The sequence below is a fragment of the Equus przewalskii genome, chromosome 22 (assembly GCF_037783145.1).
Source record: "Equus przewalskii isolate Varuska chromosome 22, EquPr2, whole genome shotgun sequence".
In the NCBI taxonomy this organism is placed as follows: domain Eukaryota; kingdom Metazoa; phylum Chordata; class Mammalia; order Perissodactyla; family Equidae; genus Equus; species Equus przewalskii.
The window spans coordinates 17,075,749-17,519,022 of NC_091852.1; the positions used below are offsets into that span (position 1 = coordinate 17,075,749).

A 443,274-nucleotide genomic window follows, 5' to 3' on the forward strand; every position below is an offset into this window, starting at 1 on the left:
TAATGGAAACTAGAAGCTAAGATGGTTAAATGCATTCAAATAGGGCTACTCAGGGAAGCAGACTTGTGAAGGCCATACCCCTTAAAAAGTGATCAGAAACCTTTGTTTTGTTTTCTTTTTTTCCTAAAGATCAGAAAGAGAAGGAGGGAGGGAAGGGAAGAGAGAGAGGGAGAGAGAGAGGCTCCATTGTCTTGACTTGAGCAGCAGACTATCCCGTCCTTGCTCATCAAGAGTGGGCTGCTGGGATCATAGAAATCCAGTTCAGGGAATTTCCCCCAAAGAAGGAACTCATTAACCAAGAATCCCCCTCTGTCTTTTAGGGCACGTGAAACATCAGAAGAATTGAGAAGACTCTAACAGACAACGTAGTGGTTAAGAGGAGGGGACTCTGAAGTCAGATTGCCTGGGTTCAAGTCTGACTCCACCACCTGCTGGCTGAGTGGATCTTTGTGCTGATTACTCAGCTTCTTTGAAAGGTGAGTTTCCTCATCTGTACGAAGGATGAGTGAGAATAGTGCCAAATTCATAAGGTTGCCGTGAAAGTTTCATATAATAATTGATGTAAAGCTGCACATAATAAATGCTAAATAAATATTAGCCATTACTATATCAACACTAAACTTGGGTGGTGGGGTGTTGCATTTGCTTCCCGGGTTTGCCATTAAAAGCACAAACTGGGGGACTTAAAACAATAGAAACACATTCTCTCACGGTTCTGGAGCCCAGAGATCCAAAACTGAGACGTCGGCAGGCCTGCTTTCCCTCTGCAGGCTGTCAGGGAGGGTCCTTCCTGCCTCTTCCAGCTTCTGGTGGCTGTGGGCAGTCCCTGTTGCTGCGTGCCTTCAGTCTCTGCCTCGTCCTCAACGGCCCTCTCCTCTGTGCGTCTTTGTCTCTTATAAGGACACTTGTCATTGAATTTCAGGCCCAAGGATTACCCATCCTTGGGTAATCCAGGATGACCTCATCTCAAGATCTTTAATTTAGTTACATCTACAAAGATCCTTTTTCCAAATAAACTCACATTCACAGGGTCTGGGTATTAGAAGGTGGTCTTATCTTTTTACAGGCTACCATCCAACCCACTGCAGGTGTTAAGCATGCCCTTTCACTTCTCTTTCAACTTTACTTTTATTCCACTGTTGGCTGGGTACCCTGTATTATACTGCTTCCTGAATGCTGATAGTCCTGCCTTGACTTAAGAAACATTTATGGGCGCCAACTCTGTGTTAGGCTCAGTGCCATGGAGGATAAAAAAATAAAACACCCTGGACCACGAAGTAATGCAAATCACAAATGGTCAAGGCCATCAGAGAGGTCTGGATGAAGGCACTTAGAGGATGAGAATTTACTTAGGAAGAGAGATTTTGATTGGACCAGGTGTTGGGTATAACAGAGGAGTGTAGGGATGGGAAAATAACATTCCAAGTAGAAGAAATAGCAGGAGCAAGTATAGAGAAGCAGAATAGCATGGGCTATATGTTGAAAATAGAAAATGGTTTTTGCTTTAGAAGAAGGGTCTGCAAATTATGACCTGTCCAGCCTGCTATCTGTTTTTGTATGGCCCCCGAACTAAGAACGGTTTTTATATTTTTAAATAGTTGGGGTGAAAAACCCAAAGGATGAAGAAGAATGTGTGACCTGTACAAATTATATAAAATTCAATTTCGGTGTCCATAATTAAAGTTTTATTGAAGCACACCTACATTCACTCATTCACATACTGTGTACGGCTGCGTTTATGCTGTAATGGCGTAAGACAAACACACTCTGGCTGAAGAGCCTAAAATATTTTCTGTCTGGGCCTTTACAGAAAAAGCTTGCTGACTCCTCCTTCAGAAGAGTACGAGGCACCAAGGCAAATAGTGGAAGGAGATGTGCTGGTTCAGGATAGCCACTCAGCCCTTTGGAACAGCCCGTGTTCTTGACTTTGCCTGGTCTTTTTCTACCCATCTAAATTTAGCTGTTCTAAATCTGACTCTCTCAAGGCCTTATTTGTTGTTATTATTATTATTATTTTTCTAAATTGCCTGATAGTTAATTTTGCAATCCTCTTTAAGCTGTGGTTGCATCATAACAGTTAACCTATAACTTATTACTCCTTCTACGTAACATATTTGGAGTTTGGAAGAACCCAAACCACAGAATTGCCTCCCTGGCAGACAAGGCGGGCAGAGATATTTGAAGGATGGGCCTTTCTTCAACCCTCGTGATGCACCGTCTAGGCAGCCAATTCTTCTACCAACCAAAACCAAATTTAGTTAGTTGTTAGTTTCACTGTTTTCTTTTCAATTGGTTAAGCTAATAGTGAGTCATTTGCTGCTGCATTGCTCCCTGGGAGGCAGGGGTAATATGGCAGGAATTACCTTGCAATAATTGCCAACCATTGAGACTTGAGTCCCCACGTCCCCTTTGCTTAATAAGGCAGCTCAGGGTAGAGATCATCAAGATGGTGATTTTTCCACGAAGGAGAAAACAGCTCCCTGATGAATTGGAGCTGAGATGAGAAATGCTGGAAGCGGTGTTCTCAAACTTTAGCTTAGGAAAGCATCGCCAGGGGACCCTGTTAAAATGCATATTCTCTGGTCTCTCCCCCAGAGAACTGTGGGTCTTCAGTGGACCTTGGGATTCTGCAGGAAAGAACTAAAGAGGGAAAAAAATGAAGGATCCAAACTGTCTCCCACAAAGGAGTCTTTCTATTTTGTTCTTTACTTGCTCTGAGAATACCTACATTGTTATAGTTACAGACAATCAACGTAGTAGGCAGGGGCATCATTTTGAAACGTTTTCCTCTTCTCTCATTCTGTTCAACTAACTTTATTCCCAGGGAGTAAATATGACTCGATCTCTAATTTAAGTAAGAAATAACTTGATTTGAGAAAGGGGTGGGGTCTTTGAAGACAATATATACATACAAGGGAATATTATTCACCCTTCAAAAAGAGGCAAATTCTACCACGCATGATAGCTGGGATGAACCTTGAGAACTTCATGCTAAGGGAAATAAGCCAGTCACAGAAGGACAAATTCTGGATGATTCCACTTATATGAGGAATATAAAGCAGTCAAACTCATAGCAGCAGAAAGTAGAATGGTGGTTGCCAGGGCCGGGGGGAGGGGAGCGGGGAGTTGCTGCTCAGTGTGTAAAGTTTCAGTTATGCAAGATGGAAAAGTTCTAGAGATCTGCTGTACGACAATATGCTTATAGTTAACAACAATGTACCGAACACTTAAAAATTTGTTAAGAAGGTAGATCTCATGTTATATGTCTGTTGTTGTTTCTCTCTTTACTATAATTTTTTTTTTTTTTAATGAAGGTGGTATAGATGGTGGTTAAGAAGGGAGCTTTGGAGAGATGCTGCTTGATTCAGATCTCACCTCTGTCAGCGATGCTGTGAGCTTGGATGAGATCCTAAATCTCTCTATATGCTAGTTTCTTCATCTATAGAATGGGAATAAAAATATTACCTATGTCTTAGAGTAGTTGTGAGCATTAAATAAGCTACTGCATGTAAAGAGCATGGAATAGAGACTGGCCCGTAGCCATTTCAATAAATACAAGCATGTGGAGAAATTCTGTGTGACCTCACATACCTCATAAGAATGGCCTGAGAGTTAGGAAATGTTCATATTTAAATGAGTTATGATTACACTCCCACTCCAAGTTCACCAGGACTTGCTCCTTAGAACAACTTGTCCTCATTTTCTACATTTGTCCATGAAAATGATCCTCATATTTATAAGTACTATTACTGATCCCATTTTACAGATGAGGAAACTGATGTCACACAGCTGGTAGATAGGGTAGAGCTGGGACACAAATCTACGTCATCTGACCCCATTCTTCTAGAGCAGTAATCCTCAACCTGGGACGATTTTTCTCCTGTGGTAGGTTGAATGATGGACCCCCAAATATGTCCATGTCCTCAGTCCTAGAACCCATGAACATTACCTTTTGTGGCAAAAGAGACTTTGCAGATGAGATTAAGTTAAGGATCTTGAGATGGATTATCCAGGTTGCTCAATATAATCGCAAGGGTCTTTGTAAGAGGGAGGCAGGAGAGTCAGAGTGGAGGAGGAGGCGATGTGAGGACAGAAGCAGAGGCTGGAGTCATGAGCTTTGGAAACTGAAGGAAGGTGCTGCTAGCCAAGGAATACATGTGACCACTAGAAGCCAAAAAAAGGCAAGGAAAAAGATTCTCCCCTCTGAGCCCCCGGAAGGAACCAGCCCTGTCAACCAATGCCTTGATTTTAGCCCCATAAGACTGATTTCAAAGTTCTAACCTCCAGAACTGTAGGAGAATAAATTTGGATTGTTTTAAGCCCCTAATTTTGTGATAATTTGTTACAGCAGTGATAGGAAACTAATACAGTCCTGCTGGGGTCATATGGCAATTTCTGGAGACATTTTGGTCTGTCATCATTTGACTGTGCCATATCTAGTGGGTAGAGGCCAAGGATGCTTGTAAACATCCTAAAACGCCCAGAATGGCACCACAAGAAAGAACTATCCAGTCCAAATGTCACTAGTGCCAAGGCGGAGAAATCTGTTCTAGAACAGTGGAACTGGCAAATCTTCATGGAACACCGAGGGCTTTCCATCTTCAATTACCCTTCTGTCTAGTATAACTCAGGCTGATCTTTAGCACCTCATGGATGTCAAGTTATGTTTGCTTGGTTTATTGTTAACCCACTCAAACCAATTCTGGTATCATAGGACACTTTTTATCTATAGAGTATAATTCAAACTCCTCCTTCTGGTTTTGAAAGCTCACCACTGCTGACCTTAACACATTTTTTTTTTTTTTTTGGCTGAGCAAAATTAGCCCCGAGCTAACATCTATTACTAATCCTCTTTTTTTTTTCTTTTCTTTTGCTTGAGGAAGATTAGCCCAGAGCTAACATCTGTGCCAATCTTCCTCCACTTTATATGTGGGTTGCTGCCACAGCATGGCTGACAAGTGGTGTAGGTCCACACCAAGGATCTGAACCTGCGAACCTGGGCCACCAAAGTGGAGCACGTCGAACTTAACCACCATGCCATGGGGCCGGCCCCCTTAACCCACTTTTTAATATTATTTCTTATTAGTCTCCTTCACATACCAAACAACCTTGGGAAAAGGGCAGCTCCACGTGGCTCAGGGGCAGGAAGTAATGCACTAACTCCTTGGTGGAATAACTTCAGGCTTTTCCAGCTGTGGTGTTCTACTCTAGATTCAAATTCCATGGGAAGAGTTTGGTTGCGCTGACTTGGTCACATGCTCTCCCCTAAGCTAATCATCATGGCCAGGGTTCTCTTCTCACTCTATTTGGAAGGAAACACTGGAGGCTGTGAAGACAGTGTTCATGGCTATTTCGTCCTGGAATCCTCCACAGCCCTGGCTCTGGGGCCTTGCACCAGTCCACGTGCAAACATTGGTTGAATGAATGACAGAATGAAAGACCAGCTCTTTGGGACCTATCCTGACCTTTATCTCTGCCCCTTATTTTATAACGACAGCATGTGATCCTGCCATTTCTGTGGCAGATTTGACCTAAGCATTATGTGGCAAAAACTTTTTAAAAAGGTGAAGTTCAGGTTCAGAAATATGCTATTATTAAACTAATTTTCAGAGCTTTCCTCTTTAGAACAAAAATGGGCAGAGAGTGTTGAGAAGGAACCAGAGCATGATTTACACTGAGAAATACGTAATTTAGTAAATAAAACAACAAAGAAACTAGCTCAATTCTTTGTCGACAGTTGATCAGGCTGGGTTCACTGCATACTTTTGTTCAACCTAGGAAATATTTCCAATTTTCTTGAATTATGGCTTTAGGTCAGGGGTGGGCAAACTACAGCCCATAAACCAAAACTGGCCTGCTGCTTGTTTTGGTAAATAAAGTTTTATTGGAACACAACAATGCTCATTTGTAATGTTCTGTCTATGGCTGCTTTGGTGCTACAATGGCAGAGATGAGCAGTCACACAGCAATCCTGTGGCCTACGATGCCTACAATGTTTCCTAACTGGATTTTTACAGAAATGTTTGCTGAGTCCCGTTTAGACTGTACAAACCACTTTGTTGGTGATGTACTCTAACCTTAAGAAGAAGCTCAAGACCCCACCCTCCCCTTCTTTTGCCACTCCAAGAGGAGAGGATGTGATCTGAACCAAGGACAGATGAAGGGCACACAAAGATTACGGTAGAGTTTTTTTGGGAGGGAGAACAGTGAACAGAAATTCTCTTTATTGGTACTGATTCATTCCTCTAGAGCTTTCTTTTCTTGTGTTATGGGCTAAATTGTGCCCCCTCAAAGTTCTTATGTGGGAATCCTAATCTCCAGTACCTCAGAATGTGACTGTATTTGGAGATAGGGTCTCTAAAGAGGTAATTAAATTAAAATGAGGTCGTTAGAGTGGGACCCAATCCAATCTGTCTGGTGTCCTTGTAAGAAGAGGAGACTAGGGCACAGACGTTCACAGAGGAAAGACCATGTAAAGATACAGGGAGAAGATAGCCATCTACAAGCCAAGGAGAGAGCCCTCAGAAAAAACTAAGCCTGCTGCAGCCTTGATCTTGGACTTCTAGCCTCTAGAATTGTGAGAAAATCAATTCTGTTCTTTAAGCCACCCAGTCTGTGGTATTTTGCTATAGCAGACCAAGCAGACTAATATACTGTGTATCAGCCTTCACAGACGAGGATACAACCATCATGTCTTCTGTTCAGCGGGTCAAATATCCCCTCCTACCTCATACATTTCATTTTGGCTCACTGACTTGGTACCATCTCTATTATTTTTTAAAATATATGTTTTCCAAATGTTTCTATCCCTTGGTTTAACAATTCTATGTCTGGGAATTTTCCATGCTAAGGAAATCATCCTACAGAAGCACAAAGTGTTACGCACAAAGATTTTTATCCTAGTGATGCATGTTATTTTTCTAATTTAAAAAATAGCATATTATATATACATCATTCATTTTACAAAAAAATTTTAACCCAAAATATGTCTGGTGAAATTTTCAAATGATATGAAAATTTATAAGTAAAAAGTGAAACTCTCCCCTTACATATACCCACAAATGCACTCCCCAGAGATAACTACGGGAGTGTATCATCTGCAAATGTGATTATAAATATCAATATACTCATATATATTTTTAAAATAGAAATGGGAAAGCTATTATACATAATGTGAGAATTTTCCACTTATAATATCATGGATATCTTCCTATGTTAATTCAATTCCTCATCCTTCTTTCCGTCATTGCCTTCATAACTCCTGCCCAGCTTTAAAGAGCTAGGTTGTCGTCTTCCTGATACTGTACCTCCTTCTCCACTGCCCTGCTAAATATCCTTTCTGTAGGCTCTCATAACACCCTGGGCATAGTTAACTATCTCACCCAATATATAAGTTAAGAATGATGGCTCCAGAGTCAATTGCCTGGGTTTGAAACCTGGTTAGTTTCCTATAGCTGCTGTAGCAAATTATCACAAACTTAGTGGCTTAAACAACGCAAATTTATTATCATACAGCTCTAGAGGTCAAAAGTCCAAAAATCAAGGTGTTGGCAGAGCTGCATTCCTTCTGGAGGTTCCAGGATAGAATGTTTCCTTGACTTTTTCAGCTTCTAGAGGCCTCCTACATCCCTTGGTTCGTGGCCCCTTCCTCAATCTTCAAGACCAGCAGGGTAGCATCTTCAAGTCTCTCTCTCTCTCACGGACACACACACACTCACACCCTGACTTCTTTGTCTCATCTCCTCTAACTCTGCTATTGCTGTCTTCCTTTTACAAGGACCTTTGCGGCGACATTGGGCCCACCCAGATAATCCAGGATAATCTTCCCCTCTCAAGATCCATAACTTAATCGCATCTGCAAAGTCCCTTTTCCATGGAAGGTAACCCCATTCCATTTTACCGTTTTACCTTGCAGGTAATTTCCATGTAGAGCAATATTCATACATTCTGGGGAGTAGGAGGTGGACATCTTCGAGGAACTATTATTCTACCTACCATACCTGGAAATGCCACCTTGTTAGCAAGATGTGCCTCTGTCTCCACATCTATTCAAATAGTAGAGAGGTTGTCCCTACTCACGAGGTTGCTATGAGAATTCAGTGAGCTCATTCACGTGAATAGTGCCTGGAACGCAGTGTATGCTCAGAGGTGTTAGCTATTATTATAACTACATGGTTATCTATGTAACTTATTTGCCCTATACTAGACTGCTAGTTCCTTGAAGAAAAGAATAGTGTTCCTAGGGTCTAGGACATATTATGTCAATACATATTTGTTAAACTGAATTTCTCCACCTGAGAAACTATTATTTAGCCAGTAAAAATGATAGAGGATTTGAAATTTTATGAAAAACACCACATATTATGCTGTCATATTAACAGGCAAAAGCAAAATAAAATATGCAGAGACAATCACAGCTGTTTTAAATGTGCAGAACAAAAAATTAGGCATAAAAATAGACTGGGAGGAAATATGCCCAAACATTAACAGCTGGTGATCTTGGAATGGTGGAATGACGGGTGATTTTTTTGCCTTCTAGTTTTACTTTTAGACTTTCTTTATTGAACATATTCATTTTTAAGAGGTAAAAATGATTTACATCTGATTTACACACACACCCCTCTTGCTCTTTAAACGTTAGAGGTGGCATTACACGCAGAGTCAGAACTCAGGCTCTGAGGTGCTATGTGGATTACGGTTGTGGTCCACCGTTTACAAGCATTGGGTGCACTGAGGCAAGCTGATGTCGTGGACGTTGTTTTTATTGTAGTTGTTGTGCTTCTGCTTAGTGTCCTCACCTGATTGTCCACGCAAAGGGGCTGCAATGGGCCAGTGAGATAATGCATATAATGCCCAGCCCGTCGTGTGACACAGAATAGGCCCTGAATAAATGTTAGCTATTCATCTCATGGTTGTTATTACTGAGAAGACGATGTGGAATCAAACACACATATAGAGTGATAAGGAGGCATTTGTTCAGAGAAGGGAAGCAGAGAAAACGGAGAATAAAACCAACTCGCTGGATCTCAGCATCTGTAAGACTAATTTTATTTTAGCCACTCTTAGGGAAGGATGTGTCAAATCTGATAGCACAAGAGTGTTTTTCAAACATTCTGTTTTTAGTAACAGAATTTCCCCCGCCCCCCGAAAAACTCATGCAGATCCCCCGGATATAAAAGAGATCAAAACAGCTGTTCTGGTAGAATGAGGGTCAGGCGGTGTGTTCTGAGCTCCATGTCACCCTCACAGAGCTGAGGCTTCTCAGAGAATAATCTGGAAAACACTCTTTCAACACAAACCTAACTGGTTCCCAAACTGTGACTTTGCCAGCTCCTTCGGGGAGAGAGGGCACGGTGTCACTGGCACCCTTTTGTGGTTTCAGGAGGCAAAGGGTGCCTTAGGGACGGCTGGACCCAGGCTCCTGAACTACTTGGCACAGCATCCATGCGTGTCTCAAGCCTGTTCCTTAAGAGCCATGCCCTTCTTTGAGCCAGAATGACAGAAAGGCATTGTCTTCAGACACTGGTCCCCCTCTTCCTTGCCCGGGTCCTTGTTTACTCATTCATCAGCAGGTGGCGGCTGAAACATTCTCCTTTGATTTTGCGGCTCAGGAGCAGCGGGCTGAGACCTGAGCTGAATAAACATCATATCATTTGGCACTGGCAGGATTCCTGGCAGCCCGGGTCAGGCGAGGTTTGAGGAGGATTAAGTTTAGATTAGAAAAGGGCTTGAGTTATATTTTTTCCCTTGTGGTCTCTCTTAAGTGCCTCAGGATTGTGTAAGAGGAGAGTGGGCTGACAGCCTGGGCTCAGTGGCTCCAGAAATCAAAGTGGTGAGCCTGGTGTTCTTTTCTGGAAGATCACAGTATGTACTTCTCCTGAATGTGGTTTCTCCTGGACTCTTGGAAATTTGCTGAAAGCTCTAGACCTTTTGTCTAGAAAACTGCATGCATGTATGTATACATGCACATGCGCACATCCACACATAATTTTTTTATTTTCAGGGGTTCCTGAAACACCGAGGCTGGAGGAATTGTAAGAGCCTACACAACTCACTACTGGGAGACTGCCCCACCTGCAGTCCACCCCAGAGTGGCTCCTCCATGACCTCTGGCTGCGATGAGCGGACCTTGCTGTCACAGCGCCAGGTTTTCTTGGCAGTCTGGCCCTGGAGAGGCTGCCAGGGGCTCTGGCATTTGCTCTTGTTTGTTATTACGCAAAGTCTTGCTCCACTCCTTGGTGAAAGCTTGCAAACCAAAACTATCTCATTTCCCAGCGACAAACAGGTTGAGGGAGGGGGGGAGAATACCAGGGCGAACACCTTTTGAAAGCACAGCTTTTCCTTGGATTCTCCGGAAGAGCGTCTTTTCACCCCAGTGTCCACAAGCTCTGACTTTGTTTCTGGGGCCATTGTGGTTGGCTCTGCCCTCCAAAAAAAGACATTTCTTGATGAATTTTTCCTCCCTGTTCTTCTCTCCTTCAGTGGGGTTCCCCTCCTCCATCTCCACCATCTTTTTAAAAGGATGAGGCTAACATGTTTTTTTCAAATAAATGGATGTTCCCATTTATGGTTAGACTCTGGAGTGCCTAATCTACCATTTACCTGTTGTGTGACAGAGGGCAAGTTACTTAACCTCTCTGAGCCTGAGTTTTCTCCAGTGATTAAAACAGTACCTACTGCACAGGGTGGTCGTGAGAAGTCAATGTGGGGCAACTCTCTCACTCCATGCGAATATTTGGGAATAGTTTACAATTAATACAGAAAGCAGATTCTTATCCTCCAGTGAGATAGGAATGGTTTTCCCTTTAGAAACACCTTCTAGCACTTTAGACACCAACATAGGCTCTCTCCAGTTTTGTGCAAGAAAGTTCCACTTGGCACCTGTAGGATAAGCAACTACTTAGGGCCTGGTGGAAGGTTCCTATCCCGAATACTTTTAGCATAAAGATAAGGGAACTTGGTGTGCCCAACCTAGTCTACTGTGTAATAAATATATTTAAAAACATTCCGACTCTGCTCTTCATTTTTACAACACCATTGTGTAAGAGGGGAAGGCCATACAGGTTTCTTTAAGAGTTATCACAACTAGAAGGACCTGCAACTAAGATATACAACTGTGCAGGGAGGGTTTGGGGAGATAAAGCAGAAAAAGAAAAAAGATTGGCAACAATTGTTAGCCCAGGTGCCAATCTTTAAAAAAAAAAAAAAAGAGTTAACATTTATTTGGGCACTTCCCATGCGCTGGTAGATGTCCTAAGCAATTTACCTAGTTTAATCATTTCAATAACCCTCTGAATAGATACTATGATTGTCATTGCCATTTTATAGAAGGAAACAGAGGCTCAGAGAGGTTAAGTAAGTGGCCTAGGGTCACAGAGCTTGTAAGTATCAGAGCCGGTGGTAAATTTCGCACCTCCTGTTTTATGCTGCTTTGATGTCTCCACATTTTTATGAGACCATGTTGTCTCTTCTTACGCTCCCTGAAATAATCATTTTCAGTTGACAATTTTATCCTTGCTCACTTTACTAGGCCTGATGGTCTCCCCCCCAGGAAAAATGTCAGATGGCTTCATGCTGTCCAGAGCAAACACAGCTTTGGGTTTATTGAAAGGAGTCTTCACATTGTTTGTAAAGCCACTGAACAATTTATGTTTTAACCTCCATGCAGAAGAAAATTATGTCAGTGCACATGTGCATCAGTGCTTATCAATAACGGGGAAGAGGTAATAGTGTCCATTTACATCCTCCAGAATGTTTGCTGCAGAATGTAAGAAATAGACACTCAAGTCACACACAGACTCACGTGGTGGTGCTTGTAGAACTCACACCATGATCGCTAGCTTATCCTCTCATTTCTATTGGCCCTGAGCAAGTTTTTGGTCTGAACTAAACTTCTTTATGTGACTTTCTTTTTTTTTTGCTGAGGAAGATTTGACCCAAACTAACATCCATTACCAATCCTCCTCTTTTTCTTCTTGAGGAAGATTAGCCCTGAGCTAACATCTATGCCAATCCTCCTCCATTTTTTTTGTGCATGGTACACCACCACAGCATGTCTGGTGAGTGGAGTAGGTCCACACCTGGGATCTGAACCCGTGAACCCAGACGGCCAAAGCGGAGCACAGGGAACTCTAACCACTCGGCCATGGGGCTGGGCCCTGATTTTTCTTTTTCTGATTATAAAAGTGAGATATATCCATTGTAGGAAACTCAGAAAATACAGATGAGTATAAAGAAGCCAATAAAATAAGGCCAAATTTCTTAGCATGCCATCTGGGCCAAGATTCAAAATTCTTTTGGGTTTGAATGGTACCTGTGCAGTCATTTTTGTAAAGAACTGAAGAGAAAAGCCGTTTGATTCTAGGACAATTTTAAGGTATTTTACTATAAGTCATTTTAAAGCAGTCAAGTAAAAAAAAGGGAAAATTTTCCCTGCTCCTAATTGTTACAGATGGGTCTCTAGAGAATTGTTAAATGGGGGAAAAGTAAGCTTATGACCTTCTCAAATGCTTCGTATTGTGTGGCACACTGGATTCTTGCCATCTGTAAATTTCCCAAGTGATCTGGAATCTTGCTTCCAAAGCTGTGAGTTAAAAAGGCTTAATTGAAAATGTGCTTTCCATTTCTCCCTTTTTTTCCTTCTTATTTATAAAAGATTAAAATACTCTACGTAAAAAAGAAAATTACAAAAATCAAGTTTTCCATAATCACGTGGATATCTACAGTACTTAATATTTACATCTCATCTGAATATGAGCCAAAGAATATGTTACCCCACATATATGTCCTTCTCATTATGCTGGCCATCAAATATTTTCAATCTATTTAAAAGTCGTTTTCATGCACTAACTGCACATGAGCATGTAATAGAAAAAGATCACACCATTTACTCGTCTGTGTCCTTAAATCAAACGTATGGAAGTGTGTGTTCAAAACGTCTCCAGTGGTATGTAAAAAAATTAGGTAGATTGGAACCTTATTTTTTTCCTTCTGTTTCACTTGGTCTCAAAGTCAGATCTGAGCTGAGTTGATTTCATTCTAAGCAGCATCACTTCCCATGTTGTCTGTAGGCCTAGGTCCTATAAAGCAATTAGTGTTTCCAAATTTACAATCCACAATTTGAGAGGCATTAATTGCTTGGGTAATTACTTATTTATGTAATATTTATTTACTTGCTTATCACTTCATCTGAGAACCTCAATGTGATTTATAAATATTAACATATTTTAATTACATTTCATCCCAAGAAAAATATGATTTACAGGGTAATGTACAATCATTAGCAATTTTAAGCCATGACTAACTTTGTAGCTGGTGAAGAAAACTGACATCTTGATTTGTGGTTGTGGCTTTTCTCTTACAGTAAATCATTCTCCTTTTTGTGTCAGCGATTTGCTCTCACATATCGAAAGAAGTCTGGATGATATTTTAGAATTGCCAAGAGATTTCAGAGGAACACAATATAGATTATTCTTGCTTCCTTTAAGATTTTCAGTGTTTTGCCTCTAAGACATTTGGAGCATCTTTAATTGAACACATGAGATTTTATTCTTAGGATTCTCTAAATAACTGATACCACACTTCACAGAGTGACCTTCTGGAACCAAGAAAACAAACAAAATGTCTAGTAATTATAAGTATAGCATTCCCAAGGATGAAAACCAATAAATAAGCAAACAAACATTACTATGACACCTAATTAGTCTGTCTAGGCTTGTGACCTTTGCCCTTTGCCTTTTCCTCTGAACATTCTGGCCTTTTTCTCCTAAACCACAGATCCCTGACCTATGTTATTTATTATTATCTTCTTCACTGTTGTTGCTTTTTAGTTAATTCTGTTAGGGTGGTGGAGCTCTATGTTGTGAATTATGATTTATAATCTCATCTTATGTTTATGACATTCTGCTTCTTTCCAACATGATTTATTGCTGACCTTGTTTTTAACATTTGGACATAATGCTTTTATATTTCAAAGCTGAACTTTGATCTTTGTGTCTTGTATTTTGTTAATCTTGAGAAATGGATCTGGGGAGGCACAGGTGAGAGGGGGTAAAAAAGGTCCTAGAAATGTAGTGGTGGCTGCTTTGATGTGACAGAAGGGATGTGAGAGCTGATGCACCAGCCGCTCAGAGCAGGAACTTGTTTGGACCATAAATCTGAGTCACTCTCTGCCCTAGTAACACTCTGCTGGAGCCTCTGAGTCTAGGAGAAGGAGCGTCTTTGACTTTATAGTGGATAACAATGCCTGCTTTTCCAAAAGAATGAAGAAAGATGGAAGACTCTCTCATCTCCTTTTAATTTTACATTTTTCCCAGCAATATGCTAATTTAATAAACAAGTATCTGTGTATATCTCAACATGTTAATAATACTAGTCATGTTCACATTAGAATGTTTAAATGTTGATAACTCTGTCATTCTAGCCATTTGGGTGTGCAAATTTATAACGCAGATGTGCTCCCATGAGGACATACTAAGATGGTCTTCTCAAAGTGCTCAATTTGACTGCATTTAAATTAATATTAAAAGAAGTAATTACAGGGGCCAGCCCAGTGGCTCAGCGGTTAAGTTCACACGTTCTGCTTCAGTGGCCCGGGGTTCGCCGATTCGGATCCTGGGTGCAGACATGGCACCGCTTGGCAAACTGTGCTGTGGCAGACGTCCCACATATAAAGTAGAGGAAGATAGGCATGGATGTTAGCTCAAGGCCAGTCTTCCTCAGCAAAAAAAGAGGAGGATTGGCGGTGGATGTTAGCTCAGGGCTAATCTCCCTCAAAAAGAAAAAAGTAATTTCATTATAAAATCATAGTTTCCCAAAAGATTGTTGAGTCCAGATCCCTGTTGTCCTAGAATATTGCGATTAATGGTCTTAGACTTTAGACAACATAATTTTCATTAAGGTTCATTCTATTAATTGCTTGGTCATCTGTCCCTACACTGGATAACCCATTTTCTGGAATGTCTTCTTTAGAAGGAATAGAACTTCCCACTGAAGCAATGTAAAACTGCTATTTCAAAAATTATTAAATATAAAATGTAATGTAAAATAGCAGAGGAAAACTGTTATTTCAAAAATTATTAAATATAAAAAATAATAAAAATTATTATTATTCTTGAGTCCTCTGTAGAAGCAGAGAAAAGTGACCATTTTTCTTCCTTTGTTCCTTCCTTCCTGATTTACACTCTAGCTAAGAGGAAATGTATGAATCCTGGACATAAGCCATGTGGTTAGCAAGTCAATATTATTACCAAAGCTTCTCTCTTATCTTTACCTGCTTGGGGATCCACCAAATTCTACCAGATGAGGCTCACTGAAGAATATCTTTTGGAAAAGCAGAGGCTTTGGATTTAGATGTATCTCTGTTCAAATATATCTCTTCCATGTAATTTACCACGTGACCTTGGACAAGCTAACTTCAGTTTCAACGAGCATAAAAGGGAGAAAACAATCACTAATTTGCAGAATGATGATTGGGATTATATTAGACAAGAAATCTAAGTAAAGTACTTCACACAATGCCTTCCGCCTGGTAGATACTCTATACATAGACCTAAGATAATTAGCTAATCTCTCAAATATTCTTACAATTCTCATTAAATCTTCTCTCTCATCATTCTTTCCAGTAGCTTATGAAAAACAGTAAGCTTTTCCTTATGTAAGAATAATCTCACATTTCTAAAATAAAGTTTCCTCTTTCTCTGTATCATCAACAATTATTCCTTATTTATCTTGCTCGTACAGCGAAAGAAGTGTACAATAATTGAAACAGGTGAAGAGAAATCAAGAAACTCTGTCCTTGCTCTTTTTGGCCAGAGTTGATAATGAGATTTCAAAGAGGAATGATCTTGTAAGCACAACGAATTGGGAGATTGAACTGCAAAAGATCCAGAAAGACAAGAAGCTATATGGATACACCATCTGAAAAGTGTAAGATGAAATTCAGGCAAGATGTTCTAATTTATTGGCAAAATGGAAGGGACTGCTAGACCAACTCTTGAGAATCACTTAACCTTAGAGGTAATTATGAAGAGAAAAATCCATTCAGGAGTGTGCCTAAGAAGATTAGTTCAAAAGAGGCACTGAAAAAAATGTGATCAATTCTACCAAAGGCAATGGACAGGAGGGACCAGAATAATAATGAGACTTTATCATTTCACAAAGACCGACCTCTTGTGCATGTCACGTCTGTTTCTCAGAGCTGCCCTGAAAGAGGGGAACCTCACTTATCATTATTTTATAGACGTGGAACTAAAGCTCAGGCATAAAGTCCTTGGCCAAAGTCACACATCTAGTAAAGGATGAGGCCAGGACTTGACCATGGATCTTCCAAGTCTAAGCGCATTATAAACTGCTCTGAAAGAACATCAGATGTGGCTGTTTCACTGAGGACTGACTTTGATTAGCTCTGTTTATGATGGAAGGCAAACTATCTTTCTGCCTTGAATATGTTCACTTGAATAATTTAGGGAAATGTTTAGAATCCTTAATTATAGACATTGCTTTCAGGTTATCCTCAGTCTCTAAATGTTTCTTATGTCAATATGCTAAGTTTCTGAAGGATGTATATGCCCCAGAAGAGACTTCAGGCAAATACGTCTGCATTAATACCAACTAAGACCTAGGCCCAAACCCATATCGGGTTTCCTTTGCTGGTGACCTCAGCTAGGCTACATCTTCACCTCGGAGTGAATAAGGCTTAGTATAAAGGCAGACCAAGCATAATAGTCTTGATTACTGCGCTCAAAATCATACCGGGCATTTGTTGGTCATCTTCCAGGAATTTAAAAAATAAAATTAACTAAAGTGTAATAACATTTACACGGTAAAAGACACAAACTTTAAGTGTACAGCTTGATGAATTTTTACATATGTACACACCCAAGTAACCACTACCATCAAAATATGGAACATTTCTGGCACCTGCGGGCCATTCTAGAGTCCCTGTAAAAATGAACTTTCCTGCTCTAAACTGTCTGTGGGTAGGAGGGTGGCATTTGTCTACAGACTTAACTGGGCAGGCACATACAAGCAATCATTTTAAAACTTCAAGGAATCCTTAGATATTCAAAGGGATGCTCTAAGCTGAGTAAGGGGGTGGGTCAGGCCTCTACTGATTATTACTGTTCAGGGCTGTTGCTCTGTGATATTTCAGCCCTCTGTCACACTCGTAGCTGGTTTTTCTATGAGGAGCACTCACTCCTTCCACGTGGGTTGTATCAGACTAATCCCACCCCTGGAGCTCCAGGGTTGGATGATGGGAACTAGGCCTAAGCCAATGAGCACACTGCATTCTCCTGCCCACAATGATAGGCTGAGGGATAGGCATGTGACTCACTTGCAGCCAATGCAATGTAATGAGACTGCTGAGACTTCCGGGACTGAGGCAGGCCTACCCTTTCTGTTGGTGTTGAATACTGGGAGAGATGAGAAGTTAGTATAATGATTTTGCAACAATGAGCAAAAGGCATCTGAAAGGGAGCCAGTATCAGGGAGAAAGGAGCCAACAGACTGAGAGAAGGAAAGCTGATCTGCTGACATGGCAGAGCTACCATGTCCACCCATGCCCAAAATAAGATTTAACTGTCAACTTTTGTCATGAAACTCAAATGGAGTCTGTTGAGTAAATCAGTTTGAATTGGATTTTCTGTTATTTGCAGTCAAAATGACCTAATAAGTGTCTGATAGGGCTAAATTATTCTCTGTAAGAGAATGAGGGCAATTTTTCTTCTCTTGAAAGATAGTAGGCAAGCAAGGGATGGGGGAATGAAGAGAGGGAGGCTGAAGTGCGAATTGTTGCAGAAGAGGATGAAAGACTTGTTTTTTAAGGACGAGGATGATGAATATTGTATTCATGTCTTTGCATTTTATGTAAAATAACTTTCATCTTCCCAAAACTCTAGTAAAGTTGGCAACGTGTAAGAATGCCTGGTGTGAATGGTGTGTGTGTGTGCGTGTGTGTAGAGAGAGAGAGAGATACTGAGACCGGTTCCTATATTGTATGACATAGTACAGAGTAGGGAAAACAAGAGGTGATGAAAAGATCATCCCTAAACTCAACAAATTTAGCAGAATAGGAGCTTGGAGTCAGAGCTGACATGAGAATATAAGCCTTCTGGAAATTCGTAGAATTGTTGAGGAGTGCCTTGGACTTTCCATGAGTCATGGAACAGAGGATTCAGCCTATCTCCTTTCCATCTTAAGGGGCAGGGTGACCCCAACCAACTGCAGCTTATGTTATTCCTAAGTCTCTTTGTTGGATGATAATATTACTTGCTAGTAAGAGTTTCTCAACCAATTCTAACTTGGGATCCATTAAACAGGAACCAAAAAGGCCAATAAATAAAAATCTACATGCTGAGTAGAAAACAGATAATGGCAAGACATTTTCCAAAACTGTCTTGAAATAAGGAACTTGAAAACCAACAAACTATTCCACTTTACTGCTTCAAGAAGTCAGTTTCTCCACCCGCAAGTGTACCCAAAGGAAAACAAAATGTATGCGCTTTCAGGTGTTTACTGTAGCTGCCTGTGCTTAGTGCGAGGCCCAAATGAACTTAACTCACTCGCCGGCCTCTGAAGTTGCTAGTTAGCCTGAAATAAGATATTTACCACTCATTGTAAGTAATAACACTCACTACCCCACCTCACCTTGGAGCTTCTTCCATTCGACTAACATTTATTAAATTCTAACTGTACTAGGTGTTCAGTGGGTATAGACTCTAAAGAAATTCCATGTGGAAAAACAAACATATATATGATCAGTACATTCTCCACTGGCTAATTCCAATTGGAGGAAAGCAATAGTATGTATAAAGCAAGGAAAAGGGGAAGCCAGATATTGCAGGTTCAGTTCCCCAGGAACCAGACTGTGAGATGGAAATTAGCCTGCACGTAGTTATAGAGCATGTTCTCAGGATCAAACCCCGTGGGAGGGAAGGAAAGGAAGCAGGATTGGGAAGGGCAAGAAGTAGTGCTGGGATGAGGTCTAAACCAAGTCCTGAGGCCACCCCACAGGGAGCACTAAAGCTCCGATGGTTTTTCAGAGTTGTTCTGAGTTGGGAGGAGGGACCATGGACGAATCACGGATGCTGGCTGCCCCAGGAAGAGATGTGACATTGTGGGGAATAACTCTGAAGACTGTCAGCCGACATCCTTCACAGAAACACCTGGAGGAATAAACCCTTTGGTCCTGAAAGGGGGATCTGTGACATGGTACACAGCATCCACACCACCAGAGATTATTGACGGTTTTCGAATCCAATTAATCTAGAGATGCTCTAGGTGTATTTACCCCCCTGGTCTTTTAGGGGGTCAGAGTGACTCTCCTGGATAGATTCTCCTTGAGCAGGAAAGCTCTCCATAGTTAGGCACCTTATTAACCCATCTGATAAGAAAGTTTTCCCAGAAGGAAAACATGATGGCCAGAAGATAACCACCATCACCCTGCTTGGGCAGTAAAGAAATTATTGATATTAGAGTGAACCGGTTCAGAGGTGGTTCTGAGGTCACACAGAATGCTAGTCCTTTCACTGGAGTGGTCCAAGTGCTTTGTATACTGTTAACTCACCTAGCCCTTTGGATGTATTGGGAGTACCAAATGGTTGATAAAGTCTTTCATGGGAAGGCAGCTGAGATGCTGCTTAATTCCTACTGTTTGTAATTTAAACATCTGCTGTCAATGAAGACAGCAAGTAACCAAGCTTGTGGGGATGCCCTGAGCTCAGAGCAGTTAGCTACCAGCTGCGACTTCACAACACATTTTCAAGTGCATTATTAATGTTCAGTTAACCCTCTGCAGACGCTCAAGGAACCTGGAAATAACTGCATCTCCTGATTTCACAGACGTGCCTGGAATGTGCCCCACTTCAGGATAATGAGAAAGCGCTCTCTGCATTATTGCTCAATTAATTAATTAACATAATGGTCCCAACCACAGTAGAAAAGCCAGAACCTCACAAATGATTGGCTTTGTGTAGCAGAAGTGAAAACGACACAGGCGAGACAGTTCTGGCTAGGCCCTGTGCTAATTCGATTCATAATAACCTAAAAAATAAGAAACATCAGATGCTCTTAATTGAAGATTTTCTCTTTGTTGGAGAAATATGCCTTGCCATATTTTTATCTAAGAACCACTACGGAGTACACAGAGAGTTTGGGGACAGCTCTGTGCAAAGTTAATCACAGCCTGCTCAGTTGATTATAGTATGCATTCTGTTTGCTCGTTACACGAGTAGAGGGAGCTTCAACTGCATGACATAAGAGGACTGGACGTGCCAGAGAATTATGTATTGTGTTATTTGTTAAACTTTAGAAACGAGACCAATGCTTAACACTGAAAACCTCTAATCAGCATTGAATTGTTCAAAGCTGTGTTTGCAATAATAGCAGATAGTAGGCTGGAGGTATCTTCCATTTGCAAGTTAAACAGAAACAATTGTAACTGAAAGCCCAGTAAAATGTTCCCAGGAGTTAGAAATTAATAATAACTTGAGAGCTTATTGAAAAAAAAAAGGAAAAATATTTGTTAAAGTTATTCAGTTACTAGAACCGTCTCCATCCTTCAGGAACACTGAGTGGGATAGCAACACAAAGCAACTTCCCCTAATTTATTATATTCCTCATACTAACAGATAACTAACAGCTAAGAAAAAGCAAGATATGATAGCTACCACACTAAGTATTGTAATATGCCAGGGTAGAGGGAAAAGACAGTCCCTCTTTCCTGCAATACTTTACCAAAACCAAATAAGTGCTCAGGAATTTGTGCATTTTATTTTAGTAAAGGGCACTAAAGTAAAGTGTTAGTTTTAAAATAGTTCCTGAAAACTTTAAGGACACCTCGCTTTGTTTTGCCCTGTTTATCACGTTGTTAGCCGCTTTTTTGATTGGAGTGGGGGGGGGGGAATCTTTTGTATTATTTATTTTTTTTAGCAGACAATTTTTTAATAGATTTTATTTTTTTAGAGCAGTTTTAGGTTCACAGCAAAATTGGGAGGAAGGTACAGAGAGTTCCCACATACCCTCTGGCCCCACACAAGCATAGCCTCCCCTGTCATCAACAATCCCCACCAGCGTGGCACATTTGTAACAATTGATGAACCTACACTGAACTCATCATCACCTAAAGTTCACAGGTTACGTTAGGGTTCACTGTGGTGGTGCACATTCTACGGGTTCGGACAAATGGATAATGACATGTATCCACCATTATAGTATCATACAGAATAGTTTCACTGTCCTATTAGATACGACAAACCCCCTGTGCCCTGCCTGTTAGATACTCATTTTTAGATAATTAAAATAACAGACAAGCTCTGAACATAGTTCTTAAAAGTCATCAGCCTGAACAGATTCTATCTGGCTCCTGAGATTTGGCTGACTTCTGCCTATATGGACCATTGTTGTGTTCTGTCTTCTGAGCTCTCTGCATCTCTGATTGCAGCTCATCACATGTGAGACAAGAACATCCGAGCTCCCCTGAGGCAGGAGGGTGAAGCTGATTTCTATGATGGCTGTAAAGGGTGACAAGGAGACACATTTTCATTAATACTATTTCAAATAGGCACTCAAAATCCCCTTTTTCGCCCTGCTTTGGTGTATGGCTTAATTCTTCAGTCCAATTTTTACTTCCTCTTAAGTCCCATCTCATTTGATTAAATGAAACAGAAAGTAAGTTAGAAAAAGCCCACAATGCTTTGACAAATTTAGGTCATTGAAAAGCCCTGAGAGGGGCTGGCCTGGTGGCGCAACGGTTAAGTTTGCATGTTTCACTTCGGCAGCTGGGGGTTCGCCAGTTTGGATCCCGGGTGCAGACATGGCGCTGCTTGTCAAGCCATGCTGTGGTAGGTGTCCCACATAAAAAGTAGAGGAAGATGGACATGGATGTTAGCTCAGGGCCAGTCTTCCTCAAAAAAGAGGATTGGTGGTAGATCTTAGCTCAGGGCTAATCTTCCTCAAAAAAAGAAAAAAGAAAAGGCCAAAAGATTTTTTTCTTCTCATTAGGAGATTAAATTCATTCATTTGATCATTTGTTCAGTTGGTTAATCAACAAGTACACATGAAAGCCTGCGTATTCCAAGCCCTGGAAGCTCCTGGGGGATGCAACAGTGATGAGCATGTGGTCTTTGACTCTGAGAAGCAGAGAGATCCCTGTCTCGTCTCCTCCCCATCCCATTTCTTTTCCTTATCCTGCTTGCCCAATGGACACATACTCAGGAACAGGCCTATCTGTCTATACACTTCCTCAGGCCTGACTCTGCATTATTTTCATAAGATCATTCTATGGCATTAAGTGGCAATTGTTTACAAATATTATTTAAATGTTTCTGAGAAATTAAATATTCCTTTGCTAGCACATCTTTCTGGATTTTATGTCACCACACAGTCAACTGTACTGGATTCATAAATAAAGAACCAATATTCTTTGTATCATCAAGGCAACAGGAGATGGCCAGTCCTCTTGATGCCTTCGTGATTAGTGTGTGGGTAACATACATCGCTGCTAGTGTGGGAGAAAACGGGCAGCGTCACATAGAGCAGGAATTGAGGAGTCTCAAATGCTTAGACTGGAATCCTGGCTCCAACACTTAGGAGCTGTATGACCTTGGGCAGGCCAGCTACCTTTTCTGAACTTTGCTTTGCAGTCTGTGAAATGAGTGATACCACCTGCCTCAAACACATATGGTGAGAGTTAAATATAGGGGTACCCTGGTTGCCCAGTCCTCACCAGCCAGGGGGCATGAAATGGATCTCCTTTGGGGTAGCGTATTAGTTAGCTCAGGCTGCCATAACAAATACCACAGGTGGGTTGCTTAAACAATAGAAATTTGTTTTCTCACACTTTTGGGGGCTGGAAGTCCAAGACCAAGGTGCCAGCAGGGTGGGTTTCCTCGGAGGCCTCTCTCCTTGGCTTGCAGTTGGTGGTCCTCTTGCCGCTTCAGGTGGCTGTCCCTCTGAGCATGTGTACCCCTGGTGTCTCTTTTTCTTTTCTTTATTTTTTTGTGAGGAAGATTGTCCCTGAGCTAACATCTGTTGCCACTCTTCCTTGTTTTGCTTAAGAAAGATTGTTGCTGAGTTAACACCTATGCCAATCTTCCTCTATTTTATGTGGCATGCTGCCACAGCATGGCTTGACCAACGGTGCTAGGTCTGAGCCTGGGATCCAAACCTGAGAACCCCAGGCCGCCCAAGTGGAGCGTGTGAACTTAACCACTATGCCACAGGGCCGGCCCCTGGTGTCTCTTTTTCTTTTTCTTGTAAGGCCACCAGTCATGTTGAATTAGGACCCACCCTAACAGCCTCATTTGAACTTATTCACCTCTTTAAAGGCCTTATCTCCAAATTCTGAGATACTGGGAATTGACACAGAGCTCGCCCGCTCTGTGTCACAGCCTGTCCCTGGGCCTCCAGCCAGGCTGCTTATACCTCTGTGTCTCAGCGTCCCTCAGGAAAACAGCTGCTTCATCATCTGACTGCAGCGTCGTGCCCTCGAGGGTTTGCACAGTGTAGAACCAAATGCCATGCTCTGTTCCCTTCGCTGGTCTCTCAACTTCAGCCACCGGGCACGCCACCCCTCTCCACTCCAGGTCCAGCCAAAAGCCTCATTGACATTGACTTCTGGCAGCCCTCGCTACTAGGTCATTCACATGCTCAGACAAGTTGGAATCCCAATTCCAGTTTAGGGCAGAACTCCTTACATATAAACCCTGGCACCTTCGCAACATGCTTCTTCCACAGGTGCCTTGAAGGGGACAATGCCATGAGTTTCTGCCACTGCTCTCTTTGCCACTTGGCATTCTGTAGTGATTACGAAGGTAGGCTCTGCAGTCAGACTGCCTGGGCTTAAATCCTTGGGCTGGGTATTTAGCTCCCTTAAGCCTCAGTTTACCTATCTGTAAAACAGGTATAATAATAGTTCTTACCTCATAGGATTGTAGCGAGTTAAATTGATAATATAGGTAAAGAATTTATCCCCCTGCCTGGGACCTTATGATTAGTACCATTATCGTCTAACATTCTCTGAAGGCTGACTCCTCTAGGTATTTCTCTCAGGTTTTATCTCATTTCGTTCTCAAACAAACCCAGGAGGAAGTGCCATTCTGATTTCAGCTTTACAGATGAGGAAAGAGTTAAGTTAGCAACCCGAGCCAGCACGGTTATCAAGTTGCACGGTCAGGATTCAGTCCAGTTCAGTCTGACTCCGTACAGACCGTGCTCCAAGCACTGTGCTCAGTAAGTGGTATTTATTATCACTATAGTCACGATCAGTTAGTCAACAGAGTCTATGTAGATGCTGAATGCACTTCGGGAGGTGGAGTGAGGAATACAAAACTTTATGAGTAGTGTTTTCTTTCAAGGATCTGTAATCTCATGGGGACAACTGGATCTATGAATGTAAAAACAGAACTGAAATAATGAGGGGCTGTGTGCAAATAAATAGTGGGGATGAAATATCCTCTGAGTTCCGAAGACGGAGAGGAGAGCCCGTGGCCGACTAGCATGGTCAAGGAAGTCTTCATGGCGAAGGTGGGCATGACGCCCGGAACATGGGAGCTTCGTAACTGTTTGATGATTGAATAAATTAGGCAGGCATTGAAGGACAAGTAGAATCGGGAGAAATCGAGGAGAGTAAATAAACCGCTAAACTGGAGGAAATACCAATATTGTTTAGATTAGTAACTTAGAGGGATCCTAAATACATGTAATTCCACATACATTCAAAGTGAAACTACTCTTGCAAGGCTCCCTAACCTCTTTAACTTCAGGGCACCTTTAGAAAATGGTAAGATATAGACGGCACGTTGAAGAAAATGAATGAGGCTTCTAGAAAATAGAAGCCACTAGCCAGAAAGCTCCAGCTCACCGAGGCCTCACCAGCTGGCCAGGCACCAAGGGGAATGAGAATCTTGATTCTAAGCCTTGTTGTAAACAGCTTAAAAAAATACATGGGGAGAACAGCCACGTCCCACTGTCTCTCAGTGTGTTTTTATGTAATTATAACCTGAAAGTGTCTACAGAAGATAAGCTACACGTTACCAACGCAAACAGAGAAACTGGGCAATTAATTCCACACTAACCCAATGACGAAGCGAAGTCCAAAGGTTTAGAAATGAAAGAAAGCCAGCTATGATGGAGGAAAACGAATCAAGACTGAGTGGTTCTTGAGCTTAAACACTCGACCAGCAGAAGTCAAACAATAATTATGACAACAAAAAGGGCCGTTTTATTAGAGGACGTCTGACCACACAGAACGCTGGAAGCTGGGTTTGATGTATGAAATGCTTTATTCGCACAGTCCGCCCGAAACAGCAGGATAGCACACGCATGGTCGCACATTTCGGGAGAGAGCATGTCAACTCCTGCCTCCGAGGCTTGTTGAAAGAGAACATTCAATGCATTTTGCATCATTAGAAAATTGGAGTGGACACCAGTACACAGCAGTATCACTTTTAGATCCAGGAAAGAGAGACCCCATCCTGGGACACATAATTTAGAGGATTCTGCTTTCCACGGTGACACCCCCCCTTATGGGGTGAGGAATTCATGGTGCCAAAGGGATGTGCCCACCTGGAATCCAGAAGTCCCCTCCCTACCTTGACCAAATGTCTTCAGGCCATTTTCAAGGGCTTCTGTAGACCTCATCCCCAAATCTTTCCTTTGGGGAGTAGACCGCATCACTGTGTGAAACCCCTAGCTATAGGACAACTGAGGCCCTGCTGCCTGTATGGTGTGGATGGAGCTCAAACGGGCAGTCTGGGGTGTCCATGCTGCTTGCTTGAGGCCCCTCATGGTTCAGGACAGAGCTGGAGTGGGAGGGCTGGGCAAGTGTCAGGGTCCAGCTCTCTCTCTCTGCCACCATGTTCCAATGAGGAACTTTAGCGAGTCTGACACTTCTCAATTCAAACCTGGCCCTCCAGGTAGTTAGAACGGTACATTCGTCAAGGTATACCATTTATCAGATTGTTTGCTTGATTTATAACTTCTAAATATTTAGATATAAGGTATGTGGATCTCCTGCGCATTCTTGCCCTGGGCCCCACAAATGTTCGCAGTGGGCCCGGGATACACAAAAGGGTCTGACAGAAAGCAAAAAAGAACAAGGATATAGAAATGCTTGTCCCGTCTCCCCTTACCCCAGGGCTAGGAAGGTTATGGCACAGACAGAGTGCTGTGTGTACCGTCCACCTCATGTCTTTCTGCTCTCTTTCTTCTTTCTATTGTTTCACTTTCTTCCTCAAGGCCTGGTTTCTCCCTGCACAGACTGCAGGACCAGCCAACGTTCACCTTGGACATTGCTCAGGTGGTCACCAACAGGTGCACAAAGATAAAACACAGTCACTCAGAATCACAAAAATGTGAACTACTCACCCAAAGGCACAGCCCCCCGTGGTTGAGGAAGGCCCAGCACAGCCTCACATTCTAAACCAACTCATGCTTTTTCCTAGTTCTCTTTTCCTAAAGCTGGCCATTCTTGACCCTCTGGAATAGAGTTTATGCAATTTTTTTTTTCACTTTTTCTTTCTGGTGAGGAGGATTGACCCTGAGCTAACATCTGTTGCCAATCTTCCTCTTTTTACTTGAGGAAGATTGCCCCTGAGCTAACACCTGTGACAATCTTCCTCCACTTTGTATGTGGGACGCTGCCACAGCATGGCTTCATGAGTGGTGTGTAGGTCAGCACCCGGGATCCGAACCTGTGAACCCAGGGCTGCCAAAGCAGAGCAGGCAAATTTAACCACTATGCCACTGGACTGGCCCCTAGAGTTTGCTCAATTTTTTATTTTAATGGATGACCAGCGCTTTTCCTCGCTTTCAGAGCATATCTGCCAGCTCCATTAGTATTAATGGTATTAATAGTACCTCCTACTTTAAATAGAGATTAAGCCAGAATCAGTGTTAAAAGTTTTTCACCTAAACGTTGCTTCCATTGTGGAGAGTCTGGAAGTAATTCCCATTCGTGCCCTTCGTATGTTGATGTGTTTTTGTAGCGCAGGTCAGAAACGAAAGTGAATCAGGAAGTAGCCTTTGGGTGTAGTTTGTACCACGGGTGTTAATTACTGATTTCACTAACCTTTAGACTCGAGGATTCATGAGTTTACACGAACTTAAAGGAGAAAATATTCCAAGGTTTGCCCACATCTCCTTAATAACTATAATAAATTTCTTGACAGCTCTACTTTGGATATGCTTAAGAAGGAGCTAAAACCCCAAAGTCAGATGATATTTTCATTTTCCACAGAGAAAGGAAAGAGGTGGCCTTGAGGAAAGGTCTTGAGATCTGAATACAGAAAATATGAGTTTGAATCCCAGTGGTGCCTATTAGCTGTGCAACTTCGAGCAGGTTACTTAGTGTCTCTGAATTTTAGTTTCCTCAGTTGCAAAATGGAAATAGCATCTATGGATGGGATTGCTGGTTGTCTCAAAAGAGATTATGTATGATAAAATATTTCGTGAGCAAAAAAGCACTGTAAAAATATTAGTTATTATTAAATGCCCATAGAAGGCCACATGCACTCAAGTCTCTATAAGAAGGGGACCAGGAAGAACTTTCAGAAAAATAGAGAAAAATAGATGGCAAAAATGATGAAGATGCAGACTAAACCAGAAACCACAGTAAGTATCTAATACCTACCTGTTAGTCTCTCTGTCTGCCGTGGGTGTTGAATCAACAGTACCGGCCGTGGATAAAGCTGAATTCTTAATGAAACTTCTCCCAAGAGTGAGAAGAAATAAAAATAAAATCAATATTTTAATTTAAGGACCTAGAAATTTGCTTATCATTTCTAGGCAAATATTAGAGGAGAATATGCAAGCTTCCCTAGCGTATTTCTATATCCTATTAACCGAGCAAACAAATTCCAGGAACTATCGCCCCACCCAAAAATGGAAGCTCCAATGGAGCAGGGGTTTTTGTCTGTTTTATTCACTGAAGTTTTCCCTGTCTATAAACCCAGGGCCCGGCACAGAGCAGGTGCTTAGCATACATTTCTTAAATAAAATGAAAGAATATGCATATTTAGATTATTCCTGTAATTTGGGGGCTAGTTTCCACAGATGATTTGCTTTAGGACAATCACTAATGAGGCCCATGCTTGCTGTTCCAGTGAGAAAAAGCCTTTCGTTGCTACAAGACCCCGTGCCTCCATGATTAAGGTTCGTACAGGAAAGTTCTGAGTGAAGCTGGCCTCGCTCCAAGGAAGGTCAGGCCGTGCAACTCATGCAGACTTTTGGACTTTGAGTATATGATCGCCTCCCAGCAAGGGGAGAGTTGCAAGACCAAGCGTTTCTTGTTTTAAAAATTAACTTACATGCATGCAGCTCAATTATTTCAAAAGGCCCTTATAGATGTTTTATCTCGCTCGACTAGGTCAACAACAGCCTGAAGTAGGTAAATGATGCTTTCTCCATTTTGTGCAAAATGAGCCCGAGAGAAGGGAAGTGATTAAAGACTAGGAGGGGAGGAGATAAATATAGAGCTCAGATCCCTTAGGTCCTTGTCTAATGACCTACTGACCCCACCATGATGTATGCACGTAGCTGTAATTCAGAGATTACTCATTAGTTGTTTACCGACGGAAAGATGTTTAAAGGCAAAAAAAACAAAAAAAAAATTCAAACAATTATTTGGGCTAAGTCAAAGCACTTAGTCAACTGAACATAAATATTCCAAAAACGCCTTCAAAAGGCATGATTTTTGTTTTTGGCTTTCTGGATATTTGCCTTATCTTTCTTTTACCCTACATACTTAAATCTAGTCTTTGTTGCTGGTTCCTTAAATCCCCACCTATTTTCCTTCTGTTGAGAAAAGTGTTCTCTAACTTCTAGTTGTTTATGATTTAAGGATTAACCTTATTTTAAATAATTCCTATTTCCTGCACCCTTAGCAAATTATGGCAGAGATAAATGCACAAAAATTGAAGTCTGCGAACCAAAAGTAAAAGGGACGTGGAATCCTATTTGCAACGGAGCTTAATTTAAAGAGCTTGCCCCCTGCTGGAGTAGTGGTGACATGACACCTGGAATAAAATGAGAAAGAACTGTGCAGTTGTGTCGAAAGCCCAATCTGACGCCAAAAAGGCTTTATTACCACTTACACCCCTAAAATTATAGATCTCGCTGCCTGTTCAGATTAATTTCAAACATATACTCAGAACAGAAAATTCAGAGTTCAGGAATAACAAAAGAAGACATTAATGAGTTCTCTTTCTACATTAAATTCTATCAGACCAAGGAATTTTCTTTCACAAATTATTTATAAGAGTACTTTAGAAGCAAATAAAAGAAAATTACTTCCTTTTTTTTCCTATTTTTTTTTTTTTTTTGAGGAAGATTAGCCCTGAGCTAACATCTGCTGCCAATCCTCCTGTTTTTGCTGAGGAGATTGGCCCTGAGCTAACATCTGTGCCCATCTTCCTCTCTGCTTTGTACATGGGATGCCTGCCACAGCTTGGCTTGTTAAGCGGTGCGTAGGTCTGCACCCAGGAACCAAACCGGAGAAGTGGAGCGCGCAAACTTAACTGCTACGCCACCAGGCCGCCCCGAAAATTACTTTTTGAAAAATTTAAATAAAAACTTAGAAACAGAAAACATAGTAGCAGAAATAGAGAAGAATATTGTTTTCCTACCCTGCGTTCTGTAGCAGGCAAACTCTTATTCATCTCTTAGAACCCAGCTCAAATATCATCTTTTCTTTAAGCTCAATCATACTCCTTTAAAGAGGATTAGCCGTTTTTCTTTTCTGTGCTACTATACATAAATTTTGTATTTATCATACTGTATTGAAATCATTTATACATTTTTCTCCCCCAAAGCAACTCCAGAGACACTAAATGAGAACTACAAAAATGTAAAACGTTCTCCTTAAAAATGAATTTCACAGTGTATTTTAGAGAATCATGGGTTATTAGAACCAGAAGGTATCTGAGAGGTTATTAATTCAAATCCACTCTTTCTCCAAGCTTCCCCCCTCCCACCTCCATTAGATGAAGAAACAGAGTCTGTCAAAGTAGAAACTACACAAGTTTTCTCATCTAGGAATTAGCAAAACAAAGCTCTTATCCCTGTCTTTTGATTTCAGTCAGTGTTTTTTCTGCTTCAAAATAACCACCTCCTGGGGCTGGCCCCTTGGCTGAGTGGTTAAGTCCGCGCGCTCTGCTGCAGGCGGTCCAGTGTTTCATTGGTTTGAATCCTGGGCACGCACATGGCACTGCTCATCAAACCACGCTGAGGCAGCGTCCCGCATGCCACAACTAGAAGGACCCACAACTAAGAATATACAACTATGTACCGGGGGGCTTTGGGGAGAAAAAGGAAAAAAATAAAATCTTTAAAAAAAAAAACAAAAACCCAAAATAACCACTTCCTTTCCACATGGTGATCTTGCAATAACATATCCTGCCAAACTCTTCAAGGATACTAATTTTCGTGTCCCCGAACTTCCTAAAATTATGTGCAAAATTTGTATACCTATATTTTAGGGCCTGCCTAAATGGGGGAGGCCTTTCTCTAAGCATTCATTCATTTATGCAGGCATGCATTCAACAAGTATTTACCAAAGGCATTATGTGCAATCCTCAACAAAGTACAAGCAAACTGAACCCAGGAACCCATAAAAAGGATTATATACCATGACTAACGGTGGTTTTTCCCAGGAATGCACGATTGATCTAACATCTGAAAATCAATCTTGTAATATACCACGCTGATATAACAAAAGACAAAAATCATATGATCATCTCAGCAGATACAAAAAAGCTATTTGACAAAATTCAACACCATTTCATGATAAAAACACTCCACAATCTAGAATTGGAGGAACTTCCTAAACCTGATAAAAGGCATCTATGAAAAACTTACAGTTAACATCATACTCAGCGGTGAAAGAGTGGATGTTTTCCTCCTAAGATCAGGCACATAACAAGGACGTCTCTCTCACCACTGTAACAGCCTACTTGTGCTTCTAGCCAAGGCAATTATGCAGGAAAAATAAATAAAATGAATCCAGGTTGGAAAGGAAGCAAAATTATCTCAATTTGCAGATGACAAGATCTTTTATATAAAAATTCCTAGGGAACAGACACACACAAACTATTAGAACCGATCAGTAAGTTCAGCATGATTTCAAGATACAAAACCAATATGTAAAATGCAGTTGCATTTCTATATATTAGCAATGAATACTCTGAAAAAGAAATTAAGAAAATAATTCCACTTACAAGAGTACCAAAAAGAATAAAATACAGAAGAATAAATTTAACAAAAGAAGCGCAAGACTTATACACTGAAAACTACGAAACATTATTGAAAGACATTAAAGAAGATATAAATAAATAGAAATAAATGGAAGCACATCCCATGTTCATAGATTGGAAGACTTACTATTGTTAAGATGGCAATACTTGCCAGATTGGCCTACAGATTCAGTGCAATCTCTATCAAAATCCTAGTTGTCTTTTTTACAGAAATTGACAAACTCATTCTAAAATTCATATGGAAAGTCAAGGGACCCTGAGCAGCTAAAAGAATCTTGTAAAAGAAGAACAACTTATAGTTTTGGGCCTTTCATTTTAGTCCAGGATCCATTTTGAGTTAATTTTTGTATATGGTATAAGGTAAGGGTCAAACTTCATCCTTTTGCATGCGGTTTTCCACTTGCATAGGCCTGAGAATTCCCTGAGAGTTAAACAAGGCTTTATCAACCCAACAAACACGTAACACTTCAAAGTTAAATCAAGTTCAGTGTTTGGATTTATACTTTGGACCGGATATTCTAATTTCTGAATCAAGAACAGGTTTGGCTCCTTAAATGGTGTAGGTCTGCTTGCTGCTTAAGAGTTAGCTGTGAAGTTATGGGTCTGCCAGAGACTAGGGAAGGGCACTCCCAAGGAATAATTTTACAGGAATGTAGGAGACGAAAATAGAGTCACGTTTTGATTGTGTCATGAGCCAGGTTTGTTCAGTATGCTATTGACATACTTAGGCATATGTTGAAGAAGAAGTCTGTCTTAATGACAAAGGTGAAACAGCAGATTCTAAAGGTGTGTGGTCACCACCCCCAAGATGGTCCCAATGGTCCTACCTCTTTGTATTCATGCCCTTGGTAGTCCCCTCCCATATCAAATATGGCTGACTTGTGTAACCAATAGAATATCATGGAAATGATGGAGTGTGACTTCTGAAACTAGGTCATAAAAGACATTGCAGCTTCTGCCTTGCTCTCTCTTGGATCCCTGGCTCTGAGGGAAACCATATCATGAAGATGCACGAGCAGCTTTATGGAGATGTCCAAGTGGTGAAGAACTGAGGCCTCCTACCAACAGCCATGTGAGTGAGCATCTTGGAAGCAGACTCTCCAGCCCATCAAGACAAGGACAGCCTTGACAGACACTTTGAAGAGACCCAGAGCGAAAATCACTCAGCAAAGCCATTCTTGGATTCCTGATAAACAGAAAGTATGTGAGATAATAAATGTTTATTATTGTTTTAGACCATCAAATTGTGAACTAAGTTGTTATGCAGCAGTGGCTAACTGATACAGGGTAAGAAAGGGCAGTGCTTCTGGGTAAAGGAAAGATACCAGAGAGCAGAGGGACCAGGTCCTGATCCTACCACATGGTGGCTATTGATCCAGTTCACATCCAAACTCATAAGGTGACCTTACCTGGGGGGACCTATGGGACAGCCAGCTGTTTAAGTGATAATGTTGAGTGGAGACTGATGTGTTCAAGACAAAACAGAGAGGTATATCAAGTTTGTTTCCACAACTATCTTTAGGGTCTTCCTACTGCTTTATAACTCCTTCAAGACCCCTCTCCTGACATCTTGGCTCCCCTTCTGCTTCTGCACCTCTGCTGGCCCTCTTTTCCTTATCTAGTTTTATAAGCCACTTCAAGTCAACATATACTGTGAGTTTGCATATGCTAGGCCCTCAAAGAGGAACAAACCCCTATCCCTCTCTTAACAGAGCCTTCCTTTTATAGAGTACTTTGTGTTGGAAATGTATGCATTTGCCTCCAGCCTCAAAGGTAGAGGTTAAATTGCAGAGTCAGTCCGATTCCACAGGCCTGGGGGGGTGGGGCCTGAGATTCTGCATTTCCAGGAAGCTCTCAGTTGATATCACTGCTGCTGGTCCTGGGCCCACACTCTGAGTGCAAGGCTCTAAAGGTCTCTGCAGGCAGAGGGACAGAAGAGAGGGCAGCATGGCTGGCCAAGGTGTGAACTCTCAGGACAGAGGACACTCACAGCCTGCAAATCAAACCACAGGCTCAGCTCTGACTCAGCTTGTGTCCCAGGTCTGTCACAGTCACCATGAATGAAAAGTGCAGGCTGGTTTGGTTTTGTGTCCCCCTTGCCTAGGAGACCTTTGCAATGAAATAAGCAGGACACCATTGGCACAAAAAATCTTCCATCTTCTTCAGTTCATAAATCAGGAATTCCAGGTTTGAAAGGATTTTCAAACCCTCTCCAATCACCCAACCTGTGGCTGAATCCCCTCCACCTCCTCCCTATCAAATTATTGTCCGAGCTATGGACACTACAGACACTTGGATTCTTCCAGTGGTGGTACACTCACCACTCCCAACAGTCTATTTCACCTTTGGGCAGCTATGAGTCTAGAAAATTCTGTAGAATGAACCAAAATCTTTTGTCTCCATGTTGCCAACCAGTCTCTGAATTTTGCCTGTAGAGTCATTTAAAGCAAGTCTTCATACATTTAAAGACAGCTACCTCGTCTGTGTGAAACTTTCCCTTTTCCAGGTTAAACATATTCATTTCCTTCACCTGGTGCTGCTGGGTCAGCTTTAGTTGATTGGCTTTGGTTGAATCTTAGGTGATTCCACTGAATATACTCCAGTGTGTTTCTATTGGAAACAGCGAGGGAGTCCAGGTAAGATAATGAAAGAAGAGGGGAGAAAGTCAGTATTGCAGGCAGTTTTCCAGCCATGATGAGTGATATGCTTAGGACTGAGGATCTGAAATTCCAGAGAGCTAGAGTGACATTGTGAGAACGTCATTAGCAGAAACACAACCACAGCACGAAATAAAGCAAGCACAGCCATCAGCTGGGATCTGCACCCTAAACTCTCGTGAAGTAGGCTCAGCCTTCTACTCCTTTTGCCTGGAATACACAGGCACAGGTTCTCTCTTCTACCCGGTCACTGTTTCTTAAAGCATTGTCCTCAGAACACCTGGATTAGAGTCACCTTGGGTGATTGTTTAAAAATGCTCATTCATGGGCCTCAATTTGGTCCTATGAAATCAACACTGGTGGTGGACCCAGGAAGCTGCATTTTAAACAAACTGCCCAGGTGATTCTGATGAGCGTGAAGTTTGAGAACCATTGTTCTAGGCCCTTTCCTGGGCCCTAGTTGCCTTGTTCCTTATTGCACCAGCTGACTAGGAATAACAGAAGGCAGCTCTACAAAGAAAACCATCAAATGTTGCAGGAATTTTGAGACAGAGAGCGAGAGGAAGAGAGAGAGAGACTGTGACAGAAGTCAAAACTTTAACTCCTTTCCTCCTTATTGCCCACCAAGATCTCCGGCCTAATCCTGCGGTTCCATACGCATACTTAAACTTGACCCAGCACCAGCTCCGCCCACACCCCACTTGGTGTTGGAGTAAAGGGCCTTGGGCTCCCTCTAGAGGCCAGTAGTGATAAGGGAAGAGAGAACAGAACAGAAAGTGAAGAGGAAAGACAGCGTGAAATGGTGGTGGCTTGTTAACTAACCCATCTAGGGGTCACATACTCTACAGCCTTCTAGAGCAGTGGTTCTCAAAGTGTGGCCTGGGGACCCCAAGGGGCTCCATGAAGTCAAAATTATTTTCATAATAATACAAAAATTTGCCATTTTTACTCTCATTCTTGCATGAGGGATAGAGATTTTCAGAGGCCACATGCTGAAATCTCAGTGGATTGACTGCAGATATGAGAACTGTCTTCTATTAAGCCAGGCACTGAAGAGATTTGCAAATATGTAAAAAGAGCCACTTTAAATTTTTTTTTTATTTTTGAAAATACAGCTGTTTTTCATAAAATGTTATTTATGTTAACATAGAATGGGCTTATTACTGTTATTTTTAAGTGAACTAATAAATAATTAAGATTTTTCTGTTTTAATTTCTATTACAGTAAATATCTACAGATATAGTACTGTGGGGCACTGGAATTGTTCTCCCCAAGATACCTCTCTTTGGCATGAGGATTATTTTGGGCTGGTTACTTTTGAAAACTGCAGACATGAGGGAGAATGTGAAAAGTAGAAGTTAACCCTTTGTAAGAGATATTTACATTTGTAAAGGAAATCTCCATCTGTAAAGGTGTCTCCCTCTCTGTACCAGGAAGGGGGGGGAAGATGAGCTTATCTCTAAAAACTCTTATCAGTTGGGAAGGCAAGGATTTAAATCTGCATAATAACCTTACCCTTGTTTACTGTGCTTTTCTGGTAGTCTCCCATAACTGATTCCCACCACCCCAACATCCTCCTTTGTCTTTAGCTGAGGATGGTATTTAAGATGAGAACTTCTGCCATTTTGGCGAGTTACTCAGTTTGCCTGAGCTTCTCCCATGTATACATGTTATAAAGCTTTGGTTAATTTTCTCATGTTGTTCTGTCTCATGTGAATTTAATTCATTGTCTGGCCAGAAGGACCCAAAATGGGCAGAGGAAATGTCTTCCTCCCCTACAGTTCACATAAATAAAAACAATTTGGGGTCCTCAATGATTTTGAAGAGTGATAACACTCTAAGGTTAAAAAGTTTGACAATCACTCCTCTCAAGCTTGACTACACATTGGAATCAACTAGGAAGCTTGAAAAAAAAATTCTGATGCTGAGGTTCCATCCCAGAGATCCTTATGCAACTGGTCTGTTGTGCGGCCAATGTATTGGAATTTTTAAAAGCTCTCAGGCAATTCTAATGAACAGCCAAGGTTGAGAACCACGGCTCTAGGCTCTTTTAGTGGATGTCAAAACAAGCCTGGCCACAGCCAAATAATGGGAAAGCAAATTCAGTCCTCAACAGCAAGTGGGGGGAGAAAAGCAACAGACAAACAGTAGACCTATCAAGTGATCCCCAAAAGTACAACAGGATAAGGGGGATATTTTGCACCTCCAGCAATAAGACCAAGAGTTTTTCTTTTGCCAAGGATGTTGGGTTTATTCATACATCACTGCTTCACTGGATGGAGCAAATTAGAATATATTAAAATGCAACCCACGGAGGATTTGAGCAGCTTTTTAGGACATGAAGTAATAAACTCTAGCCACAGAGCCGTCCTCAAAGAATAAGAATCAAGCCAAAGAAATCAGCAGGATGCTACTCTGATTACAAAGAAGACAAATAATAGCTGGGGGTGTGGGAGGGAGGAGGGAGATTCAGGCCCATAAGGAACCCCTCCCCCCACCCTAGTGTGGTGGACACAAGAGAGTTTTTACAAGGTCCAGCAGCTCTCAGGTGATCATTACGTAGTATGACCTGGGTGGTGCCAGAAAGGAGGAAGATATAACTAAGCCCTCTGGGGCAGGGGTGGCTTGAACCAGATGCAAAGCTATGAATGCAGCGATAGAACTCTCAAGCTTTCAGATAACTCCTGCTCTTCAAGAGCTTATATTTCACATTAGGTTTGTCAATTCAGATAGAGAGCAGTCTCAAGCTCTTTTGCTTTGTGGCCAGTAATGATTGTAAATAGTGTATGGCTGCTATGAAGATGGCCTGCCCCTGAGTAGAAGGCAGAGAAAAGAAGAAAGAGGCTCATGACAATAGTAATAACTGATATTTATTGAACATTTACTATACCAGGCAATGTATTAAGATAATCTATGTATTATCTCGTTTAATCTTTTCAACAATCCTATGAGTCAGTCCTATAATGAGTCCTATTGATAAGGAAACTGAGGCTAAGTAGAAGCCAGCCTCCAAGATGACTTCCCAATAATCTGGTAATCCTGGAATTCCTGCCCTCTTTAGTGTCTTCCACATTGAATACGGCTGATCTGTCTCCCAGTAGCATATGGAGGAAGAGACAGTGTGTGACTTTTGTGGGGGATCAGAATTTGCCATCCCAAAATGTATCTCTTTGGCTTGGTTATTTTTTTTTAAAGATTTTATTTTTTTCCTTTTTCCCCCCAAAGCCCCCAGGTACATAGCTGTGTATTCTTAGTTGTGGGTCCTTCCAGTTGTGGCATGTGGGATGCCACCTCAGCATGGCCTGATGAGTGGTGCCATCTGTACGCCAAGGATTCAAACCAGCCAAACCCTGGGCTGCTGCAGGGGAACGCGCGAACTTAACCACTCAGCCACCGGGCCAACCCCCAGCTTGGTTATTTTTAAGAACAGAAGACTCAGAAAGAAACTTGGACCTTCTTCTCTAACTGCCTGAAAGAATTTAAGACAGAAGACTTGTCCCAGGAAGGAGCTATCACCATAGATAGCTCTAGGTATCTAGGCATAGGCAGGAGGGCTCGTAGCAGGGCCCATTTTTATCAAAGTTCTCTCTCGTACTCCATTGTCTATAGATGGCCCAGCAAACATTTGTTTAGCAAACATTTGCTTTTCCATCTCCATGTGAATTGTCTTCCTCTCCTTTGAAGTCTCAAACCACTATCCCAACATCCTCCTTTGTCTTTAGCTGAAGATGATATTTAAGGTCGTGGCTTCAGCCATTTTGGCGAGTTACTCAATTTTCCCAAGTTTTTTCCATCTATAGCTGTTATTAAATTTGTTTGCTTTTCCCCTGTTATTCTGTCCCATGTCAATTTCATTCTTGGACCAGCCAGAAGAACCTAGAGGGTAGAGGAATGGTTCTTCCTCCTCTATACTTTCAAGGCTACATTATGAAATGCATTCACATTCCATTTTGGCCTCTTGAATCACTTGCTTTGAGGATGCCAGCTGCCATGCTGTGAGGACACTGAAGCCGCCCTGTGGAGTGGCTACAGAGAGGGGGCTGAGGCCTAATGCCAAGAGCCAGCACTGAGTTGGCAGCCATGGGAGCGAGTCACCTTGGAGGAGGGTCTTCCAGCTGTAGACAAACCTTTGGAGGACTACAGCTCCAACTCACATCTAACGGCAACCTTATGAAAACCCAAGCCAGGACTGCCCAGCTAAGCCGCTCCCAAATTCCTAATCCACAGACACTGTGTGCTTTTCAGTGTTCCCAGTGCGACCAAGCCCACACTGCTCATGGCAGTAACCTTGATAATGCACAAATATTGGCTTTTATCCCATCCCTGTTTTACACTGATACTCCCAGTGCATTCTCTCCTTCTTCCTGGGATCATCTTCCAATAAACTGCCTGTATCTACGTTGTTTTCTCAGGCTCTCTTTTTAGGGAGAACCCAAATATATGCAAACATCATGATGAGCTTGGCTTTTTCACAGATTCAGATGATGCTCTATTATAAACATATTAAGCATGGAGTTTAAATTTTGAGAACAAGGCCACCTGACACCCATAGAGATTTTTTTTTTCTTTCTGATCACCAAGAAAATAGATTCAGGAATTCCTGAAAGTATGCCACTTCACTCAAATTGATGTGCGTGACTCAAAGGACTTTGAATTCAGGTTCATTGATGTCAGCAGTTTTCAACCATGAGCCTTTCCCACGTGCAAAGCTGGCTCTTGGCCAGCATGGTGTCACTCACCTGCTTGGAGTGAATTTTGACCAGGAACCAGAAATAATCAAACTTTCAATGAAAAATTCATGTAGAAAGATTCTAGGTAAGTCATGGATATATTCTTGATATCCTCGGTATCCTAGGTTTGGTCTCTATAAAATATTCCTGAACATTAAGACTTCCAGTGGAAGTCATCAGAAAATCATATTAAGATATATACATGCCTACCCTACTTACAAGCCAGATGGCATTGAACAGATGAGTCAAGTACTTTGCAACAGGCTGTCTCCGGAGGTTGTATTCACTAAGTTGACTTGAAATTAGTTGTTTGGAGTGCAGAATGTATTTTCTCATAGGAATGGTTATTCTGAAGGTGACCAACTCATCGTGGTTAACTGGGGACTTTTCCAGTTTCAGTACTGATAGTTCCACATCCTGGGAACACCCTCAGTCCTGGGAAACCAACAGTCCTGGCAAACTGAGATAGCCAGACACTCTACTTATTTCTGATGGTTATGTTTCCAGCTTAGTTCACAGAAGTGTGTTTAACCCTTGGTACAGCTGAAATTTAGTCCTGATCGTGGAGAAGTCCTGAATCATGGATAAGGTAAGATGAAGTGCTATGGTGTTTTTGAGAATTTCAGGGCTGATGAAGGAAAAGCCAGGACCGCCAGATGGCAGTATTGCACAACGTGCTTATTGGGCAGGGCTAGGACAGGGTTGCAGGAGAGAGGACATCCCTTACAGCAGGACAGCTTCCAGAAACAGGGGTGCAGGGCCACCACCCAGAAAGGGTAGATAGCCAGGGAACTCTCAGGGGAGAGGGGCACTGTAGAAAAGTCTACGTGTCTAGGCAGTGTCACTCAATAGCTAGGGACGGACTCTGTGTCAGAGAGCTCTAAGGGGCAGTGACAGTTTGGGGTCTTTTATAGCAATGAGGTTTATTGTGCAGTTTCACGAGGTATGAAAGCAAGAAGGCTCTAGATTGATAAAAATATGCTGATTTGATGTGTATGTAAAGCAACTGGATGCATAAGAATTTGAATTGGGTGCTGGTGGGCTTTGGGCTAACAGTCTTGACCTACTGTGAAGAGGTGAACAAATGCAGAGCTCAGCTGTGGGTCATTTGTCCAACATATGCCTTCAGAATTCTGACCAGAGGTATCGGAGCACATATCACTCCTGCTGCAGCCTGGACAGCGAGAACAAGGATTTCCCCCTGCAGATGGCCTTCTGCCTCCCCCTCTTCCCATCCTTGCTCTTCCTTCTTCAAACACCAGTGAGGAGAGTCTCCCATGACCTGGTGAGAAAGATCCAACATGAAGTGGAAAGAGATGGCAGGCAGGTGGAGGGCAGAGTTGCTGGTGGCTCAGGAGTGCTGAAGTGAAATAATGGGACAGGCTTGGGCAGGAAGAAGGAAGTGACGCGAGGAACAACATGGTTGTTCTGGTTCATGAGAGGAGCTGTCATGGCCCCTGTAAGTCAGAACCTGCCTGTACGGGAGAGATGAATATTGTAAACAGTTTTTAATCTTTATCCAGACCATCCCACATCTAATCCCCTTTTTCTATTTGCGGAAATCTCCCACTTTGTGTGGGTGTCAGTGGGATGTGGTACCCCAACCTTCACTAAGGAAACCCAGGATGAAGTCTTCCTACTTCACTCCCCTTACAGAGGTACGGGCATATGATGCAGGCTGGCCCACCAGATGCCCAGGAACCAAAGTCAAAGGGCAGTTAGAATCACTTGCCATGGTGGTATTCTGCGATGGTGCCGGCACCCACTGGTAGCAATGGTGTTCAGCATTGGCAGTGTCCACTGGAAGGGCTGTCAGCAGGGCCCTGAGCAGACTGTTTCTGTAGCTTGACTTTGATTGTGATTCCAGCCAGTCACACCCACATTGGTTGGTGCCTGATTTCTAAGCTTGATTCTTTAGTCTCCATGATGAGGTTTTTTTTTTTTTTGAGGAAGATTAGCACTGAGCTAACATCTGCTGCCAATCCTCTTCTTTTTGCTGAGGAATGCTAGCCCTGAGCTAACATCCATGCCCATCTTCCCCTACTTTATATGTGGGATGCCTATCACAGCATGGCGTGCCAAGCGGTGCCATGTCCATACCCGGAACCTGAACCTGCCAACCCCGTGCCGCCGAAGCAGAACGTGTGCACTTAACTGCTGCACCACCGGGCCGGCCCCTCCATGGTGAGTTTTTAAACAGCTATCCTTACATTATTTGGGGTCAGTTTCTCTTGCTTACAATAAAGAATCCTGATCAGTACAAATGCCATGGCTTCTTTTTGATACAGAAGTTGTAAATTCCTATGTCTCCACGCAGACTTAGATTTGTCCTCAAAGCCTTAAAATCCAGACAGATGAGGCACATTTTTTTCCCTTATAGACAAATTCTTTCCAAGATTATCCATCCTCGAAATCTAATGAACAATTTCCATTACAATGAGAAAATAGTATATGTATCACACTGTTTCTCTTGATGGACAGAAAAAAAAACATGAATTAGCAAATGTAAAAACATTTTTATTGACCCAAAAATACAGTAATTTTAGAAATGCAAAGTAGTTGACATTTTTTTCAATTATTGTCACAGCAAGATGCCTGCAAAATTCATATAATTGGATCGAGTGGCACTGTTAATGACTCTTCAGATATGTACAAATCTAGTCATACACTTTAAAATTTGCAGAGACAAATCAATTTAATATGCTTTATTCAATTTCTGAGTTTAGCATTGGGTTATATACCAAATGAATAAAACATCAGATGTGCTCTAATTTGCATCTTTGCCCACAACCTACTTTCTAATTCTGCCTCATTCCCATCATTATTTAGTATTGTGACTGTGTCAGTTGTTTCTTAGGAGGGCATTAGTCACATTCACTATCAGCTGAATAATTTGACTCAAAGGGCAGTAATAAATCATGCTCTACCCAGACAATTGAATAGCAGATTATTTTAACTGTGGCCTACTTAGGTTGGGCCTTAAGACTCTTGGTCCTAACTACTCTAACTGTTCCTCCTTTTCAGGAGAACACAGTATCAGGACCATTATGAAGTGGCTCTACATTCTCTCTACTATTAAATTAGTACGTATGGAGGATTGTGTATATATCTGACTTAGCAATAGGATATGAATAATTTGTGTATGATCTCTAATGAACAGCTTATGTGTGATCATAAAAACAAAAATTTACAGGAAGATCTACAGTGTGCCAGTGACAAACCAAAGAAAAGGCCTTAAAATTTTGGATCAGTTGGAGGTCCAAATCTTGGGTCTTCACTGCTGCCAACCAGCTGTTCAAACAATAAAGAAGCATATAAAGTAAAATTCAGTAACCAACCGAGATGTCTGCTCTTCTATCCATATCCATATATATATAATATATATATATATATATATATATATATATATATATGTGAGCTGTATATAATATATATAAGCTGTGGGACTGAGGAAAGCATGTGGGAGCAGCAATCAGCTGTAGGTTGGCACTGTCTTGGTGTCCTAAACACACCACCTCTGCCTGAGTCAAGAGCTGGGAGAAAACATGTAGTGCTCCAATGTGGAGAAAGCTGTGTCCTGCAGGAATCTAGCAATGGGCCGGGCATTGGAAAGGAACTGCTCTCTGGGAGTGAAGAGCCCTCCAACTCTTCCTCTTGGAATGTCTCTGCAGTGCCCTCCACTGATGAAGCTTAACACTGTGCCAGACAAAGGAAGACTATTTAAAGGGCTCAGTTACATTTTCACAGATCAGGCAACAAACGATGAATTTAAAGTTGAGAGACAATAAATAATACCTACCATAACACTGAACATATTGCTCTGTCTATTTGAGTTATCTGTTGGACTGAAATCCCAAAATAGAGTGACTTAAAATAACCGCCATTTTATTTTCCATCATGAGTCTGTGGGTTAATGGGGCTCAGCTGGGCAATTCTCCTACTCCGTGTGATGTCATCTGGGACATTTGGGACCGTGGTCATCTGAAAGCTCAGCTGGGCTAGAACATCCAAAGTGGTTTGCTCACATATATGGCATCTTGCAGACAGGGCTGGACTAAGTTGGGATGCTAGGAAAGCTGAGTGTGTCTGTCTCTCCCTCTCTTTTCTCTCTCTCTCTCTCACCCTCTCCACGTAATCTTAGAACTTCTTCACCTCCATGTGCCTTCTCTCTCTGGTCATTCCACATGATCTCTCCAGCCAGACTCCTTAAATTGTATCTTAGGGCTCCTAAAAAGCACAAAAGCAGAAGTTTCCAGGCTTTCTTAAGGCTTAGGCGCAGAACCAGCACAGCATCGCTTCTGCTTCATTCTATTTGTCAAAGTGAGTCACCTATCCAGCCCAGATTCCATGTGTAAGAAAAATACACAAAGGCGTGAGTACTGGGAGGCATGGTTCTTCTAGGTCCTTCTTTGGAGACAAGCTTGGCCACCTGATTTTTTTCTCTATAAATGGGATTAATATTGCCTGACTCTGAATCACCATCACTTTCAAGGCATCATCACCTAATAACAAGGTTGTTGTAAAGATTAAATGAGGCATAAGAAAAATCTTTGTCAATAGCCTGCTATGGATGAAAGGAGTCAGACTCATCAAGCCTGAAGATGGTACAGAGCTGGTAGGCATGGTAAATTCTAGATCCCAAAACTTAAACAGGTCAAAAAGATGGAGTGACTCTAGCAACATGCAATTCAATAGGGATAGAGGAAAATTCCAACAGTTGGGCCTAAAACTCCTAACAAAATCAATTAATGATTAGAGGATGCATAACTTAACAGAGCAACATGAACAAGAATGAAAAGTTTAGGTAAATAATAAAGCTCAGTATGAGTCTATTGTGTTATGAGGTCAAATACCAAAAAATGATCATAGCCCCTGTGGATTGAAGTCCTGTGTCTGAAAACGAATTTCTGAAAGTTTCAAAATATTAATGGAATATTAATAGGTGTCTTACAGAGAAACATGACTTGAAGGTGGTTCTGTGGCCTAATAATTTTGGAAATAATGGGTAAAACAAAGCTAGACAAAATTATCAGGCCACAGAATCACCTCCAATCATGTGGAGAACTTCTCGGTATCAATAACATGCTCCTATAAATAGTGACTCTTCAAGGGTGAGGGGATACGAATAAAGAGTGCAATATTTCCCACATTTATTTGGCCACAAATAAAGGACTTCTTCATCTCCATGTGCCTTCTCTATATGGTCATTCCATGTGGTCTCTTTAATAGGTCTCTCCAGCTAGACTTTTTTTTTTTTTTTTAAAGATTTTATTATTTCCTTTTTCTCCCCAAAGCCCCCCGGTACATAGTTGTATATTCTTTGTTGTGGATTCTTCTAGTTGTGGTATGTGGGACGCTGCCTCAGCATGGTTTGATGAGCAGTGCCATGTCCGCGCCCAGGATTCGAACCAACGAAACACTGGGCCGCCTGCAGCGGAGCGCACGAACTTAACCACTCGGCCACCGGGCCAGCCCCTCCAGCTAGACTTTTTAAATTGTGGTGTAGGACTCCCAAGAAGTATCTTTTTTTTTTAAAGCATCTCCCAGAACCTTTGTTCTGAGCAACATACTTTGAAGAAACATTGGTCCAGAATTAAGGAGCTGATATTTGCCTCTTCTCTTCACTGGCCACTCAAGTCTAAAAACTTACCTTTCATTCATGGCACCATATTTAAAGGGGGTAATGGACTATGTGGATATTGTTCAGGGGGAAGAAGTCTTCATGATGAAAAGATGAAAAACAGTAAGATATAAAGAACTGGGGATGCCTTACCTGGAGAAAAAATGCTTCAGTGAGACATAGGAGCTGTCTTCAACTAAGTGAAGACTGTCACATGTAGATGGGATACATTTGTTCCTGTAAGGGTTACCAGCGGAGTGGAGTGGGAAGTTGCAAGGAGAACAATTTTGTCTCTTCAATAGAAGCTTTTCTAACTTGGCAGCCCAAGAATAGAAAGAGCTTAGGGACATAGCCTTGAGCTCCCCATCACTCTCAGGACTTAAGGCTTAATATCTGTTTTCGGAGATGTTGAAGGAGGGATTCAAGCATCAATCAGCTGGCCAGACAAGTTGATCTTTAAAGTGCCCTTGCAAATCTTAGATTCTAGGTTTCTAAGACTTGAGTCTTAATGTCCTTCATGGGACCATTACAGCACCATCTTCCCAACTTCCCTCTGATGATTTCATTTGACTATCTAATCCTGGCAGAGGAGGTGATGTCTGTTAATTGGTAGTTGGTTTGCATAAGCTAGAGCAAGCTTTATGGTTTGAGTCACGCATATATCCATAGGAATCTAAGATAATTGACCAAATTATAAGCAGTGTTGTTGAATTTCATATTTGGTGAACATGTAAAACAGTTTGTATTACCTTCTTATGTCTTAGGTCAAATTTGATATGCCCATGGAAATTCATCATTTTGCAGTATTTCTAAAAGCAAAGTTCTTTTTCTTTTTTTTTTTAAGATTTTATTTTTCCTTTTTCTCCCCAAAGCCTCCTGGTACATAGTTGTATATTTTAGTTGTGAATCCTTCTAGTTGTGGCACGTGGGACACCGCCTAAACCTGGCCTGACGAGTGGTGCCATGTCTGAGCCCAGGATCCAAACCGGTGAAACGCTGGGCTGCCACAGTGGAGCGCGCAAACTTAACCACTTGGCCATGGGGCTGGCCCCACAAAGTTCTTTATCTGATGGACATATCTTTGCCTTTCATCTTTTAGGAACTGAGGTAACTCAAGCAAGTCATTTGGGATTTCATAATTTTGTTTCATTTTTTCCTCGTGAAATTGTCTTCACTAAGGGCAGTAAGTAAATGACATTTGTTTGCATTGAGAATATAATTTTCTTTATGCCCGGTCTATTATAGAGTCTGGGTTCAACGTAAGAAATTACTTATTAATTTCCTTGCATAGGAAAAAAAATATGGCCAGCTTCCTACTAGAAAAATAATCTTTCAAATTTTCTTGTGTTGTTTTTGACTTTTATTAAAATCATGAATTTCTATTTGGCTGGGTATCAAAATAAAACTAATTTGGCCTCCTTTTTCCTCTGCAGCTTAGCCCTAGTGGAGGGAGACCTTTGTTTCGTACAGCCGTCTGTTCAAGCCTTGGCCACTAGGGGATGCACTGGTTAAACATTATCTCCACCTTGCTGGCTGGCTTACAATCTTATCTTAAAAATGCTAGTTTTATATCTTGTACAAAAATACCAGTTTCATTCATTTTGAAATAATTGTATTTATTCTCACATTTGACTTACATGGAACTACATTTTCTTTGAATCTAATAAATAATTTTCTAATGATCTATGTTGTCCCAGGATGAAGGAGCCACTTGAAATGAGTTCCATGTCAATGGAGGTATGTAAGCAGAAGCTGGACAAGCAGTTGACAGAGACAATTTGGAAAGAGAATGACGCTTTATCTCTAAATATTTTCATGTTCATTTTCTGAGAACAAGGACATTATCTTACATAACCAGAGTACAACGACCAATACTGTTATCTCAAGCCGCAACCTGAGAGCCACGTCATGCCCACCATCTCTTTTGCAGGGTCTGGGGGCTAGGAGTGTTTTTAAATAATTGAGAACTATTTAACGTGAAAATTACATGAAATTCAAATTTCAGTGTTTATAAATTAAGTTTTTCAGAGCACACCATGCTCATTTGTTTGTTCACTCTCTGTGGCTGCTTTTGATACAAAGACAGAGTGGGGTAGTCCTGATAGAGACTTCTAAGGTGTTCTTATGGCTTGGTCCACAGACCCAAAAATATTTACTCCTTGGCTCTTTACAAAGAAAGTTTGCATACCCATGATTTAATCTACAAACTTTATTCAAATCTTGCCAACTGTCTTATGAATGTCTTTATTAGATCTTCTATCCAACCCTGTTACTTAACTTCTATGGGCCTCATTCTCCACCTTTGTGAAATTAAGATGATGGCCCCTTCCCATTAGGTTTTTGTGAAGATTAAATGAGTTGATTCAATAAATCTCTTGAGACAATGTTTGGCATATAATAAGCACATACTAAGTGTTGGCTATAGTTGTCACCTCAGTTTTTGTTTACTTTTCATTTTTTTAAAAAAAAGAGAGAGAGGAAATTCTGCACCTCCTCAGAGTAGGGGGCACACTTTCTTGGGTTGTTTACATAACTTCACCATTGATTGGGGTGTCGTAACTCTCACCCTTGCTTGGAGTGTCATAATTCTCACCCTTGCTGGGGGTGTCATAACTCTAGGGAACTGGTGCCATGCTATCAAGGACTGCAGAGTCCACTGCATAAGTTTCATACACTTTGGGAAGTTTCTTTTCTAATTCTCAGTGGTTAACGCCCTCCTCAACGGATTTTCTGTGAATTTGCATTACGTTCTTTTTTTGTTAGTTTGAGGAAGACTGGCCCTGAGCTAACATCCACGCCCATCTTCCTCTACTTTATATGTAGGACGCCTGCCACAGCATGGCTTGACAAGTGGTGCATATGTCCACACCCAGGATCCGAACCAGCGAACCCCAGGCCGTTGAAGCAGAATGTGTGAACTTAACCGCTGTGCCACTGGGCTGGCCCCTGCAATATGTTCTTGATGTAGTTCAAGCAATATTTGAAGTTTCAGTGGAAGCTTTTGAATCTCACTTCCAAGGTGTAGATTGTTACATGGTAAACATGCTTGCTCAGGCTGATGCCTTTTTATTAGAACTGTATGCTCTTTATTCTGTTGATTTTCTTCACGTGTCTTAAATATGTCCTTATTTTTCTCCTTCAAGCCTTTCTAAGTAAACGGCATCAATGAGTTTCTTCAAATCAACTTCTGATTCATAGTCTAGGTAATCTCTATTTGCTGATCTACTCTTTTTGTCTAATTTCAAGTTACCCTCATGTAATGTTTCTAGAAAGAACAGGCTTTAGTTCAGTTTCAGATACTTTGACTGGCTCTCCTTATCACTGACATCTTGTTTCATTCATGGATTCAAGTCCTAAAACATTTTTTTTTCTGTCTCTTCAGTTCCTGCACTCTCCCATTGGGAAGCTTCTTGGGAAAGTAGTTTTAGCTTTCCTGAAAATTAGTGTTTTCATGCAGACCATCCACGATTCCCCTCAGAAGTTGTTCTATATGCTTCTGAGAAGCTTTTACGATGTTTTTGGCATCAGTCACTAGGCAGCGACAGGATTTTGATGCATCTTTGAGTGGTTTGTCCATCCTTGAAGTGCAGCCATCATCACTCCATGAAATGAAAGCTTGGGGGGGGGTCTCACTTTTCTGTTCCTTTTGGAGAAGGTCTATCGTATCCTCAAATGAAGACGTGAACCTGCTCAGATATTTTCTTAGTGTTGCCAAACTCCTTGTGTGCAATTCAGAGGACTGGCCTCCAGTTCAGGCGACTTGAGGGCTCCATCGCCTTGTGTTTTCAGTCTAATCCTCTCACGGACTTCACGATATTCTCCAACCAGAGCAGAAAATCTCTTAGGAGCTCTTTTTCTCTCCTTTAAGTATGTTGGCTCTTTTCTGTAACAACGATCAGGGCAGCATGCCCCAGAATCTCCCAGAGAGACCCAAAGAGACTGCCTTGTCTCAAGCATTCATACAGCACCGTCGGAGCACCAGAGAGTGCCTCCAGAACCAGCTGGGAAGACGTTTTTATAACCATCCTCACACCCTCCATGACTCCAAAGAGACTGCTTTCTGTCTCTGGTTGTCAGTATCCTGAGGGCCACAACTGACCACAAGGAACCCTGTAGAGTGTCCCCTCTCCAGCCCAAACAAATGCCTCTCAAACAGGACAGGCCACGAGTGCACTGGGGGCCAGGATCTATAAAACAGTGCTCTCTCATTTGGCTTGGCTCATCACACACAGAGAAAGTGATATTATTTGTCCAGTGCATTTGCACAAGTGGAAAACACTCCGGGAGCCAGAGGAGGCCAGCCTCGAGCTCTGATCACTCTAGTTCTGACCTGGTACTGCAGGAAACCAAAGAGACCAAAGCAGTGTCATGCTATCACGCGTTCTCCACCACAGAGCAGGTCAGTGTGCAATGGTGGGCATGCTGCAGCAGGAGACTCTTGTGCTCACAGCCCTGGGTGAGGCTCATTCTCCTGAGTTCAAGTTTCCTTCAGCAGCAGGGAAGCCTGACCTTGCCTACAAAGGTCACGGGGATCTCCCTCTCCTGAGGCCTCCCCCCTGGTTTGTGTTTGGTCTATCGGGGGAAGGGGACACCGTGGGGGCAGGAGCAGAGCACTGAAGGGCCTCCACAAAGGTAACAGCCCCGGATTTCAATATCAGAATGGCAATGTCTTAAGAGTTCATGGATTTTCTGTAGGGCCAATTTTCCCCCTTTCAACCTATGTATTCCTGGATCAAGGAGACTCTCCTCCACTGTTGACTTTGTGACCCAGGCACCTTTCATTATGTGACCCTGCCATCTTCAGCTCATGGCTCAAGGTTGTCCTGCAACTGGTCTCCAGTCCATGGAGTCAAATAACTGTAGTTGCCTCTGCAGGGGGAGCAGGTCCTTCTTTCGACTGAATTTGCCATCATTTACTCCTTTAAACAACATCTCATTCTCCTAGTATCTCGCCTGGGAGTCTACCGTGAGAGACTTGCCCCTAGTACCTTTACCAGAAGGAAATGAGAAAACCATGAGCGGAGGCTGGTCTGGGGTCCTGGAAGGTGCCAGGTTCAGGCCACAGATGCCCCTGTGGAGGTTTGAGGTGGGGAGGTGGCCAAATGCCTGGTGAAGTGAGAGTTGTTTCTTTGTCTATCATTCATTCGTTTAAGAAGAAAACAGCTCTTTCAAAGTTTATAATCTGTTTCTAAAGAATTCAGCCATTGTAGGGGAGAAAAAGAAGCTAGAGAGGATTTTAATCTGGGCTCTTTGATTTGCAAGTGATAGAAACAAAGCTGGCAGTAGGCTAAGCCAGTGTAGGATATTGCCGTAGCTCACAACATGGCGAGGCAGTAGGACCCCTGCAGCCCTGGGGTTGTCAGTAGGCTCTGAGTCACTGCCCAGGAGCTCCTCTATCAGTCCCCACTCCCAGAGTCTGAAAGAGGCCTCTGGGTGTTGATGGGCAGCGTTCACTCTCTCAGGTTTCTCCTTGTGGTGGAAGCATGGCTGCCACCATCTCTTTCCCCACCAGCTGGGGTAAAGCCGAGCAACGTTTGCTAATAAGGTATCTGTCCGATGAATGGGTGAATGATCCCTGTTGCACATGAGGCTCAGTTTCTGCACTAAGGGAGCATTGCTTCTTGTCTCTTCAGCATCTCTCACCTATGATCACGCCCAGTTATTGTCATCACTAGCATGACCCCAATCCCTGACCTTACCAAGTTATTTGTCCATGATACAGATTTGTGGGCCCCAGCTCAGACCTATTGAATCAGAGTCTCTAGGAAGAAGGGCCTAGAAACCTTCATTTGGAGTCAACACCTCTAGGGCCACTGAGTTAGTCGGTCTTATTCTTATCTTACTTTTTTCAGGGGTCAAGGTCTTTATGATGTCTGTTGTTGCTCATGCTGAATGCTCTGTTTGGAATGCCCTTTGGAGAGTCTTCACGTGGAAAATAAATTCCTTTTCTTCATCTCAGGTCAGCTGTCACTTCCTCTGTGGAACATTCACCACTGTCCTTTGTTCTCTGTTCTCCCTGCCCACCACATACTCAACACACCCCACCTTTCCCCTCTGAGCACCCTTCGCTCTCTATATATCTGGCACGAACTTAATATATTGCATCATCTATATATTTCCCTCACCCACCATCTCAGAATGAGTTCCTCAAAGAGATTAATGTCGTTTTTAACCCTGAGAACTGGCCTGGACCTGCTTAGTGTGCGCTTAATAAAATAACCCTTGAATAAATCTGGTTTAAAACTTACCAACCTCATGCTTAGTAAATTAAATATTACTTAATACACTGTTCTTTATGCTTTCTCTATGCAGGGATTTCTATCTTTTAAAAAAAGCAACTAATTAATTTTAAGTATTCAATTTTACCACCACATGGAAAGCCTGAGAGAACAGCCAGGTACATTTCAGGGCAACCTGACCGATTATTCTCATTTCTTTTAGAATCAATTATGCCATGTTAAATGGTCTACAGTACACAAACAACATTAAATGAAGATTTTATGTGCATTTATGTTGACTTCTTCCTTGTTTTATCTGGGCAGTAATTTTGTAGGGAACATGAAGATTTTGTACAAGTTTCTACATGGTGGGTTTTCTTCCCCATATAAATTATAATAAATAATCTACCCACCAGAGATTGCATAATTGTCCTGGACATCCCAAAATCTATCCCTGAGCTTAAAACAACCACCACAACAACCTAACCTCCATAGAGTCTCTTTTACAACCCCATTACTACCGAATCATTATCATGAGATTTCACTGTATTCACAGCGTGCCATCGCATCAAGCCAGGGCGTGTTTATCATGCTGAAGGGCGTGTTGTGATTATATAAATTAATCCGGAATACATAATTTGCCAAGCCTGATTTATTTTTTGGAGTTCTGCCAAGAGGAAAGTGTTCATGAGTTGAGAGAAGTGCGTGCACTTCTTTTTCTGAGCCTCTTAATTGATCCATTGAAATAACAAAAGCCTCTCATGTCTTCGTCTGTTTATGTGCTTCCGTCAAGCTTTTCGAAGCGCTTTCCACACGCAAAGCCATCCTTGCGTTTGTCCCCAAGCTCAGGTGAGGATGGAACCAACTTTTGCAGAAAGAGAAAGAAAAACAAAACACCAGAGCTGTTCAAAGTCTCTCAAGCACTCAAGGAAGTAAGTTTAGAACTGATAAAAACAAGAGTAAAACTCTTCCTTCGGTTATTAATTTATGGGTTGTGGCTTTACTCACAGCAGTAAAACAAAAGTCTGATTTGGAGACTGTCCAAGATTAAAGGGACAGAAATTAATTTTACAGGGAAGCTGCAAGTTTCAATTCTCAAGCAAGTGTCTGAGACCCTCTTGTCATCTGACTAAATGACCATCTTTCTAGGCCTTTATTTCTCTTACAGTAGATTTTACTGCTCTGACTTTGATCCTTCCTTCTACAGATGGGAAATATCTTAAGAAATATTTGCGTGAGTCCCTATTGACAATTGATGAGGGCCCAAGTGGCCTGCAAAACTCTGTGTCATCTGGTCATATTTTCTTGATCACTTTTTGTGTTGGGCCAAAAATGTTTTATTTTTTTTCTGAGTTACCACTGAAAAATTTCCCAACGAAGTTTTCGCCATAGAGAATGCTTTTTTAGTGAGCTATCTCTCTTCCCACCTCAAAATATAGACTCAACTAACATAGAAGCATGGAGAACTCAAGAAGTATGACAAATCTAATGTAATTTTACAAAGATGGTGTGGGCTGGCTTGATGGTAAAAGGGGATGAGTCTGAATTAGTGAAAAAAATTAATTACACTTTAAAATAGGCTTTTATCACTTTAAATATGGAAAGTATTTCCCTTATCCCATTTTATAACAAAATTAAAACAAAAAACAAAAATATCCTGCTCCTGTTGGTAACAACTATTGTGGGTCCTGTTCTTTTAACTGAGCGGCGTCTTCAATGGAATCTGAGAACACCCTACAACGGGCCCTGTTTCACTACTGGCAGATATTTATCCTGTGTCTAAATCTTATTTTATTTAAGTCCTGAATTTAGTACCATGTAATAATTTGCACGTCCATTAATTAGCTATTACAGAACTCTGTTTCCACAATGTGCAAATTAGGCGCTCCTTATTGCTAGATTACGTACATGAAAATTCTCTTCTGGGTATTTTGACTAAGTTGTTCTTTAGGAGAAAAAAAAGGTGCTTAGTAAATTGCTCAGAACATTAAGGGTGAATTTATAGATCAAATCTGCTATTGTCTTATGCTTCATGTTATAAATAGAAAATAATGAACATAGTGCTGAAAAAAATCAGATTTAATCGTTACAGAATATTTTTATGTATAGAGAGATCCTTAATATCACTTGATTTAGACGCTAAAAAATAAATTGATAAAAATATGTTTTAAACTAGTTTTATTTCAGGAGGGTGGAGGGAAGGGTGAAACAAGTGAAGGGGATTAAGAGGTATAAACTTCCAGACACACAATAAATGTCATGGGGACGTGATGCACAGCATAGGGATTATAGTCAACAACATTGTAATAACTTTGTATGATGACAGATGGTTACTAGACTTATCAGGGTGATCCCTCTGTAATGTATATAAATGTCAAATCACTATGTTGTACACCTGAAACGAATATAATATTGTATGTCAACTATACCTCAGTAGAGAATAAAGTTTTATTCCTGTTCAGTCTGTATTCATTTAAAAAATAATAACTACGATATCGTGAGTAGTCATTGTGTCCCAGGTGCTATCTTAAGTGCTGGCTAAGTATTATTTCATTTAATCCTCATGACTCTGAGGCAGGCACTCATGTCATGCCCAAATCACTGAATGGAGGCATGGAGACTTCAAGTATACAGCTCAAAAGACACTGGAAACTGCTTCCACACTGCAGGTGATGACCCATTAGAGGTTCAAGAAACCAATTTTGGAAATCATTATCAGCATAAAAAAAATTAAACAGAGTAAGACAGAATAGAACAGAACATAATAGAAGAAAATAGCTCCAGGCATCACAGACAGGGAAAGTATCATTTCGCGAGACTCATGTTTAAATACACATGCACATATGTGTATGTTGTGGGGGAGGCGAAATCCTCTCTTCTTCTTTTGGTTCTTATGGTGGTTGAACAATTAAAATAACATAAGGCGGGTTAACGGGAGCAAATCAAATTTAACACGTATGCATGGGGAATTCACATAAGCATGAAAAATTCTAAAGACAGGCAAAATGAGGTATATATGTCATTCTGGACTAAAGAGAAGGAGGCAGGGGTCTGGGACTTCAAAGGGAAAGGAGGCAATTTACAGGAAGATGAAAAGAGTTAATGTTTGGTAAACAAGTGTTTGTTGGGCCATCTAGAGACAACGGGACACAGAGAGGACTTTGATCAAGTGCACCTTACTAGGTTCCTCTCTGTCTACCACACCGAGTTCATATCACACTATAGTTGTCTATGATGATAGCTCCTTCCTGGAACAGGTCCTCTATCTAAATTCTTTTTAGGCGATTAGGGGGAGAGATCAAAGTTTCTCCCTGAGTCTTTTGTTTATTAAAAACAATCAGCCTAAAATAACCCTCAAACCAAGGAGACACATTTTGAGGTGGCAAATTTTGCTGCCCGACAGTGTGAACTAATTCTTGATGTTAAAGTATGTTTCTCACTCTGGGTTGTGGTTTATAAAATATGAAATATTAACTATGCTGAAATCAAAAGCAGTAGTAATCTGATTCCAAAGGGCTGAACATTATAGGTTAATTTTTAAAAGCTATTTATGGTGACTATCATAGGATGGAAGATACATGTTGCCCCACAGCTAAATATCCTATTCTGTTTTTTAAAATTCATGTTAAAAAGAAAGAAACATTGTAAGATTAATCCCCCTTCTATCAGACTGAGGGAACTCACAACAAAAACATAATGTAAACACAAAATCTCATTTATTTTTGTCAGAAGCACAAAGGAGCTCACTCAGCACATGAACAATAAGCAAATCATACAATATTGAGAAAAAATGTCCCCATGAATACATACATGTATATTCTTAAGAGTAGCGATCAGGAGTTTAACGATAATGTAAGGTGGTTTTCTATAAAAAATGCTTTCTGGCAGGCTTTTGAGTGGGAACTGGACAGGCAAATCAATGGCACATACATCTATTACTCAGGTCATTGAACCCCATGGACTTGGAAGGCCTCGGAATTTACATTTTGTTTCATCATTGGCCTGTTCAACTTTTACATTTCATTAAATTTGGACCAGATTTGCAAACTAACTCAATTCTTCATCTGTCACACTCAGGACTGTGGGAGGCAAAGGGAGGAGAGGGCTGGATGTAAAACATGCATGGGGACCAATGGTAGGGTTTTCTAATAGTGTCCATTCATTTGTGCATTTCTTTCATGCTTTTCTTTCAGAGACATTAAAAAGTGTCAGGGTCCAAAGTTATACCTAAAGTTGGCTAGGTAGATCAGAAATTGCAAACGTCTTCTTTAAGCCTTCAAAAAAATTCACAATCCATGCAATTTGAAAATTATTTCAAGACATTGCCCGAGACACATTTCTTAGTCCAGCTTTTAATAACTCAGAACACTCTTTTTAAACATGTGACTGCTTCCAGCATCATCAGAAAATGCACACAATGAAAAGATGTCCAGTGGGCTATGGAAGCATCCAGTTCTGGATATCTTCTGTGCATAGCACAAGGTAGAATTGACACAACACGCTTCCAGCTTGCCTTTAAAGCTTTCCATATGTCTGGTTCTGAGGTGAAAAGATTAAAAATAGCAAGAGTCTGGAAGGGTGTGAAGACTCAAAATACATTGTTGGATCTCACACCACTGCTGGATCTCACACCACCTCCATTATCTCTGAGGAGACATAATGCTGCCCACAGGGATATTCAAGGGCACACTTCAAAACCAGCTAAGCGTAATGGAGTGTCTTCCCATCTCTTTCCTTCCTGTCCCATGCTGAATTCTCACAGAAGTAAAAAAGAAATTCAATGGGGTTCAACGCTCACAATGTTAACTTAGAAAGACCTCCTCCTGGCATGAAGGGAGCTTGTTCCAAGATATTCTCTTGGATTCTAAAACCTTTGACAATTAAATCAGAGAAGAAGCTTGGAGAATAAACAAGGGAGCAGAGTCTCCTTGGTCTCAGTTTACCATGACTAGGACAACCTCTCAGGTCCTAATCCCACATTTCATTCCCTTTTGAAAAGTAAATTCACCTTAGCTGATAAGCCTGCTTTTGTGTTCTGGTTGTGAAAAGATGTTTTTTAAAGTATGATAGTTAATACTATTGAATACGGTTTTACCTGCCAAAATGTATCCCATGAAAAATACCATGAAACCTGAGGCAAATAGCGCAGGGTGGGGTGAAGGCGCTGTTAAGTTTTAATACTTTCTTTCCTGTCAGAGAGCAAAATATCCAAACATAAAGTGACAAATGGGATTGGCTTAGAATACTGCCTCTCCACCATTCAGAAAGTCAACCTACAGTAGGCAAAGGCAACATTTCAAAGTGCAGAACATCTGGCCACATGTGTGGCACATCCCTGTTGTACAGCAAGAAGCAGATCAACATTCAGGAACACTGCACTCAGAGAAATAAAACATAAAAGTTATCAGGGGTGCAGGGAGAACAAAGTACATGTAAACATTTCAATGAATTCTATTTGCACTGGAAAAGGTATTCAACTCTTAACATATTTCCAGGGCTATATTTAACGCTTGACAGATTGGTTGTATATGGCCATTCTTCCTGCTTCTGATGCTACATTTATGTATATTTACTGCATATCAATCCTAAATCTAAATGAAAACTGATGTTCAACGTAAAATGTACACCCTTAAGGAAGAGAAGTGTAGGAGCTTGCCAAGGGTGGGGCAGCTGCTGCCTAGTAGTGGATCTTGCACATTTCATCCAAATTCTTAAGCCTGCTCGTGTGGGTTAGACAGCAGGTAACTAGGTCCTTCGGCAGGGATCGGCAGACAAAGAGAAAACGCCTCCCAGTGCTCTAGAGAAATGGACAGAAATTTGTGGGGGCATCTTTGACATGGTGCAGGAATTAGAAATTCTGGAAATACAGAGGCTGAGACTGGAAATTGGATTTACTGAGTTACTTCATATCCCACAATGCAAACTCTGTTGTTTTTCAAAAAATAAGATAAAAATGTGTTCTATCTTTAAGTGTAGCAAATCTAAAAGTGTTTCCACCAGGAAAAAAAAAAACTGGACATACTTCTGAATTGGCATGACTACATGAGATTAAAATTTATAATACAAGAGGAGGAATCTTTTTCTTAGTCCTGTAGATATGGATTAGCTATATTACATAAAGTTCTCTACTGTAACATAATAATAATGAGTCACAACTAAGCCCTAGGTATGAGTGTTAAGATACATTAAGAAAATCTACTCCTTTTCCTTGTTGGTTTATAGTATTTGGAATTAAATGAGAAAAATATAGTATTTAAATAACATTCACATCAATACTTCTTAAGGATTTATCATAAAGTCATAATTTGTTTTTAATTCTAGGTTATGGTTATAGTTAGGACGCATAAAAATACTCTGCTTTGTTTAATGTTCCTAGATGTCTAGTACAGATTAAGTCCTATTAACATAAAGTGGGACATCTATATACTTTTCATTATCCTAAAATTCTAATATCCTGAAAATTATTAGGAATTAGAAAGATAATAGGATAAAATTGAAAAATAGAGTACTCACAATATGTAGGGTTTAAAGATTTTTTTTAAAGATTCTTTTTTATTTTTCCTTTTTCTCCCCAAAGTCCCCCCGTACATAGTTGTGTAGTTTTAGATGTGGTCCTTCTAGTTGTGGCATGTGGGATGCCACCTCAGCATGGCCTGATGAGCGGTGCCATGTCCGCACCCAGGATCTGAACCAGCAAAACCCTGGGCCGAGGAAGTGGAGCGAGCAAACTTAACCACTCGCCACGGGGCCGGCCCCAGGGTTTAAAGATTTTTAACATTTCTTTAAGAGGATTTGTCCTTCATTTTCAAGTTCTAAGAGATTGATATCTGAGTATGAAATTTCCAGCAACTATGGCGTAGTTCTCGGGGAGAATAGGTCACTGCAATGAGACCCTTCCTTTTGGTATTGGCAGCTTTTGGACGCTCAGCACTTGCCCCAATTTATGAAGGCTCCAGTCTACACAGCAGTAGATTATGGAATTTGTTTCTCTTCTAATAAAATTGAAGCAATAATAGCATCACACAATTATACATTAAGGTGACTTTAAAGTACACAGAAATATAACTATTTATGCCATGTAGTTATGAGAATAATATTCCTAAGAAACTTTAAATCTTGAATACTCAACTTCTGTCAAACACTTTGAAGCACAGAACTATATTAAGAAAGCACGTGGCATTCAATTTCTGACATTTCATCCCCGAAGAAGGCAAAGCACAACAATAACACATCTCTGAAATGCAAATTCCATTAAATGCAAATTTCCAGAAGACAAGGTCAATCGGGAAACACGTTTTAAAATTCAACAAGTTCTCTTTTTAAATTAGTATGCTCAGTATATAATTTTCAAACATAATCTGAAGTGATTTTCCAGTGTTTGTTCATAGTCTAATATTTTCTCCTTCATTAAAATATATTCACTGTTTCATTTTCTGTTTTCTGATTTTCATGTTTATTGGCTTAAAATATCTAACTTTATAGAAATATCTTTCCTCTCCACATTTCCACATATGAAGTCAATCTTACTTAAATCTCATAATAAGGATATCATCAGGAATAACATTCCCTTATGTTTGAGCTTAAAGTAAATCTGAAGAGCTCAAAAGAGAGAAATTTTGAACCCTCCCAAGCACAGAGTTGAGAATTAGCACAACTTCCTTCAAACGATTTGTCAAGTCAATACTGTAACTGGATACAGGGAGAGAGAGTCAGCCCAAGAACAAGGTACTATTCGTTGACTTTCTAACTCCGCCTGGGCACAAACAGACGCAGAACGACGTTGTCCCAGGAGAACTGGTAGACGCTGAGGGTCTCACACTGAGCTTGAAAAGGGAACTACCTGCTTTCCGCCCACATAAACCTCCTCAATATTTCGGTCATCTCCTGAAAAAGGAAATCAAGGAATCATTTATAAAGTGCTTTTGTGTCAATATGTATTTTATTTGCCACTGGGAGCGATTTAAAAACAAAAACTACTTCTAAGAGAGAAAATACAAAAAGCTCTCTCTTCTCTTTCAGATTGCTTATAATCTAGACAGGGAGAAATGTGCAACAGACGATGTTCCACCTAATCTGAGGATTAGCGTCGGAATTCTGCACCTAAGGCAGAAATCACATAAAGGTGAACGGACCCCCTGTTGCTGTCCTTCCAGCCGACGTGCACGGTTTGCATTTCCAGCCCCCATAGTAAAGGAAATACTTATCTTTACACCTAGAATCACACTCAGCATGGTGAGATGAAGGGCCTGCTAGAACTGAGCTCAAGAAATACCAGGTGTCTCTCCCATCTCAAGTTCACTTAGGACTCGGAGTTCACTCAACTGCAGTGAGAGGCAGGGTAGAACCTTCCGGACTATTTATTTCTCTCTCTCAGTGAACTGAATTGAATGTACGTTAAAAAATGTGTGTGGTGAGACTCCCCCACATACTTATCACAAATACAACGTGGTAGGGCAGACTGGAAGGTACAGAATGAGAGAAAGAGGAAAGGACACAATGACGTCTTTCTTTTGGTCTACCGTTCCTCGGTTTAGGATTTACGTTGTAGAGGAGCATGCGCATTTCAAATAGTGCCTTTATTGTGCCATAAACGGGCTTGATGCCGGGGAATGTTAAAAAAAAAAAAAAAACAGAATGAATCAAAGCAAACGATCACACATAGGGTTTAACATATGGTACAATAAATACAGAGAACCATACCCAAGAAAGAGATAAAGAAAGATTTTATTTAGCATTGACACGTGTGTCTACCCACCTAGATAGAGGAACTTCTGGATAACGGCCTAAAATGCAAAATAAAGGTCACAATAAGAAAGAATATTTTGTGCATTTAGAAAAGTAAATTCACAGCCAATAGTGGTTGGCAAAGCCCAGAAATATAAATTTACTTCTCAATGGCAAAATTTACTTCTATTTATGAAAAAGAAATGGTCTTTTGCTTAAAAAAAAAAAACTACTGGCTGTTAACAAATGTTTATCCATTACCTGAAAGTTCTTGGTATATAACCTTGAATTCTTCAGAGGAAAAGTGTTACATAAATTAAAGAAACTGATTTAATAAAATAATTCAAATCTTTCAAAATATTTATATTTCTTATAAGAAAAATGACTGGATGAATGGGACACAGCCCTATTCCCAAAAATTTATGTTAAAGAAGGAGTAAAATAAATAACATGAAAATAACAAATGGTACCAAGTTCAAATAATCCAGCATCTTTCTTCTAAAGACCTTAATATGTTATATTTAGTATCACATTATCTCATAAGTGGATCGATCTATAAATGGTAATAGTTTTTTAAGAAAAATTCAATATCTTATAAAGAATTGTTATTAAAGTAAGAAGCACCAGTTTATTTTATACAGAAAACATTCTATAATAAGAGAAACAAAGGAATAAATCTCATTTTCTTATAATTAAGAAAATCAATGTAGCATTATGGTCAAGAGCTCCACTCTGGAAGTCAGAAAGTCCTGGACTGGAATCCAGACTCTGTCTACTAATTACTAATTACTAGCCATGAGTCCTTAGGTAGATCATTTAATCTCCCTGAAGCCTCACTGCCCCGTAAGTTACATAGCAATATTAACAGCACCTACCTCTCGTAAGAGTTCTGATGATTAAACAAAAATGATGCATTAAAGTACTTAATTCCAGGCCACCTAGCACATAGTAAGTATGTTCAATAAGTGCTAACTATATTATGGCTTCTTTTAGCTAAATGCATTCAAACATACAAATATAATCAAAATACAAATACTTTGTTAATACCATTATTGTTAACATTGTTGCATGAGATTGTAATAATTTAAAAGGATCTAGCTTCCCTTTTAAAGATTCTCCTGCATTCCATTAAAACGTTTCAGCCTTTATTTTTTTTCTACAGGGAAGCTATGATGACCACTTCATGAAATAAATGCCTTTGATTACCTTTCTTTTACTTACCTCAGAAATATCACCAACAAAATCCCCACAAAACAGGTCAATGGGGGAGTCAGATGCTTTGGGGTTGATCAGGAGGGCATCAAATTCCTTGCCCACCTCAAAGTTTCCAATCTCTTTATCCAGCCCCAGGGCTGCAGGGTGGAATAAATTAATCAACAGTCAGTATTTCAAGCCATCAGACTGTGCAAATGTCCCAGTTTGCAAGCATGGAATCTGCAACATGTTACTACAAAAAAATTAGTATCTCAATAGTGAAGCAGAAAAGCTCTCTCAATGCAATAGGTCACAAGACTTGGATTTACAGAAGGCAGAGCAAGCACAGGGAAAGCAAAATCTGAGAATGAAAACAGTTCCCTTCATCACCATGATCCTGATTCTGAGGGTGCCTCTATTTCAGCTCTATCAGTCCAGCTGGTCCAAGATTTTCATTCATCTCTCTAAGAAACATGACGACTGACATAATATCTTTCTTCTTTTTCCCTCCTAAGCACCCCCTACAACATCCCAACTCCTTTTCCTTACCTTTTTTTGTTCTATGAACTAGCTGACAAGATCTATTTTCTTGGCAGTGAAATGAACCACGAATAAATAAAAAATTATTATCCTTTTGCATATTTGCCAACGCAGGCATATCCATCAGAAGTTCCTTAGTTTAAATCTTTTGAACAGAAAAAATTAACTTCTGAAAGTAAATAATCCTTTTAGCTCAAGAGTCCGAATGCTTTTGAAAGCAGACCAATTTCTTTGTAACCTCATAGATTTTCTGGTTGCCGGAGAAGAATGATTTTCTAAAATAGGGCATAGGTCAATAACGACTGCTGGCTCGATCCACCTCATAGCTAGAATTCATGTTCCATGAACATTAGATGCTGAGGAAGAACATCTCTCATTTTTATGACTTAGTTTCAGAAGATGGGGAAGTTGGCTTCCCTAGTCAGTAAAGATGCTGAATTCAAAGCTTCTTAAAACCTGTAATCTGAGTCACTGAGGGGACATTGAGGTACCAAATGGAAGCATGCATTAAAGGAAGGTCAACTGGAATGCAACATTATTTATTTGAATTTTTACATGTGTTTGCGGTAGTCTGTCACGGTCAGGCTATAGCCCGATGTGAAAATATTGGATCATATATCCATGTTAGACAATATCTGGTACATTATATTTCTACATATGAACATACAGAAGTCTTTTGGCAATTCTCTAAGCACTGACATAGAAATCCCACTTGTTCTTAAAAGGCTATTTAAAGGGCAATTCTTTTATGCTCAGAAAAGAAAAAGGCTAAAGAATTCTTAGAGCAAGACAGGAGCGCAAAAATAATTAGAAATGTTAAAAGCAGTTAGGTGAGTTCTATTAATTGCATGGGGAAGGACTAAATGCAATAGAAAATCACTGGAAATTCTCTCCTCCTTCACCAATTACACTTTACTTCTTTAGCCCCTGACAAAGAACATGACAAGTATGAGTTTTTAATGACTGTATTCAACATAAAATTGTTGTGTGCTTAATAGGCCAGAAAACCAGGTTCATTCACCAGTCTTTGAATGATATACATAAACCGGGCTATTTTTTAAAACCTGGAGAGTTCAGGCGTGAATGAAACAGAAAAGACACAATTGCTTTCAGTGAATTTGTAAATTGATCTCAGTTCAGATTATTGCAAGGAGGCCTAGCTGAGCTGCTAAGTGACTCAAATGCAGTTCAGGAAATGTAGCGTTGCTGCCTTTGGAGCAAAGGCCTCCGGGAAGGTGATTTACACACATCTTGCTCTTGAGAGCAATGGAAAGGCCGTGGCAAGCTGGGAAGATGCCCCACTTTATACAGAAAGCCACTCATCTCATTTCACTCAGACTCTCGTAGAGACACAAGCTAAGGAGAAGAAATTCCATAACAGTAAACCCAGCAGCCCAGAAAATAGATTAGAAAGCCATTACAGCAAAGTAGAAATGATTTGGTAAGCAACCCATGCCGGCTTGATCAGACACAGGATCCTGATGAAGCAACTCACAGAGAGCCTAAAATAAAAAAAGCATTATTTAAATAGAACTCGTTTGCACCATGGAAATAAGATGGCAGGTCAACGACTCCAACTTAGATACACAAGTACACTGGGGTTGGGGTGGGGAACGTGACACTCATCAAAAGAACGGGTGATTTACAACTTGTAACTTCAGAAAATGAAATCTTAAGACTTAGGGAAACTGAAAGAGCACGACCTCTACTTGTTTTCCCTGAAATATTCTTTATGGCATTCATCATAGCCCAGCATATTCCGAGAAGAGCCAGCAAGTTTCTCTTCCCAGGATACTCTTGGCCTGCATCACCTTCTGTTTCTGAGACCCAGGGTATCTATCATAAATGTCTATCTCTATGCTTTATTGCTCACTAGCTATCTAAGGTTGCATGCTGTGTTCACTATCATCCATCCAGATTATGGTATAATACTAAAGTGACTGAAAGCAATACAATTACCATTTTCTATTTTTTACATAAAAATACAGTGACGTGAGAACTGGAAAAAGCTGATGAACAATGTTTTCATATCAACCAACTATATTTTTATATCTTTCTCCTTTTAATGAGGCTTGGGTAATTAGCATACTTAATTATGTAAACAAAATTCCTAGTCTAATCTGAGATTTATACAGGAAGGTATCACAGGGGAAGGATAAGAGCCTGCATTCTGGCATTAGATTTTCTGGATTCAAATCATGGTACTATATAGCTTGACAGTGGTGTAAGCCTTGTTGAGGTACCTTGTTGGTAAAGTGGAATTAATAACAGTGGTTGTAAGGATTAAATAACAACATACTTAAAGCATGTTGCATAGTGCCTATCACCTGGTAAGACCTCTGTAAGTCTTGGCTATTATTTTTACTACTATTATTATTATCACTCAGGCCAATAGAGAGCATGTCATTTGACTCAATGGAAAAACTGATTATTTTAAAGAACACATATGCATGTGGTCAATGGAAATATCCACTAAAACAATAATATATGGGGCTGGTCCGGTGGTGCAGCAGTTAAGTTCGCACGTTCTGCTTCGGCAGCCTGGGGTTCGCCAGTTCGGATCCCCGGTGCGGAAATGGCACCGCTTGGCAAGCCATGCTGTGGTAGTCGTCCCACATATAAACTAGAGAAAGATGGGCACGGATGTTAGCTCAGGGCCAGTCTTTCTCAGCAAAAAGAGGAGGATTGGCAGTGGATGTTAACTTAGGGCTAATCTTCCTCAAAAAAAAAATTAATATGATAATTGTGTATCTATTATCTCTTCTGCCAAAGACAGGGAACTTGCCGAAAGAATGATGCGTCCACCACATGCTTGAGCATGTACTTTACATGCGAAGTTTGGGGTATGCTATGTCGTGGATATTGGGTGCCTGCTGATGCCATAACATGTGCCTTCATACGGTATCTAAGGACTCAGATTGGCACAGTTGTAACACTGTTCGAGAGAGAAATAAAATGGTCATTACCTTGGCTGCCTCCAAGAGTAGCAAGTCTGAAAACCTCCTTGAGGGTGAGGCTTTTCGCATTTACGTTGCTGATTAAAAGGATATTGGAAACCATCACTGCTCTTCTGATTGCATCAAGCATGGAAGATGAATAACCCCCAGCTACATCTATGGTAGATAAAACAAAGCCAAAGGAGGAACCTTACGAGAGAAATGGAATATTAGGAAGACAAGGTTGGGTTTTTCGTTTGTTTTCAGTGACAGATATTCAGTCCTTAATATATTTTCTTAAAGAAGATCTTATTTATAAACACAGAATAGATAACAGACTAACATTTAAAGGAACTTAAAACTTAAAATCAATTTAAGTTAGTATCAGTTAGTATCAAATGTACACTTGTATTAATTTCCTAAGGCTGCTGCAGCAAATTACCACATATTTGGGGATTTAAAACAGCAGAAATTTATTCTTCCACAGTTTTGGAGGGCAGAAGTCTTACATCAAAGTGTTGGCAGGGCCACTAATCCCTGCAAAGGCCCTAGGGAAGAATCTTTCCTTGTTTCTTCCAGCTTCTAGTGGCTCCTGGTGTGCCTTGGCTTGTGGCTGCATAACTCCAATATCTGCGTCCATTGTCAAATGACCTTCTTCCCTATGTGTCTTTATGTGTCTCTGATTTTTTGTCTCTTATAAGGACATTTATCATCAGATTTAGGGCTCACCCTAATTCAGAATGATTTTGTCTTGAGATCCTTACCTTAATTACATCTGCAAAGACCTTTATTTCAAATAAGGTCCCATTTAAAACTTCCAGGTAGACATCTTTTTGGGCGGGGGCGAGGAGAAGGCACAGTTCAACCCAATACAAAGCCTGGATGGTTCACAAAGTTAAGAGAAGAAACTTACCTCTGAATATTCCCTAAACTCTCACAGAAATTGGTCAAATATGCCTTCATAGTTATAAAGATAATTTAGATAACATAACATGAGACTTAAAAGAAATTCACAGTTCTATGCTCTAAAAACTTGTCCTAAATCTATTCTAATTCAGATGAGAACTTTGGGAATTAAAAAGCCACTTCTTTATGATAATTTTCAGGAAAGCTTTTAGAATGAATTTATGTATTCTGGAAAACTAGTGTAATAAATGAGCAATGCTGATGTAGACAACTTTATATGTTGCTTGGCATAATTAGATGAGGATTAAGATTTTCAGTGACTTAAATAAAGTCCCTAATCATAATTATATTGGAATACTACCTTTGGCAAGAACACTTGTGGGAGTTATTAAATGAGTTTGTATAAATAAATGTCAAGTGAGTTAGCATGTTTTATTAGAGGAAAAGTACATCTATAGCTTAAAATACACTTTGTTGTTTGTTATTCCTTCTGTCATTTCAAGATAGACATATATAATTCTTAGTGCCTATATATATTGCCAAGTTTAAAAGTAATAACCTATTAAGTACTAATTCTAGATTGCAGTTCGATTTTATGTTCAACCGTCTGCCATGTCCTTAGATAAACTTGTATGGAATTTTTTTAGAAAATACTTTTCTTTAGCCAGAATAGTATTGCCAAAGGATCATCCACTTCCTTGACAAGTTTTAATTACATCTACTTAAGCTATTAGTCCATTTTAGTAACCATCCATTCAACCTTCATTTTACCATGGCATCAAACTAAGATCAAAATAAATAAGATTTGGGAATAATGCACATTAGCTTTGAAATACTTTGTCTACTGATTCTTTCTTTATTGCTAGAAAAAAGAAAATGTTAAATGTAAAGGCAGAATAAAAATGCTATCACTGTGTAATATGGAAACATGTAAAGATGGAATATATATTTCAAAATATGTGTATAAAGACTGGAAGGAAACATGGAGAAAACAAGAGCAAAGCCATTAGGATGGTGTGAATATGGACAATTTAAAAGCCTGCAGTTATAAAAGCGGGTACAGAAAGTAGTCTTTTCCTCAATATCTAATCAAAACTGTCCTTACAGAAAGGATAAAGATAGGTTAGGGGAAACATTATGCAATTTATTGAGAAAATCTCGAGAGCTGTTTTTTTATGTTGCTGACTTATAGGATGATTTAATGATCCTATATTCTCCTGGTTGTTATGTTAATGAAGTAACTTCCAATAAAGGAACAAGACCTGTGGATCAAAGAATGGACTGTGGAGCACACGAACCATGGTATTTAACGAGCACCATTTGTGTAAGAGTCAAGCTTTTCTTCCATGGATTTCTATTGCGAGAGGAACTTCCAGATCCCCCCCTGCCTGGTGAACTCAGGGCCTTCCTCCTCCCTCTGCAACACATTTAATGCAGGTGGAATCCTTACTTTGTCATATAGCAAGAGGCAGTGTGATGGGGTGGAAAGAGAAATAATGAGCCTTCACTTTTTACTGACCTGGTTTTAACCTGAGATCTGGAACTTCTTTGCTTTGTTGACCTTTGGTCATTTACTTAGTACCTGTGAACCTCAATTTTCTCAGAAAATAGAAATAACATCACCTGTCTTAACAGTTGCTGATAAAATCCAATTAAATAACACAAGTGCCGGGGAATGAGGACCAAAGGGTGGAACTTGCATAAGGGAATGGTAAAGGGAGGAAAGTGGATGCATTTTCTCAGAAAATCTATTCCCAACCCCTGCCACTCTACCATCTTGATAAAGAATGGTACCATCACTTGCTTGCCACAGTCAATCAAAGGACTCTATTATTTACAAGAAGACTCTGAAGAAACCACACAAGAGAAAAAACTTGAGCCAGAGGCAATGGAAAGATAAAAGGAAATGATTTTACATGTGTGTGTCCATTTCTTATGCATTCTTTCATCTATCGACAACCATTTACTGAGCATCTTCTATGTGCTTGATTTATTTAAGCACTCATAAATAAAACTTATGAGCTCCACGTGAGCTAAATATCTAGTGGAGGAGAAAGAAACAAATATTAACTATAAATTGTGTTCAGTTCGTATAGAGAAAATGGAGGTGGAAAGGCCATTTGGACAGGATGTCCAGAGAAGATTTCTTTAAGGCGATGACATTTAAACTAAGACAGGAATGAGAATTCAGCCATGTAAGGAGAGGCATAAAGGGCACTCCAGGGAGAGCAACAGAATACACAAAGGTCTTTTGGAAGATGGGAATGTGATTCATAGAGGAGATTAAAAGACGGCCAGCGTAGGGAGAAGAGAGTAGTGTGAGATGAGGCTGGGAGGTAGATGGGTATCAAACCGTGCAGAGCTTTGAGGGCCTTGTAATGAGCTCTGCATATTCAAAATCCCACTGAAGGGTAGTAGGCGGGAAAGGTTGAAACAGTCAGATCTTCACTGTGATTCTTCTGAAAGGAGAAGACTGTGGATAGGAAGAGTCCAAGATGGATATGAGCCTGATTAGAAAGCTGGTGCAGGAGTTCAGGCAAGACACGATGGCAGCTTGGATCAAGTGGTGGTGGTTGATATGGGAAAAGAGGATGGATTCCAGATATATTCAGGATTCATGAGGTTGGACATTGTACTGGCTTAGACATGGGGGAGAAGGTGAGGCAAAAGAAGGTCCCAAAGACAAGGATCGCATTTCAACTTTGAGAAACTGAAAACCGTGGAAAGCAGAGCCATTTAAGAGAATGAGGCTTAAATGTGTTTTGGGATATAAGCAAGTTTGGGGGTTCTATGAGGAGGGGTCAAAAAGGAAGGAGAAAGAAAGCAATTGAAAATGAAGGTTTGGAATTCAAAGGAAGAGTCTGGGCTGGATACAAAAACCTGTGAGTCATCTGCAGATGTGTAATCATGTGAAGCCAAGGTTGTGGATGATGTCTCCTAAGAAGAAAGTGGAAAGTGAAAAGAGGAGAGAGGCTAGGACTGAGCCTGAACAAAGCTTTTGAATGTCCAGGGAGAGGAGAAAGGACCCCAGAGAAGAGAAAGAAGGGCTGACAAGACAGGCAGAAGGAAATCCAGAACAGTGTTGTTTCACTGTATCCAAGATAAGATTGTTTGGACAAAGGAGAGAGTGGTCAATTATGGCAAATACTACTCATAAGTGCAGTGTGTTAAGGGCAGAATGGTGGCCTTTGGGGTTGGCGGCAAAAGAGACCACAATGGTAAAAGCCCGGGGGAGAAAGGACAAGGATAGTTACCCTGGAGAGTCGGGCGGGAGCCAGACTGAAGGGGTGGAGGAATGGAAAGTGGTGGCAGTGGGGTTCCCACTCTGAAGAAGTTTTGCTGTGAAGTGGAGCAGAGAGATGGGGCAACAGTCAGAGACGGGTGTCTGACTAAGAGGGAAGTTTCATATCTTTGCTGAAAAGATCAGAAGATACTAGAGAATGTTTCTGTGCTGATAGGAATGATCCAGTGGGGAGGAGATAATGATGATGCAAGAGAGTCAGTGGCCAAAGGAATTGCTGAGATACTGAGAGAGGGAGAGAATACAGAACACAATGCATGGTATTTTGATTTTTGCCTTTGATTGGAGAAGAGAATTTTTGTTTTTTAGCTGTAGCGGGAAAAAGAAAACACACAAGCAGATGCAGGAAGGTGTGTAAATTTGTTTGGGGGGAAGGTGAGGGAAGGGTTTCTGATTGTTTCTATTTTCTAAATGACTTATGAGACGAGGCCATCAGCGGGAAGTGAGGAGACGATGAGTTGGAGTAGAAAGTTTAGAAAGAAATGAGAAAAGGCTGTCTTGGAACATGGGGACATGTGCCCATTAGAGAAACGTAATTGTCTACTTGGGTAGTGCTGAGGGCCATTTGGGATTTGAAAGCAAAATTTGAAATGAAACCTCACTAGAGAATTTTTTTCCAGCAACTTCCAGCTGCTCAGCTGTAGACACTGAGAAGGGGAATAGTTGAAATAACCAAGGTTTGGGTTTTTGCAAAGTGAATACAAAGAAAACAAGAAGAACATGAGACATGAGGACATTCCCAAGGGAATGATTATAGTGATGTACTCTGGCATCCCAGATGGGTAAATGAGAAAGAGAATAATGGAATTTGAGAAGGCACGGCATCGCTGGACTGGAGGCTACAAGTTGATCAAAGAGCTGTTGCTTTGGGAGTGATGGAACAAGTAAGTTAGAAGGATAAGAAATTGTCACTAGAACGTGGGACACTGGCTCCATGTATGTTGTTTGTTTTAATGAATTCATAGGTCTTGTTGATGTAAACTTGTACCATATTTTTATCTTTTCCTTCAGATCACTGTTTTTTGGCTATTTGCTATGTCCCTTTTTTCTGAGACAAGAGATTTTATATACTTATAATTTTGCTCCCACTTGCCAAATACATCTTCATCCTCTCTACCTTACACATAAACCACAACTTCTTGGTTTCTAGTAACAAAATCAGAAAACAGAAGAATTTTTAGTACTTGGAAAGTTCTTTTGCAGAGCATATATTATTTTAAAAATGTATGATAAAATATTGAAGACGTTCAAATGATATAAAGAATATGTAACACCGAAACTCAAAGCCCAATCCTCAGTTTTAAAAATAAATATCCTGTATTTAGGTCAAAGGAACTTCTTCCCAACCAGACGGGAACATCTTCTTGACATATGTTCTCATTGGCGGTTTTTTTTTTAATGTTTATATGTTTGTTGTTAGGACTTTTTTTGTTTTCTTCATAATTCAAATATTTTGCCACAATATGTTTAGTTAGGATTCAGTCTCGAACGGGGTAAGTCCTTTCAATATGATACACAATTCTTTCTTAAGCTCAGAAAAGCTCTGATTTCAAAGCTCTGATTATTGCTTCTGTTCCATTTGTTCTGGAACCTTGGTCAGGAAAATCCCATGTGTTGGCGCTATGCTTTCTGCCCCTCATGTGGATCCTTCTCAAACACTCACTGTGATCTTTGGTTAACCTTGTTCTCTGCATCTCTGATTTAATTTTCTGCAACAATAATTCTACTTGTCACAGCTTCCCACATGGTTTGTTTGCTGTTTTTTAATTGAGGTATAATTAGGATATCATAAAATGCACGGAACTCAGGTGTCCAGTTTGATGAATGCTAACAATTGTATATAGCCATTTAACTAGCTTTCAAAAAAAGATATTAAATCTTTCCATCACTCTAGAAAGTTCTCTCACACCCCTTTCCAGTCAATTCCCCTCCTCACCCTTTGGCAACCATTTTCTGACTTCTGTCACTGTAAGATACTCTGTTGTCCCTGGATTTCATACATGTGGAATCACACAGTGCTTGCTCTTTTGTGTCTGGCTTTTTTCGCTTAACAAACTATTTTTGAGATTTACTCATGTTTTGCAACATCAGTGGTTTGTTCCTTTTTTTTAATGCTGAGTAGTACTCCATTGAATATGCCACAACTTGCTTATCCATCCTCCTTTTGGCAGGTGTTTGGATTGTTTCCACTTTTGGGCTATTATGAATAAAGCCGCTGTAAGCATTCTTGTACAGCTCCTTTTGCAAACGTATGTGTTTATTTCTCTAGGGCAAATACCCCAAAGTGCAATTACTGGGCCATATATAGCTATATGTTTAACTTTATAAGAAATCGCCCAACAGTTCTCCAGAGTGTCTGTACCACTGACCCTCCCTCCAGCAGTGTATGAGCATTTACAGGCTTCTTATTCTATTTGTTTTTCCAGTTTTCTTCTTTCATTTTTAACACTTCCTTTTCCATCACAACTTGTGGTCTTTTCATAGTGCCATGTCTTCTTGTACTCCAAAGATGATGGCAATTTTCTGAAATTTTCTTCTGGATCCTGAAGTAGACCATTTTCAGAGATATGCTCATCCTCCTATTCTTGTTGATACTGCTTTCTCTTGTTTTGCAATATTTTCATTAAGCTTCATGTAAGTTTCTCCTTTCTAATACCTAAGTAAGGATCTGCCTCCACTTGTTAGAGACAGGGTGAACAAACTGCTCTTGGACCTCCTTTCTGTCCATAGCATGAGGTTAAACAATCTCCTAAAGTCTACAGGGGAAGGGCAAGTTGACATATGAAAGTCAGGTTTAAGAAATAGTGGAGCATAGGGTAACAACTGCAACAGAGACTATGTAAAATGCAATAAACGGTATTCTCCAAATTAGTAAGCGAATGCATCATATTTAATCAAACATTTGGTCAATACACCAATGTTGCTCTTTCCTTTTTAAGCCAATCTTTATTAACTAGTGCAATGTGCCAGGTATATGCTAACCACTTCGCATGCATTCTTTTCATTTAAGCCTCAAAACAAGCTTGTAAGATAGACATTGTTATAATTATTATTGTTATTGTTATAAAAATCAGGAAATGAAGCCTTAGAAAATTAAGGTGATTTTCTCAAGGTCTTACAGCTAATATGCGACAGAGCTTTCCCTAAATGTTTTAGGCCATCACTATATAACCGGAAGTCAAGAACTGAAAGTCATGTGATAAATTTAAATCATGGAGACCAAAATTCTAGAAAATCTGAAGGTAATACCTACCTGATTTTTGCATGTCTGCTAAATTTTTGATTAATTAACTATAGCGTGTAACAAAAACTCTTGGCCCTTTTTTCCTTATCCATTAAAGCTCTTCTGTGAAGTAGGATAACTGGTTTCCTGCCTTAATACCTGTGACTATCCCCAAGCATTACACGATCTCAATGGTTCAAGGCCTAAACTAGAATTTAAAAAAAATGTAATTCCTTTGATTCATGTAAAATTGGGGAAAGCCTAATCTAGCACACCTCTTTACAAATAAATCATTTTGTATTACTGTATGTCTTACCAATATAGCTTGGTATAAAGTTAATTGAAACAAGTTATCTGCAGAAAATGAGGAAAACCATCATTGTCAATATGCAAACATCTTGATAATCTTAAACAGGAAGACAAATGCACTCTGCTGTCCTGTACCCGTTTTGTAAAACTTTTTAGTTCATTCACACACAGCAATAAAGGAAAGTGCACAGTGGATATGCCTAGACATTTGGGCCTGGCGCACACTTTCAGAGTGAGCAGCACTACACACACACAGGACAAACAATTAACACGTACTGTGAAAAAAAGGAGACATCACTAATTTATCAGCCACCTAGAATGTCCTTCACCTAGCAAACACTAGACTGCCCGCGGGGATTGGAATCTCATTTTGTTAAACACTGCTTAAAAGCAAAGGAAGTTCTTAACTTATCTCAGAGTTCTCAGTGCTGGCACAGATTAAACCTGTGCTCACTAGGCAAGGTCAAGTAATTTTCTTTGAGACGGTATTTGTGATCACACAGTTATTGAAAACTGAAAACATACAAATCTAAACCATTAAAACCTAGCCAGAAGGACAAAACAAAAGGGGGAAAAAAATCAAGGACTTTTTAAAAAGAATCTCTAAAACCCTAGAGAAGGACTTATCCTTTATAGCCCACTCTCTCAACAGTATGGATAATGGCTTTCGAGAGATTAGTGTCACCAAAACTTCTCCCTTTGCATACATCTTCTTACTGCTCTAACTTCACTATCTTATTAGCTCAAGCTATTACTACCAGATAATAAAACTGTCTTTTTTAACAGAGAACTGTTACCTGAAGATTAGTCATATTAGCAAGTTATGCACTTAATCAACCACTTTGCCATGGCTCTAAATGGTAGACTACTAACCTGTACCCAGCCCTATTTTCACGTCATGTTCCAGGACTTGCAACACATTGAGAAAGCCACTGAGGATCCTGTAGAGACAGGAGAGAGTCAGAACAAGGAGACCCAGGTGGTTCCAGTAAGAGAAGGACACCAACAATAATGATGGCGATATCACTGGAAATTGTGTTTCCCATCACATCAGCTCTAACGCTGACCAAACACATTAGTCAATATATGAATAATCCACCCCAACTTGCCTCTAAGGAGGAGGAGCTCTGTTCTGGATCAACTAGCCCCAGAAATGAGAGATCCTTTCTGTATCTAATTCTGGAGAATGGATTCTTAACCTAGCATCCATGGATCAACATCCTGTTAACTATGAATTCTCTTGAATTAGATGCAATATTTTTCTATCTATGGGCTTTTTTCTGAAGATACAGACCATAACTTTCATCTGGTTCACTTATGGATCTATAACCTCTCAAAATGTTGAGAACTAGTTACAAAGAAAGCTTTTGCATTCTGGAGAATTACAATAGGACAAGGTCCCTCCTATGTGAACTGGCACACTGTCAGATCCAGCAGTATGACATATACTACGGGTGTTGGCTTCTGCACCATTTCTAGTAGTTTGCACAACACAAAGTAATGGGAAGTCGGGCCCCTCTCCCTGGAACTGCTGGTTGGCACATGCACCCTTTCAGCCGTTAGCTGTAAATTCTGAATGCTATTGGTTTTGAACTCTTTCCGTTATATTTCCTATTGTCCTATTTTGCACAAACTCAGAAATTTTAAGAGTTGTGGTGCCCTTTAATATGCATACTCTGCAAAAAATGTCCTCTTTTCAGTGCTTTCTTTCTCCCCACTACAGCACAAGTAAGCGTTAGTCTATCTAGTTCCTGTCCCAATCAAGCATAACTATAGAAGAGAGATACTGGAGGAATGGCTGAGAAAGCAAAGGTATTTGGCTGCTAATTTGCAACCCAAATGTTCATAATCTACCAATCAGTTATTGCCTACTTACGATAAGTTAGAATTGGGACAATGTGCGATGGATGCTCCTCGTTCTCTGAATACGTCCAGTTCTTCTGCAGAAAGGTAGCAGCCATGCGCCATCACTGTCTGGAAAGAAGAGTGCAAGAGTGTCCTATGTGGAGTTTACCCCTTAAAAATGCTGCAGTTCGTCCTTACTTATAGGTACAGATAAGAGCTGTGACTTGTCTATTAGCATCTTCACAAGAACATTTATGATTACCTGTATGTATAAAAATCACTGCGTACAAATTACACCTGAAAAGAGGCCTGAAAAAAACATTAGATCACAAAAGACTTGCAAAATTCTGGATCTTACATTCCGTTTTTTGAATCTATAAAATAATGAGGGTTGGTCCAGGTGGTCTATTGCACCGGGTATCCATCCAATTTGAAGATACTATGATTCCTTCATCTCCACTTTAGAAAATAACCAAGTTACTCTCTTTTGTAAGTCTACGTGGTGAGCAACTGGTGGAGCTGTGCTTGTTCCAATTCTAATCAGAATTTTCCAGAAGTAAACTTTCCTTCCTCAGTACCTAGAAGCTATGGGAGTGATCTGCAAAGAGCTGTTCTTTATTTCTGCTCCTGGTTAAATATAGACACCAATGATCTTGACACATATAACCAATTCAACTTTATTTATTTTATCACCTATATTCACATTTTCATAAAAATTAGGAAATGTAATATCTTATAAGCCTTAGTTCAGAAGGCAAAATTGGTCCAAGAAGGCGGGCACTGCGAACATAAAAATTTCTCTTCATTTTTAGTCTTAACATTTGTGGGTTTTCCTGAATAAGACTTTACTCTTTCAAAATTCTTTTTTCGCTCAGTGCAAAACCTGTAGCTAAATAGCTTTCCCCTTTAGGAGGCATGGTTCAGTGACCACAGAATTATTATTAAAATAAAATTTTCCCAAGCTCTGTGCAAATAAAATTAGCATGCAAATTGAAAGTTAATTTATTAATCGTATGGAAATATATGTAAAAGAGGATGAAAATTACGGTGTAGCATTTACAAGATTTTTGCAGAGTATTAACCTTTCAAATTAGTCATAGTCACATCTCCATTTATATAGTCCCTAAGAATTTATTTGCTACAGTAGTTAAACTTTCAATGCAGTTTGTACACTTCATTGAAGGCCAAGGACAAGAGGTATATTGGAATGAGGTCCCTCTTTGCTCACATTATTTTAATTAACTTAAAATCATTTAATTATGGAAACAATATATACTCATTTTTTAAAAAAAGCAAACTCAGATGTTTAAAAATAAAAAGTAAAACGTCATTCTGCTTTCTCCCTCAGGAAGAATCACTTTTAACATTCAATGTATGTCTTCCGGAAAATTTTTTCTAAGTGAGCATGCACCCACACATATATACACATACATCAAACAATACTGTACATTCTTCCTTGTAAGCCCTTATACCTCATTCTTTGTGAATGTTGGGTAAAATTCTAATTAGGTATGTCTTATAATCTAAACAATCCCCCACTGATAGCCATTTTTTAACTTCCATATGTAATTAACATCCCTATTCATATTCCTTGCAGAATGGGTCCTTAGAAATGCATCTGCTAATTCAAAGGAATGCACATTTACATTCTAACAGATACTGACAAAATGTCCATGGACTAAATGACATTCCTACCCTCAATGAAGTCTTCAGACTTATTTACTAAGATGAAACTTCAGGCTGGTTTTTAACTATATACACATACACATATGCACACGCTGAGCTTTACTCTAGTTTGGGAAATGCATGCATATTACGGAAGACTGAAGATTACCACTGACATTTTAAAATTTAGATAAATATGCCCTACTTTACACAGACTATGTCATGATATGCAATTTACCTTACTTGTCAGAAGATTGTTTTTATCATACACATCAGTGTAGTTTTTATAACTGGGGTATAAGTTTTTCACTGCTTTAACTTCATCAGGATTTTCACTTATATGGCTCTACAAGAAAAGAAAGAATATTTTCAATTTTTTAACTTAAAATACCATTAGAAATTATACTTCCTAAGCCAAAACGATATGGATGGTTTCTACTTGCTTGTAAGGGACCACATAGAAAGACAACAAAGATTATACATGTGTTTTATTTAAAACAATTATATATCTTGTATATAAAATGTAGCATGTACATGACAAGGAAACTGAACATATAATCTTCTAACCCTAACCCATGTAATATTCTTTCAACAAAGTCTTTTCAAATTCCAATTTATAGCAAGAACAAATAAAAAGGAAAAGCGCTCCTTGAAGAGAGTCAAGAGCCTAGCTATTGGTTGTTACCTGCTTCTTCTGGTGTTGACAGTTTAAGAAAAGAGTTCAGTGGCTATCAGAAGGACACAAAGCATGATTCACTCATAAGAAAACTGGAATTTGAATAAAGACAGCTGAAATTTAGCCTAGGTTCTGACCCTAGGTGTGTCTTTGGGTGAGCTGGTTCTTTTCTTTGGGTCTCCATTTTTCATCTCTCAAATAAAGGAGCTGGGCTAGATGAGTGATTTTCCAAATTCTTTTAGCTTTGGATATGTTATTCATGTAAAAATTCATAGAAATCCAATATGTAATAGTCATAAGTAAGCTGCTTCTCAGGATGAAGCAGGGTTGGGACTCTGGGACCCTGTCCCCATTCTATCCCCTTTGTCGGCTTCCAGAATGAGTTTCTCTGCAGAAAACAGTTGGAAAATAACTGAGCTAGACAATCCTGCAGTCACCAAGAAAGAGCCCATTAGAATCCAAGAGTAAATAAAACAAGTGAGAGCTGGCCCCCATGCTGCTGTTTCTCCAGGGTACCACAAAACCTTGGAGGGCATAAAGTATTTGTAAGACACGATACTTAAGTGCAACCACCCCAACCCCCAGCCTAAAACAAAAATAATTTCAGACCAACTAGTGATGAGCATATATTATGGAAAATAACTCATGAGCAAGTTACCACTTCTAAGAATGGCAATGCCATTTCCCTGTCTCTATGAGGAAGAGTATGCATAGCCAAATAAGTAAAAGGAAACACAGCAATGTTCTAAAACTAGAGCGTTCCATCTAGAGTGTGAGCTCTATCTCTGGCCTTGAGGAAATCCAGACCACTGAAGAAATGTATGGGCATCAGAGGAGAAGAAAGGACAACCAGATGCTTCATTTCATTTTGATAAATTTGAGTAAATGCACATATGCACGTACATATACCTAAGCAAGGATATACTTGATTTTGTTGCATGTTGATGGGGTTCGGGACATGCTACCCCAAAATATGGCACCTTGGCATATTGAATATTTTAAGCTGATGGAGTTTGAGAAAATGGCAGAAGCAGGAAGGTCACTCTGAAATTCCCCCTCCCTTCTCCCCTGAAGCAGGTCATAAGACCCTCATGTGAGGTGTGCCTTCCCTACATCCAGAGGAAAGGAGCATCCTTATTTCTGAACCCAAAGGGACACTGAGAAGAATCCTAACAAACAGGCCTTGCTAAGTTTCCCCTCTTACTACACTTCCCTCCTACTCCTCAACCTATCATATTCCGCCACCACTGTGCTCTTGCCATCAAGTGGAGCATAAAAATACTCAGATTTAACCATTCCTTTGGGTCTTCATTTCTTCACGAAGGCTCCCGTGACATGTAAGACTTACATTTAATACATTTGTACACTTTTCTCCTGTTAATCTATCTTTGTCAGTTTAATTTTCAAACCCACTCAGAGATCCCAAGAGGGCCAAGGAAAACTTCTTCCTCCCCTACACTTGTGTGGGATTGAATCAAAACTTCCATAGACCCCCCCCCAAAAAAAGGGAGAGGGGCGTTGGGAATAGTGAATGAGCCCTAAGAAGATAAATCTTTAAAAAACAAACACACAAACAAAACACATGCCACCCTACAAAAAGGTAAAGAATCATGTGTTGCCTTTCTCGTGACTTGTCCTTTGTTATAAGACAGTCAATTCCCAAGAGGGAAAATTTTAGTGCAGTACGTGCTTGGATAGGCAAAGAGGAGCTCCCAGCTCCCGATTTTAACCCAGCTGGAAGCTTTAAAAAGTGTTTTATTCCTAAATTGCAACCACTTAATGACAAAGTAAGGTAAACTTTTTTGTTCCTCATTTTAAATTAAGAAACTCAGAACAAAAGGGCTTTCAAATGCATTTTTGTAAGGTAGAAATTAGGCTCTTCTTGCTTTTCAAATTATAAGTGGTTCCTCCAAAAAAATGAAGGACTAGGACACTGAGAAAGTATCAAATCAAAGAGAAGTAGGAAAGAAATGCATTAAATGTACCCTACAGAGACTAGGGAACCAGTTTGTCATCCGTCTCGCTTGGTTACTTATGTCCTCGTCTCTCAAAGCCAGATCAGAGAAGACTGAGGGTAAAAGAACTTGAGATTTCTTACTGAAAAATTAAAGGATTGGATTTAGGTGGTGTCTGTAAGGGCCCTTCCTGTTGCATGATGCTGTATCCCTAGGAGATCTCAGTAGAAAACTGGAGATTACTGCTGGAATTGAGGCTACTGAGAAGTCTTGCAGATCTGGACAGAGGCACAAAGAGGAAAATAATGCCCACCTGAATGTGTAAATCATGGGTCTTCGCGATGTTTCCGAGTTCACCCATCAGAGTCTCAGAGCAGGAAAGGGAAAAACGTGGTGTCACTATGGGCTTCACTCTAGAATACTGGAAATAATCCAAAACAGCTGGTAAGGAAACTGTGGATGTCATGAATGTGTAGCATGCCCCCAAATGCATATCATACAACAAGATGATTTTATGTCCTTTTGCGGACACTGTCCCATTCTAAGAGTGGGTGGAACTGCTGGGTTTCATGGAAACTGCACACAGCTGAGGACAAAGGAGAGTATATTCTGTAGCACCCAGTTCAATGGAAAAAGATCCCATCCCAAATGAAAGACTCCTCCTGCTCCACATCCACATGGAGGCTCAGCCGAGGCTCAGACTAGGTGGTCTTTATGAAGACAATTAGGAGGCAGATGGAGAAGTTTTAAAGGAGAGCACTGGGGAGACTAAACGTGAGGTGGTGGCCTATTCCCCTTCGACATCTTGGGGAGGGCTGCTGGCCATGGCCTCCCTCAGGCCTATTTTGTTGCAGGATTCGCTCGGATGTCACCTGAGGTGAGAGGCCGAGCAGGAGAGGACTCATAGAGGGGTGGTGAGGATAACGATCCACAAAGGTCCACCTAGGTCTCCCCAGATCTGATTGAAGGAAATTCTGAGGTTTCCTATGGTTTCCAGTGAGACCTCGAAAGATATTAAGGGACAGGTCTGCCTTGCCAATCTAAGACATTGCAAAATGGAGCCACAAACCAGCCTGCTGGGAGTGCTGGCAGGAAACAGCACTGCCTCCATTGACTCACGATGCAAGAATGCTGCAAAGGGGGGGCCTAGCTGAGTGCATACAGGCCATGTGACATGCCACACATATATGGACCAAAGCAGCCTGGGCTGGGGCATCAGGGTGGACATCACCTGTGTTTGATCAAGAGGCACAAGAGGCCAGAGCCAAGGCTGATGTAGCAACAAATTATGCCATAACTTCCAGGTGCCACCAATCTATCCACATCCATGAATCCCTCCCCAGAGACCAGTCTTGTGAAATTAGAAGCTTCCAGAGGAGAGGGAGGGAAAACCCACTGAGAAAGCAAAAAATGTCTGACCTCACTGAGCTGAGTTGATGGGTCCACTGTGAAGACAATTTAAGGTTCTAGGAAAATAGTTCTGCATGCATGGGATAAGCTAAACAAACACAGACAAATCCCTGCCAAACAGCTTAATAACGAACTCTACAATCAACACAAACGCAATCCAAAAACAAGCTGGGAACGAGTTTACTTACTTTCCTCTGGAGCATTTCTGACACAAATCTGAAATAAAGCAATGAATGGGAGGTTAGAAAATCTAGGCATTTTCAAATAAATTTTGAAAAAGGGTGCAAACAGGATCTGTACGTGTCCTAATTTCCATGCAAGCATTTCCAATGTTGCACATGTTTCACCACCACTAATTAAAGATTAACAAGTAGTAATTACTCTGCTTTTTCATTTGCAGCCAGAGAGATGGAGTGCAAAATCACAGAGCAATGCAATCTTATCATCTAACATGAGCTGGGCTGTTCACGAGCATTCCCACAGCACTCAAGCGCTCCTACTAGCTTACACTCTGTTTGAGGGAATATTGCAATATATGATATTAGAGCTCCATGGATATTAGAGTCCTGGAGTCCTATGCACCTGGAGGCATTTAGAAGCCATGAGGCTCTCTACTCCTAATTTCCATAAAGTGGAAGCTACTTGTTTATACAATATCATCAGTTATTTCAAAGGCAGAGTCCTACTGGGCATGGATGTTGGAGGAAGACACAAGGAAAAGGCCAGAAGTGGTTTTGAAATGGGTAGTGACAGGGGTGGTGATCTTACCAATGATACCTGCGGGGACGGTGGTATCTATAGGGCCTATGAAATGGCTATTTCTGCCCTGGCTGGAAACACTGACTAGCTATAGCTTCCTGCCTTCTGGTATTCCTTTGTTTCAGAATAAAATGTGAATTAAGGTTTAGTATGACCACAAACACGGATTCGTAGAAAAGTTGAGCATATGGCCTATGCTAAGAGGAAGGTGGTGCTTCCTTCTTTCTGTGAGCACGCAGCAGCCCCTAAGCTGCCCTTTTCAGGGGACATACTTAAGGTGAAGCAGACCTGGGGAATGGCGAAAAGTTAGACTTCTAAAACTTGCATTGGGATACCATTGGTCTTGAGGAACATTTAAATCTAAAGAATTTTCTTCTATATCTCTTGGATGTTGAGTGTCACACAACACAATTCCTGGTCAAATCCTAAAGGCACCATGGAAAAGTCATTAAAGAAATGTAGAAAAAGTACTAATAGCATCAGTGGAATATCCCAACGTAATATAAAAAGAACACAACAAAAACTCATGGTCTCAGGCAATAGGATGACCCACAACCCAAAATAATTTAATGAGCAGGCCATACACACTTCAAGCAAATCCAATCTACAGGAGAAGCCCAATCTATAAAAAAGGAGAGGGAGCAGCTAAATCATTTACTTTAAAAAAGAAGCCTTCATTTTACAAAGGGATTCACCCTGGGACTCCTATGGCGAGTTCCCAGAGGCTTTAAAATATAATTTCATATACAAAAATAGCATTGACATGCAATGATTTTTTTTAGGACCAGACTAATTTCATAAAGTTGGGCAAACGCACACAGTGACATATGTGCACACCCCTCCTGGTTCAGAGAGGGCTCCTCTCTCCATCTCTGACACCATCAGTGAAGCAGAGGGACCACCCACAGGACAAAGCAAGATGAACACACCTCTCTGTCTCCTTGATTGATTCCTCAGTGGTTTCCTTGTATTCTGGAACCGCGTCATTCAAATCCATGCAGACTTTGCCCACAAATGCCCGCTGCCCAAATTTATCTGTGAGGCACACACAAAAAGAGTCTAAAGACATGTTTCTTTCCCAAACGGTACCTTTCCTGAGCCTTTTAAAAACATTTTTGAATTAAAATCATTATGAAAACATGAGAATGTAAAAGATCATCACACCATTTAAGAACAATAACAACAGAACCCCACTCCATTCTGTAAGTAGTAAAGGTTCTTCCATTGACGTCTTATTCCTCTGATTACTCCCAGGACAGGGGATATTATTTGTCTAAGGTCTAAACCCTATGTGCCCAGTGTCCTGTGCTGTGTGCAGGGTTATGAGGAATATAGCCAATAATGTATATAAAGTGTCTGGCACATCCGGCTTAGAAAAGATACTGCTGCTATTCTTAACTGTAGCAATGTCAATATTATTATCTGTGGGGAAATTTACTTAGTCCTACTAGCAGCTCACAGCACTAAAGAACCTAGTCCTCATTAGAGGTATTCTGCTTCAGCTGGGAAGCTGAACTACATGGGGCAATGTTAATTTTCTTTTTTCCAAGGTCGCTATCTCTGTCATAAGAGACTTTCAAAAGTCTTTCTGCCTCTGTCTCTCCCCTGTAATTCATCTTAATACCTGGCCATTAGATTACTCTTTCTTAAAACACCACCTTCATCACATTCCTCATCTGGCTCAAAAGCCTTTTTGAGTCTTTGATGCATATTCCAATCTCTCCACTGTCTGAACCATCCCATCTCCCCAGCCTCCTCTCCTGCCCCACCGAGCAATGAATCCTCTCCTCTAGTTCAGCTGCTCTGTTCCCTGCTTCCTGTGTCCACTCTGGATGTTCCTGCCCCCACACCTTTGTCCATGCCATTTCTCCCCATCTGAAAGGCATTTTCCTCTCTCCCCATTTTATCTTTCCTTCAAAGCCCAGTTTAAAGGTCCTTTCAATGAAGTCTTCCCTGAGGATCTAATACTGAGTTCACTCTCCCTCCTCCAAAAGTGGCCGTCTTTACTTTCAGTGTCACCCTCAGGCCTTTGGCATAAACTACCTTGGCCAGCCAGCAGCAGTGTCAGCACATCAGTCAACAGTATTTACTGAGCACCTGCTATGTGGTAGGCACCGTGCTGGGTACGAGTTTGGAATCAGCAATCAAAATCCAGTCTCAGGTCTGCTTACGAGCTGTGACCTGGGCATGTTACATAACCTCTCTGAGCATCAGTTTATCCGCCTGTAACAAGGGGACGTTACAAACTACCTCAGAAGGCTGTTTGCAGCTGAGCCAAGATAATCCACGTAGGGTTCTTTGCACAACACCAGGCATCTAGTAAGAGCACTATAGCTGTCACTAAAGCTATTAATCAACGTGTGTACTTCTTAATCAGTTAATCCGCAAAGGCATTAGTCTGGCTCCTGAAGGGCAGAGACTATTTTCTGTTTCATTGTGTTCCCAGCATCTGACACAGTGCCCTGAGTCTAGCCAACACCCAGACATATCTGCTGATTATAATAAACTGTTGGAATTAGTAAACCTGTTCCCAAAAAGCCCTAAATTAATACACAAAGTTCAGACCCATATACATCATTCTGCAACCAAAAACCAAAAATAAATAATCAAATTACTTAGACAACAGAAAAAAAATTCAAGGGCCACAGTGATACACAAATACCTAATTACTCGCAAGCAATGCAATGCACAAATTCTAGCAATGAAAAGTCAGGACTGCTCACAAGTATAAGTCATTGTCAGGCCTGGTCTGGCTGTCTGCTTGATGTGCCCGTAAACCACACTTTCATCTCCTCACCTGTAATTTCTGCAAGGAGCAGAGATGAGTCAGTGTGAATTGTTGCAAAGTAACAGGCGGTGGTTGTTCCATTCTTTAGTGTTCTCCTCTAAAAATAAATCACAAAACCATGAATCGCGTGTGCCCAGAAAAGTCACGTGGCCTAGACAGATGAAAATAGAATCCTAGTTTTTAATTTTAAAATGCTTTTATTTAAAGGTATCCCATCTTGATATGAAATACGGTTAAGGTAAATGTCAAAAGTATTTATATTTCAAAAGTGTTAGCTGGGGGAGACGCTGGTACTTTTGACTTCCTGGAATCAGACAGTCTGTGTCGCAGAATTCATAAAAAGTGGTACTAATTAGTTCCTTATCTTTTAGGATTGTTTAAGGATAGCAAACTTTATTGCATCTAGGAGTGAATAAATGAGATTTTTCTATCTACTACAGGATGCAATACTCAACCAATCCTCTAGTTCAACCTGGTGGATTGGTCACATGTATCTGTCTCCTTTCCTCAGCAAATTTCCACCAAAACAGCAATAAAGGGCTATAAAATTTATTAACGCATAAGAAGAGAGGAGCCTTGACCAGAGAAAACATTTCAACACCTTCCTGGTAGAAAAAAACATAGATGAGAACCTGGAGGCCACTTGGAAAGAGAGAGAGAGAAGCACATGGTTGTTACAGGGAAGTGGCTGAAAGTCTGTAGACAGATGATTAAACCCTGGCGGGACCCTGCTCCTCCCTGTTGAAATCAGCCAACCGCCCCTAACCAGTGCCTTGTGGAAGGGATGTACTCTTTGTAGAAACTGGGTAGTATTTAGAGAGAACAACCCCAAAAGACAAAGTGAGGCACAGGCTGAGAAGAAGAGGTTCAAGCGGATATCTGGCTGACCTCTGGGACCCTCGGTCATCTTCCCCCAAATGCCACAAGTACTACTCCCACCACTCCTGGCAGGACTGAAGGACTCTTTCCTAGAGAAGATGAATGGCTCTAGAAGAAAGATGTCCTCACAATGACATTTGGGGCCCACAACTTAAAAGGCTGTTCACTCCTTCAGTGCCCATCCTATAATGAAGTTCACCAGTCGACAAGTGCTACCCCCACCCAGATCTTCTAGCCAGCATCTTGGAGCATCACACTTAAATACGAATGCACATTTGAGCTTCAGCAGACACTAGAGGAAAGCTACTGTAAAAAAGAGGAGAAGGGAATGAAGAAAGAATATGGAAAAAAATCTTGGAGGAAACAGGCAATCTATAGGGTCAGAAGGAAGCTGGATTGAAAAAAACTGTGATTAATATTCTCAAAGAAATAAAGGAAGATATTGTAGCCAAAAAACAAGAACAGAATGCTATGAAAACCAGAGAACAGGAGCTCTTTGAAAGTAAAATCATTAAAAATAAAATTTGGAAGTCAACAGAAGGGTTGTAGGGTAAATTAGAAGAGAATTTCTCAGGGAAAAACACAGAAGTCAGGGGTGAAAAGACAAGAAAATTATGCTCAATCTAGGAGGTCCAACAGTTAGAATAAGAGTTCTAAAAAATTTTTTTAAGAAAAGGAAATGGAGGGTCTGAAGTTGTCTGAAAAAGAATACTATTCTCCAAACTGAAAATCCTCACAGAGTGCTCAGCAGAGTGAACGAAAAACAGAAGCCAAAGTAAAGCACCCAATTGTGAAATAGTAAGCCTACAAGTGAAGAGAAGATACTAAAAGCTTCCAGAAAAAGAAAAGCCATCACAGACGAATGACAGGAATCACAATGGCACTGGATTTATCACCAGTAATGCTGAAAGCAGAAGAACAACGCCTTCAAAATTCTGGAGGAAGGTTATTTTTAGTGTAGAATTTTATACCCTGGTAAATCATCAGTCAAGTGTGAAGGCGGAAAAGAGATATAATGAGATATACAAAGACTTGAAAACTTTTCCCTTCTTTTGAAGCTCCCAGAAGATGTGTTTTAACAAAATGAGACAGTGATGCAAAGCAAAGGAATTCCTAGATCCAGAAAATAGGAATTAAACACAGGGGGGAGGCAAAGGGAATGCCCAGATGACAGGAGTGCAAAGAGAATTCTGAGCAGAGGGAAACAAGGGGATTCGAGGCGGAGGGAAGATTTCAAGAAAGAAAATGGAAGTGATACTGCCTGACCCGTCTGAGCACTTGGAAAAACTACCGGTTGACCTGAGTGGGGTCTGTCTTTAGTAGGAGCTTTTTTTTCTTCTTTTTTTTTATTGTTAAGACAATTTTTTCAGAGCAGTTTTAGGTTCATAGCAAAATCAAGAGGAAGGCACAGAGATATGCCCTATACCCTCAGCACCCACACACAGCAGAAGCTTTTTAAAGTGCAGAGGAAAACCTTCAGACTGGGGTTCTTACTTGCTTCTTGCATATTATGAGCTATGTGACCTTGAGAAAGTCGCTTTACTTTCTCAACATCAGTTTCGTCACGTGTGAAATGAGTGCCTTCTCAACTAGAACAGGGTTTGGGTTGGGAACTCAAATGTCTGCAGGAGTAAAGCAATTGGGACTTAAAATAATAGGGAAGAATATGCCCTATCTTAGCAGCCTCCACTCAGCTACAACCAGTTGTTGAAAAAAACCAAATGAGAGCCCAATGATGTCACTTAGTCCCAAAGGTCAAGAGAATGAAATCTGGATTTTTATGTCAATCTTGTCAAATTTTAAGACACTCTGCACATTAAAGAAAATAAATCTGGCTACCAGTAGAGGATGTTTAGAGCCTGTTAGCCACAGAGAAGGATGGACTAGCTCTCTATCAGGACACAAATGCAGGAGAAAGCTAATACCATGACTGAGGCATCGAATTAACTCCAGCAACAAGAAAAGAGCCTGGATCCCAGTATGTGCTCAGAAAATATTTGCTGAATGAACACTTGAGGAATCAGAATGTCTAAAACAACAAGAGATATAAAATGAACTAAAATTAGGATCCTTAAGTGAACAGGATAGGACTTCGTATCCTTGAAAGAGGAATAGGCTACTATAACAGTAAGAGTGAATTAACGACATGCAAAATTGGGCCGCAGCATTCTCTAAGAAGGCAGCACAGAAGTATATACAGAGGAGTCAACATTTTTCTAATAGGAGTTACCAAAAGAAAGGGCAGATTGGAGGGAAGAATATACTGAGAGAGAGAGAGAGAGAGAGAGAACGAATGTGTGAGAGAGGGAGAGAAATTTATTTCCCACAACAAAAGAAAGACAGGAGTTCTTATAAGAAAGAACTATATATTAAAGACAATGAACTGAAAAAAAGATCTATAAGTGAAATTTCAGAACATCAAGAATGAAGAAAATCCCAAGGGCCAGCAAATTAGCTAAAAAGGAATGAGAATCAGATTGACATCAACACTTTGGATGCTGGTGGGCAAACAATTTCAAATAGAATTCTCTCTACAGCTAAAGCATATCATTCAAGAGTCAAAACAAAGTAACACCTTTTTTTTTTTTCCGGTTATTCAAGGATTTGGAAGTTTCTCACCCACCTTATTGGAAAGGCTTATCAGAGGCTACATTCCATGAAAATGAAAAATGAATCCAAAGGAAGACAAGGGATCCAAATAGCAAAAGAAAAAGAAAGCCCTTTGTTAAATTAAATGCAGATGTTGAAAATAACAAACTGGAATTAAATTAAAATAAATTTTAGGATATTAAATTTAAAATCTAAAACATTTTAAATTAAGTGTAGATGGTGAAAAAAATAAACCAGAACTAAAACCTCAGATGATATAACACAGGACATGGGGAGTCATACTGTGAAGAAAGAAGAGTATGTTGGGTTCTTGTCTTGCTATATGGGAGAAGATGGAGGGAAATGAGAGAAGACTTGTCTAACACTTTTAACTTAATCTAACAGAGATATAAAAAATGTCATATTGACAGAGAAAACATAGTATTTTTAAAAATGTGCAAAATAAAAATTGTTAGGTCATAAAATACCAGGCAGTTAATTCCCAAGAAAAATAATCATCCAAGTTACATTTACTAATCAGAATAAAATGAAACTCAAAATTAAAACAGAAGCATAATCTAACATTTTCTAAATTCTCACAAGTTTAAACACCTTTCTAAAACCTGGGCTTGAAGACGAAATCAAAATGGAAAATTTCGGCTGTTTAGCACTGAGGACAATGGAAGTGCTACCCAGACAGACACCCACACCACCCATCAGGGTGGAAGGCTTCCCATCCAGAAAAACTTTCGGATGAGAAACTGCAGTTTTAAATTGGACTGGAAGGAACTAGAAAGACTAGAAGGTTCAAGAATCTGCCCGAATTATAACTAAGGACAGGACAGGGAGAGCGCATGGAGGGGAAGAAAAAGGAAGGAAGGTAGGGAAAGAAGGCGAAAAGAATCCCCAAAGCTACTCCTGTTTGTTCCCACTGCGTTCAGCCCATTTAACAGAGCAGCCACATGTGTGTGATTTATGTAACTGAAAAAAATAAGAAAAGACCTTGGCTTAAAAATCTTACTAGACAGGCCATCTAAAATGCAGCTACTTCCGTCTTCATATATTTTATGTTTGGGCTTCCCTGGCTCCATTCCACCCCAGTTTCTCATAAGCTTTCAAGAGAGCTCTTCCATTAACGATGATTTTGTACTTTTCCTCTTTATAAAGAAATGTATCAGGAATAACATCAAACTGTTGGCTGTTTCCTAACCTTTACTCAGCCTTCAATTCTTGACAAGAAGAGTCTTGAGACCAAGTCTTTTGAGCTCAAAATAGATTCCAAACTTAAGATGACCATGAGCATCAAGACCAGTAGCAATGACCTCTTAACAGATTAGACAATTTCCATTAGCTGAAATAGGGGAAAATGAGTGGCCTGACTCCCTGTCTTTTCACCTCGTACTTTGATGACCTAATACCCCTTTGGAATTAGTTGGATTCATCGTCGAATCTTTGAGAACCCCATAGAGTAAGCATGTTCATTCTTTTATCCAGGAGAATATTTGCAACTAGTTTGTCTTGGCACATTTACCAAGAATCTTACTCCCAAGTTCTTTGACTATAAGCTATATAATAAATAGATTCCTGAACTTTCTAGTCTTTTTAGTTCATTCCAGTCAAATTTGAAACTTCAATCCCTCACCCACTTTGCAATGTTTAAAGGGAGACATTCCAGGATTGACTTACTGGGATATTTTTCTTAATAATCTCAGGAGATGTGTGCTAATATACACTTTAAATTATTTGCAGATCGAGCAATCACTGTCAAAATCTATGGTGCAAAACTCTAGGGTCTTGATTGCCCATTTGTTGAAGTATAGATCTAGGAGTGTAGTCTGAGGGAGACAAAAAATCTTGGTTCTATTCATGGGTACTGCCCTGGCACCCCTTTATATGGCCATGGGCAGTCTTCAGCCCAGGGACAGGTTGTAGTTAACAAATCTTAACTTTCTTAAACAGATGTCAACCATACCCTCAGCTCATCCAACTCTTAAAGTGTGTGGGCCACTCATACTGAGAAACATGGGACTTATATACTCCAAACACTTGTCAAGAATAACACCTGATTTGTATTTCCCGACATCAAATACTTAAACAAATCTCTGATGTAGGAAATAATATTTGTGGAGTATTGTCTGAAGGATATATAGTTCTAGATAGTCTATCTAAACATAAAAGGCTGCTGTATCTGGAATTTTTGATACTACAGCACCTTGAAAATATATATTTTGACAACATAGCATGTAACTATATTGGAATACTGGGATTAATTTTCTTAAATTTCAGTATGAGGAATAGATATGCTTCACAGCAACAAATGTTTTATTTTTTATCATACACACAGTGCAAATTTCAACACTGATTACCCTCTCTGGGTCAGCTGCTAGACACTTAAAGCCAAATCTGTGACAAATTCTAACAAGTGCATTGACCCCCGTGGCACACATTTACCTCTCGATTTTATTTTATTTATCCTCCTCCCTTTTTTTCCCTGTGCTGTGATTTCGTGACTCATTTTCTTCTGTTGTATACCATGCAATTTTAAGACATCTCAAACCCTCTTTTGGAACAATGCAAGGTATAAATAAATTTTGAGACTAAAAAGATTTGGTGTGGTTAACACAATTCATTAACACCATGTGCCAGTAGCTTCTACACAGCTTTAGAGCTTCTCAGTTTTTCTGGTGTCATGTGGATGCATGCTAAATATGTAAGATCCACAATTAAACTGAATTTATAATTAAGCGAAGCAAGTGTATAAATAATAGAGCTTGCTTTTACTCCTCAAGGCTTGAATGATGCAAGACCAGGGAAAGTGGCAGGATGGCTAGGTCACTGTATAAAGCTTATAAGTTGTCACCATCACCTAGCCATCACTTTATGAGAAAAACCATCAATGGCTCCAATAGAAATGCAGGAATGTTCAGACTAAGTGTGCTGAATGACAAGAGGTAGTGGTCAGATAGGAAGGTATTTGCAGCTTTAATTCTCAACTGCAGATGCTTTTGCTGGTTGCTGAGTGGAGTGGGCATACGGTTGGAGTAGAAAGAAGGGAACTGATTTTCTTGCGAGAATGGAAGGAAGGACATTTCCAAAGCCTTCGATATATAGTTGACACACTACAGCCCGTGTTCAATGACTGAACTAGCTCCATAGTTGCCTCTAGTGGTGCTAATGCTCATTACATCTTCGCAGGCGGGGCAATGGGGGTCCATCCTATTTTCCCTCCTTGCGAAGCTACCAAAATAGTGTGATATCCTTCTAACCGTAATCTCAAATTTTAATTTTAAATTTCCTTGGGTATTTTTTTTTTTACAGCAAACACAGAGTTCTTACCATGTGTTGGGCACTATTCTAAGAATCTCACATATTATTATTGACTTGCTTAATTATCATAATCATAATAATCCTATGAAGTAGCTAGTACCATTATCTCTATTTTTTTACAGATGGGGAAAATGAGTCACACAACTTTGCAAAGGTTACACAGCTATTCCATATGGTCCCCAGAATAGCATTGTGGATTGGCAGGAGTAAGAGAACACACACATGCATTAAACCCAAATTTAGTAAAGTAAAACACACTAAGTAAAAGAGAGTAATGAGAGCCCAGGGGATGTGGGAATTTGGATTCAAGTTCTCTCTTTGCTGGTGACTAGCTGTGTAGGTGAAGTGGTCACAAACTCACTGGCTTGTGAAAGAGCTAAAAAATCGCTAGAGTCCATTCCAGCCTTAACTTGCCTCTGCTTGATAACTTAAATCTGCCCCAAGAAATGGATGGCTCTATAGATGACCAAACTTCATACACCAATAATCAGAAGCAGGATACTTACGACCACTCTGGTATATACTTCTTCAGCAAAGTCGATGTTGCGGAATCTGTTTTCTGTAGGAAATGTGTACTTGGTCAGCCACTCCAAAAGGGGCAGGTCTATATTAGTCCCAGCAAAAGAATACTGAGGGGCATGGATGTGTGTATCAACCAGCCCAGGCATGAAGAACTCACTGGAAATTCAGATGAGAGGAAAAGAATTTAATAACATCTTTAGTCATTTTCCATATTTTTAAATCATGTTTTTTCTCGAAATGATTTAATTGTTCACCCCACCCAGGTATAGAGCCAATGCAATCAGGCAACTGTAAATTATACTATTATTTAGAGGTCAGGAAATAAAAATGAAGCTCTGCAAGGAGAGATACAGCTCCTAAATTGGAATGGCGGGTGCGACGTTAACCAAAGATGACGAGGGGAAGACAAAGCAGAGCACTGAGCAGGAGCAAAGCAGCTGTCGTACAAGACATGAGTGAAGTTCTGATTTCATCCTCTGACTTCGTTCTCACAATTGGGGTTGCAGGACAGAGAGCAAAGATGAGAGAGGGGGTCTTCAAAACTTCTAGAGCTGTGCTGAGGAACTACCCATAAGTCACTAAGGATGACCGAGGACGAGAAACAGGGTAGCCACCTTTAGAGACCCAATGGTCATCTTGACCTTGGCTGACTGCAAGAAATCCAGTCCTTTCCCATGTGATCTAGGGGCAGCAGCCAGAGTAAACTGAGGCTGGTTAGGGACAGGCAATCTTAGGTGACGAGAGTAACACTGGGTGAGTGGTGTAAATGGTAAGAGAAGATATAGTTGCAATGCTACGACAGCCATTCTCCAGTGGCTTCTGATCATTCCTGCTGGTTCTCTGATGCACCAATTGTCATATTTCTATTAATTCTTATAACAGAAAGTCTTGCAAAGATGTTTTTAAGAGTTTTCAGAGGTAATACCCACAGAATTGAGACAGCCCAATGCTAACAGATACTTAAAGCTTTTTTTTTTTTTTAAAGATTTTATTTTTTTCCTTTTTCTCCCCAAAGCCCCCCGGTACATAGTTGTGTATTCTTCGTTGTGGGTTCCTCTAGTTGTGGCATGTGGGACGCTGCCTCAGCGTGGTCCGACGAGCAGTGCCATGTCCGCGCCCAGGATTCGAACCGACGAAACACTGGGCCGCCTGCAGCGGAGCGCGCGAACTTAACCACTCGGCCACGGGGCCAGCCCCACTTAAAGCTTTTCTAAAGAACTAATCCAGTTCACTGACGTCTATTAAGTGTCTAATCTCATCCAAACAGATATTTGTTAAAAAGTATGCACCACCACTATCACCCTGAGTAAATATTAATTATATTTTATATACATAAGGAACTTGAACTAAAAATTTGACATAACAAAGAATCCTTTGTATTACCAATTCAAATGTATACCACCTACACGGAAGACAAATAAAGCCATGGGTATCTAGATATGCCTTATTTTTTAAAAAAATGAGAACTAGGAATGGTGGTAATAATGATGATGGTGATGGTGACACCAGGTGATGTTTACTGAAGATATATGTGTACTGGGCACTTGGCACTGGGCACAGCTTCTCTGTGCATGTGGGAGACAGTTTATTATAGAAGTTAAGTATATACATTCTGACTCAGACTACCTGATTCTGAGTTCAGGTCCCACCATAAACCAGCAGTAGGATATTCAACATGTTATTTAACCCCTCTGTGACTCAGTTTCTCCTAATGTAAAATGGAGATAATAGTAGTGCTATAGGGCTGTTGTGAGGATTGAGTTAGCCTGTGTAGAAACAGTGCCTAGATAATGGAAAGCCCTCAAAAATATTAGTTGTGATGATGATGTAATGCTCACAACAAATGTATGAAGTAGTATTGTTATCCTCACTTACATAAGAGTAAATTGAAGCTCAGGAAATTTAAATAGCTTGAAAAAAGTAGTCATTCAACTAGTCAGCTCTGGAGCCTACATTCAAACCCAGGCAGTTTGTCTGCAGACTCAGTACTCTTGGTCACTACCCTCTGTTTGACAGAACTTTTCATTCACTCTGAAAATGAAGAGCAGTGACAACCTGTATGACAAGGAGGTAGTGATAAGTGGGCCTACAATGTGGGGGTGTGCAGAGAGGGAGGATGAAATATGGATTCCTCTCAGGTGAGAGTCACTGACTTCCCCAGGATACTTCAGTCCTTGGGGCGTTTACCATCTCCACCAGCATAAAATGGAATGGCAGCGTGATTTCGTCACGTAGTTGAATTGTTCAATCAAATAATATTTCCCAAGTATCTATCATGTTTAAGAAATTCTGCTAAGCCTTGCAGGGAGTCCAATGAGAAATAAGACATCTTCTTGTCCTCAAAGAGATTACAGTCTAGTTGAGGAGATCAGGGGTGAGTGAGGGCATCTGTGTGTGTGTGTGTGTGTGTGTGTGTGTGTGTATGTATGTGTGTGTGAGAGAGAGAGAGACAGAGAGGAAAGGTGGAAAGAGAGAGGCAGATGTGGTCAAAACATAAAGAGTCTTAGTGAGCAATTTCACTCCTAGTAATTTACCCAAGTGAAATAAAACATGTTTACAAAAAGGATTGCACATGTACAAGAGTGTTTATTGTAGCTTTATTCATACTAGTCTCAAACTGGAAACAATCCAAATACCACAGGAAATAAACTGTGGTATATTGACACAATGGAATACTATTCAGCAATGAAAAAGAATGAACTACTGACACACACAACAATATGGATAAATCTCAAAAAATATTACGTTGAATGGATTCAGACACAAAAGAGTACATATTGAGTTATTCCATTTATATGATGTTCAAAAACTGGCAAAAGTAATCTATGTGATAGAAATCAAACAGCACGGGGTTGGGAGGGGCACACGGAACTTTCTAGGATGATAGGAATGTTTTATATCTCAATTGGTGTGTTGGTTACATAGGTGTCTACATTTGTCAAAATTTATCAAATTATATAACTAAGATCTATGCATTTACTATATAAAAATGTTTCCTAAAAACGACTACAAAAAGTTGTTTTGGAAAGGGTCTTGAATACTCAGTTTCATGAATTAACATGTATTTACTATTCTGTAGCCAGAAGGGAGGCGATCATGAGGATATTTGTTTCTCTGTTTCTTATCTTCTTTGGCAGAATTGTGACATATTGAACCTCAGGATTAGGAAGATGAACCTGGTCATGGAAGGCACGTGTCAGGTGACTCCTTCAATCTCTCCAGCATGAGATTTCTGAAGAAAGATTATAGTGATGGGAACAGAAAGGAAACAGACACAAGAGAAGGAACTTGATCTTTCATTAGTTCTAGGAAGCAAAGCAGAGGAATGAGTCAGAGAGAGTAAGTTTTTGAGCATGGGAGGCTGAACATGTGACACAAAGTATAGAGAAGATAGAAGGAAAGTCTATTTGATGTCATATTAAGCCTACAGTCAAACTATGACCTCCAAGTCTCAAAAAAAAAAACCATTGGAAATGTGGGATAACAGGTCACAAAAGTTAAAGACGAGATTAAGATCTGAGCATCTCCTCTGTCACCTCCAGAAGTTGGTCCTAGAAGTTGGTAGTGCCAGAAATTTCTGTAGAAGGAAGAACAGAACTAAACTGTCAACAGTACCCTCCACTTAAGGAGTGAGGCTGAGGAAGAAGGTCATGCTCAGTCTAGGAGTCATTGTCAGGAGGATATAGGGAGACCCAGGATAGAGAGGTGTCAAGGAGAGAAATGAAGGGAAGGAGTACATGACAGTGACCAGGGTCAAAAACTGTAAGAGTCAAGGATGAGTGGCCTCAGGAAAGACCCCAAGAGCTCTCATTTCTACGCAATGATTGGAGAGACACCCAATTTCACATGGATTCAGTCCTTGTTTATGTAAGTACTTACTGAGTCTCTAGTATGTTTTAGTTACCGTGCTACTGTCCTAGGTGCTGAGGAGAGAGCCATGAACACAAAAGATGGGTGAAAGAGAAAAGTACTGGGCAAAAATATTTGGTAGTGAAAATTAGAATGGTAATGGAGGGGAGAATGAAAGTCACTTTTTGTTTTCCATGTAGGAGAAACCCAAGCATGTTCTGAAGGCAGCAGAGATGAAAGGAGTAAAGAAGGTAACTCAGGGCACAAAGTCTTCAGAGGCAACCAAAGAGTGAGGATTTATTGCATCTAAAGGGTAACTTTCCTCCAGAAAAGCTAGCAATCCTTTCTGAGAAACAGGAAGCATTGTGAAATGCTTATTAGTAGAAACATTCACATAATCAAAGTTACAGTCCAGGATATTACAGACATTGGCACATACAGGAGTGTGGACTGTCAGAGCTGCATGTGAGATTAGAGGTCACTGAGCCCAACCATTCATTTTGTAGAGAGAGCTCATTTTCAGCCATGCAATTCATTAGTGGCCCAGCCAGGATTAGGGCTCAGTTCTCCACTCAAGACATCACTTGCAGCTAAATCATAGCCATCACAAGTCAAGCTGCAGGCAAAGCCAAGATGGCACTAGGAAGCTGAAGCAGAAGGTGGAGAAGCTCTCCTTTCTCCTTCTGCTTTTCAGCCTTCCTCTTTGCACTTTACTTAATCACCATCCTGATTCCCTTAGAATATCGTGGATTCCCCCAGATAAAAACCATCAACTTCATATTCCAAACCTACAACGCCGGCCAGGTTATATCAGAATCTGAGGAAGAAGAACACGGTGCTCCTATAGACACTTATCAAAACATCCACCCATCTTTTAACCAAGTGGAAAACATTAATAAAAGCCCTACAATCAAAACACAGGACTGTACATAAGGTCTGATTTGCCCAATCTATTCACACACCATTGTCAACCCTCATGAATATGCCCCACAGGAGATGCGATGGTCTCATGGGCCTGGGAGCCCTGGGCTCTGTGAAAATGACTGTTGTGTTGCACAAAAATGCATGAGTGTGAAACAAACAACAACATCTGTCTTTACTTAAAATTTTAGCATTTTGTTCCTCATGGATTTTTTTGCATTAATTTTGATTTTTAACAAAAATATCGCAATAAAGTATTATTTATCTTGATCCCTGAGTTTTTTGCCCTTTCCATCACCCTTAAATTCTGTGCCCAAGGTGAACGCCTCACTCGCCTCACCCTAATCCTGGTCCTGCCAACCTCTCCCTGGTCCATGGCCACAATCTGACCCACTCCTACACAAGCATCACTCACAATGCTCCAGTCGTAATGTTCATTTTTTTTTTAAAAAAACCCACATTGTGCTGATACAGACCTGTAGACACACTGAATCTATTAAACAGACTGTCAGAGGTACCATCTTCTGTGGTATTTTAATCCTAACTTAAAGAAATTCAACTGCACATATCTTACGTGTTTAATAGAAGAATTACTTTGCATTTTAAATATGACTTTTTTTTCAAAGACTTCAGTCTTCTACCAAAGTTTAAACTTTTTCCTCCCTTACCAATTTTTTGTGTGTGGTATTTACAAGTCCCTTGGAATCTACATTTGTTTGATGGATTTAACTCCAAAAGCAGCCTCATAAAGAGGAACAAAAGGATGTGAAGACCCACAGATGTGTTCACACCTCTCCCCATCCTGCAGCCAGTCCATGGTCCTCTCACTCCTTCCCAACTCCATCGCGTCCACTCCCAAGCTTTCTTCTAACCCCTAAGGCACACAAGCAGGGGACTAGAAATGTCAGTTGTTCTTCAACCTACATTCTCATGAAAATCTAGCAAGAGGAGGCATATGGCAACAGCAGAAGTGACTGGATTCATTTCCACGCCCATTGCCCACGTACTTCCAAGCCCATAGAAAGGCAGCAGCCAGAGGGAAGGAGATAGATGTGAGTACAAATGTAAGTGCAACAAACTTTTCAACTAGTCACGCCGTCTCTCTGGACGGTGGCCTGCCCTCCACCTCAAAGCCTTGGGGGTGGCCCAGTTTACAGGTCTGCTGCAGGGGACAAAGTGTCCACATTAAGTAGGACTATGCTTTTGCTAACAGCCTAGGAGATGAGCTCAAAGAAGGGAAGCGCCTTGCTTTCCATCTAACAGCAAAGCCTTAGTGTGAGGATTCAAGCCAGGTGTCCTAATTCCTCTGCAGTGTTCTCCTCACTACCCTAAAGTCACTTCCCAAGTTACAAAAATATTTTAGAATAAAAACGATTTTGATTGACTTTGGAGCTTTTATTGACTTCAGAAACATACTTGGCCTGAAGCAAGATAAAATCTTTGAGTTTAAAAAACGTATTCCCATTTCTATAAAACAAATCAACTATGAAACAAATCAAGGCTATGAAACAAATGAGCCAATCATAGGAAACACATTTTGCACAAATAATAAAAACTGCTAAAAGTAGTTGGAATATAAATTCGGAGCTCAAATGCCCCTGTGGAGCGAGGTCTTCCCCAGCCACGCTGTCCGAGTTACTGCTCCCACGTCTCCCCACTCTCCCTTCCATAGCTTCTGTCTCTCACACGCCCTCTTCACCTCCTTACAGAGGCAGCACGACCATCACTGTCGTGCTTGTGTATCTACGCACTTGTTTACACTCTGTTCTCCAAGAGCTGTAAACCCTCGGAGAGGAAAGACTTTGGAGAGCATTTTCACCTCCACATCCCGCTTCTTGCACACAGTAAGCTCAACAAATATTTGCTGAATAAATAAATGCATGATGGCAGCCTCTAGTTCTCAAAGCTTCTGTCCTCCAGCTTCCTGTTCTCTATTTACCTTCCCCTTCCCATCTCACTTCTCAATAAAAAAAAGAAAGAGCCTTTCTGTCTCCCAAGGCAGGTTTCCTATCATTTGAGATGAGTTAGTGTCGTCCAGCAAAAGGGAAGTTGGCTGCGACTTACTGGTGGCTGAGTTCTCTGACTTCACACGGCTTGAAGCCCCATTCTCTGGCCAGCTTTTCTTGTTGGGAAGCTTCTTCTAAAAACACTATCTTTAAAAGAAAGAAAGAAAAGAATCACAAATTAATGAACCATGGTCATTTGTCGTTATTAAATATCTAAATCTTTTTAAAAGAGACTATACTGTAGCTGAGTTCATTTTAAAAGGTACTTGACACCAAATGGGATAGAATTTAGAGGCAAAAAGACAGGTGTCATTTCTCCTTTTCTGCCATTCCTTTGATATAAGAACGACTTCAAAAATTCTAATCTGAAGATAAAAGTATTAAAAATGGCTAATTGATATCTATTTCACCAAATCCCCCAAAAATGATTAAAGGAAACAATTGTTTATAGAAAGTGTACCTCGCTGCAGATGAATATAAGATTTTTGCAGGCTGTTATGGGAAACCCACATCCAGAGGACACCAGTAGTACATCATGGGGCAACTTATTAACACAATATAATTGCACATAATAATTGTCTGACAATTGAATCTGGGCATGAACTATGTTGATGTTCTGATGCTAGACATCCGCTATCAAGGGCTCTGCTATATTTTTCTAGTACCGTGTATGAGACGGCAGCAGAGTGAGCTCTGGAATGGGGCTTGTGAGCCCCAGGGCAACAGCTGAGAAACTTTAGATGTGTCTCCTGATCACTCTTGGCCTGTATGTATGCATTTCACAGGGCTACTGTGAGGACTAAATAGGATAATTTCAATGAAGAAGTTAGCACAACTGCGGAACATGCCTAATGCTAGATACAGTATATCTATTGTTGATTCTTTTTTAAGTACAGCGTGATTGCTTTCTCTATAAAAAATGAATTGCAAAGCAAGAAAGGGGAAGGAAGGATGAAATATATATGCAGGAAATATCCTGTTTCATTTTTAAATGCAATATCGTGAGAATAAATGTTTCATGGAAATTGAAATACTGAAAAATAAAAGTGGTAGATAAAATGTATCTAATTAATTAGAAGCAAGGCAATATATCATGGGAAAAATAGTTTGTGGAACTGAAAATAAAAGAAATATTGACTTCTCTATTCATTGACAATATCCCTTTTTGAAAAATTGGGATTTTCGTCAGAAAAGAAAATAAAAATGTAATTCATACAAGTAAGGAAAGGAAATTCAATGATTCTAAAAACATATTCAAATCAATAGATATCAAAACAGATACAAAATTAATGAAAAATAACAAAATCAATAGATCTGAGAGCTGATTTACCATTAAAACCATAAACAAATAAATGAATAAATAAATATAATATTCGTAAAGCACTACATTCATACTTTTGAAAATATATTTGAAGTAAATGGTGTTTGAGGAAAATATAAATGATCAAAATTTATTCTGGAGAGATAAATAAACTGAATGAACTAGTAATTCTAGAAGGAACTGAGGAGGTTTTACTAACCTTTCAAGAAAGTTCATGGTTCAGAACCACGCAGTCTATTAAAAATATAATGCCTGTCACAAAAGCAAGCCACATATGCAACTTTATATTTTCTAATAGTCACACTAAAAGTGTAAAAAGGAACAGGTAAAATTAATTTTAGTAATATGTTTGATTTAACATAGCCATGATAAAAGATTATCATGTTAACATGAAATCAATATAAAAGCTATTAATTTTACTTTTTTTGGTACATAGGTCTTTAAAATCCAGGGTATATTTTGCATTTGAAGTACATTTCAATCCCATTAAATTTTCATCAGAAATACTTCATCTGTATATTTAGACTTTGTATAATTTCCAAAAAGTGGATTCACATATCCACTGAGATGAGTATCAATTTTTAATGAAAATTCAATTAAAAATAAAAATAAGAAATAAAATATTTAAACACTCAGTTCCTCAGTCGTACTAGCCACATTTCAAGTGCTTAAGATGCCATATTAGACGGAACACATTCAGAGAATTTCATAGCAAATTTCTTTTCAACTTACAAGGAACAGAAAATGTCTGTACTAGGTAAAGAGCTCCAAGCATGGAGAAAGAATGAACACTTCTTCATTTCTACAAAGCTAGCATAACCCTCATACCAGCACCTAACGAAGCACACGCACATATACAAACACAGATACGCAAACAAAGAGAGAAAATTACAAGCCAGTGTTATTTAATCATATAGACGCAAAAATAATCCCAATAATACACTGGCAGTAAAAAGCAAAAATACGTTAAAATAATAATTCAGCATGTCTGCAGCATGTGAGCTTCATGTATTCCAACCAAGCGAGACACTCATCGTCTATCGACTTATAGCAGATGTTTAGTAGTTAGGCAGGGGCCCAACTCTTCAAAGACTGCTGGAAGAAATCCACCTACCCTCTTTTCTGTTTTCTGTAGTCGACACTGAAACTAGAATCTACTTTCTCCGCACATACACACCGGGGTCTTGAGCTGTACTATTATCCTCACAGAGCTCTGTGCTTCCTTGTTCCTTGTTCCTCCTGAGCTACCAACACTCACTGCTTACCAGGACCCCTCACTGTGACCTCTTGTTACTGCCCCTCCATAAGCAGCAAACTCCCCTGTGTCTTCAATATCTGCTCTGAGTTTCTCCCTTCTACAACTGGGGCTCTTCCCCAAGGACATGGCTTCCCCTACACTTCTCAAATGGCAAGTATATATACACCAGCGTCAGGCAATGAGTTTTGTACCTTCTGCACCCACCATGGCCATTTCCAGACCATTCTTCCTCCAGCTTCTTGCAAACATAGGAAGCTCCTTTAAGACCCACCCCTTTCACGTTTCATGAGCATCTTTCCCCTCTCTTAGTTGTTCTCCTTTACTAATCTTTCTCTCATTGTTCAAATCTGTTGTTGTCTGCCCCACTCTTTCTCTCCATTCCAAGCCCTGCCTGCATTCCTTATAAAATCAACATGGACGATCCTTTTGACACCATGGCCACCTATATCTGTAAACCTATCTTCAGGCATTTGTTCATGAACAAAGAAAGTTCATGAACTTTCCATCAAGGCCACACCTTGGACATGGTCATGAAGCATCACTGCTTCACCTCCAAAACCAGTGAATCGCACATGTGACCACAAACTCTCCTTTTTCCTATTTGACCCTCAGCTATTCCAACCAATCTCCCACCTTGAAAAGCCCTGCATTTACTTGCTCCTATCTGCTTCCCCCAGTCTATCAGTCGTCTTCTTTCGCCATTTTCCTTGTCCAGCTTAAATTCCACCATCTGTTATTTCATATTTCTTGTGTCTTCTGGTTAACATACATGTGGTAAAAATTCAACCATGACTGAACCCATCCCTCCCCTTCTCTGGGCTGCCCCTGAGGAACTGAGCAGCAGTGGAGCAAAGCACGCAACACGGTAGAGGAAATACCCATAGTCATCGAGTTCCAATGTGCTCCAACTTGTGCTATGCCTGGCGTCCTAAGACATCTCTCTAGCACTGTGGTCCTTACCGTTAATAAAACTGACAGCAGACCTAGTTGCTTACCCACTGACAGATCATTAGAAATACTTTTTGGTGATAGATTAATATACAATTTTTATCAGATAACTCAGAAGGAGTTCAAAGAATTGAGGGAGATTGCTGTAACAAAGCTTGCATTCCCAGCTACTTGATTTATGTGAAAATATTTCTCAGCACTTACATCTATAGAAATGGAAAACAAGAAAAAAATTGATGCTGCTCCTGTTTCATTCTACCAACAACTAACACTCATCCACAGATATTATCTAGTTGGAGGAAAAACCCACACTTTTTACTTTACATTTAACAAATTACCTTTCAAAATGTGTAATATATGTTTTAAAATTTGTTTATGGTCCCAGGAAATTTTAAACATTTAAATTTCTGCACACAGGTTTTATTGCAATGGTTGATCAATGAAAGACTGTCAGGTGTAAAATTATATTGCATTAGCACAAACTCTATAAGGAAAGTAGAATAGAATTAGTAATTCAAGAAGAAAAAGGGACTATAAAGCATTTCAGATCATTAAAGAGAAGCTGGTTCAGGATTTTTTAACAGATTAAGGTAGATATCAAATTGCTATATTTTGATTCCATCAGATACATTGTAAAAAACAATGGCACAGCTTAATTTTAACATGTATATATTTATAATTTGCCAGAAATTATGAGCTTTATATATATTTAAATTTAATACAAACTATACACATCAACTTCTAAAAGTGCAAAATATGTAGGGTTTTTCAAAATTCTTTTGGGGGCACATTAGTAAAGAAAAATGTGAAGAGGGGGCTGGCCCCGTGGCAGAGTGGTTAAGTCCGTGCTCTCCGCTTTGCCGGCCCAGGGTTTCGCCGGTTCGGATCCTGGGCGAGGACATGGCACTGCTCGTCAGGCCACGCTGCGGCAGTGTCCCATATGCCACAACTAGAAGGACCCACAACTAAAACATACAACTATGTACTGGGGGGATTTGGGGAGAAAAAACAGAAAAAAAAAAGATTGGCAACAGTTGTTAGCTCAGGTGCCAATCTTTAAAAAATTATTTTTTTAACTGTGAAGAGCATTTCTCCAGTCAACTCCTGTTCCAGCCTCTACCATGAAGATTTCAAATCTGCCTTCTCTTCAGATCTCTCACCCTACTCACCCTGAAATGTACATCAAACACGTGCAATAATGAAAAATTGCGAACAATTTCAAAGTCAAGCAGGGATTGGTTAAATACAGCTAAACACGGCAGCAATGAAAAGTACCGGTGAAGACACATTTACTACTTATCCAGGATATAATCTTAAGATTTTTTAAAAATGCAGGTTACTAGGACATGGATGGTATGATCATCACATTTTTTATAAGAATATGGTGTGTGTGTGTGTGCTGGTGTGTTAGAGCTGGTGTGTTTAAATGTTGACAGTGGTGATTATCTCTTTATGATAGATCTGGGGGATAATTTTTGCTTTACTCTTTACACTTTTTTAGGTTCAAAATTGTTAATAATAAATGTCTTCTTCTAGCTGAAACAATGAAATTAATTCCATTTAAAATGTATATGAAGGGGCCGGCCTGATGGACTAGTGGTTAAGTTCACATGCACAGCTTCAGCAACCTGGGGTTCATGGGTTCGGATCCCAGCCGAAGACCTACACACCACTCATCAAGCTATGCTGTGGCAGAGTCCCACATACAAAATAGAGGAGGATTGGCACAGATGTTAGCTCAGCGACAATCTTCCTCAAGCAAAAAGAGGAAGATTGGCAACAGATGTTAGCTCAGGACCAATCTTCCTCACAAAAATAAAAAATAAATAAAATAAAATACAATTCATATGAAAATATAAAGTAAAAAAATAGAAATATATAAATATAATCTCTAGTCATGGAGCCTGTGGTTGAGTAGTTAAGACACACAGATAGATCAGGAATGAGGTAGGGGAGGGCACGATGACAGTGCAATGGACCCCACCAGTTCCGATGGAGACAGTAGGTATGGCAAATGTTTTCTTTACGGAGCAGTAGCTCTTTCATCTTGAGGTTACCTGGGCTTATGTGGCCATTCATTTACTTGTTCAATCACTCACCATCAAGGGTGCCTATCATGGCCCAGGGCCTTCCTCTTCACAGGGCACAGTGTAGGTGGGCTGTCAAGCACATACCGAAGTCATTAAAAACCAAGTTTCATAAAATCATAAAATCACAGATGGTGCCAACTGGCAGGAACCTTCTCATCTGACCCTCTTGTTTTCCAGATGAGGAAGCTGAATCCTTTCTGTTAAGCAAACAATTTCAAGTGTTCTCTTATTGAAACTGGGACTATTTAGGATGAGCAATAACGAGAATGTCAGGAATACTAAAGCCAAAAGCAGATGAGTAATGACTGTCAGCCAATGAAAAAAAATCTCCGCAAGATACAGGCTGCAAACACCAGATGGCGAATTTGGGCAACAGGCTTGTTGCTATGGAACAGAGTAAACTTCTCCTTAGGTCATTGTAGAAGAGCTTGGCCATCCACGAAAATAAGGTAACATGTAACTACATACACAAAATCCATGCTTCGGCCCTATAGTGGGAAATAAAATCAGATAAAAATATGAGGTCTCAAAGATTTCTGAAGCTTTTGGACAGAGATGAAAATTGCCATATTAGCTCAATTCACATTAAACAGATCAATGGAAAAGAAAGATGAAGTGAGATTGTCTTAAAAACAAAACAAAACAAAACCCCTGTCAGCCTATAAAGGTAGAATCGAGTGAATTCATGTTACAAAGGCACTAAGGGGTAGCACGAGGGACTTAGATCTTCAGGTCCGATATTCTCATTTCACAGATGAGGAAATAGACCAGGCTATGTGACTCATCCAAGGTCACAGGGCAAGCCAGGAGTATGTAGTGGACTTGACCCATCTTCTCAGAGTTTCTCCCGGGCCTCTATGACTGCATCTCTAATAGTATAAACCAAACGTCAGCGAACTTTCTATAAAGGGCCATATAGTAAATATTTTAGACTTTACGGACCACATTGTCTTTGTTGTAACTACTCAGCCTTGTCATTGTAAAGCAAAAGCAGCCATAGACAATATATAGGCAAGTGGGTGTGGCTATGTTCCAATAAAACTTTATTTATAGAAGTGAAATTTGCATTTTATATAATTTTCACTTGTTGTGAAATATTCTTATTTTTTAACCATTTAAAAATGTGAAAACCACACTTAGCTCACTGGCCCCAAAAAATCAGGCAGTGGGCTAGATTTGACTCATGGACCACAGTCTGCCAAGCTCTGATGCAGACTCCTAAAAAGATGCATGTAAATTAAAATTGTATAATTTGAAGACCATCTCAGGGGCTTCCACTAGCATTTCCAGGAAGCTTTATCTTAATTTATGATTGGTTTTCAATTGGTAATAATTTTTAACAAGTTTTCCTTTAACTTCAGGGCCTGATAAAATACTCTTGGAAAAGTACAAATTCTGGGTGTCTTCTAAGCCCTATTTTGTTGTAGAAAACATATAGTTTTTGATAGATTAAAAAGTAACTTTAGTAATTTTTCTAATCTCTACTGAAGACATCGGTAATGATTCATTGGTATTTAGTAAGTTTTTATTAGAAAAATAAAGCAATATGTTTCAAAATGATAGGATGTCTGATAATAATAAAAATACTTAAATGTACCTACTGTGTGCAAGACACTGCCCTACACACTTTACATGTATTAATTCATTCAAACCTTGCAAGAATCCTGTGAGGTAGGTACTACTACTAACCCCATTTTACAGATGAGAACACTGAAGCACACAGATGTTAAGTTCCTTTCCCAAGATTACACAGCCGGTAGGTGGTAAATCTAGAATTTAAACCACAATTGGCCTCCAGGCTGGGGACTATTAAACACTAATGTTACACATTTTTAAAAACTGTCTTTCATACAAAAATAAAACAGCCCTCCCCTTCTCTTTCTTTTTTCTTTATAAAATGTTTCTTGGTGGCTTTCTTCTTCCTTCCCTTCCCTTAGAATAGCCCAGGCTGATGGGCCTGATGGGGCCAAGAATGTGGAGGTAATCAGGTCTATGGGGGTGATCAAGGCTGAGAAGAGGACCAGGGGCACTGGGGCTGGAGAAGTACAGAGCCAAGGAGGCAGGTTAAGGGGCAGGGGTATGGCTGAGAAGACAGCCACCAGGGTCAGGAGACCGATTACACAGAGGGGTAACAAGCACAATATGTAAATATATTGTGGATAATGAAAGCAGGCTTCTTGGAAGGGAGTTACAAACATGGAAAGGAGGGAGGCTGGAATAGACTCTGTGGTACTGGATTTGAATTGGAGGTATTGGTGTCAACTTATGGTTTTTAATTTAGGTAGATCAAATATATAAATATTTCCTTCCTAGCTCTATCTACTGACAGTGCATAGAAATAATGACACTCTGTAGCAATCAGCAGCCCCAGGGCTCAGATCTTGGTTTCTATATACCATTCTCCACTAGAAAGAACCAGAGGGACCCTAGAGGTAAAGCAAATGTGAGATAAATTTAGAATACAATTTTGCACCAAAAAGTAGGGAAGTGCTAAAAATATAGTTGGAGAGTGGTAAAAAGCACACAAGAGCCTCCTTGAAGAAGCTCCTGCTAGCCAAATATGGACCAAGTGGAGCATTCAAATAAATAATGATAGTAATGAATTAAAAGCCAATGAATAAAATAGGGATCCATGAGTCCACACAAATGAATGAATGAATGAATAAATGAATAAGGGAGAGTTCTTCCTTAGAGTAGGGTACCGACTAATACATGTGGAAGGAATGATAGAATTAGAAAATGAACATTTGGCAGCCATCATCATAATAATGATTCATGCAAAAACCATCAATGAGTGTTAAAACTAGTGGGTGAAAATTTGTTGAGGAATAGGATATTTATACAATTGCAAAGTATGTCTCCACAAAATTTATTTTGCAGAGAAAAACAATAACTTTATGATGGAGAAATCAGGTAAACACCACCTTCACCAAGTGAACAAAGTTAACATCACCAGGAATGGGACAAATCAACACCATTTGCATCCTGATATGATGCACTGAGAAGAACACAGTGTCACTTCTGTAGCATTCCTGCCTAAAAATGAATAACCTGAATCTAATCATGAGGAAACATCAGACGAACCCAAAGTGAGAGATATTCTTTAAAAAAAAAAAAGCTGTTCGGTATTCTTGAAAACGATCCAGGACATGAAAGACAAAGAAAGACTGAAGACCTGTCAGATGAAAAGCAACTAAAGAAACTTGACAAGTGAATGCAACTTGTGATTCTGGGGGGATTCTGAACCAGAAGAGGGGAAAAGGCTATCAAGGACATTATTGGACCAATGGGCAAAGTTTGAATGGATCTGTGGAGTATGTGGTAGAATTATATCTATGTCAACTTCCTGATCTAGATGATTGTATATGATTATGTCAGACAGCATCCTCGTTTTCTTAGGAAATATACATTGAAGTATTCAGACTGGAACAGCATGTCTGTAACTTACTCTCAGTACAGAAAAAAAAATGTATATGTGTGCTTACGTGCATTTGCATATGTATATCTACAGCTATCTGAGTGGGGAAGAATGAGGAAGCAAATGTGGTAAAATGCTAACACTGGGGAACCTGGATGAAGGCTCTATGAGAGTTATTCACACTATTCTGGCAACTTCTTTAGAATTTTGCAATGATTTAAAAATAAAAATTTTTAACTACAAAACAAACAGTATATTGATTAGAAATACAAATATTTAAAGTGAAAGTATAAGAAAGGCAAGAACATGATAATCATAAAATTTAGGGTAACAGTTCCCTCAGATTGGGAAGGGAAGACAACGGGATGGGGAGGGCAGACAGGGAGCTTCAGCGATAAGCGACAGTTCATGATGACTTCATTCATTCCACCTTACACAGACATTATCACTGTTCTTTTTTGTATGAGCAAAAACCAAATTCTTTGCTCTCACTAAATGTTATTTTTTTAAAACATCAAAAGCCATATCATATAAAATGCTCACATTGGTAATCTGTGGACCATCCAAATGACCATGAAGAAAAACTACAGGAGGGGAGGCAATAAGAAAACTGAATGCCGCAGATCTAATGTTTATAGCAGCCAACATCAGTCATAAAAAATGAGGTCACACATGCCCTTTGTTTTTATAAGCAGTCAGTAATACACGGACCAACCTTTATGTGCTCCGGATAGTTTTTGAATGTCTTGGGGATACAAATAGTTACTCCCTCTTTGTTTGTTTCCTAAATTCAGAATCCTTTGATGCCTTAACCATTTGTAGAATAAGAAAATTGCTTAGATGGGTGTATAATTATCACCAAGCACTCAGTCGAACTCACCACAAATCTCAGAGCCAAGGTTACATGACACACTTGAATCCTAAAATGATTAAACAAGCCAATAATTTCAGCAGCTGCCTCACAAAAGACATCTTCAGAGACTCCATTCAGCCGTGGACAATAGAGAATGAATTTAGGAAAAGCACTCACTCTGTCTTTTGAAAACGCTGTCTTTTTGATATCAACTGTTTGCAAAGTTTATCTCAACAGACTACATCAGATAGATAGATATTGATAAGAAAATGCAGGCATGTGCAGAAGTACTGGCCCCACAAGCCTACTCATTTGGTCATTTTTTAAAAACATGGAATCTGCCTTAGAGACCTGATATAGGTTGAATTGTGTCTCCCCCGAATTCCCCAAACTTTCCCCAAAATATATTAAAGTCATGAACCCCTAGTTCCCCAGAATGTGATTGTATTGGGAGACAGGTCTTAACAGAGGTGATCAAGTTAAAATGAGGTCATTAAGGTGAGCTCTCATCCAATATGACTGGTGTCCTCATGAAAGGGGAAATGTGGACACAGAGACATGCAGAGAGGGAAGATAATACAAAGAGACACAGGGAGAAGACAGCCGTCAAGAAGTCAAGAAGGGAGGCCGGGAACAGATCCTTCCCTCACAGACCTCAGAGAGAACCAACCTTGACCTCAGACTTCCAGCCTCCAGAACTGGGAGACAATAAAGTTCTGTTGTTTAAACCACCCAGTCTGTGATGCATTGTTACAGCAGCCCAAGCAAACTAATTCAAGCCCTGTGGGAGGCGGGATTACAAGACTAGTCAAATAAATCAACAAAAGAAAAACACCATGAAATCCTCTTTTTGTTTTCAGTGGGCACCTCATCTGAAGTTTGAGGTGGTAAAAAATACACTAGACTTACTGAAGAATCAAGATTCTGTTATTTACTAGCTTTGTGAACACAGGCAAATCCCTTAATCTTTCTGACTTAAATGTTTTGAAACACAGTAATAATACCTGCCACATGTCCTTTGAACCCTTTATAAAGACAAAATATTTTAAAACGGAGATATGTAAAACACCCTATAAACCATAAAAGTTCTCCATAGGGGCCGGCCCTCTGGCCTAGTGGTTAGGTTTGGCATGCTCCACTTCAGTGACCTGGGTTCGGTTCCTGGGTGCAGACCAACACTGCTCGTTGGCAGCCATGCTGAGGTGGTGACCCACATACAAAACAGAGGAAGACTGGCACAGATATTAGCTCAGGGTGAATCTTCCTCAGCAAAAACAAACTTTAAAAAAAGGTTCTCCATAAACATGAAGTATTATCAGTAGTGTTAATTTTTGAGATAACAGAGTGGTATTTCAGGAGACAACTGCAGACACAATGTGGTTTGATTTCAGAAAGGCGTCTGATGGCACCAGACAGTTAATTTTGTAGGACAAGCTCAAAAAAGGCAAGCTAGAGACAGTAGAGTTGGAGAAATCCATATCTGGTTATATATTCCTACTTAAAGTATTGATTAATAGGATGGGAGAAGCATGGCTAGAGAGCTTAGAGACAGATCACTGAGCTCTGACCCAGCCATGTTCTCATTCACGGTTTAGATGTGGAAAGGATAACAATTTGGAAGGAACAGCTTGTTCCCTAGATAGCAAACTCAAGTTTCAAAAAGAAATTCACAGACTAAGGCTGACAAGATGAAGCTTAACAGGAATGTAAGTAAAAGCCAACATTTACATTTAAGAGAAATCAAAGGCACAAGGTAAAGATGTATGAGTCCTAGTAAGAACAAGGACCATGAGCTCAAAATAAACAGTGGGGAACAGTTGCCCACAACAACAGATTCCAACTAAGGTCAACTTTGAGGAAATACAGGCAGTCCTTGCTTTGCATGGTTCTGATATACATAAATTTCAGATGCCACGATTTAGTTAAATAACACCAGTCCCTCAACAACATGGTTCAAACATCAGTTACCACGGTCTATTAACTTTAAGTGACTGCATCAAGTAAAAACTTGCTTCCAGCCCTTCAGTCCACAAATCACTACTCACACAACAGATGTGCCTCAAGCCCAGTGACCAATCACATCACTTCTTCCAAAGTCTGTGGTGACTGGTCACTGTGCATCAGTTCACAGACAGACAGCAAAGTGTGTAGCTGTGTTGTCTCCTTGTCTCTCAGCAATAAACTCATGTGGCATTTTACAAAAATGGATAAGCAAAAGAGGGAATTGTTTAACAAAGATGAAAGTGCCCCAAAGAATGAAAAGTGAAATTTAATCATGAAAGGTGAAATTTAAATCTACTAGAGTTATAGAAAAAACAGTTGACAGTTGAGAATGTTGACATTGCCACCATTCAAGAAACTCAAGATCTACAGCTAGAGGAATTTAGTGGAGGTAAGCTTATTGACATAAATGGGGATAGTGATGGAAGATGTCTCAGAAGAAATGACACCAGCAAAAAGATTTCACATTAAAGGAACTCTCAGAGAAATAGCTCAGAGATATCCCACAATATTGAGAAACCGTGAACACTTGTTTCACTACTTTTTTTCAATTCCCCATGCATTTAGATCTGAAAGAAAGTTGTTTGTGTTTTAAAAGAAATTTTTAAAGGTCTCAGAATAATTATAACGTTCCCATTGATTCTTAAGATTACTTTGCATGATTCCGTCATTTACAGTCCTCTTTTTCTGTCCTGCGCTATTGTGCAAAGTGAGAACTGCTTTCTTGTTCTCTTTTAGACTTAGCTTGGGGTACAGAACTAGTAGCTGATTTTCAGTTGTTGAAACATGAACTGAATTGAAATGTTTTTACAGAAAGGTGACCAGTATGTGGAACAACCCTGAAATCAAAACATGAGGGGAAATTCTGAATGGAACTGACAGTATTTTATCTGAGGAAGAGGGAAGTCAAAAAGATTACCATCATTGCAAATAATGGAAAAGCTGTCACATAAAAGTGCCATTTTAGAACAGCTGAATTAGCTCCAATAATGAAATATTCAGCAATAGAGTTTTCAATTTCCTGAACAGAAGAAGCTTCTAACAATTAAAACTGACTATAAATGGAATTCACTGACTCACAACATAGTGGAAGTGCCAACCAGTGGCTGACTGACCACCTGTCAGGGATGTTGTAGAGGAAATTAATTCCTACACAGGTAAGAGAGGAGGTTCCATCCACAGTTCAGATTCTAAACATCCACGTGTTGGCTTTAAAATATGTCCACAAATTCTTCGACATTCTTCTCTTCAAAAAGTGGAGTTCCCTCCCCCAACCTTGAGGTGGGCCAAACTTAGTGGTGTGCTTGGAATGAAGCACTCATGGCGCTATGTGACTTCCACGGCTAGCTCATAAAAACGATAGATTCTACGTGGCTCTTTCACTTTGGGATTATTAGTCTAGGGGAAGCCCTCAGTCATGCCATGAGGATACTCAAGCAGCCCTGGGAGAAGCTCTTGTGGGGAGAAACCAAGGGATTGCTGAGTACAACCCTAAGCACCAGCTTACAGGCATGTCAATGAACTTGAACCTTGGAAGTGGATCTCTCAACCCCAGTCAAGCCTTCTGATGACTGCAGTCCTGGCCAACATCTTCACTGAGAGTTCATGAGAGTTCCTAAGCCTGAGCTACTCAGCTAAACTGCTCCTGAATCCCTGATCCAAAGAAACTGTAAGGACGATGAATTGTTGTTTTAAGCCCCTAAGTTTTGTTATGCAGCAGTAGTTAACAAATACAATCCACTTGGTACATGTGGTACATACATCTTTATATATGAAGGAACAATTTCCTTCAATATGGCGCCATCTGCTCACCCAAACTTAAATATTCAGCTCAGACTTCTCCTATGAGCTCCAGGTCCATATATTTGCCATTTTCCTTGATATCACATTAGTATTTCTCATAAGGCACTTCAAAGTCAACATGTCCAAAATGGAGTCCATGATCTTGTTCCCAAATCTAGTCCCTTTCCAGGGTTCCTATTCTAGAGAACAAGACCTCGTCAATTCAGGACACAATGCAGAAACTTTTGACATACTTTTCTCTTACTCCTTGCTTAAAACTCCAGTGGCTTCCCACTGCATTTAGGAGCAAGAAGAACATTCGTTACATGGTCTACAGAGTCCTAGGTGGTTTGGCACTACCTGCCTCCCCAGTCTAGTCCCATCTCAGCCTAATCCCAGGCCTTGCTCCTCCCTGCTTCTTGCTCTCTCTGCTCCATCACACTGGTTCCATTTCAGATCCCATGAGCTCCCTACTCTCCCCACTATCAGGTCTTTACACACAGCCTTCCCTGCATGTAACACCTTTCCTTTCCTCTTGCCCAATTAACCCCAACTCACCTTTACTATTTCAGTTTAGCCGACCTTCCTTAGGAAGCCTTTCCTGACTAGCTCAAATTCCCCATCCCTACTCCTATTCATATCCCCACTCCCAATTAGTGGTTCTCCAAGTGACAGGAACCTCTTTTTTATGGAAATACAACAGTGGTTAAATGCCCAAAATCTAGAACCAGGCTCCCTGGCTTAAATCCTTTCTGCCTGTGTGAATTTGGGCAAGTAACCTAAACTCTCCATGCCTGTTTCCTCATCGTAAAGTGGAGATAACAATTATGAACATGTTGTGAAGATTAAATGAGACAATATTTGTAAAATGCTTAGAATGGTATCAGACATATCACAGACATTACATACGTCTGAGCTATTGTTTTATTATAGCTGCAATTTAACACATATTCATAATTATCATTTTATTCGTATCTGTCTTTACAATTAGATAGCAAATTCCACAAAAGTTGAGAGGTCTATTTTTACTTACTATCATACTTCCACTGCCTGGCACAGTCTTACATGACAGATGCCTAAGGAACATCGATGAATGAATAAATGAATATGATATAGGGCCTGGACTTCAGAAAACCTTGAAGTGTCACATTAAGAAGTTTAGAATTTTTTCTTGAGAAGTTTTTAAAGAAGAGTCACACATGAAAATTAATGGAGCAATGATTGTAAGAGAAGTTGGGAGAAGAGTTCAGGGACAGATAACCCTTAGCCAACCATTCAAATGGTTTATCTGGGTGGAGGCAATGGCCAGTGTAGAGAGGAGCACAGAGAGAAGAAAAGAGATGTCATATTGGCAAAATGTTAAAGAAGAGCCCACACAACTTGGTAGTACACTGGATCTGGAGGGAAAGGTTGAGGATATAGAAACACTAGGTCTCTGAATGAGAGAATGGGGACAAAAGGACCGAACTATAGAAACCAAAGGAGATGTTGGTTTGGAAGTGTGAAGGAGAGATGATGCCGAGGGGCCAGACTTGCGGATAGAGCTAACAGCAAGTGTGGACATAGGACTGAAGCTCTGGGGGTGACCAGGTCTAGAGACAGAGATTGGAAACATCTGTGCAGAGGTGAATGTGAACCCCATGTGAAGGGCTGACACATCTAGAGAAGAGAAGATGGGGTGAGAAAGGCCATCGGGGGAAGCCTGGTGTTGAAGCTGATTTAAAGAGTCTAGAAGGTGAGAGGAGCCAGGAAAGGAATTATGAAGGGTAGAGTCAGAGAGACAGGACTGGGAAGAAACAACAAGGAAACTTATTCTTACCCACTATTTAAGAATTCAGCTGAAGGGTCAGCCACTTCCTCAGGCATCATTTCTGACCTGTCCCCCCAGGCTAAGTAATTTGCACTGTTGGCACTGTCTGCATGCATTTGACAATAGCAATGTGGTAGGCTGAATAATGGCCACCAAAAATATCCAGTTCCTAACCCCTGGAACCTGTGAATGTTAGTCTACATGGCAAAACAGATTTTGCAGATGTGGCTAAATTAAGAATTTGATATGGGAGATTATTCGGAACTACCAAGGTGGGCCCTAAATGCAATCACAAGTGTCCTTAATAGAAGGACGTAGAGGGAGATTCGACATAGAAGCAGAAAGCAACATGACTGCTGAAGCAAGACACTGCCCTGCTGGCTTGCAAGATGGAGGGAGTGTCCAGGAACCACGGATGCAAGAAATGTAGCTCTAGATAGTGGGAAAGCAAGGAAACAGATTCTCCCTTACAACCTCTGGAGGGAACAGGGCCCTGTCAACACCTTGATTTTGGCCCAGTGAAACTGATTGCAGACTTCTGACCTCAAGAAATTGTGTTGTTTTAAGTCACTGAGTCTGTGGTAATTTGTTACAGCAGCCGTAGGAAATTAATACCAGCACTTAACTCCGCTTCAGTGGCCAGGGTTGGCAGGTTTGGATCCTGGGTGCGGACCTAGCATTGCTTGTCAAGCCATGCTGTGGCAGCATCCCACATAAAATAGAAGAAGACTGGCACAGATGTTAGCTCAGGGCCAATCTTCCTCACACACGCACACAAGAAGACGGTGATACTCTTGGACCTCGGTATTTCTGGTACCAAACAGTGCTAGACCCATAAAAGCACTCAAATAAATGTTTGCAGAAAGGTTGGAAGGAAGGAAGAAAAGACTCAGAACAAGAAGGAGAGAGGGAGGGAGTTTTCAAATAGAGGGAGTGATTGACAGAGGCCTATCCTTAAACATATGAAAAAGGTGAGGCTGAGCTTTGTGCTCCTCCTCCCCATCCCTGAGAGCCAGCAATCCCAAAACAGACTGGGGCAGGCCACATTCAGGCAGGGCATGAGGGACAGAGGGAGATCCTCAGGTGAACCTAACTCCAGCCTGAACTCTAACCCTCACCTGGCACAGAGGGGCTAAGTGTGTTGGCCCCAAATCAGCTTCCTCTGCGAAGCCAAAGGTCGCATCATCTGAGGGCTGACAATGCAGGTTCAGGAACCATGAGGACCTAGGTTTGCATGTGAGCTCTGCTTCTTAGTTTCTGAAAATCCTTGGACAAGTTACTTAACTTTTCTAAGACTCAGGTTCTCAACTGCAAAATAAAACTAATAATTCTTCAGAAGATTAAACGAAGTAATGAATGAGAAGTGCCAGGCATGGAGTAAGGATTCAAGAAACGTTACTTTCAGTTTTTGTTATTTCTATTTTTCTATCAAAACCAGACAGAGAACAGAGGAAGGCTCAAGTCTCTCAAAAATTGGGGGCTGGGAACAAGACAAGGGACAGGTCCTGGTCAGAGCTGGGAAGATTCCAGTGAGGCCAGGCTGGCGGCTGGAGTAGAAAGAGGATGGAGGGCCTGGAGTTGGGCGGGTGGAGGAATTATGAGAGTATATGGTCCACATGGTGCACAGGGAAGTGTGAATCCGTGTTCATTACTGAAAAAAGAATCTCCTTGCTCCCAAACTCCTCTCCGTCTATACTCCCCTCCCTGAAGCTATGAGAGTTATCTTTCAACAACAGAACCCGGGTAACACGTCATGCCTCTGCTTAAAAATGTTTCTGTCTCCTCATCATTTCCAGAATACAGTGAAGATTCCTCAGCAGAAAGCAAAAGAGAAGGTGGGCAAAGAAGCAGGGATCAGGAGTCAGACCACCCGGGTTCACACCCCGGCGCTGTGCTGTTTGTAACAGCAAAACTGGTGAAATAATTTTACACGCCCATCAAGAGGAATGGTTCCATAAATTCTGGCTCATCTCTGCAATGGAAGAATGAAAAGATGAGGCAAATCTTTATCTACTGATATAAAAAGACGTCCAGGATATATTAATTGTTTTTTATATATATGAAAAAAAGGGCAAGGCATTAAATAATGCATTTCGTGTACTACTATTTGTGAAAAAATAAATATATAGCAATATATAAATATATTAATACATAACATATATATATTAGCTTGTAGATTTTGTACACTATCTCTAGAAAAATACATAAACTGGTAACAGTGGTTGGCCTGTTGGGAGGGGCAAGGTCTCCATGTCAAGTGCAGGTGACAGGAATGCGAAGGGGACCTGCTAGCCGCTACACATTCTTTTGTGCACTTGGACTTTCCTATCATGTGCATGGATTTTCTTTTAGGTATTTTTTAAATCCCAGCTCCAACATTTATCAGCTGTGTAACATTGGCAATTGATTACTTAATCTTATTGGACCTCTGTTTCTTCACCCATAAAATGAGAATAAAAAATACTACCTTTCTCATAAAGTGGTCGAGAGCATTAAATCAGATAACACAAGTAAAATGCTCAAATGAACGCCTGGCACAGCATAATTAAGCATTCGAAAATGTCAGCAATTTCTGCTACCAAAAAATATTTTGGGGCCTTCCAGCTACAGAATAACCATATACCGCAGAAGACTTATTAAGTAGCGCTTGCAGGATAACAGGGAAAGTACCAAGGCTGGAAAAAAAGAGGAAGACGAAAAAGAGGCTCTAATCTTAGAGGAGCTAAACAGATGGAATGCATGGGGGCCCTAATGGTCCCTAGCTCCCAGCAGATTACATTTGAATCTAGACCTCCAGGTTTTCCACAGAATAAGATCAACCAAAATTAAACTCATAATCAAAAGTCACCACAATCAAAAGAAAACAAATCATCATGGGTAAAGGCTAGCAGAAACCACAAAGTCCAGATTTAGAACCTCAAGGATTTCAGATATTGACAGTACCTAATACAGAGCATATAAAAGCATACATGGTATGCTTAAAGAAATAAAGAATGGAATCACAAAATGGAGCAAGCAACAAGAGACAATCAAAAATGATCAGGCAGATTGGAAAAAAGAACCAAGTGGAACTTTTCAAAATGGAAATTATGATTGCTGCTAGTTGATGGATAGAATAAACAGTAGATTAGACATAACTGAAGAAAGTTTCAGTAAGCTGACTGCATAAAACAATAATAATGTTTAGGTCACATATAGCCAGCCCTGGTGGTCTAAAGGTTAAGATTCAGCACTCTCATTGCCACGGCCCAGGTTTGTTTCCCCATCAGGCAACCACACTCCCAGTCTGTCGGTTGTCCTACTGTAGCAGCTGCATGTTGCTGTGATGCTGAAAGCTATGCCACCAGTATTTCAAATACCAGCAGGGTCACCCATGGTAGACAGGTTTTGGTAGAGCTTCCAGACTAAGACAGACTAAGAAGAAGGACACAGCCACACACTTCTGAAAACACTGGCCATGAAAACCCTGTGAATAGCAGCAGAGCATTGTCTGATAGAGCACTGGAAGGTGACAGAATGGCACAAAAAGATTGGGCAGGGTTTTGCTCTGCTGTACACAGGGTTGCCAGGAGTCAGAATCCACTAGACAGCACTAGCAACAACAAAGATCACGTGTGTAGGATTTCACAAATCCTGAACTTCTTTTCCGCCCCCATTTCTGACCACTCATGCTACTCATTTGCCTCCAAGCACAGGCCCCACACTTTCTTGCCTCTGCTCTTTGCTGTTGTTCTTCTCAGTGCCTTGGGATGCCTTTCCCAGGAGGGTAAAGTTTTTGCAGTCTTCAGGTGTCAGTTCAGATGCCACCTGCTCTGTGAAGCTCTGCTGGGACAGCCCGGTCAGAATTAACTTCCTATGCTCTGTATTCCCATGGCACTTCTTTTGTTCATAGCAGATTTGACGTTTTCCACTGGGCACAGTGCTGAGGGCCCGTTGATACTTTTAGCGCCCCATCAAATATTTTATGAATTTCTTTTAAATTAGGAAAATAAATATAATCCATCCTGGATTATAATTATATCGATCTTTATGCCAATGCAGTTCTTGAAATTATATATACATAATTGGTAAATATGGAAGAAACGGCCGACGAGGGCTAAAGTACCTAGCGTCCACAAAGGTCATAACGCAACCCGAGTTCATAACATTCTTAACTTTTACAAACTTTGAAGATTAGCCAAACACTTTCAATTACATTGCCTTATTTCCCCGTTAATCACTTATCAGAGCCACATGGTTAGCCATGTACAGTTCACCCGCCTCACTAGTTCTCACGGGTGGAGAGCCAGGGCTCCTTCATCTTTGTATCCCCTATCACCTAGCGGGGCCTGGCACACAGTAAGCAGTCCATACATGTTCACTGACTTGAAGCTCCTGCTGATTTGCTCATGGGAGAAAAGGGTCTCTAAGGACACAAAGAAAGGGATCGGCAGAGACATATTTGAAGTCCTGGTGAGGTAAAGGCAAGCCTTCCCATACCCATTTTGCACCTAAGGAACAAAGATGTACGAAGGATGCCGACTAGCCCACGATCACACAATCCTTTAAATAATAGAAGCCCTTCTATAGTTCAGGTATCCCGACTTCCAGCCAAATTTATTTTTTCATGTTATTGAATTTATAAGATCTCTTTTACATACAGCTCTGCAAAAATCCAGTTATTGTGTTCTAAGAAAGATCTGTACTGAGAAGAAGACAGCAATGAGCTTTACTTTTCTCTCAGTATTTATGTACATTCCTTGCTTCTTGCTAAATCCTTTATATAGTAGTAGGAGAGTCATTTTTGCCAACCAGGATTCTATCTTTAAAATTAATATATGCAAACGCCCCCTCTCCCAGAAGGTACTGCAATTGGTTCAATTTCAAGAGCTCAGGGATAATTATGTGTGTTCATGAGCACAGCATTCATTAGTCAAACCTGTGGGTCTAATCCAACTTTCCTGGTTTATTTTTATGGCAACCAAAGAATGGTGTTTGATGTCATATTCCCTAATTTTAAAGGGAAAGAAATCTTTATGCTTCATTATGTTTGTTCGATTTACAATCATTTCTCTGCACCCTATTTGATCACTAGAACACAGATACATGAAATAACAGAGAGCATCTCCTGGAGGTTCAGAGGCAGGGGATGTTTATCTGCTCTCAGAGCTGGAGGATATATTTTTTAAATTACTATTTTTTTCAATCATATATGGTGAAACTGAAAATATCTTTGTTTCAGTTTTTCCTCTGTCATATTAATTACAAAGCCTTTTCCAGAGCCCCTGGAAAACCAAATGTTTTACAATTTCTAATTCTAGCGTGAGCTCATTAGCCTGTTGTTACCTTTTTTTTTTAATATAAGATTGACCACGTATAGGGAGCTGGATGAGCCTAGAAATGCAAACTTTTGGTTTGTTGGAGAGTTAGTCCAAGGTTTGATTACAAGGTTTGATTTACAAAGCCTGCGTAGAAGTCGATAAGAACATGTAAAGAAATCATGATGGCCATCTAGAAAGTATCATTCAGAGTAGCCAAATTAAGTCAAATCACAACTCTATTTCCAAAAGCATCGACATAAAAATAAAATCTGTCCAACAAGAAATATTCCATGTGACTTGATACTCCCTCCTCCTTCGTCTCTTTTCTGTTTGTAGTGGCTCTAATAGACTTGACATTAGGTTTCACACGACCAACATATTGGGAGCTTCATTGAACTGCCTGTTTAGCTCAACAAACTCAACTCCTGAAGCTAATAAAAGAAACTCAGAACAAGCCCATCTACTGGCTTTGCAAATTCCTCTCCTGTGTGAAGATGCCAGCCATGCACTGACGCTAGTTTACTTTTCCCCATTCCCAAAAGCCAATGCGTATCCACCTGGTTCTACAGCTCTGACACGTAATAACATAACAGTGTTGCTGAAAACTACTTGAGAAGTAGCAAACTGGTGATGTTGGAAGGGACATAAAATTGCTTTATAAGGTTTACTGACAAATTGCCAGAATGCCTTAGGAGTTTTCTTTAGCAAGATAAAAAGCCAAATCAAAGAAACATTTTATAACAGAGACTGGGGACTACATCGTAAGGCTTTCGTGTACCCCCAAACATTTGAATACCAATACAGCATTTAATTTCTCCCATAGCAGAGCTGCTGAAACTAAGACAATAGAACCCAACCATGTGGATTTAAATCCTAACTCCACCAGTTACTGGTATGTGACCTTGAACAAGGCACTCAGACTGTCCTTGACCCAGCTTTCTCATCTGCAAAATGGAGATATAATGGTACTTAACTCACAGAGTTGCTGCAATGATTAATGATATATGTAAAACACTTAGACCAGTGCTTGGCACATTACAAGAGCTATCCAATCTTTTACCTTCATTAGAAACAATCTTTTTTTTTACTTATCCATTCCTCAAATATTCGCTGAGCATATTCTATCTACCAGGTCACGTGTCCAGCTCCAGGGACATGACATGAGCAAGACATAATCTCTGCCCTCCAGGAGCGTACAGTCAAGGGCAGCAGCAAGGCCAGTGATGAGAAACTGCTTTGCCAGCAGTGCATCTTCACTTGCTCAGCAATTCTCTAAGAACACTATAACATTTTATAAAAATACTAAGTTTGGGTTGTTTTTCAACTACTTTGTGAGAACTACTGCATCTACAACAAGAACAAGAAATTGGACTGAGGTGCTGATGCTGGCAGGCCAGCTGGGCTCACTGGCTGGTTACGTGATGCTCACTGGCTCACCAATGTGCAGCTTTCAGGATTCGCACATCCACCTGCACAAAGTTACAAATATTTTCCAGGTTCATCTGTGAAAGTCACACCTGTGCACGCCAAGGGCCTGTGACAGGGTACCTGCCAATTAAATCATTGTGTACAGAGGCTGGGAAGAGAAATGCCAAGATTTGGCAGGAAGTTCTTAAAACGCGCTTCTTGGCCTACTTTTTGTTACGTTCAGTAATGCATTTCAACTGGTACCAATTCAAGGCAACGCATTGTTTAAATGTATATCACACACCCATCAAACTGCTAAGGATTCAGAAAAATGTATAAGAAATAATCCTCACCTTTCAAGAGTTTATTTTCTGGCCAAGGAAATAAAATTTATGTACATCTGGGAAATGAGAACAATGAGTGCATGGCGGCAAGTTTCTAAAGACCAAATTGGCATTACAGACTGAGCTGTGAAAACTCAGAGAAGGGAGAAATCAGTGAGGACTATAAAAAATCAGGGTTTTTTGGGAAGAGGTGAGGGACGAGGTTTATATGGGGGAAAATGAGGGGTGAGCACATTCAGGATGTGGGCGAAAAGATGGGAAAACCAAAAACATGACAAAATGTAGATTGACGTGTGTTGCAGTTTGTCCTAATCATCATATGACTTCCTTTCCACATCTTTTCCTCTTTCTATCTTCTCTCTTTATCTGCTCAATGAGTGGGCATTATTGAAGCATCTGATCCTGTCTAGATTACATGGATGGTTTTCCTTATTCTAATTTCAACTGGCAAAAATCTAGCATAAATCTTGTTTTTCTCCTTCTTCCTTCTTAATTGTCTAGACAGAGAAGAAAAAAAGAATGCTTGTACAGGCCTCCATTCACCCATATAAGGGTTGTAGTTTTCCTTCTTAATGTGAGTCATCGATGTGTTGTTTTCTCAGCTGGATTAAATCTTGCTTGTATAATCATCCACCCAGGAGCAGGGAGGTTTTCTCAGTTCCTTCGAGAAGGCAGAAGTCCAAAAACGCTTCGCATCGCTAGAATCAAACCGCAGTTTTGAATACAGGAAACATCTGGTTCTATTATTGCCTTACCTGGTTTTATATGTTTGCTTTCATTTCAAAACAATCTCAAATTTCAGAAAAATTATGCCTTCCCTGTTGGATCTTAATAAAATGAAAAGAATTTCACTACTGGCATTCTGCACTTTAAAACAAAATACTGACTACATACCAAGATTTCTGGTGACACTGAGATGTTACATTACGTTTTTCAGTAATATAGTAAAAGGATTATTAAAAAGGCCACAAGTAATTCTAAGTCCTGGTACATATATGTTTTCCAATGCTTCGGCATCCACTCAAATTAAACATTTGCAAACGGGCAATACCAGCATGCTTACATAACTTTTACAAGTGAAAACGTTTAAATAAAAATCCTCAGATAACTTAAAAATTAGAGGAATACAACTTCTGTAATCTATTTGTATTTACTATTGGAGGCATTTTATTATTTTTCTCATATGATAAACAAAAACATTACACATTTATAATCTCAAAAAAATTGTCCATGGTCACCATCTGCATTTCCTCATCTTCCACCCACTCCAAAACCCAAACCCAACTGATTGCCACCCTCTCCACCAAAATGAGTCTCCTTAAGGTCAAGAATAATCTCAAATTGCTAAATCCACTGGGCATTTTCCAGTATTATTTACCCCTCTTACTTCTACTCCAGTAACATGTGACACCTGCCCGACCCCCTCCCTCTCAAAGGTTCCCCATCCTTTGCCTTCTATGACTCTACCCTTCCTAGGTTGTCCTCTGACCTTAAAGCTGCCATTCTCATCCTACTCATCCTCTTTTACTACGAACTCAACCACTAGAGTTAATCTACTTCCTGTTCTTTTCTCAGCCCTTACTCCACATTTTATGTCTCCCACTCAGATATCTCCTCTGAGCTCCAGATCTGCAAGCCAACACCTACTTGACATCTCTGCATGGATGTCACAAGGGCATCTCAATTCAGCATGACCAAAACAGACCTCTAGGTCGGCATCCCTGGGTGGACCTCTTCTTCTGTTCCCTAGTTCAGTGATGGTACCACATCCATCCAGTATAAGCCTGAAACTCAAGGGAAGCTTGTCCCTCTCCCTCCATAGCCAGTTGGTCACCAAATCCCATTGATTTTTGCCTCCTTATGTCTCACAGATGTACCCACTTCTCTCCAGCTCTACCACCACCTACCTGTCTCTTTCATGGTCCACTGCAATTATCCTCTAACTCATCTCCTCCAGCCACTACTCCTGCCTGCTCCAGTCTGTTCTCCACTTTGCAATTATCGTTTATATATTTTTAAAATGCAAATCTGATCTATCTTCCTCTACCTAGTACCCTTCATTGCTATCCATTGCCTTTGGATAAAGGAAAAAGCCTACAATAGCCTCTTGTGGCTATTGCTTATCTCTCTGGCGACATCTTTTTCTGCCATCCCCTCTTTCTCCATCCTCTGTCACTCCTGTTTCCAGTTCCTCTCCCCACTGGGTCTTCACACAGGCCTTTCCCCTATCTTTCTCTGCCAAGTTAACTCCCATTGAACCTTCAGAATCAGCTCAAAAGACACTTCCTTAGGGATGTATTTTTGAAGCATCTGCTGAAAACAAGCCAAGTCCTCTGGTTTCACACTTCCATAAAACTCTGAAGTTTTCCTCTTTATAAATTATATATTTATCCATGTTCATTTGATTATTGATTCTGAGTGCAAATAAGGCAGGACCTGCTTCTCTTTTGCTCACCATTTTATCCCTAACCCCTTGAAGTCTTTGCTCTTCATCAGCTATTATCGGTTCTTATGAACTCCAAGCATACCAGCTCCCCAGGGCTAGTGAGTCCACACTGCACTGGAGCTTGAGGAGGTTGATGTGCCCCCACTGAACTTGGGACCTGGAATGGCTTCTCTCTGTGTTTTGCACTTCAAAAAAGGGTTATGGCATACATGAGACCACCCAACACATGGCAGGAGGAAAATAACTTATAGGTTAAATTGTACAGAGGAAAAAATCTACCCCACTGTGTGGAAGGAATTAAAAATCTTACTTCTTGGGTTGAACCCTCAAACATATTGGTTATAACCAGCTGAGAATCTTAATTCTTAATAGATTCCTGTCTACTCTGCCAGGACTAGCTGTGCCCCAAAAGAAATAGTGTACAGAGCACAGCAGTCCATTCTATTCATTCCTTCATTCAGAAGCATTTATTGAAGCCGATTTTGAGCTAAAGCACTAAGTACTCTGAGGGCAGGAGATGGATAATAAGAGCTATTGTTTATGGAGGGTCTATCATGTTCCAGGACTGTAAACTGTAAGTGGCAATTTACAAGCAACATTTCAAGTAAATGACCATTTTATGAAGAAATGAACGTGTAACAAACCATTATATAAAACCAAAAGGAATAAGCAGCCTATATAATCTACATTATTCCAGATCCTTAAGACAGTCTGAGTTAAAGGCATTTTAGAACTCTATGAGGTCTCAGAGTTCCGATTAAAATATTAAAATCGACTCTTCCAGACTTATTAATTACTCACCAGGATATGAAACTAATTACAGCTCCCAGTGGCCAAGTATGTTGTATTAAGCATCCAGGTTAGAAAAACCCAGAGTTCTTATTCAAATAATTGGTTATTTGGAAGATACTTTTAGCTGGCTGTACATTTTGCTGACTCCGAAAGTGAACTTTTCCAACCTGTTATCTTGTGGTGAAAAAACCCAAGCACCATTTATCCAACAAATGTTCATCTGAGTGCCTACCATATACCGGGAGTTGTGGCTATGAAAGCAATAAAGTCATAGCCTCTGCCTTCACGATTAGGTTATGGGGCAGACTCATGAGATAAAACAAAGCCATAAAGAGATGCCAAGCAGAAAGCGGGGCCCCAAAGGAGCCAGGTGTTAGCTCTGCCTGAGAACTGAAGTGCGGGAACAATCTCAGCAATGACCTCATTGAGGAAGTGATGCTTAAATTAGTCTTGAAAGGTCTTCATCCAGTAGATGGGAGGTGAAGGAGGAGCAGAGACCAAAACACAAAGCCACAAACAATATGGAAGTTTGGTCAGTCAGCAAGCCCAGGTCTAGATTAATCCCATAGTCAAGCAACGGAGAGCCATAAAAAGATTTTTTAAAATAAACTGGTTTTAAAAACCTGCACACAAATGTTCAGAGCAGCACTGGTGACAACAGGAAAGAGATAGAAACAACCCAAATATCCATCACTTGGTGAATGGATAAACAAAACGCAGCATATTTATACAATGGATTATTATTCAGCCATAACAAGGCACGGAGTTCTGACACGTGCCACAATATGGATCAACCTTGAAAACATTATGCTAAATGACAAAATCAGGCACAAAACGTTACACGTTGCATGCGTCTGCTTACATAAAACATCCAGAATAGGCAAGCTTATAAGGACAGAAAGCAAATCAGCAGTTGCGGGGCGGTGGTTGAGGGGAGGAATGGGGGCACGAAGTGACTGCTTCATGGCTAATAGAGTTTCCTTGAGGGTGAACATATTCTGGAACTAGATAGTGGTGATGGTTGTATGACACTGCAAATGTAATCAGTGACATTGAACTGCATACCTTAAAATGGTGAATTTTATGTTAAATTATAAAAGTAAAAAAACCAAACAAACAAAGTAACAATATTGGAAGCTATAACATGGAAAGCAGAAATTCTCCACATCCCCAACCCTCCACTCCTACTCTGCAAAAGTAAATATTATTTAGGTTTTTAATTTTAATATTGCCTTCCAGAAATGTGTTTTATAGGTGTGATTGTAAGGGTGTGGGTGCGTGGAGCAGGTTGTATGGTCACACAATATGCTTTAACTGTCGATTTAAGCTATTGGGGTACCTTGGGCTTTTAAAATTTCTATATTCTCATGTGTAAGCCTAGAAGAATTCACTTGAAATTAAAATTACCTTTTAATTGCTTTAGCCTTCCAAAAATTTTTTTCAACTCATGAATCAATAGCTTTTCAATAAATTGAGATCAACACAGCTGGGTTTTTGGGTGGTGTTTACTGAGTAAGGTTCATTCTGTCAAAATAATTTTTAAAAACTCAGCACCAGGCTGAAAAGAGAAAGAGCACTGTGCTATAGAAACAGGTGCCATGACGATGCCACCCTGAGCAGGGCCTTGAGGGAAGAGAAGGCGTGAAGGGTATGTCAAACATGAAATGGGCTCAGGTAATAGGGGATCGATAACTAGTTCATGGGAAAAAAATTAGTATTTCACAAGAAGAGGCACCAACTTCAAGAGTCATAAAGGTTTTGCAAAACAGACCTCAATTATAAGTTAAATTTAAAGTTAATGTAAATCACCCTTTAGAGTTAATAAGTTCGTGTGATAAAGTTAACTAAAAACGTTTTCATAAAGGAAAAGGGTGAGGCTTTTTAGCATGGGGGAAACAAGGCGAAGTCATACATGAGATAAGATCTTTTGGGAGATGAGCAACATTTATTGCTGGATCTTAAGAAATGTATTACCGTTATCTTAGGAATTGAATCCGTATTAACAATTTAAGTATGGGAAGCTATTGTAACTTTGCTATTTGACTCTGAAACAGAGCTAGATAATGGCTTTACGAGCCAGCGAAGTCATCCCAATGTATAGTCATCAGATATTTATTTCAGAGTTAGGATTAGCACTCTGACCCTCAGTTTCCTTCTCTATAAAATAAGGAAAACGGTTTCACCTCATAAAGTAGTCAGCAGAATTATGCTTTGCAAGGCACTCAGCACAGGACCTAGCACATAATAAGTATCCAATAAATGTTCGATATTATCATCGTTGTTAATATGATCAATATTGTCATCAACATATCTCCTGTCTATGAGTTTATAATCCAGTGTCGTGGGCAAGAAGCCAAATGCAATGTAAGAAGAGGACTTACACAAAAAATGTGTTTCCTTTTTATTCATGTTACAGTATTTTCATGCACAACTGCTTAATATGAGATGTGCTATTAATCTTTTAACTGATCAAACTTTTTAAATCATAATTTAAATGTTCCATGCAACTCTTACTTTAAAAAGTTACCATTGGGCCAGCCTGGTGGCATAGTGGTTAAGTTTGTGCACTCTGCTTCAGTGGCCTGCGGTGTCCTGGTTTGGATCCTGGACGTGGACCTACACATTGCTCATTAAGCCATGCTGTGGTGGCGTCCCATATACAAAATAGAAGAAGACTGGCACAGATGTTAGCTCAGCGACAATCTTCCTCAAGCAAAAAGAGGAGCAAGATTGGAACAGATGTTAGCTCAGGGCCAATCTGCCTCACCAAAAAAAAAAAAAAAAATTTACCATTGTAGTTGAGTAAGCAACTGAGAATTTATCTTGTACTTCTTTAGTGCCTTGGGTACACCAGGAAAGAATGAAATATTGTTCTCCTCCCTAGAGGGGAAACTAAATGTTAAGACCAGTGTGACCATAGGGGACTCTATGAGTTGTTCCAGAACAAGCTGAGCACAGGGGTGTGGAGTTGCCACTGAGCTGCCCTTGGGGAAGGCCCTTTCTAGCCTGGACAGGACCGTGTAGTAATGGCAGATAGATGGTTGAGACCAGCACCCAAGTGCAGCCTTACGTGGACACAAAGGACTAGGGCAGTGGTGGGCACCACAGACTTAGAGATAAGGGCTTGTCCTCATTTAAAAACTGGACATCAAGCCAGTCCTGATGGCCTAGTGGGTAAATTTGGTGCTCTCACTGCTTTGGTGGCCCGGGTTTGGTTCCCAGGCACAGAACCACACCACTTGTCTGTTAGTAGCCATGCTGTGCTGGTGGCTCACATAGAAGAACCAGAAAGACTTACAACTTGAGTATACAACTATGTACTGGGGCTTTGTGGAAGAGAAAGAAAAAAAAAAAAGAGTAATATTGACAACAGATGTTAGCTCAGGCTCAGCGTGAATCTTTCCCAGCAAGAAAAAAAAAATTCTTCTTACATGAAAAAAACTAAAAAAAACCCCAAAAAACTGCATGTCTGGAAGATCCCTTTTCAAAACTGAGGGGGATTACCGTGAGGGCAGCTTCGTCTTGTTCACAGCTGTGGCTCCAGAACGAGGACAGCACCTGAGACATAATATACACTGAAGAATGAACACTCAGATCATAAAAGTCTCCGGGAATCCTTGTGGAATGAAAGGAAAGGAAAAAGAAGCCCCAAATGACTGATACTGGACTTTCCAATAATTGTGTGGGTAGAGCTCAAACTGATTCTCCTAAAATTTGAGAAATGAAAAATGAGTGACATTATTAGCACCCAAATGGGCTGATCAATACATTTCTGGTATATTATCACTGGAAGCATTTAAATAAAGGCTGGACAGGGATGTTGTACAGATGAGATAGTCCTATTTGAGGGACAAGATTAGATGATGCAGAGGTTTTTGACATTCTGAGGTCACTTACTCTTTTGAGATCTGATGAAAGCTGCGATTCCCTCAATAGAAAAATTGCAGCAACCACAGGAAGGAAGGGAGAGAGCAATGGACGACTAGTTAAAGAAAAACAGGATGAGGAGAATCTGAGGTCCCTTTTGAATCTATCTCTGTCAGTCTGTAAGAAACATCTCTTACCTAAACCCTTTTGTAAAACACATGTGTATCTTCCCTTAATCAGTTCTGCAGATTCAGATTTATGCATATTGATTAGATCAGCTTAAAAGCCACGATTTTTGCATTCTTTGGGGGAAGCTCGGGGTTGTGGGAAGTCTGTAGATTGGGAGTACTTCCAGATTTGCTTGAGCTTTATGGGTGCTGAGAACTGAGGCATGAAAATAGCTTTATTGACACAAGCACAGCAAACCAAAGAAAAGATCGAAAAAGAGGCAGCACGGTTTCAACGTGGAAGGAACCAGGAGGTGAATAGCAGGACAGGGCAGGAGATCCTGGGCTTGCAGACTGAAGGAAGGGTTTGCTCTCGAAAATTCAAAGGCACAGCAAGGGAGGAGGCAGGGCTGAGAGAGCGTTCAGTGCTCAGGTGGCTGAAATGGTAACCAGGTTCTTTAAATCAAATCCTGAGAGATAATAAATGTTGGAGAGGAAACAGACCTGGATTCAAATCCAAACTCCACTCCTTCCTGGCTGTATTCCACCGGGCAAGCCACTAACAATTTCTCTGAGTTTTGTGTTCCCTCTAATTGTATCCACCGATAAAGTGCCACCCTTTGCCCCATGACACCAAGCATTTGGCTTTAAGTGGTAAATCTATCTTTCACTGTGGTTGGACTTCACCACTGGCCACAGATTCCAGTTCTTTAGTATAGTAAACACATAGCATATAGCAGGTATGTGATATTTGTAGCATGAACGATTAAAGGCATAAAATATAAAATGAAAACCTCTTGAAAGTAATATATTTTCAAACCAGAATAAGTTTAACCAACAGAACTAACGACTTCTGAATATCTATATTCTGCATAAAAAAATCACTTGAGACAAGATTAAATTATGTGCAGTAGTTTACTCTCCAGGGTACACACAAAAATGTTTTAGAAATACTCTCAACAAAGATTAAGACAAATTGAACGATAGTTTCTATAATTTTTCCGAGCTTTCATTCATTGAATAAATATTTATTGAGCACCTATACTCTTTGCAAGATCCTGTGCTCGCTAAGACGTAGTAGGTATTTTCTACACTTTTCTTATGTCATGTGAATAAGAACTTATAATCAATTTGAATGAAAATATATCCAAAGAAAGCACATGGTCAGCAAATGCATGTAAGTACTCTATAAGAGAACAGACAATGAAGGAGACATTTATGGGACAGGGAGCTCACTTTGAGATAGAGAAGTAGTAAAAAGATTTTAGAGATGGTACTTGAGGTGAGCCTTAAAGAATAAGCTTGAGCACAAGCAGATTGGAAAGCTCAAAACTGGCATACCCTCTAAGAAGGAAAGAGTATTTCTCACCCATGTAAAAGGATTTGAAATTATTGAATAGTCTCTTGTTAGGCTCCTCAACACCCACACAGCTGGATTATTGGTAAAGGCATGTACTTCAGCATTTTACAGGAAAAACGAAACAGTTGCACTCCAGGCATTTGCCAAAGAGAACTACTCAGGCTCCTGCCTCTCAATGTTCATCAAAAACTCCATCCTAGGGGCCAGCCCGGTGGAGCAGCGGTTAAGTACACATGCTCTGCTTTGGTAGCCCAGGGTTTGCTGGTTCGGATCCCGGGTGAGGACATGGCACTGCTTGGCAAGCCATGCTGTGGTAGGCATCCCACATACAAAAGTCGAGGAAGACGGGCACAGATGTTAGCTCAGGACCAGTATTCCTCAGCAAAAAGAGGAGGATTGGCAGCAGATGTTAGCTCAGGGCTACCATTCCTCAAAAAAAAAAAAAAAGAAAGAAAGAAAGAAAAACTCCATCCAAAGGGCCACTCTTAGGAGGTGTGCCTGGAGGACATGCGATCCTGCCGACCCTCTGACATCCTGAAGTCTATCTCCAGGTCATTTCAGATCAGCCAAGAGCTGGGTGCCTGGACCATCTGCCACTGACCCTCCCCATAGCCTCAGCCCTGCAGAATAGTTTTATGGATCGCTTCTTTCTGCCACATCTTCAGCTCAAGTCAGAGGTGCTCAACAGAGGCAATCCTATGAAACTCTACCTTACAAAGGAGAGTTATTAAGCATAATTATAAGACACAATGTCTATCTAGGAGAAATTCCAGTCTGAACTCAGCATCAAGGATAGGTATGTTCCACGACAAGCCCACAGCTAACATCATACTTAACAATGGACAGCTGAAAGCTGTTCCTTTAAGATCAGGAATAAGACAAGGATGCCCACTCTCACTACTTTTATTCAACATAGTATTAGAAGTCCTAGCCAGAGCAATTAGGCAGGAAAAAGAAATAAAAGGCATCCAAATTGGAAAGGAAGAATTAAAACTATCACTATTTATAAATCACACGATTTTATATAGAGAAAACCCTACAGACTCCACCAAAAAACTGTTAAACTAATAAATGAATTTAGTAAAGTTGCAGGGTACAAAATCAATAAACATAAATCTGTTGTGTTTTCATACATTAACAATGAACTATCAGAAAGAGAAATTAAGAAAACAATCCCATTTATAATTGCATCAAGAAGAATAAAATACACAGGAATAAATTTAACCAAGGAGAGGAAAGATCTGTACACTGAAAAGTATAAGACACTGATGAAAGAAATTGAAGAAGACACAAATAACCGGAAAGATATTCTGTGCTCATGGATTGGAAGAATTAATATTGTTAAAATGTCCATACTACCCAAAGCAATCTACAGATTCAATGCAATCCCTGTCAAAATTCCAATGACATTTTTCACAGAAATAGAATAAACGACCCTAAAATTTGTATATAAACAATACACAATGAAGGTAGCTAGCAGTCCTTCGAAAAATAATATGATTCTTCGAAAAAGCAGTGTAATAGTTAGAGGTGCCCTGGCTGGAATTAACAGAGGTATAGACAATAATGACATTTCATTATCTTACAAAAGAAGTATGAAGGTAGTAGGCAGTTCCAGGGATGGTTAATTATTCAATGATGTTATTTATGTATGTATACAATGATGTTCAAAGAGGAACTAGGTTGGTGCATCTGAAACCCTCTTAATTTTTCCTCATAGTCTCAACCAGCAGCAGGTGCATCTCCACTCATCATATGAAAGCATCCAAAAAAGAAAGGAATTCTTTTCCCATATCTGTGTCTATTTATTATGGAGGAAAATATTTCCCAGAAGCCTCTGAGCTGACTTCCTGCATGTCAGAATGTCATCACTGGCCACCTTTAGCTACTAGGAAGCTGGGAAAATAAGTATCCAGCAAATGGGATTGTGCTTACCATGACTGGCTTACACCAGGATGTAGCCAAGAGCCGAGTATACTACGGGCTGATCAAATTCCGAATGTGTTAATAAGGAAGAAGGGGTTATGGCTATTGAGTGGGTAACCAATAGTGTCTGCCATGAGCATTTTGAACAAAGCAATCTGCCTTCCAGAAAATGGGAATTTACAAGCTAATAATGCGATAGTTAGGCATAAAAGCATGTTTTCGATGAAAGCAAAGCTCTGATTTGGCAGCCTCAGAAGGGATAGCTTAGCCCAAATTCCCTCTTCAAGATCACAGGATATTCTGAGGTCCTGAGCTCTGCAAGAAGATGGGTCTGCATCTGCCCAAGGAGAAGGAAAGGATGGTATAGAACCACTAAGATTTGTGATTCAGACTGTGAGAACTCCTGGCAAAGAAAGAGGATGACACAGTGTTAGGTGAAATGTAACTCTTGCCCCTCTCAGCAGTTTTAGGCATTGAAGAACATTGACTTATTCCTTCCACCCATGCTAGTTAACCTGTTTATGCTTGTTCGAGTCCTATACGTTCTTGAATGTCCAGCTCAATTTTGGCTTCCCTTATCAAGCTTTTCCTGTCACCAGCCAATTTGTATCCCACCATACTATTCAATACATTCACAAATACCTTTCTAACCCTATCCCAAGTCCAGCTGACCTGATGTAAATAGCTACTAATTCTGCCCACCTTGCTCCGTCTCCACTGCTGATGATAACTGCTGATGTTAATTGAGCATGACCTACACACAAGACATTATTCTACTTACTTTACAATTATTAATGCATTTAATCCTTTCAACAACCCTATGAGGTAGATGATCACAATTATTTTATACGTGAGGAAACTTGGAAATAGAATTGTTAAGTAACTTGATCAAATTCACATAGGTAGAAAGTAACAGAGGCACTCTTAAGAGTTCATATCTTAACTGATACACTTCACTGCCTCTCTCTTCTAAACCAGATCCCATTTCACCTAAACCACTGCAACAGGCTCCTATCCGATCTCTTTGCCTGCACTCAACTTCTCACCAATGCATTCTTTATTCTGAAGCTAGAATGATTTTCTTTTTAAATGCAAAATTTGGTCACAGCACAATCCCTCCTCCCACTCCCTATGCCCTCCAAGAACTTGCCCTGCCCACCTCTCCAGCTTTAGTTATCCTTTTCCTAGAACTTTGGACTCTAACCACCTTGATACTTTGGGTTTTTTCTTACCCCAGGGCCTTTGCGTATGTTGTTCCCTCTACCTAGAAGGCTATTCTCTGCTTCCAATCCTGTCTGCCTTACCTACTTTATTCTATTCATCCTTTAGATCACAAATTAAATGCCACTGCACACTCAGGAAAGCCTCTCTCCACCCCTGGATTAGTTTAAGTTCTATCTATACAGATTCTGTTAATGTATCACTAGATTATCAACCTCACCAGGGCAAGGCAGAGTTTGCACTTTTGTTCATCAATGTGTCTCTGGCAACAAGCCTAGACTCTGACTCAGGAATCAGTCCACTTTTATCACAAGTAAAAGTCTAAGCTCCCTTGCTAAAAATGCAAATTCTTTGAGGTCAGGGACTGTGTCTCAGGGAGACAGCCTGCTACAGTGAAGAGAACATGGACTTTGGCCCATGTGAACTCAGAATCCAGCTACACACCCTCTGGGGGCATGATTTCTCGAGTCTCAACTTCCCCATCTGTAGGTGGGAATAATGACCTATGAAGACTAAAAGAGATACTGAAAATAATGTGCTGGCGAACCTGGCAGCAAAAGTCATTTAAGATCTTTCTTCCCAGATGCATCTTTGTGTCCCAGCAGGTCAATGACATGAGCAGTGAGGCTGCACAGCTGAGGTCCGGTGACCTCCCCCACTTCCCATATAGTTCATCCCAGGCCATGGCTTCCTTTTTCATCGCTTGGCCTGCATGGGTGCCACCATGTGGAAATATGGTGAACATGTGAAACCAATGATGGAGTTAAAAGTTTCCCTGGATTAGGGTGAAATCACGCCGGTATCTACTAGGTTAGGGAAATAAAGTAACCAAATTTTCTGAGCTTGCCTTGCAGAACAGCAGAAGAACCGCTGATAAAGGGAGTAGATTGTTGACAGTCCTCTGCCTCTCCCTGGAGCACTGAGCAGCTAAAATGACCAATTGTAAGCTTTACAGATCACAAACTAAAAATCCACTGCATGCAACACATAGAACCCTCCTCCCCCGAATCTGCACATGCAACCCATGAAGAAATATGAAAGACAGTCGCCCCTGTGCAGAGGACTCTTAGAACTTCAGCGCCCAAATCCACATGCCCCCCCTCCCCATCTTATTCTCACAGTATGCTTTGGAAAAAAGCTTAGAATTGCATATAGACAAGCTTATCTGTACCCGGTAGAAAGAATAACTTGTTCGCAGAAAATTTATGTCCTCTGCACAAACTGGTCCTTCTCTCTCAGGTAAGGAAGCAACTGAGGTTTTCTTAGATTCCTCAGGAATGTTGCATTCGGCAGATGTGCTAGGGACAGGCACCCAGTGTTCTGTGGTTGACTATCACCTGACACTCCTGAGCCCCCTCCCCAACCCCGTTTGCCTTATATAAGTCCTTTCCAAATCAGTTCCCCTTTATGAGGGGTTTTTTGGGTGATAGTCCACTATCTTCTGATTTGCTGGCTTATTGCTTCTTAAAGTTCTTTCTCTCGACCACCTTGTCTCTGGGCTGACTGGCTTTTGTCTTGCAGCGAGCAGATTGAGCCCTTGCTCAGCAATAAAACTGGCGACCCAGATGGGACAATTAAGTTCTGCTCGTGGCTAGCCGATGGATGGGCAATCTCTTGAGTAATTCCCTAGCAGCTGCTGAGACGTCTTTTGCCTTGGGGATCTGTCCCTTTTGATTTCCCCTACTGATGCTAGCTGCCTCTGAATGCTGACTGTGGTAGAAAAGAGAAACAGCTGTCTCTGGTGAGTGGATGGCTCAATCTGCAATAGGGTAAGTTGCCTCGGGTGTGTACAGCCCAGAACTTCCTTCCCCTCTATCTGTGGTCCTCCTTCTTTGAGAGGCAGGACCATCTGGTTGACAGGGTGCCCTGCCGGAGTGGGAATAGTGGCAGGACTTCTTTTACTCAGAATCCAGGAACTGGTTCACTGGTGTCTGTTTTTTCTGTGTCTAGATCTGTGTGTCTGTCCATCTCTGTGTATTGGAATGGGGAATGTGCAGTCTGTCCAGAAGCAGAGTCATTGGGGCTGATTCTGAGTAGATGGTCTGATTATAGTTATGAGTTGACATCTAAGAAGAACATGATATTCTTTTGTAACACCACATGGCCATGATATTCTTTAGACTCTGGAGAGAAAATGACCAGACAATGGATCCTTAAGTTGGAAAAACTTCCAAGTTTTTTAGAGAGCTATCATAAACAGCTGTTTTGCTGGTACCTATGAAAAGACCAAATTAAAAAGGAAATACAATGACTAGTCTTAAGAGCTTAATCAAATTTGGGGTCTCGGTTTCCTTTCATGGTCTTAAAGACACTAATGAAAACATTAAGTTAACAGAAGAATAAAAAGATGCTGAGAGAAAAATAAAGGAACTCTTTTGAACAAGGTGAAAATTTTTAATGTTTTTTTTTAAAAAAAGGTAAATAGGACAGAGGAGTTAAATCAAACAAATATTTCAAGATGGAAAAACAAAGAGGAATCAGAAAGGGAAAAGTCACAGGACTCAGCCCAGCAGCATGGAAATCTCTAGCTAGTTAGTAAAGAAAACATGGGATGAATGAAACAGACATGACTGAGGTTAAAACAAACATTTTAATAAAATGCTGCCTAAGGTTGGGGGCTAAAGGGACCCCCTACCTCTCCCCCCAACATTAAAGGACCTCAGATGGGCCCATTGTATTCACCTCAGTATGAAAAAGTTTAAAAGCCAGAAGGCAGAAATCACAATGAGAAACCTGACCAGCAACTGCTTGGACAAACTGTTAGGCTGCTGAGGTTAATAAGATTATAGAGATGAAAGTGTTTAAGCTAATATTATATGAAGAGGTCATGTCAACTTTGCCTGAATGTTTTTTGGAAATGGATGTTATGTCTAGCTGGGAATGCTTCCCCTACACAGTATTATAATTCAAAACTTGTTGATGAAATCCTAATGGAAGTTATAGTTAGAGGTATAAGAGTTGATAAAATTTTGTAAAAATTGGTATATTTAAATCAACTTTACATAAAATGATTGCATCTCTTTTGCCTGATTGTATTATAGATTATGTTATGGGGATAAACATTGTGTCTCAGTGGGGAACGTCCCCCACCCCACAGCCTGATATTGTAAGAGCATAGAAATCCACCCTTCAGGCAATGCTAACTAAACATGCTAAAGGAGATCTCACTTTAAAACAGACAAAATGGGGCAATTTCAGTTTACCCAAACTGGTGTGTTTGTGTATGCAATTGGAAAAAGTCTGCTATAAAATGGAACAACCAATGAGGAAGCTATTTTAATCTTTTGGGGCTTCTAAATGAAATCAGGATACTTTACTGCCTCTTTAAAAGAAAATAATTAAATAATTAAACAAGCCAGATTGGTGGATGTCAGCGGCCCTGCTAGGAAAACGAAACCAAATCTGCTCTTTCGCTGAGGTTCCTGCTTCGACTCTCCCCAAATTCTTGATCTAAAAGTAAGCAAGCGAAAATGGGTAAACTTTTGAGATAATTTAAAATTGTAATGGCCATTCTGAGTAACCTCTGTTTCAGACAGCTCAACCTTAAGGGGACATCCTTAAAAGAGAGGATTCAAAACCTCTCACAATGGAATATAATCTTTGATTAATATGCAGAAACTTCTAAAAGCAAAAGGATTTCAAAAACAGCTCTAAAAAGGATCCTTACAGTAAAAAGAAAAGAATCTTTAGTAAAAGATCTATAGCCATCTGAACAGGTCTGTCTGCCAAGGAGCAATTTGGATCCAACTGTTCTGAGTTTTGTACCTGGTTAAAATGTTGAAGACCTCTGTTTTGTGTCTATCTGTGTCCAGATGTATTTGGCTGCCTCCAGATGGTATAATTTCTAAAGGATCTTTATTTAATTGGCTTGAAGTAAGTGCTTGTAGAAATTATTTCTACATGTAATAGAAACTAGCCCAGATATCTTTCACGTTAACATGATATAAAATGATCTTTGGTAAATGAAATCTTGTTTAAAAGTTTGTTGATTTAATTGAAACAAACATGTTTTCAGAGTTATCAGCATTGGATATGGTCCAGACATGTTATCTCTGTTACAAAATTTGTCAGCAAAAATAACTTAGAATAATAGTTGATTTTGTCTGATGTCTCATGGGGGTTTTGACAATCTACTATAATTATTGGGAACAGGTAAACTAATGGATGTGAAAAAGATAAAGCTTTTGGGGGGAACTTTTCAAACAGTAATTTTGTACTGTAGTATACGTACTTAAAACAACTTAAGATAACTGCTAACTGCTTCAATGTCACATGAAGTTTTTTAGGAGTAATCTAAACATAATTGTTAAGAAAAATGATTTAGATAGATGAAAATGGGTGAGAATTTTGGGGCACAATAATTATGTTTTATGGTCTGTGTGCTTGAAAGGCAGCTTCTAAAATCTTTTTGGTAACTTGAAACTTTAGAGTTTTGCTAAACTAAATTCAATGATAAAAATTTTTTGAGTATCTAGATCATTTCCACATAAAATAAAATATTAGAAATTGATTACTAAACAGATTTGTCTGCCTTTGGATTCTTAACCTCAGAGAAACTGAAGGATGCTTAGGTTTATTGATGAACGTGTTCTGTGCTATGCTGGGGAATTTTCTGTGAGAAAGCACATATTTCTTAAAACTCTGTATACAAGGAAAGTAAAATGTATGTTTTCAGTAAAGAAGATGTAAAGAATAGAGGTATTTTTCTTTTGTTAAGAAAGATAAACTTGTCCTAAAGTACAAGGAAAGAAAAAAGGAAAGAAAGCATGGGACAAATTCTGAATGTAAAAAGCCAGTGACAGAAGATTTGTGGAAGTAAAACCCTGAGAAGTTTTGTGCAACGTCAAGTTGGCTGAAATTAAAATGAATTCAATTAAATGAATGAGTTTCAATATCAAAAGTACACTGGTGCAAAATTGGAATTAGGCTTTCTTTCTCTTAAAAAGGTAACTTTCTTGAACTTTTGGTCTGCTCTTAATATAGAGGTTATAAAGGTTTTTCTTTAACTTTGAGTAAGTTTACCTAAAAGACAGAAAACCTATGTTTTGTTAAAATAATTTCCTATGTTCAAAAATACTGAGGTCTCTCTATTAAGGTTTTTTTCAAATTATTATTTCTGTTGTGATTTTTTTTTTTTAAGATTGGCACCTGTGCTAACATCCATTGCCAATCTTTTTTTTTCTCTTCTCTCCAAAGCTCCCTGGTACATAGTGGCATATTCTACTTCTGAGTGCCTCTGGTTGTGCTATATGGGATGCCACCTCAACATGACCTGATGAGCAGTGCCATGTCCATGCCCAGGATCTGAACCGGCAAAACCCTGGGCCACCAAAGTAGAGTGCTTGAACTTAACCACTTGGCCACAGGGCCGGCCCCTGTTGTCACCTTGATTGAATGGATAACTAAGCATCATTTCCTATTTGACCAAGTGTTTTAAACCCTTTCAATATTTTTGACAAACTTCCCCCAAGGTTTGAATTCTGGGTAAAGTCTTTCTTTTGACTTAAAAAGAAAACTTCGGGAATTTCTAATCAGCCCTGGGACTTTTCAAAGAATTTGTTCTCTCTTCCTATAAAAAGGAAAATGTTAAACTAATTAAACTTATTTGGTATGACAAGTTATATGGGAAGCATCATCAAACAAATAATTATAAATCTTCCTGGGTTATATTGTGTAGGTAAATGTTATTATGTGTGTGTTTTTTTTTAATTATACAACATTCTTAAAATTCTGATCTGTCCTGGTTATCAATCACAATTCTGGTTATTATTTCAAAGTGTTATATGTCACAGTCTTTATCAATTGTCATTTTTTAATGTTTTGTTATTTGCAGACAGTTGTTTTATGCGCATTGTTTTTGCAAATATATTTCATCTTCAGAGAGAGTCATAGAAAGTACTCTGACACTTGCACTAGAATACAGGTTTCTGGGCTGGCCCCATGGCTAAGTGGTTAAGTTTGCACACTCTGCTTCAGCAGCCCAGGGTTTCACCAGTTTGGATCTGGAGTGCAGACATGGCACCACTTGTCAGGTCATGCTGAGGTGACATCCCACATAGCACAACCAAAAGGACCTACAACTAGAATATACAACTATGTACTGGGGGGCTTTGGGCAGAAAAAAAGGGGGAAAAAATAAGATTGGCAACAGATGTTAGCTCAGGGGCCAATCTTTAAAAACAAAAAGAATACAGGTTTCTGACAAACTTTCATATCATAAAACTGAGCTGGATAAGAAATTACAGAATTGTAATGGAGAAACTGATGCCCTCATGAAACTGCTAACAGGAGATCAAGAGTTGTTATCATGAGAACTAAATAAACTGATGGGGATGATTATAATTTTTATGACTTTTTGTTTGAAATATTGCTGACTTTTTAAAAGGTTTTGTTTTTCCAGATTTAAGAAAACCTTTTTCTCGGGGCTGGCCCTGTGGCCGAGTGGTTAAGTTCGCATGCTCTGCTGCAGGTGGCCCAGTGTTTCGTTGGTTCGAATCCTGGGCGCAGGCATGGCACTGCTCATCAAACCACGCTGAGGCAGCGTCCCACATGCCACAACTAGAAGGACCCACAATGAAGAAGATACAACTATGTACCGGGGGGCTTTGGGGAGAAAAAGGAAAAAATAAAATCTTTAAAAAATAAAAAAGAAAACCTTTTTCTCTTAAGGAACTATGACTTAAAGCAATTTGTAAACAGAATTGAAACATTCATCTTTCTCTCCCTATCTGATCTCTCCAGAATTTGAAAATTCTTAAAGAGTGAATATTCTTATATTCATGGCAATATAGTTATTTGAATAAGTTCAATAAGAATCTGTTCTCCTTATAATAAGACACAATTGGAAACATTAGTTATATTACCAAGACTTTGACTGGAATGTCATATTTGAGAGAAACATGCACAGGCTCAGATATGACAAGACAGCTTTTGAGGAACGAAGGTTGACTTTATGGAATAAAGCCACTCAGAAATGTTGGTCTGCTAATTACTTACAGGGTTCCCAACAACTTTATCAGATGAGTAAAGAAAGTCACTCTCCTGGCAGGTACAAAGAACCTTAGGATATTTTGGAGACCTCAAGGAGAGAGGAATTCACCAAAATCTGCAGGTATAGCAAGCAGAGTCTGATGACAAGCCCTTGGTCTGGCTTTCTTGACCTTGAGAGGCCTATAAAGTTCAAAGTTCAATCTAAGATTCCTTATAAAAAGTTCCAGCAAAGCAGACTTAAAAGAACATATATGATCAATTGCTTTTTTTTTTTTTTTGCTGAGGAAAAGTCACCCTGAGCTAACATCCATGCCAATTGCCCTCTAATGTGTATGTGGGTCACCACCACAGCATGGCCCCTGATAAGTGGTGTAGGTCCACATGTCCAGGAACCAAACCCAGGCTACCAAAGAGAAGTGCACTGAACTTAACCACTAGGCCATGGGGCTGGCCCCTCAATTGCTCTTCTTGCTGTACTTAAGTAAATAACTGGGCCAAGTTTATTGCAACTAGACTTGCTTTGCAAAACAATGAGTCTTAATTTGGCTATCTTTGGTAAAATGAGGGTGATTTTGGGGAGAAAAATTATGTTTTGATAGAAATTATAATACACATTTGTGGATGTTGGATTCTGGTTCTGTTAATTATCTTGAGGCTTTTGTTTTCTACTTGTAAACTGGACTGGATCCTGAATTCTTCTAGTTTCCTCAAATATCTGGTACAGATCTCCTAACATTTTCAATTTTGTTCTGTCCTTTTCATTTGTAATCATTGAGAACTAAAACCACCCTTTTCCCTGAAGCCCTAAAAACCGATGCTAGACAGTTTAATATAAATCTAAGAAAGAAAACTATGATGGGCATGTTTGGACAATCTTCACACCTGCTGCTGTGCAAGCCAGTCGAAAGGTTTACCTGAATGCTTGATGACATCATCAGAGACATTTTGAATGGCAGGGGATGCTTCAACCCTGACACCTAGAGATCTTCCTGACTGACTGTCCCCTCGGCTCAGAAATTGGTTTATAATTTGCTTCAATCAATAACCTTCTTTTTCTTCTTCTTCTTCTAGAAGTGCTTCTTATTAAGTGCTTGGTTCCTTACTTACACAACATAAGCCAATTTGGGGGACCCTTCCTATGTTCTAGAGATGATCCTGGAGAGAACTCCAATTAAGGAGCTAGGCACTGTCAGATGTTCCTCTGTGCTATATTTGTCGTGGTGACTGGGTCCTATTAAAATCCTGGAAGCACAAGATGGGATCACAGAAGAAATGCCACAGATAATGGGAACATGCCATAGAACATCACAATTGGGATCACCCAAACCTTGGCTGGCTTCATACTCTAGACACTGACTTTCCTGAAAGGACAATGGACCCCTGACAGAATGAAAGTTGCTGTTCAGAAGACATTCTTCTAAAGATAAATAATGAGTGACTCCAGGGTTCTTACCTTACTTGTTGGACTATTAAACAACAGGCTACTTGGCTACATCAGATTTCACCTGAGGTCCTAGGGACTAACCTTGATTGGTCTTCTCCTGGATTCCCCAAGGACTAAGGTCCATTATGGAGGGAATACTAAAATTTGGGCTGTCTATTTTGCTAATATGTATGATCAGCCATGTAATTATAAAATGTGGACTTAAATGTTGTTTCAAAGTCACTGATTAGAGGGCTGAAATATTAGTCATGCGAAGCATATCTCACTCTCTCCACCTGGTACCCAAAAATATTTAAAATAAAGGTAGAACAGTTTCATTCCTCTGACCCTGATCTTTGTCCTTTCACAGCAGGAAACAGCTGGAGTGGTCTGTGCCCCCCTACTCCCCAAGATTGAGGAATGATCATAAGACAGTGGGGACTGAAACCAAGGATGAAGGAGTTGAAGTTTCCCTGGATTAGGGTGAAACCATCCTTGTACCAACAAGGTTAACATGGGAAACAAAGTAATCAAAGATTCTGAGCTTGCTTTGCAGAACAGCAGGAGGACTGCTGATAAAGAGAGTAGCTTGCTGACAGTCCTCCACCTAACTAAGCATCTCACAGGAGCAATGAGAAACTAAAATGACCAATTGTAAGCTTTACACGTCACAGACTAAAAATCCACCAGATGCAATACATAGAACCTCCCCCTGAATTTGCACATGCAACCTATGAAGAAATATGAAAGACAGTTGCCCCTGTGCAGAGGACTCTTAGAACTTCAGCCCCCAAGGCCACATGCTCCCCCTCCCCATCTTATTCTCACAGTATGCTTTGGAAAAATGCTTAGAACTGCATGTAGGCAAGCTAATCTGTAGCCAGTAGAAAGAATCATTTAATCATTTGTTAGCAGAAAATTTATGTCCTCTGTCCAAAGTTATCCTTCTGTCCCAGATAAGGAAGTAACTGAGGTTTTCTTAGATTCCTCAGCAATGTTGTATTCAGCAGATCTGCTACAGAGAAGCTCCCAATGTTCTGTGGTCAACCATCACCTGACACTCCTGAGCCCCCTCCCCAACCCCATTTGCCTTATATAAGTCCTCTCCAAATCAGTTCCCCTTTAAGATGTTTTTTTCTGGATGATAGTCCACCATCTTCCAATTTGCTAACTTACTGCTTATTAAAGTTCTTTCTCTCCACCACCTTGCCTCTGGACTGATTGGCTTTTGTCTTGTAGCGAGCAGATCGAACCCTTGCTCAATAACACGTGTATGTGTTAAGCATCCACTAAGCGCCAGGCATTTTCATACATCATCTCATTTAATACTCAGCAATAGTAAATCTGATTCTACAAATGAGAAAACTGAGGCTCAGAGAGGTTAAATGTCTCTCCCATGGTCTCAAAGAAGGTAAGTGGTGCAGACTTGACTTGAACTCAGTACTCTGTTTCTCCACAGGACTTTCTCCTGCCACTCCAGGGCACTACCCCCAAAATGGTATTCTTCCTCACTGTTGCTTCCCTGTAAGAGTGCACTAAAAGACCCAAGGCATCTTTATGTATCTGTAAAGTCAACCTGACCCTGTTATATGTGGAAAGAATCAGATAATTTAGTAATATTTGAGCACACAGTGTGTCAAGATTAATTAAATATCTGCAAATGAATTATACATGCTGCAATCTTTCTTTTAAAAAGCTACAGGCCACTTGAGTAGAAAAACTAACTGTGAATTCAAAATGCCCAATACTAAAACGATAACTAGAGAATTTTTTTAATTAGCCTAATTTTGAATGAGCTTTAATTAATTTATTAAAGGTACTTAATCATCCTAATTCTCTGGGCCTAAATGAAGTTATATGGAATGAGGGCTGAGGTCTAGAAGGAAGAGAGAGAAGGACAGAGGAAATCTCATCCTTCTCTCTGAGATGCTACCCCAGACCTGGGCTTGAAATGGAGAACTGAGCCCCAAGACCCCACACAACTGGTTCCATCATACAACCTATATTACTGCAGTTACCTAAAACATAATCCACTCATAACATACATCCAAATCTCCTGGGGCCTCTGTTGGAATGCCACCTCCTGGGGCCTACTCCAGGCCGACGGATTCATTCTCTGAGGATGATGCCCAGGAACTGGCATTTTAAGTCCCCTTAGATGTTTCTGACTCATCCCAAAGTTTGAGAACAGCTTTAGGAGCTCAGTAAAAATGTAAAGATCACAATGATTCCTCGTATTTATGTATTTCACGGGGACATAATTTTCTGTTTATACCTTTGTAAGTCTTTAAATAAAAAAGATATTTATCCCAGAAACTCTAAGGGTGAGGGATTCCCACTTTCAAAATAGAGGAAATTGATTCATGACATATATATGACATGTCCTCTGTTTATACACAGTCAGGAATCAACTGCCCTGAACCTACGAGGAGAGCAATGATCAGTTACCAGTTCACTGACTAGGGAGCTTTGAGTGGTACATCTAAGCCACTTGATTAACGCACTTTTGTGTCCAATGCCTGGTTAATTTTGTCTTGCAGGGGAATGGCATTTTTCTAAATTTATAACCTCAGTTTGCTCCTTGTCAGGAATAGACGCCCTGACTCAAGCACCAATTGCATGTTTGGGACACTTTTTTATTCTTCTGTACAATCCCCAGAAAGGGAAGTTTTTTAGATAAATTACTTCCTTTCCTTACTCCTCTCTACTGGTTAGAGCCAGTCCTCAAACTCACCTCTCGCCTGCTACCCTATTAATTAACACTCTGGACGTGGGAAATTAACTTTAACAAAGAAAACTAAGACTTGAGCAGCTCCTTGTGATTAGGCAAACTCCTCTCATCTTTCCTCAGTTTAGTAGTTTCTGTTCCTCTGCTTCTAGGGATTTCCCAATCGCAAGGGTTCCCTGGAACTTGACAGTCAAGGACCCAAGCAAATGATTCATCGGTCTCAAGGTTTATTGGAGTCCTCCAGTCTAGGGCCGCTCTGAGAGTCTGATCACCTTGGAAACACAACAGCAGGCTCCCTGAAGATGCACAGAGACAATTTTTTTTTTAAGCACCATAAGAAAACACAGTTTAGTTATCCCCAAATGTAACAGTCAGGAATCGAAACTTGTCACTGACTCAGAAGCTTCTTTAGTAGGAATAGTATCTTCAAGCAGACAAGTCACAGACATGTACTTTTGCTAACCAAACTGATAGTTGAGGAAAAGCTAAAAAATATCCCATTGCCATCTTTATTTTTTCTTCTAGAAATGGAATGGCTTTCACTTATCAAATTGGCCAGGCTACTGCTGATACAGTTACCACGACTTTGTATGGAACAGTAAATATTAGACAACAAGTTACCCCCGTCATTTGTACAAATCCTGATTTTGGAAAAAGAAGTGTAGAAGATACATTCATAGAAGACATTTTGAACCTTAAAATGGAACTATTTGCTTTGATGCAAATGGCTATGGGTGTGCGTAGCAGAGGGATAATTTCTCTCAGACTATCCTTTCTAGTATCACAAGTTGTCTAGCCTGAATCATTAGTATACTGTTTCAGTTGAATGATCAGGCGAATGAAATCACTTCTTTATTCTACGCACTGAACGGGCTAAACAACACTGATCAAATGACCTCTCTTCTGTTAACTCTTTTGCAATAAATTCAATCAAATTTACAGAGCGCCTAGCCAGTGCCAGGTGCTGTGCCAGGAGCCAAAGATGAATTTAAGCAAGGTTCTGGTTTATTAATGATCTCTTAAGACTGGGGGTCGGAGGGGCAGGCACAGCCTCTTGCCCTTCCACTGCAGCCTGGACAGCTGTTGAACCAGTCGTGAGTGCGAGTATTCCATGGCTCCTGGCTTCTGGGAACACATTACTCCCAGATCAGCCCAGGAACCAGGTTCCCCTGTGGTTCCCTGAGAGCCGCCACTCAAGTTCAAGTCCGGAGCCGCGGCGCTTGCTCAGCGCTGAGCGAACTCCGGGCTTCGCAGCGCGCTGCGCCTTATTCTTTCCATCTGGCCGCCCGCCCGTCGGGGTGCGCCAGCCCCGCGCCCGCTTACTTTGCCACTGTCGCTCACGCCGAGGAGGTGATCCCGCAGCACCTCCATGGGGCAGGTCCAGGTGGAGTGGACGAACGTCCCTCGGAAGATGTGCGCCAGGGCTGGCATCCGGGCGGCACACATGGCAGCGGCGAAGCGCAGTGCAGGGTCCGAGGCCAAGGAGGGTGCACCGGACAAAGGCGCGGCTAGACTTCCTGCGACGCGGGTGGCTGCGGAGCGGGCCCGTACTGCCCCCGCTTTCCCGGACGGTTGCCTGCCGTGGTCGCCTTGCAGACCACGCCCAGGGGCTGGCACCCTAGCTCTTCGACGCCAATAGGATTTTTCTCCCTCGAGTTGGCTCCGCGCACCCGTGGGGTGTGGTCTTTGTCTCCTCCCCTGCGTTAGTTTTTGATATCTTAACTCTGAGTTTCCAAAATCACCGCTCACGTTGCGCTTCTTTTAACCTGGCTGAGTCACTCACCCAGAGGGCGGGAGATAAAGGAAGGAGCTGGGGGAGGCGATGGTTCCAGCCCTGTATCTTTAATTGGTCACCAAATTTGCTTTTGCTCTTTGCCCCCTTACCTCCTCCCCCTGTCTTTAGTCGGCACACCTAAAGTTGCGTCTGCCTGCTTTTTCTGTAAACTCTTAGGGCTATTGGTGGCTGAACCCTGGACCTCTTCACCCTGTAGCACCCACCCGGTCTGAACTGACACAAGTTCAGGAACCGGTGTAAAGTCAGACAGGGCTGCTTTCCGTACTGATCAGTTTCATTTTCACTTTCTATGGACTGCAGAATTTGTCCTAACCTGATGCTTTAGAAGCATGCCTTACAGAATTACTGGGGACCCCACTGCTGGAGGTCAATCTGGATTCCAACGTTCCTCTCTTCACCTTGAGGCCAGTGTTTTGCCCCTTGTGTCCATCCACAATTCCAATTCCAATTTTTCTCAGACCTAAAATAGATGAATCTCTTTGATTTACTTCCGGTTGTACAAGGGGAGAAAATTAAGTACTCAAGCCAAGTAGCTAGGAATGGCCCTGTGGTATGGCCTGGTGAAAAGAGTGCTGGATTAAGAACGGTACACAGGTGGGCCTCAGCATCCTTATCATTCTCATTTGTGAAAATGGAACTTGGATTGGATGGTTGCTAAGATTGTTTCTAGGTCAGCATCCCTTCCCTACACTACACCCACAAAATCCTTTACTAAGTTCCTCCAGGAAGACCAACTGGTTTCCACTCAGGGTCTTTGCACATGCTGTTCTGTCTGCCCCTTATGCCTCCTTTGGATGTCCACGTGGCTGGTTCTTGTCATCACTCGTTTGCCTCACATGTCAGCTCTTTGGAGTAACCTTCCCCCGCCACTAAGCTAGTAGCACACCCACCCTCCTCAGGCAGTTTCTATTCCGTTAATCCATCTTATTTCTGCCATGGCATTTATCATATCCATCCACATTTATTTCATGGTGGGGTTTTTTTTGTTTATTTCTGCTTCCCTTCCCCCAATACACACACACACACACAGAAATGGAATGGAAACACCACAAGAACAGGGGTCTTACGCCTAGAACAGTGCCTGTTGTATTTTTTGAATAAATGAATGAATGGTTTTTCTAGGAGCAGAGCAATAACCTGAGATAAACACCTGTTTGAGCTCCTACTGGAAGGATAAGGGTTTTATTGCAGTGCATGAGCAGGCTTTCTCTGAATTGTTGTTTTTTTGACACAGAGCCAGCTTATATAAATGATTCACTCTCCTCTTAGTTCCTTCACCTCCCCCGCAGCAAGGTCTAGGGTGACCAGCTCATCCTGGTTTATAGGAAAGGTTCCTGATGTTAGAACTGAAAGTCTGGAGGTCCAGGAAACTCCTCAGTTCCAGCACGTGAGGTGGCTGACACCCTGCCAGGGACTCAGATTCGGAAGCCCTGAAGCTCAGAGCATTGAACGTGCCTCTTGGAGACGTTAGCCGTTTCTCCCTGTCACTTTCTCCTGATTCCACAGACCACACTCTTCCTTGTCCCAACGCTGAAAACGTCCTCTTGACCTGGGCTTGTGCACACACAGACTCAGAAAGAAAAATGAAGAAAATGTCTGGCTGTTAGTGCAAAAGACGAGTCAAGTAAATGTTTCTAAAAGATGTACTAGTTCCCTACAATAGATACAGCTAATATTTTTTTTCATGAAAGTCACCTAAATGTTCAACAATTGAGACTAGTTTAGTGAATTAGGATATATCTATGCTGTAGAATATCATGCAGTTATTAAAAACAATAAGGGAAATATGGATATGGGGCCATGTGGAAATTATGTATAATAAAATATCAAATTTTTCAAAATGGCATTTATATTCTGGTTAAAATCATGAAAAGCCTGTAGGCATATAGGCTAGAAGTGACAAGCTATACCAAACAATGGCTACAGTTCTGTTGAGGTAATGAAGTTGCTAGGGAATTTTGTTTTGATGTTTATTGATGTTGTTACATGTGGTTGATGGATTGAGTCATTGTTGTGTAGCTTTAATTAAAGCGAATCTTCTTAACCAGAAGGAATGGTGGTGCATCCGGGTAACAAGGGCTCAGCACTCCTCAGGTCACTGTTAGCTCTTCCACACAGTGCACAGTTCTGCTTCCATTCCCAGGCAACTTGTAGCCGCTTCTTGCAGGACCTGGTACCCTCTGCTCAGCCACATGTGGGAAATCTTGGCTTCCCGACTACTCTCATCCATTCTCTCCCCTCAAACTTGATGACTCCCTTAAATTGTGGGCCCTCCTGCAATTCTGACTGCCATCCTGGTATCCCAGGGAAATGCTCTCCAGGCTGCTGAGGTTTGGAGGAAGAAGGGAGAACAGAGCTCTTATATTCCTCTTTGAAACATAGCCCAAGCACATAGCAAGCCAGCTTCTGGTTAATACTGTTCTTCTGACCAGGGCAAAGTATGCAACAAATGGTACTTATTGTGCCTCCAAAGTCTCATGGAAATAGCAGTTCTGATTCTTCAGCTTTTTCTATAGCCCATGTTGAAATCTAGGTGATAATAGAAAAGAAAGAGCCTTAGAGACCACTGTTCAATGGCATTGCACTACTCTTCTCTAGTGTCACTATTCCCTGTCAGTCATGGCTCGTTTCAACCCTCACCAACTCAACTTCTCTGAAGAAAATCCAACACTGGTCTGCACTTTCAGTACCCAACCTCACTTATCACTTCTTTGGAAGAAAAGAGACTCCTTTTGGTATGGATGCTTCCTAAAGCCCTGGCTGCTTCTTCAGCCTCTTCTCCCTCCAGTCTCTCACATACTGTGCATCTGCTCTGCTCACATGTCTGCCTGCGGTGCCCTTAGGCCACCTTACACCACATCTGCCTCATTTTACTAACACTCTCCCCTGGCTAAACCCTTCAGCTTAATTGCCCACTCCCACCACCGTCCAGGAAATCTTTACACTCCTCTCTCTTTCAGGTGTTAAGCGCTCCTCCTCTGAGTTTGTGGGGTGCTATAATTATTCTTTTACTAGTCTATCTCCCCCAGAAGATTGTGATCTCCTTAAGGACCATGTCTTCTTTCTTTCTTTCTCTGTATCCCCTTAACAGAGTGCCTGACCAATAGGAGATGCTCAATAGACTCATACGAACACTGAATTTTAAGAGATGGCTCTATTGTCTATATTTTAGCAATAAAAAATAAGAGGCTATAGTGCCTGTGTGCTAATGGTGAGCAATCCATTGGGACTAGAACCTACGAAAGAGCTTTATTTCATTTATTTAGTTTTCCAACATTGCATTATGAAAATTTTCAAACATACAGAAAAGTTGAAGAACTTTGTTTCTTAAGGTCACATTTCTCTCTACTTCAGACGGAGCCACGTGGTCTCAAAACTCCCCAATTACTGGGTGGGACCTGTATATTCTAAACCTTTCATTGCCTAAGGGAAAGACATGATCAGTCTTGGACGATCAGTTTCGACATTTTGGTCCCTCCCACTAAACAGAACTTGACTGTTTAAAAATGCTTTCTCTTCTACTATCTCATTTTGAGCCTCACCATGACCCTATAAAGTAGGCCCAGGGTAGATTTTAACCATTTCACAGATGGGGAACCTGGGGTTCAGGAGGGTGGGCTTGCCTGTCCAGTTAGTAGAGGATGGACCTGGGTGTTGACTCTAGTTGTTCTCACACGTTGTCTCATCACAGTGGATTGCAAAGAATGTCCACTCAATTTTGCCATGACTCACTTGGTCACTGCATTGTGGGTTGTCATCTACAACTTTCACATTGTACGTGATTTTCCAACCATGTCCACAGTGTGCCAGTGACACACAGATCTGCCCAGAAGTGAAACCCAAGTGGGTAATGGACGTTGAGGAGAAGGACAATCCAATCAGCATAGGTCAGTAAGAAGATCCAGTGAGAATACCATGGTTTCATGGGGTACAGAGAGCGAAGGACAAGGCAGGTTAAATGAGAAGTCACTTTCCTCTCCTATCCAGGAGAGAAGTTGTCATGACACAGTGAAATAAATGCCTGCCTATTTTATTTATTCTTTTCATGTAGCTAAATCTATCAGTTTCCATGGTGCCCCATGTTCACCATGGAAACTCTGACAAGCTCGTTATGCTTTAGAGAAAAAAAAGGCACACCAAAAATCTGAGATGGGATAAATGCATTCCTTTTAAAACTGTGTACTTCTGAGTGGGAAGCCTTGATGGAGGGCAAATCATAATGGTTTTGATTTTCCAGTTCTTAAGTGAGAATGCAGGTTTGCATGCCCATCAAAGAAGTACCCTTTGTCCCTCAAAATGACTTTATTGGAGTAGCAGTAGTTATGTCTGTGAGTATTTTACTTCTGGGTTTACTGACAATAGAGAGAGATGGCTCAATCCTCAGTTAGCGGATTTTTTGTGAGAATATAGTGCTAGTCCCTATATATTTTCTTGTTCTGTTTGTTCATTCAACCAATATTTATTGGAAATCTGTCATGATAGGTGGTATGCTAAGCACTGCGGATATGACAATGTATGAAACAGATACTGCCCTGCCCATATGCAATTTATGCTAATCTTCTTTCTCTCCATCACCAATAGGACTAGGAATTAATAGTTTTCATTGTGTTACCATAACATTTCCTTAGCATGATTGGTGAATAGTGTATTATCATATATACTTACATATCAAATTTTAAGCAATATGAATATAATAAAAGGCACTTAAGATTGAAGCTGAAGTGACTCATTGATAACAAGGCAGAGTTATGTGATTTCTTTAAACTGTTTTAAAGAAGTCTATTATTTTTAAGTGGCTACTTTATTACTTTTGTAAAATTGATATATGTTCATTTTAAAGATTAGAACACTAAAACTACACTCATATCTCACTATCCAGCTGTATCATCACCACTAGCACCCTTGAGTTATGGGGGTTTTTTTTGAGGAAGATTAGCTCTGAGCTAACATCTGCCACAAATCCTCGTCTTTTTGCTGAGGAAGGCTGGCCCTGAGCTAACATCCATGTCCATCTTCCTTTACTTTATATGTGGGATGCCTGCCACAGCATGGCTTGCCAAGTGGTGCATAGGTCCACACCCAGGATCTGAACCGGTGAAGCCCAGACTGCCAAAGTGGAACGTGCAAACTTAACTGCTGTGCCACCAGGTTGGCCTGAGTTTTTTTTTTCAAATGTTTCTTTTTATCTATTTATTTATTTATTTATTGGTGAGGAGAATTGGCCCTGAGCTAGCATCTGTTGCCAATCTTCCTCTTTCTTTTTTTTTTTTCCCCAAAGCCCCAGTACATAGTTGTATAGCTTAGTTGTAAGTCATTCCAGTTCTTCTATGTGGGATGCCACCACAGCATGGCTTGATGAGCTGTGTGTAGGTCTGTGCCCAGGATCTGAACCAGTGAACCCTGGGTTGCCGAAGAGGAGCGCACAAACTTAACCACTCAGCCACGTGGCTGGCCCCCACCCTTGAGGTTTTCTTCGACAAGCTCTAATATAGAAAAGACAAAAGATAATAGACAGCCTAGAGGTTTGTAGAAAGGAAAAGTAAGCTAGAGGAAAGCTACCTCTACATTGTAGAACAGCAATTAAATTGAGAGAGAGACACATATTTTATCTGAATTTTAGTGAAAAAAAGGAAAACTTCAAAACAAGAAGATTGAGTTGCAACTTGAATTAGATTTTATTCCAGGCAGGTGCAGGAAGGCTTTTTCCCTGGCTTGAAAGTATGTGGCTTCAGTACCATGTACGTAGCTGTCTCCATCACCTACTCATACTGCTCATCCTTAGAATCATGTAGCACCTCAGCAGAGATTATCTTGTGCCACTTTCCCACTATGACAGCAAGTTCAAAGCAATTACTATTGACCTAGTGTTACTTTGTCTACATTTCTGTCCTAACATGGACTATAAAGATACCCTCCATTTAATATCAAGGGATAAGCACTAGATGGAATCAATATCTATAGGTTTCTATTCCAGATCAGTCCCTGACCAATGATGCCTTGGAAAAGTCATTCCCTCTCTTTGGTACTTAGTTTCTTCATCTGTAAGATGGGAGGTCATGTATTATCACTGGTTCCAAACTTCTTGACTCCCAAGGAGTCATTTTCTTATTTCTCCTGCTTAGACCTTAACTTTTAAAAGATTTTACCCATCAAAAAGACAAGATAGATACTTGATACAAGTTTTTGTTATTTCCCTATTTTTCATTAATTAAAGAGCAAATTAACTACCAATCAGAGCTTCTGATCAACATGAATTGTCTAGTATTCTCATGTTAAGTTAACATAATTCAAACCAAGAGCAGATCCAACATTTTATTTGCACATGCAATCTATTTCAAGTTAGACAAATTCTGTTAGGCTTTGTGAAATGTTAGAAATAGCTTAAGGAATACAGTTTTAAATTTGTTGAGTAATCCTCCTTAGTATCCTGGGACTCTGGGTTGATAAAAACCAAAGTAGGGTAGAGAATTATTAACATAATTTCACACGTTTTTGGAAACTGGTTGTCAGTTTTTGTGCCTTGAACTAGAAGAGTTTCTTTTACACATGTCCGACATGCCCCGTAGACAACCGAGACCCAGCAGATGAAATGAATCCTATTTAGGTGCTAATTCTTGAGACACAGAGAAGGGTTGGTTTTCCTCAAGGATATCAATGCGCAGCTCAAGTGGCCTGAAGTTGGGAAGACACTGGCCCCAGCTAACAATGTGATGGTTGATATACTAAGAGCTGTCGCATGCATGTAGAGCCCATGCTCCTGGAAGCCATGCCAACCTCGGGCTCTACCCTAGCAGAAAGCCAACTATTACCATCCTTAGAGAAGCTATGCGATTAGCACTCCTTGGGATAGGTGTACCTTTCATATGGAAATTAAAGACTAACTGAAACTCAAGTTAAATGACAAAATAATGATATTTTAAAGAAAAAAGTTCTGAGGGATTCTTATAGTATTATTTGAATATATAAAATTAAACTTATTTGGGAAACTATAAATGAATGTCAAAAATTCCTTCCTCTCTGAATATTTCCAAAGGGATGATTTTTAGTAATACGTATAAATGAAGGAACTTACCATTTATGAAAGACTCTTCCATGTGAAATGCAAAAGCCACTAGTTATATTTGTGACAAAAATAATAGGGGGGAAATCATCTAAGAGAAGCAATTTTTATTGTTGCTTTTGTAAGTTTGGCTTGAGTTTTCAGAATTCTTTGTGTAACGGCCCATAAAAAGGACTCAGTAAGTGTTAGATGAACTAATGTTACATTATATACACTCAAATCTCAATTCAGACTCACTCGTTTTTCCATTAAAATTGCAGTAGCGTACATAATACTATAATATGCTGTGAAGTGAAGAAAATGTAACTTGAGTTTGGGGCACATGGAAGTAGAGACTATAAATTGAAAGTGGCAGAAAACCAGCCCAAACTCCTTAAGCCAAAGGAGTCCCCCCTCCCTCCCTCCTTCACACAGACTACCTTCTCCAACATCTCTTTCCTCCTGGCTATGAGATGACAGCAATAGCTCTAGCCTTTAATACTCTCCCAAGTTCAAGTGAGGGAAAAACTGAGCAACCTCCCTCAAAAGCTCCAGGAAAAAAACAAAACAACTAACAAACTCATCACCTTATTTGCCCCAGTTAGACCAATACTCAGTCCTGAAGCAATCATTGTAGCAAGGCAATGGAATGTGTACCTTGACTTGAGTCATACGCTCCACCTCTCAAGGACAGAGGTGGTCCCCACCTCATAAAGCACAGGAGCTGAAAGTGGGGAAGGGGGTGGTTTTCCAGACAAACTGGAAAAGATAAAGCGTCCAAATGAAGGTGAATGGATGCTGGGTAGCAAAAACAACAGATGTTTATTAGGATGTGATGAGTACAGGTTTCTTCACTCAAAGTTATTGACTTATCTCAATGGAATAATAAATACAGACATAATTAGAAATATAACCGACATAAATATGGATGAAGTGTGATAGAATACATGATGTACGTGAAATAATTATATTGTAACATGCTTTCCTGTTTTCTCTCAACAAATTTTGTTTTGTCCCTACTGTAAGATAATGTGCTGCATGTTGTGCAGGATATAAAAGTAAGTATGACATCGTTCCTGTGCTCACACTAAGAATCAATCACAAACAGAAGGGATCTTTTTAAAAATAAAGTGCATAGTGGAACTACTTTTTAAATTTTGATTACAGACTACTCTCTCCTTAGAAGGACATGAATATAGATCTGGTCAGAGATTCAGCCACTATGACTTACAAGAAAGCTATTTAGCATTTTTGGTGCCATAAGGAATTTGCCTATTTGCCATATACTTACTTTATGTAAATGGTAGACATTTCCAGATATGGGACATTTTGATGGGGTTATTTCAATGGAGAGATATTATAATGGCCTGGAACATATGACATTACAATGTCCATTTGATCATTAATTTTCACGATCTTTACCTATCCCTTCTGCCATCCTGCTATTGGTAATGAAATCCAGTTAAGTTGCAGTTTGACCAAATACACCAAAATGCCTAGTTCAAATGAGCCACATCACAAAGCCATACTTTAATCATTTCTGTTGGTCAAACTTAATCTTAAGGTAAAGTGCTAGAAAGAGAGATGGCAGGCCATGCCTGGTTCATGGTATGTTAGGGTATGGCATCATGCTCATAAAAACAACATACAATGAAACTCATGGAAAGATGCAATGATATTAATGTTTCATAAGACCAAACAAAAACTTAGTACATAAGTTTTCTTCCTTCCCCAATCAGTTAGATATGGTTGATTTTGCTGTTGTTGTTATTTAATGTGCTGGGCAGGTTACCACTTCCTGCCCTTATCCAGTCTCCGACCCTCTCATCCATTTAGTCAGCAAGCATTTGTTGAGCACCCACTATATTCTAGACCTTCAGCTAGGCCCTGGGAATCAAAAGATTAAAATGATATGATTCTCGTCTTTAAGAAGCTCACAAGATAATGGTGGAAACAGACAGGAACATGGGTGAACTATGATAAGCTGTATACAGGTCTGTCTCTTCTCCCCTTGACCTCTGTGACCCCATCCACCCACCGGAGAGCTCTGCGCAGACTGGGTCTGTCTGCTTTACCACTGCAGCCACAGTGCTTAATGCAGCATCTGGCGTGTTATACTCAATAGATATTTGTTAGATCCATTAAGTGCAATGATAAAGATATGCGAGAGATATAAATATTTAAGAAACTTCTTATTGATTCCTCAGAAGAGTAAATATGCACAGAGAGAAGTGAGTCAAGGGCAGTGATTCTCCACCAAAGGTAGTCTGTTTCCTAGAGAACATTTGGCAGCATCTGGAGACATTTTTGATTGTCATAACTTGGGGGTGCTGCTAGCATCTAATGGGTAGAGGCCAGAGATGCTGCTAAACATCCTATAATTCACAAGATAGCCACCACAACAAAGAATTATCCAGTCCAAAATGTCACTAGTTCTGAGGTTGAAAAATCTTTGTCTAGAGTAAGATCCTCAGCCACAGGATCTTAAATGTCCAGTGATCTTTGAACTACTAGAAGCAACATGGTGTCTTAGACAATGATGGAGTTGAAACAGATCTCAAAGTTCTAAAGCATCTTAAATTTGACTCCAATCCCCCAAAAAGTAAAATCGTTTCTTTTGGATAAATTTTGGAAGGTGGCTATAATTGTTTTTCATGGGTAGAGAGCTCACTTCTTTGAGCAATGGCCATTTCCTTTATTAGTTTTAATGTTCATATTGTATGTTATATTGAGCTGAAAGATGTATTTCAAAATGTCACGCAATTTGCCCTAGTTCAACTTTCTTGAGTAAGAAAGAGGAAATCAGTACTCTCTCCCACATGTCAGTCCTCCAGGTTTTGAAAGTGGTGGTGATTGTCCTAAGTTTTTTTTCCCCCACCATATTCATCATCCCACTATTCTTCTAGGCAATTAAGAGGAATGGTAAAGAGTATATTCAAAAACATTGGATGTGAGCAACTAGTGGAACATGAGATGTCTCTAGATGATTCAGAAGATGATTTCAGCTGTCTCACAGACAGTACATTAAACAACATTGAATTACACATAATTATAGTGGGAAAATTACTTCCATTTGAATTCTTCAGTCCTTCTTAAGTCAAGGACACCTTCTTAGTTTGGTACTAAAAGGTTTACTAACCTTGCTAATTTCCCTTTTTAACAAAGAGAGAAGAGACCTCAGAGTTAGAACTTTCTGCAGGCAACAGTATCTAGCTAGACTCCAGCAACATTATTTTGTTTACAATGTATTTATGTTTATGGTTTCTTTGTGTTTATGAGAAAGGGTGCTGTTTTCCCTTTTATAGGTGTAGCACAGTTTGTTTCTCGTTTATGGTTTTGTTTACAGTTTTCTAGTTAAATAATTGAGCTTAAGTTTTAAAAAGTGAGATTTAAAGAAAAACTAATTACAATGCAGATTCACAGATTGGACAAAATCAATATAGGTACCACGTGTAACTTCTGAAGTTGGAGAAATAATGGCAAACCATGGTCATGGAAACAAACGGATGGGTAGCCAGATCTTGATTCCATCACTTATTTATTATGTGATCTTAGGTGAGTTATTTAGCCCTTTAAACCTCAGTTGTCTCATATTAAAAATGGGAATGTAATAATATCTATTTCCTTGAATTGTTGTATTAATTGGGGCTACACATGTATGCATATCTAGCAAATAGTAGATGCCTAATAATCTTAACTCACTTCTCTTCTACTCTTACCTACCTCTGTTCATTCCCGCCCCCAGGTAGCTCCCTTTTGTGGTTAGTGCCCTCTGGGAGACTGATGTCATGATGTGGACATGAGCTTTTGAGTTATCTCAGTCTGAGATCAAATCTGGGCTTCCCTGCAAACAACTTATTAACCCCTCTGAGCTTCAGTTGCTGCAACTTTCTTTAAAAATACTTCACAGGGATGGTGTGAGATTTGGATGATACCCAGCGCATAACCTGGTACATGGTAGGTTCTCAGTAATTGTCTCTGTTGCCTCTCACTGCTGAGTCAATATTTCATTTAAAGGAAGACACTGTAGCAATATTTTTGAAACATACAACTGATGCTGAATACATTGAAATGTCTTCCTTAATCTGAACGGGATGCTTCTATTCATGCAGCCTAAGGTTACACCTGCTCCGTTAGCATCCGTATCATGTTATTTAGACAAATTGTACTTTTCAATCTTTTCTAGCCTGACTGTTAATAGTATCTATCCTATACAAATGTAATTGACTTTCTGAACCTAAATCCAAGGCTTTACATTATCATAAATGATGATCACCTTCTTAGTTTTTAATCTAATGTCTCAGTTATTTCTCAAAGTCTAATGCCATTCACAGAATTATTGTGTGCCAAATAAATTAATGAGCTAAGGCATTGTTAAGGGAGATGAGGATGTCAGGGGCAAAGACGTAGTCCAATGGCTCACCTCTAGACCCTCACTCTAACTTGACCTTGACTATTATCAAATACATTTTGATGTGGGGGCTCAATCTGCTCTGAATTCTACATATTACACTGTAATTTACATGACAGTTCTACAACTCTCCTCAAAGATTTTATGAAATAGTCTGATGCCTTGCCCAGGTCAAGATACGCCACACATTCTATCATTTTCATTGCTTAAAAATGAAATATTTTCTCCTCAAATGGCAAAAATGTATTATTTGTATGAAAAACTTAGAGTAATCATCCATTTCAGTCTTGTGAGCCTCTCAATAACAGCTTTCCTAATGCTCATCCAAACATTAAATGGGGCTTGATGAGGACAGGGATGCTGCTGTATCCATCCTTCCATCCCCAGGACACAGCACACCTTCCTCAGAGTAGATGCCCCTGGGTGGAGATAAGAGCAAAATGATGAAGGGCCTGGGCCTCGAAATCAGACAAAGCTGGATCTGAATCCTGGACCTACCACTTATGACTGTGCAATCTTGTGCATGTGGCTTCGGCTTAAATCTCACTTCCTCAAAATAGAAATACAAATACCCACTCTCAGTTTCACTATTAGAAATAAGTGAAATAATATACATATAATTCTCAGGACAGTAGTTGGAATATAGGAGGTACTCAAATATTATTGCTAGTTTTATTATTTGATCATGTGATTAGTTTTATTAATTGCAATTTAAAACTCAAAGAAAAAAATAGGCCATGATGTCCAGGGCCATACCTTAACTCTTTCCTGGGTAAAAATATATTTATTCAGAAGAGAATGTAAAAATGGGTCAGTCTTGCCAGTGAAAATCTAATTGTGGATACTGGTGTGCAAAAAACCAAAATGGAGCAGAAACTCTGTATTTAGCTGGCATTGTCTTCCCTAAACTGTAGAATCTTGTGGCTCCAGAGAAGTATCACTCAGTAGGGAAGTAATCAACAAGAAACCTGAGTTATTGCATGTCATAGACCCATGTGATCTGGACCAACCACCTTCTTTGCTAGAACCACAGTTCCCCCAAGGGAGTCTGGTCGACTGGGATGTCCTCAGCTCTATAATAGCAGCACCAGGATTGACACCAGGCAAAACTGTCAAGGGGAAACTCCTCTACTTCTTGTCATGTCTCACTAACATTAATTCAGTTCTATGTACTCTTTTGTACCCAACTTCTTTCCCAATAGATTCTGAGGCAGGATTTATGCATGTTTACAAACCCATAACAACAGTCAAGTACCTGCCTAGAGCACAGTACGGTTTATGGAGCATCTTCAGAAATATGAATTTGGGCCTCACAATCAGCCAGGGAGGTAGACAGGGCAGGCATAGCACTTTGCATTTTACAGATGAAGAAATTGAGATAGAGGAACATTAAATGCCATAGCCAAGATTGCAGCACTGGTTCTCTAAGATGCCCAGCTCTTTGCAAATTAGGTCATGGCTCTTTCCATCACTCTAGTTAGTCTCTTAGTTGAGCAAACTATTTCAGCTGAAAACTGGTGTTTATCCCTATTTACAAAGCCCCTTCCTTTTTTTCTCCACTTATTCTGTTTTTTGTGGTCTTCCTTATCCCACTTACAACAATGGTTTCCACTCTTTGACAGGGAATAAAGAGAGACTCTGATAGGTTCTTATGCAATAAATGAGAAACGCAGGGAGAGTTCAATGTGTAACCCAAAGGAACAGAAGGCTAAACATGGACAGAAACTTGATGATCACACGCTCATCCCTGTGATAGCTGAGATTCCAGAAGAATGGGATGGGGGATTGGCTTCAGTCCTCACAGCAGGCTCCCCTGGCTTACATCTTGAACCTTGTCCTAAAGCAGCACTGCGTTATACAGAGTGACTGTTTTGGACCCCATTCATAGAGTTATGGCCATGTTTTATTATAGTAGAATTTCTAGTGTGTTTGGAAGAATATTACTAGGAAGCCAGTTAGTATAAGAAGAAATGGGAGAGCTCTCTTAATTCTCCTTAAATTGTAACCAGAGTGAACGTCTGTTCTGACTATGGGAAATCAGGATGATGGAAGCCCAAGGAGTTTAAAAACAAATGACCAGGGAATAATTTCCACGTGGGCTAAGGTCACTTGGCTAATCTAAAAGCAAGTATTCACAGCTTGACATTCCTGAAGAACAATGTTCATATATGTAAGGGATAAGCTATACACATTGCTGATTTTTAAAATAGAAAAGAATTTGTGAAAAATAACTGATATGCTGGAACCTGCAAATCACTAGAAAACATAGATTGAAACCAGAAAAAAGAAAGCTCAGAAATTGCTTCCTAAGCAAAAATTATTTCTTGTTATTAAGAAAGAATGGTTCTCCCCAAATTGATTATCACGCAGGGTGCACCCAGCTGCCTCCTTTTCTTTCTCTATTACATTTTGTCCTTGGAAATGATTAGCACCATCTCATGTTCAGGTACAAATATCCAGGCAGGGCCACCCTGCATAATGGGGTCTTGTAAGCCAGAGCCACAAATATGGACCATTAGGTCAGATACAGGGACATTGTTCTGCTTGGGGATGGGGTGGTGGGAGGTGAGGGGACTCCAGGAACCGTAACTACTTGAGTCCAGCTGAACCATCAATGGCCTGAGAGTCTCTTGGTGTGTCTGGGCTACTGGTTCCCTATGGGACATTCTTGGAGTACTATTCTTGACACCAAATCTGCATCCTCTTGATTGATTTGGAGATCTTCAGAATGATACAGCAATAATAAAAATAGACATGTCATTTGCTATCAAATTGGGCAAGAGAGAAGAGGTGCTAAACATGTTGTTTCCTTTCTCCATTGTGCAGTGCTGTCTGTCACAGCAATTCCATCATTTCTACCTCACTTAAAATGGGTCATTGCTTTTGTCATGCTTCTAGGAGCCATCCTGCAACCTGCTAATGGGTCCTGTCTCGGGTCCTTGTTGCAGTATTATTACCTCCTGTATTGTGGGAGAGTGTTCTCATATTGGTAAACTTTTATGTATCCAAATTTATCTTCCACCTATGCTGGTTGGGCACCCTCATGCATAGTCTTGTGCATAGTCTCCTGGTTGGTTGTTCTTGAAATTGGACTAGAGGAGATATAGTTCTTTCCCTCCCTTAGCAGTCCCAGCAGGTCCTTGGCAGAGTTATTTTGTGACATAACCCGTTATTGACCTGGTGGTTGAGAAGGAAGATGGGAGAGATCTTGAAGAGAGTATAATGTCTTGCAAAGGAGAGGCCTTTGCATTAAATGCAAGCATGGCGTGTGTGTGCGTGTGTGTGTGTGTGTGGTGTGTGTGTGCATGTATAGCCCTTACTAAAAAGGAGGAGTGTGCCATTTGTGCAGGCTCAGAAGGTTCAAGGTAATCTAGAGATTCAAGACTCTTGGAGGGGCGTGTTCCACCTACCAGCAACAGCATCCTCACTGGCAGCCAGGGGATGATGATCATCTCCAAAATCTCATCTTAGTATCTGTACTCGTGGTCCAACCGTGGTACCCATTGTCATGGGTTGTGATGCAGAACCCAAGAAGGAACTTAGGGAGTGCTCTTGGGATCGATACCTGTGTTAAGAAGCAGGATTGGGCACAGGAAAAGGATGAATTTCCATGACCCATGATCCAATTTCCCTGTTGGCTCCTCAGACAGATCTAAATTGGGGGTTAAGGGTCTTTATACCTCCCTGAGCAATAAGTCATTTGATGAGGGCTGCCCCAGAGAAGAGTCATGACCTAAGGTGAAGTTTTCTTCCAACACAGCAGAAGGCTGACAGCTACATGCTATCTATTGACAACAGGGGAAGTAAATCCTCATTCTGAAGAGGGATCAGGTTGTCACATCACAGCATCCACCAAACACACAGCATCTCAGTTAATCATTATAAAAACATGTTGTGGCTTTTATAATTGTTGCCATGATATTCATAAGGAAATTGAAGCACAGAATGTTTACATAGCAATTATCTCAAGAACGCACAGTTTTGGAAGTCATACCAACTCTAAAACAACTACTTAATTCTGCTGTTATAACATGAAAGCAGCCGTAGATGATAGTGGAACAAGTGGCCATGGCTGCAATCCGATAAAACTTTATTTATAAAAACATGTGGTGGGCTGGATTTGGTTCATAGGCCACGGTTTTGTGACCCTTGGTTTAGAGGGTGCAACTAGAGCTCGGCTTTGAAAGACGAATAAGCTTTTCTTTTGAGTAATAAGGGAAGGGCTTTGCAGCAAAGCGAAAATGCATGGCATGATCAGGAGTGGCAAGTAGGTAGCAAAGCTACAGCACAGGGCTCATGGAGCAGGGGTGGGGTGGGATGGGGTTACAGCTGAAGGCCGTCATTATAAGAAGGGATGGGAGGTGAGGAGAATGCAGATGAAAAAAATGGAAACCTCTCGGGGCTGGCCCCGTGGCCGAGTGGTTGGGTTCGCGCGCTCCGCTGCAGGCGGCCCAGTGTTTAGTTGGTTCGAGTCCTGGGCGCGGACATGGCGCTGCTCATCTGACCACGCTGGGGCGGCGTCCCGCATGCCACAGCTGGAAGAACCCACAACGAAGAATACACTACTATGTACCGGGGGGCGTTGGGGAGAAAAAGGAAGAAAAAAAAAAAAAAAAAGGAAGCCTCTGAGTGTTTGCCCAGGCACCTTTATCTGTCTGGAACATTTCCCCCGCATCCTTTGCCTAATTAAACTCAACTGACGCTTCACAACACAGCTCAGGCAAGAATCACGTTCATAACAAAGCCTTCATGGACCCTTTCCCCAGCTTCAGGCTGGATAGGTGCCTGCCTTGTTATTCCCAAACCCCTTAGGAACCTCCATCATATAAAAACACACTAAATGGTCTGCTTGCATATATGTCTGTCTCACTATACCCGTGGTTTTTAACTTGAGCTGTACATTTGGAAGTGGATCTTGGGTATCAATATAGTGCAAAAGCTCTCCCATGATTCTAAACTGCAGCCAGGTTTGAGAATCACTACACTATACTGTGAGCTCCTCCAGGGCAAATATCTCCTCCAACTTGTCTTTTATCTCTAGCAATGGGAACGTAATAGATTCTCAATACATCATGATGAATTGGGAATGAATGGAAGCTCAAGAATGCTGCGATGAAGAGTTTAGACTCAATGTGTACAGACAATTTTAGAAAAATTTTCAGCCAGGTAAGCCTGTTACTAGTAATAGCCTGTGTTACACGGTGGTAAGTTTGGATGACTCAACACCCTCCTTTTTTCTTTTTTTAAATTCATACTGTCCTATTCATTACTCAGTGCATAGATCATCTTCTCTGAAAAGCCTTCCTTGACCACTCCCAATAGAGTTCTGTTTTCCTATTTCCACGTTATCACCATGCCTTATACACCCTTGGATCATTGGGTATAACACGCAGTACTGTAATTGCTTAAGTGAAAATTTCCTCTGTTGGACTGTGGCTTCTTGAGGGTAGGGACATGTGCTATTTGTCTTTATGTCCTCTGAGTTAGGCCAGGCACCTATCTCAGGACACGTGCTCAATACTTATTGAATGAAATAAAATGAGATTGCTGCATTCTCATAACTTACCCATTAACCAGAATTCCCAGATCTCAGTGTCATCATCTTCCCATGGCTGTTTTACCCTCATGTATTTGATGAATGTTTTGTGTTTTACAAAGCTGATACAGTTGAAATAGTAGAACAAAAATCTACCAAAAAACCTGGCATGGGAGCTGGTGACCAGCTCTAGGGAAATTGCAGAAATGGAGATGTCTGCCACGGTGCTCTCTGCACCCTATGATCTTCCACTGGGGCTCCACCTAGGTCCACTTGTCCCTACTCATGTCTCATTCTCAAGAAAGCACTCCTGCCCCCTCTCCCACTCTCTCAAACCAAAGTTGCCTTTCCTTATTTGGTGCCTATCAACTGAGTGATAGGAGAAAAATAAGCTGTACTTAATTGCGCAAAAAACTTGGACTGAGAGTTAAGAAAAGCAAGTATAGCTCTTGCCTCAGCCTGTAACCAGTTGAGTGTCTTCAGCTCTGTAGGTCTCCACTACTCTTCAAGGAAAGTTCTTGATCGTCATTCTCTGTAAATCAGGCACCAGACCTCACCAAAATATTATTCATTTAAGTGCACTAAGTTATGCATATTAGGTAGATTTAAACCTCCTGGGAAGTAAACCCACACATTTATGGACAGCTAATATTCAACAAGGGAGCTAAGAGCATACGATGGAGAAAGGAGAGTCTCTTCAATAAATGGTGTTGGGAAAACTGGACAGCCACATGCAAAAGAATGAAAGTAGACCATTCCCTTACACCATGCACAAAAACCAACTCAAAATGGATTAAAGACTTGAATGTAAGACCCGAAACCATGAAACTTCTAGAAGAAAACATAGGCAGTACGCTCTTTGACATCGGTCTGAACAACATATTTTCAAGTACCATGTCTCACCGGGCAAGGGAAACAAAAGAAAAAATGAACAAATGGGACTACATCAAACTAAAAAGCTTCTGCACAGCAAAGGAAACCATGAACAAAACAAAAAGACAATCTAACAATTGGGAGAAGATATTTGCAAACCATATATCAGATAAGGGGTTAATATCCAAAATACACAAAGAACTAATACAGCTCAACAACAAAAAAACCAACAATCCAATTAGAAAATGGGCAAAAGATCTGAACAGATATTTCTCCAAAGAAGATATACGGATGGCCAACAGGCATATGAAAAGATGCTCAACATCATTAGCTGTCAGGGAAATGCAAATCAAAACTACAATGAGGTATCACCTCACTCTGGTCAGAATGTCTATAATTAACAAGACAGGAAACAACAAATGTTGGAGAGGATGTGGAGAGAAGGGAACCCTTGTTCACTGCTGGTGGGAGTGCAAACTGGTGCAACCACTATGGAATGGAGTATCCTCAGAAAATTAAGGATAGATCTACCATATGATCCAGCTATTCAACTGCTGGGTATTTATCCAAAGAACTTGAAAACACAAAGGCATAAAGATACTTGCACCTCTGTGTTCATTGCAGCATTATACACAATAGCCAAGACTTGGAAGCAACCTAGTTGCCCATCAAGAGACAAATGGATAAGATGTGGTATTTATACACGATGGACTACTGCTCAGCCATAAGAAATGATGAAATCCGGCCATTTGTGACAACATGGATGGGCCTTGAAGGTATTATGCTGAGTGAAATAAGTCAGAGGGAGAAATTCAAATACCATATGATTTCACTCATAAGTAGAAGATAAAAACAACGACAAACAAACACATAGCAACAGCGATTGGATTGGTGGTTACCATAGGGAAGGGGGAAGGACGGAGGGCAAAAGGGGTAATTAAGCTCACATGTGAGGGGATGGACTATAATTAGTTTTTGGGTGGTGAACATGATGTAATCTACACAGAATTCGAAATACATCATGATGTACATCCGAAAAAAAAAAACCTCCTGGGAGAATCTGTTTTTTAAAACACTCTTATCTACCTCAATAAGCCATTAAATATTGAAAGATGTCTATATGGGATTTGCACCCACCACCCTGGCCACTCCTTTTTTGGCTTACTATAACCTACCACCTTTATTCTCTCATTTGATGAATAAAAGAAAACTACTTGGCATCTTATTTCAGAAAGATGATCACTTCCTAATGTGAATGCAGGATTAGAACAAGGGCATCCTATGTCTACGTGCTACAAGAGTTTGGTGTTTAACTGTCTTTCTCTTAGTGCCCGCTCAGCACAGCATTGGGGGAAGTGCCAGAGGCCAGGAGAAATATTTCCAGTGTCATCCAACAATTTCCAGCAGACACGAGTCATCTCCAGGTCAGGGAATTTCCAGGGAAGGAAATGCTCTGGCTCAAGAATTTGCCTTTCCCGTCTTGATGGCAGCAAAAGTCCTGATCCCAGGCTGATCTAACCCGGGGCCTTTAAATATTCAACTCATTCTGCCAACTCCTCTGCCCTGTTTTCATGCTAACCAAGCAACCCTCTGTTGACATTTGGCTTCTCATCTGGGTTTCACCAGCAGAGATTCTTTTTGGCAATTACACTTCTCATTGTCAGTTAAATATGCTAGCATTTTGGTTTTTACATGGAGTCTATTGTAAGGCAGGTAAGCATTAATCTGTCTCCCCATATCTGGGAAATTCTGGGCCTCTAGCAATATCTGGAGCTGTAAGACTGAAGGCCAGAATGGGATGAGAAAAATATACTGCAGCAGATGCCATGAGCCCTGTGTGGGTCCCAAGCAGAAATTTTTCTTCAGTGAATCCCTGACTTTATCCTATGTACCAACAAGTCCTAACTTGGTCTGGAAGCAGGGGGGTAGTGATTGATGCTATCTGAGGACGGTGGACACAGCAGAGGATGCCCAAGGACCTGGAGGTAGAGTGGAGAGGACAAGCTCAGTATGGCATGGCCAACATTCCAGGAGGAGGCAAGCAGTCAATGGAGACTCCAGTTGTGCCTAGCTTATTCTCTGGCTTACTCATGGAGAGCGGCTGCTGGCCTATTCTGTTGAAAGCTTGAATATGTTTTTAATCAAAAGAAAGCTAAAATTGGTGCAATTTTATTCCATCTCTCATTGACAGGCAAGGACATATTTCAGACGCTCTAAAAGGAACTCTAGTGAGAACCCCCCGACCTGAGAAGTGAATTTGTATTGCTTTGATTATGTTGTTATTCACTATTTTATTTTTATTACCATGTATTGCATTCTAAAAATAAGTTAGGTGCTAGGCAAACAACTGAATCAGGCTCAGGCCCTGCCTATATAAAGACGCTGGCCGCCAGCCTGTCTCACAGGACTCCTCTGAGGGTTTAGAGCTGGCTTGAAAACTGGTAAAGAATTCCTACAAGGAGTTGTCAAAATCCTAATCAAATAACTAGTCCGCTCTAGTTATGTCAACATTATATGTTTATTATATGATATTATATATATCTCAGCATTGGAAAGTGAATAGTAGCATCTATCGTCCATTGTTGTTGTGAACATAATGGATATAAAATGCCTAGCACATGACAAGTCCTCAAAAATGATAGTAGTTGTTTTTAAATTATTATCATTATTACTATTACAATCAGCAAAGACATTGCCAATGTAAAACAAATTTTTCATAAAAATGGCAATAAAGCCATGTAACATACTGCCACTCTACCACATTCTACCATTCCAGTATTTGAACCCCTTATTTTTAAGAGAACGTAGAATGGTGAATGAGCACATTCACCATTTTATATTCACTTAATTATAGAGATAGCTCTGTAAATACATCAAGGATAACATGGTGGTGATAGGCAGGTGCAGAAGCAGCCATACAACTCATCGACCTCACCTCTTCATTTCTATGCCAGTTACATTCATTTCCTTTCGAGGTGAAACTATTTTCCATTTATCAGAAGTCCCTTCTCTGTGGGGATATGGGAAACTAATAGCAAAAATCCAAGAAACCACTAAATGGGAAAATCTGGAAGTCTTTGGCTCAAGTGAAACCACCAAGCAAAATAGCTGACAGAATTGAGATAAGATTCAAAATCCTCTCTAATAATGGTTCACAGTCGCACGTAGATAAGAAAAAGAACAAACAGGCCAAAAGGAAAAGGTAAACAGATGCATAAAATCTCAATGGAGAAAACCATTTAACCTCTTTTGGTGGAATTGACTTCCTAGGTCATCAGTTGGTAGAAGACAGTAGGGTTTACAAGGCTCACTCTCGTACAACACTTCATTGATCCTCACAATGATGACGTAGGCAGATAACCGAGAGAGTGTCCGAGGACTAGCCTGAAAGGAAAGAACAGGCAAACCTGCACACACATTGTAGATTCTCCCAGGAAAGATTTACTTTCATATCTTTTTTTGCTGTTCGTCTCAGAAGAGATTTATTTTCTCATCAATTTAAAATAAAAAACTGGTTTTGACTCAACTGGGTTCAAATGCTTATTTTTTTAAAAAAAGGATATAATTTCCACTCCACTCCAAGTTAAGCAGTCCACTAAATAAAACAAGTGTCATGCAGTTTAAAAAAGATCAGGCCAAGTTAGACATAAATAAACAAAAATTTAGGATGCAACAGATTTCCTGATCATTTTGAATGCAGATGGCTGATTCGAATCATGAGGGTCACAGAGAATTTTTCATTCTGGAAAGTTTCCTGGGAATGACTTTGTATGCTCTCCTTGAATTGATGTGACTGTTGCAGGCTGGCAGTTTGCTCAAAGAGAGACCCAAACACTCTCAGAAAAGATCAGGCGTGTTGTAGGACAAATTTGAAATAGGGAGCAAAACACTAACCAGTTCTCCAACATCCCTTTACAATTCTTTGTAAACCTCATTCCTATCTTGTTCTAACTGGGCAAGCAGATGCGGACAGACTTAAGGTTGAGACACCATTTGCCTGTCACTACAGGTCGTAACCACTGTTCAACATCTGACAAGTTTGTTAGTCACCAATTTATTAGATAGCCCTGCATAGTGTCTGGAATATAGCAGATGCTCAAAAAATGTTTGTTGAATGCGTAGATGGATAAATTAATAGGTACTGAGGAGCCCAATAAAGGAAATACCTCTTTTTTCAGCCAAGTTTACAAAATTTAGCAAACCAGAGTCAGAATACTATAGAAGGCCCCTGTCTTTATTTAAAAACATTTCTGAACCTGCCCTTTACCGTCCTAATTCATAGAAAAATCATATCCATTATATATCTACAAGTTTCCTCTAAGTAACTGTTGAGGATCATGACTTTGGGTAGGATGGGGATAAAGTTAGAAGTTTCTAAGGTCTAGGAAACATGAGAATAGAGTCTGTTCACTCTTAGAAGACAGAGATTCAGAGCTAAGTGCTCTGAATCTAAGACATTACCCTACCCTGAAATATCACCCACGCTTTCACCCTAAGGAACCCTAATGTCTGTAACTCTATCATTGACCTGCTGCAAAATCTTCTTGTTGAATGTGTTGATAAACATTTATATCGCTGTATCACAAATTTATTCTTTTAGTATTCTGATAACAGTATGTCATATAATTGGTCTCCTTTGTAATTCTAAGTAGTTTACTTTATGCATATAAAAATATTATTTTAAGAAGGAGTCCTTAGCCTTCTCCAGGATGCCAAAAGGGTCCATGGAACAAAAACCATTAGAAACCACCGCTTGAAAGGCAAGACTCTAATTTGCATGCCTCATTTCCACTCTCATCCAATTGGCAGAACTTAGTCATGTGGTCACATCTCACTATAAAGGAAATTGATCAATGTAGTCTTTATCTAGGTCAATCATGAGTCCTTTGAGTTCTCTCTCTCAAATTATCCAGGATTCAAACATAAAGTATCAGACAGCCCTAAAAATAGTTTTCATTTGTTCTAAAGAAGGTGGTGACTATTTTATTATATTGGAGGTTAAAACCCTGCTCATCAGTGGTTTGCAAATAAGATTGATCATCAGAATCAGCTGAATGCTTTGAAATATACATACTCCGGGCTCCTATCCCCAGAGGTTTTGATTCAGTAAGTCTGGAGAGAAATCCACATACATATATTTGAAGTATTCTGCTGTGGTTCTGATGATCACTGGATTTGAGAAACACAACTTTCGATTATTGTTTACTGAGTACTAATCTGCAGGAATCCAACAAGTCCCTCTTATGAATAATTTATACCCCTCCCTCACTTCTCTCTCTCTCTCTCTTTTATAGTTTTTGATCCATAATAAATAAGGTACTGAGATATTTAAAGAAAGAGCATGTCATCATTTTCTCACTTGATGGAGTGGCAGGTGGCCTGCATAATGATTATGAAAAATAACTCACAATAATATAGTAGTGTCTTTATTTGTATTAGACCTTTTCTTCTCAAAAAGAGAAAAATTATACATGCGTGTGTGTTTGTGCGTGTGCTTAGTAAGTGCAGGTGAGGTGAAGAAATGGACACCCAGAGAGATACATGCCCAGTGGTCCATGGTGCTAGGTGTTGGAACCAGAATTCAAACCCAGTGGTTTGAATCCAGATAGGATGCTGTCAATATCTCACTATTCTGCTCCTGCGCCTATGGAACATGTAAAGTCAGATACAAAATAGGCAGCAGACATTCAGGTCTGAAGGTCAGGATAGAGACCTGGGCTCTAGATAGAAATGTGAGATTTATCAGCAAACGGAAGTAAAGCCATGGGAGTGGATGAGATCCCCAGGACAGCATTTGCAATGAAAACATTTGTATTTGTGATAAAACAAAGACAGATCTGAGGAATTTTAACACATAAGGGGTAGAGAAAAAAGAAGCAACTCACAACCCAAAAGACTGATTAAGTACGAGAAAAACTAGCAAGGTGGGTGTTTTATGAAAGTCCGTGGAAGAGAATGTTTCAAGGAGAAAGCTGTCAACAGAGTGAAAAGATGCTACAAGTCAACTTAATGGAGGGACTCAGAAGATTTTTGGCTTTAGAAATGAGCAGGTAATTGATGCCGCTGCCCAGAGTGGTTCCAGTGATGTTGTGGGGCCCATGCCAAGCTGCAGTGGGTTGAGGTGTGAGAAGTGAAGTGGAGACAACAAGTGAATACAAGTCTTTCAGGAAGTTTGTCTATGATGAGATAGAAATTGGATCCAAGAGAGGGTTTTTCAGAGACAAACAAAATGGTTACAAAATCATCTTGTAATCAGACAGAGTTTGTTTTGAATCCCTAGTTTGCCACATACATGTTGCATAATCTTAGCTGGTGCTTAACCTTTCTGAGCCTCAGTTTCCTCATCCGCATAACATGAAAAACAACATCAACCTTAAAAAGAAGTTGAAAGAAATAAGTTAATTAGATTTAAAAGCATTTAGCTCCGTGCCCGGGACAGACTAAATGCTTAGTAAGTGGGAACTGCCATTTTATTAATGCTATTCATATACTATTCAAGAAGATATAGAAATGCCCCTGGTTGAAGTCAGAAGCTGAAGATGTAGGAGAGGGGGCTAATTTGTGGAGTACAGTCCCTGAGAGGACACGAGAAGATGCGATCCAAACCACAGGCAGAGAAACTAACCATAGAAAGGAGAGTGGGTCAATGGGTGCTGAGGTAGACACGTTTGTATAAATGGAGCAAAGTAGAGCCATTTTCTGCCTGATGCTTTCTATTTTTCTGAATGATACAAGTGTTGAGGTCATGTGTTAAGGAGCAAGTGGTAGAAGCGTAGGTTCCATGAAAGCAGAAAAATTTTAAATGTCCACCATGGAGAATCCAGGAAGCTATCCGGAGGCTGCTGATAAACACGGTGGGCCTTACAAAACATATTAGGGAATTTGAATCATGTCTCAGGGAAAATGACTCGACTCCCAAAAATACGTGCATCAAATGAGTCATGTTAAAAATAGCACGTTTTGTGTTTACTGGATCACTTTGTTTCTCACTGACAATGAAATGGAATGATGGAAAACAACAAAAGCCTCCACTGCTTCTAAACAGCCCCTCATATCATTCAGTTGCATAAAGATGCCATTTTGCTCAGAGGTTTTTAAAAAATGCTGTGCATCTTTGAGAAGAGTATTGCTGTTGCTCATAATTATTGATATGACTCATCCATCCTATTGATAAGGGTGTTTACACTGCTTTAAATAGCACTGGGAAAGAGAGAGAAGCAGGCAAGCAGGTTTTTAAGACAGTAAGTTGCTGTTCTTGTGATGAAGTCTACAAGGTTGAAGCTTAACTTCAAATACAATAGATTAAATTTTGAGGGTCAGAACTAAAGGATGTGATTCTATAGTTCACACAGCAATTTGTGACTCTTTTTGGTAATCTTTAAATTATTAAAAACCCATATCTCTGCCGCAGAAATCACAATGGGAAAACATCCCACAATTTGTTATAAAAAATACCACTAATTGGTTCTTTATGCTTAGTTTGGTTGATAAAGTGTATATTTTTATCAAGCCATCATTACCAAAATAAACTAATGATGTTTGATCAGGAGTAATCAAATAGAGAGAGATTTTTTTTTCAGATCACTCACTTGAAAGAAAGAACATTTGTTCGTCTCTTCCTTTTCACAAAAATACATGTTAAGTATAAAAAACATAAAAGAACCAGCTATATTCCCATGATAATGAAGTAGTCACTGTTCACATTTTGCTGTATGTATTTCCCACATTTTTTCTAAGCATTTACACATATCTGTGTTTTTAACAAAAGAGATCATTCTATTTTGAAACCTTTTTTGATTTGATAATACACATTTATGAACATCTTCAGTGTTATTAATCTTCTGCAATTTTTTTCTTTTTTTATTTTATTGAGGTCATATTGGTTTATAACTGTGTAATTTCAGGCGTACATTATTATATGTCAGTTTTCTGTATAGACTGCCTCATGCTCACAACCAGTAGTCTAATTTTTATCCATCACCGTACATATGTGCCCCTTTACCCTTTTTGCCCACACTCTCACCCCTTCCCCTCTGCTAACCTCTAATCTGTTCTCTTTATCTATGTGTTTGTTTATCTTCTACATATGAGTAAAATCATATGATGTTTGTCTTTCTCTGTCTGGCTTATTTCACTTAACATAATACCCTCAAGGGCCATCCATGTTATTGCAAATGGGACAATTTTGTCTTTTTTATGACCAAGTAGTATTCCATTGTACATATATACCATATCTTCTTTATCCATTCATCAGTTGATGGGCACTTGGGTTGCTTCCATGTCTTGACTATTGTGAATAATGCCGCAATGAACATAAGGGTGCACAGATCTCTTTGTATTGTTGATTTTATGTTCTTTGCATAAATACCCAGTAGTGAGATAGCTGGATCATACGGTATTTCTATTTTTAATTTTTTGAGAAATCTCTATACTGTTTTCCATAGTGGCTGCACTAGTTTGCATTCCCATCAGTAGTGTATGATGGTTCCCTTTTCTCCATATCCTCCCCAACACATATTTCTCATCTTGTTAATTATAGCCATTCTGACAGGTGTAAGCTGATATCTCACTGTAATTTTCATTTACATTTCTCTATTAGGGACATTGAACTTCTTTTCATGTGCCAGTTGGCCATCTGTATATCTTCTTTGGAAAAATGTCTGTTCATATCCTCTGCCAATTTTTTGATCAGGTTGTTTGTCTTTTTGTCATTGAGTTGTATGTGTTCTTTATATATTTTAAAAATTAACCCCTTGTCAGACATATGATTTGGAAATATTTTTTGCCAATTGGTGGGTTGTCTTTTCATTTTGTTCATGATTTCCTTTGCCTTGCAGAAGCTTTTTAGTCTGATGTAGTACCATCTATTTATTTTTTCTTTTGTTTCCCTTGCCTGAGTAGACACAGTATTTGAAAAGACGCTGCTAAGACTGATGTCAAAGAGTGTACTGCCTATATAGTTTTATGGTTTCAGGTCTTACATTTAAGAGTTTAATCCATTTTGAGTTAGTTTTTGTGTATGGTGTAAGATAATGGTCTACTTTCATTCTTTTGCATGTGGCTGTCTAGTTTTCCCAGCATCGTTTATTGAAGAGATTTTCTTTTCTCCATTGTACGTTCTTGGCTCCTTTGTTGAAGATTATCTGTCCATAGGTGTGTGGCTTTATTTCTGGGTTTTGATTCTTTTCCATTGATCTGTGTGTCTGTTTTTGTGCCAGTACCACGCTGTTGGGATTACTATAGCTTTATAGTAAGTTTTGAGGTCAGGGATTGCGATGCCTCCAGCTTTGTTCTTTTTTCTCAGGATTGTTTTGGCTATTTGGGGTGTTTTGTTGTTCCATATAAATTGAAGGATTCTTTGTTCTATTTCCATGAAAAATGTCGTTGGGATTCTGATTGAGATTGCATTGAATCTGTAGATTGCTTTAGGTAATATGGACATCTTAACTATGTTTATTCTTCCAATCCATGAGCATGGAATATCTTTCCATTTCTTTATCTCTTCTTTGATTTCTTTAAATGATATCTTATAGTGTTCAGTGTATAGGTCTTTCACCTCCTTGGTTAAATTTATTCAAATGTATGGAGACTAAACAACATGCTGCTGAACAACCATTGCATCAATGAAGAAATCAAAGGAGAAATAAAAAAACACCTGGAGACAAATGAAAATGAAAACACAACGTACCAACTCTTATGGGATGCAGCAAAAGCTGTGCTAAGAAGGAAATTTATAGCAATACAGACCTACCTCAACAAAGAAGAAAAACCTCAAATAAGTAATCTTAAATTGCAGCTAACAGAACTAGAAAAAGAAGAACAAACAAAGCCCAAAGTCAGCAGAGGGAGGGAAATAGTAAAAATTAGAGCAGAAATAAATGAAACAGAGACTACAAAAACAATAGGAAGGATCAATGAAACAGAGAGCTGCTTCTTTGAGAAGATAAACAAAATTGACAAACCCTTAGCCAGACTCACTAAGAAAAAGAGAAAGAAGGCTCAAATAAATAAAATTAGAAATGAAAGAGGAGAAATTACAATGGATGCCCCAGAAATACAAAGGGTTATAAGAGAATACTATGAAAAACTACATGCCAACAAATTGGAACCTAGAAGAAATGGATAAATTCTTAGACTCATACAACTTCTCAAAACTGAATCAAGAAGAAATAGAGAATCTGAATAGACCAATCACAAGTAAGAAGATTGAAACAGTAATCAAAACCTCCCCAAAATCAAAAGTCCAGGATCAGACGGCTTCTCTGGAGAATTCTACCAAACATTCAAAGAAGATTTAGCTTTTATTTTTTTTCCTTTTTCTCCCCAAAGACCCCAGTACACAGTTGTATATTCTTCATTGTGGGTCCTTCTAGTTGTGGCTTTTTTTTTTTAATCAAAGAAGATTTAATACCTATCCTTCTCAAACCATTCCAAAAAGTTGAAGAAAACAGAATGCTTCCTAACTCATTAGGCCAACATTACCCTGATACCCAAACCAGACAAGGACAACACAAGGAAGGAAAATTACAGGCCAATATTGCTGATGAAGATAGATGGAAAAATCCTCAAAAAATATTGCTAAACCGAATCCAGCAATACATTAAGAGGATCATATACCATTACCAATGGGATTTATACCAGGGACGCAGGGATAGCTCAACATTTGCAAATCAATCAATTGATATACCATATTAACAAAATGAGGAATAAAAACCACATGATCATCTCAATAGATGCAGAGAAATCATCTGACAAGATCCAACATCAATTAATGACAAAAACTCTCAATAAAATGGGTATAGAAGGAAAGTACCTCAACATAATAAAGGCCATATATAACAAACCCACAGCCAACATCACACTTAATGGGGATAAACTGAAAGCCATCCCTCTGAGAACACGAACAAGACAAGGGTGCCCAGTCTTGCCACTCTTATTCAACACAGTACTGAAGGTTTTGGCCAGAGAAATTAGGCAAGAAAGAGAAATAAAAGGAGTCCAAATTGGAAAGGAAGAAGTAAAACTCTTGCTGCCTGCAGATGACATGATTCTATACAGAGAAAGTCTTAAAGCATCCACCAGAAAGCTATTAGAAACAATCAACAACTACAGCGAAGTTGCAGGGTACAAAATTAACTTAGAAAAATTGCATTTCTATACACTAATAATGAACTGGCAGAAAGAGCAGTCAAGAACACAATCCCAATTACAATCACAATATAAAGAATAATATATCCAGGAATAAATTTAACCAAAGAGGTGCAACTTTTTTATTAGTTGTTATGATCTGAATGTGCTAACATTTAGAATACTAATCCCTTATTGATAAGCATTATTCCTCCACTGACATTTATTTTTTTGTTGGTGCTGTAAATTACAATAAGGTAAACATCTTTATAGATAATTCTTAGTATATAACTCATTTCTTTTATATATATTCCTAGAAACTTTAATGCCAGGTTAAAGGCTATGCTTACTTTTTAAAACATTTGCTTATTAATTCCACAAATACTTAGTGACCATGCAATAAATACTAGATGTCTATTTATTGCGTTATTAGGCAGTGGTCTGGACACCAGAAACACTTGATACAGCCAATATAGTCCCTGCACTCAGTGACCCTAAACTCTAGCTAAGACAGAAAATAAACAACCCTCTGTCACACATTGGTAAAATGACAACCAGAAAGGATGCAGCAAGTTAAAATCTCACCGTCAGTATACGGGAATGTCTATTTCCTTACAGACTCACCGACCTTTAATACTAAGCCTAAGAAAAACAATTGTCAGTTCGAAGAGTGAAAATGTTTCTCAGGCGAATTTGCATTTCTTTGATTACTAGTGAAGCTGAACCTTTTTTCATTTATTTACACTGCTCTGACATATTTTCGGGAAAATGCTGCTTTAAAAATCTGTGCAGTTGTTTGGCTTCTCTACACATCTCCTAGAGCTTTCATTTTTCTTTTGATGAAATTTCTACAGCTCTTTAGAAATAGAGTTGAAATAATCAATACTGTGATAAAAACTTATATTTATGGTGTATGACTTTACAGAGCTCATTTATCTGTATAGCACCCTAAGGAAGAATGAAGGAGGAGTGTTACATGGTACATACAAATGTGCGTTATCATAGATTCTAAAGGTATTTGATGGTTCTAAGAAAGGAATGAGGAATCCATTTGCCTTCTCTCAATGCCTGAATTTACATGCTTAATACCTTTCTTCTACATGTATATTTTTACCTCTCTCTACTCGTTCAACACATATTTTGTGCAGTAGGAAGATACCCAGAATCAGTCTGATGTAGTGACCTTAATGATTGTTTATCGACCACTATTTCCCCTGCTTCTTCTGTGTTTGAAGAACCCAATTTTGGTTCTGTTTTCTACTCCTCAGGGGAAGTAACCTTAAACCCAACTCTGGGGTCCATCCTAACCAATCCTGGTTACCCTATTCCTTTTTCCACAGTGATTGGTTTGGGTCTCAACATGTGACAAATTTTTAGCCCATAAGTTGAGGCAGAAGTCTGCTGGTCACCTCTAAGGAAGGTTTCCTCACTTTTACAAAAGATAAACACAGAAAGAGACGATCTCTTCTCACATTGTCAAACACTGGCATGTCTGCTTATGACGTCTAGAACCATGACTGCCACCTTGAAACCATAGCCACCCAACTGAAGACAGCTGAGCAGGAAATACAAAAGAATCTGGATCATTGATGACATCATCGTGCCACTGAATAAAACAACCTTGCTTAGGAGCCTTTCTTCAAGACTTCTTCATATATTTCTTTATTGTTTAAGACATTTCATCTGAGTTTCCTGTTACTTGTTGTCCACAATGTCCTGACTCATACACTCTGAACTTACAATGTAATCATAGGGTGTTACTTCACCTCTCTGAGTTCAGTTTCTTCATTGAGAGAGAGAGAGAGAGCGCGCATGAAAGAGAGAGAGGGAGAAATTGTTCTGTATATCTCAAATCATCACTTTATAAAAGCAAAATCATTTTAACATTAAAAAGATAGAAAAGACATACTTTCAGGAAAACAATTTTGGAGGCTGAATTAATTAAAACTTTTTAAATACCCAGCATTCTATCTTTATTTTCTTCATTTCTTTGTGGAGTGAAAAATTCCTGCAGGCTCTGGTTGGGAAATCATTTGCTGAGAGAAGTCATATATTCATAAACTGAATAATGGTATGAATAAATTTTTGGTTCTGTATAAGATAAAAGTTCCGAAAAATCAGAGACTATGGAAGACAGGAAGGCTTGGAAACCTTCATAGAGATGTGGGGTCACTTGCTATGTGGTCAGTAAGACTTAGATGAATTTCTGAAAAGAAAGAGGAAGAGCGTTCTGGGCAGGTAAACTGCCTAAACAAAAGCCAAACGCAGGAACAATTATGATGAAAGAAGAAGCATGGCGGAGCACTCCAGCCTCACTAGGATGGAGATTCCATGAGGGCGACAGTTCCTAAAATTAGGGCTCATGGACCTTGAGGATTCTGTATGTCTTCTCAGAGGCAATTTACACGTTTAATGTTTTCATTTCAGCACAAATCTAAAGCATTGATGTAAGTGTATGTAGATCATGAGGATGGCCGCTTAAACCTGGCCACTGCTACATCCTTACAGGCCTCGTCTGGGTATTTGTGTTTGTGATCTGGGTCATGTAAGAACTGGTTGACTAAAAAAGTAACGGTTTTTCATAATGAGGCGTACTCTGCTATATAGTTAGTATTTCCTTTTCCTTCTTTAGCACACAGCTGGACTTCATTTTCTAGCGTCTCTTGCATTTCGGTGTGGCCAGGTGCCTGAGTTCTGCGCAGTAGAACATAGACAGAAGATTCGGGTGCCATTTCCAGGTCTGGCCCACATAAGCACCTACTCCCCTCAGCACACACAGTCCCTGCTCCTTTTCCCTCTGCAAGATGAACAGAAAGGCCACTGAGGACTAAAGGCGGGTAGAGCCACAAAATAGAAGGAGACCTGGTCCCTGGAAGATAATATGGAGGCTGCGTGACCAGACTGTGATGTGAGTGAGAAGCGAAATTTTATTGGGTTCAACGTCAAAAATTCAGGACTTAGCTGTTATAACAGCTAACACTATCCTTAATTAGTACATAAAACTTTGAAAAGAGAAAGCAGATGGAGAGTTTGACCATCACGTAGCCCAGCGGTAGTTTAGACTTGCCGACCCCACGCGAATCTGCTTTCTGGGGTACCATCAGTACCAGGTTGCGATAGTTTGAGAATAGTTTTGTAAGTCAGTTAACACACAATGAGAAAAATGTCAGTTTCACATTCCAGTGATAAGTCAATCATATACCTTTAACGTAGACTTCCAAAAAGGCAGAATGCTAATCTTATCTTTAAATAAAGAAGGCAATTTACAGAGTTATAAATGACACCATTAAAATTGGCATCTGAGCATTTCTCACTACCTTGAAATTATTAATAACATTCTGAACATTACATTTATACGAACACCCCATTGCTGCAGACTCTGATTACCTATTATAGTGGTTAGCAGATACCTTTTGATAATTTTAAAGCAAATCTGGGCAATTTAGTTTCAGCAAAACAGCATCCTCTGTCATCTTAATGGTACTAATTTAAATTTTATTGGTTTTATAATTTGCTCGGTATTTTAATTCGTAGTGTAGTTTCACTTTGTGCTAATATAAGAAACAGGGATAAAAGGAACATGTTTTGTACATGTTTAAGCTTCTTATAATAAAAATAATTTATGTCTACACTGTGAATCCACGTCAGTTGCTTTTTTTAAAAGGGAACTGGAGGTTGAGAAACACTGGACTAGATCAACTCTAAAATTTCTCTTAGCGCTAAAATGAAAGCAGTATAAACTGGGCATTAGGACCAAGGTCTGCAACTAAGCCCACCTCAGCTTGAGCCCGGGCTCTGTGACTTACCAGCCATGTGCCTTTGGGCCACTCATTTAATCTCCTCAAACGCTGTAACTTAACTGAAAAGTTAGGATAATAATTATTGCCTTTTACGATTATGCTGTTGGTAAAGCACTAGCACACGGTAAATAGTAGCTTTTACTGTCATCTGTTGAAAGTCTACTCATTTGCATTCTCCCACATTTTCAAGCAATTGAGCTGTGATTTACATTTGTACAAGTTTCTGATCGTGTTAAATTCATATATATTCAAGATCAACGACTTAAGAGAATTGTTTATATTTTAAAAGTTTGTAGTTTTATTTTAAGTACAAATGAGTGACCCTAACAACCAATAATACGTAGCTTCTACATATAAAAGCAGACTCAGGTGAAATTTGACTTGGAAATACTTTAGACCGAATTAATTCTATTTCTTAAAGGCAAATAAAAAACACAATTTGTGTCTCATATATTAAACTATAATTCAGAGTTTTATTAATTCTGGCTAACCTCCTTCATAACTAGCCCAGGTTTATGAATCATGCAGATTCAGAAGCCTGTGTTCAAAAAGTCCTTTGTTTTGTGGGATGCTTGAGTAGGTTCCGTTGAACTGATGTTCTAGTAACACACCAGTAATGGACCAACTCATTCTCTCTTAATCTGGGTTCACATTGCAACCTGTGCACCACAGAAAAGAAATCCTAGCATCACTGGGTTGAAACTAATCAGAATTTCAGACACAGAGAGTTGTTTTAGCTGGAACAGACAATAATTTAAAGGAGTTTCTGTAGACACAAAAACATCAAGGAGGCATTGAAAAGAAAACAGGTGCAAAAGAAAGGAACAAACTGTCCTCTAGGATGGAGTGGAACCCCAGGAGCTGTTGTCCATTTGGAACATTCAGTTTTACATTCTAGGGACACAAGGCGCTCTTTCTCCACTAGAGGAATAATCATGTACAATTTCTCATGGACAGCAAGAGGGACTTAATGCTTAGTCCTCTTAAGAGCTCACAGTGAAAAACCACCGGCATTAGTAAAAAGCCTCCTGTCAGAAAAAGGTTATTAGGGAGTAGCAGGGCAGCACTTTCTTTTAGGAAAGTGTGTTCAGAGCCATTAGAATGCACAGAACTGGTTAACTGAGGGCATTTAGACTTCTCCCTGCAGAGACAAAGCAGAAGTCATGCTGTGCCACAGTTGCGACGGGGCACTATGGGCATCATCACTCTGAGTTGACTTCCAGCTTCCTGCATTTCACTCCATGGTCTGACCCCAGGCCAAATAACAGGAGGATTTTTATATTATTTTAAATGCAAGCAGCTTCAACTGGAGTGTCAAGTATCAACAGATGAGTTGGGACTATTTGGACGGATGGTGAGGGGTACAGGTGTGGTGATGAACAGACTTTGGACCGAGAGGGGTATCGGTCAAAATCCCAGCTCAGCAGTGATCTTGGTAAATTACTTAACTTTTCCCTCAACCTCCTTCTCCTCCCCCGTAAAATGTCTATGAAATGCGTATGTGATTATTTTTCTTGTGATTAATTGCAATAACAACAACGAGCCAAAACATGCTGAGTACTCAATAATCATTCATTCCTTTCCTCCTGCCCTTCCTCCTCCTCCAAACCCTTCTCCACTCTCCTTCTCTCTCCCTCCCATTCTTCATCCCTTTCTTTCTCAGTATAAACCTGGTATATTTAGATCAATTCATCAATCAATGTTGGGCACCTACCATGTGCCAGGCAAGTATATGAGTTATACAATGTATGGTCTAGTCAGGGAGATTTTGTGTAAATAAATGTAGCATCATGATTTATTGATATTCTAGTGTTGTTATAACTTAATAGGCAAATGTAAAACTGTGTAATTTTTCTTGACTAAAAGCTCAAAAGTTGGACCTGAGTTTCTACCCTTAAGGGCTAAGCTTCCTCTTCCTTCGTAAGAGATATTTACTTTTCAAAATCTAGGCTCAGTGATGCAAACATCTACATGTTTAAGAAGGAAAGTGTTCCAAAGTTTGAAGGAGACAGGAGTGGCCACCTCTGGGAAGAGGTGGACTCCCCCAGACTGTGAACAGAGAGGGTGTGCTTCCGCCAGCAGTGGGGACATGCTTTCTGCTTGCACACAGCACTCCAAAGACTAAGACTCCAAAGGATGTCTAGAGACTCCTTACTGAGTACCTTGTCTTTCAAAGCCACGGTCATGTCCCAGGAGCTCAGTGGAACAGACAGAGAGTGTGTACCTGGAACAGAAGAGCTGCCTGCCTCTGAATGGACCAGGGGCATCACAGGAACCCCCATCATGGCTTTGTCCCACACTGTATACTGAGCAAGTTAGGGGTTTTCGTATGATCCACAGGGAAGAGAAGGGGATGAAGAGTCTAAAAAATAAATGATACTGTAGGTCATAAAGATGCTGGTTGGGGCGCATTCTGGGAAAGGCAAGACAAAATGAATTTGATTTAGAAAAATTAAAAAGTCTGACACCCTGCACCTGAGGTTTATAGAACAGCTCAAGCCATTCTCAAATAACCATTCTCCAACATATTATATGCTGTACTGATAGTATGATCAAAGTAGCAAATTGAAACTTGTGAAATTGCCGTTCAGCAGTTTCCTATGGTTCAATATAATACTACGGTTGCTCAGAGGAGGGTATGATCAAGGCAGAGATGGAAAACTGGTGGCCCACTCTAACTGGTTTGTTTTTGTTTTAGGCCTGTAATATTTTGAAAAAATAAAACTCTAAATGTATAAAATTGGGAGATTTTGCATAGTACACTGATTACTGGCTTCTTTGGAATAGTCGGAATATTTGAAAATGAAGGGTCCATGTTCCATCACGGCAACAATTTGCTGAAGGTGAGTGGTGAATTTGTCCCCCGTAGCATGTGTTCTCCAGTTTGCCACAGTCTCCACAATTCCCTCTTGTCTCTAAGACACTGAGGGCAGTAATCAGTAGCATTCTTTTTCCTTATACCCACCCCATCTCACTCATTCACCTGACAATTTCAGATATTTGAATCTGTGGCTCCTGGAGCTATCAAGGGAAGCTCATAAAATGGAGATGACCAGGTAGACAAAGTGAAGAAGAAGCTCCAGAAAGAAAGAACACCATTGTAAAAGGCATGGATGCATAAGAATGCCTTTCACGGTAAAGTGAAGCTGGAGTGGGTAAGAAAAGGGAGCTGAGGATGATCTGAAGAGATGGGATGAGTCAAGACAGTGAAGAGCATTGTTTGTGATACTAAGGAGTTTAGTTATAAAAGGTAATGGGAGCTATGAAAAAAATTTAAGCAGAAAAAGTAGACTCTCATTTCTAGAATTTGGAAAATCTCTCTGTTGGCTGTGAGGCAGACGGATTAGAGAAGGGAGAGGCTGGAGGCAGTGAGGTCAGCCCGGAGGCCCTTGCTTTATTCTAGTTCCTAGGATGATGAGGATCTGGACTGCTGGGCTTTTTCTTCATTTAAATAATACACAGGTCAGATATTCTGCTCACATCTACACGATGGAAAACTCTTAAAAATGGTGACATGGTCGATTATCTTATTCCAATGATTAAAGTCTGCTGTAAGTAAGGAAATGGAACAAATTCAAAAACTGGGTTTGGGAATGTTGGAAAAGGTGTGGCAGACACTGTTGGTTAGCAGCCCAATAGACATTCTCTCCATTCTTGCTACCAATTTTGTTTGGGCTGCAAAGTGCTCAGACTCACCAGATGAGTCAAAATCGGCTTAAGTCAGTCGTAACAATTCCATCTCTCTTACAGTTACTGGTCTAGGGGTGGGCTTGCAATCTATTTCTGGGTAATGAAACAGAAGAAGTTGGCTGAGGGGCTGGCCTGGTGGCATAGTGGTAAAATTCACGCACTCTGCTTTGATGGCCCAGCGTACGCACGTTCAGATCCTGGGCGTGGACCCAGCACTGCTCGTCAAGCCACACTGTAGTGGCATCCTACAGGAAACAGAGAAAGATTGGCACAGATGTTAGCTCAGTGACAATCTTTCTCAAGCAAAAAGGGGTAGATTGGTCAGAGATGTTAGCTCAGGGCCAATCTTCCTCACATTAAAAAAAAAAGAAGTTGGCTGAGGTTTTCTTGGAAAGATACATGTGGAGAGTGTCTTTTATCCTCCAACATCCTTTATTCTTGCTTTGGTCATTGCAATATGAGAACATGATGCTTAGAGCAGCTGCAGCCACCTTGTGCTTATGAGGGAAAAGCTGGGAGACTTGCATAGACATTCACTTGTTCATTGGACAAATATTTATTGGACACTTACTATTGCCAGGTGTTCTAGGCTTTGGGGATTCACCAGTAAATAAAACAGACAGTCTTACATTAGACATTTGTCCACAGCATATTGTGGAGCAGAAGATAAGAGTGTCATTATTGTTTAAGACACTGTAAGCAAAATATTCTGTTACTTGCAATCCAAAGCATTCTAATTGATATAAAAGGTTTATTATTACTAATATTAAAAGGTTAATGAAGTATCTAAGCTGAGAAGATGTTGGTAACTTTCTCATCCCCAACCCCAGAGATTTATTTGTGTGTCACTCAATATGCAGGATTTATTCCCCTCCATCAACCCTTACACACACACACACAAACACGCACACACACACACACACACATAAGGCAGGGAGATTTTGCATGGCCATCTGGAGCAGAGAAAAGAGTGATGTGGAAAAAGAAGGATTTAAAAAGTGTCTGTTATCCCCCTCAACTCTCAGGGATCCCCCCCACCCCCGCTTAGAGAAGCAGGGTTCATAAGTGAAAGCTAAAGCGTTATAAGAGATTTATAACACACTGCACACACAATAGCACCAGGTGCCATATTGCTATTTAGAGAGAACAGCATGTCCCCAATCTCTGCACAGCACAGGGTGACATCTGGCAGGAATCTCAGGGCGACTGTGAAGTAGGAATGTCAGGAAGCAGCATTCCCACTGAGGATCCTGGCCACAGTGGCTGCGCTGAAGAACTACAACATGATGGCTAGTAGCAGTGGACTTCAGTAATGATACAGAATGAGAATACGTGTGGACTTATTCCTGAGCTCAAGTGAGATACTCGTGAAATTGCCAAAAAATTGGAGATGAGCTGAAGTCCTGACATATAGCAGGAAGGGCCATGAGGAAGTTAAATTCAGGTCTTATTAGTGTTCCAGTGACGTCATTTATACCACTGGCTGGTGAGCCGGGGACATTCAGGTTACAGTGCAATATTAAAATTAAGGAAAACGACTGTAGTGTCCCTTTCCTTCATTATTTTCTAATTTACCTACAGTTTTCCTCTCTGCTTAACTAGAACCTCCCTCCAAAAAGAACCCCACACACGTATTAATTTGACAAATTTTAGATCTTAAGTATCCCAACAGAATTTCATATTTTCTTAGGGAAGAGAAATATAAGCTTTTCATTAGAAAGTTTGAGGCATAGGAAATTTAGTTAAGGAGGATGCTATAGAAATCACTAGAAGTTTATGGTCAGAGGCTCTTAAAATTGTTGGGTCAACAACTGCTTTGAGAAGCCAAGAACACTCTGGGCTTCTCTGCAGATAAAGCCTGTTTGCATGAGGACATCTGAAGCACCCCAGTCTTGGATGCAGTGGGGTCTAGGTTCAAAGCTCGTGCATGAGGTCCCTGGCTTCCAGTGGTAGCTCCCTGTGGGAGTTAGAGTGTGATGCTGAGGAAACAAAGTCCATGAATTTGCCCTGCCTGCTGGTCAGTTAGCATTTTGTGACTCCCCAGTGCATCCCTACACCCCGTCAGAATCCAGTAGGTGTAGATGGATTCAGTGCTGAGAAATCCTCTCTCCAAGTAGGAGTCCTTGCTGGCACAATGAATAGTTTCATATTTCATCGTGTCCAGCTGAGAGCCTTCTTTTCCAGCACAACTGATCACCATCAGACGGAAGGACTGTAAAGAGTAACTGACACTTTGTACTCATAGGAGAGTCCTAATACCTACCTAACCAAAAGTCACTTCATCAAGCACTAGAAATGTTACCCCATTTCCTCTCACAAGAGCTATATGAGATTATGAAATATGACTCTCATTTTACAAATGAGAAAACTAAGATTAAGTGGCCCGACCAAGGTCATACAGGTGCCAAGTGGCAAAACACATACCCCAGTGTTATGGTCTGATTTCTTGTGTCCCCCCTAAATTCATATATTGAAGTCCTAACTCCCAATGTGATGGTATTAGGAGGTGGGGCCTTTTGGAGGTAATTAGGTTGGGATCAAGTCTTGAGGGTGGAGCTCTCGTGATGGGAATAGGGCCCTTATAAGAAGATGAAGAGATGCCAGAACTTCCCCTCTCCACCATGTAAGGATTAACAAGAAAGTGGCTGTCTGCAAACCAGGAAGATGGCCCTCAGCAAAACCCGACCATGTTAGCACCCTGATCTCAGACTTCCCAGCCTCCAGAACTGTGAGAAGCACCTGTCTGTTGGTTAAGGGTCCCAGTCTATGATATTTTGTTATAGCAGCCCAAGCTAAGATGTCCAGGATGGCTAAGTCTGTTTTTCACCCCTACGCTTCTCGCTTTCCAACTTACGTAAACGTTATCCTTTGTAATCTTAGTCCCAAGTGGCAACTCCAAATTAAACAGGTTAATAAAAGCTCAATGCAAAGACTCCTAAATCTCCTAAAATGATTTCAAGTAAATAAAACCTGCTTTTGAAAGACAATGAAATGTACTGGCATTGAAAGGAGAAAAAGATGTCTTTTCACTTAATTGTCAAAATCCCCCCATCTATATCCTGCCCACATAATTCTCAACTAATAATAGCCTATTTCACTCAGTGTCAGCAAGGAATACGGAATGCTGTAATTCACATGTGTGTTATTTTTTTGCATATGCCCACAAACTATAATTAGCAGATATCTTCTTCAAACGTCAAGTCAAACATTTTTGAGAGTTTTTTCTTGCTTACAGAAAATTCAGGAGCAAACAGCTTGGAAAAACATTTAAAAAAAAAAAAAAAGGGAGGGGGGCCAGAAAAACAAACTTTGTTCTATCTCATATCACGATTTGATTTTGAATCTATCATCACATTTGCTAATCCTTTTTAAATCATGTCTGAAATAGGTGTGGCTTGAAGCAAAAAATATACCCATCATAATACAAACATCAAAGAAAACATTTCAAAGAAATGACAGCAAGGGAGGGCATATAAGAAAAGAACTAAAAACGGACTCACTGGATTTAAAGATACGAAGCTTACTGGTGACCTTGGCAAGGGGCATTTCATTATTGATGAACATGAGAGCATAGTTGCAGTGGGTTAAAAAAATTATGGCACCTCCATACAATGGAGTGATCCGCAGTGGTTAAACAGATTGAGGTGCATCTTTAAGTACTGTTAGAAATATGTCTATGAGAAAAGCAAGTTGTAAACAACATGAATAGCATGATTTCATACTTGCAACAGTAAAAATATCAGTGTATAGAAATGTACATAGGTGCCGGCCCGGTGGCGCAGCGGTTAAGTTCGCACTTCCGCTTCTTGGCTGCCCAGGGTTCGCCGGTTCAGATCCCCAGTGTAGACATGGCACCGCTTGGCATGCCATGCTGTGGTAGGCGTCCCACATATACAGTAGAGGAAGATGGGCACGGATGTTAGCTCAGGGCCAGACTTCCTCAGCAAAAAAGAGGACTGGCAGTAGTTAGCTCAGGGATAATCTTCCTCAAAAAAAAAAAAAAGAACTGTACATAGGTATAGATATAGATACAGATAGAGAGCCTTATTTGTATGCTTGTAGATGCATGGGAGGATTGTCTGAAAGAACACATACTTGTGCCAGAGACCACTGGGGGCCCTGTGTCACATGCCCTTGGTCCATCTGTGTTTCAGCCACAGCTGTGGTAGATAATTCCACACAAGCTCAGATTCATCATGATGATGTCCCACCAAAAGAGCATGCCTGTGGTCTTTCCATTCTCTGCCCTGGGGACTTCTCAAGGGAGCCCACTGAGCCTTGCAAACAAGAGCCACCCAGAAGGACAAGTGAGTGAAGTCCCTTATGAGAAACACTCAACAAAGGGGGAATGAGAGATAATGGACAAATGCGCCATCCCACCGACTGTAGTCTTTAAATGGACAAGTCTGGGAGTCAGTCTGCATACTTTTGTTTTTATTGTGGTAAAATATACATAACATAAATTTGCCATTTTGACCATTTTTAAGTGTACAATTCAGTGGCATTAAGTACATTCAAACTGTCGTGCAACCATCACCACTATCCATTTCCATGACATTTTCATCATCCCCAACAGAAACTCTGTACTCATAACCCAATAACTTCCCATTCTCCCCTCCCCTCAGTCCCCGGGAACCTCTATTTTTTCTGTCTCTTTGAATTGGCCTATTCTAGGTGCCTTGTATAAGTGGAATCATTTAATATTTGTCCTTTTGTGTCTGGTTCATTTCACTCAGCATAATGTTTTCGAGGTTCAACCACGTAGCATATTTCAGAATTTCATTCTTTTTTAAAATTTGAATAATTTTGAGATATAATTGACATATAAGATTATGTAAGTTTAAGGCAAACAATGTGTTGATTTGATACATTTCTATCAATATGATTACCACCATAGTGTTGGCTAACTTCTCCATCACGTCACATATTTGTCATTTCTTTGTTGTGGTGAGAACATTTAAGATCTAGTCTATTAGCAAATTTAACGTATAGTATTCTATCGTAGGTATAAACTGCATTTTGTTTATCCACTCATCTGTTGATGGACACTTACGTTGTTTCCACCTTTTGGCTATTGTGAATAATGCTGCTATGAACATGGGTGTGCAAGTATTTGTTTGAGTCCCTGTTTTAATTCTTTGGGATACATACCTACGAGTGGAAATGTTGGTCATGTGGTAATTCTAACTTTAACTTTTTGAGGACCCGCTAAACCGTATACTTCTAAGTCCTGGTGGAACTGGACCTCAGAATCCTGATAATGTGCCCATACATTGGTTCCCTCTTCTTTCCTGCCTCTCTTTCCTGCTCCGTGTGACCTTCCACATCATGGGATACCTACACTGAAGTCCTGCAAGTCCTTGTCTCAGGCTCTGCATTTAAGGGACCCTAAACTCGGACAACACTCATCTCTAAGAGTGATTACCTCTGGGAACTGGACTGGAGAAGGGGAGGCATTCACTTTTTCAACTTTTGTGCCTCTGTCACTTTTGTCTTTTTGAGTGTTTAAGGTTATAATTAAGAAGTTCCAGAGTCAGGGTTATTCTATTCTTGCGGGACATAAGTAAATGACTCTTCCAAAACAAAATGAACCAGAAATTGATCATTCTTGCAGCTTTGTGCCTCAAGAGAGGCAAATAAGGGAGCTTTAAAGGTTAATTTTTTTAAAAGGCTCTTAAATTCTTGATCTGAAATGATGTTGTTGTCCCTAAAGCTGGATCCCTGAGAACTCTGCCCCAACTCACGTTCAGACTTGAGGTATCAAGGTTCCCTCCCCCATCCTTCCACCAAACTTCCAGTCCTTCCTCTTGTCCCTCTTGACCTCCCTTTTTCTCCAAGTGTATTATGCCCTCCTGGGTTCACTTTCTTTGCCATTTAGTCTAGACTCCATGGGACTTTGCTTCAACCATCATTCTGCCATCCATTTTTTATTCCTTTGTCTCTATAAGGCACTCATCCTCCAATTTCTAACCTGGATGAATCCAAACATTTGCCTCCACGCTGCTGAGAAGTTCTGGAGAAAAGGACTTAACGTTCTTAATGATGTAGCAATGGAGCTGCTGATCTTAGCTGATTACGATGTCTAATATCAGCAGACCCTCCCCGCTATTAGCAGTGCTACACTGCATTTATGCAAGCTTAATCCTCGCTCCCAGTCACTAGCCCTAACACCAGCGCCCACACTTTCAGCTGATTTCTTTGATCCATGTTTCACAAAGAAGGTGGAGATTAAGTGTTAAATCAGTTTTATTTAATTGAAAATAATCTATATCTGAACATATCTTTGGAGAGCTAAAATTTACAACATCCTTACTAGATGCTGGGTACTGCACTAAATAATACGGTAGCTAACATTTACTGAGTATTTGTTGTGATTGTGTATCACAATACCTGGCATCTACTAAGCACTCAATAAATGTGATACCCGCTCAACGCAAGGTCGACATAAGGGAAGCCATGTTGTAGAAAAGAAACCATATTGTAACTTGGAATGGCCTCTGCCTAACTCACCCAGCTGGATATGCACCCACCAGGAGATCCACCTGCTCTGTAGACTTTATGAGCCCTGCTTGTGCGTGTACCTCCCAGCTGCAATAAGATGATAACTTCGTTATGTTGAGTTCCTTAGGAACGTGACAATCCCTGGACAGAGAGTCTATGCTGATAGCCACCATCCACGAAAACTGAAAGATCTGGTGTGGCGACTCGCAGTCTATAACACCACAGGGTCAACATTCCTAGCACCCTCCCCTATAACCCACTGGCCTATATAACTGCTTCAAGATCCTGTGCCCCTCTTAAGATGGTTCTTTTGGACGTTAGTCGGCTATCTTCCCTCTTTCTAACAAGCTGTAATAAAATGCCCTTTCTCTGCCACCATCTTGCCTCTTGATGATTGGCTTTGTCTTATGGTGAGCAGATCATGTCCTTTGTGTGGTAACAAATGTCAGCTACAGAATGATGGACTCAAATACAGATGTTTGCAGATATGGCTTCAGAAAGTAGAGTGATTGGTCCAACTCTGGAGCCCATTAACTTAGTCCCTACTTTCTCCCTTAAAAGCTTTTTATAAACATTTTGGCCTATAATCTTTACAATATCAGCTATCCTATGAATTACGTATTGCATTATTGTTCTTTTCTCCCTTCCTCCTTTTATAGATAGACAGACAGATAGGTAGATCAATAGATAGATAGATGGATAGATAGATAAAGATATATTTATAACTTAGAGAGATCCAACATCAAGATCTTGATTACAGAGCTAGTAGCTAGGAGATGCAGAAATTAAACACAGATCTCTTTGACTCTGAGCCCACATTTAAAACACTATGCAATGCTACCTCTAGTGCATACCTATAACTTTACTTACTGCATTTGTGATATTGTGATTTGTAATAAATATATGTTTGGTCTTCCTCCACTGTTCTTGGCAGAGAGCTCCTAAAACCCTTGAATTTCCTAAGAGATGAGAGCAATAAAGGTAACTTTTGTTACGTTAATGAGATAACTTTAGGAAAGCACCTAAGGATGGTGGCTCTTTGCCAGGACCAACCATGTGTTTAGAGGGTTGTAATTTTCAGTCCCACTCCCTGAGCTTCAGGGAGCGGGGAGGGGCTAGAGGTTGAATCAATTGCCAAAGGCCAATAGTTTAATCAACCACGGCTATGTAGTGAGCTACCATAAAAACCAAAAAGGACTGGGTTCAGAGAGCTTTGGGGTTGGTGAACACGTGGAAATTTGGGGAGAGTGGCACACTCGGAGAGTGTCTGGGCCCCTCAGCCTTCTTCACACCTTGCCATCTTCCATCTGGCTGTTCCTGAGTTACATCCTTCTATAAAAAGCTTGGAATCTAGTAAGTAAAATGTTTCTTTGAGTTCTGAGAACCACTCTAGCAAATTAGTCAAACTCAGTCAGAACCTCTGATCAATAGCTGGTTGGTCAGAAGCACAGGTGACAACCTGGGCTTGCAGTTGGCATCTAAAGTGAGAGTGGAAGTGGGCAGTTTTGTAGGACTGAGCCCTTAACCTATGGGATCTGACACTATCTCCTGGTAGATAGTGTCAGAATGGAGTTGAATTGTAGGACACCTAGCTGGTGTCCAAGAAGTGTTTGATGATGTGGGGAAAAATCCCACATGTTGGAATTTGGGTGCAGAATCTTAGCATCTCTGAGAATAAGGTTTTTCCCCTCATCTTAAGCCAAATTAGTGAAACCATCTGAGGATCCCAATCCTTCCCAACTCCTTTAAGAACTTATTCTATCAGTTTCCTTCTCTCTTTCCTATATCTTCAATTTCTCCTTTTTTGTTGACTTATTTCCTGCAGATGCTCAAGTCTCTCAGACATTAATAAGTCTCCCCTTTGGAAGACAGACTCAATGAGTCACACCAAAAGATAGAATTTAAAAAGTCAGAGAGATAGCAATAAGATATAAATTATATGGAAATTAGATGACCATTTCAGGAGCTTCAACATCTGAAGAGTTCCATAAGGAGAGAACAGAGAAAACAGTATCAAAGTATCAGAGAAAGAGTACTAGTGACTAGTGTAACCACAGGCCCTCCAGGACCACTTCAACCAACCCCAACTTATCAACAGAGTAATTAAGAGCTATCTTTCAGGAACTGAGACCCCTTGTCCAGTTCAGGCTGGTTGAGACCACCAATCCATCAACTGGGCCTGTGCAAGTGCTTGATGAGTTACCTTTTTTGATATTAAGGAGCTAAAAACTCCACCCTCAGATCATGGTAATGCCTCCATTTTGTGCACATGTGTCCTATGAAGAGGCATGAAGCTTGACTACACTTGCACAGATCATCAATTATCTCACTTCTCCTCACCTCCAATCATCTTTCTCCACACTTCAGATCACCCTGCCCTTCATCCCACAAATTGTACCCCAAGCCATGGATCAGGGATCTGAGAGCACATGCCCCCTCTCTCCTTGCAGATCAATACTGCAAAATAAACCTACATTTCTTTACCCGAAAACTGATGCTGTAACAATTGGCTTTTTTATATGCATCAGGCAAGAGAACCTCAGTTTTTGCAGTAACACTAGAACATTTCCTGAAGGTCTTAAGTATCCAGGTTTGAAGACCCAACAAGTGTGTGGTGCAATAAGTGACAAAGAGATCTACAGCACATCATCGTGAAATTTCAAAATGCCATGAATAAAAAAAAAGTCTTCAATACTTTCAGAAAGCAGGAGTATATTAAGTCGAATCAGAATGGCACTGAATTAGGACAATGCAACAAAGGCTTCAAAATTCTGAAAGAAAATTATTTCCTACCTAAAATTTCATATCAGGGAAACAATAAATAGACATCAAATGTAAAGGTAGAATACTGAAATTTTCAAAACTGTAAATATCTCAAAATATTTCATCTCTTAGAACCACTGAAGCGTGTGCTTCCAAAAATCAAGGGAATAAACCAAGAAAGAGGAAGGCACAGGACCTGGGGACAAGGGAGTCACAGGCACTTAGCAGAGGGAAGTCCTCAGAAGACAGCAAGTCCTACAAATACAGCTGTGCTTTAGGTCTGTAATCAGCAAGAGATGATAGGAACAACGGCCTGTGGGAGATCAGAATTTGCTACCCCAAAATGTGTCTCTTTGGCTTCATTATTTTTAAGAACAAAAGACTCTGAAAGAAACTTTGACCTTCCCCCTAACTTCTTAAAAGGATTTAAGGTAGAAGGCTTGTTCTAGGAAGGAGCTATCACCATAAGATAACTCTAGTATAATAACAACTGAGTGTGATACACAGGGAGGAACCTGACAAAGGCTTTTTAATCAAAGTCTTCTTCATCTCTCATTATTTTTGCAAGGCATGGTCAACATTTGCTTATCAAACATTTGCTTTTCCATCTCCATGTAAACTGCCTTCCTCCCCTTTGAAGTCTCAAACAACTACCCCCATATCTTCCTTTGTCTTTAGCTAAAGACAGGATTTAAGGTGGTGATTTCTGCCATTTTAGTGAGTTACTCAGTTTTCCTGGGTTTCTCCCATGTGTACATGTTACTAAACTTTGCTTGATTTTCTCCTGTTATTCTGTCTCATGTCAACTCAATTCTTAGACCTGGCAGAAGGATCTAGAGGGTAGAGGAAGCGTTCTTCCTCCCCCACAGGCCCAAGCAGGGAAGAAACAGTATTCACAGATAGTATGAGGCACTCTAGGGAAAACAGTGTTGAGACATTTTATAATGCTCTTAGAGCATTTTGGAAGAACTAACACAATGTACATGGAAAGAAAAGAGTCAATAATTACCTTTAAAAAAAGTTATACAAGCAATGAAGTAGTACAGTATTCAGCAGGAAAATTCCTATACCATATCTTCTATCTTATGATCCATAAATGTCAGCAGGACTTTTTTTTTTTCACTAGACAAGCAGATTCTAAATTTTATTGGAAAAATAAGCAAGCAAAAATAGCTGGGAAAATTCTGAAAAAGTCAAATATTAAAGGTACATTAACACTTATCTTGTATATGAAAAGACAGTACAAATCTACCAGGAATTAAAACAATTTGGCAGTGGTGCCTGAACAGACACATCAATGGAACAGAAAGAAGCACCCAGAAATAGACTGAGATACATATGGGAATTTAAAATATGATAAAGGTGGCATTTTAATTCAGTGTGGAAAAGATAGGTTATTCAGTAAATAATGATAGTACAGTACAACTGGTTAACCATCTGGAAAAAAGTAAAATTGGATTGTTTCCTCATTTTTATAACAAAATAAATTCCAGGAACTGGCCTGGTGGTATAGCGGTTAAGTTCGCGTGCTCCTGGGTGGCCAGGAATTCGCTGGTTCAGATCCCAGGTGCAGACCTGTGCACCGCTTATCAAACCAGGCTGTGACAGGTGTCCTACATATAAAACAATATAGAGGAAGATGGGCATGGATATTAGCTCAGTGCCAATCTTCCTCAGCAAAAAGAGGAGGATTGGCAGTGGTTGTTAGCTCAGGGCTAATCTTCTTCTTCAAAAAAAAATTCCAGACAGAAAGGAATTAAACTTAAAAATTGAAATTATAAATGCACTAGAAGAAAATATGGGAAAATATTTCTCTAATAGTAGAGTAGGTAAGACCTTTCTAAGCAAGAAACAAAATCTAGAGGATGTTAAAGAGCACACTGATATACTTAAAACAAACGAATTAAATATTTCATCATGAAGAAATACCATAAACTAAGTTGAAAGTCAAAGATCAAATCAGGGAAAGATACTTGCAGCACATTAGACAGAAAAGAGGCTAATTCTGTTAATACACAAAAACATCAAATCAATAAGAGAAAAATCTACATTCCAATAGAAAATGATCAAATAATATGAAAAGAGTTCACAGAACAAAAAATACAAATGTGTTTTAATGAATAAAAAGGTGATAATTGAATATAAAATGGCACAGCAATATTTCTTTTTCTTTTTTTGCTGGGAAAGATTGGTCCTGAGCTAACATCTCTTACCAATCTTCCTTTTTCTTTCTCTTTTTTTTCGTCCCCAAAGCCTCAGTTTGCATATTCTAGTTCTAGGTCCTTCTAGTTCTTCTTTGCAAGCTGCCACCACAGCATGGCTACTGACAGACGAGTGGTGTGGTTCTGCACCTGGGAACTGAACCCGGGCTGCCGAGGCAGAATGCATGGAACTTTAACCACTTGGCCATCAGGGCTAGCTCCACAGCAATATTTTTCACTTACAGGTAGGGAGGCAGATTTATAGCAAACTGTACAGGCAAGAAAGTTAGGAAATAGACACTATCACACATTTTTTGAGGGTGTATAATATGGAACAAAATCTTTGGAGGCAATTTGATAACGGTTATCAAAACTTAGACCCCATAGTTACTTTTCTAGGAATATATTCTACAGATTTGTTTACACATGTGAGCAAACTTAGAATGGTTGTAGCATATTTATAGTAGGAAAAAAACAAAGCATAATTAAATACCATTAGCAGGATTTTGGTGATGGTGTATCACTTTAATGGGAAACTCTGCAGCTATTAAAAAAGGAGAAGATAAACCTACATCAACAGATATGAAATGCTCTTCTAAAAACATTTTACACAGAAAAAAAATCAGAAGACAAACAAACAAGAAACAAGACAGTATAATTCGTAGGCTTCTAGTTGTTTAAAAAAAGCAAGAAGGAGTGTGTATATGTGCATATATATGCTTATATATTTATATGGAATATCTCTTGAAGGCTACACAAGAAAGTGGTAACAATGTTTTCCTGTAAAGAGACAGGCTCAAAACAATGATTTGTGCCCCCATTATCTATTCTCCAGGTATTCCTCAATAATAGAACCCCAGATTTTAGCTAACCTCAAGGCCAACTGCAATAAAGATGACTTTTCCCAGCTTTCTTTGCAAACAGGTATGGCTCAGTTCTGGCCAATGTTGTGTCCTTCAAAAAGGATGTGTGCTCTTCCCTTTTCCCACTTCCTCCTGCCTGTTGGCTGGATTGTGGACCTGCTTCCTGGAACTCAAGCCACCTACTTGGAGTATGCGAGAAAAGCCTCATTTTGACAATAGCAGAGCAACAGAAAGGCATCGGAGTCCCTGAAAGTGGTGGCCTCACCACGCCAGCCTGGGACTGCTTGCCTCTGGAATTTGTTTCTGTGGAGGAGAAATAAGATTTATCACGTTTAAATCATTGGTATGTGGGGGTTTGTGTCATTCATAGCTGAAGCCAACCCTAACTGATTGAGAAGGGGGGGCTAGGTGACTCGGGGAGCAGGGGTAGAGGGGAGACACCTATCACTGAGTCCACTTTACAGTTTAGAAACGTGCCAGAGTAGGGACAGTAGCATGAAAAGTCTTTATAAAGGAGTCTATTTTCTCTTTTCTTGAGCGCCTCGAAGCTTTCAAGGGCTGTGGGAGCATCTTCATCCCTTATCACAATTCCGGTTTATATTATTCATTAAAAAAGCTTAAAAGCTCACATGACAGATCAAATGATTTCTTACTGAGGATTCTGAGTGTGAGAATCTATGAAAATAAGAGAGATATGTGTGTGTGTGTGTGTGTGCATTGTGCAAAGGGGAGAAGAACATTCATCTTGGCATACCTCAATCTCAGTTGGGTTCTTCCTAATTATAGATACTCTGAGGCTGATGCTTTTTCTACCATCATAAATTAGCTTGTTTGTTACTGGATCAATTCTTAGCTGGAGTCATTTCAATGCCCTGCTAAGAGAAGCAGCTATCTTATTTAACTTAGGATGTGCTGACAAGACTGCCACACATCCACGAGAACCCAGAAACATTCTCCAACAGAAGGCGTGATACATAGCAACGATGTCAGTAATCTCTTTGCTTTCAATTTTGATTTAGGGTTATTATTTTAGGAGAGTCAAAGAAAAGAAAGTAAATTTGGAAACACTGACCAGGATGCTGGGCTACAGGATGCCTTCCCGTTTTTCTAACATATTTCTCATTATGGACTACTGGTCCTCAATCCAAGCTGAGCGTTAGAAACATTCTGGAGGATTTTTATATAACATAGATCTCAGACTCCACATCCCAACAAGTCTGATTCAGTGGACCTGTTTAAGCCTAAATTTCCACATTTAAAAAAAATTGCTCTACTGATTATGAGAGCTGAATCCTGATTCTGCATTTAGGAAGAACTGGCACAGATAATCCAATATTTTTAAATACCTAATACATGCTCAGTTAAAATGATTAAGGAAGACAATTTAGGTGACAAAAATAAGCTTTATTTAACACTTCATGAAGCAGACAGTCTCCACACTCAAGAGCTGGGAGAATGGCAAGGTGGGACGGAAGGCTGAAAGCTTTTAGAGGACAAAGCATAGGGAACAAGGAAAAGAAGGAATAAAAACATCTGATTGGCGGAGTTTCACCCATAATCACCTACGTTCCTTGGTTTGGGTTGGTTGTCTAGATGGTCTGACTTCTGGGCAGATGGAAAGTTTACAAGAACATGAAACCTCAAAGTTTCACTTTGTTTTGCTGATGTGGTTTTCCAGGATCAGTGGAAGGAAAGGTTGATGTGAGATCAAGTTGACAATTCTCCCCTTTTGATCAACCTCTGGCCAAGCAAGGGGTTTGATCAAAGATGGTATTGCAAGTTATGCTCGGTTACCGTCATCTCTTTGGGTCTCAGTATATATTTTGAAGGAGATGATGTCAGGTTTATAACTCTGAAGCTGACTTTGTTCTATGGATTTTTTTCGTGTTCCAGTCAGAGGGAGACCATTTATTGGCTGGCTGATGGCTGCATAAAGGTATTTAAAATACTTAGAGAATGCAGTGGACCAGGACATTATTGTTATTTATAGTAAAAGTATTCCTAAGGTTTGCAGAGAGCTCCTGAGCCAGGGTCCCCGGGAACCAAACCAATTAGAATCAAATAGGTCAAGAAATGACCCTGAAGAGGGGGATACTTCTTTAAGCCAGTTGACCTGTGAAGGGCAGCAGACTATGCCACCCAGAAATACACCTCTTTCATGTAAGGATTATCTTGAGCTCGTTATTCTTAAGAAACAGCAGGAGTAGGAAAAGCTCTGAAAACCAGGTAGAAGTTACCCTTTCGTGAGGGAAATTTACATTTATAAGGCATATCTCCATTTGTAAGAGTGTCTTCCCCTCTGTCCCAGGAAAAGGAGGATGATTAAATCTCTAGAAACACTTATCATTGGAGAAAGCAACATCTTAAATCTGCATAGCAAACATCCCCTCAGTTATCCATACTTCGCCTGGTAATCTCCCATAATTGCCCCCCCCCCCCCCGCAACATCTTCTTTTGTGGTTAGCTGGAGATGGTATTTAAGGTGATAGCTTGGGCCATCTTGCAGTGTTACTCAGTTTTCCCGGGTATCTCCCATGTCTACAAGAGGCGCTGGCACCACTCACGTAAGTAGAACAAGTTAAACGATGATCTTTATGTTACACATAGACATTAAGCTTTGTTCTTGTTATCTTTAAGCTAAGTCAGGGGAGAGGGCCTTGAATCAGTCTCTGACCATGTTTAGTCTCTGGGAAAACAGGAACATCAGTCACAAGGGAGGAAAAACAGAAGATTTTCAAGAACTGAGACCAGACCTTGAAGGCCCACCGGGAGACCATATGTCTGAAGAAACCACATTCCAGAAATAGTTTCATGCATGCCTGCACATACTCCCCCCTATATAACTGGCCTGTAGTCTTTTTTCTGAGAAGGTGGACTTTGAGGATGCTACTCCACCATCTTCTGTCTTTGCTGGCAAAAATGAATAAACCCTTTCTGTCCCACCAACTTGCCTTCTGACATTTTGGCTAATCTCTCAGCAAGCAGAACAAGCCCATTGCTTGGTAACAGAGGTATACATGTTATTAAACTTCTGTTTCTTTTCCCCCCATTAATCCGTCTTTTATTACAGAGGATTACAAGAGGATTATTACAAGAACCTAGAAGGATAGAGAGAAAACCACTTTTCCTCCCCTACATCAGTTTATGTATTTTGTGTAATTGTATCTGCACTTCCCCCAAAGTGTTTATTCAATGAGCTTGTTCCAGGGAAACTGAGGCATGGGAAATCAGGGAGAAGCTTGTAACCAGCAGCACTGCAGAATCACCAGCATCGTAGCAAATCCAACAGTGCTAAATACCTTGTAGGGCACAAGGAGTTTCGTTGTTGTTCTCCTGGCTACAGGCTAGTATACTCTAGATATCACTGGTACTGCCTTCTCCACAAACTCGGGAGCTCTGTGTTCACATGACTTTCTTATTTTCCTTCTTTTGAAAAAAAAATTCAATTAATCATGGCATTGTCGTCAGTCCATTATGCCCCTTGGGACTTCCTCTACCTGTATTGTCTAAGAAGATTTATTCAAACTAAAGGTAGGTGGTGGAATGCAGATGGTAAATAGAAAAGGAGGAATTGCCATCAATTCAATAGTGATGAGGCTTCCTTTTGGGTGGGGTAATTGTTTATATCAGTCCTACAAAGTTCAAGAGATAACACCTGTCCGCTGCCTACTGGCATACTCTTGCTGACCTACATGCAGGATAACGCTGCTGTGGAGCCCCACACTGAAGTCTAGAGTTACAGCTCATTTTATTCCACAGCAGGGGCACTCCAGCGGCTGGGGTTTGCCAGCAGTCCACCTGAAGCAGCCAGTGATGGGGCATGGTCTGTGGAGAATTTAAAACAATAATACAAGTGATTCGAAAGCAGCCTGCCTTTTATTGTCACCACAAGCTGGCGATTCTGAACAATGTCAGTGATAAAATACTTCTCTCTGAAAAAGTCTTTTGTTGGACTAAGTTCTAAAAAAATAGTGATTTCAAAGTGTGGTCTTGGGTCAGCTATGTCAGCATCATCTGGGAACTTGATAGAAAGACAAATTCCCAGACTCCACACAAGACCAACTGCATCATTTGGAAAGGGTGGTAAAATAGTATTTGCTCACCCACATTTTTGAACGAAGCATCTGTATTTGCATAACTAAAAGAGATCACTTTGTGAGTCTTCAGATGGTTAGAGGATTTGCCCTAGATGTAGGAGAGGCAGACATTTTAAGTACTTATACTCAAAAGTGTCCCATTGACCTGAATCTCTGAGGTATCCTGTCATGCAGATAGTACATACATGTTACTGTGGATTGAACTGAATTTGTGTCCCCCAAAAGCCCTAATCCCCAATACCTGTGAATGTGACCTTATTTAGAAATAGGGTCTTTGCACATATAATCAAGTTAAGGTCTTGCTGGATTAAGGTGGGCCCTAACCAATAACTGGAAATACAGGGGAGATGTCCATGTGAAGATGGAAGCAGAGTTTGGAAAGACACAGCTGTAAGGCAAGGAATGCCAAGGATTGCTGGCAACCACCAGAAGCAAGGAGAAAGGCAAGGAAGGATCTTCTCAAGAGCCTTCAGAAAGAGGATGGTCCTGACAACACCTTGATTTCAGACTCCTAACCTCCAGAACAGCGAAAGAATAAATTTTTGTTGTTTTAAGCGACTCAGTTTGTGGTAATTTGTTACAGCAGACCTAGGAAAATAATCCACATGTTAAATAAGAACTATCAAAAGTCAGCAATAAATAATATGTACTAAATGAATGGTAAAAACACTAACATGCTATGGCATCTTGGAGGAAGTGTAATCCTGTTCCTGAGGCCATATATACAAAGTTACCAGTATACCAAAGACTCTTGCAGCATTTCTATTAGAAGGGTAGCAAAATGTGCCATCTCAAAATATAACTCTTTGGCATAAGGATTATTTTGAGAAGCAGCAGACACAGAAGCAGCTCTGAAAACAGAGACCAAGTTGCCCTTTTGTAAGGGAAATTCACATTTATAAAGGAAATCTTCATTTGTAGGAGTGTCTCCCACTCTGTACCAGGAAGAAAGGATGACTAAATCATAAGGAACTCATCAATGGAGAAAACACTTAAATCTGCATAACAAATCTTACCTTGTTTACCCTGCTTTTTCTGGTAACTTCCCATAACTGTGCTCCCCACCCCACACATACTTCTTTTGTCTTTAAAGACTTGTTTTGTCTTTAGCTGAAGATGGTATTCAAGGTGGTGGCTTGGGCTGTTTAGGGAGTTACTCAATTTCCCTGGTATCTCCTGTGTATACACGAGGTATATGTGTTAGTAAACTTCTGTTTGTTTTTCTCTTGTTAATCTGTCTTTTGTTACAGGGGATCTCAACCAAAGACTCAGAAGGGTAGAGGGAAAATTATTTTTCCTCCCTTACACCAGGAAATGGTATATTTTCATGCCACCTCTCCATAGAGAGTAGCTTTGTGATCGAGTTGATTGTGGGGCAAACCCCTCCAATGTCAGCCTACTGATGGTATTAATGATTTTTCAGCCTAGCTGTCACTCTCAAAGGAAAAAAAATATTTTCTGATACATATTAAAAAATAAACATTAATATCTCTGTACACTATTACAGCATGAACTCCAGGAGACATTGCTGTTATTACCTATTTATTGCTGTATAACCAACCACCCCAAATTGTAGTTACTTGAAACAATGCTTTATTATTTCTCATGATTCTGTGGGACAGAGATCTGGGTAGGGCACAGCTGGGTATTCTTTTCCTCCATTTGGGTTTTTTACTTCAACTGTATTCATCTGTAGCTGGGCTGGGTTCAAAAATCCAAATAAATAATTATTATATATGTATATATTTAATCACATTTTTTAAAACAATGAAATAATAAACTATTTTTCAAATGGCTAGTTATAGGAGGAGGGAGGGAACATGGTAGAGAGAACAGAAATAGAAGACTTTTCTAAATATATTTTGTTTCGTAGGTTCGACTTTAGAACTTTTTTTTTGCTGAGGAAGATTGGCCTTAAGCTAACATCCATTGCCAATCTTCCTCTTTTTTTGTTTGAGGAAGATTAGCCCTGAGCAACGTCTGCACCAATCGTCCTCTATTTTGTATGTGGGTCGCCACCACAGCATGGCCAATGAGTGGTGCAGGTCCATGCCTGGGATCCAAACCCACAAACCCTGGGCCACCAAAGCGGAGCATGCAAACTTAACCACTATGCCATAGGGCCAGCCCCAAGAATTATCCGAATATTTTACATAAACATAAAGACGAAATTAAATAATAAAGACAACCTCTGAATTTAAAAGTAACGGGAAACAAATGAACCTAATTCTATTTCTAGTTGGTAGAATAATCAGAGAGAGAGAAATTATAACTAAAGATTTTAAAGCATAATAACTGTCTATCCCCAAGAGTGTACACTAGAGATATATTCTAAGGACAAAAAGACCTGAAAGAAAAACTTCAACCATTTTCAGGAAATATGTTGGAGGTAGTGGTGTTAGCATTGCTTTCTGACATGGCTGTGTGTATTGTATGGGAAAAATAAAATGCCTAATTAGGCCGGTGTCATAGAGAACTAAAATTTTTTTGTGTGTCCTTGCCAGGAGATCCAGATGTATAATTGGTGAAGTTAAATAAAAACCAAATCATAACTTGGAATTGAAAGCATAAGCACGAACTCATGATGCATTTTATCTGAATAGTAACCAAAAACAAACATATTCCCTGACTTTAACCATTGAAAAAGAAAAGAACCAATGAGCAATCCATTAGCAATGAACATCCCTAGTGTCCAGATTACGATCTCTAAATACCATTACCCTCCTAGAGCAACCAGGGCTCTTTGGAAAAATGATTACTTCTGGGTCTAGAGCAGAAATGTAAAATATATGCTAGAACATCTTGTTATTCAAAAAAGTAAGGGAGCGATTGAAGACCACCAGGGGTGTGTCAAAAGTACCCAGGAGTCAACCGAAATAAGATCCTCAGGCCTAAAATAGGAGACTTGAGCATCAATAAGCATAGTAACTTCAATGGATTGAAATAGGTTAAGTATATGTAAAACTATGAATTTGCAATTATACTAAAACCAAACTAACTGGTCACCTTTGGAAGACGTGGGGAAAACATCTCATTATTTTGAAATCTGATAAACAAAGGGAAATAATCAAATCTTTCCTGCCCTTCTTATCCAGTCTGTTTTACAGGATAACCAAATAGTTGATGAGAGGAAAGTTTCTCTTTTAGAAGTATTCCAAAACGTAAAGGAAAAAGGACTGATAGAGTATCACCATTTTGTATTCTGTAATGAATGTCACAAAAAGAGAGACCTTTAGACATTATTTTCTTCTTGATAGAAATATACACCATCTATGAAGTAGTGTTGGAAAAACCCTCTAACTTCAAACAGATTAAACCTGTAAATCTAAATGTCAATTCATAGGAAATACAACAAATAGAGGAATATTTTAAATTATCCCATGAGGATACAATCCACAAAAATCAAACTAGAGGAAACTATAAAATAAACACTATAGAAAAATTCAAGAAAAAAAGAAAAATGTAAGAGGATCCTATGGTTTAAAAGAGACTTCAAGGACTTATCAACTAATGCAAACTATGGACCTTATTTGGTTTGTAATTCAAAAAAACTATAAAAAAGTTTTCTTAAATAGAGCAATCAGTTCAATGTGAACATTTATGTGGTAATATTGATGAATTATTGCAAATTTGTTTGCATGTGATGACAATGGTATTGTGAGTATGTTAAAAAAGAGAGTCCTTGGCTGGCCCCATCGCCTAGTGGTTAAGCTCAGCATGCTCCACTTAAGCAACCAGTTTCAGTTCCTGGGTGCAGACCTACGTCACTCGTCAGCAGCCATGCTGTGGCAGTGACTCACATGCAAAATAGAGGAAGATTGGCACAGATGTTAGCTCAGGGCCAGTCTTCCTCAGGACAAAAAAAGAGAAAGTCCTTATTTACAAAGAGGGTCCTATGTTTCATACTGAAACATTTATAGAGGAAATTACATAATGTTCAGCATTTACCACAAAATAATCTCATTGAGGGGAGAGTTGAGGGACTGTAGATAAAAAAAGCTTGTCTATATGAATTTTTGAAGCTGTGATGAATACATTAGGTTCATTACATTGTTTTCTCTACTTTTACGTTATAGTTAAAATTTCCTAAAATAAAACATTTTAAAACATCAATATTTATAAGGAGTTAGATGAAACCTAACTGGTAGAATCACAGAATTCTATAAGTTCCTCTTTTTCCTATAATCTTCTCCCTAAGGGATCAGCTTTTTGGTGAGCAGTTCTTCTGCATCTGGGTGTACTTTGGTCTTAGCACAGTGACTGGAATATAGTAGTCACTCAATAAATGTTTGTGGAACAGTAATAACGACTTTTAGCATCAGTAGCACTGTATTATTCCCGTCAAATTTGTTTAGTCACCTACAAGTTTAGAAGGCTTCGGATTTTGTTCATAAGTGTTAGCAATAAAACAGCCCCTGCAACCTTCCTGTCAGTGAGACTGAGTACATGCCACATCAGATGTCCCACCATCTAGGTCTTCCTGCACCATGTCCCCATAATAGTGCATGTATCAAACCTCAGCCGTTAACAGGCTCTCCTGCTCAAATGTCCTTTCCCCCAAGTACCTCCCAGAAATAACTGAAATCTTGGCATTCTTCTTGCTGCTGTTTTAAGACTTTGGCCAAACGCTAAGCTTCTGAAAGTTTTGCTCCTAACACGCTGAATTTGAGCACTGCCTAGTAGACAGTGTTTAGTGGGAGGTAAGAGGAAATCCAGCCAGAACCCGAAGAAAAAAATTACGTGGGAAATAGAACCTAAATGTAAAATGATAAGCTATGTATGTGTTTCTAGAATTTTAAAAGGAAACTTTGATGTCGCTATTAAAACCTTGGAATGCTTGTCAAAATTCCCCAGTCTAGTGTGATGGGCATGTACAATGGGAAGCTAACAATATAAATTTAGAAGACTATTTACATATGGGCAGAATGACTCGAATTTCCATCCACTTGAGGGTAAATCTTATTAACAAGAAATGGTTTGGAGGGGGCAAAACAGAGATATTATAAAGACCCTGACAGCAGCTACAGATGGGACTGCACAATGCAGATAGCAGCCAACCACTACCGAACATTTCATTGATCTGGTGACTCTGAGATATCGAAAACATTGGAAGACCAAGCACTACAAAAAAGATCTCTTTCCAAGATACTCTTGGCCAATGAACTGATGTTCTTGCAGAAGACATCTGCTTGTAGGTGATGACTGAGCAATGGAATAAGCATATAGCATAAATCTCCTGCCCCCAATTCCCTACTTTGCCAGCCATTCCTAGTACATGTGGGTGGTAATTTGGTAGCTGTCCCAGACTTCAGAAAGCCAAAGATGGTTTTCAGCTAAAAATGGTGACTTGAGGATACATTTCACCACCCTTTATTCCATCCAAGTTTTCTGTTGAAATAACCTATAGGTATTATAAACAGGAAACATCTTATAGTAATGCTGGTAATTAAGAAATGAAGGAATCTTTGCTGAATATCATAAAGATGAGACCATGAAAAAAGGCCTATCACCCCAGGTTTCTTTGAAGTCTGGAAATTAAATGAAAAAAGACCTCAGCAAAACCCGACTACAAGCTTCATTGCAGAGTAGGGGCTGGAGGTAACAATCAGGCATGGGTGACATTGTGAGGGGCACACATGAATCTGCCCCCACCTCTGTGGCGTGCGCTGCATGCCAGAGCCACAAGGAGTAGGGATCCTGGGGTCCTGCCAAATGTCTCACACTGAACGTGGACTGCCACGCTGAGAAAGGGGCAAAGAGAGCACCATAGCTCTCTCCAAATGACGGCAACTCTGACAGAAAAAGAACGAGTCTGCTGCCCCGGTTGACCTCAGGCTGGGTTGGTCTGGAACTTCAACCCACACAATCTCTAAAAGAACTTAAACCGCCAATGCTGGGGAAACCCTGACCTCCCTCTTTAATTTAGTAAATAACTGAAAATCAGAAAGATAGTGCAAGTCAAAAAAGGCAGCAACCCGAATGATGATCTGAGGAATGAGATTCAATATTTCTGTATGAAGTTTTGGAAATTCTCTGATTGGTTGAAGAGGATTTTGCAGATGGGGCGCCAGAATAAGTAGTAATTAAAAAGGAGAAAATCTGAAATCAGAAAAGACTGAGGAAATAGAACAGCCGACTGCCAAATTTTGAACAAATCCATGAATTAGAACCCAAGCCCCAAGCAATCCTCCCAGAACTCAGAGAAAAATGATAAAAAAATTAAAAGAGTATGGGTGGGCCGGGTGGCACAGCGGTTAAGTTCGCATGTTCTGCTTCAGCCACCCGGGGTTCGCTGGTTTGGATCCTGGGTACAGACATGGCACCACTTGGCAAGCCATGCTGTGGTAGGTGTCCCACATATAAAGTAGAGGAAGATGGGTACGGATGTTAGCTCAGGGCCAGTCTTCCTCAGCAAAAAAGAGGAGGATTGGCAGCAGATGTTAGCTCAGGGCTGATCTTCCTCAAAAAAAAAAAAAATGGAAAGGGAAAAAAAAAAGAAATTAAAAGGATACAAGAAAAGATAAGAGCTGTGAATAATAAATCCAGTTTAAAAGAGATACACACATGACATTAGTATATTGGAGAACCTGAAAATATTTGATAAATTAACCTAGGTCCTAGACTGCAATAAAACAGATAAACTACTAGAAAGACTAAACCAGAATATATTTTTACAAAGCAAAACATACAAAATTACCAATCATATTTGCAAAATTTATATGCAAAATTTACCACAGATTTGACAGATTGTAATTTAAAAATCCTTTGTATATATCCGGTAACATGTTTGAAATTCATAGAGGAAAATATAAATTATAAGTATACATATAATGTGAAGAAATATAAAATATTAATTATAAGAATTGACTTCAAAAGTGGAGAAAGCTTGTTTTAACTTTTACAAAAGAAATTTAAAAACAAGTAAAGCAACTTGCCCAAAGTTACACAACTTAAAAGAGGCAGAGCGTGAATTTGAAGGTTCACAGCCTCTAAAAAAATACTGAAAGCTTCCCAATTTATTTTAAGAACTTCCATAATGTGGATAGCAAACCTGACCAAAATAGCAAACACAGACACACACACTCTGTGGATTAATTTCACTTAATATAGAAGAAAAAGCAGAAATAAAACACCAGAAAATCGAATGCCTACTAAAATAAAACAATAATACTCTATAACGATGTTTATTTCGGTAATGCAAAGATTATTCACTCAGAAAATGTATAGTATTTCATCAAATATCAAAGGAAAAAAATCAGGATAATTTTGATGGATTTAAGAAAATCAACATACTATTCTGATGAAAACTCTAAACTAAGACCAAGAAGTTTTCTTAATACAATTAAGAAGTTGTTTTTTTTTTTTTTTCTCAAAAAGGCACACAGGGCCATAGTTAGGTGAAATCTGTATGCATTTCCATTGAAGTTTGTAATATTTAATATTGCTCTCAATGTTATTACTAAAGCCATAAGACCAAGAAAAAAGAAATAAGTATAAAAGGGGTCATATTTTTATAACTAGTAAGCTGGCACATTTTAACCTCCCCCACCCTCCCCTTAAATCACATTTCTTACAGCCTTTTACCCTTGTGAGACTTTTAAAATCAGGGCAGCAAAGAAGTGCTAAATAGGTTTTGCTAAATTCTTGTGGTTCGCATTTAACAAGCCAAGTATTAACTCCTATAAATAAGAGTATAGGGTCCCTCCCATGACTGGAGAAGACACTGAAGTTCACCATTATGGTTCAAACATTGATCTTCAGTCAGGTTAAGGATAATACGACACAGGGGAGTACAAGGCCACATGTGTTTTCTGCCTCGAGTTAGGTTGGAAGATGCAGGAGAAGCAAGAAGGAAGGGAGTGACATGGCCAGATGGTGACTCCAGAGTTCACTTCGCCAAGCTTTGTTCATTTAAAGGGACAGAGTGACATGAACTGAGGCAACCATGAAGGGCCAGGAGCTTCTTCCCAATCACCTATTTGGGATCCTAAGAGGAAGGCATACAGGAGACTCTGTACCAACATCTGGCTGTCAGGTAAAACTGACACAGACAGACAGATGGAACTTCTATGGTGTTATATCAAATTTAAGTCACTTTCAATTGAAAGATGTAATAAAGAAAGATGCTATCACTACTCACAATAGCCAAGACGTGGAAACAACCCAAGTGCCCATTGACTGATAATTGGATAAAGATGTGGTGTATATATATACAATGGAATACTACTCAGCCATAAAAAAGGACAAAATCATCCTATTTGCAACAACATGGATGGACCTGGAGGGAATTATGCTAATCGAAATAAGCCAGACTGAGAAAGACAAACACCAGATGATTTCACTCATATGTGGAATATAAACAAATACATGGACTAAGAAAACAGTTCAGTGGTTACCAGGGGAAGGGGGTGAAGGGGAGCACGTATATGGGGACAGACAAGAAATAATGGACAACTGAAATTTCACAATGATGTAAACTGTTATGAACTCAAATGTTAAAAAAAGAAAAGGAAGATGCTATCAAACCATGATATGCTTGTAAGATATAGTCCAATTTCAGAGATGGTATAATATGGGGAAAAATGCACAAATTAGAATCAACAAAATATGACAGCACTCCTAAGCTGTCATGCCAGGTCATGTCTTATTAATCTTAACAGTCCTTGTCCCTGAATCAGCATATGGCATATAGCAGGTGTTCAATAAATGTTGTAGGAAAGGGCAGGGAGGGAAGAATGAAGGAAGGAAGGAAGGAAGGAAGCCTTGATTGTCCAGCAAGTCTTCTTCCTTACATTTTTTTAAATTCCAAATTTTGGTTCATATTCTCGAACATTGCTGCTCCAACCAGCTCAGACATAACCACAAGTTCTTGTTCAGGGCATTTCAGGTTACCCCATTGTCTTAAATCGCCTGAGATTGTAGATCTAGTCTCCCTTCCAGTTTGGCCATTTCTCCTGTCCAAAGCATGCCTCAAAGCTTTTCTGTCCACACTGTTCTGAGACAATTATGACAGGTAAAAAACGGAAGAGCAACTGACCTCAAGAAAGCCCGCTAAGAGTAGACAGCACTTGAGCTGAGGCCTGAAGCATGAAAGGAACCCACCAGTCAGCCAAGCAAGACAGGTAGAGGCACAGGAGTTTCTCAAAAGCAGTCAGCATGCTACGTTGATGACTCAAAATGCTAAAAACAACATCTAGCCCTCTGATTGCTCAAAAATATAGCTTTTCATAATTTTACCTTATAATTATGGTTCATGTGCATGAATGCACAATGTGTTTTCTTCTCACAGCTGGGCTACTGTTAGGCAAGATTCCTGTAGGCAAGGTCTAGGTGATTGAAAACGTGCGTAGTTAACAGGAGATTGTCTAGCTGTTTAGAGCATAAGCTGCCTTGACCTGATAGATTTGCAAATATTCCGCTCTTAGAAAATGCCACAGTTTCTGTCTTACTTTGCTGGCTTGTCCTTCTTGGTCTCTTTAACTTGCAGCATCTCTTCTTCCACATTACTGAAATTTGCAGCAATCCCAGAATTCTTTCCTTAGCCCCCTTTTCCTCTTCTTTTATTTTTTTAATTTAATTTTTAAACTTTTAAATATTGAATAAATTCAAAAGAACACATATATAACATTTTTGCAAGTTATGAAGTATAATAGTAAAGCCAACCAGGACCAGGACTAGAGTGGGGCAAGTAAGGCGTTCCATTTGGGTGCAAAATTTAAGGAGGCACCAAAAAAGCTCATAATCAGGATAATATTCTAATGCAATATTTTAAAAATCAAAATTAACATGAAAAAATCCATGACAAACGAAATATGACAGTTTTAGATAAAGATGGGATCTGACCCTGTACTTTTCTAACACTGCCTCATTTGGCTCAGTCCTCTGGTTCCAACAGAATTTTGTATAAAAAAATAGGTGGCTGGGGCCAGCCTGGTGGTGTATGGTTAGGTTCGTGTGCTCTGCTTCAGCGGCCCAGAGTTCGTGGATTCAGATACCAAGTGTGGACCTACACACCACTCATCAAGCCATGCTGTGGTGGCATTCCACATACAAAATAGAGGAAGTTTGGCACAGATGTTAGCTCAGCAACAATCTTCCTCAAGCAAAAAGAGGAAGTCTAGCAACAGATGTTAGCTCAGGGCCAAGCTTCCTCACCAAAAATAAAAGAAACAGTGGTTGGCCTAAGCGCTGTGGTTTGCTGATTTGATTTCCTTTTAATATAGCATTAAAATATGATTTATCTTGATTACTAAGTTACTGATTACATCCCTTGCATTTGTGCCTGGGGCCAGTGCCTCCATAAACCTCTGCTTAGTTGCCGTCATCCCTATTGATGAAATGAAAAGTGTCGTTCAGTTTTGCTTGTTTGTAAAGTTTATAAAACTAAAATGTAAACTTTATAAAACTTCTATGTATTCTTCTAATCACTTAATCACTTCTAATGACTTAATATTAAATCTCAACGCATCCTCCGTGCTTATGGGAGCAGCTGCAGCTCATTCATCTTCACGGGTCCCCAGCATTCCACTCTGTGGCTGCATCTCTGTTTCTTCGTCCATTTTCCCACTAATAGACGTGTGAGTGTGTCCAGTTACTTGTCTTTACAAACCTTGCCTTCGTGAACATTCTTGTACACGTCTGCTGCCCACAGTCTAAGACCCCAGAGTCGACTCCTGGAACAGAACTGCTGAGTGACAAGGTGTGGGCAAGTTGGAAGTTACTAGATAATGCCATATTGTGATCCCAAATGCTTGTACCAGTATCCACTACCACCAACAAGAGTTTCGGGCCCAATAAAAGAGAACATTTTACAACTTTTTAATTTTTGCTAATCTAGGGGGTGTAAAGTAATATCTCATTGATGTTTTCATTTGTATTTCCTTGACTACTAATGAGACTGAACATGTTTCTGTATGCTTATTGTGTATTCATATTTCCTCTTTAAAGTGTCTGCTCATGTATTTTGCCCAATTTTATATTAGAATATAATCTAATAGACATAATCTAGATACAATAATATATGGAGAGACAGAATATATACATATATTTTATTGTTTTATTAAACTTTTTCAGAAATTCTTTATTTATTCTGGATATTAACCTTTTGTTGTATGTATTCCAATGTCTTCTCTAAGTTTTTGGCTCATCTTTTTACTCTTTTTATGATCTCTTTTCATTTACAAGAAATTCTTCATTTTAATGTAGTAAAATTTCTCATTTCTCATTTCTGTCTTTTGTTCTTAGTACCTGGCTTTCAGGTGTAGGGCTTTAGTAAATCTGGAGTTGACATCTGGATATCATGTGAGGTAGGGATCTGATTTAAGTTTTTCATGTGGATAGCCTATTGCTGCAGGAATATTTCCTAAAATAATCATTCTTTCTCCACTGATCGGCAAGGCCACATCTTCCATATATCAGGCTTCAGTATACATGTACGTTAGCTTCTGTTTCATTGGTCAGTTTGTTTATCTTTGTGCCAAGGCCACACGGTCTTATTTAGTAGAGTTTTTAAATAAATCTTAATATCTGGTTGGTCATATCTCCTCACCTAGTTCTTTTTAAAGAATATGCTGGCCATTTGTCTCTGTTGGAACCAATTTGTCAGGTTCCATTGAAAAACTCTTTGGGGATATAACTGGTACACATCAAATCAATTTGGCAAAGATCGACATCATCAAAATATTTGTCTTCATGAGTATGAACATGGTATATTCCTCCATTTATTTGGCTCTTACTGTAGGTACTGGTTGAATGGTGACCTGCAAAAGATATGTCCATGTTCTAACCCCTGGAACCTGAGAATGGGACCTTATTTGGAAAAGGAATCTTTGCAGTTGTGATGAAGGATCTCCAGATGCTGTCACCCTGGATTATCCAGGTGAGCCTTAAATCTAATGACAAGTGCCATAAGAGGCAGAAGAGGAGGAGACAGGCAGAAGAGAAGGCCATGCGAAGGTGGAGGCAGAAACTGGAGTCATGCAGCCACGGGCCAAGGAACCCTGGAGCTCCCAGAAGCTGGAAGAGGTGAAGAGGAATAATCCCCTGGAGCCTTCAGAGGGAGTGCAGTCCTGCTGACATCTTGATTTTGGACCTCTGCCCTTCAGAACTGTGAGAGAACAAGTTTCTGTGGTTTTAAGACACCAAATTTGTTATGGCAGTCCCAGGAAACTAATGTACTTTCAGTCAAGTTCTAAAATATCTTCATAATATTCCTGCATATCTTTTGTTGTATTTATTCCCAAATTCCTTGATTATTTTGCTATTGTAAATGTCATCTTTTAGAATTTATGTTTGTTAGTGGTTTATTGATGATGTTCAGAAAGGCAGGGTCAGCCTGGTGGTACAGCAGTTAAGTTCGCACATTCACTTCAGTGGCCCGGCATTTGCTGGTTCGGATCCTGGGTGCGGACACGGCACTGCTTGTCAAGTCATGCTGTGGCAGGCATCCCACATATAAAGTAGAGGAAGACGGGCACGCTTGTTAGCTCAGGGCCAGTCTTCCTCAGCAAAGAGGAATATTGGCAGCAGATGTTAGCTCAGGGCTAATCTTCCTCAAAGAAAAAAATACAAAGAAACCAGAAAGGTAATTAATTTTGGGGCACTGATCTTGTATCCAGAAACTTGGTTAAAATCTTTTTTAAATAAACATGTATCAATATTTTATTACAATCTTGCAAGAAAAACACGCTCTTTGTAGGTCAATTAAAATATTTATTCCTGATAGGGAATTTTTTTTTAGGTAGGAATTTTTTTTTCCCTCTTGCAAAGCAAACCTTATTGTGGCCCTGAGGTCTGGGCTCTTCCCTCTAGGTCCTGCTGAAGCTGGAGAGTTGGGTGAGGGGCTCCTGTGGTGCCCCTTCAACACCTGCATCACATTCAGACTCAGAAAAAGAGAATGGATTAGATACACAAGGAAAGAACAGTCTGGTTGAAGGTCTCTAGATTCTTGACTGGAAGTCAGCTGATAGTCAACGGCTACTTGTTACCCAGAACCAGTCTTCGTTGCATCAAAATTCATTAGAAACTGGAATAAGCACCTATTAGAAATGCTAACTTTTCACAGAGTGTGAATTACAGTCTGTAAAAGGACCGTATCCCAAACCATTTTTTCTTTTATGCTGGGATCCTCACTTCACCAAACAGGTCTTCCAACCTCTACTCTCCTTCATCTCCAATTGGTTGTCGAACCCACAGTCCTATTTTTAAAGCACAATTATAAATCTAATCATGCTGTTCCTAACCACTAGCAAAAATCCCATTGTTCTTGGATAGAAACCAAAATCCTTAAATGGCCCATAAGACCCTGCAGGGCTTGGGCCCTCTGTCTTAAGTCTCACGTCTCATCACTCTTACACTAGTGCTCTGGGCTACAACCACACTGTCATTTCTCTTAGCTTTTGAGAAGCAAAGTGCTCCTTGCCTTGTCAAGTACAGTTGGCCCTCTGAATCTGAAGGTTTCACTCCCCAGATTCATTCTGTGGTTGGTCGAATCCAAGGGTATGGAGGGCCAACTATATTCATTGTACAACGTGACTTTCCATAAGGGACTTAAGCATCTGCACATTTTGGTATCCGCAGGGGTTCCTGTGCTTCTACTGTTGTTCCCCCTTATCCGTGGTTTCGCTTTGTGCAGTTTCAGTCACCCTTGGTCAACCACAGACATCGTCTGCTTCTGGCATCCAACCATCGACATTCTCATGGCTCAATAGTCCTCCTTCTGACCTACCATCACAAGGTCAATAGTAGCCCAACGACATGTCACAATGTCTACATCACTCACCTCACTTCATCTCATCGTGGAGGCATTGTATCATTTCACAGCATCACAAGAAGAAGGGTGAGTGCCATACAATAAAATATTTTGAGAGAGAGAGACCACATTCACACAATTTTTATTACAGTATATTGTTATAATTGTTCTATTTTATTTTATTTTTTATTTTTTTGAGGAACATTAGCCCTGAGCTAACATCTGCTGCCAATCCTCCTCTTTTTACTGAGGAAGACCGGCCCTGAGCTAACTCTGTGCCCTCTACTTTCTATGTGGGATGCCTACCACAGCATGGCTTGCCAAGCAGTGCCATGTCCACACCTGGGATCCAACCCAGAGAACCCCAGGCCGCCAAAGCAGAACATGCTCACTTAACCACTGCACCACTGGGCGGCCCCCTGTTCTATTTTATTATTAATTATCAATGTTAACTTCTTACTGTGCCTAATTTATAAATTAAACTTTGTCAGAAAAAAAAAGGTAGTATATATAGGATTTGATACTGTGGGGGATCAGAATCGGCCCCCAAAATGTGTCTCTTTGGCTTGATTATTTTTAAGAACAAAAGACTCTGAAAGAAACTTTGAACTTTCCCCTAACTATGTAAGAGAACTTAAGAGAGAAGTCCTGTCCCAGGACAGGCTATCACCAGAGAAAACTCTGGGTCTGATAAACTGGGAGGATCCTTGCTAAGCCCATTTTTATCAAAATTCTCTCTCCAGTCCCATTATCTATAGATGGCCCAGCAAACATTTTTTTAATCAAACATTTGCTTTTCCATTTCCATATAAATTGCCTTCCTCCCCTTGGAAATCCCAAAGCACTACCCCCAACACCCTCCTTTGTCTTTAGTTAAAGATGGTATTTAAGGTGGTGGTTCAGGCCATTTGGCAAGTTACTCAGTTTTCCTGGGGTTTCTCCCATGTATGTATGTTATTAAACTTTGATTTTCTCCTGTTATTCTGTCTCATGTCAATTTAATTCTATGACCAGCCAGAAGGACCTAGAGGGAAGAGAAATGGTTTTTCCTCCCCTACAATACTATCCGTGGTTTTAGGGATCCACTGGGGGTCTTGGAACACAACCCTCTCGGATAAGGTGGGACTACTGTATAAGCCATTTCCTCTGCCTGAAATCCTCTTCCCCCCATCTCTCTCCTGTCCAGCTCCTCCTCATCCTTCACAGCTCAGCTTAAAGTCACTTCCTTATAGTCTTCTCTGATCCCCCAATATGAATAATAAACGAGAATCCTCCCTCCTTTATTGTTTCTTTTAACTCCCAGTATCTCTCCCTGCCAATGCTCATGGATTTTTTTCCTATTATTTTTTCAACATTTATTTTTAAATTTATGTTCACTAAAATTCACAAATGCATAGTCTTGTAGCCACTACCACAAACAAGATACAGAACAGTTTGATCACCCTCCTGATTTCCTCATGCTGTCTTTTTGTAGTCAGACCCTCCCCGCCCCCTCAACCCCTGGCAACCACTATAGTTTTGCTTTTTCCAGAGTGTCGTTTAAATACCAAAGAATGCGTAGCCTTAGGGGTTTAATTTCTATCCTTCAGCATAATGCAATTGAGATCCGTCTATGTTGTCCATGCATCAGTAGTTGATTACTTTTCATCACTGAGTTATATTCAATTGTATGAATGGACTGCAGTTTGTTTAGCCATTCGCCAATTGAAGGACATCTGGACTGCTTCCAGCGTGAGCCAATTATGAATAAAGTTGCTATAAACATTCATGTACAGGTTTTTGTGAGAAAATACATTTTCATTCCTCTTGAGTAAATACATAGGAGTGAGGATACTGGGTCATATGGGAAGTGTATGTTTATCTTTATAAGAAACTGCTCAAGGGGCTGGTCCAGTGGTGTAGTCATTAGGTTCATGAGCTCTGCTTGGTGGTCTGGGGTTCACAGGTCTGGATCCGAGGCGTGGACCTAGCACCACTCATCCAGCCATGCTGTGGTGGGATCCCACATAAAGTAGAGGAAGATTTTGGCACAGATGTTAGCTCAGCGACAATCTTTCTCAAGCAAAAAGAGGAAAATTGGCAACAGATGTTAGCTCAGGGCCAAGCTACCTCACACACACACACACACACATACACACACACAAACAGAAAGAAAAGAAACTGCCCAAGCGTTTTCCAAAGACATTGCCATTTTGCATTCCGCCAGCAACAAATAAGAATTCCAAGTGCCCTGCTTGCTCATCATTATTTGGTATTGTCAGGTTTCTGTTTGTTTTAGACATTCTAATAGTATATAGTGGTATCTAATTAAGATTTCAATTTACATTTTCCTAATGATGAATGATGGTGAGTATCTTTTCATGTGCTTATTTGCCATCTGTATATCTTCCTTGGGAAAATGTTCAAATTCTTTTACTATTTTTTTTTAATTGAAGTTTGTTTCCTTGTCATTGAGTTTTGAACATTCTTTGCATTTTTTGAATACAAGTACTTTTTCAGACATATGATTTACAAATATTTTCTCCTAGTCTATGACTTTTTATTTCATTCTGGTAACTATCTTTTGGAGAACAAATGTTTCTAGTTTTGATGAAGTCCAATTTATCAGGGTTTTTTTCTTTCATGAATCATGCTTTTGGGTGTTTAAGAACTCTTAATTCACAATCACAAAGATTTTCTCCTATTTTTTTTTTGGAAGATGTATAGTTATATGTTTAGCTCTATGATGCATTTCCAGTTAATTTTTGTATAAAGTGTGAGGTATGGGTCAAATGAATTTTTTTCATGGATAAGTAATTGTCTCGGGATCATTTGTTGAAAAATACTATCCTTTCTCGATCTTTGCCAAAAGTCCACGTAGGTGTGCCAATCTACTTTCATTGTGGTCAGAGAATTTACTTTGTAAGGCTTCTATTCTTTTAAAATTTTAAGATTTGTTTAATGAATCATCATATGGTCTGTCTTAATGAATGTTCCAATCGCTCTTGAAATGATCCCAGTCTTCTATATCCTGGCTGATTTTCTGTCTACTTGCTTGATTGATTACTAAGAGACTATATCTCTTGATGTTATTTAGTAGGTGCCATAGTGATTATAAATACCCAAACCTTTCTTCTTTTTTTTTAAGATTTTATCTTTCCTTTTTCTCCCCAAAGCCCCCCAGTACATAGTTGTATATTTTTAGTTGTGGATCCTTCTATTTGTCGCATGTGGGATGCCGCCTCAGCATGGCTTGATAGGCCGTGCCATGTCCGCACCCAGGATCCAAACCCTTGAAACCCTGGGCCGCCCAAGCAGAGCACGTGAAATTAACCACTCAGCCACGGGGCCAGCCCCCACACAAACCGTTCTTAATCTACTTAAAGCTGCTGTTTTACCACCTCAAATAAAATCTAAAATCCTTACAACCACATTGGTTCCTTTACTTTTCCTCTTTTATTTATAGACACATTTGTATTACATTAAAAACCCCACAAGACAAGGTTACACTTTTTGCTTTCAACTGTCGCATGTATTTTAAAGAACTTAAGAAAAGAAAAATAGTCTATCCTCTATGCCCAGATATTGGCCATTTCTGTTGCTCTTCCTTTATTGTTGCAGTTCCAAGATTCTCCCAGGTGCCATTTCCCTCCAGTCTGAAGAATTTAGAACTTCAGCGTTTCTTCTAGAATAGGTCTGATAGTGACAAATTCTCTTACTTTCCCTTCACCTGAGAATGTCTTCATTTCACCTGCCTTCTGGAAGGATATTTCCTTTTGCTGGATGAGAATTCAAAATTACAGTTCTTTCCTCTTAGTATTTTAATTATTTTGTTCCACTGTCTTCTGGCCTCTTACGGTTTTCTGATAAGAAATCCATAGTCATTCAAATCATTGTTTAATTTTTTGCATTCTGTTTTTCTTGAACAATTTTATTAGGAGTTTGTCAATTTTATTAACGTTTTTAAAGAACCAACTTTTGATTTGTTGATCCATTCATTATATCTTTGTTTTCTACTTCATCTAATTTCTGATCTCATCTTTAGTTTCTTCCTTCTGCTTTCTTTGGATTTATTCCATTTTTCTCTTCTCTGTTTCTTAAGTTGGATGCTTATCTCATTCCCCACTTTCTTCTCTTCTGAAACAAACAGGTAAGGCCATACGTTCCCTCTAGGTAAGGCTATAAAGGGAAATCTGCAGTTAGGCAGCATTCTCATTGTCACTCAGTTCTAATTGCTATCATGATAACTTCTTCGGTACTTAAGATATTTAGAAGTCTAAGTTTTAATTTTCTAAGGCATGTTTTTAAGTTAGCACTTTGTTTCTGACTTTTGCTTAAATGCGTTGGTAAGAAAATGAGTTCTGTAGGATACTAAGTGTTTGAAAAGTGTTAAGGCTTACTTTATGGCCTTAAAAGTAGTCAATTCTTAAAATGCTCTGGGTGTTCTGGAAAAGAGGTCTATTCTCCCATTATTAAGCACAGAGTTCTATATCTGGCCTTTAGATCAAGACTGTTAATTGTTTTCTTCACATTTTCTATATCTATGGTGATTTCTGTCCTCTTGATCTATCAAACACAGAGAGACATATATTAAAATCTCCCATTACAATTGTATATTTGTCTTTTGCTGCTTTATTTTGATCAGTTTATCTATCACCTTTCTGCGTTATATATTTGGAGGCTATGTTATTAGAAAGAGACAAATTTGGACTATGTGAAAAATTGAACTCTGTATCATTATATAGTAACTCCTTCTATGTCTAGTATATATTTTTCTTTAAATCATAGTCAGATACAATGATGTACCAGATTTCTTTTGGTTTATGTTTACCTGGAATATCCTTTTCCATTCTCTTTCTCCTTCTCTTGTCCTTATGTTATAAACGTGTATATCTTATAAACAGCATACAGATGTCTTTTTAAAAAGCTCTTCTCACAATCTATGATTTTTAACTATAGAATTTAGTCCACTTAAATTTATTGTTACTACTGATATATTTGGATTTATTCTTCCATCTTATTTCAAGCTTTCATTCCTTCTGCCCCTTGTTTCTTTCTCTGTTTTTTTTTAAACCCCTTTCTTCTTACATTTAAACTGACTATAGATATTTTTTCTCATTCTATTTTTTCCCTCTCCTGGTTTGGAAGATACACACCTTATTTCTATTCTCATACTCACTACATTGTAAATGGATACTTAGCTTCACAGAATATAAAGTTAGTCTTTCCCCACCTCACATACAAATATAAAGATTTTGGAACGCTTTAAATGCAGTCACCTCACTTCTTATCATGTGATTGTGGCCCTATGGTTTAGCTCTATCTTAATTTTAACTCCATAACTTAAGCATTATTGGTGTTTTATACCATCAGTATTTGTTTATGTATTTCTACATATTTACCATAACTTTTACTGACTATTTTACCTTACATCTCAAATCATGTTTGAGGATCACTTTCCTTCCTCTTGAAGTAAACCTTTTAGAAGTTCTTTTGGGCAAGTTTCTTTTTTGAATAAAGCCCATTTTTCTTTTACTGAAAGGTCTTTATTTAATCTTCGTTCTTGAAACACAGTTTATCTGAGTACACCTTCTAGATTGCTGATTATTTTGTCTTAGCACGTTGAAGACACCACTCCATGTCTTCTGGGTCCTACTCTTCTGAAGGCAAGTGTCAGTGTCATCGTCATTCCTTTGTTTATGAAATGTCTGTTCTCGCAGGCTACTTTTAACATCTTATTTCTGTAATATGAATCTGAAAAGTCATTACTTTCATCAAATTATCAACCATTAACTTTTGAAAATTGCTTTTCCCACATTCTCTTATCTCCTTTTGTAACTTTATTACCTTCTATACCTTCATGCTTCTTGCGTGACTTAATCTCTGTCACATTTTTCATATCTTTGTACTTCTATACAGAATTCTGCTGCGTCTTTAAATTTATTTTCCACTTCACTAATTCTTACTGCAGCTTGAACTCTGCTCTTTAACCTTTCCAGTACATTTTAAATTTTATTTATTTCCCCTTTTGACAGTGAGCTCTATGAGGTCAAATATTTTTGTTTATTTTGTTCGCTGAAGTAAACCCAACCACTAGAAGAATGCCTGTGACATAGCAGGTGCTCAATAAACAATTATACATTTTATTCCTGCAAATTCAATTTGCTTTTCTCCAATCTCTTTGCTCAATTTGGTAGTCTTTTATTTCTTTGTCAGATTTTATTTCCTCCCTTAATTTTGTTAAGCAATAACATAGTGTTTTTGTATTCTGTATCCAATAATTTCAAATTTGAATATCTTACATTTCTAGATCTGCTTATTATTTCTGCAAATCCTTGTTCAAAGTAGCTTGTTTCCTCATGTGTTTTAAATTTGCTTGAGCTTTGTGGGAATTCTTTGAGGCCTGAAACCAAGGAAGAGGCCTCCCAGGCAGGTTTGGGTTGGCTCTGCTCTGTGCCTAAGGACACCAGACTCCACTTTACACCACAGTCCTTAGCCTGCAGTTCTTGAGACTACAAAAATGATATGCATTCAGCTAAGTCCATGGAAGAGATTCTTAGGAACAGACATTTCTTTTCTTTAACCTCCATCCAATCCCACAGCCAACACAGCTGTCTGTTTCTGAGGGGTGAGTTTTCTTTCTCTAGTTCACCCTTTACCTAACGACATAGTTCTTCCTATGTCCTGGACTTACATAAGGTGATTTCTATTTATATAAGGTGGTAAATCTATGCCCTGCACTGACCCAAGACTTTGCCTCCAACATGCCTTGTGTGTCAAAGCTCTTGGCAGCCCATTTCCAGTGGCTTCAATATATGCAAAGGATTCAGAGTTCATTTACTGCCTTAGTCTGCCATAAAAAATATCACAGATTGGGTGGCTTAAACAACAGTTCATTTTCTCACAGTTCTGGAGGCTAGAAGTCCGAGGTCAACATTCAAGTAGATTTTGTTTCTGGTGAGGACCTCCTTTCTAGATTGTAGATGGCTGCCTTCTCACTGTGTCTTCCTTGCACCTGCGTGCTCAGGGAAGGGAAGAGAGCTCAGTGTCCCTGCTATCTTCGTGTAAAGACACTAATCCTATCAGATCACCATATCACCCTTATAGCTTCATTTAACCTTAATTACTTCCTTAAAGGTCCCATCTCCAAATATAGCCACACTGGGGGTTAAGGCTTCAAATTCAATGTGAACTTTGGAGAGGACACAAATATTCAGTCTACACTATTTACATCCAGGTTCGCCTGTTCCTCTTTATTCCTAACCTCAGAAGATTTCCATTCGTTTCTTAAAGGGCTCATTTGATCATTTCAAAAGGGTTTGTTGTTGTTGCTGTTGTTGAGTATTTTTAGACGTCATCTAGCAGACATGAGTCTCAGAATCTCTAGCTTTCCATATCGCCAGAAAAAGACATCTCTTCTCCGTGTGTAATCTTGCAGTAGGCATTTCTAGTCAATCTCATATACATGCTTCAATTAACACATCAAATTTGTATTTCCAGCCCTGACTTCTCTCCTGAGATTGGGACTCATAGCCAGCTGCTGCTTGACATCTTTACTAGTTGGAAACCTATAGAATATTTAAAACTTAATGTATCCCAATCAGAACTCATAGTTTTCATCTCAAATTTGCTCTTCCTTATTTCCCTATCCTAGTAAACATTGTGACCAACCACTGAATTGCTCAAGCCAAAAAACCGAGACATCAACCTTGATTCCTCATTTTTCCTTCCTTTCCACATGCACTGCAAGAACACGTTTTGTCTTCCTTATTTTCAGCATAGAGCCTCAATCTGTCCACTTCTCCCACCTCCTTTTCTACCACCTCTGTCCAAGCCACCATTGTGTCTCGTCTGGCTACTGCTTTCTCCTCCTAAGAAAGCACCCTGCACTGGGCTCACCCTCCTACAACAAGGCTCCACAAAGCAGTTAAAGTGATCCTTTCAAAACACAATTGGGGCTGGCCCAGTGGCCTAGTGGTTGAGTTCAGTGTGCTCTGCTTCAGAGACCCAGGTTCACGAGTTCAGATTCCCGGCATGGACCTACACCACTCATCAGCCATGCTGTGGCAGTGACCCACATGCCAAATAGAGAAGGACTGGCATGGATGTTGGCTCAGGGCAAATCTTCCTCAGCAAAAAAATGGCAAATTGCATCACATCTCAATAACTAAAAATTGTTCATTTGCTTCCCATTATGCTTACACTAAAAGTCTAAACTTCTTACTGTCAGCTTACAAGGCCTTAAATGTTTCAGTGATCCACCTCTCTGAGCTGATCATGTATATATGCCCCTGTGTTCCCCACACTATGGACATTCTGGCTCTCTTTCCACTTCTCAAATACACTTAGTTCATTCCTACAGGGCCTTTACATTTGTTGTTCCCTCTGCAGGAATATGCTTCTCTGTGATCTTTGCTTCATTGAAGTCACAGCTCAAATGCCATCTCCTCAAAAATAACTTCTCTAACCACTGCTAAATAGTCCCCATGTGTTCCTCCAGATACACTGCTACCCCTTTCCACTCTGTTCTGTTCCCTAGAAAGCTGACCTTCACGGGCTACATCAACCAGGCCTCCTCCACCTCTCTTTCCATTGGGTTTTGCCAACGGGAAGCAATGGTGGAAATAGGAGGGCGGGAGCAAAGAAAGCTCAGGATGTATATTTCCCTGGCTCCCCTCATGCTGAGTTGCTGGTTGGCAGTGGCCATGTTCCTCTACCAAAGTTCCCAATAGTTGGTCTCTTCTATAGCTATACCCTCCTATAAGCTTCCACAAATGGCTCCTTCCCCTCATCGTGTCAGGCCCAGGTGTAATAGTTGCTTCCTATTTGGGGGCCTGAGATGTGTCACCATCCATTGTTGGCTTCCCTTCATTAAACTCTTTTACCTTGAGTGTGCCATCTAATTCCTGCTGTAGCAGCTTCCCTAGGTCTGCCATAACAGAGTACCACAAACTGGGTGGCTTAATCAACAGAAATGTATTGTCTCACAGTTCTAGAGGCTAGATATCCAAGACATCGGGGTCAGCAGGGCTGGCTTCTTCTGATGGCTGTGAGGAACAACCTGTTGTATGCCTCTCCCCTAGCTACTGGTGGCTTGAAGCAATCTTTGGCATTCCTTGGCTGGTAAAAGCATCATCCCAATCTCTGCCCTCACCTTCACATGACATTCTCCCTGAGTGTGTATCTGTGTCCAAATTTCTTCTTTTCATGAAAAGACCAGTCATATTGGATTAGGGATCACTCTAATGACCTCATCTTAATGAATTACACCTGCAATGACTCTATTTCCAAATAAGGTCACATTCTGAGGTGTAGGGGTTAGGATGGCATAAGAATTTTGGAGGGACACAATTCAAGCCATAACACCCGTTGGGACTCTGATAGATATTTCCTCTCCATCATCACTCTCTATCACATTGCCTATTTTATTTTCTTATAGCACTTACCACTACTTGATAGTATTTGATTTATTTGTTTATATGTGTGAATATTTACTTTCTGATTTTCTTTCTCCCTCAATAAAATATAAGCTTCATAAGGGCAAGCTGTTGTCTATCTTATTTTCTGCTGTAACTATCTGACACATAGTAGGAAATCAAGAAATAATTATTAAATAAATGGCACTATCTAAAGTTTGGTTTAGAATCTTAAACTGCTATAGATGTTAGTTACTACTGCATGTAAATTATAATATTCATATGCTACTGTACCATCTCTGTCATCCGTAAAAGAAGTTTAGACTCTCTACGTGTATTTTAGGAAGCAGCTTCGTGAAATATGAGGACTCTTTGTTGTTTCTGTCCCAGATCTCCATTTATTCATTGTGTCATATTAATGAAATCTTGTAATCTCTCTCAGCCTGAATTTCCCCAAATGGGAAAAATGTTTTCTACCTCTAATATTAGAAGGTTTTTTAAAAAGGTAATTATGGACCCAAAAATGCTTTGTAGAATGCGAAGTAAGAGAGAATTACAGGTGACCATCATCCTTGTGGCAATTATGGTTATTACTGGGACACTATTTGGACCTGAACTTCTTCTTAAAGATGTTAAGAAGGATTCAAAGAAAAACAGCTAGCTAGTCAAATGAATTCAGGCAATATCAGGTTAAAAGAAAATTTCTTTCCTTCAGTAATTCTCAGAACTTTTAATGTTTCGAAGTAAATTTAGATTTTCCATAAGGGAATATTGCATACCTTTTTTACAAACTTACCTGACCACGCAACATATTTTATTCAAACCATCTCATAGGATTAGGGGTTGAGAAATGATGAGGTGGGGATTTCTGTCTAAGCTAGACAAATCAATGTCATTTCAAAGGTAGACTTTTAAACCAAAACTAGAAAGAAAAGAATTTTCCAGCTCTAGATGCAAGTAGGTTGTTGCCAATGTTTTCTAGCTTCAAAACAACGTAATTCAGCATTAGTCCTCAGCAGAGAGTAGGATGACAGTGACCCTACAGGGAAATCATTCCTCTTATAATCAGTATTAGAATACTTTTGAACCCTGCTCTGACCGTCCTGGACATAAAGTTAAAATCATGCCCCTTCATGTTTTTCTTCGCCACAATATCTACCAGAAAATGGAGGAAAGCATCCAAAATGTGACTATTAGTAGGGCTCTGCAGTGCTTGCCTCTGCGTGTCCACGGTGACAGGCACCGGTCCATGTAGATGCGTGTCCACTCCTCCTGCTGCGGGTGAGACATCAAGGTCCACAGAATACAAAATGTCATTTCTTGCTATGAAGGAGGTTTTATCTAAGCTGTGGTTTTAGAGTTCCTCCTTCTGCTCACCAACAACTGGAGGACTAAAATAGAGCTACCAAGCATATGAGTGGATAGAACCACAGAAATCCATAATCCAGGCCCTTTGTTATAGAGATGAGGAAGTCAAGGCCCGGATGATGAAGTGAATTATTTAAGATTACTAGGCGCCTTGTATTACCACAGAGGTGACTATCCAAGGAGGCAGAAAATCCTGTCCTGACTTGCGTGGACAAAGCTCTCCCCAGGTTCTGCAACCTACTCAACTTTACAGCTGGACTCCTTACTAGCTTGGATTCTAAAATTTCATTTAGAAAGTTGCATCCTAAGGACAAGCTGATTTTTCTTTCTAACTTTCAGGGGAGAACTACCCCAAGAGACAGCAAAACAACCCCTAGAAAAAACTAGCATTTGCTCTCTCCCTCAGGCCTTAAACACTCCCTGGGACCGCGGCCTACACCAGCCCAAGGATAGTCCATCCAACATCATTGCTCAACCTTGTCATTCCATGTCACTTATCCTTCTCACAGCCTCTTATCCCCAGACTACTCCAGGATTCTTTTCCCTGATCTTCCTTCCATCAAAGATATCCCACTCATTGGGCAAACATTTCCCAAGCACCTATTACGTGTTGGGCATCCTGCTAGAAGCTGGAGATATCAAGATGGCATTTGTTCACTCAAGGAGTTAACAGTCTGGTGAGAGAGAATATAAAGAGATAGTTCTTTTACAGAGTGCTAAGTGAAGTGCTAGAGTAGAAAATGTGAGGACTAAGCTGTTCCGCTCACACAAGACCATGAGGCTTGAGATGTTGAACATACAGTTCTTAGCATTTCTGTCATCAGTTTCCACTTTTCCATCCCTTCTGCTTCTGCCCTGCTTCCAGGCTTCATCATCTCTTGACTGAACAAACAACACCTTCCTAACTTTCTCCCTGCCTCACCTTTGCCAACCTAACTTTCACTCTTCTACCAGAATAATTTTTCAAAAAATTGAAATCACCATGTCTGGAATATAGTAAAAACTCATTAAATATTTATTGAATAAATAATGTCACTCCCTTGCTTAACACCATTCAGTGAATTTGTAACTCATACGGAGGTGCTTGCAAAACGTTCCCAATGATTCATCTCCTAATGAGGTGGGGAATGAAAACATATGTACACCCCAAAGGTAATATTCAGTAAAATGCACAAATCTAAGGTGTACGGCTCAACCTCACTTTACATTTGCATAAATACATGTGTCCACCACTTAGATAGAATATAGAACATTTTCATTTCACCCTAGAAAATTTTCTCAAGCCCCTTGCCAAGTCAGTCCTCCCTTTCAGAATTAACCAATATTCCACCTTCAATCACTATAGATTCATGTTGCTTGTTCTTGAGTTTCATATGATCAATGGAATCATACAGTATGTATTGCTATTGACTTAAGTGTCAGTATTTTGTATCCTGTCACCTTTCATGGAGCATCTCAGATGGAAATTTCCACTCAAAACTCTAAGACACTCAGTGGCCATTTTCAAGACACCACACTCCATACTGATTTCTTAGCTTTTGCCAAAATCTATTTCCTATACATATCAATTAGAAAGAGTCAGAAAAACAAATTCTCATTAAAGGAAAGAAGATATAGATAATATATATCAAGGAAAATATCCTCATGATTAATACCTAACAGCTTGTATTTGTAGAAACATATGTTCGTGGATTGACTAATCAGATAATGTCATCTTGAGCAAGGAAATAATTTTCTAACAGTGGTCCATTCAGGGCCAAAGACAAACTTGTAATGAAGATATGTGAGCAAAAAGAAAACATCCAGAAGGAATGGAAGAAAAAGTAGCATTAACTGAGAGCTTCTTATGGTCCAGACACAATGCTAGCTAAGCGCTGGGGATTCAAAAATGAAAATGACACATGATAGCTCTAAACTGGTGTTACTTTTCTAGAAAATTATTTGCTAATGTGTATCAAGAGCCTTATAAAAGTTTTATGTCTTTCTCCTAGTAATTCCATTTCTAAAAATTTATCTTAAAGATATATTCAAACACGAGAAAAATATGAGAAATATCAAACATGCAAGAATTATTAAATAAATTATAGTGAGGCCATTGACTTACTATATTGAATATTACAGAATATTACAAAACCTTTAAAAATATATTCTTGAGGAATATTTAATGACAAAATAAACACTCAAAATATGAAGTTTTCCTTTTTTTAAAAAAAAGCAGGCTACAAATCTATAGCTATGGTGTGATACAAATTATTTATGTGTGTATGTGTGTATATATGAGTACATGTACTAATGGCACATATGGATGACACACACGCTCATTTACATTTCCCCACTCTGTGACTAGAAGCACATGTTTCAGAATACTGTCAATAACAACCTACTTTTTCATCTTTGCCAACTTGATAAGCCAAAACATGTTATCTTAATTTAGATTTCTAGATACTAATAAAATCATTTTGCAAATCTTTGATTCAGTATTAATGAGGGTCTGAAGGAAAAAAGTACTCATACTCAGCTTGTGGTAGAAAAATTGATAGTTACCTTCAGGGGCAATTTTATAGTATCTACTGAAATGTTAAGTGAACATACCCTGAGAGAAGCAATTCCATTTTTCAGGATCTGTTTTAAAGAAACAACTTGTATAGATGGCCAAGGACGTATATACACATTGTCACATTGTTTGTCATAAAAAAACAGAAAGAACCTATGTCCTCATAAATCAGGGAATGGCTAAATAAACTATGCTATATCCATACCAGAAGATATTATATAGGATTGAAAAATAATGAAGTTTTAAAGACTGACATAGAAAGATTTTCAACATATTTTTGAATGAAATACAAGGGGAAAAATAATATGTAGAGTACGATACTATTATTGTAAAAATAAAACAAAAAACAATATTATGCAAATTCTCAAGTCATAAATATATTATGAAAATGCACAGAATGGAAATGATACACAGCATATGGATAATGTGGTTACATTTGGGGAAGACACTGGGTTTGGTAAGGACATGGTCAAAGAAGATTTTAATATTCTTGGCATTTTAATTTGTTTCAAAAAGAATGTATTAATTTGGAACTATATATTAACTTAGAAATAAACCTTTTTAAAAAATCAAATTGCTTTCTGAATGCACCAAGTTCTTCTGTGAAGATTATATGGTATTTTTTTAAAAAATCAAGACCAAACAGGGGCAACAAAAGACCCCAAACTACTAAAGCAATCCTGAGAAAGAAGAAGAAAGCTGGAGGCATCACAATCCCTGACTTCAAAGCATACTACAAAGCTACAGTAATCAAAACAGCATGGTACTGGTACAAAAACAAATGCACAGATCAATGGAACAGAATTGAAAGCCCGGAAATAAAACCACACATCTATGGACAGCTAATCTTTGACAAAGGAGCTGAGGGCCTACAATGGAGGAAAGAAAGTCTCTTCAACAAATGGTGCTGGGAAAACTGGACAGCCACATGTAAAAGAATGAAAATCAACCATTCTTTTTCACCATTTACTAAAATAAACTCAAAATGGATCAAAGACCTAAAGATTAGGCCCGAAACAATAAGTCTTCTAGAAGAGAATATCGGCAGCACACTCTTTGACATCAGCTTCAAAAGAATCTTTTCGGACACCATAACCCTTCACATGAGGGAAACAATAGAAAGAATAAACAAATGGGACTTCATCAGACTAAAGAGCTTCTTCAAGGCAAGGGAAAACAGGATTGAAACAAAAAAACAGCCCACTAATTGGGAAAAAATATTCACAAGTTATTTATCCGACAAAGGGTTAATCTCCATAATATACAAAGAATTCACACAACTCAACAATAAAAAATCAAACAACCCAATTACAAAATGGGCAGGGGACATGAACAGACATTTCTCCAAAGAAGATATACAGATGGCCAATAGACACATGAAAAGATGCTCATCATCACTAATCATCAGGGAAATGCAAATCAAAACTACACTAAGATATCACCTTACACCTGTTAGAATGGCAAAAATATCCAAAACCAAGAGTGACAAATGTTGGAGAGGCTGTGGAGAAAAGGGAACCCTCATACACTTGGTGGGAATGCAAACTGGTACAGCCACTATGGAAAATAGTATGGAGATTCCTCAAAAAGTTAAGAATAGAAATACCTTCTGACCCAGCCATCCCACTACTGGGTATCTATCCCAAGAACCTGAAATCAGCAATTCCAAAAGTTCCATGCACCCCTATGTTCATCGCAGCATTATTCACAATAGCCAAGTCATGGAACCAACCTAAGTGCCCAGCAACTGATGATTGGATAAAGAAGATGTGGTATATATATACAATGGAATACTACTCAGCCATAAAAAAGGACAAAGTCGTACCATTCACAACAACATGGATAGACCTTGAGGGTATTATGTTGAGTGAAATAAGCCAGACAGAGAAAGAGGAACTCTCTCTGACTCCACTCACAGGTGGTAGTTAACATATGGACAAAGACAACTGATCAGTGGTTGCCAGGGGAAAGGGGGGTGGGGGTAGGGCACTAGGGGTGAAGTGGTGTACCTACAACATGACTAATAATGATGTACAACTGTAATTTCACAAGGATGTTAACTTTCATACCCTTAATTAAAAAAAAAATGAAGACCAAACACCTTATATAATGAACAAATAGTATATCCATATGGCCAAGTATATGTGAACTAATTAATCCGTAGCGTGGTGAACACAGCAATCTTTAGCTAAATTTACAGTGAATCAGTTTAACTGTTGACTTAGTCTTATTATGTTAATTTCCTGAGAAAGGCGACTAAGGTCCATGTAGATCAGAGGGTTCAGGTGAAAAGTTTCCCTGTTTACTTGGGCAATTTTTACTGTTTAAACCGTTTGGAATCTAGTGGATCAGAGACTGGCCTTGTTTGTTTCAGTTATAACGGACTTCCTTACATCAGAAACTTTACCTGTTGTTACCCCTTAAAGAAGCTCAGATCTAGAAAACTCCCACAATACCTTCAGGAAGAAGGCAGGTAGGCCATCAATAACTGAAATGTTATATTTTAGCCAATTGGACAATTTCTTTCTCTTTATTTAATAAGTATTAACTATTGTTAACGATCATATAATGCTTTTCTTTAAAACTATGATTTATAAATATAAATATGATCATCACAAATATGATCATTTGCAATGAAGGCATTTGTTTATGAAGAGGCATAAGTAAATATTTTCCTTTCAGCTAATAGTTAAAACTATTTTTAACAGAATTATTATTCTAGAAACATCATCTGTCTCACTTCACATTTTTGCAATAAACAATTACAGTTCAGGAAAAAAGGAAGGCAGGAGTTGGTATTTGGTAATAGGAAGACACCTAAACTTAAAATATTCTGGAATTTGGAGAAGTTTTATGGTAAATTTTTGGTAAAGACAAGTACTTTATTTTTCCTCCTTCATAAAATAAACATTTATATTTTCTTAATGAGATAAATGAAATATAACCAGTCATTTCCCTTCTTATAGCAACTAACATAAGTGTGTAACTTTATTACTTTCCCAGGCAAGATTTAATGGTGGGACGTGTCTTTCCTTCCATCTTTCTTGGCTAGAAATCTGAGAATGAGAGGTATTGCCTTCGGTGGTGTTTTTATCTTATTCTGGCTCTTACGTGGTAAGTTTAAGAAAGGATAAATCAAAAAGAGGAAAATTACTTAAGAAAATGAAGAATTACAATATAAGTAGAGGGTGGTTGTAAATAAGGTTATGTAATTAAAGTGCTCCTAACTAGGCCTGAGTAAGCATTTAAATAATAACAGCTAACATTTATGGAGCACTTACTGTATACCAAGTAGTGGTGTAAACATTTCATTTGTATTAATTCATTGCATCCTCTTGACAACCCTATGAGTCAAGTGCTGTTATTTCCCATTTAACAGATGAGAAAACTGAGCTGGTAGATGGTGGCCCACATGTTGCCATGAGTGTTGCTAATTTGCAACTAACCAAATTAGGCTGGAAGCCCTTATAAATATGGCAAAGAAAGTGAATTAATTGGAACAAAAGAAGCACAGATACGGGGCTCCTAGCACTTTTCCTGTTATATGTGCTCTTTTCCACCAACTCCAACCTTCTTTCATTTATAAAAGAACTACATAAAGGAGATAATAGGAAGTTCCCAAGTCCTTTTACAGGATTCTTAAAGCCCCTCGGACTAGGTAGATGTTCGTGAAGGTATGATCTCTGACAGGTGTGTTCAAGCACCATGAAGGGAACCCTCCCTCTCAATGAAATGGTAAGAAGGTGATGCAGACAGCTGCTCTACACTGAACGCAGGCGCAAAGAGCGCAGGGTCGCTTAGAGTCAGAAGATTTAATGAACATATGAGTCACCTGGGGATCTTGTTCAGCTGCAGCGTCTGATTCAGCAGGTCTGGGGTGGGGCCTCAGAGTCTGCATTTCCAATAAGCTTCCTAGTCATGCTGATGCTGTTGTTCTGGAGACCACGCTTCGGTACGAAGAATCTAGGAGGCATCCAAGAAATAAATAAAATTCTATTATTGAGACTTAGACAAAGACTGGGGTCACCAACCTAAATGCCTAAAGTGTTTGAGCAGATAATATAAATGGGGGAAGCCAGCCAGCAATAAATCAAGGGGGGCAGCTGATCCCCAGCTACAGATGTTTGCTGCCACGGAGACGGGAGAGCCCAACATTACCAAATCTTCTGCTTCTGCAAGAGAAGCCAGAAATTCAGGTTTGTAGGAAAATTTTCCCAATTTTTAAATGTTGACAACTAATAGAAACTTTGAAGGCTCTCTGCAAGTTAAACATACCAGGACTGGCCCCGGGGCCACCAGTTTGTGGCCTCTGCTGCCCACACTACCCTCATCACTAAATACAGTGCACATAGAGTTCTGATTACCCCTTGCAGAGAGGGCAGCGAGAAAGGCAAACTGCATAGCTTGGGTCTTTGCTGCATTTTAAATCCTTATACTTCTCTGATGCTCCCTGGCGGTCTAGTGCTGAGGATTAAGTCCTTATACTTCTCTCCTGTAAAGAATGTGGAGGGGAGCATATGAGTAGGTAAAAAAAATCACAGCTGAATATCTACAGTGTCTAGGATATCATGAAAAAATCATTCAGGGAGGGCACAGCATTCATTTTGTTGGATGCGCAGGAAAGACATGAAGGTAAAAGAAGAAAGTTCAGCATATAGAGAAATTTGGAAGTAAGGTGTGCCCATGAAATAAGGGGTGGCTATTTAAAAAAGATCACCATCATCATGATTTCATATTTGTTTAAATAACTGTATATAGGATGTATAATAAGCAGTTAAGTAATTATATATATATAATCTGTTGAAGGTTCCCCACTAATAAATAAATTCATAAAATAGAAGAGCATCCTTCAGAATAAATCATGTAAGGAAACTATTCATTTTACATATAACCTGGAGCTCTAAATTTAGTTGTCAAATCGGAATATATCATGTTTTAGTTATGTTAATAAAACCAACAACAAATTTTCAGACAAAAAGAGACTGGAAGAAAGGAAATGGGATCCATGAACATATTTATAAGTGTTCTGGCAGTTGAACGACTACAGTCAGAAAAAAGGCCTAAAAGTTAAGGCATCATCTTCCCTCATAGTAAAGAATGTCAGAGGCAAGATTTTAGGAAGAAGGCTATGGATATCGGGTGTGGAATGAGAAGGAGGAGGGACCATCTGAGAGGGAGAGAAAGAAGCTAGAGCAGATCCTACTCAGGAAAAGAGTCCAGGGGCCTTAGGCAAGGCACAGAAAGATCTGGCATCATGTAAGCTCTCCACCTAGGCAGGGTCACTGGCACCAAAGGTCTGAGCCCAAGTGGATCTCAAAGGGCAAGTTGAAAGATTGAGAAATAAGTCCAGGAGGAAAACGCACTCAGGCGTGACTTGAAGAAACAGGCAGCCCTAGAATTCTGGGCAGGCAACTGACCCTGAACCTAGGAAAAGTCAAAATCTCCAGCAAGAAGAGGGCAACATCAGAAGGTTTGGGATACGCAAAAGGTAGGTGGCTTGAGTGACACGGTATGCTCGCTAAGAACAGGGGCTTAGGATAGCCACAGACCTTCCTAAGCTCCTGTCTTTGGCACTTGAGCAAGCTACTTAAAATCTTGAGGCCTCAGTTTTCTTTATGTGAAATGTGGGCAACTATAATACCTGCCTGAAAGGTTTTATTGTAGGAAATGATTGGGCTAATGCACGTAAATTGCCTAGCAGAGTCCTCGGCATAAGCTTAATTCTTAAAAAAATATTTGTTGATTGATCATTGCTTATGGATTGAAAGTCTGTCATGCTCAGTAAGAGAACCAAGGTGAAATTTCCAAAGTGTCTTTAGTTGAGGTGGAATCTGGGGAGAACAGTCAATAGTCAATAGCCTCATCAGCCTGCCTATTTTCTATTAAAAGAGATCTAATCCCTAATATGGCAGAGGGAGATTTAAAATACATTGCACAAAATGTCTAGTAAACTCTTTCTTAGTAGAATCTCTGGGCTATTTTTACATAACCAAAATGAATAACATTTCGAGCCACTGAATTTGAGTATTGACGATAACCAGCATGTAAGTATTGATCAAGCAAAAATTATTCACCGAGAACCCACTATATATAATGTGCCGCTTTAGACATTGAAATGAAGGCGTAACAGAGAATATATGGCTGAAATTAAATTTTCTGGCTAAATAACTTTGTTTTGATTTAATTAAGAGCAGAGGAACTGAATAAATTTTACCCAACTAAGTTGTTTAAACCACCTGGTCTCATTTCTAATTAGTATCAGTTCTGGGTGCTTCCAATTCATGAATGTAGCATATGCTTTAAATTTCAACCATTCTCAAAATAAAAATAATTTTAATTTATGTGAGCTTTTAGAATTAATTTAAAAAATACTACATACTTTTTAAAGTTGAAAATCACTGCTTTATTTTTGGATGTCTCTTCCCCGTTTTTTCTTGCTCTGGCCTCCATCTCTATTTTCCCCTTATTTTTTCGCTCCTATATTTGGAGATGCTGGATGTTTGATTTGTAGATACTGCAACCTCTCCGTCCCATTCCATGGATGTCTTTTAGACTTTGGAACCTGCATAGCAAAACCTGGTCAGCATTGTATAAAAGAGGTTCACATTAAAGGTAAGTCTTGACACTTTAAAAAAAAAACCTATTTAGGATGAGCACAGGAAAAATCCTTATACAACAGCAACATTCATGGAACATTTACTACATGCCAGATGCTATCCTAAGGACTTTACCTGGATTGCATTACACCAACAAAGCAATAATGGGCGCTGGATCTTGTCACTGTCCCTATTTTAAGGATGAGGATTCTGAGGCATAGAAAGTTTAAGAAATTTGCACAATATTACACAGCTAATGAGTGTTGGAGCCAAGATTCAAATGCAAGTACTTTGACTCCAGAGCGCATATTCCTAATGAATCTATATACTGCTTCATTCATACCCCTCACATCCTCACAAAAAATTAATACCAAATTTGCTGGGCCCTTCTAAGCGCAGAGCGCTGTGTTACTGCACAGGTTGCGTGCCCAGGCAGCCGGCCTTGTCTGCATGGATTAAAGAGCTAAACATAAAAATCCAAATCATGAAAATATTGGAGAACATATTTTAAGCTTGGGAAAGAGGAGGCCTCTTTAATACCCAAAAGGCAAAAGTCGTAAAAAAATGGATAGATAAATTTGAATATAGTGATATTTTGAAAATTGTAAAATGAATGATAACCCCCAAACTTAAGAAATACAGAACAACCTGGGTGAAAATAGTTGGAATATAAATAACAGAAAAAACTATTAATATCTAACCAGAATAAGTAAAGAGATTTAATCCTTTGTCGCTCGGTCCCATCTCAAGTATTGTAGGATGTTTAGCACATCCCTGGCCTCTCCTGACTACATGCCAGCAGCATCTTCTAGGTTGTAGCAACAACGTCTCCAGGCATCATCTAATGTCCTGGAAGCAAAATTGCCCCCAATTGAGAGACTACTGTTTTCTCAGGTTTCCTAAATTGTGCTGCCTTTGGGGAGTTCTGTAATCAGGCAGAAAATCAAGAGAGGTGGAGGACATCCGTTGCTGAGAATCACTTACACATCTAAAGGATCCTTCTGTGGATTCAGCCCTTTGAATAACTCATAACCTGTGTAAAACTGGGGAATGATATCAGGAAGTTTCCAAACAGCTAACGCTTCAGAAAGTTCTACATAGTCGATGGCAATTGCATGGCTTTTCTCATCTGAATTGGACAGCTATTTTGTTTTACAATTCCCCAGTTTTTGTATTGCAATGTACCCAACTAGAATACCTTTAGGAGGGAGTTCTTAAACATAAGATGACTGTGTCTCCATAAGTCCAGAGTTTTTATTTTGTCTCTGTTTTGTTCACCTGTTGGTTATCTAAAGCGTCTGAGGCCAGGTAGGTGCACCTCCCAAGGGACTCCTCAACCTCTGTCTCTTCTGTTGCCTTCAGGTGGAATTCAGTGGTATTCAGTTAAAGGCTGCACAGAGAACACAACTGTGTGCTTCAAGAGAGTTATGAAATCTTCTGAAATTCACACTACTCACTGCTGCCATCGTCCTCTGTGCAATTTCTGAGCCAATGGCCCATCTCTGAACTGCTTGACTGATCAGTCAGTTTCAAAGCCTGACCTGGTCATCCCAAGACAGCAGCTACCGTCCATCGGCCCAGTGCAAAAACCTCAGACCTGTGCAGGTGGTAGGAGTTACTGATTTGGGCTTTCAAGGTGCCCAACTCTCCCCATCACCTCTGACATTTCAGAAACATTCCTTTCAACACCATCTCTCTCCTCTCTTTCTGCTGAATTCTGCTTCTGTTGATTTCAGGCTACAAAGAAGTGAAAATGTGAGTGATTCCCTGAGTCAAATTACGCACATCATCTCTAGTTGACTAATTTTCCTAAATATTTCCGTACTCCAAAATACAGTTACAAATGAATGTATCACAAGATACCAAGAGACCTGAAAGCGTTCATTGGTTTCCAAAGCAAACTGCCTTGCTCTTTTGGGGTAATTTATGATAAGTGAGAAAGTGATTTAGCAAATACTAGGAAAAATAAGCCAGGAGTCTGTGTGTGAGAATTATAAACCCAAATGGTAAAGGGCTCACGCAGGTGCGAAGGTTGGCACTCATTTCTCCCATCTGCATTAGGATTTGCCCAAATTCTGGATATCCATATCTTAACCACGCCTGAGTGCTTTGGCTCATCTGATTTTGGCAGATTAAGCAATTCCACTCGAGCAGAGGAATAGGTTCCCATCCACAAGGAATTTAAAAGGGTTATGAATATGCTTTGAACTGCATGTCATTTTTTCATGTGCTACATATTCAATTATTCTCATTTGATGCCCTACTTCCACAATTTGAGATTGTTGTGTTTTAAAATTTAAAGTTGTTTTTCTCTGTAATTCCAGGAGTTTGGGAAATCCAAATGATAAATGATAAACCTCAATAAAACCTTCTTTTATTGTCTTTTTCTCAGAACCTAAGACAACATCTCACACACAGTGGGCCCTCAACAAATGCTTTTCTATAAACTTTGAAAAAAACCAAACATTAAAAAGCCCAAGGAAACTAGGCATTTCCCTCTACAATTATTTCAGCCATATTTCTTAGACTGTATTTCTTAGGAAAAAACTTTCTTCATCCTAAGATTTAAATCTATTTGCCATTATTCTCGCACTTTATGCATCAGCCACATTGGTAAACGGTGGTTACCCCAGATCAGTGAACTTCGTGTTTTTATTTTACTTTACTTTTTCTTACTTCTTTCTTGGGTTTTGAATATAACGTTATCTACCCAATATCATGGGGAAAAAATGATGAGATGAGATAATCAGCAACTAACTCAACAGGGCTTCCTAAAATTACTTCGCAGCCCCAGTGATGTAATGAGACGAGAACTAGGCAGTGGGTGCTAGGTTTTTTGTGTTACTAATTAGCTGTTGACCTTGGCAAGTCACTTTGGTCTCTCTGTACCTCATTCTCTGCGCATATAAGATGAAGAAGATCAGATCACATGATCTCTCAGATCCTTTCAAGTCCTAACGTTTTATGACTCAACATTGACTAACACCTCTTTGCTGTTGTTAGATTACAATAAGACTTGGCGCTGAAAACAGCCCACGAGATAGGCCCTGGTTATATGATCAATGCTCCCCTAGCTCTGTATGATCCAGGAAAATGAGAGGAGAGATGCAAGCCACAACAGCGGTGACCATCCCTGAAGCAGTTTACCTGCCTGCCAATTTGACCCAAAAGTCACTAAGGCAACAAAAGTAACCTTGGCTTCCTTGGTACGGTAGGCTGAACAATGGCCCCCAAAGATGTGCACATTCTAGTCCCTGGAAACTATGAAGATGCTACTTTACAGGGCAAAAAGGATTTAGCAGATATGCTTTAATTAAGGATTTTGAGATTAGGAGATTATCCCGGATATCCCGGGTGGGCCCGAGGTAATGACAAGGGCCTTTATAAGAGAGAAGCAGGAGGGTCAGAGAGCGACGTGAAGATGCTTTGAAAGTAGAGAAAAGGGGTCACAAGCCAAGGAGTGTAGGCAACCTCCAGAAGCTAGAAAAGTCAAGGAAACAGATTCTCTCCTAGAACCCAGAAAAAAAGCAGCCCTGTGGACACATTAGACTTGTGAACTCCAGATAATAAATTTGCTTTCTTTTAAAATGATTTGTTATAGCAGCCGTGGGAAACAAACATACTTGATCATGCAAGGGGCAGTGTGGCAATTTCACTCTCCCTAAGGCTGACCCATCCAGTCCTTGGTTTATGTGGGATCTGATTTCAAAAGAGGCATCTCAGTATCATACTGTCTTCCTTTCGTGCTAATGATTTCTCAATCACAATTTCCTTCGAAACACACAGATGGCCCACAGACATGCAATCGCATCTTTTCAGCTTACACCTCCCACTCCAGTCCCCATCCATTCAAGATTTCTTTGGCTGACAAGTTTATTTTTTCCCTGTCCCTCACACCTAAAGACAAAGTGACACCAGATTAACCTGATTTTCATCTATTTTTAAGACATCAAACCGAGTGCTGAGGATCTGAGGACCTCCCTGGAGCCTCTGAATTCCAGGTGGGCTTCCGTGTTGATTATGTTTTGTCTGCAACTGAAATAGAAACCTCAGTGGTAATGCCCCTTAATTCATTTAAAAGAAAAGGCTTTGCAATCGATAAATTGAGAGCATCCAGAGGACGTGGCAGGGAAGAGAGTGAAATGATTCTATTAGCAAAGGAGGGATGTAACATTTTGCCTGCTGGTACTTGGTTACAAGGTTTTCAGAAGGTCCAGAGAGCATATATTTTATAACTGAGATGGCCATTGCTGTTTTCCCCACTGGACTGTTGAGTCTGAGTCTCAGTAGCCTATAGTGGCACAGTGGGAACTTCTGGTGACGTGCCATGTCACTGGGTGACTCTTCCACAGATGCCAGCTTTTGGGGGAACACATGGGTGGACAAGAAGCTGCACCTGTGGGATGGTGCAACTCTGACTCCTTAGCATTTGCTTCAAGTCTGTGAGAAATGAGACTCTGGGCTCTTTTCAGGAAGCACAGGAACAAAGAAATAGAAGGAAATGGGATGGTTGATGACTGACCCCTGAGCTTCATAAGCAATTCTGAGTCTGACCAAGGACATTGGACAGAAAGAAATATTCAGATAACGATGGAGAAAAGTCTGGAGCCTTGAGTGTTCCAAGCTACATAAATGGGAAGCCATATTTTAGTTTTTGATTTTCTGCAGTGAAGATCGTCAGGTGCTAGTACCTTTGTGGCTAAAACTGCAGGCTGATGTGCGATGCTGGAGACATGGTAAAACACCCACATCTTTGGGGAGATCTGGGACCATCTCAGCACTCTCCGTCCAGAGTAGTTCACACTCTCTTGCCCAGTGGCTGGGCCACATGGCTGTGAATCCTACAGTGAAGGCACAAGAGGTGGCCATACCTGCTGAGGGACACATTTCTCCCATCGAGCATATTTCTCTGATCTTTGCGGATCACCAGCAGTAAGTAACACTGTAACCCTTTTGGCCAAACCTCAAATCCTAATGCTCCAACTAGCAAGACAAATACAGAAAGGCAGATCAATAATCTACCCTTCCCATAACTTCCTGGTGTGAGTATATTTTCTGTCTTCTCATCCCCACACATACTGAATAAAGTTATAGATCTGCCATCAGAAATTCTTATGTAGAACGGAACTTCAAGGCAGAGCTGTAACTAGGAATTTTCATGCCAGGGCAAGCATAAAACATGCCCTCAAATTAACTTTGTGATTCTTCTCTTGGCTCACGTATGGGTGAAAAACGCCAGTGTGCAAGGAGAGAGAATAAAGTAGATAAGAGAGAAACATCAATGAGAGACGGGAGGAGGGAGAGAGAGAGAACTCTTGCACCTTTGAATCTCTTACTCCCTTTGTTCCTGAAGTCCAGCTGCATCCCAGCTCATCCCACATTTTAGTTAGTCAACCCTTCCTCAGATTCTTGTGCCCCCAAATTTCGTGTTTGCCTGAGCAAGCTGGGTTTCTGTTGCTTGAGATCCAGGGTGCAGACTAACACAGAACCTCCCCAAAAGGTCTAAGAAGGGCAGTGGATGAACACCTTTGCATTTTAAGAGGATCACAGTGGCTTCAATTTGGAAAATAATTGCATCTGGAGGCAAGGAGAGCACAGCAAGCCACGGGAGAGAGAATGGTGGCATATATTAGGAAAGTGGCAGTGGGCATCTAAGACTAAGAAATATTTCTTGCACTTACTTTGTGCAAGAACCCTTCTAAGTATCAGGAAGACAGCAGTGAACAAGTTCTTGTTCTTAGAGATCTTGGTTATACTGGAACAAACAATAAATAACCTCATTTCTGCTAAGCAAATACCATGGGAATACACTCAGGCGGGTTAAGGTGATGGTGCGTGCTCTATTTTAGAAAAGATGGGTAGAGCAAGCCATCCCCAAGCAGAGATCTGAAAGAAGGAGGAATAAGTCATCCACCATGTGGAAGGTGAGCATTGCGGGCTGCAGGGACCTCAGAGTTCTCTTCTGGATATAGTAAGTTCGGACATTGATTAGACACCCATATGGAGTCTGAAGTTCAAGGAAGAGGTCTGGTGGAGAGAGAAATGTGGGATTCATCAGCAGATATATGCTATTAAATGCCTTTGAACTGAATGAGACCGCCTGAGGAATGAGAATAAGACTGAGCCCTGGGGCCTGTAAAATTCAGAGGCAGACTAGGAGCGTTCTGGCTTCTGCACTGGGGAGGTCCACCAAATAGAGGCTGGAAGAGATGTTAAAAGAGCCCTTCGGCAGGATCTGCCCAATGACTGCAGCAATTTGCAGGAAAAGATGATTGGAACGAAAATCAAGGAACAGAGCTTCTTGAATTTTAGGACCTATGGAAATGGTCCTAGGCATTGGAGCTTATGGTTTGGAAACTCAAATCTGGACTGGAAATAGATCCTGGCATCCATCATCCAGTCGCAAAAAATGAGGTCAGGATGAAGAGTGAGAAGAGAGGAGAGACCAGGGCAAAACTTTTAGAAAGACATGTATTGAATGGGGGTGGGCAGAAAGTGAGAAAGAAATCTGTGGAGACTCCAGAGAAAGTTCATGTTATTGTAAAAAACGAACAGATATTAGGACTTAGCACATGGGAAGTGGCTATGCTTCAGTCCCAAGGCTGAGTTGCACAAGGTCTGTGTCAGAAGAACAGAGGCTTTGGAGCGAAAAAAGACCAAGGCTGTAGGTTTAGTTCCACCGCTTAATAACTGCATAACCCTGAAACCGTTACCCAACTTTTTGAAATTTAACTTCCTTATTTGTAAAACAAGGCCGATAGCATCTACTTCACTGGCTCTTGCAGAGTGTCTGGTACACAAGTGCTCACCACCAAATTCTCTTCTTTCTTCCTCTCTGCCCTCAAGTTTTAATCAAAAAGGCAGGCAGGATAAGATAAGTAGCAATACAACAAAGGTGAATGTCTGGAGGGAAGCAAGGCTGCGGTGGTGAGAAGAGGCTGTATTGAGAGGGGGCGACTTGCATGGAGTTTTGGGGAGGGTGGGGCTCAGATCTGGGATTCTCAAATTTCCAGGGCCATCAAATGGCCCAGGGCAGCTTGCTAAAATGCAAGTTCTCGGGACCTGCTCCCAGGTAGTCATTAGGTTGGGGGTGGGGCCAGGCCATTCTGCTTTAAGTAGTGCTCAGACCGCACGTTGAGGAGACACTGATTCAGATAAACCGAAGAGGGTGCAGAGCATTCTGGGTGTGAGGCGTAGGGAAAGAGAATCATGGATTTGTGATCTGTGTAAGTTAAGTAGAGGGTTCATGTGAAAAATCACAGCATGTAAAGGAGAATATCAAGTGGCCAAGAAATGGATTCTGGAATTGTGAGTGAGAACGAGAAAGGAGTGAGTGGACACACAGCTTTGGTTTTAAAGACCTCCATTCAATTTCATGACGAGGAAGGGTCACAGAAGAAGAAAAAGCCATGGAAAAAGAGAGAAGCGTTCAGACCCATGAAAGGGAGAGTGCAAGACAAACAACTCTAGAGAGGGGAGCAGAGGAGTGTCTTGGGAAAATACTCTGTCACCAAAGAGCCATGTGATCGTGGGCAAGGACTCAATGTCCCGTCCCTCCCTTCTACCAACCGCAAAAAACAGGCTCAGTTTAGAATTTCTGAGATTCTTGCAAACACCAACTTCCTGTGGCTCTCAGTTGGGTGGAGGGTGGAGGGAAAGAGGCATGAACTTGGATGGGAAAAAACTACATTTTATTCCTTTATTTTCACTCATCTGTAACTGAAATTTAGCTTTTCCCTCCATAATGAATAAAAGCAGCATGTCACAATAGTATTAGAAGTCCCTGTGACTTTATCAAAAAAGTAGCAAATATTTTTATATCATATTTTTGTTATATAGACAAAAATTTTTGTTGTGCAGACATCTCCAGGTATCATTTATGCTCATTAACAGTTTGAAACTCCAGTGGTCATTATACCCAACACTAGATCTTATTGAATACATTGATCAAGCAGCACATGCATTATCAAATATTTGGGTTTTTAATATTTCAATATTCCTTGGTAATCCTATATATTCTATTTTTGCATTTGGAAACGTTATTCTGAAAGGGGGGCTGTTTATGTTATCTATTGCCGTGTAACAAATCACCACAAAAACCTGTGGCCTAAAACAACCATTTTCTTATCTCTTGTGGTTCTGGAGCTGACTGGGCTCCACTAAGCAATTCTTGCTTGGGGTTTCTCATGGAATTACAGTCAGACGGTGGCTGCGGCTGCAAGCATCCATTTACAAGGCCAGCACCTGGGCTGGGATCAGCTGAACAGCTGGGGTTAGAACAGGTGGGGTCATCCAGGATCTCTATCTCTTCAGGTGATCTCTCCATGCAGTCTGTCTAACATGGCAGCTTCAAGGCAGCCTGACTTCTTACATATCAGCTCGGGTCCAAGACAGAGGAGGCCAGAAAGAAACTGTAGTCTTTTATTACTTATCTTCAAAAGTCACACATGTCATTTTTACTGTACTCTTTCGTTTGAGGCACTCATGAAGGCCCACCCAGGTTCCCAGGGAGAGTACAGAGACTCTACCGCCTGATGGGGAAGAACCAAGCTTCTGGAAAAAGATGAGGTCTGAAATGTGGTGGAGGCACATTTGTGTAAAATATAATCTATTACGGGACAGGAATTTCACCTGCCTCTCAAATGGGTCCATGGCATTAAAAAAAACTATTAAGAATCCCCTTTGAGAACTTCATCAGGATGGAAGTTCACATTACATAACTCACCCTAAAACATCAACCACTTCCTTTGGATCCTGCCTGGTGATCATATCCAGCCTGTTCTCTAGTTCATTTGTTCACCTTGGTTTTTTGGTTTTTTTTAAATCTTGTTTCTTTGAAATTATCTCTTCCAAAGACCCCCCACCTCCAAAACACACACACACACACACACACACACACACACACACAAAAGCACGCACTCTTCTAGATTTCATTTTCCTGGCATAAATCCTCCGTCAGAACCAAAGTGAGCCTGTTTGAAACTCACCGGCAAATCCAGTTTTCTACATTTCTGAATTATATTTGCCTAAACAACTGGGCCCCCTCGCTGAAAACGCTGTTAGCAAACCTTCAGCCTGTGGGGAGCTTCACCTGCAGCCAGCGGCCTTTAGCTTCCTGGCGGCTCTGCCCTGAGTGACTCTGCCATCTGGTGGCCAACAGCGGTACTTGCACTCTGTGGTCCATCCTAATGGCTCCCTGCACTGCTCTCTCCTGGATCCAATACGCCAGCATACTCTGCTTACTCTCTAGGTCCCAGTATCCTGCACCAAGTTATGCAGAGGCAACAGCCATGAAAGTAAGCCAGGTAGTCTTTGTGGCAAGTATATGAATCACAATCTGTTAACAGTACCTGTGGAGGTGGTTTGAAGTCTGACAGGGGGAAAAAATTAAAAATATAGGAAAAGAAAAGAGGGAAGGTAATTTTGGGGCAGAGTGAATTCAGCTGACCTAGTGGATTATGTAGCTCTGAAGTTCAAAAAATAAGTGAGAATCATGTATGTACTAATGAGGACCACAGCTGGATTCTACCCCAGCTGCACAACTGACCAGCTCTGGGCAAGTTCCTTCACTTCTCTGATCCTTGGCATCCTCATCCACACTGTCATAATTATGATATTTATCCTGAAGAGTTGTTCTGAAAAGTAAACAGAATACCTAATGGAGGACACCTGGCTCAGCGACTAGCAGGCAGGAAGCACCCAGTCACAGGCTGCTTTAATTAAAGTTACTATAAAGAAGGTTCAAAATGTCAGAATCTTTTTTGTAAAACTAAACAAACTCTTATTACACTCATGTGCTTATGGTAAAAGAGAGATGCTAGAAATTTAGAGGGGGCTTAGATCTGCAGGAGAGCCTGTGGGAGAAGTTGGGACTGGGATTTTTATCTATGGAGAAATCATTTAAAAACTTTGTTTTTAAAGCTCTCCCATGGAAAATGATAAGGGGTCACTGTCCCACCTCATGTCCACTAAAGGAAGAACCAGAGGAGATGAGGCCAAAGGGTTTGTCAGTAATTATGCTTAAACGAGCAATACCTCAAAGAAGTTTATGGATCCTTTTCATGTTTTTAATCTCAAAAAAATTGCATCTTCCCTTAAACAGAATAAAGTCCCAGATATGGATTGGCATAATATGGTCTGAATGGCCACCTCCAAGGAGAAAGAGATCTAATGTAATCAACCTGTCACAAGGCAGCTGGCTGATGCCCTCCAGGTATTGCACGCCACTGGGGGTTCAATGTCATTTCCTCGTGCTAACATGTCAGAAATTCAGCATTGAGACTAGCCAGTAGCCAGTAGGTCAGCCTTGGTGAGAGGCAGCTCATTCTGCTGGGAAAGTGCAGAGCCTCCACTTTACAGTATAGCCACTCCATTCATAGGCCCATTGCTCAAGCACTGGGTGACCAGGGAGAGAGACTGGCTAATATTCACTGGTAAGTCATTCTGTCCACCTGGTTACTGAGCATCTCCCCTGGATCGGATGCCCTTGTGCCCACTTCTACAGATCCACCTGCATATCTCCAATCTTCCAATCTTGCCAGTTGCATGACCCTGACCAACTAACCAAGCCATTTTCCCCTGCCCAGAAGCCCTTGTATATCCATATCTCTGGCCACTTCTCCTCCCATACGCAGCGAACAACCAAGTATACCAGTTGCAGCTCTGTCCACTGGGACGATTCCCCTCACTCTGTCCTTGAAGGTCAATAGTGGATGACTATAGCGTGACAACTGTCCATTTTCTCCTTCCCCCCATACACTGATCCAACCCACCCATGAATCAGACACAAGAATTTTCCTCTTCCACCACTGGATCATGTAGAAGCTGCTGTGAGACCACGTGCACGAATTGAGAAAGAGGCACTGGTGCCACAAAGGTGACACACCCTCTCGACCTTGGGACTGATCCTTATAAACCACGTTTCATCATACAATGGATTGTAGCAGCTCCTTATGATTCAGTGGTTATGATGATGCATAGCCCACGGTAAGCAACTACGTTCTCATGGTCACTTGGTATCCTATGGTCAGGTGCTCAGTCTCTACAATGTCACAGTAGCCCACGTGGAGCTTCTTTTCCTATGGTGAGTGGTTCTCTGCTACAGAAGGCATGACGAAGTCCAGAACCCCATGAGTCTGTGCCGTGATTCTCCTATTGGAGCTTGTCAGAGACCAACAGTATCCTTTCTACCATGGATAGATCTAGCACCATTGGGTCTGCTGGATCATTTATCACAAGCTTCAGGGAAGACTGCAATGCAACCCTAACCTGCAGTAAAGTCCTTTCTGGCTCTAGTCTCTACTCCAAACTGGCTGTGTCCAAACTCCAAAGAGACCCAACAAGCACTGAGCCTCTTAGGGGTTCAAATTGCTATAATATATATAAGTTGTCTCCTTAAATGGAATGTCCCAGCATATCCCAGATAATGGGATCCCTAATAACTGCACCAATATGGCAGCCTGCTGAATCTTTTTCATTTTGTCTTTCATCCTTTGGACCACATTTCTAGCTAAAGCGCCCATAGTATTTACTACTTTCTGTTTACTGGGTCCAACTAACACTATATCAGTGATATAACGGACCAGTATGTTATGCTGTAAAATATCAAGATGATCAAGGTCCATGGAGATTATTTTGTGTCAGAGATCAGAACTAACATAAACTTGGTCCAAGTCAGTGAATGTGCATTGCTGTCTTTTCTACATTGTAAGCTCTTTTAATCATCGTTACTGACAGAATTGGAAAAAAAAAATGCATTCCCCAGACCAACAGCCATATACCAAGCGGCAGATCTGTAACAATAGAGATGCCACATGTGGCACAGCAGCTCTAATTGGGGCCACCTTTGTTTAAGTTTATATAGTCCACCTTTACGGCAACAATCTATCTGGTTTTTGCAAGGGTCATGCAATTGAATTGAACAGTAATATAATGGGGAGGCTTTAAGATCTTGAGCTCAGACCCTGTGTCTGTATGGACAAGGCTCATACAGAAACGTCCCCACGGTATAGTTCTATTTGCGGAAGACTTGAAGGAATATGTATTGCGTATATTTGCTAGAGGATTGCAGAAGCCTATCTCCAGAGACCCATCCTCCCATCTCAAGTGACGGGCTTTGGGTCTGAGAACTACTCAAATACAAAAATTCAAAAATAGCTTATTTATAGTAGAAACTGACATCAGTCTTTTGCTCACCAATTCTTAATGTTTTCTGGTTATACAAGTCAAGCATCTCCCCAGTTGGTGACTTATTTCTCTTACCCTTAATAACACCACAGTCTATTAAGCATCCCTACAGATCCCCAGGTCAAGGTGCTCTGTCTGACACTCCACCCTTACTGTTTAACTATGATAATTATGTCTACCCCGCATTTGATGCTTACATGCTGCCACTGGCCTCTGTTATTCTGAAATCTGACTACTCTCATTGACAATAACAGGTTAATTTTGCAATAGCACCTACTATTGTTAGTTTCAGCCTACAAAGACAGCCCTTCCATGATTCTGGTGCCCCTCACTAGTACATTCCTTATCACTTTTATAAAAGGAGTACCTTCTGGGCCCTCTTTGAGAATCTTGACAGCAGGTGGCTTCTCTGGTCTTGTTAAAAAATCCATTCTAGCATGCCCACCGCTCTGAGAACACTGACCCATTCCTCCATATGCTTCCACATCAGTTCTGGCATCTCCACTTCATTTGCTGAAGGTCATCATCATGTTCAAGCTTCAAGGAGCTGTTCCAGCAGCATGTTGGGATGGGCTGCATGTTTCTTCGCTGGGACATTTCATCCTGAGTCATGGGAGAGTGCCCCAATGTCATTTCACTCTCCTCTCTCCAGCTTTATGTTCTGCTTCTCTGCTTCCTCATCCATCCTGATACTCTCAAAATCCATTCCTATGCATGCTTCCCTGGTTCTGCACAGTACATACTAGCCGTGCCCTGCAATTATGTTGGTGAATACCTGTTTCTACCATAGCAGGTATTAAACCTCTCCCCTTGGGTTATGCTGAGACCTGACCCTAGTTATTGGTCTGGAGGCAATGAGCTGGAGGGTAGGGGTGGGAGTGTCAGATCTTGAAAATAAACATCACTGTGCAACATAGTCCCCTCAACTGAGGTCTCTGTATGGTCTTCCAGGTAAGGGGAGGCTGTTCTCTCTCCTCTAGCAAGGAGAACTATTGCTTCTGCCAGCTAGGTGAGTTCAGAGGAATATAAGAAGGGCTTCAAGGTTCTCAAACATATCCTTGTAAATTTCTTCATCCTAGCGCTCTGACTTTAGCATAGGAGACTGGTAGAGGCTGTGCATTCAAGTGTTCCTTGCAGCCCTGCCACCTTATTATTTAATCATAGGCCTGATTTTTAGCATAGGCTGCCCTAGAGCTGCAAGAGACAAGGCTCTCTTCAGATGCTGCCAAGGAAGCCTTCTGGCTTTTACAGTTTCCCTTGAATTAATAGTTGGCTGACCTGCATCTGTTCTTTCCTTCCTTCAAAGTTTCCAAGGCAGACATCCACCCAACTTCATCATCTTTATAATTACCTTGCCCCATATCACTCAAGTGCTGAGCTTTCAGTGTTTCCCCTTTCACTTATACCTCATCCCAAACCACCACACCAATAGCCTTAGCAACTGTGATGCTACAGCATGCAAAGGGTTACCACCACCCCACTCACCACCAGCCGTCTCATCAGTGAGTAAGACATTTCTAGCAGCTCATTCTAATAGTCTGCTTTCTAGGAGTTCTGGTTTAGATTCTTTCTGAAGCAGAACTTGAGACTAGGGCTTGAGCGCAGGTTGTTTATTTGTGAGGTAATTCCAGGAAACAGGAGTGAAGGAGAGGGGAAAGTGAATCAGGGGAAAAAGAAAAGCCAGTACATATGTGTGCATTGTCAAGATCGCTCCTATCTTGATTCCTCTGGTACCTTCTGGAAAGCAGAATTATCCTCCTGAAGGATGGAAAGCCAGAGCATTTACTCACTGGCTCCCATCCCCCATCGGTTGAGGACTGCTCCTGGGGCCATTAACTCCCCTCACTTCTAGGCTGTACTTTGCAGGGTCACCCTTGAATATTAATTAAAGTAATAATCTACAGAAATAGTATAACCTCATGAATTCTGAGCCACGTGGACATAAATGCTTTCTTTAACCCCAAAAACCCTCATAATCACAGGCTTATAGATAATATACATGAAGTTTTGGGGTTTTGTTATAATTTACTCACGGCAACACTATCTGTTGATTACAAAGATTCAGTAAAATAGACCACTTTAAAGCTCCCTTTCAGTTCTTTTTATAAGACTAGAAAGCCCTAGAAAAATAGGCAATAGAAACTTTAAGTGAATTCTTAGCAAGATTAAATATAGATACCAATTTAACTAAGATTTTAATAGGTCTATTACATCTTAACCTTATTGCCTAAAATGTTAATTATCTTATCACTGAACTTTAGATTTCAAGAAGTTTTTCCTATACAAATTTCATGGTTATTAAATGCTACAGTAAAAATCCAACAAGAGCACACAATAGCCATTACAAATAGTCCCTTCAACATCAAACACACATGCTCACACACAATTACATTTAATAATACATTTGGAAGGATTTAACTGTTAGAAAACAATCCTAAGAAGTATTTAAGAGTGACATCAACATCACAGCGGAGTGAGTTGCTCCCTTTCTCTCTCTCCTCTAAGTTACAACTGGTAGGACATCCATTGACCAACAAAGGGTCCTCTGCACAGCACAGTAGAATGCCTGAGAGCTCTGTACATCTGTACATCAGAAGGTGGGGGGACTGGACCTTGTGGAGGCAGTGGAGCCAGGGGAGCAGCAGCAGCTCCCAAGACTAGAGGCTCCAGGAACTGCCACAGCACCTGCAACTGGAGGCTCCAGGAACTGAGGTGGTGCCCGGTGCCTGCAACTGAGACCCCTCCCCATACCCTGGCAGCAGTACCTATAACCCCAGCCCTTCCAGCAGTGGAGCCTGCATCCAAGACCCCAGTCCCCCTGGCAGCAGTGGCAGTGCTCGTGACCTGAGGCTCCGGGAACAACCGCAGCACCCAAGCTTCAGAACCACTACAGCACTCATGACAGAGTCTCCAGAAAACATAGCCACACTCGTGACTCAGCCCCTCCCAGTCCTCCAGCAGTGCTGGTGGTGCCCGCAACTTGAGGCTCCAGCATCTGCAGTGGTACCTGCATCCAAAGGCTCCAGGAACTGTGGGGCTCATTTCCCAGCCCCTCCTTCTCCCCCAGCAGCAGCAGCACCTGCAACCTGAGGCTCCAGGAACTCAGATGGCCCCTGCAACCAAAGCTCCAGGAACCACAGCAGCACATGACCCAGGTACACCTCCCCCCTTGGTAGTGCTGGTAATGCTTACAACACTGGCCCACCTGGCAGCAGCAGTGACACCTGTGAACTCAGCTCCCCAAGCAGCACTCACAGAAAACCCAGGAACAGCAGCAGAGGTGGTGCACACAGCAGGGGCCCCCCAGCCACAGTAGCACCTGAGGTCACGGAAAGCCCAGTTCCAGCAACAGCAGAACCCACAACCCCCATCCCCACAAGCTGCAGCAGCACCTGCAATCCTGGGCTCCCCCACAGGCAGCAGTGGTGCCTGCAGACCCAAGAACCCCATATGTGGCAGAGGGACCCAAGATCCCAGCTCCTGTCCCACCCTCCCCCTCCTCATGCTGTGGTGAGGGAAACTGTGACCCAGGTGACCCCAGAAGCAATAGAGGTGCTTGCCAGCACAGGGACCCCTGCAGCAATACCTGTGACTGCAGCAACACCAGAAGCATCAAGGCACCAGAAATTTCAGAGGCACAAGCAGCACACTGAGGGCACTGACAACACCTCTGGCAGTTACAGTGGAGAGTAGAAATCTCTGGCTCTGAAATACAACCAGAAGGAGCTCAGAATCAAAGTAAACAAAGCCCTACCTAAATAAGAAAGGTGTTTGCTACTACAAATGTGCCAGCAGAAGGACAACTCATCAAGCACCATAAAAAATTATGGTAACATGGTATCACAAAAAGAAAATGAAAATTCTCCAGAAACCAAACTTATAGTCATGAATTACTGCCATCTAATTGATAGAATTCAAAATAGCTGTCATGAAGAAACTCAATGAGCCTCAAGAAAACTCAGACAGACAGTTCAGTGAGCTCAGAAATAAAATTAATAAACAGAAGGAATACCTCATCAAAGAGATTAAAACTCCAAAGAAGAACCAAACAGAAATTCTGGAGCTAAAGAACACAATAAATGAGATGAAGAGTAAAGTCTAAAGTGTCAGAAATAGAGCAGAGCATATGCAAGAGAGAATTAGCAAGCTCAAAGATAGAAATCTAGAAATCTTTCAGGTGGAAGAAGAGAGAGAACTAAGACTTAAAAAGAATGAAGAAATCCTATGAGAAATATCTGACTCAATTAGGAGAAACAACATAAGGATAATGGGTATCCCAGAGGAGAAGAGAGAGAGAAGGGACTAGTGAGCTTGTTTAAAGAAATAATAGGCGAGAGGGACGTCAGCAACATGGTGGAGTGAGCTGTTCCTTTTGTCTCTCCCCCTTCCGAACCACAACTAAATGGACATTCAGTGACCAAGGGAGGAAACCCACACAGCATAACAGGACGGCTGAGAGACACATGCAGCTATAAAGCTGAGGGTGGAGGGACTGGCTCCCTGGGAAGTGGCAGAGATAGGTAAGCATGCCTGGCTTTCCCCCACAGCCCTGTGCACCCACAAAAATGCTTTCCAGCCTGGCATGCAGGCACCCTGAAAGTGGGGACACATACCCAGACAACCGGAAGAGCAGACAGTGGTAACCTTTACTGGCGCTCGTGATTGCTCTTGCTCTCCTAGTGGGGAGGGGGAGTCCTCCATACCCCTGTGGTGCCTAGAAGCAGCCCTACCCTGGGTCCAGTGAGGAAGCCCTGCCCAACAGGGCACAGTGGCACCGCAGACCATAAGCAGATCTACATGCTGGGGCAGGCATTCTCCAGGCCCTGAGTGACCACTCATAGGGCTGCTGAGCCCCAAAAGAGGGAATGTGTCCTCAGCCTCAGTGGCTATGGGGAGAGTCACAGCAGCCTTGAGTCTGGTAGAGAGGGGGAGCTCATTGTGCCCTTGTGGTGCCTGGGAGCAGCCCTAACCCGGGTCCCAGTGAGGAAGCCACCCCTGACAAGCACAGCAGCACCACAGATCTACGTGCTGGGACAGGCACTCCCTTGGCCCTAAGCAAGCACTCATAGGGCTGCTGAGCCCCAAAAGAGGGAACATGTCTGGAAGAGAGGGCTGTGGATAAAGGTGTGGCAGCTTGGAGCTTGTGCGGGTTCAGCTTCTTGGGGGGGCAGGGGTGTCCATAGGGCCCCTGCAGTGCCAATTAGCAGCCCTAGCCCTGGTCTTAGCAAGGGAGCCCCACCCACCAAGCAGAGTCCATGCAAGCACCTGAACATGCCCCAGGCTGGGGCAAGTACCCATAAGGCCCCCACAGCCTCCAGCAGACAGGGTGGGGCCAGAAACTCTGCTCCTGCTTCCCCCTAGAGGTAACAAGTGGAATCTGTGTTGGAAGAATACCACAAATGCCCAGACAAAAGGTTAGCTTGTCAAGCACCATGAGAAACAGCAGCAACAATTCAGACCAGAAGGAAAATGACAATCCTCCAGAAACCAACCCCGAAGACACAGAAACTTACAACCTAAATGACAGAGGATTCAAAATAGCCATCATAAGGAAACTCAAAGACTTACAAGAAAACACGGAAAGACAATTCAAGGAGCTCAGCAATAAAATGATTCCCTTCACCAAAGAGATTGAAACTATAAAAAAAAAAATCAAGCAGAAATTATGGATATGAAAAACACAGTTAATCAAATTAAAAATAATCTAGAATCATTAAGAAATAGAAATGATCTTATGGAGGAAAACATTAGTCTTCTTGAGGATAAAAATGTAGAAATTCTACAGGTGGAAGAGGAGACAGGACTAAGAATTTTTAAAAAATGAAGGAATTCTTCAAGAAATATTCCACTCAATTAGGAAAAGCAACATAAGGATTATAGGTATTCCAGAGGTAGAAGACAGGGAGGAAGTAGCAGAGAGCTTGTTCAAAGAAATAATTGCTGAGAACTTCCCAAACCTGGGGATGGTTTCAGATTTACAGATAAATGAAGCTAATTGAACACTCAATTACATCAATGCTAGAAGACCTTCTCCAAGGCATATAATAGTAAAAATGGCAAAAGTCTGTGATAAAGAAAAAACATAGGGAGCAGCAAGGCAGAAGAAGATAACCTACAAAGGAAACCCTATCAGGCTTTCAGTGGACTTCTTGGAAGAAACCCTACAGGCTAGGAGAGAAAGGAATGATATATTTAAAATACTGAAAGACAAAAACTTCCAGCCAAGAATAATCTGTCTAGTGAAACTTTCCTTCAGATATGATGGAGAAATAAAAGCTTTCCCAGATAAACAAAAGCTGAGGGAGTTCATCACTACTAGACCTCTCCTAGAAGAAATAATTAAAGGTGCACTCACACTGGCAACAAAAAGGCAAAGGTCTACAAAGCTCTGAGCAAGGAGACCAATAGACAGACTTGATCAGAAACCTGCAGCTCTCCACCAGAATAGGGAGGCAAAGGCTCATTACAACTTAAAAGAGAAAGAGAAAGAAAGCATCAAAAGTAATGATAAACACTTCGACTTAGCCACAAACTCACAAAATTAAAAACAGAACAATTTGTAACATCAATTACTCAGAAGGGGAGAGGAAAGGGAAAGAACCTGCTAGGGTTAATTGAGATCAGAGGCTATGAGGAAATGGTCTATCTCATCTCCAAAATCTTTCATACAATCCTCATGGTAACTACTAAACAAAAAATAAGAGCAGAGCCACAAATCACAAAAAGAGAGAAAACTGAGAAATGCCCCTCAGAAAACCACCAAACTGAAATGGCAGTCAGAAATACAAAGGAAGAGAAACAATGGAAACGTAGAACAACCAGAAAACAGGAGATAAAATGGCAGCATTAAGCCCTCACCTATCAATAATCACTCTAAATGTAAATGGTCTGAATTCTCCAATCAAAAGACACAGAGTAGCTGGATGTATTAAAAAACAATACCCAACAACATGCTGCCTCCAGGAAAGGCATCTCAACTTCAAAGACAAACATAGGCTTAGAGTGAAGGGATGGAATATGATACTCCAAGCTAATGGCCAACAAAAGAAAGCAGGTGTTGCCATACTTTACCAGACAAAGCAGACTTCAAGTTAAAAAAAAACAATAAGAGGCAAAAGGGGCAGTATATAATGATAAAAGGGACATTCCACCAAGAAGACAGAACACTTATTAATATATATGCACCTAATACAGGGGCACCAAAGTACATAATGCAATTATTAACAGACCTAAAGGGAGAGATTAACAGCAACACAATAATAGTAGGGGACCTCAACACTCCACTCACCTCAATGGACAGATCATCCAGACAAAAAGTCAACAAGGAAATAGTATATTTAAATGAAACACTTGATCAGATGGACTTAATAGATACATATAGATCATTCCATCTGAAAATAGCAGAGTATACATTCTTCTCAAGCGCATATGGATCATTCTCAAAGATAGAACATATGTTGGGAAACAAGGCAAACTTCAATAAATTTAACAAGATTGAAATTATCCCAACCATCTTTTCTGACCACAATGCTATGAAGCTAGAAATCAACCACAAGAAAAAACTGGAAAAGTCAGAAATATGTGGAAACTAAACAACATGTTATTGAACAACCATTGGATCACTGAAGAAATCAAAGGGGAAATTAAAAAATACCTGGAGACAAATTAAAATTAAAATACAACATACCAACCCTTATGGGATACAGCAAAAGCAGTCATAAGAGGGAAATTCATAGCAATACAGGCCCACCTCACCAAGCAAGAAAAATCTCAAATAACTAATCTTAAATTGCACCTAACAGAACTATAAAAAGAAGAACAAACAAAGCCCAAAGTAAACAGAAGGAGGGAAATAATAAAAATAAGAGCAGAAATAAATGAAATAGAGAATAAAAAACAGTAAAAAGGATTAACGAAACTAAGAGCTGGTTCTCTGAGAAGATAAAACTGACAAGCTCTTAGCCAGACTCACCAAGAAAAAAAGACTGGAGGCTCAAATAAATAAAATTAGAAATGAAAGAGGAGAAATTACAACAGATACTGCAGAGATACAAAGGATTATAAGAGAATGCTATGAAAAACTATATGCCCACAAATTCGATAACCTAGAAGAAATGAATGAATTCCTAGACTCATACAACCTCCCAAAGCAGAATCAAGAAGAAATAGACAATCTGAACAGACCAATCACAAGTATAGAGATTGAAACAGTAATCAAAAACCTCTCCCCCGCCCGCCCCACAAAAAATGTCCAGGACCAGATGGCTTCTCTGGAGAATTCTACCAAACACTCAAAGAAGATTTAGTACCTATCCTTCTCAAACTATTCTGAAAAAGTGAAGAAAATGGAATGTTTCCTAACACATTCTATGAGGCCAACATTACTCTGATACCAAAACCAGACAAGGACATCACAAAAAAGGAAAACAACAGACCAATATCACTGATGAACTTAGATGCAAAAATCCTCAACAAAATATTGGCAAACCGAATGCAGCAATACATTGAAAAGATTATATACCTTGATCAAGTGGGATTTATTCCAGGGATGTAGGGATGTTCAACATCTGCAAATCAATCAATGTGATACACTACATTAACAAATTGAGGAATACGAATCACATGATCACCTGAATAGATGTAGAGGAAGCATTTGACAAGATCCAACATCCATTTATGACAAAAAAACTCAATAAAATAGGTATAGAAGGAAAGTATCTCAATATAATAAAGGCCGTATATGATAAACCCTCAGTCAACATCATACTTAATGGTGAAAAACTGAAAGCCATCCCCCTGAGAACAGGAATAAGACAAGGATGCCCACTCTCACCACTCCTACTCAACATAGTACTGGAGGTGTTAGCCAGAGCAATTAGGCAAGAAAAGAAATAAAAGGAATCCAAGTTGGAAAAGAAGAAGTGAAATTTTCGCTATTTGCAGATGACATGATTCTATATATAGAACACCCTAAAGAATCCACCAGAAAACTATTAGAAATAATCAACAAATACAGAAAAGTTGCTGGGTACAAAATCAATTTTAAAAAATTAGTTGCATTTCTATACACTAACAATGAACTAGCAGAAAGACAAATCAAGTATACAATCCCATTTACAAGTGAAACATAAAGAATAAAATACCTAGCAATAAATTTAACCAAAGAGGTGAAAGACCTGTACACTGAAAACTATAAGACATTATTGAAAGAAATCAAAGACATAAAGAAATGGAAAGACATTCCATGTTCATGAGTCAGAAGAATAAACATAGTTAAAATGTCCATACTACCCAAAGCAATCTACAGATTCAATGTAGTCCCAATTAGAATCCCAATGACATTCTTCACAGAAATAGAACAAAGAATCCAAAAATTCGTATGGAACAACAACCTGATCAAAAAATGGGCAGAGGATCTGAACAGATATTTTTCCAAAGAGGATATATAGATGGCCAACAGGCACATGAACAACATCACTGATTATTAGAGAAATGCAAATCAAAACCACAATGAGATATCACCTCATGTCTGTAAGAATGGCTATTATCAAAAGACAAAGAATAACAAATTTTGGAGAGGACGTGAAGAAAAAGGGAACCCTTGTATACTGCTGGTGGGAATGCAAATTGGTACAGCTACTATGGAAAACAGCATGAGATTCCTCAAAAAATTCAAAATAAAATTACAGTATGATCCAGCTATTCTACCTCTGGGTATTTATCCAAACAACGTGAAAACACTAACTTGAAAAGATATATGCACCCCTATATTTATTGTAGCATTATTCACAATAGCCAAGACTTGGAAACAACCCAAGTGCCCATCACAGATGAATAGATAAAGAAGATGTGGTATAAATACACAATGGCATATGACTCGGCCATAAAAAAAAGATGAAATCTTGCCATTTGTGACATGGATGGACCTTGAGGGTATTATGCTAAGTGAAATAAGACAGATGGAGAAAGACAAATACTGTATGATTTCCACTCATATGTAGAAGATAAAAAACAAACAACCATAGCTACAAAGAACAGACTGGTAGTTACCAGAGGGGAAGGGAGGTAGAGGAAGGGGGAAGGTGTAAAAGGGTAAAGGGGCACATTTGTAGAGTGACAGATGGCAAATAGACTTTTGGTGGTGAACACAATGTACTATATACAGAAGATGCAATATAATTATGCACACCTGAAAATTATACAATATTATAAACCAATGTTACCTCAATAAAAAAAAATAAGTAAATTTAAAAAATCTAACCACAAATGGCAGAAAAAAATGGAAGATGAAAATAGGAACAAAGAACAGGTGCAATGAATAGAAAACAGTATCAAATATGGTAGATATCAATGCAACTATATCAATAATCACTTTAAACGTCAACAGTCTAAATACATCAACTAAAAGAGAGTGTCAGAGTGATTAAAAAACAAGATCCTACTATATGTTGTCTACAAGAAACCCACTTTAAATATGAGGACACATACAGATTAAAAGTAAAAGGATGGAAAAACATACCATGCTAATACTAATCAAAAGAGAGTGAGAGTAGTTATATTAATTTCAGACAGAGCAGACTCCACAGCAGGGAAAGTTATCAGGGCTAAAGACAGGTATTACATAATGATAAAGAGGTCATTTATCCAAAAAGACATAACAATCCTTAATGCATATGCACCTAACAATATGTCATCAAAATACATGAGTCAAAAAATGACAACTGCAGGGCCCGCCTGGTGGCTCAGCGGTTAAGTGCACATGTTCTGCTTTGGCAGCCCAGGGTTCGCTGGTTCAGATCCCAGGTGCGGACATGGCACCGCTTGGCAAGCCATGCTGTAGTAGGCGTCCCACATAAAAAGGACCAGTCTTCCTCAGCAAAAAGAGGAGGATTGGCAGCAGATGTTAGCTCAGCGATAATCTTCCTCAAAAAAAAAAAAAGAGAACTGCAAGGAGAAGCAGATGAATTCACCATTATAGTTGAAGACTTCAGCACTCATCTATCAGAAATGGACAGATCCAGGAGGCAGAAAATCAGTAAGGACATAGCTGAACTCAACAGCACCATCAGTCAACTAGATCTAACTGACATCTGCAGACTACTTCATCCAACAGCAGCAAAACATACATTCTTCTCAAGCTCAGATGGAACATAAACCAACAGGGGCCACATTCTGGCCATAAAACACATCTTAACAAATTTAAAAGAGTAGAAATCATACAATATCTGCTCTCAGACCAGAAGAGAATTAAACCAGAAGTCAATAACAGAAAGATAGGTGGAAAATCACAAAATACTTGGAGATTAAACAACACACTTCAAAATACAACGTGGATGAAAAAGAGAAACTCAAGAGAAATTTTGAAGTATTTTAAACTAAATGAAAATGAAAATACAACTTACTGAAATGTATGGGATGTAGCAAAAGTGGTGGTCAGAGTGATATTTATAGCATTTGATATGTATATTAGAAAAGAAAGATCTAAGATCAATCATCTAAGCTTCTATCTTATGAAACTAGAAAAAGAAGAGCAAATTAAAACCAAAGTAAGGTGAAGGAAATAAATAATAAAAAACAGAGCAGAAATCAATGAAATTGAAAACAGAAAATCAATAGAGAAAAACCAATGAAACCAAAAGCTGATTCTTTGAAAAGATCAATAAAATTGATAAGCCTTTAGCCAGACTAAGAAAAAAAAGAGAGAGCACACAAATTGCTGATAACAGAAATGAAAGAGGGGAGATCACCACAGATCCCATGGACATTAAAAGGATAATAGAGGAACACTGTGAACAATCCTAGGCCCACAAATTTGATAACTTAGATGACATGGACCAATTCCTTGAAAGACACAAACACAATCTGTCAAACTCACACAAGAAGAAACAATCTGAATAGGGATATTCCTATTACAGAAATTGAATCAGTAATTAATAACCTTCCAAAACAGAAAACACGAGGCCCAGATGGGCTCATTGGTGAATTCTACCGAACATTTAAGGAAGAAATTATACCAATTTCCTAAAATCTCTTTCATTAGATAGAAACAGAGGGAATACTTCCTAACTCATTCTATGAGGTCAGGATTCCCCTAATACCAAACCAGACAAAGACATTACAAGAAAAGAAAACTACAGACCAATACCTTTCATGAACACAGATTTTAAAAATCCTCAAAAAACATTAGCATATTGAATCCAACAATATATAAAAATAATTATACACCATGACCAATGGGATTTATCCCAGGTATGCAAAGCTAGTTCAACGTTAGAAAATCAATTTAGGGAATCCATCACATCAAAAGCCTAAGAAAAATCAAATGATTCTATCAAAAGACGCAGAAAAAGCATCTGACAGAATTCCATACTCATGCACGATAAAAGCTCTCAGCAAAGCAGGAACAGAGGGGAACTTCCTCAAATGGATAAAGAACATCTACAAAAACCCTACAGTTAACATCATACTTAATGGTGAGAAACGACATTTTCCCACTAAGATGAGGAACAAGGCAAGGATGTCCCCTCGCATCCTTCCTCTTCAACGATGTACTGGAAGTACCAGCAGATGGAGGTGAGACAAGGAAACAAACAGGCGCGAACCCGCCGCGCTCCGCCCGCACCCGCGCTGCCCCCGCGGCGCCGCCGCTCTGGGACAGGCACGCAGCCCGCGCCCCGGCCGGCGGCTGCTGTCGGCTCAGCGCGGGAGGGCCTCCCCGCGGCGTGTGGTCGGCGCCGCCGGCCCGTCGTGCACCCGCCCGGCTGGCCGAGCTCCCGCTTGCGTCCCCCGGCTGGTCCGGAGTCCCGACACCGCCTAGACCGCGGCCCCACGGGACACGCGGACCGCGCCCCCCGCGCCCCGGGCGGACGGCGTCCAGGGCTCCGGCCGCGGCCGGGGCGGGCGGGGCTTCGGGCGCGGCTCCAAGCAGCTGGGCATCCCCCCCGAGTGAGCGCAGGGGGAGCGGAGGTCCCCCACCCCCGGCCGGGTCACGTGGGAGCAGGGACGTCAGCAGGGGCTCGGGGCCGGGTCGTGGGGCTGCGGGCAGGGTGACCCCTCCGCCCGGTTCCCGATGTTGAGGCGGAGGACCTTCGGTCTGGCTGAGGGAGCTCGTGCGTGCCGGTGGCTCGGAGACCACCGGGGACGGGGCTTGAGGGGTGGTGAGGGCGGAAGCCGGAGCTAAGCTTCGGGGTCCCCCTTCCCTGCCTCTCTCGCCAGCCCTGATCGAGCTGCCAAGCCTGGCACGCGCCTTGCCCGGTAGAAAACCGTAATGTGGGCCAGGTTGGCTAAATTCTCAAGCCAACCTTTTAAGGTTTTCTTTTCTTTAAATCCGTTATTAGCAGTTGAATGAGAACCACATATCTTTTTTGGTCTGTCTACGTTAGTTTTAGTGGTCAGGACCTGACGGTATGTATAATTCAGCGTTAAAAATACGCACCAGGGCTGCCCCTAGTCTTTGTAGCTTGGGGCCTACATATTGTGTATTTCGAAAATAAGAATCCTTTCTAGAGATTCTGAACCTCCTTAAGAAAGCCCAGGTCTAAAAAATCCAGCTGTTCATGCACCTGATTTCTTCTCCTACCTAGAGTGTGTTTTTTTGGAGAGCTTTATGCACTGAGCTGTAATCTGGTACCTATCTGTTCCTAAGCTATCCACATGAAGAGGAGAAAGAAATCTGAGCCAGAATATGGAACGATGGGATTGATAATCATAGGAAAGATCCTAGGAATCCTGTGAGCATAATGGTTTAGACTAGCCTTGCCTGTGATTTTCAGAAATATTTAATATGAAACTCTTAATACTCAGAATACTTACTTCTGTTGTTTGGCTAACTTTCCTAAAAACCAGTAGATAATCTTCCAGCTGATCTGTCCACTGGCATTTATTATGGTTGGGCCAGTGTGGGAAGTGGAGATGTCCATAGGATGATGGTGAGCATAGGATGGAACCCATACTACAAGAATACGAAGAAGTCCATGGTAAGACTTGTATTTAGCGCTGTAACTGAAAATAGGATGATGATTTAGGGTACTATGCAGTATTAGATGCACATAGAACTCATCTGCAGTAATCACAATATCTCTAAATACTAGAATTTTTGGTGGCAGCCTTGAAGGATTTAAAAGTGAAGTATTTAGTTGCTGTTTGCATGGAACAACTTTTTCCGTCCTTTCACTTTCAATCTATTTGTGTCTTTGGATCTAAAGTGAGTCTCTTGTGAAGGGGATGTAGGTGGATCCTGTTTCCATGCTGCTAATGTCTGCCTTTTGATTGAAGAGTTTAATCCATTTACATTTAAACTAATTACTGATAAGGAAGGACTTCAGCAATTTTGCTGTTTGTTTTCTATATGCCTTATAGCTTTTTCATCCAGCATTTCCTCCATCACTGCCTTTTGTATTTAGTTAATTTTTTTTGTAACGACACATTTTTGATTCCCTTCTCATTTCCTTTTGTGTATTTTCTATAGATATTTTCTTTGTGGTTACTATGGGGATTGCACTTAACATCCTAAATTCATAAAAGTCTAATTTGAATTTACACCAACTTAACTTTAATAGTTTACAAAAACTTACAAATTACCTCCTTATACATTGTGTGCCCAATAACATAGATTAATAATTTTATGCATTTATCTTTTAAGTGATACAGAAAATAAAAAGTGGACTTATAAGCCAAAATTACAATAATATTAATTTTTATAACTGCCCATGTATTTACTTACACTGGAGATAAAAGTGAGGTATTTAAGATCATGTTTCATAAAATGAGCTTGTCACAGTTATTATAATTCATTCACCCTTTAATTATTTGGTCACCCTGTTAAGATAGAACTGCTTACTACGTGGATGGTGTTTTCTGATAAAATTGCAAGGTGATGCTTTTTTTCTCTTTTAAACCACTTTGAAGGTACGCTCTTCTGCTCTTTTCACAGGATCCACACAGCTTGAGGGCTTAATCTGCTAGATATGGCTGAATCTTTTGATCAGCTCCAGTGTGTGGTAAAAACAGAGTTATGGTTGATCTAATTTTCATCCTCTTTGAAGAGTTTATAGAAGAGAAGTGTGTCACAGTTGCAAAACCACAGGGCTAAGTGTTGGTGTAAGCAAGAGAAATGACCCGAAATGACTTAACATTGTGCTCAATATTTCTCTTATTTTTGAATATTAGACATATGAAAATTATTTGTTGGAGTAAATAAGGAAAAGAATTGATGAAAGAACACAAAATATTTTTCCGTAGAACGAGGGAGGAAACGAAGGGGAGGGGAAGCTATCTCATGATTTATTTTTCCTTATTAGCTACTCAGATAACAGAACTATTACCAGAGAGCCAGTTAAGGAATGCCTTGGAAGGCCTTACATAGTTAGGAGAAAATCAATTTTCCATTGATAGGAATTTCATACTTTTCCAACTTTTTCTTTTTCCTTTTCTTTGCCAATAATAGACATCTATGACATACTTGTTCAAGTCTTTTTCCCTTTTTTAAAAATTGGATTGGCTGTCTTATTGACATAAAAAAGTTCTTAATATATTCTGTCTAGATCCAGGTCCTTTCTTGGAACTATGTATTGCAAATATCTACTCCCACTGTGTTGCTTTTTTGTTTGTTTACTTACTTAATGGAATGGTGTCTTTTGAAGAACAGAGGTTCTTAATTTTAATATAATCCAATTCATCATTTTTCTTTTATGGTTAGTTAGTGCTTTTTATATTCTATTTAACAAATCTTTTCCTACTCCAAAGTCATCAAGATATTCATCTATGGTTTCTTCTAAAAGCTTACTTGTTTTACTTTTCACCTCAAGATGATTTTTGAGTATGGTGTGAGGTAGGGATCAAAATTAATTTTTTTTTTCCCTATTGATATTGATCCAGACCATTTATTGAAAATACTATCCTTTCCTGACAGCACTGTCATGTCACCCTGGTCAGAAATCAAATGACTATATGTGTGAGAGTCCAAAGTGCACTCATACATACTTGGTCTCCTCATCTATCCTTGGGTCATTACCACACTGTCTTAATTTCCATCACTTTATAATGGCTCTTGATATCTGATTGTATAAGCCTCCCATTTTGTTTCCAAGATTTTCTTGGATAATTTTGGCCTTTCGCAATTCCACTTAATTTTAGAATGACTTGTCAGTTTCCATCATTAAAAAAAAATCCTGCTAGGATTTTGATTGGGATAGCATTGAATCTGTAGATCAATTTAGGGAGGGTAGACATCTTTACCTTTTTTCTCAATAATGTTTTGTAATGATCAGTGTCAAGGTCTTACATATCTTAGTTTCCATTTTTTATTATTCAGAATTTTACTGAAAAGAAAGAACGCAAGTTAAATTTATTGGTTCGTAGTACAAAGCCATGGGACACCTTGTGTCTTCTGACTCAAACCCATCAATTACAGATGAGAAAACTGAGCCCCAGCGAGGGCGGGTGTGCCGTTAGCCAAGTGTGGACCCAGACTTGATTCTTAGCTCAGCTCTTACTGCAGTGCTGTCCTGCTTCTCTTAGACGCTTTCAGTTTAGCCTAGTATATAACTTCCACTCTTCTATAAGCAATTTTAGATTTAGTAATCTAACAAAATTGAAGTTCTAATAAGAGCCATATTATAAAGAAAAGTCCTGTTTCTGACATCCGTATTTTCTCTTTTTTAAGTTGTTTAAATCAGGGTTCTTTTTTTTCAATGGGCTTCATTAAATCCATAAATCCCACTAAGTTATGTGCAAAGTTCTACATAGGGACACTTGAGAGAGCCCATTTTAATGACCTCAGAGGATCATGATCCTCCCCCCAGCAAACCAAAAATGTTATGAGAGACTAGGTTATTTTATTTTTTTTGAAGGAGAAAATAAAACCCATCTTAATTTAAAAGTCTCATGTGATATTTCCTTCCTCTTTTTGGTCTGAATCATTTTAAGTGTACATGGAGAAGTTGCTATGTTAAGAAAGAAACAATTACTGAGTGCAGATTTTCATATTTGATTTCTCATTACGTATAAGTTTCTCTTATTATCTCTGTATTGGTTTTATTACTCTGAACGACCTAGCTGTACTCTTAGCTGATTTGTAATAGACACTTCAGTTTCAAGGATCACTTCCTAGATTAGATTTTATAAGTCATACACTTCAGAACATACCTCTGGTCTCAAAATATGTTTCTAAATTGTCTAACCATCCACTTCCAGGGCCACATCCTAGTCCAGCCTCAACATCTTCTGTATTTCGTTTGCTCTCTTCATTGATTTTCTGCGTTTTGGACTCAGGTTTGTCCTTTATAGGAGTCTACGAAAATTCAGAGTCCAGAGCACTCCTCCCTCCTGCATCGTTTTGCTTCAATGTGTCCTCTGCCCGTTTGTCACGTCATTCCCGTGTCAGGAACCTGCATTGACTCTTCTGCCCCCACGTCAGCCTCCAGCTCTGCCTGGCCCTCAGGGTTCTGTAACGTGGTTTGTGTCAGAGACGTGGATCCTGATTCACCTCAGAACTAGTTATTTCAGTAGTAACTTCTCTTAATACTTTGCTCATTCCCTCCGTGATGTCTTTGCTCAGTTTTTTTGCCTTGATAAGACTCTTAATTACTTTGGTGCATGTTAGTTTTTTCTATAAACAGCAAATCATACCAGATTTGTGGTGTAACATCTGCCTTACTCAGTTATAATGTTTACATGTAAATTCAGGGGCAGAAACAGGAGCAATGGAAGAATGCAGGAAAAACTGCCCTTAGATTTTAACCTGTCTTTAAAAATTTAATGAGCGTTGATTGTTTCATTTAAATTTCTATGAACGTGAAGATACATTTCAAATTTCAGGTACTCTGTAGTCTGATGGTAATCTTTTTAACATTTCTTGCCTGTAGGAAGCTCATTCGTACACACCTTCAAAGAGGACTCCTATGGGGAAATCCTCAATGTGGCGATCGGTCGCTACCTCAGACCAGAAAGGAACTTCGATTCTTTAGGTAAAGTCTTATTTAGATCTTCTTAAATGTTACTGCGGCTACCTCTGCTGCTTCTACTAGTAATAACCATAGCAGGACAGGTAATATTTGGGCATTTGATATGTGCCAGGCACAGTTTTAAGTGCCTTACATGAATTAACTCATTTCATCCCCACAACAACCATATAAGGAATTATTCTGCCCATTTCACAGGTGAGGGAATTGGCACAGAGAGGTTAAGTAGTTTGCACAGGGTCACATAGTAAGTGATGGAGCCTAAATTCAAACCCAGCAGGCTGGCTGCCTCTCTCCAACAGTATGGAGTTAGTGACATCTTTATTTCCTTTTCATGTTTTAAGGAACAAGTAAGAAACAATACTGTGATGAGTTCTTTGCATTGCTTGAAGTATAAGAAACAGTAAATCAGAACATTTGAAATGAATGGTATCGAGTATCTTAGTGTAGTGTGATAGTGTTAATTCTGTTGTTGAGTTTCTTTCACAGGTGTAAATACTTAAGAGAATTGATAGTGAATGTTTCTTCCGTTTGGTATTTGCAATGTACATTTTTGCTGATGCCTTTTTCTAAGAAATTGCAAGAAGATTAGGGCCATCTTTTCTGTACTGTTCACTTCTACTTGAGTCTGGAAGAAGGGGTGGGACATTTACAGGGCATCTACCCCGTGCTAGAGATGCTGCCAGCCTTGGAGTCTGCAGGAGGCTGCGCACGGGAGTGGTGGAAAGTCCAGCGGCAGTTTCTGATCATCTTCTCCTGGTGTGTTCTCTCTGCAGAGTCACTTATTTCAGCCGTTCAAGGTGATATTGAGGAAGCTAAGAAACGACTTAATTTACCAGCACATTTGAAACTCTAGGAAGACAATTTCTTCCAGGTTCCTAAAAGCAAAATAATGAATGGCCACTGATGAAAAGTCATCTTATTCATTCACTGTGTTCTGGCATTTTACTGCTCATCACTGTGCAGTCTTATCTTGGTTCTATTTGAAAAATCAAACATTTTCCTACAGCTGTGAATTACTTTAAACACCACAGTGTAGTTATGCTTAGATTGTTCAGTTAAACCCATCATGCTACAGTACTAAAAAGATTCATTATAAAAATCAAGATTCTTTTTTATGTATGTAATATGTTGGTTAAAGTGTAGAAAAGTCTTAAGTGTCTTATAATGGAAATGAAATATATAGAGTATGGGTAAAAAGGCAAGTCCCTAGTTGGAGGGGAGAAGGACAGCTGTCATGGTAAAATACTAGCATGTCTGTACTTGTGTAGCGTGTGCTGCTCAACACAAGTGATAAAAGTCAGCGGGTTAAACAGAGATTTGATAGTTTATTATAATCCTCAGGGGGAAAATCCAGACTTTATGATACTTTGTGCATTACTATATTATTACAGACATGAAGACTTGTGAAATTTCATTGTAATCAGTCATTTTCTTAATGGGGTCAGATCATTGTACTGTGCTCCATTTTTCTTCCAGCTGCCTCAGTTCTAATTGGTCTAGACTCCTTCAGCCTATCATTTTTTGCTTGTCTTTCAAAGCAGTAACGAGTGGTTTTTGAACCTCTAACTCTCTTCTTTTTTTTTTATTTTTTTTAATTTTTTTTAAAGATTTTATTTTTTTCCTTTTTCTCCCCAAAGCCCCCCAGTACATAGTTGTATAGTCTTCGTTGTGGGTCCTTCTAGTTGTGGCATGTGGGACGCTGCCTCAGCGTGGTTTGATGAGCAGTGCCATGTCCGCACCCAGGATTCGAACCAACGAAACACTGGGCCACCTGCAGCGGAGCGGGCAAACTTAACCACTCGGCCATGGGGCCAGCCCCTAACTCTCTTCTTTTTAAGAGTAGATATTCTTTTTCAACATTTTTCTCTATTTCAGTCTTTTTTCCTTTAACCAATTGTCTGTGTCAGGTTTTTTCCCATTTAAAATATCCTACAACTGTTCACTTACAAAAGATTGCATCTGTCTCTACCATTCCATCCCTTCACTGTATGAACAGTGATTAAGTGCATATCTGTATTACATTTTAGAAAAAACCCAAAAACTTCATCTTTAGGGCTCTTCAAAGTTTAAATGAACACACAGCAGTTCATTTAGATATACTAGCTTCTTAAAGAACACAAAATACTTGTTTTCCCCCAGGGAAACTATTTAAGAGCCAATGAAACTATGAAGCCGAAAGTTATTTATTTTTAATGTAATCATATGTCTCTGAGCAGCTGTACACAGTTGTAGTTGTGTATGTACAATGTAATTGAACGCTAAAGAGTGCTTGTAGTTGGGGAAAAGACATAAATAATAAAATTTTAGATAAATAATCTTCATGCTATTATAAATCATCTTCATACTATTGTAAACTTTATACTTCATTTTTTCCTCCTAACTACTAAGAAGTGATTTTTGGCCACTTGAGACTTTTGTTTATATTGGCAGAATGTTGAAATCTTTGTATATTTAGGGAGTTAAGATTGCAGACTGTTTGGGCCCCTGAAACAGGACATTGCATTATTGTTCACTTGAGCACCAGATTTGGTGGGGGGATGGGGACAGAAATATATAGAAGGAAATTTTCAAGATGAACTCGTTATAAATCGTTTTCCCTAATCTGCATAAATGAATGAGAGAACTGATTTTAACAAAAATACTTGAAACTATTTAGAAAAACATCTACAGCTCATGTTGGGGGGGGGAGCATGGAGACATTCAGGTGGATTGTGTTTTACTTTTTGGTGTATGAATTTATGGCAAACAATGTAGTGTGAGTCTTTTCCATTTCTTCCTTATAAAAATCCTTAGAAAATGTAATTTAATGTTAGAAATCCTATATGTGAAAGAAGCCGCAATTGTCAGTGGCTCGATGAAGCAAAGTTAAAAACAAGCATGGGAAGTGCAGAAACAGACGTGTGTTTGAATAGCCTGCTGCTAATTGTGTCCTCGTTAAGCGTGTGAAAGTTCTGTGACACTGTCGCCGTACATTTTGTTAAATAGCCATCACTGAGAATCATATAGTATGCAGTTTAGGAGTTAACAGTGTCTACATTTTTTAAAGTTTTATATTAAGTGTTTATGTATTAGAAGAAACTGCAGTAGTACCAGTTTTTATTAGTCTGACTGTTTTCAGGTCTGGAGATCAGTCTTGACTACATGGTTTCCTCTCTTCCTGGGTCAGCGGCATCTTTGCCTTGTCACATAAGATCCTAATTTGTTGGCTGATGCTTCCTTTCAGATGTGTTAGAGGCTTGATTAACAGGTCACAGGTGGCAGCTGCAGGGAGAACCTGGCGTGCAGTGGTGGGCCTGCAGCCAAAGGCCTTGCCTAAGAGCCTCTGTTTTTTATGCCTGTGGCACAGTGACAGGTCTACTTAGAGAGAATTCATAGGTGACAGGACTCTCAAAAGTCCACTCTCTGAGAGTGAGGGTCCCCACGCCATTTTGGAGTTAGAAGAGCCAGAGGAGTGTAAGTGGATCTGAGTCCCGTTCCATGATTCCTGCTCCTAACAGGGCTCTGTAACCTTCATGACTTGCGCCACCAACCCCATGGCAGTGACCTGGCACTCTTGCCTGGCTCTGCTGTAAGCAGGAACGCACAGTTGCTCTTTCAGCCTTCATCTCCAGTGCTCTCAGCCATGGAGGCATAAAAGCCTGCAGTCAGGCCTGGCACGTGACACGGTTCTGACCAGGGAGATGGAAGCAAAGTCCACTTGGGATTTATGAGGACAGCTTTGCTTTCCTGGCGAAAGTGCCAGTCTGTTCCTGTTCCCTCTTACCTGGAAAATGGATGTGAGGCTGATAGAGGAGAACCAATCTGACCTTCAGAGATGGAGCTGGGAAATAAATCCACCCTGTAAAAAGAGATGCAATCGTAAGCAAGGGTCAGAGAAATGAATTATAGAATAAGCCCTAGGAAGATGACAGATGTAGGGATTATCAGACACAGAATCTGAAATGACTGTTGCATATGTGTAAAGAAATAAAAGAGTGTCAAAATGGTAAAATAACAAGGTTCTATAAAAATTGGGCTGATTTAAGAATTGTCAAAATAGTATTTATAATGATAAAAAATAATTGAAATTAAAATCTCAGTGGACGAGTTAAGAACAGTTCAGACACAGAATTGGTGAACTCTGACATCTGACGAAGGCTAGGACTGTGCTGTCGTGTGCCTATTATCTGTCACTCCAGATTCACCTTCCGTACTCTGTGATGTGGCTGTGACTCGACGTTTCTTTGACAGTTGACTTCCTTTTGGGTCAGGTCATACATGGAGTCTGAGCCCCAGCTTGTGTCCAGACAGCTCAGTTTGTCCGAGGACCTCCCCTGTACTTATTTCCCCTGATCCTGAGTGTATTTAGAGTACGCATACTTGACAACTGACCAAATCCCCACTTTGGTTCCCTGACCATAACAAGAGCCAAGTAGAAGCCAGAACAGTAAACCAAATCAATGCGACATCTCAGGAAATTTCAGAGAGCCATCGTCAAAAATCCTGAAAGATTCAGGGTAAAGGCTCCCCTCCTATGTGTTCAGACCAGACAGAAATTTGACAGATCTTGGAGAGTGACTGCATTATCATAAACTAATCAGGTGGTGACCTCCACTGCAGCTATTGTCCAGGATACAGAAAACAGATTTCCAAGGCTTGGTATAAAGAACATGTTGATCACAACACCATGGGGAAAAATCAGTACTTTAAAAATACAAAAATATCCCAATGGAAAGCTGTGTCAAAATGAATGATAATATGCAACATGCAAAGATTTATGGGATGCTGCTAATGCTTCCTTCAAAAGATTTATAACTTTAAATACATTTATTAGATAAGAAAAATCAATAATCTAAGCTTTGATCTCAAGCTAGAAAAAGAACAGCCAAAGAAACCAGACAAGAAAGAGTATATATTAGATAATTCTATATAAATTTTAAGAACAGGCAAAACTATAGGAAAAAAGGTCCAAGTGTTCCTGAGGACAGAGATGACTTGGGAGGATCATGAAGGCTGTTGGGTGCTTCCGTCTTACTGTCCTGTTTCTAGAGCTGGGGGATGGTTGCATCGTGTGCTCGCTTTGTGAAAATTCATCAAGCTCTATACTAACGTGTGTGCAGACAAAGATGCAAAGATGCAGCGGCAGTGTGAGCGTCTCCCTTAGAGACAGGGAGACACATATGACACCATGGAAGGGGAGGAGAGTGCTTCTCACACGTGGGAGATGGGATGATGGGGGCAAACAAGTCAATGTTTATTTTTCTTACTATGTCTTGTTGAATAATTTGATTCCTTAAAACTACATGCAGGTATTTCTTGATGAAAATAAAAATCAACCTTTAAAAAGTTAATGACACATTTATAGGATGTTCAAAAAGTTGGAAAACTGAGGATAAACTTATTTTTTAAACGGGGTATTGTATTTTCAAATAATATGCTCAGTATGTTTTTGTTCAATTTCCAAACACCTTTTTAGGTAAAGTACCTCTAAATTTAATGAGTCAAACAAGTGGAAAAAAAAATACACACATTATAAAGCAGCTCTGTCCAATAGAACTGTCTGCTATGAGGATAATGTTCCATTTCTTCACTCTCCAATAATTACTTTAACTAACCACATGTGCCTAGTGATGACTATATTAGACAATTCAGCTATAGAGGACCTAAAAAGTCTGAAAACATAGGGGGAAATGGTATATTTACTGTACTTTTTTCAGATTAACAATTGGACCCATTGCTTTAATTTTGAGGTATTTTATCTGAAAATGCATTGAGCATATTTCTTGAAAATAGAACTAACATACTATAAAATTGATTGTTTCTCATCTTTTTTGGATAACTATATATATGACACTTTCCTTCTACTTAGTTTGCTATTCTTTTAATAACTGCTCATTGATTTTCAGCCTTTATTTCCCACATGAGCATTTAGGTCTAAGAATCTCCCCTCAACTGACTACAGGTTGACCTGCTGGCGTGTGGACTCAGCCACTTGTAAAGGGAGTGAGCTGCCTGGCGTTTGTGTCTCAGCCTGGCTTTCCTGATGGCATTCCTGCACACAGTCACCTTCCCTTAAAGGTCTCAGCACATTGCATTAGTCAGTTAGGTCAAAAGGCCTTTAACAGAAGGGAGATGCATGTATCTGAGCGGCACTCATGAATACATGAGTTCCTGTACCAGCCCCACAGCAGTCTCTTCACAGCAGATTCCCACAGACTCCATGTCTCGCATTTTTATAATCGCCTTAGCTCTTCAACCCAGAGTGAACGCTCCTAGCAGCCCTGGACCGTATTTTCATTCCCCCAGCACCTATGTAAAGAAAGTGCTCTGTATGTAATTATACATTAATTAGAAGTAAGTGTATCTCTGATATTAGGGCTTTAATACAGCAACAGAATTAGATTTTTAAACCTGGCTCTGTCTCCCCCAGTTCCATTTTGTTCCCCAAGGCGAAATCTATGCTATGGATGAAACCTCTAGGGCTGAATTTTGTTATCTTGTGAGGCCTAGTTAAAGTGATTATGATGGTTATTAAATTACCTTGTATTTTTCTTATGGAAAGTTTGTGACTCCTAGAATTTTGTTATTTCTAATCCTTCATGAACTAATACTTTTAAAAATACGATAAAAATTAATTACGAGAAAAATAGTCGCACACTTCGATTTCTTGGCAATGTCAACATGCTATAGAAGATTCTAAGCACTCACAGTTTCAGTAACAGGCATTCACAGGCCAGGAGCGGTCACAGACCACACTTTGGGTGGCCCTGGTCTAGGGGCCTTCGGCTTTCCCTGTGAGCTAAAGCAGGGCAAACAAATCTTTTTGTAAAGGGCCAGACAGTGAATTCTTTAGGTTTTGCCAAAGTGAAAATCGACCATAGATGACATGCAAATGAATGGGCGTGGCTACGTCAAACCTCCCTTGACTGAGGCAGCAGAAGGGCTGGGCTCACAGGTCCACCGTTTGCCACCTCCTGAGTGAGAGGGCTTTTTTCCAACCTTTATTAGGGCACAGTGAGAAAGTAAGCCTCTTTTTCCGAATTACTATGCAGGTTTTATGTAATTCATGTGCACATTTAATTTTGAGGTGAAACCGGGGGAGATAGGTATGGCTGCAAAGTGGTGCTGGCATCTTCAAATCCGAGTGTCCAAGTGAGTTGAAAATGTTTACTGTTCCAGCTGGAGGTGTAGATGAGCACAGGACACCAGATGCAGTAAATAAGGGAGCGTCATGTCCCTTCACTCCTTCCAGTACCTTCCAGATGTGGAGGAAAGGACAGCAGCACGGGGGACTTTTCTGCAAATGCCAAAGGTCTCCCAAAGCCTACATTTGAGGAAAGATGAATTTGCTCTTGTAGACATCCTCTGGTGTCTGTCATATAGTGTTTATTGAAAAAAGTTTTCGAGAAAGAAATGAGAAAGGAAACAGATGGCGCCAAAAGACGGAGAAGAACCTTACAGATTTCTTCTCTCTTGGCTGCTTCGAGCAGCTGACAAGCTATCAGGAAAAACGGAGCAGGGGATGAGGTGCAGCCTCCTGGACCATCCGTGTGGTCCCCACCTCCGTTCCAGCACTCCCAGCCCTTCAGCTATGTAAACAGAGCTCTGGGTGGGTGAGGTTGGCCTCCCCCGACCCTCCTCCATCCTTCAAAGCACGGCGGAGACTTCCAAGTAGGTTACATATGACAGTAACAAACTGACGGGGTGGTTTGTCTTTTTGTTTTTAGTCCAGAGGGAATGGAAACCGGAAAAAAAAGACTGATTTGGGACAATGTAAAGCCCTCCCCACCGATTGCCTTGGAAGGAGTGTAGAGCTGCACGGAGGTGAGGCCCAGGGTCAGAATGTGTGCATGTGCGTCTTTTCTAAAAGGGCCAATTTAAAAACGGCAACGGGAAAAGTTTACACTTCAACTGTTGTACAGTTTACCAGTGTATAACACACAAGGCACAGCCACATCTGTCATCGCAAATGCCTTGGCCAGTGTCCCACAGAGCTAAGATGGACAGGAAGATATCCTGGACTGGAAGACCAGCTCTCTTTCAATTAAGCTTTTTTTGTTTGTTTGATTTTTTGAGGAAGATCAGCCCTGAGCTAACATCTGCTGCCAATCCTCCTCTTTTTGCTGAGGAAGACTGGCCCTGAGGTAACATCCGTGCCCATCTTCCTCTACTTTCTATGTGGGACGCCTACCACAGCATGGCTTGATAAGCGGTGCTGTGTCTGCACCGAGGATCCGAACCGGCGAACCCCGGGCTGCCCAAACGAACATGCACACTTAACCGCTGCACCAGCTGGCTGGCCCCTCAACTAAGCTTTTCATTCTGAAAAGAAGTTCTTCCTCTTCCACATCAAGCCGTCTTCCTTAGTGTTTTCCTTGTATCTATGTGTTTTGTAGATTTTAGAGAGCTCTTCATCTCTTTTCCAACAAAACTACCACAAAGCCTCACGTTGCTCTGAATGTGTTGATGTCACAGTTAGCTTCATGGGCATGCCACATGTCACGCAGGGCTTGATGCTTAGAAAGGCCCCGTGCTCAGTTTCAAAGCTCTGCTGTTGCATCTTGAGATTCTTAATAATTTTACACTGAGCCCCACGAATTATGCGGCTGCCTCTGACTGACCGAATTCGTTTTCTGAGAAACCACATCCAGATGGTTGGCTTGAGAACATTGTCTGATTTCTCTCAGTTTCCACAGTACAGTGGCCTGCCTGCCTAGGATGGGCAGCAGGAAAGTAATAACACTGAGGTAGTACCTTACAGCTTAGAACAGATTTTCACATGCATGATCTCCTTTAATCCTCACAAGCAAATGTCAGGAGGCGAGCTGACTTAAGGCCATCAGAAATCCACCCACAGGGGGCAAAATTGATTCCACAGGCAAACAGCAAACAGCTCTTTAAAAGTGAAAATCAACAGCAAAGCAGGACAGAGAAATTATCCACATGTTATACAGCTGTGCTGCAAAGGAAGTTACAAAGGCAATAAAGGACTCAGCATGGAGTTTGGCCAAAGGGATCACGGGCAATAAAAATTCCAATCCCGGCAGAGAAAGAGAGAAGAGAGGGAGGAAGAGAGAGAGAGAGAGAGATTGCTCCTGGAGCACCCTGGGGCATCAGCCACAAAGACCCTTCATGATCCCCCACAGCCCAGGGGTGCGTCTCACAAAATCCAGCTGAAAACTCCTTTGTGAAAGATTCTATCTTTGCCCCGTCACTTCTTGATTAGCAATTTGATTTGGTTTCTGTGTCCCTTTGTTCCAGGAATAGGTCAATACTGAAAACACTGCTCATGTCACCTTTATAAGCTTGCTGGCCTGAGACCTGGAATCTGGAACCCAGACCAAGTATAGCCTTTTGACAGTCCCGCAGCCCCCAGACTGTGGGTTTTCACTTGCCTCCACCCAGTTATCTGACTTTCTGACCTCCTTCCGCTGCCGGCCTCGTTTGCACAGCTCCAGTTCCACCCTGACGTCTGAAGTCGAGGCCACTACTGCTTGCTGCCCGCTGTTGGCTGGCTGGATCCGAGCGGAGGGGCACGATGAGCGGCAACAGCCATTTGGGGGCTGAAGGAGGCCGAGGAGGATGCCTTCCTGAGTTTTCACCTCCACACTTCAGACAGGCCCATTTCCCCAACTCTGTTCTCAGGGCTCTTTCAAATCCTCTATCCCAAGGGTTTTTCTACAGGATTCAAAGTAGAAGTGACCTAGAGAAAGACAGGATTGCTGTCCTCCTTCCTTCTCCAATGTTCTCAGCACACCACATGGAAGTTTATCTGTGGCTTTGTAGCCAAACTCCAACATTTGAGTTTTTCAAGGCTTAGGGAGAAAGGAGGGATTTATTGTAGAGCATGGATTGTCTTAGACAATCAGGTATAAATAGGACTTCTATTCAGAAGCTACTCTACTGGGGTAGAACTATGGCTGCTCTTTAGAGACTGAAAAGCTGTGGGGAGATAAACAGATTTTGTTAGAGCTCAAACAGTTGTCCAGTGTGTTTATTGAATTTATGGCCCTTTAACCAAAACTTTTTTCACTTCAACGAAGAATGAATTTTATTTTCTCCTGGTTTTAGAACAAATCACTGTGGGGATTTCTGACAGAACCATCGCCTGTTTCTCTATCTGTTGAGAAATCAAGCAAGAAAATCCAGTTAATGATCTGGTTATGTAAACCTGCTCATTGGAGTGCATTTGCTCGGCTGAGAAGAAGGCTCCGTTAATAAGTGCTCAGTGGGTGTGTCTTTGCTTCCAGATTAAGTGTCAAGAACAAGTAAAGTCTACACTTCTCTCCCTCACGTGATCTTACTTCACAAATCCTTTCAAAATAGCAGTTTCATGGGAGAGAGACTATCAATGAGCTTTCACTGCTACTAAAATGATATGGGAGTGAGCAGGGGGCGGCCACATTAGTACTTATAGAACCCCTTCTGTATATCAGGCCCATTGCGTATATAATCTCATTTGTTCCTCACGGCAACCTTGGGAGGTCTGGAGTTCATTTTCCATACATAGCAGAGAACCAGAGAAATTCAGTAACTTGCCCAAGATTCCACACAAGGAAGAGTCAGAACTGGAATTCCATCCCAGGAATCTTTAACCCCCAAACTCATGATAATTCTGCTATGCCAAACCACCTTTATAAAAATGAATACTGGAATGGCGAATCTAATCAGGGCATCTTCCACCCACATTTTTTTAAAACAGAGCTTCATACTGAGGAATAGTCTGTGAATGGACAGAATGAGAGTTAATTATTGAAACTGAAGTGAGCGCGCAGTTCTCAAGCTGGCGCTGAGCCAATGTCTTTTGACGTTTGTGGAACTTTCCCATCTCTCAGGGTCTCTGGTGCCTTGAGAAACAGGAGCACAGAAGGGGAAGTGACGTAGGCAGAGAAGCTAGGGCCCACCAAACACAGTTTGCCTGCTACGTTTGTCTTGCTTCTAGGAGCTTCAAGGGCCCAGGCTGGCCCGAGGACTAATGTCTTTTATCACATTTAGTGGAAATTGACCTGTGACTTCAAGTTCATAGGAAAGGGGCTCGTCATTTTACAGACCACGGGAGAGTCGGGATAGAGACTCGCCGTCCACGCTCACTGAGCTCTGCGGATCCAGTTTCCTCCTAAACTCGGCCCTCAACTCTTCTCTCAAAAGAGTGTGTAGATGCATCGATTTGCTTTTTCTAACAGTCTCTGTGTTCCAACGGCTTTATTGTTTTTTTCTCTGAATGCTGGCTCTGCTTGCATTCTGCCTCATTTTGTGGTTACTTGTACACATATCTGGTTTTCCACCTCAATATTAAGCTCTTTGGGGGCAGATCCCATCTTGTTGATCTTTGCTTTCTGCACTTCAGCTTGCATGATCCACGTAGGTTTTTAATTTTAGAAATACACTTGAAGTGGTAGTGTACATAAACATTTATATCTTGCTTATTATATTTAACTTTTATAGCATATTTTGTGTAGTCCTTATAAACTTACTGTTAAAGTTATTTTAAATTATAAACAAGAAAGAACTTTTTTGTGAACACTTTGGTTCTGTTTATAATATTTCCCAGCAAGGAATTGGTGAATTCAACTAGAACAAACATTGAAAAGACTCGAGACATTTTGCCAACTTGATTTCTAAAAGAGTGTCACTGGCTCTGGCAGGCAGAACCCTAAAATAGCCCCCCAGATCTCCACTCTGATCCCCAGGACTGCGAATGTGGTGAGACTTCACGCCTGTGATTCTGTCACAGTGCAGCCAGAGGGAGATTCTCCGCGTGGGCCTAATCGAATCACAGGAGCCTCTAAAAGTGGAGTTTTCTTCAGCTGGTAGCAAGAGGGAGAGTCAGAAGTGTCAGAGCATGAGAAGGATGCAACGCATGGATGTTGACTTTGAAGACAGGGGGCAAGGGGGCATCCACAAGACCAGAGAGTGGTCTCTAGGAGCTGAGAGTGACCCCTGGCTGACAGCCAGAGAGAAAGCAGGGACCTCAATCCTAGAGACACAGGAAGATGAATTCTGCCAGCAGATGAATACCCTGGGAAACGATTCTTCTCCAGAGCCTGCAGGTCCAAGCTGGCCTGGCTGACACCATGTGAGAGCCTAAGCAGAGACCCTGGTCAAGCCCACCAGGACTTCTGACCTATAAAACTGTGAGATCGTAACTGGATATTATTTTAAGCTGCTAAACGTGTTGTAGTCTGTTATACAGTAGTAGAAAATGAATATACTGGCTTACTCTATGGCAAGTAATACATGAAATTGTCCGTGTCACTACAGGTAGCAGGGGACAGAACTCCAGAATTGTGTGCTATAATTAAAACAGTCTTTGCTAAGACACTATTATTGGTTAAATTTGTTTTTCTTTGATTGCTGGTGGAAACAAGCAAAAAAAAATTTTGTTGCCTTCTGATAGCATTGGAGTAGGGAAACTAATAAAAAAAAACCCAAGAAATTCTAGATCAGACATTTGATATTGAGAGAAAGAAAACAACCACAGAAGAAAAGATTCTGCCTAAAAAATAGTGGTGTGTTGGATCTGGCTCCTCCCAGCTTATGAAAGCCAATTGTTAATTTTTCAGGAATCTTGTGAGTCCGTTGTTAGACACAGCTATTAGTAAAAATTAAGTCACAAAACTTTCAATTAAAGTTACAGGACTGGCCCTGTTGCCTAGTGGTTAAGTTTGGTGCACTCCACTTCAGCAGCCCAGGTTCACAGCGTCAGATCCCGGGCACAGACCTACATCACTCATCGACCATGCTGTGGCAGCAATCCACGTATAAAAAAACAGAGGAAGATTGGCACAGATGTTAGGTCAGGGCTAATCTCCCTCAGCAAAAAAAAAAAAAAGTTATATTAAAAACATAGGTAGAGGAGCCAGCCCAGTAGCATAGTGGTTAAGTTCACGTGCTTCACTTCAGTGGCCCAGAGTTTGTGGGTTCGGATCCTGGGCACAGACCTAGCACCGCTCATCAGGCCATGCAGTGGTTGCATCCCATATAAAATAGAGGCAGATTGGCACAGATGTTAGCCCAGCAACAATCTTCCTCAAGCAAAAAGAAGAAGATTGGCAACAGATGTTAGCTCAGGGCCAATCTTCTTCATGAAACAACAAAAACAACAAGAACAACAACAACATAGGTAGCAAATACCCCAAACTCAATACTTCCTAATTATTTTACTTTTTTTGTGTGTGCGAGAAAGATTGGCTCTGAGCTAACATCTGTGTCAATCTTCCTCTGTTTTGTACGTGGGATGCCCCCACAGTGTGGCCTGATGAGCGGTGCTAGGTCCACATCCAGGATCCAAACCCATGAACCCTGGGCCACTGAAGCAGAGCACATGAACTTAACCACTATACCGCTGGGCTGGCCCCTTACATTTTACTATCAGGTATGCTCTTGAGGTTATTTACATCTAATGTATCTGTATGGCAGAAATATTGTATAAAGGCTCATGTCTTTCACCTGATACTACTACAAATGCCCTGGCAAAGGATCAGTTCATCAAACACCGTGAAAAACTACAGTAACACTTCAGAGCAGAAGGAAAATGACAAGTCTCCAGAAACCAATCCTGAAGCCACAGAAATTTATAATCTAAATGACAGAGAATTTAAAATAGTTGTCACAAAGAAACTCAATGAGTTACAAGAAAACTCAGAGATACAGCTCAATGACCTCAGAAATAAAATTAATGAGCAGAAGGAATACTTCAACAAAGAGGTTGAAACTCTAAAAAATAAAAAAGAAACAGATATTCTGGAAATGATGAACACAATTAATGAGATAAAAAAATAATCTAGAATGCTTAAATAACAGAGCTGACCTTATGGAGGACAGAAATAGTGATTTAAAGGATAGAAATATAGAAATACTTCAGGTGAAGGAGGAGAGAGAACTAAGATTTTTGAGAAATGAAGAAATCCTTTGAGAAATACCTGACTCAATTAGGAAATGCAAAATAAGGATTATTGGTATTCTAGAGGGAGAAAGGAGTAGAGAGCTTCTTAAAAAGAAATACTAGCTGAGAACTTCCAAAACCTAGAGAAAGAACTGGACTTACAGGTATATGAAGCCAACAGAACTCCTATTTACATCAATGAAAAAAGACCTTCTCCAAGGCATATAATAGTAAAACTGGTAAAAATGAATGACAAAGAAAAAATATTAAGGGCAGCAAGGCAGAAGAAAATAATGTACAAAGGAACCTCTATTAGACTTTCAGAGAATTTCTCAGCAGAAACCTTACAGGCTAGGAGAGAGAGGGATGATATATTCAAAATTCTGAGAGACAAAAACTTTCAGCCAAGAATACTCTATCCAGTGAAACTATCCTTCAGATAAAATGGGAAATAAAAGCTTTCTCAGATAAACAAAAGCTGAGGTAGTTCATTGTCACTAGACCTCCCCTATAAGAAATGATGAAGGAAGCCCTCATAGCTGAAACAAAAGGCAAAGCTTAGAACAAGGAGATAAATAGTCAGACAAAATCAGAAAATTTCTTCTCTCTGTCAGAACAGGTTAGCAAATACTAATTATAAGATAAAAGATAAAGGGAAGGAAAGCTTCAAAAATAACTATAAACACTTCAATTTAGTCACAAACTCACAGCATGAAACAGAATAATTTTTAACAATAATAACTCAGAAGGGGAAGAGGAAAGGAATGGAATTTGCTTAGGCTAATGGAAATAAGAGGCTATCAGAAAATGGACTATCTCATCCATGAGATCTTTTATACAAACGTCATGGTAACCACTAAACAAAAAATCAGAGCAGAGCCACAAATCATAAATAAACAGAAAACTGAGAAAACCATCATAGAAAATCACCAAACTGAAATGGCAGTCAGAAATACAAGGAAAGAGAAACAATGCAAATATAGAATAATCAGAACAAAAGAGAGAGACTGGCAGTATTAAGCCCTCATATATTAATTATCACTCTAAATGTAAATGGATTGAATTCTCCAATCTAAAGACACAGACTGGCAGGATGGATTAAAAAACAAGACCCAACAATATGCTGCCTCCAGGAAACACATCTCAGTTCTAAAGAAAAACACAGGCTCAGAGTGAAGGGATGGAAGACCATACTCCAAGCAAATGGCAAAAAAAAAAAAAAAAAAGAAAGAAAGCAGGCGTTGCCATACTTATATCAGACAAAGCTGACTTCAAGATAAAAAAGACAGTGAGAGACAAAGATCTGCAGTTTATAATGATAAAAGGGACATCCCACCAAGAGGACATAACACTTACAGATATATGTGCACCTAATACTGGAGCACCAAAGTATACAAAGCAAATATTAACAAACCTAAAGAGAGAAATGAACAGCAACACAATAATTGTAGGGGACCTCAACACCCCACTTAAATCAATGGACAGATCATCCAGACAGAAATTCAATGGGAAATAGTGGATTTAAATGAAACTCTAGATCAGATAAACTTAATAGATACATATTGAACATTCTGTCCAAAAACAGCAGAATACACATGCTTATCAAGTGCACATGGAACATTCTCAAAGATTGACCGTAAGTTGTGAAACAAGGCAAATCTCAATAAACTTAAGAATATTGAAATCATATCAAGTATATTTTCTGACCTTAATGTTATGAAACTAGAAATCAACTGCAGGAAAAAAGCTGGGAAAATCATGAATATGTGGAGACTAAACAACATGCTACTGAACAATTGAATCAATGAAGAAATCAAAGGAGAAATCAAAAAATACCTGGAGACAAATGAAAATGAAAATAAAACATACCAACTCTTATGGGATGTAGCAAAAGCAATCTTAAGAGGGAAATTCACAGCAATACAGGCCCACTTCAACAAAGAAAAACCTCAAGTAAGTAATCTTAAACTACACCTAACAGAACTAGAAAAAGAAGAACAAACAAAGTTGAAAGTCAGCAGAAGTAGGGAAATAATAAAAATTAGAGCAGGAATAAATGAAATAGAGACTAGAAAAATGGTAGAAAGGATCAATGAAACTAAGACCTGGTTCTTCGAGAAGATAAAGAAAATTGACAAACCCTTAGCCGGATTCACTAAGAAAAACAGAGAGAAGGTTCAAATAAATAAAATTATAAATGAAAGGGGAGAAATTTCAATGGATGCTGCAGAAACAAAGGATTATAAGAGAATACTATGAAAAACTACATGCCAACAAATTGGACAACCTAGAAGAAATGGATAAATTCTTAGACTCATACAACTCCCAAAACTGAATCAAGAAGAAATAGAGAATCTGAATAGACCAATTACAAGTAGAGAGATTGAAACAGTAATCAAAAACCTCCCAAAAAACAAAAGTCCAGGACCAGATGGCTTCTCTGGAGAATTCTGTCAAAGATTCAAAATTTAATACCTATCCTTCTCAAACTATGCCAAAAAATTGAAGAAGACAGAACACTTCCTAACTCACTCTATGAGGTCAACATTACCCTGATCCCCAAACCAGAAATGGACAACACACAGAAGGAAAATTACAGGCCAATATTGCTGATGAGCATAGATGTAAAAATCCTCAACAAAATATTGGCAAATCAAATAGAGTAATACATTGAAAGGATCATATACCATGATGAACCAGATTTACACCAGGGATATACAGATATACACCAGGGATATACTCAAATGATCATCTCAATAGATGCAGAAAAAGCATTTTAGAAGATTCAACACCAATTTATGATAAAAATGCACAATACAAAGGGTATAGAGGGAAAGTACCTCAACACAATAAAAGCCACATATGACAAACCCACAGCCAACATCATACTCAATGGTGAAAAACTGAAAGCCATCCCCCTGAGAAAAGGAACAAGACAAGGTTGTCCACTCTCACCACTCCTATTCAACTTAGTACTGGAGGTGTTGGCCAGAGAAATTAAGCAAGAAAAAGAAATAAAAGATATCCAAATTGGAAAGGAGGACTGAAACTCTTGCTGTTTGCAGATAACATTATTCTATATATAGAAAACCCAAAAAAATCCACCAGAAAACTATTAGAAATAATCAACTAATACAGCAAAGTTGCCGGGTACAAAATCAACTTATAAAAACCAGTTGCATTTCTATACACTAACAATGAACTAGCAGAAAGAGAAGTCAAGAATACAATCCCATTTACTATCACAAGAAAAAGAATAAAATATTTAGGAATAAATTTAACCAAAGAAGTGAAAGACCTATACACTGGAAACTATAAGACATTATTGAAAGAAATCAAGGATATAAAGAAATGGAAAAATATTCCACACTCATGGAATGGAAGAATGAACATTGTTAAAATGTCCATACTGCCTAAAGTAATCTACAGATTCACTGCAATCCCAATCAGAAGCGCAATGACATTCTTCGTGGAAATAGAACAAAGAATTCTAAAATTTATATGGAACAACAAAAGACCCCAAATAGCCAAAGCAATCCTGAGAAAAAAGAGCAAAGCTGGAGGAATCACAATCCCTGACTTCAAAATATACTACAAAGCTATAATAATCAAAATAGCATGGTACTGGCACAAAAATAGACACATAGATCAATGGAACAGAATTGAAAGCCCAGGAATAAAACCACACCTCTGTGGACAGCTAGTCTTCAACAAAGGAGCCAAGAACATACAATGGAGAAAGAAAATTCTCTTCAATAAATGGTGTTGGGAAAACTGGGCAGCCACGTGCAAAAGAATGAAAGTAGGACCATTTTCTTACACCATACACAAAAGTTAACTCAAAATGGACTAAAGACTTGAATGTAAGACCTGAAACCATAAAACTCCTTGAAAAAAGTGTAGGCAGTACACTCTTTGACATCAGTCTTAGCAGCATCTTTTCAAATGCCATGTCTATTCAGGCAAGGGAAACAAAAGAAAAAATAAACAAATGGGACTACATCAGGCTAAAAAGCTTCTGCAAGGCAAAGGAAACCATGATCAAAACAAAAAGAGAACCCACCAACTGGGAGAAAATATTTGCAAATCATATATCCGACAATGGTTTAATGTCCAAAATACGTAAAGAACTTATCTAACTCAACAACAAAAAGACAAACAATCTGATCAAAAAATGGGCAGAGGATATGAAGAGACATTTTTCCAAAGAAGATATACAGATGGCTAACAGGCCCATGAAAAGATTTGCAACATCACTAGTTATTAGGGAAATGCAAATCAAAACTAGAATGAGATAGCACCGTACACATGTCAGAATGGTTATAATTAACAAGAGAAGAAATAACAAATCTTGGAGAGGATGTGGAGAAAAGGGAACCCTCATATACTGTTAGTGGGAATGCAAACTGGTGCAGCCACTATGGAAAACTGTATGGAGATTTCTCCTAAAATTAAAAATAGAAGTACCACATGATCTAGCTATCCCACAATTGGGTATTTATCCAAAGAACTTGAAATCAACAATTTAAAGAGATTGACACACCCCTATGTTCATTGCAGCATTATTCACTATAGCTAAGAGGTGGAAGCAACCTAGGTGCCCATCAACTGATGAATAGATGAAGAAGATATGGTATATATATATAAAATAATACTACTCAGCAGTAAAAAAAGACTAAATTGTCCCATTTATAACAACATGAATGGACCTTGAGGGTATGATGTTAAGCAAAATAAGCAGACAGAGAAAGACAAACACCACATGATTTCACTCATATGTGAAAGATAAACAAACACATGGATAAAGGGAACAGATTAGTAGTTACCAAAGGGGAAGAGGGTTGGGGGTGGGCAAAAGGGGTAAAGGGGCACATATATATACCCACAGATAAAAATTAGACTGTTGGTGGTGAGCACAATGCAGTCTATACAGAAACTGACAAATAATAATGTACTCCTGCAATTACACAATGTTATAATCCATTGTGACCACGATAAAATAATTTTTAAAAAGTAAAATAAAATTAACCAAGTTATTACTGAGAAAGTTGTTAGAATAGTGCTTGGTACATTATAAATAATTAATGTATATTAGTGATAATTACAAAGTGTATGATCAATCCTTATAACAAGCCTTGTAATTTAGATATTATTATCACTATCCTAGAATGTAAAGACTGAGGCTTAGAGAATTCAGACAACTTGCTTAAGGTCAAACAGCTAGTGAAGTGGGGTGATAGGATTTGAACTTCTCTCTTAAATACTGATATAACAAAGCAGTGCATTATCTGGAGGTAGACAAAAATGTTTCAAGTAAGACAGAAGAGAGAAAAGGAATCACTGTCAAAGATGAACTTCCAGCGGTCATCTGACCCACCTCAGCATCTCTGGACATCGCACACTGAAGCCGTCCTAGAAACCCGAAGGCTCACCCTTGGGTTCTCTGGGGCAAAACTATCAGCCGCATTAGGTTTTTTAAAATTTATTTTAGCTCCACTAACTTGTTGAAAACTAAATTCAGGGCTACATAATACTGAGCCTGCTCCACCTGGCCACCTGTCAGTGGTCTGAGTGAGGACACTCGTGCCCCAGTGGCCCAGCTTGCAGCAAGTCAAGCCTCGTCTCGCCTTCGGCAGTCAGGTGAGGAACAACGTCTACTCCAGGTCAGTCAGGAAGACTCGGAGGTGTGTGCGTGACGGGCTGAAAGGAGAACAAAAGCGTCAACGTGAACTGATCGTTGATAAAGATCACGTAAGACTCAAAAGGGAAAGCAAGAGGGAAAAGTGAAAACCGCACTTTCCACAGAGGGAACACACCAGACGGAAGTCAGAAGATCTGCTTTTTAGTCTTGGCTCCACCGTGTATTAGTAGCCACACATGGCAGCTTTGGGCAAGTCGCTTAACCTCTCTGAGCCTCAGTTTCCTCATCTGTAAAATGGAGAGAACGATATCACTCTCACAGGATCATGGTAGAGTCAAATCCTAATGTAATGATACACTGAGAGGGGAAACACTCTGTGAACTCTAAAGCAGCATAAACACTCTTTACTGATGTTGTTATCACAGACTGTTATTAAGATGAAAGGCGTCAATAGGAACCATCGGGAAGGAAGCTGATCAATATCGAATAGGCTCTAAAAGTTCTCAAAGCTAATACGCAAAGAAAGACAGCGGAGAGTTTAGCGGATCAGATCACAAGAAGAGTCCAACGCCACTGCTTACTCTGACGACTCTTGTGCATGACGCGACTGTGAAATCTCTGAGCCTCATGGCCTTGAAGAGGACCTTGTGCATAAGGACAAACGGTACCTGGGGCCTTAAAGAACCTGCTCTGAAGTTACCCCAAAATAATTATGTGCACTGGGACAGGGTGCAGAGGGTCACATCTCTGCCTTTCCAAGGCAAAGAGACTTAACATAGGAAGCTTATGCTATGCGTGTGGAACACTGATTCTGCAAAAGGAACTAGTTCAGTTAAATATCTCCACTTATACCTCATTTATACCCCATTGATTCTCCATCAGCGATTTATGGTAACCACGCCTCTTCTCCAGTGAGGAGGTACAGGATTGTACCCTTTTTTGTGTATAAGAGTATTTAATGACTTGATCTGAGGAAGACAGAGATTCTTTATATGGGATCCGGGTCTTTTCAGGCACTTATTGGGATGAAGATGAAGGGCTAAGCCAGGTGGTCCCATCTCCTCTCTTGTCTGGCAGGGCCTTTTCTTCATTCACCTATGTGGCTGGTGTTTTTGTAAGGGCTGCTAATGTGTGAGGCTCTGTGCTGAGTGTTGTAGTGGCATGTGTGAAAAATAAGAGGTGTGTTTCTTCTAGGAGCTTACAATTTTCTTGGGAAGAGGTATATAAGAAGAGGAAGCTCTTGAAGGTCAAAGTCTTTGTATTACCCATCTTATATAAACAAGGTGCTCTTCATTAAACATGTGTGGAGTGAATGAATGAGGTAAATCAAAACACAAGGCAGTGTGTAGCACTATAATGACTGATACAAGCAGTAATGGCTGTAGGACGGAAAAGAAGAGAAGAGATGTGCAGATGGGAGCAAAAGCACTGGGGGAAAGTACAAGGTCACAGTCCTTCAATCTGGGTCTGGGAACTCTCAGTGCCTTAGGTTACTGACTGAGAAGAAGGAATTAGCAACAGGGCTATCATCAATCTTCCTCTTTACTGCGGCTGCCTGGGCAAACAAGGGATGACCCAGTGCAATCCTCTTCCAAACATGCTGGTAATCAGAGCTTCTGATAAACACACTAACAGTCTTTCCTAGCAGAAAAATAATAGAGAGTTCTTATCCGTGAAATGCTGTTCAAAGGATACACCTGTGTGTCTAGTTGCTTGTGGTAACTAAACCTGTAGTTTGTGGATTTATGGGGGCATGGCAGGTTGGAAGGTTAGCGGGGTATAAATGGAGATATTTAACTGAAACCGTTCCCTTTGTAAAACCACTGCTCCACATCCAGTGCTTAGCCCTCACATGGTAAGTCTGATCAGAACAAATCCTAATGCAGAAGAGAAAGAACCTACATTCACGGTCTTGGTCTTCTCTAAGGGAAGAATGCTCCGCCTCTGCCTTGTGATTGCTTGTCAGGACACCCCCATTCCCCAAGTTCTTTATCATGTGCTTAGCATGTGCACAAATAAAATGTGATATCCACACTCTCTTCCTTGCCATTAATCTTACTTCACACTCGGCTGGTGCACAGAGGACAACACCGGACTTGCGAGTTTGAAGATCAAGGTTTCAGTCTCTGCTCAGCTTTTGTGGGTGAGCTTTGGATCCATCACCTAATTTTTCAGAGTCTTCCATTGTCTTTAAATACTAATTACCTCACTATCTGTTGAGAGGATTAAATGAGGTAAGTACTATATTTGTACGTATATAAATAATATTGGGTCACTAAACTGCTCAATGACTCTCCTTCGTCCTTAGAACAAAATCTAAACTCCTTAGCGTGGCCTTTGCCTGTCAGACCTCAGCCCAAAACCTGCCTTCCCTTCCATCTGCTCCAAGTATACTCACTTCTTTCTATTCATCAAACACACCACATTTACTCACAGCTCAGCACCTTTGCCATTGTGTTTTCCCCTGCCCATAAAATTCTTCCTCCAGATCTTTTCAAAACTATTTGGTCTGTCTGTCTGTCGGTTTGGGGCATTCAGCTTTCTAGTCAAATATCCCTCTGGGAGGCTTCCTCACTCTCCCTGCCCTGACCTGCCTAGTCTAAGTGGTGTCGCTCTCAGCTGCTGGCTAGCCCATCATCCTTTTTTATTTTCCTCATTGTACTTATCCCTCCTCTGGAATTATTTTGTTCACTTGTTTGTTTAACAGTTTTCTCAGAGGGCAGGGGTCGTGTCTGTTTGGTTGACCACTCTCCCCGCAGTGTCTCAACAGCACCTGGCCTCTGGGAGAAGCTTCTTAAATATTTGTGCGTCAATGGATGTGAACGTGCTCCACAAACATGTAAGGATGCAGGTGTCCTGGAGGATGCATTACAGTGACTAGCTGTGGTCACTCACTGCTAGAGCAGTGACCAAGAGAGCAGAACTGCTCTGCAAGTCCCAGAGGTCTTCCTTCTCGGAGATGCTCTGAAGGGAGTATCACTTGATTTTTTATTATTATTTTTGTGTGTGTAAGGAAGATTGGCCCTGAGCTAACATCTGTTGCCTATCTTCCTCTTTTTGCTTGAGGAAGATTGTCGCTGAGCTAACATCAGTGCCAGTCTTCCTCTATTTTGTATATGGGACACTGCCATAGCATGGCTTGATGAGCCATGTGTAGGTCTTGCCCATGTCGCAATCCAATGTTCACATCAGGATAGATGCAGAGAGGGCTGATGGCCACTCTGAGTTTATTATAACCAGCGTTTCAATATATACATAGCTTACAGCTGTTAAACATACACAGGTGTTCTGGATGAAGTAATTAGCGAATGCCAAGAATTCTTAGTGATTTCTCAAGGAGCCCTCCCTCGGCCTCTGTTTTGATATTATCATGTTTTTGCTTTGCTCGTATATTTTTATCTTGGAGCAGGCAAGGCCTCCTAGGCAATGACCCCTCCTGCTCCTGATATCCATATCGTGTCTCCATCTGTGCCCCCCGGTGACCCATGCCTGGCTTAGGTTGCCTCCCCTTGGAGGTCTTACCTGTCATTGGCTAACCGGCCTTCTCACCTCCGGGTCACAGTTTGTTGGCAAGCCTTTTCCAGTGATCACTAACCCTTCCTGTGTCAGGGGCAGCTACAGGTCTGTGCCCGGGATCCAGACCCACGAATACTGGGCTGTGGAAGCAGAGTGTGCAAACTTAACCACTATGCCACCGGGCTGGGCCAGGAAGTGTCACTTTAGGGAAAAGCAGGTGAGCAGCAGGGGGTGGGGAAGTCCTGCTGTGAAGAGAAGTGCTGTGAGCCCCCACACAAGGGAGGGAGCTCCTCACAGCACCCATAAAAAGGCAGCGATCACTTGAGAGGGAAGCCAGCCCCGGGAGAGACCACATGGAAGACATCAAGTATGGGGCCAAAGAAGAAGGAACAAAATGGCCTAGTAAACTGGATTTGGAGTTGGAACAGCAACATGTCAGGGGGGCTGCTGTGGGAATGGGCTACCCCAGCAGGAAGGTGTGGTTTATCACTGACCTTGTGTATAACTGCTAGGGCATTAGGGCATCGTGATAATAAAAAGCAGATCGACCTTTAGTCTGCTTTATCATTGTTTTTAAATTGTGTGTCCTTACCAAAATCCTCACTCTCACTTGGGCCTCACTCCTGATTCTTGACGCATCCCTACAGACCATGGGACTTGGAGCCTGCCACTGTGAATGGCGCATCAGTAAGAATGTGGTTTGGTTCTTATAAAATTACTCTGAAAAGGCAATACAGCAGGGCGACGGCTGGCACGCAGAATCCAGTCAGGATGCTACCTTCGAAAAGCAGGCCCTTCCTGGACTATGTTACACACTTCACTGATTTTTTTTGAAATTAGTATTGATGATGTTATTTAGTGATGATGCTTGTGTTTGCCCCAAAGTCATCTTAGAAATCTGATTCCTTTTCCAGCTGTTGGAAGAAGTGTGAGTAGCACCGATGAAAAGAGTCCAAGTGAGAACAGAATCTGCTTCAGTCTTCCTTCCTGGATAGGGTAGTTGACTCTCGGCACCTGATGTCAAGTTCTGGGCCACTCACACCGGGGGTTGGTTCCTGCTCTTACAGTACCTGTGCCCAGGAAGCTCCATCCAGGTCAATTCCACTCGGTGGCTCATGTCTGCTGGTTCCTCCGCCAGTTTTCCTAGCTTCAGGGCCTTGGCACTTCCCTTTTCTTAGCTGGGACCAACTTTTCACAAATCTTTCTATGGCTACCTTTTCTAGTCATCCAGGGTCTGGCCAAAATGTTATCGTGTCAGAGAAGTTTCCCCCCCGACTGAAAAGCAAATTCCCTGAGAACAGGGATCTTGCATGTCTTATTCACTCCCTATATCCTCCCGCTCCTGGAACAATGCCTGTCCCATAGTAGGTGCCTGATAAATACCCATTTATTCGTTCAATGGTAAATGAGTTCAGGTTTTTTGCTGGTCTGTTTAGATTCACAATTCTGCATCACCAAGGTCCCTAATATCTATATACTTTGTCAGTGATCTATTTAGGGTTAAGTTAAAAGCATTGACTGGAGTTGACTAGACCTGGGTTTTAATCTTGGCTTTGACCTTTCTAGCTATGTGACCTTGGGGAAATTATTTAACCCCTCTGTGCCTTCTATTTCCTCATTTATTACTTTACAGATAACACTTTCCTCATAGGTTAATTTAAGAATTAAATAAGATAATGTATGTAAAAGGCTTAGTGCTAAGCTTAGCATGATAAGAACTCAATCAATACAACCCCTTAATATTATAGATTAATGTTATTTTTATTGTTTGTGCTATTTTTATCATGGATGCGCTTGGCCCTTGGAACAACCTGACTTAGTAAACCTTCCAGCTGATGACCCTGCTTGATCAAGTGCACATTCCAGATTCGACAGTTCACTCCCACATGGTCACTGAGCGGCTATTGAGAGTGAATCTGAAAGGAAAGGTGGGATTTTGAGAGGCTAGAGATGCACATGGGAGGGCATTTCACACTGAAAGGGACCGCCAGAAGGGAGAGAGAGTTAGGAAGTTCCAGGGACAGCAACTAGTTCTACATCACCAGGCCAGGAGTTATATTCAGCCATTTATTCATTTTGGAACCATTTTCCAATAGTCTATTGTTAACCAGACACTGTGCTAAATGCTGGGGATAAAAAGGAATAGAATGTGGTTCCTGCCCTCGAGAAGCCAGGTCTAGAGAGGTGACACAGTTATAAACCCACACCTTGTGAGAGCTGCTGCTTTAGCAAGAGTTACTGAGCACAGAAGAAAGGAGACAACATTGTTCCCAGTGGGAACGAAGTGAGGGAGAACCTGAGAACAGCAATGGGACCTGCTCGGAAAAGGCACTGAAGACCAGGCTGGGAAGACGTTTCATGGAGAAGCACTCAAGGTTTTTGAATAGGGGAGTGATTTGACGACCAGAACTGGAAAAAGTAAATAGAACAGTAAATACGCATTTTAAAATTCACCCATTTCATCCATCCCCAGAGCCTGGACTATTATAAAGGAAACAGCAACATTCCTTAATTAAATCAATCCAAAGCCTCCAAAGTTGACCCTGGTAGAAGTCCCTATGTGAGAAGGGACAGCTGGGCTTGGAAACGCGACTCTCCCCTCCTTCCCCCGGATTTAATTCGTTTCCCATGGTCGCTGTGGCCCCATGGCCTCCAGAGGGTGCTGTTCCCCTTCAGTTCTCAAGACCGAGGCGTAGTTCTCAACAGCGAGCCAGCCTCAGAATCCCCTGGAAGGCTTAACACACATCGCTGGGCCCCACCTGAAAGTTCCTGATCCGGATGGCCTGGGTGGGACCTAAGAATTTGCATTACTAATGAATTCCCAGTCAGATGCTGATGATGCTGGTCCAGAGACCACACTTCCCAGACCCACTGCTCACAGGATCTAAGCCTTTCTTAGAGTCTTCAGAAGCACAGGTGAAAAAAGCCCAGACCTTTGAAAGGAGACCTTACTAAAGGCTCAGAAGGAAAACAACTAAGCAACAAATTGAAAAAAAAGAACAGAGCTAGACCCAAGCAGATAACGCGGCTTATATTTTGTGGCTTTGAGTTCGGAGAGCCCACTGAGTTCCAGATTCCTCACTGAGATCTGGCCTCTCTTCCAGGCCCCTTTCTTCAGGGCAGATGCACATGCCTTACAGAGAGAGCAAGAAGTTTTACCCCACAGCCTTAGTAGGAACAAAACCAATGGGAACGTAACACAGAATACAACATAACAACCGCATCACCTGAACGAGGGAAATACATATAAAACAGCAGGAAGTCTCTATTTCCTTAACAGTATCTTATTTATTTTGTAGCCCCCCTGCAATTCCCAGAGCAGGTGTGTGCATGATAAATGTCTGAAGTGAATTGAGTTGCGAGGCAAAACATCTCTTCACGCAGAGGGACACAATCTGCTTTACTGATGTTACTCATTTGTTCTTGTCCAGCTATATTTATCCAAAGAACTTTGAATCACTTATTATTTGTAACATTGCTATAGCTTTCTAGATAGCATATAGGCTGAATAAATACAGATTTCTTCTTCTTTGCCTCTGTACTGTGTCCTCCGTGGATCATTATCTTAGAAACTTGTACTAAATTACCAATCTTGGCTTGTCATGACTATGAGTTGTTTTTGGAGTAAACTATGCAGAAAATTTCTCCCTTTAAGCTAATCAATGACAAGTTACCCCTCAATGCCATCTATGATCCTCTCGGGAACTAAAATTAAACTTGCCCACTTACGTTTTCCTTCTTACCTATTTGTAGTGGTTGTGTGCCCCTTTCAGACAGAGGATCAGTAAAGCTCCCTCATGGTTTCTTCCACAGAAATATTTCCAAGGGTCTAGTGGTCTTCAAAACATAGACTAAAGCAGGAGTAGGAGGAAATGAGGACTGACGAGAGATGACCATAGCAACGAGATCCCCAGTAAAGCTTCTCTGTGTACATCATTGGGTTCCAAACACAGACAGGACACAGAACGGAATGGGTAGAAAAGTAACAGAGGGGATGCAGACCCAGCTCCACTGGTGGTAGCCATGCGTGCGCCACACCACTTCCCTCCTCCGCCCTGTCATGTCTCAGGCAAAAGCCTTGCACGAGACCTTAAAATGACATGGCAGGAAGAAATAGGAGTCAAGGCAGGTCTGAGAGAAAGAGCAAAAGAGAGTTCTAGAGAGTGTGACAGCTAGAGAAAATGAGTGAGAGGAAGATGGAGAAGGCATGAGAGAGACAGAGATACAGAGAGACTCTTCTAGAAGGATGAATCACTCTTCTCACAAAGCTACACACACACTCCCAAAAAACACCTCACAAGTCCCTCAACACGGAAGTCCAAGCCTCTTCAGGCTGAGTCGCCACCCAAGCCCTAAATAACCTGCTTGACCTGATTCTGAAGAGGATTACTTTTAGCCTTAGCCACTCGTGGATTATTCCTTCGTACTTGCAGTGGCCGCCTGTCTTATCCACCCAAGGTGATTAATGGAGCAAAGTCAGTTTTCTGCTATCAGGTTTGGGGCATCAACTTCATGCGGGCATGTTTGTGTTTAAAAGACCATTCAGAGGCTGAATAAAGCAGAATGTGGCCTCAGGATTCTCATTCAGATTCACAAAATTGAAACTGGAGCAGGTTAGAGAAAGGAAAACAAAGAAATCAGAAGAAATTAAAATATAGCAGCTGTTTGCCAACCCTCAGCCAAAAGTTAATCTTTTCTGAAAGAATAACAGCTGATGAGCAAGCGTCATTCTTGCAGATCTTTATGGAACAGAAGGATTTAAGAGCTTTCAGACTGATGATTTATGATAAAGACAATTGTTTTCTCACAGTTGTTCCCCATAATAGCCCATCGAGGAAAATGGATTTCATTTTACACATGAGGAAACTGAGGTTCAGAGAAGGTAAGTGATACACCAATGATCACACAGTAAGAACCAAGAATTAGAACCCAGTCCTCCTAACTCATAGTATAGTGCTCTTACAAGTATGTAGTGCAAAATATTGGTCCTCACAAAACTTAAAGAAATACACCTCCTTGTAATCAATACCATTAAAAATCTCCCACAAGGTCATGCCTAAATTTACATTCACCCATAGGAAACATAGTCTTATTATTAAAAAGTCAAGGTTGCTTGGGGTTTTTTTCCTCCAATGACAGTAATATGCAAAGCTGAAAAAAAGACAACAATCAAGAATTTCAGATGCTTAGCTGAAAAACAGTAGCAGCCGAAGCAAATCTTCTTTATCCTTAACTTCCTCTCAATCTCCCTTTGTAGAATGTGTTATTTGTTAGGAACCAAGCATAGCCAGACATTTGTAGAAACCTTCAAGTAGGAAAAATTGAGGCCCAAACCTAACATATGAAAAAGGAACCTAGTGGAAACAGGTACAATGTAGGAAGTAGACTAAAACATTTTTTAAAAACTGTCATTATTTTCAGAGAGACAAGAAAAAGATATTTCATCTATACCAACTAAACAGGGTGCCATGAAAAAGGAATCAAAAAGTTTTAAAAGTTCTTGAAAACTCAGAGTATGACCAACAAATTAAAAATTCAAAAGAGAGGTTGGATGATAAAAATTAAGTAAATCTCCTACAGTGTAGAACTATAGAAGGCAAAGAAATGGAAACAAGAGAGAAAAGACAACAGACTTAGAGGAGAAATCAAAGCTATCTATCAAGTGACTAACAGCAGGTCTAGAAAAAGTAAACAGATAAAATGGAAGGAATAAAATTATCAAAGAACTCACATCAAAAAAGAAAACCCAGGATAAAAGAACGTGTCTCCAGCTTGAAAGAGCTCACCAACTACCTGATCTAAATATATGAAAAGACCCGCACCTCGACATATAAAATTTTGGAGGAACAAAGTAAATTAAAGATTCTAACCACTTTCAGAGAGGAAAAACAGGTCACAAGCAAAGGATAGGAAATCAAAAGGATATTTCATTCTCAACAGCAAAAATTATGTGAAAATTAATAAATGGAAACCTCACTTAAAATGGAGTCTGAGAGGCCAGCCCCATGGCCGAGTGGTTAAGTTCGAGTGCTCTGCTTTGGCGGCCCAGGGTTTCACTGGTTCGGATCCTGGGCACAGACATGGCAGTGCTCATCAAGCCACACTGAGGTGGCGTCCCACATGCCACAACTAGAAGGACCCACCACTAAAAATACACAACTATGTACGGGGGTACTTTGGGAGAAAATGAAATCTTTAAAAACATGAATAAATAAATAAATTAATTAATTAATTAAAATAAAATAAAATGGAGTTGGAGGCCAGAAGAGAGAACTCTCATGCGTGTGTCACTCAGGGCATGCTACAGACCTCAACAGGAAGAGAATACCTTGCATCTCCCACAGGAAGTGATACTACTTACAGCCTGCAGAGGAAGGAAAAAATCCTTCCTTGCCCAGCAACAGCTCAGCCAATGAAAAGCCTCTACACTTCAAACTCCCACTCTCCTCCAATGGACTCTTCCCTTACAACAGCTTCTCCCAACCTCATAACAGAAGGTTTCTCTCCTTTGTTTCTCAGACTAGGACTTGCTTGTCGTTCACCATAAGCCACCTGTCCCAAATAGGAATTCTTTGCTGCTCTCCAAGAAGCCCATTCTGCTGGTAAAATAACTGGCTGTTTATTGGTTTTGGGTCAACAACTGAAAGGCGATAGGACAATTACTTCAAAATATTTAAGCAGCCATATCTGCCAAATTCTATATCAAATTACAAATCGTGTGAAAATACACATTTACAGACATGCAAGCACTCCAAAAATTTACGCTATGTGTCCTTTGTTAAGAAGCCACTTTAGAGTGTCTTCAGCAAAATAAAGGAGTTACCAACATCAACAACAACAAAGGAGGCAGCATGGGATACAGAAAACAGGGACCCTACAAAAGGAAGTCACAAATTGAGTGGCAGGCTGAAGACCAGCCTTCAGAATGGACCTGAAGGACCAAGGACAACAGTCAACCTAGAACCATATGCTCAGCAAAACTCCTTTCCTTTTTAGAAAAACAGAGACTAAGGGGCCAGCCTGTTGGCGTAGCAGTTAAGTTCGCACTCCACTTAGGTGGCCCAGGGTTCACCAGTTCAGATCCTGGGCACGGACCTAAACACCACTCATCAAGCCATGCTGTGGTGGCATCCTGCATAGAAGAACGAGAAGGATTTACAATGATCACAGGAGAGAGGAGGAAATGGGGGAGGGGATAAAGAAATTGGCTAACATCCTGGTAAATATAAATAGAGACTGACTGTATAAGTGAGTAATAATGAAGTCTAATTTGGAGGAAAAACAAAAGAAGACAGAATTAAAACTCTGACAAAAATAGTGTGTAAAACAAATTCCAAGGTCTTTGAATTTGGGGGAAACAGAGTAGAGATATTGGTTAACTTAGATTTTGTTAAGTATGTATGTTAAGATTTTAAGAGTTAAAAGGAAATACTTAAACCTTCATACTATCTTTAAACTAAGAACTGCAGTAAAGAGTAACTCAACAGCCTGAGCCAAAAAGAAAGCTTTTCCTTATCAAAGAATTCCAGCTAATACATGTAAAAGGAATAAAGAATTAGGAAGTCACAATTTTGTAGCCCCTAACAACAACAACAACAACAAAATGAATCCAGCAAGGATTACCAATGAATACTAAAACCAATAGGTGAAAAATTGATGGGGAATGGAATATTTGCAAAGTAACAAGCTATCACCCCACAGGTTACCTGGGAGTCACAAAAGGAAAAACCAAACATTCTAATGAAGGCATCAGGCAAACCCCATCTGAACCCTGTGATGAATGCTTGTATCACTCTTATATAGAACGGAACATTATGCACATCCTGATGTGATACAGTGGGAAGTAAACAGCATTGTCTATGATGTATTCTTGCCAAAAATGTTTAACCTGAATCTAATCAGGCCTTTCGCTCTCACTTCTAGTTTACAGGAAATGCTGGGGCTAGAAGAACAATTAAACACCACCGCAAGAAAGCAATCAGACAAATCCAGGATTGGGGACATTCTGCAAGACAACTGATGTGGTTTCTTGAAATAGACAATGCCATAACAAGAAAAGGTGTGTATAGGAGAGGAGAGGGGAATAACCCAGATTCAAAGCAGCATGAGAGACATAAAACATAATGACCAAAAGCTGTGTGTAGACCAAGATTGGATCCTAGTGCACATTCAGCGACCGTAAAAGCCGTTTTGGAAACAGTTGGAGAAATTTGAATGCTAATTGGGTACTAAGTGATATTAGGGAATTATAGTTAATGTTGTTAAGTGTGATAACGGTTTTATGAATATGTAGAAATGTCCTTATTAGACTATTTAGAATATGAATGTCACACTTTCTGCAATTTACTTTTAAATATGTAAGGAAAAAATAAATATTTGAAGCAATTATGGCAAAATGTTAACGATTGTTAAATACAGGAGATATGTACTCATTACACCAATGCTCCTCACGCTTTAATGTGTACCTGACTCAGCTGGGGATCTTGTGAAAATACAGATTCTGATTCAGCAGGTCTGGAGTGGGGCCTGAGACTCTGCATTTCCAGTAAGTTCTCGAGTGATGCTGATGCTACTGGTTCACGAACCACATTTTGAGTAGTAAGATATTATAATATTTTCTCTGCATATCTGATTATTTGAAAAAATAATTAAGGCTATTCATTAAAGAAAAAGAAATGAGTATATGAATTCCAAAACAGAAGAAAGTAAAAGTCAAATTAAAAATAAATAAATTCAGAAGAAAGCAACAAAAAAGAAGGAATATAGAAAAAGCAGGATGAGAAGGCAAAAGATACGTTAGAAATAAATTTGGATATGTCAGAAGTCACAAAAAATATAAATAAACACAATTTACCAGTTAAAAGAGTGAGAGTGTCAGACTGGAAAATTTTTAAACTTCAGTTATATCCTATAGAGCAGAGAAAAAACCCTAAAACGTAAGGACTTAGAAAAACTGATAGTAAAAGAATTGAATAATAGATATATGTATATATGGGCAAACAAACCAAAATTAAACCTGTTGTAGCTATAGTAATATCTGCAAAATAGAATTTAAGGCAAAAATTATTCACAGGTCGGGGCCAGCCCTGTGACCGAATGGTTGAGTTCGAGCTCTCTGCTTTGGTGGCCCAAGCTTTCACCGGTTTGGATCCTGGGCGCGGACATGGCACTGCTCGTCAGGCCATGCTGAGGCGGTGTCCTACATAGCACAACCAGAGACACTCACAACTAGAATATACAACTACGTACTGGGGGAGCTTTGGGGAGAAGAAGAAGGAAAAAAACAAAAAGGACTGGCAACAGATGTTAGCTCAAGTGCCAATCTTTAAAAAATAAATAAATAAATAAAAATATTCTTGGGTTAAAAAAGTTCACTAAGTTGATAAAAGTTTAAATACTAAATTATGATCTTCTCGTAGAACAGCGTACTCTCAGAGCAGTGAAAATGAGTGCATCAGAGTAGAAATACTGTCACAGAAAGATGTGTGCAATATGATGCCATTTCTATAAAGCACAAACCTAGGCAAAACAACAACATATTTTAGAAATATATACAGTATATGTATACTATATGCACACACATGTGTGGGGATTTAGGGATACATATACCTAAGAGAAAACCAAAGAAGTGCATGAGAAGGATAGAACACGAATTCAGAATAGTGGCTCCTTCTGGGGGAGGGGTACACAGGAACACCAAGTGTATCAGAAACATTTTACGTATTAAACCCTTCTTGTGTATGCTGCTGTTCATGATAGTCTTTATGTTTCATAATAATATTCTTTTCAAAGATGATAGAATGAGAACATGTATCTACTCACCATCGAGTTCAGACTCCCGTTGTACTGGTAGAAAAAAATTGTTTAAAGATTGAATTCCTAATGGCCCCAGAAACAACAACAAAGGAGATACAAATCATCAGACCAAAACAATTGGGGGTTATCTGAGTAAGAAGAGCAGGGAAACTGGCCCAAACACTGGCCAAACAGAGGCCAATGGAAAGCACAGTCCTCCTCGAAGAAGCTGGAAGCTCATGGTCCTCACTTAAAGCACAGCTCAGTTACTAACACCCAGAAAACTCTCCAATAGCAAGTGCTCACCGGCTGATTTAATCAGTTAATTAAGGGATCCACTTGCGGCAACACCGCGGAATAACCAGGTCAGACTGACCCTTCTCCCTCACCTTCTCCTCAACCACCCCCTCACCCCCACCCTCCTCCTCAACGCACTGGGCCGAATCAGGTTTGCAGATGTATTCGGTTTGGCCTGCAGTGCACTTTACTTATTGAAAACTTTTAAATAAGAATCTAAATTTTCAGCTTCTTGTAAAAAAAGAAAAAGCACTAAGGATGGGGCACCCTGGGCCCCTCGGTTCCGAATGACAACATCTGCTGCCCCTGAGTTATGCTCTTCCAGGGCTGAAGTCCCTACAATCGGCTTTAGCCGTCTGCCTGGCCCTGCTAGCATTTTCGTGTTCTGCTTCTGCTCTAGATGGGTGTTTCCAGGAGTTTTTTGTGTTTTTTTGCTAACCATTTGGTTTCTCAGGCCTTTCCCTGGAGATTCTGATTTGGTGGGTGTTACAGGTTGAATTGTGTCCCCTAAAATTCATACAGTGAAGTCCTAACCCCTAGTACCTCAGAATGTGACCTTATTTGGAGATGGGGTCTTTAGGGAGATAATCAGGTTAAAATGCAGTCATTAGGGTGGGTGCTAATCCAGTATGACTGATGTCCTTATAAAAAGGGAAATTTAGGACAGAGACAGATAAGCATAGAGAGAAGACAATGTGAAGAGAGAGAGAGAGAGGATGGCCACTGATAAGCCATGGAGCGAGACCTGGAATAGACCCTTCTGTTACTGAACCCAAACACAGGTTCGTTTACCCATCGCACAGGAGGGCCAGTAAAGAGGAATGAGGTTTACTATTGTCGAAAGGCAGCCAGACAAGGAGATGGGAGTTAGAACTCAGATCCACCTCCTTGAAAGGAAAAAGGTAGGGGTTTTTATCTGGGGTTTTAGGGAGGGGAGGAAGAGCATGTGGCCTTGCTGGTTGGCATCTTCCCACCAGCCTACATTTGGCCTCGAAGACTGAATCTTGCTGTCTGGATCTTGAATTTCTGGGAAAGACAGCTCACTCATATACTACGAAGGGACAAAAAGACCCGGTTCATTTTAAGGGTTGGTTATGCTGAATATGCGTAGCTGCAGTTAGCAAAGCTTGTCTCTAAGTTTTTTTGCTCTAGGGAAGATTTTTCAACTTCTTAGTTCTTGGTTTCAATTCCTCACAAGCCCTCAGAAGGAACGAACCCTGCCAGAACCTTGATTTTGGACTTCCCAGCCTCCAGAACAGTGAGACAATAAATTTCTGTGGTTTAAGCCACTCAGTTGTGGTACTTTGTCACCCTAGCAAACTAATAAGTGAATTTGGTACCAAGTCTGGAAACTTGTACTTTCAAAAAACAAAACAAACATGGCAGCACACTGGAATGACCTGTGGAACTTAAGAAAATACTGATTCCTGGGGATGGCCAGATTGCATGGTGGTTCAGTTTGCACGCTATGCTTCGACGGCCTGGGGTTCGCAGTTTCCGATCATGGGCACAGACCTACTCACTGCTCATCAAACCATGCTGTGGTGGTGTCCCACATACAAAATAGAGGAAGATTGGTACAGATGTCAGCTCAGTGACAATTTTCCTCAAGCAAAAAGAGGAAGATTGGCAACAGACGGTAGCTCAAGGCCAACTTTCTTCGCCAAAAAAAATAAATACTGATTCCTAGGTCCCAACTCCAGAGATTCTGACCTAATTGATCTAGGGTGAGGCCTCAGCATCAAGATTTTCTAAATCTCCCAGGTGATTCTATGGGCAGCCACAGTTGAGAACTACCATTTGGGGAAGACTATTCTATGATACCAGATTTAATATTAAGATAATAGTTAAATTTTATTTCACTTTTTTTCATTTCTTAGTTTTCTCTTCTGTAAATATGTTGATAGCTACCATTTATTGGGAACATCTGATGTGCTAGGCACTTTATAAGTTATCTCATTCAACCCCTAAGAATCTATAAATTTGATCCCTGGTTACAGAGGAGGAAAGTGATCATTAGATTAAATGATCTAAAGTGACCCACTAGATTCAGTGAACACAGGTTCATAATTGTCAGTCTATGCACCAACATCTCTTTTCACTTTACTATTTAGTCTTCCTGTGAAATGGGGTTATAGCAAATGATCTCTGAGAATCCATCCAATTCAAAAACTCTTTAATTCTGGGATTCTTGAAAATTTCACAAGTGCCTCTGTCAACAGTGCCTGCAAGCTCCAGAACCTCCTACTTTTAACTATAAATAAGTGAATAATTTGGATTCTCTTTTTTCATTTTTAAGACAGAAAAGCATTAGCAATTCACTTATATCTCTTTCAAAGATAATGAAGAGTAAGGCGACATGACAGCATATAAAACAGAGCCTGGTGAGATGAGACATTAATAGGTGGAAGCTCACAATGAGCAATTCTTTTCCACATGTTTAATGAGACTCAGTGGTTTAGGCCTGCATTTCCCCAAGTGGCCAGAGGTAAACTGTTTCCTGTCAACTACACTGGTATTACCAAAGTAATTTGTTTAAAGATGTTTTATGTTAAAACATGAATCATATGCCATATCTTCCTCATAATTCCTGCCATTCAGTTTCCAAAAGGATAATGGTACATCTCTGAGAGTTCATCCATTCATCTCCTTTCATATTTATTGAGGGTCCACCATGTGCCAGACACCATATCAAGGACTCCGAGTACAGTGGGGAACCAGACAAACCGACTCCCTGTCCTCATGGAGCCTTGGGTCTAGTGGGAAACAATGGTCAATGAGAAGAAGGTCAGTACACAAGAAAATGACAGATGTTGAAGAATGCTATAAAAAGAAAAAAACCAGGATGACAAAATGTAGAGTTTCCGGGGAAGGACACTTTAGATAAGGTGGTCAAGGAAGACTGTTCTTGGCAAGGGATGTTTGAGCTGAAACCTGAAGATTAAGATGGGGCTGGGTAGGCCAAGAGCTAGGGAATAGTGTTCCAGCACAGGAGCAGTTAATACAAAGTCCCCAAAGTGGGAATGAGCTTAGTGTGTTTGACGGACAGCGAAGGGTGGTGTGGCCAAAACACCATGAGTAAAGAGAAGGACCCTGTCAGATAAGGCTGGAGGATGGGCAGCCCATAGATCACACAGGCCTGAGTGCCTTTGTAAGGAGACTGGATTCTACCGCGAGGGTAATGAAAACCCAAGTACATGAGTGGATTAAGCAGACGAGTCTTCCTCTGTCCCTTGTCAAACATCAGTCCCATTTTCTCAAGGACCTTCCTGACAGGATGGGAAGGCTAGTTCTAAGAGTGAGGGGTCGGGGCCTTTAAAAGCTGCCTTGGTGATCCCGATGGACCCGCAGTTACAACCCACCGCTCTGGGACATCTCAAGCCCAGGGAGACTGTATCTTCCAGGATTTGGCTCTCCTAGGGCATTGTTTCTTACCCCAAGATGGAACCATCCAATAAATCATTACATTATTTACAATATGGATTAGTAGTGAGTCTTATTGGCACATCAACTTCTAGAAAAGTCAAACGAAAAAATGGATACAACTTTAAGGGTTTGGTTCTAAAAACTGCTTCTAAGTTCTTCATGGTTAAGAGGGCAGCTATAGAACCCTTGGCTGAATCATGCCCTTGGCTTAATGAGATTTACCATAAAATTTTTTCAAAAAATGGAGATACTTTACAAAAAGAAAGTCCCAACAGGACTTCAAAAGAAAAATATCCATCATCAGGTAGGCAGATCCTAATTTTCAGTAAATAGCATGCGATTGAGAAACCATCACTGGCTGGTTCAAATTATGACCTCTGAAACTAACTTTGTAGCCAAAAGCGAGAGAGTAGAACAAACTCCACTGAGGAAGGGGGATAGGAGGTGAGAGTAAAAATATTTAACCACAGGTAGCACATGGTCGCAGATCAGTCAGCACGGAGGCCAGCTGTCAGCCCCTGCTGCGTGTACGGGGGTGTGAGCAGGAAGGAGGTGAATGTCAGACCAGCTTCCTCTATTCCCACTCTCATACCCACCGCGGAGAGTCAGGGACAAACCAAGAGGTCACCCCAAAATGACAGGAGCTCCTCTGAGGCAGATAGGGCCACTGCCACACCCCTAAACCCAATTATCACTTTCTGTCCATTCTAAGTCTACAAATCCTACAGCTGCGACGTGGCCGATGATGATATCTGATGCTGGCCACAGCGCAGGAGAGTTCTGGGAGCAAGTGTGGCTCTCTATGCGTTTTTCATGTACCACTTCTGGTCAAAACAAAACAAAAAATCACAAGCTGGTTTAGATTAGCCAGGCATAAATTCTCTGTAAGGTTAAGTGATGAGGTTGCAGGTCCAGAAGTAGTGCCAGCCTTAATCCAGGAGGTCTGAACTCAAGGACCACCTGAGAAAAACTGGACTGAAACTCACCCCCACTGAGATCAGAGAGGAGTCCAAGGGCCCCCAAGTGTGGAGGAGGCAGGGCAGGCCACTTTTGTGCTGGCAAATATCAGGCTTGGAAAGATCTCATTTTTCAAGGAACAGTCAACAGAAGACACCCCCCACAATATTCTGGAATATTCTGCCACAAAAGAGAGAGGAACATTTGTGTTGAACCGCAAAAGACTGGTTTACTTGTTGAGAAAAATTTACCTCATGATACTGAAAAATAAATAAATGAAAGGATTTTCCTGATGTACAAAAGCAATAAAATATAAGGAGACAGCCACTTTGCAGTGAGGTTCATAGTGGGAACGTCTTTGTCATCAGATCTTGTGTATTCCTCATCCTCTAGGAAGAGGAGCTTGTTCTACTCCAACCCGAACAAGGAGGTGGGGGGAGGGCTTCGAGAGAACAACTTGAAGAACCAGAATTCTCCCTGAATTTTGGGGGAGCCAGGGACAGTTGTGTGAATCCTGATGGGAAAATTTTGGAAGTGAGAGTCTTGCTGGAGAGGGCAAGTAGAAAGGGCTACAGTGGAGCAACCAGACTTCCACTGATGGTGGCTCACACATGGGAGCTTTTTCAGGCACCAGTTGGACCCTTGGAAGAAAGTCAGTCATCTTTTTAATACACTTTCATTGATGTATAACATAGAGAAGTGCACAAATCACAAGTGTATAGTCTTATGGATGATCACAAAATAAACAAGCATGCAACAACCAACAAGATCAAGAACATAAGCCTTATCCCAGAAGCAACTGGCATGCCCCTCCTCATTGCCCAAAGGTAACCACTATCTTCACTTTTCATAATATAGTAGTTTTGCCTGTTTCTGAACATTTTATAATCATTCAGTATACAAGCTTTGTGTGGCTTCTTTCACTCAACATTTTACTTTGAGATTCATCCATGTTTTTAAATAACAGTAGTGTATTAATTTCATTGCTACATAATATTCTACTGTGAGTATATCACACTTCTTATTTGTTTGTTACTCTTGGTGGATATTTGGATTGCTTCCAGTTTAAGAATATTATGATTAGTGCTGATACGTACATTCTTGCACATCTCTTTTGGTGTATATCTCTGCTCAGTACATACTCAGGAGACAAATTCTGAGCCATAGATATATGATGTTCAGCTTCAGAAGACACTGTCACGCATATTTGCAAAATGGATGAAAACTGCTACCCAGCAACAGATGAGAATTCTACTTGCTCTACATCTGTACCAGCAGTCTGTATTGAAGGCTTTTTCATTTTAGTTATACTGGTGGGTTGTCATTGTGGTTTTAATGTGAATTTCCCTGAAGGCTAATGAGCATATGTTGACATATTTATTGCCATTTGACATCCTCTTTTGTGAATTGACTGTTCAAGTCTTTTTCCCATTTTTATATTGGTGGGCTATCTTTATTAATGCTTTGTACGTGTTCCTTTCATATTCAGGTATAGGCATGGCAAATATGTTTTCTTATCCTGTGACTTGCCTCTTACTCTCTTAGCAGTGTCTTAAGATGAACAGAATTTTAGTTTATCAATCTTTTCCTTTATGTTTAATGACATTTTTCCTATTTAATAAATCTTTGTTTAGCCCAAATACACATCTCAATGACTTTCAGGAAAAGCAGACAAAAAATCAATAAGAATAAAGTCTATTTGAGCAACACTGTTAAAAACTTGATCTAATTGATATCTTTAATATGAAAAGTTGTATCTATCTCAGCCAAAAAACACTATCGTGCCTCATGAGGAAATATTAGAAGCATTCCCACCATAGTCAGGAAGAGATAAGTATGCTAATTTTCACCACTTTTATTAAACATTGTGCCATTTGTATTATCCAATACATCTGGAGAAGAAAAACATATAAAAGTTAGAAGGAAAAGGCATAACATTCACAAGTTGCAAATGATCTGGTTCTATACTGGAAAATCCAAAGTAATCAAATGAAAAATACTACAAATAACAATAGAATTCTTCAAGGTAGTATAGTATGAAATAATATACAAAATAATAAATACGTAGTTTTCACTTAACCAACAATCAGATAGATATGATGGAATAAAAATATCCAGTTATAATCGGAAAAAATCTAGAAATAAGCCTAACAAGAAATGTGTGAGTGAGGTTTATATGAACAATATTCTAAAACGTAATTGAATGGGCATAAAGGAAGACTTGAGCAAGTCAAAGATATACAATGTTCATGAATAAGAACATCAAAAGGTGTTAATTTTCTCCCATGTGAATTTATAAATTTAATATGATCTCTGTAGAAACCAAGATGGCTTTTTGTTTGTCTTTTGTTTTGTTTAGAACCAGACAAACAAATCTAAATTCTGTATTTAAAGATGATAGAAAAACTTTAAAGAGGAAGAACAATAAGCAGGGACTAACCCTATGAGATATTAAAACATACCAAAAAACTCCCATAACTAAAACAGTATGATGGACAGACCAATGGAACAGATTAGAAAGCTCATAAATAGATCTAAATACATGCAGATTTTTACTGTAGCAAGTGATGCATCTCAAATCTGTGGAGGGAAATTATTCAGCAAATAGTGTTAGAATTTAACATCTGGGAAAAAATTAAGTTGGAACCATATCTTACGCCTTACTCCAAGAAAATTCCAAGTGGATCAAAGATTTAAATGTAAAATATGAAGGCATACAAGTTCTAAAAAGAAAACTTTTATAAGTTTGAAGTGGTAAAGACCTTACTAGCTATGTTTAATAGCCATTAAAAAATTGGCCAACTGCTGAATTCCACTATATAAAAAAGCAAAAAAAGCTTCTGCATGTGGGTGGAAAAATTAGAAGTAAACAATAAATGACACCTTGGAAAAATCTTTACAATTAATATCACATAAAAAGAGCTAATGTTCCTAATATTTAAAGAGTTTCTAGAAATCAAAAAGAGAAACACCAACAAACTAGTAGAAGAAAGGGCAAAGAATATGAACAGGCTGATGACGGGAAAGGAAGTACAAATGACTAAATTTATGAAGTGGCTTAACATTAGTCATAATGAAAGAAGAGCAAATTAAAACTCTCTTGGGATATCATTTTCCCCTCTATCAGACTGGCAAAAATGCAAAAAAGTAGCAACATTCTGTTGCCAAGGCTGTGGGAAGATGAACACTTTACATACATCGCTGAGAGGAATTTAAATGGACACAACCCCAGTGGAGAGCCACTTGTCACTCAGAATTACTAATGCAGATTCCTTTAATCCAGCAATTCCATTTCTGGGAATTTATCCTGTAACCATAAGTGCATGCCTTTAAAATGACATATGTCTACAAGATTGTTCATTGTATTACTGTGACAACAAAAGATTGGACCCAAATATCAATAATAGGGGACTGGGTTGATAAGTTATGATACATATAACTGCATATAATGAAATACTACGCTGTTGCAAAAATGAAGGGGAATTACTCCTGAAGCAATTTGAAAATAACTCTAAGATACAGTGAGTGGGTGAAAAAAGGCATATTGCAGAACAGTGTGTATGATCTGCTACCTTAAGTATATCAAAAGGAAAAGAATAAGAATCTACTACTTACGCGAGCAAAGAAAAAAGCTCTGGAAGAATACTGTGCTGATATTCTTGACGTTTTCCTCCAGCTCCAATCTTCAACCTTTCCCTGCCACTCTTCCCCAGCAGGCTGAATGTTCTGCTTTATGGATGCCCTCTCTCTTTGAGCTGGATTTGGCACATGCGAGGTAAAGCAGGAGATCAGAGAGCAGCAGTGTGATGGGTGGTATTTATTTTCCACTTTCTCCTTCCTTGGCCAGCTGCAAGTTGGCAGTGGCTGTTTCTCTACTTAGAGCCACAGCTACTGATGGGCCACACTCTCCTAAAACTCTTCCTCGTTCCATTAAGTATTCCTCGTCTTATACCTTGAGCCCTAGCAACCACACCTTTCCCCCACAACTCTGCTTTCACTAGCCTTGGCATGCTTGATCATCCTTGGCTGGTTTTCCTTAACCATGCACAAAACTTTGTAAATAGTCCCTCCATTAAAGTTTCCGCACTACCCCACTTGAGCTTCCTTGGCTGGTTTTCCTTAACCATACACAAAACTTTGTAAATAGTCCCTCCATTAAAGTTTCCTCACTACCCCACTTGAGCTTGCCCTCTATTTCATGCTGGGTCCTTAACTGATACAGATATTGAGTTGATGGATTTTAGGGATAAAATAGAGATTTTTCATTGTACACTGCTTTATACTGTTTGATTTGTGAACCATGTGAATCTATTGCAGATTTTTAAGTTTTAACATATACTTTGTCAAACTTTTATTTTAAACCAATTATAGATTCACAGGAAGTAGCAAAAATAATACAGACAAGTCTCCTGTAGCCTTCATCCAGTCTTCCCCCATGGTTACATCTTATGTAAGTATGTACAATATAAAAATCAGAATATTGAAATTGATATAATGTGTATGTAGAGTTCTATGCCATTTGATCACCTGTGTAGATTCATTAACCTCACCACAATCAGAATGCAACATGTGTAGCGATATCTCATTGTGGTTGTCATTTGCATTTCCTTAATGGCTAATGACTTTAAATGTCTTTTAATGTGTTTACTTGCCATCCACATATCCTCTTTAGTGAAATCTCTCTTCACATCCTTTGCCCATTTTCTGATTGGATTGTTTGAACATATATTTGTAAAAAGTTTACAGATTTATAAATGCAAGTTTATTTTGTAAGCCTGAAGGAAATGAAACAAGGTTGTTTGATGATATTATGAATATTTAAATATAGATGCAGGAGACAGAATGATGATGATGCTAAGACAAATTTTGGGAGATAGTGTCAAGATATGAACATAAAAAGGAGGAAGAAAGAGGGAAAAGGGGGAGGGGAGTGAGGGGAAGTGGATAGAGGAAAAAAGGGAAAGAGAAGAGAAGAAATAGTGCCAGGGCAAAGAGGAGGAGATAGGGATAGATAGAACAGAAAGAATAAAGAAAGGAGAGAAGCAAGAAATATGATGGCTCCAAGGAGAAAGATGAAATATGTCAAGGCTACGTACACCCTAGAAACAAGGGCTTTCATCAGGGGCAAAAGGTATCTCCAAGACAAATGGGCACGGGAGATGGAGGCTGTCCATAAAGAGCTTTTTGGTATTTTAAAATCGAATTGAAACCTGCAAAGTGGTAAAGACTTTGACTTCCTTTAAACTACACCTAAGCTCACTGTTAAGTGGTTGAGTTGAAAGAGAATCAGAGTCAAGAGACATGATCTTTAATCCCAGTTCTACAAAAGACTAAGACCTCTGACAAACTCTTTCATCTGTAGACTGGGAAATTAAATCGTCTGCCTCTCCTATCTCTCGTGGGTGTTACATTCTATAAGACACTTAATAGAAACACTTTACACCTGTAAGATATTCTACAAATAAAAACTGTGATTGCTGATATTATGATGATTTTGTCCTCGTCACATTATAGTTAAGTCCAGATACTCTGTAAATGACACCGTAATCTCCCTAAGTACATGGGACCATAAAGAACGAGGTGGGGTGAGGGAGACATGAGAGGGGCTACGGTAAATGGTATGGGAAGTGTGACCCAGTACCTCCCTGAGAGCCACCTCTCAACCTCTTTCTTCCTGTGGTGGCAACAACGGGAAGCCTGGGACTGTCCAGCAGGTGGCGAGACAGGAAATTCCTGAGGTAGTTTCCCATATTCCACTCTCGCTTCCCAATCCAATTAGGCACCAGTTCAAAGACACTCTCCCCTTCCCAAAGCTGCCACCCAGATCAAAATCCTTGTCACTTTATACCAGAATTTCTGCATCAGCCTCCAACTCAGCAGATAATCAGTAGTTCCCCTAAACTAGTCAATGACACATTTAACCTTTTTGGTTAATCTTTTCACTTTCCAAGCTTTGAAGCCATTCCTGAATCCTCCTACCCCTACCCAAGGCCACATTATGACTTTCATGGTCCCTAGGCACTTTTGCCCCCATGGACCCCTTCCTCCATTAAAAAAAAAAAAAAAAATATATATATATATATATATATATATACACACATATAAAATTAAATATATATTTTTAATGGAGGAAAGGGTCCATATATAATTATATCATATATGTATATAAATTATATCTCATATATAGTACATAAATATAGTTATATCTTACAACTCCATGGTTATAAAGATGGATATAATCCAGACTGGATTAATTTTATATATTCATTATTTTTTCTTATTCTGAGATAAATTAAAATTAAGACACTTTTGTGGGCTCCTGAAAGTGTCATGGGTCCTAGGCACTGTGCCTACTGCCTAATGGGTAAGTCAGTCCTACTATTCACTAAGATCCACAATCTACGGAACAAAATCTTAACTTTCTACCCTAGAGTTCTGGCCTTCAAAACTCTGACTGCTGTTCACTCTTTTAAGTCTTTTTGACTCTGCTTTCCCGAAAGGATGTTTTCCTCTGTCGAGCTAGCCTGCCCACTGTTTCTTGAACACAATTGTTCCTGCTGTCATTAGAGTTGCTTCTCTCCTTTCGGGTAGTTTGGGTCACACAGATAAATGGTGGTCCATGGTAAGGCTCTCAGACTCTACCAGGGCCCAGGAGCAAGCCAGAGCTATTTTCAAATGGTAATGGTCTCTGACTGGTCATGCAGGTCATGAGTCTCTTCCTGGAGATAGCCAGAGTTTCCATAAGACATTCTGTCAGTCCCAGATATGGGGGGTATCACTAGGTCTACTGGGTTGTAAGGCTCAAGTGGCAGGGCAATTTGCACCACATTCTACAACTGCTTCAGAACCTTTTTTTGCTCTGAAAGACTGAAATCCCACTCAAAACCGTCAGCTTCACAGCTTACTAGGTGAATGGTTTGGAACAGCATGCTCAAATGTGGCGTATATTGCCTCCAAAACCCAAAGAGACCCAAGATACATTGTGCCTCTTTGCAGTGGTCAGTGCAAGGTTCAGCAACTCACCTCTGACTTTAGAGAGAGAAAGACATGCCTCCCACTGTTGCACCCCTCAGAATGCCACACGGGTGGCAGGCCCTTGAAATTTCATGGACTTTTTATCTCCCACCTTCTGGCATGAATTAACTTACTAAGGCATCTAGGGTACTTGCTACTTCCTATTCCCCAGTTCCAGTTAGCATTTTGTCATCATTGCAGTGGGTTAGACTAATGCTATGTAGACTATCAAAATGATCAAAGTCCCTTTGGACTGTTTATAAGAGAGAGCAGAGGAGTTGACATGGCCTAGAGGCAAATCAGTAAAGGTATATTTTTGCTCTCCCTTGAAAAGGCAAACTGATTCAAAATGCTTCTGATTGTTATTAATGAAGGGAATGGGAAAAAAAGTATTTGCCAGGTCAACAACTGTAAATGGATCCACAGGGCTGTATTGACTTGCTCCAGTAAAGATACTGCAGCCAGGCCATGGTATGATCGGCATTACCATCTGTTTAAGTTTGCAGTAATATACAATCGTCTCCACAATCCATCTGACTCTTATACTGGCCAAACAAGCAAGTCAAATGGGGATGCGGGAGAATCACACCACTGCATCTTTCAAGTGTTTGATGGTGGCACCAACTCTGCAATCCCCCTGGGGGTGGGGAATTGCTCTTGGCTTCCTATCTTGAAGGGGGGAGTAGTGTAGTTCCAGAGTTTTTGCTTGACCCTTTCTATAATGGTAACCACAGTGTCATCTACTCTATAACTACAGGAGATGCTTTCATCCCTCAAAAGCTGCCACCCAGGCTTTCTGATTATCCACTTACAGTTAGAAATTCAGTTTCATCTCTCCTTTATCCTGTGTACAGTCTCTAGGACTGTCAAAAGCAGCCAGGTGGACATGATTTATCTCATCATTATTATCACCATAATGACTGAATGCCACAGCTACTTGATTTCCCAATGCCTTGCCCTCTTCCTGCACCTCATCTCATGCCCACCTGGTGATAATATGAACAATCAAGATGCTGCCATATACCAGGGATTATGTGTCCTATTTTCCATTGGCAAATAAGTTATCTCTATGCTCTTCAAATAGATGGGCAACCCAAACCCAGAATCCCATTCCGAGTGTCTGTTTCCTGAGGCCACTTGTGGTAGCAATCTTTATGCCAGTCAAGATCCCAGAAAGAAACAGTTGATACACTAAAACTAGAGACTTTAAAGAGAGTTTTAAAATGGGACTATTTACAAAGACATGAGTGAGTAAGGTATAGGGAATCCACAAAGCCTGGTACAATACCTGAGGCCAGAAACAGCATGGTTGCATCACCCCTAGACCTGAAGGAGGCAGAGAATGTCCTTCCAGAACTGGGAGACGGAAAGCTCTGTATGTAGAAAAGCATCAGGTCTCCTCTACTTTTACCCAGGCTGCCCATGGTGACCCCATAGGAAGGGAGCCATGGGAATAATCTGGACTCCTCTTACAGGGATCCCTACTGAGTGAATCCAATTGGAAGCCAAAGGGAAAAGACATCCATAGATGTAACCCAAAAGGTCAACCTCCCAGGTCACAGAGCAGGATGCAGCAGGATGGAGAGGGAATCTAGAGGGACAAATGGAAGCTACCCTGTGGTTTTTAAAAATTAACTTTTGTGTATTTATGTTCGGTCCCCCCAAGTAGATTATAAGCCCCTGGGGGCAGAGATTGTCTTCCCCTTCCATGGGTCCTCCCACAGCACCTGGGATAGTGTGGCATGGGTGAATCAATGAATGTTCAGAGCTATGCCATAACATGCCCATAGACCAAGTTATAAAGCACAATAAAAAAAAAATTATCTGAAGAAAAAATCTGCCCTATGTATTTTACCCGATTCCAAGAGAAGGACATCAAAGTAATTGGAACATAATGGGACAGAGCACAGCATTTCAAAATGACTCAATCAGGTAAAACTCTGACAGCATTTAATATAGTCCCAGCTGAGTAAAGATTTCAACTCTCCTTAACTGATTCATAGGTAGGCGTCAGCCAGTCCAGCTCCTGCTTTTGATTAGCGGGGCTTAAGATGAAATCAGATCACCCAGCGAGAAGCTTTAAAGTGATAGCTGAGTAATGGATGGTAATTTCCCATCTATTATGACAAGCCTCCCTTTCCATTGGGTTTTTGTGCTTTCTGCTAAGTGACTCTGGTTTTCGTTTCCCCAGCACATTTTCTTCCCTGAATGCCCTTCGAATATGCCTTGTTTTGACAGTCAATGGCTTAGTACAACCTGTAAGGATTTGTTTCTCTCTGCTACAGATTGATTCTTCCTATCTCACCTTGATTTGCTAGGATGCATTTGACCTTCTGTCACTGACAAGACAGGTGCTAAAGTCTGTTTCTGCAGATAATAAAGAATAGGCAGCTTTATTTCTTAGATTCTGTTACAAGATTTGAAGAGTAAGGAAGAGATGGCAGTGCTTTGCTGTAAGAGAATCAAGCACCCAAGTGTATTGCTGCAAAATATGTGCCCTGGACACATACAAATACTCAAAATAAACAAGGGCTTTAAATATATAGAGATCATGCCATTGCCTTCTCAACTTGGGGCCATACATATTGATGTATACATTTTAACTTCATATCAACATGAAATCAAAGTGCTATGTTCATCTCTGGGGACCATAGATGGCACAAATAAAATAATAGGCTACTGAGTGATGGTGTGCTGGTGTGTCAATCCCCCCTTCAGGATTACATTTCTGTTTTTGTCTTTATTATTGAGGAATAACATTTAAGTGCACAAACCTTAAGAGTATAGCTCAATATGCATATGTATAGTGCATATATGTACATAACTATCACCAGATCAAGAAGTAGAACATTTCTAGCACTCTAGAAGTTTCCCTTGTTCTCACTTTCAGTCATTACCACACTACTCCCAAGAATAACCACTATTCTGACCTCTATCAACATAGATTAATTTTGCCTGTTTTTTGATTTTCATTTAAATGGAATCATACAGTATTTCTATTTTGTGCCCACCTTTGTTTTTTTTTTTTTTTGCTCATCATTAAATTGTGAGAGTCAGCAGTGTTATTGTGTGCATCACTAGTTTATTTATTTTTCTTGCTGGGTATCCTATTGTATGTTTATACCACAGTTTGTTTATTCATTCTATCATTGAGCGACATTTAATTCCTTTGAATAAAATTGAACAAGTTGTAAATGAATATTTAACAAATTGTTCTCAGATATAAATCACAGAATAAACCTCTTATCAGATGTTAGGAAATACATTTTCCTCCTTTGTACATATCCAGTGGCAGGGTTTTGAAAATGCCTTTCCTTCTCTATTACAGCAATGTCTAGTCGCCTAGGGAGGCTGCAGGGCTGGATGCCTGCATGTACATGGGGCAACAGTGACTTTTCGTTGTATGAGACCTCAGATAGTATCTAGATGTCCATCAGAACCACATAACAATGCCCGGCCCCACCAGAAATCATTTAAATCAGAATCTTTGGCAAGTAGAGCCTAGGATTGGCAGGTTATAAAAGCTGCCTAGGTGATTTTATGTACTTGCAGCCAAGGCTGAGAAGTACTCATCTAGACAAGCGGTTCTCAAATTTTTGCTGAACATCAGAATCTCCTGGAGGGCTTGTTCAAACACGGATTGCTGGGCCCCACCCGGGAGTGTGTTTCAGCAGGTCTGGGGTGGGGCTCAAGAATTTACACTTCTAGCAAGTTCCCAGGTGGTGCTGATGTTGCTAGTCTGGGGACCACATGATGAGAATCACTGATCTAGACCAACTCTGTTATTTTATACAAGGAGAAACTACAGGCCAGGCAGTTGAAGTGGCAAAGTTATAATTAGAATGGAGCCTCACAATCACTTTCCCTCTCATCTGATAGAAACAAAATTGGGTATCTGTGAATGTTACATCATCTGAAGCTGTGTTAAAAGAGAGACCACTTCCCCCACCAAAAAACAAACAAAATAAGATGTTTAAGGTGTGGGTAAGGGTAACTCTTCTCCATAAACCTATTTGCAAAAACCTAAGCATCTTGAAGAAGGGAGCAGATCACATACACTAGAACTGGAACTTGAGAAGGAAGACAGGAGGGACGGGGAAGGGAGGCTACAGGGTTCCTTTCAGCAGCTTGAACTCTGACCCCTGCTCAAAAAAGAGGGCATCTGCCCTCCAGCACCCCTCTCAGTCCTCTTCTCCTTCAGATACCACCCAAAGGCTGAGCTGCCACAACCTAATTGGGCCACTTGGTCACAAGTCACCCAGTCAGGAGTCAGGAGACCTCTCGGCCAATAGTTTGTTTCTGCCACATCTCTCTCGTGGCACAACATTTAGTCTGTCTTGCTATATTTCCCTATGGCTCCGAAATCTCAGCCACATTTGCCCCTTACCATAGAATTTTTCCAAATATGGCCAGCTTGTCCCTGCCAGTTATGGCCCACACTTGAGGTTTAGACAGCTCTGTGCCTAAGCACCTGTAGTGCCTGTGAGCCCATCCTCCTGACTGTGCTAAGCATAATGACGCAATGCATTGACAGCTTGGACCTTAGCCTGCTGAGCCATTTCAGCGTGCCTTAGTGGCTCCCTGCATTACCTGTATCAACATGGCAGGAAAGCTTTGCTCTGGGGCCAGAAGACCTGTACTTTAAATACACACCACAGGTGATTCTAATGTAACCCCACTCTGGGGACCACTGCTTAGTATCATACTGAGTATTTATTGAGTAATCATTAACCTCAGTTGCTGTTTTTTTTTTAAAGAGGGAAACTTTAATGGCATTATACAGTGATTTTCATAGTGTCCACACTTTTGGGCAGTGGAGAAAATATTTTGGGCAGATCAGGATTCAAGCAGGAACTGTTTCATTTTCCCAAATGGCAAGAGAAGAGAGAAGGGAGAAGGGAAAAGAAATTGCATAGACCAGAGACTGCAAGGTATTTGCATATAAGGTATTAGAAAATGTTTTCTATAGAAAACAACCAATGCAAATTCATTTTTGAATAAGGACGTAAGCAAAGATTTTAGAACTCTCTGATGTGGAGCAAAAAGCAGCCAGTCCAGTGGTGAACAAAAGCAACTTGCCAAGAAAAAGAGGATCTAGAATTCTTGCAGCTACAATGGTTATATCACTATTTTCTTAGGCAGAACCAGAGGCTGATATGAGAATGTCAAATGTGTTTTGGGTTTTATCTTTTGCTGTATTTACAGTTTTCATTATTGAAGGTAGGTCCAGTTATTCTTTCGTTTCCTTCATGAAGTGCCCGGTTGAACCACCCCCTCCAATCATGTTTGTTTATTTACACACACACAGAGACACACACATAGACACATGCACTCAATTACTGGGATCCCACTTTGAATTAAGGGTAACAAAACCCATTTCTTCATATTCTCAGGGGATGCCGCTCTCCTCCCTTCCCCTGGAGCCATAGTGGACATGTCCACAGTATACCCGCCACAGAAGAAAACAAAAATTCTTAACATAAAATTTCATACTAACTTACCTCTTGAGGCAATGTGCTGGACTACATGCTTTCTACATGTCTTCCAATTCTAATAATCTACTCAAACAAAAGTGCACACTCAACGGATGCTCTAAAATTTTCATAAATGATGCAGCATGTAGCTGGTAGGGGCAGTGCACAGTTTGTCAGGCTTCAGGACTCCAAACCTCCACGGCTACCACAGGGATTCTTACGTGTCCACACTGTTAATTTCTTTATGTGAAGGATATGCTTTTTAAATTGAGATATATTTATCATAAAATATTATGTATATAAATCAAACAAGCCACGGACTGGCAGAACAATATTCCCAAGTTATATCTGATAAAGGATTTGTATATAGAATAAACAACTCTTACAACTCAATAATAAGAAAACAACCCAATTTTAAAAATAGGTGAAATATCTGAATAGACACTTCACCAAAGAAGATATACCATTGACTGATAAGCACCTGAAAGACGCTGAGTCAACATCATTAGTTAGGAGGAATATACAAACTAAAACCACAATGAGACTTCACACCCACTAGAATGGCAATAATCAAAATAGATTGACTATTAAAAGTGTCGATGAGGATGTGGAACCTCCTCAACATGGAACCCTCACACACTGATGGTAGGATTGTAAAATGATGCAGCCACTTTGGAAAAGTTTGGTAGCTTCCTAAAAATTGAACATAAATTTACCAGATGACCCACAATCTCACCCTTAAGTATACATACCCAAGAAAAATGAAAACATTTCCACATAGTCACATGCAAATATTCACAACAGCATTATTTATAATAGCCATAAAGTGGAAACAATCAAAATTTGAGTGGGTAAACAAAATGATTATGTCCATACAATGAAATACTGCTCAGAAAAGAAAAAAGAAAGAAAAGAGAATGATGAACTGTTGATACATGTTACAATATGGATGTATCTCAAAAATGTTATGAAAGAAGCCAGACTTAATGACTGCATATTTTATGATTTCATTTATATGAAAGGTTCATAAAAAACAATTTTATGGACACAGAAGGAGAGAAGTTGCCTGGGGCTGGGGGTGGGAATGGGGAGTGACTAAAACTGGGCATGACGGATCTTTTTGAGGTGATGGGAACGTACTAAAACTGGATTGTGGTCATAATTGCACAACTCCGCAAATTTACAAAATCATAAAATTAGACACTTAAAATGGATGAATTTTATGGTATGTAAATTATACCTCAATAAGGCATTTAAAAAGTATAGAGATGGAATTATCATTACACTGTGGAAAAAGCTTTCAGAGAATTTTACCGAACTTACAGCACAATGAAGGCTGATGCTTCTCTCAGTGGTTCCCAACCTCTCCCAGGCCGAGAATCCCCTTTCAACAGCAAAAACAGTGACAGGCCTGCATATTTGAATTGAACCTTTAGCATAAATTGAGGAAATACGTAACTTCAAGAATACTGTGAACTCAGTAATAATTTTAATTGAATTTGCATTTAACTAATCACATCTACTACATATAAAAACAGTAGATAGAGATGCAAGACATAGTTATTCAGTCTACCGACAAAGCTGAGTGCACATGTGAATTCATGGGCTTCCTGCATCCTGGTGGGGGGAGCAGTCACTGAGTTGACACTCCCTCAAAGTCTTTTCACCTCCTAATTCAGCACTGAACAAAACACCAAAATTACGACTTTAAGTTCAATTCTCTCGTGTTTTTAGTCATCTCTGCAGTCAGTTTATAGCTGGCAAGAACATGATTGACTTTTAGGCACATCCCACGTGTGGGCAAAATGTACTTGACAAGTGGATCATAGAAAAACAGGAAGTTCTATGACTGGAAAAATACAGAAAGGACGACTGGCTGGATGTTTGTCCAAACATATAATGTCGTGGACTCCTGTTTTGTCTCCACGCTATCCCCCACGGCCCATTTCTGTTGTAACCGGTTGTGTCACCAGTTCCACAGTGCAAACATTATACTAAATGGTCATGACCATACAGAGACAGCTTGCTCCCACGTGGCTTCCCTCCTCTGCGATTTTCGTTTTCTGTAGGATATCCTCTCAACTTTACAGACAGTGGCATAGCATCATTAAGTTATTTCCAGAGCTACCAGTTGAGGACTTCCCACATATAAATCAATCACTTAAAAGGATCTGAACTGTACTATTTCCACTGCCAAGAAATGGATTCCAAAATTGTTTCCAAATTATTTATAAGAAACATTTGTTTCAGTAAGTCTTGTTTTTGTCACTGTCCACTGGCAGCCACTCATGCTGCACCTGCCTTGTTCAGCTGGCAGTCACAAGTGTGGCAAAGGCAGGAAACATAGGAGAGACCTATTTTCCAAGTGTGTAACTGTTTGGTTGCACTTCCAAATAGTATGTTCAGTATGCTTTTGGGTGAAGTATGATAAATACACTATTCTTCCTCTGTTTCCAGATGTCCTGGACACTCTGTAGTGTATTAATTATATACTTTTCCAGAATAACAATTGGACCTACTGCTTTAAATTTAAAGTACTTCATTGGAAAACACATTGAGTATACTATTTGAAAGCATAAATAACATAGTTTAAAAGTCAGTTTATCTTGTGTCTCCTGGTGTTATGGACATGCTGCAAAGATCTTCTGCCAAGGGACGTCAGTTTTGTCCTGTAGGAAACCATCTTTCCTAACCTCAGCTGGTCCTGGCAATTTCCCCGGGTCCAATTCATTTCCTAAATCGGTCATTTAGTTTGTCGTTCCCTATGTGACCAGGACTTTCCTTCATAATGATAAAAGAAAAAACTCTTTCCAGATTAAAGAAAATATATTCTACAAATAAATTTGTGACTAGTTTAAATAATTAAGTAAAAATAGAAAGTTGAATAGATAAGGTCATACTCAATTACACAAAAAATTTTATTTGTAATTTATGCAAATTTATAATTTAAATAAAAGTTCAGTGTAACAGAATACACTTTTCTAATTAACTTGATATTTTTAATTCACTGTGTAATTTTAAAATATAAATTTTGGGGGTGGGCCAGCCCAGCGGCATAGTGGTTAAGTTCACGCACTGCGGTTCACAGGCTCAGATCCCGAGCGCAGATCTACACACCACTCATCAAGCCATGCTGTGGCAGTGACCCAGATACAAAATACAGGACGATTGGCACAGATGTTTCTCAGTGACAATCTTCCTTACCAAAAAAAAAAATAAATTTTTTGATCATTTGATTTATTAGTTTCTCAGAAACTTTCTGTGTGTGATATTAATTACAGTTAATAATACAGAATCAATTAGTTTTAAAAAAGAAATGAACGGCAGTTTGTAAAGTTGTCACTGTCAGAAATATTTCTTCTAAAGCTTGCTATTGCACTCAGACGCTTGTGGATGCTGTTATTGAAGGGCCTACCCCTCACAAGTACTAAAAATAGCCAGTAGCAAGTCTGCCATTTCTTGTATAAATGCTTTCACTGGAGGGCTTTGCTTCTTCTCTTTCAGTGTAATAGGAATTCTCTATCAAGGTTTCCCCCACCCAAGGGTTTCCAGTTTACCTACTTTCCACCCCAGCAAAACCATAGGATAATTTGACAGAAAATGTCTAAACCAAAACTTATGAAGCAATATATATAAACAGGATGAATGGAGCACCTACTATGTGCCAGGAGCTGTATAGATGTTATATTTAATACTCACAGCTCTCTTACACTGTAGAAATCCCTGCCCCCGTTTTACAAATAGGTAAGGTCCACACAAGGTAACTTCCCAAAGGTAAGGAAATTGGCCCAGGGTCATACAGCTAGTAAGAGGCAGGGTTAGGATTCAAACACATCTTTCTGCCTCCAAGTCCCTCTCCCTTCTGCTCCTCCTGGAGTAGAGATTTATGTTGCTTTATTTCAAGGCATGGATTTGACAACAGTATACTATTAATTTTTAAAAAATTGTTACAATTTCTTTTGAATTCAGGCAAAATTTAATAAAGTGAATAAATCCTAAGTATTGAATTTTATATTTCTATACACTTATGTAACCATCACCTAGATTAAGAAACAGGCGATTCCAGCACTCCAGAAGGTTCCCTCATGCCCCTTCCTCGTCAATACCACAGCCCTAAAGGTAACCAGTATTCTGATGCTTGTCACCGTAAATTAGTTTTAATTAGTTTTGAACTTCACATAAATGGAATCTTAAAGTATATAATCTCTTGTGTTCGGATTCTTTTGCTCAGCACATCTGTGAGGTTCACCCATGGACAAGGCATAATTTTTTAAATGTATTATAATTTTATGTTAATGTTGAATTCAAAGGCATTGGATTTGCTTTAAAAATGGAAAAAAGTTTTTAAATATTAAATAATGTAGATTTAAGTATTTAATATTAAAATTTAATTTATATAATTCAAATTAATGTTTCTGGAGGTTACAGAAACTTCTAAACCAAATTTTGATGAATCTTTTTGTATCAGTCAACTTCTGAACACTTAGGTACTATTTATATTTTTATATCCAAAATATATGTTAAAACCTTTCCTATTAGTACCAAGTACCAACTATACATTTTATGATGTGCAAATTATTTCCTTTGAAAGGAAACACATTTTAAAAATTACAAAAAACTTTAAATATTTTTTTTTTTACTGAGGGAGATTCGCCCTGAGCTAACATCTGTGCCAATCTTCCTCTATTTTGTGTGTGGGCTGCCACCACAGGATGGCAGCTGACAAGTGATACAGGTCTGGACCTGGGAACTGGACCTGGGCTGCTGAAGGAGAGTGTGCTGAACTTAACCACTGGGCCACAGGGCCGGCCTCACAACATTTTTAATTTTTAAAATTACATAGAAATAAACGATGCAACCTCATGTGTAATTTTATGTAGTGATAACCTTTTGAAAGCCTGGTGCTTTTAATTCTTTTAAAAGTCTTATATATGAGATTTGGGGATGCATAATTTTTTCCCTATGTATTAATTATTGATGAAGTTGTGAGACTCATTAGCATAGAGCTACGTAAGTAATCTCAGCATACTTCCCTGATTGCATAAGGATTGCCAATAAAAATTGTGGAAAATGGTCTTGCAACATTCAGTATTACTGACAAATTTGAACGTAATGAGTGACAAATATTCCATGGCACAAGTCATATAGAGGCTATCTATAATCTTTTTTTCTTTTAAATGTGGCTTTTGAACAGGGCAATCATTGAGTAATATTGACTAATGTTACTAATGTTACAATGTTCCCTAGAAAGAGGAAGCTAAGGAAGGGATAGAGGTGTGTTCATGTTAATGCTGTTACAAATAACACAAGAAAAAAAGTGCTTAGGAACCTGGACCATTTGTAATTTTGCATAAATGTAGTTGCAATAAGATAGGCTTTGGAGCCATATAGACTTGGTTTGAATCTCAGATGTATTACTGTCTTTTCGGACTTTGGCAAGTGACTCAACCTTTGAGCCTCAGCTGACTCACCTGAAAGATGGAGAATACTGACTCAGAGCAGCGCTCTTTATGCTACCTGAGTAACAAATGTATGTTAAGAACCAAGTAACACCTTTCTTTTTCTTCTTCTAATATTATTACTGTATTAGGAGTTAATCACTACAACTTACCTTCCCAGTACAGCTCCTAGATATATCCAGAATTGCTGGCAAACACCTATACTCCTTCTATTATGCAAGTTCTCACAATAAAGTGACATCATCTAATTAGAAAGATTACGGTATTATGATTCATATGTGGAAATAAAGAGTCACAGGGTGAGTAAGAAAAAGTCATTCAATTCAGGTGCATAAGCAGTGGCTAAAAGCCTAAGCACTCTCCAGTGATGCTGGAACCCAAAAGTTCTTCAGAAAAAAAACAGAACAAGCTCTAAATTGTCTGAAATAAGGCAATATGAAAGCATGGCAGAGGGACTGACTGTGAGTATGGAATATAGTGGCGTTATCAGTCAGCGACTCACATATTATTCTTATGCATACTAACTCTAACGTGCAGAAGAGGTTCTGGGATCAGATGCTTATATAGGTTCAAAACCTGGGCCTGACACTTTTTGGCTGTATGCCAAATTACTTCATCTCGCTTTCTCATCTGTAAACATGGATCATGATAGTTGTCACTACACAGGGCCAGAATGAACATTCAAACGTGCTTATCGCAAAAGACCTTAGTTTAGAGCTGGGCCAGGATACAGTGAGCACTCAATACATGCGCCCCTTGCCTTCCAGGACACCCTTTCTTGGTTCTCCTCCTACTTCTCTGTCACTCCTTAGTCTCCTAAGCTGCACACACAGGGCACAACCCCAGGAGTCCTAGCAGAGAACAGCAGCCGAGCGGCTGGGAGCTAGTCAGACCTCAAAGGTCACACAGTGCAGGAGGATGGGCTCACCCAGAGTGGAGATACCTGGGTGAACACTCTTGGCAACAAGTTAAGACCCCAGAAAATACACATCTAGGAATAAAGACAATACTTGAAGACTAAGAGACAGGGATAGGGAATTCTAGAAATAAATGTGAAACTGAAATAGATCACCCCAACAAAGCCTAAAACTAAGATTTGACAGAATCAAGGTGACCTGCACAAATTTAGTTTTTAGAGGAAGCCTCTATAATGTGTCATCCACAATTTCTAGCATACAATAAAAATTAGATGTGCAAAGCAGGGGAAAATGACCCATAATCAGGAAATAATCAATAAAAGCAAACAAAAGTGAACAAGGACTTCAAAATAACTGTGATTAAAATGTCTAAGAAAATAGAGAAAAAGACACATAAGATAGGTAACATGGAATATTTCAACAGAACTATAATCTATTAAAAAAGAATCAAATGGACATTTTAGAACTGCAAAATTTAGTATGAGAAATTAAGAATTTATTAGATGGGTTTAAAAGCAGACTGAACACATTAATCCTATTTATTCAGAAGACAGAATTAACAAATGCCAAGAAAGGCCAATAGAAAACACACAAAATGAAGCACAGAAAGGAAAAAATGAATGGAAAAAAGACAGCAGAGCAGGAGAAAGACACGGGACACAGTCAAAAGGGTCTAACGTGTAACTGGAGAGCTGGAAGGAGAGGAGAGAATAGGAAAAGTACTATTTGAAGAAACAATGCTGAACATTTTTCCAAATCTGTTTAAGGACATGGACCAACAGATTGGAGGAACTGAGAAAATCTTAAATAGCATAAATAAGATATTCACACCTTAGAAATCATAGTCAAGTGGCTGAAAACCAAAGATAAAGTAAAAACATCTTAAAAGCAGGTTTCACATGAGCTGGCCTTCCATTACTTCCCTGATCTTCTCTCTTAGGACTCTCCAACTTAACTGCTGCTTTCCTTGCTGTTCTTGAACACACCTGGCACAATCTTGCTTTAGAGGCCTTGCTGTGCCTTTTTGCCTCTGCCTGGAACATTATTCCCCAACATGTCCCCCTGGACACCTTATTAAAAAATCATAGCCCACTTCCTACCCACGTGTACACGCTCATCCCCACTCCATCCATGCCCTCAGACTCCCAATTATCCTACAATGCCTTATTTTTTCCCATAGCACTTTTTACTTTCTAACACATAATTTAGTTACTGTGTTTATTGCTTATGGTCTGTCTCTACCCACTAAAAGGTAATCTCTGAAAGGATATGGATCTCTGCTTTCTTCATTGTTGTACCCCAAGTATCTTGAACAGTGCCTTGCCCACATAGGTGCTCAATGATTATTCGTTGAACAAATGAAATAAGAATGTTAGCTATTACTATATTATTTCCATTATTATTCCAAGCCTTTTTAGTCACCAATAACTTGTTCATGCCATGTCCCCCATCTAATAAAGTTTTTTCTCTATTTACCTATAGAAATGCTTTTGACATATGACAGAGTGGCAGCACTATTGTGCAGTAGTTAAAAATCAGACTCTGGAACCAGACAGCATGAGCAAGTAACAGGATTCTATATATATTCCATATATATATGAAATCCATATATAAGTCTTCTTTTTCAGAATGTAGGCAAACAAATTCATGTCTTCATTACTAATTAATAATGACTAATTAATTTATATATATATAATCACATAGGAGCAATAATAATATCAGTTCTGTGGTGCTCTCATAAGTTCTAAGCATTTTACGTATTAATGCATTTAATCCTTCTATCAATCTCATGAAAACCAAAGCACAGAAAGTTAAATTGTACCAAGTCATACAGCTAGTAAGTGACAGAGCCAGGATTTAGATCCATGCTGAGCTCCAATAAAAAAGTAATTTTTAGATTAGAAAGGATAATTCCTAAAGAAATATAAATGAACTAAACATAACAATTAAATTTAAGTCTTCTTAAAAAACAAAACAAAACAACGTGTCTTAGCACTAAAGGACGAAATGCAGATATTAGTATATGTCACTAGGTGATGCTCTTTGTTAAATCTCTCTTCTGGTAAGGTTATCTGAGGACTTATAACTCATTCAAATGGCAAAGAATTTATGGTAGGTCTAATAATAATTTAGTTGGCTCTTCAACTGCAAAAGTTATAGTCTAGAAAATAAACTTATATGCAAAAAGGAAAGCCACATAAATTTATGGGAGAGAAACTTTCTGTAAGTCTGTAAGCTTAGAATATTGAGACTTCCACATCACAAACACAGTATCTCTCCCCATTTATTTTTATCTTTCTCTATTTATGTCTCCACTTTGGATCTTGATAAGATTCTATATTTTTGTGTATAAAGTTCTTGAGTATTTTTTAAATTTACTCCTAGGTAACTTATTTTTGGTGCCACTAAAATGCTATCTGTGTCTTTACTTTTTTATGCTGAAATATCTTAAATTGCTATTACACTCAAATATTTCAGTATGCATTTCTTAAGTAACATTATTAAACTTCACCAAAACAATTCATTAATATCTTCTATTATCCAAAAACCACATGGTCAATAAACATTAAAAGGGGCTTAAGCCTATTAGTAATTAGGGAAATACAAATTAATAAGACAAAGATATATGTAGCATACATATAAAATTGACAGAAATTAAAAAGTCTGATATGAAGTGTTGGAAAGGATGCAGAGCACTGGAATTCTCATATATATATATTGCTGTGGGGAAGGGAGAGAACAATCTTTCTGGAAAGATAGTTGGGCATTATAGAGTAATACTGCAGATGCATATACCTGATGTCCTCTACCACTGCTGGACATACATCTAACAGAAATGTGTACCAAGAAATAAGATATGTGTACCAAGAAACAGATATACCAATGTGCATAGCACTATTGGTTGTAACAAGAAAATTTGAGATAACTCAATCGTCCCTTAACATTAGAGAGGATAAGTCAACTTATCCTCTCTAATGTATGTAATTAGTATGTAAATACAATGGAATAAAACACAGTAATGTAAAATGAACAAATTAGAGCTCTTGCAACAACATGGATCAATTTCACAAATTTCATAATAATGAAATAAAGAAGAGAGAAAATAACATGCATAGTATAGGTCTGTTCATATAAAATTAAAAACCAATGCCAGCTACTTATTTTCAAATGGTTCAGTAAATAAAATATATATCTAGACCCATCTACTGTGATATAAAGAAAACGTGGCAAAATGTTAACAATCATCAACCTAGGTGAAGAGTATACAAAGATTCATTGTACTATTTGGTACTTTTCTTTAGGTTTGAGATTAAAAGAAAAAGAGAAAAGAGTTCAAAAATAAGACAAAGCTAATTTATAGCGTTTAGGAATAGTTTCTTCATCTAGGTGATAGATGTATGACTTTTTAAATAATTTATTAAATATACATATATATTTTATGCATTTTTTCTGTATGTATATTTCACAAGACAAAAAAGGTAAAAAATGTCATAAGATATAAAAAAATACTTTCAATGAAAAATTGCTATACAGTTGTTAAATATTATAATAAACTTTTCGCTTTATAACAAGCAAACATAAGTAGGCGGGCTTTTCTTATGTGGGCCATTTACTCGAGATCAATTTATCAAAAGGTAGTTACTGAGGACCAGTTTTTGAGGCTAGCAATATAATAATGTCATCTGATTTTTCCATGAGATAGTTCTTACACAATCATCAATTCTGAATCTTACTTAGTTTGATATAGGTAGTATATGTAAATTCTAAATAATTTCCACGAACTGCAAAATGCTAAACCCATACTAATTTTGGCAGATATTCTAGCATACGCTACTTTAAAATTTATTATAGGAAAACTCTGGGTAAAAGCTTTATAATTATTCAAATATCATACATAATTTATATTGTCCCTCTATAAATTTTGCCTATTTTCTACAGGTTTTTATGATTTCCTCATTAGGATTTCACAGTACTTTTTTGTAAAACCCTCAAAGTCCAAAGTTGTTCAGAATTTCATGTTTTCAAACTGACTTTAGTATAGTTATGTTAATCCGCTTGATCGCCATCTTCTGCGTCATCTAAATCAATATCGAAATCTAAATCATCATCACTTTCTTCATTTCTTCTGCAGCTTCTTTGATGGTTAGAACATAGATTATTTTCAAAATTTTCTGTCTTTTCTGTTTCTTTGTTAAACCTACAGGTGGAAGAAAAAACTTCTATTTATTTCTTAGGCTTTCGTTATTTAACTGTGTAGATTGAAAAGACCTTTACACTACTTTTCTTGGTTAACAAGAGTCTAATGAAATAAGTATAGAGAAAAAGCTCCTTGAAGACTAACTTAACGCAAGATCCAACCAATTATAATACTGCTGTCAACAAATTAGGTTCAAAAGCATTAATACATGATGTCCATTAAAGAAAAGTAGTTATATAACGAGCAATTCTTTTGTAATGAGTAGTGAATGTGAATCTTATGGATAAACATTTTAATTTCCTAAAACTATAAAATTTCACTTTTATTGTAATGATAGAAAAATTTTACAAACAATTAAGACATTTTTCCTGTTAGGTAGGAAAAAAGTCTACATTAGTGTGATATACTTTAATTCTGAGATTCTCTGAGCTACTGAATGTTTCCTTAAAAGAAAATTCACATATCAATTACTAAAAGAATAAAACTCAAATGTAAAAAGAAATACTCACGGAATAACAATGTCTTCTTTCTTTCCACATTTTGCGCAAACATCAAGTTCACAGGCACATGGTCTACACATTATATGATAAGAATCCTTCACTGTCTTTTGTAAACATTTAACACTAAAAGTGGAAAAGAAAATCAAATATTAATTTTTACTAATTACCTAAGATTTACTTGATGAAATAAAGGGGTGTAGCCAAATGTATAGGTGAAAAGCCCCCAAATCAAAACTGCTAGATTTCAATTTCAATTAGATATTTATGTCATTATAGATTGATTATGGCATTTCTAGATGTTTTCACTGGAAAATAACAGTACTTGAGATCTTTCTCTCTCTTTTTTTTTAAGATTTTATTTTTCCTTTTTCTCCCCAAAGCCCCCCAGTACATAGTTGTATATTTTTAGTTGTGGGTCCTTCTAGCTGTGGCATGCAGGATGCCGCCTCAGCATGGCTTGATGAACAGTGCCACGTCTGTGCCCAGGATCCGAACTGGTGAAACACTGGGCCACCAAAGCAGAGAGTGCAAACTCAACCACTCGGCCACAGGGCCAGCCTCCTACTTTCTTAAAGCTTTTAAAAAATATTCTTTTCAAATAGTGATAGTTTTACTCTTTCTTTCCAATTTGCATACCTTTTATTTCTTTTCCTTGTCTAATTACTCTGGCTAGGACAGCCAATACTATGTTGAATACAAGTGGCAAGAGTGGGTCTCCCTGTGTTTTTCCTAATTTTAGTGGAAAAGCTTTCAGCTTATTACCATTGAGAATGATGTTAGCTGTGGGTTTGTATATATGGCCTTTATTATGTTGAGGTACATTCCCTCTATACTTACTTTGTTGAGAGTTTTTATCAAAAATGGATGCTGAATTTGACAAGTGCTTTTCCTGCATCTATTGAAATGATCATATGATTTTTATTCTTCATTTTGTTAATGTGGTATATCACACTGATACACTGATTGATTTGTGGATGTTGAACTATCCTTGCATCCCTGGAATAAATCCCACTTAATCATGGTGTATGATCCTTTTAATGTTTTGTTGAATTAGATTTGCTAATATTTTGTTGAGCATTTTGAATGTATGTAGGGATATTGGCCTGTAATTTTATTTTCTTGTGGCGTCCTTATCTGGTTTTGGAATCAGGGTAATGCTGGCCTCGTAAAATTAATTTGGAACCATTCCCTCCTATTCTTTTTAGAAGAGTTTGAGAAAGACTGGTATCGATTCTTTTTTGAATGTTTGGTAGAATTCACCAGTGAAGCTGTCTGGTCCTGGACGTTTTTTTTGTTGGGAGGTTTTTGATTATTAATTCAATCTTCTTATTAATACTTAGTCTGTTCAGATTTTCTATTTCTTCATGATTCAGTCTTGGTAGGTTGTATGTTTCTAGAAATTTATTCATTTCTTCTAGGCTGTTGAATTTGTTGGCATACAATTGTTCACAGTAGTCTCTTATGATCTTTTGTATTTCTGTGGTATGAGTTGTAATGTCTCCTCTTTCCTTTCTGATTTTATCTGAGTCCTCTCTCTGTTTTCCTTGGTTAATCTAGCTATAGGTTTGTCAATTTTGTTTATCTTTTCAAATAACCAGCTCTTAGTTTCAATGATCTTTTCTATCATCTTTTTAGTCTCTAATTCACTTATTTCCACTCTGATCTTTGTAATTTCTTTCCTCTTAGTAACTTTGGGCTTCTTTTGTTCTTCTTTTTCTAGTTCCTTGAGGTGTGAAGTTAGGTTTTTTAAGATTTTTCTTGTTTCTTGATGTATGCATTTATTACTATGAACTTTTCTCTTAGAACTGCTTTTGCTGTATCCCATAACTTTTGATATGTTGTATTTCCATTTTCATTTATTTCAAGGTATTTTTTAAATTTCTCTTTTGATTTCTTCTTTGACCCACTGGTTGTTCAGGAGCATGTTATTTATTCTCCACAAATTACTGAATTTTCCAGTTTTCTTCCTGTAATTGATTTCTACTTTCATACTATTGTGATGGGACAAGATGCTTGATATGATTTCAATTTTTCTAAATTTTTAAGACTTGTTTTGTGGCCTAACATATAATCTATCCTAGCAAATGTTCCATGTGCACTCAAGAAGAATGTGTATTCTGTTGCTTTTGGATGGAATGTTCTCTATATATCTGCATAATATTGTTAAAATGCCCACACTACCCACAGCAATCTACAGATTCAATGCAATCCCTATCAAAATTCCAATGGCATTTTTGACAGAAATAGAACAAACAATCCTAAAATTTGTATGGGACCCCCAAAGACCCCAAATAGCCACAGCAATCTTGAGAAAGAACAACAAAGCTGGAGGCATTACGCTCCCTAATTTCAACCTGTATTACAAATCTATAGTAATCAAAAGAGTATGGTATTGGTATAAAAACAGATACACAGATCAATGGAACAGAATAGAGAGCCCAGAAATAAACCCACATATATATGGTCAATTAATTTAGAACAAAGGAGTCAAGAAAATACAATAGAGAAAGAACAGTCTCTTCAATAAGTGGTGGGAAAATTGGACAGCCACATGCAAAAGAATGAGAATGGACCGCTGTCTTAGACTATACATAAAAATTAACTCAAAATAGATTAAAGACTTGAATGTAAGACCTGAAACCATAAAAACTCTATAAGAAAACAGGCAATAAGCTCCTTGACATCAGTCTGGGCAATGACTTTTTTAAGTTGACAGCAAAAGAAAAAGCAACAAAATAAAAAATAAACAAGTGGGAGGGACTACATCAAACTAAAAAGCTTCTGCACAGCAAAGGAAACCATCAACAAAATGAAAAGGCAACCTGCTAAATGGAAGAAAATATCTGCAAATCATATATCTGCTAAGTGGTTACTATCTAAAATATATAAAGAATGTATACAACTCAGTAGCAAAAAAACAAACAATCTGATTTAAAAAATGGGCGGAGGATCTGAAGAGACATTTTTCCAAAGAAGACATACAGATGGCCAAGAGGTATATGAAAAGATGCTCAACATCACTAGCCATCAGGGAAATGCAAATCAAAACCACAAAGAGATACCACCTCACACCCGCTAGGATGACTATTACCAAAAAGGAGGGCAAAAAACAAGTTTTGTTAGGATGTAGAGAAATTGGCACCCTCATATTGCTGGTGGGGGGTAAAAATGTATGGTTACTTTTGAAAACAATTTGGCAGTTCCTCAAAAGGTTAAGGATATAGGTTAAAGGTTAAAGAGTTTCATGTAACCCAGGAATTCCACTTCTAGATAGACAGTCAAGAGACCTGAAAACATATATGCACACAAAAACTTGTACATGAATGTTCATAGCAGCATTATTCATAATAGCCAAAAAAGTGGAAATAATCCAACTGTCTATCAATTGATGGATAAATAAAATGCATAGCTATACAACGGAATGTTACTTAGTTATAAAAAAGAATTAAGTAATGATAAACATTTCAACATGCTTGAAAAAATTATGCTAAGTGGAAGAAGCCAGTCACAAATGACTAGATATTATATGATTCTGTTTATATGGAATGTCCAAAATAGGCAAATCTATAGAGACAGGAAGCAAGGGAGGGTGATGTTTGGGGGGAAATAGAGATTGACTGCTAATGGGTATGGGGTTTCTTTCTGAGATGATTAAAATGTTCAGAAGTTGATTGTTGTGTTGGTTGCTCAACTCCGTGATATACTAAAAGCCACTGAATTGTATAGCTCAAATGAATGAATTGTATAGTATGTGAGACAGATCTTAATAAAGCCATTTTTAAAGAGTCAATTGGAAATCTCAGAGATAAGAAAAACATGGAGTGAAAGATACAAGACACAAAAAAATCCACTTTAAACATAAACATATTGATAGTCAAAAGTAGAAGACCAGAAAAAAAACCAAACAAACCATGCAAACACTAATCAAAAGAAAGCTGGAGCGGCTACATTATTATCAAAATAGCGTTCAAAGCAAAGAAAATTGCCAGGTCTAAAAAAGGATATTACAGGACAATAAAGGTATCAATTTTCTAAAAACACACAATAATCCTAAATGTTTATGCACTTAAGAACAGGGTGTTAAAATAAATGAGGCAAAACTATTGAACTAAAAAGAGAAATAGACAAATCCACAATTACAATTGAGGACTTCAATACTTCTCTCTCTGTAATTGATAGAACAAGTAGACAAAAAAGTCAGTAAACATATAGAACACCTGGCTGATAGAAGATTATCAGCCAAACTGACATTTATAGAACACTCCACTCAACCAGAGCAATATGTTCTCTTCGAGTACATATGGAACATTCTCCAAGACAGACAATATCCTGAGCCATAAAACCAACCTCAACAAATTAAAAAAAAAAAACCCAATTGAAGTTTATATAAAATATGTTCTCTTATCACAATGAAATTAACTAGAAATCAACAACAGAAAAACATCTGGAAAATGCCCAAATGTGTAGAAATTAAACAAAACACCTCTAAATAACCTGTAGGTCAAAGAGTAAGTCACAAGGGAAATTAGAAAATATTTTGATTGAATAACAGTGAAAACACAGCACCAAAATTTGTGAAACGGAGCTAAAGAAGTTCTTGGGAAATTTATATAATTATGTAATCAAACGTTTATATTCTCTATGGAATTCCCTTTGTACTGTGTTGAAAACCAATTGATTACATATGTATGTTTATATTAAATAAGGAGAACTATCTAAACTTCCACCTTAAGAAAGCAGAAAAAGACAAGCGGCCTCATAGACCCCCATTACAATCAGCGTTTTTGGCTAGTATAACTTCCTGTTCCCGCCCCCTTCTGCCTATAACAGTCTTTCATTTTGTACAGCTCCTCAGAGCTCCTTTCCATCTGCTAGACTGGATGTTGCCCAATTCATGAATCACTGAATAAAGTCAATAAGATCTTTAAAATTTACTCAGTTGAATTCTGTTTTTTAACACTATATACTACAAAGGGTGAACTTTACTGTATGTAAATTATACCCTCAAGAGATTTGACTGGGAAAAATACGTTAGAATTTAAAAAAAAAAATTGATATACAACCTAAGTGAAAATAATTACTAAATATTTTTTGTTAAATTATTTGGTATGTTTGTGTTGGCTTTCCAAAAAGCTTTACCTAATTACTCTGCAATAAAAAATAGATAAAAAAATTTATACCATTAGAACACAAACAGATTGTAATAATCCAAATGGATTAAGGAAAAATTTTACAGTGTTTTTTAGGCTTCAATTTTTTAAAGTTTTAAAATAATTTTAAAGAACGTCTGTCTTGGTTAGGTTCATCTCAGGCTTCAAGGAAATTAGAAATGTTTTCATTTCTATGAATATGTTGTTTCATACTAGGGACTCCTGGGGTAAACCAATCGTTAAGTATTCAAATTGCTAATTCAGGGATAAAACTGTGTTTACAGAACTGTTCATGTTAACATTTACATGTAAAATAGGCTTAAAAATGGGATATCCTGTTTTGGATTCTGGAGTCAAAAGATGTCAGATTCTACATTCTCTAGCCCACCTAGTACCCAAAACAGTGACTCTTAACAGGGCTTGAACACTTGCATAACTTATTAAAGTGCAGATTCCTGGGGTCCACCCATTATTTACATAATCAGAGTCTTGGGGATGGCTTCCAAGAATCTATTTGTTAAACAAACTCTTCAAGAAATTCTTATGCACACAATCACTTGAGAACTCTGGACCAGATTAAAGTAATTCTGCTTTGATATGGGGGTTTTCCAGGGTTCCTATTGCTAGTTGAGACTACAATGGCCAATTCGGAGAAAAGAAGGAATTCTAGCAATTACGCTCTTTTCAAATTTAAATTCATTCTGAAAAACAGATTTTATTAGGCTAGTTGCTCTGTGAATATAAATACACGTATCTTATAAGGAGATTTACACACATGTACATTTTTAAAACGACGTGTTTCCTCTTTATAAATGTGAAATGTGTTTCTGAAAATGTAAATTACATACATTTTTAGACATTTACAACCTTCTAATTTCTCTGCCACAGAAGTGGGACCATTGTGTGCTTTCTGTTTTAAAACTCTTAATCCAGGCTTTATGTCCTTATGGGGAGTAGAATGAAAAAAGGTCTGAATGTAAGTGTCTCTACCTTCTTTTTCACCTTAGAATTACATTTTTCTAGCCAAAGACTCTTGATCTTAAGCATGGAATGGTTTAGATATTATTTTAATGATAAAAGAGATATGCATTCCAAGTTGTTATAAAACTTACGAAGTATTTTGAAATATCTTTAAAAATAGCTGTATATCATTTAATCACTTGAGTATTTTTTTAAAAAATGCACAGTAAGAAAAAACTTTAAATATAACTGAAAGCGAATTTTACCTAATTTCCTTGAAAATGGCTACATTTTGAATATTTTGTGAGTCCACTGCAAGAGAATTTCAGAGATGTTCAAATAATGATGATTTTGCCTTCTTTTTATTTCTCCATGGGACACAGTTCCCAGAAACAATCAACCTTGACCATGCATATACCACAATTCATCATTTTAGTGGAAACTGTCGTCAAATAAAAAAACAGGTCACTCCTACAAACCATGTTTACCGACAAAGGAGAGACTAGTATACTTTCAAAAAATGTTACCATATTTACTTTATTTTACAATGAAAAACACAAAAGGAAAGAAAAAGTAATAAAAGCTAAAAAAAGTTCAGGAAATATTTAAGGATAAAAATCAGGGACAAATTTTGAAGTTTTCAATGGATCACTATAAATACTAGAAAACATTATTTTGAAAATAGCACTGATTTGGGAAACAGGAAGCCTAGATTCTAGCCCAGCTTTGACGTGCCCTTGTCATATTATCTTTGAAAGTCACTTTAACTTCTTTGATTCTCATTCTTCATAATGGATATTAAGTGCTGGCACCTTAGCATGAACAATGACAGTGGCACCAAATTGTACTAGTAATTACTGTATTCATCACCTCCACAAACTTAGATAAAAACAAAAATTAGGGGGCAAGCCCTGTGGCTGAGTAGATAAGTTTGTGTGCTCCGCTTCTGGTGGCCTGGGGCTTCGCTGGCTCAGATCCTGGGCATGGACATGACACCACTCATCAGGCCATGCTGAGGCGGCAGCCCATACAGCACAACCAGAGGGACTTACAACCAGAATATACAACTATGTACTGGGGGCTTTGGGGAGGAGGAGGAGAAGAAAACAAAAAGGAGATTGGCAACAGATGTTAGCTCAGGTGCTAGTCTTTAAAAAAAAACCCCCAAATTAGAAACCCACAGACCTTTTTAAGGACCTCATTGTGACATTAACACTACTTTTTATATTGTATAATAAAGCATATCAACATTTGGAAGAATATTTTCCAAATGAGCAAATGTATGATGTTGCAAAATCATGTATGGGGGAAAGATCCAAAGTGCAGGACAGACCAACGGATGTTACTGTAATAGAGTATAAAGTGTTCATTGATGTGATTTCAGATTCTACACTCTAACTAACCTTTAGGAAATTTCCACTTGTTAAGATTTGGTGTAGTATCAAAGGTGAATTTCTACAATTATCTGAAAAAGGCTATTAAAATTACTTTTACTCTTTCTAAAATTTACTCTTTCCTTTTCCTTCTACTAGCCAGACACTAAAGAAATTTGTGAAAATGTAAAACAATGCCACTTGTCTAATATTTTTGTTTCAAAAGTTATTTTTCATAAAAAATTGACACTTAATGGGCATATGTTGTTTATATTATTTATTAAATAATTATTTTTAAAATGTCTCAGGTTTAATATCTATTACAATAAATATCAACAGATACAACACATATAAACCCATATAACAGAAGCTCTTTGGGGTCCTCAATAATTTTTAAGAGTGTAAAGGTATCCTGAGAACAAACTGTTTGAGAACCACTGATCTGGACAATAAACACCTAAGGGAAAAGAACTGATCTTATATTTCTAGTACTTGCTAGAAGTAAAAGGTTTATTTTACTCCACCACTTTTCTGGCACTGCCTTCATTTCCTGGTTATATTATAACACTTTAACCTTTATCATAATTAAGCTCCACTTGTGAAACTCTCACATATGTGATGACTAGGTGCTTTCGTAAACAGTCAGCTGTGGTACTCCACCCTCCATGTACAAACAATAGAAACTCAACATCAATACAGCTCTGTAAGTCATATTTCCAGCAGTGGCTCTAAGCAATCTGCGCTAACACAGAAAGATTCTGAAGCCATACTAAGGAAGTACATCATATGCTACTTAGAAAACGCTTTCAAGGAGACAATATCCCCAAATTCCAAGAACTTTGAGTAGAAGAAGTTACAATTCACTTCCCTGTGTCCCTAAAGGATGCTTTTGAAAATAAGTGGAGACTGTACTACCTCTTCTTATTGCAGTACTAGATTTGATTAGAATAATTCTTAAAAGAATACAAAATATTCATCTCTGACCAAGAGAAGTTTAGGAAAAAAAAGAAAACGGAAATTAGCACAATTTAGGGCAGGCAGTTTTCAGTCCAAGTTTGTCGTGTCGATCAATATTAATGCCAAAAAGTAGCCTTCATGCACAGGTGAACAATTGGTGACAGTAATGAAAACTCTCCACTTTTACCTTCAAATATTTAAACCTTTAAACCAAGGTTCTGAGCAAGAATAAAGCCAGGGTTCACAGTCAGCATACACTACAAGATGACACAAGGAGTGACCTGTGACCAAAACTCCACTCCAGGTAGGACATTTTAATACTCCCGGAATGTGGTGACACAACTCTCATATCACTGATTAACCATCAGAGCCCCAACCTATTATAAGAAATACTAGAGCTGAAGGGCATAACCAAAGACGCCTAACTATATAGTTTATTGTCACACACTGGTATACACGGAGGGACTGATAATATTGTAGTTTCTAACAGTGTTAACTTTTATTTGATAAAAGAACAAAAAGAATAATGATCAACTCATTTTTTTTAAGGTTAGAAATCCTACCACTAAACCAAAATTCTCAGTCTTGTTTTCTCTTCATTAAATGTTTATTCAGAGCAGATAGAAAATCTTCTTTTTGACAGGCAATATTGATTAATGTTCATGGATCACCAAGATTATGTAACAAGAGGAAAGAAAAACTAATAAGAGCAAATGAATGAATAAATGACAATTTATGTGGAACCCAAAGGCAAGACATATAGAGACAGCACGAGATTATCTGCATTGTCTATCAAAGGAAACAGGATTCTTGTTCATTTTTCCTCCATTTTCTGGTGCCTTCCTCACAGGATTTCCTATAAACATTCTTGACAGCATTTTTCTACCTTTAATTCATATCCTTTCTAGATCTCTTTCTCCTGTTTTCATTTTATTACTCCTCTGCAGTCTTAACTTGTGCTTCTGGGTCACTTTCTCCTTTTATTTAGACCTAGCACTTCTTGTAATCTACCCAAGAGTTATTTGTGGGCCATCTCTCTCAATGGATTGTAAATCCCTTGGTGTTGGACATTCATTTTGGTATCTTCTATAACATACAGCACAGTGTCTTGTACACTGGTGATGCTATTTAAAATAATTGCAAGTTGAACCAAAGTTCTTGTCTGTTGTCCCTAGCAAACCCATCTTTTTTGTTCAGAAAAGAGCTATGTTTGGGGTAATATCCCCCATCATTACCCTGAACTCCTCCTAGAGACAATTTTGTTCCTAATAAAATAAGTAGGTTATACTAAATTATCTTTCAAATCCAAGTCCAGTCTCTTGGTTCTTGTAGGTTAAGGAAAATCTGGTTATACAAAATAAAGTTTTCCAACAGATGTATCTTCATTCTATAAGATATAGGAATGGTTCAAGTCATGTGGATGACTTTGAGTCAAACCTTAGGGATGTGACATTAAAATGAAAGCCAGGAATGAGAGATTATGAAGAGAAAAAAAACCTGCATTCTAATTTTGAATCTGCTGCTTACTAGCTGTGCCTAGGGTAAGTCACTAACTTTTCTAAGGCCACTTTCTCACTTTCCAAAGAGTTCTTATTAGAATACAATATATGTGACAGAGCTTTGAAAAAAATGTAAAGTTCAATACAAATATCTTAATGATCTACTTGCTAAGATGCTATCAGAAAATGGAAAAACTCATAATTCAGGGATTAAAGTGAAATCTAGCTATATGTGACCTCAGACAGGCCAGCTCTAAGTATTTGAGATCTTTTCCTTTCCTTTTACCATGATTCCCTATATGATATCAGCTTCCTGATAATTCTCTGAAGAATTCTAGCAATAATTCTCACAAATCCCACCAACAGAATCTAATTTCTAATTTTAAGGGACTTAGCTTTCTGGCTTCTACCTTTTACAGTTAAAAGCCAAATCAGAAAGAATGCATCATTTCAGAGCCCAAACAGTACCAGCAAAATTGCAGTTCTAAAATACCAATAAAGGAGAAGGTTAGCTATTTTTGCATTCCAGAGAACTAAAAGTACTTTACTAATCTAAGACATACTCTCTGCAATGCCACTCCTAGTCCCTATTCATGGAAGTCATGCGGTATTATGAGAAGAAAGCACTAAACTGTAGGAGTTTCTCAGCTGTTTATAGTAGACCTTTACCAGGTTTATGGGGCACAGGAGCAGGAAGGAGAGCAAAAGAGTTGAACTACAGTTACAAGTCTTCACTATCTTTTAATTCTGCTTGGATTCTGGCAGATAGCTTCCATTGTTCAACTATCCTCATCCCAATCACCTCTGCCATCCAAACAAACTTACTTGATTTTTCAAATAAACTACACAAAGGTACATACACATCTAAAGAGAAGAACTGGCTGACAATGGAGGTTTAATTATTAAATATCCCTTTCTCTTGTATTTCAGAACAATATTTTCTTCCTAATTTACTACAGCCTTTGCAGCAGTAAGTAATCAGTTTTTCACTGGCCTGGTAATGTGACATTTAATAAAGTATTTCTCGTCATGTATTTATGTCAATAAAATTGATTGGTATGTGGCATGGAGTTTGATGTAAAATTTAATTTACCACTTAAAAATTCCAATCCTTCTCGATTAGCCAATAAAATTTGTAAAATGTAATGGACAAAATGGTATGAACTTCACCTGCCATTCTTACCCAGTGTAACACTCCAAGTTAATAACAAAAATGATGGTTGAAACATGGGCAGGATTGGAAGGGGCTTGATAATCTACAAACCAGATAAACAATCCAATTTGTGTATTTTAAATGGTAAAAATAAAAGAATCTATTGAAAGCCAGTCTTTATTTACCATAACAAAAAATATATATATATCTACGGTGCCAGCACACACAAAAACACAAAAAAATAAAAACTGTCTTTAGGCAATAAACATGTAAACTAAACATCCAATTTTTACCAAGATTTTTTATGGTCTCTGCTGTTTCTTCCTGCCATATGTTCATTGTTAAGGAACTCAACTTTGTTCTTTACTCTTTAGCCATTTTCCTATATAAAATATCACCAAGTCAAGAGCTTTCTCTGGCTATCGTCCTATTATTATAAAATATAAAGCTTTTGCATTTCCATCTCCATTATCAGTTTCAATAAGCACCAATGCTTATTAGCATTGAGACAGTTTTTCTATTAGAAGATTCTACAATAAAGTATTTAATTTTAAGATGTCCTGACATAAATATTTTCTTCAAATATGAAGAAAAAATAAGTAAAAGTTCTTTACATAGTAATTCATTTTATAAAATACATTTAGTTTTCCTTTTCATTTGAATCTATTTTTCCAACATATGCAATATAGCTTTATGTCAACAATGGCTCAGAGACTTATCACGTGTATTTTATTAAAAGAAGCTGTGCTTCTAGAATGCTGACAAATGTGCTCACTTTTACAACACATCAAAATGGAGGCAAACCAAAGTGTTCAGAACATGTGGACTGTAGAATTAGCCATTAAATAATGGATTGTCACTTAGACTCTACAAATTTGGATTATATGGCGAATAAAGGCTCAACTTGGACCGATCACTGCATATAGCAAACATTATTCTTCAGGTATCTCATAGTGAGAGGTGAGTGGTATGCTCAGTTCCTAAGCACTGAAAGCAAGACAGCTTGGATAGTTATAGATGGAATCTATCAAGCTAAAATGTGATTACAACTGGTTCAAGGAGATTCACATTATAGTGTTCGCTCACTGAAAAAATACAAGTAATGAATGCCAATTGATGGACAAATACAATAATCCAGTGCCGAGAAATGAGTGCAAGGTACTGCCGTGAATTTAACCAGGAGCTGGTGGATATATCTGGTGGTCTCTCTGCATTAATTTGCTTTCTTTGAAAAACGAGACCAGTGGTACTCTTTATTAAGCAGAATTTTAAGAGTATAGTACTTCTTCCCTTCAAACATAAAGAGATTAGGGGCCGGCCTGGTGGTGTAGTGGTTAAGTTTGCATGCTCTGCTTTGGCAGCCCAGGGTTCGTAGGTGCGATCCCAGGCGTGGATCTACACATTGCTCATCAAGCAATGCCTTGGTGGCATCCCACATACAAAATAGAGGAAGACTGCCACAGATGTTAGCTCAGCGACAATCTTCCTCAAGAAAAAAGAAGGAGATTGGCAACAGACGTTAGCTCAGGGCCAATCTTCCTCCTCCCCCAAAATAATAATAAAGTGGTTAGCAAATGTTGACAAGGATATGGAGAAATTGGAACCCTTGTGCTCTGTTGGTGTGATGGTAAAATGGTGCATTCACTATGGAAAACAGTATGGAGGTTCGTCAAAAAATTACAAATAGAACTACAATATGATCCAGGAAACCCACTCCTGGGTATAAACGCAAAAGAATTGAAAGCAGAATCTCAAAGAGATATTTTAACAACAATGTTCATAGCAGTACTCACAATAGCCAAGAGGTGGAAGCAACCTAAATGTCCATCAACAGATGAGTGCATAAACAAAATTTGGTATATATACATAATGGAATATTATTCAACCTTAAAAAGGAAGGAATTTCTGTCACAAGCTACAACATGGATGAGCCTTAAGGATATTATGCTAAGTGAAATAAGCCAGTAAAAAAAAAGACAAATACTGTATGATTCCATTTACATGAGGTATTTAAAATAGTCAAATTCATAGCAACAGAAAGTAGGACGGTGGTTACCAAGGCCTCAGCAGAGAGGGAAAGAGGGGTTTAATGAGTGTAGAGTTTCACACTTACAAGATAAAAAGGTTCTGGAGATCTGTTGCACAACAATTTGAATATACTTAACACTACTGAACCATACACTTAAAAATGGTTAAGACGAAAAATTTTGTTATGTTTTTACCACCACCACAAAAATAAATATACAGATAACTCAGAGAAGAACGGGTTTGGATTATAAAAGATTATCTTGAAGGTCCTGGTTTGGCTAATTTGGTTAGAAAAAAGCTTTGTGGTAAAGAGGGCGCAAGCATATGTTTAGAGAGGCAAGCCATAGGGTGGCCTGACCAGTTTAGCAACATCTCATCCCCTTTGATCTCATTTTCACGCAAATAAGTACTACTTTTTGTTTTCTCCCACAGTTTAGAGGACCACCCCAACCCCCACATCCCGACATACCATAGTAGACATATAAAAGCAGAACTTCTCTGGGAACAAATCTCCACAGAGTGTCCTGCTGCTGGAGACTCAACTCTTACCCACTGGAGCTATTGAAACATTTATGTGAATAAGCCATTTTTAAAACACTAGTTTATTCAAACTCTGGACCAACAGAGGTATTTGAGTAGAGGAAAGAGAGAGGAGAACATTTATTTAATGTAATGAAGTATGAAGAGATCAGGCTGCACTGGAGAAGTCAGTGGGAATAAAAATTAAGAGGAAATAAATTTTAAAACTATCAATTAGGAAGTGCTAACTACCTGGATGAGAGGACCAGGGGCAGTGACTTTGTTTAATGGAAGCAAACAGTGTTTTAGGCATAAAGCACCCAAATGTCACAAAACTGTTAAGCCAGACATCCCTAGGGCAATGCTGGTTCCAAGGCATGTTATATGAGCTCTTCCCCTCTTCACTTGAAATATATTTAGGATGAAATCTACTTTCAATCAACACTTTTCTTGCAGCGTTTAAGGGCCAGGTTCCCTTCTCCCCATTCCAGGCAGTTCTGTTTTGACCTGCCATACTCAATGGACTCCTGGGTAAGCTTTTGTTTCACTTGAGAATTCTGCAGCTGAAAAGTTTGAAAACCACTGAACTAAGATACATATGTAGTTTCAGTGGCTTGACCCTGTGAGTATCCATCAGTTTTGCACACAGCAGGGTTTCTCAACCAAGACATTATTGACATGTGGAGCTGGATATGTCTTTGTTGTGGGGGTTGTCCTGGCATTGTAGCAGCATCGCTGGCCTCGACCCACTATACGCCAGTAGCATCCCTCCCGGATCCTCTAGTTATCACAATCAAATGTCTCCAAACATTGTCAAGTGTTCCCTGGCGGCAGCAGTGGGGGGGGGGGGGGGGGGTTGGGGTGGGCGGGTGCTAAAATCCTCCCCTCCCAGTGAAGAAGTGCTCATACAGAGGACTTACAGGTCCAGTTCTAAGCTAAGACCCCAATCTGTGTTCTGTTGCTGTTTCATAACAGGTTCTCCTTTCTCTTCTACTACTATGGCAATATTAAACATGAGCTAACACTGTATTATTGCTGATTTTTTTTTTATGGGTAGGAAGAGAAGAGAAGCAGGCTAGAGATTCTAACACAAACATGGGTATTTGCTTACCACACTTCTAAATTAATGGGAGAAAAAGTTTGCTTTGTTACTTGAAACACACAGCATAAGAAGTTTCTAGGTACCAGCTTAGGCTTCAGACCTGAACACAAAATTTATTTGTCCAAATACACGTATTTAAAAAAAAAAAAATAAGCAGGTGACATGTGTCTTATCCCCTTCCCTCTCATAGCCATCATCCCAGCGCCTTCTAGCAAATCAACAGTTTTTCAACTCTTCTGTTTTCCAACTCAAGTTAGGACATCTATTCTTTTCTAAAAAGTCTCTGGGGATGGTCTGGGTTGTTTTCAGTATCTGGGAGAAACTGTCATAAAGAACATGCTTATAAAAATCCTGCAGCATGTCATCTCACTGAAAAAAGAAAAAGAAACTGAAATATTTTCTGCCAAGTATAAACAGTACGATTTTGGCTCCCCATGGTAAAATGGATAAGTTTGAAGAGTTTAGATGTCAAACTCTTTTTCTTGTACCTAATGTTTGGTATCACATCCCATGGACAATGGAAATTTGCTAATTGCGTGTGGGTTTTGGTGATTTACAAGCAAAACAAATGGGAGAAAAGGCTTTAATTTTCCCAATATTCAGAATATTACTTCATTCCAAAAGAAATGCCACCTATAAGCAGCCTCCTTCTCCTCCTATATTTGATGTTCTGTTGAACTTTTCCTTATGTACATCATTTGGTTATGTTGGGGATCAGAACTGGCCACCCCAACATCTGTCTCTTTGGCTTGATTATTTTTAAGGACAAAAAACTCTGAGAGAAACTTTGACCTTCCCCCACCTGCCTAAAAGAAATTTAAGATAAAAGCTCTGTCCCCAAGACAGGCCATCACCATAGAGAACTCTGGGTATCTGTAGACTGGGAGCATCTTTGCTAAGCCCTTCTTACCAAGGTTCTATCTACCAAACATTTGCTTTTCCATTTCCATGTGAATTGCCTCCCTCCCCTTTGACACCCCAAACCACTACCCGCAACATCCTCCTTTGCTTTTAGCTGAAGACGATATTTAAGGTGGCAGCTTGGGCCGTCCTGAGTCACCCAGTTTTCCTGGTTTTCTCCCATGTATACATGTTATAAAGTTTTGTTTGATTTTCTCCTGTTATTCTGTTCTCATGTCAATTTAATTCATAGACCAGCCAGAAGGACCTAGAGGGTAGAGGATTTGTCTTCCTCCCCTACAGTTACATAATTTGTGGCAAGAGATAGCTAGAGAAGTGAAACAATATTCAACGTTTTAGCCAATGGCAATATTCAGGGTGTCAAAAAATGAATCTTTACACAAAAAACACATCTAGTGTCAAAGTCAACTTCTTATACAAATCCTAACAAGGACAAATTTAATTTATAAACAATTAGCTTGAACAAAACATTTAAAATTTCAAAGCAAATTATGCTACCATGAGCATCTTTCATCACTGAATTTATATCCCTTACAATGTTAGTCAAGTCTTAATATGCAGAGAAACCAAGGTGGATATAGGTGAGTTATACTTTCTACAACATTCTCAATCCTGGATTGGAGTTTGAAAGCTAGGCTTTCCAAAATGCCGTGTGTGCCATGTGTTCAGGGTAATCTGAAGTTCATGATGTTCTATGCTAGGCAGGTGACCTCCTAAATAACATGTTCAGACCTTGTTTTGACTAGTGTTTCTTCGTCTCTCATGAGCTATCCATTAGTTTTGCATTACTTTAGGCTTTAATGTCTTATTTGTATTTTGGTGTTTGTACAATATTAAACTTCCTTTATTTTGCATTCTTCATGAGCTATTCTGAGGCTAACCTCATCTGCCTCAGGGTAATGTGGAACAGCAGCTCTTGAGGTCACTTTAGCCCTCATCTCCTTGACCCAACTGAGGTCTCTTGAAGGATTCTGGGTCATTGTACTGCCTGGGTAGTGTCAAGATCACCATGAGCTTCCCTGACTCCGAGGACTTCAATGACTCCAAGACAGGATAGATTTGCTGACCTTTAGGTCCATGTGTCCACATCCAACCATTGTTAAAGGTCGTTGTGTTATAAGTTTTCCAGAAGTAAATATAAGATTTGCTACTAATACTGTTTCCTTTTTCTTTTATTTTTAAAGGAGTCTTTGTTTCCTTCTGAAGAAAATATTTGTTCTTCTAGGATTTAAAGTACGCAGATTCTTCTGGAGCCACACAAATATTAAGACCGTAAGTAATATGCAAAAAGAGGGAAAATCCAAGAGCTGTTTAAAATAAACAATTTCAGAAATTCTACAGCAAATCCTAGCATCTAGAAAATTTATAATAATTGGTATGATCTCTTACACAGTGGCACATTCATAATGAAGTTAAACATACAGGAGGCAGAACATATTAAAGACAGATTAAAATGCAAATAATGGATTAAGGCAGGAATGTTTTTAAATGATTTTCTTTGTTATAACACTATCTATTAAAACTCTATGGCTAAATAATAAATATTTATTCCCTATACTTCAAATTCTTTTAGGAAATAATGCTACCAAGAGAAAAATGGAGATTGGTGATAAAATCTCAAAATACCTTTATAGAAAGACTTTTCGAAAATTTTCAGAAAGCTATAAATCTTATATTAAGCCTACTAAATAAAACTGCATGACTTATAACACAACCAGCATCTAATTTCTCTGGCAGACAACACAGCTAATTCATTCGTGGAAATCTAGCATTGGATAGTACAAATAGTTGCTAAATTTCCCTTCCGGTAATTTAGGCCAGTGAGCATAAAACTCATCAGATTTGTTTAAAAGTGTTTTCTTTTGGGAGGAAATGCTAGAGAACATGAAGAAAAGACTGAAAAATAGGAGAGAAAAACAAGTTTATTTAAAAAGACTAACTATACGTATAATAAATACTAAGAATTCTGCTCTGAAAGAGTTATACAGGAAAACAATCTAAACAGCTGAAGTTAGTCTATCCTTCCTTGAGGCTTTTACCTTTCAGTATTAGAAAGAAAGATCCTAAGCAAAATAAGTCACCCAAACTAAAACATTCAAAATTGTTAAATATTCTCAAGAAGATAAATTATCCTACAGCTTGAGCCATAGATTCACAAAAAGGCTGACATAATTTTTGAATAAAAATAAACAGCAAAGGTTATATCATATTTATTATTTAGACTGACCTTCCAAACTTTAAGTAAAATTTGCTTCCATAAAGGAAGAGGGAATCTATTTAAGGAAGCTGCCTCTACTGAATAAAAGGGAAATAAAGTAACAATGAACAAATCCATTCTAAATAGCTACTCTATAGACTACCAAATTAAAACTCGTAAGGTAAAAATACTATTGCATATATTAATGCTAATATTTATATTTAAAATTATCACCCTTCTCTTTGAGGCAGCAATTACCCTCCAATATGGTCCTTACTTAGCTAAGCCAAAGGATGCAAGAGAGCAACATCAGGATGTACATAAGGCTAATAAAACAGAATCCCAGAATCACAGAAGAAGGGTGAGGACAGACGGATGAGAAACAACGTCCAGTATCTTTTCATGTAGACCCAAATCTTCGAAGCAGTAAAATTATAAGTTATCCATCTAGTAATTTATTTATGATCCTCAATCTAAGCCATTTCAGTAATCTTCATGGGTTGATTTAAAAGGTCTGATCCTCTTATGATCTCTTTGGTAACGATGATCCATAGTAAACATAATCTCATCTGAATTTTGCAAAACAAACTTTCTCCTCTCTGCCCTAACCTACTTTTTAAGATTCTATAAAAATGGTCTATTATTTATTTATGGAAAAATGGGGCAGAGAATGATGAGTCTACTTTTTCCATAGATTTGCCTTCACAAGCAAGGATTCAGCATGTAAGATGAAATTCTACATAGAAAAATGGAATTTTTTCTCTATTTACTTTAATATTTATTCAGATACAATTTTGAAAATCAAGAATGAAATAATAAACTATGATACAGATATTACTGGTAAGATAATTAAGAAACTTAACTCACCATTTTTTAGGCTTTGACAATGGTTTGTATTTGCTGTATTTCACACGCCATTCTAGAACTTCTTTGCACCGTTGACATACTCCATCATGAAGTTTTGCATTAATTTTCTTAAAGACAAACAGAAAAACAAATTGAGAATTTCACCTGTGAGCCAGCACTGCAAACCCCATGAAAAAGGTACATGAGAAATGTGTTTTAAAAAGAGTAACCTAACTTTAACCTGTGTAACATTTTATGATATACTATGTATTTTTATGTATATCACTCAATTTGGTTCTTTACAAAGGCAAAGATTCTTTACTGGGTGTAGTTCAGAATTATTTAGGAAACTGTTTAACCTCCTGGCAGTATTTTGAGAAAGCCCTTCTCATTGACGCTGACATGTATGTACCTAGGTTAAAACTCACACTGTACAGTTAAGATATGAGCATTTTACTGTATGTAAGCTATATATCAATAAAAACTAAATTCATTTACAAAACCAAATCCACATTTTAAGACTACTGTTTCAACATTCAAATCTTACCACTGAGAAATGAGAAATTAGATCGTCCTGAACTGCCATTCTGTAGGGGAGAGCAGAGACTATGAAATTTGAGAAAGGAGTGCCAGGGAAAAGCAGGTGGAAGCAAGAAGGCATTTAATTACTCAGTTTAATCCTTTGTATTCTTATGTAAAAACAAAACAATGTTTTAGAAAAGTTACCCTACTAATCTGGTTTCTTCAAAATAGAAAATAAATATGTGCATGTGAATATCTGTGGTGGAAAGGCCTTATAAAAGAAAAAAACCCCACATTTTTATTATAATTTTCTTCTCAAAATGTATTGGAGAATAAGGAGGATGGGAAATTGTTAAACATGTCATGTGTTCTCCACAATAGTTTTCTATTTTATAACATATTCATTTGATTCAGAACCTCGATGATATGTTTCCACTGGGTACTCTGGGAACTCTCTAACTCTGGCTGTGGAAGCCTGGTCTTTGCCTACTGTTGGAACAAAGGGTAGAGGACATTTTGAACTTTCTTTGCTTTCTTTGTTTCCTTTTTTAATTTCTCAAGAGGCAAAAGAAAAGCATCACGAAAGATGCAGATTCTTTGAAGGTTATTTGATATTGAGTTAAAAGCTCAATATTTAGAGATCATCTGAAAGAAAACAAAACTTTTGAAGAGTGCTTGACATTCTTTAAAGTTCTAAACAAGAAGGTAAAATAATTTGACAAAACATTTATTTAGAGAGAAAATATTTCAAGGGTATTTTCAAAAAGCATAAATTAAGCTGTGAATACATTACGTTTGAATTTAACTCTGTGGTGGAAAACATATTCTGTTACTTATGAATTGTGTGTGGGTATTCCTTTCTTCCTGATCTAGATGGAGAGTCCCTGGGAAAATAAATCCTGTGTGCCACTACATTCCCGCCTTCCTGTGGCCTGCTAACTGTTGCCAGAAAAAAGGAAATCTGTGCCTGATACTCTGTGCCAAATTCCTCTTCTTATCAACCTTGGTACTTAGTTATCGCGTATAGGGCTTGTAAGAAATACCCAGAACTAAAGCTCACATTTCATCAATTGTTCTCACTGCTCTCTGTTACCTAGCATATCTTAGTAAAAGCATTACTTATATTTTCCTAACTCTAACAACGAGAACAAGCAAATGACTTTAACTATGATTATAATATGAATGTGATATAAACTTTCTAATTAGAATATTCTTAGAATGCAGAACATTTCATTATCTGCAATTTTATTATATATAACACGCTCTGCTTGTTAACGAGGAAGCATTATTTGGTTTCTTGTTTGCTTCTGTATCTAATTTCTGACCAGTTCATCTTGATTAACAAAGCTGCACATAGTTTGGAAACTGGTTTCTTTAGGGTGGATCGACAGTAGAACAAAACAGGTCTTTGTGGGAACTTGTCCTGTGAGTGATGTGTGAAGCAGTATAAATGGAGATGTTGTACAGAATTCACATGACTAACAGGCACTACTGCAAAATTCAACTTGATTTTCATGTGTTAGGAAATGAATGAGAGTAAGAAGGAGAATGAATAGTACTTTCACTTAAAAATAGTTGCAGAAAGAAAGAAAATTGTGTATCTTGTTTTACTGTATTTTGACAAACTAGCAAAGTGAATTCCAGAGATGTGAGCAATGAAAGCTAAACCCTAGTCCTAGGACGACTCATTCCACCTGGCGCTAAGGAGATGGCAATCTTGCCTTATTCACACCTATGTTACAACTAATTAATTAATGTTAATTAATGTTAATTAATTTTAGCATGTCCCTCATGGTAGAAGATCGTAGGTTATTAAGGTTAAGATTTAAGCACGTCCAAATATAAGATCAAAACAATTTCATAAGTACAAAAGTCTTTAAAGATCATTTAGTTTAACAAGCTACTTTCCAGATCTTTAAAGGAAAAAAAAATCTTCAAGGGAAGATTCCACTGAACTTAGGATCCTTAGCTAAAGAGGAAAACCTTTTTTATCAAGTGAATATTTTTTTTTAAATCAGAATAAATTTAAGTTGTATCAAGACACTCCTACTTTATACATAAAGTCTTAAAAACGTCTTAGACATCATTAATTCACACAACTATTTTATAGTAAATGTGGTTATCCCTGCTTTAAACATTCTGTTATCAGACAATGCATCTTTGGTAATATAATACAGCAATCCCAAAAAAGAAATTGAGTGAGGACTTCAACTCCCAAGAAGGTAGGAAGAGCAAACTGTAAATATAACATCCGTATCTACATGCTGATGCTGAAAACTATTTTATAAAAGGTAAAGTATCATTTACCAGAAGGAAGATACTACTGTGGGGGAAAAGGAATTTGAATATCATTCAAGAGCAACTAATATAATCTTTCATTAGGATTTTTTTTAATATCATAATTCTGTCAGAAATGCTACAGGTGAAATAATGGCATATTTTACTTCCCTTTATCTACTGAAAAAAAAATTAAAAAACGAAATTCTCAAGGAAAATGCCACTTCTAACCACTGCTGAAAATCCATTTCCACGTTCCATTTGCTTGTTCTTTCCTCTACATTAGCCCTCCCTCCAGTAAGGTATTTGACACTCATATAGTTACAATGTTACTCCAGAAAATAGGATTTTTATATCTTATTTAATTATATTTAAAAGTATTTATGTTTTAATTTTCTTGTAACATTCCCTTATTCTAATTTGGTTAGAGGATAAAGGATCTCTGGATTTGGGAGCAAATACTTGCAAGACTAATAATAATAATGTGAAAATCTGTTTTTTAGGTTGTGACTTTCAAATCATAAACTGTATTATTTTAAATACTTTTAATATGACTAGAACATTGTTGGCATAAGGTATCTTACAAAATAAATACAACCGAAAAATAGATGAAGGAATCAGGTTGAGGGAAAAATGCGAGTAGGCAGGAAAAATTACGCAGCAGTCAGGAGCAAGCTGGGACGTCACCTGCTAGAGCTGGGCCACAAGTGAGATCTGAGCTTTCCAGCAGCCAGCAAAACATAAGCTCTGCTCCCCTCCCTGACTCAATGTCTGTAATATGCCAAAAATCCAGTTTCTCAGAAGCAGCACAACTATTCTTGTTCTTGAAACCCACAGTTTCATCTTTCCCAGAAAGGACACTATAGATACAGTAAGCAATGCTCTCAAAATATCCTTACAACACAAAGCATTTCACAGAGCTGTTTTTGATACCGGTTCTCAAAGTAGGCCAGAGTTAAATAATGCCAAAACACAGTATGGTAAAAAGGTTTTTCTCGGGGTGCAATGTAGGTACAGATGCCTGATATTCATAGGATCTATAAGAATGCACTGTATATCATAAGACCATCTTCAATAAATACTATTTCTCTCAACAAAGTTCTAAAAACATTCACCTCTATTATAAAAAATTTCAAACATGTAGAAAAAAGTTAAAACAATAATACTAACGATTAGCCATAGACATACTATCTAGAGACAACTGTTAACATTTTACCTATTTGCTTATGTGTGTGGACACTTAAAATTAAGTTGCAGACATCAAGACACTTCACCTCTAATCATCTGTATCCTAGAAATACTTTCTCCTGCTCCTCCACAATATCTTTACCACACCTCAGAAAAATGAAAAATAACTCCGTAATGTCACTGAATGTTGTCAGTCTATATTGAAATTTCCTCAGCTGCTCCCAAAATGTTTTTTAGAGCTGTTCCCCCCAAATCAGGATCAAATCAGTATTCAAGTACTGTTTGTTATCTCTCTTTTCATCTAGAAGGGTCTCCCTATTTTATCCTCTATTAAACTGATGTTCTTGACAATACCAGGTAAGTTGTCTTAGAGAATATCCCACATGCTATATTTGTCTGACTGTTTTCTCATGGTGTAATTTAACCCATTGCTTTATCTCCTATATTTCCTGTAAAGTGGCATTTAGGTTTAAAGCCTTGATTAGATCCAGGTTTAATATTTTTGGATAAGAATAGTTCATATGTGCTGTTGCTGCATACTTCATATTACTCCAAGTCAGGAGGCACATAATATCCACTAGCTCATACGTCCACTAGTTAATAATGTCCCCTGGGCACATAATGTACACTAGTCCACATAATGTACACTAGTTCTCCCCTGGTTGGCAATGCAAAATTTGACTGATCACTTGGTTAAGGTGGTGTCTACCCAGATCTCGTCAAATTATAATGATTAGCAATAATTTATGGGGATCATGTCAATATACTATTATACCATAACAACATTTCACTTCATGATTTTAGCATCCATTCAAGATCCTTTGTCTGAATCAATCATTTTAAATGCTAACTCTATCATTCTTTCTACATTACTCAAATTTTAATAAAAAGTTGCCAGCTAAAGACAGTTTTGAGGTATAATATACATATGGTAATATTCAACCATTTTAGGTGTATAATTCTATGAAAATGACAAGCAAAATATAAAACATTTTTATCACTACAAAAAGTTCCCTTTGCTCCTTTGTTGTCAATCTCCTCAACCACCCCTCTGTCAACACTGATTTTTTAATGTGCTGCTATAGTTTTGCCTTTTCCAGAACGTACATAAATGGAATGACAAAGTATACAGCAATTTGAGGAGCTCATTCCTTTATTGGTGAATGGTATTCCATTGCCTGGATGTACTATAGTATTTATTCATTCACCATTTGAAGGATATTCTGAGTTGTTTCTAGTTTCAAGTGCTAATCAATATTTGCATACAAGTTTTTGTGTGGACAGGTTTTTATTTCTCTTGATTTAGTATCTAAGAATGGTATTGTTGGGTTGTATGCTAATTTTATGCTTAATTTAATAATTAAGCATAATTTAATTTAATAAGAATCTAACAAAGTGGTTGTACCATTTTGTGTTCCCACAAGCCATGTATGAAGATCCAGTTTTCCCACAGCCCTCCTAATGCTTAAAATTGTAAATATGTTTTTATTTTAGCCATTTGAATAGGGGTGTAGTGTTATCTCATTATGGTTTTAATATGCATCTCCCTAATAACTAATAATGTTGAACATGTGTTTACTTGCCACTGTATATTTTCTTCGGTGAAGTGTCTGCTCAAATCTTTTGCTTACTTTTTAATTGGGTTGTTTGTGTTCTTATTATTGAGATGTGCGAGTTCTGTATATATTCTGGCTACCAGGTCTTTATCGACACATGCCTTACAAATATATTCTCCTAATCTGTGCTTTTATTTTCATTATCTTAACAGTGTTTTTGTAAGAGAATACCTTTTTAACTTCAATGAAGAACAATTTGTCAATTTTTTTTTTTATAGATCACGCTTTTTGTATCAAATCTAAGAAGTCTTTGAAGAATCATAAAGATTTTCACTTATGTTTTCTGGAAGTTCAGTAATTTTAGGTTTTATATTTAGTCTATGATCCATTTTGAGATAATTTTTGTACATGGTACAAAATATGGGTAGAGGTTCTTTTTTTTTTTTTTTTGCTGAGGAAGATTCGCTCTGATGTAACACCTGTTGCCAATCTTCCTATATTTTGTATGGGGGTCATTGCCACAGCATGGCCACCAACAAATGGTATAGGTCTGTGCCTGGGAATCAAACCTGGGCTGCCAAAGCAGAGTGCACCGAACTTAACCACTAGGCCACAGGGCCAGCCCCAAGGTTCTTTTTTATTATATATGGATGTTCAAGTTCCAGCACCACTGAAGTGCTTTTGTATCTTTGTTAAAAATTAAGTCTGTGATGGGGCTGGCCTCATGGCTGAGAGGTTGACATCGCATGCTCCGCTTCGGCGGCCCACAGTTTCACCAGTTCAGATCCTGGGTGTAGACATGGTACCACTTGTCAAGCCACGTTGAGGTGGCATCCCACATAGCTCAACTAGAAGAACCTACACCTAGAATATACAGCTGTGTACTTGGGGGCTTTGGGGAGAGGAAGAAGAAGAAGAAAAAAAATTTAAGTATGTGAAGGTCCATTTTCTGGACTCAATATTCTATCACATTAACCTGTGTCTACTCTTTCACCAGTGCTACCCTGTCTTGATTACTCCCGCTTTATGTAAGTCTTGAAATCAATACTGTGCATCCTCCAACTTTGTTCTTTTCAAAATTGTTTCAGCTATTCTAATTCCTTTGCTTTTCCATATACATTGTGGAATCAGCTTGTTGATTCCAACAAAAAAGCTTGCTATGATTCTGATTAGGATTACATTGAAACTATAAATCAATTTGGGGGAGAATAGCCATCTTAACAATATTAAATCTTCCATTCCATGAACATTGCATTCCTGGGATAAACTTTGTTTGTGATGTATTGTCCTTTTTATTTGCTGGTGAACACATTATGCTAATATTTTGTTCAGGACTTTTGCATCTGTGTTCAATGAAAGATATTAGTCCGTAGTTGTTTGGGTTTTTTTATTATAATGTCTTTGTCTGGTTTTGGTGTCTAGCTCAGTTGCTAGAGAATTCATGTGCAAGGGACTTAAAATAGGAGTAAAGATTTTATATGTCTTAGAAGAACACTAGAGTATTAAAAATCTTATAAAGCTCAAACTGTATTTTTAAATATTTAAAAGTACATTTACTTGTTTAAAAGTGCTTTTTGTCACTAATTCAGAAAAAAAACTATCCTAACTAGATGGAGCTCAGTTTCTTATAGCTAGCTTTCGGTTTGATCATACTTACAGAACACTTTTAGAATCAATTTTATAAGTAGATAAGTATGAACGGGGCAGGGGAGAGCACAGGATTCAAACTTCACATAGAAATCTCCTTTGTATTCTGTCCAGTGGTCTGCAAACTTTGTTTATCTCCCTACTGCTTAGTTTTGCAACTAGTTCTTTCCCTTTAATATTTTTTTTCACTGTGTATTAACAATGGTACACTATATTGTATGATTTTATTATGAAAAGAATTTGCTACTTTTTTTTAAAGATTTTTTTTTCAACTTTTTGTCCCAAAGCCCCCAGGTATATAGTTGTGTATTTTTAGTTGTGGTCCTTCTAGTTGTGGCATGTGGGATGCCGCCTCAGTATGGCTTGATGAGCGGTGCCATGTCTGCGCCTGGGATTCGAACTAGCGAAACCCCGGGCCGCCGAAGTGCAGCACGCGAACTCAACCACTTGGCCACAGGGCCGGCCCCAAGAATTTGCTGCTTTTGTAGATGAAAAACTACTGATCAATTTTATAGATTTAAGACAATATGAGCATTTACGTCTAAATATTCACATTATAGAAATTTTATAAACATACAGATAAAAAGACAAGTTTCATCACTCAGAGATTATATTCGCCACCATTTCAAGGATATATATTTACAGAAATCTGCATTTTTTCTGTACCTGTTGTTTTATAACTTGTCATTAATTTTTGTCATATTAATACATATACTTTTAACGCATATTTTTATTGGCTGCATTATATTCTCTCAGAGAAATACTATCATTTACTTAAACTATTCCCTATCATTTGACAGTTTGGTTGTTTCCAATTTCTGACTGAAAATATAGTTTTTAAATGTGTTACATTATAAACATCAGGAAACTTCCAATGAAATTTGAATTGCAAATTCTCATCACATTATATTTACACATAACAACTTCTGGTTCTATTTCAATAAGAGTAAAAATACCAGGAATTTTATCAGAGGCAAAAACTCATAGTAAAGAATAATTGTCCCTTTCTTGAATCAAGTACATCATTATTTGGATAATGATGTTAACACTATCTATAAAAATTTGCTTTGTTTTATTCTGGCACTTAAAACTTTAAGACACTGCCATTTTTCTTTTCAAATAAGGAATTTAAAAATATCCCTGCTATAATCAACTTAATAGCACATTTACTATCGACAGAACACTGCTAGTATATGATCCAGGATATCAACATTAAGTTCTAGTCACTTAAAACTTTCAAACCTACAAAATCTGTTTTAATGTGATAAGAAGTAATAGTCTGAATGTCTATTACTCTCAGAAATACCTTATTTGGATAAGTTACTGAGTCTTACTATTTTTATGTATTTTATTATTTCACAAAATGAGCTAGTCATATAAATAGCTCAGAAATACTTTTGAAATGAGTTCTAGTAGTAAAATTGCTTTTATTGTCATTTAAGGAAAAATATAAAATCAAAGTTACTATAGGCTTACTTCTTTTTAGGAGATTACATTTGTTCAATATAGCTAATTATAGATTAGCTGTCAACATTTATAAGAAGTTTTCACAAAAAATTCAGCCTGAGTCTCCTGTAAGCAAAATATTACCCTAGTTCTAAAATATCCATATGCATACATCAAATACAGAAATGTTACCAATATTTGATTTTTACTGTATAAAGTTTTAATTAAAAGAACCTAAGACATAAAGTGAGGTATATTTCTACTCTAGCTAAAATAATTAATTTTCTTCCCTAAAGTCTAGTCCATTTTCCTCCCATACACTCTATATTCATCACAAGTCCTTCAAACACCAATACCAAACCGAGGGAAGTGAAAATATATGATAGAGATACTCAAAATGCTACTCTTGTTCAATATACTTACATAAGCTTTTTCTAGTCAAGAAATAATATTTGATTCCCTCTCCCACTTTCTTTGCTACTACTGGAATCTTTAACAAATGACATCTGCGAAAATAAACAATTGCATTTTCATCCAGAGACTGAATATAAAATGAGTTCTGATCATCCTGAACAGAAGACTATTCTCTCAATCAGCGGGCAGAGCTATTGTCTGTGCAATTATACAGAGAGGGTCTATGTACAAACCACCCAAACTACACAGTGATTTATTTCAGCAGCCAAGCAAACTACTCAGATTTTCACTGACAAACTTAAAGCAAAAAGACACTTAAATGGAGCCACACCTGCCTACAGGCAGGAACATGCTGTTGCAGTATCTTCTTCTGGCAGTAAAGAAACCTACTAAGGAAACAACTTTTTTCCAAAGTATACTTCACTCATTTACTGTTAAAGAAAAATTAAAATAAGGTGGTGCTGTGTATTCTGACAAGCAAATGTTTCTGAAAGATTCTAACAACCAAAACACTGCACTGATAAACCAATCGCATCTTTAAAAAGTGTAGTCAGTTGGAACAAAGAGTACTCTGGTATGAAGGTTTTTTAGTACTCCCTTGTTTGTTCTAACAGGTACAATCCAGAAAATGTAGAATTCACGTTATGAATGGTAAAAAAAAATATTTTTATGGAAGGACCCACAATGCAATCCTAAAAACAAATTACAAGCAGAACATAGAAGGAATAATCTCCTGCTGACAAGGGAAATTTGCCTTACAATTAAAACATAGGCACTTAGTATTTTAAAATAAGGTGCTTTCAATTATCTTTGAGCCATCTTCATTATAAACTATCGGACATTTTTAGCAAATAGTCCTAGAACAACTTCTTTAAATAGAAATAAATAGCTTTATTGTTAGAGCAGTTCTATGGAAAGTAAGCCTTTCCTTCCTCAAAATTTTGCTGTAAAAGGTCAATGTGTGATCCCCACTTTCCCTTCTGGTCAATTTTTCCACAACGTCCCCAACTTTGTCTTCTACTTTATATCCCCCCACTTCCTTACATCAGGTCCTCATTTCCAAACTGTGTTACTCAAGCAGTCTCCCAAATAAAAGATGGATTAGAGGGTAAGGACGATAGAGAAAAGGGAACCAAACTGTCAACAGCTACGTTTTAACAGGCATCTGTCCTTATCCCTCCTCTGGTCAGAAACTTCCATTCCTTAAGGCACTCCTGCGACTGGCATTCAGCACTCTCCACAGTGCGATCCCTACTTCCCCTTCTGGTCCTATCCCATTTCTCCTCCCCATGCACCTAAGCACTCCCAAGTAAACAAGTCTGGTAGGAGAGAAACCGCACTCTGCCTCCTCCTAAGTCTTTGCTCTGCCTACAATGCATCTCCTTTTGCTCAACGTTTGCAAGCTGAAGTTTAATTCTTCATTCAAATTTCAGCTTTGCCTTCAATGCAATCCTCCAAAATCCCCTGTAGTATTTCCCATCTCATTCAACTCAGAAAATGTAGACAACATCCACTATGGCCAGGCATATATTAGATCCTAGGGATACAGTTTTTTAAAAAGAGAGAGTTAAGGTCCTTGCCGTTGGAGCTGCTAAGCAGGCAAATAAAGAGAAAGCTTTGGCAGTGTGGAAATTATTAGGACAGAGATAAACAAAGGGTGTTTTGCGATTATCCTCTACCTAACAAAGTCCACGTGCCAGTGCACAGGGAAGGCCACATGGAAGCATGAGAAAGCATATGGCCCTTTTGGAAAATTGCAAGCAGTTAGGAAGGACTGAACAACAGGGTGTGAGGAGAATAGGAGGAATAAGCTAAATTATTAGAGAACTTGCTTGCCAAGCTAAAGAATTTAGACTCTTAAACAGGGAAGGGACTTAACTGGATAAGACCCTAAGCAGCAATTAAAGACAAGACTAGAGGGAAGTATGGCGATCAGGAAGGAAGTTGCTGCAGTAACCTAGAAATGACATACTAAAACACTAAATTTGGCTGTGGCAGTGGAGATAGGAAGACGGGCATAGACATGAGATAGTAAAGATGAAGAAATGATCTAGATTCAGTAAATGGTTAGAGAAAAGATGACTAGTATAGAGTTGGGGCAAAGCCAAGACTCCAGGAAAGAGTGACTTTTAAGCCAATTCTCAAACTTTAGGGTACATACAACCCAGCTGGAAAACATAAAAGTCAGATTTCCAGGCCCCACTCCCTGAGACTGTTTTTTTGTAACTTAGCAGTTTCTGTTGCACAGACCACAATTTGAGAACCTGTGGTTAAGGGACAGGGAAATGCTCTAGAGCAAAAAAGAGGCCAGACAGGGTAGGCTTCTGTGATGACAACCCCTCCCCCTCCCACCTTCCCAAGATAGATCTAAATGCACAAAGCAAGAGTAAGATCCTTGGAAAGCTGGTCATGCAGACTAGTGCATCGGTCTGAGGATCAAATGCAGGGGAAGGTAATTACCAGAGAAGTGGTATGCGTGGTCCATGTTACCATGTGTGTTACTCAAACCATGGGTGGTTTGAGGACCATATATGTTAGAGCCACTTGCAAGGCTTGTTAAGCATAATGATTTCTGGATTCAACCCCAAGATCTACTGATGGAGAATTTCTGGTGCCTGGGATTCTGCATTTTATTTTATTTTTATTTAATTTATTTCAACCTGAACACAGAGTTTATAGCAGCTTTATTTATTTATTTTTTTTTGTGAGTAAGACTGGCCCTGAGCTAACATCTGTGCCAATATTCCCCATTTTATGTGGGACACCATCACAGCATGGCTTGATGAGCTGTGTGTAGGTCTATGCCCGGGATCCGAACCTGCAAACTTGTGGTCACCGAAGCAGAGTGTGTGAACTTAACCACTATGCCACTGGGACGGCACCTAGATTCTGCATTTTAAACAAGCTTTCCAGATGATTCTTAAGCATGATAAAGTTTAGGAACCACTGCCCTAGGCAGCTGAAGCAAGTTAACATTTCTGGAGAGAAGAATGTTTCCTACCTCACCTCTGCTGCTGGCAGTATTACTATTAAGGAGGTGATATACTTTTCCTTAGAAAGAAAGTTACAATTATTATAGTTGAAACACCACTGGTTAGTCTAGATGAGAAATAATAACAATAATAAATGACATTTATGTAGTATCTTCTGCTTAAAAATCAATATTCACAGTGAATTATATTATTTCTGCACAACTACCTTGGGGGATAAATAGTATTATTCCTATTTTAAAGATGAAGAAACAAATCCAGACAGGTTTAATAATCTGCTTATGACTACACATCTACCAAGTAACACAACCAGGGCTCAAGACCATGCCCTCTGCCTCCAAATTCTGTATCCTGCCCCACTAGTCCATACTGTTCTCCCTCAGAAACTAAATCTCAGTCTGATTTCTAGTTTCACCATTGACAGCATCAATTTCTGTGGGAAGATGCACTGTGATTACAACCAAGTGGCTTAAAGAAAACCTTGCAACATACAGTGTAACAACTTGACTGCCTGTTCCTATACTGATACATTCTTACAACGTATCAAACATCCGAAATAGTCTCCAGAATAATCTCAGACCTCACAGGAAAAGCTATGTTAGAGACATAAATCAGGAATCTGGAAGAGCTAGTATATAAGAAGCTTTTCTAAAATTTTATATCAAAACATATCACCCCAAAATATACTTATTGTAGATTCTCACTCTGCATGTCTGAAGTCCCTTAATTCAGACATGGTTCACACTGGTACAGAACTGTATACAAACCATCTGTTTTCTACTCTGATTTCCTCATGGTCAGGAAAAGTAGAATTTATATCAGTAGTTTCTGGCCTTTACTTCTATTCCTGGAATTGAAATCAAATTTAAACACGTTGAAAACTAGGAAATTATTTCCTCTTCACTCTTTCCCTGCCTTAGTTATGAGATCAAATGTCAGACTAAATCTCAATTAGCTAGGGAACCTAAAATTAGGAACATGCTAGGAAATCTGTGATTCCTAAATCAGTGACTCTCAATCTTTGTTTCTGCCTCTACTGTTCACATCCCTATAACACTCTCATCACCAAATATAAAAAATAGTATATCTTATTTAACAGGAGGAGAATAATGAGTATTTGGGGGAAAGACAGGGAAAGAGATCCCGATACATTCTCTTTCAACAGAGGCTGTCTATATCAAGATTAAAGGAGACAGAGCTAAATACATGTTTCTTCTCAAGAGATCTTCTACCATACTTATCATTTAACTCCCTGCTTAGTTGTTTACAATTCTTAGTCCATATTCTTCTGCTTACTCAAGTCCTTGGGTGATTTCACACGCCTTGGACATGTCTATACTTTGGTCAGGTGTCTAGACAAAAGCATGCTTAGGGAAGAGTTATTTATTTACATGGCTTATTATAAAACAGGTCTTTTTGGTTTTCATTATAAAAATAACAGCAAACTAAATAATTTTTACACAGAAGACTGCTATCATAAATCTATAAACCACATGCCTAATCCTTTATAAAAATTCTCCCTGCTGCTATTCTTAGAACATTCCTGTGGTTAGGGGCAGGCATAATTATCTTCATTTTGCAGATGAGAAACCTGAGGCTCAGAGAATTAAGAGATTTGTTTGAGGTCACACAATTAATCAGGAACAGCAGAGGCAGAATCCATAAAAAGATGCCTTTTAGTTTAGGGCATTCTATTAAAGTTACAAGTAGAAAGTGTTCCCCTACAGCTTTCAAGGTTTTCTAGATATTAAAAGGAAAAAAAAAAAAAAGAAAAGCACATAATTTTGCAGAGTCCACAGTTCCATTTGTACTGTGTTTTGACTCAAATTCTAACACTGATATATTAGTTGTTTTGCAAATAGGGCCAAACCTGCTGGCTTGTTCCTAAGGTAACCTTGCAGGATTATACATCATTTGTTTAAAAGGACAAAACAAAATTCCAAAATTAGAAAAATTCATTTAGGAAAGAAAATATCTTTGCTAAGCAATGTTCTAAAAGAGAAGGATTTACTTTTCTGTCATGTTCTTCACCGATTTTCAATACACTGAGACCTAAACAATAAAGGCAATGAAGTGGTGAGCCCCATGGGCCAACTATGTCCAATTCAATTGGAATGCAGAAGGCCCTACTCAGGCAGCAACTGGGCAGTGTCATGAGGCAACACACAGGTTTTTATACGCACTCATTAAAAGTTAGTCACAATTTGAGATCTTGTCCAACCGGTATGGTATGCCCCAAGTTAGAGATCTTAAAAGAGACAAACTACTGACTGACCATTGTTTACCGTGTATTAAACAAAAAAGAATGATATTCATTTCCTCCTGATGGCATATTTAGGAATTTATAGATTTAACCCTTTCAAGCATAATAATTGGTAATGTCCAGAAACCAAATGAATTGATCTTTTAAAATAAATAAACATTGTAAGTCATTTACTTGGGGGCAGGAATACCAGGACAATTACCATATTGGAGCTAGCAAACTTCTTCAAAGAGAGTGCTTTGTTCTAGGCATATTAATGTCCTAAGAATGACCTACGTCTGCAGACAATTGATTCAGGAGTCAAGCCCCATCAGAAAAAATTAGGTTTGTGCCATGGTTCATTTAGTTTAGAGCTCAGGAGCCATGTGTGACTTACCTAACGTCAGTTGAGAGCATCTTCTCATTCGCAAAAAAGAAAACAAAGCTATTTTTGATGACAAGAATATAAAAAGCTAAGGGATAAAATTAAGGTATGTTCTGAATGAAGGATACAAATCACCTATAAGAAAACATTACTACATTTTATTTCTATAGTTTTTTTAAAATCTGAATTTGTCCTGTGATGCTTCTCATTTTATTCTCACGTCATCCCTGTGTGGAAGGAAGAAAGTGGTATTGTTACCTACTGTTATTCTAATTTGTAGAGTAGATATAACTTACCCACGGTTACAGAGGGAGCGACTCAGCTACCCCAGGAGTCTGAGCAGTCTACTCCTGGTGTTGCCCTGACTCCAAGCTTAGGATCCTTCCGACATGTCAAACTATAAAAAGCGTCACAGGTTAGAATTAAATACAGCTTGTATCATGACCATCTCTGTGCCTACAGGAATAATTTGAAGAAGTATGAGTTGGTATATGCTCAGTACCATGCTAGGCATCTCAAGGATTCAGAAGATTTATGATGCATGGTCCCTTCCTCACGGTGCTTAAAATCTAGTTGGAGAGACAAAAGTAATGGGCATGAAGGAAATCTGGTGAGCAAGCAATATTTGTGAGAGTTAAAATGGTGTCTAAACTAACAGATTAACTGGCTGGCTTCTGCATACTGAGCTTTCAGAAAGATTTGGATTGAGGGGGAGTCACCTGAGATCCAGGGCTGACTGAGAGCCTTACAGATTCAAAGACTCAAGCATTTCACTCAGCCCGAAACCAATGGGACAAAGTGAGGGAGTCAGGTATCTCTACTAGTTGTGGCAAATTTGCAAAGGTGTCACAGAATGGGAAAGGCATTTTATGTTTTCAAAGACTGTTGTTAATCTTACGTAAAGTTAGTCCTCAAAAGGTCAAAATCTAAAGTGATACACAAACTTAATTTAAAACAACTCATCTTCCTTCATATCTTCCTTGTACCTCTTCCAGTCATGTATTAAAACTAGAAATGGGGTCATCCACAAGCAGAAGCGGAAGAGATCATGGACAGATCTTCACACAGGCCATTATGTTTCAGCCTTTCCTGAAATGTATGTGGCTTGATAATGGACAAAGAATATGATGATTCAGATGACTGCTTCTACAGAGAGGAGAAATTCCACATTTTTAATGCTAGATTATATGAATAATATTGTAGTTCAACTTTTTACATTACTTGAACTAAAAAGACACTTCAAACTCATAATTCAGCTATTTTAAACCAAAAGCCTTTCCTTTATTATAAGAAGGTCTTACTAAAATTACTGATTTGCTCACTATTGCTTCTTACACACTGGTCTTCTCTCCCCAGCTAGGCTATCAACACCATGAAGGCTAGAACAAGACCGTATCCTCATCTCCATACTGCCTGGCGCAGACACCAAGCAAATAGTAGGCACTCAGACTCTAAAACGTTGATGGTGATACTGATTTTTCTCCTCTATGGCTTCTCCACCACCCCAAACAAGACAAGATCTTTAGCTTGCTTTTATTTTTAATTTCTAGGTTTGACTGAAATCTGAAACTATGGGTACAGATTTTGTCTTCCAAAAAATTTACATATAATATTTTATCATTCACATAAAACTACAGCTCTAACTTTCATTGCCATATTATCAATGATTGTTTAACGTTAATCCCAGTTTAACTAGATTCTTGGTTCACCGCTGTGTCTTCTGCCACCAATCTTCTTATATTCTGGGGTACATCCCTAAGTACATACATGTTGTTTTTACAAACTTTCAGTCTGGATGATCCTTCTGCCCTGACATCTGAGCCATAGCTTAGCTTATAAAGAACTCTAAGTTAAAAATACTTTCTGTACAGTACTTTGTAAACCTTGCCCTATTTTTCACAAGTAGCAGATAAGAAGCCTGATGCCTACAGGATTACAGTTGCTTATAGGTAACCTCTTTTTTCCTTCTCTCTGGAAGCTGGTAGGGACTTCTTTCTATCCCTGGAGTTCAAAAATATCACCATGATATGTCTAGAACCCTTCTATCTGAAGGCCTAAGATTTTCTTCAACTTTGGGAAATTTGGGGTTTTTTTCTTTACTCTTTATCATTTCTTCCTGACCCCCCTTGCCTTCTGGATTACTTTTAGACAGATAGTGGCTTTCCTAGCTCAATCCTCCATATCTCAAATTTCATCTCATCATTTTGATCACTTTGCCTTTTAGACTAGTTTTTAGATGAATCCATTGGCTTGATCTGTCAAATTACGAATTTAGTCTTCATTCTTGTCCATACTACTCATTCAGCCACCCTATTAATATGTTTGCTTTACATTTCTGCAGCCACAGTGTAGTTTTTAAGAAATGCCATAGGCTTAAAAAAACAAGAAACCCAGCAGTCTATCCTTGCTTCATAGATTTTGAGAGCTTCTTGAATCATTAAGTATGGTACCAATTTCACCTTTTAAAAGGCCCTTATGTACCGTATGTATGTATTACCTCTGTTACCTGGGTGTGGGAGGTAGGGTGTTCAGTCACCCACCTCATGGGTTTGATTTTCCTAAAAAGTTTACTGCTTCTCAGTAGTTTGCTCATCTTTATACACGAGGGCCTAGATCTGCACTATCCAATATGGTAGCCACTATCCTTATGTGGCTATTTAAATGAGTTAAAATAAATAAAATGAAAATTCAGTTCCTTACTTGAATTGGCAACATTTCAAATTCTCAATAGGTACCTGTAGCTAGTGGCTACCATACTGGATAGCACTGATATGGAATATTTCCATCATCACAGAAAGTTCTTCTGGATAGTACTGGTATAGAATAACCTGTATCTGTTACAGAATGGGTTACTAAAGCAGAATTGAGAATTGCTATTGCTCTGGAAATAAATTTAGATATTAATTATAGATTCCTTGGCTCTGGCTAATAGGATAAAAATTAACAGCTTGATAGCTTTTGCTTTATGCACAGGAAGCATGTTGCCTCCAAGTATAAGGGTTCCTTGTTAAATTCAGAGACCAAAAATGATCAGGAATGTTGCTGTGCTTTTGTCTTTCATGGCATTTGCCCACTTTAGAGAACTGTTCTTCTGACTTTATCTTCAGGGCAAACGCCAAAGAAAGCCACTTGGTGAAAAGGATTGGTACAGATCTTGTTAATTCTGATACTGGCATTATTCTAGGGTTTTACTAGAAAAATCTTGACTTCCATCTGTATCGTATTACAGATTCATAAATGGTGTAGTTGCATCAGTCTAATCCTATCTATTTTATATCTTAACTTTCCTTAATGTTCTTTTCTGCTTTTTCAGTTTTCTAATATTGTAGTTTTATTTTTTCCTCTGTCATTTCACTGAAATTTGAAGAAAACAGAAAGATAAATGCATGTTTTCAGTCAGCCATTTTGAATTAGAAGACTTAGTAAAATTTGACTGATTTTTCTTACTGGGTAGCAAAAAGAAGGCCGTAATAAAGGTGTCCCTAGAGAATCCCTACAATTAGGGTTAACTATCACAGTAAACCAGGGAGTTTTTTATTTCAGTACACTAGAGAACAGTTCACGATGAAATATACAAGGGTCAAACAACTGCCCACGGGTCAATAATAAAGAGCTTAAATAAAGCAACAGCATCACATACATAAAAGTAACCATAATATTTTTTTAATATAAATAATAGATGACAACTTATCCCACACAACCATTCTAGCTTTATTAACAACTAGATCTTGCATTATGTCCTGTAAGCATTTATGTTTACAGGAAACGTGATATCACATTACTATAATGTCTTGTGATAAAGGCTAACGATGATACAGGCTAATGATGATCTAGGCTAATGATGACATAGAGAACATTCACATATACAGGTATATACCATGATGTCAAATATATTACTCAAATTGATGACTTCAGTGACATGAGTAATTTCAAAACAAACAAGTCAGCCACCTGGTGAGAGAGGGCTGAGCATTTAATAATATATAACTCTTCACAGAACAACAAAGCATTTAAAATAATCCCTAGCTTAGCTTGGTAGTTCATATCCATGATGTTGTAAATGGCTTACAACACCAAATGACCTTCAAAACCAGATATGACTAATTAAAGTTACAATAGAATTCTACTGCTGATAGATCAGCACCGAAAATTATTATACATACATAGTTCCACCACCTATAAGAAACACTTCTTTGTTAACGACATATGTCTCTGGAAAAGCAAACACAACCAAAAAAGAAAATATGTCATACAACTTAGTTCCAAAGGACAAGGTGAATAATTATATTAATCCCCTATTCCAACTAGAAATGAACTTAATAATATATCCAAGAAATGTTTATCATAAAGTTCGAAAAATGTCATTCAATCTCATGAATAAGCAGATGAATTGGAAGAGAATTAATATTAAGGTTGAAATAATCAGCTTCAAAGCTATGGGAAAGTTCAAATTTACTCTTGATATTTTTAGAAGCCAGAAATGCTACAGTCAAAAAAACTACCATCGAAAAATCAAATCACACCAATTTCTTTCAGCCCAAAGAAGTATTATATGAAGTTTTATTGTATATTTAAGTAGTTAAGATGATCCATCACTACATCCACCAATACTATTTATGAAAAGAGAGGCTGGTCATCCAGGTACCTGTACTTCTCTCTCCTTTGCCCCCAAAAGCTATGACCTCAAGGTTATTCTAAAATACTTTATATTCATCAAGATAATTACATTTGAGGAGGAGAGTGGTAGTGACTATGACAGGCCAGTGACGTTCTCTTGATCTGGGTATTGGTTACATGACTGTGTTCACTTGGTGAAAGTTCACTGAACTCTATGATGATTTTTGCTCTTTTTTATATGTTTGCATGTTATACTTCAACAAAAGTTTAGTAAATGAAAATGTTCCCTATTTAAGTTTTTTCCAATTTTTAAAATAGTTACTAGTCTGAGATTCCTGAATGAAGGATTCATATCATACTCATCTTTTGTCAGTGCTTCATACATAAGAGGGGCTTAATAAAGACAGGTTAATTAACACAGATCAGTAATCAATTGTGCAGTGTCAATAAGAACTACTTGACTTCCATTCCTTCATCCCCATCATAGCACTGCTGCTACAGATGCATAAGTACCATATCACAGAACTGCATGCTACAAGTCCATGAGTAGTTCAAAAAGGCTTGAGTCCCTGTCCTCTGAGAGATGGTATTTGTGCATGGATGTGTGAGGGAAAGAGAAAGAAGCCAAGACAAATACACATACTAAAAACTAATGTGACATGAACCATATGTGTGGTGAGGGCAATAAATGCCATAGGGAAGGAGGGAGACATTCCAGTGGGATTAACCAGGAAAGGCATAACTCAGGAAGCAGCATGTGAGCATGATGAACATCTTAGTAAGATGAAGGAATGGACTAGCATTTCCAGAATGCTTAACACTGCATGCCAGATACCATGTGAGCATTTTCATAAACCTTACTTAACCCTCACGATACAGCTAAACCGACTAAGACTCTCACAGGTTAAGAAATTTGTCTCATATCACAGTCAGTAAATAGCAGAGAATTTGACCTAAATCTTTTGACTCCAAGATCAATGTCTACCACACCATGTTGCCACTGTCTTGAACAAGAGCTTGATACCTTTAGCCAAAAATCCAAAAACTCACATCTGAAATCTGACAAAAAATGACAAGGAATTTTTTTCCTACCCAATGCATACACTTCAAAATATTTTTATTCTTTAAAGTAACCTGACCAAAGCCAAAACAAAACAGACCATATCAGCTTACAAGAATGATGGCCTAAATAGACAGTACTGGAATTTTAATTCACAGCTTGTGATCAATCCATTTGATTGGAAAAACTCTTAAGCCAATCACAGTCTTCTAACCAGAGAGCCAATTACCTGTGAGAGGCTTTCATTCTTATGCTTTTGCCACCACATAATGTAATATGTTCATTTTGGCAATAAGCATAAATACCAATTTATCATCTTGTTTGGGAAAAAAACCTTCACATACTCTTAGCCTCTTCTTGCCCTTCTGTTTATTTTTTATTTTATTTATTTTTTGCTGAGGGAGATTTTCCCCAAGATAACATCTGTTGCCAATCTTCCTCTTTTTTCTTGCTTGAGGAAGATTTGCCCTGAGCTAACATCTATGCCAATCTTCCTCTATTTTCTTAATTTATTTTCTTTTATTTTTTTTGCTCAGGAAGATTTGCCATGAGCTAACATCTGTTGCCAATCTTCTTCTTCTTTTCTTTTTGCTTGAGGAAGAGTAGCCCTGAGCTAACATCTGTGCCAGTCTTCCTCTATTTTGTATGTGGGTTGCTGCCATAGCATGGCTGACAAGTGGTGTAGGTTTGCTCCTGGGATCCGAACCCACAAACTCAGGCCGCTGAAGTGGAGCATGCACAACTTAACCACTCCGCCATGGGGCCAGCCCCTCTCTGTTGTACGAGGACTTTTATTTATTCACTCAAACATTACTGAGGAACCTTCAATGTGTCAAGAACTCTTCTCTCAAAAATGAATAAAAGAGATGTCTTGTTTTCAAAAAGATTCCCCAGTGTAACAACAATTTTACTAGATCCTTTTCATTTCATTTTTTGTTTTCAGATTACTCTCCTTCAACTTCCTAACACACACCTACAAACTCATCAGCACTCATTCTTCCTTTCTGCCTGATTCCATTCTTCTATCTCATTCCATTCAACTTTTCCTTGATCCTTCAACCTCAAGCTGTACCATCTCCTTGAGGATAATACTATTCCAATTATTCCCTATTTCATCCTTTATTTCTGAATTATTATGGTATGCTCCTGTATTACCCTTGTCATAACATTTAACACACTGTTATAATATTTATTTACTTCATTCAATCACCAACTACTTATTAAATATGTCCTATGTACCAACCCACGGTCTAGATATTGAGGATATAAAGAAAATCTTTGCCTTCATGGAAAGCATATTCTGTGGTGGGCTATAAATAATGCAAACAAGTAAACAAACAATATGTCAGAAAGTAATGAGAAGGTTATGAAAATTAAACTAATTTAACAGTTCATAGTTCTGCTGATAAACTGAAACAGAGAATGTGAGAAAAGTCCAAGAGTCAAGGGTGATTCTTATATTTTTGGTTTGAAGAACTGGGTAAACAGTGGAGTTGTTTATGGCGTTGGGTAACACTGGAGAAGGAAAAGGTTTGGGAGAGAAAAATTAAGAGTTCTTTGTTTGCCATGTTAAGCTTGAGATGCCTTTTCGATATTCAAGACTAGAGGTCAAGTAGGTAGTTAAATATATAACAACTCTGCAGCTCAGGAGAAAGGTTGGCCTAGAGTTCCAGATGCGGAAAGTATCAGCATAAAGATGGCATTTAAAGCTATGGCCTAAGCTGAAGGAAGAAACTTTAGGAGAGTGTTTGAAGGGTAAATGCTGCTGAGCGACTGAGTAAGATGAGCACTGAACAATATTAACTAAGGATTTGGCGACAGAGATCAACAACCTCGACAAGAGTGGTTTTAGTAGAATGGTAGGTACAAAAACTATTTGGATAGGGATAGAAGCTGTCTGGGATATAAAGAAGTGGAGAACCATAAGCTTTTCTATAAAGAGGAAGAAAGAAATAGGGTGGAGCTAGAAAAGAACATGCGTTCTGTCTAAGGGGGGCTTTTTGAGAAATTGAAATAACTCATCAGAGATGGAAAGATGGATGATGAAAGAGTCCATGGACAACTGAAGCCTTCAGCCTTTAAGTCCTTAAGCAGGCAAAAGGGAATGAGCTCCAGGGTACACGTGGAGTGACTAGTCTTAGGGAGGGACAGGCACTTCATCCACTATAACAGGAAGGCAGAGTACATGGGTACAGATGCAGGTGGTTTGGTAGATGTGATGGTGGAATAATAGAAAGCTGAAAGTAAGCAGGGTTAGGATTCTGTTAGGCAAGTACCACAGAGGGAAAGTAGGATAAGGCAGCTGAGTGATATGTAAACAGGCAGTTACACTGATGGAACACAGACTCCAAGATAGATAACAAGGGAACAAAGGACATGAATTACATACAGTGAAAATTGGAATGGTTAATGTACAGGAGCACCCAATGGAGTTAAAAAAATTATCTGAGGAATAAGGAAATCAGATCAGGTTTTTCTTAAAAGTTTATAAGTGGAGCAGTTACCAGCAACGAGAAAGTTTCAGGTTTGACCACAGGAGTAGATTTCTGAGATGGGGGGTCTAAAAGCTGAGATCAGATGTTGGACTATCCGTGTGGATGCAGCAATCACTAACTAAGTATGATGACAGGAACTCTGGAGAGGCAGTAAGCCACGGACTAATGAGGCGGTACAACTAGGAGGCAAGGACAGATCTGGAGGGGCTAACAGTCTGAGGGCATGTGTTTCAGAAGGGCTGGGGGTTTTGATCGAGGAAGAAAAGGACTGAAGCAGCAAATAGGAGAAAGGGTTCTAAATAGGGGGCTGAAGATGTGGGGAGAAAAAAACATCATTACTTAAGGACTACAGGGAAACAGAGTTCCCAGGAATAGTCAGGTAGGGCAAGAAAGTCAAAGAAATTTTATTTTCAACACGCTGCCTCTATTTGATGATAATAAACTAGCAATTCCAGGAGGCAAGTGGAAGAGTTAGGGGAGGGGGCATTGAAAGGTTGGAAGATTGCATCAGGTTAGGATATGCACAAAGCCAAATGAGGATAAAATTTCCCAGGAATAATGGCTAACCTGGGAATCTTGGATACTAAAAGAAATAATCAAAACAAATGAACACCTTTTGTAAGCTTCATGAGAGCAGTGCAGTATCTTTCCACTAAATTCCCTTTCTGCTTACAGTTAGCAAAAAAGATTCCTAATGATAATAACCTTCACGTACAGGGCCCTTGCACACATCCCATGAGTTCAGAAAAGAATGTTTATTTAATTTGTTCAATACATTTAAGTGCTATTTGGCCTGGAGTGATAAGGAAAATCTCAGAAAGGAATCTTAGGCATGTTAGCTATTCCTTTATCTCCTTCTCATTTTATTTCTTCCTTTCACAAAAGTCAATGGTGAGAAAGAGAGCAACGACAATTAAGGATGAAGTGAGCGGCAGCATGGTTGTTCTGAGGACACGCAGGATTCTCTGTACACCTGCTGTGACCTCACAATAACACTTGTGCAGGTGTGGAAAGACTCCTCCAGCTTCAAACAACAAGTGCTGAAGCAGCCTGTAACTCCCAGCCCCCAGGTTCCCTGTCCAACCGCACCCCTCTCCACTACAGGGTCTCTCTAAGCAGAAAATGACCCATTTGGGGGAGAGTTAATATAAATTATGACTTTCCTCTCTCTCAGGTGAACTAATTTACCTGGATGAAGAATTCTGAGAATATTTTTTCTAACAGTGCAGTATTTCACTTTATGGAGAAACAAGTGTTGACAATATAATTACAAAATTTCATAATCCAACAGTGAGTTTAGTACTATTCCCTAACACAGCAGATCAAATCAGGACAAATTAATTTCAGTGGTCATTGTACGTAAAATTAATTTCAGTGGTCATTGTACATAAAATTAATTTCAGTGGTCATCACATCATTGTACATAAAATATATGATTGATGTAGGAAAAAATTATATTGCAGTAGGCCTCAACATTAAGAAACATGCAGAAGCACTGTATTAAAGGCTTCAAGTGGAAGGTCCTTGGGAATGTAGGTATATGGAATATCCCTAAGCACAGCTGAAATTATTTTTGTGTGAAAGGAAGGAAAGAAAATAAAAGGTAACTAATAATAGGGAAGACAATACTTCAAAATGTTGAAAATACCACAAAGGAAGAGTAAAGAGCTTCACTAGCACTATGACTTTTATTAGGTATAACATTCTTATATATATCATAATGCCCAGCACACCACAGACTGTCACCTTGGCAACTGAAAAAGCATGCTGAACTAAATAACAAGTCAAGTGCAGGGGAGAATATATTTAACATAAATTCATTTAATAGATAGCATTGGTAAACTATATCAAAGAACATTTCCCAAATTGAAAAAAGGTCAAAGGGTGTCCCAAGTGATCGCTAGAGTGCCAGAGATGGCCACCTAGAAACTACAGAGCATTCTATATCTGCTCAACTGCAGATTTGTTCAATGGCTACCCACTTATTTAACCCTTAATTGTTGACGCCCATCGACTGAGAAATAACATTTATCCCATGAATGGCCCTTCATCTCTCACACGGAATTACTCACATCAGGGATTATCTGAACCAATCGGAGACTGTTCTCTAAAGTGTAATAACTCTGGGCTGGGGGAGATAGGACCAAGATCCCGTATCATTTGATTCCAAGCTATCTGGACAAAATGAGCCTTACCAATAGTAGGGCATCCTTTTCTAAAACAAGACTTCATTCCTCTTACAGTATAAGGCATCATGGACAACTAGATTATTATCACTCTATCCTGGAGTGAAACTAGGAAAAATAAGATCTAGGCTCAGTAATTTTATGCACAAAATCCAGTTTGTAATGATCATCTGTATTCTCCTCACAGAGAAACAAATCAACTCAAGTGTCATGACAGAAGTTTGTATGTGAAGGCTTACGAAAAGGAAGAATATTAAAAGACAATTATTAGAATTATTTTGACTTGTGATTAGCTAAGATATTCAATATGCTAAAATGTCAACTTGTTTGCTTTCTTTCTGTACAACTTAATAGTTTTCTGTTTTAAAAGGATTGATAGATGCAGTGTTTCTAAAACTTTCACAAACAAAAAGAAAACAAACAAAAACAGAACTTCAAGACATCTGGGCAATTAATCAGTTGTTTTCCTGTAATATCCATTTTTAATTGAGGTAAAATTTACATTGATGTCATGCACAGATCTTAAATGCACAATTCAATGAGTTTCAATAAATGTATTCTCTTGTGATCACGTTTGCATCACTCCAGAAAGTTTTTATGAGCCGCTTCTAGTCAACCCAGCCATCACCCAAGGGAACCACTGCTTTGATCTCTACAGTTGGAAGAAGCACCTGGTTTCTTTCCCTCCACGCAATGTTTCTGAGATTCATCCACATCGTTTGCATGTATCAGTAATTCAGGTTTTTTAAATAGCAGATTTGTGTCCCATTGTATGACTGACACAATCTGCTTATCTATTCCTGTGTTGATGGATATTTGGGTTTTGGGGGGGATTTTCTCCCAGTTTTTGGCTATTGCAAATAAAGGTGCTTGTAAACACAGAATCCTGCTCTGCTATATAAACGTAATTATACCACCTTAAACTTAAGACAGCTTCCTGCCTAACCAGTGCTGAGGGACCTGACTATATCAGCATCTGCTGTCACATAAGTGAGCGAGAGGAGCCCCACAGAACCCTGGCTGATTAGATGGGACCCATCCCAACTGGTCCACATCTGTGATATGCGACACTCCAGCGGGTCACATCTTGTGAGGAGAGACTCTTTTCCTGAAACATTTCAAACAGGTAGTGTCTACGGGCAATGGCAATAAAGCTCATCTCTGTGCTGACCTAATCTGGTGTCACACTGCTTCTATTACACACAAAAATACAGTATTAAACAACAACAACAACACACATACACAAAAAACGGCTTTTGATTCACTTGTCCTTTAAGGTCTTCTAGCACAGACTTCATCTAAAATAGTTACATGCTAGTTATGTCACTGTGGGTACATCATTCACCTCTAAGTCCTAATTTTCCAACATACAGAATGGTATAATTACAGCATCTATCTTAGGGTTATTTTGAAGATCAAGTTAGATAATGTGTATCAAGTATGCATAGTGGCTAACACACTTAAGTACACAAGTATTAGCTACTATTAACAAAACTATATTTCAAAACTATTTAGAGAGAACAGCCTCAGATTTTCATTTTCCTTTGCCATTCCATGGTAAAGACCAGAGTTTCCGAAAATCACTATGTTTCCCCCTCCCCCTAAATTAGTTCAAGTTCAACAGTTATTATATAAACCAAAAGTTTCCATAGTCGAGCAAGTCTTGGTTAAATAACTTTTTTACACCGCAAAACATCTCGGTGCTTTATGCTAACGTACACTATGACCTCCTGAAAGTGAGATCTAGTATTTAGTATTTCCAAAGTAATTTGACCATGAAATTGACTCCTGCCCTATCGAGAAGATCATGTGATCCTGGAGCTCTAACACTTTGGGAAATTTCAGCAAAAACAATGCTGACTGCACATATAAAATAAATAGCACTCTTAAGAAGATGATATACGCTCTTCCCATTTCGTTTTCTCAAATGCCATCCTTCAGGTCTCAGGGAAGCCTTCTTTAACCCTCCAAACTTAATCAAGACTTCCTGTTAGGTACTCTCAGAGTTCCCTTAGAACTTCCCTTCATAGTTCTTACTGTCGTTTGTATTAACATACTTGAAAGATTATGTGATTAACGCCTGTCACCTTGCCCACCAAACTGTAAGCTTCAATTGAAGCATGGCTGTGTATTATGCTCAACACTATACCCAGGCATCTAGCACAGCGTTTGGTACCAGATACAGATGTGGAACAAATATGTAAATACAAGAATTTCAATGCAGCTCTGTCATAGTGAAAAACTGAAAACAACTCAAATATTTATTAAGAGGAAAGTAAATAAGTTACTCCACATTTATATTATAGATATTATACAGCCATTAAAAAGAATGAGCTTAATCTCTATGTTCTCACATACCCATCTTACTGAATGAGAAAGAAAAAAATGTAGTTTATTACATATGTATTATATTGTGCATAGATGTCTAAAAACATACCATTAAATTGTTAAGAGTGATTACACCTGAAGAGGAACAGGACTGGGTACTTTCACTTTTATACTTCATACATTTCTTTATTGTTTCAATATTCTTCAACAGTATGCGTTTCTTTTCCATGTAATTTTTTTAGGTTTTGAGCAACTGCAAGACCATAGAAATTATCATATGCTTTATGCAGTTCATATTTGTATCACTATTTCTTAAAAATATTTTTTTAATGATCCTCATAGCAATCTTGAGGGAAAGTAAGACAAGAGATAGCATTAACCCTGTGTTGTAGATTAAAAGCTATAGGTAAATTGCCTAACATCACAAAGCAAAATAAACGACAGAACTGCGGCTAAAATGTGGCTCTTTTTTCTTAGTCCAGTGTTCTCTTCACTACACATCACTGCCTTTCCAGTAAGAGACACAAGGCTGTCTTGACACAATCAACACTTTAGCACCAAATGATTAGAAGAGCTTGAAACCTATTCCCACCTCCACCCAGCTGTGCAAATCATGGGAGGGCACTGCAGGCCTATGGCCATAGAGGCCTCTTCAATAACGCCAGGGAAGGGGAGCTTACAAGATTCTAGTGCATGTTCTTCACTATTAAACAACTCCCTTATAGAGAGCTGAAACCTAACTCTGTTACTTTGACCCATTGGTCCAAGTTTGGCCATTTGGAATGCCACCAAACAAGCTTCCCTCCCCTTCCAGAATATATTCAAGTATATGAAGACAGCTATCACGTGTGTCCTTTTGGGAATGGATGCTTTCTCTAGATAAATTTCCCAATGAAACATGTCATTATTCAACTTCTAATTTCAGTGAAGTCCTGACACATTGCTTGGCAGAGGAGGAATAGGGGAGCTATCATGTAAGATTCCCACAAAATAATGAGGTACAAGCAGTTAACTGTTACCACCATTCTTTAAGGAGAGTTACAGAGAACCATGCACTTCCTACCACTCCTCTTTGTTAGATGTCACTGAATCAAACAGTTTTCTGGTGTAAAGCATAGGAATGAAGACAGGGTCAGATGCTTCTGACAAAATCTTGGCTTTAGACAGCTGCACATAGCTGGTTCAGGAATCTGCTATGAACATAGCCAATTATTGGTTCTCCATTAGACAGATGAACAATCAACCTAAAGATCTCTTCTCAATAAAATATTTCTTGCTGTTTTTGTCTAAACCTCCAAAAACAAAGTACCTGGTGGTTCTACCAATGGACAAATGAGACTTCTTCACCATTTAAAAAAGGCAAAGGAATTAATGATAAAATGATAAACAAAATGAAACTTAGTGACTGAACTAGAGATCCAAGAAAAGTTTTAAGACCATAATGACACGGTTGTTAGATAACACCAAGAATATGCACAATGAAAAGTACAAGTATGAGACGTCTAGGAAGAAGTGTTAGTATAACAAGTACAAGTTCAAGAATTCTGGTACTTACAAGTGCAAGAAGTGCAGTAAGCTACACTGTAGCTAAATACTTATTAAAGCTGCTTTTTATCATCCAATGAAAAGCAATCAGAATCAAATGCTTGTGCAAAAACTAAGAGTAAGAATACAGGACAAGACAGACATCTATTTAGACTAGCACAGCTTTTTATTCTGGTTTACCTATTGATAAGAGGCATAAACTTGAGAAAGCATTCCCAAATGTTGCCCCAGGTTTTCTTTCTGAATCTGAGTAAGGGAAAGAGAGGTCTTCTGAGTACCCAAATGAAAACATCCCTCCTTATTCTTCTTTACTGAACCATCTTTCCCTTCCTCAGACTTTATCATAATTTGTAATTATATCTCTTTGTGCTTGCTTGTTGTCCAAGGACCCAGAAAACTATAAATTCCTTGAAAGCAGAATCAACTCTTTTTAACCCTGTATACACATGAGCATAGGGCCTTGCACACGGAAGGTGCTCATTACACATCTGTAGAGTTAGTGAAGACCGAAAGAGGAAAAGCAGACCACTGGTTACCACAAACAGTTTACTTTGCTTTCTTAATCAATGTTGAGAAATTAATCACTTTTTGGACACATTATGATCCAGACCATTTATATACATCATTTAGTTTAGCCTCACAACACAACAATCCTGGTAGGTTTCTCACTTGAGACCAAAGTAAGGCTCAGAGAAATTAAATATTAAATAACTCAAGCCACACACCTAGTAAATTTGAACTCCAATTTATGTGAATTATCATGTTTATCTGATGTGCTGGTGGCCCCCAAAACGCCCTTGTCTTCAATTATCTCCTCTACATACAGCTATGGAGGGAGGGAGAGATGCCTGAAGCAAATTCGTAGTTGCACACAACCCAAGACCTCTTGCTATCTCGACAGTCTTAATTTTCTTCCAGTTTACAGAAATCCTGCTAAAGAGGTAAACGACTTATAAACAGAAAAACAAGCATTTTTACTTTAAACAAATAATTTGATCCTCAGAACATCTTATAAAAGAAACAGGTACTCTCCACTATGTTGTGGCTAAGAACGCTTAATCCTTCACACTCTCCCTACAAAGCTATGGGCTTGGGGTTTTCCAAAAAGGAATAGGGGCTGCATAAACTTAGGGCAAAATTTCAAAGTGACATTCGTTCCATAAACCTCGTTTTCCTACTGCCAGTATGTGACCCAGATGGGAGTTCAACGACTCAGTTTCCCTATTTGCATTTCCGGTTTGATGAGGGTCCCGTTCACTCTTTGCGCAATGAGTTAAGCGGTAGCGGCTAAAAATATTTACGAGGAGACAACACATTCAGGTCAAAGAAAGGGCGTGGGAATACCATTTTAGAAAAGGTTGCACTGCGGCCAAAACTAACTCTGGGCTGCGGTCCACGCTCTCCCTCGCCAACTCCTCTCACTTCCTCTTTCCCCTCCACTGAACTATTCCTTCCTGGAGTCAGATTTAGTGCAACAGGCAGGTTCCTACCTTGGTCTGAACACTCTTATCAAACTTGTCATTTTTGAAGCTAAACGTATTCTGGTGCCTCTGAGGCCTGGAACGAGTCACGTTCCCTTTCTGGGAGCTCATCGCCGGAACCACAATCAGTTCGCGCTGGACAAAGGAAGATGCAGGGGAGACCAAAACGCCAGCAACTACCCCACGAAGTTGACGCTTCTGTCACTGACCCGGAAGGAACTCATCTAGCTTTCCGTCCCCGCCCCCTCAGCCCACGTGACTCCGCGCGGAGGTCAAAGGACACCGTCCTGCCTTTCAGTTCCATCAAGGTTCTTCCACGCGGCCCAGCCTCGACCCCTCCCCCTCCGCACAGCCTCCCTCTCAAACCCGGCGTGTAAATCCCGCTTTCTCCGAAGCGAGAATTCCCCCATTGGTCCGAACGTGGCAGTCCATCAAGGCGGAGGGGCGGGGAGCTTTTGCTTCTATTGGCTCTTCTTTTCCGCAATCCCCGCCTCCTGCCGACTCAGCTCAGCCTCTCCCGGCGCCCGACTCCTCTGCGCGGCTTGTGATTGGTGGAGGTTGGGCTAAGCGGGGCTGCGACCCGCCCCCGGCCCGCTCGCAGGCTGGAGCCCGGGTCAGGTTTGGCACCTTCCTCCAGTCAGTGACCAACTCCTGGCTTGGAGGGCTCTGTTCGCCCCCTCGATTCCCTTCCCCTCCCTCCCGCCTCGAGAGCGAGCCGCGCGGCGGGCAGGCTGAGGAGGAGCAGCGCAGGGAGGATTAAAGAGAAGAAAGACCTGGCTGGCTCTCGGTGGTGTCTGCGGTGCCAGAAAGGGAGGTGGCGGCGGCGGCGACCACGGCCTCGCAGGACGTGAGGCCCGAGAGCAGCCGACGGCGGCGGCGGCGGTGGCCGCTCGAGCGCCTCGCGCCGGGGCCGTTAGTCAGCAGAACGCGAGCCCGTGTGGAAGAGCAGCGCCGGCGCCAGGCGAGACTCGGGAGCGCGAGCCGGCCCCCTCGGGCGCCGCGGTGCTTGTTCGTGCCGGCGCTGGGGGCTGCAGCCCTCGGCCCCGCTCCTCGGCCGGGCCCGCTCGCAGCTCGGGAGAGGGCGGCGGCGGCGCGGATCGCGGCGTGCGGAGGACGGCGCGGCGGCCGAGGCTCTCGCCCGGCCCTCTCTGCCTGCCGCCCCAGCCGGGGCCGCTCAGGTGCAGGTGCGCGGGCCGCGGGGGCCGGGGCGCTGCGGCTGCGGCCGGGCGCGGGGAGGGGGCGCTGGGCCCGAGCCGCAGCGCGGGAGGGAGCGACGAGCCGGGCCGCGCGGGGGAGGGGAGCGGGAGGCGGCTTTGTTGTTGGCGACCGGGATCCCTCTCGGCGCCGGGGAAACGCGGGCAAGCCGCTCCCGGGCGGGTCAGTGCTTGGGGGAGGATTCTCCGGTGGCTCCAGGCAGGGGAGAGGTGGTAGGGTCCCTGCAGTCGGAAAGGCTGCGGGAGTCAGGGGGCGGGGGAGGAACGGACGGACGGACGGACGGACGGACAGACAGACAGACTGGGAAAGGTCTTGGGTCTTCCTTGCAGAGAAGGATCTCCTGGCGCTTCTCTCTCCGTGGCCGGAGAGATGGGGTCAGGGTCCCCTTCCCCTGCCTGGCTCGCTGTGAGGTTCACGATGGCTGCAGGCTCTCTCCGGAATGTCCTCGTGTGTGCCAGCCTCGATCTGAGAACGAACCTGCCCGGTGATCTGTGTATTCCCCTCGGGTCCTCGGGCTGCTTCTGAGATGGTTGAACTTTAATCTTACCTGTTCTCGAACTCTAGAGTAGGCTCATCAGGACTTGTTTTTGAATTGGCAAATTAGAGGTTTTGTTTGGATTTTTTTTTTTAACCCTGAAACCCAAGTTGTGTCAAGTTAGATTGTACTGTCGTGGAGGGCTTTTGTAAAGCAGGAGTTTAACCCCGGCTTCTTGTTTAAAGAAAATGTTCAGAGCTTTGATCCATGGTGAGATTGCTGCCAGTGCCAGTATTTTTTAAACAATGCTTTGATGTAAATCAGTGAGGTGAATTTGGTAAGCAAAAGGATGAATAACGGAATACAGAGAGGGTGACCTTTAAATTTTGGCTTAGTTTATGAAAAGGTATCCCTGTTTAATATTTTCTCTCATATATAATACTTGATCCGCAACCTGATTCATTGATTTTTTTTTTTTTAAGGCTCCAGTTAGTATAAAGAATTTTGGAGATTTCGTGTCAGCATTTGAAACTGCCTAATGAGTCTGAATAAAAAGTCAGGTACATGTTGTAATAACGTTCGTCTATTTATGTTAACAGGAAGACTTAGAATAAAATGAACTTTTCTCCATAAAGAGTTTGTTTCTTCATATGTTCATAGCATAAACTCATTTGGGTGACATATCTGATATATGATATCCAGTATTTTGATAATTATCATAACTGCCAGTGTTCTAATTTGGGACTGCCCACCTCTTTGCTTGTTGGTAAATTTTTGTATTGGGAGTAGGGGTGATGGCTTACTTAACGAAGAACAGTGGAGATAGCCATGTTTCAATTTAGGAAAGAAACATAATCCCTGTTGTGCGATAGTTGCTATATTATTTGAGGTCCAGGAGGAAATGAAGAGCACCCTCACCCACATTTTGACCTCTCTTTTCTCCTACTCTAATATTAATAAGGTTAATTGGCAAGGATGGGATTAGATATTTAGCAGGCTAGGCAGTTTTAATTTTGTCCCTTGCTGTGCAGTAGTGTAGTTGATAAGTGGCTTGTTTCCTTGAGTATCTTTGCCCATTTTGAAATGTGTACAAAATGACATATGATAAAGAATTTTGTGTTTTCTGTGACAAAACAAGATTACCATAAAGCATCATGGCAAAGTAATGTTTTTGGTAGCTTAATAAACACAGAACTAGGCAATTAGTGTCTGTTCCAACTTCTGTCACTGAATTGGTCTAAAACTCCAGGCAAGCTACCCCACATCTGAGTCAGTTTCTCCATCTGTAATATAGGGCTAATAAAACATGCCACGTGCTCTTTTTATAGACAGGGCAGTGAGAACCAACAGTTACTCTGGTTATGTGACATTGATTGTTTTAGTTAAATAGAATACTTTTTAATGCAATTCTCTTACTTTGTTTTGGTATTATAAATTTCAACTCCTTGGTGATCACTTAGCTTAAAGAAACATGGTAGGGAGAATGCCCGTCTATATGCCATCATTTAGGAATTGAGAAACTCAAAATTTTTTCCATGTTGAGATTGGTGTTGTATCTTTACGTTCAGCGATGACAAGAAAATTAAGAGTGATAAGTTGCCTTGGTTGGTTTACTTACTGGTAGCTTTTACTTCCAATATATCCAGGGTTTTGCTCTTAGTTCTCAAAAATTACTCCTACCTTTCCCACCTTGTTAAAAATTTCTCACGTACATTGCCCTATATACCTCTCAAACCCAGCCTTGTGAGTTTGAGAGGAAAAGTGATGTTTTATGGCATTTTCACAGATGAAATAAATCCCAGAGAAGTTTAATTATTCAAATTGCCTGAAGCTACACAATTTGTAAGAAGCAAATTTGAACCTTTGGACTTGAACCTTTGGAGCAGTGTTTTCCAACACCTGTCTAGGCCCAACAGTTTTTGCCAATTCAGGTGAAGTGAGAAATACTATAGCAATATAAGTATTGGCAACATACAATATAATGAATATCCATGCATCTATTACTCAGTTGAAGAAATAAAACTACAAAACAAAATGAAGCTTCCTCTTTACTTTATACCCCTCTTAAATTCTACTCCCTCTTTTCCCCACTCCCGAACACTAACCTGAAATTGATATGTATCCTTCCTATCCATCCGTGTGTTTGTACTTTATTACATACCTTTATATCCATGAATATTATATAAATTTTCTTTGAATGCTTTGAGACTATTTAGATAATGATGTTTGAATCTGTAGCTTTTCTTCACTCAGTTTGACAAGATTTATCCCTGTTTATTCAGGTAGCTCCAGTTTGTTTTTACTGCAATATGGTGTGTGTTTCATTATATGACTATATCAGATTTGTTGGTCATTTTAGTTGTTTCCAATTGTTTGCTTATTTACTGGTGCTGTAGGGAATATTCTTGTATATGTTTACTAAGCACATGTGCAAGACTTCCTCTAGGGCAGTGGTTCTTGACCCTCTATCTCATTTTTAGAGAAAGATTTTACGACTTCCTCAACACTGTCCTGAAATGAAATTCATAATAATAAGCTTACATTCATATTTTAAAGAAGATAATGCCCTTAGCGAAATATAAGAAGCAATTTATAGCAAAGTAATGTATTTCACTCTGTAAATGCTAGGGCTCAGCCATGCTCTAATCTTGCTACCAAGTATAATGGTAGACCAGTAACATCAGAATTCTGGGAGCCTGTTAGAAATCAGAACCTCAGGCCCTACCTTACTGACTCAGAGCTGAATTTTAACAAGATTCTCAGGTTGTTTGTGTGTACCTTAGAGTCTAAGAATCACTGCTGGAAGAAACATAGTAGCCAGTACTTTGTACCAGTGGGTGGTACCACCATGAGTATGACAGGTGTGTTGAATCGCCCATTCAAATACCAGTGGTTGCACTGTTGTCGATAAATGAGCTTCTGAAATCACGAACTATTTTCAGTAAAGTTTGAACGAAAATGAAAGTTGAGTCCTCTCACTTACTCAGTGATTGCATTCTTAAAAATCTTCATCTATGTTAAAACAATACAGATACACTCTGTCTTCTTTATAAATATCTGACCTTATTCCCCCCCCGCCCCTTAAATGAGTGTCCAGCAGAGTATTCAAAAGTCGTGTGATACAGGGCAGCATTTTCTGTATGTACCAAGAGTACCTGGGGTCCCTGGCATCTGTTCAGTGGTCCCTCCTTCGTTATAACAACTCAAAAGCTGTTGTTGAGAAAGCGTGCCCTGTGATATAAATCTGGTAGTAGATTGCTAGAACACGGGGTGTGAGCTGCTTCTTGAACTTTATTAGGTAACTACCAGTTTTCTCTCCAAAGTGTTTGTATCAGTAATGGATATGAGAGAGTCTCCTTTCCCACCTTCCAAATACTTTAGACTTCTTAAGTTTTGGCATTCTGAGGAGGATGAAATGGTACCATATAGTTTCTCATTTGCATCTCAGCAATTAGTCCTGTAGTTGAGAACACTTCTGTTAATTTTTTTGACCATTCACAGTTCTTTTCTATGAATTGCTTGTTTGGTTTTTCTGTGGGATTGTTTATCTTAGTGATTTGTAAATGCTTTCTCTGTATTCTGGATAACAGTACTTACTAGGTTTTACAAATGTCTTCTACTCTTAGCACATCTTTTCACTTTAAATATGGTATCTTTTGATGACTAGCTGTTCTTAATTGTAATGTCAAGTTTTTTTTCATCTTTAAAGGAGGTCTTGTCTATCCTGGGGTCATAAAGATTCTGTTACAGCTTTTTTTTAAAGTTTTACTTTTTCACATTTAAATCTTAAATTCACATGGAACTTTTTATATAGTGAAGTGTTTGTGAATCTAATTTACTTGATAGAAATGACTACCCTTTATACTGAAATTAGTCATTTTTTATGTTAATGTGTTCTGATGAAATTATAGTGATAGTAGGTTGTATTTAGTTTGCAGTGTTGCTTTGTGGCAGAATTAAAATTTGGCAACTCTTTCATTTCAACCTTTTTTTTTTTAATTTAGCTGGTTTTTGAAATCTATAAGGTTTGGGAAACATTGCTTTAGAGTATTCTGATTCCTGTGTTTCATCTGTGCCTCACATTCAGCCTCTAAACCATCATAGAAAGTGAGCAAGCCCTCTTAAGCACGATCTTTCATCATTAATTTGCATCCTCCACATTTCATCGTTTGTTTTACATGTTCTTTCATCACTTTTTATTCAGGCTAGAACTTTTTGTTGTTGAAGAAGATTTGCTCTGAGCTGACTGACATCTGTTGCCTCTTTTTTTTTGTTTGTTTTAATGCTTGAGGAACATTCGCCCTGAGCTAACATCTGTTGCCAATCTTCCTCTATTTTGTTTGTGAGTTGCCATCACAGCATGGCTCCCAATGAGTGGTGTAGGTCCACACCCAGGAACTGAACCTGGACCACTGAACTTAACTACCAAGCCACAGGGCTGGCCCCAAGGCTAGAATTTTTTAAATGGTACTTATTACCATAATTTTTTTAATAGAATTTCACCAAATTTATTATTTTAGTGTTAATTTGGCTCAGATATAGGCCCTGCTTTATCTTCCTGGGAATTAAGTGAGAATGGTTAAACAAGTTCTTGCATACAGTTAAAGATGAAAATGGGAAAGGAAAAATGGGCCAGTGTCTACCGTGTTATCAGTCACTATTCTGGGTTTTGGGGGTACATCTGTAAACAAAACTTCCTGGAGCTTACCACCCAGCAGAGGACCATAGGCAATATGTGCAATAAATAAAATAGCTAATATGTTAGAAAGTGATAAACACTTCTAAAGAAAAAGAGATGGGTAGAAGGGAAACAAGGAGGCAGTTTGACCTGTTAAGTACGGTGATTAGAGTAGGCCTCATTGAGAAGAGGAGAATGAGCAGAGATGTGTGGTGAGGGCATTAGCCGTGCAGATATTAGCAAAATGTTGGACGAGTGGACAGAATATAGTCTTTAAGTTAAGCCTGTGTTCCTGGTTCTCCCACTTAACAAGTTGGGTGAACTTGAACAAGTTAATTGACTTAACAACCTGAAGCCTTGATTTTCTCGTGTGTGAAAAGGATGATAACCTGAGAAAAGTATTATTAAGATTAAAGGAGATAACAAGTGAAAGCACCTACCTCCTGCCCCGACCCAGTTCTCATGTAGCACTCTACTTTATTTTCATAGCATTTATCACAGTGTATAATTATCTGTGTGATTAGTTGATAAATTTTATCTCACCAATTCTGAAATATTAATGGGAAGAACCAGTCAGTGTGGTACTCTATTTCACTAACACATAGTCGTTTGTAAACTACATTTAAATCTTTTATTTGAAAATCATTTCATGCAGATTTGTTGAGAAAGTGTTTTGTATTTGTAGAGTGTCTTAATGCTAAAGCTTCAAAATGTATTATAGGCATTAGCTCATTAATCGCCACACATCATCTTTGTTACGGAAGCAGTGAATATGTATCATCTTGCACTTGTAGGAACTGAATCTGCTAAATGGCATAAAGTGACACGGAAAGTCAAGGAGAATTTGGATCGAATCTGATTACATTTGGTTGTTTTCACTATGCTTCTCCTTTTTCTCTTTCTGTGATATTGTTGAAATTGACTCTTTTTAAAGTATACAAGCAAAAATATGTAACTTATGTAATATTTTAGATCATGGCCTTTAGAAAATCATTAAGACATAAACAGTATTTTAATTATGACTTTATTTTCACTTTTTCCCCATGGAACTTCTCAGTGTCTAACGAGGTGATACTTGGCAATAGTGCTACAGGTCTTTACCCTTAAAAATACATCCTGCTGAAGAAATTCTTTACTATGGCTGCGTTGGAGTATTTAAGATTTATTTTTAGGATGTAGTCACATTAAAAGAATAGGATTAATAAAATAACTATATGCTTAATGTAGGTCAGGATGAAGAAAAAGGGGGTTGAAACAGCCTCATTAACTTAGTGTAGACAAGTCTCCATTCTAGTCCCAAGAAACCTAAGGTAAAGCAAGTAAGTACCTCTGGGAACAAAAATAGAAGACATTATCAGTTTATCAATTGCAATAAACTTGTTTGGCTTCTGAATTTAGATTGTTCTTAAATATGTTTTGAAAGTTAAAATCAACTGAAATAATTCCTGTAATAAACTTTTCCCCCAAATGCCATCTGTAGACCATGACCTAGATATTTTGTTTCGGATTAGTGCACTGCTTGGTGTACTGATAATTTTTCACTCTCTAACTTTGCCATCCCCACCCTTAAAAGTAAAAATTATTCTCTGCACATCAGTTATTAGCAAGAAAATGATGCCATTCAATAGCTTGGTTTGACAAGCTTATATCTGAAACACTAGAGGTTATATTTTCTTCAGAGCTTTTTAACAGACCTCATGTCACTTTTATTAATAAAGATTTAGGGTAGTAAAGTTATTAGGAGTGAGGAGGACTTTTTAAAATTATACGTTAAGGACATTCTGATACAATTCCCCAGGGTAATGGCTGTCAATTTTGTGTTTGTTAGAATTCAGAAGAAAGACGTTTTGCTTCATGGCCTAATATGTGCATATGCACACACAAAGAAGTTTTTTCACTAAAGAGATTATCTAAATCTGTCAACATGAGCATACTTCACAGGAGATTTTTTCCCCTCTGGAGAAAGAAGTAAAACTTAAAGGCTTTTTAAAAACGGTAGAGATTGTTTCACTTATTTGTAGCAAGGAGTGGTGAGAGTGAGAGAGGAGGATTTTACCAACAGAGAAGGAACAGTGTAGAATGTTGGCAGAGGCATAGAAGCAAGAAAGAATGTCTCTTATTGAGGAACAGTATGTTCAGTGGAATGAATGAATAAGGTAGTGCTCAGAAATAAGGCTATAGACCAGGAAGCAGAGAGGGTGTGGAAATCATGGCATGCTAAAGAATTTAGATTTATTCGAGAGTGCTTGTAAGGCCCATTGAAAGATTTTAAACAGGAAAGTGATATCAGCTGGCAGCAGTGTAGAGTGTGGATTAGAGGGATATGAGATATTATATTGGTGAGTGATTTTCTTACATTAAAAGAAAAGTGCTTGAGCTAAGATATGGCTGACGGAATGGAGAGAGAGAGAGAGATGTGAAAGATAGGCCTTGATTGAAGGAGGAAGGAGGGACATACAGATGAAGATATTCGGGGTCTGTACTTTAAGGGAGAGGTCTATCCCAGAGATTTAAGTCTTTTAGATTTAGGCATCGTTAGTGTATAAATGGTAGTTAAAGCCATGGTATGGTTGAGGAAAAAAAGACAGTAAGACAAAAGAAGACCAAAGTGTTAGTTAAAGCCATGGGTTTGGGCGAGTTAAACAAAAGATAAGAGGAAGATGAAAGACTGCCAATCTGTTCAAAAAGAAAAAAATCAATCAGACCTTTGAAGAGGTCACTAGAAAAGCCAAGATTGGAAGTTAGTTAGTTTCAAGAAGGAAGGAAAGGACAGTGGTGTTTGAATGCTACAAAGTGATCTTGTAAATTGAAAACTGAGAAATATCCAATGCACTTTGAAATTATAACAGGTTATCAGTGATCCTAAGTGGATCAACAACTTGATGATAGATGTTAGATCACAATTCATTTTGAGCCTGATGGGAAATAGTGGAAAGCGAGAAGTAAAGAAGTTTGATTCTGAAGGACACTCAGAGATAGTAGTTAGAATCCAGATATACGTATGCCTTTTTTTTTTTTTTTTTTTTAAGAGGAGAGTCTTGAATATGTTTATAACAGAAGAGATGGACCAGTAGAACAGGAGAGGCTGAAGATACAGGAAACATACAGAGAAGGTAATTACTAGGCAGGGTCTCTGAAGAGGCATTGGAATCCTCCAGAATGTGTGTGGAGGGATTGGGCATGAGGAATTGAGACATCTTAGGAGTGAAAAGGCAATCAGGATTTGATTAATTGATTTCTAGGGTCCAGAAGGAGATTATCAAATACATGCCTGCCCGCCCTAAGTAAAAGAACATCATTTTCTACATCCAATAATGCTAGGGATTTAGATATTTCATTTAATGTTCCTAGCAACTATGCAAAGTTTACAGAGAAGAAAACTGAGGCTCAGAGAAGTAATTTGTCTAAAGCTACCCAGCTAGAAGGTAACTAAGCTGTGATTTTATTGCATTTATGTCTAGCCCCAAAGCCCAGTAGTTGTAAAACTTTTTTTTTTTTTAAAGATTTTATTTTTTCCTTTTTCTCCCCAAAGCCCCCCGGTACATAGTTGTATATTCTTTGTTGTGGGTCCTTCTAGCTGTGGTATGTGGGACGCTGCCCCAGCATGGCCCGATGAGCGGTGCCATGTCCGCGCCCAGGATTTGAACCAACGAAACACTGGGCTGCCTGCAGCGGAGCGCGTGAACTTAACCACTCGGCCACGGGGCCAGCCCCCTAAAACTTTTGATTTTGGGGAGGACTGGTCAAATTTCCAAAAAAAAAGAGAAGAATAATAAGATACTCCCAATTTAAGTTTCGCCCAGTAAAATCACTTCAAAAAAATTAAAATATTTAAACTTTTAAATTTTTTACGGAAGTTTTATTTTTCACAAAAAGATTTATTTTAATGTTAGGAAAAGTAGAAAGAACATAATCTCTGAACAGAAGGCAAATTTTTAAATTAATTAAACACACTACTTTTGTCCTTAGCTTTTCTCATTTTGCCAAAGAATAGTAAAAACTTTATCATAGACTAGCATCAGTCTTCAAACCACCCTTGCCAAGAAAGACTCGTGAAATGAAAACTTTATATACAGAAATATAGCACTTTATTACCGTTTTATAGCAAACTTCAGTTGTTATAGATTAACATTTTATTATGTTCAAAGAAACTGAATGTTGTATTCCCCTACCTTAGAAACTTCTTTCCTATTTTGCTTTGCTGCAGATTGATTTCTAAGGGTTCCCATTACCAAACTTCTGAAAAATTAATAAAATGAACGATAAGCTGAAGCAACTCTGAGAAATATGTAGCGTTAACTCATGAACTCTTTCCTTTTGTTAATTTATTAGATACTTTGGGTTCTGTTTATTATGGCTTATTTTAAAAATTGCTGCAAGTCGTGGTAAATCTAAGTATTTTTAGAAATAGGAAATCAGATTGGTCTAACAGTATTTTGTACTATTGCTTACTGCCCTACCTGTCCCAGTTTGGGAATATTATACTTCATGCATAAACTCACTTACCTGTTATAGAAATGTAAATATTGCCTAACCAACTATAACAGTACATCTTTAATCAACATATAGAAAACTCATTTTTTAGGCTTCCTACTAAAGTGAAGAACTGAACTAGGGTCTACATTCCTCTCTTTTAGTCTGAAGTTCTGCCGCTGGCTGTGGTGGCACTGGAAAATAGAGTAATACAGAAACATAGCGATGTTCAGGGACTTAGAGCCACCATTATTGCCAACATTCTTCTCCTCTAAGTCCTGGAGGATATGGAGATAGTTAGCAAGGCATTTGCTAACATGCCTGATGTTGGTCCTAAAGGTGGAGAAGTAGGGAGGAACTAGGGTTCTTGCCATCTGAGTATCCCAGTCACTCTGTGGTCTACTTTTAGGTTCAAGTGGGGATAGGCTCCGCCAGCTGAGGTCTTCCTTCAGCAGCTGCAGTTGCCTAACCTGACTAGGTGGCAAGGTGAGGCACTTCTAAAAACAAAATTGCTTCTTTTGTGGTAGTGTTAGGTCATCAATTGATACCTTATCACATAGGGATGATGTTTTCTGCACCTGGGGGCAAGAGGAACAAATCACTTACTGTAAATGCCCAGTCACTTAAAAATGAATGCTTCAAGGATGTAAATCATTCCCATCAGCATACATTTCACCCCAAAAGAAATTCTTAAGTCAAACATAAGAGAATGTTCAGTTTTTGCCAATACAAAACTTAAAGTATCTCTTCAAGATAATTCATGAGGACTGGGCTATCTAAAATGGCTTCCCAAGTTAGTCAGGAAGCATTTCAACTTTCTTTTGCCACTATCCAAATAACCCTTTAAAAAAAGGATTTCCCAGGGGGCTGGCCCCGTGGCCGAGTGGTTAAGTTCGCGCGCTCCGCTGCAGGCGGCCCAGTGTTTCGTTAGTTCGAATCCTGGGCGCGGACATGGCACTGCTCATCAGACCACGCTGAGGCAGCGTCGCACATGCCACAACTAGAAGAACCCACAACGAAGAATACACAACTATGTACCAGGGGGCTTTGGGGAGAAAAAGGAAAAAATAAAATCTTAAAAAAAAAAAAAAAAAAAGGATTTCCCAGCCTCATCAAAGGTTGCTCATGATGTAACAATATATAAAAATATAGTATTATAGATTTATAATCAGGAAATTGATTTGCTGTGTTGCAGTTAATGGACGTTATCTAGATAAAACATATCTCCAATTAGCAAGTTGTATGTATGGTAATTATCTTCAACTTAGTGGTCTGTTTATTTAACTGCCTCTCTTAGAGATTTTTAATTATATCAGAGATTTTTTTTAATGCATAGAGTACAATGTAAATAGAAACACAATTCGTTAATTATCATAGTTTCCAGAAAGATTCAAGTCATAAATTACATACATTAGGGTTGTGAATCCTGGTTCAAAGTAACAAAACAAAACCTATTTTGATTATATTTAGCATTATCTCAGTTTATATTCTGTCAGGTCTTTAAGTATGACTGCATCATCAGTTGGGTTACTAAATGTCATATCATTGGGTTCTTATTTTCTTTACTCTTATCTTTTTCATTTAGTTAGTAGATTATTATTGATGAGGAGCTGCCTGTATACTGCTGAAGAAAACACACATGGTCACTATCTCATGGTAACGACATTAGGCATTAATCAAGTAAGCGCACAGGTGAATACATGGCAGGGATCACAACTTTCAACTATAAAGGAAAAGAACTGGGTGCTGTGAGAAAGAATAACCTAATTTAGATTTCTCTCTCTGAAAAAGTGGCATTTGAGACTTGGAATAATGAGAAGTCAGGTAGAGAGGGAGCAAAGCATGTATGCAAACCCCGGTGTGGAAACAACTTTCATGCTTTCAAGGAACTGAAAGATGGTGAGGGCGACTGCGACTATAGTGATGGAGGAGGAGAGGATCGGGCTAAGCTGGGGGCTAAGTAGGGGCCAGATCCTGCAGGGCCTTGAAGGACCTGTGGAGAAGTTAGTTTTTATTATAAGTGCGGAGGGAAGCCATCACGTTCTGAAGCAGGAGATCACCTTGTAGGCTATGTAGAAAAGAAATCGTGGATTAGGAGAACACATAAATGGAAAAAATTCACACTTACTCTCAAATATTCTTCCATTTGTTTACTCACACACTTTGAGGGATTCCTTCTGTTGTCTTATTCTAGGTAACCCTGGTCAGTCCTTTCATTTGTAGAGCCTGGGAATTGCTGTAAAAGGGTAGAAAAGGTAACTTCAGGAAATCAGGAGAATTGCATGTGTGCTCTTCTACAATTAAGGATGACAAATTGAGTAACTTCCCAACTGAATTCTCTTTTTGTATTTAGACTTTAAGATATTGAGGTCGATGAAAACAACCTGCTATTTGATACTGTTTTGACTTCTTTTTAGTAATGTTCCCACAGGTTTTACTTTTTTCTTTAGAAATGTATTTAGAGGCTATTTTTATATTCTTGGTATTCTTAATTTTTGCAGATTTCTCTTTCTGTAGGGGCAAGGAAAGGAAGAGAACCATATCTAGTTGTATAAAGAAAGATAATATGAACATAGGGTATGATGCCCAAAAAGTCCATACAGATTACAGAGGAGAGAGAAGATTTAGTATAATAAAATATTCTTGCTGAAAAAGCTTTAGATCTTATAGTTCAGTCTTCTCACATTAAAATTGAGGCAGGCGCATAAGAACTCATTTTAAATAGTATAACTGTTTACATCAGAGATCACACTAGACGTGTAGACTGCCAAAACCTAGCTGTCAGATTAAGTCAGGTATCAGGGATTTGCCTCAACCGTTTTTTGCAACCTCTGTTTACCTTCCCTCCATCCCACTCTTCTCCAGTTGCATTGCTTGGAACACAGGGTCAGTAAAATTGTTCTCTGTCAGCTTCACCTAAGATACTTTTCAGACCTAGTGTAGAAATTGTCTCTAAAAGAAAAAAAAGTCTCCAATATTCACTTGTTTGCTACTTGTCTCTTTAAAAGGAGAATGTAAGACAAAATTTTCATTAACTGAAATATCTAGTAAATCAAGATTAATGTATTTTGCATCATAGAAAGTTATGTACGTTACTAATTTGGAGAAACAGTTTTAAATGTAGTCAAGTGTTGATATATAACTGAAGATGTGGTTTATACATTTTGAAATATAAATGATAGCCCTTTGTTTTAATTTTCTATTTTAATAGTGTGTGTTTGACGTACCTCCATATAGCAGGTTGAAATGTATGCCTGTTTGAGATATGTTTTTGAAAATCTTAAAATTTAAATACATAAAATTCTTCAGCAATATATGAGTTACCAAGTTACTGTGCTCTGTTTAAGTCATTAGTACTATCCAATTCTAATGTGAATCCAAGTCAGCACAGGCTGCTATGTAGTCACCTAAATGACTGCCTCATTCTGTTTCGTGTGTAAAGAACCATAATGGTTTTCTGCACATTATTGAACAGAGATTCGTTTTTAAATTTCTCGTTTATTTGATCCTCCCGATTCCCCAATTTTTTCCCTCCTTTCCACCTGCACCCTTTGCTTTACTTCTTTTTCACTATCATACTTTTACATGTATTATTCTTCTAACCTGGAGGGTTCTCCCACTGGTTTTGGAAATCAGGTCTAACTCTAAAGTTCTAACTCCTTCACAAAGTCTTTTGATAACAACTTCTCTCTGATTTCTGAAGCTTAAAATCTACCCCACATTACATAGCGCTTAATTTTTTATAAGATGAAAAGAGCCTGTAGAGAACTAATTTATTAATAATAAATTATATGTTAATTATTTCATTATAATACTTATAATGAATTATAATAATTATAATTATATTACAATAATTATAATATTCAATATATACAATATATATAAAATTTAGCATTTTGACTGCCAATTTACAAAGAACACATGAGACCTCACTTAAGGAACATTAGGCCAGTTATCTTATATTTTCAAATGAAGAAACAAATATTTTCATTTCAAATGAAGTGGGCAGTTAAATGATTTCCCAGGGTCTTAAAGAATTAAAAGTGACTCCTAATCTGTTAAAAATGTTGTTCTTATTTTCTTAGGCATTTAAACATTTCTTCTTCAAACTAATTATTCTAGTTCTTGCTAATGCCTCCTGAAGAAAATCCACAAAAGGTAAAATTTCCGTGTTTGAAGAAATATTGGCAAAATTTGGTTTGTTGAGGCCAGGAAAGGTATTAAGCACAAGTAACAGTGACACGTGTCTGTTACACATTTTCTTCAAGTAGTGGTATTTCTTCAAACCTTTACTTACAGAGAAGTATAGCTAAGGGGAAGCAGCTGGCAACCAGAGAAGGAAGTGGTGGAGATGACAGTTTATGTAGATAGACAAGATGGCCATATTAGTGAGGATGGACTGGCTTGATCCACAATCTGTAAAGAGAGGTAATGATTCTTGTTAAGAAATATTGTATTGAAACTGCATAAATACCATAATTCCCCCTGTAGCCCTACTAAAAAGATATTATATATATGGAGAAGGGATTGATAGATAAGAGGAATATACTTATATGCTGCTTATATGCATTTGTGTGGTTCTGTTTTCCTGATGGTTGATAAAAATATCTCTCTCAAAATAATACTTTTAGGAACAGTTGAAATTGTACTCTCATACTCTCTGAAGCCATGTGGTTTTGTGTTTTTTCTTGTGTGCTTAAACAGACTTATATTGACTCCACCTCTCTGTACTGCTTTCTTAAATAAGTGGTAGGGTAAAACTGACTTAATTTAAATAACCTCAATTTTACTCTTTCACTAAATAAACATTTTTAAGGGGCTACATCTCAGAATTGATCTAGTGAAAGGGCCTAGTATTTTGAGAATTAATGTTTAATACTTGCATGCAAATTTGGCCCACTTCCATTTTCAGTCTGTTCTAGAGGCAGGAGAATGTCATCATAACAACATAAAAGTTGAAAATTCTTTTCTTTCAAAAAAGGAATCTCTGAACAAAAGGCTAAAGTAGAAGGTAAAAGCTAAAGGAACCAAGGACAAAGGTAACTGGCAGAGAAAAGAAAGGTTGGAGCCTGTATACATTTAATGATAGGAAAGCCCAAGAATCCAAAGAACATTTTGGAAGGAATAAATTATTACTTTGTTTTTATTCTATTTAGACACTCACTCTATTAGTCCTTCTTAGCTACTTTATAGTTATATTCAAAATTAAGGAGCAGGTATGCTAGAATGTAATTCAAGTGCTGTTAAACCCAAACCTTTGATATTAGAGATGAGGACACTGAGGTTCAGTAAGGAAAAATGACTTCCCTAATGTCTCAGAGCTAGTTAGTATCAGTGGGGACTAGAATCCAGCCTGCCTAATTCATGGACCGGGATTCTTCGCACTGTAACACAGACCAGTTACTGAAATTCAAGGTGGAGAGGATGAAACCTGATACACTGTTGTATTTAAACAGTAGTCATTGTTTATACTTTTATGTTTTTCTGATTTTTTAAAATAAATGATAGTTGACGTTTCTTCCTCGCTTCTAACAAGGGGCACATATTTTCTCCAGCCTTTGATGTTGTTATAGCCTTGGTTTTGTCATTTAGGAAATAATTTCTTCTTTGCTGGAGGACTTCATATCTCATGTAGAATGAGGTTACAACAAGTTAATAATCTAGAGCCGTTGAAGCCCTCTAAGCCAGCTGCTATTAATTAATTTTTATAGCTTATTCTTGGAGCTGCTGCTTAGAGGGAGGGAGAGAGCTGTAGCTTTTCTTGGGTTAATCTTTAGGTAAGAAGGGCAGATCAATGTATTAGCATTAATCAGTACTGAAAATTTTTCTGGTTATAAATTCATATGTCTTTGAGAGACCTGAAGATTTTCTTATTGCTACCTACTTCCTCCTGGAATCCTACAAATGGGCATCCTAAGCCTTATTCTAAGAAGTTTTCCATATAATCAGCCCAAAGGCTACTAGAAGAGATATATACATTTCCTAACCTAATTTGACTTCTTCAGCTCAGAAAAAAGACCCTTTTTGCACAAACATAAAAATGTATACATAAATTTGATCAATTTTCTCTATATCCATTCCTTCTATTTTTCTTTTTAATCTTGACATTTGCTTTTTAAAAGATAGGGAGAGGGATATTCCCAAGTCCTGATGAAGAGTTGTGTATATGTGTTTTGGGAGAAGAAAAATGTGTATATCCCCTGTTTCTTCAGTTGTTGATACGATAATCTTAATACCTTTTTACAAATCTTCTTCTAGAAAAAGCTAGCGGCCTTGCCCTAAAATTATGGCATCTTGTTATATTCACAAATGAAAATTCTAACCCTTTCCCCTCCCCAATATCTGTAAGTCTACCTCCACTAGGGTCTCGAGGTATTTTTTTAGAAGTATGATGTCTTGACCAGTTTGTCTGGAACCTCCACTGGGAGGGTGACAGAGCTAGGGATATTCCTTAATGCCCAGGTGAAGGCATATCCCCAGGCCAGGAATAAGAAGTCTGCTACCAGAATTATAATCTGGATCATGTACAGTGCCAAAAGGGAAAAAAGAAATTGAAGTCAGGAATGCAAAGGAGAAATTCCTGTCTAGAGCCGAGAATATTAGTCATATAGGAGTGAAGTTTGGGACAGAGTGAGCATTTACAGAATCAAGGTATAGGTGGTTAAGATCCAGGTTGATTCCTTTTGTGACACAAATGCCTCAGTGCAGGATTGGAGAGATCTATCTTAACCACAGATCAGATAGGTACAGAAGGGAAGCATTCTTTTAGCTTTCCAGATACCTCTGTAGAAATTAATATAGTACAGATGTTCTAGATTGGGTCTGTAGTAAGACTTGAGAAGCATAAAATGAATATGTAACAAAAATCTTAAGAACCTCCGGATTTTTGAGAAGATAGTTTTCAGGTCAGTCTGTTGTTAAATGTTTTGGATCCTTTCCCTAAAAACTTTGCGTATGGTTTCAGGGGTCATAGAAACACAGATGTACTTAATAATGCTGTTGCTATCTAAGGTAGTTTTCAGATTTGACCCCAAACTGATAGCACATTTTGCATGCAGTTGGTTAAATAGTACCTAGCTCAGAACCACCCAGATAAGGGTTTGTCCAATGTCAAGTCTTTGAGAGCAACATACCACATTATGTTATCCTGATACGTTACCATTTTGGGGTAGAGTTAATAAGAAACAATTCATTAAGCATTAGAACATCGACAAGGTGGCATTATAGAGGCTGAAGGACTTGATACAGTCTTCAGATTGCCCAGACTTTGCAAAGAAAGGTACTGTAGCACCTCTCTACCTCACAGATCTAGATTGACTTACAACTTCCTTCACCCACCCCTAGATTCAGTCAAAGTTTATATAAGAGGGCAAAATGAGCAGCAGTGGGAACAGTTCCTAAATTGTCACTTGATTAAGGTTGCCAGCGAGCTGAGATTCTCCATGCTGGTATTCTACGAAAGAGAGAAAAGCCTTGAGAATAAGATGCAAAGACAGATAATTCAGCCCCAAGAGATAATATATATACCCATTTGGCCAGGACATAGGCTTTAAGCATGTAAGTACTGCTCTATCAGTCTTTGAGGGGTTATAACTTCTTGGCTTCTGGATCTAAGAACACCTCCCTGATGGCAACCAATGAAACTCACAAATATGCTGTTGGCGTGGTAGAGAGATAGAGGATAGAACTCCCAAGCTGTGGGATTGATGATTTCTGTTCAGCCCCAGCACTAAAAGATAGTAAGAGAGCAGCTCAAATACATGCTGCTCCTCAAAGCCCCTCTCAGACCTTTGGGGCACATTTCCTGTGTAACATCCTTATGCACTTAGCCACCTGCTCCCCTCAGTAACAGTAGCTTGTTGGACAGTGATGAGTTTTAGTCTCACTGTGAATGGGTCCATTGGATTAGCACAGGGTCTACAAAGCTGCTCCAGTGCTCAGGAGTCTAACGTGTCCATGCCTCCTAATAATTCCAGGAGAAGCTATTTTCGGAGATGAAAAGTCGACAATGAAACATAAAAAGGAGGGATGGATTTGGACCCAGCCATCCTGGGTTATTTCCTGGTTAGAATCGAGGCATTTCAGGTGGCTGTGCTTGTTTAAATGGTCTGTCACGCTGAAGTACAAGCAGAACCGTGATCGTTTTTCCTGCCCAGTAAGCATATACATTGGCTTCAGATCTTTTTCCATTACAAGCCTCCCAGGGTCCCCCCAGTGGACCTAGTGGCTCTCAGACTGCTGACTAGTCTCCCTTCTAACAAGGTACGCTAGACATCTAGTTTGCCTGACTTTCTGTCCAGCGCCCTCTGTATCATTCTCTTTCTCCCCCTCTCTACCCAAGAAGAAGCTTGGATTTAATGTAGGGGTCCGGTGGATGATTTATGTGCTTCTGAGCATGGAGCTGAGGGTGATTTGAAAGTGAAATCATGTAGCCAAAGCCCTCAAAATTGAAGGGAGAATCCAGGCGTAAGACAACTAGACAGAAAGTGGAAATTCACATAGAAGGTAACAACAAAACTCCGAAATATCAAGACTGGAGCAAGAGGGTTCAAAAAGAAGGGTAAAATGTAGAATCTTGAAATACTCCAAGATACAGCAGCGGTGGCCACGAGTACCTTCATATCCCCGGGTAGGGAAAGAGCTCTTGAAGGGCTCTAAGCTGGCTCAGATTCCAGGTTGGTTTATATACTACCAACACCACTCCCATCCTGGTGTCTGTGCTAACACATACCCCAGGGAGCCTGCCAAGCTTTCATAGAAACAAATCAAGTTCAGATTTAAAGCTTGGAGATAGAATTCTGTTACTAATGGCTGATAGGATCTCAGCTCTTACTCGTTCTTGCAACAGCGTCTCAACTTGAATTTTAGATTTGTATTAGGTCTTGCTTATTTCACTTCATTCTCAAAACAATCCTATGAGATGGGTCATATTCCCATTATACGTTATTGCAAGGACAGACGTCTTCATTTGTCCTCGAGTAGTTGACACTGAATGTTAAATCTATAAATTCCAAAAGTCTCCTATCAGGAGTTGTTCAGTTAAGACTCATTATATTAGTAGTTTCTGTGCAGTAGGCAGCACTGTTTTGTGAGGTATCATTCATTTCTCTGACCTCACTGGAACAGGTACTAGAGAAGTATTTTTAAAAGAGTTAAAATAGAGGGAAAGAATAAAAGAGAGAACACAGAAAATCTTTAGGGAAAAAAATGTAATAGTAAATCTTATTACTGGCTATTAGCATAACTAATTTTTCTTTAGCATGGAAACACTCCCCAACTAAATTTTATGAGATTAGCATAAGCTTAATACAAAAACATGACAAGAGGAATATGAAAAAGGGCAATTAAAGGCCATTCTCAATCATATATATATAAATGAAAAAATTCTGTGCAAAATATTAGCAGTGAGTCTAGCAATGTATAAAAAGTTATACATTGGGGCTGGCCAAGTGGTGCAGTGATTAAGTTCACGTGCTCTGTTTTGGCGACCTGGGGTTCACTGGTTTGGACCCCAGGCCAGACCTAGGCACCACTCCTCAAGCCATGCTGTGGCAGGTGTCCCACATATAAAGTAGAGGAAGATGGGCACAGATGTCAGCTCAGGGCCAGTCTTCCTCAGCAAAAAGAGGAGGATTGGCAGCAAATGTTAGCTCAGGGCTAATCTTCCTCAAAAAAAAAGTTAGACGTTATCACCAGTTCCAGGAATGCCAGGTTAGTTTTGTGGAATTTATCCCATTAAAAACTCTTAGAAAACTAGGGAAAGAAGAAAACTTCCTTAATCTCTAAAAGACATCCATAAAAATTCTGTGGGAAAAGTTATGCTTAAAAAGAATACTGTCAATGTTTAACTGTTAAGATTGGGAGCTTATTCAGTAGTGTACTGGAATCCCAGCCAGTGCAGTAAAGCAAGAGAAAGTAATGAGAGAATAAGAATTTACAAAGTTCTTGTATACTAAGTCAGTACACAAAAATGTATTTTGCATTTCTATACTTCAACAAAGAATTAGAAAATGAGATTTTTAAAAAGAGGTACGTAAATAGAGATACCTTGTTCAGGAATACTAACACAAAAGATTTTATGTTCTTCCCAAATTTCTAGATTAAGTACCGCTCATCAACATCCCAACAGAGTATCACTTACGTTCATCAAGGAATCAAAGTTAATCCAAATGAGGTAGTTGTGTAGCTGTTAACTGCAAACTGATGCCCCCTTTGAGAGCAGTTTGGGGGTCCATTTCAGGTACATTTTATGAAATAGAAATTTGACACTATTGAAGCCTATCATCCATAGACTTCCTAGAATCCTTACATATTTGAAGACCATTGACATATGTCACTTTCTTCCATGTAACAAGTAAAATTTGCCTTTTTTAAAAAGTGACTTCAGAATCTTCAGAAAAGGACAAAGCTGTGAATTTATAGATACCAGTCCAGGTTTTACTTACCTGTTTGCCTTCTGGTGACCAAGACCGCTTCCTTCCTCTTTTTCTAGATACATAGTCTCATATTCTGAACAACCGTCTCATCTTTATTTTTTTCCATCCAATCTTAGGTTTTTGTTAAAATGTGGTTTTGTTTTGGTTTTTTGATGTATGAAATGGGAAGATCTTTTATCCTTATTTTTCTTTCTCCACTGAACTTATTATGTTCTCTCTCCATGTTTTCATCGTAGCAAAATGTTTCATTGCCACACACAAATCTAACTCAGTGATTTCAAGCATGGACTCTGGACTCAAACTGCTGGAAATGAAATTTGGCTTCACTATTTACTAGCATTATGATCCTGGGGAATTTAAACTTCTCTGTTTTCTCATCTGTAAATTGGGGAGATGGGCATAATGGTGTCTGTCTCATAGAGTTGTTATGAGAGGATTAAATAAGGTTAATATTTATTAAGTTTGACAGCAAGGTTTAGCTGTGTATTTTGATAAATAAACACTAGCCTGGTTTTCATAACCTAGCAAAATTTCAAACGTGCAAATTCAGATTCTTCAGTGTCAAGGGTTAGTGAGAACACTGATTTGTTTTGTTTTAGAAACTTAAGCTCAGCTAACATTGGCTTTTGAGTGACTTCTGTGTGGCAGCCAATGCTAGAAGTAGGTATTCTTGAATGTTAAGTATATACAATGAAGAGTGTGTGCATGATCTGGTTCAAAACAGTAAGAACAGACACATCCATGTAGTTGGTAAATAGTAATTTATAAAGTCGGTCAGCTGATTAATTGTACAGTAAAGAGGAAACATTTTTAAGCCCAAGAAGTTTAACTCTTTTTGAAACAGGACTTCCTGGGCCCTTCATATACATTTCCATGCTTTTAGAAAATACCTTTTAATAATCTATACAGAGTGGAATTTAATTTTCCAGTGATAATTCATTGAGTACTACAGATGAAAAATATCTAAAAAATTTTAAAAATTAGAGAGTTTGTAGGGAATATGTTTAAATTTAAATTTCTTGAAAAATTGAAATATATGAAGTTTTTATTTTAGAAATTTAAATATTTTGAATACTTGACTGCTCGTTTTCATGTTTAATATATTAAAATTTAAAGTATATTCAATTAGATTTTAAAATTTACTTAGAAGTATTAACTCAGTTTCATTTTATTTAAATATACAAGTTGCTAGACAATAGCATCTCTTTATTTTGTTTCGATTGATGGGAAGAAATTCAAGCAAAATAAATCTACATTAGAGTAAAACTAAAAATATTTTTATACTTTTCAAAACATTGTCCCCCCCCCCCAAAAGAAATGAAAGCAGAGACTGGAACAGATGTTTGTTCACCCATGTGCATAGCAGCATTATTCACAATAGCCAAAAAGTTTTCTTCGACAGATTAATGGATAAACAAAATGTAATATATACATACAATGGAATAATATTCAACCTTTAAAAGGAAGGAAATTCTGACACATGCTACAACATGCTGAACCTTGCAGACGTTATAGTAAGTGAAATAAGCCATTCACAAAAGGACAAATGTTGGATTATTCCACCTATTTGAGGTGCCTAGAATAATCAAACTCAAAGAGACACAAAGTACAGTGGTGGTTGCCAGGGGCTGAGGGAAGGAGAGAATAGGGAGTCCATTGCTTAATGAGTGCAGAGTTCCCCTTGCGGAAGATGCAAAAGTTCTGGAGGAGACCAGTGGTGATGATTGCACAACAATGTAAATGTACTTAATGCAAAAGAACTGTAAGCTTGAAAATGCTTAAAAGGATAAATTTTATATTATGTATATTAAACCACAATTTAAAAAACAAAACATTGTTTCCCCACAGACCAGGAGGTATAGAAATCACTCATTTTGGAAAACTGAGAAATGGGAATCTTTCTTACCCCCTTACGAATACCTCCACTCCCTTCCCCCACCTCATCACTGCGCCCACTCCCCCCATTACAACTCATAAACTGTGACTTACTGAATATAAATTAATGCGCTTCTTTAGGTGCTTTGTTTTTAGTGGTGGGGGAACTTTAAAAATCTCTGAAGTTTTTCAAATTACAAATTTCTTCATTCTTTTACAAGCTGTGGAAGATTGAGTGAATCTGATGCTTACAAGAAGGAAAAGAAGTTTAGTCATAAAGTTTTAAAATTAGAAGAAACCTTAATATCTAGCTCAAACTCTTCATTTTATAGAAAAGGAAAATTTGGTAGAAAAGGTTGACTTCCCTAAAGTCACCAACTTTTTAGTAGTGAAACCAGAACTAAAATCCAATTCTCTTAATTCTTAGCTTAGTGTTTTATGCACTGCACTGTACTCATTGGAAGAATTTACTGAGTAGAATCGCTAATTGCTTTACTGGACCAAATAGTTAAAGCTGTACCATATCCTTGAATATTTGTTAAGTATCTTCTCTTCCCATTGAAGACGGTAAACAGAACACATTTGTTTATTCCATAGACAGAGATGGATGGATGTGTGTGAGAGAGAAAAAGAGAGAGAGATTGAGAGACTTGAGACTGACTCTCAAAGTATTCTACATCCAGAAATTTTCTTTATTTTAGTAGTTACAGGAGTTCCAAGCCTGAGGCCAGTCAGTCCTGTTCAGACTAGAAGTCTTCTAGGTCAACAGGCTTACACAAATATAAAGGGAACTCAGTTTAGTTTTTGCTCATAAATATGAACAGTCAATGAAGAAGCAGTCCAACAGCATGAAAATACAAGATGAACAAACAGAAGGAACAAACATTGTCTAAAAAACACTTATGGACAGAACAACAACAAAAACTTGTCTTAGTATTCTAAGAGAGATTTGAGAGGTTATTGTACCCATAAAATAAAGAGTTTTAATGTTAAAGTTGATTTTACACTCTAGAATGCTAATGTAGTGATCTGTAAGATAAACTAGAAAAAATTCCCTAGAACATAGAGCTGAAGGAGATGGGGGAAAGGAGAGATAAGTTTATAGGTATGTTGGATAGCCCAGGATCCCTAAATAGGAATTCCTGGTGGAATAGACAAGCTAGAGAGGAAGTAATCAAAGAAATAGTAGAAGAAAACTTCTCTGAGCTAAAGCAAGTCCTGGGTTTTAGATTAAAAGGATCTGTTAAATACCAAGGAGAATGGATGAAAAATAACACACACTTAGATATAGTATCATAAAATTTCAGAGCTAAGGATAAAGGAAAATCTCATAAACTTTTTTGTGGGAGAGAGATGAGACTCACGTAAACAGAAATCATGGGCCGGCCCGGTGGTGTAGTAAAGTTCCCACATTCTGCTTCAGTGGCCTAGGATTCAGATCTCAGGCGCAGACCTACACACCGCTTGTGAAGCCATGCTGTGGTGGCATCCCACATACAAAATAGAGGAAGATTGGCACAGATGTTAGATCAGCGACAATCTTCCTCACCAAAAACAAAACAAAAATATGATTTACTTTCCCAGGCCTTTGGGAACAAGGCACGGCAAAGTGCTTGGAGATGTATTCCAGCAAAACCAAACAAAAAAGAAGCATACAAAAAGGTTAAAACGTGAGATCAAGAAACAACAGAAGTAGGTGATGAAAAGAAATCCTAGGTAGACAGGCAGCTGTGCTGTGAACTGGCCCAGAACATAATTGAATCCATGTTGTTTTTTGAAGACATTCCTAGAATCCAGTGAGTTGTTTTAATCTGATTCTAAGAATGTCTTCAAAAACAACATGGATTCTCTTGCACAAATTCTAAGAATAAGAAGTTAGAATGTGTTAAATATGATAAAAGCTTATGAATTTTCTGAAAATTAAAAAAAAGGCAGAAACTCCAGGAAAATTAAAGTCTCTTCAGAAAGTCCAAATATGAAGTAAATTGAAACATGCCTTATTTTTGAGCAATTACCACAGTATAAACACCTTAACACTTGGAATTTAGTGACAAAATGACTACTCATTCTCTGGGTTTTATCCACCCTGGTTGGATGGCAGTGTATAATATTGTAAATATTTTTATCGCTGCCTAATTTTTTTTTTTTTAAGAATTGTGTCAGCTCTCAGTCTTTTAACACTTTGAATATATTCTTTTTATGTCTGCAACTTTTTTTTTTTAAGGTATGCTTTTTGGTGAGAAAGATGGGCCCTAAGCTGACATCTGTTGCCAATCTTCCTCTTTTTTTTTCTTTCCCCAAAGGCCCGGTGCATAGTTGTATATCCTAGTTGTACCTCCTTCTAGTTCTTCTTTGTGGGGTACCGCCTCAGCATGGCTTGACAGGCAGTGCTAGGTCTGCGCCCAGGATCCAAACCAGTGAACCCCGGGCCACCAAAGGGGAGTGTGCAAACTTAACCACTATGCAACCAGTCTGGCCCACTTGGCCTGTTGCCCAATTTTAAAAAATCAATCTATAGATAAAACACAGTTATAAATAGTTATAAAACAAAATAATAAAAAAACTTAATGTGAAAGTAATTATATAGCCAACATTAATGGTATACGATTACATAGGGAGCCAGTAGAAACTTCCTAAAATTGGTGAAACAAGAAATGGAGATTCATGTATAATATTTAAAGTTATAAAAATAACCAGTAAAGGGCCAGCCCCGTGGCCGAGTGGTTAAGTTTGCACACTCCGCTTCGGCAGCCCAGGGCTTTGCTGGTTCGGATCCTGGACGCAGACATGGCACCACTCATCAAGCCATGTTGAGGCAGCGTCCTACATGCCACAACTAGAAGGACGCACAACTGAAATATACAACTATGTACTGGGGGCATTTGGGGAGAAAAAAAGCAGTGAAAAAAAAAAGAAGATTGGCAACAGTTGTTAGCTCAGGTGCCGGTCTTTAAAAAAATAAATAAATAGATAACCAGCAAAAACTGAAAGTAACAAATCAGAATGAGCAGAGGAGGGAGAAAAATAGGGTAAATTCTCTGAATCTTTCATAATGAAGATACATTATGATAATAGAGGATAAATATACAGTAGTGAAAAACAGGACTAAAAACAAATGACCCGAAGTTGTAATTTCTGGGATTGAGTCTGATTTGAGTTGGGGTTGGAATTAGGGAAGAGACTTTTTGTTTTAAAATTTTTCTTGAATTTATACAAGCATGTGGCCAAATGATTCTGTGAAGATTGTTACAAAAATTGGGAGACCCGGGTCCCCTATCTCCTTGATATATCCCTTCCCAGGGGCATTTACTTTCTTTTGATTCTTTTGATGTTTATATCTCTAGGAAACAATGTTCTATTTCTCCTTCTTGCATGTTGACATCTCGCTTATTGAAAAGGATATAACTCTCCCTCACTGTTGCACGCATCCTTCCCATTCCCCCAACTTCCCCATGTAACCTCCCGTGTTAGTGTCTGTAGGTCTTTCTTTCAGGTTAGTCTGATTCCTCAGAGAGTCCTTCCAATGTAAACCTCTGGTCTTCTGAGTTGGGGAGAGTATCTAGGAAACCGAATTCTTAAATTGACTTTTAACCAGTCTTGTATTAGCTTGGCAGAGAGACGTTTTTATTTTGTAACCTCCTATGAGGTTTGAATTTTTTAAAACCATTTCTTGTAACACTTTTATAATTACAGTGTTATTTTTAAAAATATTAAATCTTAATTATGCAGCTTGTTTAACAATTATTTGAATGTAGTGGTAGTGTTATCACCATGTACATTTCTATCTTTTGACTCTGGCTCCAGTATATTTTACACTAATTTCAGTTGCCTGAGAACAAAGGCTGTGCTGTTTGGTAGTTTTTTTATTTATTGCAACAGCTTAATTTATTTACCACTTGGTGAGGAATGGCTGATTGGATACGTGTTCATGTACAATGTTCACCATAAATAGTTTTATAATCTTTTTTATAACTCTTAGAAGTTCAAAATGAGATACCAATAGTATGAGCCCTCTTTTTGAAAAAGATTGTGTTCATCATTGATAATCATCAATAATCCTTAAATTTTCTGAAATTTATGACTACTTTGATTAGATTATATTGTGCTATAGATGGGTATTACATGGTGTGGAATGTGTTGAGTAAGTGTTCACCTGAAAAGTTTCCCAGAAACAAATTTTACCTCTTAGAAACGTGGAAGGAATAATGTGTATTTGTGGAATGTCTCTACCAATGTACTATGATAGCTTTTCTGTGAACTTTGAGGATGAACATGTTTTGGAAAGTCTTTCAGTAGAGGTGCCAAAAAACTGATGATTAAGTGGGGGAAAACTTGCGTCTGTTCATGTTTTAGCTTATGCTCAGCAACATGTAGAGGTGTGACTTTGAAAGCTAAGCTAATTGCACTTTCCAGTCACCAAACGCTGTATAGGAGTCTGTGATGTTAGAGTATGCAGAAATCCACAACCTGCCCTGCCTATTCCGAAACACTTGATTCCCTCATTAGGCCATTGCTTAAGTGGATCATCAGGAATGTATTTAGAATACTTTGTGGGCTGTGTTCAGAAACTAGTTGGCTAATTGTCACAAATGTTTTTATAGTTTCTTAGGGTTTACTTGCAACTCGAGCTTACAGGGAACCTTTCAAGAACATGAATCCCTTTGACACATCAAAACCATGCATTAAAATGTGTAGGTAGCCTAATTGATTTTCTTGCATTGCTGATTTTTAATAAAATGGCTTTTACATTAGAATTGGGTTGGATGTAATATTTTTGTCAAGATAGATTCTTTTAAAACTGTTGTGTAGGTAATTCACTTAGTTCTATGTAGTTTACAGTGTTCAACAGGAGGGCCTATAAAAATTGCCTGTATGTACTTTGATGGAAAGGCCAGGAAGGAAAGGAGTTCCAGCATTTCAAGCTAGGATGGATAGGAAGCATGGATGCTCTGCCTCTGGACTGCCTGAATTTGAAAGGTTCTAGATCAGCGCTGCCTGCTAGGTCTTTCTGCAGTGATGGAAATGTTCATTCTGTACTGTGCAATTTGGTTGTCACTAGTCACGTGTAGCTAGTGTGACTGCATATTTAATTTTAATTAACTGCATATTTAATTTTAATTAATTTAAGTAGCCATTTGTAGTTAGTGGCACCTATGTTAGTGCAGTAAGTATTAAGTATTAAGAAACGAAGGGAAAGTGTATGTATAGAAATGGCTCCAGTGACCTGTGTAGGACTTCTGATCCAAATTAGTTTGCTTGGCATGGCTTGTAAACTCTTCAGCCTTGATTTCCATCTTCTACTATAATATTGTCATAGATCCCATCTCCTCACTTCTGATCTTTATGCTTAACTTTTTTTTACTAAAAAGCAAGTTCATAACTCACACTAGGATTGAGACTATTTTGATATCTTTGGGAGATGCTTACCATCTTCACCTCAACTTTTTTTCTGTGTCTAACCTCAACTCTTCTCACAAGTGGGAAAAGAGTCTTATTTTGACATTGCCCACTAAGTTTTTTGTATTTGAGACCTATTTCGTTTCACCCGTTGCTCTACTTTCATAAATGCTGCTGCAGATTACATACTAGATCTTAGGGTGGCAGTGCCTGACTAACTTGATGTCCTCCGTAGATACTGAAGGAAGTTTAATTTCCCTTGTTTTTGTTTTTATATGCTCCTAGGCTACTGAGCTGTTATATAATTGACTACTTTTGTATAGTGATATTATGGTGATTTTGTTTGGATCAGTCTATTGAGGTGTGTTGGGCCCTGACCCCCTTGTACAGAACTGACCTAAAATCTGATTTTTTTCCCCCTGCTTTTTTGTAGCTGAATATCTTCTCTGCTGTCACTTCTGGCTTTAGTCCATTCTGATCTTTGCTACCTCTTACTGTTAATAATCAAACATCCACCTCATTTGTCTATTTCTGGTGTTAGTCAGGCTCTCCTATAAATCTAATTTTACTTTACTTTTCTGGTTTCTTCTGTTAGTTTATCTAAAAAACATCAGGCTTTAATTTTTGTTACCAAAGGTAAGTATCAAAAGTGGGTTTGTTTGTTTTTCTTATGGTGGCAAACAGACCACTCTTTACATTTTGTGCAGTCTTCCCTTTTTCAATTATTTTTTGTCTTTGAATGCTCAGAAATTTGTTTATAACTTAAAAAAATAATCTCTAGAAACATGAATCATTAGGACTTCCAGAAGCCTGATTGATAAATAGATGGGCCTACATTTAACTGGAAATAGTTGTAGATTCTCTAGGAGACATGATAAATTCTGACATTCTACAGGATAGAATATGTAGTAGTACTTCCCCAGATTTATCCATGAATGAAGCCAAATTCAAAGTAATTCATCTTGAACATTAGAAAATAGCTCTTAACAAGAAATCTGGTATATCAAAATTTAAGTGACTTATACTACCAACACTCTAAATTGGGTAAAACTTTAAATCAGCATAGATACTATATAGAGCACAGTTGTCAAAATAGCACACAAAATGAAGAAAAGATATAAGCATTTTAAAGTGTTATCTCTAAAACCTTTAAAAGACTTGAGTACTGGTTCTGTTTCTTAGAACAAAATCTTGAACCCTAAAAGAATCAGGTGTCCTTTGTAGATGGTAGTAATATGAGTCAATCTGCATTACCAAGAAACTATTAACAAAGGAGATGGAAGGGAGAGTTTTCTCAGTAATTGTTGTTACGTTAGGAATTGACGAGACATCTCAGTAATACTTCTGTCAGAAGAGAGGAAGGGGATACAGTAGGTCATTCTATTTAGGGACATTTTTAACACTGGTCTTCCTGTTTTGCTGAGAAAATACTCAGATGTTCATCTTTTTTCCTTTGTCATTGAGCAGGAAAAAGTTACCAAGAGAAGCAGGTTCTTAAATTATTATTTCATACAATTTTAGGAAATTCCTCCTGCTATAAGTGAAGTAACCTTAGAGTCGCCTGCCAAAAGGAAAACCTTAATTTTCACAATGGGCCATCTGTTTAACATTGAGTTGACCTTTCATTTTGTGAATTAATTTCAGGAGGGGCAAGATTTCTTCCTTCCTGGAAGACTGTCCTGTTCTGTGCTTCATAGCACACTGAATGATTTTAGTAACTAGCTGTGCTTTTCCCGCCGGCATTCTCCCCCCCAACACTTAGGTTCGTAGATTTTCGTTTGACTGCCTCGCTTTTGCCCCCATACAAGAAACATAAGTGATTGTCAAAAAAATATTTGCTTCCTTTCTTAACATATGATTTAGTAAACTTTTTTCTTTCTTTGTGTAGGGGCTTCTTAGGTACAGAGATTTGAGTTAATCTTGTTAATTTACTAACTCATTCATCCAAAAAATGTTAGAAACCCTGTATGTGTCAGGTACTCTGCTTGGCATTAAGGTCCAGTGGTAAGCAAGCAGATGTGATGCTTGCCCTCTGGAATTTCTAGTCTAGTTTATAGCACATTATCATCATCAATCTATAAACATAGGCCCTGCTCTCGTTTTAATTTTTATTTTCTTCCTTTCAACGTCCTCTTCGCTCTCCCCCTCCATAAGCATCGACTCAGATATACGTGTCCTTAGATATTTGTTCTTGAAGATATAAAAAATTTATATTAATGGTATTACAGATCTCAGTTTATTCCTTACGTTTTTTACCCAGTACTGTATTTTTAAGCTCTAGCTATCAAAATCACTACTTCTGACTCTGCATAATATTCTATTATCTGCCCCCAACACATTTACTTACTCATTTCCCCAGTGATGGACTCTGTGTTGCTTCCTACACCCTGATACAAATAATACCACCGTGAGCACTCTGGGATATCTTACCTTAAGGACCTGTGAAATTATTTCTTTGGAGTACTTACCCAAGAGTTGGATTCTGGGTCATAGGTAAACAGAATGGCTTACCAAGCAGTTCACAAAGGTTCCTGTTTTTCCCCATTCTCACCAGTACTTGCTGTTACTCAGTTTTCTAATTTTTATTTTTCTTATAGTTTTGAAGTGATACTTCTTGCATTTCTCTTACAGTTGTTGAGAGTGACCTTTCTTCATATTGTTAGCCGTGTTTATCCTGTAAATTGCTTATTCATGTCTTTTTCCCATTTGTTCTCTTGAGTTACCTGTTTTTTTCTTGTTTTTGTAGAAGTTCCTTATATTCTAGATATTAGCCCTCAGTTTTGTCAGTTTTGGATGAAGAAATCATCTTTCCCAAAGCGTTTTTCACTGAATAGAAATCCTTAATTTGACTGAAGCTAAATCTACCAATGTTTTATGTTGTGTGGATTTTTTTCATTGTGTTAGTTTTGCGTTTTAGGCCTATAATCTCTCTGGAGTTTGTCTTGTGCATACTGAGAGGTCGGATCTACTTTTGCCCATGTGGCAAATGTTCGTGGTGGAGTCTGCTAAGGAATCCATCCTTTCCTACTGCTTTGAGAAACCAACTGTGTCATAGGAGATTCTCTTTTATGCATAGTCTGTTTATAAGCTCAGTCTTCTGTTACTAGGTCAATTTGTTTCTGTGCCAGCACCAGTGTGTCTTTGTTTTTTAACTTTGTGTAGTCTGTCTTAATATCTGGCAGGGAAAATTCCCGGCTACCCTGCAAATACATATGTACTGTTGCTCTTGCTTTGCAGAGTTACCTTAGCTTTCCAAAGACCTTTTTTTGGTAACAGCTTTATTAAGATATAATTCACATATTATACAATCTTATTTAAAATATACAATTCAGTGGTTTTTAATATAAATTAGCAGAGTTGTCCAGCCACCACCCAAATCAATTTAGAACATTTTCATTACCCCCAAAAGAAACCCCATACTCTTTAGCTATTGTTCCCTGACCCACCCATCTCCCACAGTCCTAGACAAACCACTAATCTATTGCTGTCTCTATAGGTTTGCCTGTTCTGGGCATTTCATGTAAATGGAATCATACAGTAAATGATCTTTTGTGACTGACTTGACTTAGCACAGTTTTTTCAGGATTCATCCACTTTGTAGCATGCATCAATACTTTGTTCCTTTTTATGACTGAAGAATATTCCATTGCATGGATATGCCACATTTTGTTTGTCTCTTCATCAGTTGATGGACATTTGGGTGGTTTCCACCTTTTAGCTATTATGAATTATGCTTCTGTAAACATTAATGTACAAGTTTTTGTGTGGACATACGTTTTCATTTCTCTTGGTTATATATGTAAGAGCAGAATTGGTTGGTCAAATGCTAACTCTGTGTCTAAGTTTTTGAGGAACTACCAAACTTTTTTCCAAATTAGTTGCCCCATTTTTTTTCCCCACCAACAGTGTATGAAGGTTCTAATTTCTGCATATCCTTGTCAACTCTTGTCATTATCTGGCTTTTTGATTATAGCCATCCTAGTGGGTATGAAGGGGGTATCGCTGTGGTTTTGATTTGCATTTCCCTAATGACTAATGATGTTGAGCATCTTGTATGTGCTTATTGGCCATTTGTATATCTTCTTTGGAGAAATTCTATTCAAATCCTTTGTCCATTTTTTAATTGTTTTTTGTTGTCCTTTTATTTACTCAAGAAATTCATTCATTTCATCCACATTATTTAATTTATTGACACTTTTTTTATTTTTAAAAACTATGTCTGTAGGTCTGTCTTTTCCAAATAGTATTTTGATTTTTGCTTATCTCTTTCTCTTGATCATTCTCGTCTGATCCACAAAATAGTGGTTATGAGTTGAGGCCCAAGAGTCATTCTGCCAATTACCAGTTCCACTGCTTAGCAGCTATGTGACCTTTGACAAGTTACATAACTACCTTTGTGCCTCTATTTCCTCAATTGCAAAGTGGGTATAATGATAATTCTCTATCAGAGTGTTGTTGAAAGTATTAAATGAGTTGATATATGATAAGTCTTTAGAACAGTACTCGACACTTAGTAAGTGCTCAGTTAATGCTAGTTGCTATTAGTAGTAATAGAAGCTTTTTCTAAGAATCGGCTTTTGAGTCTGTTAATTTCTTTTTTGCTTTTTGTTCTCTATTTTGTTGATATCTGCCTTTAATTTCTTTTTTCTTATTTATTTGTGCTTACACTCCTTGATTTTAACACGATAATAAATATTGAAAGCTAGACATTTGTAATAAATAGCTAGAACTATTTCAGGTGTATCCTACAAGCTGTAATTTTTATGATGGTTGTATCTGACTTATTAAAAGTCATACTTATATTCATGTTTTTCTTCCATGCATTAAGCTTATCAATATTAATATCATTCTGAACAAGTCAAGTGACCAGTGCCCCAGCACATTTTCACTACTTTTCTTTTTCTTTGGTGAGGAAGATTGGCCCTGAGCTAACATCTGTGCCAGTCTTCCTCTATTTTGTATGTGGGACGCCACCAAAGCATGGTTTGATGAGCGGTGTATAGGTCCACACCTGGGATCCCAACCTGTGAACTCTGGGCTACCAAAGCAGAGTATGAACTTAACCACTATGCCACTGGGCTGGCCCCACATTTTTGCTTCTTAAATACTCCTAACTCTTCTTCCAATCCTCTCTTTATTAGTATTCTCCAAAGTTTTGATTCTGAAGTGTTAGAGATATACTTTGTTTTTTTTCTCTCCATTGCTTACTTATTAAAAAAATACGTTATATTAACTGCTCTCCTGTATTTGTCAGGTCTCAGATATCTCATAGAATTCTCTTGGATTTATTTTCCTCCTTGCTAGAGTTTTTCAGAGAGGGTCTTGGTTTGGTAATCCTTCTGAGTTTCTGTATGCCTGGACATATCTTTATTTTATCCTCATTTTAAAATAGTATTTTATTTCTATGTAAAATTCTAGATTCAAAGCTTATCTTTCCATTACTTTAAAACTATCCCTCCAGTGTCTTCTGGATTGTAGTGTGACTGTTGGAAATTTTCAGATTTTTGTTTCTGGCAATTTTAAAATTTACTGTAACTTGTCTAGCTGACAGTTTTCTTAAATACCGTTTGTCACTCTAAGCTATTCCAATCTGAATTTTCTTTCTTTTATTCTGAGAAATTCTTAGATTGTCTTATCTTTATTTTCTCCTCTCTACTTTTTTCCCTGGGACTCTTATAGTATTGATAATGATATTTCTCTTTCTATCCTCCTTAAATTTTCCTTTTATATTTTCTATCTCTACATCCGTCTCTCCCTGAAAAATTTAACGTTTCGGAATTCTTTAACCTGATCTTCCAGCTCACTAATGTGTTCTTTGGCTATTATCAATTCTTGTACCCAAGCCATCAGTTTAATTCTTTGTGTCAGATAATCTCAATACGAGGGATTCTAGTTGAATTTTTCTTTGACACTTTTTTCTGTTTCATCTTTAAGCATTCTCTCTCTCTTTTTTTTTCAAGTTTATTATAACATTTTAAATTTTTGTTTTGTCTAGATCAAAAATTCTGGTATAAATTATTCAATTTGTTCTCTGTCTTTTATGGTTTTTTGGCACTCTCAGATGTCTATCATTTTTTCCCTACGAGTATTTGCTGCCTTGTCTCTTCAAATTTTGTTGCCAAGACAGAACTAGTAAACGTATATTTTTATTCAGGTGAGTTTTATATAAAACAAATTGAACATAAAATTATCTTAAGTTTAACAAGTTATTTCAATAATTTTTAAAATTTTTATCAAGAATAAAATGGGGCCAGCTCTGTGGCCTAGTGGTTAAGTTTGGTGCACTCTGCTTTGGCGTCCCGCATTCAGTTCCCAGGCACAGACCTACACCACTCTGCAGAGGCCGTGCTCTGGTGGTGACCCACATAGAAAATAGAGGAAGCTGGGCACAGATGTGAGCACAGGGCAAATCTTCCTCTGGTCGGGGGGAGAATAAAATGTTTTCCCTCATAACTTGCTCAGCTCTAGTCATACTAAAACTTAGGTTCATCTGTTTTATTTATACTTTTTCACACTTAGAGAAAAGGAGAGAGTAACTTTTTTTAAGCAAGTGTGTGTTTGCTGCCCTATACCAAGCCTGTTATTAGGAAAGCAATAATTTGCTAGTTTCTGTTGTTAAATGGACACCAGTTTTCTGAGTTTGAGGTGGTGGAGGTGGGAATAATTTCCTCTGCCAACATTAAGAAGGTCACGTTGTCTTTTCATTAGACTAGACTCTCGCACTGCAGCTTTTCTCCCATCTGCTTTTTGCTTTTGGTGTTCTTCCCCAGAAGCATCTCTGCAGCATTAAATATGTTCAGTCAGCCAGATTTATTTCAAAATTACTTTATTATAGTATATGGAAGTCTTCAGGTTTTCAAGAGGTAAATTATAGGACCATGGTCTAGCTATATACAGTTTACTTATTAATCAAGTTTTTAATAGGCTGTTGTGGGTCAGCATTTGATGGCATGTAAGGAGATTGGGGGCGAGAAATAAACATAGGCAGATTATTAAACAGATAGCCTTGACATATTGTACCTTCTACCTCATCTTCTTTTTCTAGGTCATCTCCTTCTCTGGAACTGACCCTTTGAACTCCCTTCCCTGCTGTCTTCTTCACCAGGTCCTTTATCCTTCTGAGCAGGATAATAAATTTGTAGCCAAATTCTGTAGCATACATCTCTAATTTATCACACATTCTTTGCTTGCCAAGCCTCGGGCATGCCCTCAGAATCCTTCTCAGCACAACACTTAATGGAGCCAGTTAGAGTTAGCACTAGAGATGACACCTGGTTGTCATCTCTGTTCTATGTAACTCTTGTTCCAACCAGACTAAGACATTAACTTCTTCAGGCTATGTTTGTTTTGAAGGCTGAAAAAGAATAAAGATAGAATGGCAAGTAAAGGTGTTTCCCAATATCCAAGAGACACTTTTCTGCCCTTCCCTTACTAATCTGTTGAAGCCTTTTATGTCACTTCTACCCTTGTTTCTCTATCTGATTAGTTTATACTGGGAAATTAACACATTTGTATTCCACGGTGTAGACTAGATTTTGATTCAGTAGTGAGGAAAAAGGCATTTCTTTCTTGCCAAATAGTCTCACCTCTTTAGTCAACCTAAAGGTGAGGTGATTTCCTCTCATTTTTGGTATCACGATGTACATTTTTTCCTATCCTTGTATTTAGATTTTTTGGAGAAAATTAGATGCCACCAAACCTCTGGAAGGTGTTTGTTTTGAATGCCTTCTTCCTGGAAATAAGCAATGGTCTACGGCTAAAAAGAGAGAGGAATTTGAGAAAAGACAAGCTAGAAGGAAATGCCCGTAGGGCAGACAAGTATTACTTTATGTTTGTTCCTGAGCTAATATGAGCTGCATACTTTAACAATATCAATGAAAAAGACAGAAGAGAAAGTGGGTCAGCCCTGAAACTGTATGGCCATTACTGTATTATGTGCCTTAACTATATCAGTTGTAGTTATTCTTCACAACCGCTGTGGTCAGTGTAGGCATTGGCCTCATTTACTTAGGAAGACAATGAGGGTCAAAAAGGCAAATAATTTGCCCAAGGGCACACAGCTAGGAAGTGGTACAGTTGGGATTCTACCTCAGCTCCTTCTCACTCCAAACCTTAGGCTCCTTCCCATCTAATCATTTGGGAAATTTTACCTTTAGCAGATTTTACCTTATTTCCATAATGGACTTTATATTATAGCTTTTTTAGTTTGTGCAGTAATTACATACTTATTTACATTTTAATGTTTTATAGGTTATTTGGGCCACTGGCACTATGGATAAAATGATAGGCTTCTGAGACCAATAGTGTTGTGAGCCCTTGAGGCAGTGGAGGCCAGTGATGGAGGACAGTGGTTGAGCTGGTGCCCAGTCCTGGCTCTACCACTGCCTTCCCTTGTGCAAGTTTCTTTCCTCAGACTAAGAGACAGGCTTGTTTTGAGGATTAAACGTGGCAGTACACAGAGAACACTTAGCACCAAGCCTGACAGATAGTGGGTGCTTCATAAATGCTCTTCTTAGACATGTGCCGTGCCGTGGTAAATCCCTAGCTTCTCCCTGAGACTCTGAGACTCTTCACTGAGTTACATAGAAATTACGAACCACACTCAAGATATTGCATACTCCTATGTTGTTGTTTGTGGAGAAATAACAAATATTACGTCTACTCTTTGAATTATTTTTCATATTTTGGTTAAATATAAGATATAATCACTACTATTTAAACATGTCATATAGTATTTGAGTCTGTCCTGGTCAGGAATGTTTGTCTCACCTCAGGATTTAAAGTATTTCTAGAAAGATGCCAAAAATCTGCTTGAGGCAGGATACTTGAAATAATCGTAGACAATGACCACCAGTAGAATTAAGTGTGGTGTCTTTGTTTTAACCTTGTGTTGTATAAGAATGCAGAATCCACATTCAGTGATTAAAACATTTGCTATCTCCTTTTCTTTTTCAGAAGATGAATAATCTTTCATTTAGTGAGCTATGTTGCCTCTTCTGCTGTCCACCTTGTCCAGGGAAAATTGCTTCAAAATTAGCGTTTTTGCCACCTGATCCAACTTACACGCTAATGTGTGATGAAAGTGGAAGCCGCTGGACTTTACACCTATCAGAACGAGCAGACTGGCAGTACTCTTCTAGAGAAAAAGATGCCATTGAGTGTTTCATGACTAGAACCAGTAAAGGCAACAGAATTGCCTGCATGTTTGTGCGTTGCTCGCCCAATGCCAAATACACTTTACTCTTCTCACATGGAAATGCTGTTGATCTTGGTCAGATGAGCAGCTTTTACATAGGACTGGGATCACGGATTAATTGTAATATATTCTCATATGATTATTCTGGATATGGTGCAAGTTCCGGGAAACCAACGGAGAAGAACCTCTATGCAGACATAGAAGCTGCTTGGCTTGCTCTTAGGACAAGGTAAATGGTGATTGGGAATTTTCCACACTGGTGATCGTTAACTAAAGTTGTCCTGTATAAGAACAAAATAAAAGCTGTCTTTACAACACTTCTTGAAGTACTAAATAGAGATTATATTTACCAATATATACCTATGAAGAGTTAAATTTTTAAATTGTAATCTTAAATTTTGTAAAATAGTATAGAAGGTTTTTTAAGACAGGTCATGTTTGTGTGTCTGTGTTAGTGCATATGTGTGTGTGTGATTTTCTTAAGTTTAAGCCAATAATAAATGTTTGGTTTTATAAACTTCTTGGAGTGTGATATAAAAATCATAATTCAAAGTTGCAACATTTCAAGGGAATGAGAGTAAACAATGATTTAGCTAATATTCACTTGATCTGTTATTAACAATGTAAGAGGCTAGATTGTTTTTGTTGAAATCCTAAGCCAGAGTCTGTTCTTTTATATTTTATATTATTATCTCTTAGAAGGTATGACTTAAAGATACCTTATTGGAACTATTTTTTTTAAAGTATTCATTCTGTAAAAGTGAGATTTTACTCTGCATTCTGAACTCATCAAATTGGAGAATGATCTCAGATGAAAAAAATAATGTTATAAATCATTTAAGTAAATTCTCTTACTATGTCAGTTATTCTCTGATTGTAACAGAGAATACATTTTTGGGAACCAGAAATTGCATTGATTTTTTTCTAGTCACCAAGATACCTATAAATTTTTCTTGAAAAGTATTGCAGTTTTGTAGACTTGAGTGTATTTTTTCATGAGACAATGTACAATAAATAGATATCTTAGTACAAATTATTCTGCATATTATACATTGATAAGCTGCATGACTTCCAGAGTATTTTAGACTAAAGCTAGAGGACGTAAAGAAAACCTACTGTTCCTAATTTAATGTTTAAATATTAGTAGTTTCAGTTAGTTAGGCAGAACCTCCTCAATTTTGTTATAGGCATAACCTTTTTAAAAAATGTCTTTAGAAACATTTACTCCTCCAAGATATATAATAAAGCTATACTCTCATAGCAAAGTTCTATATAAAGGGGATTTGTAGATCACTTGAAATGATACAAAAACATCTATCTGGTGAGTAAGAAAAAATAGATGGTAGTAGTATAAGTGGTAGATAAGGAACTTGTTGGGGAGGGGAGGGTGGTAAAAATGTATAAACTTAAAAACTACCTTAAATGAACAGTCAAAATCTGCTTCAGGTATACTGATGTCAGTCCCCTCAGGCCTACAGACAAAGAAACGTGAGTGCCTGCTTTTCAGAGTCAGCCAGATGAATGTAGTGTAGTAACTGTCAGGAAAGTAGGATATTTTTTTAATAACAGATTTATTGAGATATAATTCACATACCATAATTCATTCTTTTAAAGTATAACTTCAGTGGATTAGTATAGTTTTTAAGGATGCTAATAAGTTAAAGCAGATAGCTTTCATTATTAGTGCTTCTAAGTAACACAAAAAGATAACTTTATTCAAATAAAGCGTTAGTATGTAGTTCAGTGTTCTATGTTTATGTAAAAAAATCCCCTCTTGCAAGTGGTCAGCTTTATCATTATTATTATTTTTTAATCTTGTTAGATATCAATTTGAAGGAAACTTTCTAAAATGATTTCTAGTCTTGATTAGTTAATCTTTTTAAATATTTGATGACTAGTGTAGAATTCTATCATCTAATAAAATGTGTGCAATTAGAATTCATGCCTATTATTTTCTTTACTTGGTTAAAGTGAAAAGTTAGGGCTTAAGTAACCAGGAAGGGAAAAGTAGTGAACTTTATTATTATTTGAATGATCTCCTTTTCAGGATAATTGAATATCTATAATAACCTGTTTTTTAAATTCTGATCAATCAACAGAAAATAAGAGACTAATAGTCACTATGCAGCCTTCCCCTACAGTCTTTGAGTTCATTATCTGTGTGCTATAATGGAAAAGGCACTGGACTGGGAGTCAGGATACCTGAGTTCTAATTATAGGTCTGTCACTAACTTACTCTACTTTGAACATCTGCTCACTAAGCAGCTGAACTAGATTAGATGGTCTCTAAAGTCCTTTCTAACTTGTACTATTCTGAAACTCTGTTATTGCTTTTGAGACCTGATATTAAATTGGCAGCTGCCCCTGCTACTCTGGAGCCTTGCCATTGCTAGCTTTAGCCTAAAACCCATCGATACCACCAACAGTGCTGCTATTCAGCTAACAGAAACCGTGCAGCTGGAGGAGTTAGGGTGATTCTACTAAAGTTCATTTTCAGAATTTCTTCATTCCTGTTAAGTGTGTACACCTAGGTCTATTGTAAAGAAAACAGCTTTTCTAATTTAGAGTCAGTGTGGAGTAGATGGAACCGTACCTTGGGGACGTATCCAAATGCTTGTGTAGGCCTGACTGAAAGAAACTGTGGGGTGGTATGTCACTATCTGGATGGTTCAAATAGTCCTGTGCCCCTGGAAAGGGCCATAAGGAGCACATGGGGCTTGTCTTGCTCTTCCTGGTAAATGTTCAGATACTTGGAAAACTCTATTAACTTCTCAAACGACTAGAAGCTGTTGTGCAGATGGCCCTTAGCAGCCAGAAGTGACTGCTGTGAGACTTCTAAAGTGGAAAGGCGTATTTGATGTCACTCTAACCCTTAACCCCATTAGCTCCTGAGGCACCTTACTTACACTTGCAGTAGTTTATATTTGGGACAACTACACTGTAGACAAGTAACAGTGGCGGGAACATAGTATGTACCCAATATTACTGAGTGAATGAGTTCACACATTTAAATTTGAAGCATTTTTTAAGTGAGTAAAGCATGCTGTTGAGATTTTAGCATGATGTCTGTTCATAATTAACTGAACCATATGGCTTTTGGAATCTTCATTCATCTCTTTATCTTTTCAGTCATTAATCCATTTCTATGAGTAAGTAAAGGCAAATTTCAAGAAAAATAGTAATTTCTTCTTGGCTAAGATGCTGCATATATTTTATTCATTCCGTACTGTAACTATATGTAGTATTTTCATCACTATGACCAACTTCAGAAAATAAAATGAGTCACTTTTGATGTCTAGAGAAATAAAGAACTTTTGTTATATTGAATGTAAAATAAACACTAAATATCCGTTAAACATCAATCCATTGAAATATTAATGATATAATGTGTTCCAAATGTAGTAAAAAATATGCTACATTGAGGCCGGCGCCGTGGCCAAGTGGTTAAGTTCGCACGCTCCACTTCGGTGGCCCAGGGTTTCACTGGTTCAGATCCTGGGTGCGGACATGGCACCATTCATCAGGCCATGCTGAGGCAGCGTCCCACATGCCACAAATAGAAGGACCCACAAGTAAAATGTACAACTATGTACTGGGGGAATTTGGGGAGAAAAACCAGGGGGAAAAAAAAAGAAGATTGGCAACAGATGTTAGCTCAGGTGCCAATCTTTTAAAAAGAAAATGCTACATTGAATTGTATAGGTGCTTTAATAAATTCATTTCTTAAGGTTGAAATTTTAGAAGACCTCAGCAATTATTTTTCAAAGGATGAAACTGAAAGATAAAATAAGCTAAGAATATAGATCTTACTGTTGCTTTAGATATGATAGTGATAACTAAGAAACTTAAGCTTTAAATGTAAGTTTGTTGACATTTTGTCATGTTGTCATTCTGTGATAAGATTAAATCCTTGGAAATGATTGAATATTTCATAGCTTCCAACTGTCCAACTCTTTCTTTTTAAACTTCTGAACTTTGTAGATACGGCATTCGCCCTGAAAATGTGATTATATATGGCCAAAGCATAGGGACCGTACCGTCTGTGGATCTTGCCGCGCGGTATGAGAGTGCTGCTGTTATCCTTCATTCTCCTTTGACCTCGGGAATGCGAGTTGCTTTTCCTGATACCAAGAAGACCTACTGTTTTGATGCATTCCCAAAGTAAGTATTAATATTCAAAATAGTTTAATTCAAAGAAACATTTGAGGGAATTTTTTTTCCATCACTTAAGGTATTCATGATACAGTTAACTCAGCTATGAGCTTCTGTTACATGTTATAGAAATTATGAAAAGTTAATTTTGAAGAGGGTGGTGGCAGGCCACCTGTCAGGAGGCTGAAATGTTTGAGCAATAGTAATCCAGGTGAAAAGTGCTGAAGGGGGCCTTATACCCCAGGCATTGACACTAGTAATGGAGAAAAGAGAATGAATTTGAGAAATAAAATTTAGAGAACTGAGTATCAAACTGGATATAGGATGCTAAACAAAAGATTTGAATACAGGTTTCTGACTTGAGCTGCTAATGGATGATGGTACCATTCAGCAAGACATATAACCATGGAGGAGAGGAGCAAGTTGAGGGAAAACGAGACACATGCATAAAAATGAGTGAAGGATGTCTAATTGATGCTATCTGATTCACAAAAGGAGTGAATTACAAAGAAGTTGTCTTAAATGAAATAGAATAAGTATTGCCACCCCAAAGTTTATAAACATACAGTGTTAGACAGATTTGAAAGAAAAGCTACTTCTCATACTTCTCAAGACAGGAGGGTAGTTCCTACCAGCTCCTCTTCATAGCTGGAAAAATTTGATGGCCTGTTTTTCTCAAAGAAAGAGAGAATGCAAGAAGTGAGAAGCTGGCAAATTTCGGTCTCCTTTCTTTCCCTAATTGGCAGCAATACAAAGGATTTTTTGTGAATGATAGATAGGCCAAAAGCCAAGTCATCACTTGGTTCTTTATAACAACTGCAAGAGTCATTTCAAAAACAATGTTTTTCATCATTAGCTAGTACGGGATCATTTTTGTAGGGAAGCTTATGGGAGCGTAACCAGAGCAGGCTGTGGGAGGTTTTGGTTTTTACATTTATTTGGGGGTTTTGCTTTAGATAATGGTAGACTGGAAGGTATATGCGTTAATTATACTGCTTCTGTCTAGCTGAATGGTGGGAATGATAAGGAGGTATTTGTGGTAATGCTACTGCCAACTTGTATCTCTTCTAGCTCTCTCTCTCATTTCTGCTGCACCAAGAGGAGGGCAGCACTAGCAGTAACCTGTTTTAAAAAGATCATACATTCCTTTTCTTTGTTGTTGTTACAAAAATTTTGTTAATTCCTCTACTACTGAACATTTGACAACAAATAATATACCCAAGCGTTTTTTCCTTACCAGATGCAGGCTTGAATTCTCTCATTGATGATTTTCCTCCTTTTCAAGATTCTATCCTCATTTTATGGTTATAATACCTTATCTCTTTATTTCTAAGAATTTTTTTAAAGAATTGTTTGTTTACTTGTAAGGTTTCTTCTCTGGGTAGTTACTGTCTCCTCTGAATTGTCTTTTTGAATTCTGATTGTTTTGCTCTATCTCTGTCTTATATTTAAAGTGTTCTCTGACTTCTGATAATTCTTGGTTGTTTGCTCATATATGCATACAAGTGAGAGACTAAAGAGCTGATGTGAAGCAGCTATTTAAGGCTTGTTGACTGTGAGCTTTATCATAGAGTGATCTAGTCAAGCCAATTAGTTGGGAATCCCCACCGCACCATGTCAGCATTTATATATCTTTCCTCTTATATGGATACAGTCTCCAAAGAATACTCTTTATAAAACTCCCGCTTGGAGGATGAAGGCCTGGCCGCCAGCATTCTGAGAGCCCAATAGGGAAAATGGGTTCATAGCAGCCAGTATGTTTATGTTTACTTAGTCTCTATGACACCTCTGCCTGAAACTGTGTCTGGCAATCCCATAGTCCACAAAGCTGCCAGTTTTGAGTGGAGCGCAGTTGTCTAGCTGCATAAAGAAGGGGAAAGATCCTGTGGGAAGGGGGTCTAAACTATTTCTTAAGCAGACTTTGAACAAATTCTGTGGATTCCAGTCACATGCCTTCATTCCCATGTCAGTTCCTAGCCCTCTGAGGTATTCCGTGGAATAAATTGGGTTGGTTCTTTTCTTTACATCCTGTCCTCTTAAAATTGTGTTTTCTCCTATACTTTTAGTCTGTTATCTTACACATTCTTCTGCTTTCCAGCTCCAAAATTTTGGTACGTTTTATTACATTACCCCTATTTTTGTGAGTTAATACTCTAAAACAAACAAACAAAAGTTTTGCGGTCATTTTAGTAGGAGATTAGGACGGGGAGAAAAATACAATGAGTGCAGAGAGGTGTGAAGTTAGCACATACTTGAAATGGTCCTTAGTTGCCTCCTCTCCTTGCAACCTGAGTTTCTCTGGGCTAAACGTCAGCATTGCAGTAGGGTGACAGTAACCATTGAGTGATTCCCTCAAAACAGAAGGTAACTTCCTCAAATCGTCTTAAGGTAGAGAGTATATAAAGGTCACTTTTGAATCTTATTTGAAGTCCAAGAGGCATCTGTTCATTCTGGATTGATTCAAGGCAGACAGTTCTGATGTTTGAATTCTCTGATGAAGCACAAGAAAATTTGTTTTGCATTCCTTTTCATAGTTAATTTATTGACTTTCCCCCTTTTTTCCCTACAGCATTGACAAAATCTCTAAGATAACCTCTCCAGTATTAATAATTCATGGGACTGAAGATGAAGTCATTGACTTTTCACATGGCCTCGCATTGTTTGAGCGTTGCCAAAGACCTGTGGAGCCTCTGTGGGTTGAAGGGGCAGGTCACAATGATGTGGAACTTTATGGACAGTACCTTGAAAGGTTGAAACAGTTTGTGTCACAGGAACTGGTAAATTTGTAAAATATTCTGTAAATTTGCATACTGGGTTTTCTTTTCTTGCTGAACTGCACTCTTTGGTAAATAACATAAAACCTGAAGGTTTTGTTTGCAAATCATGTCAGTTGCCTTCATAAATGTACAGGTAATGATTTGTTAACAGACTTAATGAAGGTTTTAATTACCAGAACTAGAAACTGGAAATAACAGTATCATGCAGTCAGGCTGTGTAATTTATATTTTTTCTGTGAATTTTTTTTTTAAACATCAAAATGAGTACTGTATGAAATTTTAATTCTATAAAATCAAATGCTGTAAAAGTATTGCTAAATGCTTTTGCATATCAGAAACAAATTTATAAATATTTTTAAAACATCTCAATGTACTAAATCTTATCCTGGTATACAAATGTAATATTCTTTCAATAAAAAGCTGTATATCAAAAACAATTCAAGTACTCAGAATAAATTGTAAGAAAATACGCAAGTTCATAGAGATGACCTAAACCCTGTTGTACAGGGATAGAGGTTTAAATGGTTATTTTATTGTAAAATACATTGAATTTTCTGTATTCCCTCGTTACCATACACTTTCTCCTTTAAAATAATTAAGTCTTTAATTTCTACACCATCTGTTAATTTACCAACTAGTTACCTTGTAAATGAGAAGTCATGATAGCACTGAATTTTAACTAGTTTTGATTTATAAGTTTGGTACTGTGAGGCAACTACTTAAAATGTTCATTTTAGTTACTTAAAAGGCATTTAGAGCTTCGAGAATGATTTCATATGCAATGTTGTTTTAAATTTTGACTAATCTCATAGAATTGAAGTACTCTTCATAATAAGAAAATCTGAAAGTCCATTAGATGTTCTTCAAGACCACAAACAGACTGGCTATTTGGTCCCTTTTCACTTTGGCTGTTTTTAAGAATAGGACCTATTGTTTTGGATTACTATCTGAGAATTTCATAGATTCACTCCTGGATGCAGGAGATAAGAAAACATTTAATTCATAACTTTTATATTAACCAATGTAGTAAAAAATAAAGCTCACTCAAAAACTAAGTTGCCTTTCCTTGAATGAATCCTGCCTGAATAAAACAATGACAGAAAAATAAAAATAAAATTAACGGTATGTAGTCTAATTTGTAAATGAATGAATATTGAAATAATACACACTGTGGATATATTTTAAGGCCTTATGTAGTTTTAATTGTTCTGCTTGTTCTGTGGTTATGTCTAAGACTATAGTATATGATTCTCTTCAAAGTATATCAAGTATTGTGAATGCTTTGGTTCAGATGTGTCAAATTAACAGTAAAACAACAAATATACCACTCAGCTGTGCTTGTTTGCATTCTTCCATTCTCCCCACCCTCTCCTATAAAGACTGAAAAAAAATTACCATTCATCTTTATAGAACAGAGTTCTATGGTTTTCTAAATTTTATCATCACTTTCTTCTTTTGGAGAAGTTTTTCCTCTTCAATATTATCTTTGAGCCTATGCACTTTCTTCTTTGGCCAACTTGCACCCTAGAATTTAGCTAAGTGTTTTCTTTGTTTACCTGAGAAAATCAATATATTGATCATACTAATTCCGTATTCACTTAACAAATATTTATTGAAGGTCTAAATCATGCAAAACCCTATGCTAGATAAAGATAGACGTTGACCATTTCTTCAGAGACTTCACAGTGTAGCTGAGGAGACAGACACCTCATTGCACAAATATTGCTATTTAGATAAGGGCTGAAGAGGATTTGTAGGATGTTATAAAAGGTAAAAAGGTACTTTTGGGAGGGGACCGTGGGGAGAAGGGCAAGGGAGAGTTCCAGGATAAAGTGATATTTAAACTGAGTTTTAAGGATGACAAATTACTAGACCTGGGTGGCCCAGGAGAAACATCCTGGCTGAGTGGAACATTATGTGGAAGCCTCGAGGAAAGATGATACATTTGAAATGTAAGAAGACTGGCCAGAGGTCAAGTGGAAAGGACAGCGTAAGAGTGAGATCGGCGAGCCGGCCCTGATGGCCTAGTGGTTAAAGTTCGGCACGCTCCACTTTGGTGGCCCAGGTTGGGTTCCTGGGCACAGAACCACACCACTTGTCTGTCAGCAGCCATGCTGTAGTGGCAGCTCACATAAAGAAACTAAAAGTACTTAGAACGAAAATATACAACTAGGTACTGGGGCTTTGGGGAGGGGGAAAAAAAAAGAATGAGGTTGACAAGCTAGTCAGGGGCACAATCATGCATGGAATCATGGACCCTGATCATTATCCTAAAAAGAATAGAAAGTCAGTGATAGAAATATGAAACTGCATTTGTCAAGAATTTATGGATGAGAAAAATCTGGAGATTTCATAGCTTGCTAGAAGTAACACGTGAGCCAACTGTTTAGCAATTGATGTAATCTTAAGATGCTGAAAAAGTCATTATGGGGAAATAATGTCATAGACAAAGTGCTGGCCAAACCACATCTGCAATATTAATTTGATTTCAGGATGCAGTGAAAGGATATTCACAAATTAGAGCAAATCCTGAGATGTTTTACCAACTTGGAAAGAATCCCATAAACTGAAACCCAAAGACTGATGGAAGGATTTTGTGACTATGGAATGATAGCTGTCTTCAAATATTGGAGAGGCATGTACAGTTTATTCTCTTTGATTCTCAGAACTAGGTGAAAGTTGCAAAATGGCAGAGTAGAGCTTGGTGTAAGAAGGAACTTTATGCTTATTGGTCCATCAAGGAAAGGTCTTGCCTCCTAAGGACTAGTGAGTATCTTAGCCCTGGAGCTGCAGAAAGCTGAAAGACATCTGTCACAGCACTACAGAAGAAATTCCATATTTAATGAGAAGTTGAACTAGATAGACCTTGTGTAAGGTCCCTCTAAAATTTTATATTCCATTTAGATTTCTCCTTGCTCAGAACATTGCATCTAGAAGACAGAATAATGTAAAAGAATTGAATTGGCAATCAGATCTGGGCTCTCCTCAACTGGCACTAATTAGATCTGTGACCTATGCAGGTCACTTTTCAGGACCAGTTTCCTCACTAGAAATGAAGAGATGGAACTGATTGATTGTCCCTTACACTTCTAATGTAATGTAAAAATCTCTCAGCTGCACTCTCATGTAATGACACATATCGATTTTTAAGCTCGGCAAGAGTAGCCCCAGGTAACTTATTTGAATACTTGGTGCATGCCAACATGATGCAGTTTGGATAGTAACACTAGGCCTGGGAAAATGGTGAGCAGTGTACGTGACTCCTGCTGTATCTTAGAAGTACAAAAAGCATGATGAGAACTTTAGATTGGTTTATCATCTTCACATTTTTCCAAACTTCTAACTTACTCAGATTTTACCAGTCCTACATCCTACCTAAGAATATATCTCACAGTAGTTTTTTCCTTGATGATTTCCATAAATATATGGGTGTTCCTAACTTTAAGAAAGGAAAGCCAGATAAACTCATAAATCTTAAAAACTTTAGAAAAGCTGTAGTGTAATCCCTTCATTTTACAGGTTAGGAAACAGACCCAAAGAAGAGAAGGTGACTTTCCCAAGGTCTACAATCTAATCGTCAACAGTTGTACTCTCATCTTCTCTTCACCAAATTTATCTAGACTAATGTACCAGTGATGCTTTGGAACTATAATACAACATAAACTTATTTGCTCTCCAATGTTAATCATGATTTTATTTTTTAAATGGCTCCTAGATTCCTCCTTATCAGCTGGTTATTCATTGAATGGTAAATTGATGCCTTTCACATTTCTCAAATTAGTGATCTGTATATTTAAAGTAAGTATTTAACACTAATCCATTTTACTAGGCTCAGTAACAGCTATTTGGTCATGTTAAAACCTAGTGAAGATGGTAACTATAGTCACATGAATAAACAATCAAGTGCTTATTTCAGCAGCATATTTACTACAAATTACGACATGCTGACAATAAGCAATTACATTGAAAACAGTATCAAAGCAGTTATTACTAATTGGTGATGGATGCCTTTTAGTTTGTTGCTTTGGTTTAAAACTGGCAATATATTCATGTACCATGATAGCATGTTGCAATCTTATAATAATGTACACCCCCAAATGTCCAGTAACCAAAAAGGCACTATGCATATGATTGTGTCCTGAGTTATAATTTGCAGAATGGAGACAAGACATTTGTCTGCCACTACATCTCCAAATGAATTATGCCTCTGACTGAATAGTTGAATGAGCAAATACTAATGAAGGAACCAAATACCTTTAGCCTGGAAATAACCCACTTGACATTAGAATTTTAAAAAAAAACAGGAAATAAAGCTCAGAGTTTTCATAAATATTGAAATAGGAGCTAAAAGCTGTTAAACTGATTCTTTGATTAGAAGCCAGAAGGACTTGAAATTATTTTACTCCCTCTCCTTATTTCCTCTTGTAGGTCATGTACTGAACTTGCATAATACTATTATAACATTTCCAGAAAAAAGTTTTAATAGTATGCTTTAAGAAATGAAATCCTGGGGCTAGCCCAGTGGTGCAGCAGTTAAGTTTGCACATTCCACTTTGGCGGCCCAGGGTTTGCCAGTTTGGATCCTGTGTGCAGACCTGCATACCGCTTGGCAAGACATGCTGTGGCAGGGCTTCCACCTATAAAGTAGAGAAAGATGGGCACCGATGTTAGCTCAGGGCCAGTCTTCCTCAGCAAAGAAGAGGATTGGCAGCAGATGTTAGCTCAGGGCTAATCTTCCTCAAAAAAATTAATTAAAAGAAGAAAAAAAAGAAATGAAATCCTTATATTGAAAAAAAGGAAATGCTGTTTTTAAATAATTTGTGATATTTTGTGTCTGCTCATAAAATGTAAATTTCAGCTATTATGCTACTTGATTAATTCAGAGTTGAATTTTTTCCCCAAAATTACTGCTTAAGGCAGTACACTAAATTGGGGAGGTAAGGAGGGTAGTGGGTAAGTTTATGGATATACGGATGTCAAAAATTTAAAGTGTACTGCTCTTTTCCAAATTATCTGCAAAGTGTGGTATATTCATAGACTGTAAATCCAAACTTTTAATTAACATTTTACATTATAAATCTTAGGTGAAACTTGTGTTTGTATTTTAACACTTGCTTTCAAATTGTGTAAATAAATTCAGGTTTAAAACTTTGGTAAAGTCAGATTCCATGTATATCACTTCACCAAAGTTTGAGATTTCACCTTCTTTTTTTTTCCTAGCTCTTTTGAATCTGGAAGTCTGGGTTCCAAGCCTTCCAAGTCCACCACTAGAAAATAGAATGGGGAGGTGGGAGAGAGAGACAAGAAAATAGCTTGTATATCCCTGAATACACGGGATGCCATCAAGAGTGATATTTAAACTTGCTAAATTAGAAGGGAATAAACACGATAAAAAATGATTGTGTTGAGGTAATAGGATTATGGGCAAGTTTTTTCTTTTTTTTTTTTTTGGAATAGTATCTTTTATGTTGCTATGTTATTTTTTATGATTGAGAAAGAAGGAAAAAAATCTAGTTTTTATTTTCAGTGTCAGAAACTAGCTCTTTTTAACTCGGCTTCTGAAATCATAGGATCCCAGTACAGACCAAGGAGAAGCAGCTCCAATACGTTTTGAGCCTGGCTGTCAGAGCAGCAAATAAAAGTAGCCAGAAGATTAGGATTCCTTATATTTATTATATTTGGGTGATATTTTTTGGGGAGGGGGAAGTTTGGGCAATGAGTGTAACAAATTGCATAGTATTATCTGAAACTTGCTCTCATTGAGTACCATGTCTAAAGCATTTTCTAGGCAGTGCCTACATATTACATCTGTTAATGTTACAAATGCAACAATGCATTGTTATAAATATTACTCTATTGTCTGTAGTCATTTCTCTAGTGCATCACAGCATTGCTTACATTCACCTCTTTTGTGCTGCTGTTGGCGAATATATTACACATATGTTACATTTCTATATGTCATAGGCTCAACAATACATTATATTCATATTTTATGAAATTGCTTTTTGTCAGTCAAGAAAGAAAAATATGCATTTATAGTTACATAATTACCTTTACCAGTGTTCTTTGTTTATGTGGATTCATATTACTGTCCAGGATAACTTTCTTTCAACCTGTAGAACTTAGTATTTGTTTGTGACATGAGTTGGCTAGCAACAAATTCTCTCAGTTTCTGTTTATCTGGGAAAGTATTTCGCCTTCTTGTTTTAAAGATAGCTGTGCTGGATATAGGATTCTTGGTTGACAGTATTTTTCTTGGAGCGTTTTGAATGTTTTTCCACTGCCTTCTGGCTTTCATTGTTCCTGATGAGAAGTCAACTGTTAATCATATTGAGCTCCCTTGTAAATGACATTTTTCTCTCGCTTTTTTCAAGATTTTCTCCTTGCCTTTGACTTTCAGCATTCTGTTCTTCAAATATTTTTTTCTTCTTTCTCTTCTCTCCTTCTGGTAGTCTCAGCTCAAGGGCTGCAAGGATTACAGAAGTAGTCATCTGCTTTTCTGCTAATGGGCCCAGGCTACTTTGCTTTTTAGGTTCTTATGTTAGCTTTCTAGTCTCCACTGTTGTCCTTTCCCGCTTTTTAACTGTCACTACTTGCTACTGTGAGCTTGTTTCTTCTGTTCTAACTTGCTGCTTCTGTGTTTCTACTCAGATGATCTAGGAAACTAGATAACTGAACTCGTTAAATTATGTCTAAATTTATAGCAAAATGGCTCTGCTTAAGCCCTGAAAGGCTACAGTATGAGCTACAGCCAGAAAGCCAAGACCAACACTACCCCTACCCTGAGGTAAGAATTAGTTACTGGCTGCCCAGAAGATCTGGATCTCCAAGGCTGGCTGCAGGGGGCCTACTTCTCCAGTGAATGTTACTACTGTCATCTTCTGTTTCTTTGTTTTTCAAAATCATGAATTTTCAAGAAACAGCAGCATACCATTTGCAACTTTTGGCACTGTTGAAAGGGTGGCTTCTAAATAACTTATCACCAATCTGAGAAACTGAGAGGGAACACCTGAAGTGATAGTGGACATCAGTCAGCCTTGAGCTTAGCACTATTTTAATAGCCATCATTGACCAATGATGGATTTGAAAATGTTCTCTTTAGAATCATGAAGACAAAAAGCTGAGCAGTCACAAACATCAGGGAATATGGAATACATTTTAGGGTGGCCTTGAAACTGAAAGAACAAATTTATCAATGCCAGGAAAAAGCAGAATAGGGGGAAACAATGCAATATGCCTTAGGACTAATAAGTTCAAACAAACATAATCAGGAGAAAGTCAGGGTAGGTATAAATACTGCCCAAACACTGTATCAATTAAGGAATGTTTTGCAATTCATGAGATACCTGGAGCACAATATTAAAAAAAAAAACCTGGGTTAATAGTTAATTTGAATATGAGTAAATAGTGTGGAACTGTTTTTGAAATGCTGGAAACAGGCTGTAATGGTGGGAGTATGACTAGGAATTAGTCTTGCCTTCTTCAGCACTCATTAAGCCCTTATATTGGTCACATTTGGTTTCTGCATTTTTGTGCTTCAGAGCCTAAGAGAAACAAGCAAAAAGTAATAATTAAAAGAATATAAAAGGACACATAAGGAAAACCTAACAATAACTGTTCTGGTTGCACCAGTCTTTGGGATCCTTTCCAATGTTTCCCAGAAGTCATCTACTGCAAGAAAATTTGGAATGAGACACGAGAGATATTGGACTATGTACTATCCCTTTTAATCCTACTGGTTCTAAGTCATTCGAGTACATTCTAGTCACACAGCACATAACAACATCTTAGTCAATGACGGATTGCATATATGACAGTGGTCCCATTAAGATCAGTACCATGTAGCCTAGGGTGTGTAGTAGGCTATACCGTCTAGATTTGCATAAGTACACCCTATGATGTTCACACAACAACAAAATCATCTAATGATTTCTCAGAACGTATCCCTGTCATTATGCAACACAACTATAGTGCTCTAAACAGAGTGTCATGCAGAGTATTGTAGAGAAAGAAGATCACCAGAGACACAGGCCCTCCATGTTACCTTCTTGCCCTCCAAGAAGCTATCTGCTACTTTCTCGTCTGTTAGATTGAAAGTCTCTGATGGGCAGAGAATGTGTCTTTCCCTCTTTATATGTCTTTACCTTTTCCTTGGTAACTGAAAGCTTCCTGATATTTGGGTTAATAAAAGGGAAGAAAATGTTCCAAAGAGGTAAGACTTCATTTGAAAGTGTACAATTCAAAGCTATGACTTTATATTTTCCTTTTGTATCTTTATTATATTAGAGAAGAAAAAATAGCAAAATTAGCAGTACAAGGGGGGAATGGAGTGTAGATAGCTTTTGAAATCTTGGACGTATTAATTAATCTCTTGGAACCACAGTTTCATCGCCTAAAGGAGGATATTGATAATATCCACTGTTGACCTTGGAGGTTTACTATCAAGATTAAATGATAATCCTAAATGGGAATACTTCCAGTGCTCTAGAGGAATATGAAAATATAAGGGCTTGTTTATGGTCTAAAAGTGGATCTGTGTCTAGAAATGAAGAGGGTCAGGCCAAGAATTGCTTTTAGATAATTTTTAGGGAGTTTCTATTCTTGATAAATATGCCAGTTTACTAGTGAATTTGCAGGGAACATTCTGAGTGTGCAACTCTGTGAGAAAAACTGGCCTATTTCTTACTTTGGTCATACTGATATGACCAGCAGAATCTAAAGCAACCAAAAATTACCGTCTGTCATGCCTTAAAATGATGGTCCTGCTGGGAAGGCGGCAAGAGCTGGATGAGCCATAGCAAATGAGAGCAAATGCGCCTTTTGTCCTGTCCCATCCTGGCCTGCTCTCATGACACTTTGGCTCCAAAGTGTCCTATTGTCTCCATACATGCTGCCTTTGTTCTTAGTTTTGAGAGTTAGACTAGAAAGACTGGAGGCAAGACAGATAACACTGGAACAACTGAAATAAAAATCCCACAGTTTTGGAAAACATTTAATCTCTAGTGGCAAATCCTTAGTGCTCACTTTTCCAAAAAAAATTTTTTTTAAATGCTGAATACATTTTTTCCATCACAGTGCTTCTCCACTGATACAAGAATTCATTATTCAATTTAATTTCCTAGTGGTTTGATGTTTAACTTTTTAAATTTAATAAATGACTAGCATGTTAATAAACAATAAGATTTCATCTCTTTGTGGAGGATTTGAAAATGTAAGCCCTTTAATTTCTAAACATATTATTATATTTCTCTTTATAATGAACAAAAACATGACCTCTGACAAGCTACACCCTGACCAAGGTCTTGTCATGATCTGTGTCCTTTGTTTTCTCATTATAAGTGTTGACAGCAGGGTCACTCCTTTCCATTATCCAAGAATCAGTGGGTTTAGATGGAAGAATTTTTTACAACAGCAGAAGGGACAATCCCATTAAAAGGGTTATCCAGGCAGCGTTACCATTTATTTAGCTACCCTGAAACACAAGCTAATAAATGCAAAATGCCATACTTCTTACTGTCCTGGCATTCTCCCAATACTTCTCAGTGGTGACTTCATTGCAGTAAGCTCATCTCACTAGAGCTTGGAGGACCGGGAAGGAGGAACAACCCTTCAGTGCACACAGGCCCTATTGCCAACTGCCAGCATTTGTGTTTCTGTCCTTGAGGGCTTTCTCTTGCTACCTGAGCCAGCTTTGCCATCCAACTGGCTAGAAGTACTCCAGAAAAACCCTCAGTGGGAGCAGCTCTCCACCAAATGCTGACTGGAGCTCAGGCACACTCCAGCTCCCTCGCCTCCAGGTGGGATGACTTGGCCATGGGTCCTATACAGGCTCCTGGAGTCTCCCCAGAGGGATTAAAGGGTTAAGCTCCCGTCACCACAGTCCTCGCTGGCTTGATTTCATAGACTTGATGGCTGCCTCCCCCTCCCCCCGCCCCCCTCCCCACCCCCTGTCTCACTTCCCCATTCCCCTCCTGGGCCTCTTTCACCTCCCAACATAAACTACTTGCACTCCAATTTTTGTCTCAGGGTCCACTTCTGGGGGATTCCAAAATGATACTGCCATTGCTTAAAACATACTTGTGACTTCTAGAGTCACTGACTCATGGAAGTCACCTACATGGAGGGAACCTTAGAAAAGTAGCACAATGGAAAGAAGGGGGACTTTGGAGCAAAAGATATCCGGATTCAAATGATCTCACTGCCTCTGTGACTTTATGCAATCCTCTCCAAATCTCAATATCTTCTTCTGTAAATGGTGGCAAAATAGCACGTGTCCAGCCTTCTTTACTGGGTCTTCTCAAAGATCTGATAAGATAATGTGAAAGGATAGATAGATGATAGATAGACAGATAGATAGATAAATACATAGAAATTCATACAGAGATGATGATTATTGGAATTATTGATTCAGGAAAGCTTCAAGACACCAGGTGAAAGTGGGATAAATGTAAAAAGAAGGCAATCCAGGTCTGAGACAGGTGGTTGGTTATGGGGGTAATGCTAATAGACCAGCTGGATTTCAAACAAAGGACTTGTTTGCAGAATGGGGAAAAATATAGTATTTACAGATTATGCAATTTCTTTCCAGCCCAGTCTGAAGAGTGGGGTTCTATTTGTAGACCATGGAAGCCATTATATGCTGTAGAAGAGGTACACAGAGAGAGAACAGAGATACTAACAAGATTATACTAAAAATTGCCTAGACAGGGCCCAGAGAGGCAGGGGAACCCTGGAGAGCAGTATCATTTCCTGGCTTCTCTTCTCTCTTCTTAGCACTGTTTCACATCTCCATACATGTTTGTGCATCGACAGCGGCTAAGCACGAAGGCCTTGCAGTCACAGTCAATCTTTATGGACTCCAGAAGAGCTGGACAAGACTGATCCAATGCCCTCATTGCACAATCTGTGGAATTTCCAGTGCCCTCCTCAAGGTTTCTTTGAATTCCTGGGAGATTATGCTCTCTAGAGACCACCCTGGCTCTGAACTCCTGTTTCTACAGAATTAATTCACTTATGGATTGTCTTTCTTTTCTGTGCACAACATCCCTGTTTTGTATCTTGTTGACCCAGAGATAGAACTCGAACTTTTTCCTTGATTTACATACACACACTCCCATGAGGAGTTTGTACATATGTCAGATTTTATTGAAGGTTTGGAGTGACAAAGAGGATTTATATCAGGACATGAAAAACTTAACTCTGAATGTTAGCCAGCTCTGTAAAAGTCCCATAGCCATTTCCTGCCGTATTGTTCAGCTGCCTTCTCCTTTATTCTTGAATCATAACCTCAAATTTTCTGATCCTATCAAGGTGAAAATTTTATCTCTCTTTTACTTCCTTTTCTCTGATGAGCTCATGCCTCAAGGTCTCACTCTCTACTCCAAATCAGCAACTCTTGGTATTTTTATAAAAAGATAATTTTCTGAAACATGCAGGCATGGAGGTACACCCCTCTGAGCTCCCTTCAGGGGAAGCTGCTGCAGGAGCAGAGTTAACTAAGAGCCTCCAGCTGCCAGACCTTTGTCTCGACTGTGGCAGTCCCATGAGGCTGAGCTTCCGTCAAGCTGCTCCCAGCCAGGGACTGTATGCAGTGAGGCTACCAGAGTGGGCCATTCTTGCCTGACTTGGGACTTCTCTACAGGAGTCCCGTGGAGCTTTGCTCAGGGACTCCCCATTGACCCATGCTGCAGTCTGAAGCTCATCCTGCAAATCTTCCTTCTGGTCTCCTTTCACTGGCATCAGATCTTCATCACAGTCTGAAGGCTCTCCTTGCCTACCCTGTGCCTCTCCGCTTTATCTTTCACATCTTTCTCCCCAGTCAATCTATTGCACATATAATTCCACCTACTTCTTAAAAGACCTGAGCTGAAATACTCCCTAAGAAGAATTATGATGCCAGCATTTAAGATCATTTTTCCCTACTCTGCCACACAGGTATAATCATGGAATCTCTTTGCTGATATTTGGATATTATGACAGATCTATTTGTATATAACAGATATACATTTCTCCATGACAACCAGATTAAACCTGGTCTAAGGCTCAAGCACCAAAGTCAAATAACAGCCAATCTTCAGAACTTACCCCTCTTTCCTAAGCTAAATAAGGACGTCCTGGTTCTCAGTCTGTAGTTGCTTTGGAAATCATTTCTCGGTTCATTCAAAGGCTAGCAGTTGTTATAAAGGCTCTGCTCTCTTGGTGCCCCAATATTGGAAACTGTGCTGGAGCCCTAAGCCCAAGGCTCTTAGTGCCTCATGCAGGCATCCCGGCAGTCCTTCCCATGAACATCCCATAAACTGAGTCTTGTGAGCCCTTCAAACCTGCAGTCCTTCCCCAGTTTTTAGCAATATATCCATCTTCTAAAATGGGATTCTTCTCCTCTTCTACCTTTGAAGTACTCTTCCTTCATTTTTTCACACTTTTAATCTCCTTAATGAATCCCTTGAAAACAAAGATCTACACAGTTGTCCTCAGGGATAAGCCCACCAATAGCACAAAGTCTCGGTCCTCCTGCTGGGACCAGAGGGTGCTGGTGGATAACTCTCAATCAAAGGCTGAGAAAACAAGCCAGCTAACTTTACAGCTAAAAAATTACAACAAATTCACCTGGCACACACATTTCCTCTCTTCCATCTCCTTGATGGTGGACATTTGAGCAAAGAAAATCTGGTAGTATCATAGCTTTAAGGCCCAGGAAGCCCCCAGTGGTACAAACCCCATTTTCTAGCATCCACCTTGTAGGGGCTCATTCTTAGCGTTGCTGCCATAGATGAGCAGAGATCCAATTAGCGGACAACAGAGACCATTACATCCAAAAGAGGCTTTGGATGTTAAGTAGCTCAGTGCTCCCAACTTTGCAGATGAACAAATGATGACCCAGAGTGGTCAGGTATTGGTCCAAGATCATGCAGTCAGTTAGTGTTATGGCAATAAGTCTGTTTAAGTCTCCTCGATCAGAGGTATAGGAACACAAGTAGAAAGGACACAGAGTTACACAGAATTGGTTTTTTCCTTGTTCTCTGTGGAAATTTGGACATATTACTTGGGTAATCTGAGTCTTTTGTCCATCTTTAAACTTTGCATCCTAATAAATACCTTACAGAGTTGTTTGGAAGATAAAATAAAATGAAAAAAAAATGTGATTGCAGTGATGTGCTGGTAAATGCTTAACAATCAGCTCTTGGAGTTGATGGAGGAGCCAGGATTTGTAGCATCTGATGATTTCCATGGTATAAATATTCTTCCTGTTGTCAATTTCGAGCTTCCAACAGTTTCAAAAATGGCTGGCAAGATTCCTGAAAATTTAACAATTGCCTCTCACAAGCCCATATGAGCTGGCACAGACTGGCCCCAGTACACCACTGAATGGAAATACTCGACATATAGTAAATACTCAGTAAATATTGGTTGCCCTCTCATCCTCACAAGGCACAGGTTCTTTCTACCACGCCTTGTAACTCTTGTTTGATGAATACTATCTCTTAGAACTCCCCAAGAGGTGAGAATCATTGTTATAATAATCTATGTAAATAAAATGAGCTCTCTTATGTGAAGATGCCTGCATCGGGCATTGGAGGGTATTTTTGAAGTGCTCTTTCTACAGCACAGGATGTGTGAAATACCTGGAATTCACCTTGCAGGATCCTTGTGACTTCCCAAAGAGATAGGTTGACATTGTCTAGAGTAGATGAAGCTGAGGTAAATTTAAAGCCTGTGGAGACCAGAAAGCAGAAAAGAAACAGTTATTTCAAATCAGAACTTTGAATGGCAGGCAGATGATTTGAATTATAATCAAGCTCTTTCTCACATGAGCAACTCTATGGAGCATACTCCAGTATGCAGAGAAGTGACACATTTAACTGCTATTTCTTTCTTTCTTTCTTTCTTTCTTTTTTTGAGGAAGATTAGCCCTGAGCTAACTACTGCCAATCCTCCTCTTTTTGCTGAGGAATACTGGCCCTGAGCTAACATCTGTTCCCATCAATGTGCCCATCTTTCTCTACTTTATATGTGGGATGACTACCACAGCATGGCTTGCCAAGCAGTGCCATGTCCGCCCCCAAGATCCGAACCGGTGAACCCTGGGCAGCCGAGAAGCAGAACGTGCACACTTAACCGCTGTGCCACGCGGCCGGCCCCTAACTGCTGTTTCTTAACGATTCCCCTGAACAATTCCAGATAGGGCAGTTGTCCTATTTGTTTGCTTGCATTAAAGATGCACTATGGACTTCCATTTCTAGCCAAGAAGGAGTAACTGGTACAGAATTGCCTGCCCACTGTAAACAACTAGAAAACTGGACAACATATATGAAACAGACGGTTTCAGACACTGGGACCACAGTATATTCAAGATCATGATTCCCAAGAGAAGAAAAACAATTGAAGTGAGCCCCACAATTTTCCTGGCTTTTTGCATGGAACTAGGGTTGCCAGATAAAATAGCGAATGTCTAGTTAAATTTGAATTTCAGATACATAATGAGTAATTTTTTAGTATCAGTATGCATAAAAATGCGACACTGGATTTTCATTTGTTAAATCCTGCAACCCTACCTGGTGGGAATTTTTAAATCACAACAAAGGAAGAGGAAATTCAAATGGTGCATGCTAATTTCACTAGCATGAGGAGCCAGAAATTCTAGTTTGGTGGGGCTGAAGTGGCTGGAATTTCCAGGCAGAAAATTGTAGGGGAGCAAGCTACACAGGGATAGAGCTCCAGAAACTTTCACAAGGATCCCCCTGGGTCCCTGGCTGAATGTTCCGCTATGTGTGCATAGGATCAATTCCACAAGACCAGGCAAAGCACAAAGACTAAAGAGTTCGCGCAGGACTTGGGGACATTTGAATTCCATCCACCCAGGGCAGAGAGACTGTTTTGAACATTTGGGGCCATCAAAGGAGATCTGAGAAGTAATAGGGCTGCATTGGCCATAGAATAAGGGCAATAGAATATAGACCCACTGTAATGAAGCTTCAAGCCAAGGCTCCAAAGAGCCAAGATGATGTGCAAGCAAATTAATTGCCCACCAAAACAAATTTCAACACTTTTCAAAAGAGGACAACAAAATCTCAACCCTCAACGAGATAATATTTATAAAGTCCAGCCTCCAATTGAAAGTTACTAGATTTGCAAAAAAGTAGCAAATTCTGGCCCACAACCAGAAGAAAAATCATAGACTAACCAAAAACGACTGAAATGACGGAGTTAGTTAACAAGGGATGTAAAATAGTTATTGTAAATTTGTTCAAAGATTTAAAGGATTACTCAAGGGTTCGGATAAAATGAGACGAAAATCAAAACTATTAAAGATATAAATTGGGCAAACGATTTACCTTCCTAATGCCACTTCACTTGATGCTGATATTATTTACCATGAGCACACCCCATCTAACAGCTCATGAAGGCAGGAAAAAACAGTCTGATTCATCATGTTACCGAACCAGGTTTGTTTTTGCCCGCCGCCCAGAAAACCAAACACTGAGATGACGAGATTGCAGCAGAGAGAGGGTTTACTCACAAGGCAGCCACGTGAGGAAGCAAGGCACAAGCCTCAAATTTGCTTCCCCGAAAATAGGGACTCAGAGATATTTATGGGATAGGGAGCAAGGTGGTCTGAAATGTGGAGAGAGGTGATTGGAGGTGAGGAGAGGTGATTGGAGGTGAGGAGAGGTGAGGTAATTGATGATCTGCGCAAGCGTAGTCAGCCTCCATGCCTCTTCATAGCACCCATGTTCATAAAATGGCGGCGTTAGCCTGATCTGAGGGTGGAGTTTTTAGCCACTTGATGTCAAAGTGTTGCCTATTGGACATCTGCATGGACCCAGTTAATGAGTTGGTGGTCTCAACCCGCCTGAAGTGGACAAGGAGTTCTAATTCCTGAAAAACAGCTCACACACCCGTTACCATGGTGACCCAGGCTCCAGGGAGATGTTATCTATAGGAGCCTAGTGGAGTCAGATAGCGTATTGCCTGAACAGCACAGGTAACAATGGGTGGGTTAAACAGCTAAAAGCTATAATCAGTAATTGCAGAAAGGAAAAAAACTTTAGTACCTAGATGCTTGATCCTCAATGGCTATTTGCCTGTTTCAATCATTTCCTAGAGGACATGCAAGAAAAGGTGGGAAAGATCGAATTTCTCCTAAAGAGTTCATTCTCAGAGTTCACAAGAAAATAGTCAACTCTCTGCCGTAAATCACGCAAGAAAAAGCAGATCTGAAAAATAAGCTTGTGCTCAAAATCGCTCCCTCTGTTTTAGAGATGGAGGTAGGCGGCTGCAGAACCTGGTTTACACCAGGCTTGCAGAGGAGGGAGGAAGGCATGGGGCTTCGACAAACGAGGTTGCACATAGGTTCTTAAATGTTTTCTCCTCTACGTTATGGTGCAGGTGTGTTGATTTCTTTTGTATTTGGCCTATTCAGCTATTTCAAGTGCATATTAAGAAGGATTCATCTGTGCTTAATCAGAATAAAAAAGAAACATATTTTTGCTGCTAAAGACACAGTTGGTATCAAGGAAGTTTTGGCTTGCTCCTATCTTATTCACTGTAGCTGTTTTTTGCCACATTCCCCTTAACACACATGAAAATCATGTGCTTCATCTTTAACCTCTCCGTTTTACCCCTTGTCTTCCCTTTCTTCTTTCTCTTCCCTCTCTTTCTCTTGGTTTGAATCCCATTCAAAATTTTCTCTCCTAAGTCAATAATAGATAACTTTATCAAGGTGTTACATCATCTAACTTGGAAAATAAAAATAAACAGTAACCACCAAATAATCTGTGCTTATTATCTTAATGGTATAGTGAAATCTCTTGTATCAGGAAATAACTGATTGATCTGTTGATTCAGCATGAGGTTAAACAAGGTCCAACCTGCTCTGACACAGCTGTGGTGGTGGGGTGGGGCCAGCCAGGTGCTGTTTATGTAAATTAACTGACTGAAATGTGGGCACCCCAAAAGATATGTTCTAAGAAACATGTGGTAGACACAGTGCCAAGAGAATACATTTTCTTGTGTTGCCAAACTTTAGCTTGGTTGGTGAATGAAGTAAGATGGCATGCAAGGACATTTCCTTCTCACTTTTGTGTCCAGTATAACATCGGATTACATCATATTTTTAATTGAAACACAATTAGCCATGCCCAGGCCTTAGCATTTTTAAACACCACTTCAGAGATTGAAGAGATTCTGAAGAAGATGCCAAAAAGCAAAATCAAATTCAAGTCAAACTGTCTGCCACAGACCTCAGCAGATGCGGGTCACACTGTCTTGGAAGGGAGTAAAGTTTCTCCTAGATTAACCTCTTCTGAACAAGATGAGAAACCAACTGAATCCTCATGAAGGTCTTTTGCAAGCACCCTGTGGCTTTCAGCCTGTTCTTGCATTTCCTGTGATCAAATGGGGCAAGGATGGGGAGAGGAAAACATGTGGGAAACACTAAATGGCAAAACTCATTTGGGAGAAGAGTGAGGGAAGAAGAGCCAAAAAGAAGGAGAGAGAGAAAGAAGGAGGAGGGGAGGGAGAGGAGGAAGGCAGAAGGGGGAGGAGGAGGAGGAGGGGAGAAGATGGAAGAGGAGGGGAGGAAGAGGAAGAGAAGAAATAGACACGTAGTAGAGAGTTAATTTTGTTTTGTTTTTGCTTTTTGTTTGCTGGGGAAGATTCACCCTGAGCTAACGTCTGTTGCCAATCTTCCTCTGTTTTGTATGTGGGTCACTGCCACAACATGGCTGATGAGTGGTGTAGGCCCACACCTGGGATCCGAACCCATGAACCCGGGCCACCAAAATGGAGCATGCCGAACCTAACCACAACTCCACAGGGCTGGCCCCAAGGGGTTAGTTTTGATACTTGGGGGAGGGAAGGATTGATACGTTCTTTTTCTTTTTTAGGAAGATTAGCCCTGAGCTAACTACTGCCAATCCTCCTCTTTTTGCTGAGGAAGACCATCCCTGAGCTAACATCCATGCCCATCTTCCTCTACTTTATATGTGGGACACCTACCAAAGCATGGCTTTTGCCAAGCGATGCCATGTCCGCACCCAGGATCTGAACCGGCGAACCCCAGGCCACTGAGAAGCAGAATGTCAGAACTTAACCGCTGCACCACCGGGCCCGCCCCAGGATTGATATGTTCTTTCTCAGAAAATTTCTGGTTGGGCCGTTATGACTGGCTGGGGAAGTGAGGGGTGAGGTTCTACAGCATGTGTACAAAGGTTTACTTGGATTTTGGAACTGTTCACCAGGCTTCTGGTTGAAAGTGTTTAGGAGAATGCTGAACACTAAACACAGGCTCACATGAGGAGTTGATTTCTAATGGTTTGGGAAGAAAAATGAAAGAACGTTACTCAAAGAATCAGAAACATGAAGTCAAAGCTCTGATTACTGAGAATATTAGACTAAAAGTGATAATAGACTCAGTATGACCAGAAATACAACAAACGATGTGTCTATGTTCTCACCAAACTTTCAGCCTCTTCGAGGGCAAGGACTATTTATGCACCATTTATGCAACAAACACAAATGTTTGTTAAAAGAGGGAAAATCGTCAAGAAGTGCAATCTTTAAAGCTATTAAACATTGAATAAAACACAGCTTTTGGATCAGAATGCATGTTCGGGAACACTAAATATTCTCATTTATAGTCAATGTCGTTCAGCAAAAGACTTGAGTTTGATTCAAATAAAATCGGGTGATATTTTCCCCATTTTGAGCTAGGAATTCAAAATAAGATGGAGCTTGTAGCTGTATGAGACACCAAAGTGGTGGAGTGGAAGAGATGTCAGGTCTGTGTCAGTTGCGTGACTGCTCCAGCTGGGAGGGATCCAGCGCAAAGCTTCACCCTTCTGCATCTCTTTGTTCTTCTCTATAAGGAGAAGGTTACTGTCTTCCTGTTATGCTCTGAGGACTAGAGGAAATAATGTTTAAATAAAGATTCTTATAAACCAACAAGAACCTTTCATATGTATTTTTATGAGAAAATTAGCTATACTCTTTGCAATACACATTCAAAAGTAAATATTCAATAAACATTGAAAAATAAATAAACAAGTTGTTTAACTTGTCAGAGAGATCTTCTCTTTTTGGGTCATTTGATTCTAGAAGCTCGCAAAGGGGCTGGTCTTACTTCCAGATGGAATTAACGATATATGTGGTTATTGTAGTTAGTTGAAAAAAAGTCTGAATGGTATTTTCACTAGAATGTTAAATTTAAACAACTTTAAATACTAAATACATTAAATAAATGGCAATGAATTTATTTTTAAATGCTTGTGTCCTAATTTTGCTCTCAACCTACTTAAGATGATAGAAAATAAATAAATGTGAAAGTTGTGAAAAAAGTCATACTGGTGGCTTATGAAAACCACTCTCTCCTCAAAAATCATCCCCCAAACCGCTTTAGTGGGTAACTGATTGAATGAATTATGTTACTGTGTATTTGCTCAGCGGTTGTAAACGTCTCCGCAACTAAGCCATCAGTCCTCAAGTTTTTTTAACCTGCTATGCCTGATGCTATGACACTGATGCCATAAGCACTGTTCTCAAGCTTTCTTTTTTTTAATATGACTGTGTTTTAGGGCCCCGTCCAAAGACAACGCTCTCTTGTTGAGGGTTCTCTCAGTTTCTTAAATCTGCATGTTCGTCTTTTGCCAAATTTAGGGATTTTTTTTTTTTTTTGAGGAAGATTAGCCCGGAGCTAACAACTGCCACCAATCCTCCTCTTTTTGCTGAGGAAAACTGGCCCTGAGCTAATATCCGTGCCCATCTTCCTCTACTTTATATGTGGGATGACTACCACAGCATGGCGTGCCAAGCGGTGCCATGTCTGCACATGGGATCCAAACCAGCGAACCCGGTGCCGCCGAAACAGAACGTTCGAACTGAGCCACTGTGCCACCGGGCCAGCCCCACCCTGAGATTCTTTTTATTTTATTTTTTCCAGTCTATTTTCTTTCCGTTGCTCAAATTGAGTAATTTCTATTGTTTCTCTTCAAGTTCATTGATCCTTTCCGCTGGTCTCTCCATTCTACTATCAATCCCATTGACTGAGTTTTTATTTTGCTTCTTGCATTGTTCAGTTCTAAAATTTCCGTTTGGTTCTTCTTTATAGCTTTTATTTCTTTGCTGAGGTTTTTCATTTGTTTCAAGTCTGTTTGTAATTGCTTGTTGCAGCACTTTTTCTGATGGCTGCTTTAAAATCCTTGTCAGATAATTCCAGCATCTATGTAATCTTGGTGTTGGTGTCTATGGATGACCTCTTCTTGTTTATTGAGATTTTCCAGGTTTCTGATATGAGTGATTTGCAGTTGTATCTTGGACATTTTTGCTATTGTGTTATAACATCAGGATCATATTTAAATGTTCTGTTTTAGCAGGGCTTCTATGACACCAGTGGAGGAAGGGTGATGATGTCTGTTGTATTGCTGCCAGGTGGTGTGAGAGCCCAGGTTCCCCACTTGGCCTCCATGGAACCCTGGGAAGCAGAGGGCATCTCATTACTGCTGGCAGAGATGGGAGTTCAGGCTCCCTGCCAGGCTGCTGCTGACACGACAGGGGCTGGGAAGCCTAGTTACTACTGGAATGTGGTAAAAATCTCAGCCTTCCACTCAGCCCTCTCTGATTCCGCCTCGGCAGGGAGGGGTGCTTCATTACCACTGGCCGAGAGTGGAAGCCCTGGCTACCCACATGGTCTTTACTGACAACCTCGGGCAGAGGTTGGGGGTGGTCTCATTACTGCCAGAGGGAGATAAAAGTCCCGACTCCCCACTCGGCCTTCTTAACACCACAGACGGGGAGAGGAAGAGGAGTTCCTTGGTGTAGCTGGGCATAAGTCTGGGCTCTCTACTCACATTTTTTCTGTGGTATTTGGATGGAGTAGAACAACTATCATCTAAAAGTTATCCATTCTTCTGGTCTGCTCCTTTCCTTGTCCTGTAGCTAGAGAGAGCTGACTTCTTGGGACTTTTTCGTCTGCACCTGTTGGCTTTTCCAGGCTGCCTGCTTCTTCAGAACCTAGTCTGGGCTGTATGAGGCAGGAAGAAAACCCATGTCCTCGTGTCAATCCTTAGGTCCTGAGATCCTGAGCAGGTCTGTCTTCTCTCTATCTTTTAGAATCTCTTTATATTTGTTTTATATATAGTTTCCAGGTCCTTCAGCTGTACTTAGCAGAGGAATAGGGAGATGTGTGTCTACTCCATTTTGTCCTGGAACTGGAAACTCAATATCCAGTTCCTGTGGTTCTGCTCTCGCTGCCATGGCACCGTAAGGCAATGGTTCCAGGAAGGGAAAGGGACATTCAAGCCTGTATACTTTTTACTGCCAACACTCACCAGCTCTAAGTTCCAATCCATTGAGGAGGCTGCAAAGAGTTTTAGCTCCACACCCAACACAATGCGGTCTTCCCCTTCCAGTGTCAGTGTAGCAGGTGGTGAATGAAACAATTCTGGTGCCAGAAATCTCAATGTCCCAGGTGTTGGCTTGTTTGCTTCTGGCTTGGAAAGTGTGGCCCCAGCAGCTGTGCTTCTTCAGGGAACATACGTGCCAAGAGAAGATCTCTATTCTCTACCATGAAGGCTCCACCTGCTTTCGTGGCATTACAGAGCTTAATTGACACTTTATCTCTTGTGGATAAATTCTGTGTTGGGATAAAAGAAAGAACCATCACTTTCATATATTTCAAATGTACTCTCTAACAACCAATACAAGTACTTAGAGCCTTGAACTCCTTTCTGCTGACACACATTTCAAATAAGCAATTGGGGCTGCCACTTCAGGAAGTGCAGTCTGTGCATTGCACAAAGGCACCCAGCCAATGGGACAAAAAGGAGCTAAGATCCAGCCCAGGCTCTGCTTGCCAAATCATGTCCCCACCGGGCTGCCTCACCCAGAGGGGGTGCCTTTTTCAAATTTGCACAAAGGCTCCCTATAAGCAATCAGCTGGGCTCTGAACCTAACAATAGCAGTATTGCAGCAGCTCAAAAGAAATACCCTCTTGTATTCCATAAACTCATTATATTTGAATATTCAATTGATACTCATACATAATTTATATCATCACTTCAAAATCATTTATTTTCAGATTTTCAGGCCTATTAAAATGAGCTCTGAATCATCTGAGGTAGGATGCTTTGCAAATTTTGGCCAGAGTCAAACAGGCTTTTTAAAGGGATTTTCCGCTATCTCCCAGGTCTGCACCATCCCATTAGTGAGGGTTGTTAACCATCAGGTGCTGAGCAGATAAAGTAAGTTTCAGAATATAGACAATCCCCTGTCCCTTAACTGTGAACAAAGCCCTCCTCCACAACTGATCTGTGACACATTAGTATGTGCTTCCAAGACAATTGAAAATCCCCGCCATCTTGGAATGGCTGCATCATGGATTAGGTCTGGATACTGAAGGTCGAAACAGGTAACTAAAGAGTTGTGAGAAGAGGCCCATTACTTGTCTATTTAACCAGCTAGTGGCCACTTAGTGGCTATATCTCTTCTTAGAATAAGAGTTTTAAATTCCTTGGACCAAATGAACCTTAGAAAGTATACCATTGATCCTAATCTTATTATAAGCTAAGTAGCGATTTAGATGTTAATAGTTGGCTCACATCAAGATAAACAACAAGAAATCACCAAAGTATACCCTGGTTTCTTTTTTTTTTTTTTTGTGGTGAGGACGATTAGCCCTGAGCTAACATCCATTGCCAGTCTTCTTCTTTTTGCTTGAGGGAGATTGTTGCTGAGCTAACATCTGTGTTGATCTTCCTCTATCTTGTATGTGGGATGCCGCCACAGTATGGGTTAATGAGCGGTGTGTAGATCTACACCCGGAATCTGAACGTCAGAACCCTGTGGCACTGAAGCAGGGGGTGTGAACTTAACCCCTACGCCTCTGGGCCAGCCCCATACCCTGGTTTCTTAATCCATAACACTGACCCTTTATTTCTTGGCTTCACTAAAATATTAATTCATATTTTAGAAAATATTAATATTTTCAAAAATGAAAATGATGAGCTGATCACGAGCCTTTTTGCCAATGCCATTCACTCAGTTCAGCATGTCTCTCATCACCACTGCACCCCGGGGTCTATGTCTACCAGAGGAGGGCTTCCAGCCAGCTCTAAAACACTCTAAGTTTTATACATCCCAAACAAGTATAGTTTGAGTGAATAATGTCTTTTGAGTTGCATTTTTTTTCTTTTAAATGTTCACTATAATTTTCCTAGCACATTTAAAACTTTTTCCTCCTTCCTGTGGAAATCGATTTCCCATCTACTAAACTCTCTTTTTTCAAATGTACTCATTCCTAACAGCAAAGACTAGAATTCTATAATTAGCCACATTCCTTCTGAAGAACACTATTACGCCGCAAGGAAGACTCTATTTTGAAAATCCACTGTAAAGAAAAATAAAATCCATTTTCAAGACTTGCTATACGTTTTCTTTTAGTAGTTAAGGGTGAGCAGAACAAATTCCTTATTATCTCCCCATATAATGTGTCCCATTGTATAAGTGGAATGTGTAACCTTGTACAAGAAATGGTATTTTGAAAGGTAGATTAAATCACAAAACTTGGCTAATATGGCTCTCTAAAATGCTTGCCATACGTCTACATCTTGCCACGCGAATGGACTTCTACTATTAAAGTGTTTAGTTTTGAATTGTTTGGTTTGGAAATATTCACCCAATATGAAGGATTAAAACAAAACAAAACTCATTAAAAGCCCAAGATTCTGGTTCTTATCCTGTCATATGCTGTGAGGTCTTAGCTGGGACACTTACCTTCCCGGGACCTTTGTTTCCACGCCTGAAAAGGAAAGAAGCTGAATTAGATGCTCTATTCATGGCTTATGTCCTATAACTCTATGTCAAACAGTTCTCGGACTATTCTTTGGCAGTCTCAGATCACTAGAAGAACTGATAATTCATAGTTTACAGATGAAGAAACTGGGATTCAAATAAGCTAAGTAACTTGCCCAAAGTCACAAAGCTAAACCGTGGACTCGTTGACCCCTTACTGCGGTCCATCTGATTCCAGAACTCATGATTTTAGCTCTACGTTCAATGCAGTTCTCCCCTTTCCGAAGGCCCAGAGAAGAAACTCTGGTTTCCATAACTTTAGCATAAAATTTATCCCCCCTAGAAGAGCCCCCTTGGCGAAAGTACTGAATGGCTTAAGGGTTGACTTCTATACCTTGTCCTTCAATTAGCTGAGACAGGGGTTCTCAAACTGTGGTCCCTGAACTAGGAGCATCAATAACACCTAAAAACTTACCAGAAATGCAAATTCTCAGGCCCCACCCCATACATACTGATTCGGGAACTCTGGGAATGGGGCCCAATAATCCGTGTTTTAACCCGCCCTCCAGATGATGCTATTCCATATACAGTTTGAGAACCACTGCACTAGGATGTGTGACCTTGGAAAATGCACACAGGAGCTCTGAGCTCTGCTGCTGGCTCTGAAATCCCATGGTCCTTCAGATTCATAGTCCCAATTTTGAGAACTGATACCCAATAAAGGGAAGAAGGAGAAGGCAGATGAGGACAAAGAGGACAGCTTTCCATATAGCCCCCAATTAATCAGAGCAGTGATATTGTGTGTGATGATTTATGGCAGTGATGCCTGTGACATCCCAAATTAGAACTTCTTTGGGGCAGACTCTCTGAACGCAATCAACAATTTGGGAATTTAAAAATTTATTAGATGACTTGGAGCTCAGCTCAAAGAAAGACAGAATCAATTAAAACTATGCATTCTGTTTCCCTAGCCCTGCTTTTAGTCATTCAGGAGACAGTTTCTGGGAATAGAGTCTAATAGATCGTTTTTTGCAAACTGGAACAAAGTAATATCTCACTTCCTGGGAGTTAAAACCTCCCTATCCTTCCCCACCCCCCTGGGAGATGACACTGATTTCGGGATCCATTTCAACCAGAGATGACATAACCAGCTTCCAGGTAGCTTCAGGAACTCATGTTTCCCCAGCTTAGCAGTGACTCAGTGGATGGCAGGGAATGTGAATGGCCTTGAGTACCACACTGGCGCCAAGGGTCATATTTTCATTATTTATTAAACATTTTACTTGCCCACAGCCTGAGAGCCACTGTAACTCCATTCTTAGATAGTGCACGGCTTGGGTCAGAAATCTCTTCATTCAGCCTAGACTTGAGGTTAGAGAAGATGCCATTTCTCACCTGGGAGGTTGAAGTGACTGATCTATCCTCAAAATGTCTGGTGCATAGTGACCATTCAATGAATGCCTATAGAATGAAATAGGGATTGACTAAGGTAGTGCCCAGGCTTAAATTTGGTTTGTCAATAAAGTGATGGTTGTACACTATTTTTTTAATGCTTTTTTTGTGTGTGTGTGAGGAAAATTGGCCCTGAGTTAACATCTGTTGTCAATCTTCCTCTTTTTTTTTTCTCCCCAAAGCCTCAGTAAGTAGTTGTATATCCTAGTTGTAAGTCCTTCTAGTTCTTCTATGTGGGATGCCACCACAGCATGGCTTGATGAGTGGTGTGTAGGTCCATGCCCAGGATCCAAACCTGTGAACCCTGGGCCACCAAAGTGGAACATGAGAGCTTAATCACTACGTCACTGGGCCGGCCCCCGTGTACACCATTTTGAACACACACACTTGCCTATTTCTTTCAGGATAGGGCAGGAAATGGAACATGTTCTGAGCACTGACTGAGCCCTGAGGACTTGGGGCATGCTGTCTCATTTAATCCTCACAGCAACCCTGTGAGATTGGAGATGTTAGTCCCATTTTGTAGGCAAGAAAACTGAGGCTGAGATTCCTAAAACCCCACAGCTGATAAATGGTGGAGCCAGGACTAGAACACAGCTCTTACCCTCTGACTTTCCCCGCTGTCTAATATAGGATTTAGTGTGTGGGCAAAATGGCTCCTCAGAATTGGGGCTTAGACTGTGGCCTTGAAACAGGTTGATGTTCAAGAATCATAGGCCCTACTTTGAAATAACAAACAGACACAACTGATTATGGCAGATAAAGGCAGAAATGAGTAAACTGATAGTTTCTATTTGTTTCATCAAATATTTTATATATATAAAATCATTTATGAATGTCATTTATATATAAAAAAATGTATAAAATATAGATGTTATAAAAATATATCAACACTCATGTGCTCGTCACTCAGCTATGTGTATTATATCTTCACTGTATCTCTTAACCCAGAAATAATCATTATCCTGAATTTTTTGTTTAGCCTTCTCTTGCTTTTCTTTATGGTTTTATTACATATGTTTGTCTTTGTATGTATAAAATATATTATTAACTTTGTTTTTAAACTTTATATGTAAGGTATCATACTGCAAATATGCTTTTTTTACTGAATATTTTGTTTCTGAGATTTATCCATTTTGTTACATAAAGCTGTGGTTCGTTCATTTTCACTCTTGTGTAGTATTCCATTGTGTAAACAAACCATAATCTGTTGTCCACTCTGTCAATGGACATTTGGATTGTTTCAAGTTTTGACCAGAGATAAATCCTCTTATCTTTATTGTCTCGACCTTCTTATATCCACAGTGTGGATAAGGAGTTGCAGATACACGAGTAGTAGAAAGGCAAATGAAGAGAAATAGGGCAGAATGTGTTTTCCAAGAAGAGGAGACATCGTGTCTGAAAACCCAGAAAGCAATGAGAATGTGACGTGTTTGAGAAACCAACAGAAATCCCACACAACACGATACTAAAATGCAAGCTTTGACTTTAAAGTGAGAGAGATCTGAAATTGAAGCAAGTTCCAAGACAGACTGCCCTATAGTCATTTCAGAGTAGATATCCAAAAACTGCTGATGACTCTTGAATCCCTCAGCCACATAAGGATATAAAATTGTTGAGAGAGTGTAAATGCGAGAATGATTTGTGGAGACAATTTTTTGGAGGGAGAGCGGCTTCCTTCAATCTCTCTGAGGTATGAAAGCGGGATGGGGTGCTACCCTTTCACCTCAAGATTAGAGAGAAAGACGTCAATGGGACCAGTAGGAGAATTTGATATGTATCTGGAGGAGTTTGTGACGTCAACTCATGCTTTCAGAAGTCTACAGGTGGAACCGCTGGAGTTATCTGCAGTTACAGAATAAGAGAGGCCAGCAGTGGGAACATCCTGACTTACATTTGGTGTGGCTTCTTTTGTTAATATTAGCCAGCAAAGAGCTTTCATCCTTTCCTACCCCTCCTCTCTTCCCCTGCTTTAACCCCTGGTGGAGTCAGAAACCAGATTTAGCAAGATGGAGAGGAGTGGGGGAGGGTTGACCCTGACCCACCCCTTTCTTCCACAAGTGGCCAGCTCACATTGGTCTCCAGCATGAGGAGGGGCACAATTTAATTTTAAATCAAGTTTGGTGTTTTCAGTGCTATATGGGACTAGACATTTTGAAATACTGAAGTGAGAATGTGGTTGACACTGGAAGGGATCACAATAATTTTTATTACCCAATAGGAATCGAAAACTCATTGAAACTGCTGGCATTTTCATTGAGTGTGAGAGAAGAGAATCACATGAAAGGTTAAAGGGACAGCGGGAGACAGATATGAAGTTGCTTCCTGATAACGTTCCATGAGTTCTGATTCTCAAAGTGGATATAGCTGGAGAGCAGCAAGAGAAAAGGTTATAGAGAAGGTGACAAGGACCAGATCTGAAGGCAGAATGAGTCACATGAAGACTTGGGACTTTCCCATAAA

The 443,274-nt window shown here is 39.3% G+C and overlaps 4 protein-coding genes and 3 long non-coding RNA genes across 13 annotated transcripts; 4 read left to right on the forward strand and 3 right to left on the reverse strand.

The window, feature by feature from the left end:
• The first annotated feature begins 320 nt into the window (after window positions 1-320).
• LOC139078553 (uncharacterized) lies at window positions 321-51,369 on the forward strand. Its single transcript, XR_011531565.1, has 3 exons — window positions 321-476; window positions 45,357-45,440; window positions 45,955-51,369. It is a non-coding gene; the product is annotated as an uncharacterized lncRNA (long non-coding RNA).
• Window positions 51,370-54,174: 2,805 nt separating this feature from the next.
• GDA (guanine deaminase) lies at window positions 54,175-144,272 on the reverse strand. Its single transcript, XM_008513573.2, has 14 exons — window positions 143,575-144,272; window positions 96,858-96,946; window positions 90,008-90,179; window positions 82,716-82,803; window positions 80,848-80,953; window positions 79,348-79,375; window positions 78,063-78,170; window positions 75,357-75,464; window positions 73,485-73,582; window positions 72,482-72,549; window positions 63,900-64,046; window positions 60,421-60,551; window positions 59,231-59,258; window positions 54,175-58,359 (listed from the first exon to the last, which is right to left on the reverse strand). The coding sequence occupies exons 1-14, from the start codon at window positions 143,695-143,697 to the stop codon at window positions 58,289-58,291; spliced, it is 1,365 nt and encodes a 454-aa protein (XP_008511795.1). The 5' UTR covers window positions 143,698-144,272; the 3' UTR covers window positions 54,175-58,288.
• Window positions 134,479-139,750, forward strand: LOC139078552 (uncharacterized). Its single transcript, XR_011531564.1, has 2 exons — window positions 134,479-134,566; window positions 136,307-139,750. It is a non-coding gene; the product is annotated as an uncharacterized lncRNA (long non-coding RNA).
• Window positions 144,273-146,011: 1,739 nt separating the features above from the next.
• Window positions 146,012-371,237, reverse strand: C22H9orf85 (chromosome 22 C9orf85 homolog). Of its 3 annotated transcripts, none has more exons than XM_070590120.1 (5): window positions 370,911-371,237; window positions 340,544-340,650; window positions 264,523-264,597; window positions 227,847-227,977; window positions 146,012-146,575 (listed from the first exon to the last, which is right to left on the reverse strand). In XM_070590120.1, exons 1-4 carry the CDS (start codon window positions 371,010-371,012, stop codon window positions 227,878-227,880), a joined length of 384 nt encoding a protein of 127 aa, XP_070446221.1. In that variant the 5' UTR covers window positions 371,013-371,237; the 3' UTR covers window positions 146,012-146,575; window positions 227,847-227,877. The 3 variants fall into 3 exon arrangements, with proteins under 3 accessions (XP_070446221.1, XP_070446222.1, XP_008511793.1); XM_070590121.1 differs by lacking the exon at window positions 146,012-146,575 and adding an exon at window positions 193,022-193,153; XM_008513571.2 differs by lacking the exons at window positions 146,012-146,575; window positions 227,847-227,977; window positions 264,523-264,597 and adding exons at window positions 315,592-321,317; window positions 321,827-321,940.
• On the forward strand, window positions 226,360-232,977 carry C22H9orf57 (chromosome 22 C9orf57 homolog). 2 transcript variants are annotated; one of them, XM_008513572.2, is made up of 4 exons: window positions 226,360-226,487; window positions 227,018-227,128; window positions 230,504-230,626; window positions 231,973-232,977. In XM_008513572.2, the coding sequence occupies exons 2-4, from the start codon at window positions 227,077-227,079 to the stop codon at window positions 232,095-232,097; spliced, it is 300 nt and encodes a 99-aa protein (XP_008511794.1). In that variant the 5' UTR covers window positions 226,360-226,487; window positions 227,018-227,076; the 3' UTR covers window positions 232,098-232,977. The 2 variants fall into 2 exon arrangements, with proteins under 2 accessions (XP_008511794.1, XP_070446223.1); XM_070590122.1 differs by having other exon boundaries at window positions 226,378-226,483.
• A 203-nt stretch (window positions 371,238-371,440) lies between the features above and the next one.
• ABHD17B (abhydrolase domain containing 17B, depalmitoylase) lies at window positions 371,441-416,906 on the forward strand. 4 transcript variants are annotated; one of them, XM_070590117.1, is made up of 5 exons: window positions 371,441-372,085; window positions 373,074-373,151; window positions 408,406-408,875; window positions 412,628-412,807; window positions 415,368-416,906. In XM_070590117.1, the coding sequence occupies exons 3-5, from the start codon at window positions 408,409-408,411 to the stop codon at window positions 415,585-415,587; spliced, it is 867 nt and encodes a 288-aa protein (XP_070446218.1). In that variant the 5' UTR covers window positions 371,441-372,085; window positions 373,074-373,151; window positions 408,406-408,408; the 3' UTR covers window positions 415,588-416,906. The 4 variants fall into 4 exon arrangements, with proteins under 4 accessions (XP_070446218.1, XP_070446217.1, XP_070446219.1 ...); XM_070590118.1 differs by having other exon boundaries at window positions 371,471-372,079; XM_070590116.1 differs by lacking the exon at window positions 373,074-373,151 and having other exon boundaries at window positions 371,446-372,085.
• A 4,322-nt stretch (window positions 416,907-421,228) lies between these two features.
• Window positions 421,229-431,436, reverse strand: LOC139078555 (uncharacterized). Its single transcript, XR_011531567.1, has 4 exons — window positions 431,093-431,436; window positions 429,198-429,286; window positions 423,053-423,119; window positions 421,229-422,041 (listed from the first exon to the last, which is right to left on the reverse strand). It is a non-coding gene; the product is annotated as an uncharacterized lncRNA (long non-coding RNA).
• Window positions 431,437-443,274: the final 11,838 nt, after the last annotated feature.

What these genes read in the sequence shown, in the direction of transcription:
- GDA (XM_008513573.2), bottom strand. Translation starts at nt 143,697, where the DNA reads ATGTGTGCCGCCCGGATGCCAGCCCTGGCGCACATCTTCCGAGGGACG. An exon ending in ACAATCTTCTGACAAGTAAG is followed by an intron (nt 73,583 to 75,356) that starts GTAAATTGCATA and finishes TCTTCTTTCCAG; the next exon opens with ACAGTGATGGCGCATGGCTG. An exon ending in TGTCCCAATTCTAACTTATC is followed by an intron (nt 72,550 to 73,484) that starts GTAAGTAGGCAA and finishes CTGTCTCTACAG; the next exon opens with GATCCTCAGTGGCTTTCTCA.
- C22H9orf57 (XM_008513572.2), top strand. Translation starts at nt 227,077, where the DNA reads ATGAGAGGTATTGCCTTCGGTGGTGTTTTTATCTTATTCTGGCTCTTA. An exon ending in CTTATTCTGGCTCTTACGTG is followed by an intron (nt 227,129 to 230,503) that starts GTAAGTTTAAGA and finishes CTATATTTGGAG; the next exon opens with ATGCTGGATGTTTGATTTGT. An exon ending in AAAAGAGGTTCACATTAAAG is followed by an intron (nt 230,627 to 231,972) that starts GTAAGTCTTGAC and finishes TGTTGCCTTCAG; the next exon opens with GTGGAATTCAGTGGTATTCA.
- C22H9orf85 (XM_008513571.2), bottom strand. Translation starts at nt 371,012, where the DNA reads ATGAGCTCCCAGAAAGGGAACGTGACTCGTTCCAGGCCTCAGAGGCAC. An exon ending in ATAAGAGTGTTCAGACCAAG is followed by an intron (nt 340,651 to 370,910) that starts GTAGGAACCTGC and finishes TTTGTCTTTAAG; the next exon opens with AAAATTAATGCAAAACTTCA. An exon ending in AAAGAAGACATTGTTATTCC is followed by an intron (nt 321,318 to 321,826) that starts GTGAGTATTTCT and finishes TTCCACCTGTAG; the next exon opens with GTTTAACAAAGAAACAGAAA.
- ABHD17B (XM_070590117.1), top strand. Translation starts at nt 408,409, where the DNA reads ATGAATAATCTTTCATTTAGTGAGCTATGTTGCCTCTTCTGCTGTCCA. An exon ending in TGGCTTGCTCTTAGGACAAG is followed by an intron (nt 408,876 to 412,627) that starts GTAAATGGTGAT and finishes TGAACTTTGTAG; the next exon opens with ATACGGCATTCGCCCTGAAA. An exon ending in TGTTTTGATGCATTCCCAAA is followed by an intron (nt 412,808 to 415,367) that starts GTAAGTATTAAT and finishes TTTTCCCTACAG; the next exon opens with CATTGACAAAATCTCTAAGA.